This window comes from Macaca fascicularis, chromosome 11 (assembly GCF_037993035.2).
Source record: "Macaca fascicularis isolate 582-1 chromosome 11, T2T-MFA8v1.1".
Lineage (NCBI taxonomy): Eukaryota > Metazoa > Chordata > Mammalia > Primates > Cercopithecidae > Macaca > Macaca fascicularis.
Window position 1 is genome coordinate 126,218,103 of NC_088385.1, and position 443,517 is coordinate 126,661,619.

The 443,517-nt window shown below is 43.3% G+C and overlaps 3 protein-coding genes and 3 long non-coding RNA genes across 22 annotated transcripts in view; 3 read left to right on the plus strand and 3 right to left on the minus strand.

The window, feature by feature from the left end:
- The window catches only part of LOC141408118 (uncharacterized), a 6,554-nt gene extending 5,708 nt beyond the window's left edge, over window positions 1-846 (plus strand). Inside the window, exon 2 of the long non-coding RNA XR_012420729.1 lies at window positions 225-846. This is a non-coding gene — a long non-coding RNA (uncharacterized lncRNA). The remainder of the gene's footprint in view (window positions 1-224) is intronic.
- Window positions 847-82,196: 81,350 nt separating this feature from the next.
- LOC123567601 (uncharacterized) lies at window positions 82,197-82,797 on the minus strand. Its single transcript, XR_006690658.2, has 2 exons — window positions 82,681-82,797; window positions 82,197-82,526 (listed from the first exon to the last, which is right to left on the minus strand). It is a non-coding gene; the product is annotated as an uncharacterized lncRNA (long non-coding RNA).
- A 32,884-nt stretch (window positions 82,798-115,681) lies between these two features.
- Window positions 115,682-323,162, plus strand: CCDC60 (coiled-coil domain containing 60). Its single transcript, XM_005572376.4, has 14 exons — window positions 115,682-115,912; window positions 205,295-205,374; window positions 247,979-248,149; window positions 255,100-255,207; window positions 264,762-264,869; window positions 276,531-276,621; window positions 281,526-281,760; window positions 293,523-293,607; window positions 296,908-296,979; window positions 299,697-299,759; window positions 300,449-300,574; window positions 308,045-308,176; window positions 310,306-310,495; window positions 320,588-323,162. The coding sequence occupies exons 1-14, from the start codon at window positions 115,823-115,825 to the stop codon at window positions 320,687-320,689; spliced, it is 1,653 nt and encodes a 550-aa protein (XP_005572433.3). The 5' UTR covers window positions 115,682-115,822; the 3' UTR covers window positions 320,690-323,162.
- Window positions 138,991-140,164, minus strand: LOC141408119 (uncharacterized). The gene is made up of 2 exons (XR_012420741.1): window positions 140,078-140,164; window positions 138,991-139,452 (listed from the first exon to the last, which is right to left on the minus strand). It is a non-coding gene; the product is annotated as an uncharacterized lncRNA (long non-coding RNA).
- LOC107126792 (putative uncharacterized protein encoded by LINC00269) lies at window positions 166,451-381,047 on the minus strand. Of its 17 annotated transcripts, XM_074007999.1 has the most exons (9): window positions 380,931-381,047; window positions 376,278-376,402; window positions 356,422-356,482; window positions 333,584-333,681; window positions 182,344-182,644; window positions 181,436-181,689; window positions 180,284-180,363; window positions 178,900-179,003; window positions 166,452-166,793 (listed from the first exon to the last, which is right to left on the minus strand). In XM_074007999.1, the coding sequence occupies exons 1-4, from the start codon at window positions 381,009-381,011 to the stop codon at window positions 333,661-333,663; spliced, it is 288 nt and encodes a 95-aa protein (XP_073864100.1). In that variant the 5' UTR covers window positions 381,012-381,047; the 3' UTR covers window positions 166,452-166,793; window positions 178,900-179,003; window positions 180,284-180,363; window positions 181,436-181,689; window positions 182,344-182,644; window positions 333,584-333,660. The 17 variants fall into 17 exon arrangements, 3 of the variants coding, with proteins under 3 accessions (XP_073864101.1, XP_073864100.1, XP_065380943.1); XR_010579611.2 differs by lacking the exons at window positions 356,422-356,482; window positions 380,931-381,047 and adding an exon at window positions 379,695-380,484; XR_012420734.1 differs by lacking the exons at window positions 181,436-181,689; window positions 182,344-182,644; window positions 380,931-381,047 and adding exons at window positions 292,298-292,399; window positions 379,695-380,484.
- TMEM233 (transmembrane protein 233) lies at window positions 379,178-426,254 on the plus strand. The gene is made up of 3 exons (XM_005572375.5): window positions 379,178-379,547; window positions 412,858-412,994; window positions 423,869-426,254. Exons 1-3 carry the CDS (start codon window positions 379,362-379,364, stop codon window positions 423,873-423,875), a joined length of 330 nt encoding a protein of 109 aa, XP_005572432.2. The 5' UTR covers window positions 379,178-379,361; the 3' UTR covers window positions 423,876-426,254.
- The last annotated feature ends 17,263 nt before the right edge of the window (window positions 426,255-443,517 follow it).

Below are 443,517 nucleotides of genomic sequence, written 5' to 3' on the forward strand. Positions count from 1 at the left end.
ACAAAAGCCTCCTCACTCCTAAAGTGGAGAGAGAGTAAAGGCAAAAGAAAGATTCACCCAAGCAGCAAATATTTACAAACTTGGCAAAACCCTCCCTGACTTCCCACACAAACGCAAACAGACACCGGAGGCTTACTGCTGTCTCAGTTTATTGTACTAAAAATATTTGCCAGCACAAGGTTTTTATTAGTAGTGTGATTAGGATTATTATTTTTTTTCCGCAGACAAGATCATTACTGGAGTAGGAGGCTGTGGACATCTGAAGAAATACCACAGAGGAAGCCTACACTGCCATCTTTTTCTCATTTTTGTCTGACAGGATCTATATCAATTCCTTTTTTTCCCCTCCTTAATTCTATTATTTTTAACTACATAAAACATTTTGTTACAGGAAAACCAGAAGACCCAGAAGAAAATGAAAATCATTCACATTCCTCCTTTCAGAGAAGGCTATAACTATTACACTTTCATTGCTTTTTTCCCATCAACTTTCACATGCACCAACATACAGAGAGTACTGTTTTTAATATTATTTTACTGAAATGGTATCAAACTTGGTGTATTTCCTCCTCTTTGCTAGTATGTATCATGAGTGTCTTTCCTTGCTAATAAATATAGATTGAGTTAATGTTTAATGGCTGTCTCTATAAAATTCTGTTGTATGGATGTCTTATAATTTATTTAAGAACACTCCTATTGATGTACCTTTAGATTGTTTCTAAGTTTTCATTCTTATAAACCAAGCTGAGATAAACATCCTGGCAGCTAAATATCTGTACTCACTCATGCTTGCTTTCTTAGCATAAATTCCTAGAACCAGTATTTCCAAATAAATAGATATACATAGTTTTGCTGGCACTGTATTGTTTCATGCCCGTAAAATACATATATACACACACATACATATACACACACATATTTATATATACACATATATATATCACCATCAAAATGGAGAGGTTTCATTTCTCCCTTTCCTTTTTCATTGTTGGGAAACATCTCTGAAAAGTCAGAAGTTTTTAAAAACATAACAGCTGTATTAGTCTGTTAATTAACTAATTATTAGCATCACTAATTAGTGATGCTAATAAAGACATATCCGAGACTGGGTAATTTATAAAGGAAAGGAGGTTTAATGGACTCACAGTTCCATGTGGCTGGGGAGGCCTCACAATCATAGTGGAAGACAAAGGGGAGCAAAGGCACGTCTTACATGGTGGCAGGCAAGAGAGCATGTGCAGGGGAACTGCCCTTTATAAAACTATCAAATTTCATGAGACTTATTCGCTATCACGAGAACAGCACAGGAAAACCTGCCCCCATGATTCAATTACCTCCCATTGGGTCCTTCCCACAACACTTGGGGATTATGGGAGCTACAATTCAAGATGAGATTTGGGTGAGGACACAGCCAAACCATATCAATGACACATCAACATTATACTATGAGAGTTAATTGATCATTAAATTGGAGTTGCATCACATAGATTTAACTAACTTGAATTCAACTGTCTTTCACTAAGTGTAAAACATCATCAACTTTAAGATGCACTATTATTTTATGTAAAATTAAGAAAAAAATTAAAAGCTCTTTCAATTAAACTATGACCCAACGTCTTCTAGTCCAATGCCACGCATTGATTGATCACAGCATTCCTCATTTGAAATTCTTTTCATCTGTTCCAAGGGATTGCCTCTAGTTGCCTGGCTCAGTGTGTAGAAAGAAACCCTTTTGCACATATTTTGGTGACATAATGTAACATAACTTCATCCACTTGTGGTTTCTTCCTTTTTAGGGGTTCAGCAAAGATTTGATTGTTGCTTTGCAGGAAAATATGAAACTAGAATCATTCCCCCAAACACAAGAATGTGATTCACTTATATCAAATTTCCACACCACTGCTCTGTTTGGGGAACTTTCTGTATATACACAGGCTTTCCATTTCAGTGCCACATCTTATCAGTGCAATCTTTTTGAAGACATTTTAAGTGGAAATTAAAATCAACATGTGAAGTACTTGCAATGTGCATAACTCAGTTGAAGTGATGACAATGTGAGCGGCTAGGACCAAGTTTGCTTGGGCACAGGGAATGAAACTACATCAGGCCTGCTGGCTGACTGCAAATTGTAAAATACGTCTCAATTTCAGGGATGTGAAAATTAGGAAAATTGTGCATATTAAAATTGATGAAATGTCATTAGGGAAGCTTCAAAAAGTTAAGATAAAAAAGGGAGCAATATCAGTACAAATATGTGGGCAATTATGCTTCCTTCTTCCACCTGGTAAATGTGTGCCCCATGACAGGCAGGAGATAAGACAAATACGTCTGTCCAACTCTCAGCTGATGCCATTTCCCACTTGCAGAGAGAGGGCCTCTTGGCCACATTGAGAGTGGTTCTAGAATCTACAGATACAGTTACATATAACTATTTATTTATTTTCATTTTTTTTAGAGACAGGGTCTTACTCTGTCGCCCAGACTGAGATGCAGTGGTGCGATTACGGCTCACTGCAGCCTCAATCTCCTGGGCTCAAGCAATCCTCCTGCCTCAGCCTCCCAAGTAACTGGGACTCCAGGCACGTGCTACCACGCCCAGCTAATTTTTACTTTTTTAAGCTGAGAGAGGATCTCGTTATGTTTCCCAGGCTGGTCTTGAATGCCTAGGCTTAGGTTATCCTCCCACCTCGGTCTCCCAAAGTGCTGGTATTATAGATGTGAGCTACCATGCGCAGCCTACATATAAATATTTAGATAGACAAAGGAAAGACAGAGAAAGACAGAGAGAGCACACAATAGATATAACTCAGCATGATCCCTAAACACAAACCCAAGAAACAGCCGTCTGTTTTAATTCTGGAGGAAAACTTAGTGAGAGACAGTATATAATTGCCAAAAGTTAGAAGCAATTAAGATGTCCTTTAACAGGTGAATAGATAAGTAAGTTGTGGTACATCCAGACAATGGAATATTATTCAGGGCTAAAAAGAAATGAGTTATTGATTCATCAAAAGACATGCAGGAACCTTAAATCTATGTTGCTAAGAGAAAGGAGCCAATCTGTAAACGTTACATGATTCTAATTATAATACATGACAGTCCGGAAAAGCCAAAACTATGGGGACAGTAAAATGATCAGGGGTTGCCAGGAGTTGCAGGGAGAAAGGGATGAGTAAGTAGAGCACAGAGGACTTTTTCTAGTTTTATTTTATTTCAATAGTTTTTGAGGGTGCGAGTGGTTTTTGGTTACATGACAAGTTCTTTAGTGGTAATTTCTGAGATTTTAGTGCACCCAACACCCAAACAGTGTGCACTGTACACAATATGTAGTCTTTTATCCCTCACCCTCCTCCCCTGCCCTGAGTCCCCAAAATCCATTATATCATTCTGTATGTCTTTGCATCCTTAGAGCTTAGCTCCCACTTATAAGTGAGAACATACGACGTTTGGTTTTCTATTCCCGCGTTACTTCACTTAGGATAATGATCTCCAGCTCCATCTAAGTTGCTAAAAAAGACATTCTTTTTCCTTTATATGGATAAGTAGTATTCCATGGTGTGTCAAAGACTTAAATCTAAGACCTGAAACTATAAAGACTCTAGAAGATAACATCGGAAAAACTCTTCTGGACGTTGTAGGCAAATAATTCAGGACTAGGATCTTTAAGGCAAAGAAACGACTTTGTATGATATAATGGGGGATACACATCCTTATACATTTGTCCAAACCCACAGAATATAAGTCTGAGAGTGAATCCAAATGTAAACTACAGGCTTTAGTTGATAATAATGTCCCAGTGTTGATTCATCCATTGTAACAAATGTACCACATTAATGCATGGGGAAACTGGGTGGGGAGGGGTTTGGGATGGGGAGTGGAAGCTCTGTATTTGCTGCTCAAGTTTTTCATAAACCTAAAACTGCTCAAAAATGGTCTATTCATTAAATACAAATATATACATCTATAAATAGGAATTAAACTATATATGGATATCTATCTTTTAAACCCCACTGCACAGAAACAATCACCATTTAGTGGTGAAACTTCTAGTCTTGTTTCCATGCAAATCTATTCCTATTCAATTAGGTGAGAGCATCCTCAACAAGGCATGCACATTTTTAAGAGATTCAGTAAAAATATATAAATTTTCCTGCACAGAGGTATGGAGTTCCACTACCCACATAAAGCACCAGTGCCCTTCCTCCTGCACCCTGACCAACACTGGAAGCCCAGCCAGGTTCGCAGGCAACCACTTGGCTTCTTATGTTTGTTTTATTTCCCACAGCAGGTGAGAAGGTGCTCAGGGATGCCCCTCCGCTGCCCACCATACCTCGCTGTGCTGGGAAGGAGGAGATGGAATTTGCCTTGGCTGCGTGTCTGAGCCTCAGGACTGCTGTCTCTACTGCAGAGAATGCAAGGAATGGAGGCTGAAAGGCCCCTGAGGCAGGATGAGAGCTGGCTTTTTGCCAGGATGAGATTTGTCAATAAAGCTTTTGCAGTCTTGTCAGGATCAAGACTCGTCCCCCTACGCCTGCCCCAAACTCTGGTTCTCTTGAGATAATGCCAAAGTCAGTTCTACAGAGCCTCACACTCGATGCCAGCCCAAGATCAAGACAGCCAGAGGTTAGGAGAGAAGCTGGGAGTCAGACCGACTCTGCTGGGGTTGCAGATCTAACTGTATATAACCATGTATAAATAATCTCCCCCCAGGTTGTATGGTTAGAAATATAAGAAATCTAAAATACTGTAGGCTCCACTGCTGGCATTTAAATGCTTCCAACATTTAGTAGCTGTGTTACCTGGAGCAAATTACTTAACCTCTCTGAGGTTCAGTTTCCTCAGTTATAAAATGGGCATAATAATGCTCACCTCAAAGGATTCTGGTAGGAATTAAAGGAGATAATTCATGTAAAGTGCTTAGCACATCAGAAGCCCTCCATAAAGAGTAGATGTTGTGAATCTTCAAGGACCATGGAGTCCACCCCTCCTCCCTGCCAAACCGGCTTGTGTTTGGGGTGGCAAAGGCTCAGAAAGGAAATACCTTGCCCAAAGTCACAAAGTGACTTGCTACTCATGTCTGGAAGCTCAGTTTTTAGAACCTCAATCCAGCGCCTTTTCCGTTACCCAAGCAAGAGCCCCTCTTGCAGAATACAAAGTGCGGAGACCACAACCTCCTTTCACTTCCTTGGCTCTCGTCTGCCTCTTGAGGCACTAATGAAACACCAGGCATGTGGAGTCAGCCTCTCAGATAGTAGCTCTCTAACAGGGACATTATTTAAGACTTGAGTCAGTTCGGCATGAAATTTAATCACTGGATCAATATTGTGACACAGCTTGTCAGAGAGCCGAGGACTGGTCAGGAATACTTGGTAGCCAAGAATGCTTTTGTTTGGTTGGCTTCTCCTTTGGATCTTAAAGAACCAGTCCTCAAGTGTGGGGAGCAAAGAGTCTTCCATTCCCTGAGTAGGGTGTCTTGTCTCCAGCTAACAGCAAAACCTCTAAACCCTCATTTGTACTCTTCTCCCTCCAGTGACGTCTGGCTCTTCATATTCTCTCATGATTTCTTGTATAATCCCACCTCTGCATCTTTGCCCACTAGGGTCCCCCAACCTTGAGGGTCATCCCTTGCTAGATCTTTCTAACTTGTCTCTCTGCTTCCACTCTGAGTCCCTCTTTCCTTAATTCATAGAATGACACCAGTAGTGGATGATGGATGCATTGACCAAATCTTCCTTCAAGCATGAATAACTAATTTCCCAAGCTGCCCTTTCCAAGGTCACATTCTCTTTCCAAGACAGGTTGTATAGAGACTGGTGATGGCAGAAGTAGAAAGGCCCTTGCTTAATTTGGGATAACTCTGAAGGGCCATCCCAGGCTCTAAGCTCCCCGTGGCATTGGCTGAGCCCTTCCTTGCGATGCATCACAGCCCGACTTCCTTCTGCTCAATGCTGCTTCTTTCACTGACCTTCTACAAGTGTGGATCCCAAGAGCACCGCCCAGTAAACTTCCCGCAAAATGATCTCTGTCTCAGAGTCCGCTTCTCAGGAACCCAACAGCAGAGCGATTCTTTTAGGCACAGATCCAAGTGTCTTACTTCTCTGTTTAAAATCATCTGATGGCTTCCCACTGCACTTGGAATAAAATTCAGACTGCTCTTGAGGATTGTAGGACTCCAGGTCAAGGCTGCCTAATAGCAGTACACACACAGGTCGGTAGCACATTTAGAAAGTAAAAAAAAATAGCCGGGCGCGGTGGCTCACGCCTGTAGTCCCAGCACTTTGGGAGGCCGAGGCGGGCGGATCACGAGGTCAGGAGATCGAGACCACGGTGAAACCCTGTCTCTACTAAAAATACAAAAAATTAGCCGGGCGCGGTGGCGGGCGCCTGTAGTCCCAGCTACTCGGGAGGCTGAGGCAGGAGAATGGCGGGAACCCGGAAGGCGGAGCCGGAGATCGCACCACTGCACTCCAGCCTGGGGGACAGAGCCAGACTCCATCTCAAAAAAAAAAAAAAAAGAAAGAAAGAAAGTAAAAAAAAAAAAAAAGGGTGAAATTAACTTCAATAATATGTTTTATTTTATATATATATTTATATATAAATATATATTTTGTTTAACCCTGAAATCAAACATACTATTATTTTAAAATGTGTTCAATTTAAAATATGAATATTTTACATTCTTTATTTTTCATTCTAGGTCTGTGCAATCTGGTGCACATTTACAATTACAGCACATCTCAATTGGGACTCCATGCATTTCTTTTTTTTTTTTTTTTTTGAGACAGAGTCTCATTCTGTCGCCCAGGCTGGAGTGCAGTGGTGCGATCTGGGCTCACTGCAACCTCCGCCTCCCAGATTCAAGCGATTCTCCTGCCTCAGCCTCTGGAGTAGCTGGGATTACAGACATGTGCCACCACGCCCGGCTAATTTTGTATTTTTAGTAGAAACGGGGTCTCTCCATGTTGGTCAGCTGGTCTCGAACTCCCGACCTCAGGTAATCTGCCCACCTCGGCCTCCCAAACTGCTAGTATTACAGGCATGAGTCACTGTGTCCAGCCGAGACTCCATGCATTTTAAATGCTCGATGGCCACACATGATTAAAGGCTACTGAAGGGGATGGGGAAGCTCTCAGTGACCTAGTCCCTGCCTTCTTCCCACGCTCATCTCTACTACAGTCACTGCTGCTCTCTGTGTTTGAGGCTGCTTTTCTTTCAGTTCCTTGAATACCCCAATCCCATTGATGCCTCGGGGACTTTGCACCTGCTATTTCCTCTGCCTGAAATACTACGTTCTCAGCACTTTGCACAGCTGGCTCCTTCTTGTACTCAAGTCTCCACTCAAATGCAACCTCTTCCGAGAGGCTGTTCCTGAAACTCCATCTAAAGAAGTCCCCCTCCCCCAACGTCATTCATCAATGACTCATGCCAAGATATTGTCCACATAGCATGTATCACCTTCTGAAATGATCTTATTTACTATTTTTTCATGTATTTTGTTGCCTGTCTTCCTCTACCAAAAAGTGAGCCCCAGAGATTTGAGTCTGTTTGTTCATTTTGCATCCCTTTTTGGACCGAGGACAGAGTTCGTCATTAGCAGTATCTCTTATCTCTTAATAGTTATTAATGCACAAAAAAACTAAGAAAGCATACATTAAAAATAAAATACACATCTACAATATTTGCATATATGGGTCTGCTAGGGGAGAAACTTCTTTTTATAATCACAGATAATCTAGTATCTGAAATACCAGGCATGTGCAGTCAGCTAACACAAGATTCAGTATTTACTGGGTATTCTTCAGAGATTTCACTCATTCTTATTTCCACAAAATATCACCTATAACCCGATGGCTCCCACATGTTTATCTCTAGCCACTGACTCTCACCTCCAGTTTCCTTATTTACTGGATATATCAGTGTTGCCATCTTCTTTTCTAGTTATCTCTATTGTAGCACTTATCCAGGGCATAATAACTCCATATTCTCCTTTGCCTTTTACTACCAACTGCTGGATGGATGATTTACCTCTATCTTCATAGTATTTGTGTTATTGAGTCATACATTTGATGTTTTATTAATTAAATGTAATACATTACCATGCTAAAAAAACAAACTTCAGAGATAAAATTCCATAACATTCTCCTTTGTGCTTTATTATAATCTTTGCTTGACATATAACTATATAGGACAGACTACTGTCATTAGGAGATTAACAGTTTGTATACATACACATCTATGTCACATACACGTGTACGCACATGCACACACGGAGATCCAACAGAAACCCCTACTCTTATGAAGCTTACCCTCTAATGGAGGAGAAGAACAATAAGTCATATACACATACACACACATGCACCCAGGCACACACACATATACACAGATGATCCTTGATTTACAATGGGGTTACGTCTCAATAAATCCATCATAAGTTGAACATATTGCAAGTCAAAAATGCATAAATAGGCTGGGCACGGTGGCTCACGCCTGTAATCCCAGCACTTTGGGAGGCTAAGGCTGGCAGATCACCTGACGTCAGGAGTTCAAGACCAGCCTGGCCAACATGGTGAAACCCCATCTCTACTAAAAATACAAAAATTAGCCAGATGTGGTTGTGGGTGCCTACAATCCCAACTACTTGGGGGCTGAGGCAGGAGAATCGCTTGATCCCAGGAGGCAGAGGTTGCAGTGAGTTGATATCATGCCACCGCACTGCAAGCTGGGCAACAAGAACGAGAATCCATCTCAAAACAAAAACAAAAAACACCGCATAAATACACATAACTTACTGAACATCCTAGCTTAGCCTAGCCTAACTTTAATGTGCTCAGAAGATTCACTTAGCCTATAGTTGGGCAAAATCATCTAACACAAAGTCTATATTATAATAAAGGGTTGAATATCTGATGTAATTTATTGACTATGATTATTACATTAAAATTATATACATGTATAAACATGTATACATATATAAACATGTATACGTATGTATATGTATATATGTTGGTAATACGTACTATGGAGAAAGGGGAAGGACGTCAGAGAGTATCAGGGGATAGAGTTGCCTTTTTAATTGGTTGGGGTCAGAGAAGGCCTGGACAAGAAGGTGGCATTTGAATAAAGACTTGAAGGAGGTGAGGAAATGACAGCTAACTGAGAAAGAGTGCTTCAGGAAGAAGGTTTCACAGTGCAAAAGCCCTGAGGTAGGTAGATACCTGACATGTTTGAAGAAGGCAAACAAGACAGCGTGGCTGGAGGGAATGAGCAAGGAGGTGAGTGGGAGGGGATGAGATTAGAACTGAGTGGTGGGTGGGGTCCTGTGGGACTTGGTAAGCAGTTCCAAAGACATTGGCTTTTACTCCAAGAGCACACCAGAGGCCACTGGGGAGTTCTGAGGAGATAATCACATTTTAGCAGCAGTATTATTTTCAGAATACACTGATTAGACTGCAAATTTGTCCAACCCACAGCCCGTTGGCCACATGCAGCCCAGGCCCAGGACAGCTTTGAATGCAGCTCAACTCAAATTCGTAAACTTCCTTAAAACATTATGAGATTTTCTTTGGATTTCTATTTTTTTTGTTTTGTTTTGCTCATCAGCTATCGTTAGTGTTAGTATGTTTTATGTGTGGCCCAAGACAATTCCTCTTGTTCCAATATGGCTCAGGGAAGCCAAAAGGTTGGACATCGCTGGATTAGAGCAAGGGTACAATTGACAGATTATTACAATAATCCATGTGAGAGACCAGGTCCAAGACCACAATAAATACCGCCAGTTTTCTAACAAATTCCATTCTCTCTTTCTTCCATAGTGACAACTGAACAGTTGCTGCTTAACAGGGGACTACATTTCCTAGCCTCCCCTGGGGCAAGGTCGAATCATGTGACTAAGTTCTAACCAATAGAATACAAACAAAAGAGACGTGTGCAACACTGCCTCACTTGTTTGAAAAAAATGGTGGGTCGTGTTCTTTTGCCCCCTGCCCCTTTATACAAAGGCACAGGAATGTGCCTGCATGCAGCTGAGCCATGCAGATGAGGACAATGGAAGGAAGCTGCATCCCTGTGTGAAGGTGTGGAGCAAAGTCTAATATACTCCTAGGCTGTTCACCTCAGGACCATCTCATGAATGAGAAATAAATATCTGTCTCCTATAATCCACTGTATTTTGGCATTCTTTGTTACAGCAGCTTAACCTTTACCTCAACTAATACACAGAATGTTATGGAAGGTTTAGCAACATCAGAAGTGAATTACAGCATAGTGTAGAATAGGAAACAACCTACAATGTAATACTCATCACCCCTATCCTTAAAGCTCCTTAACCAAACCCTGCAGGGGACTTTTCAGACTGTCTTTTACTTCTCTGATACACGTATTTCTCCAGCTTCCCAGAGCCTGGGGACATCCGCAAAATTTTATTTCATTTTATTAAGCAAATGAATATTTTCTGAATCTCTGTCACAGACAAACTCCAGGAACTTCCTTTGCATTGCTCAAAAGATTTGGCGGTGCACTGAACCCAGGTCAACATCTTGACATGAAGAATTATTGAAACTAATGGCAAAAACCTCAATTACATTTGCACCAACCTAATAGCAGAAACTTAACAACAGTTTTCCTCTCATTTGCTTTACGGTAAGCTTTTCAGCACTTCCTCTGTCCCTAAAAATACTCTCAAGAAGCAGAGGTGGAGGAGGGGACACATATTTTCCTCTAGCCTGACCAAACCTTAGCATTTGCTCCTGGGGTTTTAGATGATGCCTTCTCCCATTCACTCAGACTCAAATATTTATATGACAGGCACCCCTATATATGCATCCACATGGTTCCTTCTTATAGACACACACTCAGGCACACACAGACACAGAGAGAGCTGAGTCATGCTGGAAGGTCTCTAGTTGTCCATTCTGTTCTTTCCTGCCTTCAAACCCTGGCCTTCAAGAACACTTCCCAAGACCATGGCTCTGTGTCCTTTCCACTGTTTGATTCTTTGGGTTTCTCACCAAAATTCACAGTGGGAACGTTATGCTGGCTCATTTCCTCCCCGCTTTTATGGTCTGTCCTGTTCATTAATAACAATATGAAGCGGCTTGTAAAATGCATCAGAAACAAGGCCTGCTCTGGATGACCTGAGAAGCCAAGCACAGGTGTGGTACAGTCAGGCTTTGCCCTCGTGACAGAAGGGGTCATATTTCTCCCCTGAACAAGATGAGACATCTAATAGGACTACCTACTCATGGGATAGCTGTGGCCGGCTGAGTGTTCACACCTCCAAGGAAGTGCATAGGGACAAAGCTTCATGGGATCTTGGAGAATGTCCTCCAAGGCCCTCCTCAGGTGATCTGATCAGAATTAACCCATTCTGCTGCCTCCCTGGGGTGTGGAGGGAGTCAGGGAGAATCAGTAAGGAATTGATTATATGTGGTTTCTTGTGTCCCGTATGGATAGATGTGTATGCATATTGTGTGTTGACTGAATGAGTTGTTAAGTGCATGCAAGTCTGGATTGTCTATATATGTTAATGTCAGGGTGTTGATCTCGTTCTCTGTGGGTGTGTGTTCATATTTCATTGGTCCCTGCTTATTTCTCTAGCCCATCTCACACCATTCTATCTTCTAAACATAGGCTCTTCTTAAATTTCTTACTTCTCTCCAATCACTCTGTCCCTCCCTCTGACGCTGTCTTTCCATTTTTTTTTTGACTCCGTTAACTCCGTTCCTTTATCTCACCTGCCTCTCCCCGCCTCTCCTTCCCCTCCTTCTCCTTGTCATCTTCCTTCTTCTCATTCTCCTCCTCCTTCTTCCTCCTCATTTCTTCTTCCTCCTCTCTATCCCCTTCTCTCCTCTCCCTCCTCCTCCTCCTCCTTATCCTCCTCCTTCTATTCCTTCTTCTTCCTCTTCCTCTTCCTCCCCCTTCCACACACTATTTTCTTTCCTCCCGCCACACTCACCTCACCTGACGAACCCCACTTCACCCCTCAGCGTGGGCATCACTTCTTCTGTCCTGAGCCCCTAGACGGTACCTATTCCTGCTGGGTAAGCACCCACCAGTGCCTCCCTTCCCCGTTCGGAACTCCCACCAACTGTATGTATAGCCACTCCCTAGTTCACTGTGTCTTCCCTGGCCACAGAGGCCTTGCATTGTGTCATCTTAGTTAAATTGAAAGCATTTCCCCAAATTCCCTTCCCTGCAGTGTTCTGTGTTAAAGTTGGCCAGCCAACTTGGGTGAGCTTTGGAAAGTGGGTGTGAAGCAGCAGTTGTGTTTATGCTCCAGGGGTCAACATGAGCCGGTTCTCTGCTGCATCTCACACACATTGTCATGGGTTTGATGGCTCGTCTTGTTGGGAGATTGCAGACAGCATGCAGGGCTAGGGCTCCTCCACCTCCTGCCGATCTCCTCTTTTACTTTTTCTAACGTCTGGACCAGATTTGGGTGCAGCTCCATGGACCTTCCAAAGCTCACAGCATCACTAAGGTTAGAAGTCTGGAGGCGCTGAGAGACTGACGGATCCCAGGGAGGGACAGAGGCAGGTTCCAGTTTTCCTTGGTGTGTTCCAGCTCATCCTCCTGGATTCCATGTTGTCCTTGCTCTCTCCCATTTCATGTCCATAATCACTTACCAATGCACAGCTCTGCTGAATCAAGGTTCCGCATCCAATGCAGGGCAATAGGCTTACCTAAGCAGCGCCACCCACTGGCACAGTCGCGTAAGGCCCAACCCCATCATAAACCCCTTATATCACTCATACTGGTTCTGCTTCTTTGACCTGATAAACAGCCTAAAAATCTCCCAGAGGACAGGATTTCAACTCAACTCGCAAATTAACATGATTGTTCACTGTTGAATTCCCGGAATTCAGAATGCACCCACCACTTGGAAATAGCTCAATAAGAATGTCCTGCACTCAACCACAACATTGATGTACTCGCCTAGTGATCTATGCACATGTGTGCACACCTAGGCATTTCTATAGTTCTTATGAGATCAGTTGTCGTAAGAACTGGCAGTGGATCTCATATTGGCAGCCCTGGATCAAATATGTACTACTTATAGGTTATCCTTGGTCCAGAGGGCTTTTAAATGTTTGAATTAGTTGTAACATTTAGAAGTAAAATTTCACGTACAAAATCTAGGTTTTAAACTTTTCTCTATAAAATAGGGCCAGGTGAGGTGTCTCACACCTGCAGTTTCAGCACTTTGGGAGGCTGAGGTGGGTGGAACGCTTCAGTCCAAGAGTTTGAGACAAACCTGGGCAATATGGCAAGATCCCGTCTCTACAAAAGACACAGAAATTAACTGAGTGTGGTGGCACACGCCTGTAGCATCAGCTACTCTGGGGGCTGAGGTGGGAAAACTGCTTGAGCCTGGCAGGCGGAGATTGCAGTGAGTCATGATTGCACCACTGGACTCCAGCCTCTGTGACAGAGCAAGAACCCGTCTCAACAAAAATCAATAGCTCAAGCAACACTGAGCCGACTTTCCCCATGGCAACAACTGTGTAAAGATGGAGAACTGATGTGCCTTTTGATGGGACTTGTGCCCTCTGCTTCCCACCCCTACTCAGTCCCCTCATTTACATTCCTTTCTGTCCCCCTAGAACTTTGAGTTTGGACTGTTCTACCTCTGGCTTCTTTTTCATGGAAAAGAATAAACTACTTGTGCTAGCCCATATTTCTGTGTCTCCATAACTTGCAGCAGAATCTAATCCTAAGTGAAAAACCGGCATCAACATATTACACTATTAAGAGTCCAAACAGAGGGGTATACAGTACTCGATCGAAAAGCCTTCCCTTGATTTAGTTGAGCACATATTCTGAATCCAAATTAACGTACGTGATGGTCCTTTTCCTTAAGTTTAAGCCATGCATTTCCACTTGTACAGTCTCCCCAGGGCAGGTAGATGGGAGTGGCTACTCTCCTTTGTTTAGCTTGTTCCCCAGCTATCTAAAAGGCGTGAGACCTTTATTCTGGACTTGTCAGTTCCCCATCACCACCTCTCTCTAGCTCACTCTGTGTCCCTCTCTTCTCCCTGTAGCAGATGACATTAGTCCCTCACTACACACCTGCACATTGTCTCTGGCACTGCTCACAAGTGCGTGCGACTCACCACATGCTGCCTTTACTGTAGCTTGGCTTCCAGATGGAGCAAGTTCAATACAAGTAAGCCCACCACTCAGCCATGCTGTTAGCATGACAAGCCAGGGGAGTCCCGGCCTCTCTCTCTGCCTCGAGTTATATTATTTGGTTAGTACAGCTTTATTATATGCCCAGCATAATTTCTATATGCACATTTATATGCATCTTCATTTCTAAATGCAAGCTTAATTCTGTACATATATGCACTGGTGTTTCCTATTTTATATATATATCCTGTCATTTTTTAATACATTGAGTATGTGTGCAATGCTGTGTGTGAATATATTTATGAGAGAATATCTGTATGTTCAAGTGTTTTCTGTAGATTTGGGACAACACAAGACTTCTTTTGATGTCATTTAATTTATATAAACATCTTACAGGTAGCATTATCTGCATTTACAATGAGAAAATTCAGGCTTGGAGGGGAAAGTCCTTTGGCTACAGTGACACAGCTTTAAGTTATTTGTTGCAGATATTCTTGGTGCCACCCCTTTCTCACCCTCACTCCCTTAGCAAGTGCACCTGTCACTGAACCACTGCAAATGGTGGCTGCTAACAGGTCACACCTGCACGCCTTGCTCACAGTCACCCAGAAGGTCACGTCCCTTCGCAGGGGACACCCTGAGCTAATGTCTCATTGATGTGGAGGCATAAGAGCCCACCAGTTCTTACCTTCCAGGAGAAGGTGAGAGCAACATGTTCAGGCAGAAGGAGGAGTTAGACTAATGGGATTTCAGGAGCAATCTAGTCTGAATCCTTGTCTTTGGCTCTGTTGTTTGGGAACCCGATCTAGACATCATTGCATCAGAATTGGAGCATGGGTTCTGTCTAACTACAAAGCCGGGGGCGGTTCCTCCACACCGCACTGCATTCTCCCTGGCTGTTTGTGTTACAATTCATGCTCATCCAGGATGATTTTCCTATACCTCTCTCCAGAGGTAGCAATGAATAAGAATTGTTTGTCTAAACGCAGAGCGGAAGCTAACTGTTTTAGACTGTGATGCTGCATAATGGACATTGCGCCTGTTACATTACATTTTATGGTTTTATAGCAATTACGTTGCATTTTATGGTGTCATAACATATTACATTTTATGGCTTAATATCAGCTTTAATACAAGACACCATGGCCCAGAATTTTAACAAGGGAAAGCTTCTCCTGGTGAGATGGTAATGGGCTTTCTGCATGACCACATGCCTGCCAGCAGGAGGCCAGGGAAGATGAATCAGGGGACAGATTTCCCTCAAGCCTCTATAGCCACCCCACTCTGTGCCCCCTCAGTCAAGCCTGGCTTTCTCGCTAGGGGTCCTTGTACAAACTCGTTGAACTGATGCTGCTCTCGGCACCCAGTCCCTCATCTCTCGCTCACCCTCTTTTTCTTGTCCACGTAACAGACAGGATAATCTTCTTAAAGCACAAGGCTACTCATGCCATGACTCTGCTTGGAACTGGTATATAACTTCCCATTGCTATTAGAGCCAAGTCCAAACTAAGCCTAAGGCTCAAGGAAGGACTTTCATATTCTTATCCTCAGCCTTGGCTCATTTATCACCCACCATGTACCCTACGCTAAAGCCACAGTGAGCTTCCTACCATTCTCAAATGTGCTGTGCCCTTTTGCTCCTCTGTGCCTTTGCACATGCTGTTCCTTCTGCCTGGAACCCCTTCCTGGATCTTTTTTTTTTCCTATGCATTCATTCAGTAAATATTTATTGAGCACCTACAATGCTTGGCATTGTTCTGACAACTGGGAATCCAGTGGTAAACGAAACACACAAACCACTCTCATGGAGCTCACCTTCTAGTGGAAAGAGGTAACATGGTATTAGTCTTTCAATACTCAACTCATGTCACCTTCTCCAGGAAGCCTGCCCTGATGGGCCCAGGTAGTGAGATATGCATTCTATTCCATGCCTGTGTCATAACACTTACCACAGCAATTGTAGTCATCCATTCACTTCTATGTCTTCCCCAAGGGCAGAGACAATGCCTTACCCATTTTTACTTTTGTATTGCTATCACCAAGCAAGGTCCCTGGTTCAGCAAGTTGATTGAATAAACAAATGAATAAAGCAAGAGGAAAAAATGGGTAGTGTGCTTTAGGGGTGCCAGTGAGATTCCACTGCCACCAGGAAACATTTCCAGTACAAATGTAGCAAATCCTGCCACTAGAAATTCACCCCTTTGGGTTAAGCATTGTCAGTTCCCAGCAGCTCCTTTGAATTCCAATGGCCCTGGGAGTAAGATGTTTGCATGAATAATTCCATCAGAGTTCTTAGGAGCTGGCTGGAGAGAACAGGACTGAAGCAAGCTGCTCACCTGCACTGGGAGATAAAAAGTGGAGACAAAAAAGGAGGCTTTACCCAGGGCTCTGGCCTGAGTTCTGGAAATTTGTTGCAGATGTTGACAAACACATTGCCCAAAAAGCCTTGGAAATCTCAGCTGTTAGAGGGGTGCTGTAGGAAAATGAAAAGAGCTTGGCATCAGGTTCTAGCCCTGGCTCTGCCACTGACCTGCTGTGTAATCTCTTTGCGAATCCCTCAGTCTCTCTGGGCCTCAGTTTCATGAGCTATAAAACAGTAAGACTGAACTAGATATAATCAGATACCTTCTCAGGAGTCAGCAGAGCTCAGTGCTTCAAATCCCAGCGCTGCAGTTATCAGCGATGACCTCGGACAATCTATTTAACCCTATGTGCCTCAGTTTTCTCATCTATAAAATGGGGACAGGTATAAAATGTTATACACTCCTCAAAGGGTTGGTTTAAGGACTTAATAAGTTAATACAAATAAAGAATTAGCACAGAATCTGGGGTGCTATAAGCACTCGATAAAGGTTAGTGATTATTTAATAAGCCAAAGGGTGAACATTGGAATCTCTGCAAACCACAGAAGGCCAAAGCTGGAAAAGACTCTAATAAAAATAACAACAGACCTGTGTTGGGGCTCACCATGCACCAGTGTGCCAAGTGTTTTATAAGCAGCATCTCCTCACAGTAATCCTATGATGTTAGTCTTGTTTCCCCTGATTTACCAATAAAGACCAGAGCAGGTGAGTAACGTCCCCAAGTTCACAGAGGTGGTAAACAGCATAGCCATGGCTTAAACCAGGCTCTACCGGATGCCAAAGATTTTTATCTAATATGGGAATTTTCAGCCATTCTAGAGATTCTTTCTTAATTTTTTATCTCTTATTTTTATTTTTGACAGAGTCTTGGGTCTTGCTCTGTCACCAGGCTGGAGTACAGTGGTGCAATCATAGCTCACTGCAGTCTCAACCCCCTGGGCTCAAGTGATCCTCCTACCTCAGCACCCCGAGTAGCTGGGACTACAGGCGTGTGCCATCACACTTGGCTAATTACAAAAAACATGTTTTTGTATAGATGATGTCTCATCTTGCTATGTCACTCAGGCTGGTCTCAAACTGCTGGTCTCAAACTCCTGGTCTCAAACCATCCTCCTGCCTTGGTCCCCCAAAGTGCTGAGATTACAGGCATCAACCACTGCGTCCAGCTAAATATTTTTTTGATCCCACGTCTGTCTCCTCTCCCTTGGTGACTTCAATTACACATATTTTATTAATAGACTGCTTGAAGTTGTCCCACATCTCAATGATGCTCTGTTCATTTAAAAAATATGTTTTCTTTGTGTGTTACACTTTGGATAGTTTCTATTGCTAAGTCTTTGAGAGTTGACTCATTTTTTCTTGGAATATCTAATCTGCTGTTAATACACTTCTGCGTAGTTTTCATCTCACACATTGTAGTCTTCATCTCTAGAAGTTCAACTGGGCATTTTCTATGTCTTCTATAGTTCTACAGAACATTTCTTTAAACCTATGGAATACGGTTAGAATAACTGTTTAATGTGCTTGTCAGTTAATTCTAACATCTGTATCTGTTCTAAGCTGGTTTCAATGGATTGATTGTCTTCCTCCTTAGGAGTCATGTTTTCCTGCTTCCTCGCATGCTTGGTAATCTTTGATTTAATGCCAACCAGGAGCTGGTCCCATGACCTAATTCCGGTAATGAAACACGGACCCAGGACAGTAACAGTTCTAATCCCCTAGCCATTGATGGGCTTAGGAGTGAACACGTCACCCAACTCTGCCGGGAGCTTTTTGGGAAAGGCTTCCTCAATCTTAGGAAAGAGACCAGTTCCTCTGGACGTGGCCATTTCCTGACGAGACAACAGGGACTGGTACATTTACTGAGCACTTGCTGTGTGCCCGGCCCTGTGCTAAATGCATTAAGTCATGTGATTCTCAACAGCAAGCTTTTGCAGTACATAGTATCATGATGTCCCTTTTACAGATAAGGAAACTGAGGTTCAGCATGGTGAGTGCCCTTTCCCAAGGTCACATGGGTAGCCAAGGGCAGAGGCAGGATGGGAAGCCAGGTCTTTCTGACTCCAGAACTTGTGACCTTAAAACCCTCCTCTATACTTCCTCTGAAAAAGAAAAAAAAAAAAACAACCTAATCCAGATGAATTCCCTCATCCCAGCTGATCAATATTCATGTTGCTCAGAACCAAGTAATTGGGGCTGCCAAAGGGTGCTAAGAAGTCCCCCTAATGAGCTTGTTCAGCTACTCTTCTGAAACAGCATTCCCTGCTGGGCCCAGGGGCCTCTTCTGTCAATATTGACATCTGTCTGAGACACTCGGAACCTGCCACGGATGGAGGAGCAGATGCTGCTAAGATTTAAAGAGAGAAAGGAAGAGAAAAAACACAAATCCCCTCAACAAAGCTACTACTTAGAACCGCAGGCCCAGCAATCCCCTGTACATCTGGAGAAACACTGCAGTAGAAGAGGCTAGATCAGAGGCCAGCAGACCTTTGAGGTGCTTGGCCGGGCTCCTGCAACCAGGGTCTGCTCAGCAGTGCCCTGGAGAGCTTGCTAAGCTGGGCAAGTCTGCTCTGGCAAGGGGACGATGCCTCCTTGCCAGGAATGCTCCTGGGGGAGCTGAGATTCCAGATTTCTCAGCCTGCTCCCAGGTCCTGCCCAGCCCTAGAGGACTAGAGTCAAGTTCCAGGAAGGCATGTTTCTGGAGAGTGATAAAGAGGTTGGGACAACAAAACTGTCCTTTTCGAGAAGGGCAATGCAATGTAAGGAGTCTTGGCTGTGAAGTCAGATAGTTCTGGGTTCAAATCCGTAAATATAAATCCGTGATAATCCATAATAAGGAGGTTATCCTCTCTAGCACATGGGGATTTCTGTACTCAACAAATGTTCATATGCCTGGAGATTATGACAATACAGAGTCGCAGAGATGCAAATAAAATGCCAAACATAGAGCCTGACACATCAAATGTCTTCAAGAAGTACAGAAACTCCTGATGCATATGTAGGTGCCACCACCCCATAGCTGCCCTGTCTGTAAAGACAGTGACATGGCTGTGTAAAAAGGGCTTTGGAGGCAGAGTTTATTCTCTAGCCTAGCTGCAAACGCTATCATGCAATCTTGGGTAGTTAATCCATGTGATGGGTAATTTTGTGTGTCAACTTGACTGGTCCACGGGGTACCTAGACATTTGGCCTAATATTATTCTTAATGGACCTGTGAAGATATTTCTGGATAAGATTAACATTTTATTTATTTATTTATTTTTATTTTATTTTTGGAGACGGAGTCTTGCTCGGTCACCCAGGCTGGAGTGCAGTGTCGTGATCTCGGCTCACTGCAACCTCTGCCTCCTGGGTTCAAGCAATTCCTGTGCCTCAGCCTCCCGAGTAGCTGGGATTACAGGCACGTGCCACCATGCCCAGCTAATTTTTTGTATTTTAGTAGAGACAGGGTTTCACCATGGTGCCCAGGCTTGTCTCAAACTCCTGAGCTCAGGCAATCTGCCTGCCTTGGCCTCCCAAAGTGCTAGGATTACAGGCATGAGCCACTGCACCCTGCCTGAGAATAGCATTTTCATTGGCAGATTGACTAGAGTACACTCTCTAATATGGGTAAGCCTCATCCAATCAATTGGACCAATCCAATCCAACCCAATCCAAAAACTGAGGACCTGAAGAGAACGAAAAGGCTGAGTAAGAGGGAACTTCTCCATGACTGCCTGAGCTGGGCTATCAATCTTTTCTGGCTTTGAACTTGAACTGAAACACAGGCTCTTCTTGAGTCTCAAGCATGCTGGCTTTCAGACTGGAACTTACTCCCCCAGCCCTCCTGGTTCTCAAACATTTGGACTCAGGCTGGAACTATGCTTCCGCTTTCTTGGGTCTCCGGCTTGCCAAGGTCTTGGAACTTCTTGGCCTCCGTAATCACGGGAGCGAATTCTTTGTAATAAATTAATGAATCTTTTTCTCTCAATTGGTTATGTTTCTCTGGAGCATTCTGACTAATACACTCCACTTTCCTAATTCTGTTTCTTCATCTGGAAACTGATGAGAATCTTTCTTCATGGGTTGCTGTGAGAACAAGCAGTTACAGTATAAATTACAATATAGTTTGCAATGTGCTATGAAATGGATAAGAATAGGGGATTTGGGGCCCAAAGAAGCAGGTGACTCAATCTCAAAAGAATAGCTTCTTATAGGAGGAGAGCAGAAGGAGTGGTTGATGTCCAAAAGAGAGTACGGAAAGGGTGTTTCAGGAAGTGGAAAGAGCATATGCAAAGCCTTTGAGGCCAAATAGTGCATGGCCTTATCAGAACATTGAACATCGAACTGTGTTTCCAGGGCCAAACCATGGGTCCCTTTCTCCTTACATTAATGGTTTGATCTTTATCTTGAAGGAAATGGAAAACCACTGAAAAAATTTTAGGCACAGCGGTGACATGAATCCAGGGATTTTAAAGAATTTATTTTAACCTCTCTGACTCTCAGTCTCCTTATGACTAACATCAAAAAATAGCTCCACCTGCTTCACTGAGTTTTTGTGAAGACCAGCTGAAGTTATGTACCTTAAAGTGCTTTGTAAGTCATTGAGTGCTTGGCAAACAGAAGGTAGGGTTATTAACCAATAAGTCAATATTATTACATCAACTTCAAGGCTTTCATCCCTAGAAGTTCCTCTAACCAAAGTCACAAGTCAAATAAGATATGGGGTAAGAACTTATTTGGCAAACCCTAGAACTTTCGATGAGAGTTAGAGATTTGCTAGTTGCCTTTCCAGTATTTGTGTTAATTTGGGTCTTCCAAGAAGCAGATGCCCAAATGAGGTTAAACATGCAAGAAGTTTATTAGGGGAAAATGCTTGTGAGGGAAAATGGGAAGGGAGCCACGGGGAGAGGGGAGCTGGGACATTCACCACCCCGATGCAGTTCTAATCCCAAGTGAGGGGTAGAGAGCAAGAAAGAAGAGTGGGTAGAGGGATGTTGGACTGCAATGCAAGGTTGTTCAGCAAGGCCAGTAGGGAGTCCTTGAGCCAAAGTCACCTGTCAGGGGAGTCGTGTCTCTCCAGAATTGGACTGCCTTAGTATTCCTGTTGCACTCAGCCACCGACTGGAAGCAGCCCCTGGGGACGTGTGGCCCTTGCATAAACACAATGATGGATTTCAGAGCACAGCAGCTGATGCCCTAGATCCATCATGCTCCCTGCAGCAGAGATCTGAGAGGTGCATGCTCACAGTTGCCGCAGTATCCAATACCCTTCTTGATTTTTGTTTAGGAATCTGCTGCTTTCCTGCTCTCAGGCGTCATACCCAGGCCTGAGCCAATCAGAGCATCACAGTGCCCCAGGTGCAGCCATTGGTGCATTCACAGACACGCAACCTAAGCTGATCCAATCAGGGAGAATTCAGAGGTTTAAGAGGCGCATTGGGGAAAAGGTGCTCTATCTTTCCTCTGGATTTGAACCTGGAGGGATGAAGATCAGGAGTCCCCGGGCAGGGTGGCTCACACCTGTAATCCCAGCACTTTGGGAGGCCGAGGCAGGCGGATCACTTGAAGTCAGGAGTTAAAAACCAGCCTGGCTAACGTGGTGAACCCCTCTCTACTAAAAATATAAAAATTAGCCGGGCGTGGTGGCGGGAGCCTGTAGTCCCAGCGACTCCAGAGGCTGAGGCAGGAGAATCGCTTGAACCAGGGAGGCGAAGGTTGCAGCGAGTCGAGATCATGCCACTGCACTCCAGAGGGAGACTCCGTCTCAAAAAAGGAAGGAAGGAAGGAAGGAAGGAAGGAAGGAAGGAAGGAAGGAGGGAGGGAGGGAGGGAGGGAGGGAGGGAGGGAGGGAGGGAGGGAGGGAGGGAGGGAGGGAGGGAAGGAAGGAAGGAAGGAAGGAAGGAAGGAAGGAAGGAAGGAAGGAAGGAAGGAAGGAAGGAAGGAAGGAAGGAAGGAAGGGGAAAGAAGGAAACAAGAAAAGAAAAATAAATTCAGGAGTCGAGGCAGCACCATTGACCACAGGAGGGGAGCTTCACAACTGGAGAAAGAGAAGTTGCACACCAACATGTCATTTGAACTCTTTTTTCTCAGACATGCTTGAAACCAGGATTACTCTCATGACTGTTCAACTTTGAAAAATCTGTGTATTCCAACTTTTTCATTTAAAAAAAATTTAAGAGCTTTATTGAGGTATAATATGCAACAAACAGCATAGACTTAAAGTGTGCTACTTGATATTCTGACCTATGTATACACCAGTAAAACCATCTCTACGATCAAGATAAAGAACATATCCATCACCTGAGTTTCCTCCTGCCTCTTTTAATCCTTCTCTCTCAACTGCCTCGGGTAATCTGATTTCTGTCACTGTGGATGTTTTCATTTCTAGAATTTCATATCAATGGAATCATACAGCACATACCTTTTTTTGTCTGACTTCTGTCATTCAGCTTAATTATTTTGAGATTCATCCATGTTATGTGTATCAACAGTTCATTCACTTCTACTGTTAAGTATATTCCATCAGATGGATACATCAGTTTGTTTATCCATTCACCTGTTGATGGACATTTGGGTTGTTTCCAGTTTGGGGCTATTACAAACAAGGCTGCTATAAGCATTGTGTGTAAGTCTTTATAGGAACACATGCTTTTATTTCTCCTTGGTACATACCTAGGAGCGGACAAGATGAATCTGATGGCAAGTATAGTTTACTTTTTTTTTTTTTGAGACAGAGTCTTGCTGAGTTGCCAAGGCTGGAGTGCCATGGCGCACAATCTCAGCTCACTGCAACCTCTGCCTCCAAGGTTCAAGCTATTCCCCTGCCTCAGCCCCCCGAGTAGCTGGGATTACAGGTGCGTGCCACCATACCCAGCTAATTTATGTATTTTTAGTAGAAGCAGTGTTTCACCATGTTGACCAGGCTGGTCTCAAACTTCTCACCTCAGGTGATCTGCTGGCCTTGGCCTCCCAAAGTGCTGGGATTACAGGCATGAACCACTGCACCCGGCCTAGTTTACCTTTTTAAAGAAATGTCAAAGTGGTTTCCAAAATAGTTCTACAATATTGCATTTCTAGCAGCAACATGTAAGAGCCTCATTTCTCCCAGCCAGGCACAGTGGCTCATGCCTGTAATCCCGGTACTTTGGGAGGCCAAGGAGGGCAGATTGCATGAGCCCAGGAGTTCAAGAGTAGCCTGGGAAACATGGTGAAACCCTATCTCTACTAAAAATTAAAAAAAAAAAAAAAAAGAAATTAGCCAGGTGCAGTGGTGCGTGCCTGTAGTTCCAGCTACTCAGGAGGCTGAGGTGGGAGGATGGCTTGAGCCTGGGAGGTTGAGGCTCCAGTGAGCTGTGATCATGCCACCACACTCCAGCCTGGGTAACAGAGTGAGACTGTCTCAATAAAGAAAAAAAAAAGAGTTTTAGTTCTTCCACATCCTTGCCAGCACTCAATATGATAAGTTTTTTTAATTTTAGCCATTCTAAAATAGGTGTGTAGTGGTATCTCATTGTTGTTTTAGTTTGCATTTTCCTAATGACTAAGGAGATCGAGCACATGTTGATGTACCTATTTGTCATCTTTATAGCTTCTTTGGTGAATTATCTGTTCAAATATTTTGCCCAGTTTTTAACTGGGTTATTCATTTACTTATTGGGTTTTGAGAGTTCTTTACATATTCTAGATACAGATCCTTTGTCAGATGTATAATTTGCAAATATTGTCTTCCAGCCCTTGGCTTGTCTTCACAATGTCTTTGAAGAGCAAAACGTTTTAATTTTAATGAAATTTAATTTGTCAATTTGTTCTTTTATAGATTGTACTTTTGGTGTCAGATCTAAGAAATGTTTGCCTATACCAGGATCACAAAAGTTTTCTTCTATATTTTTTTCTAGAACAGAGTTTCTCAACCTTGGTACTCTTGACACATTACTTTAGATAATTCTTTGCTGTTGGGGTCATTATATACATTATAAAATGTTTAGCAGTGCCTCTGGCCTCTACCCACTGGATGCCTCTAGCATGCCCACTCCACTTATGACAACCAAAATATCTCTAGACATTGCCACATATTTCCTGGGCTATGGGGTAGGGGGTGTCAAATTGCCCCCATTAAGAATTACTATTCTAGGAATTTTATAGTTTTAAGTTTTGCATGTAGAGCTATGATCCATTTTGAGTTAATTTTTGCATTTCATACAGGTATGGATCCAAGTGCTGTTTTGTTTTCTGGAGTGGTTTTTTTTTTTTTTGTTTTGTTTTTTGGCATCTAGATATCTAATTCTTCCAGCACCATCTGATGAGAGGACTTTCTTTTACCATTGAATTATCTTTACACCTTTGTGTAAACAAGACTCAATTGTTTATATGTGCATTTGTGTATTTCTGGACTCTCTATTCTGCCCCACCAATTATGAATATGTTGGTCTATTTCTTCTTTATCAAAGCTGTTTTGGCCATCGTAGATACTTTGCATTTCCTATGAATTTTAGAATCAGTTTGACAATTTCTACCAAAAATAAAGCCAACTGGGATTTTGATTGGGATTACATAGATCAGTTTGAGGAGAACCGACAACTTATCAAAATTGAGGCTTCTCACCTATGAACGTGATGTATTTCTCTATTTAAGTCTTCTTTAATTTCTCCTTTAAATGTTTCATAGCTTTCAATGTACAGTTCTTTCACCTTTTTTGGTCAAATTTATCCCTAAGTATTGAATTTGTTGTAAAGGGTATTTTAAACTTCAATTTCCAATTGTTTGTTGCTAGTGTATAGAAATAAAATTGATTTTTGTATATTGATCTTGTGTCCTGCAACTTTGCTAATCTCGTTAATTAGATATGGTAGTTTTATGTGGATTACATAGCATTTTCTGCATAGATAATCATGCTGTCTGCAAATAAAGATAGTTTTACTTCTTCCTTTCCAATCTGGATGCGTTTTATTCCTTTGTCTTGCTTTATATTTCACCAGTGAGGACCTCCAGCATATTGTTAAATAGAAGAAGTGGTGGTATATCCTTGTCTTATTCTGATCTTAAGAGATAATATCTAGTTTTTACCATTAAGTATATTGTTAACTGTGGGAATCCCTTTTAAGATTTGTTTAGTGTTCAATCTAGGGATAATTATTCCCCACCAATGAGTAAGACCTGTCTGTAGTCTATTCAACGCCCTGAGATCTATGAGGTTTTCCAGTCTGGCAAATGGGAACAGACACTGTTCTTGGTCTTGTGTAAATGCCAACACTGTTATTTCTAATCCTTTCTGATAATTATTTCCCCAAACTTGGGTCATTTCCTCAAATGTGCAGGCTGATCCCTCCTGTCTTGAAAATCCAAGGATACTCTTTGGCCAGTCTTTGGCTTTCTCCCTCTATGCAACTCTTCTCTCTGCTATTCCATTCTGGGCCCTCCAGACCCCTTGGCCTCCCCAAACTTTCAGTGTTGTCTCCTTAATTTAGGGAGTCTCCTCGAATCCTCCTCTTTAGGCTGCAGCGTGGAAAGTCTCTCAAAGCAGTATGCTGGAGCAAACCCAGGGCTCACTTTGTTTCCTGTCTTTCAAGGTTAACTGTCCTCTGTTTTCTGAGGTCCAAAGCTTGAAAACCATTGCACCATACATTGTATCTATTTTTTGGTTGTTTTAAGCAGGAGGAAAAAAAAAAACCTCATCCCTGCTACTCCCTTCTCATGAGAAGCAGAAGTTTGTTCAATTGTTGAACTAGTATATTCCAAGTTTGTGTTGGGATTCCCATTGTCGCTAGCAAAAACAGTCAAATTATTATAGTTACATAACCTGTCTGGCCTGGGACAGATTGAGCCAGAGTCTTATCCTGCTCTAGATAAAATACCAGAGAATGGCTAGAAGTGATGGTAATTCTTTTTAATTATTCCAAAATAAGGGATTTGGACAGAAAGTATTTGGGTGGTATTGAGAGGTGGTAAAGCCCAAAGAATCTGGAATTTCAAAAGGCTTGATTTTGAATTCTAACCCAGTGACCTTCTAGTCATGTGTGACCTGGGAAAAAGTTACTTAAATTCCCTGATCTTCAGTTTCCTTATCTATGAGATGGGAATTAATTATAACCGTACCTAACTGATAACGAGATTGTTTGAGGGGTCACTAGAATGATACCTGTGAAGCTCAGTGCCTGGCAGGTAGTAAATTATATACTATTGTATGAAAAATGACAGCTGTTATTATCATTAACATGCTATGCTATACTGATCCAACTCTTTTGACAGTGATCTAACTTTGATTTTGCTTTGTCTGCATCTATAACCTGAATAAAGCTAAGGTTTGTTATATATCTGAGTTGGATAGGCCTAATACCCTGCCCCCCAAAATTGTGTGAGCTGGGATGTCAGCCCCAAAATCAGTAAGAATCAACAGTGGCCTAATTTAGTTGATCAAAACTGAGAACAAAGACTTGGGATCTGGTTTCCATGCAGATATCTGGGCCCTGAATTATTTAAATTATTTGATTGGACTGTTGTGCTGAAGATGTGTATCCCTGGGACGGCCCAACCACAGAGCATCCTAAAGGAAAATGCCCCACCTCCACGCCCTGGTTAAGATATGAGCCCAGTAACCCTTGACTCTGGCCCACTGCTGATTGGACCACACCTGATTAGATATGAACCACCAGATGAGGTCTCATCCAGTCAGTGGCATGGTAAAGAAGAGAGGAGTCTCTCTCTTCTGGAAATTTGGACTATGTATAGTATATCCAGAGAACTAAATATACCCAGAGACCAAAACAGTCACACTTTGGCACTGAGGTAGCAAAGTCATGAGGCTGACTTCTGGCTGGGGGGGCTCTGATAGACCAGGAGCAGGCAGAGGTTTGGAGGCAGCAGGACCATGGGTAAGCAGTGAACAGGTTTGGATGTCTGTACCCCCAAATCTCAGATTGAAAAGTAATCCCCAATGTTGGAGGTGTGGCTGGTGGGAGGTGAGTGGATCATGGGGGTGAACTTCTCAAGAATGGTTCAACACCATCCCCTTGGTGCTTTCTTTGCAATAGTGAGTGAGTTCCTGTGAGATCTGGTTGTTTAAAAGTGTGTGTGGCACCTCCCCTTGTTCTCTTGCTCCTGCTCTCACCACGTGATACATCAGCTCCCCCTTCACCTTCTGCTATGATTGTAAGCTTCCTGAGGTCACCCAAAAGCTGAGCAGATGCCAGCCATGCTTCCTGTACAACCTGCAGAACTGTGAGCCAATTAAACCTCTTTTCTTTATAAGTCACTCAGATTCAGGTATTCCTTTACAGCAATACAAGAATGACCTAACACGCCGAGTAGGTAGAGAGAGTAGAATGGACCCACAGAGGAAACATGCCAGGGTAGAGCCCAGCTACTCCCCAAGCCTGCTTAATTCTCAACAGTTTCCATTTCATTTCTGGCTCCTGTTCACAGTTATCTCTTTTCAAAACAGCTTTTTCTGTTTTGAAAATAACAAGTAACACATTATCACTGGAAAAAAAAAAATCAGAAGAACTCCAGAGAAGAATCTAAATGTAACACAAATTCTCATCTTCCCAGAATAGTGCATTTCCTTCCCATCTTTCTTCCATGCAATCACAGACATAATTTTTTTTTTCAGAAAATTTAGATCATGCTGTTTATTAGGTATTTTATTTGTTTACTGTAACTTAACAATGTATCATTTCCCACCACTTTAGGAGGCCAAGGTGGTAGGATCACTTGAAGTCAGGAGTTCAAGACCAGCCTGACCAACATAGTGAAGCCCACATCCACTGAAAATACAAAAATTAGCTGGGCATGGTGGCAGGCACCTGTAGTCCCAGCTACTCGCTGAGGCTGAGGCAGGAGAATCGCTTGAACCCAGGAGATGGAAGTTGCAGTGAGTCGAGATCGTGCCACTGTGCTCCAGCCTGGGCAACAGGGCAAGACTCCACCTCAAAAAAAAAAAAATGTATAATTAACTGTTCCCCTTGTCAATAAATATTCTCTTCTAATATTCTTTTATTTTCTAGTATTCCATCCTAAGGATATGTCATCATGAACTTGTATAATTCCTTGTCATTGAACAATTAGGTTTTTCAATGATTTTTTTATTTGCTTTTGTAAATAATGTTGCAATGAACACAGCTGCAGCTAAATCTTTGCACACATAAGTGATTAACCCCTTATCATAAATTATTAGAAGGCCAATTGTTGGGTCAATGGGCATGCACATCTCTTAAATCTCTTACACACATTGTTCAATTATGCTCCAGGAAAGCTGTAAAAATTTATATTCCTACCAGTAGCGTGTGAATGTATCTGACCCAAGGAGTTTTTTTATTGATTCTGCCAGACCTTGGAGACCACATTTCTACTGTCTGCTAAATGTCTGGCATACAGTAGGCACTCACTACCTGTTTGTTGACCCAAACTGAAGTGGTTAGGTGTCCGGTGTCCTCCATTTATCTCAAGGAGTGACTAGAGAGTTTTCTTTCTCTTGGGCTGTTGAGGCGCCTGTGCTCCTTGCAGCCACCACAGCACCTAACACTTTTCCCTGCATGCTCTTCTTTGGAAAAATCATTTCTTTCTTTCTCTTTCCGCCCCCCCCCCCCCCCCCCCCCACATACTCTTCTTTCTGAAAATCATTTCTTTTTTTTTTTTGAGATAGAGTCTCACTCTGTTGCTCAGGCTGGAGTGCAGTGGCATGATCTCAGCTCACTGCGACCTCTGCCTCCTGGGTTCAAGCGATTCTCCTGCCTCAGCCTCCTGAGTAGCTGGTACTACAGGGGCGTGCCACCACTCATGGCTAATTTTTGTATTTTCAGTAGAGACGGGTTTGGCCATGTTGGCCAGGCTGGTCTCGAACTCCTGACCTCAAATGATCCATCTGCCTCGGCCTCCCAAAGTGCTGGGATTACAGGCATGAGCCACCGTGCCCAGCCTGGGAAAATAATTTCTAATTTCCCCAGGGAATGCAGAACCCCTGGGCAGCAGATCCAAGCCAGAGATCCTCCCCTCTTTCAGTCTGTGACCTCCCAAGAGTGGAGTCTGTTCTTTTCTCTCACTAAAACCAGTTACTGAGTAGAGAAAGACAGAAGAAAACAAGACAGATGGAGAGCTCATTAAAACAATCAATTATTTCGGTGCATTTGGACATGACAAAAGTACACCAGGGTGTGTGGGTTTTTAATAAGGCCGGTGCCGAGAGAGCAGCCGCGGGACCGACAGGCAGAGAATGAGACATTGCTTTCTAGAAGGCACCTACTGTGATAATGTTACCTGCCATTTACGCTGCGGCAGAAAATAGACACAGAATCAGAGAACATTAAATCTGAGATAATGGGTTTTTTAATTGTTTTCAAATTTTGGATGAGCATTTTAATTGAAGTGGTTTGGAGGTTAATATAACTTTTGTATTTGATTATCTGGCAAGAAGCGGGGGGAAATAAAAGAAAAGTGGGGGAAATTGAGGTGGTCTTAAAAAAAGCCTCTCGTAACGTGTAGCATGGTAAATTCCATTTCTGTACAATTGTTTTCATTATATGTGTCAGAGGCAAAATGATTTCTATACATAATTAGTGCCAAGATCAGAGAAATGCTGACACCCTGAGGTTTGAAGTTAACCCTCTGCAGGCTGACAGGGAGGGAAATTTTCACTCTCTCAATAAACTTTATTAAGAGTTAGAAGGGATCTCATATTTTGGAGTTGCCCACACAATGCCAGGCACTTTTTTTTTTTTTTTTTTTGAGACGGAGTCTCGCTCTGTCGCCCAGGCTGGAGTGCAGTGGCCGGATCTCAGCTCACTGCAAGCTCCGGCCAGGCACTTTTTATAATTCTTTTTCAATCTCACAACAACTCTATGAGAATTTTCTTCTTATTCTTGTTTCAAAGATGAGGGGACTAGGGCTCAGAAAGTGTAAGTGACTTGCTCAAGGTCACACAACTGGTTAGAAAAGGCTGAAGTTTTGACCTAAACCTAACTGATTCTGAGGTCAGCGTAGCAGAATGAAATCTTACATACCTGGATTCGAATCCCCACTCTCATCATTTAGGAGCTCTGTGAGGCTGGATGCAGTGGCTCACACCTGTAATCCTAGCACTTTGGGAGGCTGAGGCCAAAGGAACGCTCGAGCCCGGGAGTTCAAGACCAGCCTGAGAACCGTAGGAAGACCCTGTCACTACAAAAAACTTTTTAAAAATTAGCCAGGCATAGTGGTGCATGCCTGTAGTCCCAGCTACTTGGGAGGCCAAGGAGGGAAGATTACATGAGCCCAGGAGATCGAAGCTCTGTTAGCCAAGATCACGTCACTGCACTCCAGCCTGGGCAACACAGCAAGATCCTGTCTTTAAAAAGAAAAAATGAGCTCTGTGATTTTGGGCTTATTATTCAATGTCTTTGAGCCTCAATTTTATCTTCTGTAAAATGGTAGTAATAATCTTAAAATAATAGATAGATAATAATAGCACAGTTGTCTGTTAACAGTTGTTTTTTCTTTTGAGAATTTACTAAGATAATTATGAAATACTTATCATGGCTCCCAGGATAGGGCAAGTACTCAATAAACATTAGCTGTTAGTATTCACGGAAGTCTGCCCCCTGTTTAAAACTTCTTACTATTTCCAAGGTCCTATGGGTAAAAGTTTTCCGACGCATGATCGTCACCTTCAATAGAACTTGCAGTCTATTGAGATAATTGGCCAAGATCTCCAAATTTCCAGGCAGTTCCAATCCAATAAGTGGACAAATGGCTGGTGACCAAATATTCCTCCCTAGTTTCCCAGGATTTCAAACACGATTTTACCCTCTCATCTGACATACCCACCAACACCTCGCTCTCCCTTCCCCCATCATGGATCTTCATTCCTTATTTTGGAAAACATGATCTATCTAATCACCCAGAAAAGTATCTACAGCGTTAGACTTCATCATCCGTAGGTATTGAGGCTGAAGAGCAGGTTTTGCCCTTGTTGGAAGCCAAGGAAAAAAAATTGCAAGTCTTTGGCAGACATGAAAGGTTTCACCTTCCTACAATTGGAGAAACGTTGGCAAGCTGAAGGAAGCAGGTGAGTTAGGAGCTCTCTTAACTCTTTGAGGACCAATGGCCATTTCATATCCAGATACTTACAAGTTTCTTTTCTCTCCCAAAACTGACACTGCAGGCAAAAAGGGCTCAGGGCAGAATTTTCCAGTTTGTTTCTGTCTGTATTCAAGCTCCGTTGCCTGCCCAGCAATGGTAGCGATCATCTGTCAAGTGCTTACCCTGTGTCAAACCCTGGCCGCATCCGTCCAGTGCTAAAGGGACCTGAGGTTCTAGGGGTCACCCAAGTTGTCACTGGTGAACATGAGATTTGAACCCCCTTTCCCTGACCTTGCAGCAGTGCCTTCCTGCTATCATTCTACCATTCACACCAATGAGGCGAGGATTCAGTTCCATTTCTGGTTCTGTTCCTTCCTCTTAGGAGTAGTCTAGAATTCTCTCCAAACAGCCAAAGGGAAATAGGACTTACCTGCTTACGCTTACTTGAGCCTCTTGGCCTGATATCTATTAGGCACTCAATAAATGTTTGTTGAATGACTGCTTGATTGGCTACTACGATACAGCCACTGTAGGTCCAAGATTTTAAATACAAATATTCCAATTTTGAAATTTTTGTATTTATAAAAAAGGGAGAAAGGGCCTGGGGTCTCCACATTGTAGAAGAAAAGAGACTACTAGGGCATTTTAATGCAAAAGAGAAGGCCTTGGACAAATCACTTAACCTTTCGGAGTTTCCATTGATTCACCAGGAAAACTGGGGTGATAACATCAACCTAAGCTGGTTCCCTCCACACCTTCACACCTACTTCCTTCAGCGTCACACACACTCACACACGCTCGTGCACACACACTCTCACACACGCACACACTCAGGGCTGTCTCTGGACATTTTTCGTTTTGCAGCCTGGGAAGCAGGATGAGGTTTAATGTGGAGGAGGAAGGAGAAGATGGCCAGGGGTCTGGTCTCCCAAGGAAACTGAGGTTGGAGTGAGCTCCTATGGCAAGAGGGAGTGAGGATCAGAAGCTGATGGAAATACTCATGACAGTCTTTGCGCTGTGTGGGGCACAAGCAGGATAGCCTTGGGGCCCAGGTAGCAAAGTATGGTCCCGAGAAGGAGTGGCCTTTCTTCTCACCATGCATGGGCACGGTGCCATCCTGGCAGCCCCAAGACCAGAAGCTTTGAAGCACCAGGAGGTAGCTTCCTGGCATGGACATCGGTGTTATCACAATGAGTTCAGTGGTGACAGTGTCATCACTCCAAGTGGCTTCACTGGTTGAAAACATGTGGATCTAGAAGAGGAGAACAGGACAGCCAGATGCTGTGAGTGAATGCATCTGCCTTTCAGGCTTCTGGGTATGGGTGTGAGCTGGAGGGAACATGGATGGGGCAGGATGGGAGCTTTCTGCTCTGCATAACCAGGTTGGGACTCAGGCCAACCCACCCTGGACACAGAATCCCCCACTTCTCACCAGCCCCACTTACTACCTGGTCTGAGCTGCCATCGTCTCTCACCTGGATCCTTGCAGGAATTCCTATCGTCTTCCTTGCCCCTCACAGACTGTTTTCAACACAGCAGTCAGGGAGATTATTAAAACCGAATTCAGATCACATCACTTCCCTGCTCAAGATTCTACAGGGGATCTACATTCAGAATCAAAGCCAACTCCTTACGATGGCCATCGGCCCACAGGACCCAACACCCTGGACCTTCTCCATCCCACCTCCAGTTACTCTCCTGCCTCATTCCCTCTGCTGCTGCACACCGGCCTCCTCGTTTCCCCAAACATAGCAGACACGCTCCTGCCCCAGGGCCTTGGCACCAGCTGCTCTCTCTTGCGATTGTACTTTTCTCCAAAACATGCAGATGGCTCACTTTCTGCCTTTTTCAGATCACTGCTCAACTGTTACCTCTTCAGGGAGACTTTTCTTTTTTTCTTTTTTTTTTCCCCCTCTTTTGTGGAGAACAGGGTCTTGCCATATTGCCCAGGTGGGTCTCGAACTCCTGGGCCAAGCTATCCTCCAGCTTCTGCTTCCCGAAGAGCTGGGATTACAGGTATGAGCCACCACACACGGCCCAGGAAGACTTTTCTTGACCATACTTCTCAAAGTTGCAACCTCACTCTATCCTGCTCGCCATCCCCATTCCATGCTTTGGTTTCCACGTAGTGCTCCTCCCCATCTGACATCCCAGACACAGTGTTAACTTGTTGTTGTCCTACTCACAGCCCACTAGCATGTCAGTTCCATGAAGGCAGAGAATATGGACTCGTGGTGTGTCTCCTTTTCTGCTACATGCCTAGTGCTTAGAATAGTGCCTGCCATATATCAGATGTTCCATTCAAAAGATATTTGTTGAATGACTGAATTAATGAATATAGGCAGTGTGACCTTTATTTATTTATTTATTTAGATGGAGTTTCACTCTTGTTGCCCAGGCTGGAGTGCAGTGGCACGACCTCGGCTCACTGCAACTTCTGCCTCCTAGGTTCAAGTGATTCTCCTGCCTTAGCCTCCCAAGTAGCTGGGACTACAGGCATGTGCCACCATGCCCAGCTAATTTTTGTATTTTTTTTAGTAGAGACGGGGTTTCACCATGTTGGCCAGAATGGTCTTGATCTCTTGACCTCGTGATCCACCTGCCTCGGCCTCCCAAAGTGCTGGGATTACAGGCGTGAGCCACTGCGCTTGGCCGGACCCTTTTTTATTTTTTACTCCTTTTTTTTTTTTTTTTTTTTTTTTTTTTTGAGACAAGGTCTCACTTTGTTGTCCAGGCTGGAGTGCAGTGCTGCAATCAGGGCCTCAACCTCTCAGCCTCAAGCAATACTCCCACTTTATCCTCCCAAGTAGCTGGGACCACAGGCATGCACCACCACACCTGGCTAGTTTTTGTATTTTTGTGTAGAGATGAGGTTTCACCACATTGGCCAGGCTGCTCTTAAACTCCTGGGCCCACGTGATTAACCCACCTCAGCCTCCCAAGGTGCTGGGATTAGAGGCGTAAGCCACCAAAGCCTGCCACGCCCTTTTCTTTTAAAGCATCCACAGGTAGATGAGGCCTGACACGCATGGGTCATGCTGCCTCAGAGGGTCACGATGAGCACTAAACGGGCTTTGGTGTGTGAAGTATCTGGCACATAGTAGACACTTTTCTTAGTCTGTTCAAGCTCACAGTTTTGGAGGCTGGAAAGTCCAAATCAAGGCATTGGTAGATTCGGTGTCGGGTGAGGGTCCGCTTCTGGTTCACAGATGGACAACCGTCTTCTTGCTGGTCCTCACATGGCAGAAGGGGGCAAGGGACCTCTCTTGGGCCTCTTTTATAAGGGCACTAATCCCTTTCAGGAAGGTTCTGCTCTCACAACCTAATCACCTCTCAAAAGTTCTGCCTGCTAATGCCATCACCTTGGGGGTTAGTATTTCAATCTACGGATTTGGGGAGGACACAAATACGTCTCCCACAGCAGAGCTCTATTGGTGGTAGGTGTCATTACTGTTGCTGCTGCTGTTGTTGCTTTTTATCTTCTTAGCTCTAAACTTCTCTGTGTCAGAGGCAGGGCACGGTGGTTCACACCTATAACCCCAACACAAGGCAGGTAGATCACTTGAGGCCAGAAGTGCAAGCCTGACCAACATGGTGAAACCCCAGCTCTACCAAAATTACAAAAATTAGCTGGGCATGGTGGCACACGCCTGTAATCCCAGCTACTTGGGAGGCTGAGGCAAGAGAATCACTTGAGCCTGGGAGGCAGAGATTGCAGTGAACTGAGATCGTACCACTGCACTCCAGCCTGGGTGACAGAGCGAGGGTCTGTCTCAAAAATAATAAAAATATAAAATAAAGAAATAAACTTCTCTCTGATCCTCTCTCATTCCTTGCGCTTTATTCCCAACCCCACTGACTCCCCACTTTGGCTCTCCCTGGGTCTCCTATCCTCATTCATCAGCTCCTACTGGCTCCTTGATTTTCCTCCCTTCCTCCCGCTCAGGGAAAGAATCTAACCCAGCAGGCCCCTGGGACTCCAGCCTGCATCTCCACTGGGTCTCCCCGACTCCCTGGAAAAGCAAATCATCATGAATCACTTCTTCTCCGGACCAAAGACCAAAAGCATCCTTGACAACATGTGCTGGTTCTGGCTCCCAACAGACCTTTTCAGATGGGACAAGCTTCAAATCAATTCCTATTTCTTCCAGGTGAGAGAGATGGCTGTTTGGTGACCCAGGAGGCCCCCCATGAGTCTCCTCCAAGAAATCACTTTGACTTCTACTTTTCTGCTCAGATGAGCTGCCAGCTTCTCTGCAAACTCGGATCTTTCTCCAAATAATTCGCAGATTCTCCCCAAAGGCAAAGATAGGCCCATCCCCTTGTGCTGGCATCCTGCAGCAGAGCTGCATTCACTAATTAAATTAAAAATAATAAAGGAATAATGCCAATAATAATAGCTAACCCTTATAAGCACATACTAGGTGCCAGACTCCAGACATATAGTAGCTTATTTGGCTCTCACCACAACCTTTTGCAGTACATAAGATTCCCCACCTTGTTGATGAAGAAAATGAGACACAGAAAATTGGAGCAACTTGCCTGAGGTCACACAGCTAGTGAGTGAAAGAAGCTAAGATTTCAACTCAGGCAGTCTGGCTTCAATTATGTCGAGCTGATACTATGGCCAGGCACTGTGCTGGGTGCTGGGAATAGAGGAAGGGACAACGGAAGACACAGCCTCCTGCCCTCAAAGACTTTATGGTCTATGGTAGGTCAGGGAAAGAGGCATTCATGAAATGCACAAATAAATCTATAGCTACAGGTTGTTATGATGCCAGGAAGGGAAGAGGGTATGAGATTATTTTTGGGCTTCCTCTTAGAATAAGAGGAATTTATTTGGAATTTATCTTCAGGAGAACCCAGTGGTAGCTTTTAGACCCTAGAAGCCTAGGCTTAGGTAAGCCCAGTGACTATTGTTTCTGGAGTATCCACCAGGTACTAACTGGCATGATTTATGCCCAAACTTCTTTCCATCATTACAAAACAGTAATCACTCTTTGTCCCTTCTCACAGATGAAAAACTGAGACTCAGAAAGTTTGAGGGACTTACTCGAGGTCTTATGCCTGAGACAGAGAGAGCTAGGACTGAATCCAGTTAAGTCCAATTCTTTCCACTATATTTGAGATCAGATTTCTCATCCTCAACATTTACTGGCATCGTAGGCCAGATAACTCTTTGTAACGAGTGGTGGGGCTGTCCCGGAAACTGCAGGATGCTGAGAAGCATCCCTGACTGATATGGTTTGGCTGTGTCCCCGCCCAAATCTCATGTTGAATTGTGGCTCCCATAGTTCCCACGTGTTGTGAGAGGGACCCAGTGGGAGGTAATTGAATCACAGGGACAGCCTGTCTTTCCTGTGCTGTTCTTGTGATAGTGAGTAAGTCTCACAAGATCTGATGGTTTGATAAAGGGCAGTTCGCCTGCACATGCTCTCTTGTCTGCCACCATGTAAGACGTGTCTTGCTTCCCCTTCACCTTCTACCATGATTATGAGGCCTCCCCAGTCATGTGGAACTGTGAGTTAATTAAGCCTCTTCCCTTTATAAATTACCCAGTCCCAGGTATGTCTTTATTAGCAGTGTGAGAATAGACTAATACACTGACCTCCACCCACTAAATGCAGCAGCACCTACTCCTCTTGTGACAACCAAGCATGTCTCCAGACATATCCCAATGTCCCCTTAGGGGTAAAATCACTCCCATTTGAAAACCACTGCTGTAGATGCCAGCTCCCTCCAGACTGTTTCTTATCTATCTTTGTGTACCTGGTACCCAGCACTGTAGCTCAACTAAAGTTTATTTAACAACAGAATGGAAGAAAGGAGGGAAGAAAAGATACAGGAAAAGAAAGAAAAAGAGGGAGAAGGGGAGGGAAGAAGGCCTAAGTTCACCCAGTATGTATATTACAGAAAGCTTATAGATAAATCAACCAAAATGGATTTTGTAACCCAAATTCTATTTGAACTACCTGGGGTAGAAATCAGGGCTTCAGGGAATCATGTGATAAATTCTTAAAAATTGAGCAGTCGTTCTGACATGAACACATACATCTGCACATCTGCATGCACACACACACATGAAAATGCCCTGTGGGGCCGGGCGCCGTGGCTCATGTCTGTAATCCCAGCACTTTGGGAGGCCAAGGTAGGTAAACATCAGGAGTTCAAGACTAGCCTGGCCAACATGGTGAAACCTCGTCTCTACTAAAAATACAAAAATTAGCCAGGCGTGGTGGCACATGCCTGTAATCCCAGCTACTCAGGAGGCTGAGACAGGAGAATCACTTGAGCCCAGGAAGCAGAGGTTACAATGAGCCAAGATTGCACCACTGCACTCCAGCCTGGGCAACAGAGCAAGACTCTGTGGCAAAAAAAAAAAAAAAAAAAAAAAAAAGAACAAATGAAAACAAAAACGCCTTGTGGGTTTGGCATTTCCACATTAAATTTACATAGAGACCACTCCCCAAAGTGGGGTGAACCAAGCCATCCTTTTTCCCTCCCAGCGGGGAATTCAATTACCCATTTGAAACAACCAACACCCCAGGGGTCCCTCCAAGCTTCTTCATGAAACAATATTTATCAGTGATTGTTATTATTACCAAGAGGATTCGCACAGGCCTGGGGTCTGCTCCTCCCCCACCCAGGAGTTCACCCATTTCCAGCTCTTCTGGGTGTGGCCGATAACATCACAATCTCTTCAGCTCAGAATTTCCCCCAGAACTGAAGGCTTTCCTGTGTGTACATTTCAATCAACAGAAGCACCGGCGTTTCCAAAGCAGATGTTTCCTGTCGCTGCTTACTGTGTCCTGAGCAAGTGGCCCTGTTAAAGCTGTATTGTTGGACAAGTCTTTCAATCAAGGCTTTCATTCCTGGATATGAGTGACGGGCGACAGGAAAGGGAGTTCTGCTGTCAAATCCAGGCAGCAGAGAATGGTGCAATCTACTGTCTTCCCCATGCTTCCACATGCGACTGAGGTGTGTTCTTCTTGCATTGGGCACCTGGCTAGCTTAGCAGCATGGCAGGTGAGAATCACAGACATGGACTGAAATCCCACCTGCAACATTTGCTAGTTGAGTGATTTTTGGAGGAGTGACTGTAGTTCGCTGAGTCAGTATCCTCATTCATAAAATAGAGATACTCATATTACCTACCTCATGGGGTGGTTGGGAAAAATAATTAAATCACTCGAAGCACATAAAATCCTTTTAGCACAAGGCTTCACACCCGGTAAGTTCTCAATAAATGATCGCTCTTGTTTTGACAACAATCTCACATCAAGGGCACAATCTGGTTGCCCCGGGAGATCCAGACTTGAAATGAATAAAATCCTCACAAAGCTTCAGTCTATCTGGGGAGCTAGACCTCAGCACAGGCGATACTGTCCCGACACTGTCTCTCCCCAGCTGTGCAACTTGGGATGTGGAATCTCACCTCTCAGAGGCTCTCATCACCTGGCAAACAGTGAGGGCAATTCCCGACTTAAATTGTTGCAAGATCTTTGGTACATGGCCCATAGCACAGAGAAACTCAGGACGTGTTAGCTAGAGGTACTGTTGGCCAGTTCCAGGCATCATAGTAGGAGATGATTCTTATTAAAGTGAACTGGAATCTTTGGGAAAGCAGCATGATTGGGGAGGTGATCGTCATGGTGATTTGATTTGCGATGTGAGGAATGGACTTGCCTACTTTAAATCTCAACTTGACTTGGAAGGGAGTGGGGCTGTGAAAAAATAACTGAGTCTTGCTTCTGTCAAGCTACTTCCCATGACAACATCAGAGGGAATTTCTTTCTTTTTTTTTTTTTTTTTTGAGACAGGTTTTCACTCCCACAGCCCAGGCACACTGGAATGGGCGCAATCTCAGCTCACTGCAACCCTGCCTCCCAAAGTCAAGTGATTCTCCTGCATCAGCCTCCCAAGTAGCTGGGACTACAGGCGCACACCACCGCACCTGGCTAATTTTTGTAGAGACAGGATTTTGTCATGTTGGCCAGGCTTTTGTCATGTTGGCCAGGCTGGTCCTGAACTCTTGAGCTCAAGCAATCCGCCCACCTTGGCCTCCCAAAATGCTGGGATTACAGGTGTGAGTCACGATGCCCGGCCTTGGAGGGAATTTCTATGCATGAAGGACAATGCCAACGAGTATCACTTCCTCTGTTATCTGGAGTTTGAGCTGTGTCTTTAGTAGGCATGGACAGGAAGTTCCTGGCTCAGAATGATATCAGGGGTTTTCCAGTGCTTCTCTAAGAACAGAGATGGTAGATAAGTCGGAGGATGGTGGGAAAATCCTTCAGTTTTCTAAGGAAGGCTCATGTTTATGGTAGAAAATTTGAGACAAAAAATTTATATTTTCGTCCCACCAGTCATAATTCGTGTGACTTTCATGTGTCTCTTAAGCTTTCTGAACCACCGTGTGATGGAATATTGAGTTGTTCCCCCAGATCATTTCCCTCCTTCCTGCCATGCACTTAGGTTTTCCGTAGGTAACTACATTAATTAAGGATTTGAGGTAGGTTCCGTAGGTAACCACTCACCATCTTCAGCTCTGTTGTTTTCAGTGGGATTGATCTCACCCCAGCTCTAGAGCAGGTCTGGATTGGCTTAAGCCAATAAATGCCTACTATCCCTTGTTCACTGTAGTTTGGTTGAAGGATGGGCATCTGACCTAGTTCACACTAATATGACATGTGAAAAGGTTTTCTGAGGTTTCTGGGACAGACAAGTGCTCCATCTTCCAAAAGACCTACAAGAAACATCTGTCTGCTTTTTGTGCGGTGTGATGTGAGGCTGAGAATAGAAGGCCAGAAATACTGTACTATGGAAGAGTCAACCTGAAGAGGAAGCCAACAAGGCAGCTGAAAGAATCATCCAGGAACAAAGCCAGAACCTTAATGGTAGCATGAACCCCTGGATCAAACCATTCCTGAATCAGAATATTACAGGGCAATTCAGTTATGTGAGCCAACAATCTTCTCATTGACCCCTCTCCCCATTTCTTTTTTCCTTACTAGTTTAGGTTGGAGTTTTCTGCTGCTTGCAACCAAAATATTCCTAACTAGTACACTGTTTTCTCTGCCCTCTCCATACTTCTGGAAGAATTAAAAAAGATAATAAAGTATGTGAAAATAATACGGTTTTGCCTTGGGCTGGCCTATGCAAACCTACCCCAAAGTCTGAGGAAGCTGAGAAGCTGAAGAAAGAAGCTGACAAATCCAGTTTCTTAGGAAGAAATACGTAATAGGGGCTTGGGAACAGAAGCCATGCCTGCGTCTCGGGTGGTGGCAAGACAAGATGGTGGATCCCTGCAGCACCGATAGCCTCCAGACCCAGAGATTATATACTCTAGGGGAGAGGCACACATTTTCACAGAGAATAGGTAGGAAATTTCCCTGATGGCAAGATTTGCAGGAAGTACAGTCCTCTTACACAACAAGCAACAGATAAACTGGAAATCTCAGAGGCCTTCCCAGAATGGGTTAATCAGAAGCTAACCTGGCAGATTAGCATCCAAGATGGAGCTGATTCGACCTTCACAGATATGTAAACTGTAAAGCACAGTACCAATTAGATGTGCGGATTATCGGAACAGTTATTATCACCACCTCAAAGACTTCCTAGCTCAGAATAATCCAATTTGCAGATGTGTAATATTTCCTTCCATTCCTCTGAAATGTATCAGTTTCATTATGTTGAAACTATTAGATCATGCATTGATAATGGTGCTTAATGAAGCTAACAGTATTATTCTCCTGTAAACAGAAATGTATATAATTAATGACTCTCTTAAGGCTTTTGATATTCACTGGTACCAATTACATTCCAGCCCTCATCAGCGTGAGTCCAATCAGAGTAGTCTGAGTGAAAACAGACACCCAGTCCTCAAGGAGAGAAATATGAGGGCTTAGTATTTGCCTTGACAGTCAGTTGGTAGTACTTTTGTAGAGAAGAGAGCACTAGTCTGTGTCCCAGCTCTGCAACTGAGTCTCTTTGTGACCTTGGACATTTGGACATGTCACTTAACCACTGTGTGCCTCAGTTTCCCCATCTATAAAATGAGGAAGATAGACTTGCCAGATTCTTAATTTTTGTTGAATGCCTGTGAGAATCTGCTGAAAACTCTGCATCTTCTCCAGAGAGATCCACTTCTATATATTTATCTATAGTTATAGATACATATTTTGGGGATGGAGTCTCGCTCTGTGGCCCAGGCTGGAGTGCAATGCCACAATCTCAGCTCACTGCAATCTCCACCTGCCGGGTTCAAGCGAGTCTCCTGCCTCAGCCTCCTGAGGACCTAGGATTACAGGCACCCACCACCACTCCCGGCTAATTTTTCTATTTTTAGTAGAGACGGGATTTTGCCATGTTGGCCAGGCTGGTCTCAAACTCCTGACTTTAAGCAATCCGCCCACCTCAGCCTCTGGAAGTGCTAGGCTTAGATGTGTGAGCCACTGTGCACAGCCTTCTGTATTTTATATATCGAATAATTTGTATACAATCACAAGAGGCCCGTGGAAAACTCCATTTGCTTTTTTTTTTTTTTAATCAAGCCAAACCAACAAGTAAGAAATTCAAAATTAAATGACCTTTAAGGGCCCTTTAAGCTCTACCTTTTCAGTGCCTGTAATTCCATGATTCCCCTAGAAGTAGCAGAGTCATAATTGAGTTCTAGAATGTCTTTTTAACTAAAAGGTGGAAATTCTTTGAGCGTGGGCATTGGTGAGGAGGGGCTTGAAAACAGGGGAAGTGAGGAGGTCGTTACAATCACCCCAGCAAAAGATGATCTGGCTCAGACAAGGATAAAAGAAGGAGATGTATTGAAGAGATAGCCAGAATGCAGAACTTTGTGTAAGAGTAGATTTAGGGAAGGGTTCCCAGAATCCTATCACTTAGGATTAGTTTCAGCTGTGAGGAACAAGAAATCCAATTATAATGACTTAAACAGCAAGAAGAATTTGTTTTTCCTCGGGTGAAAGTCATCTGATGGTAGATAGTCCAAGTCTGTTTAGAAGCTCTTCAATACTTGGTTCTATCTATTCAACCACTCTGCCACATTTGTTCTCTCCTCAGGGTCCAAGGTGGCTGCAGGAATTCCAGCCATCACACCTATGTTTCAGGGTATAAGAAAGAGAGTAAGTGGAAGTGCAAAATGGAGCCCCTTTAAGGAGCTTTACTGGAAGTAAAGCTTCCACTTACATCTCATCAGCTACAACTCAGTCACTTCCAGCTGTGGGACAGTCTGGGAAACGGAGAAACATAATGTTTTGCTAAGCGTATTATACAAGATTCCATTTCTAAGGGAGAAGGAAGAGGCAACTAGCAGTTTCTGCTACAGTTTCCATTTAAAAGAAATACAGTGTGGAGGGGACAGTGGAGGAGAGTCAGCTTTGGGGAGGAAGAACTAGAGTTCAGTTTGATACATGCTGGGTTTGAGTGCTTGGGAAACAATCGTGAGAGTTGTGCTATAGACAGTTGAATATACATGTATGAAACTTGGAATAAAGGTGTGAGCCAGAGCTAAAGATGTGAGAGCCACCAAGATACAAAGGACACATGGAACCCTGGAACTTTTCTTCACAAGAATGATCTCAAAACACAAACCTGACGATCTCAAGCCTCTTTGTCATTTTTAAAATAGTTCAAGGTCTTCTTACAGCTCTCAAGATAAAGATGAAAATCTCGAATGTGAACTAGACTGATTTTCGTTATTTTGACCCCAGATTACCCGTTTCATCTAAACTCGCTATCACCTTTGCACATCTCACCTCAAGGCCTTTGCAGGTGCTGGCCAATCTCCCCTCTCCATCTCCACCTCCAGCTCTGCATTCTGCAATATGATCTCTGTTGGTCTTTAAAAGCTTTAGAATGTTGGAAAATTGGAATCTTCACCCCAGTTTTATAGATGGGCATGACATCAGCTCAAAGAGTAAAGGAACTTCTCTAAGGTTACACAACTATAGTAAGAGACAGAGTAGAAATCAAAGCCAACGTCGTCTAGCAGCTGGAACCTTCTCTCCACTTAGCACAGCGGGCTGCTGCTTTTGGGTGGCTCTCCATGCCCTCACAAGAAAGGATAGACAGGAAGAGAGAGGGAACAAAAAAAACCCAGACACTCGGAGCTGACTCCACGGAAGGGCTTATTCAATCAGTCGAGACAAAAGCCTGCCCCACTCCTCCTTTCCTCCCTCCCTCCCACCTTTTCTCCCCACTTCCCAGAGGAACTTGATTAATCCATTAGGTTTAACCTCTATTTAACTTCCTGATTAGTTACATTTATAAACTCCATTTGTTTTTGCTTTCTCATCAAGCCAAACCAACACCCCCAGAAAAAAAAAAATAGGCCAATTTTCAGTGACACTGATTTACTGCAATTTCTGAAAATCAGACCGAACCGAGGAGAAACATGACTAGAATTTCAACTCCCCCTTTTCACATTGCAGGTATCTTTGCGAATGGAAGAGAAGCTTTAACAGAGAGAGAGAGAGAAAATTCAGTGATGGCAGGATCCCAAATTTGGCCAAAGTGGCAAAATACCAAGCCCGTTAACGAAGCAGATTAATAAATTCTGTAATTTCCATTTCCTAGTTGAGTAACAAGGCTACAAAGTACAACAAAAAAATAAAAGCTGAAGCTCAGGGATTATATGTTTTTATCCGCAAAGTGAAATACTCAAGCTATTTTCTCACTTCCATTTTCTCCCTGTAGTCTGTGATGTAGGGTATTTAAACTTTTAAATAATTTTATTTTAACAAGACTAATACATATACATAGTGAGAAGCTATGTACATGTATTTTTTTTTTCTGGGAGTGTTGGTTTGGCTTGACGAGAAAGCAAAAAACAAATGGAGTTTGTAAGTGTAGAACTAATTAGGAAGTTAAAGAGAGGTGAAACCTAATGGATTAATCAAGTTCCTCTGGGAAGTGGGAAGAAAAGGTAGGAGGGAGGAAGAAAGGAGTAACGGGGTAAGCTTTTGTCTAGACTGATTGCAGTTTTATTATAAAACTTATAACAGGCTGGGCTCAGTGGCTCACACCTGTAATCCCAGCACTTTGGGAGGCTGAGGTGGGCAGATCATGAGGTCAAGAGATTGAGACCATCCTGGCCAACATGGTGAAACCCCGTCTCTACTGAAAATACAAAAATTAGGTGGACGTGGTGGTGCACGCCTATAGTCCCAGCTATTCAGGAGGCTGAGACAGGAGAACCGCTTGAACCTGGGAGGCAGAGGTTGCAGTGAGCTGAGATTGTGCCACTGCACTCCAGCCTGGCGACCCAGCATGACTCCATCTCAAAGAAAAAAAAAAGTATAACAAAATTTCAGCGGTCTCATGTATGTCCCATGCAACGTCAGCCCCTAATCTTGCTCCACAGAGGCAACCACATTCAGTATTTTAGGTTGCCTTTTCTGGTATTCATTTCCACATTTTAAGTAACACACTGATACTACTATTTATTGAGTTATCAACTAAGCATCATCTATTATATTTTCTATTTTTCTACGGAAGAAACATTTTAATTCTTTTACATCATGACCCCTCACTCAAATAATCTAACTCTCTCTTTCCCCCACCCCCAATTCTTCCTCATAATATCTCAATTTTTGTTTAAACTAGTATATAGTGTTATTACTAGAATCATGTAAATAATGTTAATTCCTTAGGTAAGTATTGTACTGTTATTACATGTCTTTTCTTGTCCTCTGTTTGTTTGTTTTTTCCTAGAGATAATAATTGCCTCAAAACCACGATGAGATACCATCTCACACCAGTCAGAATGGCTAGCATTAAAAACTAAAAAAATAACAGATGTTGATGAGGCTGCAGAGAAAAGAGAAGGCTTATACTTTGTTGGTGAGAATGCAAATTAGCTCAACCACCGTGGAAAGCAGTTGGAGAGTTCTCAAAGAACTACAAATAGAATTACCATTCAATCCAGCAATCCCATTACTGAGTATATACACAAAGGAAAATAAACTATTCTACCAAAAAGTCACCTGTACCCATATGTTTATCATGACCCTATTCATAATAGTAAAGACATGGAATCAATCCAGGTGCCCATCAATGATAGATTGAATAAAGAAAATGTGGCACATGTACACCGTGGAATACTATGTAGCCATAAAAAAAGAATGAAATCATGTCGTTTGCAGCAATGTGGGTATAGCTGGAGGCTATTGTCCTAAGCAAATTCACAGAAGAACAGAAAACCAAATGCCAGATGTTCTCACTTAAAAAGGGGAGCTACAGATTGGGTACACATAGACACAAAGATGGGAACAATAAGCCCTGGGGATGTCAAAAGTGGGGAGGCAGAGAGGGAGGCAAGGGTCAAAAAAACTACCTATTGGGCACTATGTTCACTCCCTGGATGCTGGGATCATTAGAAGCCCAAACTTTAGCATCGCACAATATACCCATGTAACAAACCTGCACATGTACCCCCCGAATCTAAAATAATAATAATAATTTCCTCTTGCTTTTATTTACTATGTGCTTATTATTAGTTACTCCTAAAATCTACAATGCAAAAATCTTAATACTATTTTTCTACCTGCTCAAAAGCATCATAAAGTCTACCAGCTCCTCCTTTCCTCCCTCCCTTCTTGCCGTCCTTCCTTCCTTTATCTTCACCCTGCCCCATCCCCTTCTCTCTTCCTCCCTTTCTCACATCCTCCCTACCTCTTTGTCTTTCTTTCCTCATTCTTCTTCTTTCCTTTTCTTTTTTCCTCCTCTTTCTCCTTCTCCTCAATGTCCCCTGTTCCTCTTGCTCTCCTCTTTTCCTCGACTCTCCATTCTCCTGCTTCAAAACGAACTGGTTTCATTTAAGGTCTGAAGCATGACTGTTGTCTTGGGATTTTCCTTTGTAATTGTCCTTAGACTTTCACTTCTGTCCTGGATCTCCTATCCAAATATCCTGTCACTTTTTTGGATGTCCCACTTGTTTTCCTGGAACACTTCCTTTAGCAACGTTTTGAGAAAGGTACTTAGGAATATATTGGATACTTGCAGACCTGAAAATATCCATCTTCCATCCTTGAACTCAACAGACAGTTTCCCTAGATATATACTTGAACATTGAAAATAACATTTACTACGAATTCTGAAAGCATTGACGCATTCACTTCAATCTTTGAATGTTACTGTTGGTTGACTGATGCTAGTAAAATTTTTATTCTCACATACCAAGGTAATATGGTTTGGCTCTGTGTCCCCATCCAGGTCTCATGTTGAATTATAATCCCGAATGTTGGTAGCAGGACCTGATGGGAAGTGATCATGGGGGCAGATTTCTCCCTTGCTGTTCTCATGATAGTGAGTTCTCATGAGATCTGGTTGTTTTCAAAGTGTGTAGCGCTTCCCCCCTTCACTTCCTCTCTCTCCTGCTGGCCATGTGCTTGCTACTTCTAACAGCATATGCTCATACGTGTTCACAAAGAGATGGTCTGAAATTGAAACTTACATTTAAATGGGAAGAATAACATAAAAGTTTGGCAAATTTGCAGGCTGACCATGTGGTAGAAAAAAAAAAAAAAAAACATTTTCTGGGGAGGAGTTCAAGGCTGCATACATTTGCATAAGTAAAGAGACGCCGAATGTTAATAGCCAAGACAATGGGGAAAATGCCAACAAGGCCTTCCAGAGACCTTTGTGGCAGCCCCTCCCATCACAGGCCTGGAGGCCTAGGAGGCAAAAAATAGTTTTGTGGGCTGGGCTCAGGGCGCTCTGCTCTGTGCAGCCTCAGGGCACGATGCCCTGCATCCCAGATGCTCTAGCTCCAGCTGTGGTTAAAAGGAGCAAAGGTACAGCTCAGGCCGTTGCTTCAGAGGGTGCAAGCCCCAAGCCTTGGCAACTTCCATGTGGTGTCGGGCCTGCAGGTGCACAGAAGGCAAGAGTTGAGGCTTGGGAGACTCTGCCTAGATTTCAAAGGATGTATAGAAATGCCTGGATGTTCAGGCAGAAGTCTGCTGCAGGGGCAGAGCCTTCATGGAGAACATCTACTAGGGCAGTGTAGTGGGGAAATGTGGGGTTGGAGCACCCATACAGAGTCGTTACTGGGGCACTGTCTAGTGGAGCTGTGGAAAGAGGGTCACCATCCTTCAGATCCCGGAATGGTAGATTCACCAACAGCTTGCACTGTGCACCTGTTAAAACCACAGTTACTCAATGCCAGCCCCTGAAAGCAGCCATGGGGGTTGCACCCTGCAGAGCCACAGGGCAGAGCTGCTCAGAGCCTTGGGAGTCTACCCCTTGCATCAGCATGCCCTGGATGTGAGATACAAAGTCAAAGGAGATGATTTCAGAGCTTTGAGGCTTAATGACAGCCCTGCTGGATTTTGGACTTGCATGGGGCCTGTAGCTGCTTGGTTTTGGCTAACTACTCCCTTTGGAACTGGAGTATTCACTCAATCCCTGTACCCCTATTGTATCTTGGAAGTAACTAACTTGTTTTTGATTTTATAGGCTCATAGGTGGAAGGGACTTGCCTTGTCTCAGATGAGACTTTGGACTTGGACATTTGACCTAATGCTGAAATGAGTTAAGACTTTGGGGGACTGTTGGGAAAGCATGATTGTGTTTTAAAATATGAGAAGGGCAGGAGATTGATTTGGGAGGGTCCAGGGATGGAATGATATGATTTGGCTCTGTGTTCCCACCCAAATCTCATGTTGAATTGTAATTCCCAATGTTGGGGGAAGGACCTGGTGGGAGGTGATTGGATCATGTGGGCAGGTTTCCCCCTTGCTGTTCTCACAATAGTGAATGAGTTCTCATGAGATCTGGTTGTTTTGAAAGTGTGTAGCACTTCCCCACTTCACTTTCTCTCTCTCCTCCTGGCCATGTGAATATGTGCTGGCTTCCCCTTTGCCCTTTTGCCATGATTGTAAGTTCCTGAGGCCTCTCCAATCATGCTTACTGTACAGCCTGTGGAACTGTGAGTCAATTAAACCTCTTTTCTTCACAAATTACCCAGTCTCAGGTAGTTCTTTATAGCAGTGTGAGAATAGACTAACACACAATGTATGTGACCTATGCTATTTTAAAATTTCATTTCTGGTCACCTTTTTGAGACAGGGTCTCACTCTGTCACCCAGGCTGAAGTGCAGTGACATGATAATGGCTCACCACAGCCTCAACTTCCTGGGCTCAAGCAATCCTCTGCCTCAGCCTCCTAAGTAACTGGGACTACAGGTGCATGCCACCACACCTGGCTAATTTTAAATTTTTTATAGAGATGGGGGTCTCGCTATGCTGCCCAGGCTGGTCCCATACTCCTGGCCTCATGCAATCATCCTGCTTCAGCCGCCCAAAGTGCTGAGATTACTGGCATGTGCCACCATGCCCGGTCTCTAGTCACTTTTAAGATTTTCCTTTTATCCCCTTTGTTTTAAAAATATCATAATGATGTGCCTTTGTGTGGATATTTTTTCCCCTTTAGGATGCAGGTTACTCAATAGACCCTCCTAATCTGTAGTCTCATATGCTGTAGTTCTTGGATATTCTCTTATACTTTATCTCATTCACTCCACATTTTTTCTGTTTTCTAACTCTATGACTCACTTCCTCCTGTTTTGAATCTCAGACTAAGTCTCTAATTTTCTTACTTCTTCCATTTTATTTTCCAGCTCTTCATTTTTTGTTCTACTTTATGGGAGATTTCTTCAACTTTACAACCTTTCTATTGATTTTTTTAGCAGTACAATTCATTTTATTCTACTTTTAATCATTGTAGGTTGTAAACATACGTATAGAAAAGTGCACAGAACAAATATGTAACCTGAATTATTTATAGTAAAACAAACGGTCATGTTCTTTTAAATTATTTCAATAACTCATTCTTAACTATTTCACAGATGTAATATCTTCTCTTAACTCCACAAGGATATTAAGTATTTCTTCTGTTTCTATTTTACTTTATTTTCTGTTTCTATGTCATATCTGCTTTCTCCAAGTTTCTCATTTCTGTTCGTTAACTTTGGTATCTGTATTTTCATGTTACAATTTTACTTAAGTCTTGTCCAGTCCTAATATGTCCAGACATATGAATAGATTTAAAAACTAGAAAGCTAATTGGAATTTTTTACCTACAAGCAGGATACTTCAACCAATGGATCTCTTAATTAAGGGTGACTAGATAGGAATCTGTCCCATCTTCTTTGGTGGGTCACCCTAAGGTCAGCACCAAAGCGTATATAGTTGATTCTCCACAATTATTTACTGAATGACTGATATTTAATGCCGTGTTGTTTATACAGTGGAAAATTGAAATTCTGTAGCCTATTTTCTAACTTTGTATTCATGAAAATCTCAAACACAAAAGAGAATAGTCTCACATACCCATCGCATTTGGCCAAGCTTGCTTTGTCAATATCCCACTCTAGAGAGTATTTTAAAGCAAATCTCTGACAGCAGATCACTCCATCAAAAACGAAGCCCATTTTGGCCAGCCATGGTGCTCATGCCTGTAATTCCAGCACTTCGGGAGGCAAAGGTGGGAGGATCAAGGCTGCGGTGAGCCATGATCATGCCACTACACTCCCGCCTGGGCAACAGAGTGAGACCCTGTCTCAAAAAAAAAAAAAAAAGAAAGAAAGAAAAAGAAAGCCCTTTTTGACCTCTTGCCTTTGCATATGAGAGGAGTATCTCTGGTTGGAATGCAAGACTGCGGTGACTTTTATTCTTCAGTTACCCCTTGTATTAATCCACTTTCATGCTGCTGATAAAGACAAACCCAAGACTGGGCAATTTACAAAAGAAAGAGGTTTAATGGACTCACAGTTCCACATGGTTGGCGAGGCCTTGCAATCATGGTGGAAAGCAAGGAGAAGCAAGTCATGTCTTACATGGATGGCAGGAGGCAAAAAAAAGAGAGCTTGTGCAGGGAAACTCCCCTTTATAAAACTACCAGATCTCATGAGACTTATTCACTGTCACGAGAACAGCATGGGAAAGATGTGCCCCTGTGATTCAATTATCTCCCACTGTGTCCCTCCCACAACACGTGGGAATTCAAGATGAGATTGGGGGTGGACACAGCCAAATCGTTATCACCCCTGGTTCCAGGAGTAGCTCTTAGTCTCTTAGTCTTCCTCTATAATGCTCTCTGCAGTGATTTCAGGCCTGACCCATGGAATGTTCTTTGAAATATTAGTCCCAATGAAATAATAATCAGTTTCAGAAGAATCAGGACCTATTCTCACCAAGTGTGGATATTAAGGAGAAAGGATGATCCTGGTAGCAAAAACTTTTAAAATCTCTATAGCCCTCAGGAAAATCTCTGGTATCAGGACAACTGGTAATGAGATGTTTCAAGCTAAACTCCCAGGAGGAAGCTTAAACCAAGTTTTGTGAAGTTTAATCTACAAGGCCACTTTGCACAATCCCCATTACCTCTTTTGTCATAATAGCAACCCACGTTCCATAATAAGTAGTAAAGGCATTATCAGAAAAGACAAGAGGCCTGCAAATGTACACTTCATTCCTAGTCATTCTTAATCCTTAGATGTTTTCTTCTTCTTATAGTAGTTGGTATCTTGCGATCTATAATAATCACCTGTTAGTGTTTGGAAGCATCTCCACATAAATCAAGATGCTCAAAATATCTTGACATCAGGCCAATTCACACCCAAATTTCTCAATGAACCCAGTAGTAGTTCAGACCCAGAATTTCAGTTCAGACTTTCTATCTACATCCCAATCACAAAAGTCTAAGATAAAACTGAATAGAGGCAGGGCACAGTGGTTCACACCTGTAATTCCAACACTTTGGGAGGCCAAGGTGGGTGGATTCCTTGAGTTCAGGGGTTTGAGAGCAGCCTGGGCAACATGGTGAAACCCCATCTCTATAAAAAATTAAAAAATTAGCCAGGCATAGTAGCAGGTACCTGTGATCCCAGCTATTTGGGAGGCTGCGGTGGGAGGATCACCTGAGCCTGGGAGGCCAAGGCTGCAGTAAGCCCTGATCACACCACTGCACTCCAATCTTGGGTGACAAAGGGAGACCCTGTCTTAAAAAAAAAAAAAAAAAAAAAAAAAGTGGGCCGGCCGCGGTGGCTCAAGCCTGTAATCCCAGCACTTTGGGAGGCCGAGGCGGGTGGATCACGAGGTCAGGAGATCGAGACTATCCTGGCTAACATGGTGAAACCCCGTCTCTACTAAAAATACAAAAAAATAGCCGGGCGTGGTGGCAGGCTCCTGTAGTCCCAGCTACTTGGGAGGCTGAGGCGGGAGAATGGCGTGAACCTGGGAGGCGGAGCTTGCAGTGAGCTGAGATCAAGCCACTGCACTCCAGCCTGGGAGACACAGCGAGACTCCGTCTCAAAAAAAAAAAAAAAAAAAAAAAGTGAAGGAAAATAGATTATTAGGAACAAACAGCCTCTCAGTACTTTGATTCCTTAATCATGAAACAGGAGTGATATCATCTCCCTTACCTCTATCTACAGTTCAAGAAAGTTCCTATGAAAGAGTGACCACTAATCAGGCACTAGTCTGTACAGCAACTTGAGTGTTAGTTCCATTTTACAGAGGAGAAAACTGAGGCTCCAACACTCCTAGTATTTTATCCTAGTACTTTATGGCATAGCTAGAAAATGTTGGCAGTAAGATTTGAACCTGAGTCTCTCTTATTCCAAAGCCTTCACTTGTAATCATTGTGCAGAAAGATTGGATGGGCGGGCTATGATGATTTCCATTTGTAATTGAAATGATCAATTTCTCACCAACGTAGCTACTATTACTATTTTTAGCTCTCCTTTCAACCAGACACACCTTATCCCTATTCCAGCTGAACATGGAAACCAATCTTCTAACAGTGGACAATCTGCAAGATGCAGCTTCTACACCTGCACTTCTCAAATTATCTATTACGACAGACTAATTTTTTTCCCATCCTTCATAAGCCAATGCTTGTGGTCTAAACCCTGTTCAACAAGATGAGTCCACTCATCACAAAATTGGATGTTGTACAAATATTGAACTTCTCTCAAAGTTTCTAAATGCTTACCCTCAATTACACTTCTCTTCTCATCCTAGAAAATAACAAATGGTTCATGAACCAGCATGGCCTCTATCAATGTCGGCTGTCATTCATGGATGGAGTGGGCATTCATCATGTGCTCATGCTTTCTAGCATCTATTCCCTCCCCTCCCAACTTAACCTTCCTAACAGCTCTCAATTCCCATCTGAGAACTCATGTTACTCTGGGGAAGTTGGTACCATCCCTGGATGCAGGCATGGGACATGTGACCCAGGAGAAATCAATCAAGGGGTTTCATCCCTCTGTCCTCAGTGACTGGTTCTGGGGCTAACATGTGACCCAAAATGGTCCAATTGGAGTGAATCTCAAAACAATTCCTTGGAATATTGGAGACAAGATACTCTCTTCCCCTGGATTTGTGGTGTTTGGGAATGAGATCTCAGCAGCTATTTTTTCTACCATGATGCAAATCTCCCCCAGAGGACAAGGACACAAAGAATGGCCAATCTGAGAAGACTACAGAAATGAAGTCACAGCCAAGATCACATCATACACCTCCGGACCAATGCTACAACCCCTTACCTCTGAACATTTCTCTGTCTTTTTGTTGTTAAGCCAGTTTGAGTTGGATTTTCTGTCAATAGCAACTGAAAACTTCCTTTTTTATTACTTGGCTGCATATATTTCATCAGCAAGCACCTATTAAGTGCCCACTTTGTATCAAGTACTGTGTTAGGTGTAGGTATAGTGCTTCTCACAAAAGATACTGTAAAATGGGTCGGAGGGATGAGTGGTTAATAGAGTTGGAAGCATTTAGACATGTCAACTGGCTAGCTTTAAGAGAGCCCTGTGTAATTTTAAGGTAATATTTGAAGCATAGATATTTGCAATTTATTTGCAAATTATTAATTTTGCAAGTAAAAAAAATACAGTGATTTTAAGGTTATCCCTGGAAGAAGGACAACCTGACTTCCTTGCATTATAACATCTGCTAATGTCATAATCTTTACCATTTTTACATACTACCTGTTCATTTTTATTTAATATTATTAAATTGATTCACTTACAGAACTTACATAGATGTATTTCAAGACAAAATTTCTATAATACCACTAAAATGGAAAACGAGTACCACTTTACATGAATAGAAGGCAATCATAAAATAAGTATAATGAAATTATAGAATGTTACTAAATACTGAGAAAGGTGACCTGACAAACGCCCTGACCCTGTAGACTGCTCTGTCTTTTGCCAAAAGGGAAATTAGCAAGTGTCCAAAAGGTGTTAAAGACATGTTAGCACCCCAACTGAGACTTTCTCCTTGTTACGTTTGGAGGGATTAAAAGAAAATTGAAAAAAGGGATCAATTTCTCACCAAGTATTTCATTGTTATTTAATGCTGCCTCTGCACACAACCACAAATTATCTCCTTTGCACAAAATGTACTGCCCTTGCCACTCTTTGAGAAACACTATTTTAAACAAATCTCATTTGATAGCTGAGCAAATCGAAGCCCGGAGAGGTAATGGGACTCTCCTAAGGCTTCCTGATTTCCAGCCTGCTCAACTCCCCTGTATTCAATAATATTTTATTACTTTCATTGGATTTATTTTGTGATTACCTTCTAATTAAGGCGAGTGACTCTGTTTTATTTTTTATTTATGGTAATGATATCAAGTTTCCTTTTTAAATAAGCTTTGGTTGCTTTTAAACCATCCCGTTGTTGAGACCAACGTGAAATAAGGCCCTTAGCAATGCCAATGACCCTGTGTTCCCAACACTGATATGGGAGTTGGGGCCGGGAAGTGCTGGGTAAAGAAGGGCAGGGTCCCTGGTAAAGGCTTCACCCTTGGGCCTGTGCCCACGGACCTAGGTGAGGACAGGCACTCCTGTTTTCGCGCCCAAAAGGTGCATTCTCCAAGACCACTCTGACCTGCCACACCCTCCTCCCGTGCCTATAAAAACCTCGAGACCCTAGCAGACACAGACACAAACAGCTGGATGTTGAGAGGAACACTGGCAGAAGCAGACACCAGTAGACGCCGGCAGGCCATCTACGGTGGGACAACGCAGAATTCAGCTGGGGGAGGTCAGAGGAGAGTCCGGCTGCTGAGCATCCCGGAAAGATCACCTTTCCACTCCATCCCCTGCTGGCTCCCCATCCACCTGCTGGGAGCTATCTTCACCCAGTAAAACCTTGTACCCATCATCCAAGCCCACGTGTGATCTGATTTGTCCAGGACACTGGGGCAAGAACCCAGGGTACAGAAAGCCCTCTGTCCTTGTGATAGGGCAGAGGGTCTAACTGAGCTGATTAACACAAGCCACCCGTGGACGGCTACGCTGAAGGAGCACACTGTACCACACGCCCACTGGGGCTTCGGGAGCTATGAATACTCAACCCTAGATGCTGCCGTGGGGTCGGAGCCCGCGGTCCCCACAACCTGCCCGTCTGCGTGCTCCCTCTAGGGACTTAAGCTGTGGGGCACTGAAGAAGTGAGCCACGCCCCCATCGCACACCCCGAGAGGGAGATTAGGGAACTTTTCCCGTTTCACCACTACCACTTTACCCCCAAACAAAGGCAGGCACGGGGATTTATACCGTCCTCTACTGCCCCATGCTGGAATCCCCAGATATGCCCCATGATTCAGGTCGTTCCCTCCCCAAGCCCAGAGGGGAGAATAGAAGCTAGGATAAGTGATTCCTCTAAAGCAGGGTTTCTCAATGTCAGCACTATTGACCTTTGGGACGAGATAATCTAGCAGCTCTGTGGATGCTGAGCAGCATCCCTGGCCTCTACTCCTGAGATGCCAGTAACACCCCCCGCCACACACACAAGTTGTAACCACCAGAAATTTCTCTAGACATTGTCAAGTGTCCCCTGGAAGCAAAGTCACCCCTGGTCGAAAACCATGGGTTTACTCATGACTGGCAGGTTCCTATCCCAGCCCTCCAAATTTTCACAATAAACTTTAAATACAGAGCAGTCCTTTGCCACTACAGTTGAGGTAATTTGAGGTCGCTTTCTTTTTTCTAAGACCAGAATATTTTCTAAGGAAAAAAAAAAAACAATATGAACTCTCCACCAGCCATCAAGTTTACTCTTTTTGGACAATTCATGTACACTCTCCCAGGCAAAGGAAGCTTAAGTGACAGCACCTCCAAGGGGTCCCTTACATTTGCCCACTGCTGGGTCCTCTCTTAATATTACTGAGCAGAGCCAGAAGGTGGCACCTGCTGACGTGGACGTTCCATTTTCTCATAACCCCTTGCACCTTGACTTTAGACATTTAAAACCAGTGCATTTCCATGCCTCATTTTGATATCTGGGCTCCATGCATGGCAATAGTGTCACTGACTAAATGCTGTGCCTGAACAAGTTTGAGCAGGACTTAGTGCCCCAGAAAGCAAATGTGCCATTCTTAAAGGAATTGTTGATGCTAAAAAGTCAAGTCACAAGGGATAGCATGAATGAATGAATGAATGAATGAATGAATGAATGAATGAAAATGTGTACATATTTATCCATTCATGTAATACGAAATTATGGTAAAATGCTACTGTCTTAATTTGGGTTCGTTTTTAAAACAGACTCTGAGACAAGGATTTGGGTGCAAAGAGTTTTTTTGGGGAGTGATCCCAAGAAGCACTGTGAGGGAGTGGGGAAGTCAGACAGAGAATGGAAGATGGCAATTGAGGACATCTTAATGAGCTGGTCACTCCCTGTGGACTGCCGGGGTTTAATCAATCCTTCAGGATACTTCTAGTAGACAATGCAGAATATGCTTCAGAATTGTCCCTCCAAGGGTCAAGGAAGCTGGGGTACTTGTCCTCAAGGATTGAGGAACACACATGAGGTGTCACTCCTCTGGTGCCTCCTACCTGCTCTGAGAGGTACCAAGCACATTACCATGGTGCAAGGACACCCTTAGGCTGAGAGACACTGGAAAGCATCACAGCATATTGGAAATCATCAGAGCATCCAAGAACTGCCGCAGACAATTAAGGCCTAGGGAGTGCGGGCTGGGTACCAACTGCACCTCCCAACAGCATCTGCCTGGAGTAGGCACATGTGGCTGCAAAAACCTTGTGGGGGGATGAAGGAAAGCTCCCACCCCCTAGTTCAGGCTGCAGGTCTCTGGAATTATTTGAACAGCCTTCTAATAGTCTTCCTATTCCCCTTCGTCTGCTCTCCACTTGGCAGCCAAAGTGAGCTTCCTGAAACACAAATCTGATTATTTCACCCTTAAAACTCCTCAGTGCCTGTAAGATAAAGTCCAAACCTTTCAACGCTCTAACTTTACTTACCTCTGTGGACTTACTTCTCAGCATTCCCATGCCTTCTCGGCTGAACCTGAAGTTCCTAAACAGAGCACTACTAACTCTCAGAAGTATGCCGAACATGGGAGATGGAGAAGACAATGTGATACCATACACTCCCTGCCTTCAGTGATGTCATTGAGAGCTATGATGTGGTCTATCAGGGTTGGGGGATGGAGGGTGTGCAGGAAGAACAGGATGGAAACATTCCAGTCCTGCATGTACCCAGGAAGCTACCATGGAAGGCACACATTAAGTAGATGTCATCCATATATACAGATTTGGTTATTTTAAGATTAACCCTTTCCTGTCTGGAGTTGGCTAACAGAAAGTCAGGGATGGGAGACAGGGCTGCTAAGTTTGGAAAAAGAATGTCTCCCTGATGTGTGCAACAGGTAGCACAGGGCACTGGGAATAGGAGGATGTACTGGGGGGAGCCAAGAGGGAAAAATCAAAGTTGCAGGGCTATGTGTTTTTCTCAGCAGCCTTTACAGCCCCAGATGACAGCCTCTGCAGTCAGTGTCTGTGGCCCCTCTACAGCCCTCTTGGAACCTTCAGAGCTCGGCAGATGCATAGATCTTCCGCTGATTAGGCTCAGAGGTGGCTGGGCGGCTCCAAGAGGCTAGAAGCAAAGAAAGAGCAGGGAGTGTGGAGGTGGATGGGTCTAATTATGCAGGAGCCATTTTCTGTTTACATAAAAATACCTTGAGTAATCAGCGGTGATGAGCAAGAGGAGCAAAGAGCCTGCCTGAGAGTCTGAGGATGTTATGATCAATTAAATACCATCTTTCCAAATGTTTGCAGAGGGGAATTTTAAGGTGGAACTGATTTTAATTTGACAGAGAAAACCTGAGGCGCTTTTCCTTGGGGCTCCAAAATGCATGCATATTGGTCTAGCCTGTGTCACTTGCTTCACTAAGAGTATATATTCCCTTCCTGTTATCACTCCTATATTTTCAGGATGAGCAAACAAAACAGAAGAAGCCCTCTTTAAATGATGAGTGCCTACTCTGTGCCAAGTGTTTTGCAAATATTATTTCTAACCTTTGAAAACCCCATAAAGGTGAGTGTTACTATTAACTCCACTTTATGAGTAAGGAAACTGAGACATCAAGAGGGGAAGCAACTTGCAAAATGGAGGTCTAGAGTCAGTTTCACAGCTATGTAAAGTTGGTATAACTTCCATGTATCTATTTCCAAAGCCAGGCAGGGATGGGGATCACTACTATCCCACAGGACAGAAGCAGAGCTTGGAGCAAGTATAAGAAGGTCCCGGACTCTGCCTCCAGCTTCACTGTAAGGTTAGGCTGAACTAGATGATAAAAAGCCCCTCAAAACTCCTGCAATCTTTGCTTGTCGGTGGATTTGGCCATGGCCTCGTTGATTATGAGAAGTAGACACACCTGGCAATAGAGCAAGGTGGAGAGTATGTGCATTTTGGAATCAGATGGGTCCCATTTGCAAGCTGAGTGGCCTGGAGCAAGTTGTTCAACCTCTCTGAGCTCCAATTTTCACACGTATGAATGGGAGGTAATTTTTTTTCCTGAATAATTAGTGCAAGATTCAGTGTGATGATGTCCATTAGGTGTCTGGCACAGAGTGGGTATTTGTCAAAGTTTATGCACCTTCCTGTTTCTTCTCCATCATTCTTCCCAGGTCAACCCCAAGATTGAAGTCCTAATCATGCAGTAATACCTGCTTCATGGAGCTGCACTGTGTTCGGAATGCATGCAGGTCTGTGAACCTAGCATAGACACATACATAGCTCATAGAGCACAATGAATAGTAACACCTATAATAAGAATTATTCTAATTGTCATTGTTTAAAAATATACCCCTATCATCCAAGGATAATCCCTGTTCACATTTTCCAATATATCCTTGCAGATATACAGTGAGAGATACTATGTTACACATATTCTCTTCCTTACTTCACCCACTTAATTTGCATTATGAATCTTTTCCTGTCTATAAATATGCAGCTACATCGTTGCTTTAAGAAAACCTGGCCTGGCGCGGTGGCTCACGCCTATAATCTCAGCACTTTGGGAGGCCGAGGTGGGCAGATCATTTGAAGTCAGGAGTTCAAGACCAGCCTGGCCAACATGGCGAAACCCTGTCTCTACTAAATGCAAAAAAATTAGCCAGGCGTGGTGGAGCACGCCTGTAATCCCAGCTACTTGGGAGGCTGAGACAGGAGAATCTCTTGAACCCGGGAGGTAGAGGTTACAGTGAGCCAAGATCGTGCCATTGCACTCCAGCCTGGGCGACGAGCAAAAATCCATCCCCCCCCCCCACAAAAAAATAAAAAGAAACTCTATAGTATTCTGGTATATTTACAAATCCAAACCTTTGTTGTTGGACATTTAGGTTTATATTCTTTTTGCTCTTGTAAAGAAAGCTGCAATAAACATCCCTATAGCTAAGCACATTTTTCTTTGTATTCATCAAAGACATTGTTTTAATACCCAGAATGCGGGAATGTCGTAATTTATTTATTTATCTATTCATTTATTTAAAGCAGTGTCCTACTGCTGGATATTTAGATTATATACAATTTTTTTGGCTTTCATAAATAATAATATGAATGCCTAAATACCACATCTTTATATCTTATCTGATTATTTCCTTGGGATAAATTCTTAAGAAGGGGAAAGAATGGGATCAGAAGAAATTTACATTTTTAAGGCTCTTGACACTCGGTAAAATCACCGCTGGAAAGGATTAAGGGAGTTTATTCACTCACCATCTTACCCAGTCGCTTGCATTCATTCAACAAACATTTTCTTTGTTAGGAGGGGCTTCTAACCTTCTTTCTCCTCAGCACAGTCATGCAGTGATACAATTGGGACCCGGCTAGATTTGTACTGGGGGGTCTGGTTCTACTCCTCTTTAGCCTGTGTGATTTTTGGCAAGTCACTTCACTTCCCCGAGGCCCTGCTACTACCGGCTCACCAGCCTCCAGGTTTATTGTGATGATCACGTGAGACGCTAGATTTGAGAGGCCTTTAAGGGCTGAACAAACAGAAGGGATTTATTGCTAACACAAAGCGAATTTCTCATACAGTATTCTCATTATTCTGCTTTTGCACAGAACTTTAGGTTTGCCTTGAGACTTTTTATTAGGTTTCCTTAACTGTCCCCTGCTATGGTTACCAAGACACAGATCGACCATAATTTCTTAGGGAGGAAATGGGTCCAGAGAGACACGGTGGCTTTCTCTAGGCGCCATGAGCCTCAGGACTGCTACCGAGCCCTTTGTCAGGCTGCTCTCTGGGCTGTATTTCCTTTTTCTGTATCAGCAAGATAAAAATGGCTATTACCCCAAAAAGATGCAGTTGTATTCATAATGAATCTGATGGTGCCAGCAATTCAAAACATAAAGGCAATTTACCATTTAGTGCTTTGTAACCAAATAAAATGCAGTGACCCTTTCTTTCTCTTTCCAGAAGATTTGGAATCTTCTCTGAGGGTTGATAAAGACAAGAGGGAGGAAATAAGATTGTAGATTCCTTGAGCATTCAGATCACTACTTATTTCTATATGCAGCAGAACATCTAGTACAGAATGAGGCCCTCTGCAGAGGCAGCAACTGAGCCATAGAATAGGCATTCATCTCAAAGCTTAAAAGCTAGGCTTAAATCACAGTAGATCACTTACTATCTGATCAATTAACACATAACTTATTAGTGGCCTACTAGGTGTCAGACATCGCACTAGGTGCTGTGCAACTTTGAGCAAATTAGTTCACCTCTCTGAGCCTTTGTTTCTTCTCCTGGATAATTACTGGAGAATCTGGAGAAAGGCCTGGTCACACAGTAGCAGTTCAATGATAAATGACACAGCAACACTTCTTTGTTCAAATGTGTAATTGTGCATGATTTATGGAGACACCCATGAGGTGTGTCCCAAAAACTTTGACAAAGGGAAGTGTAACTGCCCTCCTAGAGTAACTCTTCAAAGCATATAAATAAGGCAGGGTCAATAATTCATGTCACACATGCCTCTGTCATCCTTCCCTCACCCACAGCAGACATTGCTAATCAAACATGTCGATCTTTGCTGAAATCCTTCTAAAGGAATTCCAGCCAGTTAAAACCAACAGAACAGGGTTGACTAATGTGATGACTAGCCAATCCCAGATGTAGTCCATCAGAGCACAATTATTTTCAATCATTATCCTCAGGTAATTTTCTTCCTGTAGTTTCTAAAACACAATGCTCCTTTAAAGACAATGTTATAGAAGTACCATTTCCTCTGCACTGAAGGTCATCAAAACAACCCATTTAAAAGTGACCTTGGAACCCATGGGCTGCAGAAGTAGCTTCTTATACATATCAGGAAATGCCACATACCCCTCAAGTTGGAAATCACCCAAAATTGGGTTTACAAAGGACAGGGGTTTTGTTTCAGCTCAATCCAAGTGTCCTTATGTTCTGCCCTTCCTCTTCTCCTCTACAGAATGTGCTCAGTCTCATGTGAAATTAGCCTTCTCTGCTAGATGTTTGACCTCAGACAAGTTGCTTAACCTCTGTGCCTCAGTTTCCTCAACTGTAAAATGGAGCAATTAACAGTACCTGCCTCATAGGGTTGACAAGACACCAGATGAGATACTATGTGGAACGTGCTGGCCCATGGCATCTGCTCAGTAAGCTCTAATTATTAGCTATTATTATTAAGCACTTACCAAGTGCTAGGCTTCACTGAGCATTAACTGTGTCTTGAAAACAATCCTATGAGGTAGGTTTTGTGTTATTAAAATTTTTAAACAAATTGTTGTTGATTGATTTGCACAAGCATATGGTGTTTGTTGATAGCAAAACATTTAATGATAAGGTGGTTTTGTTCCCATGCCCACACGATCTGGAAGTCACAGCCCAGTGATAGAAGAATACTATGTGGTAGATATGACAACGTTAATTGTACGTGGCTTTAAACAGGTGGTGCAACAATTATGTGGCAGAGTCAAGATTTGAACTTGTATTGTTTCGGTTCCATGCACCATGAGGTGCATCGTCCCTTTTTCACTACTCTCCCCCTCCACCCACCCCCTCGACACTTTATTAGGAAACAAAGACACAAACAAACATTAAGATAAACAAAGCCAGCGTGTGTGCTGTTATTGTGTGCCAGGTAATCTCTTATATGTTTACTTCCCTGACTTACTTGACTGTCACAACAGCCCTGTGAGATACGCATTGTTAGTATTCCCATTCTCCAGGAATCCTAGAGACACTCCGAGGACTAAATGAAATAATGGCACCTGAAAGCAGCATTTTTGGCTTAAAGCCCCTCCTGCCACTCACTAGCTGGGGAAATGTAGGTCAGTTACAGACCCTCTGTTTCTTTATCTTAAAGAGTAGTTAGCTCCACCTCACAGGATTGTCATTCATTCATTTGTTCACTAAACACTCATTGAACATCTAATGCAAAAAATTGTGCTGTGTACTGGATCTATACCGGAAACCAAAATGGGCATCACAGCTGGACATGGTGGCTCATCCCTGTAATCCCAGCGCTTTGGGAGGCCAGAGTGGGAGGATCACTTGAGCCCAGGAGCTTCAGACCAGTCTGGGCAACATAGTGAAGCCCCATCTCCCTAAAATATAAAAAATTAGCCAGGTGGCCAGACGTGGTGGCTCATGCCTGTAATTCCAGCAACTTGGGAGGCCGAGGCGGATGGATCACGTGAGGTTGGCAGTTTGAGACCAGCCTGACCAACATGGAGAAACCCCATCTGTACTAAAAATACAAAATTAGCTGAACATGGTGGCACATACCTGTAATCCCAGCTACGTGGGAACCTGAGGCAGGAGAATCACTCACACCTGGGAGGCAGAGGTTGTGGTGAGCCGAGATCACAGCATTGCACTCCAGCCAGGGCAACAAGAGCGAAACTCTGTCTCAAAAATAAATAAATAAATAAAATTAAAAAAAAAAAGTAGCCAGGTGTGGTAGCACACACCTCTAGTCTCAGCTACTCGAGAGGCTGATGCAGGAGGATCGCTTGAGCCTGGGAGGTCAAGGCTGCAGTGAGCCATGATCACACCACTACAATCCAATCTGGGCAACAGAACAAAACCTTGTCTCAAAAATCTAAAATAAAAAAAAAAAAACAAGCATCACCCCTGATCTTAGGGAGATTCCTGTCTAGGATTAAATGAGATTATTTCTATGTAAAACTCACAGCACAGAGCCTGGCAAACAAAACATGCTTCATACAAGTTCACATTATTACTAGCATTATTTCTATGGCCCAGTTGGGATTTGAACAAAAGTCTTTCTGACTCCAAAATCTTTTCCATAAAGATAGCGTTTTGTAGGGGGCCCGCTGAGGTAGGAATAGAAGGGAACTTGAGGATGTTCAGAACAGACTTCAAATGCTAGATTTTTAATACATAGAGCAGCAATCTGCTGTATATATTATACTTCCAAAGCATTCTTAGATCCTCTCATTCTCTTTCTCATCATCCACCCCAGCCTGATGTGCACATGTCTCTCCATTTCCGTAAACACACCCCTCTCCATGGGAATAAATTTATTTCTCCCTTGAACGTGGACCCCGCGTGTTTGATTTGCCTGGAAAGGTGCGGAAACCACCCAGACATAGAGCTAATGGGATGTGACAGAACTCACAGCTTCTCCAGGCCTGGAAGGAAGAATGTTGACAAAGGGGAGCTTAATGAGCTTCCACCCACATTTCAATTATCCTAACAAGCTGCCAGAGGAATCCCTGTTTGCCGTATTGCATTCTGGAAAGTTTTGACAAGCCCAGGAGGAATCTATCAGGCTGAAGCTGAGGGTGCCTAAGGAAAAGAAAAACAGTCTTCCTCCGGAAGGGATGTGCATGGATGACAAGGCCAAGCCAGCAGTCAGTTTTGTCACCTGATATTTGAGAGGGTCCTCTGCTCAAAAATCACTCCCTCCTTAGCTACCCAGTACAATGTATCGGTTACCATAATGCTGCGTAACAACCAACCACAAAGCCCCAGTAGTACACGGTAACAATTGACTATTTTCACTCACAAGTCAGTGGGTCAGTTGGGCAGCTCTGATCATCTGAGCTGAGCTTGGCGGGGTTTGCACATGTCTCTGTGGTCAGGCTAAGTGGCTCTGCCAATCTTGGTGGGGCTGTCTCACATATCTGGGACAACTGAGCTGATTCTGCTCTTATTCACATGGTCTGTCATTCTACCCACGGGTTTATTCACAGGACAGCAGGAGAACTCCAAGAGACAGCCCCAATTCATGCAGGGTCTCTTGTTTCCAGGCTCAGAAAAGGTATAATGTTCTTTCTGCCGCATTCTGTTGGTCAAAGCAATCCCAAGACTAGCCCAAATCCAAGGATTGGGAAATAGACTTCAACCCTTGATGAGAGGGGCTAACAAGTCATGGCAAAGAGTGTGGATCCAGAGACACCATTGATGAGGTCCATCAGTGCGGTAAATCTCCCACAACAACGTAAAAGTAACAAAGCACCATGGATTGAACAGCAGCTGTATGCATATAACAGGATGCTAAAATGGAACGTTTGGGTCTTGGTTTCAGCTGAGGCTCCACGGGCCAAAAACAAAACGAAATGTTCAAATACCTGACATTTCTAACCTTGCAAAGGGTCTAAATGGAAATAGTTTTCTGACTCTTGGTCCAACGGCCATCTCTGAAAAGACTGAAGCTGGAAACTGGGGAAAGGATTTTTCTGGAGAAAGTAATCCAGTATGAAATTAGTCTCAGTCGCCTTGGAAGAGGAGAAAGGCAATGACTTCTGACCACAGCCTTGCCTGGTGAGAGGAACTTACAGGAAATATCTCTAGTTTGCTGTGAATTCCCTAAGTCTGGGGAGACTGGCATCTGATTGAGACCTGAAAAATGTATAGATTAGTCAGACCACGGCTGGAGACTATCGAGATCTCAGGATGAGGATTGAGGATAGCACTAGAAGCAGGACTTACCCTGATCCAGGTGCCAAGGATGCATGAGCTTCCCAGGAGTCAAGCAGATGTGCAGAAACTGGAATGGAGGTGTCTTAGAAGCATCCTACCTAAAAGGAGTAGAAAGAGGTACTGACAGCTACCACCTGGCATGGGATCTGGGAAAGAGGCACCACAGGAGGGGAACTGAAGAATCCCCACCTGAACACAGTTCTCAGGTGAACAATTGGGGGACTATGCAGCGTGGACACCACTAACGGGGACCTCAAAGAATCCACAATACACCTCAAAGAATTGACTCAGCTTTGATCACTTGCCAAACCTGAAGGAACTTTAAATACCTGCCAGGCAGAGAGCACCAATGCCAAACTGTGACACTACTGGTCAAGAGAGCCCTTATCTGCCCTCACCTCTCCTCCCTCTGCTCCCTTGGGCCTTTGGCTAGCAATCAGAGCAAAGGTGAGGACCCAAGGAAGCCAACGACAACCCCCTTCCCCAACATCTGAGCTGACAGAGGGGCGACCAGGGCTACTGCTAACCCACACTGATACTACTTCTTTGTTTGAACTAGAAAAAAAAAGTACCCACTCCAAGAACTTTACCTCCATTTATCTGAAGTTTGTCATTATATAATCTATTTGTTGTCTATTACTGCATAACATATTTCCCCAAAACTTGGTAGTTTAAAACATTTATTATCTGACAGTTTCTGTGGGTCAGGAATCCAGGCACAGCTGAGCTGAGTCCACTGGCTCAGGATCTCTCACCAGGTTGCAATCAAGGTATCGTCAGGGCTGCAGTCTCAGCTGAAGGTTTGAATGGGGAATAATCCTCTTCCAAGCTCATGCAAGTGGTTGTTGGAAAGATTCAATCACTCTAGGGCTGTTGGCCAGTGGTCATGCTCCCAGTTCCTTAACATGTGGGTCTCTCCACAGGGTAATTCACAACAAGGCAGCTTGTTTCTTCAGAATAAGCAAGAGAGAAAAGCTGGAGAGAGGTAGTGCCAGATAAAAGATAGTCTTTTATAATCTAATATTGGAAGTGACATTCCATCATTTTTACTATTCTATTCATCAGAACAAAATCACTAGGTCCAGCCCCAAGGGGACGTGATTACGCAGGATGTGAATACCAGGAGTAGAAGATAATTAGGGGGTTATCACAGAAGTTTATCTACCAGTATAATAAAATATACTGATTTTATTAAAACAACAGGCCACTGCCATCAGCCAAAGAATTGTTATAATAAATACATAGATTGACAATGTATATGACATAAACAATACCTACTAGACTTATGTACTATACAACATGTGAATTATATAAGATTGTGGAGGAAAGATGCTTTAAATCTTTTTCAAACTTTTATTGTACACATTTTCAAGCATTTGTAAAAGTAGGGGATAGGATAACAAAAAATAATAAGATAAACATGATCGTTCTTTTTTCACCTATACCCCAACCCTTTACCCCCAAACCACTAGTTTTTGAAAAGCAAATCTCAGACACATTACTTCATCTTTAGTAATTCAGTGTAAATATCCACATATCGTATGTACCATTATTCAATTAAGTACACCTTAATTTCATCTACTATTCAGTTACTGTTCAAATTTCTCCAATTATTTCAGAAATGTCTTTTGTTTAAAAAAAGTTGGTTTGCTTGAAAGAAGGTTTAACTTTAAATGAAACTCGGAGTTTTAACCATTACTTAAGAGCAGGCATTTTAATTACTGACACAGAACTATTCTGTGAGAAAAATGACTTCAGGACATTTTATTATCCAGGAATAGCCAGCAAAGTGATGGGGGCTGCTCAAAATTTTACCCATGAGCAGAGAAAGCTTCGGCTCACCAGGGCCTTGCCAATGGACAGTGGAGAAAACAGTGAGGGTATCTTCTCACACTCTACAGAATCCCGCTTATTCACCAGGTGAGTGACACACAGGCTATCTCTAAGCCTCACTACAGTACTTCAGGCGGGTGTTATAATCCTCATTTTAACAGATGAAAAACTTAAACACAGGAGAATTAACTCATCTAAAGTCACACAGCTGTTATTAGGTACAGCCTATATTCCAACTCAGGTCGGTCTGACCTCCCCAAGGGGCTCTGGAAGTCACCTACCAAGTAACACTGTCATAGTCTCAGGGCGTTAAGACACTGTGAAAGCCTTTTTTACAGCTGTGACAGATGTTAGCAGAACCAAACCACGTCTTCTATTCATTTTTGTTTCCTTGGACTTGACGCAGAACTGGGCACACAGTACGTGCCGAATAAATATAAAGCCTTGAAGCCACCATAGCACAGAACCTTATTCAAAGAAACCTCCGTTCTGGCAGCCAGCCAGTCAGTCTGAAAAGCAATTTCCGCCCGCTGCCCCATCTACCATCAGCTTTATCTCAACTTGTTTCCTTGACAATAGTGGCAGGGGTAGAATCAGCTGCAGAGGTTGGGAGCAAGATAGATTCAGGCCCACATTATAGGAACTCACCCGAGAATATTCAATTTCATTGAAACTAGAAACTAGATATTGAGAAGAGTCTGGTGGAGAAGTTCACAGCACTGTTACTTTTGATGGGACAGCTTTGGCCAATAAACTGGATTCTTTCATTCCATGAATCCCTCTCAAAAGTCATTACCTGTATCTGAAACTGTCCGTACTCCCCACCCATGTCTCTTTACCTGACAAACTCCTAATCCTTCAGAGCTCAACAGAAATCTCATTTGCTCAGCCAAGGCTTCTCTGCCTTCCTGGATGAAGTTCCATCCTTCTCATATGTGTACTTATCATGTATTCAGTCCTGTTTCCCCTGGAATGACATGCCAGATAAGGAAAAGATTGCAACTGTCTTGTACCTGGAACATAGTAGGCATTCAATAAATATTTGTTGACCAATTGATTTTTTTTTAAAAAAAACAAGTTTAAAACTGCAATTACAGCCAGGTGCAGTGGCTCACGCCTATAATCCCAGCACTTTGGGAGGCTGAGGTGGGTGGATCATGACACCAGGAGTTCAAGAGCAGCCTGACCAACACGGTGAAACCCTGTCTCTACTAAACATACAAAAATTAGGTAGCCATGGTGGTGCGTGCCTGTAATCCCAGCTACTCAGGAGGCTAAGGTAGGAGAATCGCTTGAACCTGGGAGGCAGAAGATGCAGTGAGCCGAGATTGCACCACTGCACTCCAGCCTGGGCGACAGAACAAGACTCTGTCTAAAAAAGAAAAAAAAAAAAAAACTGCAATTGCTGAAGTCTCTTTAAAAATATCACAGAGCACAGAGGCATTCCATTCATACAATAGAGCAAAGCTTGAAATGCACTTCCATCTCATTGTGTTCCCCACAAAACGCTCCAGTACATTCTTCTCTTCTCTTTTATAAACTCCCTAAAATCTCCAAATCTAGCCATGCCCCCTGGCTTGTGTTCCCTAGTCTTCTCTTCCCATGCAGCAGTTTCTCCTATGAATCGACTGAGCCTTTCTATCTCTTTTGAGTTTTCACATTTATCCATTATCCAGATTCTAGAAAGCAAAGAAAGCCTTGAAACTGACTCAGTAATCTTCCCTCCTTGGAAAGTGAGACAGGACCGTAAACTCCTAAAGGCATGGATTTATGCCCATTTTTGTTCCCTGCTGTGTTCTCAGTCTTTAACTGATGCTCAGCCAAGATTTACTAGTCGAACAATATAGTTCTCTTAAGCTTATCATATATTTTTGTTGCTGACGATGAATAAGCAACAAGAGGTGTTGCCCGAGTGAAAGGAGGAAAGGAAAAGTTTAATAAGGAATAGATTCTCTATTTGGAAGTCTAAGATGGGAAGTCTGCCTGAAGAACCATACCAAATGGAACACAGCCCCTGGTCATTCTCAGACTAGACCAGCCTCTGTGTGCTGCTGAATCAGCAGAAAACAGCACGGGGGACATGAACGAGGTACAGCTCGGCAGCGTGGCAGCAATTTGGCTGACAATTTCCTTCTATGTTTCAGCATAATTGAATTAGCATCCATGGAGACTGTCTCCCAGACATCGGCAAATGCAATACTGTGGAGCAGGCACCGCAATTCATCTGGCATTATGAGGCACTGAATTGCCATCCAACCCCGCACCTCTCCTTGTTGCTTTGTGTGTGCTCATTAGAGAAAATTAGGTGGATGCGACAAGCCTGGGAACAATTAAAATCTTCCCACTTAGCCAATTCCCAGCAGTGGTGTCCAAGTTCTCCCAATATGCACTCGGCTTGCTCAGCTAGTATGCGCAACTTCCTGGATGTGCTTTCAAATTTTAAGCAATGGATAAAAATTCATTTTGCTCCAGCTGAGGATAGGAATTGTTAGGGTACAGAGGGACAGCCATGATATGAACCAACCAGAACATCATCCATAGCGGATAGCATCGAGACCAGGAGTCCTGGAACTCAGTCCAACTAGGAAGAGCATTTGTCAAGACAAGTCTAGGGCAGTGGAGCTGGGTGGTGAGTCAAAGTCAAGGGCCAGGGAGACAGCATCCAGCGTTGCATCCAGAGGGCTAACAGAAACTAGACGTTGCGGATATCAAAAGCAGGATGCAGCAGAGAGTGAGGAATAGCACTGAGCACATGATTCAGAACCAAGGTTCTGAACATCAAGAAAGTGCTAGATTAAACAGAGGCTATGGGTGGCCAGTTAAGGAATTGTATTCTGCTGGCTGGAATGGCTTACAGCTGCTGGGGAGCAGAGTGGTGTGAGGAAAAGAGTATATTTGTGGAGTCATATGGATCTTCTGCTTCCTCAGTGGAGAAAGAAAGAAACCCATTTTGCAAAGTTAGGAAAGGATTAGAGATGTGCTAGGAATAAAGGTATTATCTGAATAACAGGGCTTTGTCTTAGTTTGAGTTCCACCAGAAAGGGATTGTATTCATCCATTCTCACACTGCTATGAAGAAATACCCAAGACTGGGTAATTTATAAAGGAAAGAGGTTTAATTGACTCACAGTTCCTCATGACTGGAAAGGCCTCAGGGGAATTACAATCATGGTGGAAGGTGAAACAGGCATGTCTTACATGGCGGCAGCTAAGAGAAGTGAGTGCTGAGCAAAGGGGGAAGCCTCTTACAAAACCATCAGATCTTGTGAGAACTCACCCACTATCATGAGAACAGTATGAGGGTAACCACCTCCTTGATGCAATTACCTCCCACCAGTTCCCTCCTATATGGGAACTACAATTCAAGATGAGATTTGGGTGGGGACACAGCCAGAACATATCAGGGACCCTGAGATCAGGATGTGAGTAAAGTACTTTATTTGGGAAGTGATGGGAGAGGAGTGAGATGTATTAGTCTGTTTTCACGCTGCTGATAAAGACATACCTGAGACTGGGAAGAAAAATAGGTTTAATGGAATCATAGTTCCACGTGGCTGGGGAGGCCTCACAATCATGGCGGAAGGCCAAAGGCACTTCTTACATGGTGGCAGCAAGAGAAAATGAGGCAGAACTGAAAGCAGAAACACCTTATAAAACCATCAGTTCTCATGAGACTTATCCCCTACCATGAGAACAGTATGAAGGAAACTGTCCCCGTGATTCAATTGTCTCCCACCAGGTCTGTCCCACAACACATGGGAATTATGAGAGTACAATTCAAGATGAGATCTAGGTGGGGACACAGAGTCAAACCATATAATGGGGGAAAAGAGTCAGAGAAGAGAAAAAAACAATAAAAGGTTTTTAAAATCAAGCCAAATACCATTTTGATGGGCATCAAAAATAACTTCCTAGGGACTCTGCAAAGCATGCAGAATACATGCCTCAATGTTCTTCCAACTCAGCAGTGAGGGATCTGGGAGCTTTATATACCAACTCCCATCAGTCATTGGCTGATGGCTTCTCCCGGAGGATGTTAATTCCCTGGCACTTCTGGTCTCCTTGGGAATGGGCAGACTGGTCTTCCTCATCTTCAGAGAAAGCCCCCAAGAGATGGCGATACTGAGAGATGACAGTTGGCCTTTCAGGGTTGCTATGATAAATTCTGATGGGGCACTGACCACTTCTACTGCCAGTTTTGGGAGAGAACATGGCACAGAACTCCATCAATTCTATCTAAAAAATCTCCCTTCCAATTTTCTCCCCTCTCCACGCTTCAACATGGACTCTTTTATGCCCTCAAATTAGAGGAAAGGCTAAAGGCACATGAAACAAGTTCTGGCCACCTCCTTTGCTGGTCATGTTGAGAGTCTTGGACCTCACTTTGGAGCATTGGATGAGTTGGCATTTACTGTTTTGTTCTTGGCTTTCTTAAAGCAGGGTTCCCCAAGCCCTAGGCCACAGCCTGTTAGGAGCAGGGACACACAGCAGGAGGTGGGCAGGCAGAGAGCGAGCAAAGCTTCCTCTATATTTACAGCTGCTCCACATCCCTCTCATCACTGCCGGAGTGCTGCCTCCTGTCAGCTCAGCGCAACATCCGATTCTCATAGGCACACAACCCCTATTGTGAACTGTGCATGCGAGGGACCTAGGTTGCACGCTCCTTATGAGAATCCAGTGCCAGATGATCTGTCACTGTCTCCCATCACCCCCAGATCAGACCGTCTAGTTGTAGGAAAACAAACTCAGGGCTCCCACGGGCTCTACATTATGGTGAGTCATATAATTATTTCATTATATATTAAAATGTAATGATAGAAATAAAGTGCACAATAAATGTCATGTGCTTGAATCATCCCAAAACCATCCCCCGACCCGGTCTGTGGAAAAATTCTCTTCCACAAAGCCAGTCCCTGGTGCCAAAAAGTTTGGGGATGGCTGTTTTACAGGACTCAGTCCAAACTGAGACAATGTGTCCCATTTGAACACCAGCAGAAGTGGTCAGTGCCCCATCAGGATTCATCATATCAATGCAGAAAGGCCAACTGTCATCTCTCGGGGGACAGCAGGGGTGCACTCCTCCCACCTGAAGCCTGATGAAAGGGATTCTGCAGAGAGGTCTTGGAGAGCTTGATTTCTGTCCCCTAGTGATTGGGGAACCCTGTGGACTGGAGTCTGACTTGCACCTGAGAAATCCAAGGGGCCCAGGGATAGCTGAAGAGGGCTTCAATCTGGCAAGCAGCCGCACTTCCACCAAAGGTCAGTGTTTTCTGTGGGGGGCAGGAGATAGAGAGAGAGTGTGTACAAGCAAGCTGACCTAGGGATATTTGAAAGATGTTTTGCCTGATCTTCGCACGCATGATGAGCCTCTGTGAAGGGGATGTCATGCATGACTGCACAGTTGGAATGTGAAGCTCGTGCAGCTCCAGTGCGGAGAACTACAGGTAAGAGACCTGCATACAGCATCCCTGAAGATGGACGTGTCCTCAGTGCACTGAACAAAAGCTCTCGCTCAAGAGTGTTGCAGACATCCAGCCGTGTTCCGCTCTTAGGATGTACATGCCCATGCGGGCTTACAGAAACCTAGAGAAAGGGAAAGGCTTTTTCTAACTTGCACAAGACAGCATCCATTTGCCAAGCTGAGCATGCATGAGGCTGTGTCTGATCCCTTTTTTTCTAATCCCTACAAAGATCTTGTGTTTCGAAGCCAATGGAGACAGAGTTCCAAAGTTCACACGAACTCACCATGAGAGAGTGGCATCCTGCAGGACCCAGCTCACAGCAGCAGTCCCAGCTAAGCCGGACCTTTTTCTACCCCTTGTCTCTTCCCACTGTGCCCTCACCAACCTTAAAGGGGCAAGGGCAGCCTGGCTGGGGAAGAGATGGGAGGGCAAAATTACCACTCTCTTAAGAGAAAACTCACGAAGCTGACGGTATCCATTTCCCACTGCAGCTTCTGCCTGCAGCAAGTCTGAGCAAATGAAGTCAGAGGCATGACCCTGCACTGGACTGGACACATTAATCACTGAACTAAAGTGCTGTGGGGGACCACAGATGCCAATGACATTTTTATTACCTACAAATAACAAATATGTAACAAAGGGGCCTGGCTGACATTCATTCAGAGGCAGAGGGGACTGGTCCTGGGATTACACAATAGGGGAGGGGGCAACAAAAGTAGCTTTATGATTGTATCCTACATCTCTGCTCTTTCAATATACGGGCTATTTAGAGAAAAGATCCAATAGGCATTGTACATGGAAAGCCTCCAAGGCACTCACTAAGTGGTTGCTCTTGTTATTATGAGCTGCTTGTGCAGGTGAAGGTTAAACCAGACTTTCAGAGCTAAATGCCAAGAGGGTTGCTCTTGGTTATCAGCCCTGGGCTGGACAGGCTAGGAGGAGGAAATGAGTGGCTGGGAGCAAGGTCTATAAACCAGAGTGGAGCATGAGGGGCCCTCCACAGCACCACTGCTGGGTCGTCAGCCACAGGAAAACTGCACATGTTGTGATCATGATGCTGGCTCCTGGAAGAGCATCTTTCTTTTCCCCGTTGGACGGCAATTTGAGAAGGAGATTTGCTGATTTGTCTTTCTGAAGCTAAACATCACGGTGGGTTGGGGAGGGAAGTTGGGGTGAGAGTCAAGACTGTCTGCCGCCTGCACCAGCATCATCATGCAAAGAGGACTGCTCACCCAGAGCTCAGGTCCCAGGCACAGTACAGACACAGGTAGAGCTTCTGTTCCTCCGGGGTTTAGGGAAAGTGCCCTGGGACGCCTCATGCAGATGCCAAAAAAATAAAGTCAGAACTAAGACGAAGGGATACCCACACACAACCTAGGCATTCACTGGTTTCTTTCTTTACCCAAGGGCAATGGAGATGAGCTGTTTTATTTATACCTGATACACACTTCAATAGGGAACTCTTTAGCTGAGCTAGCTCCTTTTTCTGTAAAACACAGAGCTCCTTGAGGGCAGGGACTGTGTCTCAACTCATCTTTGACTCCCTAGGACCTAACCCAAGGCCTGGGTAATACAACAGAAGGTGAGTGGGCTTTAAGCTCATATAAATTAGGGTTTGAATTGCAACTCTGTCACTTACTAGCGTGTGACCTCAGGCAGGTCACCTCACCTCTATGAAGTTCAATTTCCTCATCTGAAACACGGAAATAAAAATACCTACCTTCAAGTTTTGGAGAAGCAGAACTAAATTTAAATTTAATATGCTGATTATGGTAACTGGCCCACAGAAAAATAGTAATTATCACCATCATCATCATCATCCTTATTTTCCTTTAACATCCTCTCAGTTCCTCAGTTATGTTCAGACGGCTCTGGTTCTCTTACTGAATTTACTGCAAACATTGCCAGATCATTTACACACCGAAGACATCTCCCAATTTTGGCACGAATCCTTAGTTACACAGTCTGTAAACATAGTCAGAGCTAAAAATACTTTTTCATTATCGGATAAGAAGATTCCTTTCTTTTCCTTTCTGCTGTCTCCTCATGCTCTAGCTCTGCCCCACGTGGGTCCTGAGAAAAGTAATCTTGTGTGACATGTGAGCTTTGTATCTAAAATCAAATTTGGCATCCCAGTTCCCTATAGGGCAAATGTAGCATTTTCACACATTTCCAAAACGTCAAAGAGAATAGCTGCCCCTTTTGTTTCATGCCAGTTTCCTCCAAATCAGTTTTCTACTCATTAATTTATCTGAGATTCAGTTGCTCAATCTGTAAAATGGATCCGTAAAGTGATCTAAAAACACTGTCTTCACACGTAGGAATGCTCTGAAGACGGATGAGTGGCCAGAGAACTCAGCTTACTTACATGGCCACTTTCATCAATCCCCACTGTACCAGTGAAGGAAATCAGTGGGCCTGTCCTTCCCAGCTGCTGGTCAACATTATGTCCAGGCTGAGCTTGATCAGATTTGCTCCGCTGAGCCGAAGGAAGCGACTCTATGACACTTTTCATGAATTCTGATCAAATGCCCCACCCAGGGTAGCTACGGAGTCCTGCTGTGTTTTTCCTGTTTAACCCTTCTGGAACTCTGTAAGTTACAGAAGACATAGGAGAGAGGAGAGTGTTTTGGGGGGAGTGGAGGGACCCGTCGCAGGGCTTGTGAGTGGCCGTAGTTAGAGACAAGGCTGAAAGGAAGCAAGACAGGACAGTGAGGGTGAAGAAACTGCAAGTAGAGGTGTCTAAATATCATGCATTAGGCATCAGGACTGGGGCAGGAATCAGAACAGAAAAGAGTATCTTTCTCTTTTCTGATTCCATCAAGTCACCACACATGGAAAACTGGATTTCTTGTGTGGAAAGTCCCCAAAAAAGGAAAAAGGAGAGGTGAGCAGGAACAACCATTGCAGATATCACTTACTGAGCACTGTGCTAGGCGCCTTACATAGAGTCTATATTTAATCCTCCCGATAACCCAAAAGTTTGGTGGTATCATTATGCTTTTCATACCGAGATGGTAACTGACCCAGAGAAGTGCCTTCCTCGACATTCCCCAGCTCGCTCTATCTGCCAGGCCTTTAATGTTTCCATCATTCATTCAATCTTCAGCCATCATCGACTGAGTGTTAGACTCTGTGCCAGGCACTAGAAGGGTTCCAATCAGGTAAGCAGAGAGAAGAGAGGAAAAGAATTTCAGAGAAAGGGTAAAGGGGTGAAGATAGCACAAAGCCAGAATGCAGGAGAGTTTTGGAATTCAGAGCGTGCTTAGAATGCCAGGGAAGCAAGTGAGTCAGGCCCACCTAGGAGGTTCCTCAGGGAAATCATCCCCATAGTCCCACCTCCTCCCCAGTTCCCCAGTTCCAGTGTCACTGCAACAAGAGAAGCCTGTGGGGTTATGGAGCAAGTTTTGTTTTTTTCTAAAGTCCCAGGAACAATGGTGCCAGCAACCCATGCCCAAGTCAATCAGAAACAGAGCCACAGTCCCTAGAAGGAACAGGTGTCACCTAATCCCACCAGGAAGATATGTCTCCCTAAATCATGGTTTTCCAGAAACAGCCAGTAACACTTACCGAGCAATTTACCTTGTCCCGAGCTCTTATAGGCATTTCACATACATGAGCCCGTTTAACCTTCACTCTGTGAGGTAAATAGGTTAATGATCCCCCATTTCACAGATGAGCTAAATGAGGTTTGGGACTTGGAAGCTGCATAGTCAAGATTCAAATCCAGATTTATCAAACTCCGAAGGCTTTTTCTGAACCCCTGTGCCATGCCATCCCTCCTACCATCTTGCAACTGTGAGCTCACCCCACTTCTCAGGTTGGCCTACTCCTAAGAGGGCTATCGCAGGAAAAGCAGCATAGCAGCTCTGCCCCTTATGAGCTAGGTGATCTTGGGCAAGTGACTTCATCTCCCGGAGCCTCAGTCTCCTCATCTGTGCAATAGGAACTATATCCTAGAGTTCTTGGGGGCCCTTTACACAGGACTTTGTCATAGGAAATGTGCACACTGGAGATGATCCATCCCTCTTAGGAGTCTCCTACACCATCCTCACTGTTCCATTGGCAAAACAAAGCCGAGCAGACCCTGGAATGGTGAAGAAAAGGCCACAGCTATTTGCAACAACCAGTCACTGAGACCTAGCAGCCAAGATAGGATTTTGCTCATCCTTTTTTTCCGAGAAGGCTGGTCACATGACGATAGGTATTCGATGAATATTTCTTCTGAAAACATACACACACACATGCACACATACAAACACACACACAGTGGAAAGGAAATACATCAGCATGTTCTCCCTGGTTATCTCCAAGCTGTGGAAACTTTATCTTTCTGTTTGCTTATCTGATTTTTCTATGTTGAGCATGTATTACTTGTGGCACTGAGATCTTGAAAGACACACATCTCACTATAGATTACCTCTGGGAAATGAAAATGGGAAAAATTAATTAGGAGGACTTTTTTAAAGCTTTGTGTTCATTCTTCATTTTTGTGTTACTTCTGAAATTTTTTACACTCTCCTTTTAGTTCAAATTTATTTTCTTCTTTTTCTATTCCACCAAAAAGTCTTCCTCTGGATGGAATATTCACCAACACCCTCTCCCCAGCCCCAAAAGATTACAAGGAAGTGGAGTCCAGCTAATCTTTTCCTGTGTCTTTGGGAATTTGCTTGCTGTCTGACCCAGACGCTCTACACATGCTCATAAAAACCTTCTGCCAAACTTCATTAGCCATTTAGGCTGCTGTGGTGCTATTCTGAGTACCTTATCTTCTGGCATTAATTTAAAGCAACATTGTCTCACCTGTGTAGGCATGCTTCCATGAGTTAGAGCCTTAAAAAATGGACTGCAATGGATTTTGTCAAAACTTGCCAAAAATCAAAATGTCTGGTTTCATCTCCTATCTCATTTCCAAATCATTAGTAGCAACTGCCTATAGCACTTAGTAGGAAAGACCCTGAGACCATTCCCAGGTAGAGCAAAAACAATCAAACCGCAAGAAGTTGAAAACACCGGCCAGGCACGGTGGCTCACCTGTAATCCCAGCACTTTGGGAGGCCGAGGCAGGCAGATCACTTAAGGTCAGGAGTTCAAGACCAGCCTGGCCAGCATGGTGAAATCCCGTCTTTACTAAAAATACAAAAATTAGCCAGGCATGGTGGCTGGTGCCTGTCATCCCAGCTACTCGGGAGGCTGAGGCAGAAGAATCGCTTGAATCAGGAGGCAAAGGTTGCAGTGAGCCGAGATCATGCCACTACACTCCAGCCTGGGGGACAGAGCGAGACTCCGTCTCAAAAACAAACAAACAAACATACACCATAGCCTTTATGAATTAATGTTTTCTGCTAATGGATTACTGATGTCCGCCATGGCATGAAATCAAGGGCTACTGGCATATCTGATATCCCAAATCTAATGAAACATGTCCTCCTTTCACTCCAAAGAAGCAAACTGGTGGGACTCCCATGTAGTACAGTGTGGCAATAACACAGCTATTATTTGTGAAGTGCCACTTTGATTTATTTTATTTTATTTTATTTTATTTGAGACGGAGTCTTGCTGTGTCATCCCAGGCTGGAGTGCAGTGGTGTGATCTCGGCTCACTGCAACCTCTGCCTCCTGGGTTCAAACGATTCTCCTGCCTCAGCCTCCCAAGTAGCTTGGATTACAGCCACCTGCCACCAGGCCCAGTTATTTTTTTTTCTTGTACTGGAGTGCCACTTTGAGCAAAGGATTTTCCATACCTAACACATCTTACAGCAACTCCCCAGTTATCAGGACAGTTTTGGTTACAAGCGTCAGACAGCCAACTCACACTAGCTCAAGCAAAAAGGGTGTGTTTTGGCTCATGTAACTGAGAGGAGAACTGAGTTAGAGCTTAAAAATCACAGGAAGAGCTTTAGGACTGACACCAGTGGCGGGTTCCAGCAGACTTCTCTTTCTCTTATCTCTGTGTGTATTTGCATGCTGATCTCTCATTTCCTCTTTGCTGTGGTTTGAAGGTAACCCCCAAAGTTCACGTGTTGGAAACTTCATCTCAAACGCAACCATGTTGGGAGGTGGGGCCTAACAAGAGGTAATTGGGTCATGAGGGCTCTGGCCTCATGAATGGATTAAGGTTGTTATTTCAAGAGTGGCTTTGTTTTTTTGGTTTGTTTGGTTTTTATTGTTTTTGTTTCTTGTGATGGAGTCTCGCTCTATTGCCAGGTTGGAGTGCAGTGGTGCAACCTCAGCTCGTTGCAACCTCTGCCTCCCAGGTTCAAGCGATTCTCCTGCCTCAGCCTTCCGAGTACCTGGGACTACAGGTGAGCGCCACCACGCCCGGCTAATTTTTGTATTTTTAGTAGAGACGGGGTTTCACCATGTTGGCCAGGCTGGTCTCGATCTCCTGACCTCGTGATCCGCCCACCTTGGCCTCCCAAAGTACTGGGATTACAGGCGTGAGCCACTGCACCCGGCCGAGAGTGACTTTATTTTAGCAAGTTCCAGTCCCTCTTGCTCTTGCACTTAATTACCCTTCTTTCATGGGATGACACAGCACAAAGGCCCTCTCCAGATGTAGGCCCCACTACTTTGGACTTCTCAGCCTCCAGAACTGTAAGAAATACGTTTCTTTTCTTTATAAATTACCTGGTCTGTGGTATTGTTATAGCAATACAAAACAGATTAAGACACTCATACTACAAACAGGCCTCTCCCATACGAAGAGGAATATGGTTGCTGTTTTCCCAGGCATAGAGTGCTAACTTTTCCCAACATGTGTTTATCAGTCCCAGGGGAAAACTCTGATTGGACTGTTTGGTCGTATGGCCATTCTTTGGGCCAATCACTGTTGTCAGGTAATTTGGTCAGAATTCAGCTATATTCCCATCCTTCTGACAAGGGGTCTGTGTCTACCAATAAAAGAAAGGTTTGAGAAGCTTAATAGTCATTTAAAAATCAGGGCCACCACGAACAGTTGTGCAGGTTGCATGCTGCACAAGGGCACCAGCTGAGTGGATAAGGAAGGAATAAAATCCTGCCTGTGCCCTGTTTATGGAGCAAGCCATAAACTCTGGCCCCAGGTACATCTGCTACAATTGTTCTAATTCATAACATGGTGTTATGCAGGCTGGCATTAGCCCAAGGAAAAAGCAACAGCTAGTGCAAGACACTACAGTCCCTAGGAAGTAAATAATGATTATCCCATTTTTAAGATGAGAAAACAGAGCTCACAGAGGCCAAGTGAATCACCCAAGGCTATACAGGAGTCTCTCCTTATTCCCAACGCCTAGCAGATGCCTGAAACCATGGATACTACTGAACCCTGTATATATATATATTTTTTTCCTATGAAACAAACCTATAATAAAGTTTAGTTTATAAATTTGGCACAGTAAGAGATTAACCACAGTAACTAATAATAAAATAGAACAATTATAACAATGTACCGCAATAAGTTATGTGAATATGGTCTATCTCTCTTCTAAATATCTCACTGTAATGTATTCATCTCTGTTCAGACAGCAGTGGACCACAGGTAACTGAAACTGGGAAAAGTGAAACCGCAGATAAGGGGGAATTACTGTACAGCAGTAAACAGTAGAGTCAGGATTCGAACCCAGATTTGTGTAGCTCCAAAGCCTGTGTTTTGCCTATCATAACCCACTCAACACCCTGTAAGAGAAATGGGACCCACCAGGCTCCTAACAGCATGAAGAAGAAGTGAGAGAAGTGGATTCTTGTGGCTCTTCTCTCTGAAAACCCAGTTAACCCCACAGAAACAAACAAGCCACTTAAGAAAGCCAATCCAAGCCCAAGACAAAACACTCCAAAAAAAAAAACCTGTGTTTGCAAACAGCTTGAAAGTCATGGTGTTCCACTTAAAAAGGTAATTTCTTGCTTGGAACAGTGAGAAATTAGATGCAATCTGTTTTGATTTCTTCATAATTTAGGACACGCTTTAGTGACCAATCTGCACACGTGCCAGCATCCTTCTGTCCTGAGGGTGTGCTGGCTTGGTTTGTGTCTCTGTTCATAAAGGAAGTCTAATCATCCCACAGGAAAAGTGGCCTAGAATTTCTACCACAGGCATGGAGACAGGCTGAGCAGCCTCTTCCTGGATATTCTTATTAATAAGAATAAGAATAATTACCATTTACTGGGCTTTTACTGTGTGTCAGGTCTGGCACTGAAAACATCCATCACCACAAAACCTTATTGGGATGGGGTTGGGGGGATATTTTTTCTACTCAGCATCTGAACACCCTTCCTCTGTAGGAGGAGAATCTCCCACTGGGCAGTTCTTGGTAGGAGCTGGACCTGTCTCCCTCCATAGGCTCAAAAGAGGCCAGAAATCCATGAGCTCCCCATGATCCTTTCAATAGATTTTGTTTCTAAAAAATAGACTGTATTGTTTAGAGCGGTTTTAAATTCACAACAAAATTGAGAGGAAGATACAGATTTCCCGTATATCTCCCTCCTCCAACATTCTCCCCCACTGTCAACATCCCCCACCAGCGCAGTCCAATTGTTACAACCAATGAACCTACACTGACACATCATCACCCAAAGTCTGTTAAGAACATGTGCCCACCAGTACAGTCTCATACAGAGTCGTTTTGCTGCCCTGAAAATCCCACCTACTCATCCCTTCCTCCGTCCTAACACCTAACAACCCCTAATCCTTTTATTGTCCCCATCGTTTTGCCTTTTGCAAAATATCACGTCCCTGAAATCATACCATGTGTGGCCTTTTCGGTTGACTTCTTCCTCTTAGCAATGTGCATTTCATTAAGTTTCCTCCACATCTTTTCATGGCTTGATGGCTCATTTCTACATTCTATGTTTGCTTACATTAACCAAAGTCTATTTCTGTTGCTGGCATCCAAGCACCCTGCTACAAAAAAAGTGCTGTTATCCCCATTTTACAGGTTAAAAACAACAACAACAACAACAACAACAACAAACCCTGAGACTCAGAGAGACAAGACTAGGTGGAAGGGTAGAAAAGCTACAAAGGGCAGAGGAAAGCTGCAGGAAAGCATGCAGGCGGCGCGATGCAGCTGAGAGGAGTGCAGTATTGCAGTCAGGAACTCGGATACGAGGGCCGGCTTCATCACTTACCCGCCGGGGGGCCTCGGGAAAGTTGCTTAACTTCTCTTCATTTCTTCATCCATAAGGAAATGGGTCTCCATTTCTTCATCCATAAAATTCAGGTTACTGTGCCTGTAACAAGCAATCCTTGAGAGTATTAAAAGAAATCAGGTATAGGCCAGGTGTGGTGGCTCACACCCATAATCCCAGCACTTTGGGAGGCCAAGGTGGGCGGATCACTTGAGGCCATGAGTTCGAGACTAGCCTGGCCAACATGGTGAAAACTTGTCTCTACTAAAAATACAAAAATTAGCTGGGCATGGTAGCATGTGCCTGTAGTCCCAGCTACTCAGAAGGCTGAGGCAGGAGAATAGCTTGAACCTGGGAGGCGGAGGTTGCAGTGAGCCGAGATCTTGCCACTGTACTCCAGCCTGGGAGACAGAGCGAGACCCTGTCTCAAAAAAAAAAAAAAAAAAAAAAAAAGAAGAAAGAAAAAAGAAAAAGAAAGAAATCATGTGTATATTGCACTTAACACAGTGCCTGTCTCAACATGTGTTAGCTGTGGTATCTGTTATTGCTATTATTTGTGTTCATTAACCTAATTCTATCATACCCTGTTATAAACCAGGACTATCTGACCATCTGGAAGGATTCTGTTTGCTCTATTTTGTCCTTTCCTCAACCCCCAGAGCTGCAGGTGAGGGAAAGGAGAGGATGAGTGACCCTTCTGCCTGGAGATTCTTGACATGAGGGGACGTCTGAAACTAGACATTCTGTCTGCTTCTTTCCATATCTCAGGGGAACCCTAGCGCAAGCGAGTGGGGACCCGGCCTGTGCTCATTGATTACACTAATGATGATGGATTTCCTCCCCTTTCGCACTTAATCAACAGCTGCCCAGTGTTTTATCACCATTTCCCAGGGCGGAGCAGGCCACCCCAACCCCTACTCACGAGGGCCTTTTCTTTCTTACTCCATGTGACCCAGAACAGAGCCCATTAAAGAACTCACTCATTTCTCCACCCTCCACCCCTTTAATTACAAACAGTGCTGAGAGTTGAATAACACAGAACAAAAGACAGATTTATTTACCCCAGGACATAAACAAGATTATCAGAAACAGGCATTCAGAAGCCCTTAGCTCCTGGGAGAATTTTAATTTGCTGACCCCTGGCTTAGAGAAATCTTAGGTCTTTTCACATAATTATAAAACCCCGAGAGTTTTGCCTGCTTGAGTTATTTATTGGCACGCATCCCCAACCCGGCTGCTGGCTCTCATTGGCCAATTACAGGCATCTCCACTGGGACTTTGAAACAGGCTCTTCTGAGACAATGCAGGAAGGCTGAAAGAAATTCTCTTTTCCTTGGTGAAGTTTTCCTACTGGCGGCTCCCTGGAATGACCGAGGTACACAAACAGGAGGGAGAAGGAGGCATGATTACATTGATTAGAACACTTTGGGTTACAAATCACTTAATCCCACATCGAACTGGCATTAAACCAAAAAGGGACTGTATTGTAACTGAAAAGTCCACCATTAAAGTTACCTTCAGGCACAGCTCAATTCCGGGGCTATAACCATGTCAGTGGGCTCGGTCTCTCTCTACATCTCTCACCTGTTTGCCTCCAGGTCGCTGGCTTCTTTCTCATGGGAGAAATGGTCCCCAGCCCTCCTAAGCTTCCAACCTATCAGCTCCTAGAATTAAGTCTCATTCGCTCAGCTTTGGTCATGTGCCCATAGGGAACCAATCACTGTGGCTGGAGGAGGAAATATGCTGATTGGCTAGACCTGGGTCATGTGCCCAATTTTTTTCTTTTTGTTTTTGTTTTTGTTTTTGTTTTTGTTTTTTTGAGATGGAGTCCGGCTCTGTCGCCCAGGCAGGAGTGCAGTGGCAGGATCATGGCTCGCTGCAACCTCCACCTCCAGGGTTCAAGTGATCTTTCCATCTCAGCCCCCCAAGTAGCTGCAATTACAGGTGCCTGCACCATCACCCCGGCTAATGTTTTTGTATTTTTAGTAAAGACAGAGTCTCACCAAGTTGGCCAGATTGGTCTGGATCTCCTGACCTCAAGTAATCCGCCCGCTAGGCCTCCCAAAGTGCTGGGATTACAGGCGTGAGCCACAGTGCCCAGCAAGTATACCCTATCTTGTATCTGGGGTGGGACCAATTCTATCTGAACCATATGGGCTAAGGCATCATGGGGTGAGTCCTCAAAGAAAAGTCAGGGTGTGTACCCAGGAAAAGGGAGACAGATGTTGAGCAGATAAAAGCAATGAAATGCTTCGCTTTTATCTATCCATCATAGTATTCCTCTGGGTTCGGGGTTACAGGACACCCCACACTCTTCCTGGAGCAGCTTGGAAGTGGCCACTTTAGCATGTTAGGGGTTAAATTGTTTTCTCCCCCTAAATGTACAGCTTGACATCGTAACCCACCCACTTCAGAGTGTGATTGTGACGGTTAATTTTAGGTGATGTGTAGGGGAAAACTCTTCTCAAACTCAAGCTTAGTTTTTCATCTACTCTCACACCACAACAACCATCAACACAGAAGGCTTCTGTGACCAAATGTGGGGCGGCAGTTTCCCCACATACCAAGCCGCAGACACCGGTTGGGTGTCCTCTAATTCAGTTCTGACACCATCTACCTGGAGATAGTATCGTATCCCACAGGTTGAGGGCTCAGTCCCCAAGACTGCCTCTCTACACACACAAACCAGTTGCAAGTTTGGAACTTCTGGCAGATCGGTTTCAAGTTGGGGTTCCCCAACCCCCACTTTGGATTTGATTAATTTGCTGGAGTGGCTCACAGAACTCAGGGAAACACTTACGTACATTTACCAATGTATTATAAAGGATATTGCAAAGGATTCAGATGAAGAACTGTATACGGCAAGGTAAGGGTAGGGGTGCAGAACTTCCATGCCCTCCCTGGGCACCACCGTCTGGGAGTCTCCATGTGTTTGTGAAACCCGAAAATTTGAGACAGGTGCCAGTTAATTTAGAAAGTTTATTTTGCCAAGGTTGAGGACTCGCGCCCATGACAGCCTCAGGAGGTCCTGACGACACGTGCCTAAGGTGGTCAGAGCACAGTTTGGTTTATACATTTTAGGGAGACATGAGACATCAATCAACATATGTCGTAAGATGAACATTGATTCCCTCTGGAAAGGTGGCACAACTCGAAGTGGGGAGGGGGCTTCCAGATCATAGGTAGATAAGAGACAAATGGTCGCATTCTTTTAAGTTTCTTATGAGGCTCTCCAAAGGAGGTCATCAGATATATATTTATTTCAGTGAGCAGAGGGGCGACTGAATAGAACGGGAGACAGGTGTGCTGTAAGCAGTCCCCAGCTTGACTTTTTCCTTTAGCTTAGTGATTTTGGGGGCCCAAGATGTTTTCTTTTCACGTGTTCAATTATCTAGAAGCTCCCCAAACCCTGTCCCTCTTGGGTTTTTCCGGAAGCTTCATGATATCACCATTCCTTCCCCTAGGATATAGGGTGGGACCCTATCATGGGAGGGTCTTAAGATCCACGGTCAGAAAGGTGGGGGAACATTAGAGTGAAAAGAGGGCAGGAGAAAGTCAGAGGCCACCCACGAGGCCAAACACACCCACCATTCTTAAAAAGGCCGTAACAAGGACTGTGGGAGTTATGAGCCAGGAACCATGGACAAAAACCAGTACATATCATAACACCACAGGGGTCAACTTGGCTGCATTAAGGAATAACTAGAAACCTGGTGAAGCACTATTTTGGGGTATGTCTGTGGAGATATTTCCAGAGGAAATTAGCATGTGAGTCAGTGTGAACTAGATGGGGAAGAGCCATCCTCAGTGTGGGCAGGCACCATCCAATCTGTTGGCGGCCCAGAGAGAGCAAAAACAGAGAAAGGCAAATATGTCTATCTGTCTGCTGGACTTGGATCCACTCCTTTTCTCCTGTTTTGGGGCAACTCTAAGTTCCCCAGCCTTTGGACTCCAGGACTTAAACCAGCACCCCTTCCCTCTGACCCCAGGTTCTCAAGCCTTTGACCTCAGACTGTGAGTCACACAATCGACTTCCCTGGTTCTGAGGCCTTCAGACTTGGACTGAGCCATGCTACCAAAATCCCAGGGTCTCCAGCTTGCAGACAGCTTGTTGTGAGACCTCTCAGTCTCCATAATTGTGTGAGCCAATTCCCCTAATAAATTCCCTCTCATCTATCTGTCTGTCTGTCTATCTATCTATCTATCTATCTATCTATCTATCTATCTATCTATCCATCCTATTGGTTCTGTCTCTCTGAAGAACTCTGACAAATACAGTGACCCTTAGGTCTTTAAAGAGAGAATCAAGTTAAGGCCAGGCGCGGTAGCTCACACCTATTATCTCAGCACTTCGGGAGGCTGAGGCAGGCAGACCACTTGGGCTCAGGAGTTCGAGACCAGCCTGGCCAAGGTGGCAAAACTCCATCTCTACTCAAAACACAAAAATTAGCTGGGCATAGTGGCGCATGCCTGTAATCCCAGGTATTTGGAAGGCTGAGGCCGGAGGATCACTTGAACCTGGGAGGTATAGGTTGCAGTGATCCAAGATTGTGCCACTGCACTCCAGTCTGGGCAATAGAATGAGATTCTGTTTCAAAAAATAATAATAATAATAATAATAATAAAGTTAAAATAAAGTCATTAGAATAGGTCTTAATCCAATATAACTGGTGTCTGTTTAAGAAGAGGGTATTTGAACACGGATATGCATACAGGGAAAATGTCGTGTGAATATGACGATGGCCTTCTACAAGCCAAGTAGAGAGGCCTGAAACAGGCTCTTCCCTCACAGCTCTCAGAAGGAACCAACACTACCAACACCTTGGTCTTGGACTTCAAGCCTCCAGAACTGTGAGACAGTGAGTTTCTGTTGCATAAGGTATCCAGTTGTGGTATTTTGTTACCCAAGCAGCCCAAAGTAATACGGCATCCTTTGAGGAAGAAGTGAGGCGAAGTGTTCAGGTTCCCCGAGCGCCTAGCTCAAGCCTCACTCCATACTCTAGAAGATTCCAAAGCTCTCCCGGGATTCCTGTAAATCCCTGGGGAGTTATACCACCATGGTCCCTCCTGATTTCAGGTTGCTGTTTCCATGTGGGTTTTCTCTGTTAATCACCATTGATTTGGATATGATATTCAGCCCTATCCTGTAACGGCCACCCAGAAAAAGAATCCATTCATCCAAGACATGTCTGTCACTTTGCTGAAGTCTCTTGGATTAGAGAGAGGAGGAGGTTAAGTGGTAAGTTCACATGAAGCTTCGAAATTGAACGATAAGAATCCATGTTCATTCATTCATTCATTAAAAAAATTATTTACTTATTTATTTATTTATTTATTTATCTGATACAGGGTCTTGCTCTGTTACCCAGTCTGGAGTGTAGTGGTGCAATCACTGCTCACTGCAGCCTCAAACTCCCAGGCTCAGGTGATATTCCTGCATCAGCCTCCTGAGTAGCTGGGACTACAGGAGCGTGCCACCATGCCCAACTAATTTTTTGTATTTTTTGTAGAGATGGGGTTTTTTGCTGGCAAAATAATATATATATGTTTATTGAAACCCACTTTGTGCCATCACTGAGGCATAAGAAGACACAGTGAAGAACAAAATAGACAAGACCCCCATCCTCACAGAACTTATATTTTAGTTGGGAACACAGACGATAAACAGGAAAAATAAGCAAGAGCGTTCCAGCTTGTACTAAGTGTCATGAAGAAAACAGCATGGTTGGAGGCTAGGCACGGTGGCTCACACCTATAATCCTAGCACTTTGGGAGGCCAAGGGGGTGGATCACTTGAGATGAGGAGTTCAAGACCAGCCTGGCCAAGATGGTGAAAACCCATCTCTACTAAAAATACAAAAAAATTAGCCAGGTGGCAGAGTCCTAGTAATCCCAGCTACTCAGGAGGCTGAGGCAGGAGAATTGCTTGAACCCAGGAGGTGGAGGTTGCAGTGGGCCGAGATGGCGCCACTGCACTCCAGCCTGGGTGACACAGTAAGATTCTCCATCTCAAACAAACAAACCAAAAAAAAACAGTAGGGTCGGGTGGTGGCAGTTACATGGGAATGAGCACTTTGGAGATGACATTTTTTAGCAAGGGTGAGGGAGTCAGAAAATGACTCTTGGAGGAAAAGAAAGTGGGGGTGACTCTAAAAAAAAAAGGGGGGGAAGGAGTGAGCCACGTGCCAGTGATGGGAAGCTGGGCCCAGACTACAAATGAGGCTGTGATGTTAATTTCTTGTGTCAGCTTAACCGGGCCACAAGGTGCCCAGATATTTGGTTGAACATTATTGCTGGGTGTGTCTGTGACAGTGTTTCTGAATGAGCTTAACATTTGAATCAGCAGACTGAGTAAGGCAGATGGCCCTCCACAGTGTGGCTGGGCTTTCTCTAATCCATTGAAGGCCTGAATAGAATAAAAGGCTGAGGCCCAGTGTGGTGGCTCACACTTGTTATCCCAAAACTTTGGAAGGCCGAGGTGGGAGGATAACTTGAGCTCAGAAATTTGAGATCAGTCTGGGCATCATAAAGAGACCTTGTCTTTACCAAAAATGTTTAAAATCAGCCAAGCATGGTGATGTGCGCCTGTAGTCCTAGCTACTTGGTAAGCTGAGGCAGGAGGATCACTTGAGCCAGGAAGGTAGAGGCTGCAGTGAACCATGATTGTGTCACTACACTCCAGTCTGGGCAACAAAGTGAGATCCCCATCTCAAAAAATATATAATAAAGTTTTTTAAAAAAGAAAATGCTGAGAAAGAAAGAATTCTCTCTCTCTCTCTCTCTCTCTCTCTCTCTCTCTCTCCCTGATTGTCTCTAAGCTGGAACATCAGTTTTGTTCTGCCTTCAAACTGGGATGTAGACTGGAACTTACACCATTAGCTCCCCTGGTACTTAGGCCTTTGGACTCAGACTGGAACTATGAGATTATACCATCAGCTTTTCTGAGTCTGGATTTCTCAGCTTCATGATCATGTAAGCCAATTCCTTATTATAAATCTATATATGGAGATACACACACACACACACAGAGAGAGAGAGAGAGAGAGAGAGAGAGAGAGAGAGAGAGAGACTGCATATCTTCTGTTTCTCTGAAAAACCCTGACTAATACAAAGCGCCCCAGGGCAGCATACCCCCTGACAATAGGGCCAGATTTTTCCGGAAGGGAGTGGAAATTTCCACTGCCAGCATCCTGGAATGAGGTCAGACAATGAGGCTGCGGAGAGGCGGACCTTCTACTGGGCAGCCCTTAGACTGGGCCGTGGTGGGCATGGGCTCCAAGAAATTCGTTGCCCTGACCACCCAGGGGCGTACTCTGTGAATGTGTGTGCCCAGTGGGGGCTCTGGGCTCTGAGCACGTTGCCTCCGGGAGTAGTTGGGAGCAACACTTCATGCCTCCTTCCCTTCTATCATCTTGGAACTTTCGGTAGACTCAGTATAAAAGCTGCAGCCTGTTCTTTGCTGGTGCTGTAGACAATAAGGAGAGGGTCCGTTCTGGGTCCGAGGAGAGGGGAAGGTGCACCTGGCGGAGCAGCAGCAGCTGGAAGCAGAAGGAGGGGAGCTGAAGCAGGGAAAAAGCCGCGCCTCTTGGGAAATGTGAGGCAGTGGTCCAGAGAGCGCAGCTGGCTACAGTGACAGGCAAGATGGATCTGTGGAGCATGCCTGTGCTCCCCAGCAAGGGAAACCTGGTCGTGCAAAGGAAAGTGAAAAGAAGAGGAAAAACAAAAACCAGAAAAAGCAAAACAGAAAAAGCAAAAGGAAAGGAAGAAAGAGAAAGGAGAATGGAGAGAATCTTCTGGAAATTGAGTGGGATGGGAGCCAGGACATCACAATTAAGGTCTTAAAAGAGATAGCAGGCTAGGCGCTGTGGTTCATGCCTATAATCCCAGCATTTTGGGAGGCGAAGGCAGGAGAATCGCTTGAGCTCAGGAGTTTGAGACCAGCTTGGGCAACGTGGCGAAACCCCATCTCTCCAAATAATACGAAAATTAACCAAGTGTGGTGGTGCACGCCTATAGTCCCAGCTACTATGGAGGCTGAGATGGAAGGATGGCTTGAGCCCAGGAGGCAGAGGTTGCAGTGAGCCACTGCACTCCAGCCTGGGCAACACAGCCAGACCTTGTCTCAAAAAAAAAAAAAAGAGAGAGAGAGCAGCACCACAGATGGGTAAAATTTAGGTCTACTGGCAAATAATTAAAAATCAATCAATCAATCAATAAAATAAGAATAAAAACCATTTGCCCAGGTACTGGACTGAGTCCTCTCCATGGCTCAATTAATTTGTACCTTGCAACATCACTGAGCCCAGTATGATTACTTCACTGTATACATGCAGATATTGAGGCGCAGAGAGTTGAAATAAATAGCCCCAGGTCACATAGCTAGGAGTTAGCACCCTCAAGAGTTAGACTTGGTTGTGTGTAACTCCAACCCTGGGCCCGAGCTTCTTAAGAGCTGTTACACAGAACACCACACCCAAAAGGTCTCTGTATTAAAACAGGAGGGGATGGGGAGAGAAGGAGAGGAGGATCTCCCACCTCCCTTTCTCCTCATTTCAATTCCAAATAGAATTGGAGAATGAGGCACATTACTAGCCACTTGGAAAGTCACGACACACGCAGCAGCTGTGAGAAGCTGTCTTGGTTACCTGCTAGTGCATAACCAACCAGCCTGCAAGGGTTAATTTTATGTCAAATTGGCTAGACCATGGTACCCAGATATTTCGTCAAACACTAGTCTAGATGTTGCTCTCAGGTATTTTTTTAGATGAGGTTAAAAATCCATAGACTTTGAGTAAAGTAGGTTGTTCCTTATAATGTGGGTGGGCCTTATCCAATCCGTTGAAGGCCTACAGAGGAGAAAGACTGACCGCTCCAGAAGAAGAGGGAATTCTGCCTGCAGTCTGCTTTCAGACTCGAGCTACTGCCAGCCTCCAGAATTGCATGAGCCAGTTCCTTAAGATAAGTCTTTCTATATGGTGGGATGGAAGGGATCCTCCAAAGAAAGAGACCAATAGGAGATACATATATTCTATTGAATATGTATATCCTGTAGAAATTCTGTATATAGACAGAATTTGATATAGCTCTATATCAAATTATATATAGATTGATATCTATAGATCTATATCAAATTATGTATAAATCTATAGAGATCTATAATCTATATAGATACAGATACAGATGATAGTCTATTGGTCCGCTTCTCTGGCAAACCCTGATAAATTGACAGCCTTAACTTAGTGGCTTAAAACAACATCATTTGATGATGTTCATTACTTCTATGGCTCAGGGCTCAAGGAAGGCACTGTGGGGACCTCTTGCCTTTGCTCTAGGATATCTGGAATTTCAACTGGGAAGCCTCAAACGGCTCGGACTAGAAAGGCTGGGCTGAAGGGTTCAATCCCTGGTATTATAACTTGTAAATTTTATTTATTTATGTATTATTTTTGAGACAGGGTCTCACTCTGTTGCCCAGGCTGGAGTGCAGTGGAGTGATCACAGCTCACAGCAGCCTCAACCTCCCTGGGCTCCAGTGATCCTCCCACCTCAGCCTCCAGAGTAGCTGGGATTACAGACACATACCATGATGCCTGACTAATTTTTGTATTTTTTTTGTAGAGACGAGTTTCGCCATGTTGTTCAGGCTGCAAGTGATCCTCCCACCTCAGCCTCCCAAAGTGCTGTGATTACAGGTGTGAGCTATCATGCCTGGCTAGGTAGCTTTTTTTTTTTTTTTTTCTTTTCGCCCAAGCTGAAGTGCATGATACCATTTCTGCTCGCCGCAACCTCTGCCTCCCGGGTTCAAGTGATTCTCCTGCCTCAGCCTCCTGAGTAGCTGGGATTACAGGCGCCACCATACCCATCTAATTTTTGTATTTTTAGTAGAGACAAGGTTTTACCATGTTGGCCAGGCTGGTCTCGAACTGCTGACCTCAAGTGATCGTCCCACCTTGGCTTCCCAAACTGTTGGAATTACAGGCATGAGTCACCGCACCTGGCTCAGCTTGGTAGTTTTTTAACTCACCTGTCTGGCACGTTGGCAGGATAGCTGAAGGGCTGGGCTTAGCTGGGACTGCAGGCTAGAGACTTTACATATGCCTCTCAGGGGGATGGCCTCTTGGTATTCAAATATCTTGTATGACAGCTCAATGTTCCAGCAAACAAGGCAGAAGTGGAATGGCCTTTTAGGACCCAGGCTTAAAAGTCACATAGCCTCATTTCCGCCATATTCTATCAGTCCCAGATCCAAGAGAGGGGACAGAGACCCCATCTCTCAATCAGAAGAGTGTAACAGATTTGTAGCCACATGGTAAAACTGCCACGGAGGCCCTGAAGTAAAGAAATCTGTGGAATTTTGCTTAACTCAGCTTTTCTCAAGATTTCACTTAGGTGTTGTTATGGGTTGAGTTGTGTCCTGTCTCAAAATTCATATGTTAAAGTCTTAACACACAGGATCTCAGAACGTGACCTATTTTGGAAACAGGGTGGTCACAGATGAAATAGTTAAGATGAGGTCGCCCTAGAGTGGAGTGGGCACCTCAATCAATATGCCGGTGTCCTTCTAAAAAGGGGAAATTTAAACAGACATGCCCCCCGGAAAGACACTATACGAAGAGAAGGCAGAGATCGGGTTTATGCTTTTACAAGCCAAGGTACACCAGAGATTGCCAGCAAATACCCACATGCAAGGGGAAAGGCTTGGAACGAATCCTTCCCTCACAGCCCTCAAAAGAAACCAACCCTGCCAACACCTTACTCTTCAATTTCTGGCCTCTAGAACTGTAAGACAATACATTTCTATTGTTTAAGTTACCTGGTTAGTGGTACCTTGTTGCAGCAGCCTGAACAACTGAATACAAGTGGTTAAACTAAGTAACAGAGAGAGGCTCTCTAAAAGAAAAGATGTTTACTTGGGAATATAGCACAGCAATGGGAATACACATGTCATAGTAAACATGCGCATATTCAGGGAGATAAAAGAAGGGAAAGGCTTTTTAAAGGAAAAAAAATGAAGAGGATTACATAACTGTTTAGAAATAATTATCCGTGGCCAGTGTGGTGGTTTATGATCCCAGCATTCTGGGAGGCCTAGGTGGAAGGATCATTTCAACCCGGGAATTCGAGATCACCCCGGGCAACATGGCAAAACCCCATTTCTACAAAAAAATATAAAAATTAGCTAGACATGATGGTGTGTGCCTGTAGTCCCAGCTACTAGGGAAGCTGAGGTGGATCAGTTAAGCTGGGGAGGTTGAGGCTAAAGTGAGCTGTGATTGTGTCACTGCACTGCAACCCAGGTGACAGAGCAAGACCCTGTCGAAAGAAAGAAAGAAAGAAAGAAAGAAAGAAAGAAAGAAAGAAAGAAAGAAAGAAAGAAAGAAAGAAAGAAAGAAAGAAAGAGGGAGGGAGGGAGGGAGGGAGGGAGGGAGGGAGGGAGAAAAGGAAGGAAGGAAGGAAGGAAGGAAGGAAGGAAGGAAGGAAGGAAGGAAGGAAGGAAGGAAGGAGGGAGGGAGGGAGGGAGGGAGGGAGGGAGGGAGGGAAGGAAGGAAGGAAGGAAGGAAGGAGGGAGGGAAGGAAGGAAGGAAGGAAGGAAGGAAGGAAGGAAGGAAGGAAGGAAGGAAGGAAGGAAGGAAAGAAGGAAGGAAGGAAGGAAAGAAGGAGAGAACAAAGAAAGAAAGAAATTATCTTTGGCCACAAAGTCCAAGGTTGGACAGGTAATGGCTGAGCAGATGTCCTTTCAAAACATTTTTTTGTGTAAGGTTGCAATGGCTTTTGTGTGAGGTTGTGGTTTTTATAGTCTTTTGTGATGGTTTTTGCTATCAGGCATACACGCTTGAGAACTCTCTCTTCATGGCCTTCCTGGGCTCTATTTGTCAGGATTTTCTTAACACTGGTGACTCCCTGTTGATTCTGACAACTTTCACAAGGTGTTAGCTCCGTTCATTTGTTCATTCACTCACTCATTCAGCCAAATTGAAGGCCCTTCACAGCACGGCCTCCGCCAATCCCCACTTTCACCTCCAACTCCCTTTCTTTCCCCTCACTCAGCCACTTTGTGTTCCCTGAAACTAAAATTCTTGTAAAGATTAAATAAAATATGCAAAAGCCTGGTAAGTAGAAACTCAGCAATAAATACCCACCCCTTTTCTTAGCTGTTTATTCTCTCTCAGTTGTTACTTCTTGTTCTGCTGTTCTCGCCCTTAGGTTTTCTTCTCTTGCTGCATCCTGGGCTTCTCTTCCAGACACCTGAGATTCTAGTCTCCTGAAGAGGCTGGAGTCTGACCCCTCCATGCCCCTGTAAGCTCCTCCTTCTGGTTCCACGCAGAGCTCCCAGGCAGCCCCATGGATAGGGCGAAGGGCTTGCAAGGGCAAGTTCAGGGAAAGAAGACTGGATGTTTCCAAGTTTCACAGAAGCGGCAGAAGAAAGGGAATGCTACCTGAGCCACGCAGAGAAAACTGCTGAGACCTGGGCAACACAAGGTGTTCAGTCCTGGCTCTAATAATAATTAGCTGCTGTAGGCAGAGCTCAGAACCTCTTTAGGCCTCGGTTCACCCATTTATGCAGCCCAGATAGCCACAGGGATCCTCTTTCCCTTAAGATCTAGATAAAACGGATAAATACGCTTCCTATAAATCATAGAAAATCTGGCACCTTCGGCAAGAATTCTGTGCACTCCCAGCTTCACAGCTTTTCTTTTGGTCTTACTTCTATTTAGGGGTCATCTTTCTGTCTCACCCGTAGGGTCCGATTCTGCACTGGGGAAGGCAGAGGAGGAATCCAGTTTCTTTCTTAATCTCCAGCAAGCTAACCACGTGCATGAGGTATCTGTGTGAATGAGCGTGTTGTGGTCACATACTGTGTGTGCTGCCCACCATTGAGTCTCCTTATGTGAACCTACTTTTCCAGCAACCACTCCTCCTTGCCCACTTCAATAGCAGTGGAGGTGGAGGTGACCCCATGGCTAATTCCAAAGGTGAGCACATGATACCCCCCTGACCAATCAGAGCATTCCATCCCCCTGGCCCCAATGACTGGCTCAAAGATGGTCATGTGATCCTAGGCAATCAAATGACAGTACTGGTTTTCCTGGAAAGAAACTATGTATTGGGAATCAACACAAAGCGAAGTCAAAATAGAAGATATAGAAAGTGGCCAGACATGGTGGCTCACCCCTATAATCCCAGCACTTTGAGAGGCCGAGCCGTGCGGATCACCTGAGGTCAGGCATTGGAGACCAGCCTGGCCAACATGGGGAAACCCGGTCTCTACTAAAAATACAAAAATTATCTGGACGTGGTGGCACGTGCCTGTAATCCCAGTTACACAGGACACTGAGGCACAAGACTCCCTTGAACCCAGGAGGCAGAGGTTGTAGTGAGCCGAGATCGTGCCACTGCACTCCAGCCTGGGCAACCAAGTTAGACTATGAAGAAGAAAGTTAGACTGAGAAGAAGGAGAAGGAGAAGGAGAAATAAAGTTTCTTTTGTGTGTGTGTGTTTTGTTTATTTATTTTTAAATAATTTTAACTTTTACTGAGATTCAGGGACATGTGTGCAGGTGTGTCACGTGGGTATATTGCATGATGCTGAGGTTTGGGGTACCATTGATCCCATCCCCAGGTACTGAGCATAGTACCCAATAGTTAGTTTTTAAATCCTTGCTCCTCTTCCTCTCTCCCCCACCTGATAGTCCGCAATGTCTATTGTTGCCATCTTTATGCCTATGCGTACCCAACATTTGGCTCCCACTTATATGTGAGAACATGAGACATTTGGTTTTCTGTTCCTGTGTTAATTTGCTTTGGATAATGGCCTCCAGCTGCATCCATGTTGCTGCAAAGGACATGATTTTGTTCTTTTTTATGGCTGCATAGTATCCCATGGTGTATATGTACCACATTTTCTTTATCCAATCCACCATTGATGGGCACCTGGGTTAATTCCATATCTTTGATATTGTGAATAGTGCTGTGATGAGGGACACTAAGTTTCTTTTTTTTTTTTTTCATTATTCATAAAGCATTTGTTAATTTATATTTAGAAAAATGTAACATGTATGAAATCAAAAGACCCACAGTTGACTGGGGAAAGCAGTGCCTGGCACATAAAGCACTCAATGAGGGACACTAAGTTTCTATGCCATTAATTCAGGCCCTGGATCCAGCCATCCCTGGTGTATTCAATTTCACAAGCAAACAAACATTCCTAACTTATTTGTTCTTAATCCAATTTGGGTTGTTTTTCCAACATTTGCTCCTGAAAGATACCTCACTAAATGTTAAACCTCACTGAAAACTACTGAAAATTCAGTGGACAGATACATTTTCAGCACAGCAAATAATATAAGTTCAATATTACATATTCTTGTTTCTAAAGCCCTTTGTCTTGTTAACTCAGGTTCTGCCCTCCTCCTGTGCTACTTGGCTCAATGTTGTCTATTCCAAATTCCTATTTATTCCTTGTGTAGCATGGTTCAATTACTCCCTCCTCAGCAGCACCCCTTTTAATAAGCATTTATGAAGGTATTTCCCTAAGCAAAGAAAGTTCCCTCCCTGCGGGGGATTCCTGTACCAGCTATTGCTAAAGTTTAATTTGCACTTCTCTGCATATAAAATGAAGAGGCCTGGACAAGACCTCCTCTATGACTCCATACAACTTCAAAACTCTGGAGTTCAAAATATAATAAAGTCATTAAAATTGTGACATAGGAGAATGTTTTTCAAAATGCAAGTCACAATCCATTCATGGGTTTTGAAATCAATTTACTGGGTCATAACCAGCATCATTTTTTTTTTAATGAAAGAGAATAAAATAAAAAATAACAGAGTATATCATACATAATGGAAGTGAGAATTGGTTCATGAAACTTTTATTTTGGTTATAAATATATATGCACTGTACGTACACTGTACTGGATCATAGTTTAAAATGTATTTCTCATAGTGTGTACAACAATTTTGAAAGCCAATGGGGTAAATCAGCACTCACTGAGGGAAAGATGTCATTAGGTTAAAAAGTAATATACTTAATGTGATGCAAGTTTTGTTTAAAAAAAAAGCAGAAAGGCTAAGCTATACATTAGATATAGAAATATCTGAAAAAATATGGAATTATATATAACAAAAGCTAAATTATTATGCCTTCAGGAGGAGGGGAATTATGGTATTTTTACTTTTCATATATCTAATTTTTGTTGTTGTTGTTTGTAAAGATGGCGGGGTTTCGCCATGTTGCCCAGGATGGTCTCAAACTCGTGAGCTCAGACAATCCACTTGCCTCAGCCTCCCAAAGTGCTAGGATTACAGGCATGAGCCACTGCACCTTGCCAATCTAATTTTTTTAAAGATCTATTTTACTTCTACAGTAAAAAAAATTTAAAGCTTGTTTTCATTTTGAAAGATAAGTATTTAGTCATGTATTGCTTAATGACAGGAATGCATTCTGGGAAATGTGTCCTTATGTAATTTAATCATTGTGTGAACATCATAGAGTACACTGACATAAGCCTAAACGCATAGGCCACTCTATATAGAATATATAGTACAGCCCATTACTTCTATGCTACAAACCTGCGTATGGCATGTTATTGTACAGGATACTATAGGCAATTGGAACACAATGGTAAGTATTTGTGCATCTACACATAGAAAATATGGTATAAAAGATAAAAACAGTACACCTGCATAGGATACTTACCATGTATGGAGCTTGCGGGACTAGGGTTACTCTGGGTGAGTCAGCGAGTGGTGAGTGAACGTGAAGGCCTAGGACACTTGTGTGCGCTACTAAAACTTTATAAACACTGTGTGCTTATTTTTTCTTCAGTAATAAATTAGTTTTAGCTTATTGTAACTTTTTAACTTTATAAGCTATCAATTTTTAAAAATTTGTTTTACTCTTGTAATAACATTTCACTTAAAACAAATACCTTTTACCTCTGTACAACATATTTCGCTATACAAAAATATTTACTTTCTTTATATCCTTATTCTATAAGCTTTTTATGCTTAAAAATTTTTGAATTTTAGTTTTTAAACTTTTTTTTTTATGAGATAGAGTCTCGCTCTGTTGCTCAGGCTGGAGTGCAATGGCACGATCTCGGCTCACTGCAACCTCTGTCTCCCAAGTTCAAGCCATTCTCCTGCCTCAGCCTCCCGAGTAGCTGAGATTACAGGCGTGCGCCACTACGCCCAGCTAATTTTTTTTGTTTTTAATAGAGACAGGGTTTCACCGTGTTAGCCAGGATGGTTTTGATCTCCTGACCTCGTGATCCACCCACCTTGGCCTCCCAAAGTGCTGGGATTGCATGCGTGAGCCACTGCGCCCGGCCTACTTTTTAAACCTGTTTTGTTAAAAACTAAAACGCCAACACACACATTAGCCTAGGCCTACACAGGGTCAGGCTCCTCACCATCGCTGTCTCCCACCTCCACATCTCATCCCATTGGGAGGTCTTCAGGGACAATGACATGCATGGAGCTGTCATCTCCTATGATGGCAGTGCCTTCTTTTGGATACCTCCTGAAAGACCTGCCTAAGGCTGTTTTACAGGTAACTTTTTTTTTTTACAATAAAATATAATATAGTAAACATATAAACCAGTAACGTAGTCATTTATTACCATTATCAAGTATTATGTATGTATGTACTATACTTTTATATGACCGGCAAGGTATTGTTTACACCGACATCACCACAAACATGTGAGCAATGCCTTGTGCTAAAACATCTGATCACTATGACACCACTAGGTGATAGCAATTTTTCAGCTCCACTCTAATCTAATAAACCACTGTGGTTTATTATGGATGAAACATCATTTGCAGTGCATGACTACATTTCTAAAAACCATCTAAGAAGAGCATCTGAAAGAAATATACCCAAATATTAACAATGTCAATTTCTAGATTTTTTTTAATTGTTCTCTTTTGTTAACTCTTTGTATTTTGTACATTTCTCATGATAAACAAGTGTTATTGTAAAAGTAACAAGGGGAAACGTGTGTTTTGTTTTGTTTTAATTCCAAGATTCTTCAGTAGGAGAAAGAGGTTTGAAAACAAACCTTGAAAATTCAGAAAACAGGCTGGGTGCGGTGGCTCACACCTGTAATCCCAACACTTCGGGAGGCCAAGGCGGGCAGATCATCTGAAGTCAGGAGTTCAAGACCAGCCTGGCCAACATGGCAAAACCCCGTATCCACAAAAACACAAAAAATTAGCTGGGCATGATGGTGGGTGCCTGTAATCCCAGCTATTCAGGAGGCTGAGGCAGGAGAATCACTTGAACCAGGAGGAGGAGGAGGAGGTTGCAGTGAGCCGAGATCACACCATTGCACTCCAGCCTGGGTGGCAGAGTGAGACTTCGTCTCAAAAAAAAAAAACAACATAGTGAAGGGAAAGAAAGGCTGGGTGGAGCTGGGTGGGGAGGGTGGGGTAGGAGGATATGCAAATCCTTTGCATTGATTTTCCACATCAGTGAGTTCCTTTTCTCCTTTTAGCTACTATCTGATGAAGCTATATGTGACAATGTACTATTATATATTCCAAATGTCATATTCCTCAACATCTGTTTGAAAGAGCATAATTTATTGAGAAAGGAGTGTCACTGAAGCTCAGAGAAAGAAAGACAGTTTCTACCCAAGTGCCCCAAGTCTGGCGACAGCTAGGCTGGAAACAGTAGCGTGCCTCTGAGACTGTCCTTGAGCAGAATCCAGATAGCAACAGAGGACAAACCAAAAGAGAGGGGGCAGAGAGAGGCACTCCATGGAAGATATTGTCAGGAAATTGAAAAATGGCACCACCCCACCCAGATTATCTCAACAATGATGCCTGAAACAAGGTAAAAGTGAAAGTGTTGCCACCCCAATAGTTCATCCAATTGTGAGTTCAAAATCGTAAGTTATAAAAATAAATTAGAAGGAAAAAATAGGAGGGAGAAAGAAGGGAGAGAGATAAAAATAAGCCAATAATGGTAAACTAAATTCTTGCCTGTCATGTTTTCAGAAGAGCAGGAAGAAAAGTGTCACAGAAAAGAGATGCATTTGGGACAGAAACACACAAATGTAAACATTCCAACCTTGTCTTGGCGATCAATACAATATCAATCACCTAGAACACTCGGCCCTCTGGGGAAGAAACGGTTGTGCCCAAGCTTTGTGCCTGGACTAAGTCATTTGTTCTTGCCTCTTCATCTCTGAGGATAACTTTTCTCTTTGCTTCTGTGTGCAAAATGGGGAATAGAACTGACATTTATTTTTATAATAAGGCACACATGTAGGTTAGAAAAAAAAAATCAAACAGTATGGAAGGCAACTAGTTTAAAGTAAGTTACATTCTATGCTAGACATTTTCCACTTGCCCCCAGATCTACTTTCTACCTCTACGGCACCAACCAGGCTCACATGCCCCCTGGCTTCTGTGTGGGTTGAGTCAATAGGAGGTACTGGCAGGAGATTAGAGGAAAGGATCAGGATGTGTCCTGGGCATTTATTTCTCTGGCATTTATTCTTCCTGCAGGGTTGCCTCAGACCAGCTGAATCCTTCAACTAGAGATTACTGCTTCTCTCCAGGAGCCCTCACATGATCTTTCTCCTGCGTGGTGCAGGTAACCACTCCCTCTCCTTGTCCCGTGAAGATTAGGAATGGCCTTCATTGATTCTATGCCTGGGTTACTTCACTGCCTCCTGTGTTCCACTGCACCCATACTTGTGTAAATGGCCCCTTTGTAAATGATCCCTCCTCATATCATCTTAATATGAGTCTGCCATTTGTGTCCTGCTGGGGCCCTGACCAACATACCCTCCCGTTCCTCATCCTTCCTCAGTGCAACTGTTCCCCACTTTAAGGTAACCACTGGTACAGTTTCTTGTGTATCCTCTATCCTTCGAGCTCTCTTTCTCTCTCTCTCTCTAATGTTAATGTATGATACACTTTATTTATATCTTTTTTTTCTTTTTTTGAGACAGAGTTTTGCTCTTTTGCCCAGGCTGAAGTGAAGTAGTGTGATCTTGGCTCACTGCAACCTCTGCCCCCTGGGTTCCAGCCATTCTCCTACCTCAGCCTCCCAAGTTGCTGGGATTATAGGTGCCCACCACCAAGCCTGGCTAATTTTTGTATTTTTAGTGGAGATAGGATTTCACCGTGTTGGCCAGGTTCGCCTCAAACTCCTTACCTCAGGTGACTCACCCACCTTGACCTCCCAAAGTGCTGGGATTGCAGGCGTGAGCCACCGCACCTGGCCTATTTATCGGCTCTTTTAAGAAAAACTTAATGTGTCTTGCAGACTGTGCTGAATACTTTCTGCATACCTATTTGCACAACTTCTGCCCAATCCACTCACCACTTTTCTCCACCTTGCTCTGTGTTTGTGGAGGCTGACCTGTATGGACTTTGTCACTGGAATGCCGTGCCCTGTGGCATCTAATTGGGCTTTGATGATTGGAGGCCCATTGGCAAGGGAAGAGACTCGCAATAGACAAGAAGTCAGGAGAAAAGTGAGCCTGGGGTGTGGATTTCTTCTCTGTCCCTGCCAGGTTGCATGGATGGCTGCTTACCTCTTCAGAAGGCTCCTGCTTCTGTTGGCAGCTTTATTCTACAGGTTCTCATTCTGCCAGCTCTTCCTTCCCTTTGTGCCTTCAGGTCTAGGGGTGCTAACAGCTTCCCACTGTTGCCAGCCTTGAAATACTGCCCAATCTGTTACTGGTTTGTGTTCATTCTGCCTACACCTTTGGAAGTAACCCGCCACTTCAACTCTCTTCAATTATTTCCTTATGACTACATCATGTCTCTTTCTGGTGCCCTGACTGACATCTACATCATCTCATATCCATATATAGAGCATGACTTCATGATAATTTTAACAACTGAGTGGTATTCCGTTGTAAGACCATAACATAATTTATTTAACCAGTTCCCTATTAACGGATATTTCAAGTTGGAAGGAACACTTTTTCACAACCTACTAAGTGCCTGGCGTATTTTTACATAAAATATCTCATTTGGCCCTCACATTCACGCTGTGGGATAGGTATTACTACCATTATATCCATTTATGAGAAGAGGGCCCTGAGGTTCAGCAAGGTGATGAAAAGGCTCAAGGTTATATATGTAGTAAATGTAGATGCAGGATTTAAACCCAGCATTTGATTCAAGCAGACCGGAATCCAAAGCCCGTGGGATATTGGATCCTGGTATAAATCTTAAGATTTGCCCTCAATAACAAATGTTGCCATTTGTTTAATTTTTATAGTTTTAATGTATTTTAAAATAAACTTAATTATTAAAGTGTCACATACTTTAATGCACAGAAAAGTACACAAATCAGGATCTACAACATTTAATGTTCACAAAATGAACACACTCATAGAATCACCACCCCAAGCAAGAGAGAGAACATTATCAGCAGCACAGACACCCCCAGGGTCCCCCTCTCAGTTACCATCTCCCCCTTTCCCAAAGATCATATCTATTCTCTTTTCTTCTTGGTTTAATATAATGTTGCATCTATCTACTGCATACTTAACTTTAGTTATTACACTATATAATTATAGACTTTCTGGCTTGAATGGAGTAATAGAGATTGAATGTACCCTTCTACCCAAAATACTAAAAACTCAAACAATATTTATATTAAATAAAAGATTTTAGCCAGGCATGGTGGCTCATGCCTGTAATCCCGGCACTTTGGGAGGCTGTGGCAGGTGGATCACCTGAGGTCAAGAGTTTGAGACCAGTCTGGTCAACATGGTGAAACCCCATGTCTAATGAAAACACAAAAATTAGCTGGGTGTGGTGGTGCACACCTGTAATCCCAGCTACCCAGGAGGCTGAGGCAGGAGAATTGCTTGGACCCAGGAGGAGAAGTTGCAGTGAGCCAAGATTGCGCCACTGCACTTCAGCCTGGGCAATAAATTGAGACTCTGTCTTAAAAAAAAAAAAAAAAAGAGAGTTTTTAAGGCATTGGACATCAGCCAGTGAAAGACAGTAATCTCTGAGAGACAGAAAACAAACAAGCACAGTGAGCCCTGCAGTTTCCCTGGTTTACGGGCTGGAGTGTTTCCAGACTGCAGCGCAGGAAGAGAGAACGACAGTCTCTGGGCTGAGGAGATGAAGCTGGCAGTTCAGGGAGGCCAAGACCTTCTAGAATTCACAGGAAAAAGTACTAAAGAGGATAGGGCTGCACAGCAAAAGGCAATCCTCAGAAGGTTCCTCTTGAGTCTCCAGCTAAGTACTGACCAGCACATGCATGTGAGCAAACTAACAGTGGCTACAGAAGAACCATCCAAACAGACTACAGAGAGCAATATCCAGATCTTATGTAGGGCCAGGAGGAGTGTCTGTTCCAGCTGTCCAGACTGGAAAAGCTCACAGCTTATGAGGCATCATAAAGGCTTGTCTCAATAATGGGGCAAGATGAGTCCTAAATTATATCTGCCTAAAAGGGCTTAAAAGCAAGACTTGAAAGGATCAAACTTAACTATGTCCCAGAATAAAGCTCATAAGCATACAAAAATATCCAACACCTAACACGGTAAAAGTTTCAATGTCTGGCATCCGATAAAAAAATTACCAGGCATACAAAAAAACTGGAAAATATAATCCATACATAATAATACAAAAACCAAACAATGAAAACTGATTCTGAAATGACAGCTGTTAATAGATGAGTACATTAAAACTATTAAGTAGCTAGAAGAAAGATTGAACATGTTAAGTAGAGTCATGAAAGATAAAAAGAAGACTCAAATTGCACCTCTAGAGAGAAAACTACAGCATCTGAGATAAAAATACACTGAATGGGATTCATAAATATTAAAGAAGGAAAGATTAATGAACTTGATGACATAGAAATTTCTATTTTCTTGAATATGTTAGTCCTAGTTATTTTAAAGTCTGTGTCTGATAACTCTAATACCTGGATCTTTGGGGGTTTGTTTCTATTGTTTCTTATTGCTCTTGATTTTCTGTTATCTGGGCCTATCTCCTAGCATACTGGTAATTTTTTACTGACTGCCAGACAATGTACATGAAAAAATGTATATATTTATTTTGAAGCTCTGAATAGTATTATCATGTTTCATAGAGGAATAATTTTGATTTCTGACAGTCAGTTATAGAAGAGACGAGCACCTTAATTTAGTCAGGGATTGAGTTGAATTAAAGTTGAGTTTTAGTCTTTCCAAAGGCTGGTCTATTCCCTGTTCACCTTCATTCTTAGAGTAGAGTCCATCAGTGGATTCTAACCAGAAGGAAAGAAGGAAGGGAGGGAAGGAGGAAGGGAGGCACTTCCGGGGGACAAAGGACTTGGAAAGTAACAATGATAGCTACAATTTATTTGTACCTATTTTATGTTATGTTTTATACCTAATACATGTATTAACATATTTTATACCTAATATATGTTTTAATATATGATTTATATCTAACATATGTAGATGATAGAGATAGGTATACAGACAGGGAGATAGATAATTATGTCATTTAACCCCCCAATGGCCCTACAAGTTTGGTGGAAATTTTGATTTTTAGTCTTCATAATGGAGAGATTGAAGCTTGTATAAGTTAAGAAATTTACCCAAGGTAACAGGGACAATGTATGTGATGAAAAAGCAGAATTTGAACTCAATTCTGTTTGGCTTAAATCCCAGGCTTTTCCTGCCTACACCCATAGAGCCTTTCAGCCTAATGCACGCCCACCCTCAAGTCTAGCTCTCTTGATTCTACAGTCAAGGTGGCCTACCTCTTATGTGAGAGTCTATTTTAAAATCCCAAATAGGATTTTCAGAGACTGGGGTGGGAAACTGGGTAGAAAAGAGACTGGGTAGAAAAGAGTTAAGCTAGTCAACTGTTTCCAATGCAGATGACAAAAATCTCAACTCAAATCAATTGAAGGAGAACAGTAAAAACAATCACAGCTGCAACAATAACAAAATGGCGTTCAGGGACTCACATAAATAGAATTTGGGGATAGCACTAGCCTCAAGCCCACCTGGATTCAGGCACACACACACATTTCATTAGAATTCAATCTCTCTCTCCAATCTGCTTTCTCTCTAACAGAAAGTCTTCTCTTTATGGCACACACACAGAATGCCCTCAGACAGAGCATAACTTTCTACTTCCATGACCTGAAAGGAAGTCCCCTTTCCTCGAAATGTCTGACAAAAAAGTACTCTGGAAGACAATTCTGACTGATCCAATTTGGATGACATTCTTACTCCTGATCCAGTCACTGTAGTCAGGAGGAAATAGGGTTTTCTAGTCTATGGGCTTAGGTGATGAGCTCATTCCTGTGAACCTGACAAGAATCCCAGGATAGGAATAGAATGGGACCAGTTCCCCAATGGAAGTGTAGATTCTGAAGAGCAAAAGTGGTAAATGACAACTACATGAGGTCTTGCCTATATGTGCTGGAACTAGGCACCCACAACGTCCACAGGTGTAGACACTGAGCTAAAGTCTAGCTCAAGGCTCCAAAACCAACAAAATATCATCCTACCTTCAAGACACTGACCAGTTATAGAGTCAGGATAAAAACACACCATTTCCTGTCCAGTAATAAGGAGCCAGTTGAACAAACTGTCAGACAGTCATAAACTGGAACTCCATTCTAGCAAGCATTCATTTAAGAGCCACATGTAAAATACATCTATAGAAATGGAAGGTGTTTATATCTTATTAAGTGAAAAAGCAGCTTACAAACAGCATGTTTGACAAAGGTGCTTACCCCTACCTGTGTGTTAGACTCCCCCAGGAAATTTATTTTTATGTCATTGAAAATCCAGTGATGCCTAATATCTAATTTTAAGTTACTGACTCTGCAGAGCTGTGCTGCAGTTTTCGTCTGTTATCCCAAACCTCCACTAAAGTCCTACTATACAATGCCTTTGGAAAATAGCATTTTGAGGGCATAAATAAATTGAGGTGGACAGGGAAATGAAGCTGCAGCCAAGAGGGGTGGTGTATTAGTTTCTTGGAGCTGTTGTAACAAATTGGCACAAATTATGTGAATTAAAACAACAGACATTTCTTGTCTTGGTTCTGAAGCTAGAAATCCAAAATCAAGACATCAGCAGGGCCATACTCTCTCTGAAGGCTCTAGGGAAGGATTCCTTTGCCTCTTCCTTGCTTTTGGTATTTCTTGGCAATCTTTGGTGGGGTTTTGTTACCATTTTCTGTTTTTTTATTTGTTTGTTTATTATTATTATTATTATTTTGAGACAGAATCTCCCTCTGTCACCCAGGTTGGAGTGCGGTGGCATGATCTCAGCTCACTGCAATCTCTGCTTCCCAATTTCAGGCGATTACTCCCACCTCACTCTACTGAGTAGCTGGGACTACAGGCACACACCACCACACCCAGTTAATTTTTGTATTTTTAGTAGAGATGGGTTTCACCATGTTGGCCAGGCTGGTCTCAAACTCCTGACCTCAAGTCATCTGCTTGCCTTGGCCTCCCAAAGTGCTGGAATTACAGGAGTGAGCCACTGTGCCCGGCCTGTTTTTGTTTTTTGTTGGTGCTTTTTTATTTGTGTGTTGGTTGGCTTGTAGAAGTATCACTCCATCTCTGCCTCCATCATCACTTGGCATTCTCTTTGTGTGTCTTCTGTCTCTATATCTAAGTTTTCCTCGCCTTATAAAGACATAAGTCACTGGGCTGGGGCCCATCTTAATCCAGGATAACCTCATCTTAGCTGGATCATCTGCAAAAATCCTATTTCCAAATAAGGTCACATGCGCAGATCCCGTGGCTGAAGACTCGAACACATCTTTTTCAGCGTGATATCATTCTACCTAGGCAGTTAGGAAACTGGCTGGAGGGTATATGGAACAAGAAATTGTGAGCTACTTGGAAATTCATGGGAATACTTGGAGGGAGGTGCCTTCCTACCTGGGACTGGGGCTTGAGGTGTCTTATTTGGATGTTAAAGTCAAGACTTCCTCCAGAAAGCTGTAGAAGATCATCTTCCAGATGGTTTGGAAATCCCAATTGTCTTAGAGAAACAAAGACAAGTTTCTACTTGCAGAATATGTTTTCTGCAAGTTACTACTTGCAGAAGTAACCTCAGGTTGTTCTGCTGAACAACACACACACACACGCACACACACACAAATACACACTCACCTTTACGTAAAAGAACATTAAGACACTGTGACAGAGCGCCAAAATAAATCACTAAGTTTGGAATTGAAAAAACAGGTTATTGGACAACCTCCACCACTAACAAATTACTACATGCCAGAGCTTGCTTCAATGTCTACATTTGTGAAATGGGATTAATAGTTCCATAAATCCAGTCTGGCCTACCTCCCAGGACACTGTGGCATGAAACATATACAAATGGAAAACATTACTCATGGAAGCAGTTGGATCCCATCCTAGGACTCCAGTAGGACTCCATATTCGCTAAGAATACTCCTGGGGCCACACTTCTTCCTCTGCTACTAGGCCAGTTGATATGATTTTGATCAGTGTCCCCACCCACATCTCATGTCAAATTAGAATCCCCACTGTTGGAGGTGGGGCCTGGTGGGAGGTGATTGGATCATGGGGGTGGTTTTTCATGATTTAGCACCATCCCTTCTGGGTGCTGCATCGCATCGCAATAGTGAGTTCTCATGAGACCTGGTTGTTTAAAGGTGTGTGGCACCACCCCCGACCTTGGTCCAGCTCCCACCATGTAAGACACGCACTCCCATTTTGCCTTCCACCATGAGTAAAAGCTTCCTGAGGCCTCCCCAGAAGCGGATGCTGCCAAATTTCCTGTACAGCCTGCAGAACTGTGCGCCAATTAAACAAACCTCTTTTTATTTTTAATATGAATTACCCAGTCTCAGGTATTTCTTTATACCAGTGTGAGAACTGACCAATACACCACACACACCAAAGTAAAAAAGAAAGGAGAGTAGAGGCAGGTTAACATTACATTTCTTGTCTTTGTTCTCGAAGATCCAAATTCACCTCTCACCTGGGCTGTGGTTTGGAGGACAGAGTAGGAATGGGATGTGGGGCCAGAGATCCCACAAGGGTACTGTAGCATGCGGTAATTCTTTAATCTAAAGAAGGACAGGAATCCATGAGGTGGTACAAATACACATTATCCAGTGGTATTTCAACCTGGAAATAATTCTTCAATAGATTGCCAGCTACCAGGTGTCAAGGGAGCCCCAAGTTTTACTCTTGCCCTGGGCCCCATAATTTGTAAATCCAGTGCTGACATTTCGGTAAAAATACCCAGAAGGAGTTTTCTGGGTGCTAGATGCAACACACAAAAAAGCGTATTAAAGATATTCCAAAAATGATGACTTTTCCAATAGGTTTTTAATGCCAAACATATGTATTACTGACTGAAATTCAAGTGTTTACCAGACTTCAAGCTTTCTCTTCAGTTACCCCAGCTGGCGTCTGACACATTCCAAAATTTTTCTTCTGCTTGATATGCCTATTTTTAATCCCTTCAGATACTTTTCTTTTTGGCAAACCGGGAGGAGAGAATGCCTGTCGCTTCACATCCTTCAGTTCATATTTTGCATAAATCAACCAGGAATTAAGCATTAAACAATCACCTCATATCTCGGTTGTCAAATATTTCACCGTTGGGGTATGTATTTACGTATCTGAAAACATGTTGGCCTCTCCGTGTTTAAGGGAGGTGGAGAATATCAAGAAACTCTTTATGATAAACTTGAGAGCAATGGTAAGAAGGAGATTATGGGACGAGATGATCAAAGGAGGTAGGAACCCCATGTAATGAGATAAGGGAGAGGAAATAATTCAGATGTCCTGACAATGCGCTATGGTTCAGTGTCAGAGCCTGACTCAAGTCTGACCTCCCCAGATTATTTTGGTCAACACTAACCTAGGTTGGTTCCCCAGGAGCAGACCCAGGGAAACACTTTGGATATGTAGTTTACTGGGAGGTTATCCAGGAAGTACCAGAAGGGGATTCGGGAAACGAGACAGGAAAAAGAAAAAAGCCAGTGTAGGGTGTTTGGGTGGAGCAGGCAGTGACCGTAGGCAGTGGTGTTTCCTATAAGTCAGTCCTACAGGGGACCACTGGGGCAGTGTAGACCATGCTCCAGACTTGTCCTACCCAAGGGGTGAGGAGGCAGAGTATTTATCCACTAACTCCCATTAATCATTGCTTTATGGCTATGCCCATGGGTGTTAATTTGTTGCACTTCTAGCCTGCTCTGCTCAAAGGCAGAATGGACCCAGCGCGGTGGCTCATGCCTGTAATCCCAGCACTTTGGGAGGCCAAGGTGGGTGGATCACAAGGTCAGGAGATCGAGACCATCCTGGCTAACAAGGTGAAACCCGTCTCTACCAAAAATTAGTCGGGCATGGTGGTGTGTGCCTGTGGTCCCAGCTACTCGAAAGGATGAGGCAGGAGAACCACTTGAACCCAGGAGGCAGAGGTTGCAGTGAGCCAACATGGTGCCACTGCACTCCAGCTTGGACAACACAGCAAGACTCCATCTTAAAAAAAAAAAAAAAAAAAAAGGCATACCTATAGCCCTGTGGTTCCCAAACCGTGTACCAAGGTGCCCCCAGAGTGCCACAGCAAATTCACAGAAAAGGCTACAGGTATTTTTAATTTTTAAGGGAAACACGCAACATCTATTGAATGCCATATGAACTACTAGTGACACATAGTTCAGTGTTGAGGGCTACACTGTGCCCCTCTAAGATTTACGTGTTGAAGTTCTAACCCCTAATACCTCAGAAGGTGGCCTTATTTGGAGACAGGGTCTTTACAGATGTCATGACATTAAAATGAGGTCATGAGGTGGGCCCTCATCTGGGCTCTGCAGGGTGAGAGGTCCAGGTTCCCAAAGTGGATACACTCTTGCCAGGGGACACAGCATAGATTGTATTAACTCTTAGCTACAGCTGCTACCAGACACTTTGAACTCCTTGTGTCCAGGAACCAGCAGGTGAGAAGAGGAGTCACAATTTTGGGAAGGACAATTGATCCTGACCAGTAGTTACACAGACAGGAGCAGGAAGGAATACATATGGAACCTGAGTGATCCACTTGGGTGCCTCCTAGTAAGTACTCTCTTGATCAGGACTGGAGTCCTTAGAAGAAGAGGAGATTTGGACACAGATGGGTGCGGAGAAAAGACCATATGAAGACACAGGGAGAAGGCTGCCATCTGCAAGCCAAGGAGAGAGGCCTGAGAAGGAACCAAGCCCACTGACACCTCGATCGCAAACTTCTACCACGGAACTATGAGAAAATAAATGCCCATTGTTTAAGCCTCCTAGTCTGCAGTGCTTCGTTACGGCAGCCTGAGCTGACTAGAACACTCAGTTTCAACAGCGGATTCCATGACATTCCTTTCACAAAATATCTTTGAAAAAGCTGGATTTGGGGCAGTTGTTGTGATAAAAAGTGAGAACTGCACAAAAATTAACATCCTACAGAAAATGAAGGTGATGGTGTCCAAACTGAGTCCAAGGTTTGAGAAGTTTCGCAGTGGCCACCAGGTGCACGTGCCCCACTGGTAAGCAATGGTGGCTATTTAAGAAGCAAATACTGTGCTCACTTCAGCAGCACATATGCTAAAAGTGGAAGAATCAAATACAAATACTATTTTCTTTCCATTTATATGTGTTAGTGTCCACATGATTAGGATGTAAATACTAAGTTGTGCAGGCCTAAATGAGGAGAGAGAGAGAGACCCTCTCATATTGTTTTATATTGTTTTATTTTTTATTTTATTTTTTTTTTGAGACAGAGTCTGGCTCTACCACCCAGGCTGGAGTGCAGTGGCCGGATCTCAGCTCACTGCAAGCTCCGCCTCCCGGGTTCACGCCTTTCTCCTGCCTCAGCTTCCCGAGTAGTTGGGACTACAGGCGCCCGCCACCACACCCAGCTAGTTTTTTGTATTTTTTAGCAGAGACGGGGTTTCACCATGTTAGCCAGGATGGTCTCGATCTCCTGACCTCGTGATCCGCCCGTCTCGGCCTCCCAAAGTGCTGGGATTACAGACTTGAGCCACCGCACCCGGCCCATATTGTTTTATATTGTTTTATACTCAGTACTTGTTTTAAGAAAAAAACAAGGAAGTAAAACCAAAGACAGGCAGCCCGGTGCCAGGCTCAAAACCAGGCCTGGGCCTGCCTGGCCTAAACCCAGGAGTTAAAAATCAACTCATAACTTAGAAACCGATATTTTTCATAGATTCCAGGCATTGTATAAAAGAACGTAGTGAAACTCCCGGCCCTGTTTTGTTTCTCTCCGACCACCAGTGCATGCAACCCCTGTCACGTACCCCTTGCTTGTTCAAATCAATCACAACCCTTTCATGTGAAATCTTTAGTGTTGTGAGCCCTTAAAAGGGACAGAAATTGTGCACTTGGGGAGCTCGGATTTTAAGGCAGTAACTTGCCGATGCTCCCAGCTGAATAAAGCCCTTCCTTCTACAACTCGGTGTCTGAGAGGTTTTGTCTGCGGCTCATCCTGCTACATAAGGGCTTCATAAATGGGATTCTCAACATGTTTCTTTTAGCTTACAGGTGGCGTGAAAAAAATTACTGGGAAGTAAAGGGTACCAAGAGCCACAAAAGTTTGGGGACTTCTGCTGTAGCCAGAGAGGAAGGTCTCAGGCAAAATGGCAGCAAGGAGCTGTCCTTAGGAACTGTGAGTGTCAAGGGAGCATGGGCTGGGTTCTGACAATGTCTGCCACCATCACTGCCCCTCTATGCCCATGGAAACTCTAGGAACTAGAAACCACCTTCACAGTGGTCATGGATCCAGCAGTATCACATACCACCCCACCCAGAAGGAGCTGGTATTACAGAGTTCTAGATCAGTCTATTGAAGCAAGAATGAGCTATCCTATAGTTTGAAGCATATGCATCAAATCAGACTTCTATACAACTTTGTGTTCCCAATGGGAACCAAGATCCAGGAACCCCAGAGATCCAGGAGCCAATAAGTGGAACCAGGAGTGGTTCCACTGCCCTCATGCCCAATGAAGCACTGAGGGAGTGTGTCCTTTCCATTTCTGCAACTCTGGGCTGGGCAGGGTGAGAGGTCCAGGTTCCCAAAGTGGGTACACTCTTGTATTAATCCGTTAATACAGCACGGATTGTATTAACTCTTAGCTATAGCTGCCACCAGACACTTTGAACTCCTTGTGTCCAGGAACCAGCAGGTGAGAAGAGGAGTCACAATTTTGGGAAGGACAATTGATCCCGATCAGTGATTATACAGATAACGGCAGGAAGGAACATATATGGAACCTGAGTGATCCACTTGGGTGCCTCCTAATAAGTACTCTCTTGATCAGTTTTAACTAGGAATGGATACACGCAGCAACCCTGAGACAATGAGGAGACTAGATTTACTTAAAGGCTCAGAATTCTCAGGAGTAAAGATTTTGGTCACTCCACTAGCTAAGCCTAGACCTAGAGAGGGAAGAGCTAAGCTTGAGGGGGAATTTAGAATGTATAGTGAAGGAGGAAAAGAACAAACACCAATTTCAGACCCGATGCCAGTTGCAGTGATGGAGGCTATAGTTTGTCCCACTAATTTCCCTTTTCTAAGTTTCCTGTCAGGAAAGGATGCCCACAGGAGCCAGGAGGGAGGGACTGTTACTTGGGCATGCATTCTAAAGTGAATCTGTGCAGCAAAAAAGATGACCTGGAAGGGCCATGGAGGTCTCCAGCTCAAATGCCTCACCAAGAGAATGCTGCAGGGAGCATAGTTGACTGACAGATGCTGCATCTTTGAATCTACTGTGTACATCCCACACCCAGCTGTTTCTAGTTAATCACTGAGCAGAATAAGGGTCCTAAAACCAGGACTTTCCTGCACAATGGGAGATTCATCCACTAGACAACTTTGGCTCAGGGTCTCCCTGTCAGCCTGGCTGAGACTTTCTCAGAACTGTGTCTCAGTGCATGGCTTTTCCTACCCAATCTTTTCTTCCTTCTCCTCTTCAACAGACACTCCTTATGTACTCCTACTTCCTTCCCCCTTATCTTTCACAACCATTTTCTTCTATAAATCCCTAGTACATCTAATCTCATTCTGGCATCTTCTTGGAGGATCCCAATTAACACCTTATGTACTGTTTCATTGTGTGTGTGTGTGTGTGTGTGTGAGAGAGAGAGAGAGAGAGAGATTCTTCTCCACCCAGCTAGAGCTAGATTGGGAGATGCCATAAGACCAAAGAGCTTTTCTTACTAACTGTAGTTGGCCCCCCAAAGCACTAAATCATTCTAGAAAATATTTTTGTTCACATGATTAAAAAAACAAGAGCTAGCATTTATTGAACATTTATTATGTGCCAACTGTACTAAATGTTTTATGTACATGATATCATTTTCACGAATGTACTATTATCTTCATTCTATAATGAGAAAACCAAAGCTTTGGGCAGATAAGTTACTTGGTTAAAATCACACAACTGGTAAGTGGCTGAGTTGGGATTTAGACACTGACTCAACTAGTACTCTATATAGTCTCTCAGTCTCTGTTTGGAAAGCCTTAAATATCATCTAGCCTAACACCCCCAAGTGATCAAAAATCCAAGAAGCCATACAGCATTTAGTTGAACACCTCTAGTGGTGGGTAGTTCGTTCCCTCTTTAAGGAATATACCCCTTCCTAGACAGAGAAGGGAAATGTATTATTTTGCTTCATCCTCCTGGTAGCAAGTATAAAACAGGCTTAACCATTCACCACACATGAGTTTTATACACGTGAAAAAATTGAAGCTTGGAGAAGTGAACTTGACCCAGGTCTTACTGGCAGCAAATGGCAGAGCCAGGAATTGAACACATGTCTTTTCAGTTCTACAGCCCTTCCTATTTCCAGTTCTTACATGGCTCTGACAGGTGAGTATAATAACAACAACAAAAGAAATAAGGGCTAATATTTATTGAGCACTTCCTCTGCACTAGGCATTGTGCTTTGCAGGAATTATCCCATTTGCTTTTCATCACAGTCCTGTAAGAATTATTATCATTGAAGCTGCTCAGTGACTAATTCTGTTGGACTCCAGAGGTCACACCTTTTTAAATTATGTTCTGCTGTGTAGCATTTCTTCCTATTGAACCCAAACTTCCTCCTATTCTTTGAGCTAATGCAGAACTAGTTGAGTTCCTCTTTGCCAAGCCTGTTCTACAAAAGCATATGAAGACAGCTTTTGTCTGTTCTACTCAGGGCTGAACATTTCCCATCCTGCCTTGTTTTCTCATCCCCTCATCCCCAGCCCTATCTCCCAAACATGATTCCCTTTATCTGCTTCATTCTGAAAGTATCTGCCGATTGCTTAATGCTGCCCACAAAGGAAGCCAGAGAACCAAAACTTCCTGTGAAAGGGAAGGTCAGGGTCAGTCTTTAGTCAATGGTGAGAAAATAATGACTTTCAGGCATCAGCATCTAGAGCTACATGGCTAGGTATTTTGCATTCTGTAGAGCGTCATCTTGCAGTAGATGCCTTCTACAGAGAAGATGGGCTGGGCACCATGGCTCACGCCTGTAATCCCAGCAGATCACTTGAGTTCAGGAGTTTGAGACCAGCCTGGCCAACATGGTGAAACCCTGTCTCTACTAAAAATACAAAAATGAGCCTGGCATGAATCCCAGCCACTCAGGAGGCTGATGCAGGAGAATTGCTTGAATCTGGGAGGCGGAGGTTGCAGTGAGCTGAGATCACACCACTGCACTCCAGCCTGGGCAACACAGCAAGACTCTGCCTCAAAAAACAAAAAAAAAAAAAAGAAAAAAGAAAAAGAAGGAAAAAAAAGAAACAGAGAAGATGCAGCCATAATGATAGCATAATCCCCAGTAGCTCAAGGTTGAGGGATAAAACATTAATCAGATAGATACAATGTGAAACAATGCCAAGGATAAGGCATTCAAATCCAAACATACGAAATAAATCTGCTGCAGGCTGGGAACCTACCCCATAGGGTTATTGGAAGGATTAAATGAGTTAATGTATGCAAAGTGCTTAGTACAGTACCTAGCATAGAGCAAGTGATCAATAAATATCAGTTAGTATTAACATCTGCTGTGAAATGAACCCAGCACGGTGAGAACGCCTGATTTTTCCTAGGGAAATGATGTCAGGGAATAATAATAGTACCACTTAGCTAGGACTCCCCACGGGCTCAGCCTTCATATGCATCATCCACTTCAATTCTTAACAACCTGTGGCAAAGCTATTATCCCCATTTTAAAGACATAGAACCCAAACTCAGCAAAGTTAGGCATCTAAGTGGTTAAAAGCTTGCTCTTTAGACCCAAACAGTTCTGGCTTTGAATTTCAGTTGCAGCACACATATGACTTTAAACTTGTCATTTAATGTCTCTGTACCTCAGTTGCTTAGGCTGTGAAATGGGGTAATAAAACGCCTTCTTTAAAGAGGTGCTGTATGGATTGAGTCAATATGTGACACTTAGAACAGTGTCTAGCACATCCTAAGCACTCAATAAATGTCATATGCACACATGCCCCCACACACAAATACGTATATACTTACACATATATACATGTCTATATATGTGTATTTACATATGTATGTGTGTGCATATATCTATACCTATATACAGCTGTCCCTATTCTTCACTCCCACAATACCCTATGATACTTCCCCAGCACATCATAGATCATCCTGCTTTATAACCATGTTTCTTGTCTTTTGCTCCCCATCCCAAACATACATACTATAGATTGTGAGATTCTTGAGGGCGAGTCTTATTTTTTTTAATTTTATTTTTACTTTATGTTATTTTAGCAAAGAGTCAATAAATCTTTGCTAAATAAATGGAATAACAATATTTCATTTTATGAAATGAAGGGCTTTGAAGGATGAGCAGGAGTTTGCCAGGTGGAAAAAGGGAGAAACAGGCCTCTCAGGTTAAGAATTGCAGGGCTACAGGCCACCCACTCCAAGGCACAAAAAATTACTAGTGGGTTAGCAACAGGACAGAGCAGAGTTTGAAAGGAAGGAGTCGCTTGTAGTTAGGCAGAGAGAAAGGGTATGGTCCTCAGGCCTGAAAAGAGAAACCAATTTGTCTAAAGGACGCTGCTCTGAGCCGGCGTCCCAGCAACCTGGGAGGGTTCACGATCCCCAGGACACCGCCCCCACCAATTCCAGCCAATGAGGAAGCCCTCCTCCGCGTCCCGTAGCCAAGCAACCGGGTGCCCCCCTCCCCCGCCCCGCGGTTAGCAGTTGCCGACTTTCCCCGCAGTGCGATAAACCCCTTTTTGGGGCCGCCTTAGTTCTCGACCACTCTTGGAGGATGGGGATCTGGGAGCCCCTCCACGGGACCCCTCTCACACTTTGTCACTGGAATTTTATTTTTTTTTTAGTTCATATTTTATTTTGCTTATAGAAGAGAAAGATATCCCTTCCGAAGAGGGGGAAGCTTACAGAAGTTTGTAACCTTTCAAAAAGTAAATAATTGTAGGCTCACCTGATTCTGCCCTACCCGGACTTCCTCATCCCGTCTGCGGAAGACCCAGGTGCTTTCTCATTACTCCTCACGGAAACCGCTTTGGAATTCCTGTAACTGGGACCTGGGGATCAGGGAGAAGTTGCCGAAACCTCTCATACCAGTGACTACTGAAGTAGAAGATTCTGGAAAAATCCTTGCCTTGGGGGCACAGGCTGAAGCCTGAAGGATTTTTAAGATGACCAAGGTTCCAGCCACCAAGAAACTTCAGAGTTCCCCCAACGCGGGGGCTGTCCGGCCCTTTTATGCCTCGGAGAACCTAAGGCAGGTAAGTCTTCCCTCTTGCCGAAACCAATCATATTTTAGAGGACAAGTGAAATAAGAATTAGCCTCGAGACCAACAAGGGACAGGGGGAGAAAGGAGAGTCATGGTTGGTGTAATTAAATTGTCGAGACACATCCCTGTTGCTATCAATGGTCGGTTTCTCTCAAAGAATGAAAACGCGAACCAGAGCAGTGAGCTGGGCCATCCTATTAGCCAGTAATTCCAAAATGATGGGATAAATCAGCAGTGACACTGTAGAACATCAGAAAAAAATTAAGATGAATTGTAGGTTTGCCGTTCGCAGAACTTACTCTCAGAGATCTGCCGGTCTCCGGAAACAAGTGTATCCCCTCTCTCTATGGAGAGCTTGCAGAGGGTCAACTTTTGAGGTTTGAAGGCTAGGTTTGCCATTCACCAGCTGTGTGACTTTAGACAGGTTAACTGCTTCGCGTCTCTGAGACTTTATTTCCTTGTGTCTATGAAATTAGAACAGCAACATCAACTAGGCAGAAGCAGTGTGAGGACTAAATGGAATAAGCTATGAAAACTGTCCACTGTGATGTTAACGCTGGATAATGTGTTTATGGGACATGAAATGGTGTTGTTGATTTGAAAAACAAAGAAAAATCGATATGTGCTGAATGACTGAGGTTAATAGTTCCTGTTTTTAAATAACCATTAATGGGTAAGCACAACTGTAAGTGTGCATTTGTTATTGTACCCTCAAACCCCACTTTGCATGGATTGGCCAAGGTCAGCAATGCTGGTCCACTCTGGTGCATCCACAAGGCACACTTGTGGCTCACAGTCACGCCCCAGGAGGAGGGCCCGGCGGGCGGTCAGTCCATGAAGGAGAGCTTAAAACTCACAGGGCTCTCCATGTGGTCCAAAATATTCCCAAGCTGTTCTTCTCTAAGGCTCAACCTATCTCTGTGCACTCCTCATTACTCAGCCCTCTTAGCAAGACCACTCTTCAAGATACAACCTTTTTCCATCTCCTTTCATCTCAAAATACCACACAGAAGGATGTTCAATCTAGAGCAGCCCCCTCTGGGACTGAACTTTCCAGCATAGCAGTGGGGGAATGAATGATGCAAAGAATGAGGGAAATGAACACTTCAATAGGGAGGGTGAGCATCAGAGGAGCAGCAGACACAATCACCCTGGGTTTGGATGTGCCTCTTCGCAGCCCTGTGGCCTTGGGCAAGTTGCAGAACTTCTCTGCTTCAGTGCTGCCATCTGCAAAACGGAAATATCATAGAGCTTGCTCATCGGATTGCTGTGAGCATTAAATGAGTTAATGTACGCCAAAAGCCATGAGCACAGTTCCTGACATATAGTAAGCACACTTTAGGTTTTAGTTATATTGTTATTTCATTTATTTAGTAAAGATTTATTGAACCCCTGTTAGGTGCTAAACACTTGCTCTAGTTAAAAATGAGACTCGCTTTCAAGAATCTCACAATCTATAGTGTATATGCTTGGGAAGGGGAGTAAAAGAGATAAGAAACATTGTTATAATGCAGGTTGATTAATGATGTGTTGAGGAAGTATCAGAGGGTGTTGTGGGAGCCAAGAAAAGGGACAGCTAATTTAGATTCACGCGTGCATGTGTGTATATTTGTGTGTGTGTGTGTCTGCATGTTGGATTTTGGGAAGAAACAAGCCATTGTACTCAAATAAATGCAATAGAAGTTTTCATCCTACCATAGAGAGATGTAGAGAGTGGAGGAAGATGTAGAAGTTGAAATGATCATCTCTTTCATGGGAGGAGGGTAGTGGGACTCAGGGAGGTCAAGTGATGGGAAGAAGGCTTCCAGGGAACTGTTGGACAGACCAAGACTTCTGGCCCAAAAGCTTCACTGAAATCCTTCTGCACCCCTCTCTACTTTCTAGGAAATAATGAAGATGCCAGAGGGTTCCTAGCTCACATTCAAAAGATCGTGCCTTTAGGAATTTCAAGGTTTTAGAGCTATAGTAAAGCATTAGTTAAACTAATCTAGGGTCACTAGAAAGTGACAAGCCACAAGGAAATATGTAGAGATCAGGATTGATGTCTGGGGTAAACCAAACGACTAATAATTGCAGTCAAGATCATGATGATGATGATATTTGGCACGTATTGAGTATGCATGCATCATGTGCCACGTATTGAACTCAAAAAACTCTTAAGTGTGATATTTTCAGAAGCTTCTACAATCCTTCAGGCTATGAACTGTTACCTCCTCATGAGATGGCAACACTGAGGCTCAGAGAGGACAGGTCCCTTATCCAAGGACACCCAACGGGCAAGGAACAGAACTGGGGTTTAAATTCGGGTCTGTCTAGCTCTGAGCACAAGCTCTCTCCATCTCACCATTCTAGTCAAGCTGTGATAAATGGTTGTTCTGTTCAATGTGCCCAGCACCACAGGGGCTACAAAAATAAGGTATAAGACACAATCATTGGCTTCAAATAGCTTCCAGGTTTGTTTGGAGGAGGAAAGGGAATGACACCTAAAAATAGCATCACAAAATGCCAGGCGGCCGGTAAGTGTCCAGTGAGGAGGAATATGAGGAGTGGCCTCTCCTGGAGGAAGGTGTGGCCACACTGGCTGCGTGGTAGTATTAAGAGTCCCCTGCATGCTAGTATAATGAATGACTTTGGAAAAAACCTCAAAAGGGTCTCGAAGCCCTCTGAACTGGCCGTTTTCCTTTCTCACAGGGTTGGAAGTTGCTGTACCCTAATGAATATTCCACTGGCAACTGCTTTGTACAGGATCTTCATGATTTCTTTTTTTTAACTGAGGGAATATAAATAACATATGCAAATCCTCGGTTTGAAAGTCTTTTGTTAAAGAAGCCGTCTAGCCTGCCCGTATGTTGGGCCCCCTAATCTGCTTAGGGAGTCTCTTTTCCCTTTGTTTCCCAAGGAAGCAGAAGTCTAATGGGATCAGACATGGGGGAGGGGAGAAGCAGATTGTATATAGGATTACCACGGACCCATGATTTCTGCCTTGGAAAAGGCTGAAAAAGAGAGGTGCTTAGAACATCCCCCTTTATGTTCTAGAATGAGAACTCAAAAGCAGCATTTGACAAAAACTGTAAAGGTTTGCAATCCTTTATACAAGCTCCATCTCTTAGAGCCTGAACTTCCTACCTTGTTGTCATTAAAAACCCAGAGAGAAAAGAAGCATCCCTAATTTGGGCAGATCCTGAAACTTCCAGGAACCATTCTGGGTGCCTTGCTCATATCCTAGCTTTTAGTTATTAAAGGAGCAGATTCTGCCAGGCGCAGGGGCTCATGCCTATTATCTCAACAATTTGGGGGGCCGAGGCAGGAGGATCACTTGAGCCCAGGAGTTTGAGACCAGCCTGGGTACTATAGTGAGACCCCATCTCCACAAAAAGTAAAAAAAAAAAAAACAAAAAAAAACAACACTAGCCAAGTGTGGTAGCATATGCCTATGGTCCCAGCTTCTCGGGAGGCTGAGGCAGGAGGCTTGCTTGAGCCCAGGAGGTCAAGGCTGCAGTGAGCTGTGATTGTGCCACTATACTCTAGCCAGGGTGACAGAGCGAGATCCTGTCTCAGTAAATCAATCAACCAATAAAAGAGCATATTCTTCAGCAAACTCTGTGGGTTCGAACCCCAACACTGCCACTTACTAGGTTGTGTGACCTTGAGCTACTCATTTCCTCTCTGTGCCTCAGTTTGCTGCTCTGTGAAACAAGTGTATCACATTTTATCTAATCCAAGAAGCCTTCCATTTCCAGATGCATCACCATTTTCTTGTGCTGCTAAAAAAGAAAACTCAACAAATTAAACTATCACCTATTTCAATTCTGTGTCCCAGTTTCAGAGGTATTAAAATGCAGAAAGAAAAGGTGCATCTCAGAATAGATGAAATACATGTAAAAATGCTTCCTCGTCAAAGGGGTGTTGTGGGAATTAGAGGAGTTAATGTGGGTAATGCTGTTAGAACAGAGCCTGGTATAAAGTAAATACCATTAAATGGTAGCCACCATTATGGCGTTGTTTAATCCTTTCAACAACTCTATAATAGAGGTATTGTTAATAAGCTTTAGTACCTAGGTAGACTGGGGCTTGAAGATCCCCAGGGTCTAGTTCTCTGCTGAGAGGTAAGTTGACAGGTACCTGAAGAAGGGGACAAACCAGGCAGAATCCCAGGTATGGAAAAGATCTGGGCCTGACAGTCTCCATCCTTCCTGCTACCCCACCCCCCGCCACCCACCACCAAATGATGAGGATGGATGTCTCCAGAGACAGTCTTGGAAGCCCAGTCCAGCATACACCCAGCTGGGCTGCCTGGAGTCAGAAAAGGAGAACCAACATATTTGAGAAACATTTTCCCCAACAAGAGAAACCTTGACTCCCAGCACAATACGTTTCCACCGCAAACATAAAACGATTTTCCTCCTTGTCCAAATAGAAGAAATTGTGACCTGAAGAGATAAATGCTGGGCTGTGGTGAGTCGTTGATTTCTGTTAAAGGTGACGTCAGTGCTCAGTGATCTCTCTGGCCTCTAATCACTGAGACCACGCCCCCTGCGTGGAATCACTGATTACCCTGAAAAAATAAAACAAAATAAAATATCTAACAACAACTTGAGATTCAGTTCTAAAGCATCTCAGCTGGCTGTACCTCCATTTTTATATCGTTCATGACTTAAGCCAGGAAAAGAACAATGAGGGAGAAGAGACTCTTTTCTCTTTCCGAGGGGTTCTTGTAGCTCCATTGCTACTGCATGAGATAAATTGCAGAATTCATGCTTTTTGCTTAGATGGTTTGTTTGGGTTTTTTTGTTTTGTTTTGTTATTTTTGTGGCCTAATGCTTTGGACAGGCAATGCTTGCCTTAGCGAATCTTGCTGTGTCTAATTGCATGGCCATGTGACAGTCGGCTCCTTTCCGTGATAAATCAGGATGCAGGGAAGGAGTGTGTTCATTACCTCCTGACATGGGAAAAGCGATTGACACTCTTCATGCTGTACAAAATGAAGCAGGCTATATGTCCCATCTGCAAAGAGGCAGCTGCTCTGCAGGGAGAGGGGAGGATGGGAGAGGAGTGAAGAAATGATCCAAGAGTCTCATTGATGGGATAATAAGCTTTGTAATTAGTTAGAAGCTCTGCCTTTGAAGTCAGGCAAAGGTGGGTTCAAATCCTCTTTTTGACACTCCAGTGTGAGTTTCTGGTAAATGGGGTTGAAGAACAATAAGATCTATGGCATAGATGTTTTGGAAGGATGAAATAAAATAACGCGTGTGAAATACTGAGCACAATACCCAGTTAGCCTCCAGTAAGTGGTGGCAGTGGTCATTATTGTTACTTGTGCTCCTCTCCCTTCTCTGATTGGACATGAGTGCTACCATGACTGTTTTGAAGATATGCCCAACTCAGAAATGAAGTCTAGAGGAACCTGAGTATTAACTGTAAAGTCACATAGTGAGGTCCATCATTAATGAGGCCAGGCCCCAGCTTAAGGGTAGAAGGGAAGAAGCAGGTCCAAAGATATTTTTAGAGTTGGTATGAGAATATGTTTGCATGAGAGATGCAATGTGTTAGTTGTGGAGAAGGGGGTGCTCCTGAGCATGGTTTGAGTCCCTTGGATTTACCTCTCAGCTCAGTCCCATTATTCATGTTTTAATCCCATAGAGAGCCAAAGGGTAGGGAGGAAAAAGGAAAAGGAAAACACCATCAGTTAGGGTTGTTTTTGGCTGCAAGTAAGAGAAAAACTGAAAAGCAGTGAAGTAAACAAATAGGAAGTTATTTTTCTCGTGTGAGAAGTCTGGAGGTGGATAGCTGCTGGCATTGGCTCGAGAGCTCACCAGCGTCAGGCTGCCAAGGCCTTTTCCCTCGTGGTCACACAATGACTGTCCCAGGTCCAGGCATCGCATCCATATTCCAGCAGAAAGAGGAAAAAGTAGAGAGGAAAAGCTATGTTTGTCCCTTTTATGAGGCAAATAGAAGCTTTCCAAGAATCTTCCTGACCTTTTTTCTCTATTTCTAATTTTCCAGAACAGCATCACCTCTCTTTTCTAGCGGTAAGAATGGCTGGGAAAGTATGCATCTAACATGAGTATAGAAAGCAGGGGCTAGGAAGCCATGGTGATATCGAAGATGAGTACTGGATTGACTACTCAGCAGTGACTTGCACAAATGATTTCACAAAAACTCAAATAATAGGGATCCCAAGCCATGCATTGACAGAGGGTAACCCAAAAAAGAGAGTCATCCCTATCCCCTACCCTACACAACAACTGCTTAGGAATCTCAAGGGCACTTGTCCATAGTAGTACCCATCAAAGAGCTGCAGGGGTGAGGGAAAAAGTAGAGTTCCCCCAGTGGGAACATTTATTCACTCAACTAACATGTACTGAGTTCCAAGTATGTGCCAAGTATGGTTATAGGTGTTGGGGACACAGAAGTGAATAAAGAAAATCAAATGAGACACTCTGGACACTCTGAAAAATGTAGGGAGAATAACACGAGCATGGATCTAAACAAATGGAATGTGTGCCATCTTTATTCCTGTGACCCCCATCTGTTTCCACTGTTTGGTGAGGCTTAAGGAAATTCTGGTTAGATAAGCCTTTGCACAACTGTGGAAAGAAACTTATTCTTGACTTCCTCTCAACATCTCCACAGCCTCCAAAGACTCAGCCATCAGCTGTTACATTCAAAAGCTGCAAAAATTCATATGGGGTTCAGTGGCAAATAGCACTTCCATAAAATCTGACAGAAGCCAATTAAACCTTTCTTGGACTGAATAAACCAACATATTTTTTCTCAGAGATATTTCTGACAGCTAAATTCAAAATCATAATCATCATAATGGGATACCTTCTATCATGAGATGGTGGCATTTTCCCTTCCAAATTCCTGTTTTCAAACTCTGCTGAGAAAATTTCTTGCGGGGCTCAATTTTGATCTAATGTATTTCTGCCTAAATTGGAATTTATGCAATCGGTAGTTTTATTTAATAACTTGAAAATTAGCCGCGTCTGGCAATCGGCTTTCAAGCCTGGAAATGCCTCGGGGTTTCTGGATTTCACAAAGCGGGGAGATTATGCAACTGGGACAGATTCTGGGATAGGCTCAGCATTGTGAGGGGGTTCGTGGTGGGCTGTAGATCAGGGGCAGAATGGACAGAGATTATCCCCCCATTGCAGCCTGGTACATGATCAGGGTCAGCTTTTGAGGTATATATTGAGCACCTCCCATGTGACAGATGTTTTGAGGGCGCTAAAATGCAGCAGACTTGTGGTCTTCTCCCAAGGAACCCACAGTGCTGTTGGAAAGAACATTTATAAATAACTATGAATCAAGACGGTGCATAACAACTACCAAAAGAAAGGCAAACTATATATATATATATATGAGTTTGAGGTAGAAACAAGTTCTATCATGGAAAGACAGGTGCAGTGAAGCCATCTGAATCTTGAATGTTGGCTGGATATAGACTTAGGGTGGTACTAGACACTGAGCCAAACCTAGAACTCATTTTCTAATACATCAGGGAGGAAGGGAGGGGGGCGTATTACCATTCTTCTGCAAAAGCCAAGTTCTTTCTTGGTATCCTGTCTGAAAAAATGTTCCCTCACAGAGCTCCAGCAGATCACTCTTTTCACACTCTCCCTCTCCATACACAAAGTTACCCAAGTTTCTGTCCCAACGGGTTGTCAAATTAGGGAGGACTTTGCCCCATGAACTCCCATGAAAGCTTTAAATAATTGGAAATATCTAGTGTGTTACTTCTCTCCAGGCTTTGCGTTTCAGCAGTTTCTCAAATTTGGCACTGTTGAACATTTGAGGCCAGATAGGCTATCCCTTGCATTGCAGGGTGTGAAGCAGCATTCCTGGCCTCTCCCTATTAGATGACAGTCACAGCCTCCCCACGGTGACAACCAAAATCATCTCAGTATTGCCAAATGTCCTCAGGGGGCAAGACCATTCACAGTTGAGAATCACCAGCAGAAAGATACTAAAGTCTGGACTACCCTTGCCCAGTCGAATGCCTATCTGACGGTAAAACCTTCCCCATCTAAATAAATGATCCCGTCATGTACCCAGTTGTTCAAGTAGAAACCCAAGCTTCATCTATGACCTCTGCCTCTTTATCACCCCATGTGTCCAATTAACTGCCACAGGGTGGGTGTTCAGTGGATGCTGCCTCCTTCCCCAAGGTTACTACCTGGTCCATAGCACCATTATTTATTGCCAGGACCATCCCACTGGCCCCATAACTATACTTTTTACCTTCCATCTGACCCATTGTCTTTTAATGCAAGTGTGATACTGTCATTCCCCTTGTTAAAACAATTCAATGACCATCTGTTGTCCTCACAATGAAGATGAATATCTTTAACGAAGTTTAAAAGTCTCTGCATGATCTGGCTGATGGCAGGTTCTTCAGCCTCATCTTTCATCACTTGGTCACCATTAAGGAGTCACACTAGTTTTGGAATTTCTGCCTGATATCTTCCTCCTCCTCTTAGAACATTCTCTCTCTCTCTGTCTCTCTTTCTCTCTCTCTCTCGCTCTCTCTCTCTCTCTCTCTCTCACACACACACACACACACACACACACAATCTCTCCTACATCTTTCAGTGTCAGCTTAAATGTCATTTCTTTTGAGAAGACTTCCCTGGCCACCACCTCCCAATCCAAGTCACATGCTTCTTTTGCACCATAAAATTCATCTTTGTAATACTACCTTCCCTAGGAAACTATAAGCTCCTCCAGAGCAAGAAATGTGGTAGCTTTTTTGTTGTTACCACCTTGGTATCCCACAGGACCTGCCACATGGTAGATGTACAACTAAGACTTGGATGAGTAGGATCTTTCTAGTGCTCTCTTGTCTCATAAGCAGCCATTAATTACATAACATTAAAGCCAAACCAACCCTGCTTAAGACAGAAAAAGGAAGCCGGGCACAGTGGCTCACACCTGTAATCCTAGCACTTTGGGAAGCCGAGGCAGGCAGATTATGAGGTCAGGAGTTCGAGACCAGCCTGATCAACATGCTGAAACCCCATCTTTACTAAAAATACAAAAATTAGCCAGGCATGGTGGCATGAACCTGTAATCCCAGCGTCTCAGGAGGCTGAGGCAGGAGAATCGCTTGAACCCCGGAGGTGGAGGTTGCAGTGAGCCCAGATCATGCCACTGCACTCCAGCCTGGGAGACTCCATCTTAAAAAAAAAAAAAAAAAAGAGAGAGAGAGAGAGAGACAGAAAATGGAGCCTGCAGTTTAGATGGGACATAGAGAGGGAATAGCTTGGAGCTACCTCTCAAGACCTCCCCTCAAACAGTCAAATTCTTATTGGTTTTTCATGGCAATACCTTTCCAGAAATTTGCATGGTGGTGGAGCAGGCATAGCCCTTACATGGAATTAAGAGACCTGGTTCCCAGCTCTCTCACTATCTGGCTGTATGACTTTGTGTTTTGTTGTTTTTGTTTGTTTGTTTGTTTGTTTGTTTGTTTTGAGACAGCCTCACTCTGTCACACTGGCTGGAGTGCAGTGGCATGATCTCAGTTCGATTCAATCTCCATCCCCCAGGTTCAAGGGATTCTCTTTTCTCAGCCTCCCAAATAGTTGGGATTACAGACACATGCCACCATACCTAGCTGATTTTTGGGGTTTTTTGTATTTTTAGTAGAGACGGGGTTTTGCCATATTGCCCAGGCTGGTCCTGAACTTCTTGGCTCAAAAGATCTACCCGCCTCGGCCTCCCAAAGTGCTGGGATTACAGGCGTGAACCACTGCACCTGGTCTGGCTGTATGACTTTGGACAAATCACTTAACCTCTTTGATTTCTTTGTCTTTGTCTGAAGAAGCAGGGAATCTTAACCTGGAAATTGCTAGGCTCCCTTGATGGCACGTGAAAAAAAAATGACTACCACTTACTGAGCATCTATTTTGCACCAATTGCTTTGCATATGTTATTAAAATGAACTCTTCAATCCAGTGTGGCAGGTGCTATCATGACATCCAATCTCTACTTGTAGAGATGAGGAAACTGAGGCTTGAAGAAGTTTTGCAACCTTCCCAGAGACACCAGAGAAGCAGGTGGTGGAGTTAGGATTTGAATCCAGGACCAAATAACTACAGAAAGCCTGTGCTCTTAAGATGAACCTGGGAGGTCGCAGTAAGAAGGGGCAAGTATATCTCTAAAAGGGGCAGCTATTGGTGCAATTTTTAAAGAATATATTTAAAAAGTCTCTGGAAGAAAGGGGGAAGTGCCAATTTTAGCTGTAGGCGATGCAAACAAGAATGTGACTGTGCCCGTGACCACAGACAAGGATATTTGCATTTTCTTGAGCTTTTCCTAAAATATGCTAGCAGGTTTCTGCCAGAAAAAAAAAAAAAAAAACCACAGCTAAGGATGAGAAAAAGAGGGGAAAAAAACCTGCATGTGGCTTAGACTCATCTATCTTTCTTTCTTTCTTTCTTTCTTTCTTTCTTTCTTTCTTTCTTTCTTTCTTTCTTTCTTTTATTTATTTATTTTTGAGACGGAGTCTTACTCTGTCACCGAGGCTGGAGTGCAATGACGTGATCTAGGCTCACTGCAGCCTCTGCCTCCTGGGTTCAAGTGATTCTCCTGCCTCAGCCTCCTGAGTAGCTGGGGTTACAGGCACACCCCACCATGCCCAGCTAATTTTTGTATTTTCAGTAGAGATGGGGTTTCACCACGTTGGTCAAGATGGTGTCGAACTCCTGACCTCGTGATCCACCCGCCTCGGCCTCTCAAAGTGCTGAGATTACAGGCATAAGCCACTGTGCCCGGCCTAGACTCATCTTTCTAAATAATGTTTGTTTCAATGAAGATTTATAAGCCATTTCTAATTAGAGTCACCTTTCTAAGAAAGGCATATTTTGATCCTTGGTCAATATACTGCCAAGACCTGCTAGATAAAACGGAGAGAAAGACAGGCCCAAACAGTGAAAAATGAGGCTCTGGGGTATGTGTGGCTGAAATGCTGATACTTGTAAACAGCTTAATTGGGTTGAATAATTTGAGTAAATATCAAGTTAAATGGATTCACTCTGAATCCAAGCTCTGACCCACTGAAATTTTTATTTTCTCCAAAACAAATTCTATATCATAATTGCCTGTTTATTTTTCTGATCTCACCACTAGACTTGTAGCTCCTTGAGGAAAGTGACCATGCGTTTCTCATTATTCTATCCTAGCACCTTGCACAGGGGCTGGTACTGGCAAAATGTTCAATGTTCTCTAGTCTCTCTTCTCAGGACCAAGGATAGTTCCACACAGTGAAGCAACACATTCCTTAGGCAACTGGAAATTCCATTTGGGCAAGGCCCATATATGTTTTATTACTATATTCCCAGTACATGCTGGGTGCCCCATAAATATGAATACCATTCTAATACTTGCTATGTAACCTTGGGCAAGTTACTCTCTGTGCCTCAGTTTCCCTCGCCTCCATACAAAAATAAGAGTTTCTGCCTCATCGGGTTGTTGGGAGGATCAGGGATAGCCCCAGGCAGGTAGTAAGTGCTCACAAAATGTTATCTCTTAATATTCTCACTTCAAAATCAAAGCCAATGGCTCCCAAATATCAAGAATTAAAACATTTAAATACTGACATTTCCAGAGATGACAATTCTTATGCTGATCATTTTTATGCATTCGGGAAAAGGCAGCCAAAACGTTAACATGACTAAAATGTTTCACTTCTAAGAGCCCTTGAAGAAAATGCCCAAAAGGCAATTAGCACGTGACTGTCGCCTGTGTTGCTATTACTTATTAGCTGATCCCATCCTCTGCTAATCAAAGTGCTTCTTTGATATTTTTAGACCTCTTAAAAGAGGCTCCTCAAAACTCAGGAAGCAATGCTTGTTGGCAGGTACCAAGGAATTTGAGACGCCATGAATACGGCATTCTCATAGGGAATGTGAGAATGGTGAGAGCATTCTGCAGGGGCTTTTAGAAAGCGAGTAAGCAGTTTGGATGCTTCTTTAACCCTAACTAGCCTCCTCACCATTTCACTTCCTGCCCCACCCAACAAACAGCCCTCCCAGTCCCCTTTTCCTTGCGTTCTATGGCTCAGGATTTAAATTGCCCCAGTAAAAGCACAGTTCTTGAATTTCCTTCACTAAGCAGACAAACTCTAGCCAGAACTGATTGAGTTAGCACCTGGATCATGGGCTCATTCTGGGTTTTGAGTTCCAATTCTGATGTTGTTTGCCTGCTCTATGACCTTACACTTTTCACTTCTCTGATGCTGAAGGCTCTCACCTGTAATTGAATCTCGTGAAGATTCAAGATAATGTTCATAAGGACTGAGTCCAAAATAATAGCTAAGGTTGATTTGTGATTGACATTTTTCAGTGCTCTTGATGTTTTACGTACATCCCAACCATTCCCATGTTCTGGTGTATGTAATGCCAAATTGGCTCTTTTGTCCAGAAAGAGATGGCATAGTATTCAGAAAAGAAATCTCCTGATGAATCATCATTCTCTCAAGGTCGTCCTGGAGGTGTGTTTTTGTATTCTCCATGAGGTTAAAAACGACGTCAATGTTTTAAGAATAAGTAATTGGTACATTATATAGCCATGATTATGATAATGGAAGCAACTGATGTTATTGGCTGTGTACTTAATTGTGTGTCTTGTGCCATGCAAACCCCTTATGTGAGTTATGCAATTCCATGCACTCTACAGTGCTAAGAGGCAGGCATTATTAATTCCATTTTACAGATGAGGAAACCTGTCAACAAGGGTCATTCAGCTGCTGATTAGTGGACCATCCATCATTTTTAACCATTATGCTGTATTTCTCAACAAGGTAAACTTGACTTTTCCCTGGGGGTGGGTGGGTTGAGAGAAAATATACCCCCACTCTCAAAAGAAGAGCAGAAGGAAGGATAACCACCCACTTTGAAAAGCTTTGGGGGATAGATAAAATATTGACTGCATCTTGTAACTGTTCACTTCTGGCTTCTCCTCACCCACCAAAGCCAAGGTCCAGGGTGTGTTGAGACACAGTCTCTCTCTGTTGCCCAGGCTGGAGTGCAGTGGTGCAATCTGGGCTCACTGCAACCTCCGCCTCCCAGGTTCAAGGAATTCTCATGTCTCAGTCTCCTGAATAGCTGGGATTACAGGTGTGTGCCACCTAGTTCTTTTGTATTTTTAGTAGGGATGGGGTTTCACCGTGTTCACCAGGATGCTCTCAAACTCCTGACCTCAGATGATCTGCCCACCTTAGCCTCCCAAAGCACTAGGATTACAGGCATGAGCCACTGTGCCTGGCCCAGGGCGTGTTTCAAGGACACCCTATTCACCCCAGTAGTCCCTGAAGCTGACAACTGACAGACATTCCACAGGACTCTCAATCCACTCCAGCCCCTCCAAGAACCCCACGAAGTCTCCATCCCATCTTTTGTAATGTCACGAATCACGAATACACCCTGTTCATTGAATGAAGCCCGGGATTATCTCATCAACACAACTTTATCTTTGCCTCTTATTGCTCCCTTCAGATATTTTCAGTGCAGGAGCCTGCATAAAAATGGTGTACCTAGTCCCTTTTCTGCTCATCCTTGGGTGACAGCCACTCTAGTAGTCTCTTTAAGTCACAAAACACAGCCACAATTCAAAAACCAAAAGCATTGACAAGATATTAAGCAACATTACAACCTTCCCTCAAGGAGAAGAGTGGTCCCGTTCTCTTCCCTTTTAAGGATGGTTTCAGGCAGGCCACCCAGAAGGGAGATGTGGGGTGTGCCTCTATCTTGAACCAGGGAGATCCCCAGCTCTCCTTTGCTTTCTTTTTCTTTTTTTTTTTTTTTTTTTCTGAGACAGTCTCACTCTGTCACCCAGACTGGAGTGCAGTAGCATGATCTCAGCTCACTGCAACCACCACCTCCTGGGTTCAAGCATTTCTTTCACCTCAGCCTCCTAAGTAGCTGGGACTACAGGCACATGCCACAACACCCAGCTAATTTGTTTTGTATTTTTAGTAGACACAAGGTTTCACCATGCTGTATTTTTAGTAGAGACAGGGTTTTTCCATGTTGGCCAGGCTGGTCTCAAACTCCTTACCTCAAGTGATCTGCCTGCCTCGGTCTCCCAAAGTGCTGGGATTACAGATGGGAGCCACCGTGCCCAGCCTCTCCTTTGCTTTCTAACTGTTTTGGCTGGAAAAGAAAATAGGAGACATGGGAAAGCTCTTATCCGCACTGCCATAAAATGGTTCTATTCTCTCTGGGTCCAGCAGATGCCTAAAATTGGCTCATTCTGAAGGTAATTTGGTTGGCTTTTTCAAAGTTCTCTACGACAGCACTCTGGTTCCTGCTCTCGACATATTTTCTACGAGCTGTGCACTCCCCTCAGATCCTGGTTTTTCAGAAATCCACCCCTTTCAGACTCACGGTATTGGAGTCTCCTGCATTACTGGTGGGAGTCATTATGGGCAGGATCCCAGGTTGCTGTTTCTGCCTTTGGTGTCACATCTGATCCCCAGGTTTCACACACCCCTGACATACCACTGAAGACAAGCACTACTTCCTGACACAGCAGCTATTCTCTATCTCTCTACCTTCTTTGCCCCAGAAGCACTTCCTAGCCTGCCTCTGTTCTCTGGATTTTCCAGGAGGGTGTCAGAGACCAGCCCACCAGTCCCCAGCTGCAGGGATCTCATCTTCAACTCTTGAGCAATCCCAATGCTGGTCTCTCCCTCATTCATTTTGAGGTGAAGGATAAAGCATCCTCTTCCCTTTGGGGTCAGGATTCAAAGCATCACAGAAGCTCTTGATGAAATTGCTTCACAAGTGCCTCTCTCCCTTTCCACTCTCTAGTTTTGTATTCTCAAAGTGGGTAAGAATTGAGAGATCCATTCTCCCATTGCTACCTTGAAGATGCCTTCAGGCTGGTCTTTCTCACTTTCACTCGGTGTCTGATGCTTATCTTGAGCCCTCAGTCTATACTATCTGTATTAGTCCATTCACATATTGCTGTAAAAAAATACCTGAGACTGGGTAACTTATAAAGACAAGAAGTTTAATTGGCTCATGGCTCTGCAGGCTGCACAGGAAACATGGCAGCAACTACTTCTGGAGAGGCCTCAGGAAGCTTTTACTCATGGTGGAAGGCAAAGCGGGAGTGAGAGCCTTACATGGCAGGAGCAGGACCCAGAGAGAGAGGGGGAGATGCTACAGACTTTTAAACAACCAGATCTTGTAAGAACTTTATTGTCAGAACAGCAACAAGAGGTTAGTGCTAAACCATTCATGAAGGAACCACTCTTTGCTAAAGCATAGCAAGAGTGACCTTTACTCCAGTTCCCAGTAAGTTCCTTGTTTCCATCTGAGACCACCTCAGCCTGGACTTCATTGTCCATATTACTATCAGCATTTTGGTCACAACCATTCGGCAACTCTAGGAAGTTCCAAACTTTCCCTCATCTTTCCATCTTGTACTGAGTTCTACAAACTGTTCCAAACTCTGCCTATTACCCAGTTCCAAAGTCACCTCCACATTTTCAGTTATCTTTATAGCAGTGCCTCACTCCAAGTATCAATTTTCTGTATTAGTCAGTTCTCACACTGCTATAAAGAACTACCTGAGATTTATGAAGAAAAGAGGTTTAATTGACTCTCAGGAAGCATAGTTGGGGAGGCCTCAGGAAACTTGTAATCACGGCAAAAGGGCAAAGGGGAAGAAAGCACATCTTCACATGGCCAGCAGGAGAGAAAGAAAGTGAAAGGCGAAAGAGCTACACACTTTCAAAACAACTAGATATCACGAGGATTCACTCACTATTGTGAGAACAGCAAGGGGGAAATCCACCAACATGATCCAGTCACCTCCTACCAGACCCCACCTCCAACACTGGGGATTATAATTCGACCCAAGATTTGAATGGAGACATGGGTCCAAACCATATCACTATCCTGCCTGTTAGTCTATCCTGTTATCCTACCATTTACTAAGGGTTCACTGTGTGCCAGGTGATTTACAAACAGTGTTTTGAAACCTTACGACAACTTTGTGAGGAAGATGTTATCACCTCCCTTTTACAGATAAGAAAACCAAGGCTCAGAATTTAAACATGACTTATAAGATGTTGCACTGCTAATGGATGGAGAAGCTAACCCTGAAAACCAGCCCAGTCTGGCCCAAAAGTCCCATTTCCCTCTGCAGGATGACCAGAGCTGCTAATAATTGCTGGGATGGAGTCTTGGCTTCATTCTCAAGTTTCTTAAAATTCACTTCCCAGTTAGACACAGTGACTCATGCCTGTAATCCCAGCACTTTGGGAGGCTGAGATAGGCGGATCACTGAAGGTCAGGAATTCAAGACCAGCCTGGCCAACATGGTGAAACCCCATCTCTACTAAAAATACAAAAATTAGCCGGATGTGGTGGTGGTAGGTACCTGAGATCCAAGCTACTTGGGAGGTTGAGGCAGGAGAATCACTTGAACCAGGGAGGCAGAGGTCATAGTGAGCCGAGATTGCGCCACTGTACTCCAGTCTGGGCGACAGAGTGAGACTCTGTCTCAATAATTAAAATTAAAATTAAAAAATAAATAAATAAATTCACTTCCACATGATACTCATACAGCCTGTATGAGCCCTCCTTGCTATCAAAGACTGTTAAGCTCAGGAGAAGTTACAGGAGCATTTGAGAGGGTGGAATGGGGGTTATGACACTGTTCACATCAGATGCAGCTGGCTCAGGGTCACTCACAATCACTCACAAAACAAAGTGTCCCTTTTCTCCTTTTTTTTTTTTAATGTAAGAACATGGTCCTCCTGCAAATTGACTCGAAAGGAAGCCAGATTTCACTGTTCCTTGTCTGCCTGTGAAGGAAGATAGCCTCTTTCAGCACTTAAAGGACCTTAATCCATGATAGGGGACTTCATGAAGTGGCTGGGGATGTCGATCAGAGGTCAGATGGCCCCTAAGTAGCCAACCCAGATCCAAAGGAAATCAAATAATGTAACTCCCCAGAAAGCAGTTTTTATTTCACCAAAGATTTGAAAACTGTGCATTAAACAAATCTCTCAAAATCTCTCTGTCCATCTCTCTCTGTCTCTCTGTCTATATTTCTCTCTGTCTCTGTCTCTCATTCTTTGTTTCTCTCTGTTTCTCTCCTTCTCTCTCCCCTCTCTCCATCTTCTTCTTGTTGTTCTTTGTTTTGTTTTGTTTTGTTTTGTTTTTGGAGACGGAGTTTCACTCTTGTTGCCCAGGCTGGAGTGCAGAGGTGCGATCTCAGCTTACTGCAACCTCTGCCTCTGGGGTTCAAGCAATTCTCCTGCCTTAGCCTCCCAAGTAGCTGGGATTACAGGTTCCCACCACCACACCTGGTTAATTTTTTATATTTTTAGTAGAGACGGGGTTTCACCATGTTGGCCAGGCTGTTCTCAAACTCCTGACCCCAGGTGATCCACCGGCCTCGGCATCCCAAAGTGCTGGGATTACAGGCGTAAGCTACTGTGCCCAGCCACACCCCTTTCTTCTCACCTTCTTCCTTGATATCTGCTCTCTCTCTCCGTGCTCTCTTGCTCTCCCTCCTCTTTCTTTTTCACTCTCTCTCACCCTCTTTCTAGCTATCTGCTGTCTCCCTGCTCACTCGCTCTCATTCTCTCTCTTCTCTCTCTCCTCCCTCTTTCCCTTCTTCTCCATTTCTCTGTCTCTCTTTCTCTGTCTACCCTCCATCATGACACCTAACAACGTTTGTTAGTTCTTCCTATGCTTCCTTTTAGCTTTTTAAATAATTATAACAATTTTATCAGTTTAAAAAGTGAACAGAAAAACTCTAGACAGCCTGTTCACTTGGACATCAAGGAAAGCAGACTTTCAGACCAATTGCTAGGCAATCCAATCCCACAGACTCCTTGTTTCATTAATGTGCTTTCGTCTGCCTGGATTGTAATGGGAGTCTGTCTGTAATTGTGTACTTTAGGTAAATAGATCATTAGATAAGATTGATAACAGAGTGGCTTAGGTAATGTTTTAAACCAAAAGCAGAAAATCATCAGGGTGTCTCCAGCTGTAAATGACAGGACCACAATTTATGCAGTTTCAGTTAAGAGTCTGTCAGGGTTTTTCAGCATAAATCGCCATTTTCTGAAGGTTCACCTTTCTGCTTTGACAAAGAAACAGGAAGACTTTCTTTCCAGCTACAGCACAGTGCAAGGGGTTCCAGGCAAATGGATGTGGGTTTCTTTGGATAAATAACCTGATATCAAGTTACTGCTCATTAATGTAGACCACAAATGTTTTTACAAATAATTTCTTCATTTTGCAAAGCCTGGTTCTCAGCCTTTACTGCTGCTTCAACCAGGGTCACAGAGCACTCAGACACTGTCTTTGTGTTCAAGTAGCAGTAGAATTCAGGCCAACAGAGACCAAGCCAGAGAAATCTCTTCTTGGGTTAAAGAAGCAGAACAATCCAAACTAGATTCTCCCAGTTCTGAAGATGGGATCCCATCATCTAGAGACGCAGAGTCATGGAGTAAACTTGTAGGGCATCTAACCAGCTTCCTATTCATAATGGGAGGATGTGTAATGTTTCTGGCTATCAGGCATAGTATGAGCCATGGCTCTGCTATTTCCTTGCTGTATGACCCTTGGCCAAATCACCTCTCATGCCAAGCCTCAGTTTCCTTATCCACCAAATGGAGATAAAGATAGTGCCTACTTTTAAAAGTCTTGAAACTTGGGTAACCAGGGTAACTTGGTCTCCCTGAGGGAGGGCTGGCCTGAGGTGGGCACAGTACTAATAGCTGGTCTGATCTTATATACTGTCTTCCTATTTGTTGGTAAAATTGTCGGCCTGGGTTCAGGCACATATTCAGAGCTCACGAAAACCAGACAGATTAGGAAGTTCCTCCCTTTAAGAAGCTTTCTCCAACTCTCTCCTTGTTTTCTTCCTCCCCAAGTCTGCGGGGCTCCACAGTCATAGCCTTCATCATGCAACTGCTGATACGTCTGTGTCACCACCAGCAGCAGATTCATTAGAGCAGGAACAGCTGTTAATCATCTATGAATTCATTCATTTATTCAAAAACTATTTGCAGCACACCTACTATGTACTGATGCAGGGCAGATGAGCCTCAAAATTGGGGCTTAGCCCGGGAGGGTTCTTGGCTTTGCCTGGGAAAGAATTCAAGGGCAAGCCAGTAATGTTAGACAGCAACTTTTTATGAAGTGGCAGTGTACAGCAGCAGCAGAACTGATGCTCCTTGCAGAGCAGGGCTACCCCACAGGCAGCGTGCCCTGAGTGGCAGCTCAGAGACAGTTCTGTGGTCACATTTATACCCATTTTTAATTATATGCAAATTAAGGGGCAGAATATGTGGAATTTTCTAGGAAAAGGGTGGTAATTTCCAGGTTGTTGGCTTGTTGCCATGGAAAGGGTAACTTCCAGTTGTTGCCATGGCACTGGTAAGCTGATGTGGCACACTGGTGGATGTGGCTCAGAAAAAAACTTCTGCCTTGTCCCTGTTTTAGCTAGTCCTCAATTTAGTCCAGTGTCCAAGTCCCATCTCCTGAGTCAAGTCCTGCCTCCTACCTCAGTACCAGTTAAGCCCCATGGAAAAAAACACAATAAATATTTGTTGAACAAATTAATGCAACATCTTCCCCTGAATAGTTGACCTATTATCTCCTTGCACAGCTACTTGCTCTAAACAGTACAAATTCTATTTAAAATGTATTGTTCTTTTTTAAAAATTTCCACTAATTCTTAACTTTAGATTTTTCTGGATAATTCCAGAATATTCTAGAGGGCCATTTACTCCTGGGACCAGCCATTTTCAGTGAAATCTCTTTGAATATCTGAGATGAGGTTTTCTGTGGAAATCAAGATTCCCTAGGTACTGCACCTTTTGCTTTGTTATTAGAATGATACACAGTTATCCATTTCATTTTATTTCATTCATTTACATTCATATTCATTCATTCACTTATATTCATTTCATTTTCTAGAGTCTCTCACCATCTAATACCATATTTCTTTCTAGAGACTTTAGCAAGAACTCATGTCAATCTTTTATGAGATTGTTCAGACCATTTCCCTCCAAAATCTAGTGCAGAATATGACCAGAATTACCTCCTTCCCAATATAATATCACTCCCCAGATATAGACACTGTGGTGAACTTTCCCCAAAGTTTCCATCCAGTTTTCTTCCTTTATTGGCTCGTGGTCCATTTTTCACTTTATTCCTGTGTTTGTCCAAAGATTAAATTTCTAGCAATGCAAATGAGAAATATATCAGATGTTTCACTTCAGGTTTGCAACAAAGGCCTGAAAAATTGGCCTTCCATCGTTGCAATATCTTGCATCAGGACCAATTTTGCAATGTCTTGCATTTCTCTCTGTGTTCTGAAGTCCTTTCCCCTAGTAGAATTTTTCTAAATTATTTTATTCTCACCCAAATGCTTTAAAAAACAATTTTATTAAAGTATAACGTACATAGAGAAAAGTACACAAATATAAGTGCATAGTTTTATAAGCTTTTGCACAGTGAAAAGATCCATGCAACCTCTTCACCAAAATCAAGATACAGACCATTACCAGTGCTGTTGTTTCAACTTTTGTCCTCTCCAAAACTCATGTTGAAATTTAATTGCCATTGTAGCACTACTAAGAAATAGGGGCCTTTTTTATTGAAATGTAATATTTGTAAATATGTCAATGGGTACAGGTGATATTTTGTTACATGCATAGTATGTGTAATGATCAAGTGCAGGTACTGAGGATACCCGTCACCAGGACCATTTATCATTTCTATGTATTGAGAACATTTCAAGTCCTCACTTCAAGCTATTTTTAAATGTATAATACATTGTTGATAACTATTATTACACTACTCTGCTATCCAACATTATAACTTATTTCTTCCATCTAACTATATGTTTATACCCATTCACCAACCTCTCTCCATTCCCCTCAACATGCACACCCATATCTTTCCCAGCCTATGCTATCATTCTATTCTCTACTCCATGAGATCAGCCTTTTTTTTTTTTTTTTTTGAGATGGAGTTTCACTCTTGTTGCCCAGGCTGGAGTGCAATAGCATGATATCGGCTCACTGCAACCTCCACCTCCCAAGTTCAAGCGATTCTCCTGCCTCAGCCTCCCAAATAGCTGGGATTACAGGCATGTGCCACCACGCCTGGCTAATTTTGTATTTTTAGTAGAGACGGCTTTTCTCTATGTTGGTCAGGCTGGTCTCAAACTCCCGACCTCAGGTGATCCACCCGCCTCGGCCTCCCAAAGTGCTGGGATTATCAGAGTGAGCCACTGAGCCTGGCTGAGATCAGCTTTTTTAGATCCCAAATATGTATGATAGATACATTAGTTCTTTCTCACATTGCTATAAAGAAATACCTGAGACTGAATAATTTACAAAGGAAAGTGGTTTAATTGGCTTATGGTTCTGCAAGCTGTACAGGAAGCATTATGCTGGCATCTGCTCAGCTTCTGGGGAGACCTCAGGAAACTTACAATCATGGCTGAAGGTGAAGAGGAAGCAGGCATGTCTTACATAGCAGGAGCAAGAGCAAAAGAGAATGGGGGGCAAGGCGAGCTACACACTTCTAAACAACCAGATCTCATGAGCACTCACTATCATAAGGATAGTACCAAGGGGGATGGTGCTAGATTCATAGAGGATCCACCTCCACAATCCAATCACCTCCCACCAGGCCCCACCTCCAACACTGGGGATTACAATTTGACATGAGATTTGGGTGGGACATAGATCCAAACCATGTCAGGTGATTACATGCAATATTTGTCTTCCTGTGGCTGGCTTATTTCACTTACTATAATGACCTCTCGTTCCCTATAAGGTGATTAGACCAGGAAGGCTCCACCCTCATGGGTGGGGTTGTCATTATTATAAAAGGGCGAGTTTGGTCCTTTCTCACCCCTCTCTTGCCCTTCTACCTTCCACCACGGGATGACAGAGCAAGAAGGTTCCCACAAGATGCCAGCCCCTCAATCTTGGACTTCCCAGTCTCCAGCATTTTCAGCCAATAAATTTCTGTTCATTATAAATTACTCAGTCTTAAGTAGTCTGTTATAGCAGCACAAAACAGACTAAGACAACCAGAACCCAGAAAACCCCTTCAAACATCCTCCCAGACATGGTCCTCCTTCTCCCCAATGGTAACCACCATCCTGACTTCTATCACCATCAATTATTTTTGCCTGTTTCTTGACATTATATAAGTGAATAATACTGGGTATACTCTTTTGGATCTGGATTCATTTGCACAATGTTATGTTTATGGGAGTCATTTATATTTTTGTGCATCACTGTCATTTGTTCATTATCGTTGCTATATAGTATTCTACAATATGAATGTACCACAATCTATTTATCTGTTTACTTCTTGAAGGACTTTTGGGTTGTGGTTTTTTTCAGGGAGAAGATGGGAGTGGAGCTATTACAAAACGCTATGAATATTTTTTGTACAATGCCTTTTGGTGAATAAATGTAGATTTCCCATGAGTGGAATTGCTGGCCAGAGAAAATGCATATGTTCAGCCTTATAAACTTTATATGCTACCAAACAGTTATCCATAGGGGTGGTTCAATTTATACTATCACCAGCAGTGAAGGAAATTTCCAGTTGGCCCACATCCTCAACAATCTTGGTATTGTGAGTGTTTTTCATTTCAGTTATTCTGGCGGTTCTTAGTAGTATTACATTGTAGAAATGCTTTAATTTGCATTTCCTTAATGCCTAATGAGATTGAGTATGTTTTGATAGGTTTATTGGCCATTTGGATATATTATTTCATGAAATGCCAGTTCAAGTCTCTTGTTCATTTTTCCGTTGTTATACACATCTCAGATCTACTTCCAGATATGGGGAAACAAGCACTGGTGTAGGTGAGAGTGAAAATCTGTGCATTCTTGGAACATGGTTTTAAATACACCAAGACCCTTTATGTAGTCATTTCACTTTTAGGTGTTGATTGCATGGAAATATTCCTAATAAGTACTGTCCTCAAGAATAAGTATTGAGAATATTGAGTACTTATACATATATTTTAAAATATATAGATAGAAGCTTATCACAGGTCTATTTTATCAAAAATCTTTTAGTTGCAAGCAACAGAAAACCCTCTCAAATTTACACAAGCAAAAAATATTGGAATCAGAGGTTCACATTACAGAAACTCTAAGGTTTCAGGCATAGCTGGATCCAGGAGTTTAGACAAAGTCATCAAGAATCTGCCTATATTCATTGTCTCTATTTCCATTTGTGATGGTTTCATTCTCAGGCAAGAGCTCTCTATTGAGTGTCAGAATAGCCACCAGCAGCTCCAGGTTTAAATTCTTCTGGCTTAGGAACAGCAGGGAAAAAAAAATAAGCTTCTCTTTCCCTAAAGAAATATCAAGGGTCCCAAAAGAATCACCCCTGAGTTAGTCACCTGGAGCCCAGAGACCAGGGTTACCCACATTTGAGCAACACGTACTGAGGATGGAGAAGGGATAAGTCTTGAGACAAAACTCCAGGTGCTTTGATCAAAAGAAGGCAGCCCAACTGTTGACAAGACAAAAACAGTTAGTGTCTATTCCATCAACATCAATCATATTTTCAAAAAACTGGCAACAGCCCAAAATGTGCACCAATAAGAGAATCAAATAATAAGTCATGTCCATGCATATGTGGAATATTATGCAGCCACTAAAATAAACAAGATAAGTCCATACATATAAACATGGAAAGATGGTCATTGTGCATAGTTTGACGAGGGCAGTGATTATTATATGTACAGTATAATGAGTATGGCCATATAATTTATTGCCCAACTTGGACACTTTTCAGAGTAAAATTAGGTGCATAATCAGTTATCCTGGAAAAATACATATAAATTAAGATTGTCCTGGACAAACACATACGTATTGTGGCCAGAATTCTAATCCTATCTATCTTATATCTATAGTTGTGTCTATATCTCTCTATCTATCAATCAATCAATCTATCTATCTACCTACTTGTATGTATTTATGATTTGTTTTTATGTAACACTTGGAGGTTGATCCTAGGACACATGAGAAGGGGCTTAGGGGAGACTCAGCCCTTTTAAATTTGAGATGTAAATTACATGCCATAAAATGTTTAAAACTTAAGTTACAGCTCAATTAAATTTTCATATTCTGTATACCTGTTAACCATCACCTTAATAAATGTATAAAACATTCCAGAAGATTTTCTCATCTCTTCCTAATCAATGCTGCACCCACTTCTCCCTGCAATAAATAAATAAACAAATAAATAAATAAATACTACACCCACCACAGAGGTAACCAGTATTCTAACTTCACAATAGTTGAGTTGTGTCCATTCTTGAACTTCATGTAATGAAATCATAGGGTATATTCTGTTTTACCTCTGGCTTCTTTTGCTCAGCATTACATCTGGGTGATTTAATCCACAGTGTTGCATGTATCAGTAGTTTATGTTGCATGTATCAGTAGTTTATTATTTTTCATTGGTAACTAGTATTTTCTTGTATGAATGTACCATAATTATTTCTTTACCCTCTCATTGCTAGACATATGAAGTGTTTTCCATTTAGGACTATTACAAGTAAATCTTCTTGGACATTCTTTTACATGTCTTTTGGGTGAACGTATACACTAGATTTTCTTAGCTGGGTCATAGAATAGGAATATGTTTAGTTTAATCAGAAACTGACCCACAAGGTGGCTCACGCCTATAGTCCCAGCACTTTGGGAGGCCGAGGTGGGCAGATCACTTGAGGCCAGGAGTTTGAGACCAGCTTGGCCAACATGGCAAAATCCCATCTCTACTAAAAATACAAAAATTAGCGGGTGTGGTGGCACATGCCTGTAATCCCAGCTACTCGGGAGGCTGGGGCAGGAGAATCGCTTGAACCCAGAAGCTGGAGGTTGCAGTGAGCCGAGATCGTGCCACTGCACCCCAGCCTGGGCAATAGAGCCAGCCTCCGTCTCAAAAAAAAAGAAAAGAAAAAAGAAAAAACAGAAATTGGCAGGATTCCAGCATTCCAAGGTGTCAGCCATGTATGAGAGCTCAAGTTGCTCCACATCCTCATCAAAATTTAGTCTTCCTTATTTTAGCCTCTCTGGTGAGTGTGTAGTGATACCTCATTGTGCTTTTAACCTGAATTTTCCTGCTGAGTAATGTTGTTGAGCAACTTTTCATGTTGTTACAGATAATTTGGATTCCTCTTTTGTGAATGCCTGTTTGAGTCTTCTGTCTTTGCAAAATTTTGTCTTTTGTTATTGATTTTAAGCGTTCTTTATATAGTCTAGGTATGAGTCCTCTGTGTGTGTGTGTATTCACGAAGTGCCTTTTTATTCCTTTAATGGTGCCTTCTATAAGCAGAAATTCTTAAATTTAACAAAGTCAAATTTATCCATTCTCTTTGTTATAGTTGGAGCTGTTTTTCTATATTTATTAGAAAGCCACAAGACACAGCTCTTAATATTGCTTTAAACAGTCAGTATTCTATCCAGACATTCCTACGTTTGCTCCATCTGGTCTCATCATTCTATTCTGTGGGCACCTGTTTCCATCTGGGATCCACTTTTTTAGTGTTTCCTGTAGTGCAGACTTGCTGGTGGTGAGGAATTTCCTGAGCTTTTGTAGGTGCGAAAATACCTTTATTTTGCTACCATTTTTGAAAAATACTTTTATTGGATACAGAACTGTAGATGAGCAGGTTCTTGGGATTTGCGGGGTTTGGGGTTTTCATTTTTTAGCACTTTAAATATGTCATTCTGTTGTTTTATGTCTTTCATAATTTCTTTTTTTTTTTTTTTTTTTGAGACGGAGTCTCGGTCTGTCGCCCAGGCTGGAGTGCAGTGGCCGGATCTCAGCTCACTGCAAGCTCCGCCTCCCGGGTTCACGCCATTCTCCTGCCTCAGCCTCCCGAGTAGCTGGGACTACAGGCGCCCGCCGCCTCGCCCGGCTAGTTTTTTTTGTATTTTTTAGTAGAGACGGGGTTTCACTGGGTTAGCCAGGATGGTCTCGATCTCCTGACCTCGTGATCCGCCGGTCTCGGCCTCCCAAAGTGCTGGGATTACAGGCTTGAGCCACCGCGCCCGGCCGTCTTTCATAATTTCTAAGCAGCACTCTTCACTCTCTGAAATTTAGTTCTTGTTTTGCTTCCACGACTCTCCAGTGCCTTAGAAAATATGACCCTTGTAATTTATCTTTCATCTTCTCATTGTTGCAATGAAAACAATAGACTTTCACTAACTGCCACAACCTACTCAGAAATTGAAAACAAGCTTTAATTTGGGGGAGTTTCGAGCTAGGATATTTGCTTCCCTTCCTTCTTCTCTCCTTCCTTCTTTCTTTGTTTTGACTTTGACATACTCATTTATTTTTAATCAACTTTTTGAGGTGTAATTTACATACAATCAAATGGACACATTTTAAGTCTACAGTTCAATGAGATTTGACAATTGTATGCACCCATGTAACTACCATCCCAATCAAGATATAGAGCATTTTTATAGTCCCCAAAAGACCTCTCGCACCCATTTGAAGTCAATCCACTCCTCCTACCCTAAAACCCAGGCAACCCCTCATCTATACTCTATCACTGTAAGTTCATTCTTTTTCTGTTTTCCAATTTCCTATAAATCGAATCACATAGTATATGCCCTTCTGTGTCTTGCTTCTTTCATCCAACATGTTTTTGAGACCTATCATGTTGTTGGACATCTCAGTGGCCTGCTCTCTTTTATTACTGAATAATAATATGAATCATACGAATATAAGAGAGTTTCTCCATTCGCCTGTTGATGCACAGCTGGGTCCGTTCCAGTTTTTCCTCCTTTTAAAAATCTGAGAAGATCAAAGTAATTTGCCGGTGCATCTTATAATTGATGCCCACACTGGTAACAGAGCACAGACTCCATGTTTGTGTAAGATGCAGCCTGGACAGGGGGATCTCCCATTGGACAACCTCAAGCATAATGAGTGTTGCAGAAAGGCAAGCACAGGCTGTCACAGGAGCAAACAGCAGGAAGACCTCGTTTTGTTCAGAGATTCAGGAAAAGCTCCCTGAAAAAGCATTTGAGATGAGAGCCAAGGATGACAAGGATGACTGGGAGTGAATGATGCGAAGACTGAGACAGGCTCTGAGGTGTATAGAAAACTCAGTGGACATGGAAGGCAGATGAAAATTAGTATATCACCAAACATCTACACAGTGAGGCAGACGTTGTGATAGACATTTCTTAAAAATATTATTCCCTTTAATCCTCAGAACACCTGTGAGAAGTATACTAAGCTCCATTTTATGAACGATGAATCAGATTCAAGGAGATGAGGTAACGTGTCCCAGGTGACAGCATTAGTGGTGATAGCAGGATTTGAACCCAGCTCTCTCTGACCTCAAAACTCATGCTTCCTCCCTGTCCTGAGACCAACCCTGGTTAGACTGATTGCAAAGGAGATGGAACAAAAGGGACAGATTCAAGAAGGATCAACATGTTCCTGGCAGTAATGAACACTAAAAAAAGTTCTATTTACTGAATGAATAAATGTCCAAGGAAAGGAAATCCTTTAGCATATTGTCTGTGTTTCCTCATTTGTATTTAGTTCATTGTTTAAATTAAAAATAAAGACACTGATGACTGACAAATTTATTAAATCGTATGCAGTCTACCCTGAAATTGTCACATTATACAAATGTAGACGTGTGTGTGTGTGTGTGTGTGTGTGTGTGTGTGTGTGTTTTGTTTTGCAGTCAGAGGCAAGAGCTAAAAGAAAGCAAGATCAGAGAAATACCAAGAGGTGTTTACAAACTAAAGGGCAAAGGGATCTATCAGTTAACCAAACCAAGATAAATAGAACTGCCAATTAACTTTATATTCTCAGAAGCAGTACGCAAAGAACGCTGCCTGAACAATGAAAGTGTTGCTGCAAGCTTTCATATTTGGTGTTGTCTGCATGCAATTTGTTTCTTTTACATAGAAATATGTGGTATTAACAGAGGAATGTGATTAGAATACCAGCGGAAGCTCTCTTTGATAGGAGACACACAGGCAGGCGCCTAACAGCCTATGGAGATCAAGACAGTTTCTCTCCAGTAAACTCACAAATTGCGGGGAACATGATCTGCTTAATAAGTAAAGGGCAAAGGGGCCAAGATTATAATGTTGAAAAGATCCAGGCTTCCCACCTGGAGTCCTGGCCTCACAGTAATAATAAGAATAAAGATGTATTGAGATATATCTATAGCTAACTATATAAATAGACAGATAGATATACACACATACACTGCGCTAAGATGCTTCACGTGAACTCCCTCATTTCACCCCCAAACAACCACAGGGTAGATGATTTATCCCCATTTTAGATACAAGAAAATTCTAATTAGTACGTCACTGAAGATCTACACAGTAATACAGATGTTGCGTTAGACATTTTAAAAAAATATTCCATTTAATCCTCAGAACAGCTGTGAGAAGTATACTAAGCTCCATTTTATGAATGAGGAATCAGAGTCAAGGAGATGAGATAACATGTCCCAGGTGACCGTGTTAGCGGTCATAGCAGGATTCGAACCCAGCTCTGTCTGTCTTCAAAACTCATGTTTAGGAGACTCTTCTGCTTTCCACCAAAGCCCTTGATTTTAACCTTTGCTGTCTCCTGAATCCACACTTCTCATGAAGGAAGAGCAAGGTGGAGATGGGATAGGGCAAAGGATGACTGACTCTCTGACTGGAGAGGCTGGGAAACCCTCATTTTCACACACACACAGAAAACTGTGCCCTGGGTGGGGGCGGGGGCTCCATGAGAAAATCAAGTAGCAAGAGAGAGTCTTAACATGCTTAGATGTCATGTGCCCATTCTCCTGATTTAATGGATGATAAAACTGAGATCCAGGACAAGGGTAGTGAGACAGTGAGGGTCTCTTAGAATGAGTACAGCCTCAGGGACCCACCCCATGTACCCGTGGGATCAAGACGAGCCAGAGGACACCTCCTAGGTAAGAACAGAAGGAATAGAAAAATCTTAGGGTTTCTTGTTGTTGTTGTTGTTGTTGTTGTTGTTGTTGTTGTTGTTGTTACAGAGTCTCGCTCTGTCACCCAGGCTGGAGTGCAGTGGCACAGTCTCGGCTCACTGCAACCTCCACCTCCCAGGTTCAAGCGATTCTCCTGCCTCAGCCTCCCAAGTAGCTGGGATTACAGGCATCCGCCACCATGCCTGGCTAATTTTTGTATTTTTAGTAGAGACGGGGTTTCACCATGTTGGATAGGCTGGTCTCAAACTCCTAACCTCAGGTGATCCACACGTCTCAGCCTCCCAAAGTGCTGGGACTACAGGCATGAGCCACTGCACCTGGCCTGAAAACACTTATATTGTACTCACTATGTGCCAGACACAATTCTAACCACTTTTTCACAGATTAACTCAGTCTTCAAACAATCCTAAAAATTAGATAGGATTATTTCCTGCATTTTACAGATGAAGAAACTGAGGCACAGAGAGATTAAGAGGACTTGCACAAGGTCATGCAGGGCTATAGTCCTATCCTCTGAAGTAAGTTTAACCCTCTCCAGAAAGAGCCCTTGAGTCTCCTTCTTCTTGTTCCTTCAAAGTCACTCATAGCTTTCCTTCCCTACATGATAATCCCACCTCCTATATCCTCTAAGTCCCCCAAACTCTGCATTTGAAATATTATAGGATCTTCACATATCTATTTGATAGTATAGAATGAGATGTCTATTTTAGTGTTTGTGTGCCTGAGTTATGGAGGTCTGAGTCCCAGGTTTGCCCTTAGCTGTGACCTTGGGTAAGCTTAGTACAATGTAGAGGTCAACATGACAGCTCTGCCCAAAAGTCCATGAAGTGACAAACAGATAAACAAGATATAGCATGTCCATACAGTGGAATATTATTCAGCCATGAGAAGGAATGATATACTAATACAAGCTGCAACAGGGAAGAACCTTGAAAACATTCTTCAAAATAAAAGAAGCCGGTCACAAATGTCATATGGTCACATCATATGACATGATCCATTTTTATGAAAGTACAAACCAGGGAAATCTATAGCGACAGAAAGTAGATTTGGGGTTTCCAGGGGCTCAGAAGCCTGGGGGGATAATGAGGTAATATAGAAAGGGTTTTTTTTTTTTATTTGATGAAAAGTTTCTAAAATTGATCATGGTGATGGTTGCACATATCTGTGAGTCTATTAAAAACTGTTGGCGAGGTGGTGGGCGCCTGTAGTCCCAGCTACTCGGGAGGCTGAGGCAGGAGAATGGCGTAAACCCGGGAGGCGGAGCTTGCAGTGAGCTGAGATCCGGCCACTGCACTCCAGCCTGGGCGACAAAGCGAGACTCCGTCTCAAAAAAAAAAAAAAAAAAAAAAAAAAAAAACTGTTGAACTGTACACTTTAAATGGGTGAGTTGTATTGTGTATGAATTATATGTCAATAAATCTGTTTTTTCTGAAGTAAAAAAGAAGAACAAGAAGAAGGAGGAGGGGGAGGAGGAGGGAGGGGGGAGGAGGAGGAGGAAAGAAGGAAGAAGGAGAGAAAAGAAGGAGGAGGAGGAGGAGGGGAAGGGGAGGAGGAGGAGGAGGGGGAGGTGGAAGATGGAGGAAGGGGGAGGAGAGGAAGGGAGAGGAGAGGAGAGGGAGGGGGAGGAGGGGAGGGGGAGGGAGGAAGGAGAGGAGCTTGAGGAGGGGGAGGAGGAGGGGGAGGAAAAGAAGAAGAACCCTCTGATGCAAGAATTCCTGGGTTCAAGCCCCAGAGCTGCCATTTTATAGCTGTACAACCTTGAGCTACTGGCCCAAACCTCATTTTTCTTGTCTAATAAATATTAGCTGAGAATGATTGTAAATGATGTTAAAATGTTTAGCAACCAGTATGGCTAGGACACCGGACCCGCCATTAACCCTTTTGTTGCTGGATCATGTGAAAGTCCAAGGAGCTTGCTGGAGAGGGACTGGAGTGGTCAGGGGAACACAGCGGGGTACTCTTGGCCTCACATTCATGAATTACGCCTTCCCACTTCTGAGCTGAGAATTTGCAGCCATGGGGGAAGCCATCTAAAATTAGGTTTGTCATCAGCAGCTTCTAAAGGTTGTACCAGTAGCCTCAACTTTCCAATACATGCCCTTTTGCCCTTTAGCACCATTTTGCAGTGCAGCTAGTTCCATGTAATTAACACAAGTTCATAAATGTGCCCACCTTGGGTTTCCATGACAATCCCTGCTCGTAATTAACGTGGCCCGGTTGCATCTCTGCGCTTCGGTTCAGGCCAACCTCCACTTAGTCACCACTTTATTTGTAATAGCCCAAATTTAATTGGTGCTAATTATTTCTCTTTCTATGCTGGTGTTAACCTGATCGTTTTGTAGTTCTTTTTCCCCCATTTCCTCTTGTTTTTCTAAACTAACATCTAGAGAGGATGAAGAAAGAGGAGTGGGTGGGGAGAGACAATGCCTATTCTCTTTGGTGACAGAGGAAGAACTGTGGAAAGGTAAGAGTCTCAATATCCAACCACACAGTGAGGTCTCAGCTGGTAGAACTCAAGGCTGCAGAACTAGGGATACAGGAGGTAAAAGCAGGCGTGCAGGTTGGTACGAGAGAAGAAAATAACACAAGCATGACCTTACAGGAGGCCTTCCTTGCCTGTGCTGGAGGAATGAACGCCAAATCCAGGCCTGAGAAGTAGCCATATTTGGAGAGAAAGACACTCGCAATGTAGGTTTCAAAAAGATTTACAATGCACAAAGCACCAAGCTCATCTCCAAGGAAGTCTCTCCTTTCAATCCAGAAAAGGGTGGACGCTGCAAGTGCAGAGCTGACAAACAGCATTCCTGGGGGATGGGAGAAGCTCTCTAGTTTTATTGGGTTAGAAAAAACACTTGTATTGCATTACATTTCTTACATCTGCAGAGCGCCAGAGATTCAGAGGGCTGCAGAACTTTAAAGCCCAGTGAATCCTTGAAAGCTAATGTAAGCTCCCTGGCGATCATCTTGCCAGAGAAACAGTGATGCATAGTGGTTAAGAATATGGACTTGCTCACTGGCTGTGCAACCACAGGCAAGTTACTTTGCCTCTCTGAGCCCCACAGTCTCCATCTACAAATGGAGAAAATAATAGTACTTAGCTCATGGGGTTGTTAGGAGGATGTTAGGAGGATGTAATTAGTTCGTGGGGTTGTTAGGAGGTTAATGTGTTGAAGCAGCATCCCGTATGTTGTGTTTGTTAATTACTATTGCCTGCTGCCTCCCAGTACCCAGCACAGGGCCTGGCCTGGAGCAGGTGCCAGTAAATGGTTGTTGAATGAATGAATGTGGTGAAATGGGGGTTCAGAGGCTTGCCAAGGGCATCAGTAAGTGCCTCAATTATTCAGAATTTTGCCTTTTAATCCACCACCTGAAAGCAGGGATTTCAAATGTAAATGTCTTCAAGACCTAGGCAGGAAATACAAATGAGTAAATTCAGCTTGGGGATAAGGACGTATACCTCCCTATCAAACACAAGAAGACACCAGGCCAGACCAGCTTTGAGGCCGCTTCAGGAAAGGTGGTCACTTAATGTGTTCCAACGTGCCTGAACCTGTCCGATGCCTGATTCAGTCCCATAAGCCCAACCTCGCACTCAGACAATTCCAAACAACACAATCCATTTCTAAAGTTCAATTTCTCTCCAACCCACAGAATCCATAGTGAATTAAGGAAAGCGTATCAAATATAATCATGCACTATTGTTAAGTTCTTGGCAAAGTTGCCAAATGTCAGGCAGACAGCGTAACACATGGTGCATTCCACGTCCGGCACTATGGCTTAAGTTGTCATGATAATGAATTGCCGTGCTCACTTAGGCTTGGGAATAGATCCAGAATATCATGTCAAGTTGAGAAAGGAAGTACCTCGCAAAGGTGACACCTTGTACCTCATTTGCAAGGCAACAATCCCAAACACACATCAGAGGTATGGATAGATGAGAGAAGGTTATTTTCAACACAGCTCTTTAAAACTGTACGTGAGGGCCTGAAATCCATGTGAAGGGGTCACATGGACCGAGCAGTCCACTCCTCCCTGCTCATCTCAGGAACAGCTCTGACATCTCACCAACCACCTAGGCCTTGAACGCTGAAATGTAGAAGCTCATTAATAATTTAAGCCTGGAAGTAGGGGGGCATTCATCAAAAACACTTACTCTTCAACAATTTGGTTTAGAATATGAGGCAGGCATAATGGCTCATGCCTGTAATCTCAACACTTTGGGAGGCTGAGGCAGGAGGATCACTTGAGCCTAGGAGTTTGAGGCCAGCCTGGACAACATAGTGAGACCCCATCTCTACAAAATAATTTCAGAAAACTTAGCCAGGTATAGTGGCACACCCCTGTAGTCCCAGGTACTTAAGAGGCTGAGGTGGGAGGATCCTTTGAGCCCAGGAGGTTGAGGCTGCAGTGAGCCATGATCATAGCACAGCACTCCAGCCTGGGTGACAAAGTGAGACACTGTCTCTAATTTAAAAAATAAAATAAAATAGTAGCTTTTTAATCACCCTGGGCCTGGACCCTAATGCCTCAGCATTTGGATGGGTTGGTTCTGTCTACCTGATTCCATTTCTTGAGACAGCCTTGTGTTTCTTCATTAAACCACCATCACTGGGAACTTGATTCCTTCTATGGGGTAACAAGATCAGATCATGACATTGTGTCTCCATCAGCACAGTAGATACTTGAGATAATTAACAAAAAAATGCAAGACACTGTCCCCATCCCAAGAGGTACCCATGTCCAATAGGAGAGAGGGGAGGAAGGGCTCAAAGCCAGAAAATTCCAGGGATTTTTCTCCAGAGCCCAAATCTCATAGTTCCCAACCTATTCCTAAGGCCTGGATAGAGCAGTGGCTCAATAAATAGTTGTGGAATGAATGAGTGAATGAATGACTCAGTCTGCTTTGTGTCAGAAAAAAAACAGCTACCCTTATAGTCAGAGCTGGGTTAGAATTCCATGTCTACTGCTTAAAGGCCATCAAATCTTAGTCAAGACACTTCTCTTTTCTGAGCCTGCAGTTTTCCCATTGGTGGGATCTCAGAAGCCCTCCCAAGCTGCTGCTTTGATTTTCTAAAACAAACCACAGCATCCATCCAGTTCTTCAGGCAGCTCTGTTTCCTATCCCCAGAGTTGTTCATTTCTTTAGGAATAGGTTTTTCTCCAGGCTTTAAGAAACAAACCATCTTGGAATTCTTCCTGCAGAGCTTGGCCAGGAGTTCCCCGCCCTGGTTCTGGGAAGAGTCCATCCACTACAGCCCACATCCATTATTAAAAGGGGCTTGTGCTGAGGCCCTGTGATGATCGCACCCAAGGACTCTCTCAATCTGGTGATCCCAGGTGGGAGGTGGCATTAGGACAGAGGTTAGAATGGCAGGTAAGCATGATCTTAGGCCAGGCGCGGTGGCTCACCCTGTAATCCCAGCACTTTGGGAGGCCAAGGCGGGTGGATCACTTGATGTCAGGAGTTTGAGACCAGCTGGGCCAACATGATGAAACCCTGTCTCTATTAAAAATACAAAAAAAAATTAGCCCAGGGTGGTGAATCATGCTTGTATTCCCAGCTACTTGGGAGGCTGAGGCAGGAGAATTGCTTAAGCCCAGGAGGCAGAGGTTGCAGTGAGCTGAGATCACACCACCGCACTCCAGCCTGGGTGACAGCAAGACTGTGTCTCAAAAATAAAAAATAAGAATGGCAGGTAAGCATGATCTTTAAGAGTTAGGCTAGCCTGGGCTTGAAGCCAGGCTCCTCAACTTACTGGCTATGCCACTTTGACTCTCTGAGCTCTGATCTGCAAAACTGGGGCATAATGTCAATCTCTCAAGAGACTGTGAGGTTTAGAGCTGACGCATAGAGCCCTGGTAACTAGGAACCACCCTCCCATACCATGGCCTCCAGGGTCCTGGGGTAACATAAATCAAGACAGAGACAGTCACTGGGAAAAATCTCAGAGATTTGATTGACACATAATCCCCCACATTATGGAAGTTAGGCAGTGCCGTAGTCCAAAGATGCTTCTGGAAAATGCTTCAGTCTTCAACTTCCACCTACGAATCCCCACTCAGAGAGATATCTTGGTGCTTGAGTCCTCCCGCCTTATCAGCAGGCATGACATAGATATCACACAACACCTGGGCCCTAGAGATGGTTGCACAACCCACTAAACAAGCCACAATACCTGGGCCTTAGAGGTTGCTGCACACGCCATGGTGACACGCAGGGTAATTTTAAATGGACAGCCACTTTTACTCTTCATTGTTTATGATGTGTTAATTTCAATAGTGCATTAGGAAAACTCTAACAAGCACTTTCAAAAGCATAATGTCCTGGATATTATTGCTTAGGAGAGAACTAAAGTAGATACTTAAGGGTTTTTTTTTTGTTTAATGTTACTATAAAGAAAAATATTAATAGTAAAAGAGGCAGTGCATGAGTACCACAACAGATTATGATGATTGTAAGTGAAAGTTTGAATTTTGGGAAACGTGGAATCAGGAGGAGGGAGAAATGTCAGGTTTAAGCTACCGAGTGGGTGGTGTCTCCATTACAACGCACTGAAATGCAGTCAAGGTGGCTGACCTCGATCTAACCCTGGAGCAACTTTAACTTCCTGATGCTAAATGGGGAGCTCAGAATATAACTCCAACTAACTCCCTTACAGTCATAAAATGCCTAGCACATAGCATTTACTCAGTAAATAATCTGTGATTATTTTGGTGGTGCTTAAGAGAACACTGATTGACCAAAAGGAAAGCTGGCTCCAATCACTCTAAACCCCACCAGCAGCTATGTGACTCTGAGCCAGTTACTTAACCTCTCTGAGCCTCAGTTTCCTCATTTGCAAATAGGGGTTTTCATCAGTCCAACCCTGCTTATCACAATTGAGGCACTGTCAATAGAAGCTTGCTGCCAAACCACTTACTACGTGCCTCTGAGTGTGGGACCGTGTCTGGCACCGTACTGAGCAATTTCAGCAAAGAGGAGCAGTGTGGTGGACTTGAAACTGCACTGGTGAAAGTTTATGCTTTAGTTTTGCCACCAAAAATCTGTGCAAACTTATGCAAGATACTTTCTCTCCTGGGGGGGTGTTAGTTCCCTCATCCGTAAAATGAGATGGGAGGGTCCCCCTTCATTTCCACAAGTTCTCATTAATAGAAGCTTGGCTTAGCCTCTTTTCTAGCCATCCAGATGTTTCTAAAATATACCAGCTCTGACATGGCAGAGACCAAACATGTGGATGATTGACTACATTTTTCACGTTTCATTTGTCATCTAGACAGGCTTTAAGTACGTGGATAATGAACCTGGAATTTCAAATGAACCTAAGCCAATTCCTTTCTCACTCTCTTTGAGGCAAGAAAGGTTTCTTTGAAGGAAATGAAGAGAACTTTATCTTTTTTTTTTTTCTACTCCTGACAGGACACCAGCTCTTGCCCAGGGGCCGAGTGGTAGGAAGGCAACTCACCACAGGGAGAAAACCTATGCTGAAGGGGCAGTTTTCTGTGCTGGTTAGATACACAGACTTTGAAATTCCAAAAGCTCTGGGTTCTAATCCCAGCTCTGCCTCTTAATGGCTGTTAGACTTTCATCTAGAGACTTAAGATCTGAGGGCCTTCCCGCCCTTATATGGATAATACTACCTTTGTCACTGGGTTATTGTGACGATTAAATAGATTAAAATATTAAATATAATGTATTACACCACTCCTCCATGGCAGCCATGAAGAAACTACCTATATGGGTCAGTGCTATTACTCTCCCCCATTTTACAGATGAGAAAACTGAGGCACAGAGAAGTTAATTGACTTGTCCAACTTCAGAGGTAGTAAGTATGGAGCTAGGAAAGGAAACCTGATAGAAATCATAAAGACAAATACATAGGTAGTTACAATCTGGATGGGAAAGGGTATGATGAGAAATGCTATAGAGGGGTGGTGGTGTTCCCGGAAAGGGGTCTTGATCGAGACCCCAAGAGAGGGTTCTTGGACCACACAGAAGAAAGAATTCGGGGCAGTTCATAGAGTAAAGTGAAACCAAGTTTATCAGAGAAGTAAAAACACAAAAGAATGGCTACTCCACAGGCAGAACGGAGGCATGGGCTGCTTAACTGAGTGTATTTATAGTTAGTTCTTGATTATATGCTAAACAAGGGGTGGATTTTTCACGAGTTTTCTGGGAAAGGGGCAAGCAATTCCCAGAACTGAGGGTTCCTCCTCCTTTTAGACCACATAAGGATCATTTCTGGTTGTTGCCTTGGCATTTGTAAACTGTCCTGGCGCTGGTGGGAGTGTCTTTTAGCATGCTAATGCACTATAATTAACATAAAATGAGCAGTGAGGACGACCAGAGGTTACTTTCATTGCCATCCTTGTTTTGGTGGGTTTTGGCTGGCTTCTTTACCGCATCCTGTTTTATTAGTAGGGTCTTTGTGACCCATATCTTGTGATACCAGTCCTGCCAACCGCCTATCTCATTCTGTGACTAGGAATGCCTCACCTCCTGGGAATGTAGCCCAGTTGGTCTCAGCCTCATTTTACCCAGTCCCTATTCAAAATAGGGTCGCTCTGGTTCCAGTGCCTCTGATGGTGGGGTTTAGAGATGACGTGTCTTAAGAATGTGTCTATATGGACAGAAACTTTTGCCCCAGTGATGTGCTGGTAAATGTTTAACAACCAGCTTTATAGAAAAAAACAAACAATCAAGCAAAAAATTCTAATTTGTAATGTTTGTTTGCCAATTTCTGTGGTATAAATATTCCCACTGTGACCAATTTCAAGCTATTGATCACTGAACAAAGAATTGGGAAGAAGATGCATACAATCAGTTCTCACACAATCACTCTCACCAGCTAGTACACCATTGCTTCCTCCCCACTGGACCTGAAAGATCCCCCTGGGCTGTCTTTGCTGGGCCACATCCCTCCACCTTAGCTACTGACCCGTCAGAGAATGTCCCCATACAAATAACATGTGTCCATGAGCCCGTCCCCCCAACTGTCTCTCTATGAATAGCTCACTGAGGGCTGTGTTTTATTTAATCAATCAAAATAACAGGGTGTGGGGTCAGGGAGTGAGGGACCAGAGTCCTTCCTCCACCTAAACTGCTCCCTGTATATGACAAAGACAGTTTTCAGCAGAATGAACAGAAATAGAGCCGTGGAGGGAAGTGGCTTGGATGTCATGAAAATTTAATATGTTTCTGATGCATGCAGGATGCAATGTGGGGAAGTGGGTGAGCCAGAAGGCCCTGGGGCCAGTTTTCAAAATGAATCAAGTCCTCAGCTTCTTCCTGCAACAACCAGCCCGTCCCTCGAAGCTCTTAGTATAAAGTCTGATAAACGTCGAGCCACCTAATCGACTTGCCCGTCGTCTGTTTAAAAGACCTCTCCTGACTTTCCTCTGGTGAAAAGAGCAGAGTGGTAATCAGACAGAAAGGTCACATTATACCAAGAAATGTGGCTGCTGGAAGAGGGCCCACACACCCACGCCCATCCGGATTTGTGTGTTGGACACCTTTTCTCCTTGTATGTCATTAATAACAAAGAAAGCATGACCACATTGAGAGAAACCCACTTGCTAATACCCCAGTGAAGCTTAGCCCACTCATTTGGAACAGCAGAGGCACCCCTCTCTGAGCTGAAGATTGGGGTTTGCCAAAACCTGCCTTATACTACAAGGCTCTTCCTTGATCACTTTGATCCCTCCTGTCCTACCTTTCCAGGAATACCTGCAGGCATCCAATTAACCAGAATGAAGAAACAGGGCCGAGTGTGGTGGCTCATGCCTATAATTGCAGCACTTTGGGAAGCTGTGGCGGGCAGATCGCTTGAGTCCAGGAGCTCAAGACCAGCCTGGGAACCATGGTGAAACCCCGTCACTACAAAAAATAAAAAAATTAGCTGGGCATGGTGGCACGCACCTATAGTCCCAGCTACTTAGGAAGCTGAGGTGGGAGGATCGCTTGAACCTAGGAAATGGAGGCTGCAGTGAGCTAAAATTGAGCCACAGCACTCCAGGCTGGGCAACAAAGTAAGATTTTGTCTGAATAAAATAAAATAAAACAAAACAAAACAAAACTCAGGGGATGGTCCTAAGTACATAGTAGTAATCTCAGGATGCTGGCTTCGTCTGGTTCATTCCCAAACCTCCCTTAGGTGCCCATCCTTTAAACAGTGTGTCCCTATGTATTTCCAACAGTGTGGCTACTTTATAGGCAATAGTATAAGCAGTTGGGGCTGGAGTCATTTACCCATTTTGGAATATTGGGGGATGTTCTGTAGCTGCAGGGATTTAGGGCTAGAGAAAGGCGTTGTCTTTCTCTGGGCTGGATAGTTATTTGCAAGCTTCCACCAGACTGTGTGGATGGAGACTAAGCCCTCAATATTCCAACCCAGGCCAGGCACAGTGGCTCACACCTGTAAACCCAGCACTTTGGGAGGCCAAGGCATGCAGATTACTTGAGGCCAGAAGTTTGAGACCAGCCTGGCCAACATGGTGAAATCCCGTCTCTACTAAAAATACAAAAATTAACTGGGTGTGGTGGCACATACCTGTAATCCCGGCTACTTAGGAGGCTGAGGCAGGAGAATTGCTTGAGCTTGGGAGGCAGAGGTTGCAGTGAGCTGAGATCGTGCAACTGCACTCCAGTCTGGGCGACAGAGCAACACTCCAACTCAAAAAAAAAAAAAAAAGAGAGAGAGAGAAAGAAAAAGAAAGAAAGAAAGAAAAAAACATTCCAACCCAAGTCTCAAGAGACGGAGAAGTAAAATAAGAAGCCTTGTCTCTGTAACCACAAAAATCTGGTAAATTCAAATAATCAGTTCTGTTTTCTTTTTATTCTCACTGTTTACATGTGCAAGTAATAACATCACTACATTAACTCTGTAAACAGTTACAACATTATAAAGTTAAAAGTATCATTCACCATCATCCCAAACCAGTTTTACTCCAGAAGTAACAACTGGTCACTATAGAGTTATTAACTAACTAAATAGTTAATAACTAGATAGCTAATAACTAACAAAATAGTTACAAAATAGTTATTAACTATTTAGTGTGAGTCCTTCCATATCCCCACTTCTACGCACAACTAGTAGATGAAGAAATTTGGAATCAAACCCAGGAAAATTTGATTTCAAAGTCTCTTCATTTTACCTCTACACATATTTTTCTACACCGAATTTAACTGCTGTGTGAACACAGGCTCTTAAACCCTTTGCCAAGGAGCATAAGGAAGTGCTTGTGGTATGCCAGGCACGGAAGTGGCATCATTGTCTGGGGGTAAATACTCGAGGTTTGCCGTCTCATGCCAGGGAAATTGAGGACGCAGACACACAAGAAGTGAGTTTGAGAGCACAGTTTTCGTAGGTGACAGAAAGAGAAAAGAGAATAGCTCTGTGTCTCGCAGAGACAGAGGGGCTCCTGAGTGGGACTTTCAGCTCCATGGTGAAATATTTGCACAGCGTTTTATAGACAAGCTTGAGGAGGTGGTGTCTGATTCACACAGAGCCCGAGAGATTGGTCAGATCAGGGATGACGTTTGCATAGTGTGCAAAGAAGCTGGCCATCCCACCCCAATCTCTCATTAGCAGACGGGTTCTCTACCTGGCCGGCGCCATGTTGTCTGTTCCTTACTGTACGCGTGGTTGACAACGAAAAGGGAAGATGGAGCAGCCATGTTGAACATGCCTCGCCCTCAGGTAGCCTTTTCCTATTCACACAGCTGCCAGCATTCACCCGTGCAAGCTTCTAGCTTGCTTTTCTATGTCTGCAGCCTGATTTTACAGGCTGCTCTTTGTTAGAAAAGAAATGATCTGGGGGCTGCCTTTTATTAAAAGGGAAACCTTACCAAGGACTCCTTCACCCTCACTATCTGCCTAAATAATTTCTTTCTAGCTCCTGTATCGGCGCTAGACCAAGTACCTCAGTTAATCTTTACAGCAGCCTCATGAAGGCCAGTGTTATTGGTCCCATTTTTGCAGGTCCACAGACTGAGGCTCAAGAAAATTAGGTAACTGGTCATAGAGCTAATAAGCATCAGAGATAGGATTGGAACCCAGGTCTGTCTATGCTCTTAACAAACATGGCACCTGCCTCCCAAGACACAGCTGAAATTTGCTGTCCCTCCAACAGTTGTAAGTAGATTGCTGAAATTGTTTTTGTTTTTGTTCTTGCCAAGATCCTCAAGGCACAAGCCTATATAATATCACAGGCAAAGCCCTATGCACAGGCCAAGACTGACACAGGCTTGTCAAGACAGCAGGCAGTGAGCCAGACCCATAGCTGAAACCTCCGTCTGTACATGGTGGGTAAGCCACCCATCTAAGATGTTGATAACAATCAATGCTCAGCCCAGAGCCAACACATTCTGGTGGGTCTGGGACAAGAGGGCAAGGTCAGCAGACGACAGCTTTATTCAGCAGTTCTCCACTCATTCTGGAAGTCCCCAGCTCAGCCTGGCTTGGTTGTACCAGACAGAGGCCAATTCCAACATTGAAGGGGAGAAGAAAAAAAGAAAACACTAGGAGCTCATGCCAGACCTTTGCTAGGAAGCTAAAAATAGTTGTTGCTGCGGATGGCCACAGATGATGAAACACATATGCCAACATAATAACCGTGTGTAAAATCACCCCATGTGGGGTGTCCTCCAAACCACTCGCAATTAAGCTTAAGTGATGATATATATAGAACATCATTTTCCAGGTGGAGGACACTCAAATGTTTTGTGGCCTGGACACCCAGGAGATGTTGAAAGGGCTGGACTGGACCGAAGACCAGCCAGGGCTTGCATCTGGAGCCATTGGCAGCCTTACTGCCATCCATGAATGTTGACTGGGGACCCACAAGGCCCACAACACTGTTCTGCACTTTGTTGGGTTACAGGAACAAAAAGGAAGGATGCCATGCCATGGCAGAGGTGGGTAAGCTTCTTATCTAATCCTCATAGCAACTCTGAAATAGACACACTAATAATCATATAATGCCTGGCACAGAGTGGGTCTCAATGCAATGTTACTTAGACCCAGGGCTTTCTTGAAAGTATGTATGGTGAAATGTGCAAACAGATCAGATGGAGATGTAATTGCCATAGTCATACACAGTAATTCACCTGCACATGGTAATTGATGTGCGGGAGATGCTAACTATGGAAAGGTAATGACTGGTTTGAACTGATCCAGGGAAGCTACTGGAGGTAGGGTAACCCTTTGGCCATGACTTAAAAGTTAAGTAAGCAGAAGCCTGAACACCTTGCTTGGATATAAAGCAAAGCTACCTTTGAGAATTCCCAGCAGGTGAAATGCAGATGTTAATTACATATAGATGTGCATATACCTACAGATGTGTACAGTGGACAATCGAAAGTCAAGCCCAACTCAGTGGTTACTAAAGTGTTTGTAGGGGAGTGCAGGCAAGAAAGTATCTCAATGCCTCTATCTCTGAAACGGGCACAAATGGAATCAGACTGTGGAGCAGGACTGCAAGAAGTCTTCTAGTTCATGCCTCACACACACATTCTCTAGAAGATGACCACGTGTCTCAGAGACTTTTTCAAGATTTTTCAGTATTAGGTATAAATCCCTTGGATGCAGTTTTATTTTATATTCTTAAGAGGACAACCACAGTTGGGTGGGAACAGTCATATGTGCTAGAAGCAGCTCATACTGAACCTATTGTATGCATCTCCTTCCGACTCTTGGTCGGAATTTGATGATCTCATATTGGTAGAGTACAGTCAGCCATGATGGGAATATTTACACCATGGGAATTGGCAAACACTGTAAATCAGGGCCTTTCCTTCTCCCCTGGAGAGCAGATTTTTAAGCATTTGCCAGCGTTTGATGGGAAATGCATATCAAGAAAGTACAGTGAGAAACTGATGTCATAGTATCTCAGAGTTGGAAGGGATTTTAGGTCTTCTCTTACCAAACCTCAGATTTGGTGCTAGAATTCTTCTCCCGTGAGTTTCTCGAGGATGGGGCAGTTACTAACAGCAGATGGTGAGACGAGTTTTCAGTGTTACGTAGACGTTAACATGAAATCACATAGCAGAAAAGGTACTTGTTTTTAAATTCTCTTTTGTCCTTTTTTATTATGCAAAGGAGAAAGTCTCAATTTAGTGCTATTCAATCTTTAACACCTCTCTAAGGACTTGTTGCTCTTCCTTTTAACAGAAAGGGCAGGCCTCAGGCTCAGAGCCTTGTGAAGATTAGTGCCTAGCTGTAATTGAATAGCTTGTTTTGTTTTTATTGTATTTACTTTTATAGTTACTTTCTATTTGTGACATGCAAGAATGGCTTTCTTCCTACAGTGATAGTAGCAAGTTTTCTTTCTATCACGTTTCTAAAATTAGCTCGCTTAGAGACAAATATTAAGTAAGTTGTAATGAAAGTAGTGTAGAGAGATGGCAAATATCCTGAAGGTGGTTTGTGAATGACCAACGCATCCGGAACACAGATGTACCCTACGTCAAGCAGACTTTGCCTGAATATGCCCAGTGACAGAGAGGTCACCACTTGGCAAGGCACTTCTTCTGTTACTGTAATCAGTGAAACACTTCATTTGAATTAACAGGGACTTTTGTTTTCTTCCTCCCCATGACCACCACCAAATTTAAAGTGTATTTCCTACAATATTCTCATATTGGACCAAAACTACTCAGTCCGCAAGGTTTCTAGTTTCTATTCTTGGTTTGTCTTTGGCTCAAGATCTCCATTAATTGTCATAGGCTTCGGGTTTTTACGGTGAACTGAGCCATGATGACCTTGAAAGCCGAATTCTGTCCTTGATGTGTCAACATTTCTCCAGTCGAAGCTGTTCTCCCTATACAGGAGGAATTGGCGTCTGTGGTTACCAAGCCAAAGTAGCAGGATAAGTTGTTTCTCTACCTTACATCTCTGGAATTACAGTCTCTAGCTCCCTAGCTTTGTCCTTTGGAAAACCAGATCCTCAGTGTGATATCCTGATACTCAGACTCAGTGGTAGTAACCACTGCTTTCTACTGTGGCCTTCCTGTGCACCAGGCACCAAGCTGACAGCTTCCCATGCATTCTCTCATTTACACCTCATGACAACCCTGGTGCCACCTGCTATTGCCACCCCATTCTAAGGATGAGGAAGCTGGAGCTCAGAGTCGAAGTCACTCAAGGTCGCCTGGCCAGCAAGCAGTGCTGCAAGCTCATGACAAGGATTTCTTATCTCAGACCTTAAGATCCACAATGGAAAGTTGAAGCAGGTGACATGGGGAGGTGCCTGTGCTACAACCAGAGACCCTTTTTTTTTTTTTTTTTTTGAGACAGAGTCTCGCTTAGTCGCCCAGGCTGGAGTGCAGTGGCGCGATCTCGGCTCACTGCAAGCTCCGCCTCCCGGTACAACCAGAGACCCTTTAAGGAAAAGTCTTGTTTTCTAAAGTCAGAGGAATGTGCAGTAAGTGAGCACAAAGCAAGCTGGCTCTTTGCAGGCATCTGACACCTTCTCGTGACCTTCCTATCTTTATCATTAGTGCTTGAGAGAGAGAGATAAGGCGGGGCAGGGGCAGAGCCAAGGAGAAACCCTACTTGACCCTCATCCAGGCAAATGCATACCTTTCCTCTCTTTCCACAAACATGAAGCTGATTTTCATGTGCTTTAGCCACAAAACTTTTAGCCACAAAAACTCTTTCCCTTGTCAATGTTCAGTAATTAAACTTTTCTCAAAACCTGCAAATGAGCTTTATAGCAGTCTCTAGCATTTTACCATGAGGCAGAGATATGTCTTCCAGCCCTTTTTTTGACATTAATCCATTCAGCAGACTTGGCCTGATGCTCAGCTATGTGACAGCCAGCACACTGGTCTCTGCGGGTACAGGGAAGGAAGACGGGCACCAGTTCTGTCCTCTGTCTTCATCCCAATAAGTCCTGACACAGGAGGGGAACAGAGTAGAAAGTTCTGTGGGAGCACCTAACTGATGAAGGGGTGGAGGGAAAAGTGTTCCTGACAGGGGGAAAAGCATCTGTGAAGGCCCTGAGGCATGAGACAGCAGGAGCTCAAGGAGGCCCAGTGTGGCCTGTACCACTGGGCTGGCCCATCATAGGCATTCAGAACAGTGGGAATGAATGAACAAATGAATGAATGAATGAATGAATGAATGAGCAGAGTGTAATGGGGCACTCTGGGAGATGAGGATGGAGATGTACACTTAGGCTGATTCATGAAGTCTTTGAAGTCTGTTATGAGGAATTTTGACCTTGAGCCTAACTGTGAGGGGAGGTCATGGACGCATTCTACACAATAGTGATGTGATTGTATTTAATGCTTCCCCAAACATGCCAGGCCACCAAGCTGTGACTATCTCACCACCCACCCATCCCAACACATTCAGTGTGAATACAAAGCTTTACTTCTCCCCTTTTCTCCCAAAGAGATGAGTCGCTGAAAATGCAGCAGACCCAGGGTACTTGGAGATCTACTAATGGGGGAACCTCTTTGTGCTTGTCTGTGAGCCATGTTCTTGAAGCTGGTCTTGCAGGCATAACCCTGGGTGGCAACTGCACTGGAAATTAAATTAATTAAAGAAATTAAATAATTGATCAAAGATCTGGAAGTGATTGAATGAATGGAGATTTAAATCCAGATCTGGGCTGGGCTCAGTGGCCCACACCTATAATCCCAGCACTTTGTGAGGCCAAGGTGGGAGAACTGCTTGAGCCCAGGAGTTCAAGACCAACCTGGGCAACATAGTGAGATTCTATCTCTACAAAAATAAAATAAAAAATATATTATCCAGATCTGCTTTTGCCTCTATAGCATCTCTTCTTGGATGTTCTAGAGAAGTCTTCTGGCCACACCCATATTTCCTATTTCAGAGACAGGAAGCTATACAGACCACATGGTCCCACCCTCCAGGCTACAGATGACTAGACCAAAGGGACACACCTGATACAAGCTGAACCAATCAGATTTCCTTATCTGGAACTTGGACTTTGGACACTGAAAGACAGATCCAGATAGCCACAAAGTATGGAGATGAGGGCCCCATAAGCTCTAGGGCCGGGACAGCTATGATGGGTTGTGTGGGACATTAGAAGGAGCCAGCATAAAGAGAGAAAGAATAAAGAAACAGGTGTGCAGAAAATAGCATATCTGAGCATCCGTGCCCTTTTGAGAGCTCAAGAGACACAGAAAGTAGCTGAGCCTTCCTATCATTGGATACCATGAGATTTCCTACATTTTTAAAAACTTGAGCTGAATGAACCTGTTTGTTTCTGCCCACCACAGATCCCCAAATAAAACAAAATCTAGACAACACAAGAGACCTTCAAGAGGGCATGTTCATGAGATGGGTGAGGATGTTATAAGCAGATGAAAAGACTTGGGGTGTCCATGGATTTCTTGGTAATATCTCTGCCTAGCCATTTTAAAGAGACAGAGCTAGGCCGAGTGTGGTGGCTCACGCCTGGAATCCCAGCACTTTGGGAGGCCGAGGCCGGTGGATCACGAGGTCAGGAGATCGAGACCATCCTGGCTAACGTGGTGAAACCCCATCTCTACTAAAAATACAAAAAGTTAGCGGGGCGTGGTGGCAGGCGCCTGTAGTCCCAACTACTTGGGAGGCTGAGGCAGGAGAATGGCTGTGAACCAGGGAGGCGGAACTTGCAGTGAGCCAATATCCCACCACTGCACTCCAGCCTGGGGGACAGAGCGAGACTCCATCTCAAAAAAAAAAAAAAAAAAAGAGACAGAGCTAAGATATTCTGCAGCCAAGGGAGAGTGAAGGCAGAAAGGTGTCAAAGCACAGGGCTGCAAAATAAAAGATGCTTCATTAGGGGTTTGGCATCTGCTTCTTAAGAAAAGAAGAGGAGCACGGCTCAGGCCTTCCTCCTCCCCGCAGCTTCACTACTAATAAAGGCAGCTGGGTGATGAGTTTCTGTATCTGGCAAATCTACTTCATTTTTCGTCCCTCTGTCGACTGCAATGTAAGACAGCTCAAGAAGAAATTAATACTCGGAGTCAGTGTCAGCTCCACTGACAGCAGATCAAGGCTGAAAGACAAATTGCTCATCACAGTTCAGGGAGCCGGAGCTGGGAGAAGACAGACTTGCCATTCCCTGCGGGAGCTCCAGGCAGCTCCCACTGGTGGCTAACTACAAGGGACCCATCCTGGCTTCTGCCTACCTGTGAAGTTTGCAGGGAGCTGCAAGGGACTGGTCCTGGGGGAACAGCTTGTTGGACATCCTTGGGGCCCCTTAATGACCCTGTATTTGCAGCATGTCACCATGTCACTGGTATGACGAAGCCTAATGCCCTAGAAAAGCTATTTCTGTGCATCACTTATCACCAGCTCATTCCAAGTCATGGATTCTCAATTTTCTTTATGACACCTTGACCACTTGGCCATGAAGGATATTGTGTTTTGTGGGTTGAGTTCTGCACAAGCTCCTGACCAAACATTGAGTGGGGGGCTGATATCCAGCCCTTGCTAAACCATGTGCCCTGGCACGGGGCTGAATCCATTTGGAGAGAGGGTGGCTTTTTCTAATTTGCACAGAGGTGCTGCTTAGATTAATGAAGTCCTGGCAACATTGTATTGTAGAGCTATGGGCTTATTTGTTTATGGTCTGTGTCCCCTAGGTAGAATATTGACTCCTAGAGGACAAGGATTGTGCTGGAAATATTCCATTTGCCCCTTCAGAGCCACTTGCCACCCTTCTCCTCTCTGCTCTGTGCCCCAGGAGAATGGCAAATTAATGACCTCCCTTGCTATCCAGCCTCCAGTTGGATTCAGCCAATAGAAAACACTGCTAGGAGATCAAAGGTGATATGGTTTGGCTGTGTCTCCACCCACATCTCATCTTGAATTGCAGCCCCCATAATTCCCATATGTTGTGGGAGGGACTTGATGGAACATAATTGAATCATGGGGGCAGTTTCCCCCATACTGTTCTTGTGGTAGTGAATAAGTCTCAAGAGATCTGACGGTTTTATAAAGGGAAACCCCTTTCATTTGGCTCTCATTCTCTCTTGCCTGCTGCCACGTAAGACGTGCCTTTTGCCTTCCACCATGATGGTGAGCCCAGCCACGTGGAACTATGAGTCCATTAAACCTCTTTTTTAAAAAATAAATTACCCAGTTTCAGGTATGTCTTTATCAATAGCCTGAAAACAGACTAATACAAAAGGGTAAGGGGAGAGAAAGGTTGGAGTCTCTGTTCCCAGTCTCATTTTCGCTGCATGGACTTGGTTGGTTATGATTCTCTGGTCCTGGCTCCTGTCACACGGCATCTCCCTACCACCAACCTCTTCACTGCCAGTCACTGCTCCCCCTCTGTGCCCTTTCAGGGTGGTAACAGCTCCCTGCTGTTGCTAGCCCCAGGGGACTGCACTATCCCTTGTAGGGGGATCTTTGCAGTCTGTGCAAATAGTCCCTTTATTCAACTCCTCCTCCAATTGCCAATTTAAGTGTACCATCTCTTTCCTACTCAGAGCCCAGTTAAGATATAGAGACATTGCTTGGTTCATTGCTGTCCCCAGCTCCTAGAAGAATGTCCAGCACAGAGCAACCACTAACCATTCAACCATTTATTTGTTGAATGAATAAATTATGATCCCTGAAGGTGGCAAGCCTTGGTTTTTTATTGTTTTGTTAAGGACTCACTGGCATCCTCTTTATTCAGCCTTGCAGCTTGGCTGTTGGAAATCAGTCACGAAGACCATTCCTCCCACCTCATCTGTCCATGTTCGGGAGTCCTCAAACCTCCCTGTTCTCATTTATTTCAGATAACAATTAGACCCTGTCGGAAAAATTTTTCTTCTGCTTTTGCCCTGGGTAGTTTGCAGGGGTGGAAGGAAAAATAAGTGATACCCTCAGAAAAGCATCCTTTTTGATTCTGAAAACCAATGTTTTTCCTGCCATTCTTCTTTTCTTTACACCCATTTGTCAGAATCAGTCTCCTAAATTAGTGCTAGAGGCTGCTTGCTGACCAGGGTAATTCCACTCATTAAAAAAAAAAAAAAAACCAGTAACACAGTAAGCCCTCCAGAGCTGTTTAGTCTGGGGAGCCATGGTGCCGTTGCCCCAAAGGTGCACGTCTTTAGGGGTAGCTGTCTGAGGGCTGCTGGGCATAATGACCAGGTGGCAGCATTCCAGTCCTGGAAAATGTGTAGTATTTTCTCTCCAGGGTTTTGCAGAAATGACGCTGTCAGATAAAACAATGATTTAATGGCCACATGACAGGAGCCTTGAGACTAATGGTACCCAACTCAGAAAAATGTAGGAGACAACTGGAAGGCAATTACGAAACAGTCCATGCCTACAACTCAGTCATTACCAACCAAGCATTGCGAGGAAGCCTCTCTCCTTTGGAAGGTCAAATTCTTATGGTTCCAAGTGGTTGGGAGCAGAGCCGGTGCTGGAAAACACAGGGTGGATATTTCTATGGAGAATTCTCCAGAATCGTGTACGTCACACAGAGCACTCCATCCTCCTCCCCTCTTCTCCCCCAACTCTGTCTCTCTCTTCCTCTCTCTCTCCCTCTGTCTCTCTCTTTCTCCTCTCTTTCTCTCTCTCTCTCTCTCTCTGTCTCTCTCTCTCTCTCACACACACACACACACACACACACACACACTCCAATTTAAATGATTCAGCTCTTCCACTTTCCAAACCCAGTCCTCACAAAGCTTTGTTTACGCAGGCTAGGCAAAGTGATATTACCTACTTGACAAGTAGCTTTTGATTAAAAACACTGAACTCTGCCCGAGTAATTGTGCCACACACATGAAAATCATTTGAGGGCCTGAAGAGAAGTTCCTCTTTGCCCCCAGGAAACCTGAAATATTGTGTTTTTCTAAACAACAACCACCAAAAAAAAACCCTCTGTCTTGCATGGTTTGAACAAAACTTACATCTGTGCATTCTAGCATTTGCTAGATTTTTCTATAATGAGCATGTGGGCTATTTTCCAAACATTATCTTTTTTATGACAAAGCCATAAATTCACTCATTTGTGTTGCTAAAAGGACAAGTGACATACATAAAAAAGCACAAATTTCTCTTAACTCTCACCCACTGCCCATCTCCCAGCTCCAGAGGCAAATGCTTTTATGTATATGATGTGATTCCTCCTACCCCCTTTTTCTATAGGTATGAATGTGTATATATATGAATCTTCACACATTTTATTTTAAGGATTATTTTGTTTTTCGTAAATGGGATTATACCATATGTATTTATTTCACAACTTCTAAAAACTTAAATGTCTTAGAGATCTTGGAGATGTTGGGATCAGCACATAAAAATTTACCTAATTGCTGTTAACGGCTGCCTCAAATTCCATAGTGTTACTGAATCACAGTTTATTTCCCTAGGTCCCCTCTGACGCACATTTCAGGTTACTCTTAATGTCTCACGATTACATGCAAGGCTATAATAAAATACTTGTGCATTGCCTATTTGGGCACATAAGCCCCCATTTCTATGTGGGAGAGATAATTGTATCAGTTAAGATACTTTTGGCTGCAAATAAAAGAAGATCCCAGTGGCTAAGCAATAAGGGTTTTATTTTCTCATGTTAAGGTGAACTCTGAAGGTTAGAGCAACACAAAGATGGTTAATTCAGCGGCTCAATGTCTTCATCCTGGAGCTAGGCGCTTTCTTTCCATCTTTCTGTTCCGCTTCTCTCAGAGAGTTGGGAATGCCTCCCAGAGGGATCACATGATGGCTGGAGATGTTCTAGGCGGCATGTGCAGACATGCCTCTTCAGCAGTCCTCGGATCCCCTTGGCCAGGATTGAGCTGCAAACTCACACATACACCTGCCACTGGCAAGAGGAATGAGATGACCGTGACTGTCATGGACCGATTGTGATTCCTTCTCTTGTTCTTGGAAGAAGAAAGTGAGAGGAAACAGATTTTATTAATCAAATAAACCTCCAGAAAATTTGTCCCAAATCACAGCCTACTTGAATATCCAAGTACCAGTTACTTCACATCTTCATCCACTCTTTAATAAGGCATTCAACTTTCTGCCAGTGTGACGGGCGAAGAGGACATCTTGTTGTTTTCTTGTACTTACCTGATTGTCAAGATTGAGGATCATCTATGTATATTCATTGTTTATTTATATTTTCTCTTTGGAGAGTTACCTGTTTGTATTATTTGCCCTATTTTCTCTTAGGCAGTTTGCTGCCTTTTCATTGATTTGCAAAGTTTCTATATGTACCTCTTGGAAACACATATAATCAAGACATTTTAAAAGGTTCTCAAGAATAAACACTTAAATTATGTATCTTTGTTCTTACTTTGATTCTCAAGTGTTTCTGTAACAGTTTGGGGAGCAGAAGAAAATCAATTTCATGGAATAGGTTGTGGTGACATGATTTCTAAATGGTGTGCTTCAGAACAAAAGTTCCTAGACAGATGTTAAAATGCAATTGGAAAACACTGCATAAAATCTCCTACTTTTAGAGTGTCGCCATGTACAAACAGCATAGGGATCAGCTCTGTTTTGATCATGACCACTACCTTCCTTGTGAGCTCATACCATCATTTGCCCTCTCTGAGTCTTACTTCACTCATTGTAAAATAGTCCCCCCTCTTGGCTCTTCCCATGCTCACGCACATTCGTGGCTTCCCACAGTAGCACCTGTGGCTCTCTGTCTGTGGTCTGGGGCAGTTCATAAGGGACAAGAAGGCAATGCCTTAAGGAGCATCCCTCTACCAATGGCAGACAAATGATAACAGATAAGTACCTGAGTTGCCTTGCCTTCAGATGCAAGAACTCTGAGACATCTTCGATATCAAGAGTCAACAAACTACAGTTCACCAGCCAAATCTGGCCCATGGCTTGTTTTTATAAATAAAGTTATATTGGAAGACAGCCACGCCCATTTCTTTACATATGGTCTACGGTTGCCTTCATACTACAAGGGCAGAGTTGTACAAGCGACTGTATACCCCCCAAAGCCTAGTATTTATGGTGTGGCCCTTTCTAGACAAGTTTGCTAACTCCAACTCTATATTATTCCCCTGTGGTGCCAGCAGGGTTGAGCCCCAAGTTGCCCATAGTGGTCACCTGCTTGCTCATTAACACACCTTCCTGTCCTTGTCCCACTCTCCTATGGGGGTTTCCCAGGATCACCTCCCAAATACACTACTTGTGCTCACAAAGCTGTAACATGCTAGACTTAGAAAAGAAGTCTAGGCTTAGAAAAGAAGCAAGTAGAGTGGGAAATGGCAGGGGACTGTAGACCATGGTGAGTCTGAGCCCCTGAGCCCCAGACCCAAGGCATCTTTAGGGTTAGCCCCCCCCCACCTCCCATCACTTCCACAAATCACCACCAAGACACAGGCATGCACACATGCACACACATACACAGAGCAAGCTTGCCATTCATTTGGGTAGTGGCTTTGCACACGTTACCATTAGTGGCTGATAAACTGAAAACTAAATGGAAAATGCAAATGGAAGACAAAGATGCTTTTCTCTTCTCTGCATCAAGGAAAACACCTTGACTCCTGGCCGGTGTGTGACCACATGAAAGAAGTAGACTTTCTCCAGAGGGAAATATGTCTGTTTAGTCTGTAATGATGCATGTTTTCATATATAAAATAAATAGGTCATCAAATATCTCTCCTAAGGGGGGAAAGGCTCCTAACATCTCACTGTTACATGTAATGCTACCATAATGCCACTCTCAAATCATAGAGGACAAGGCTTCAATATACCTCGCATCTTCCCGCCTCCCGGCATTTGCACAGGCCATTCCTGCTGCCCAGACCATTCCCTTAATAAACACACTTTTGTCCTTTTTGGGGTCTGTTTAGATACCACTTCCCCAAAGACACCTTCCCTAATCCTCCCTGCAAGTTCTCCCCGTCAGTAAGCAGATCAGGGCCCTGTAACAATGTGTTTGTTGTGCTTACTAAATGTATCTATCCTGGTACTCACTATAATAACTAAATAAATGTTTATTTAATGTCTTTCTCTCCCACCAGTCTATACATCACATCTCTCATGTTTACAGTCATAGCCCCAGTACCTGACATTTACTGGATAATCAATATATTTTTTAAATAGATGAATCAGTGAATGGGTGAATGAATGAATGAATGGACAAATGAATGAATGTGGATGGACCCCTCAGAGAATCCAGTGGCCATTCTTTCAGCATAATTATGCCAAGATGAGTTCTTTGATGACCAAAAGAAGCTCTCTGCTTCTCAAATTCTAATCTGCAAGAGGAATCACTTGGGAATCCTTGTGGAAATGCAGATTTGAACTCAGCAGCTCAAAGTAGGGCTGATACTTGCTTTTCTGACAAGCCCCTAGGTGACACAGATGCTTCTAGTTCCCGAGTCACACTTTGAGTAGCAAAGGAGTTAGATGATCTTAAGCAAGAACAGTGGCAGGTGCATTTATTTTTAAAGAGCTCATTCCTTTTGTCTTCACTGACATTTATTTTTACAAAAGTTCTAAAACGCAGCAATGCTTCCAGGCGGGGCAGCCACGCCACTTGGCTTAATTTCCTGCTGTTTAACCACAGGCCAACTAGTCAGACCTCAGTATACATTCAGAATTTTGTGTGATGCCATTTCTCATTTTGGATTAGGTCTTGACCACGTTCCTCAACAAAGCACCCAGTTCTGCATGACTTTACTTTTTATAAAAGGTGAGGGGAAGATGTGAGGATGCTGAGATGAACCAAATTCAAGACGCATCAGAAAATGGACTCTTACCCACATGTCTCTGAGGCTATTCCGAGTTCCTCTAAGCCACAGTGGGACCAGCAGCACCTACTGTCACCATTCATGCCAGTGTGACTTCTTTTTCCAAGTATGTGTCTATGTGTATGTGTGTGTATGTCTTTTCTTAAAACGCCATCCACGTCTGGGTGCTTTCAGTACTCAGGATATTCTGAGCTGCAGATCCTGAGGACTTCAACACTAACCATCAAATTGCTGAAATACCAGACAAGGCCTCAATGTCTTAGGCATAATATAACATGGATATAATGTTAGAACTTGGGCTGTAGCCTCAGAATGATCTGGATTGGAGAGCCACCACCCATACCTCATAGTTATGTGCGTTTGGGCAAATTACTTGTCCCTCTTGGGCCTCAGTTTCTGCCTCTGCACAATGACAGCAATAATAACCTCTACCCAAAAGGGCTGTTGTGAATGTCAAACAGAAAAATGCATGTAATGTGCATGCCGCGGAGTAATGTGCATGTAACGTGATACTGCGGTGTCTGGCACCTAGCAAACGAGAGCTATCGTTATCAGTGTTATTACTGTTGTTGTTGGTACTCCTACAGAAAGCTAAAAGAATTTTGTTGTGTAGGTTGACAGGGCTTTCCTGTATTAGAATTAGGGAAAGTCAGCCGGGCGCGGTGGCTCCAGCCTGTAATCCCAGCACTTTGGGAGGCCGAGACGGGCGGATCACGAGGTCAGGAGATCAAGACCATCCTGGCTAACACGGTGAAACCCCGTCTCTACTAAAAAATACAAAAATCTAGCTGGGCGAGGTGGCAGGCGCCTGTAGTCCCAGCTGAGGCAGGAGAATGGCGTAAACCCGGGAGGCGGAGCTTGCAGAGATCCAGCCACTGCACTCCAGCCTGGGCGACAGAGCGAGACTCCGTCTCAAAAAAGAAAAAAAAAAAAAGAATTAGCGAAGGTCCAGTATCTTTTTCTTCCCTCTGAACCCTGTAGAAATGCTTGGTCTGAAGTGGCCACCTTCTGGAAGCCTTCTGCAGTGGGGTCCCGCAGCATACCAGTGAGTCGTGTGGCATATCTGAGTGCTCGAGACAGCTGTGCATTCTACTGGTTTGCTCCCCTGTGCAATTCGGTGTGCAATATTGCAGAGGTCAGGGGTCAAAACCCAGGACAGGGCTCTGGAAGTATTCAGCTATCTGTGATTATAAGACCAGCCAACTCAGGCCCCCTCAATCATAAGTAACATAAACCCTTTCAGAGATCAAGAGAGGGGGATTTATTCTAGAAACAAGGGGTGTCCTGTGGAGTTCAGAGGTAGGAGCTGCTGTGGGACCTCCTAGTGGAGTGGTCCCAGGACCTAGGATATCATTGGCCTAAGATATCCATCACTTCATCTTCCCCCAGATCCACCCTCCGTACCCCAGCAGACATGGAAGAGGGTGCAGCTACTCACGGAGACCCTGTTTCTCTGAGAACTGCCTCCCATTGGACTGTAGCCAACTTTGAACTAAGTGACACAGCTCCACTCTCTTCACCTCTGCTGTGAAGAGAAGTGGACACTTGACCCAAGCTGGACCAATAAGATTCTTCCCTGAGAGTTTGGAATTAAGGCTGAATTAGTCCTGGCTGGTTTTCTCATCTGTAAAATGGTGATAATAATAGTAACATTTTTCTAGTAGAGTTGTGATGGAGATCAAATGAGAGATGCCATGTCAAGTTCTTACCCAACACAGGACGCATAATAAGCACTCAGTAAAATGACTGTTATGACCATTGTTATCCCCAATACCAAACACCATAGCATAAGGCCTAGCACAAAGTGGTGCTCAATAAATATTCATGGGATGAATGAATCAATCAATCCGGGAATGCCACAGGCTGCAATCAGCCATGCAAGTTGATGCTCAACCATAGCACTGCATGGACCACATGTTTGTACAAAACCTCTCTCTGAAGAACAGTAGACTTTGCCTCCTAAACAAAACCAAGGTGAACATCCTGACCCTGGGTCTCCTGTTTGTGAGGTGCAAGTGCTATATAACAGTTTTGTGGCCAGATGCGGTGGCTCATGCCTATAATCCCAGCACTTTGGGAAGCCAAAGCAGGAGGATTGCTTGAGACAAGGAGTTTGAGATCACCCTGGGCAATATGGCAAGAATCCATTGCTACAAAAGTACAAAAAAAAAATGAAAAAATCAGACAGTCATGATGGCACACACCTATGGTCCCAGCTACTTAGGAGGCTGAGGTGAGAGAAACACTTGAACCCATGAGGTTGAGGCTGCAGTGAGTTGTAATAGCACCACTGCACTCCAGCCTGGGTGACAGAGCAAGACCCTGTCACAAAAAAGAAAGCATTCTGAGGGTTGCCAGGTACTCATAATACATTTTACAGCTCATTAAATCTCTAGTTAGACAAACTCAATCATGTGTTTTTGTTAAAATGAGATTTGGGCCATTTCAAAGATTTCATTGTGCAGGAAATATGGTTTAAGTTTTCCTTGGAAAGGGAGGAGGGGGAAAATGCATTTCACAATAGCATCCAAGAGTTCCACAGCGTATTTCTGATTTTATACTTCCTGCAGTCATTCTCTCTTTCACAAATGATTCGTTGTTTTGCTTTCACTGCTTCCGAATAGTATTTATTTTGTCTGCATCTCCACCTACACCCTAGGCTCAAAAATGCACATCCTGGAGATTTGTACCTGCATTAAACAGGGAGCATGTTTATATTTTTAAAATGTAGCTGCAGTAAACAACTTTTGAAATGTACATGGAATAAATGCAGACAAACATGCTTAATCAACTCGCCCTTGGAGAGAAAGACACAGGGAAAGCTTTGCAAATGAAATTTTCTCCCAGTGGCTTAGAAAAGAGCCTTCAAAGTGGCAACTCGTGCCCACACCTGGACAGGCTTCAAGAGGAAAGAAATATCAGTCTGGAGCTTCCTGCTTTTGTGTGACATTTTCAGTGAAGGGATAGAGCAAAGAAATAAGGATTCATTTAATAAATGACACAAGGTCAGATGACCTCTTCTGGTGCAACCGGGCTACAATGAAGCCACCAGACTTTAACCAGCACCTTCAGAAAGTGAGCACTCACACACACCACCTTTGGTGTTGTAAAACAGTGTTTAACAGCCCTGATCATCTTGAGCTTAAGCATTTTAGAGTCTCAAGATGCTGGAACTATGACAGGCCCTTAATAGGCCCCCAGAAAATATTTGTGGATCTACTAATCATCATGCTAGATAAAAAATGACAGATTCCATTTACCGATAGCTTGCTACATGCCAGGCATTCTGTGTTCACTAAGTTTAATTGTTACAACTGTACTGCAAAGCAAGTATTGTTATAAGCACCTTCACCATAGTAGAAATGAGAATGTAGAGGCTCAGATAAAGGACTTGTCCAAGGTCACTCCACCGGGCAGAAGATTTGAAGCTTGAAGATTTGAAACTTACGTCTGTCTGATACTAAAATCCACATTATTGTTCTTGTCTCCCCAACGTCTCTCCTTTTTCTGCTTAAAAGCATTTTCCCTAGTTCCTTCTACCTGTTACAAAGGAAACAGGGGGTAATTTCATGCTTCAAGGGCTCTGCATGCTTAGCGTCCATCCACCATGTGGTAGTCCAGGCAGGGACACCATGCTTCCGGCAAAGCCAAAGGAGACCTCTCATTGCCCCCCAGGCATCCCCTAAAAGCACAGTTGAACTTTCTAGTTACTCCCAGAATGAATATCCCCCTGAATATATAGAAAACAGTAATCCTCATGGGTGACCGAGGCATGGCATGCATGACCATATGGGCAACTGGTGTCCCCAAGACTGAATAGGAAAATTGAATATCTTTGTCTTTCATGTCCTTTTTGTCCTTGCCACCTTCCAGCTGTTGCATCTCCTGTTAAATAATGTCATTTCCCTCCAACTTTCATTTAGTCAAGCAACAAACACTCATTGATCCCTTACAAAGACAAAACCAGCTCTGATCTCAGGATCAGACCCCCACCTGAATAGAGGCAGATGCATAAAACAAGTAACTTTAGTGCATGAGCTCAGTGTTCCAAGAAGAGAGACTTGATCAATATGCTCTGGAAACACAGAGAAGCATGACTAACTCAGCCAGTGGAGGGAGAACTGAAGAAGGGGGTGCTTAGGAAGGCTTCATAATGGTGATGATATTTAAGTTGGGTCTTGAAGGATGAGTAGTTTTCCAAGTGAGAGAAGAGAGAAACAGCATTGCCTACAGAAGGTATAACGTGTTTCCAGGAGCTCAGAGTGTTTCAGACGTATTCAGAGTAGCTGCAGAAAAAAGTGTGTGTCGGCAGAGGTGCAACCAACAGATGCAAAGTCATGAATGACTCTATAGAACACCCTGAAGAATTGAGGCTTTGCTTTGTGATCCATGGAAGCCACTGAAGGGTCTTGAGCAAGAGCATGCGTATCAGAGAATTCTTGCACCACTATAAAGAAATACCTGAGACTGGGTAATCTATAAAGAAAGGAGGTTTAACTGGCTCACAGTTCCACAGGCTGTACAGGAAGCATGATGCTGGCTTCTGGCAAAGGGAAAGCAGGCCTGTCTTACCAAAGGGGGAAGGGAGAGAAAGAGGGGAAGTGCCACACACTTTTAAACGACCAGATCTTGTGGTAACTCAGTATCACAAGAAAGGCACCAAAGGGGAAATCTGCCCCCATGAACTAATCACCTCTCACTAGGACCCACCAACATTGAGGATTACAATTTGACATGAAATTTGGGCAGGGAGAAAGACCCAAACCATATCAGCATGGTAATGAGTTTCATTCTATAGAAAGATGGTATATTAGTTTTTAGGGCTGCCATAACCAGTGATCACAAATGGGTAGCTCAAAACAACAGATATTTCTTCTCTCCCAGCTAAGAGGTAAGAAGTCCAAAACCAAGATGTCAGCAGGGTTTGTTCCTTCTGGAAGCTCTCATGTTCCATGCCTCTCTCCCAGCTTCTGGTGGCTCCTTCAATTCTTGGTGTTTCTTGGCTTGTAGCCTCATCACTCCAGTCTCCACTTCCATCTCCACATGGCATTCTCCTTCAACATGTGTCCTTTTCTATTTTTGTTTTTGAGACGGAGTCTTGCTCTGTTGCCCAGGCTGGAGTACAGTGGCTCGATCTCAGCTCACTGCAACCTCTGCCTCCTGGGTTCAAGCGATTCTCCTGCCTCAGCCTCCTGAGTAGCTGGGATTACAGGCGCCCACCACCTCGCCTGGCTAATTTTTGTATTTTTAGTAGAGACTGGGTCTTACCATGCTGGCCAGGCTGGTCTCGAACTACTGACCTCAAGTGATTCACCCGCTTCAGCCTCCTAAAATGCTGGGACTACAAGCATGAGCCACTGCACCTGGCCTTATCCTCTCCTTTTCTTGTAAAGACACCAGCCATCTGACTTAGGGCCTAATTTAGTATGACTTTTCTTGACTAATTACATCTGCAAAGGTAATATATAAGGTCCCATTCTGGGTGGATGTGAGTTTCAGAGGGACACTATTCAACCCACTCCAGATTGTGTAGAGGTGAGAGTGGTAGTGGGAACCTAGGAGACCAGCTGGAAAGCCAGCCCCACAGAGGGGAAATGGGTCATGGATGCAGCAGTGGAACAGTGACCCACTGTCATACCAAGGACTTTGCATGGGCCCTTTCCCAGAAAGAAGGGGGTCATAATGACACAGCGAGTCCCATTAGAAGGGACCTCAAAGATCAAATTGGGCCAGGCACGGGGGCTCATTCCTGTAATCCCAGCACTTTGAGAGGCCGAGGCAGGAGGATCACTTGAGGCCAAGAGTTTAAGACCAGCCTAAGCAATATAGCGAGACCCAGTCTCCACAAAAAAATTTAAATAATTAGCCAGGGGTCTGGTGTGTGCCTGTGGTCCTAGCTACTCAAGATACTGAGGCAGGAGGATCACTTGAGCCCAGGAGTTCCAGGCTGCAGTGAGCTGTGATGGCACCACTGCCCTCCAGCCTGGGCAGCAGAGCAAGACTCCATTCCTTTAAAAAAAATCAAATTGCTCACTTTTCCTTTTCACTGATAAAAGTGGTCATGGACACTATTAAGTGGTGAAACTAGCATTTTACAATTAGATAATCTGTCTTGAGGATCCCTTTATAGTCTTAAGATTGTTTAATTCATACTGACTCTTTGTAGGAAGGTTTAGTTTAGGCCTTAAAGAGCTGAGAAGCTTATTGGCAGAGCCCATAATTGTCTTAATAGACAGCATTTATTAAGCACACACTAAATGCCAGGTACTATGCGGGGTACCTAGAATTCCTTAGCTATAATTCTCATACCTCTAAAAAGAAAGGCAATATTATGAATGTCTCCTTTCTACAGATGAGGAAATTGATGCATGGGGAGGTTCTAACTTGCCCAGAGTCACACAGTGATGACGCTGACCTGCAATTTAGGGCCATGCAATGCCAAAGGAAGTTTTTCAAACAAACAAAAACTATTAAGAAAAAAATAGAGGATGAAGGGCAGAGGATTATGAATATTTCAATTCAAGAGGCCCCAATTTATCTTGATCCCAAAGAAGAAGTCTTCATTTATCCTAGCTTAGGATAAAGAACCAGCTCTGGAAGCCTGCATGACAAACTGGGGTCACCCTCTTAGTTCATGGGGTGCTTAAAAGGAGATGCACCCAGGACCCAGATGGGCATCCTCCTGCTGAAACAGGGAACTGGGATCCAACTTAATTAATCTTCTTCTCACTGCCAACATTTCCCTTGCCCTCCCATCTGTTCTTTTCTCCAGGGATTAAGGGACCTTTACAGTTCCAGCTCATTCAGAATAAAGTTCCTTCAAATGAGTGGCCAATTTCATTTTTTTCCTTTGAGCCTGACATGCAGAGCCAGCTGTTGACTTAGGAAACTCTGCCAACAGCGCCTGTCGGGTGCAGACCTCATCTGGTGTCTGCTTGGGATTTTCCTTTTAATTATAATTATACTTCAAAGGGAATCTGGAACTTGCAGAGCCAAAGATCAAAGCCTCAAGAGGGGCTATGTTCTCCCTAACAGTCCCCAACAGGGCTCTGAAGACAGGGGAAGGGAAGGATGTAGGTGATGCCATCAGCCTGGCTAACCTCAGCCCTCCCACATTGCACCCTGTGTTCATGTGGCTGCCACCGGGCATCCAGCTTAGCCAACTGGTCCCTTCAGTGTGGCCAGAGTAGGAAATTACCTATGGGGTATGATCTGAGGATGGAGCAGCATAGTCCACACTAAAACATACCCCTACACACCAAAACTTGCTACTTGCCTAAGATTATACCATTTGCCAAGCACCCTTTTAGATTAAGTATCGTGCACTCCATGCTCTCCATTTTCAAGGTGAAAATGCTACTAAGCTAGCGATGCCATGTGTCACTCCCACCTTAGTATAAATTAGCCTACAGGTTGGTTTCCATAGTTCAGAGCAGCATGAGGATATTTAGCACTGGGTGGAGGAGGATGATTGGTGGAGAAGAGTAAATAGTTCAATATCGCTGAAAGGGGAAAGAAATGAAGGAAACCAAAATGTATTAAGCACCTACTGTGTGATAGTCTTTTACATATGTGATATTATTTGTTTTCTTAGCAACCCTCTAAAGTTGGCATTATCACTCACATTTTGTAGTTGTCTCTCCCCTCCAAGTTGAGTTTAATCCAGTGGTTCTCAGACTTTAACAGCCATAGGAATGCCTGAAAGTGGAGATTCCTTGGTCCACACCAGAGGTTCTAATTCACCTGATCAGAATGTAGTCCATGAATTTGCAGGTGTAATAAGCTCCCAAGTGATGCTACTGGCATTGGTTCATGGACCACAGCTTGAGCAGCACTGGTCTTGGCCGGTCATAGCTGTCTTATTCGCTTAGCCAACAACTGGTTCAAATGATGGGCATCCCGGAGCCCCTTTGGGTCAATGGGTAGGGGAAAGAAGCCTTGACCCTGGTTGCTGCCAGAAGCCACTTTACAACCATGAGGGGAAGATGTCTAAGGATGAGGCTAATTCTGTGGGCAATTGACTCTGTGCAGAGCTCAGTGACATGACAGACCTTCAAAGTCAACCCTGAAATCCCAAATCCTACTCTGTACTTCTTCTTACATGGAGTAATAAATTTCCTTATGTGTAAGCAAGAGTGAGTGGAGTTTCCTGTTACTTTTGGGTCAAAGACACTATCAACATTCTCAGATGAAGAAAGAGGGTCTTGGTCCAAGGCCCATGGTCACAGAGCTGGTTACCCAGGTCTGTGTAATGCCAAGTGTCCTTCCAATTTATCACACTGTCTGAGTGGTTTTCTCTCCCAATACCTGATGTGACTCCCCATCTACTTTGGCACAAGCATTTGAGACCAGACCCATCTAATCTCCTACCAACAAGAGATTCAGGATCCCATTCATCCATCCAACTGTCCATCCATCTGTCCATCCATCCATCCTTTCATTCATCAAGCATTTATCCAGCACTTGCCGCATATCAAATCCTATACTCAAGGCTGTGGATCTATTGCAAGACAAGACGTAATCTTAGCCCCGAAGGAGCTCAGATCTAGAGAAAGAGACAGCCCCACAATCTCAGCATCTCTTTCTACATTCAAGACACGGGCATTGAGGTCAGCCTATGGATGTCCAGATGTCCAGTTGTTGTGGGTTTCTAAGATGTTGGCAGATAATAAAAGCTCAGTCTTCGTTTGTTTGACTCAGATAGATTTATCCACTTTTGGAAGGTTGAATTTATTTTAACATCAGTAAAGCAATTCAAGTATCCTCAATAATGGATATCATATAAATATTCAACCATCACATTTCTCTGTTTATAAAGCTTCAAAGCGCACAGCACATTGTAAAGCTGCTAATTAATTCTTGTAACGCCCTGGTGTCATGAGCAAAAGGCAGATAATAACCCTATTTTACCAGTGGGACCAATGGCCGCTGTAATTCAGCAACTAGCCTGTGGTCATGTGGCAGATCACCTGCATTTTATACCTTCATTAACAGCACAGTTTATTAATTGTAACAATTACATTCACCATTAACATTTATTGAGAGCCCCCATAAACCTGGCTCTGTCCTGAGAACTTTATACACACATCACCTCGTTGATTCTCCATCAGAGGCCTATGAAGTAGGCTCTGTGATTATTCTCACCTTGCACACAGGGAAACTGAGGCTCAAAGAGTAATCTTATCTGCCAAAGACCTGGCTGGTGAACTCAGGTCTGTATAACTCCAAATCCCATACCCTGCCCTTTGACTTATTGCACCTGCTGGGTGACATGTTGGGAGGAGAGGATCGTGTATTCTTCCATTCCTTTGCTGTGTGACATTAGGAAAATTCTCCAGCTTCTCTGAGTCTTGGATTGCACATCTGTTGGTGAAGCAGAGAGAGTACAAGCTTTAGAGCCAAAGTGCAGTTTGTGTTTGAACCCCACCTCTGTTCCTTACTCTGTCATGTAACTCTGGAAATTAACCTCTCTGGACCTCTGTTTTCTCTTCTGTAAAACAGAGATAATGGCAGCCCTATCCCACAAAATATATTGCAAGGGTAAATGGAATTAACATGTGTAAAACTAAGTGGGTAGCACATAGTATGCACCTAGTAAGACACTTAGTAGGTAAATGGCAGCTGTTTTTAGTGTGTCTGTCATGTGATGGAGGTGTCGTGTTGGGTAATCTCTCAATGCTGATGATCTCCGATAATTTTTAGACGAAAGATCTCCCATGGATTTTGGTTTAGCCACAGGGAACTAGTGTAACTCTCCAGGGGTGTAGTTTGGGGTTATCTTGACAAAAATATTTGCAATATGCTAACAAAATTATGGTCAAATCAAGATCCTGCTAGTCGCAAATGATAGAAAACCCCAATTCAATGTGGCCTACACAAAAGAGAAAACTATCTTCAAACATTATCTCCAGATACATACTCTTCTTTCTCCTGTGTTGCCTTCATTCTCAGACAGGCTTTACCAAGTTGATGGCCAAGATAGTCACCAAGAGCTCTAGGCTGACATTCTTCCATGGGAGCAACCCCAGCTGAAAGAGACCTTCTCTTTCCCAAGAGCAGCAGCAAATGGCCTGAGACTAAATACTTTGGTCTTTCTTTGGGTCTCAGACTCATAAAAAACTAAGATCCTCCCTGAAGCCAGGGAGGTGGAATATTCTGACTGACTGGGCCTGCATCCAGTGTTCACCTCTGAAGCCACATGGATGGAAGGTGAGATAGGAAGGCTCCCCTGGGGAGTTGATTGGCATGTCTATGCCTTGGAGGAGACTAGTACAGTCTAGCTGCCAGTCTGCAGATTTCCTGGGCTTGGAGTCTAAGAGCATAACGTAGAGCTTTAATCACCAAGTTGCAAATTTCCTGGGCTTGGAGTCTAAGAGCATAACATTGGGCGTTAATCACACAGCTACAAATTGGTGTTCCACTCCCAATCACAGTGGCCTGGGGAGAGTCCCAGCAGCCATGATCAATCCCCTCAGCCCATCTTCCCCCTGTGCCCTCAGCATAAAATCCCAGATGCCAGCTGTTGTCACATTCATGATTTGGCCCTTCCTGCAGCTCCCTGGTTCCTCACCCCTCCCCTCCACCAACCCTATTGGGATGCTCCAGCTGGACTGAGCCACCTTCACTATCAAGCTCTCACTCACCTCCATCCCAATCTTTGCAAATGCTATCCCCTCTGCCTGGCACATCTTCCTCCTTCCTCTTCTTTTATTTATTTTTTCAACTGAAAAATGAAAAATTGTATATATTTATGGCATACAACATGATGTTTTGATGTATGTATACATTGGGGGATGATTGAATCAAGCTAATTAACATATCCATCACCTCACATACTAATCATTCCTCATCCTTCAGAAATGTAAACGAAAAGTCATTTCGTTTAGGCCAGGCATGGTGGCTCATGCCTAGAATCCCAGCACTTTGGGAGGCCGAGGTAGGCAGATCACTTGAGGTCAGGAGTTCGAGAACAGCCTGGCCAACATGGCGAAACTCCGTCTCTACTAAAACTACAAAAAAGTTAGCTGGGCATGGTTGCACATGCCTGTAATATCAGCAACTTGGGAGGCTGAGGCAGGAAAGTCACTTGAACCTGGGAGGCTGAGGTTGCAGTGAGCCGAGATCACCCCACTGCACTCCAGGCTGGATGACAGAGTAAGATTCTGTCTCCAAAAAAAAAGTCATTTTGTTTATCCTTCTGACTGTCCCTCTACCCTTGCTGGGTCAGTTGTGCACTCACACCCCCAGCTCCCTCACTCCCACCACAGCTACATCATATGGTATCGTAACTGCTTTATTGTCTGCCTACCTCCCCCTCACCACCCTGCCATCAGTGAGACTCTGAGAGGGAGTTTTGGGGTGGGTGTGTGTTTCCTAGCTCTTAGCTGGGACCCCCAGAGGGGATCAGGAAGACCTTTCTGAATGGGGAAATATCTGGACACTGAGGATGATTTATTGACAAGTCCACAGGTCAGAAGAGCAAGGAGCAAGGCACCAAGTATGAGCCAGACTTGAGAAGGTCCTGGTTAGTTGCCAAGAGACCCCAACAGGGATGAGGACAGGGAGGGCTCTTGGAGGTTAGGCAGATAGGGCACTCTTGAATCTCAGCTCTAGGTAAGATCTTAACCCAGCTCCAGAACAATAAGAGATCTAGAAGGTTGTGCCCAGCAGTGCCCCTTAGAGACAAAGATCCTCACCTCTCCCTCCCCAAAGGCACATGGAGATGGTTTGAAAGAAATCTTTGCAGTTCCCACAAAAAGCTTGTGCTCTGCAAACAAAACTGCTCCCTCACTTACCTTTGTGGCGTTTGGCTCACCTCCTTCTAATTTGCATGATGAACCTGCTTGGGTCTCTGATTAGCCCCAGGAAAGCATGAAAATGAGCATTTGACATCATCAAGGGCATCCACGCCTGCACCTCTTTGGAGAAAGGGGCTCCTCTATTCAGGCTTTCACGTTTGAAAATAATAAGCAAGTTCAGCTCATTTCTCCACCCCAGGCTGCAAACTGCAGTCTTCTGTCTCCGTGCACACCCCCAGGAACCGTGTTTGCTAACGATGAAGAGGAAAGTATTTTGCTTTTCAAACAAGCCTGAACCCCAATTAGTTTCTCAGAGACTTGATCCTCATTGGTGGCAACTGTGGTTTCTCATCCAGCGTTGTTATTGATTTGGTCAGAAGTAATTAAGGAGATAATTCTTACTCAATTACATTTCCCTGAATTTCCTGAGGTTGCTAACTCTGTTCCCCGGCTGTATTTTCTTTTCCAAATTAATTTTGTCTTGACTCTGAAATGAGCATGGATATGACAAGGCTTGTTGTGCTTGTTGATTTTCGCAGGAACAAAGTAGGGCTCTGTATTTTAATGCCAACTAGGGCTATTGAACTCTCTTAGTTTTTAGAAAATTAATGTAAAACATACACAGATTTTAAAATATACATATATCATCAAAAATCTTCTACTGAAAGCAGGAGTCTCTCTTCCCTGCCCTCTTCTCATCCTTGATGGCATACCTCAGGGCAGCCATGTCTAACACTTTTTGCTACTTCTTCCAATGACCTGTGCCTCTAAATTATGTTACCTGTGTTTCTTAGTTTATGCATTTAAGATTTGAATAATTTTCTGCTGCGAAAGATGAGGATCTAGTTCCTGCATCCCCACACCACTCCCCACCCCAACTCCCATCCCTCCAAAAGTAGCCTTACCTTTAGCTCCCCTAGTGGTTAATTCTGTAATTTAAAAATACAGATGAGGCCAGGTGTGGTGGCTCACGCCTGTAATCCCAGCACTTTGGGGGGCCAAGCTGGGCGGATCAACTGAGATTGGGAGTTCAAAACCAGCCTGATCAACATGGAGAAACTCCATCTCTACTAAAAATACAAAATTAGCTGGGAGTGGTGGCACATGCCTGTAATCCCAACTACTCAGGAGGCTGAGGCAGGAGAATCACTTGAACCGGGGAGGTGGAGATTGTGGTGAGCAGAGATTGTGCCATTGCACTCCAACCTGGGCAACAAGAGGGAAACTGTCTCAAAACAAACAGAATATATATACATATATATACACACACACATACACATATATACACGCATCTCTATATATACACACACACACATATACACGCATCTCTATATATATACACACACACACACACGTATATAGAAAGAGAGAGAGAGAGAGAGATGATACATTTGTGCTTCTTGCCTCATCCACCCTACAGAGTGTCTTTGACTCCTTCCTTTGTGGAAGAGATGAGGGTCTCATCAGCTCTCCTTGCGTCTTTACTACTATTTTTACATTGTCAAGATCAATAGCATTCACATGCCATACCCATAATTCAGTTTCCCAGGCTTTGTCTCTGAGTTTTCTAAAAGTTGAAAAATCAACACATATTGAAGTTTTATTTTCATCCCTTCATCCACTCACTGAACAAATAACTGCCAAGAAGCCACTCTTCGTTTGGCATTGTGCCTGAAACCAAAAACACAACGTGACAAGGTCATACTCCTCGCACACATTGCAGTGCTAGAATCCAGAGGAGGAGAGAGAAAACACAGAATTTAATGTAAGAGGAATAGCTGCTTAAATCAGTGGTTTTAAATATGTTTAAAATATGAATACAAAACGTAATAAAAAGGTAAGCTCAATATAGCAAAAAAAAAAAAAAAAAAAAAAGGTTTTAAATTGGAGCGGCTTGGTTTTCTTTTTACTTCATAAATATAAGCCAAGTCTTGGTGCTCCAGCCTCACCCACTTACCTACATACCCCCATTGATCCTCAGGCTGAAGCCAGAGCACCAGAGGATACAATACACTAGAGTTTCTATACTTCCTCCAGGGACTGAGAGATGGTGACAGGCATCACGGCTGCATTTTGGTTTCATGTTTATAGAGCTCCTTCATCAGCAGTGAGTCTTCATAGCATTCAATGTTCATAACACACTGGCTGGAAATACCACTTTAAGGACAGCTGAGGACAAGTATCTTCTCATCATGACAGGTGCCAGAACAGTCACCATGATGCCAGTGGGGTGAGCAGAGAACACCGAGGGGACATCCAGGGCCATAGAGGGGTACATTCTGACTGCCCTTGGCATGAATGTCCCATCCAGGTGGGGTGTGTGTACGTAAGTGGAGCATGACAACACCAGAAGCCAGGTGACCAAGTTCAGTGGGAAAATTAAAATTATAAGATGATGTATGTGGTCAGGCACTGTGGCTCACACCTATAATCCCAGCACTTTGGGAAGCCAAGGCAGGATGATTACTTGAGGCTAGGAGTTCAACACTAGCCTCGGCAATATAGGGACAACTCACCTCTACAAAAAAGAAAGAAAGAAAAAAATTTAATTAGCCAGGCATGGTGGCACATGCCTTGGTCCCAGCTACTTGGGAGGCTCAGGAAGGAGGATCACTTGAGCCCAAGAGCTCGAGACTGCAGTGAGCCATGATCGTGCCACTACGCTCCAGTCTGGGTGACAGAGCAAGACCCTGTCTCAAAAATAAATTAATTAATTACTAAAAACATGTTGTATCTATCCAAGCACACATGCATGCGTATGTACCAATTAAGAAAGCCCCAGATTGTTCTTCTACTTGCTTACTTTGCAAACGACCCCGTAGTTGTTTTACTTAATGATCACCACTGGGTTCATTTCCTGACTCTGTAGTTATATGCAGTCACTCTGCCCCTCCATGCCTTGGTAGTGATTTTTTTTTAACCTATACAATGGGCACTTGAGAAGGTGTATTTCTTATGGTCTTGCCCAAACTAACAGTTAGCAAATGGCAGAGCTGGGATTTAAAACCAAATCTGTCTGAATCTAAAGTCTGTGCTTTTCAGTACTACAATCTACTGTCTCCTGTGGTAGTTCAGTTATGGAATGATCTTGTTTACAACCAAGTCATGCCCAGGCCATGGACAAAAAAATAAATTAAATTAAAAATAAAAAGGTTTTCTATGCTTTATTTTATTAAAAATGAAAAGGTGTTTTTAAATGCATACGGGAGCCAGGTAATAGCTCACACCCTGAAACAGACCAATGCATTTTTCTTGCCAATAGGGGAGACTGATACAGTCAAAGAAGTGCTATTAATTTTGTGACTAGCCCCTAAAGAGAAAGTAAATGAGTTTATGTAACCCAAATCATCAACTGTTTCTTGTGGGGAGTTTATTACTGTATAGCTGTATTTCAGTTACATATTTCCACGTGACAAATTACTCTAAACCTTAGCAGCTTAAGGCAACAAACATTGATTATCTCATAATCTCTGTGGGTTGGGAATCTAGGCACAGCTTAACTGGGAGCCTCTGGTTCAGGATCTCCTGAGGCCACAATGAAGATGGCAGCTGGGCCTACAGTTATTTCGAGACTCAACAGGGAGACGGCTCACTCCTGAGCTCACACACTTGGCTACTGGCTGGTATCAAGCGCTTTCTGGCTGTAGTGTAGAGATGTATTAGGTTGGCGCAAACGTAATTGTGGTTTCTGCCATTTGAAAGTAATAGCGAGAACCGCAATGAGGGTGGACCTCTCCCAAACAGAAGCTCACAACTTGGAAGCTGTTTTTTACCCAGATCAAGAGCAGGTGCCCAAGACAGAAGCCATGTTTATCCTGTAACCTCATCTCAGAAGGGACATTGCATCACTTTTGCCATATTCTAGTCATTAGAAGTGAGTTACTGGGCTCAGCCCAACCTCCAGGGGAGGGGATTACACAAGGGTATGAGTACCAGGAGGTGGGGATCCTGGCAGGTATCTTAGAGGCGGCCTACCACAGACTCCGGTATAAGGGAAAGTAAAACCTAGATCCTGATCCTCACCAACCTAGGTGCTGGGTGCCCCAGGATCTCCAGGAGAAATAAAAACAGAGCACTTGTCTTGGCAACAGTGTTGCTCAACCTCAGCACTCCTGACAATTTGGAGCTGATACAGCTTTGTGGGGGAAGGACTGTCCCATACGTTGTAGGATGTTTAGCAGCATCATGGGCATCTACTTACTAGATGCACCCTCCCCCACCCCAGCAAGTTGTGACAGCCTAAAAGAACTTCAATAACACCTCGGAAAGTTGCCTGGTTATCTACTGAAGGTCTCCCTTGCAGTGAAGAAGAGGAGGCATTGCAGCCACCAGGCAGCAGCAAGCCCTTAACCAATGACATCTTTATTGTCCCCAAAATGTGCTGCAGCCCTCACACCAACAAACAATTAAGAAATGCAAAAAGATAAATGATTTGACATTTTGCAAACATAGAAGACTGTGATTTCACTCAATATCCATTTTCTTGTGTTCTAATAAAACTTTATTCACAGAAACAGGCAGGCTTTTCTGTATCTTCTTGGTCCTCTGTGTTCCTTGACAATTTTCCCCTGGGTCAGTCTTTGGCCTTCTAATCTTCATAATCTTAGTATCCTCTTCTCCCCTCCTCCTTCCATGGCCCCCCCTCTCTGTCTCTTTCTGTCCCTGTCTGCCTGCCTCTCTCTGTGTGTCTCCTCATTCTTTCTCTCTCTCTGCCCCCTTTCCCCACCTCCCTCTCTGACAGCTAATTCAACACTCCTTACCTTAATTTCCAATTCCATCCTCTTCTCACAGTTCCAATCCATGCATTAATGATAGGCTCTTAGCCACCATTCTTGTTCCCAGATTCAGCTCCAAAGACTCAAGAGTTTGGCATCCACCTGCTCCAGCCTCCCTATAGTCCCACGAATACTCGATACCGACACTCTCCAAGATACATTGTTATGTGAGGGGAAATCAGGGCACAAACAATGCTGCCACGTGTATTTGTGTGAAAGGTAGATGCTAGTGTTGGAAAGAATGTGTGTGTGTAGGTGAGTGTGTGTGTGTGTGTTTCCAAATCTCTCTGGAAGGATACACAAGAACTCGATAACACTAGTCATTTCCAGGCAGAGAAATGAATGGTTTGAGGACAAGATGGAAGTAATACATTTTAAAAAGTGATGTACCTTTTGATATGGTTTTTAAACCATTTGAAAATACTACTTGCTTTAAAAAAAAACTAAAGTAATAAAAAATGCAACAACAGAAAATGCAATGTTTCATCTTCATTTATTCACTGGGCCCTCACCCCTAAGTTGATTTTCCTGAAATGGCTTCTCAGCACCATTACCAGCTCCAGGAATGTTCTCTCCTGCCTGGTGACATCAGGAAAACCTTCATCACCACACCCCAAAACACACACACAAACACACACATCCCATACTCTGCATTCCAACCATTCCAGCTCCTTCCGGTTCCTTCTGTCTGAAACACCTATAGGGCAGAAAAAGTAAAACCCTTTACCTCACCAATCACAAGGGTCTTGGATGACATCCCCGTAACAAAATACCTATTAATCAGAGAAAAGCATAACAATTTTTTTCGAGACAGAGTCTTGCTCTGTCGTTCAGGCTGGAGCGCAGTGGCATGATCTCGACTCACGGCAGCCTCCGCCTCCTGGGTTCAACTGATTCTCCTGCCTAGTCTCCCAAGTAGCTGGGACTACAGGTGCACGTCACTCCACTACGCTCAGCTAATTTTTGAACTTTTTTAATAGAGACAGGGTTTTGCCATGTTGGCCAGGCTGGCCTCAAGTGATCCGCCCACCTCAGCCTCCCAAAGTGCTGGGATTGCAGGCGTGAGCCACTGCGCCCAGCCAAATTTATTTTTTTAACCAAAGTTTTACATAACATGGGAGCCTTCAGAAATGGAGACCCAAAGACCTAGGGAAAATTGTGTTTTTATGCTAAGTCTGATGAGAAGAGTGGATAGTGGTAGAGAAACATGATTGGACAAAAAGGGGTGTGATCTAAAGGTAGTAAACCTAAGGGTAGCCGGGCGCGGTGGCTCAAGCCTGTAATCCCAGCACTTTGGGAGGCCGAGGCGGGCGGATCACAAGGTCAGGAGATCGAGACCACAGTGAAACCCCGTCTCTACTAAAAAAATACAAAAAATTAGCCGGGCGCGGTGGCGGGCGCCTGTAGTCCCAGCTACTCAGGAGGCTGAGGCAGGAGAATGGCGGGAACCCGGGAGGCAGAGCTTGCAGTGAGCCGAGATCGTGCCACTGCACTCCAGCCTGGGCAACAGCGTGAGACTCCGTCTCAAAAAAAAAACAAAAAAAAAAAAAAAAAAAAAAAAAAAAACAAAACAAAACAAAAAACAAAACCTAAGGGGAGGTGCGCATAGGAAGGCCTGTTTGTTCACATTCGTTTCTGTGTCTCTGTAAGACATTTTTCCCCCCAGGTATGGGACCAGAAACGTGTCACATAGAACCATCAGGGTGGAAGGGAGGAGGCCACAGAGTAGCCTTTCTAGGCTTTATGGCTTGCTTTGGGAGAGCGAAGTTCTAGTTTCCATGAGCCATGTTGGGGGTGAGAAGTCCCGTTCATGTTCTGAACCTGGGAGGCGGAGGCTGCACTGAGCTGAGATCACGCCACTGCACTCCAGCCTGGGCGACAGAGCGAGACTCTATCTTAAAAAAAAAAAAAAAAAAAATTGTTATGCTTTTCTCCCATTAATATGTCTTTTGTTATGGGGATGTCATCCAAGACCCTTGTGATGGGTGAGGTGAAAGGTTTTACTTTTTCTGCCCTATAGGTGTTTCAGACAGAAGGAACCAGAAGGAGCTTGTTCTCACCTTGGGGGTGAGAAATTCCAGTTTCGAGGATCTTCTCGGGGAGAAAGAGGAGAGGTGGAAAGAAAGTCAGAGAGACCTTGTTTCTGAGCCCCTCCCCATCTCTTTCCATCCAAAATACTTAGCATGCCAAGGCACCATGTTTCGGGGTCTCATGTTCCGAGCCCTGACACACCCTTCCCTCCAAGTTTTGTGTTCAGCACAGTCTGAACCGCTGCCAACAACCCTGCCAGCCGCCACACTGTGTCTGGTGCCTGCACTTCCCTACATTGTAGTTCAGTCTCTCCTCCTAGACCACCAGATCCCTGAGGGAAGGATGGCCCCTTGTTCAGCACCATATCCTCAGACATTGTCTAGCTCCTAATAGATATTTAAGAAATAGGTGAGCTGCTCTTGCCCCTCGCTGAGCCTCAGAAGGTAATCCATGTAAATGACATCTAATGGCACCCAGAGACCTGAGACCTGGAGAAGTTAAATAACTTGCCAGAGGCCACCCAGTAAGTGAGTGAGGGCTAGAACCAGAAGTTCCAACGTATCCAGTTGGCAGGGCTCCCTTTATTGCATATTACACCCAGGGGACAGCATCATAGAATTCATGTCCCAGCATCCCTGGTGTCACACTAAAACTCAGCCCAAGAGTTAAGCCCCATCCAGCCCCGACCAGCTCTTCTGAATCTTGGCTCTTTTCTCTTTCACCAGTGGCTTAAGCTCAGCTCTGCTTCTGCTCTTCACATAAAAAAAAAAAAAGAGGTTGAAAGTTATTAGCCAATGGGAGGCTGTGTTTCTTTGGACCTTCAGGGGGTTCCCTTGATTGTTGCAGAGATGTCAACTTTATCTTCTTCCAGGGAGAGAGAAAACAGATGGAAGCCACATGGGGACTTAACCACCAACACACATTCTTCTTCTCAGGACATTGGCAATGTGAAAGGATACTTTCTTGGGTCGCTCTTTGTTTCATTTATCCAGGATGAATTGCCAAATAAATTTTTTCATTTCCAAGAAAGGAAGTAAATTGTGGTGTAATATGCAATAAAGGGAGCCCTGCGGCCAACTGGATACGTTCGAACTTCTGGTTCTAGCCCTCACTCACTCACTGGGTGGCCTCTGGCAAGTTATTTAACTTCTCCGGGTCTCAGGTCTCTCAATCAGAAAATAGGGATAATAATAATAACGCTACCAACTTTTGGAGCGGCTGCGAAGATTCAGTGAGCAAAGGCAGGTAAAGCCCCCCATGCAGGAATGGCAATGGGGTACCATTGATGCTGCTGTTCCCTCCTGGGTCTGTGGCAGACATCGCTAATCAATCCCAGACATTTCTTCTGATAAGTCTGGACTGGAGGACGCTCCAGACAGAATGACTACTTATGGGTAGATCGAAGCTGGCCCTCAGATTGGAGCCCCTTTGCCATCTCAAGCCTCCTACATTTCCAGACACATCATTTGCAAGGTTCGCGATACAGAATAGAGCGGTTGTCACATCCCGGGGCTCCTGTTTCCTGAAGCTCCTCCAGGACTTTGAACAGCAGCCCCTTGCCCATAGTACAGATTCCCATTAGCTCCCAGGGTCTGACAGCTGGACTGCTGGCCCCTCATACCTAGTCTTTCAAAAGAGCTTATGAGATTAATGTATTTGATTAATTTTTTTAACTGGGTGGATAACACATTAGCTGCTGGCATGCCAGCTCAGTCCCAGGGCTGCTGGGGGCTCACCGATGCTGGCAGCCAATTTCCATTTCAATCAAGTGAGAGAAGCGGGAGCAGATTGAAAGAAACCAGGACTTGATTGAAAGCTATGGCATCTAGCGCCACCTACTGTTATATCGCTGCATCGCTACCTTTGCGGACCATCGGGTCACTGGTAGTCTTACTCAGCCCTTAAGGCATTTTGGGGGGAACATCTTCGTAATCTCACGCAAGTTATATTTTTCATTCATAGCTTATAATTGATTCAATGTGTATAAACTACAGGTACTCCTGGTATAGTGAGAGTAATAGTGACATTTCCTTGGCTTGTTTTGGATCACAAAACCCTGTGTGCCAAGCGGGCCTCTTAGCATCCTCACGGCCTTTGCATGAAGACTAGGCAGTGCCAGGTGAGAGCCTGAAGGTACAGAAGAGATGACTTTCCTGGGGTCACACAGGTGCGGTGCATGGAGAGGGGATTCCGACTCCACATTCTTTTCTCCTGAATCCATCCCTTGTCCACCTCTGCTCCCCCAGCCCACCTTGGGGCCTGGCTCATCAAGCCCCTCAAAGCACAATCCCCACTCCGTATGTGCCAGTACATAATGGGGATTTTTTTTTTTTTTTTTTTTTTTTTTGAGACAGAGCCTTGCTCTGTTGCTCTGTCGCCCAGGCTGGAGTGCAGTGGCGCAATCTCGGCTCACTGCAAGCTCCGCCTCCCGGGTTCATGCCATTCTCCTGCCTCAGCCTCCCCAGTAGCTGGGACTACAGGCGCCCGCCACCTCGCCCAGCTAATTTTTATATATATCTATATATATATAGATATATATATATATATAGATATTTAGTAGAGACGGGGATTCACCGTGTTAGCCAGGATGGTCTCAATCTCCTGACCTCGTGATCCGCCCGCCTCGGCCTCCCAAAGTGCTGGGATTACAGGCGTGAGCCACCGTGCCTGGCCCATAACGGGAATTTTATTGAAGGGTTCATAGAAGAGAGGGAGAAGGTTACATTGTACCTCACACAGGAAAAAACAATAATACAGTCCTTTAGCAGCTTGTGGGTTCTTTTCTGGATGTTAGTTCCCCCCCTTCACCTCTTCTCCCAGGCCCCCTCCTAACCCTGCACTATCACTCTGGTTTGCTTTTTTTTAGATGGTTCCTCACTCTGTCACCCAGGCTGGTGTGCAGTGGTGCAATCTTTTTTTTTTTTTTTTTTTGAGACGGAGTCTCGCTCTGTCTCCCAGGCTGGAGTGCAGTGGCCGGATCTCAGCTCACTGCAAGCTCCGCCTCCTGGGTCCACGCCATTCTCCTGCCTCAGCCTCCCGAGTAGCTGGGACTACAGGCGCCCACCACCTCACCCGGCTAGTGTTTTTTTGTATTTTTTAGTAGAGACGGGGTTTCACCGTGTTAGCCAGGATGGTCTCGATCTCCTGACCTCATGATCCACCCGTCTCGGCCTCCCAAAGTGCTGGGATTACAGGCTTGAGCCACCGCGCCCGAGTGGTGCAATCTTGGCTAACTGCAACCCCTGCCTCCTGGGTTCAAGCGATTCTCCTCCCTCAGCCTCCCAAGTAGCTGGGATTACAGGCACGCACCACCACATCCAGCTAATTTTTTTTCCTTTTGGAACAGACGAGATTTCACCGTGTTGGCCAAGCCAGTCTCTAACTCCTGACCTCAGGAGATCCACCCGCCTCGGCCTCCCAAAGTGCTGGGATTACAGGCATGAGCCACCACACCTGGCCTGAAACCTAGTTTTAAACGCAGGAAGACCAGGGTTCTCATCCTGGTTCTGACCACTGACCAATTGTGTAACCTCGAACAACTTCATCTATCCTTCCATTTCTCCTTCTGTAAAAAGGACAGTTATTTTTTAATAACCATCTCATTTGTTTGTTGAAAGAAGTAAATGAGATTGATAATGCAAAATGCTTAGCACAGTGCTGATGTGTAGCAATTCTTCAATAATTTTTCAATTTGGGTGACTCAGACACACCTTTTTTTCACTCACCGATTAAAGAGAGATTCCATTCACATAGACTAAAATGCAAATAGTATATCTCTCCAGAGATGTGCAGTGTCCAACCTGTGCATCCTTATATGACGGCCTGCCAGGCTTAGAGAGACCAAGGAATGCATCCCAGCAAAGAGTTAAAGGGTAAGCCACAGCTAAGAAATCGAAAGTGAAAGGATAGCACAAAAGCAACCCAGGAAGAGAGAGCAGCGGGTGCAAAGACCCTGTGGTCAGAATGAGCAAGACACTTAAGGGAGGCTCACTGGCTAGACCATAAAGATCAGGACAGGGGAGCAACACAAGATCACACTGAAGGCAGGAGCTAGATCACACAGCTGTGTAGTTCCCAACAAGGATTTTGGACTTTAGTCTAAAAACAATAAGGAACATTTTAGGCAATGGAGTCATGGGATTGGGTGTACATTTTGGAAGGGTCGGCTATGTGGACAACGGACAAGGAAAAGAAGAACGGAGGAGAGAGGTCATCGGAGGCTTGTCTGTTGTCCAGGTGGCTTGCAGCAGCATGGGAATGATACTGGTGGGAAGACAACAGAGGGAAGACAGATTGGAGAGCTCTCTAGGAAGCAAAGTCAATGACTTGGTAAATTAGCTCAGGGCTTAGTAAACTTTTTCTGGAAAGGGCCAGATAGTAAACATTCTAGGCTATGCAGGCTGTGCATCCTCTGAAATAACTACTAAACTCGCTGTTATAACAGGAAAACATTCACAGACAATAATAAGCACATGGGTGTGACTGTGCCCAGTAAAACTGTGCTATACAAAAGCCAGCCGCAGGCTGTAGTTCACTGATGCCTGGATTAGATAAGGATAGGGGAGGGTATCAAGGATTGGAGGGTGCTGAGCTCCCCTACTTCCTATCTCTGTGACCTTGAATAATTGACTTAACCTCTCAGATACTGGGTTTCCTTTTCAGGAAAACAGGAATAAAGATTCCTCATAGGGTTGGTGTGAGGATTCAATAAGACAGTGTTGGCCAGGTGTGGTGGCTCACGCCTATAATCCCAGCATTCTAGGAGGCTGAGACGGGTGGATCACCTGAGGTCAGGAGTCCGAGACCAGCCTGACCAACATGGAGAAACCCCATCTCTACTAAAAATACAAATTAGCTGGGCGAGGTGTTGCATGCCTGTAATCCCAGCTACTTGGGAGGCTGAGGCAGAATTGCTTGAACCCAGGAGGTGGAGGTTACAGTGAGCCGAGATCGGACCATTGCACTCCAGCCTGGGAAACAAGAGGAGACTTGTCTCAAATAAGAATAAGAATAAGACAGTGTCTGCTGTGGGACAAACAGGGAGGTCTCATCCACAAACACACTCCAGTGAGGAATATCCAGCTACATTCAAAATGGCCATCGAGGATAGAAAATGAAGTTCTTTATTACTGAGGCCCCTACACAAAGAACAAATAGAACTTACACAGAAAAATCGGAATCTTTAAGAAGGGGAAAAAAACCCCTGCTGATTACAACTTTCCTCACACAGCTCAATAGATTTTTTTTACTTCAAAACAACTCTATAGGTGGGAAGAGGGTTCCAGCCTGAAGCAGGACTGAAGAACAGATAAATTGCATGGCATTAAATAGAATGTTGATTTTGCTGTTTTTTTTTTTTTTTCTTTCAGTTGCCCTGAGTTTTTTCAAAAATTTCCCCACAAATCAAGGGTTGGGCCAGGATTTAGAATGGAGTCTCTATAAAGAGATTCCCGGCCGGGCGATGTGGCTCATGTCTGTAATCCCAGTACTTTGGGAGGCCAAGATGGGCAGATCACCTGAGGTCTCTTGGCAGATCACCTGAGGTCAGGAGTTTGAGACCAGCCTGACCAACATGGTGAAACCCCATCTATACACAAAATACAAAATTAGTCAAGCATGGTGGCACATGCCTGTAATCCCAGCTACTTGGGAGGCTGAGGCAGGAGAATTGCTTAAACCTGGAGGCAGAGGTTGCAGTGAGCCAAGATCGCGCCATTGCACTCCAGCCTGGGCAACGAGAGCAAAACTCTGTCTCAAAAAAAAAAAAAGAGAGAGAGAGATTCCCACCCCTCATCTCATCAAAGTTTAACTCAGTAGTGTTCTCAATTGAGGGTGATTCTGCTTCCCAGAGGACACTTGGCAATGTCTGGAGACATTTTGATCGTTGTAACTTGCAGGAGAGATGCTACACTGTATGACGTACAAGAAAATCCCCCACGAGGAATAGTGATTTGGTCCCAAACTTCAGTCGTCCTGAGGAAGAGAGATCTTGTTAACCAGCCTGGGATGTTGCCTGGAGGAGGAAACAGTTTATCTTTGCTTTTTGGAATACATCAGCAAGATTCTTCTTCCTACCCCCATTTTTCCTTTTTCTCTTGCTTTATCTCTTTTATTGGCTTTTGGCTGACAGGCATGCAATCCTCCTTCCTGGAGCACCCAATTTCCTTTTATGGAGTTACTTCTGCTCTATTAGATACAATCAGGCTCTGTCCCCCTAGTTATTTAACTAGTACCTGGTCCTGAGCAGGTGCACAGTGGCCCCAGAGAGCCTAATAAAGGAAGTGGTTAGGGTGTGACCTTAATTAACTCCTCAAGAAAAGGGACTGACTGATGTAGCCGAGGCCTCAACACTTAGCCAAAACCACCAAATCAACCAAAAAACTATATGACAGGTGGTGACTTGTATGCTCTGCTGGGCCACAATTTCTCCAGCCTCAGGGCCATGGGTCCTACCTTTATTTCCCAGCTTCATCCAAGCTCCCACCCTGAATGTCAGCAAGAAGCCCAAACCCTTCCTTTATTCCCAAAGCACAGCTTCCATGAGGCAGTCCTGCTTCACTGACATTTACAGAAGGCCCAAGCAAATTAACTGCAGCAAAGGAAAACCTGAAACTGGGGTTTCAGCCACTTCACGGTCTTCCCCCAACTTGTAAAAGATTGTCGAAGATTTCCGACCTACAGAAAGTTTGCAAAAGTAGTACAACAGGCAGTCAAACACCCTTAACTTAAATTCACAATGTTATCTTTTTGCCATGTTTTTAACATGCTGCCGTATTTTTCATATGTATGTATATATGCATACGTGTGTATATATATGTACTTATATATAAAATACGTGTGTCTATTTACAATTTTTTAAGCTGAGCCCTTTGAAAGTCAGTTGCAGACACTTCACACCTAAACAGTTGAGCATGTATTACCTAAGGACATTCTCCTTCATAGTCACAATACAGTTAACACAGAAATCTCACATTCATCCAATGCTATTATCTTTTTCTTTTCCTTTTCTCTCTTCTTTTTTCTTTTCTTTTTTTTAAATTTTTAAATTTTTTTTATTTTTTATTTTTTATTTTTTTGAGATGGGGTTTCATTCTATTCCCCAGGCTGGAGTGCAGTGGCGCGATCTCGGTTCACTGCAGCCTCTGCCTCCTGGGTTCAAGTGATTCTGCTGCCTCAGCCTCCTAAGTGGCTGGGACTACAGGTGCATGCCACCATGCCCAGCTAATTTTTGTATTTTTAGTAGAAATGGGATTTCACCATGTTGGCCAGGCTGGTCTCCAACTCCTGACCTCAGGTGATCCACCCACCTCCACCTCCCAATGTGCTGGGATTACAGGCATGAGCCCCAATGCTATTATCAACATAAAGTTCATGTGCAAATGTCCCTAGTTATCCCAGTCATGCCCTTTATAGCCTTGTCTCCAGCCCAGCATTCAATCAAGGGACCATGCATTGCATTTAGTTGTTGTGTTCGCTTGGTGTCCTAAAGAAATAGATCCTCTGCCTTCTTCCTCTTTTATGACATTGTTAGAAGACAAAGAGGTGTATCCTTTGGATTTCTCTCTAAGAAAGAATTTGCCAGCAGGAGGCACAGGTAGCTGAGAGTCTCCAGCTGTTGACACTGCCAGCATCCACAGCAGCTTTCATGCAGCAAAAGTCAGAATCTTCCCCAGAAATTCCCCATCCATGGGCACTGGCCATTTCTGCCTTGTGCTTGGACTCAATCAAGCAATCTTTGCTCTGGAGCTCCCTGTTGCATTGGCTGGACTCTGTCAGATCTGCATATGGTCTAGGGCTCCCCTGCCAAATCCCACTTCCTCCTCCTTTTCTCTTTCAAGGGCTTACCCCCAGTGAGCATTTTGTATTCCTCTCTCCGTGTCTGCTTCCCAGAGGCCCCAGTGGACACAGACATTGACATCTTTTAAGAGTCCAGGTCACCTATTTTGTAAAATGACCTTCACTTTTTATTTTTCCTTCACTTTTGCTTTCTCATGATTAAATTCAGATTGAACCTCTGGGGCAGGACATGTTTGTAGGTGACATAACCACATAGGCGATGCTGTGCCCTTCCCAGTGCATCACTTCAGGTGCGCCTGATAAGAGTTTGTCCTGTCAATGGTGACGCTAAGCATAGCCGTGATGGTTAAAGTGGTGTCCGCCAGACCTCACCGTTATATGGGTACCTTGTTTCCTTTGGAACAACTCATTAACCTGTGGGGTTAAACCTTGACACAGTGATGCTTTCATCTTCTCATTCATTCAGCAACGACAGAAAGAATGCAGAGCCAGGCCCTGGACCAGGCACCGAGTATCAGAAGCTTCCTTCCCAGGGACTGTTGTTCCTTCTCCTCTTCTTCCCAGAGGACTCCTGCTGCTTTGTCTCCCCTTAGTTCTCAGTAGAGGACTTGCTCGTCTCCCCAGATGACAGTCCCTTCTTCCACCACCTCTCCCTGCCAATCCACAGACCCCCAACTTCTTTTCTCCTGGGTCCATAAGAAGATGGGGGGGAAAGAGGTTGAATCAAAATATCACATAAAAGGTGCAACCCGTCTTCAACAAGGAGAGCTATTAAATAATTCTCTAGTATATTTCCTATTTCAGTTTGAAGGATGTGTTTGTGGATGAGGTAACTAATTCTGGGTATCTCTATGTAGGTAGGTACACATCTTATATTCTTATGACAAAAAAAAAACCTCACTCTCCCCAAAAGGAACTGCCCATCATCACCATAAAACCACCAAAATGGAGTATTATTCAGCCATAGAAAAAGAATGAGATCCAGTTATTTGCCACAACATGGATGGAACTGGAGATCATTATGTTAAGTGTGTTAAGTGAAACAAGCCAGGCACAGAAAGACAAACATCACATGTTCTCACTTATTTGTGGGATCTAAAAATCAAAACAATTGAACTAATGGACATAGAGAGTAGAAGGATGGTTACCAGAGGCTGGGAAGGATAGTGGGGGAAGCGGGGCAGGAGGCGGGAATGGTTAATGGGTACAAAAAAAATAGAAAGAATGAACAAGACTTACTATTTGATAACACAACAGGTTGACTATAGTCAATAATAACTTACATTTTTAAATAACTAAGAATGTAATTGGATTGTTTATAACTCACAGGATAACTGCTTGAGGGGATGGATACCCCATTCTCCATGATGTGCTTATTTCACATTGCAGCCCTGTACCAAAACATCTCATGTACCCCATAAATATATGCACCTATTATGTACCCACAAAAACAAAAAATAAAAATTTTAAAACCACCAAAAACTTAAACATCCGTGTGCAAGCTCAGGTCTTCGGGTTCACGTGTGTACTCCTGCCATGATCCCGCCTACTCTGTTCTTTACAGCTTCTCCGCAATGAGTCTGAAATGTGTTAATCAGTGTGCTTGCTTCTCAGTGCTGTCTTTTCAGTCTCCCTTCCCCCCGACCCCTCGACGGAGCATCCCAGCTGTTTCCCTGATGTCTGTATCAACTCGGGCACATTTAACAGGAATTCATTTCCATCTTAATCTGATTCTAGGAAGTAGATCATATTTTAAGGAATAACAAAGATGAGTTCAGAACATTCTTTCATAAAACGCAGAGAACAACAGATATTTAGAAAATTGGCTTTCCGGCCGTGACCTTCAACAAATCATTCTGATTTTCTGCCATATTAAATTCTTTATGATGAAATCTAACAAAATTCAGTGGAAGAATTTTGGAGGCAGTATCTGTAAATCAATAGCTAGCAACTGTTACCCTTCAGGTAGTTCCCACTGTGCAAAATAGGACAAGGGGGGGATGGGGATGCAGAATGGAGTAGTGAATAAGAACACAGGCTTCAGTGTCACTTGAACATGAGTTCAAATCCAGGCTTTGTCACTTAATAGCAAGTCAGTTTCACCTTTTTAAGCCTCCTCTTGCTGTCCTATAGAATGGGAATAGTAATATGGCAAGGACTCAATGGACTCATCTATTTCATATAAGAACACACTTGGGACAGTGCAGAGCACATAGGAGACTGGCATTAGTTCCATTTCACAGATGGGGATTGGCATTAGTTCTGGTAGGATTGGCATTAGTTCCATTTCACAGATGGGGAAATTGAGATTGGGGAGTAATGGTACTTCATTCAAGGTCACTGAACTCCTGAGTGACAGGGCCAGGACTCAAACCTAGGTCTTTCTGACAGCAAACGTCTTTCCATCCATTCCTGCCACACTTCACTTCTCAGCTTTCAGGTTAAACCACATCACTTCCGGACGTTACTATTTAAACATCCCCAGCACATGAATATTAAATGTGAGCACACCTGCCAAGAAAACCATCCCCATCTAAGAGTCCACTGTGAGTCCGTGCGTGCTCCACCCCTCCCAGGCCCCTACCCCCAATTACCACCTTTTAACCTGGTACATCACAGGACATCACACGGTATTTCTCACGATGCTGCTCTCAAAAACTCATTGGGTCGATAAGAGAAAGGATGCTGTTCACACATGCTGTAGGAAAGGTGGGCAGGGCAGACTTGACTTTGTTTTCTAGGAAACATAGAATGGAGTCATCACCCGTACTCTGCAGAGCAATGGAAAAACTGAAAGCTCTGAAGCCGATGACACATCCAAGGGAAGCAAAGACAGAAAATCACAATCAACCAGGCTTGGAGTCATCACGGAGCACAAAACAAAGGATATCTGCAGAGACGGTGTATTAGTCCATTCTCACACTGCTCTAAAGAAATACCTGAGACTGGGTAATTTATACAGAAAAGAGGTTTAATTGGCTCACAGTTTCACAGGCTGTGCAGAAAGCATGATGCTGGCATCTGGTCCTGGGAAGGCCTCAGGAGATTTTACTCATGGCAGAAGGCAAAGCATGAGCAGGCATCTTACATGGCAGCAGCAGGACCAACAGAGAGATGGGAGAGGTGCCACAAACTTTTAAACAACCAGATCTCACGAGAAATCACTATTGAAAGGATAGCACCAAAGGGGCATGGTGTTAAACCATGAGAAACCACCCCCATGAGCCAATCAACTCCTACAAGGGCCCACGTCCAGCATTAGGAATTACATTTCAACATGAGATTTGGGTGGAGACACAGATCCAAACCGTGTCAGATAGTGATGGGGTTTTGCTTGTTTTTTATTTTCTCCTAATTTTTTAACTTTTCCTGATTTTCTATTAGGTTAGTGCAAAAGTAATTACGGTTTTTGCCATTTCAATGGCAAATGAATTTTTGGCATTCATTCAACGGCCAGTGAATTTCAATGGCAAAACTTGCAATTACTTTTGCACCAACACAACATAATACAATGTTAATTAGTGTCAAAACAAGATTAAAATATTAAATGTGAGATTGTATTACAAATACGTTACCTGGGTAGGGAGATACATGAATGAGTGTCAGTAAGGAGTATAAAGATCTAACAATGTGGGAGGTAGAGCAGGTAAGTTTTGATGGGAGGGGAGGTGATCTACAAAGATCTGAAGAAATTTGGAGAAGTAGGAGGGTTCTGAATACCCTGGAATCGTGATTTTTAATGTTTTTTTGGGGGGTGAGGGGCATGACCACAATTCTGGATATGCATTTTAGCCACGGAAAACTCTGGGAACCTCAGGGTTAAGATCAAAAGGAGTATCCAAAGTTATCATCTGTAAAGGGATCCTTGATTAAATTAAGGGGAGGAGGACCTGCTTTATAGTCCCAAAGTGGCCTGGGGCCAAGGCATTTGCATAAGTTGTACCCATAATCACTTGCTTTCACTCTCATTTCCATTTCCTGCTCCCACAGGGGGCTGATCCTTGCAAACTACATTTCCCAGGTGCCCTTGCAGCTGGCTTCCAAGTAGGTTCAGCCAATAGGAAGCACCATCAGGAACTGAAGGGTGAGAGTTAAGCAGAAGCCAGGGCATTTCATCCCTTCTCTCATTCGGCTTATGGTGGCACCTCTAGCTAAAACTACATCTCCTCCATCAGTCTTGCTTATGCCAAGTGGCCCTATTCCAGGGCTTCTGAAGGCCACCTTTTCCCTTAATTCCTCCAGCCCTGGAGATGGTAGAGGTTTCCTTTCGCTAATCTCTAGCTTGCCTCACCATTCCCTATGTGACTTTTGAGCTCTTCCAACACCTTTGTAACTGCTCCCCTGTATTAACTTCCCTCTGTTGAACTACCTGTCATGAGTTCTGATTTCCTGCCTAGACCCTGCCTGATCCAGTATGTTAAAATAAACTATTAGCTTACATCATTCCAGACTCTTAGATGACTCAATCTAAGTTGGCATTAAACATTTCTACTTTGCCTGCCTTGAGAGAATTAGTCAAAACTGCTTTACAAACATGAAAAATGCAATTATTTTATTAAAATTAATCTACGTGAATTGTAGAAAAAATAGGAAAAAAGATAACCAAAACAAAAAATTATTGTTTAATTGCCTATAATTCAAATGCCCTGAGATAACATCTCTATAAACAATTTATTGCATTTACTTCCAGCTTGTTATATTAGTACATACATGCCTTGTCATATGTCAATATTTTAAAACCTAATTTGTATTAGATCACATACATTTCTGGAAATTTCTATAGATCCTATAAGTATAAATCTTAGAGCTTCTCTATGATCGACTATCTTTATATTTTGTAGCATGCATTTTCATCTGAAATTACATTCCATTACCACCTTTCCACATTAGTAAATAAACAGCCATAGCAGCACTAAGTGGAAGCACCAAGACTCAAATGCATTCACATACCACTGTCTGGATAGACCATGACTTATCCCCACAATGGCTATTGTGGGACATTTAGGTATTTTTCACTATTATTCACACTGCTGTGATAAATATCCTCAGGGATAAATCTTTTCATCCTGGAGACATAATTTCCTTGGCTGGGGCAAGAGGATATGTATTTCTAAAGCTTGTCACACGTATGTCTAAATTGCCCTCTAGAAAGGTTGTAGAGAGAGTGATTTTTGAATGTTTTATAAACTTTTAAATCTACTATTTAACTTGTTTATTTAACTTATTAACTTATTAACTTTTAATTTAACTTATTATTTTTCATTTAATATCAAATGATATTTGTAAATGTCCTGAGAACTAGTTATTTCTGCTGGCTTATTATAATTTTAATTAAACAAAACTATAATTATAAAGTTATAATCGTAAACTTACATTTATAATTATAAAATTATACTTTGACAAAAATGGTTTCCTGAGAATCCATTGAAATGCTGACATCGTTGTGAGTGTTGGGGGGGGGGTGCATCTCATGCTGCTAAAGTCGGCGTCAAGTTGAGGACACAATTCAGTACCAATCCCAGTCGATACAAATCCACTCTTACACAATGATGTGAATTCCTGGTGCCCAGGCAACTATCATTAGGTGACATTTGAAAAACAAATGCTTCCATGTTGGACATTATCATAGTTGTTTCATGAAGAAGGTGAAATTTGAGATGTTTAGGAGAGTGGTAAAGACATGACCGTGGCATAAAACAGGGTTTCAATCATGTGTTTTCAAATTATCTGGCAGGAAAATTTCTGATGTACTTATTTGTCCTTCATTTATAAATATGCTTAGTTCATGCATCTTTTTGGAAAGTTACTTTGGGCCTGCGGGAAATATATAATGAGGTTCTCCAGAATAAGTGGGATTAGAAAGACAGGCAACCTCATTTTCAAATATTTGATCTCAACATGGCCAATCTCATTGCTTTCACTGTAAAATATACCAGAATTGGGGTCATCTGATCTTGATACCTCAAAAGCAGTGTTGGGAAAGGAAGAACAATCAGTTAAAAGAAGTCTCAGTCTCTTAGCTGTTTTGCTACTCCTAAGAGAGGGATGCATTTCAGATAGAATTCTGTGGCTGCAGGTAACAGAAAACCTAATTTAAGCTGTTATAAATAATAAAGGAAATGTTCATGGAAAGTCAAGATTCCAATGAAGCTTGATCATTTCAACAAGGCACCATGGGATGAGTTTTTCTCTGACTCTCTTCTCTGCTTTTCTTCCACATCATCTTTGCCCAAGGCTGGCTACCCTCATGGGCACAAAATGGCTGTGAGCAACTCCCAGGGGCTATCTGCTTCCCCATTTCTAGTCAGTGAGGAAAGAGAACATCTCTGCCTGTGCTTCCCAGAAGCCCCTAGAAAATGCTTGCATCTCATTTGCCCAAACTGGGTCACATGACCATCTGTAAACCAACAGGTTGACAAGGGATGGTTTGTGCTGTTTGGCTTCAGTCATTCAGGGCCTCCCCTGCTGCTGGTACCATGAGCATCTCCCAAGATGCAAGTGCCGAGTGAAGGAAAGGCAAAGGGCCTAACCAGGGAACTAACTGGTATCAACAAGGAGAGTGAACAGATGTTGGATGTGTGAGACAAACGAATGTTCATTATGCAAAAGCTTGGGAAAGTACTCCTGGAGTTCCTTACATGCCTCGTTAGAGGGTGGTCTCTCCACCCGCTTCACCCACTCCTCAAGATGAACACTGATAGGTCTACCATCAATTTCCAGCCAAGAGTTGAGGCCACCTGGTATACTGAGATGAGCAAGATATAGTACCTGTAATTCATTACTAATATTAACCAAAGAGACAAAGGTTGTAAATGATTTCATTGTTTCCTATCCAGTTGACCTGATTCAAGGCTATTCAGATGTTTTATTTTGTTTTGCATCCTTTATATTTTCCTGTGTGTGTGTGTGTGTGTGTGTGTGTGCGTGTGTGTGTGTGACTGGGTCTTGCTCCATCACCCAGGCTGGACTGCAGTGGCGCTATCTCCGGTCACAGTAACTTTGACCTCCTGGGCCCAAGCAATCCTCCTACCTCAGCTTCCTGAGCAGCTGGGATTACAGGCATGCACCACCACATGCTTAGCTAATTTTTTTGTATTTTTTGTAGAGACAGGGTTTTGTCATGTTGCCTAGTCTGGCCTCAAATTCCTGAGTTCAAGCCATCCTCCCACCTCAGCCTCCCAAAATCCTAGGATTACAGGCATGAGCCACCGTGCCTGGCCCCACTTTCTCAAGTGGGCAAGTAATAGCTACAGTTACAAATATTCTGTGGAATTGCCATAGACTCTTCACCCTTCATCTGTGCTGCCTTACATGGGAACATGTATTGGCCAACCCAGGAGAAAAATGGAATCAAGCAGGCCAGAAGTAGTTCCTTCCTCCACTTCATCTCCCACTCTGTCTCCCACCCAACTCTTCCACAAACGTCATTCAACTTTGAAACAACTATGCTTCTCAACTTTCACTTTACACTTCAAAACCCCAGAGCAGTAGGCACCATAGCCCAATTTCACTGATGGTGGCTGCAGAGAAAACACTTTGCCTCCTCCCACACATAGATATTGGGATTTCTGTTAGTGAGCAGCCACCCTGTTCTCACCCTGCCTTCAAAAAACACTCTCAGTACAGTACTACCAACCAGTCTTTGTCAAATTTCACTTTGCCATTTACTTTTAAAATCTTTTCTCTCTCATTATGTAATTAATTAATATTTATTGCAAAGTTATAGGAAATGCACATCAGCTAAGAAAAAGAAATAAAACCTGCCATAATCTCATCCCCAGAGAAAATCACTGCATTTTGGAGCTATGTCATTTCATATCTTCAATATGTGTATATCCACATAGATCATTTTTCAAAAACCAAAATAGAATCATGCTATAAATATTACTTTGTAACATGTCTTTTGGCTCAAATAAATCAAACATCTTTATATATCAATAAACATACTTACATTATGTTGCCATTATACTTAATTGCTGCATCGTATTCCATTGTGTAGATGCACCATAATTATTTAACCTGTCTTCTATTGTGAGATGTAAAGTTGTTTTCCAATAGTTTGCTATTACAAGCAGCATGCTGGTGAACAATTTTGTTGATGAACCTCTATACCCATGAAAGGATATTTCCTTAGGATTCTTGACAGCAGAATTGTTGGATCCAAGGACATGCTCATTTCTAAAGCATCTGGTATGCATTGATGAATAGCCCTTCTGAAATATCAGCACAAAGTATTTACCAGCTTTATCTGAGAACGTCTATTTTCCCATAATTTCTTAGTATTTTTTTATGTAAAAAAAAATCCTAAGATGCAGGAAAATTTCAAGACAAGATAATCCAGGTAATATTCTGATTATTGTTTCTCCAAACTGTGGGTTAAGAAAAATGACTTTTTCACTAAAATATAATTTGCCAAGTATGATAGCTTGAACCTGTAATCCTAGTCTTACTTGGGAGACTGAAGCAAGAGGATCACTTGGGCCAAGGAGCTCGAGGCTGCAGTGAGCTGCACTCTAGCCTCAGTGACAGTGTGATCCTGTCTCTAAAAAAATAAAATAATAATAATAGTATAATATAGTTAATTTATCTCTCTTCTTTATATTGAGCATGTATCAACTTCTGAGTAATGTGAGGTTTCCCCTGGGTATAGTCAAGGCAAATTAATAGGGAGAAAGAAAAAACCTGCAAGCAATTATCTGGATAATTCATTCATAAACCTCTGCTATGAGGGCAGGAAGAGAGGGGGAGTACATTTGCATCTTTACATTGACAAGATTCAGCTCTCCAAATCAGATGAAACACCACCAATAATAATTATTTTTAATGCCTAATTGTTTGCTTTAAAGTGTAATGCTAATAGTAGTAGCTTCCATTTATCTAATGCTAGCTATCAGTGAGGAATTTAGCAATTAATTTAATCCTCAAAACACAGTAGGAGTTATTTCCCCATTCTACTGAAGAAATTGAAGCCCAAATTCTTCAGAGAGGTTAAGTAATTTGTTCAAGGTCACACAGCTGGTCACCAGACAGAACCAGGGTCAGAGCTCAGGTCCACCTGTCTCCAAAGCCCTTACCATGTCCACTTTGTCACACAGCAGGCCCCTCTTTGGTGTCAAGGTAGACTCTGTGCTGCCCAGGACCCCTTAAACCTAGCCATACATCTCCGATAAACCCATGAGCCTCCTGTGCCTGTCTCCATTTGGAACCGTTGTACTAACACTCCTTTTACTTTCACCCCTTGTCTTCTCATCAGGTCCCAGACAAGCCAATGAAGAGCATCAAGTATATGGACAAGGAAATAATAAACCTCAAAAAGGACCTTATACGAAGCCGGTGAGTGAGCCCAGCAGGGAATGATCCATAGACAACCCAACAGGCACGAGCAGGCTATGGGGTGTTGCCTACAAGTCCTTGCCCAGTCCCAGCATCCCCCAATCCTGAACACTGAGCAGAAGACTTACAGGAGGGTAACCCTGGGAGGAGCAGAGGGCAGGATCACTTTGTCAGTTGGACTTCCCAGGGAGTACCCATGCCATGCCAGCCTCCAGCCACCTGCCTAGAATTCCCTCTGCTTTTCTTCCTGGACCTGAATCCAACTCAAGAAAGTTCCCCAAGCTCCCGAAAACCTTCCCTTTTCACTCCAGACCTACATGATGATACCATGAAGTCAGAGTCATTCTCAAATTCTGGTCCTGCTACCTGCTGGCTGCGATGCTGGGGGAGTTATTTGAACTCTCTGGGCCTCTCTTTCCCTATCTGTAAAATGAGAATAATAGGAGGTTGTTAGAAGAACCAAGGGAAATAAAGCAGATAAAGTGCCCCTCATATGGCCTTGAATACAAGGCTGTTCCTATCTTTCCTCGCTCCCCATTCCTTCCCTCCCTGATGATTGAGGCCCAGGACCATGTTTTGATCATCTCTGTATGGTGAGACGGAAGTTTTCTTTCCTTTCCCTTAATGCTTTCCTGAGACCTGGAACATCCCAAGATAGGGTCCTAAAACGAAACTTTTGGCAAAGCAACTCAAGACAGAGTAACAGATGAAGACTCTATTAGCACAAAACACATAAGACATATGCTGAGAGGGGTAATCTAGGCAGTAGGGAAGTTCTGTTTATCTTAGACATCTCCCACTCTGAGCCAGATGCAGTGAGAGGCAGAGTGAGATACCCTCTCCCTTCACCTCCATCTTCTGAAAGCCACCCTTCTTCACCGCTACCGGAATCTCCACCCTGCCCCATCCAGCAGCACACCTTGATGGAACTGATGACTGAGCCCAAGAGGACTCCTGGAAGGCGGGGGAAGGGAAAGGAGTTAAAGGACCTAGGGGAGAGGTGAAGAGAGGGTCCCAGAGGGCCATCTTCCCACTGACTGCGGGGGGTAGCTGTGTCGGCTATCTGAGGGTCTCTAGACACTGTCTAGTGAAACATAATTTGAGTCTTGTGTGTAATTTTAAGCTTCTGAGTAGCCACACTAGAAAAAGTAAATAGAAACAGGTGAAAGTAATTCTAATAATATTGTTAACTCAATACCTCCAAAATACTATTATTTGACATGTAATCAGTATTAAAATGTATTGAGGAGATGCTTTTCATTATGTTTTCTAACACATGATGAAAAGTGATGAAGGGATGAAAAATAATGAATGATGAAAAATCTGGGATGCATTTCATACTTAGAACACATGTCAATTTGGACCAGTCACATTTCAAGTACCCAATAATTGTTATGGACTAAATTGTGCCCCTGCCCCCCACCACACACACACACACACACACACACACACACACACACACACACACACACATTAATATGTTGAAACCCTAAGCCCCAGTGTAATTTTTTTGGAGATATGACCATTAAAGAAACAAGTAAGGCTAAAGGAAGTCAAAGGGTGGGACCTTACTTAATCCAATGTGATTGGTGTCCTTGTGAAAGAGGAAGTGACATCAGGCATGAGCACACAGAGAAAAGGTCACATGAGGACACAGCAGGAAGGCAGCCATCCACAAGCCTAGGAGAGAGGCCTCAGGAGAAACCAACCCTGCCGGCACCTGCACCTTCAGCTTCCAGCCTCTAGAACTGTGAGAAAATAAATGTCTGTTGTTTAAGCCGCTCAGGGTGTGGTATTCTGTGAGGGCAGCTCCAACAGACTAATACATAAGAGTCAATGCTGGGATGTTCCTGCAGAGAATGATCCAGCTCAAAGAGGCCAGCAGGGCGTAGTCTCAGATTCCCTTGCAGAGCTGAGCTCAGAGGCAGGATTTGAACTTGGATCTCCAAATTTAGGGCTGAGAGCCACAAGGATCCTCTGTTAGTTTCAGACATACTGGCCTCTGCGTAACTGCCCAGGGGATTCACCTTATCTGAATTTGTAATTGCCCAGTGGGTTCACCTTGCCTGCTGCCTAGACAGAGCTGATTTATCAAGACAGGGGAATTGCAATAGAGAAAGAGTAATTCACACAGAGCCAGCTGTGTGGGAGACCAAAGTTTTATTATTACTCAAATCAGTCTCCCTGAGCATTTGGGGGTCAGAGTTTTTAAGGATAATCTGGAGCCCAGTGAGTCGGGAGTGCTGATTGGTAGGGTCAGAGATGAAATCATAGGGAATTGAAGCTATCCTCTTGTGCTAAGTCAGTTCTTGGGTGGGGACCACAAGATTAGATGAGCCAGTTTATCCATCTGGGTGGTACCAGCTGATCCATCAAGTACGGGGTCTGCAAAATATCTCAAGCGCTGATCTTAGAAGCAGTTGAGGGAAGGTCAGAATCTTGTAGCCTCCAGCTGCATGACTCCTAAACCATAATTTCTAGTCTTGTGGCTAATTTGTTAGTCCTGCAAAGGCAATCTAGTCCCCAGGCAAAAAGGAGATTTGTTTTGAGACACGGCCGTTATCGTCTTTTTTGAGACAGAGTCTCGCTCTCTCGCCCAGGCTGGAGTGCAGTGGCACAATCTTGGCTCACTGCAACCTCTGCCTCCCAGGTTCACGCCAGCCTCCTGAGTAGCTGGGACTACAGGTGCCTGCCACCATGCCCAGCTAATTTTTTTGTATTTTTAGTAGAGATGGGGTTTCACCGTGTTAGCCAGAATGGTCTCTATCTCCTGACCTCATGATCCGCCCGCCTCGGCCTCCCAAAGTGCTAGGATTACAGGTGTGAGCCACCGCGCCCGGCCCTTTGTTTTTAAATCATAAACTAAGTTCCTCCATAGTTCAGCTTATGCCCAGGAATGAACAAGGACAGGTTGGAGGTTAGAAGCAAGATGGAGTTGGTTAAGTCAGATGTCTTTCATTGTCTGTTACAATTTTGCAATGACAGTTTCATCTACAATGCTTGAACCCAAGTTAGAGGACTTTTGAGACTGATGCCTTGGGAACCTTGGAGCCCCAGGGACTGGTGACACATAGGATCAAGAAGCCAAGAAATATCTGAGTAGTGACAGCAGCGGTAGCAGGCAGCTGAGAAAGAAGATGGCACGGCGGGGGATGAGCCTCCCAAAAGGGAATTGCACTCTGTTCCACAGCTTTGCCCGGAGGATGTTCCAGGCTTCACAAAGAATAGTGCAGCAGGGACGCTGGATCAGAAGAGAGGTTCCAAATACAGAATTTCATGGGCACCAGTCAGTCATAACAGACTCTGGCCATACCCAACCAATATGACCATGTTAGTTCTTACTAGCTGAATATTATCAGCCACCAGGTAGATGAGGCCAACCAAGAGCCGCAGCTGCAAAGATATATCAGAATATCTAGAGCCTGAGGAATGAGGGTCTCCACAAGAATCTGTACACTGTAGACAAATGGCTGTTGATGAGATAGATGCCAGTAGATGCCTCGACCTAGACTCAACTCAGCCTAAGGGTGACAAAGTAGTGGTGTGCCAGCTTGTAACTAGAGCCCAATGCTAAATTTTCAGTGGAAAATTATTGAACCAATTATTAAACACAGCTATTGTTAAAGATTAATTATATAAATGTATATCTATAATTGCAAACCAGTTGTTAAACACAGCTATTATTAGAAATTAATGATATGAATTTACAATTAAATACAATTAAATACATTCTATTAAAGCACAGGTAATAAATACTTAGAACTCATCCCTTCCTAATTGTTTTATACAGTTTGCTAATAGCTATGCTCTAGAGGCTATCAATGGTTGTAGTATCTATGTGGTGGAAAGAGTATATAAGGAGTGCCACCACCAATCTCTTCCCAGCTCTGTGTTCACTGACGTCACCACTTTGGTAGGTCGAAAGCAACTGGTGGGAATATTTGCACCATGTTGACAATATTTGCACTGTGGAAATCAACAAGCACTACAAATCAGGGCTCACTTCCCCCGACAGGGAGCCAATTGTTAAACATTCACCAGCACACCACTGGGTACTTGCCCCAAGAATGACAAAGGTTCCAACTCCCACTAACCCAGTAGAATAGAGGGGATTCATTATTAATAAAAGGTGATACAGGCAGCAGTTGTTGTGCCACTCTTCAGTTGGCCAGCTCAGTCTGTCACTCCCAACAGACACCTTAAATGTTAAAGCTGAGATTTAACACTCTCCTTGGACACGCTTAGCCTGTCCTACTGCTGGACACAAAGGAGAATGGGGAAAAGGCCAGACAGAAAAGCCACAAGCAAGCAAGAAAGAAACGACAATGAGATGTTCCATCTGGCCACACTTCTGGATCCCATGGACATTAAGGAAGGAATCAGGATTCCCCTTCAGAAGGAAACACCATGTTTTCAAAGTGAAGTCATCTCTCCAAGTGGTGCAAACTCCCTGACCCCATATCCCAGTATTAAATGAGGCAAATTGTTAACAAAGATGATGTTGACTTTTCCATCCGTTGTTTCTTAACTTTGTTTCCCCTCCTGTTAGAGACTAGCCCACCTTAAGCCAAGCTACTTTACTGTCTCCTGGATTTTTATTTAATATTTTAGCCCTCTTGTAATTCAATGGCACTATCCCTGGTTTCATGGCCAATTTAATCTGATGCTAAAAAGAATAAGATTCTAACTGCTTTCCTCCTCGCCTGTTCCATCAGATGTTCAGTGGCACTAAGCAGCACGCTATGCACAAACTTGCCGAATTTCTCGCGGAAGTTGACAATCAAGGCCTCTTTGTATGTGCCCAGTTCTTGGTTGACTCTTGAAGCCCGATGACATACCTTCCTGCAAAGGTGCCAGCGCTTTTCATTGTGAATGTTTTAAGGAAAATAAACATCTCTGCAATGAAAACAACTGAAATGTTGAACATGAAGCCATGATTAACTCTTGGCAAAATTTAGTTAGGTCCAGGCAATTGCATATAAACAGTGATGAATTATCCACTCTCCCCTACCCCCAGCAGGGTCCAGGTGATGCATGTGTTTGCGAGGTCTGAGACTTTGCTTTCCAGCTGTGTTTGGTAGACAGCTGAAGCAAAGTAATCAGAAATAACAAAGGTGGAATTTGGAGGAGAGAAAGAAGCTATTCTTTTTTATTTTAATTGGGTTAGGCACTTCTTCTTGGTACCTCTTCAGCCCTCTGCGCTCATTCATTTTTTTCCAACAAATATTTATTGAGTATGAGGTATCACCAGGTGTACACCAGGCATTTCTGTATATATTGGAGATGAACAAAACAGACAAGACTCTTGTCTTTGATGAATAAGAGATGATGACTTGCATTATAATGAGGTAAAAATGACAATCAAATTAACACGTAAATAAGCAGAATTTGAAGGTGGGGATCTAAAACCAGGTGATGTTTAAATAGTGGTGATGAAGAAGCTGATGCTTTAGCTACAGCTGTCAGAGAAGAGTTGTTTGTAAAGGTAACCCTGGGCCCAATACCTGAATGGTGAGAATGAACCATCCCAATAAAGACATAGCACGGTGAAAGGTGGTATATTTCGGAGAACAAGAAATGAATGGGTACCAAAGTCAGAACAAGCTGAAAATGCTGGAAGAACTGAGGTGAGCTGGGTGGCCAGAGCAGAGTGAGAGAGGATAAGAGAGACAAGAGATAAAATTGAAGAGCTGGTTAAGGGCTAGCCCACACACTGCCTTGTAGGCTGCAATGAAAAGTGTGGGTTTTAGTGTAAGTGCCACAAGAACCATAGGAGCATTCTGAGCAAGTGATGGATATAATCTGATTTTTAAAAGAGCATGCCATCCACTGCATAGAGGCTATGGTGAAAGATGACAATGGCTTCAATCAGGGAAACGGCAGTGAACTGGGGAGAAGTGGATGGATTCAGGATTCCTTTGGAGGTAGAGCCACAAGACTGGCTAACAGATTGGATGTGGGAGCCTAAGGAAAAGGCTGCACTGTGCATTCACATTCTACAGTGACCTGTTTCCATCTCTCACGCTAGCATGTGAGAGATCTCACAGTATGCACTATGTCATGTCCACTGTCATGGTTCCAAGAAAGTGTTTATTGATGGGATGAATTAATTATCTTGTCCATCTCTAGAATTTATCGGTTAAAATAAAGGGGAAGGCTTATTAACTTAGTAGGGAAAGTGAATAAGTAAAGTGGCTTATAAATTAATTTGTGGGTAAATCAAGAGATAAGATACCTAGCTCATTGCTTTAGGCCTTCCAGGTGAGCCTGATAACTTCTCCCTTTTCCACTGCCATTCAAACAGGAGTGTCCACTTTGACTTACTGATGACTGGTCTAGGCTGGAAGGAAGAGGTAGTAATGTTGCCCTACAAAAGAATTAACCTGTCCCGCAAATCCCAGGGTCTAGCTCAGTGCTTGGCATAGAGTGGGCACTAAATAAATATTCTGAAGTTTGTATTTACATATCATCTTATAATCTTCCCCAAGGCAGGCAGGAAAAGTTTTGTTGATTAATTTCTCAAATGAGAAAACTAAGACTCAGAGAAGTTCAGATATCTACTCAAAGTCATTGTATCGGTCAGCTATTGCTGCATAACAAACTACCCCCAAAACTCAGTAACTTAAAACAATGAGCATTTATTAGTGATTGTGAGGCTATGGTTCCACTGGGAGGTTCTCCAGCCTCAGATGGGCTCCCTTGTGCACCTGTAATTAGCTGAGGGTCAGGGAGGTGGTTTTGCTGATCTTGGCTGGATTCTCTCATATGTTTGGAAGTCAGCTGGCTCTAGGTAGGCCTAGGATAGTCTTGGGCAGAACAACATGGTATCTTGCTCTCAAGTAGGTCAGCCAGGACTTGTGGTCCTAAGAAAGAATGAAAGTATGTGAGACCTCTTGAGCTTTAAGTTAGGAACTGGCAAAACATCACTTTTGCCATATTCTTGTGGCCAAAGCAAGTCACAAATCCAGAGCAAGTTAAAGGTGGAAAAATAGATTCTACTTCTCAATGGAAACAGCTTCAAAGTCACACTACAAATGGTGGAGATTTGGGGCCATTTTTTCAGACTACCACAATCATACAGCTAATTCTGCACTGGCCTTGGAGACATGAGCTAGCATCATTAGATAACCTGTACAAATCAGAGTCTCACTCTTCGGAATGTAAAGTGGAAAACATGTCATTTAAGCAGACAGCAGTGGGCACAGAGGTTGAAACACTAAGAGAAAGGGAGGCCAGAGGGCCATGGTGAGCTGTTTGGAGCCAGAGGTTCCAGGGAATAATGACTATAGGTGATCAGATGCTTTAAACTGAGAAAAGATGGAGAAGAAGCCAATTAGGAAATTAGAGAACACAGCAAGCAAAGAGAAGCAAGCAAATCCCCTTAAGTGATGCCAATACTTTTAACTGCATTACTCAGGTCCCTGAAGCTATCTTCTATAGAAAATCTCCAGTTCTTCTCTCTGTGAATTTCTGATCTTGGATTTCCATGAGACCTTTCATATCCCTTATGACCCCAATAAGTACTCTTAAAATAATCACCTCTCCAGTAGGCTAGTTTGCCAACCGAAGAGCCCAATAAAAATGATTTCCTTATTCATAAAGTGCAGAGAAATCAAGAGGACATGTGGCACTTTTGTCATCCCACCACCCCTATTTCTTGGGCTTCTTTTTGCATTAATGGTGTTTCATAGTGTTAATGATGGTCACTTCGAGATATGGTTTGTGTCTTGGCTGGCAGGTAGGGCGAGCTTCTCCTTTCTTAGAAATAAGAAGGGATAAAACTAATAATTGCATTGAAACAATGCAAGTTCGATGACAGTTAGGTGGCACATGTATCCCCACTTCTCTCTTCTGTGCCCAGGGCAGACATCACTAATGGATCACAGCACTCTTTTATTCGAACCCAGATTTTCTAAAAACCTTCTCAGCCTAGCATTCCAGGCAGCTACCACCATGGAACAGAATGGTTACATGGGATTTAATTTGTTTGTCATCTCTAAATTAGAAATCTCAAAAGAAAACTTTGAGATATATATATATATAATGGCATCTTATTAACTCAAATTGAGGGTTGGGGTATGAGGGACCAGCAGGAGGAACAGACCTCACCCAAATCCCTTTATGAATGAGGCTCCCTTTAAGTGAATTTAAGTAGTTGGAAAAATTATTGTTGATCTCAGGCATTTACTGACTGCTCTCAGTCGCTTCTGCATCTCATCGTTCAACACTCAGGATCCCCACACCCATAGCCAGTAACCCAGAACTTCGTTTAGAAGTTCAACCCTGGTTCTTCCCACCATTCCCTCCCCCAGACTTGAGACCTTGCCTCAAAGCCCCAGGATTGTTTAAGATCATGGATTTATATGTTGTTCAATACCTTGAATGCAGGCATAGTTAAGGTTTCTGAAATGTATCTTGTGAATCACTCAAAGAAGACCTTAGTCCCCATGAGTCACATCTCCCTCACACCCTGCAGACAGCAAGTGGCCATTAACGAGTCACTAGTTTGTCCCATAAGGACAAACACTTGACCTCATGTTCTTAGCCCAGAACTGGTCAACACAACTGCACAGCCCATGGGTACGTTGCTGCTATGGGTTGGAGGGACCTGTCTCAAGTTAATTGCAGTTTTATCATCTTGGATGTGACCCAGAGGCCCTACCCATTTTTCTCTGTTTCTGGTATCTTTATGTATCTTTGACACCTGTAGTTAACCATAGTTTTAGGGTGAGGTGTTTTTTTTCTCTGCTTTTCTTACACTATTCTCTCCTGAGGGTAAATAGCTTTTTTTTCCCCTTCCTTGTGTCAAAGTCTGCCATGGAAGACCCCAATAAAAGAGAATTTAACTAGAGGACCATGCTTTCAAATTTAACCATCAAAAATATGGTGAACTTCTGAACCTTTTGTTACACAGGGCTTTGCACAAAACTTTGTATTCCAAAATTCTTTTCCAGATGGCAAGCAATGTGCTCAGTTTTATAGCAAGGCTTTGCAGGCTCACAGAGCATAGTCAGAAGTCTTCTGGCATTGGAATCAGCTGTGGGCTGAAATCCTAACTCTACCAGTTATTAGCTGGGTGGCTGTACACAAATGAATTCACTTCTCTAGACCTCAGTTACTTTATCTATGGTATGGGAGAGAGAGATCACGAGATCTATTCCACACTGCTGTTGGGACTTTTGAGAACAATACGGATGAGGAATATATGACTAGACCAATAAAAGGAAGTCACTGTCTTTTTATGCTAGCTGTCTTGAAAGTATCTGAAAATATTCATGGGTGGCAACAAAAAACATGAGCTATGCAGACAGAGAGACCCAACCAGACTCCTGTCAGCTGGATGACTTTGGGCTGGTCATTTCACCTCTCTGAGCCTCAATTTCTCCTCTTGGGATGGGACTGTGCCTTCCTACAGGGATTTTTGTGTATGAATAAGGACAGAATGAGATGATGTACATAAAAACCCCCGTTCTGCTTCCCTTTCTTAGATCCTACAATACCTGGAGAACAGAGATGAGGCCAAGGAATTCAGAGCCCAGTAGCCCCACCTATCTTTAATTAACTAGAGGACATCACTCTGGCATCTTCTGCTCTCTAGGCTTCCATGGTCCTGGACCATGAGAATACATACTCCTCATCATTGAAGATGCAGGATGAGATCTTACTCTGTAGAGGACAAACAGTATATACATCCCACTTCTGGGCAAAAAAAGAAAAAAAAAGAGTTAGCTCAGTCCCTGCATTGCCCTAGGAAACTCTTAGGTACATGGGTCTTTAGGTGAATTTATTCTGTTGATCAAACTTGTGTGTGTGTGTGCACATGCATGCACATACATGTGAGAGAGAGAGAGAGAGAGAGAGACTGTTATCCAAAGTGGACTCCACATTATATGTAACTCCCCTAGACGTGGAGGGGAGAAGGGGGTACCCAGATCAGAATTTGATTCATTTACATCCTTAATTTACCAATGGGAGAGTCCAGATCAGCTACAGTCAGAAAGGAAATGTCAGGAGACAAAATGCTCACAGCGAATGGCAATTATCCCTCTTCTATCATTTTTATTATCATTGCAACAATGCTGACCTCTGTTCTCCCAAGTCATGAACAGAGAGAGCCAATTATTTAAAGAGACCAACTAGATTTTAGCTCCATAAGCAAACAGATCATCTTGCGCAAAGTTTCCCAGTGTATACTGAGCAGGGCACCCATCCTACAAAATGCACCATGAAGAAAAGTGTTCTGTAGTCACAGAAGTTTAAGAAATGTTGTGAACTTCACCCCCATCCCAGAGATTCTTAGTGCACAGTGATATTGTCAAGCTCAGTAAAGTCCAATAGTAAAGAAACCTACTTAAATATAGGTAGTCCAGCACTTCCTAGTCATTAAGGCATGACTTCCATTTCTGGCCATATAGCCAACTAGACACCTTGGATGATTCTCCCAGTGAGGGAAAAATAACTAGAGGAACATGGATGAAGCTGGAAGCCATCATTCTCTGCAAACTAACACAGAAACAGAAAACCAAACACCACATGTTCTCACTCGTAAGTGGAAGTTGAACAATGAAAACACATGGACACAGGTAGGGGAACATCACACACCAGGGCCTGTCGGGGGGTGGGGGCTGGGGGATGGAGAACATTAGGACAATACCTAATGCATGCAGGACTGAAAACCTAGATGGCATGATGGGTTGATAGGTGCAGCAAACCACCATGGCACGTGTATACCTATGTAACAAACCTGCACATTCTGCACACGTATCCCAGAACTTAAAGTAAAATTAAAATAAAAAATAAAATCTGTATATAAAATCCATTGACATTTAGTATGTGTTGTAGGATGGGTTCCCAGAGAAACAGCATCTGAGATGCAAGTTTGTGTGCAGGGGTTTACCGGGAAGTAGTCTCAGGATCGACACCTGTGAGGGAGTGGGGATGCAGAGTGGGGCGGAAGGAGAAGGTGAACTGTGATGGAGCCACAAAGAGACCTTGGCCAATCCCAAGGGCAGCTCTGAAGCTAGGACTGCCCTTTAGAGGTGTACCACACTGAGACACAGCAATGAAAAAGCTGCCTAATTTCTCTGATCTCCAAAGTGGAGATTGCAAAGTACTCTCTCTCCCAAGGCTGTGATGAGGATTAAATAAGCTAATACATGCAAAGCACTTGGAACAATGCCTGACACACGGTAAGCGCTTGGTAAATGGTGGGTGCATGTATTACATCATTCATGTTCCCTGAGTGGCTGCAACTATTTTACAATACGATCATGATCTCATTAATTTCTCCCTGACCCCAGCTACAGGCAGAGCTCAGCACCAGATTCAGTGTGTTCACCAGATATCCCATATTCCGAAACTTGGAGGTCCATGTTTTAGGGACAGCTGGAGCAAACATGATATGGGGCGGGGGGAGTCAGGATGTTTATAAGCGGAGGCTGTGCAAATGCAGCTGTTCATCCAGGATTTCCATATTTAATTTTAAATCTCTTCCTGTTGGGATTGTTGAACAAGCCATTACACTAATGGATGTAACCACAGGCTTGCACGGTAAAGCACCAGTTCACCACTTAGAGTGGACACTACATGCAATAAGCTCTATAATTTTTTTGAACTTTTAATTGAAATATAATGCAGGAAAGCCCGCAAATCATTCAGCATCCAGCCCAATAAATTTTCCTGAAACAAACACACCCATGTAACCCACATCAGCATCAGAAGGAATATTACCAAAGCCTCCCAGGCAACCTCCTCATATCCCCTTCCAGTCTCTAACACCCCAAAGAAAATCACTCTCCTGACTTCTAACATTTAGATTTGTTCCTCTTGTCTTGAGCTTTAAGTCAATGGAATTATCCAGTTAGCACTGTTATTGTACCTGGTTTCTTTCACTCAATATTGTCTTTCTGAGATTTATCCATATTGTCTCTATTACTTGGAGTCTGTTCTCTCTCAGTGTCTGCATAGTACATATTGCATGAGTATAGCACAATTTATCCATTCTAGTATTGATGGACATTTGAGTCATTTCCACTTTAAAGCCATTATGAATAAAGCTGCTATGAACATTCTTATACTTTTTTTTTTTTTACTGAACATATGTATATACTTCTTTTCAGAATATACCTAAAAGTGAAATAATTGGCTCATAGAGTTTGCATATGCTCAGCTTTAGAAGATACTGCCAGTTTCCCAAGCCCAGTTTTTTTTTAAAGTTTAAAATGTACAAATAATACAATCTGGAAAAGCTAGAAAATAACAATTAATATGTATAAATAAGTAATAAAACTATCCATAATTACCCCATGCACGAATAGCCCCTATTTTGGCATCTCAACTTTCAGTAATTTTTCTATGCATTCATGGATCCACGTGTATTTTTTACAGAAAAAAAAATTCTGTATAGACTACCTGCTTTTTTATTTAGCAAAAGATTATGAGCACCTTTCACAACCTCAATAAATGTACAGCTGTGTGTGACTTCATTTCTTTCAACTTTTTAGTATAAAAATGCTCAAATACCTATGAAGGCAGACAGAATAATATAACAAATGGGCCAGGTGCGGTGGCTCATGCCTGTAATCCCAGCACTTTGGGAGGCAGAGGCAGGTGGATCGCTTGAGCCCAGAAGTTCGAGACCAGCCTGGACAACATGACAAAACCACATCTCTATGAAAAAGAATAATATAACAAACTCCTATGCACCCATTGCTCAGATCAACAATCATATCATAACCAACCTGATTTCATTTATGCATTATCCTCTCTCCCATTATTCTGAAGCATTAAATCATTTTATCTATAAATGTTTAAAACTATTTAGAGAAGGACTGTTTAAAACTATAACAACAATAACATTATTATATCTTTAAAAATTATTTACTATCCAATATCCATGCAAACATAATAACTATCTTTGCATGGATGCATTCTATTTCATTGTAAGAATGTAGCATTATTTATCTAACCACTTTAAATTTTAAAGCATGCAGCTTTAAGACTCTCAATACTTAACTGAAGTTATCTAAATTTACACATGCTTCCGTTGCTGACAACTTCATAAATGCCTGGAACAAAATAAACTTTTCCCATAAGAAATGAAAGAAAAGCCAGAAATATGGTGTAAAGAGGTTGAAAGTACTTCAGACACGACTTTTTGCTCTTCTGACTTTAGCATAGTCATCAGCAGCAAATAAGCAGTTTATGGAAAGCAAAATGAAAAGAGACAGTGTTCATGAAAGTAACTCTCCCCTGAAATTTACTGTCAATGTCCAGCTGAGCCACACAGATAGTGTCAACGTGCGACAGGAATATCACTTTCTACCTGTAGGATTCTTTATGTAAAGTCTTTGTCCTACTCAGTAACATCCTAGGCTCAGCCTTTTCTTTAATACCAGCACCTCCATTAATGATTGTTCTGATGGTTTTTACTCAATTGAGCTAATTGCCAATGTCTCCAATCTATTTGCCTTTTTCAATGCAGGTGGAAACTTCTATTTTTCCTGAAAAGACTAGCCTTTGAATACTTCTTTGCCTGGGTCTTCTCTGTCATATTAACTGCTTTTTGCAGTCATGATTTTGCTTAAAAGTAAAATAAAATAAAGTTGTATTAAAAAGCCAGAAGTCTCACAAGCTCACCAAGCTAACCTCAGAACACTTGTATAGTTCTCAGGAGTAACAACTGGGATGCTAGATGGGAAATGGCCTTGCAGCCCACTGTGGGGAAAGGGACGCGTCTGTCACTTTTCCAACCCACAACCCATAAGAGTTCAAAGTCCTGATAATAATAATAATAATAAAATAGCAGGCAGTTTAAACCCGTTGTTCCCAAATTAATGCTTACAAATATATTTCAACAGGTATTAATTTCCTCACGGCTCTATTCCAAAGTGCATGAAAACAAAACCTGTCTTTAAAACCAGCTTCCCAATCACCTACCTGATCTAATGTATTCACGGGCAATAGAGCAAATCATGGTTTTTGGAGCCAGCATGAATCCTGGCTCTACCACCTACTAGCTTTTTGAATATGGATGAGTTACCTAATTTCTCTGAGTCTCACTGCCCTCATCTATGAAATGGGGATAATAATAAAGTCTACCTCACAGGGTTGGGAATTAAATGAGTTAAGATGTGCAAAATGGCCGGGCGCGGTGGCTGACGCCTGTAATCCCAGCACTTTGGGAGGCCGAGGCGGGCGGATCACGAGGTCAGGAGATCGAGACCATCCTGGCTAACACAGTGAAACCCCGTCTCTACTAAAAATACAAAAATTAGCCGGGTGCGGTGGCGGACGCCTGTAGTCCCAGCTACGCAGGAGGCTGAGGCAGGAGAATGGCGTAAACCCGGGAGGCGGAGCTTGCAATGAGCCGAGATCGCACCACTGCACTCCAGCCTGGGCGACAGAGCGAGACTCCGTCTCAAAAAAAAAAAAAAAATGTGCATACCTGGCACATAGATGACATCATAAGTGTTACAGGCACACATACACACACACACACACCAAGAACAGATGATATCTCTGAAAGCTGGTGTTTACACCTCAATTCCAGCTGCTTAGCTATGCCATCAGGACTCTGTCCACTCTGCAGGTGAGATTTTCGTATTATCTGTGCAGGGACCCAAAGTTGTCTCATTCTTGTCTGATGGGAAAATCAGAAGCCAGAAAGCATACAGCTAAGAAACTTAAGGTTCTATAGTTTGTTCTTTGCCTTGAAAGACAAACAGCTAGATACTTTTCAGACATTGTTTTCAGGATAACGTTAGTTAACACAATGAAAGCGTTTAGAATAGAGTTGTCACAGTGTGTGTTGGCTCTTGTCATTACCAGAGTTCTTCTTATTGCTACTTATTGGAAGTAGAGCCAATGGCTTGAATCAACGGGAAGAGAAAAGGCTGGATAAGAGTTCAGCCAGCCTAATTCCTTTCCTTTCTCATAGTCTGGTCACTGGGAGAAAAGTAAGAACATCATAAAGGCCATTTATTTTGTAACATGAACTGAGCTACAAATTCAAGTCTCGCTTCTTTTATTTTTCCAGTTAGCCATAGGCCATTACATGAATTATTCATGGGAAGTCTACAGTGTCCCTCTAGGAGCCTCACCTTTCCCTTGAATTGTCTAATAAGCCGAATTTTGCTGTCCCACAGAAAGTTGGCGCTGTGTCCTCCACTGCCATTGCTTCTCAGGGCCACAAGGTGTCGCTGTACAAAACAGGTCCTCCATGGTCTTAGAGACCTCCCTGGCCACTCTTCTCTGACATCTCGCTGATCCACACCATCATCGCTTTCAGAACGCAGAGCGTTTGATTAAATACCTTCCCCCAGACAACCAGGCTACCTGGACAAAGGAGGCTACCTTTAGGAGCTCCGGGATACCTTATCTCTGCTCGATCTAAGGGAAGTTGCTCTAATGTCTAACCAAAGAGATTTTCTGGCCCTTTCTTGCTGAAAAACTTACAGGAAGAGCAAAATGGCTTTTCTTTTTTTTTTTCTATTAGGTGCCCAGATATAGTACATAAAGCATTTTAATAGATGAACAGTGATGTGGAAGGAAATGTTTCTCCAAAGTGAAAATACCCTCAACCTCACCACAGCTGCACTTTACCATACAACTGGAATAGAAAGGTCCCTTAAAAATATACCTGAAGTTTATCTTCCCCAAATTTCTCATGAAACTGAGAACAAAGTCAGTAAGAATGCCCTGAGGCCAGGCGCGGTGGCTCACGCCTCTAATCCCAGCACTTTGGGAGGCTGAGGCAGGTGGATCACTTGAGTCCAGGAGTTTGAGACCAGCCTGGTCAACATGGTGAAACCCTGTCTCTACTAAAAATACAAAAATTAGCCGGGTATGGTGGCACAAGCCTGTAGTCCCAGCTACTCAGGAGGCTGAGGTGGGAGACTCACTTGAACCCCGGGAGGCGGAGGTTGCAGTGAGCTGAGATCACACCACTGCATTCCAGCCTGAGTGACACAGGAGACTCCATCTCAAAAAAAAAAAAAAAAAAAGAATGCTCCGAGAAGCATTTTTCTGCCCTGAGCTGAAAAAAAATGTAGGACAACCGAATCAAACAGCCTGCAAAGTGTTGAGAACAATTCTTCAACAAGTTCCCTCAGGTTGCATCTGAGGCAGACAGAGTTTGGAGGTCAGGAAATTCTGATGTCATCGTGCCTTCTGTGTCCCATTTTGTAAAAGTGAATGGTCTGACCCTTTAGCACCTATGACTATGTGTTAAGCTTTAGAAATTATTCAGGGTTGGATTAGCTTCAAAAGAGTGTTTCCTGGAATACTACTCAGCCACAAAATGGAATGAATTAATGGCATTTGCAGCAACCTGGATGAGATTTGGGACTATTCTTCTAAGTGGAGTAACTCAGGAATGGAAAACCAAACATCATATGTCCTCAAGCTAAGCTATGAGGACACAAAGGCATAAGAATGATACAATGGACTATGGAGACTTGGGGGGATGAGGAGAGGAGGGTGACAGACAAAAGACTACAAATATGGTGCCGTGTATACTGCTCAGGTGATGAATGCACCAAAATCTCACAAATCACCACTAAAGAACTTACTCATGTAACCAAATACCACCTGTACCCTAATAACTTAGGGAAAAATTTAAAAATAACAAATTAATAGTGTTTCCTGGCAGAATATGGGTGCAAAGTTAAAGAAACCAAATAGAGCATTGTTTTGCAAGATAGTCTCAAAAAAAAAAAAAAAAAAAAGCTTATGTAGGAGTCCATTAAATAAAGCCATATCTAAACAACCAGTTAAAACAGGAATCTGAATCTCTATCCTTGCTCTGAGACAGCTCAAAATGCACATTAACTGAAAAGCAATCCCTAAATCTCATGAACTTTTCCTGAAGGTCTACTATTACACAAGCACAAGGACTGAGTGGAGATGGGAGTAGTTTATGTTCAGGGCAAGGCTGCCCTTTTGCACAATTCCAGGGGGCGTCATTCACAATATATACTCAAGGGTGAATATCGCCACAATTTGTAGAGTTCAATGTCAGTGGTGCCCCTGGGGCCGTACAGCTGAACAGCCCTTTATTGGTAGTTATACAAAGATAAAAATAAAAGCTTAAAAGAGCTGGGTTGGGGGGTCACAGAAGGATGTGGGAGGAAGGGGACAGGAAGAAAAAAAGGGAGAGGGAGAGGGAGGGAGAGAGTGAGAGAATGAATCACAGGCCAAATTATGAGTCAGAGTGTCTATGATGGTTCACTAGATACAGCTTTAAAAGCTGTGTGTGCCTGTGTGGATGTATGTGTTTGGGCGCATTTACCTTTTACCTGCATGGCCCCTGTACTTTTTTTTTTTTTTTTTTAATTTGTACCCTTTGGATATTTTTGGTCTCGAAAAGATAACAGGTAATAATCAGATTTTTAAAAAGTCACAGGGAGTTGGTGGAGATATCCCAGACAGAGAAAGCAATCTGCACACCATCACAGGCAAGGACCTGGAAGGCTGGGTGCCTTCTACTAAGCTACTGCTGTGAGTCAGGCACTGGGCTAGGATTGATGTAAGGTCATCTCAAATGTGAGAAGATGAGAGACGATAGCTTAATCCTTGGGATCAGGCAGTTAAGGGAATAGCTTTCACACTGACACAGCTCAGCAAACTCTGGATGAAGGGGAGCGAGCTGGCCCGTGGGCCTGGAAGAAGGTTTTACATCTGCTGGGACCCTCTGAATATATGGAGGCAATCAGAAGCCCTCTGCACGGTGACAGGCAAGACTCAAGTTATAAACTCAAAAGGGAAGCTTTGACAACACCTCGCAACTGCGTTACGCCACAGACCCCTCCCACTTCCCCTTGTACTGATGCTTAGTGAAGGAGCCATTGTGAATTCCTAAGGAGTTGTGGGTCTCCAGCGAGTAGTCCCTGCCATCAATCAGGCAGAAGAACACTGATCGAACCACCACAGGCTGGTGGTCTTGTGCCTTATTCCATTGTCTGTTGCTTGTCCTGAAATTATAAACCAGGGGGTGATTTGGAAATTGTTGGCATGCCCTGGAAAAAGCCTCTCTCCCTGCTAATGCATTTTTCTGTATTCACAATGTCAGGTCCATAAGAGCAATCCCTCCCATTCCATTTAGTCATTAAGCACAATAGGTAATAACAGGGATGGCAGGGTGGAGTTTGCATTCTTGAAAAAAAAATATTGAACCGGTTTATCTCAGAACTGAAAACTGACTGCTGAACCACCACAACACACAATACTTTGCTTCTGTTTTCTCATGTAGGATAGCTGCCTGGGTGCTGACAGGTGGCAGGAAGGCACAGTGGCTAAGAAAGTGGCTCCTGAGAATCACTTGAACCCAGGAGGCGGAGGTTGCAGTGAGCAGAGATCGCGCCATTGCACTCCAGCCTGGGCAACAAGAGCGAAACTAAAAAAAAAAAAAAAAAAAAAAAAAGGAAGGAAGGAAGGAAGGAAAGAAGGAAGGGAGGGAGGCAGGGAGGCAGGAAAGAAGGAAGGAAGGAAGGAAGGAAGGAGGGAGGGAGGGAGGGAGGGAGGGAGGGAGGGAGGGAGGGAGGGAAGGAAGGAAGGAAGGAAGGAAGGAAGGAAGGAAGGAAGGAAGGAAGGAAGGAAGGAAGGAAGGAAGGTGGCTCCTGAGTCTAATAGAGGCAAACAGGCAAACTCATTGAGGCAGAGAGTATAAGAATGGTTGCCAGGGGTGGGGCGGGGGAGGGATGGAGTGGAACGGGGACATGTTTGTCAAGGGTACACATTTTCACTTATGCAAGATGAGTAAGTTCTGGAGCTCTAATGTATAGCATGGTGCCTACAGTAACAATACTCTACTGTATACTTGACATTTGCTTACCAGGTAGATCTCATGTGCTCTTATCACAAAAAAAAAAAGGTAACAATGAGAGATGATGGATATATTAATTATCTTGATTGTGGTGATAATTTCACAACATATACATGTATGAAATCTATGAAATCGTCAAGTGGTGTATCTTAAATATAAACAAATTTATTTTAAAAAGGCAATGACTCCAGGATTCAGACAGACCAGAATCCAAATCCTGGCATTGCCACCTTCTCATAGTGCAACTTTGGGCAAGTGGCTTCAATCCGTGAGCCTCAGTTTCTCCATCTTTGAAATGAGAGTGCCTACCTGTAGGGCTCTTGTAGGAATTAAATGATGTAACCCATGTGAGGCTTCAGAGACCTGCCTGACACACAGAGGGTGATCTAGAAATAATAACCATCAGGAGCATGATCTTCCAAGCCTGAGCCTTCCCCAGGGCTTTTGCCCTCGAAGATATTTAGCTTCTTCTACACCCCTCCAAGACATAATTTGCTTCTAAATCTGATGGGGTAAATAGAGAAGAATGGGGGTGGGGAGCGGAGGGGAACAGGAAGAGGTGCATTAGGTTCCTTAACAAGGCAGACTTGGCAATATTCTCTTTCCAGTGAGGTTCAGAACTCCTAATAGCAGTTGCCTAGAAACCAGAGCTGTGGTGGGCTTCTGCTGCCTTCCAGAAATCACCCTAATTGGGATGCATATAGAACTGTTTGTTGACACTTGGCAGGTTTTTATCCCTCTTCTTCCAGAAGAAATGCAGCCCTCTTATACAGCATTACACAAATGCTGACTCACATTGATTAAAAAGAAGCCCTGAGCCAAGGCACCTTTTAACCACATAGAAGTCAGGCGGTGGGGATTGCAGCCTGGTCAGCATCCTCTAATCCACTGGCCATTTTAGGTTGCTGTCACTGTGTTCCCAAGGTATGGGTGACTTTTTGGGGGCGGGCAGGATGCTGTGCGGCCTGAGGGTCTATGTGTATGTGTGTGTGTGTGCGTGTGTATGTGAACAGGTCACAAAAGCTTGCCAAGTCCATGAGATTCTACCATCAATCAAAGCACAACATGTGCACACTTGTGTAACTTGATATTAAATGCCAGATCTGCCTTCCCTTTAGGGAGTTTAAACACCACTCCTAGTCACGTGGCATAAGGTAGGTCACAGACTGCATTACAAACGAAAGAAATAACTTTCCTGAGAGGCATGTAGGGAGCTTGTTTCATTTGATCACTTCTTCCAGAACACAGCTATATTCTAGTTCCCAGTTGGAAAAAAATATATATTTCAAAGGCATCCATTTATCTCTATCTGGTTTGGATCATTCAGCTTCTGCACATACGGTTCTATAACCTGCTCCATCCAAAGAGAAAGCGAATGCACCACATCAGCGTAAGAAGGTGCCATTACTACACGCCAAAAAAACAGGCATGTATTTAATTAGCATTAAATTCAAGAATTTCAAATAGCTTAGTTATTCATGCAATAGATACTCTTTAAGTACTCTCTATGTGCCAGTCACGGTGCCAGGTTCTGAGGACACAGGAAAAACTGAGAAATCGCCCTGCATTTAAGGAGCTCAGTCTAGTGGTGGGTGTGGGAGGGGAGAGTGCATGGCCAGACAGGTCAATCAGCAGGTTCATGGGAGAGACCAGTGGCACCTAACTTAGGCCAGGAAAAGTAGAAGTAACTTCTGGTGGCAGGGGCGGGCAGGAAAGGCTCATCAAGTTCTAAAGGATGAGTTGGGAAGAACTAAAAATAGATCTATCATTCAATCCAGCAATCCCAATACTGGGTATACACCCAAAGAAAAATAGATCATTATTTTAAAAAGATACCTCCACTCATATGTTTATTGCAGCACTGTTCCCAATAGCAAAGTCAAGGAATCAACCTAGCGTCCATCAACAGATGATTGGACCAAGAAAATGTGGTATACTACTCAGCCATAAAACAGAATGGAATCATGTCTTTTGCAGCAACATGAATGGAACTGGAGGCCATTATCTTAAGTGAAATAACTCAGAAACAGAAAGTGAATTATTGCGTGTTCTTATTTATATTAAGCTAAGTAATGTGCACATATGTACACAGAGAGCAGAATAATGGGCATTGGAGACCAGGAAGGGTGGGAGGGTGGGAGGAGGGCTAGGGACCAGAAATCACTGGGTTACAACGTGCCCTATTCAGTGATGGCTACATTAAAAGCCCAGACTTCATGGATATATATGCAATATACCCATGTAACAAAATGACACTTGTTCCCCCAAAATCCATTAAAAGAAAAAATTTTTTTAAAATTAAAAATAAAGGATGAGTAGAAGTTTGCCACATGGAGAAAAGCAGAGCATTCTAGGCAGGACAGGCAAAGGCACTGAGATGAAGAAAAGCATGGCTGCACAGCGGAATATCTGGTATTCCTACAGCATCAAGAGGTTAAAGAGATGAGAGGCCGGGCGCGGTGGCTCACGCCTGTAATCCCAGCACTTTGGGAGGCCAAGGCAGGCGGATCACAAGGTCAAGAGATGGAGACCATCTAGGGCAACATGGTGAAACTCCATCTCTACTAAAAATACAACAATTAGCTAGGCATGGTGGTGCGTGCCTGTAGTCCCAGCTACTAGGGAGGCTGAGGCAGGAGAATCGCTTGAACCTGGGAGGTGGAGGTTGCAGTGAGCTGAGATCACACCACTGCACTCCAGCCTGGCCACAGAGCAAGACTCCATCTCAAAAAAAAAAAAAAAGAGAGATAAGACAAATTCAGGTCTCACAGAGCCCTGCAGGCTTGACTGCAGAGTCTGGAAAGGGTGTGTACTATACAGGGAAGCATCACTGGGAGAAAGAGGCCTGAGGCAGGGAGACCAATTAAGAGGGAGTGGCCCTTATGCAGGGGAGAGATGACAACAGCTTGATTTTCGAGCACGGCCACCTGAATTGAAAACTTTTGTTACTCAGCCCCATAGTGGGGGCAGAGTTCTGAAACAAAGCAAGGTCCAGCCAACATGAAGGGAGGCAAACCATTGAAGGACTCAAAACAGGGATGCATTTTTTTTTTTTTTTTTTTTTTTTTTTTGAGACAGTCTCGCTCTGTCACCCAGGCTGGAGTGCAGTGGCGCTATCTGGGCTCACTGCAAGCTCCACCTCCCGGGTTCACACCGTTCTCCTGCCTTAGCCTCCCAAGTAGCTGGGACTACAGGCGCCCACCACCATGCCCGGCTAATTTTTTTGTATTTTTTTAGTAGAGACAGGGTTTCACCGTGTTAGCCAGGATGGTCTCGATCTCCTGACCTTGTGATCTGGCTGCCTCAGCCTCCCAACTTGCTGGGATTACAGGCTTGAGCCACAGCGCCCGGCTCAGGGATGCATTTTTCACAAGATGTACATCTGCACCTTTAGGGAGATAATTGGTGCTAGGTGGAAGAGCAAAAAACATTTTCGTCATTACGTTGCCAAGAGCTTTGAATTCCAAAGCCGCAGCTAAACATATCATGCTGTTCAGTTCCTTGAGTGGTGTGTAGGGTGATAGGGGGTTTAGAACAAATTGCCTTGCACTGGGAATCCAGAGGCCCCCCCCCAGCCCCACCCCGACCCCTGCACCATTATTGTCCTAGGTCTTCCTGTAATTTGTCATGTGATATGCCTCCTCTCTGGGCCTCAGTTTCCCCATCTGCAAAATGGAGGCTTGGGGCTTTCCCCAAGGGTCTTTTCACTCCAAAATGCTCAGTCTAGCTTCTGACTCAGGTCAGAATAATAATCCCTAATGCCAACCACAGACACCAGGAGTGGAAGCTTCTGGCCCTCAAATGCCAGCTAGAATATAGATTCTTTGGTGGCAAAGTGCAAATCTTCTCAATTTTTGTATCTCTTCTCAGCATGGCACAGCACCTTATACACAGTCAGTGTCCAATAAAGATATCAGGAAGGAAGGAATTAAATGAATTGCATTCAAAATTAGGCAGAACACATGGAAATGGGATTGGCAAGCAGTGAAGAGATTTAGATTAGATAAATACTTACTGAGAGTACATTTGTGAATCATGAGAAATGTTGCCCGAAGATGTTGGTCCCTAAGTTTAGAGATAGATAAGAATAGAACTGGCCCTCACTAAGGGATCAAATTACCAACATCATCTTTTCTTCTTCACTGAATCAACTAGCCATTTGATCAAAAATAACATTAGGTCCCCACGATGTGCCAAAGGGATGAGGAGAGGGGTGGAAGAATGAGTATAATATGGTGTCTGCCTCCAAGGAATTTAATTTCTAGAGATTCATTTAGCCAAAATTCTGAAGCTGCTTTGCATAGAGATACAGCTTTTTTGCATCTTAATTTCACTGGTCACCTACTCATCTAGGAGCGTATCCCACACTGATGAAAGGGCTTGCTTTTCTAATTGTGGTCCTGACAATGAGCAATAATGTGATTAGGTGAAAAGAACCAGTCCTCCCTCTTTATAAAGCAGTTTTGAATATCCAATTTAGAATTGTACTTTCTCTTTGCACAGCATGTTTTAAGACCTTCCAAACTGCTTTTGCGTCTATTTTCTAATTTTCTGTCTTTCACAACAACTCAGATAAGACAATATTGGCTTGAAGAATGACTGACCCAGACAGGCTCAGGCCCGAGAACCAGTCCAGACTCCACTCCACCCAGACTGGGTACCTTTGCATCAATCAAGTCACTGAACCTCTTGGCATTTCAGTTTCCACACAATGAAATGAGACTAGTAACACTACTGAGGGTTGCCTTGGAGGATTGTTTTCAGAAGTTAAAGAAATCAGTAGCTGCAAAAGCTTTCTCACAGTCACTGGCACACGGTAATGAGTCATATTCTAGTTGTGATGATGGTGGTGGAAATGGCGATAGTGGTGGTGATGGTAGTGGTAATAGTTATTCATTCCCAGATAACAGAATAGAGTGGTTCGTGAATCTGTCTAAATCCCACAGCAATTTATTGGTAGAGTTAGAATTAGAACTTGGCTTTTTTTTTTTTTTTTTTTTTTTTTTTTTTTTGAGATGGAGCCTCACTCTGTCACCCAGGCTGGAGTCCAGTGACATGATCTCGGCTCACTGCAACCTCCACCTCCCTGGTTCAAGCAATTCCCCTGCCTCAGCCTCCAGAGTAGCTGGGATTACAGGCATGCACCATCATGCCCAGCTAATTTTATTTTGTATTTTTAGTAGAAACGGGGTTTCACCATGTTGGCCAGACTGATCTTGAACTCCTGACCTCAGGCAATCCACCCACCTCGGCCTCCCAAAGTTCTGGGATTACAGGCATGAGCCACTGCACCCAGCCAGAACTTGGCTTTTTAACTGACATTCATGTATATCCCACTTTGGCCTAAACCCTTAGATTTGGTTGTAATTTACTATTATCAGCAATGTCTTCCTGTGAAACATCCTGTGTGTTCACAGGCTGTGATATGGTATCTTCAGATTCTTCTTTCCATTTTTTATCCTCCCCTCTTCCCTCCTCCTCTTCTTCCATCGTCATTTTCTTTAATGAAATTCTGAGATAGAGATTAAATCAAAGAAGAATTAAGAAAAGAAAACCACCTAAAATAATTAGAAGGTTTCTGCATGTCATTTCTTATCCAGCAAAGCAGAGGTTAATTCCTGGGCCCCTTAGCTTAATAAATTTCATTACTTACATGATAACCAAGCATTTGTCCTACCACCACTAGGCACAGTGGACTCACAGACCTTTGTGAATTACTTCATAATGCAATTCACTAAATCCCAAAGTAATTGTAATCTAATTAGACTGTTCTTCCCATCAACCCCAGAGAAGAGAACCTCCCAGGCTCACCACTTGAACTAAGTGCCACTTCCCAGAAGCCTGTGGGGCTTACAGCCACACCACCATCCAGGTCGTGTGCAAAGCGAAAAAGTTGTACCAGAAGGCATTCATGGTGACGACAACAATGAAGAGGAAGAAGCATTAGAAAGAGGGGACAGAGGAGGAGAGGAGAAGGAGGAGAAAGAAGAGGAAGAGGAGGAGGAGGAGGAGGAGAAGGATAAGGGAAAGGAGAAGGAGAAGTCAATGATGATGATTTGATGATTGTTATGATGATGATGATGATGATGATGATGATGACGAAAAATAAGAAGAAAAAAATGATGATGTTACCATGTATTGAACAGCTCCAATGTGCTAGGCACCATACTAATTGCCTCTCATATATAATTTTCAACAATGTCCCATGATGGGTATCAATGTATCCAAATTTTACAGGTGAGGAAAGGGCATCTCAAAGAGGTAAAATGACTCACAGACATTGAGTGATAAGGAAATCAAGGCCAGTTAAACCTAGAACAGACCATTTCCAAAGCCAGTATATTTTTCTCATGTAATACTTTGGAATCAGCCTGCCTGTATTTAAATTCCAGTGCCACCTATTACCAACCCTATGGTCAGACTATTTGACCTCTTTGAGCCTTAGTTTCCTCATCAGCAAAATGGGGATAATACTATTTACTTCACAGGATGTTGTGAGAGTTTGATGAGATAATGCATATAAAGTGCTTAGCTCAGTGCCTCACTCAAGTGCATCACTATAGAGAGAAACCTCCTGTTTCTCCCTAACTGCAACCACCGCCTCCTCTCCCAGCCCTCATTTCTTACAGGCTCAGACTCACCTGGTGCCTATTTATCAGCTGCCCTGGACACCCTCAGTGGAGACTCTCCCAGGCTAAATTCTCTTGACAGAGTTTCATGTTTCTAAGTTTCCTTGTCACTATCCAATTATCTAAATCAGCCTCTCTCAATATCTTTTACTGGTCCATGGCCATTGATTTAGCCAAGGACAATAGCATTTTAAATGTGTGAATTGTGATACGTTGGTCAAGAAAAAAGAAAAAGGCAGAGAAAGAGATATTGTCTCTTGGCACTGTATTCAGCTGCATGGTAGCAGAGCCCTGAAATCACTATGGCTTAAACAAAATAAAGAATTACCTCCCTCCCATAAAAAGGGTTTACATTTAGACGAAGGTGATCTAGAACTGGTATGGCAGCTTCCTGGTCATCCAGTACCTGGGTTCCTTCTAGGTTTTATCCACCGTCCTCCGTATTTACTTCCATCTGCCGGAATTCCTCATGCTCAGAAAATGGCTGCTGGAGCAGCAACCATTATTGCCAAGTTTCAGGCAACAGAAAGGAACTGAAAAAGGGGCTAACGGGCAAATGTTACCCAGCTTGCCAACTTCCTTTAAAGAATTTTCCCAGAAGCCTCTCCAAATGACTTCCACTTGTACCTCATTGGCCTAGCCTATCTGGAAAGGCAGCTGAGGAACATAGCGTTTGTTTGTTGTGGTTGTTGTTTGATTTTGCTTTGCTTTGTTGGTTTTTAATCTAGGCATATTAATACCCAAGATAACATGGTCTGTTACTAAAGAAACTAGGCAAGTTGATACTTGGTAGGCAACTGGCACTTTATGTCATTGGGAGCAATAGAGAGAAGTAGGGAAGGAAAACCAAGCACTGATAGCCTTCTACATGCCAGAGTCCAGTTCAAGGAGCCCATAGACTAGTAGGAAAGGCAGACAAGTCAAAAAACAATCACCACGTAGTGTGCTGAGTGCAATAATAGGAAGTACATAGGCACAAGGAGCTGTGGGTGCACTTGACCTAGCCTGGAACTGAGAGGAGAGAAGGGGAGAGGTATTGAATGACCAACAGTTGATAGTTTTACCCAAACCTTGAAGGACAAATAGAAATCAAGCCAAGTGAAGACAGTGGAGAAGGTGCTGCAGAGAGAAAGAAAAGCATGTGCAGGTGGGGCACAGTGGTTCATGCTTATAATCCTAAATCTTTGGGAGGCCAAGGAAGGAGGATCATTTGAGCTCAGGAGTTTGAGGCTGCAGTGAGCTATGATGGCACCACTGCACTCCAGTATGGACAACAGATCAAGACTCTGCCTCTGAAAAAGAAAGAAAGAAAGGAAGAAAGAAGGGAGGGAGGGAGGGAGGAAGGAAGGAAGGAGAAGGAAGGAAGGAAGGAAGGAGAAGGAAGGAAAGAAAGAGAGAAGGAGGGAGGAAGGAAGGAGAAGGAAAGAGAAAGAAGGAAAGAAAGAAAGAGAAAGAAAGAAAGAAAGAAAGAAAGAAAGGAAAGAGGGAGGGAGGGAAGGAGAAGGAAGGAAAGAAAGAGAGAAGGAGGGAGGAAGGAAGGAGAGAAAGAAAGAGAGAGAAAGAAAGAAAGCAAAAGAAAGAAAAAGAAAGAAAAGAAAGAAAGAAAGAAAAGAAAGAAAGAAGGAAAGAAAGAAAGAAAGAAAGAAAGAAAGAAAGAAAGAAAGAAAGAAAGAAAGAAAGAAAGAAAGAAAGAAAGAAAGAAAGAAAGAAGAAAGAAGGAAGGAAGGAAGGAAGGAAGGAAGGAAGGAAGGAAGGAAGGAAGGAAGGAAGGAAGGATGGAAGGATGGAAGGAAGGAAGGAAGGAAGGAAGAAAAAGAAAAGCATGTGCAATTTCAAGGGGGTAGAGAGATATGCAAAGGAATGGCAGGGCGAATGGTTATAGACAAATCCCAGATCTTAGAGGACATTGCTAGGAGGGGAAGGAAGGACACAGGACTTCACCCTGAGAACAGTAGGAAGCCATTAGAGGATTTTGAGCATTAAGTAGGAATGATGAGATTTGCCTTTTCAAAAAAGCCCTGGGGCAGCCAAGTGGCCAATAGGAAGGAAAAGACCTGGTGGGAAACTATCTAAAGTAAACGATGGTTTCTGACTAGGGTGGTAGCAACAGGAAGAGAGTCAACTAATATTCAGAAAACAGAGTTGACATCACTTCATGATCAATTAACTGGATATGAAAGGGGTCAAAAGACACGAATGTTACAGGACCCCACACTTACTGGGGTTTCTGCACTATAGTCCCTTCATGGTCACTAGAAAGATGTTACAGGAAAGGGGTCCCAATCCAGACCCCAAGAGAGGGTTCTTGGATCTTGCACAAGAAAGAATTCAGGGAGAGTCCATAGCGTAAAGTGAAAGCAAGTTTATTAATAAAGTAAAGGAATAAAAGTAAAACCCCAAGGGCTACTGGTTGCCCATTTTTATGGTTATTTCCTGATGATATGCTAAACAAGGGGTGGATTATTGATGCCTCCCCTTTTCAGACCATGTAGGGTAACTTCCTGACATTGCCATGGCATCGGTAAACTGTCATGGTGCTGATGGGAGTGTAGCAGTGAGGACGACCAGAGGTCACTCTTCCATCTTGGTTTTGGTAAGATTTAGCTGGCTTCTTTACTGCAACCTGTTTTATCAGCAAGGTCTTTATGACTTGTATTTTGTGCCTACCTCCTATCTCATCCTGTGACTTAGAATGCTTTAACCATCTGGGAATGCAGCCCAGTAGGTCTCAGCATCATTTTACCTAGCCCCATTCAAGACGGAGTTGCTCTGGTTTATACACCTCTGACACAAGCAATCTTCCTGTTCTACATTTGGAACAAACTCGTTTTTGCCACCCTAGAGTGATTTCTGAACAGCACACACTCCCTTGGCCAAAGAAACACTTTAAGTTCTTTCAACTCAAACGGAAGTCTGCTAGGTATGTAGCAGGACAAGCCACAGACAAAACCCCTCAGACACCGAGTTAAAGAAGGAAGGGCTTATTCAGCCAGGAGCTTCGGCAAGACTCACGTCTCCAACAACCGAGCTCCCTGAGTGAGCAATTCCTGTCCTTTTTAAGGGCTCACAGCTCTAAGGGGGTCCACCTGAGAGGGTCGTGATCCATTGAGCAAGCAGTAGGTACGTGACTGGGGGCTGCATGCACCAGTAATTAGAATGGAACAGAACACGACAGGGATTTTCACAGTGCTTTTCTATACAATGTCTATAATCTATAGATAACATAACCGATTAGGTCAGGGGTCGATCTTTAACTACCAGGCCCAGGGTGTGGCGACAGGCTGTTTGCTTGTGGATTTCATTTCTGCCTTTCAGTTTTTACTTCTTTCTTTGGAGGCAGAAATTGGGCATAAGACAATATGAGGGGTGGTCTCCTCCCTTAGGTGCATGTGTGCACTTTGCTCAGACCCAAGAATTTTGCAAAAATGCCGGAGAGGATAAAACTGAAGCAACTAAAGGAACTTCTCCTCCATTGAGAGTCAAATTTTCTGGGCCATTATAAAAGTCCCAGTAGCATCTTTCTTCCATCTGATTTATGATCAAAAAGAACCCATTAACGGGTCTTTGTCTTTGGGCTGAGTCATTCAAAAAGGAGAGAAATCCATCTGAAACTTGATCTGAGAGGTGAAATCCTGACTCAGCAAATTTCCCATTGTTGGACATTACAATTAGCAAATGACCCAGGGATGGTAAGGAGATGTTTGGATGTGATTTAATAAGAATGTGGTTGCAATAAGCACTCAGAATATGTTTGCAATCAATTTGCTGTATACACAATATGCTACCAGAGCAATCTTTTGTGTATGTAGTTGACCTTTATCTCTGGCAATCTTGTCCTATAAAGAAGAGTGAAATCCTCCATTGCAAATCATTAGCACTCAGGAAATGGCTTTAATTTGCATGCTGACAAAGATATTAACTTGGTGGTGGGCGGGGGGAGAATAATACAACACGTCCTTTTGTCTGAAAGGCAGTCCAAAATCTGTGTTGTGACTACAGTTGACTGAAGTTCAATTACTGTAATAAATGTATTCCAAATTTCATCTCAATTGTATTTGCATTTTAATGAATGATTCTCACCTTCTTGTCAATTTGGCAGCCAGACTAGATTTATTAAGTTATTGTATAAACAGGGCATTCTAATGCAGGAATTTAAATGCAAAATATTTGCTTGGTGCTTTTGAACTGGGGCTGCGTTATTAATTTACGTCTATGGGTTGCCTGAAAATTCAAGAACTTAAGGATGGTGTTTCAGATTTCTTCATTCCATCATTTTTGCCCTCTCCTCCTCCGAAATCAGTATGTCTGGGTGGGCTGACAGAGCAAGGCCTGAGCCAGCCAGATGAAGTGGGCTCCCCAAGCCTCCAGCCTCAACCAACTGGGAATAAACTGATTTATTTGCTATTATTTGAAAACAGTAAAATTTGTTAAGTGAAAATTTCCCATGTAGGCAATTCCCTTCTGCAAGAGCAGGACATCCCTGAAATCGGATTGCCAAGAGTGTTTGTTCATCTTAATGTCATTCTGCCTTTCCCATCAAAGCACTCCTGGCTTTATAGCCCCATATTTCTTGTAGGCAGAGACGGAAAATGTAAGTGAAAACCAGCTGGATGTAGAGCCATAATAGCATTAAAAGTTTTTGGGTTTTTTTTTTTTTTTTTTAAGTACATCTGGGCCATTAGTTTTTAACGCAGTGATTTGTGGTAGTTAATCCCATGCCCCCCATAATAGAAAGGTCGAACATGAGTTTCCCTCACCGCCTCCCAAATCTTCAATACTCTGCAGCTTCTTGTGAGGTTCCTGAGAAGAGGGCTGGGAAGGTCTGTTTTAGGTGATGTTCAATCCTAGTCTCCTTTACGGCCCTTGGGAGGGAGGCGATTCAGGTAATGGGAGATGTATTCCAGCAGAGTGCCCTCAAGATAAGAATGTCCAATAGAGAGATTTTTTTTTTTTTTGAGATGGAGTCTCACTCTGTCACCCAGGCTGGAGTGCAATGGCGTGATCTCGGCTCACAGTAACCTCCACCTCCCAGGTTCCAGCGATTCTCTTGCCTCAGTCCTCTGAGTAGCTGGAATTAAAGGTGCCCACCACCATGCCTGGCTAATTTTTTGTATTTTTAGTAGAGATGGGGTTTCACCATGTTGGTCAGGCTGGTCTTGAACTCCTGACCTCAGGTAATACAGCCCACTCAGCCTCCCAAAGTGCTGGGATTACAGGCGTGAGCCACCATGCCCGGCCGAGGGATTCTTAAAGAACTTCTGAGATTAATTGATTGCTCGCATGTGGCCAAGTTTTAGTTCAGACTTGCAGGAAGGGGACCCAGCCTTCTAGTAGAGCCAACTGGAAGATTTTTTTTCTGGAAAGAGTTCCTTTCAATAGAGGGAAAAGGTATCTAGACAAGTGCATCTCAAACTTCAATGTGTGCATGAATTACCCGAGGATCCTGTTAAAATGAAGATTCTGATTCAAGAGGTCTGGGGTGGGGCCCAAGATTCTGCAATTCTAACCCAAACTGCCTTTGTAAAAATTATGACAGTGAGAAAAATCTGACGTAGGAAAATTATGACAATAAAAGAAATCTGACCTGATTCCATCTTGCTTCTACTCTCCAAGATGCCCTTCTTCATTCCTGGGGATAGATCTAGGTAACCACAGTAGGAATTTAGTTTAACTTTAAAACAAAGATGATTTGGAAAACTAGCAAATTAGCCACAAGATGAGAAATTATGGCTCCGGAGTCATGCAGCCAGAGGCCACAAGATTCCTAACCGCCCCAATTGCTCCTATAGATAACAACTCTATTGTAAAACCTAAGCCTGGTGTTCAAGGTATTTTACAGACCCTGCACTCTGAGGGCCCTGCTTGCGCTACCCAGACCAGTAAACTGGTTCATTTGGTCTTGTGCCTCCCAACCAGGAACTGACTCAGTGCAAGAAGTTAAGCTTCAACTCCCTATGGTTTCATCCTGGACCCAACCAATTAGCATTCCCCATTCTTTAGCCCCTGCCCACCAAGCTGTCATTAAGAAATCCTAGACTCTGAATTTTCAGGTAGGCTGATTTGAGTAATAATAAATTACTGTGCTGTCCTTCCACTTAGCTGACTCTGCATTTATACAACTTTTTCTCTATTGCAATGCTATCTCAGTAAAGTGGCTTTATCTGTGCAGCGGGTAAGATGAACCCATGGGGCAATTGCATAACAAGCTCTCACGTGATGCTGATGCTGCTGGACCACACTTTGATTTGTAAGGAACTACATAGCATCACCTGAGGTAGGAGTGGTTGGTTAAAAGTTAACAGCCTTTTTGTAAGTCTGTTGGGCCAGCACTGTGGGTAAATCCAGTGCTCCAGAAAAGACTCTTAATCTCACAGAGAATATCAGAAAATTGCTCAGAAATTTTATCAGATTTGCCAGATACTTCTCAGAAGGAGCTGTTAATTACATCGTGCTCCAGGTCCTACTCCAGACCATCTTTCTCAGGTCTGAGGCAACTTCTTTCTTAATACTATATTTTATCATGTCTAAGAAGCACATTTTTTGCACATTTTATCATCTCTGAACTTGGAATGCAATGTACAATCATGTCTTAATTTAACTGACATGTGTTTTCTTCTTTGTGGTTCATAAAATAATGGTGCATTTTATGATGGATGATGCACCAGTCAGCTATTTTCATCATGATGCTGTGTAATAAACTGCCCCCAAACTCAGTGGCTTTCAACACATATTTCTTTCTTGCTCCAGCCTTGGCTGAGCTAGGCTAGAATTGCTGGGTTCAGAAAGGTCTGTTCCATGTCTTTCTCACTCTTCTGGGTCCAGGGAGATCATGGATTTTGTTCACATGGACCTAGCTGGGAAAGCTCATTTTATGTGTTCATTCAATTCATATCTGCAAATATCCCATCGACCAAAGGAGACGCATGTCCAAGTCCAAATTCTGGACACTGAGAAAATACATCCTAATCCTGAATGTAGGGAATGGGAGAGGAAGAGAGTATCTGCTCAATAATGACCTAATCTGCCAAGGATGGTGCTTTGAATTGGGTAAAAACATAGTCTAAAGGGGAAAAAGGTAAGCCACTTGTCTCTATCCTACAGACCTAGAGATGAAATCTGCAAAACAAACAGTCCAGAGGTACATTAACTCAAAGCCTTAAAGCTTCCTACTGAACATACCTATGCTAGGAGCATGCAATTAGAGAGACAGAAATTCTGGAATCAACCCTACTGGCTTCCAGTCTCGGCTTGGCCACATTCCAGCTGTTATGACCATCATTTACCTAATCTTTTCTCTGTTTTCTCATCTGTAAATCACTCCAACCTCTCAGGACTGTTAAGCAAGTTGACGATAATAACAACAGCTTCCCATTATGGAGCCCTATGTACTAGGCACTACAGTAAACTCATTATCTTTACTGTCTCATTTAATCCTCCCAATAGCCCTTTGAGGGAGGAGCTAATATTTTCCCCATTTGAAGATGAAGGGGTTGTGAATCAGAGAGGTTTAAAACCACCCTAAGGGAGTGAAAAAGTAGAGTCCACCCAGAGGGAGTGCCCTCTAACACCTTTGCATCGTCCACACTGCTCCTCAAGTCCAAAGGTGCTTAGAAATGGAACCTGGGCTTCCTTCCTTTAGTCTGTCTCGGCTGAGCCCTGCTGAGAATACGCCTATTGCTGCAGTAAGCATCCTTCTCTCGTCAGCTCACACACAGACTCCCATACAGAGAACATATGTCCCTTAATAATAACAACCCACCCTCTCCCACGCACTGGTTGAGAAGAAATTGTATTGGATAGAGAGAACTTTCCATTTTATAATCTGCTTTTTCCTCCGCTTGCCTGATGCAGTTAATTATTTTACTCCCCATCGTTCCTCTTCTGATGTTAGTCAGGGGAGTTTTACATCGCGCAAAGCAGTGAGCAGGAGGCCCCGGGTGAGTGGATTTAAAGGCGAAAACTGCTCTTCCCTGCAAATAGCTCCCTTCACACAAATAGCAATAATGATGTAATCAGCAATAATGATGAAGAAAACGTAGGGAACATACAGGGAATTAAACGAGAATTTGCTAAAATATTAAGCGTTTTTAAATGGGCCTCCACAGTATCAAGGGAGCACTTCCCAAGCTCGTTGAATGAACATCCTGCAGCCTGACGTTCCCAGAATAGACTGGTGTGTCTGACATGAAGGTACAGACCCTCCCCTCAACCACATTCATCTGTCACTCGGGCCTTTCCAGAAGATCTGGCAGCTGGACATCTGACTGCCTTGCCTGAAGACGGGCTGAAATTCCACCAGAAAATATGCTTGCTAGGTTTCTCCAAGTGTCCAACAGTGTCTGCCCTGTCTCTTTCTGTGGCGTTCATTGACAAGACAAGCATTTATCACTCTATTTGTATCCAGGGGTTTGTTACAGCCTTGACTTTTTACAGAATGCTCCCTGTACAGCTCCTCGAAGGAAGTCTCTTCCTAGTTGCAGCACCAGGAATGGCCCAGCGTCTCCTAAACAGCTTTTAAAAAATCTTACAGCCATTAGGAATCACATTAGGATTGTGTTTCCCTCTTTGCCTCAGCCACTAGGATGCCCAGGGCCACATTTGTGCACCAGATTATGTGGCACGGGTAACAAAACCCATGACAAGTAACAAAACTTGTCTTACCTGGTTTTGTTTTCTTGTTTTTCTCTGCCTTCTGTCTCACTTAAAAAAATGTTTTTGTTTCTAATTCTTTTTAGAATAAGGGCATGAATAAGTTGAAAAAAATCTCTTCCCAACTTGTTAATTACTACAAAAAAGTAAATGACTGAGATGCAGAGGTAAAGACTGAGAATTTTTTTAGAGACAGGATTTCACTGTCACCCAGGCTGGAATGCAATGGCACGGTCATAGCTTACTGCATCCTCAAAATCCTGGGCTTAAGTGATTCTCCTGCCTCAGCCTCTCAAGTAGCTAGGACCATTGGCATATGCCACCATGCCCAACTGACTATTTCTTTATTTATTTTTGAGACAGAGTCTTGCTCTGTTGCCCAGGCTGGAGGTCAGTGACTCAGTCTCAGCTCTCTGCAACCTCCGCCTCCCAGGTTCAAGTGGTCCTCGTGCCTCAGCCTCCTGAGTAGCTGATACTGCAGGCACTTGCCACCACGCCCAGCTAATATTTGTATTTTTAGTAGAGATGGGGTTTCACCATGCTGGCCAGGCTGGTCTCGAACTCCTGACCTCAAATGATCCACCCGCCTCCCAAAGTGCTGGGATTGCATGCGTAAGCCACCACGCCTAGCGTCAGTGCCTGTTCTGTTCTCTGCCCCTACAGACCACAGTCTGTCTTGGGACCTAACAGGTCACTCTGACAGCCTTCCAATCCATGAGAGAATCTGGACAACAGCAAACCCCTGGCACCTACCAGTCACTGATAAACCACCCAATTTAGTCCTTGACCTAGTGGCTCATGGAATCTTCAAGGTCAAGGTCCACGCTGGTGGGACTTCCCAACGGAAAGGCTGACTAGCCACATTTGGAAACATCCTGACCATCTAACAACCAGCGCAGTGCACAGCTGGGCTCTGCAGTGAACTCACCACTTGGGTTCGGACCTCAGCTCTGCTCCTTTCCAGCTCTGTGACCTTGTCTTTCCTGACCTCAGTTTCCTCATCTGCAAATGGAAGTGATAATAACAGCACCTCTAACATAGAGTCATTGTGAGGATAAATAAGTTAACACACGTGCCCAAGAATGGAGAGGTTAGGAGAGTGAGGCACAAAACTGGTAAGAAGCACTAAAGTGTACCGCAGATGCGAAATCCCGACAGTGCCTAGTTCACCTTAAAAGGGCTCTTATGTGAATGCTTTGCAGCATCTCAAGTGTACACTGGAAGCACTTGAGAAGTCTCATTGAAGTCCAGGGGCAGAGAGGGACCTCTACAGCTCTGTTCCTGTGGCCCTGCACGTGAAGATGTTAGACTGAGTTATTAGAAGTGAGCTTCTTAATTTGAATGGTAAAGTCTGTGGCCTCCTGGAGTAGGACCCTGGTGTAAAGCAGTTGAGAAGGAGATGCCCAGACCATCACTGTCACCTGGTTCTCCCTACCTTTCCAGTTTAGGACACAGCCCACCCTTCCTTCTTTCCTCTCTTCCTTTCTTTTTTCCTCCCTCTCTTCCTTACTTCCTCTTTCCTTCCTTCTTCCTTTTTTCTTCCATCCCTTCCTTTTTCCCTTCCTTTCTCCTTCCTTCCCTCTCCTTTCCTCTTCCTCCCTCCCTCCCTTCCATCTTTCCTTCTTTCCTTTTACAGAGAAGAACCTTTCTGTCAAACAAAAGTCTTAAGTAGAAACACTGTAAACTAAAAATAAAATCCTAAGCCCCCTCCAACCAGCTGAGTAGACCCCCTCTTGGCCAAGGGAACTCCAGAAAAACCTTAAAAACTGACTTCTTGGCCATGACAAGATGGGAGGTCAGACACACCTCATTATACTCCGTTCCTTTTGGAATTTAGACACAACGGCTGCCCAGCATTAATGTTAAAATAGAGCTCAGAAGACTGACAAAACTGACTGTTTGTGATAATAAGATACCAAATTATAAACAGGACATAAAACTCCGCTGGACAAGGGCAAAACTACAGTTCACTCTGACCCAATGTATTATGTCTTGCTCTTGCAACCCAACTCTGGCAAAATATCACATGATAATGTGCAGAAACTGCAACCTACTGGATCCTGAAATGTGTGTGCTATGGATTCAGTTGTGTCCTCCCCAAATTCACACATTGAAGTCCAACCCCCAGGAACTTCAACTTTCCTTTCTGCCGACTGCAAGTGTTTGAATAAAGTTCTTCCTCCTTTAACCAGTTACGAATTAAATAAATCTCTGAACCCACCTATGACCTGTAAGCCTCAGCTTCAAGATATTCCACCTTTTTTGGGCCAAACCAATGTAAAACCTGTAGGTACTGATTTATGACTTAGACTGTAACTTCCACTTCCCTAAAATGTATAAAACAGAGCTGCATTCTGACTGCCTCTGGGCCACTTACTCAAGGCTTCTTGGGTTTGTGTTTTCTCCAGGTCATGGCCACTCATATTGGCATAAACCTCTTTGGAATATTTTACAGAGTTTGGTTTTATTTCCATCAACAACACCAACTTCTAAAACATGCAAAGTCAATATTTTGGTAGCACACAATGTATTATATGATGTCATATAACATTTTATTCAATGGAAACTAAACTTTTCTTGGTTTAAAATTGTACTTGCTCAGAGCCTTTGCACATGCTGTTCCCGCTACTGGAATACTCTTCCCCCTACAAGTATCTGCATGGTTTACTCCCTTACTTCTGCAAACATCACCTTCTGAGTGAGGGTTTCACTGACCATCTTTTTCTAAATGCACTGACACCCCTCATCCCTGGCAGTCACTCTTCCCACTTGCCTGCTGTGTTCTTCCGTAGCAGTTGGCATTTCGGGTACCATTTACTTCTTGGTTTTGAATCTGTCTCCATCCTCTGGAATACGAGCTTCATCAGGGCCAGAACTGTGCAGCTATTTTGTTTACTGCTGCATCCTCAACACGCAGTGCTTGGTACATAATAAGCATTCACCAAATATTTGTTGAATGGTTTCATTGAATGGTTTGATAATGGTACAGTTATTTAGGCAAACACACAAATTGGAAATTGGGATTAATCCATATAATAAAGAATTTGACTCCATTCTTGATATTTGACTACCAATAAATTTCAAGCCCCAACACTCCATCCTCACCCTCTACACCATTCCCTTCTGCCCTATATCTGGGCAAGTTGATAAGAAAGCCCAGGTGCATCCTCCTTTGATGCTGGTGGGAAGATCAAATCATCCCCAAATGTCTCCCCCAAATACCTCACCCCCGAACTACCATAAAACCCCAAGCCACTGGCCCCTTCCTGCTCTTTCAGGCAGTTTTAAGACCTGCTTGGGAGACTTCCCTGCTCTCCCCAGAAAATCTAGTTATGTGAGTAATAAACCATTTCATATTCTCTTGGTGTGTGCACTGTGTTGAGGTAAGAGGTGGGACTCTGTACCAGAAGTGGGTCTTGGACACCAGACCAAATTGAGGACTAGCTGAAACAGGGACAGGGTGGAAGCTTAAGATACGTCCATCAGTGTGCCATGTCAATTTACCATTGCCATGGTAACACTCTGGGAGTTACTGCCCCTTTCCATGGCAATGACACAATGACCCAAAAGTTACCACCTTTTCCCTAGAAATCTCTGCACAAACCATCCCTCATCTACATGGAATTAAAAGTGGGTATAAATATGACTGCAAAACTGCCCCGAGCTGCTGCTCTCAGCACACTGCCTATGGGGTGGCCCTGCTCTGCAGGAGCAGTCACGGAGCTGTAACACTGCCTCTACAATAAAGCTGTTTTCCTCTACCACCAGCTCACCCTTCATTCTTTCCTGGGTGAAGCCCCCAGGCTAAGGCCCAATTTGGGCCATGTCTGCCCTGAGTCAGTATCAGTCTTGACTTCTGAACCAAATTTTCAGTGAATGATCTGTTACAGATTGCATGTTTGTGACCCCCAACACATTCATATGTTGAAATCCTTACCTCCTCCCAATATGATATAGGAGGTGGGGCCTTTGGGAGGTGATTAGCCTCCATCTTCATGAACGGGATTAGTGCCCCTATAAAAGAGACTCTGGAGAGGTCTCCTGCTCTCTTTCCTCCATGTGAGGCTTCAGTGAGAAAATGGGTCTCCAACCTGAAAGAGGCACCTCACCAGAATCCAATCATGCTGGCACCCTGATCTTGGGCTTCCAGCCTCCAGAAATGTGAGAAATAAATTTCTGTTGTTTAAGCCACCCAGTCTGTGGTATTTTTGTAACAGCAGCCAAAGCAGACTGAATCAGAGTTCATCCCACCTCTGTAAAGTAGCATGACAATGAAAAGCAGTTGCTGTCACATCAGTCTCCCCTCCTAGGTTATCTCTGCATTTGCTTTGTTTGTGCTACACAGAGAAAAATCCTCATGTCTGAAGTTAAGAGGTCGCAAATGCTAACAGTTTTCTTTTTATCAAGTTCCCTTGCAGCTTCAGGACCCTCACTGATTCACAAGCTCGAAAGCAAAATGGAAGCATATTTTTGTTTCAAACATGAATTCCACCTCATATTAACTGCTCACATTCCTAAACTTAAAAATAAAAGCCAGGTGGCCAGGCGCGGTGGCTCATGCCTGTAATCCCAGCACTTTGGGAGGCTGAGGCGGGTGGATCACAAGATCAGGAGTTCAAGACCAGCCTGGCCAATATAGTGAAACCTCATCTCTACTAAAAATAAAAATAAAATAAATAAAAAAATAAATTACCTGTGCGTGGTGGCACATGCCTGTAATCCCAGCTACTAAGGAGGCTGAGGCAGGAGAATTGCTTGAACCCAGGAGGTAGAGGTTGCAGTGAGCTGAGATCACACCACTACACTCCAGCCTGGGCAATAGAGTGAGACTCTATATCAAAAAATAAAAATTTAAAAAAGAAGTCAGGCAAAAGCACCTATAACTGACAATATGGCATTACTAAGTGATAACAGGTTACCCATTCATTTGCTTTTGCACAATTTTATACATAAGGAAACAGAGAGATTATTTTGTAATGACAAGAACATGAGCTGAGCAGATATGACTGATCCTTGCCTGCAACTGACTGTCTGGGATGGATAATTGACATGTGGCATAAACATTCAAAAAATGTTACATGAGCTGAGAGGCAGGGTTTAAATTTAGAAAATGTTCAGTGGTAATCTTCCAGTGGCACATTCATAAAGAGCAAAAATACTGCATTTTATAGAGTCTAAACCACCGTCACATCTAAGATATGCCACTAAAAACAAAAAAAATTAAACAATGAAAAGAATTTTTTACTTAAAAAAATTTAACATAACAAAATAAAAACACGGCCAATTAAAATAAGATGGTTCTTTCTCATCACTTAGAATTTTTATTTTGTAAAAATATTTTAGGCCAGGTACAGTGGCTCATGCTTGTAATTCCAGCATTTTGGGAGGCTGAGGCAAGAGGATCACTTGAGGCCAGGAGTTTGAGACCAGCTTGGGCAACATAGTGAAACCCCATCTCTGCAAAAATTAAATTTTTTTATAAGATTAAAAATATATATATTATTTTCTAATTTTTAAGAAAAACTCCTTTTTACCTACTTAAATAATTTCTTAATATTCCATTTATATTTTTATATTCTGTTCAAACCAAAAGGAAAACACAGGTAAAATACATTTTAGATATTCCTCAAACCTCTTCACATTCAAAGCCCAGCTCTTCAGAATCACCCTTCCACTCTGAGTGAACAATGTCCTATGGAACATTTCTTAAGAGGATGCTCCTCTATTGTCTCCAGGATTTCTTCCCAGCTGCGGACCCAACTCTGAAAGCTTTTATAATGGCACTTTCTCGTTTTTTAAAAAAATTTTTTGAGATGGAGTCTCGCTCTGTCACTCAGGCTGGAGTGCAATGACGTGATCTCGGCTCACTGCAACCTCCGCCTCCCGGGTTCAAGTGATTCTCCTGCCTCAGCCTCCCGAGTAGCCGGGATTACAGGCACCCGCCACCACCCTGGCTAATATTTGTATTTTCAGTAGAGACGGGGTTTCACCATGTTGGCCAGGCTGGTCTCGAACTCCTGACCTCAAGTGATCCACTCGCCCTGGCTTCCCAAAGTGCTGAGATTACAAGCATGAGCCACCGTGCCATGCCTACTTTCTTGATTTTATAAGAAAATGTCAAAGAAAAAGACTTTTCTGACTTCAAACTCCTGGTCCAATGATTTATTGCCTAGAGGGGGCAATTGTGCAGTCAGGCTACCAGGAGTATGAACCAAATTTAAACCTATAGAGGCCATGACAACTGCAAAGCAACTGCCACATGGCTGGCTGTGATTGTGAATGGTCAATGACTGTAAGACGCAGTTTCACATCAAGGATGTTGAGATGTGAAAAAATGGGCATTTCAGAATTGGTGAACGGAGGCCGATACAATAGAAATGTACATAATGCATTGATTTGGTATATAACAGAATGTTTTGTGTTGTGGGTGTTGTTAATAGCTTTAAAAGCTGTTAATGAAAACTCAGACATTTGCAGATTCCTGAAGCATTTTTAGGTACAGTCCAAGCAACTCCCAAATCCAGGCTCACTTAAGAACCCAAGGCCCTGCGCCGTGTTTCCCGCCTGCACTGTCGGCTTTAGCTCTAGTCACTCTTTGGTGCTCCAGTGTTTTAAAGATAGCTATAGTTCCCTAAAGAGGCCATCATCAGACTCACCATTTTGCATTTGCACCTGATATTCCATCCACTGGTATGTCATGTCCCACTTTGTTCTGCTGGTGAATTCCGACTTAGCCCAAATACTACCTCCTCCAGAAAGCCTTCCAAGATTTCTCTAGGTTCCTATAGCCCTTTGGTACATTAGGTTGAGAGTATCTGTTTGTAGGTGTTCTTCCTCCATTACACTGTGAACTCCTTGGGAGCAAATGCTTTATCTTGTTGCTTTGTACAGCCCCAGTCCCCTGAACTGGTGCCTGGAATAGCAGGTTCTCAGCCAAGGTCAGCCAGAAGAATGAATGAATGAAACGTTATCACTTAGCTGCCACCTGTGTGATGTGATTTGAAAAATGCTGTAAAATCCCCACCTCCCACCTCCCAGAATTTTCCCAGTGGACATTTGTAAGAGTCCCCTGATGAAATGAAATGCCCTTAATGACACCTTAACTCATCTTAGCAAATAAGCAGGGGTCAACTAATCACATGAGTCTGGCCATGACAGCTGGCTGGGAATATTCCCATGCAAAACTGAGCAGAGAGAGAGACCAGAGGAGAGGAAGAGGCCACCCTCCAAGAGAGAAAGAAAATACGACTTTCTCCAGGAAGAGGTCTCCAGCCTCCCCCTAGTCTCAATTAGGTGTCCCCTTCCCCAAAGCCCAGAGTCCTGCCTCTCCCATTACCCTGTGCTATTACTGACTTCATGTATCTCTCTCTCTCTCTGCCCTACTAAACCATGAACCCTGAGGGACCCAATGTCTTGTTCATCACTGAATCCCCAACAGTCAGCACAATACCCAACACACGTTGGTTGCTCATTAGGAATTTGGAGAACTTGATAAAATTGAATTTGAGAACCAACATTTACATGTAGGAACAAAGTGGGCAGACAGACAGAAAGAAACATGTAGACACCTCTGCATCAGTCCTTCTCCACCACAGGGCTGCTAACTCCAACCCCAAAGTGAAGACTGGCAAAGCGCAGGGAGGTGTGTAGCCCATCAGGGTTGAGAATGTCTTCACATCAAGCCAGCATCAAGACATCTGATTGGGAAATAGTGGCTGAGTTGGCATGAAGAGAATAATGAAGTCCCAACGTATGTTACTTGACACAGCAAGAACCCACACATTGGTACCTGAACTTCTGTAGCAGTCATGTTCACAGATGTGAGCATTTAGGCAAATCAAAGCGAGGGCAGCCTTGGCCAGGAGCCTAGGCCCTTTAGTGCCTGCTAGGCCATTGATTTTCATGGAGAAGCCCCTCTTCCGTGCCACATACTTCACAGCTGACCCCTTCCCATGCATGATGGTATCCGATCCTGCGGGCTGTGAATTGTTATGTTCACTCCATAGCACCTAGCAGAGTGCCTGGTGCTGTAAGTGGGCACTCCATAAATATTTGTTGAGTGATGGGATGATGAAGGAAATGAGGCTCAGAGAGATTCAAGGACTTGACCAGGGTCTTCAGTACAAGGTGGATCCAGAACTCAAACTCAGGTCTGGCTGAGTCTGGAAATCGACAGGTGGGAAGGCCCCTGCCCTGCAGGCACAAGGGCATGCTCAGAGATTATTGGTCCCAAGACAATAAGAGTCAACTCATCTTTTTTTTAAATTTGTGTCTCCCTCTCCTCCCTCGCTCCCTCTCTCCCTTTCCCTCCCTCTCCCTCTCTCTTGCTCTCTCTTTCTCTATTTCTACCTGTTTCTTCATCTCTATCCCTCTTTATCTCTCTTTTCTCTTTCTTCTCTCTCTCTTTTTCCTCTCCTCTTTCCTTCTCTCTCTCTTTCTCTCTCTCTCTCTGTCTTCCCCCACCTTCTTCCCTCTCTCCCTCTTCCTGCCTGCATGTCTCCAGCTTTTTGATCCAGTCTGTGAAGATAGGCCGTGGATATTTTGCTATTCTGAGGGAAGAGACTGCAAAGAAAAAGAAGCAACAACAACTTCAGAAACTGAAAGAGGAAGAAAGAAATAAATTCCAGCCAGCCGAAAAGATCTCAGAAATCCAGTATGGGGACACCTTATTGAGGTAAGTGGGTGCGGTAGCTGTGGCACTGAAGGTTTTAGGAACAACCACTAAGAGTGAACCCTGCCTGGTTAGGTCGAGCGAGTGCAGCTATCTCAAAGCAGGTGCCCCTTCTCAGCCAGGCATCTAACACCTTCTTTAGTGTGACCCAACCAACCTTGATAGCCTCGCTTTCTGGTATTCGCTGGAATATCTTCCACTTATCACTAACCACCCAGCTTAAATGCTGTCCTTTCCCAATACTTCCTGGAATTCAGTCCAACCATCTGCACCCATTTGCACTCCAGGTCCCCATAATACGTGTTTATATGCTAGTTTGTTTTATTCCACATCAGTATCTCTTTTCCATACCTTCAACTGCAGCCCCAGGGCCTGGCTCATTGTCCACAGAAAGCAGGTGCACAAAAATTGCCTCCTTTTTTTTTTTTTTTTTTAAGACAGAGTCTAGCTCTGTCACCCAGGCTGGAGTGCAGTGGCGAGATCTCAGCTCACTGCAACCTCCGCCTCCCGGGTTTAAGCGATTCTCTTGCCTCAGCATCCCAAGTAGCTGGGGTTACAAGTGCCCACCACCAGGCCTGGCTAATTTTTTTTTTGTATTTTTAGTAGAGACAGGGTTTCACTGTGTTGGCCAGGCTGGTCTCGAACTCCTGACCTTGTGATCTGCTCGCCTCAGCCTCCCAAAGTGCTGGGATTACAACAGTGAGCCACCGCGCCCAGCCTCCTTTTTTTGTAAAGGACTTTCCCCTCGTTGGAAAAGGACTATCAACAGATTGGTCCACTATGAAATGCTCATGCATATAATAATAGTAATAACAACAATAACAATAAATACAACCATATTGATGTTTACTGTGTGCTTTATGCACACCTATTTGGCTAAATTTCAAAACATTCCTGAGATAGGTGCTACCATTGGCCCCATTTTAGAGATGGAGAAATGAGGCTTAGAAGTTAACTAATCTCCCCCAAGGTCAGTATTAGAAAGCAGCTCTGAGTCCCAAACTCAGTGGCATCAAAATCCATCGACTGCACCATTTGGCATGGACAAAGTCCTGGGATATTGTGAGCTTGTGCAGACTGAATGAGGCACAAACCAAGGAAGAAAAGAAGTGCCAAAGCAGCCAGGGAGGAAATGCAGGGTAGAAAAATGGCCTGCAGCTATAGCCACTCTCCTGTGAGAGCAGCTGTTGCAACCCTAGCTACACATTAGAATCATCTGGCAAGTTTTTCAAAACACCACTTTCCAGGCCAGTTGCATTAGGCTCTCTAATGTACATTAGCTTTTCATACATTAATTTTTTTTATTTAAATAGTTTTTGGGGAACAGGTGGTGTTTGGTTACATAAATAAGTTCTCCAGTGGTGATTTCTGAGATTATGGTACACCCATCACCCAAGTAGTGTACACTGTACCCAATGTGTAGTCTTTTATCCCTCACCCTCCTCCCGCTCTTCCCCTGGGAGTCCCCAAAGTCCATTATATCATTCATATGTCTTTGCATCCTCATAGCTTAGCTCCCACTTATAAGTGAGAATATACGATGTTTGGTTTTCCATTCCTGAGTTACTTCATTTAGAATAATGGTCTCCAACTCCATCCAGGTTGCTGCAAATGCCATTATTCTGTTTCTTTTTATGGCTGAGTAGTATTCCATGGTGTATATATACACCACATTTTCTTTATCCACTTGTTGATTGATGAGTATTTGGATTGGTTCTATATTTTTGCAATTGTGAATTGTGCTGCTATAAACACGCATGTGTAAGTGTCTTTTTCAGACAATGACTTCTTTTCCTCTGGGTATATACCGAGTAGGGGGGTTGGTGGATCAAATGGTAGCTCTGGTTTTTGTTCTTTAAGGAATCTCCATACTGTTTTCCACAGTGTTTGTACTAGTTTACGTTCTGGAAAAAAAGTGCTCACCATCGCTAATTATCAGGGAAATGCAAATCAAAACCACAACGCAATACCACCTTACTCCTGCAAAGAACCGCCATAATAAAAAAAAGTAACAGACGTTGGCTTGGATATTCATAGAATTTTTTTAAGTTCCCCTAAGTGAGTCCAGTGTGAAGCCACGGTTGAGAGCCATTATGCTAAGGCTGCCTTCAGGAATCTAAACTGCCAGGTCATTTGCTGAAAATGAAATGGAAGCCACGACAGACACCCCCTTTCCTCCGCACTATTTCCCAAATTCTGTTCTTCAGAATGTTAATTTAGAGAATGTGAATATGTGCTTCTTATAAACAAGGGTCCTGCCAATGGAATCGTATAATATGTGACCCTTCTGTGTCTGGCTTATTTCACTGATAGTGCATTTGAGGTTCATCCTCAACAGACAGCAGATTGGTGGTTGCCAGAGGCTGGGGGCAGGGGGAATGGGAAGTGACCAGATGGGTCTGGGGTCCACCTTTTGGGAGTGATGAAAATGTTTTGTAACAAGAGGCAATGGTTGTACAACATGGTGCAATGTACTAAATACCACTAAATTCTCCTCTTTAAAACAGTTAACTTTATGTTCTGTGACTTTCGTCTTAATAAATTTTTTCTTCAGGCCGGGCATGGTGGCTCACGCCTATAATCCCAGCACTTAGGGAGGCTGAGGCAGGAAGATCACTTGAGCCCAGGAGTTCAAGACCAGCTTGGGCAACATAGAGATTCCATCTCTATTTAAGGAAAAAAAGAAAAACATATATAATTTTTTTCAAAAGGAACAAGGGTTCTTGTCGGTGAGACCTGGGGTATCAAGTCAGAGAAGAACTGGACCTCTTGAAAGCCCAAGGTTCCAGGTGATGGATGAGAACCCAGACTGCAAGACCTCATGGAACTGGTATATCTCCAGTCACCTCCCCTTGAATCATGGCTGTTGGGATCCCAGAATACTGTGGAAAGGTCTCCTCCTTGATCCTCATTGGTGTAGACCCTGGGATCGGCACAAATTGTACCTTCCTGACCGAACTCTATGGCACCCATAGAGTCTGATACTCCTAGTGACAGACTGGCAGCCTTTCCCTGGAATAAAGAGAAGGCATGAACTCACAGTTCTTTTTTCAGGCGCTGTGCTCAGATTGACAGGCAAACCCAACAGGCACTGGGGAAAGAGGGTGTTTATGAAAGACACTCCTGTGCCTGTTTAAACGACTCGGGTGTCATGTTCCACTTGTTTGGATGGAGTTTTTCATCCATGGTCGTAGAATGCAGTTCTCCCCTCTCTGATCCATGTTTCAGTGTGTGAGACATGGTTTATTTAAAGTTTAATAAGTTTAAATATGCATGAGATCACTCCTCTTGTAGACTTTGGTCTGGTTGTGTCTTATCTGGTAGGTTCTATAAGCTATACAAGGATGGTTATTTTATTAAAATAAAACTGGAAGTCATTATGGCAATGTAGCCATCAAATGCATGGGTGGGAGGGTGTTATAAAGTAGCATTAGGAGATTGTCTATATCCAGACAGGGTAGTGGTGGTGAAGTACACAAGCCTTGGAACCAGTTAGGACTTCCCGCATACAACTGTTTAACTTTGAACAGATCCCTGTACCTCTCTGAGTCTCCTTTTCTTCACGTACACAAATAAATGGTACCAAACTCTCGAGCTTAATTAATTAATTATGAGGATTAAATGAAATGATACTTAGCCTAGAGCCTATGTATAAGACATGCTCAGTAATTGTTCCTACTATGACGCAGTAAAGTGAGTTTGAGCTCTCTGAGCCTCAGTTACCTAACATCCTTAAATGTATGGCTAAAAATCTTAATTTCCACGAAAGCTAAAAAGCATCTCACATCTAACAGCAATGCTTCTATAGATAAAATTCCTATCACAAAAGTGTAAAAAATACAAGTGTTCATTTATAAATACTTTTTAAACAAAGTATTTGATCTTGTGCATCATAAAAGCAAAAGAATTATTTTCTCCCGTCTGGATCTAAGACCATAGAATACATTGTTTTAGACAAAAATTTTAAGTCTGACAAACTATGCAGGGGAAAAAAAAAATCAAGCACGTCCTCAAAGATTTCTGCCTGCAAGCAGTCTCTCCCACTGTGCTCAGTGACCTCATTTTTCAGTTGCAGATTCAGCTGAAAAGGTGGGAAAAAATGACGGGTAGAATTTGTTTTATTATTGTGGCTGAGAGAAGACATAAAACCAGATATTAGGAATGTAAAAGCTGGGTTAATTTCCACATATCCTAAACCACTGGAAGCATGGTTGAGCCAGTAAGAAAAGGTCACAGCAATGTATTTGCTTGTGTTTTTCTCAGCTCTAGGGTTGACTAAAGAGTCAGTGGAAGTGAACATTGGAGGACCTAGATTCTGGTCCTAATTTTTGTTAACTTTGTGATCCCAGAATTATCCTCAAATTCCCAGAAGGAAGATATACCCCTAACTTATGTCCCACTATCATCTCCACTGGCCGCCTCCACCCCATTCCCCATGCTAAGCCCCAAGCTAAGTGATCTTTTCAAAATATAAATTGCACGCAGCTTAACACCCTCCGTGGTTGCCATTCCCTGCAGGGTAAACACAAAAGTCTGAGCAGGGGTTCCAAGGCCCTGGATGGTCTAGCCTGTGGCTTGCCTCTCCAGCCCCAGCTCATAGCCTCCTCTTACTCACTCTACCCCAGCCCCACTCTCCTACTTTCTTAGTCATGACATGGCCTCCTCTGCAGAGTCTTTACACATGCTGTTCCCTCTGGCTGGAAGGTCTTTCCCTCCTCCATTTACCCAGTTAATTTCCATTCAACCTTCAGATTTCAGCTCAATATTTACTTCTGCTACAGTTACTATTGCCATGAACACCCACTCTAAAACTTATTAACTCAGGATAATCAGAACTGCTTTCTCTCATAAATCTGCAATTTGAGTAAGGCTCAGAGGGGCAGCTCAAAGGACCCATTTCCAAGACAGCTCACTCATATGGGTGGCAAGTTATATTTGGCTGTCAGTTTGTGAACTCGGTTCCTTTCCCTGTGGGCCTCCTCACAGGCTGCCAGCTTCCCCACAGCATGGCAGCTGAATGCTGAGTGAGCATCCCAGGACACAGGGAGGAGAGGTTGCCTGGTGCCCGGAATCACATTACTTATGACACATTCTATTAGGTCAGCTGGTCACAGAGCCAAATGAACATAGACCTACCTCTCGATTGGAGAAGTTTCAAAGAATTTGGGGGATATGTTTTGAAATTTCCACAACTTCCTCAAGGAAGTACAGTATTCCCTGGCTTCCATTTCAGTCAAATTTACTATTCTGGGCTATTAAAGCACTTTCTCTTGGAACACTTATCACAACTGTGTGTTTGGTTATGCCCATCTCCCTCACTAGAATCTAAACTTCAGAAGAGGAGAGGCTGGATCTGTTTCATGCATTGCTGTATTGGCAAGCCCCCAGCTCAGAGAAGAGGTTCAATAATTATTGGTAGAAATGAATGAATCAAGGAACCTGTCAATGATCCAATCAATGAAAGTACTTAGACTGTGGCTCAGAAACTAAAAGGCCTTCAGGTAACAGGCAGATGGCATGAATTAGAAAGAAAGGCAGAGAGTGAGAACCGGGGATGCTTGTGTTTGGGGTAACTCAGGAAGCACACACCTCATTCAAAGCTGTCTGTGGCCCATCCTTCTTGTCAGTGGAAACACAGGCCCCGAGTGGCCAGAGCTTTCAATTTTTTGAAGGCCAAAGTTTTTCCATTTTTATGTGACATCTCCCAATTTTAAAATATAGACAATTGATTCAATTACACACACACACACACACACACACACACACACACAGAGAGAGAGACTGAGAGTGAGAGAGAGAGAGAGAGACAGAGAAAGACAGACAGACAGAGACAGAGAGAAAAAAAAGAGTGGATTAATTAAAATATGTCTGTGGGCTGAATTTGGCCATGGACAAAAAAATATATACCATAAAGCCAGGAGCGATGTCTCACGCCTGTAATCCCAGCACTTTGGGAGGCCAAGGCAGGTGGATCACTTGAGGATAGGAGTTCAAGACCAGCCTGGCCAACACAGCAAAACTCCATCTCTACTTAAGAAATATAAAAAATTAGCCAGGCATGGTGGCACATGCCTGTAATCCCAGCTACTCAGGAGGCTGAGGCACGAGAATCGCTTGAACCTAGGAGGCAGAGGTTGCAGTGAGCCAAGATCACACCACTACACTCCAGCCTGGGTGACAGTGAGATTCTCTCTCAAACTATATGTATCATATGACTCAAGCATGACAACAACCCCCCCCCAAAAAAAAACCCTATTTTCTATAATGGAAATGATTTGCTCTGCTGTAATGGTGGAAGAAAAAACACCTAAATATGGTATTAAATTGCTGTTTATAGAACACAGCTGAAAGTATACCTTGTCTGGCCCTTGAAGCAAACATTTCCAACCCTAGTGTAATATACAAGTATACCACATGATTTATCTTGTTTATTCTCTTGGCTCTTCTAGCAGATTATATACTCCATGGGGGCAGTGACTGCTTTTTTTTTTCTTTTTGAGATGGAGTCTCGCTCTCTCACCCAGGCTGGAGTGCGATGGCGCGATCTCAGCTCACTGCAACCTCTGCCTCCCACGTTCAAGCGATTCTCCTGCCTCAGCCTCCCGAGTAGCTGGGACTACAGGCGCCCGCCACCCTGCCCAGCTGTTTTTGTATTTTTAGTAGAGATGGGGTTTCACCCTGTTAGCCAGGATGGTCTCAATCTCCTGACCGCCTCGGCCTCCCAAAGTGCTGGGATTACAGGGAGTGAGCCACTGCGCCTGACTGAGGGCAGGGACTTTTATATGCTCTGTTAAGGAACTGCATCTGAAACCCTCATCCCTCCAGCAGGAATTATTTGCCTGATACACAGTAAGTGCCCAGTTATATCTGCCAAATAGACCGTGGCAAGAGAAGAAGGTGTTCAAAGCTACTTATCATTGTTCACTTTGTTTCTCTGTCTGCTTGTCCTTCAGCACATATGATGATGAGAAGCTGAAGATGCTGGGAGCTAGAGTCACACGTCGCCCGTTCACTCCCGTCCACAGCTGCATCATTTCTCCCTCGCTACCCGAGGCTCACGTGTAAGCAGTCTCGCCTCTGGCTCATTTGCTTTGCTAGCTTATAAATTGTAGCCGAACTGAAATGACTCAACGAGCTGTCATGTCGGGAGCTGTTCCTTTGTCCTCTTGAAAGGGACATGGAGCCTGGAGCTGGCAAAGCTATTTGGCATACAAAAATAACAGAAAGTAGACACAGTGGTTTACAGCTAAGTGGCAAATCAGCTGGGACTGAGTCATTTCAATTCTTACCAAGCCAGACGCTCTAATGTCAAACAGTTTGCAAAGCCTGATAAAATCTGTCTACAGCCCTCGTCGAGTGTGTGTGAGAACATCTCAGCCTGTGCTCAGGGGACACGTTTTCCCCAAGATTCAAGGAGCTGTTTCCTGGAGAAGCCCCTCCAGTTTTCTGACCCGAGGCATGAACTCATCATTGCATGGTGCAACAGGAGCTAATCATCCTTCCAAAGAACACTCTTGCTTTCTAAAATCTTGACATCTTGTTCCCCTTGTGTCTATTCCAAATCTCAAGCCCAACTTTTTCTTTTTCAACAGTTAGCACTTTTCAGCTGGAAGATTTCAGGCACAGGGATACAAGCTTTTGACTTTAGGGCAGGGCTTTTTAGCCTTGACACGGCTGACATTTTGAGAGAAATAATTAATTCTTTGTTGTGAAAGGCTGTCCTGTGTATTGTAGGATGTTTAGCCACATCCATGGCCTCTACCCACTAGATACCAGTGGTGACAACCAAAAATGTCTCCAGACATTATCAAATGTCCCCTGGGAGCAAAAGTGCATGAGCCCCCACCCCACATCACACACACACACAGACCCACACACTCCACGTTGAGAACCACCACTTTAGGGCAATGGATTCATTTAGAGCTGTGATACAATGATTACAGACTTCTCTGTCTGCTCATTTGTCAAATATTTATTAGGCTCCTACAGTGTTCGCAGTGATAATGGCCACTCCTCATCACTCTGTAGCATTATCTCACTCAGTCCTCTCAGCCTCCCTATTGTGTAGGTGTATCATTATCCTCTCTGCAGATGGGAAAGCAGAAGCTCAGAGACATATACTCACCTATTCAAGGTCACAGAGGTCAGTGTGTTGCTGAGTCAGGTCAGTCTGACTGCAAAGCCCAAGCTTTCATCACCACACACTACATAGAACATATATCCCAAAGCCTTGCCTTTAAGGAGCTCATAATATATTTAGCAAACCAAGTTTCCTATATGTGAAGAGTAAAAGAATGCAAGAGTGAAATCATAGGATAAGATGGCAAACAAAAGCAAATCACTAATAAGAGTACTTAGTTCATGAATGGAAGATGCAAAAACCATCACCAACACCATCATCATCATCACCATCATCCTCACCATCATCCTCATCCTCACCACCATCATCATCATCACCATCATCTTCATCACCATCATCATCACCACCATCATCATCACCATCATCATCACCATCATCAACATCATCCTCAACACCATCATCCTCATCACCATCATCCTCATCACCACCATCATCACCATCATCCTCACCACCGTCATCATCATAACCATCATCCTCATCACCATCATCACCATCATCATCATCCTCACCACCATCATCCTCATCACCATCATCCTCACCACTGTCATCATCATAACCATCATCCTCACCACCATCATCTTTACCATCATCATCATCACCATCATCCTCACCATCATCATCATAACCATCATCCTCACCATCATCATCATCATCCTCACCACCACCATCATCACCATCATCCTCATCACCACCATCATCACCATCATCATTATCACCATTATCCTCATCACCATCATCATCACATTGTGTCAGACACATCCTTATCCCTCCCTAATATTTCAGTCATTAATGAGCCCCATCCCACTCCACACCATCGCACTGTCCTCCTACCTCTCTTTGATTGGTATTGTGATTATAACATTCCAGCCGGCAGCCTAAGCTTGATGTTCTTAAAGCATCCGCTTGCAAAAATAGGCCTTGCAATTTCTCATGATGTCTCTTGAATACACTTGCACTTCTGCCCATCCCTCCCATGGACAAGCCTTCTGAAACCAACTGGTATAGAACCAATGGGCTTTCACTTGCATCTGAATCATCTGGGGGTAGGGGGAGAGCAGGGAAGAAATGTTTCTGAGAATGCATATCCCTGAGCCCCATCCACAATTTATTTGGTCTGAGCCATTGAGGCTTACTTAAATCAGCTATGAAGTGATGGAGAGAGTTTCTTACCCATCTTCTGTCAGTGTCAGATGGGAAAACTAAAGCCCAGAAAGGGGGAAGAACCTGCCAAAAGTCTCACAACAGGATTTTTTTTTTTAATTTTTTATTGCCATAGGTTATTGGGGAACAGGTGGTGTTTGGTTACATAAGTTCTTTAGTGGTGATTTGTGAGATTTTGGTGTACCCATCACCTGAGACATATACACTGCACCCAATTTGTAGTCTTTCATCCCTCACCTCCTTCCCACCCCTCACCCTTGAGTCCCCAAAGTCCATTGTGTCATTCTTATGCCTTTGCATCCCCATACCTTAGCTCCTAGTTATGAGTGAGAATATACTGTTTGGTTTTCCATTCCTGAGTTACTTTACTTAGAATAATAGTCTTCAACCTCATCCAGATTGCTGCAAATACCATTAATTCACTCATTTTTATGGATGAGTAGTATTCCATCATATATCATATATATATATATGCCACAGTTTCTTTATCCACTCGTTGACTGATGGCCATTTGGGTTGGTTCCACATTTTTGCAATTGCAAATTCACAACAGGAATTTTGATCTCCTGTCAGCTAAGTCAGATCTTTACACTAGGTTTGTTACATAGGCTATATTATTATTATTATTATTATTGCAGTGGATGTGGTTCATATTTGTATTAGACCAGAGGTCAGCAAACTATTCCTTAAAGGGCCAGACAGTAAAAATTTTAGCCTTTGCTGACCAGGTGGTCTCCCTTGCAACCACTTAACTTTGCTGTTGTAGCATGAAAACTACAACAATGGATGTGGCTATGTTCCAATAAAGTTTTATTTACAAAACCAAAGTGGCAGGCTCACTGGCTGTAGTTTGCTGTAGTCCCTGTCCAGCACTGAAGGCTGCCTTTTCTTATCCTCAGCTGTTCAAAGGCTCTGGCTGCATTTGATGACTGTATTAGTAAGCTATGGCTGTATTACAGATCACCTCAACATGGAGTGGCTTCAAACAACAATTTAGTATTGCCCCCAAGTCTACATGTCAGCAGGGTGTTTCTGCTGGTCAGGCTGACTCGGCTGATCTTGGCTGGATGTGCTTATGTGTCTACACCCAGCTGATGGGTGAGCTGGAGGTTGACTGATCTCGAATGGCTTCATTCACAAGTCTGTTGGTTGGTTGCTGGCCAGGGTGACATGGGTGAGATGCTGAATGTCTCTCAACACCCAGCAAGCAAACTCAGACTTGTTCACATGGCAAGCAGAAAGGGTTCCAAGAACAAGATCCTAAGTACCCAAAGCCCCTTGAGGTCAATGATGGTGATGATGATGGTGCTGGTGATGATTATTGCATTTTCCATCTGTGAACTGGGCTCAGCATGACCACAGTTACCCTCTCACCACATTCCACTGGCCAAAGCAAGTCACCAGGCCAGCCTAGCTACAAGGAGTGTGGGGAAAGACTTCCCTTCTTGATGCGGGGAAGCAGCAAAGTCACATCCCAAAGTGTGCAAAGCAGAGAGGGATGGCACTATTGTAATCAGTCTACCAAAAGGCACCAGGGCCGGCCCTGCCTGGTGATTCCTGAATTCTCAGTTGTCATATCAGCCAATGCAGATCAGAGTCTGGTCAGTTCCCTCAATCCCTGTGTGATTGATCCCCAAAGTGGCTGATAATTCCAAATCGACTGTGTAGGGATCAATTCAATCGTGTAACAAACAAGAGACCGACCTTTATCTTTAAAAAGGGAAGGGGGTGGTCTCTAGGAATGAGAAACAGCCTCTCGTTTTTCCCTCTTAGATGGCTGGGCTGTGCCCCACAGCCTTTAATGAGTGACTAGGCAGCAAGTGCAATGCCTGCAACCTGTGTCCAGATTTGCCCTTGGCAATCAGCGTGGGGCACTTGGAATGGCTTTGAATGCATTTTCCAATTTCTCTTAGTAAAAGAAAAAAAAATGTTTTCTTCTCAGAGATGTTTATGCCCACTGGAATTCTGGTTGGTACAGCAGTTTTAATAGAGTGAACTATTCAGGTGTGCTGACCGCTGGCACTCGCCCGGAGTTCTGAGCTCAGGGACTTCGGAAGCAGGCTTTGTGTATCCCCGTTCAGCATTTTCACCTCCTATACCCTGCATTTAAAAAAGTCAATGTTCTCTCTTTTAATTTGATAAAATCCAAGATACTATGCTATGACCTGACACACGATCATTATGAGAAAAGACCGATTTCTATCAGGCATGCTTCTGGGGACTTTTTTTCACTGCAGATTCGACGAGCAATCATCAGGTTTAGGGCACTTTTTATAAACGGAGAAAAAGGACCAGATCTATCAGATGAAACCCTATTCTGATGAAAAGGGAGTCTCTACCCTCTAACAAGAGACAACATCCACACTGTCATTAAGAGCATGAATTCGGAAGCCAGACTGCCTGGGCTCACATTCCAGCTCTGCCATTTGCTGTCTTTTGTGACCTTGGATAAGTCACATGGCCCTTTATGCCCCAGTGTCCTCATCTGCAAAATGGGGATAATAATAGTACCTTCTTCACAGGATTTTATAAGAATGAAATTAGTTAATGGATATTGGGCACTTAAAACAGTGTCTGGCATACAGTAAGGACTCTTACGGGAAGTATTCACCATTACTATTACTTTGTTGTTCTGTTGTTGTTGTTTTTGTTACTACTGTTTATTATCTCAGTGGTTCTGTATATAAGAATTGTGCTCGAGGTGCAGTGGCTCACATCTGTAATCCCAGCACTTTGGGAAACCGAGGCATTGAGCCCAGGAGTTTGAGACCAGTCCGGGCAACATGGCAAAACTCCATCTCTACAAAATACAAAAACCATCTGGGCAGGTGGCACATGCCTGTAGTCCCAGCTACTCAGGAGACTGAAGTAGGAGGATCGCTTGTGCCCAGGATGCAGAGGCTGCAGTGAGCCAAGATCACACCACTGTACTCCATCCTGGGCAACAGAGTGAGACCCTGTCTCCAAAAAAAAAAAAGAAAGAAAAAAAAAAGGAATTGTGCTCAAGTTATCAGTTCAGAAAATATCAGATCTGAACCAATTCATTCCCGCCATTTTCCATCAGTAACTGGAAATCTATTGAGCCTACTCTGTGCTCAGCACAGAGCACCCTGTGGTGGACAAGACTCTGCAGGTTGTAGGCCCAAGGGCTGGAGAGTCCAGTAAACAGGTAGTTACAGTAGAGCAGGAACCCAAAGGTGAGGACAAGGAGGACACACTGTAGGGATGGGGATGCTTTAGAACCTCCTTAGAGTGAGCCCAGCCCAGACCTACAGCAATCAAGGAAGGCTTCCGGATGGAGATGAGAGCTGAAGCCCAATCACTGAGAGTCGAGAAGGAAGAGGAACAGGAACATGTACCAGGAGCAGGGAACAGTGCTGAGCATGTCACCTCACCCTCACTCTCACCTTTTAAGAGAGGTACTGCAATTACCTCCATTTTACAGATAAGAAAACTGAGGCTCAAAGAAGTTAAGTAATTTGGCCAAGGCCACAGGGCCAGTAGATGGCAAAGCTAGAAGTTTAACCTGGATGGTGCAAAGAGTGAGCATGCTGAGCTTGAACAACTGAGTGGATTTTTGCCAGGCTGCAGATGGTAGCACAAGGAACAGGCGGGGCAACTCAAGGCTGGAGAGGCGGACGGGGCCTCATGTGTGTCAGAGCATTAGTTTGCTGGGGCTGCCATAGTAAACTACTAGACTGGGTGACTTAAAGAACAGAAATGTATTTTCTCACAGTTCTGGAGGCTGACAGCCCAAGATCTAGGTGCTGTCAGGGTTGGTTTCTCCTAACCCTCTCGAGGTTGGAGGATCGCTCTCTCCCTCTCTTCTCCGTGTCCTCACATGGTCTTTTTCTCAGTGCTCGCAGCCCTGGTGTGTCTTTGTGTGTCCAAATTTCCTCCTCTTATAAGGACACCGGTCAGATTAGATTAGGGACCACCATAATGGCTTCATTTTTCAGTGAAGCCCCTCTTTAAGGTACCATCTACGAACATGGTCACACCCTGAGGTACAGGGGTTACAGCTTCAACAAATGAATCTGGGATGTCCACAATTCAGCCGATTACAAATTATTTAGGAAGTCTGAAGATTTTAAGCAAGAGAGGGAGAGGGTCAGGTCTACATCTGTTCTTGTCATCTGCAGAAATGAATCTGATGCTCATATGTCCCACATCCCCTCCACCACCTTGTGACCAAGTAGACCCCATCTCACCAATTAACTTCCTTTGTTTATTTCCCTCCCCACCCCACATATCCCAAAGCCCAGGTGTGCAGGGGCTCCAAGTTGCAAAACAGAAGAACCCATAGGCCTCTGCCCCAGCCTCTCGCAACCTCCTAGTGTTATGGGGAGGGTATAGTGAGGTGCTCATGGCCCACTGCCAGGCATGTGGCACAGCTAGCTGCTGCCATTGCTAAATGCTGGACAGGTCCTATGTGCCCAGACCTACCAAAATGCTGTCCCCTGTGGGGCCCAAAAAGGTGTTAAGAGAGAAGAAAGAGACAATAATTGAAAAGGGGTCAGGTGCAATAGCTCATACCCATAATCCCAGAGCTTTGGGAGGCAAAGGCAGGAGGATCGCTAGAGGCCAGGAGTTTGACACAAGCCTGGGCAACATAGGAAGACCCCATTTTTTCCAAAAAAACTTAAAAATTAGCTGGGCATGGTGACGCGTGTCTGCAGTCCCAGCTACTCTGGAAACTGAGGCAGGAGGATCACTTGAGCCCAGGAGTTGGAGGCTGCGGTCTGGGGATAGAATGAGAGCCTGTCTCTTAAAAAAAGTTTTATTTAATAAAAAAATGGAAAAGACTATGGCCTTACAAGTCCTTTAAATTAGAAGTAAAGGAATAGTAGGCGCTTAGTAAATCATCTGTGGAAGGAAAAGACTCCAGGGAAGAAAGGAAAGAGAGTTTCTCCCCGTAGTTTTCCAAAGACCTGGTGGATACAGTCACCCTAGTACACAGAGGTGAGGGGGTGGGGAAGGGCAGGGCTGCCTGCTTCAAGCTGAGTAAAATGCCTGCCTCTCAGAGGATTAGCCGGGATAACCTTGGGCCAGTTCCACGCTTGAGCCCGGGGATTGGGTATCACCTTCTGAAGTGGTGCCTTCCTGGAAACAGACAGCAGAGATACCTTCCTGCCCCTGAAAACACCAGGCCTAGGAACCCTGGGGAGTGCTGATGAGGGCAGGATGCAGTTTCAGAGAAGAGCAATTACACAGGTTCTTAATGGAGGCATCTGGCCCATTAGCGCAAGAGGAGAAATCTTGTGGGGAGAGGGGTGGCTGGCCAGGACTCCACCTTGTTTCCAGGAAAAAGGCAGGCAGCAGGTTAACCCTCTCCTGACCTCGCTCTCGGGGTGCCCACTGCATCGGCTTCATCAGCACCTCCTCAGAGCCCAGGCCCGTGAGAGCACAGACATGGAGTCAAACTGACACTGGTTCAAATTCTCACTAATCCTAGCAGTGTGACCTCAAGTCACTCATTGCCCCTCTCTGAGCCTCCCATCCCCCATTGTAAAGAGGAGGTGGCCGGGCGCGGTGGCTGACGCCTGTAATCCCAGCACTTTGGGAGGCCGAGGCGGGCGGATCACAAGGTCAGGAGATCGAGACCACAGTGAGACCACAGTGAAACCCCGTCTCTACTAAAAATACAAAAAATTAGCCGGGCGCGGTGGCGGGCGCCTGTAGTCCCAGCTACTCAGGAGGCTGAGGCAGGAGAATGGCGGGAACCCGGGAGGCGGAGCTTGCAGTGAGCCGAGATCGCGCCACTGCACTCCAGCCTGGGCGACAGCGTGAGACTCCGTCTCAAAAAAAAAAAAAAAAAAAAAAGAGGAGGTAGGGGAGGTATATAACCTATAGGGTTGTTGTGAGCTTTTATTTTTTTTTCCGAGATGAAGTCTTGCTCCGTCACCCAGGCTGGAGTGCAGTGGTGTGATTTCAGCTCACTGCCACCTCCGCCTCCCAGGCTCAAGCAATTCTCCTGCCTTACCCTCCCGAGCAGCTGGGATTACAGGCACCCGCCACCACGCCCAGCTAATTTTTGTATTTTTAGTAGAGATGGGGGTTTCACCATGTTGGCCAGGCTGGTCTTCAACTCCTGACCTAGTAATCTGCCCACCTCAGCTTCCCAAAGTGCTGGGATTACAGGCGTGAGCCACCGCACCCGGGCTCATTGTGAGCTTTAAATGAGATACTGAGAACCATCTCAGTCATCAACACGCTCTGTGACCTTGAGCAAAGTGATTGCAGCCCTCTGAACCTCACTTTCCGCTTCTCTAAAATGTGCATAATAATTCATACTCCAGCAGATTGTTGGAAGAATTAAATAATGTGTATAAAATGCCCCTGTCAATACCTGCCTCCTTGTAGGTGTTTAATACAAAGTGTCCAAAAAATCAGAAAATGTAGGTGAAACATATGTGGTGGTGGTTGTTTAAGACAGTCTCACTCTGTCACCCAGGCTGGCAGGCAGGCTCACTACCACCTTGACTGCCCTGGCGGTCAGCGTCCTCTTACGTCAGCCTCCCGAGTAGCAGGGATCACAGGTGCATGCCACCACACCCAGCTCATTTTTGTATTTTTGTACGCTGGTCTCAAACTCCTGAGCTCAAGCAACCCATCCGCCTCAGCCTCCCAAAGAGCTGGGATCACACACATGCGCCATCATTCCCAGCCTGAGACATATTTGTAAACAGTGTTTTAGTGAACATTTGCAAGTGATACGCTCTATGTGTTTTTCTTCAAAACCCAACTACATTTTCAGGCAAAGGACTCATAAATGTAAAGCAATGCATCCAATTTTTAATCTAGGGGGGAAAGAACAATTAACACACTAGTTTCCCTGTTACGCTGTTTCCAGACTTTTTACACACTCTTTTTATTTATTGTACTTTTATCAGATTAACAATTGGACATACATAGGATGCTGATTCCCTTGAAGCCTCTCATTTACCTGAGTCAAGACTTCCAGCTGGGGGACCCTTCCTTGTTTCTCTCCCTGCTATATACACAAATTCTCGGTAACTGGCATTGGATAATCTCATTCCAAATGGGCTATCACCTACTGGCCTGGTGACCTGGCACAACTTCCTCAAGTCCTGTGAGCCTCTGATTCCTCATCTGTAAAATGGGCTAAAGAATATCTCATGGGCCCATTGCAAAGGCCAAATGAGATGATACATGCAAAATACTTACGCATGCCTGGAGCATGGTGCCCACTCCCTCACTGGGAGCAAGTACCGCTACTATTTTGATGGCTATTTTTGCGAAGAATGTTGTTCTAACAGGATCCCACTGTGTTCCCTCTCTCTGTCTTTGCAGCGAGCCCCTCTTCCGCCAGCTCTGTGCTCTCCACTGGCTTCTGGAGGCCCTGACTATCGACCACACCCACCACACCATGAAGCCTGTGATCACCTGTTGGAACCCAAAGTACGCCTCAGCCCTTCACCTTGTCTTAGACTAGCAGTAGGCTGGGCGGTGGGGAAGAGATTCCTGTATGTTCTTCCACTCCCTTTGCTGTTTTGGTGGGTAGGCTGTTTTAGGAGCTCTTCTATGTGCTCTGTGGGATCTGAACCGGGGAGAACTAGAGACAGCGTCTGCAGATTCGTGGGAGCCCGCTGTGTGCATCTCCTTCCCACGTCTCTTCCCAACTCCACATTCAGTGACATCACACGGGTAGCCTGAAATCAGCCAGCCACATGGGAGTATTTACACCACAGAAATTGGCAGGCTCTGGAAGCACATCACTGGATCCACAGCTCGACTGCTCTCCAACTCTCTTCTTGGACTGTGTCTCCCTAACACTATTCTTAGTCTTCCTTTTCCTCCTCCTTTCCCTCCCTTTTAATCTTTCTTTTCTTTTTGTTTTTATTTTTATCCTTTCTTTCAAGGTTGTCTTTTGTTTTGCTTTGGTCTTTTTGTTGTTTAATTTACATTGGTGGCTACTTCTCCACTGGGATCCAAGGGAATATTTGGTATTCATTTCCCTGGAGCTACTCGGTTTGTACAGGCAGAAGCTCCAGAACATGTTGTCTAGGTCAAGAGAAGCGTTAGGTGTCCCCACCAGAGGAGAGAGCTCATGCAAAAGCTTGGAGGCCACTGTTGCAGGAACAGCATTGTACACACAGGGCAGAACAAAGAACAGACAGGCATGTAAAGGCATTGGTTCTTTAAGGAGAGTCAGGTTGTTCACAAGAAGGGGACAAACAAAAGAACCCTGACTTGAAGAATCAGATTTTCCCTGTGAAAATAACAGGCTGAGTTAAATAAAATAGTTCCCCACTCCCGGTGCTAACCCATGCCCACTCATAGTCCTGCCTCCCAGGCGGATCCAGTCTTCCTCTTCCCAAAACCTGAGTCTTTTTTTTTTTTTTTTTTTTTTTTTTTATGGAGTCTCACTCTGTTGCCAGGCCAGAGTGCAGTGACGCAATCTTGGTTCACTGCAACCTCCATCTCCCAGGTTCAAGCGATTCTCCTACCTCAGCCTCCCAAGTAGCTGGGACTACAGGTGTGCGCCACCATGCCCAGCTAATTTTTGTATTTTTAGTAGAGACGGGATTTCACCAGGTTGGCCAGGATGGTCTCAATCTCTTGACCTCGTGATCCACCCCCACACAGCCTCCCAAAGTATTGGGATTACAGGCGTGAGCCACTGTGCCTGGCCAAACTAAGTCTTAATTAACTCTTTCCTCTTGAAGACATTTATTACCCATCCCCTAGATCTCCTCCACCCCCAAGTCATCTTTTACACCAGGACCCAGAGAAACTAACCTCAAATGCAACCAGCAATATAAATCAAGCATCCGTTGGTAGATCAGTAACTCCAATCAATTCAGTGTTTTCAGTTGGGATAATTTTAAAACTATAGTCTCTTTTGATACAAGCGGTTGACAGGCTTTATTTTTTAAAGCACCAGACACTCATTTTTTAAAGATAGAAGCCCCTATAATGTAAAAGAGACTTTTCTAAGTGGAACTTCTTCATGAAGCAAAAGGTTTGGGAGCCTGGGAGACCTGGGACCCCTCCAACTTACTTCTGTCTCCACCATGGCACCCTAGTTATTTCCCTTTTTTTTTTTTTTTTTGAGACAGAGTCTTGCTCTGTTGCCCAGGCTGGAGTGCAGTGGTGCGATCTCGGCTCACTGCAAGCTCCACCTCCCGGGTTCACGCCATTCTCTTGCCTCAGCCTCCGGAGCAGCTGGGACTACAGGCGCCCGCCAACACGCTCAGCTAATTTTTTTGTATTTTTAGTAGAGATGGGGTTTCACCATGGTCTCGATCTCCTGACCTCGTGATCCACCAGCCTGGGCCTCCCAAAGTGCTGGGATTACAGGTGTGAGCCACCGCACCCAGCCTCTAGTTATTTCCAAAATGTCTTTGTGGCTTCCAGAATTTCTTTGAAAACCACAGCCTTAAAACATTTTTCATGCCTTTTTTTTTTTTTTTAAAGAGATGAGGGTCTTGCTCTGTTGCCCAGGCTAGAGCGCAGTTGCACAGTCATAGCTCACCACAGCCTTGAACTCCTGTGCTCAAGCAATCCTCCTGCCTCAGCCTCCCAGATAGCTAGTACTACAGGTGAATGCGGCCGCACCTGCCACCATACCTGGCTAATTGTTTTTTAAGTTTTTCAGAGATGGTGTCTTGCTATGCTGCCCAGGCTGGTGTCTAGCTCATGGCCTCAAGCAATCCTCCTGCCTCAGCATCCCAAGTAGCTGGGATTAAAGGCTATTTAGTTTTCTCTAAAATAAAACTGCTCAAGTAATAAGTGAACACAATTTATGCTTATAGAAATCTTTCAAAAAATGTATAAGTATATAAAATATGAAAACCTTTATTCCCTCCCTGAAATCCCCTTTAAAAAAAAAAAAACTCCTTTTAAAAGTCTATGATCTATCCTTCCAAATCTTTCTAATGCCTTCCTTTTATAAACATATACAGTTACATTTTTTAACAGAAATAGGATCATATCTGCATATTGTTCTCTACATGATTTTCCTCCTTTTACAATGACTCATGGGCATCTTTTCATGATGGTATACACAGGTTTACACATTCTTTCAACAGCAGCAGAATATTCTATTGTATGGATGGAGTATACACCATTTCTTTATTAACAGACACTGAGGTCATTTACAAATTTTTGACATTTCAGGTAGTACTGCGTGGAATATCCTTACACATATCTTGTTTTGTTTTCTGTTTTTGTTTTGTTTCGTTTTTGCTCTGTTTTTGTTTTTGTTTTGTTTTTGTTTTTTTTGAGATGGAGTCTCGCTCTGTCGCCCAGGCTGGAGTGCAGTGGCGCGATCTGAGCTCACTGCAACCTCCGCCTCCCAGGTTCATGCCATTCTCCTGCCTCAGCCTCCTGACTGGCTGGGACTACAGGCGCCCGCCACCACGCCCAGCTAATTTTTTGTATTTTTAGTGGAGACAGGGTTTCACCATGTTGGCCAAGCTGGTCTCGAACTTCTGACCTCGTGATCCACCCGCCTCGGCCTCCCAAAGTGCTGGGATTACAGGCGTGAGCCACTGCACCTGGCCCCTTACACATATCTTTTATGCCCAATTGCAAATATTTCTATTAGCTGGATTCCGGGAATGAGAATCACTAGGTAAAAGCAGTGTCTTTTTCTTCTTTTTCCTTGGTTGATGGCTTACATTCTAAGAAAAAGGCCTCTGAGCCAGTGGGTTCCTGACAGCATTCCGTCTCCCTGAGCACACCACCAACAGCCACATTTTGCCTCCTACATGTGGTGACCCTTTCTCCAAAACTGAGAAAAGAACATCATGTAGAATTTGGATTGAACAGAGAAAAGGGGCCATGTCCCTTTCTTTTGGTTGGTTTTAGAAATGTGCTCAGAATTAACTGCAGTAAAAAGACACAGTGGTCACATTGAGAGTAGCAGATGTTCTACCACGACTTGCAGTGGCGGAATTCTATCAGTGCTCCGAGGATGCCCAGCTCTATAAAATCACACCTGAACCAGACCTAGCCACCTGAGGTAAAAAATGCAGTCCAGGAAGATTCACATAGGAAGTCACAGTATTTGTTGGGGTTTGTTTTTTTCTAGTCGACCATTTCTTCCTGGTGGGCATTTCAGTTTAGGGTCAATGACAATGCTGGTAAATGTTTTAACAACCAGTTCTCTAGGAAGTGAAGAACCACGATTTGTGACAATGCCAATTTCCACGGTGTAAATACTCCCACCGTGGCTGATTTCAATCTTCCCAACATAATGTCACTGAACTTGGAGTTGGGAAGAGATGTACAGAATCCGTTCTTGTGAGCCAGTATGAGCTAGCTCCAGCACATCCTGTTTGGGATTCATTTTTAAAAATTATGAATCTGGGGGGCAGTTTAAGTTCCCTATAAAGTATAAGAAAACACCTTTTTAGTTATAAGAAAGCAGAAAGAGCTCTTCTCTTCAACATTTAATCCCCATTTATGACGTTTTACCCTTATGCAGCAGTGTAAATTTCCCCAAATCTTCAAGTGCATTTTTTAAACCCAGAGGGATTAGAGTGATAAAGAGGAAAGGGTTTAGCATCAGATGAACCCAGATGAGTCAAAGCTCTGCCACTTAATAGCTGTGTGACCTTGGGCAAGTCACTTGACATCTCTGGCCCTCTGTTTCTTCATCTGTCAAATGGGTTCCTGCCTCAGAAGAGTTATTGTAAGAATTAAGCAAAATCAAGTCCATAGAGCATTTAGCCTAATATCTGGGAACACAATGAATGTTCATTAAGTAAGAGCTATAAAAGGTAAAAATCCTTATTTTAAAGAGAAGTTAAGTGTATGATTATCAGTACCATTGAGACTGAAGGCTAGGAAAGAAAGGAACTTCTGAGCAGAATTTTACCAACAGGTGAGATCTATGTTCACTAGGTGAACAGAAAATTATGCAAACAGACAGGGGAAAAAGGCTACACAATGCCACCCAAAACCTAGTTGCAAAGATAAACAACCCAGGTAATGAGCCCAAGAAGGTAATACCAAATCTCCAGTTCTCCTGATTGTGTTTTTCTGAGTCTCCATCATCAAGCAACCAGTATCTCCTGTTACTAAAGCATTTTGACACTTAAACCCTGAGCCTGACTCCCACCATGCATTTTCCAAAAGGGAATATCCATCCTTGGGGACCTGTAGATCCCAGAGGCTCCATTTTGATTAGGCATAATGACAGCTGCAGACCCAATTCCTCCCCCTTACAGATTTTATAGCAAGAAAGTTGGGGTGGTTCGATATCTCAACAAGGGCTTTCTACAGGCAGCAAAATTTCACTAACTGGCAGTTACTGTGCTGCAAGCAGAAGAACGATCTTTGTTAGTTGCAGGATGATCTCATATTTGGATGGATTGGTGGATGTTTGGGTGAATGGACGGATGACAGATTTTAGGATGTCATTATGAGTTGCATCTGAGTCTCTGCTTTATTGAGAAAAAAAAAACTCCTCAACTTCCCAATTTCATCATGTGGCAATTTAAACACATTATCATTATCACTTCTCAGCATCCTTGTTAATTCCACTGCTAACAAGAGAGTTTATTTCAATTGACAAGATGATCGGGTCCACAACAGAAATTGAAACCAAGCCTTCAATAATGAATGTGCCAATTATGTTTCTCTAAGAGATATAAGCCTCTTTTTAAGCAAAGTAGGATCTGATTTTTTTTCATGAATGCCCAGAAGTATTTATTCAAACCCTTAGGGCCAAATGCATTTCAGAATTCTGAGGGGTTTCTATTGTTTTTGTTTTGCATTTTAAAAAAGAATATTGAGACATGTCCCAAATAGAACATCACACTCCCAGAGGGGCCTGTCATCAAACACAATATTTCTGCAGAAAACAAATAAGTGAATATTTATCTTAACAAAGGTCAAAAAAAAAGGCCACTAATAGCCTCCCATCAGTTTTTGTCACGCTTTGCTACCAAATAAGCTATTTAAATTGTTTTGGTTTAAAGACTCTTTGGATATTGGAATTGGTTAAGTGGTTGTGAACCTGTATTGATTTTATTCTTATTGGAGACCAACTTTCCAAGAACCAACCAGAAGACCTACCTAGAAACAAGTAGACCTTTACAGAGACACAGACATCAGGTGTGGGGAAATGTGACAAGCTCTAATGCTGCCTCCCCTACCCCTGTGGCCATCTTTCCTAGTTGCGGTGGGGAAGAAACAGGCCAGACCCCTGGCCAAAGAAGGGAGTGAAGAGTTACCAGCAGGTAGAGCACACACCTCAAAGGAGTTGTTCCAACAGGCTGGAGTCTCCAGAGTCCTGTGCTCTCCCCTGGTGCCACAGGGGCAGTTCAGTTATCTACGTCTTACTGCTTCAGGCTGTCCAGAGAGACACCACTGGGCCCACTATTTAGTGGGGAGACCAAGTGAGTGTAATCCCCATGCTTACAATCCTGATTCTTATAATCCTGACTCTTGCAATCCTGACTCTTAAGAGACGCCAGACATTCAAGGGCTGGACTGTCCAGGCACAGAAAACCCACCCTTCCTTTAGAAATACACACATGAGTAAAAGGCAACCAGCCCCACTTTGAGGTTTCAAATATGACACAAACATCAAAATCCATCTACTGTTTTATGATGAAAATGGCTGGCACTTGAGTGCTTCCTATGGCAAGCATTGCTCTAGGTATATTATCTCAGTTAAACCTCACTCCAAATTACCAATAAGGAAATTGAGGCATGGAAAATTAATTTGCTCAAAGTTGCATAGCGAGCAAAAGGTAAGGCAGGATTTGAACCCAGGTAACCTTGCTGCAAAGTATGGGTACTTCACCCCCAAAATGGTTGTTCCTCTGTAGCTAAATCCTAAAGTCTTTAATTAATTTAGAGAATAATCTGGTGCCCCACCTCCAAGAAAAGAAGATCTTATTACAATGTGGTACTTTCTGGGAGGTCCCAGGATACAAAAGGGACTCAACTTACCGAGATGTTATCACATATAAAATGAAATTTTCTTTTATAAAATAATTTCAAGTGCCGTTTTGCACATATTGTTTTGAAACTAAACTTTTGCTGTTTGCCTTAGTATATAAGGAGCATCTCTCCGGATGTGAACCTCTGCTGTGGAGTTTATCAGCAAACAAATGTATTGAAACATAGTTAACCCATATTCCAAGCCCTTTAAGTCTTTTCCAAGCTTTTGCTTCCGTGAAATACCGTCGCAATCGTTCTGAGCAACACACATAATAGCATTTTTAAAATTTAAATTGTTTATATTTAAATTAGTTTCCCCTTGTCTTGTAGTACTCCTCCCCCACAACCAAGAAAATCTCATTTTCCTCAAACCTGCCTTTTCCAGGCACTAGTGGGAATACTGCTGTGAAGAAAACAGATAACACTCCTGCCCTCAGGAGCTTCCATGCTAGAGGGGTGAGGGAAGCAACAGATGATGAACATGCCATCATCGAGATACTCTGAGATAGCAATAAGTGTCATGAAGCAATTGATGGGTGATGTGACAGTGATGGGCAGGGGAGTTTTCAATTGGATCATCAAGGAAAGACTCACTCGGAAGGTGACATGTGAGTGAAGTCTCTGATTTCCCCCGCTCTCCTCTTTGCACTGATTTAATTACATGGCTCCTCCACTGTGGTACTCCAGGGGACATCTCTATGGAGTGGGAGAATGTGGCAGGAGGATCAGATCATCGCTCAGGAGTTAGGATGGAGCCACCTGGTCCGGGAAGTTCCAGAGCTTTGACCGCTGCCCCCTCCCTGGTGCAGAATCAGCAGCTCTTCCCCTCGGTCATGGACACATGAGCATGTCCTAACCTAGCCTACAGCTTTCCGCCCTGGGAAGCACACATTTTACCCCAGATGGGAGTTCAGAAAGACAGCACAAAGTATTTGAGAAAATTGCTCTGAATTGCCACTGTGGATAGACATCTTCAAGTGGCTGCCTGGAACAAAATGTGCTTGGCGGATACAGTTACAAGAGATTTGACAGTGCTCAATGCCCTATTCCCTTGATTTCTGGCAAATAGGATCCCTTAGAAGCTTCAGCAGGGCGAAATTATGGTCTGAAAATTATAGCTACATCTCCCCCAAGGATCTGCCCTGGTACCTTGTTGTCTACCATCAGCTCCTCCTCTAAGCCACAGTAAATCTCGGTTGAAAAGAGAAGGTTATTGTTGTTAATAGCTGAACTGTATTCAGCTGTCTGTACATAGCACCCATGAAGCCCTTAACAAGCCCCATTTCTTTTCATCTTCACAGCAATCCTTTGTCACAGCTGCTATTATTCCCCCATTTTACAGATGAGGATAGTGAGACTCAGAGAGGCTAAATTACTTATACCAAGTCGCACATGTAGGAAGCAGCGGGGCAGACAGAGGACTCGAACAGCTGGTCCAATCTAAATTGTGAATCTAAATTCACTCTTAACCACTAAGATAACCCTTTTCTGGTCCTGATACTCAGGGACTTGCCAGAGGTCACACAGACAGTAAATCACAAGGATATTAAATGGGTGAGCTACGTAAGTTAGGGTGCCATAATGAACAACCCCCAAATCTCAGCAGTTTAAGGCAAAAGAAGCTTGTTCCTTGGCTCACCTTTCAAGTCCAACAGGGAGGCTCTATCAGCAGGGACTCACACTGATAAAAGCTTCCACCATCGACGAGGCAGAAAAGGGAATCTGATGACTTCAGGACTAGCTCTTAAATCATCTACCCAAAGTCCCACATGTCACTTTCACTCATGTATTTTTGAACAAAGCAAGTCACAGTGCTTACACTTGCCTTCAGAGAGCAGGGAAGGCCTGGAACTACTTGGTGGATGGCACTAACGCTTACCCCACCAGGCCAGGGGAAGGACCACCAACCTGCTTTGTCCTCCTCCACAAGGTATGCAATGGATGATGCGGCTTAGCTGGTTTTATTTTTCTCTTCCTTCCCCTACCGATCTTCCTTTTTGGGTTATTCGCTACTGAAAATGAAACATCAGAAAGACCGATTCTGTCTAACCAGGCCTTTTCTTTATCAATGGGTTTGCAAGAGCAAAGGCTCCGAGCTTTTTAAGGTCTGTGGGAATCTTGCTGCATTTTGAACCCATTTAGCCTGCTGCTTGAAGTCGCAATAGATTTCAGGTCATCTTGGAAGTCAGCAGTAGTGGAAAACCTCCATCTTCCTGATTGGACCTGAATATTTAAGATTTTGAAAGCTTTGCCAGGACCAGATTTAATTTTAAAGGGGGAAAGGGGGGTGCTTTTGAACTTCAAGAAGAAGGCTGGAGGCTCAGCAGGGCTGCGTTAGCAAAGGGAAATGCGAAAAGCCCTGTGGTCTTGAAAGAAATGCTCCAAAGTGAAAAAAACAAAAAACGCTAAAGCCTCCAGTGGGTGAACCTTAAATCAGACTTCAAAAGCACCGCTAGTTTAAATATTGTTTATAGGACTGAAGTATTGCTCCTTCCTCTGGCTGGATTTTAAATATCCCCTAATTTGATTACTCGGGGGAGAGGCAGGCAGAACCAACTTAAATGAGCTTCACTGTTAATTATTCAGAGGGCTTTTTAATTGTGTAATCAAACATAAAGTCTTACAAAGAGTTTAGAGGCCCATTCTCACCCCACCTCCCAAGCCCGACTTCCACTTTGGGTCTGTGTGCATTTCTTGTGTGGTGGCAATTGGCTGGTTGATCTTCAGCAAAATCCCACTGGTGAAGAGAGGACACCCCCAACTCCTTACCTGGACTGGGAAAAGCCTTTGATTCTGTCAGGCCTCTGAGCCCAAGCCGAGCCATCGCATCCCCTGTGACTTGCACGTATATGCCCAGATGGCCTGAAGTAACTGAAGAATCACAAAAGAAGTGCAAACGCCCTGCCCCGCCTTAACTGATGACATTCCACCACATAAGAAGTGAAAATGGCCGGTCCTTGCCTTAAGCGACGACATTATCTTGTGAAATTCCTTTTCCTGGCTCATCCTGGCTCAAAAAGCTCCCCCACTGAGCACTTTGTGACCCCCACTCCTGCCCACCAGACATCAACCCCCCTTTGACTGTAATTTTCCTTTACCTATCCAAATCCTATAAAACGGCCCCACCCTTATCTCCCTTCGCTGACTCTCTTTTCGGACTCAGCCCGCCTGCACCCAGGCGGGGTGCTCACACAAAGCCTGTTTGGTGGTCTGTTCACACGGACGCGCATGACAGATTCTGCTACTCAGATCTCCATGCCATGAGAAGTCAGCCTTAAGTTAGGTTTATCCTGATCAGCTTTTACCTTCTATATCTGAGCACCTCCCTTCCACCCACAATCACCGGCACTCATCACCCTAACAAGCCTAGACCCCTGTCAGTGTCTCCCAAACCAAAGCAGTTCTGTTTGTCCTCTTTTTTTTTTTTTTTTTTTTGAGATGGAGTTTCACTCTTGTCCCCCAGACTGGAGTGCAATGGCGCGATCTCGGCTCACTGGAACCTCCGCCTCCCAGGTTCAAGCGATTCTGCTGCCTTAGCCTCCAGAGCAGCTGAGATTACAGGCACGCGCCACCACACCCGGCTAATTTTTTTGTGTGTTTTTAGTAGAGACAGAGTTTCACCATGTTGGCCAGGCTGGTCTGGAACTCCTCACCTCAGCTGATCTGCCTGCCTTAGCCTCCCAAAGTACTGGGATTACAGGCATGAGCCCAGCTCGTCTTCTCATTTCAAGTTCCTGCTCTCTGCTAGGCGAGAGCTAGAAAAATAATTAAAAGAATCCTTGTGATATAAAATTCTTTCTGCAAAGAAAAAGGGGATAAAGAAAGAGATAGGTGGATGGATGAATGGATGGAAAAATATATGGACAGAGAGATGGATAGACCAATCTGTCGATCAATAGATATGTAAACGTAGTTGAGAGATCACACGTTGAGACTCCCCGCTGTCTTATCCCCCCCCCACTGCCCCATAGCCACAAGTCCAAAATCCAAAAGCTCTGAAAACTCAGTTTTTCCTAACTCATTTGGCAGCAAAATCTGACAGGAGCCAATCTAAGTTGGTAGCAAAATTTGACTTGAAGCTACTTCTGGTCTTTATTTCTCCCCCCTAGTATAAATATCCGTGCGTTCCATTGCAGAAATAGTCATGTATTTGGTTACAGGATGCTGTCCCCTTAGCACCCTCAGAGGGATTATGTTAACATATAGAATATGCAGCACGTTTCCTTTCCAAAATGCCAAAATTATTAATTTGGCAACACATCTGGTCCCGCAGATTTCAGATAAGGGATTACAGGTGTGTCACCAACAGAACTTACTGGGCTTCAGTCTCCTATCCAGAAAATTCCCAACCCATGAGAGGAGGATCCGGGTTTTGTGCAGCCTGAAGCTTATTTAACGGGGGAGAGGGCACTTTAAGAAAAAAAAAAAAATACAAAATTACAATACAAAATCAGGTACAGGATCCTGGAAGAGGAACCCACACAAGTGAGGAGCCCTGAAGCTTTCGCTTCATTCATTTCACTGTAAGTAAGTGACTTAAACTCCCTTAGTTTGTTTTCTCATCTGAAAATGGGATGACAATGACTACATCACAGGGTTATAGTGATTGAGATGATACAGCGAAAAGGCACAGAAAGGTGTTGCACATAGCGTCGTAGAGAACTTTTGCCCAGTCAACCTCCAATCAGTGATTTTCATTGTGCAATCCACCCCCATCAACCCCACCCTCAGTCCCACCCAGTAATATTCTCTGTGTGTCTCTCAGAAATGTCTCTGATGGTGGACCCCTTGGGCAACAGAAAAAGCAAAGATGCAGAAATGAACATGCTTTTCAATTCACACCCTAGGAGTACTGCAGACCTGCCCAGGATTCTATGAGAGGACCAAGGCTAAAATACAAATAGATGCAAAAAACATGCAAATATATACCACCTCCCTCCTCCACCCAGTAAGCAAAAGTCTCTCCAAACCTCGATTTCACTCAAAAGAGCCAGCTATGGAGAACTATCCCTCCCATTTCTTCACAAGTACAGGAGTGGGGGCGGAAATCCTAACAGAGCCCAGCTACCATTCCTCCTCTATTTATTGCATTTCTTAAAAGAACGTGTAATAAACCGAGGCTCTGGAAACGGAAAACTCATTAAGCTGTTTCTCACTCAGGGACCCGGGTGGAAGCAAGAGCACCATTAAAAAAATCAATAAGGACAAGTCCATGGGACAGAAATGGGAGCATTTCGTCACAGCGCCAAAGGTAACCAACCACACGCCACGCAACCCTTTGGCTCCTAGGTCCCAGCTTGTGTTGAGGAGTATTTTTGTCAGTCTTTTCTCTGATGGGAATTTTTTTTTCTAGTTGGTTCTCAGAGTGAAGGGAAGTCAGAGCCACATGCTGTTGGATGGTTTTCGTAAATTTAATTAAAACAGTTATCTGGGGATTGTAGGAGAAATGACATTTGGCTGGACACTACATAATGGGGACAGGAGGGGGTGCTAAGCAACTGCTTAACAAGATGTCACCAGAAGGAAATGGACTCACCTCACTCTATCTTCTAAATCAATAACAGTCATTTCTCTCTCCTTCTCCCTCCCTCCCTCCCTCCCTTCCTCCCTCCCTTCCTTCCTCTCTCTCTCTCCTCTTTAACCCAGTCAGAAAATAAAACCCAGGCACACTAGCTCATGCTTGTAATCCCAAAGGATTGGGAGGCCAAGGCAGGAGGATCAGTTGAGCCCAGGAGTTTGAGACCAGCCCGGGCAACATAGCAAGATCCCGTCTTGACAAAAAATTTAAAAATTAGCTGGGCATAGTGGTGTGCACCTGTAGTCCCAGGTATTAGAGAGGCTGAAGTGGGAGGATCATGTAAGCCCAGGAATTGGGGGCTGCAGTGAGCTATGATCCCACCACTGCACTCCAGCCTCCCACCTGGGCAAGAGAGTGAGATCCTATCTCTAAGAAAAAGAAAAGACAACGTGAGTGATTCAACAGACAAGATTTTCTACAAACTAGAACATGCAGTTATTAAGAGGACACCAAGATACAGATTCTTTTTACCCAAAGGTATTCCTAACCCAGGACCTCCCAAACTCATCTACTCAATAAACAAGCCTAATAATAATAATAATAATAATAATGGCAAAAGGTAGGTAAAGGTAATAGAGCACACAACTAGAGTGTTTGCTGAACCTATCCCCTAACCCATGAAATGGATATAATGTGCTTTCCTGCCTACCTCACAACTTTAGTGAATAACCTCAGGAAATAAATATAAGGCAAACTCACCTTGAAAACGTGAGAATGCTTAGCATTCCTGTGGTTCTGTAAATTTTAGAGGCCACTGTTCAACATAATTGTAAATGGGCTAAGTTCTGTGCTAAGGAAGCTTCTGTAGGTATATTATCCAGTTGTGCCCTCTTAATAACCCTATGGGGCACTATTCTTACCCCCAGGTGAGAAAGGAGGAATTTGGGGTCTCAGAGAGGTTAAGTGACTTACATAAGGTTACCCAGCTGGGTAATGGCAGAGGCAGAAGTTAATTCTGGGTCTGTTTATTAAACATAGTTTATTAAACATATAAACATCAATATGTTTATTAAACATATAAACATCCAATGCCTGTTCTCCCTGACCCCATGATTACAGTTGCCCCTCATGAAGAATTTCACCACTTTCTTACGCTTTCATCGGCGTGCTCCTAGATTTAAGAAGAACCTTGGTTTTTATGGCAGAAAGTTGCTATGGAGATGCAGTGCGCATCCGTCTTCAGAAATGCACAGAAAAAGCAGCGGGAGCTACAAACCTTTTAAAAAAATCCTTCAGGGATATCCACCACTAAAATTGCAGGAGGGGAAGGGGAGAATGAATAGCTGTGCTTGAACTCTTGCAAAACGGAATTCAAGTTTGTGGATCAAACCCTGGGCTGCAGCACGTTCCACTCTGGGCATGGGGGAGCACTCAATTAGGCTGCAGGAGACCTGGCTCAGCCATGGTGACTCAGTTCACTGTGTGACCTCAGACAAGTCCTTTCCCCTCTACTGGGCCTCAGTAAAATGAGGACTTTGAAAGAGGGAATCCAACCAGCTCCCACAATACTCTTCTTTTCCCCTGACATTCTTCTGTATGTGTAGGCAGCGTTCATAGGGGCCAGGCAAATTGTGTTATTAATAAAATAAAAAATAAGGCTGAGTGTGATACAGTAGGGAGTGGTGGGGTCTGTGGCAAACTGGAGCACTCCTGCACAGCTAAAAGGAAGAAACTCTCTGCAGCTGTAGCTCATTTTGCCTTGTGAGAATGGGAGCCCAGAGCTTACCATTTTCAAAAGAAACAAAAAACTTACATTTTTATATAAAAGTCTCCCAGTTTGTAAAATCCTGGGTAGCTAAACATGTCTCCCCATGGGCCACCAGTCTGCAACCCCTACTTCATAGAAAGTATAAGGAATCTTTCAGGAAATTCGTTTCCTCCATTGCCAAAAATCAATCCCTACTGAGATGGAACATAGCAACTGGTTAACACCACTGCTGAGTGAAATATAAAAAATAGAGAAGCAGCATTTAGGGATTTAAGTCGATTCAGAGAGGTTCAGTTCAATAAAAGGCAAGCAAGTGCCTGTCACATCTTCCCCCTACGTTTTATTTTTCTGCCACTTTCAATTAATCACAAGTGTTAGCCCTTAACTTTGGATTTCCTGGCTAGGGTGGTTAATTAAATTTTAATTAATGGCAACTCTGGGAGCATAAGATGAAATCCTAGCTCAAGGAAGATACGCACAGAATCCTGGTAGGGAAGGCTTTTCTGAGATTGTCCCAGGCTATCCCCTAAGTTTTATAAATGAGGAAACTGAGGCATGGCAGAGTGACGTAGTAAAGGCCCCCCTCCCCGAGGTCCCCTGACTCTGACTCCAGTGCTCACTGCAAGATTCAAAGCTACCCCATGCCACCATCTGTCCACCCTTCAAAAATTACATTGATCTTACTAGGCACAGTGGCTTACAACTATAATCCCAGCACTTTGGGAGACCAAGGTGGACAGATTGCTTGAGCTCAGGAGTTCAAGACCAGCCCAGGCAACATGGTGAAACTCCATCTCTACCAAAAAATAACAACAACAACAACAACAAAAATTGGCCGATCATGGTGGTGGGTACCTGTAATACCACCTACTTGGGAGGCTGAGGCAAGAGAATAGCTCAAACCTGGGAGGCAGAGGTTGCAGTGAGCCAAGATTGTACCACTGCACTCCAGCCTGGGCAACAGAGTGAGATCCTGTCAAATAAAAATAAAGATAAAAATTAAAAAATGACGTTGATCTGAAGAGCCTAGTTTCTAGAGTCAGGAATTCATATTGTTCTAGATAAAATGGAAAGAGGCAATTTCTATATGATTCATCCCTGAGCTCTGATATCATCTCTCCCCGGAGTGATAAAGGGTAGAGGGGCCTTCTGTCAGTCCTGGCAAGCTCTTGACCAATTGCAGTGTCAGGACAACGGGAGCATTGTACCAAGCTCCTAATTTATCAAAGGAGAGGACATGCCTGCTTTGGGTACTTGGCTTTTCTTGATCAGTCATTTTGTAACTTGCATGGCCTCTTGAAGATCTGGTTAAATCCAGTTCAAATTCCATTTCTCCAGTCTATCATATTCTGAAGCATTCTGTCATTTATATAGAATTTCACTGAAGATTTGAGAGAGATGAGGCAGGCACAAGGAGAGATCAAATCTTAAAGCCCACAGTTTCTCCCTCCTCTTCCCCAACCTTCTCCCTCTCCTGTGCAACCAAGAAATCCCTCCCCTCTTCTAGTGCAAGAAGGTTCCACTCATATTCAGTGCCCTACAAGGTAGCCATTCGAAATATTGCTTCTGATCACATACAGTGGACTCCCTGAAATGAATTCTGCTGAATACAATTTTCTCCACCCTGTGCAATGTATATTAAATGTTGGTGTGGTCTTCAGTGCTGTCTCTTCTCCCTATCACCTTTCCCAGGGTATCAAACGCTATGAGTTTCATCTAAAGAAAACACCAGTCTACCCAACAAGAGCTTTCATTTTAAATGTGCTCAAATAAAATTATTTCTATTAACTGAATATAAACTACAGCCCACTCTGTGTTGAGCTCTTTCTCTGGGGCATCTGAGGGCCTGTTCGTCCCCTGTGTAAACCTGGCATTTTAAATGTCATAAAGAATCATTAGCATGGGATAAAGGGCATTTTCGATGCCACTGAAAAAAACTTTTGCAGTATTTTGAAGCCAGGCATAGTAATGAGCTTTGGCATTAACCTGACTTGCGTCTGAATTCTGGTTCTGCTATTTTCTTGCTGTGATCTTGAGGAGGTTCCGAAGCCTCGCTGAAACTTGGATGAGTTATATGAGGACATAACCCCAAACAGTGCATTCTGAAGTGACACCAATCTCGCAGGAAGGTACACACAGACACACACACACAGAGTATGTGTGTACTCTTTCTTACTCTTTTCCTTCTAAAAATCCACAGGACTTTCCCTACCTACCTCTCAGTCCCTTCCAGAACTTATCATCCAATTCTCCTAGCCCACTACCACCATGGCTCCTCCCCAAAGAATGCCACTGCACCAGACAAATCTGCTTCCTCCCACTCACTTCCTAAATGTCAGGCCTAGAATTTCCCTATTCTGTATTCTTTAGAAAACCTCCATGATTACAAATCATTCTTTGAGGCCCAGGTGTCAACTTGGGAGCCAGGAAGTATATATATGGAATCTGGAGCCAAAACCAAGATTAGTTGAAAAATTAGACCCATCCTCATATACAGTTTGAAAATCAACTCCAATCGTTATTACAAAAGTCAAAACCTGTTCTGGGCATTGACATCATCACGGCAAACACGTGTGGCTTCCTACGGTGACCTCTTGGGCAACCATGAGCTCGTTCAATAGAATACATTCCACCACATTTGCTTCAAATAATACATGTTTTAACATTATCTCGATTTGCGACAAAAGGTCACTCCAGATCCAGAATATATCTCACGGTGTTTGGAAAGAGCCAGAAGGAATTCACAGTCAGACCCAGGCTTTGCTTTTGTCTGCTGTCCCTCCCCACCTCTCTCCTTCCCTCCCTTCTTTCTTTCTTCCATCTTTTTCCCCTTCCTTCCTGAAACCTCTCTTTCTTCTCTTTCCTTTAGACCAAGAAATTCAAAATTCCTACAATGCGAGTCACCAACCGCAAACCAAGCCGGCGAGGCTCCACACTCAGTCTGAGTCGGGCCAGTGGGGGGTCCTCTCCCCAGAGCAGCATGATCTCTGTGAACCCTGGCTCAGATGAGCCCCCGAGTGTGAATACCCAGGTGACCAGCAGCAAGGATATTGAGGACAATGAGTCATCTTCAACCAAGCCAGATGAAGAACCTCTGTCTATGAGTAAGTCCTACCTGAGATCTGACTCATCTACCCTGACCCTTTGCCTTTAAGCCAGACATCAAGAAACCCTCTTGCCTCAAGTCCCCCTCCAGTCATTTAAAGGTGACATGGGATCCCCCATCCTTGTTCAATTTCCTTGGACCTCTTTGTTTTCCCCAGTGGAGATCAGAAATATACTCCATAACTTGGGTTGCCCTGAGCCATTTCTCCTACAGAGACAGCCTGTGGTCACCAACTGCCCTTTTCTAATTTTAAAAATATTTTTATTTAGGCCAGGCACAGTGGCTCACGCCTGTAATCCCAGCACTTTGGGAAACCGAGGCAGGCAGATCATTTGAGGTCAGGAGTTTGAGACCAGCCTGGCCAACATGGTGAAACCCTGACTCTACTGCAAATACAAAAAGCAGCTGGGCATGGTGGCACGCACTGGTAATCCAAGCTACTTGTGAGGCTGAGACAGGAGAATCGCTTGAACCTGGGAAGCAGAGGTTGCAGTGAGCCGAGATCATGCCACTGCACTCCAGCCTGGGCCACAGAGGAAGACTCCATCTCAAAACATTTTTTTTTAAATTTAGCCCAATTTATACAGAACATTATCATTTCAATGTGTAACCAATGTAAAAATTATTAACGAGATATTTTATATCCTCTTTTATACTAAGTCTTTGAAATTCAGTGTCTACTTTTTTAAACAGCCTTATTATTGAGATATAATTTACACACCATAAAATTTGCTTATTTTAAATGTGCAATTCCATGATATTTAGTAAACTTGGAGTTGTGTAACCATCACCACAATCTAATTTCAGAACATTTCCAACCACCCGAAAGAAAAGCTTCTGCCCTTCTTACCCAGAGCCCCCAGGCAACCACAAACCTGCTTTCTGTCTCTACTGATTTGTCTTTCTGAACATTTTATAGATGGAAGTTGTATTGCTCTGTGATCTACACCCTGAAAAAGCCTTTTCAGTGGCTCAAAATTTGAGAGAGGCAAGTCCCTTAAAAAATATCCAATTAGGCCAGGCATGGTGGCTCATGTCTGTAATCCCAGATATTTGGGTGGTGGAGGTGGGCAGATCACTTGAGTTCAGGAATCTGAGATCAGCTTGGGCAACATGGTGAAACCTCTCCAAAAAAAAAAAAAAAAAAACAATTAGCCATGCATGGTGACATGTGCCTGTGGTTCCAGCTACTCAGGAGGCTGAGGTGGGAGGACAGCTTGAGCCTAGGAGGTAGAGGATTGAGGTGAGAAAATAGCTTGAGCCTAGGAGGTAGAGGCTACCGTGAGCTGTGATTTGCTTCTTCACTCCAGCCTGGGTAACAGGGCGAGACCCTGTCTCAAAAAGAGAAAAGAAAAAAAAAGAAGAGAAGAAGGGAAGGGGGAAGGAGGAAGGGAAGGAAAAAAAAAGGAAAATTCATTGAAATCTATGAGCCCTCACACAAGGAAAAAATTCAAACATACACATATATACAATTTTGCACAATATTTTGAGTGGGGTGCTGTGGACCTCTACTAGACAGAATCGTGACTGGATTCCATAAGTCACATAAAACATTCATTTTCAGAACTTTCTGGCTTGAGCTTGTATAGTAAAAGGAGATAGGAAAAGCAAGAGAAGGATCCAGAAGGATTCATACAGAAAGATGGAGAAGGTAGAAAGAAGAGAGGGTAAGACAAGGACATGAAGGAGGAATGGACCACCACAAAATTCTTGACTCTGATGCATGGGACATCTTCCCGTTTTCTCCCCATCTGCTGTGTCCCCTCAGTGGTGTCCAGCTGAACCTGCCTGTTTGGCCAGTGTTCTCTTTTTTTTTTTTTTGAGACAGAGTCTTGCTCTGCCACCCGGGCTGGAGTGCAGTGGCTGGATCTCAGCTCACTGCAAGCTCTGCCTCCCGGGTTTACGCCATTCTCCTGCCTCAGCCTCCCAAGTGGCTGGGACTACAGGCGCCCGCCACATCGCCCGGCTAGTTTTTTGTATTTTTTTAGTAGAGACGGGGTTTCACTGTGTTAGCCAGGATGGTCTCGATCTCCTGACCTCGTGGTCCACCCGTCTCGGCCTGCCAAAGTGCTGGGATTACAGGCTTGAGCCACCGCACGCGGCCTCGGCCAGTGTTCTCTATCACACCATCTGGAATGCCTGTGGCAGCCGAGGCCAGGCTGAGTGACAAGGATTGGGCGTCGCATAGATTCAAGGAGGCGAAAAAGGAGGTCAAGGCAGACCAAGAATCTGTGTGGGGCCCTGATGGTCAAAGATGGAAGTGAGCAGAAGTGCAAAAGTCCACTGGGTGGTCAGGGTTCAGAGTAATGACTGCCGATGAGAAAAGTCCCCACCGCCCCTGCCTGTTAACAGGGGGCTGGGAAAGGTCCCAAGCCCCAAAAAGCTGTTTTCTGAACAGAAGAAGTAGTATCTGAGATGGGAAGAAACTAAGATAGACCATCAGCAGATATGTGATTCTTATATATTTCTTTTCTGTCTCTCTTCTCTGTTTTAGAGACAGGGTCTCACTCTGTTGCCCAGGCTGGAATGCAGTGGCACAGTCATGGCTCACTGCAGCCTCAAACTCCTGCGCTCAAACAACCCTCCCACCTCAGCTTCCTGTCCACTGACGGATTTCTTGATTCTTCTTTCATTTAACACATACTTTTTGAGCACCTACTGTGTGCCCAAAACTGAGTTACTTGAGTACCCGCCCTTCCCAAGCTTACGTTTTAGAAGAGACAAATGATAAATAAGAAATCCATAGGCTGGGTGCAGTGGCTCATGCCTGTAACTCCAATATTTTGGGAGGCCAAGGCAGGAGGATGGCTTGAGTCCAGGAATTTGAGACCAGTCTGGGCAAAATAGTGAGACCCCATCTCTACATTAAACATTTTAAAAATTAGCCAGGCATGGTGGCACATGCCTGTAGTCCTAGCTACTTGGGAGGCTGAGATAGGGGGATCACTTGAGTCCAGGATTTCAAGATTGCAGTGAACTATGGTTGTACCACTGCACTCCAGCCTGGACAACAGAGTGAGACCATGTTTATAAAAATAAATAAAGTAATAAAAAAGAAAGTCATGGCATGGCATGGTGGCTCACGCCTATAATCCCAGCACTTTGGGAGTCTGAGGAGAGCGTATCACAAGGTCGAGAGATCGAGACCATCCTGGCCAACATGGTGAAACCCCGTCTCTACTAAAAATGCAAAAATTAGCTGGGCGTGGTGGCGTGCGCCTGTAGTCCCAGCTACTCAGGAGGCTGAGGCAGGAGAATGGCTTGAACCCGGGAGGCAGAGGTTGTAGTGAGCTGAAATCACACCACTGCATTCCAGCCTGGCAACAGAGCAAGACTCCATCTCAAAAAAAAAAAAAAAAAAAGAGCGAGAGAGAGAGAGAGAGAGAGAGAGAGAGAAAGAAAGTTGTAACTAGCAAGGCAATTGCATATAATATGAGGTCGGAAGAGAAACAACAGGATGCTGGGATAGAGAGAGATTATTGGTGGGTGTGAATCTAAATTAGCAAGGGTAATCAAGGAAGACTCTCTCAGGTCTGATGTTTGAACTGAGACGTGAAAACCTGAAGACCTGAAGCTGGGGAGGAAGGCAGGCGCCAGAGCATGCAGGGCGTTTGTGGAGCAAGTAAGACTTTAGAATTATTCCAGGTGCAAGAGGGAGTATCTGGAAAGTTTTCAGTACAGGAGAGACTAGACCTGATTTACTTTTCCAAGGTGTTTGTGTGGTTATTGGTATTATATCCATGGCTTCATTTTTTTTTTTTTTCAACTCTAAAAGCTTTGCTCTTAGATAAGAAGAGTAGAGCCATAGCCCAACTTCAAGGGCCCGCCCCAGTCCCAGAGCTTGCACATGGTTCTCCTGGGACAAACAGAACACTAGCGCTGGTGGCAGAAGGGAGCAGCAGAGGAATGAGACTTTGCAGTGAGGGGAGGGGTAAATGGAGCATCTCTCTAGGCACCTGCAACACCGAAGGCCTGTCAGGCCTGTCCCCAGTGGCCACTTTCCCCTCACATCCAATCACTCACCTGCTCTGATCAGTGCTGTCTCCTAAAACTCCCGCAAAGCCTACCCTCTTCAAACCTTTTGCTTTTGTCTTGAAGATAGAAAACTAGGGGCACATACGGAGATCCTGACACTTATGTTTAGTTTAGCATACACAAAAATTTGTGTTTTTTTGAAAAGTAGCTGTGACTTTTAAAGATTAAGATATTTTACCTAAAACTTCTACATTTTACAAACAAAACACTCTTGGCCAGATATGGCAGCTCACACTCATAATCCTGGCACTTTGAGAGGCCAAAGCAGGAGGACCACTTGAGGCCAGGAGTTAGAGATTAGCCTGGCTGACATAGCCAGACCCCATCTCTACAAATAAAATAAATTACTCCCTGTGGTAACAGTGGGCCTGCAATCCTGAATGACAACAATCAACTGGAGCTTGGTCCCTTCAAGTGAGGTTTGTGTTCTCCAGTTTTCCACAGTCTTCATCACTCCCTATTGCCCCACTCATTGCTCTGGTTGGCTGAGTGTGTGACCATTTATTAACACATTTGCCCTATTGTTTTCTTTAGAATGATGATGATGATGATGATAAAACTATAACTCACACTTAAAAGTATTTTTGTATCAGCTCCTTTATATGTACATTAATTCATTTAATCCTCACAAGAACTTCTTTATGCCTACTCTGCTGATGAGAACATTGGGGCACAGAGAGGTTAAGTTATTTGCCCCAAGTCACACAGCTAGTAAGTGATGAAGGCAGAATTTGAACCCAAGAAATCTGGCCCTCAAGTCAAATTTGATTGCTCTGCTTTACCCAAGTCTTCAGGAAAAAATAAAAAATAAAAGATGGACCAAGAGAGCAAACTGATTTTTTTTACATCAACTTGTGTCACTCATTTTTGGTATCTGGCCCCTGAAGGCCACCTGAGTTTTGGACCTCTGGTCTAGGGTCTCTTCACTTCTCACCTAGAAAACAGCAACAGCCTCCTAACTAGTTTCCCTGCTTCTTGTCCTGCCTTTACCCACTTATTTTTCTCCATGTTGAGACAGAAGGGACTTTCTAAATGAAAAATCTGATATAGTTCTCTCTAGCTCAACATCTTTCAATGACTCTGCCTTTTCTCTAATACATTACCTCTGATCTTGCCCCAGGCTGCCCAGGTCAGCTCTTGCTAGTTCACACCTTAAGTGGGGCACTCCAACCTCATCAAAACACTTTCTTCTTTTTAAACAATGCACACTCTTGTATGACTTTCTCTACTTGAAATGCCTGTTCATCCTTGACCCTTCAGTCTGGTGGACTCCTGCTGAAACTTCAAGACCCAGCTCAAATGTTCCCTCCTCTGTAAAGTCTTCTCTGACTCACCCAGGTTTCCTTTTAGCTTGTCTCTTAGTAGTTAGTGTTTGCTTTTATTGAATTATTAATTTTAACTTAAAATGCATCTCACTGTATCCAGTAGGAACTTCTTATGGCTCAATACAGAGACCTAAAAAACAGTGGGTTAAAAAAGATAAAAGCTTATTTTTTGTACAGGTTAAAGAAAATCAGTCCAGGGCTGGTAAGGTGGCTTCGATAGATCATCAGGGATCCCACTTTCCCTGCTTTCTTCGGTGTCATCCTTAATATCACTTCATAAGCCACCATGGCTGCCAGAACTCCAGCCATCACGCTCACATTCTAGGGTGGAAGAAAAAGGAAGTAAGCAAAGTACGAAAGTGTCCATTCCCAGCGGAGTTTAGGCAATCCACTCAGGAGCCCCATACCACACTTCTACCAAAATCTCATTGCCCAGAACTTAGTCACAGGGCCATGCCCAGCTGCAAAGGATGCTGAAAAAAAGGAGCTAGCAAATGCTTCCCCTTATACGCATAGAAAGAATCACAGTTCACTTACTAAGAAAGAAGGGGAAAAGGAATGTGAGCTCCCTGCAGGTGTGCAACAGTGACATCTTATTTACCTTTATCCTAGCATGCAGTAGGAACACAAAAATGACTGAAAAAAAATGAATTTCCTCTGGGAGGAAAAGTTTGCTACTTTAGCCTCCCAAACCTTTTCCTCCATTTATACCTTAACCTCCATCCCATTTGTCACAGCCTTGACAAAAGTAGATTAATTTCCCAGCCTCTCTTGCCTTCTAAAACCTCCTGAAATTGATTCTGAATTCATGGGTCCTATTCTGAGAGACACACTATTTGACCAAGGTCTAATTTCCAAGGCTTCTGCATAATGAAGTCTTTGTGGATACAAATCATTGGAGACAGCAGGTTGCAGCCTCTCTGTGGAATGATCCCCTCCCCAAATCAATGGCGGGAAGAATCCCAAAAAACAAAAGCCCAGGCTATTCCTCCTGCTGGTCTTGAAGCTCTGAGCCTTGGAATGATTAGGGAGAAACTCACTTAAATAACAACTCAAAATATGAGTCCTATGCCATCTCATGTTTCCCTTCAAACTAGCCCCATATGACAAAAACCACCTCCTCTATTCCCCCTCCCCAAAAAGAAGAAATGGATTTAGGTATTCAAGGGTGAGATTCTTAGACAGGCTGGGCATGGGAAATGGAGAAAGGAAGTCAGGATTTTTTTCTCTGGGGATATAATTTGACATTTGGTGCTTTAGGAGGGCTGCTTGATGTGCCAGGTAGCTGTGGTCATTTGCTGATATCCATATCCACCCACCCTTAGGCTGGTTTGCTTATGCGTTGGGGGTTGGAGTGGTGGAGCAGTCAGATGTTGCTGCTTGGCTCCAAAGAGAAGGGAAGAAACTAGGAGAACCAATCACAGCTCCCTTGCTAATAGGCTTCTGGACACACTCCAAGGATTCTAGGACCTGTGGCTCTAGGGAAGGTGGGCATGACAAGACAAAAATAAAGGTCAAGTTCAGATTAAATGGAAACATGCCCACAAATTGAGAGCTGGAGTAGAAAATGGCTTAATGCTGACATTTGTCACAGCCTAGATGGCTCCAAAGTCACTAAGGAAAGGCATTCTTTCCTAGCATCCAGTAATTGCGTTAATATGCAAAGCTGGATGTACACAATACACAAACGGTCTTGGGAAGCACTAGGCTTCATGACTCCCTTCCAGGTATGGCTTTTGACACCTGAGCTTGAGTCAACTGCAAGTATCCACTAAGGAATGAGGTGTCTGCACTGGTATTGTCATTGTTCATCAATATCCAAATCTAACTTGTAGTCCCAAATCCTTCCCTCTATTTCCTCCCTAGTTGTTCACTTTTACGTTTAGCAACTATTGACTGAGACCCCATGTGCTAAGCATGCTGCCAGGTGCTATCAATAAAAAGACAAATAAAATGTGGCCCCTGACATCAAGGAACTCACAGCCTAGAGGGGAAGACCTGCAAGTGAACAGAAAATAGCTATCACATGAAATCAATGCTGTGATGGGGGTCAGAAGGACAGTGTGCTGTAGGAGTCCACAGGTGGGCACCCTACCAGATGCAATGGATGGAGATGGGAAGACAGCATTCTTCCAGAACCCCAGAGGAGGGAGGAAAATGTGATAGATCTATCAAAAGTGCACGAAACCAACATCAGCCACACTGCTCTCTGTTCTGAGATGGTACAAGCCACCAATATTTCCCACAAAGACAGAAAATTAAAATAAAAAATTATTTTATGCAGGGGAGACAGCCATCTAGCATATTTGTTCATTTTGAGATGTAACTAGGTTGCACCACTAAGAATACATGTTTAAGGCTCTTCCTTTGGTTGCTCAAGTTCCAGTAGTTGGCTGTCGTAGTTTTCTTCTTAGTTCCTGGAATTATTTAAAAACCATCTCAAAAGTCTCCTCTCTTTTATTTCTTGATATATCTCTGATGTCCAATGGCTCTCTATGTATTTTCTCCTCTTCTCACTCTAAGTCCCTTCTTCCCTCTTCTTGTTCATAAATCTGGGGAGAAATTCTGGAGTAGTTACGGTCTTCAAAGGACAACCTCACACTGTTACATGTCAGCACCGTGGACAGCTATAAACATTCTGAAAAAGCAGTCCCAAAGCTCATGGTTTTGTATCAAAGCAGATTCCATGCTAGGGAATGGAAAGAATTGAGATATCCAGGGATTTGCAAATATGTATCGACATAAGACAGGACTATCTCTATTTCATTTTCCAGCTTTTTGGAGTGTCAGTGTGTTCGTTTCCTGCAGCAGCTGTAAAATTTCTGACAACAGAAACTTTTTGTCTCATAGCTCTGGATACTAAACATCCAACCCAACGTGTCCACAGGGCCATGCATCTTCCAAAATCCATAGGAGAGAATCGTTCCTTGACTTTTCTGGTGGGTGCTGGCAATCCTTGGCATTCCTTGGTTCATAAATGCATCACTTGAATCTAGAGCCCCTGTCATCACATAGCCACCATTTCCCTATGTATCTCTCTTTCCTATTTATAAGGACACTAGTCATTGGATAGAGGGTTCATCCTACTCCAATATGACATCACCTTGACTTAACTACAATCACGTGTCACATAACAATGTTTTGGTCAACAATGGACCACATATACGACAGTAATCCCATAAGATTAGAGTGAAGCTGAAAAATTCCTGTTGCTTAATATATCTTAGCCATCATTATATCATAGCACACTGTTATTCACAGGTCTGTACTGCATATAAAAGTATAACACAATTATGTACAGTACATAGTACTGTACTTGATAATGATAAAATGGCTATGGTACTGGTTTATGTAAGTACTATACTTTATTTTCTATTGTGATTTTAGAGTGTATTCCTTCTGCTTATAAAAAGAAAGTGAATCATAAAACAGCCCTAGGTAGATCCTTCAGGAGATATTCCAGAAGAACGCATTGTTACCATGGGAGATGACAGCTCCACGTGTGTTACTTGTTACCGCCTCTGAAGACCTTATGCAGGACAAGATGTAGAGGTGAAAGACAGTGATATTGATAATCCTGACCCTGTATAGGCCTAGGCTAATGTGTGTGTTTGTGGCTTAGTTTCCCTTTCTTTTCTTTTCTTTTTTATTCCCCCCTGAGACGGAGTTTCGCTCATGTTGCCCAGGCTGGAGTGCAGTGGTGCAATCTCAGTTCACTGCAACCTCCACCTCCCGGGTTTAGGTGATTTTCCTGCCTCAGCCTCCCAAGTAGCTGGGATTACAGGCACCTGCCACCACACCTGGCTAATTTTTTTTTTTTTTTTTTTTGTATTTTTAGTAGACAGGGTTTCACCATGTTGGCCAGGCTGATCTTGAACTCCCATCATCAGGTGATCCACCCACCTCGGCCTCCCAAAGTGCTGGGATTACCGGCATGAGCCACCGCATCTGTCCTTAGTTTTTAACAAAAATATTTTAAAAGTAAAAATTTTTTTTAAATAGAAAAATGCTTATAGAATAAGGATATTAAAAACGTTTTTTACAGATATACAATGTGTTTGTGTTTTATGCTAAGTGTTATTACAAAAGAGTCAAGAAGTTTAAAAAATGTAAAGCTTATAAAGTAAAAAAGTACAGTGAGCTAAGTTTAATTTATTATTGAAGAAAGAAAAACATTTTTAGTAAATTTAGTGTAGCCTAAGTGTACAGTGTTTATAAAGTCCACGGTAATGTCCTAGGCCTTCGAATTCACTCACCACACACTCACGGACTCACCTAGAGTAACTTTCAGTCCTAGAAGCTCCATTTATGATAAGTACCCTCTATTGTGTACTATTTTTTATCTCTTATACCCTATTTTGGCTGTACCTTTTCTATGTTATCCCTAGATACACAAATACTTAACGTTGTGTTATAATTGCCTACAGTATTCAGTACAGTAACATGCTGTACAGGTTCGTGGCCTGGGAACAAAAAAGCTGTATATACCAAGTGTATAGTAAGCTATGCCCAGGTGTATAGTAAGCTACACCATCTAGGTTTGTGTGAGTGCACTCTATAATGTTCACACAATGACAAAATCACCTAATGATGCATTTCACAAGATGTGTCCCCATTGTTAAATGACACAACGGTCATTACATCTGCAGTGACCCTATTTCCAAATAAGGTCATCGACTGATGTCCTGGTGATTAGGACTTCAGCATATCTTGGCAGAGAGGGTCGCACATTTCAACCCGTAACAGTCAGGTATGAAGAAATATTTCTACACTATACAAAAATCAACATTATTCTTTTTTCAGAGACAGGGTCTCACTCTGTCATTCACGCTGGAGTGCAGTGGTATGATCTTGGCTCCCTGCAGCCTTGACTTCCCAGGCTCAGGCGATTCTCCCACTTCATCCTCTTGAATAGCTGGGAATACAGGTGCACCCCACCACGCCCAGCTAATATTTTATATTTTTGTTTTAGTAGAGATGGTGGTTTCTCCATGTTGCCCAGGCTGGCCTCGAACTCCTGAACTCAAGCAATCCTCCCACCTTGGCCTCCCAAAGTGCTGAGATTATACGTGTGAGCCACTGCACCCAGTCAAAAGCAATACTAAATATGAAAATAAAAGTTAGGTCAAGGCAAGGAGGAGTGGTGGGAGCTGTGGGGAAATGGAGAACACTCACCTATCTAAAGGCATGTCCAGCATGCAGCAGAAATGGGGGCAGTGCAGTCCCATCTCAGACTCTCTTCTAGGGAAGCTGGAGGTCTCGATTTTCATGTGAAATCTTCCAGGTTGGCATCCGCATGGAATCAAATAAAACACATTTGTAAGCTGAATTCAGCCTGTGGATTGCTGGTTTAAAAATTCAGGCCTGTGGAGACCACAGAGGGTTTTCCTGAGCAAGATGATTTCTTCTCAGCTTTGGAAACAGTTCTTTCCGGCTGCAGTAGAGTCGAAGGTGGGGAAGGGAAGGGAGATGAAACCGGGGAGAAAAAGAGTAGCTGGGTCCTGGCAGGCCTCACAGGCCATGCTGAAAGAATTTATTTAAGTTGGGCCGGGCGCGGTGGCTCAAGCCTGTAATCCCAGCACTTTGGGAGGCCGAGACGGGCGGATCACAAGGTCAGGAGATCAAGACCATCCTGGCCAACATGGTGAAACCCCGTCTCTACTAAAAATACAAAAAAAACTAGCCGGGCGAGGTGGTGGGCGCCTGTAGTCCCAGCTACTCGGGAGGCTGAGTCAGGAGAATGGCGTGAACCCGGGAGGTGGAGCTTGCAGTGAGCTGAGATCCAGCCACTGCACTCCAGCCTGGGGGACAGAGCGAGACTCCGTCTCAAAAAAAAAAAAAAAAAAAAAAAAGAATTTATTTAAGTTTTATTTTTTATTTTATTATTATTGTTATGATTTTGATTCAGAGTCTAACTGTATCACCCAGGCTGGAGTGCAGTGGCACGATCTCAGCTCACTGCAACCTCTGCCTCTCAGGTTCAAGCAATTTTCATGCCTCAGCCCCCCAAGAAGCTGAGATTACAGGCATCCACCACCACGCCCAGCTAATTTTTGTATTTTTTTAGAGGTAGGGTTTCACCATGTTGGCCAGGCTGGTCTTGAACTCCTGTCCTCAAGTGATCTGCCCGCCTTCACCTCTCAAAGTACTGGCGTTACAGGCATTAGCCAAAGGTAACACAGAGAGCCACTGACGGGTCTTAAGCAGGGGCATGGCATGGTTAGTTTTGCAACAAGCCCAACACTATGAGCCACCTCTTCTGGACCCCAGTGGAATCCCTCTCCAGATCCCCAACCCTCAGGAACAGAGGTGACCCCAGCTTGGGGGCTGCACCCTGTCCTGCACAATCCTGTCTCAGGGGTGGCTTCTGGTCAAGAGTGACCTCTCATATTCTCATCAGATCTGCAGAAGCTCCTGGAGATGGTTCGGGAAGATGCCCGGAGGACAATCACGATAGAAAATGGGATGCAAAGGAAAGCACCCAGGTATGTGCTCTTGACTCCTGGGGCAAATAAAGCTTAGAATAATAGCAATCACATTAACAGTAGTAGTTGCCAGCTGTTGAGCATTTTCTCTGTGACAGGCACTGAGCTGTGTTGTTTATGTGTATCACTTCTCTGAGTTCTTACAATAATCCTACAAGGTAGGTACTATTATCTTTATTTTACAAATCAGGAAATGAGGCCCAGAGAGCCTATGTGACTAGTTCAAGGTCACTCAGCTAGTGAATGATAAGGTCATGACTCTAATCTAGACCTTTCTTACCGGTTTACTTTGGTTTTAGAGACAGGGTCTCGCTCTGTTGCCCAAACTGAAGTGCAGTGGCACAATCATAGCTCACTGCAGCCTCCAACTCCTGGGCTCAAGTGAGCCTCCCAACTCAGCCTCCTAAGTAGCTGGGACTTCAGACACACACCATCACACCTGGCTAATTTTTTTTTTTTTTTTTTTTTTTTTTTTGCAGACAGGGTTCGCTATACTGCCCAGGCTGGTCTCGAACTCCTGGCTCAAGCAATCCTCCCACCTCGGCCTCCCAAAATGCTGAGATTACAGGTGTGAATCACCATACCTGGCAAATCCAGATATTTCTAATTCCAAAAACCATTCTTCTCTTTGCCACTCAGCCACACTGCCTCTCAGGAATCTTCTGGTTATTCCTTCATCCTTTGAGTGAATACTTATGAACATGTACAGGCTGTGTACTCATTATTATTGTGAGAAGTGTCCATGAAAGGAAAGCTTGAAACTGTGAGAACAAATAATAAGGGCATTTGACCTAGTCTGGGTTGGGGATGGGGATCAGAGAAGTCTCCTGCAAGGAAGAAGCTTTAAGCTGAGATTTGGATGAAGCATGTAAATGAGCCAGCCTGATGAGGCTGGCATGGGTAGGTAGGGAGGTGGGGAAGAGAGTATTATAGTGTGCAAATGTGGTCAAAAGGGACCACAACACCTTCAAGGAACTGGAATGCAGCCAAAAAGGGATGAAACTCAAGGATTCTGGTGTTTATTCTAAGGGCAGCAGGAATCCTTTGAAGTTTCAAGCTGGCAACTGATATGATTGGCTCATAAGGAGGTACTATCAGACCTGAACCTAAGACATCCTCTTTCTGGTGGGAAGCCTCGTCCACCACACTTCTCACCTCTAAAAGCCCCAGAGAGCACACAGCCTAGAGCCGGAGTTCCCTTCCTAAGTGTGGATTCCTTTGAGTAAGCAAATTCCTTTGTGGAAATAAATGAGGCACTAGAAGAGGTTCATCATTGCCTTCAGCCCACTGGGATGCCAACTATGACTTATTGGTTATTGTTATTACCATAATTACAGTTCACTGTGCACTTTCACATGCATCACACCTCACCTCTGCTTGCGAACGATGAATTCGCTGGCGGCTGCCTCGACTCTCATTGGGGCTTCTCTGGAAGGTGGCACTTGGAGGCGCTCAGAGGCAACCTTGACCCATAAGGCCCCCACTGCTGTGCCTGATTTATAAGCATTAGAGACAGACAATAACAATGAAGCATCAGCTCAATGAGGTTCCTTCCTTCATAAGAACTCACAGCACAAGCACTGGCTTTGGAGTCAGACTGACATGGATCCAAAACCTGCGGCCCTTGGACAAGTCATCTAGCCTTTCTCAAAACCTCAGTTTTCTCATCTATAAAATGAGATTGTGTCACATCGAAGCATTGGCTTTGGAACCAGACAAACGAAGGTCAGTCTCCATGGCCATGACTAATTGCCGGGTGATGTTGGGCAAGTTGCTTCACCTCTCTGAGTCTGATTCTCAGTCTGTAAAATGAGGCTCATTAGCAGCCTATCCCAAAGGGTTCTAGTGAGAATTAGATGATATTATCCCTGTAAAACATTACTAATGTTATGGAAATGACATCTACTTCAATGAAACATTTTAAGCATTTAATCAGATAATGCATTTATATAACATACTACCATGTGCCTGGCATAGAGTAAGTATTCAATAAATGGCAGTGAGGTTGGTGGTGGGGATGGTGGTGAGGACGGTTGTTACGTTCATCCCACACATGTTGCCCCACGGAATCTTCTCCTGCTGAGACAGGTACATTCACCATTACCATGACCCCATCTCACAGATGTCAAAGAGCAACAAGCAGTGACTTCCATAAGGTCTTCAAAGACAAAACCACACTAGAACCTGGTTCTCATGAGACCCATCACATGGTCTCTGCTTTCAATTTAATGATAAATAACCATGGTTACAGAGCAAGAATGTGTTGAAGTTTCCCTTCCTCATTAATTCCTCTGGGAAAAAAATCTCCCTAATCTTTTGCTAAGGCAGCAGATATTGAAGCTTCAATACAGAGCTACAGAGAGACGGTTAGGAAAAGCTGCAGATTCTCTTTTGCCCCTCACTTTAGAAGCTGGATTCCTGTCTCACTTGAGATCCCAAATCTGCTCCCATCAAGGCTGATATCGAACTGTGGGGCTTTCAGAAATCCCCACAAGCCAGTATATCCAGCCCCCAGCCTCCAGGCTGGGCTGCCCCCAGTCATCTAAAAATACAGCCTTTCCTTAAAATCTTATAGTAGTGTCCCTGAAGATCAGAAGCAGTTGGGTTACTTGTGAAAAATACAGATTTCTATCCTTCCTCATCCCAGAACCCACTGAATCAGAATATCCAGAGGTAATAAGATATATGTGTGTGTGTGTGTGTGTGTGTGTGTGTGTGTATGCAGTGGTACGATCTCGGCTCACTGCAACCTCCGCCTCGCTGGTTCAAGCGATTCTCCTACCTCAGCCTCCCAAGTAGCTGGGATTACAGGCATGCACCACCATGCTCAGCTAATTTTTGTGTTTTTAGTAGAGACGGGGTTTTGCAATGTTGGCCAGGCTGGTCTGGAACTCCTGACCTCAAGTGATCCACTCGCCTTGGCCTCCCAAAGTGCTGGGATTACAGGCATGAACCACCATACCTGGCCAGTAGCTATATTTTTTTAACAAGCACTTCAGGTGGGCATTATTTCACAGTATTTTCTGTATGGTGGGGAATTTTAGGAGAGGGTGTGTGTGTGTACCTGTGTGTGTGATCTAAAGGCACCTTCTGGGGCCCCCGTCCAGGCCAATGATTCAAGTCCCAGAAAACGTGGCCAAGGAATCTGTATTCTTAGCAAACTCTCCAGGTGAGTGCTAGGCTCAGTAGAGGCTGAAGATTCTTGCTCTAGAAAGAGAATTCCCCTCCTCCCACACGTAGTTACTGCACAAAAGCTTCATTAATTCAGCGGCTTGTTAAAGGACTCGTTTTGCCTTGCAGCCTCTTGTCAGTGCTGAAACAAAACAAGAGTAATTCTGCTTATAAGGAAATGCAGACCACCCACAAATCAAGGTAGGAAAGCCTGGAGCCTGCAGCAGGTGCCTTGGAAGGCAGCCCACAGTTACAGGGGCCACTGCAGGGACGCTCCTCCCCAGACCATGGAAAGTGGCACAGGGAAGAGGGAACTTTTTCCTTCTTATGACCTCATTAGAAACAAGCTCCTATACTGCAGGGCCAGGGATGAGAATTCAGGTATTTCTCCCCAACAATTATATACCATCAAGTTAAAATCTTCTAGTCATGGAGAAGTGAGGTAGGGAGGACGTGGTACAAGACTATGTCTCTCTTTACTTGGGTAATTTATAATGGGGGAGGTGGAGATCTTCCCCCAATTTATTTGTTCATTTAGAAAATATTCTCTTTTTTTTTTTTTCAAGATGGAGTCTTGCTCTGTCACCCAGGCTGGAGTGCAGTGGTGTGATCTCGGCTGACTGCAATCTCCACCTCCTGGGTTCAAGTGATTCTCCTTCCTCAGCCTCCCGAGTAGCTGGGATTACAGGCACGCACCACTATGCCCTGCTAATTTTGTATTTTTAGTAGAGAGGGGTTTCACCATGTTGGCTAGGCTGGTCTTGAGCTCCTGACCTCAAGTGATCTGCCTCCCTCAGCCTCCTAAAGTGCTGGAATTACAGGCATGAGCCCTACCCATTTAGAGAACATTCTTAGATTCCCCATCTGTGCCAGTAACTGTGCTAGGTTTGGGGGATTCAGCAGCAAATGAAACAAACACAAACAAACCCAGCCTGCCCTCGTGGATCTCTGTGTCTGGGCTGGGGTTATAACCTTTTATGCCATAGACTCCTTGGAAGTCTGAGAAAACCTATGGACTCCTTTAAGAAAGATGTTTTTAAATGCATACTATACATTACAAAAGATCACTAAGAAATTTATAGTAATCTAGATTGCTATATTACAATCAAATTTGGAATATGGTAATCTATGTGTGTCTTTCACAATGCATTATATAACAAAACTCAACTCCTGTAATTTTGGATCAGTGTTGAGTATAAATGATTTTTCAAACTATCTCTCACAATTGTAATGTGATAGGCAAATACCTGCAATTTCCATTTTGGTTGAAGGTTAGTTCAACTAAAGATGCAACTTTTTTCCCATCTGCATTCATGGACCCCTTGAATTCTACCCAGGCTTAAGAACTGCTGATCTAATGGGAGAGTCAAACATTTCTCAGATAATCCTACAGCTAGCCATAACATCATGACTGTGAAGTGTTCTGAAAAAGAAGTAGGGGTACTGGGTGCTAACCAACACTGAGTCCGATGTTTAAGCTGAGAACTTAAGGACAAAGGAGAATTGACTAGACTAGGAGGTGGAAAAGGTGGGAATGCTGTTCCAAGCAGGGGCAATAGCATGTGCAAAGGTCCTGGGGCAGGAGGAAGCTCAGGAGCACCAAGCAAAGACCAGTGCAGCTTAAACTCAAAGAGGGCCAGGTGGGGGGCGCAGAGTGAGACAGGCAGAAGCGTCTTTTGCTGCTTATTTCTGTCTCTTGCTTATCACTCACTAATAACACCACCTTCCTTACCTCCCACCTCCTCCCTCAATCACTGTCAAAGCTCTTGAAAAGAAGAGAGTCATCTATAGGAGGAAGGTCAGGGCCACCAGGCTCCCTCAAAGAATTCATCTGCAGGGATTAGGGCAGCTGGTTGGAATCCAAAATCAAGGCTTTCTGGATATTGTTAATGGGGGCCTGCTTCTTACCCAAGTAGGATGAGGATTTGCCCACTAGGCCTAAGACCTCCACATCTAGTCCTGTGAGCTTCTGGGGAAACCAGCAAAGGCCAAGACCTTTTCTATGGGGAGGGGTCTGGAAAAAGAAGTCCCAAATGCCACAGGACTAGAAGCAAAAGGTTACCCACACATCCTATTAATAAGGAAAACAGTCTTACCACCCCCTCCCCCAGAGCCACACAGATAAAGTGGTCAGACAGTTTTCCAAGCATTTGGAAGAAAGAAGGGGAAACACGGTCAGCGCAAAGGTGCTAGACAATGGTGCTGAAAGCCCAAGTCCCTAAACAAGGATCCTGGAGAAAGGCGTGAGCGGGGGTGGTGGGCAGGGGTAGGGGCTCCTCATCCCCCTCTAGGAAGCTTGCCCAGGCAGAGTCATAGGAGGGTGTATCCATATGAGGATTCAATCATCCACACCTAGAAAGGGTTGGCTGGCCTGATGAGTTGATGGGTCACAGATGAGGAAACTGACCATCCAGAAGGGAGCTGCTTGCTCACAGACTGACAAGGGGTAAAATGGGTGTTGGGCTTCACTAAATCTGCACCTGGCCCAGTGTTAAGTGTTGGGTATGGAGAGGAGTATGGAAAGGTCTTAAGCCAATTCACCCTCCAGACAAAAGAACAGTTTTACACAAATGAAACTGAGATCCAGAAAAGACATAATCCTGACAATATGCAGAGGCGGAAGGTCAAAATTAGACAGGAGAGTTCAGATAGGACTGTAGGACTTGTTGCGGACCATAAGGCAGGATAGGATTTAAGTTGGTAGAAAATAAACAAAGAGGACCCTCCAGGCAGGGATATGGTGGGAGGAAAGGCCAAGAGGTGGGAAGAAATTCATAGAGTTCTGTGACTGGTGCCTTGATTAGCACCACCTCCCTTGCCTGAATCCTGGAAGCTGGCAAGTGCCATGGAGCCCTGGGGACACCATTTTCTTGAAAAGCAGACTCTGAGCAACTTGAAACCATCCTTTTGTGTTTCAGTGAGAGATCCAGCAGTACAAGTGCAGAAAGCCACATCCAACCAGTCCAGAAGAAGTCTAAAAAGTAAGCCAGGAGGGCAATGGAAGGAGCCACACAACAGGGAACGTGGTGACCACACCCTCTATATTCCAGGGGTGTGGAAATGACCCAATGCAGACCAGACTCCCTAAAGCCATAGACGATGCTGAAGGACAAGGGATCCCCCAGGTTTAGGGACTCATAGTCAAGAAGCTGAGCAACAATGCAGACAATGGCAAGAAACTCTTCCGCTGTGCCAGGCACCACGAAAAGCATTCTGCCTTCATTACCTTCCTTGTTCCTCAAAACCGATCCTATAAGGCAGGGGCATTATCCCATCTTACAAAGGAGCAGGCAGAAACCTGGCCACGTGAAATGTCTTGCCTGAGGCCACACAGCTAAGAAGTGGTGGAGCTGGACTTTGAGCCTGAATCTCCCAGCTCCAAATTCCATCTCCCATCCTTAACATTCGCTGGGCTCCAGTGACCAGCTGTCTCACCGTGGGCTCATTTAATAGGGTCTGAACCACCATCCTGATGCTATTGGGAGGATCTGTCCTTCCTACATCCAGGGGGATGCTTAGGAAGTCTCCAGGTGAGGGCAGAGAACCCAGGTGGCTACAGGGAGTCCTACATGCAGAGCACCTTGGGGCCAAGGGAGCCAGAGTGGGACCCAGGTTACTAGGGGACATCCCTGGGCTCCATTCCCCAAGCCCTTCTTATCTGTGTCCACAGCCGCACTAATTATGACATCAACATCCAGTACAAGAGTGGGGTGTGTAACAGCATGAGGGCCAAGTTTTACAGCGTAGCCCAGGAGGCTGGCTTCTGCCTGCAGGACAAGATGGAAATCCTCATGAAGTAAGGGCACACATATATCCATTCATTTGAAGGGCATTCACTGGGTACCTACTATATGCCTGCCAGATGCCAGGTGCTGGGGTTATATCACAAAGAAGAGCTTGCTCTCTGTCCTCAGGGAGCTCACAGTCTTCTGGAAAATATGGGCAGAAACAAAATAACTGTATCATAAATATGTAGGTACAAATTATAATCATTGTCCTACCGTAAGAGAACAGGGTGCTACGAGAGAGATATAGACAGGATAGGTACCTAATCTAGATTGGGAAATCTGGGAAGACCTCTCCGAGGAGGTGACTTTCAGATGAGTCCTGAAGGATAAGGAAGAGCCGGCAGTGTGATGAGAAGGTGGAATTACATTCCAGGTAGAAGGAAAAGTGCATGCAAAGGCCCAAGTGCAGAAGGGACATGGAGAATTTGAAGAGGATGGACAAGTGGTAGATGAGGGCTGCATCATGCAAGCCACAAATGCCAGAGTTACGATGTGGGATTTGATTTTAAGAGCACCAGAAAGCTATTGAAAGTTTTTGTTCTCTGTTCTGACAACCCAATAATTTCTTCCCTTTCTAGCTTACCCCTTGACTCCAGAGACCATCCACTCCAATAAATGTATCTATACAACAAAGTTTGCATTATGGCCCGTTGCACTCTCATTCTCACAGCACTGATGGGCTGAATGCTCTGAGGCTAGGATTTGGAGAAGACTAATCCTCGCCCTCTCCTTCTGGGAGCTGACAGTCCAGTAGGGAAGATGGAAAAGTAAACAGGAAATTAGCACACAGGGGTCTGGAGGTTGTGGGAGGAAGCAGCCTGCTAAGGGAACACAAAAGGGATGCCCCGCCTCGCCCAGGACAGCCCTCAGAAAGATCTCCTTGGAGGAAACAGCATTTTATTTTATTTTATTTTATTTCATTTCATTTTATTTTATTTTATTTATTTATTTTATTTTATTTTATTTTATTTTATTTTTTTTTTGAGACGGAGTCTCGCTCTGTCGCCCAGGCTGGAGTGTAGTGGCGCGATCTCGGCTCACTGCAAGCTCTGCCTCCCGGGTTCACGCCATTCTCCTGCCTCAGCCTCCCGAGTAGCTGGGACTACCCACAACCGCGCCCGGCTAATTTTTTGTATTTTTAGTAGAGACGGGGTTTCACCGTGGTCTCGATCTCCTGACCTTGTGATCCGCCCGCCTCGGCCTCCCAAAGTGCTGGGATTACAGGCGTGAGCCACCGCGCCCGGCTATTTTATTTTATTTTTGAGACAGGGTTTTGCTCTGTTACACGGGCTGGAGTTCAGTGGCATGATCATACCTTACTGCAGCCTCAAGTGCTAAGGTTTTTGGTTTTGTTTTTTGGTTTGGGGGTATTTTTTTTACAGATAGGGTCTTGCTATGTTGCCCAGGCTGGTGTCAAACTCCTGGCCTTAAGCAGTCCTGTCACCTTGGCTTCCCAAAATGCTGGGTTTGCAAGCATGAGCCACAACACACAGCTGGAAACAGTATTTTCAGTTTAATAAACATAGATGGTATTCCCAGGGCACTTACTATGTACCAGTCATGGATGTAAGAGCTTTGTATTTACGTATCATTTAATGCTCACAACAATCCTATGAGGTAGGTGCTATCATTAGACTTATTTTGTAGATGATAAAAGTGAGCTCAGAGATGCCTCTTATCAAAGGTTCTCCAGTGGCTAAGTAGTAAAGCTAGAATTCAAACCCAAAGAGTCATGCTGAACAACTTGGAAAATATATTTCAGGATGTCATCCATGAAAACTTCCCCAACCTTGCTAGAGAAGCCAATAGTCAAATTCAGGAAATACAGACAACTCCTGCAAGAGTCTACACAAGAAGGTCATCCCCAAGACACATAATCAGCAGATTTTCCAAGGTCAAAATGAAGAATGTTAAGGGCAGCTAGAGAGAAAGGGCAGGTCACCAAAAAAGGGATCCCCATCAGGCTAACAGCAGACCTCTCAGCTGAAACCCTATAAGCCAGAAGAGATTGGGGGACTATATTTAACATCCTTAAAGAAAAAAATATTCAACCAAGAATTTCATATCCAGACAAACTAAGCTTCCTGCGTGAAAGAGAAATAAGATCCTCTTCAGATAAGCAAATGTTGAGGAACTTAATCACCACCAAGCATGCCTTCCAAGAAATCTCGAAAGGAGTACTAAATATAGAAAGGAAAGACTGCTATCAGCTAATATAAAAAGACACTTAAACATACAGACCAGTGTCACTGTAAAGCAACCACACAAACAAGCCAGCATTATAACCAGCTAATAGCACAGTGACAGGATCAAATCCACACATATCAATACTAACCTTGAATGTAAATGGGCTAAATGCGCCATTTAAAATTCACAGAGTGGCAAGCTGGATAACAAAGCAAGACCCAACGGTATGCTGTCTTTAAGAGACTCATCTCATGCATAATGACAGTTATAGGCTCAAAATAAAGGGATGAAGGAAAACCTACCAAGCAAATGGAAAACAGAAAAAAGCAGGCATTGCCATCCTAATTTCAGACAAAATAGATTTGAAACAAGCAAAGATCATAAAAGACAAGGGAAGGGCATTACATAATTGTAAAGGGTTCAAATTCAGCAAGAAGACCTAACTATCATAAATATATATGCATCCAACATAGGAGCACCCAGATTTATAGAGCAAGTTATTAGAGACCTACAAAGAGATATAGACTCCCACTCAATAATAGTGGGAGACTTCAACACTCCACTGACAGTATTAAACAGATAATTGAGGCAAAAAATTAACAAAGATATTCTGGACCTAAACTCAGCATTGGAACAAATGGATCTGACAGACCTTTATAGAAGTCTCCACCCCAAAACAACAGAATATACATTCTTCTTATCACCACATAGCACATACTTAAAATTGACTACATAATTGGACATAAAACAATCCTCAATACATGTAAAAGAACCAAAATCATACCAAACACACTCTCAGACCATAGCACAATAAAAATAGAAGTCAACACAAAGAATATCACTCAAAACTATACAATTACATGGAAAGTAAACAACATGCTCCTGAATGGCTTTTGAGTAAATAATGAAATTAAGGCAGAAATCAAGAAGTTTTTAAAAAATAATGAGAACAAAGATATAATATACCAGAATCTCTGGGACACAGCTAAGGCAGTATTAAGAGGGCAACTCATAGCACTAAATACCCACATCAAAAAGTTATAAAGATCTCAAATTAACAACCTAACTTCACAACTGAAAGAATTAGAAAAGCAAGAACAAACCAACCCCAAAGCTAGCAGAAGATGAGAAATAACAAAAATCAGAGCTGAACTGAAGGGAATCAAGACATGAAAAACCATTCAAAAGACAAACAAATCCAGAAGTTGATTTTTTGAAAAAGAATAATAAAATAAATAGGCCACTAGCTGGACTAATTAAGAAGAAAACAGAGAAGATCCAAAAAACACAATTAGAAATGATGAAGGGAATGTTACTACTGACCCCACAGAAATAAAAATAACCATCAGAAACTACTACAAACACCTCTATGCACACAAACTAGAAAACCTGGAAAAGACAGATAAATTCCTGGACACATACACCCTCCCAAGACTGAGCCAGGAAGAAACTGATTCCCTGAACAGATCAATATCAAACTCTACAATTGAATCAGTAATAAATAGCCTACCAACCAAAAAAATGCCCAGGACCTGATGGATTCACAGCCAAGTTCTACCAGATGTAAAAACAAGAGCTGGTACCATTTCTACAGAAAGTATTCCAAAAATAGAGGAGAAGGGACTTCTTCCCAACTCATTCTATGAGGCCATATCATCTTAATTCCAAAACCTGGCAGAGACACCACAAAAAAAGAAAACTTCAAGCCAATATTTTTGATGAACATCAATGCAAAAATTATCAGCAAAATACTTGCAAACCAAATCCAGCAGCATATCAAAAAGCTAATCCACCACGATCAAGTAGGCTTTGTACCTGGGATATGAGGTTGGTTCAACATACAAAAATTAATAAATATGATTTATCATATAAAGAGAACTAAAGACAAAAACCACATGATTATCTCAACAGATGTAGAAAAGGCTTTTGATAAAATTCAACATCGCTTCATGTTAAAAGCTCTCAATCAACTAGGTATTGAGGGAACATACCTCAAAATAATAAGAGCCATCTATGACAAACCCATAGCCAACATCATACTGAATGAGCAAAAGCTGGAAGCATTCCTCTTGACAACCAGCACAAGACAAGGATGTCCTCTCCCACCACTTCCATTTATTGTAGTATTGGAAGTCTTAGCCAGAGCAATCAGGCAAGAAAAAGAAATAAAGCGCATCCAAATAGGAAGAGAGGAAGTCAAACTATCTCTGCTTGCAGATGACATGATTCTATATCTAGAAATCTCCATAGTATCAGCCCAAAAGCTCATTCAACTGACAAACAAGTTTCAGGATACAAAATCAATGTACAAAAATCACTAGCATCCCAATACACCAATAACAACCAAACTGAGGGCCAAATCAGAAAGGCAATTTCACCCACAACTGCCACAAAAAATACCTAGGAATACAGCTAGTCAGGGAAGAGCAAGATTTCTACAATAAGCATTACAAAACACAGCTCAAAGAAATCAGAGAAGACACAAACAAATAGAAAAACATCCCATGCTCATGAGTAGGAAGAATCAATATCACTAAAATGGCTATACTGCCCAAAGCAATTTATAGATTCAATTATATTCCTATCAAACTACCAGAAAGACATTCTTCACAGAACTAGAAAAAAATTATTTTACAAATTATATGGAACCAAAAAAGAGCCTGAATAACCAAGGCAATCTTAAGCAAAAAGAACAAAACTGGAGGAATCACATCACCTGACCTCAAACTATACTACAAGGTAACAGTGACCAAAACAGCATGGTACTGGTACAAAAACAGGCACATAGACTGATAGAACAGAATAGAGAGCCCAGAGTAAGGCTGCACATCTGTGACCATCTGATCTTTGACAAAGGTGACAAAAACAAGCAATGGAGAAAAGACTCTCTATTCGGTAAATGGTGCTGGGATAACTGGCTAGCCATATGCAGAAGGTTGAAGCTGGACCTCTCCCTTACACCATACAGAAAAATCAACTCAAGATGGATTAAAGACTTAAATGTAAAACCCAAAACTAAAAAGTCCATGGAAAACAACTTAGGCAATACCATCCCAGACCTAGGAATGGGCAAGATTTTATGACAAAGACACCAAAACCAATTGCAACAAAAGCAAAAATTGACAAATGGAATCTAATTGAACTTAAGAGCTTCCATCCAGCAAAAGACGCTATCAACAGAGTAAACTGACAACCCACAGAATGGGAGAAAATATTTGCAAACTATGCATCTGACAAAGGTCTAATACCCAGCATCTGTAAGGAACTTAAAGAAATTTACAAGAGAAAAACAACCCATTGAAAAGTGGGCAAAGGATATGAACAAACACTTTCTTAAAAGAAGACATACATGTGGCCAAGAAGCATATTTTTAAAAGCTCAACATCACTGATCATTAGAGAAATGCAAATTAAAACTACAAGGAGATACCATCTCACAACAGTCAGAATGACTGTTAGTAAAAAGTCAAAAAATAACAGATGTTGGCGAGGTCGTGGAGAAAAAGGAATCCTTATACGCTGTTAGTGGGAGTGTAAATTAGTTCAACCATTGTGGAAAGCAGTATGGCTATTCCTCAAAGAGCTAAAACAGAACTACCATTTAATCCAGCAATCCCATTACTGGGTATATACTATCCAAAGGAACATAAATCATTCTACCATAAAGACACATGCATGTGAATGTTCACTGCAGCACTATTGACAATAGCAAGGACACAGAATCAATCTAAATGCCCATCAATGACAGACTGGATAAAAAAAGTGGTACATATACACCACGGAATATTATGCAGCCATAAAAAAGAATGAGATCATGTATTTTTTGGGAACATAGATGGAGCTGAAGGCTATGATCCTAGCAAACTAACGCAGGAACAGAAAACCAAATACCACATGTTCTCACTTATAAGTGGGAGCTAAATGATAAGAATTTATGAACACAAAGGAGGAAACAACAGACACTGGAGTCTACTTTGAGGGGGTATGGTGGGAGGAGGGGGAAGAGCAGAAAATATAACTATTGGGTACAGAGCTTAATACCTGGGTGATGTAGTAATATGTACAATAAACCCCCGTGACACATGTTTATCTGTGTAACAAATCTTCACATGTAGCCCCAAATCTAAAACAAATTTTTAAAAAGTCATGCTGGAAAAGTAGGGTGGAAGGGAGTTTCAAGGAAAAGCAACAGCTAGGTCTCAGAAGTCAGAGGGGCACAGACAACCAGGGAACTGCTAGTAGTCAGGTGTGGCTGGGGCATAGGGTGTTTGCAAGGTTATCAGAGAGCTAGACAAGCCAGATTATAAAAGGCTGTGATAGCCCAGCTGTGGAGGTTGAGCTTTATCTCAGAGACTTTGATCATGACCCAAAGGATAAAATTCTGGAAGAGAAGGGATGGAAAGGATGGGGATAAAGCCAGAAAATGTGAGGGCTGAATTATTTAGAGTCTTGGAGAATAACTTATTCTGAGCAAACTGAAAAGCCATTGAAAGCTGTATGCAGTGGGGTGACATGGTGATATTTACCATATAAAGTCTCATTGGAGAGACAGAACATAGGCACAAAATGATAAGGGGAGTGGGGAAGAGAGGAAACAGCACGAGTTAACACCTACCGTATGTCTGGCATGAAGCTCAACACTTGACACACATTATATCATTTAATTCTCACATCTGACAAATAGGAATCATTATTATTCCCCATCTTAGAGACTGAAAAGCTGTGTAAATACAGTCAGAAGTAGGAAGAGAATGAAAGCTAATAAAAAGTTTATTAGGAAAATAACTGGAAAATAGTGCTTCAGGACCTTGGAGAGAGCTGTATCCTCTTGTGGCAAAAGCAAGAGCCTAAGTTAAAGACTAGCTGGCCTGTAATCCCAGCACTTTGGGAGGCCGAGACGGGCGGATCACGAGGTCAGGAGATCGAGACCATCCTGGCTAACACGGTGAAACCCCGTCTCTACTAAAAAAAAAAAAAAAATACAAAAAACTAGCCGGGCGAGGTGGCGGGCGCCTGTGGTCCCAGCTACTCGGGAGGCTGAGGCAGGAGAATGGCGTAAACCCGGGAGGCGGAGCTTGCAGTGAGCTGAGATCCGGCCACTGTACTCCAGCCTGGGCGACAGAGCGAGACTCTGTCTCAAAAAAAAAAAAAAAAAAAAAAAAGACTAGCTGACAGGGTTAAGAAAAGCCTCATGAAGGAAAAAGTATTTAAGTCAGATCTCAAAGGTCAGCTAGGGTGGTTATAAGAGGAGGGAATCTTATTCTTCTCTCTCTTTCTCATACAACCTTGTAGGCGCCAAGAAGAAAGAGGTATCCAGAAGTTCCGTGCTTTTGTCCTTGTCTCTAATTTTCAAAAGGACATAGCAAAAATGAGACATCACATATCTGTAGTAAAAGGAGATGCAGAAGAAATTGCAGACCACTGGTAAATATCCTAAGAACCACATAAGATGGTCCCTGGAAGAGGACAGGGTGTTGTTATTACAAGATCACAACTGATTCCACTCTCCTTCAAGGCATAGAGAGGCATTACTCCAAAACTGTCATTGGCCACCAGTAGGATCCCCTACCCCCCAGACACACTAAAGCTAGAGCACAATCAGGCCCAAAACTCCTGGTTTCTGAAATCACAGATAATCCAACCCATTGTGTTCTCCATATTTACCTGCTGTTTGATTCGGACTTGCCAGGCCCTGTGGGACAGGCAGATGAGGCATATCAACCTGAAAATTTCTACAGATTCCAAGGTCTATGGGGTGATCACTGCATCCCCCAAGTAATGCAATCCCTAAAAAATGCAAAACTAGGCAGGCATATCCTAGAAACACTGTGCCACAGCACAAGGGTGATGATAAGTAGCAACAAAAAAAGCAACATGAATTGAGTGATTACTGGATGGCAGTTACTATATAAGCAATTTTCATAAATTGTCTATTTTATCCTCCCAACAAAATAATCCTGAAAGGTACATATTAACCCCCATTTCACAAGCAAGGAAACAGAGACTCAGAGGGGTAAATTCATTTGTCAAAGTTCACACCTCAGTTAACTGGTGAATTTAGGATTCAAACCCCTGTCTAACGTCAGTCTGTATGCTCATTTGCAATATAGAATTGGAATCTACTGAACTGTGGTGTCCCGAACCCCATCCTAGCAGGGTGAATACACTAAGATCTAAGACTAAGATGAGAAAGTAAAAAATGTACACAGAATCTCCTCCATGAGTTTTATAATGCAAAACAGCAACTTACAAGCAGGTCGCTGGAGTCTTTGCAGAGCTGTGGGAACTTCTACGCCACCTCACATCCCAGAACATCACTTTCTCACAAGCAATGTCTGGCCCTGAAAATACATGAGTCATATAAGAGGGATCCTCTTATGAAAGGGGGAAAAGGGTCTTCTGTAAACCCTCTTCCCTCTGTGGGAGGGAAGTTGGGGGGAGGAGGAAAGCATGTTACGAACTAATTCACATAAAGGTATTACGGAAGGAAATTAATGCTGGTCCTCCCACAGTAAGATTCAGCCCACAAATCTAATGATGGAATTTCTGTCATTATTATGGGGGAAGTAATTGCCCTCCATAGTAACATTAAAATCAGTCAAACAAACCACAGCCTAGTAAGGATGATGTTCAGTTGTAGTTGTTCATTCATCCAATTACTCATTCAGTCTTTCAAATGATAGTTATTGAGCACCTACTATGAGTTAGGCAGTATTCTAGCAATCTGAATACTGAATAACTCAGACAAGTTTCCTCTTCTCCTCAACGAGACTTGATTCTAAACAAGGAGACAGGAATCAATATAATAAATGTATATTCTAGAATATAAAGCAGTATGAGAAGCCCAAAATATATAATGGATGATCAATTTCATCTTCAAAATTTTCCACAATGAGCACACATACAGCAAGGGGTGAGGGATTTCTTTTAAAAGAGATCCACCTGCCTTAAGACCTGATCACATCTGAACCATCATCTCCTTAGGTTAGACCTAAGGTAGATTAGACCAAGTAGGTTATTCAAGGATGGATCCCAAAACTACTCTCACATTCACACAACACTGAAATACTCAAAGCTTTGACCCAACCTTGATCATGAATCAAAGAGATAGAAAATATATACACACACGCACAAACACACACACACACACCAGCTTGGGTGTGAGAGCCTCCTGCATCCTAGAAGACATCTCATAGATGTGTGTACACCCACTCTGACCTCATTAACCCTCAAGAGAGAAGTTTCAGATCCCAAGGTCCATTCCTTTCTTCTAACATTTCACATTGTCTGATAGAAAAATTACAAATACATCCCTTGAAATCGTACCTTTGTTTTATTTTGTAATGAAATGCAAGTCATTCTCCATCTTTTCCTACCCCTAAAAGTAAAGACGTGCCTGATCTGTGGGCCACAGAGGAAAGGCCCCTAGATAAAGAATCCTGCTGCCCTGGAGACATCACAGAGTAGCAGAGAGACAAAGCAGAGATGGATGGCCGTAGGTGCTCAGATCTTCCAGCAGCTTCCTAACTTGCCCTCTCCTCTTGGAATTGAAGGTACTTTGATCTGTTGTCCAAACTGCCAGAGGATTTAAAGAACTTCCGCCCTGCCAAAAAGATCCTGGTGAAACTGCAGAAGTTTGGAGAAAACCTGGACTTGCGGATTCGACCCCACGTCCTCCTGAAGGTGCTGCAGGATCTGAGGATTTGGGAACTGTGTTCCCCTGACATCGCTGTGGCTATTGAGGTAACCACCACCTCCCTCCCCTCCACAGTGTCTCAGATGTCCTCATTCAATCACCTCTCAACACTCAGGCACTGTTTAAGTGCTGGGGACACAAAGGCCCCTGCATTTATGGAGCTCATATTCTAATAGGAGAAGGATTGTTCCATTACCTGGTTGCCCAACTCCAACTGCAAGGGAGATTATATTCTATGTAAATGGTACCCCCTGGAAACTCAGAGGCTTTGGGGTGGCATAAAAAATGGGCAGTAATCATAAGGAGTCCTTTATCTTGCTACTAAAAATGTGGTCCATGGACCAGCAGCATGGACCTCACCTGTGCTCGTTAGAAATGCAGAATTGCAGGCTTCAAGTCAATCTGCCAACTCCAAGTTTACATTTTAATGGGATTCCAAGTGTCTCGTATGCACAATACAGTTTGAGAAGCCCCATATGTAAGTAAGTTAGAAGGGATCTACCTTAACTCAGGCAACTGGGAAGGTGACTTTTAAGGCGAGATCTGAACCATGAGAAGACGGCACCATGAAGAGAAAGGGAAAGAGCAGATCAAGAAGAGAAGACAGTGTATGCAAAGATCCCAAAGCAGCACACGACTTGACTTGTTGGGAGAACTCGCTGGCAGTCAATGAGTGTGGAGGGAAGCAGACAAGGAGTGCATAGTTCCCAGGGGATTGGAGAGGTCAGTCTGTGCAGACCTTTGAAGGTCAAGACAAAAATTTAGGAGCCACTAAACAGTTTTCAGTAGTCATTCACCATTATCACCAGAAGAAGTTCCTGGTACTTTGTCAAAAGGCATCAGCAATACAAGGACTCCACAGTAAGAGGTTAATGAAGTCACTTCTTTAATTTCATTGGATGGCATATGTTCATTTTAACAGGACCTTCAATGCCTTCCTCCTGGTAAAGAAGTCAAATTCCCAGGCCTTGACAGGCTATGGAGCATGTGACATTTTCATACCAGGCGGGCCCTTCCACAGAATGACGTGGGTGTGTTAATGAGGGCAAGGTTAGGAGTGGAAGGAGGGGGATGACCTTGTAGACAAATTCAAATGCCAAGACTCTACTCCCCATGACCTGTGAGGCTCCTTCAGGAAAGACTCTAGCAGGTTAGGCCAAAACTAACTCTAGGGCAACTTCCACCTCCTACTCACCAGTTTTGGGGTCCAACATCCACTTGAAGTTATGGAAGACTTGGAAAAGCTAGTCCCTGCATGGGTAAGAAGAGGAAGTACTAGGAGCTCCTCTTTTATTTGAGGTGAGTTCACAGCCCTAATAAAATTTAGCAAGCTCTTTTCCTAGTGAGAACATCACAGAACTTTTATTATTATTATTATTATTATACTTTAAGTTCTGGGATATATGTGCAGAACATGAAGGTCTGTTACATAGGTATACATGTGCCATGGTGATTTTCTGTACCCATCAACCCGTCGTCTCCTAATGCTATCCCTCCCTCAGCCCCCCACCCACTGACAGGACCCAGCTTGTGATGTTCCCCTTCCTGTGTCCATGTGTTCTCATTGTTCAACTCCCACTTATGAGTGAGAACATGTGTTTGGTTTTCTGTTCCTGTGTTAACTTGCCGAGAATGATGATTTCCAGCTTCATCCATGTCCCTGCAAAAGACATGAACTCATCCTTGTTTATGGCTGCATAGTATTCCATGGTGTATATGTGCAACATTTCCCTTATCCAGTCTATCATTGGTGGGCATTTGGGTTGGTTCCACATCTTTGCTATTGTGAATAGTGCTGTAATAAACATATGTGTGCATGTGTCTTTATAGTAGAAAGATTTATAATCCTTTGGTTATACACCCAGTAATGGGATTGCTGGGTCAACTGGTATTTCTGGTTCTAGATCCTTGAGGAATCACCACGCTGTCTTCCACAATGGTTGAACTAACTTACACTCCCACCAACAGTGTAAAAGCATTCCTGTTTCTCCACATCCTCTCCAGCATCTGACTTTTTAATGATCATTCATCCAATTACTCTCACACAATTGGCTCTCACACCCAAGATGGTGTGTGTTTTTGTGTGTGTGTGTGTGTGTGTGTGTATTTTCTATCTCTTTGATTAATGATCAAGGTTGGGTCAAAGCTTTGTGTATTTCAGTGTTATGTGAATGTGAAAGTAGTTTTGGAATCCATCCTTGAATAACCTACTTGGTCTAATCTACCTTAGGTCTAACCTAAGGAGATGGTTCAGATGTGATCAGGTCTTAAGGCAGGTGGATCTCTTTTTTAAAAAATCCCTCACCCCTTGCTGTATATGTGCTCATTGTGGAAAATTTTGAAGATGAAATTGATCATCCATTATATATTTTGGGCTTCTCATACTGCTTTATATTCTAGGATATATATTTATTATATTGATTCCTGTCTCCTTGTTTAGAATCAAGTCTCGTTGAGGAGAAGAGGAAACTTGTTTGAGTTATTCAGTATTCAGATTGCCAGAATACTGCCTAACTCATAGTAGGTGCTCAATAACTATCATTTGAAAGACTGAATGAGTAATTGGATGGATGAACATTGTTTCCTGACTTTTTAAGGATCGCCATTCTAACTGGCATGAGATGATATCTCACTGTGGTTTTGATTTGCTATTCTTTAATGACCAGTGATGAGGAGCTTTTTTTCACTTGTTTGTTGGCTGTGTAAATGTCTTCTTTTGAGAAGTGTCTGTTCATACCCTTCACCCAGTTTTTGATGATGTTGTTTATTTTTATCTTGTAAATTTGTTTAAGTTCCTTGTAGATTTTGGATATTAGCCCTTTGCCAGATGGGTAGATTGCAAAAATTTTCTCCCATTCTGTAGGTTGCCTGTTCACTATGATGATAGTTTCTTTTGCTGTGCAGAATCTCTTTAGTTTAATCAGATCCCATTTGTCAATTTTGGCTTTTGTTGCCATTGCTTTTGGTGTTTTAGTCAAGAAGTCTTTGCCCATGCCTCTGTCCTGAATGGTACTGCCTGGGCTTTTTTTCTAGGGTTTTGATGGTTTTAGGTCAAACATTTAAGTCTTTAATTCATCCTGAGTTAATTTTTGTATAAGGTGTAAGGAAGGGATCCAGTTTCAGCTTTCTACATAAGACTAGCCAGTTTTCCCATCGCCATTTATTAAATAGGGAATCCTTTCCCCATTGCTTGTTTTTGTCAGGTTTTTCAAAGATCAGATGGTTGTAGATGTGTGATGTTATTTCTGAGGGCTCTGTTCTGTTCCACTGGTCTATAATTCTGTTGTGGTACCAGTACCATGCTGTTTTGATTACTGTAGCCTTATAGTATAGTTTGAGTCAGGTAGCATGATGCCTCCAGCTTTGTGCTTTTTGTTGAGGGTTGACTTGGCAATGCGGGCTCTTTTTTGGTTCCATATGAACTTTATAGTAGTTTTTTCCAATTCTGAGAAGAAAGTCATTGGTACCTTGATGGGGATGGCATTGAATCTATAAATTACCTTGGGCAGTACGGCCATTTTCACGATATTGATTCTTCCTATCCATGAGCATGGAATGTTTTTCCATTTGTTTGTGTCTTCTTTTATTTTGTTGAGCAGTGGTTTGTAGTTCTCCTTGAAGAGGTCCTTCACATCCCTTGTAAGTTGGATTCCTAGGTATTTTATCCTCTTCGAAGCAATTGTAAATGGGAGTTAACTCATGATTTGGCTCTCTGTTTGCCTGCTATTGGTGTATAGGAGTGCTTGTGATTTTTGCACATTTATTTTGTATCCTGAGACTTTGCTGAAGTTGCTTATCAGCTTAAGGAGACTTTGGACTGAGACGATGGGGTTTTCTAAATATACAATCATGTCATCTGCAAACAGGGGCATTTTGACTTCCTCTTTTCCTAATTGAATACCCTTTATTTCTTTCTCTTGCCTGATTGCCCTGGCCAGAACTTCCAACAGCATGTTGAATAGGAGTGGTGAGAGAGGGCATCCCTGTCTTGTGCCAGTTTTCAAAGGGAATGCTTCCAGGTTTTGCCCATTCAGTATGATATTGGCTGTGAGTTTGTCATAAATAGCTGTTAGCATTTTGAGATATGTTCCGTCAATACCTAGTTTGTTGAAAGTTTTTAGGGTGAAGGGCTGTTGAATTTTGTCGAAGGCCTCTCTGCATCTATTGAGATAATCATGTGGTTTTTGTCTTTGATTCTGTTTATGTGATGGATTACATTTATTGATTTGTGTATGTTGAACCAGTCTTGCACCCCAGGGATGAAGCCGACTTGATCGTGGTGGATAAGCTTTTTGATGTGTTGCTGGATTCGCTTTACCAGTATTTTATTGAGGACTTTCGCATTGATGTTCATCAGAGATATTGGTCTAAAATTCTCTTTTTTTGTTGTGTCTCTGTCAGGCTTTGGTATCAGGATGATGTTGGCCTCATAAAATGACTTAGGGAGGATTCCCTCTTTTTCTATTGATTGGAATAGTTTCAGAAGGAATGGTACCAGCTCCTCTTTGTACCTCTCGTAGAATTCAGCTATGAATCCATCTGGTTCCGGACTTTTTTTGGTGGGTAGGCTATTATTTACTGCCTCAATCTCAGAGCCTGTTATTGGTCTATTCAAAGATTGAATTTCTTCCTAGTTTAGTCTTGGGAGGGTGTATGTGTCCAGGAATTTATCCATTTCTTCTAGATTTTCTAGTTTATTTGCATAGAGGTGTTTATAGTATTCTCTGATGGCAGTTTGTATTTCTGTGGGATTGGTGGTGATATTCCCTTTATCACTTTTTATTGCATCCATTTGATTCTTCTCTCTTCTCTTCTTTATTAGTCTAGCTAGCAGTCTATCTATTTTGTCAATCTTTTCACAAAAAAAACCAGCTCCTGGATTCATTGATTTTTTTGAAGGGTTTTTTCCCGTCTCTATCTCCTTCAGTTCTGCTCTAATCTTAGTTATTTCTTGTCTTCTTCTAGCTTTTGAATTTGTTTGCTCTTGCTTCTCTAGTTCTTTTAATTGTGATGTTAGGGTGTCGATTTTAGATCTTTCCTGCTTTCTCCTGTGGGCATTTAATGCTATAAATTTCCCTCTACACACTGCTTTAAATGTGTCCCAGAAATTCTGGTACGTTGTGTCTTTGTTTTCATTTGTCTCAAAGGACATTTTTATTTCTGCCTTAATTTCATTATTTACCCAGTAGTCATACAGGAGCAGATTGTTCAGTTTCCATGTGGTTGTGCAGTTTTGATTGAGTTTCTTAATCCTGAGTTCTAATTTGATTGAACTGTGATCTGAGAGACAGTTTGTTGTGATTTCTGTTATTTTACATTTTCTGAGGAGTGTTTTACTTCCAACTATGTGGTCAATTTTGGAATAAGTGCGATGTGGTGCTGAGAAGAATGTATATTCTGTTGATTTGGGGTGGAGAGTTCTATAGATGTTTATTAGGTCTGCTTGGTGCAGAGCTGAGTTCAAGTCCTGGATATCCTTGTTAACTTTCTGTCTCATTGATCTGTCTAATGTTGATAGTGGGGTGTTAAAGTCTCCCATTATTATTGTGTGGGAGTCTAAGTCTCTTTGTATGTCTCTAAGGACTTGCTTTATGAATCTGGGTGCTCCTGTATTGGGTGCATATATATTTAGGATAGTTAGTTTTTCTTATTGAATCGATTCCTTTACTGTTATATAATGGCCTTCTTTGTCTCTTTTGATCTTTGTTGATTTAAAGTCTGTTTTATCAGAGACTAGGATTGCAATCCCTCATTTTTTTGCTTTCCATTTGCTTGGTAGATCTTCCTCCATCCCTTTAGTTTGAGCCTATGTGTGTTTCTGCACATGAGATGGGTCTCCTGAATACAGCACACTGATGGGTTTTGACTCTTTATCTCATTTGCCAGTCTGTGTCTTTTAATTGGGGCATTTAGCCCATTTACATTTAAGCCTACTATTGTTATGTGTGAATTTGATCCTGTCATTATGATGTTGGCTGGTTATTTTGCCCATTAGTTGATGCAGTTTCTTCCTAGCATCAATGTTCTTTACAATTTGGCATGTTTTTGCAGTGGCTGGTACCAGTTGTTCCTTTTTATGTTTAGTGCTTCCTTCAGGTGCTCTTGTAAGGCAGGCCTGGTGGTGACAAAATCTCTGAGCATTTGCTTGTCTGTAAAGGATTTTATTTCTCCTTCACTTATGAAGCTTCGTTTGGCTAGATATGAAATTCTGGTTTGAAATTCTTTTCTTTAAGAATGTTGAATATTGGCCCCCACTCTTCTGGCTTGTAGAGTTTCTGTTGAGAGATCCACTGTTAGTTTGATGGGTTTCCCTTTGTGGGTAACCCAACCTTTCTCTCTGGCTGCCCTTAACATTTTTTCCTTCATTTCAACCTTGGTGAAACTGACAATTTCATGTCTTGGAGTTGCTCTTCTCGAGGAGTATCTTTGTGGCATTCTCTGTATTTCCTGAATTTGAATGTTGGCCTGCCTTGCTAGGTTGGGGAAGTTCTCCTGGATAATATCCTGAAGAGTGTTTTCCAACTTGGTTCCATTCTCCCTGTCACTTTCAGGTACACCAATCAAATGTAGCTTTGGTCTTTTCACATAGTCCCACATTTCTTGGAGGCTTTGTTTGTTTCTTTTTACTCTTTTTTTATCTAAACTTCTCTTCTCACTTTATTTCATTAATTTGGTCTTCAATCACTGATACACTTTCTTCCACTTGATTGAATCGGCTATTGAAGCTTGTGAATTCTTCATGTAGTTCTCATGCCTTGGTTTTCAGCTCTATCAGGTCATTTAAGGTCTTCTCTTCACTGTTTATTCTAGTTAGCCATTCATCTAATCTTTTTTCTAGGTTTTTAGCTTCCTTGCAATGGGTTCGAACATCCTCCTTTAGCTTGGAGAAGTTTTTTATTACCGACCCTCTGAAGCCTACTTCTATCAGCTCATCAAAGTCATTCTCCATCCAGCTTTGTTCTGTTGCTGGCAAGGAGCTGCGATCCTTTGGAGGAGAAGAGGTGCTCCAGTTTTCAGAATTTTCAGTTTTTCTACTCTGGTTTCTCCCCACCTTTGTGGTTTTATCTACCTTTGGTCTTTGATGTTGGTGACCTACAGATGGAGTTTTGGTGTGGATGTCTTTTTTGTTGATGTTGATGCTATTCCTTTCTGTTTGTTAGTTTTCCTTCTCCCACTCAGGTTTCTCAGCTGCAGGTCTGTTGGAATTTGCTGGAGGTCCACTCCAGACCCTGTTTGCCTGGTGTCACCAGCAGAGGCTGTAGAACAGCAAATATTGAAGAACAGCAAATATTTCTGCCTGATCCTTCCTCTGGAAGCTTCGTCCCAGAGGGGCATCCACCTGTATGGTGTCAGTCAGCCCCTACTGGGAGGTGTCTCCCAGTTAGGCTACACGGGGGTCAGGGACCCACTTGAGGAGGCAGTCTATCCATTCTCAGAGCTCAAATACTGTGCTGGGAGAACCACTGCTCACTTCAGAGCTGTCAGACAGGGACGTTTAAGTCTGCAGAAGTTTCTGCTGCCTTTGTTCAGCTATGCCCTGCCCCCAGAGATGGGATCTACAGAGGCAACAAGCCTTGCTGAGCTGCAGTGGACTCTGTCCAGTTCGAGCTTCCCCGGCCACTTTGTTGACTTACTCAAGCCTCAGCAATGGTGGATGCCCCTCCCCCTGCCAGGCTGCTGCCTCGCAGGTCAATCTCAGACTGGTGCGCTAGCAGTGAGCAATGCTCCATGGGTGTGGGACCTGCCAAGCCAGGTGTGGGATATAATCTCCTGGTATGCCATTTGCTAAGACCATTGGAAAAGTGCAGTATTTGGGAGGAAGTGTCCTGATTTTCCGGGTACAGTCTGTCACAGCTTCCCTTGGCTAGGAAAGGGAAATCCCCTGAGCCCTTGTGCTTCCCAGGTGAGGTGATGCCCTGCCCGGCTTCGGCTCACCCTCCATGGGCTGCACCCACTTTCCAAACAGTCCCAATGAGATGAACCAGGTACCTCAGTTGGAAATGCAGAAATCACCTGTCTTCTGCGTTGATCATGCTGGGAGCTGCAGACTGGAGCTGTTCCTGTTTGGCCATCTTGGAACGGACTCCTAAGCTGGTTATTCTAGTTAGCAATTCCTCTAACCTTTTTTGAAGGTTCTTAGCTTCCTTGCATTGGGTTAGAACATGCTCCTTTAGCTCAGAGGAGTTTCTTATCACCCATCTTCTGAAGCCTACCTCTGTCAATTTGTCAAACTCATTTTCTGTCCAGTTTTGTTCCCTTGCTGGCGAGGAGTTGTGATTCTTTGGAGGAGAAGAAGCATTCTGGTTTTGGGAATTTTCACCTTTTTGTGTTGGTTTTTCCTCATCTTCATGGATTTATCTACTTTTGGTCTCTGATGTTGATGACCATCAAATGGGGTTTTTGTGTGGACGTCCTTTTTGTTGATGCTATTCCTTTCTGTTTGTTAGGTTTCCTCCTAACAGTCAGCCCCCTCTGCTGCAGGTCTGCTGGAGTTTGCTGGAGGTCCACTCCAGACCCTGTTTGCCTGGGTATCACCAGTGGAGACTGCAGAACAGCAAATATTGCTGCCTATTCCTTCCTCTGGAAGCTTTGTCCCAGAGGGGCACCTGCCTGATGCCATTCAGAGCTCTCTTATATGAGGTGTCTGTCGACCCCTCCTGGGAGATGTCTCCCAGTCAGGAGACATGGGGGTCAGGGACCCACTTGAGGAGGCAGTCTGTCCTTTAGCAGAGCTTGAGCACTGTGCTAGGAGATCTGCTGCTCTCTTCAGAGCTGGCAGGCAGGAACGTTTAAGTCTGCTGAAGCTGCACCCACAACTACACCTTCACCCGGGTGCTCTGTCCCAGGGAGATGGGAGTTTTATCTATAAGTCCCTGATTTGGGCTGCTGCCTTTCTTTCAGAGATGCCCTACCCAGAGAGGAGAAATCTAGAGAGGCAGTCTGGCTACAGTGGCTTTGCTGTGGGCTCTGCCCAGTTCGAACTTTCCGGTGGCTTTGTTTACACTGTGAGGGGAAAACTGCCTACTCAAGCCTCAGTAATGGCAGACACCCCCACCCCACCAAACTCGAGCATTCCAGGTTGACTTCAGACTGCTGTGCTGGTAGCAGGAATTTCAAGCCAGTGATCTCAGCTTGCTGGGCTCCGTGGAAGTGGGATCCAGTGAGCTAGACCACTTGGCTCCCTGGCTTCAGCCCCCTTTCCAGGGGAGAGGAAGTTCTGTCTCACTGGCATTCCAGGTGCCACGGGGGTATGAGAAAAAAACTCCTGCAGCTAGCTTGGTGTCTGCCCAAATGGCCACCCAGTTTTGTGCTTAAAACCCAGGGTCCTGGTTGTGTAAGCACCCAAGGGAATCTCCTGGTCTGCGGGTTGCAGAGACCGTGGGAAAAGCATAGTATCTGGGCCAGAATGCACCGTTCCTCACAGCACAGTCCCGCCTGGCTTCCCTTGGCTAGGGGAGAGAATTCCCCAACCCCTTGTGCTTCCTGAGTGAGGCAACACCCCACCCTGCTTCAGCTTGCCCTCCGTGGGCTACACCCACTGTTTAACCAGTCCCAATGAGATGAGCCAGGTACCTCAGTTGGAAATGCAGAAACACACCCACCTTCTGTGTTGATCTCAATGGGAGCCGCAGACTGGAGCTGTTTCTATTCCACCATCTTGCCAGCCACCCAACATCACAGAACTTCTAATAACCTGGATATGGGGGTCTACATGAAACTCTTCCTTTTGTGTGTCTTAAACCCTCTCCAGGAAAGCAAGCCCATAGCTGTCATCAATTCTGAAAGGGATTTACAAACCAAAAACGTTTAAAGACAAATAACTGTTTGAAAAGATATTAAGGAGTAGAAAAGAAAGAAAAATGCAGATAGCTGGGACTTCCTGTCCTCCCCAAATTTCCTTCCATCAATAGCAACAAGAAGGGTCTTAAAATTAGTCTGCTGAGCCAGGAAACTGGAAAGGGGTCCTCTTCCCCAAAGGACCACCCCAATCTGATGCTCCAAGATTATGAATGCCTGAATGGTATTCCTGGGGCCACCAGTCTCAATCACATATCTTCCAGGATCTTGAGGGGAGGGAGGGAAGGTAGAGTCTACTTTTCAGATCAAATTCTGAGATTGCCACTGTGTCTGCCCCACAGTTTGTGCGAGAACACATCATTCATATGCCTCAAGAGGATTACATCAACTGGCTGCAGAGCCGGATCAACATACCCATCGGGCCCTACAGTGCCCTGAGGTAGGCTGGGCCTGGGTTGACCAGCTGTCTCAGTGGAGAAGTGTTTGCCTATATCATGTTCCTGTATCCTGCCTGTGTTCCTGCCTCCTGACTACCCTCATGGATGCTCTTTATGGATGACCCTTTACAGTAGGGTCATCTGGAGACTGACTTCTAGCAATATTTTTAGAGGGGGATGGTCCCAGGTGGCCCTCCCCTCAATTCCACACCCCAGACCCAACCTACCAGTTTCTGTTCTTCAATGATCCAGCCTGACTCTACCTACTTCCTCTTCAGATTCCTTCACCCTATTTATCTGCCTCAAATACGGGAGAATAAAACTGAACTGAATGTTTGATGTCTGTCTGGGAAAGAGCTGGGGCCATGGAATTCAAGTGTGGTATTTAGATCCTATTAACAACAGTTACCATTTATTGAGCTTCTGTTATGCAATAGATCCAGTGCTGAGTGCTTTACCTAGATAATATCATTTCAATCTCATAATAACTTCATTAAGTAGGCACTGATATTAACTTAATTTCATGCCAATTAAGCTACAGCATATTTCTCAATATTATATATATTGCCTTGGATGGTTGGGTGGGTGAGTGGATGGATGGATGGATGAATGGGCAGATGGGTGGATGGGCAGATGGGTGAGTGGGCAGATATATGTATGTATGGATGGATGGATGGATGGTGAATGGATGGATGGATGGATAGATGGATGGATGAATGACGGACGGATGGATGGATGGATGGATGGATGGATGGATGATGCATGGATGGATGGATGGATGATGGATGGATGGATGGATGAATGGATGCTGGATGGATGGATGGATGGATAGATGGATGGATGAATGATGGATGGATGGATGGATGAATGGATGGTGGATGGATGGATGGATGGATAGATGGATGGATGAATGATGGATGGATGGATGGATGGATGGATGGATGGATGGCACATTTCTCAACAAGGCAATGGTATGCAAGAAAATTTTAGCCTTGAGTCCTCGTATATTTTCCGTTGGTCTTAGTTACAGAAGGAAGCTTATCTTCCTATCATCTCAAAATGTGTGTAGACTCATAACCTCTTCTCTCATCTTGGTCTTATGCTCACCTACATTCTCACTAAGTTATAGGAACCGTAGGCATTTTAATGTCCTTAGTGATGGCCACGCTGAATTAAAAATTGGACAACTGGACTTGATTTGCTCTTATGCCTGGATTATCAGAGCATTTAGGTAGGCTAGGCTCAAATCTCTCCATCTGGCAATCTAAAAGTGGGGAGGAGAGTTACATTCGAATTATTCTTTAGTCTAAGCAATCTCACACTCATCCATTCACCTATTCAGTCATTTATTCATTTAACGAATATTTATTGAGAGCCCAATATGCACCAACCAAGTTCTAGGTGTTAAGGATACAGCAAAGAACAAGGCAGACAAGGTCTCTCTTCTCATGGAGTTTGTCATTTTTTACAATTTCTTCTTTTTTTGACATATGGTCCAAGATGAGATCATGGAGTTCACATAAAAACAGAGAAGTCAATAAAATGTGACAGGGAGGGCAGAGGGATTATATAACATCACATGTCCCTCCACAGAGATACCCTATGTTTAGCAGTAAACCCCGTAAAGCTATTCGGGGTGGAAAGGTAAGATACACTCTACAGAGAAACTACGAAATTAAGAGACCCTACAGGTCTCTGTATTAAATAGGAATTTGAGTGAGGGAGGAGCAGAGAAGAAAGAGGGAGCAGCCAATAAAGAAGAAGAAAAAGGACAAAGGAGGTAGAGGAGGAAAAGGGAGCCGAGTAACAGGAGAGTGAGAAGGGACTTCAGGAGATAACCAATCGGTGGGGGGAAAAACAGGGCAGGGCTGGCTGGTGGATCCCTAAGAACCACAATGCAAACCAATCCCTCCACTTCATCCCTCTGGACCTTTAGTAGTTTCTGTTACATACCCAACTGTCTTCTGTGAGCAATGTTTTGAAGAAATAAAGAAAAGGCGCTGTGTTATACATCTGGGTTGCTTGGGGGCAAAAAAAAGTGGGGGGCCTTGAGGTACTCAGACCCTCACCACAATAAAGAGTTCAGGGCCTTGCAAGGTGGCTCAGGTCTGTAATGCCAGCGTTTTGGGAGGCCAAGGTGAGAGAATCCTTTGAGGCCAGGTATTCAACACCAGTCTGGGCAACATAGTGAGACCCCATCTCTACAGAATGTAATCGTTCTTAAAATTAGCTGGTGGAGTTCGAGACCAGCCTGGCCAATATGGTAAAACCCTGTCTCTACTAAAAATACAAAAAATTAGCCAGGCATGGTGGCACACCCCTGTGGTCCCAGCTACTCAGGAGGCTAAGGCAGGAGAATCACTTGAACCCAGGAGGCGGAGGTTGCAATGAGTCAAGATCCCACCACTGTACTCCGGCCTGGGTGACAAAACAAGACTCTGTCTCAAAAAAACAAAACAAAACAAAACAAAACAAAAAACCTTGTGGTAGCACCTGTAGTCCTACCTACTCAGAAGGCTAAGGCAGGAGGATCCCTTGAGCTCAGGAGGTCAAGACTGCAGTGAGCCGTGATCATGCCACTGTACCCCAGCCTGAGCAACAGAGCGAGATCCTGTCTCAAAAATAAAAGAGTATACTAGGAACAGGAAGTCAAAGTTAGAGAGACTACTATTGCATGAGCTCTCTAGGTTTATAGAAATCTTAAATGGACATTTGGCTTCTCACTACACATGGGACAGGAACCCAGCCAATTTGACATATATCTCAAATGTCAGGTGACCATCACAGCTGACATTTAATTACACAAGATAAACAGTGCAATGGTGCCAAATTAAAGCAAGTACAAAAAGATCCCAGTGGACACGAGGGAGGGGAGCACTAACTCATACTTGAGATGTCAGGAAAGGTTTTTGAGAAGAGGTGATTGATACCTGTAAGATGAGCTAGAGTTAGCCAGAGAGAGATGGGTAGGCAGACAAGGAGGGAAGAAAGAATGTTCCAAGCAGAAGGAACAGTATGTGCAAAGGCTGAAAGGTAAAAAAGAAGCTTAATTTGTCATTTGAGGACCTAAACGTAAGTCCAGCTGGGCCATATTTCGAATTGGGAGTACAGGACAGAGAAAGGGAGGAGCGGGGTTGGGGAGAGAAGTAGAAGTCAGATCTTTTAGATGCCTTATAAGCCATGTTAGGAAGTTTGGGCTTTATCTGCCTGGAAATAGGAATCCATGGAAGGATTTTGAGGAAGGAAATAATTGCATTTGCTTTCAGGGGAGAAAAATGGCACTCACAAAGAACAAGGAGCTAAGATGAGGCTGTGGCGGTGATTGTGGGGAGAGCAATGGGGGTGGAGATGGGGTGAAGACACTCATTGAAAAGATATTTAAACAGAAGAATCAACAGAACTTGGTGTGATGGATTATAAGTAACGGAGACGGGAATATCAGGAATCACGAGTGGAAGGTGATGCCTTAAATGCACCAGGAGAAGAGGAAGAAAAGAAATTCATAATGAGAAGATGAGGAGTTATGTTTTAAGCATATTGAGTTGGAGATGCCTGAGGGACAGCCAGGTAGGGGGACTGCATAACTCAGGAGAGGAGGCTGCACTGGAGACAGAAACATAGCAGCAGCATCCCATAGGTCAAGACGGTCAAAGGAAGAAATGGGACGACAGGCAAGAAGAGGAGAGGAGAGAGGGGGTCTTAAGGACAGAATAACAAAAAGCATCAAGAAACCTACTCACAAAATAACATTTACTGACTGGATGCAGTGGCTCAAGCCTGTAATCCCAGCACTTTGGGAGGCCCAGGTGGGCGGATCACCTGACATCACGAGTTCAAGACCAGCCTGACCAACATGGTGAAACCCACTTTATTAAAAATACAAAAATTAGCCAGGTGTGGTGGTGCATGCCTGTAATCCCAGGTACTCAGGAGCCTGAGACAGGAGAATCGCTTGAACCCGGGAGGTGGAGGTTACAGTGAGCTGAAATCATGGCATTGCACTCCAGCCTGGGTGACAGCATGAGACTCTGTCTCAAAAGAAATTTAAAAAAAAAAAATTTTTAAATAACATTTACTGAAGGGCTGCTTAGTTCCAGACCTCATGCAAAATATTTGGCATATATGATCTCATTCCATCTTCACAAGCCTGCAAAGAAGGGCTCTTGTATCCTTCCTGTTTTGCAGATGATGAAATAGAGGTTCTGAGAAGTGTTTTGTACGCATGTCCAGCTGACTATGAACCCCCTCCCCATCCCTACCCTCTGACCTCCAGCGCCCTCTGCTATGAAACAAGGAGGTTGTTGCGGTTTTGGAATTGAGCTCATCTAATGAGGAGGCTTTCATGAATTATATTAGCTCACATTTGTACTGTATTCCCAGAGTGCCTTCTTCAGTATTATCTTATTCAGTGCTCACAGCATCCCTCTGAGGTGGGCATTCTTATAATCTCCATTTTGCAAAGAAGGATATCAAGACTTAAGATTGTCCAATAGTCATATAGCAGGTAAGAGGCAGAGCCAAGTCTAAATTGAAGTCTGTCTGTCCCAGTCAGGGGCAATCTGAAATTGCAAGACTTACTCCGCCCTCCCACTTGGCAGTTTCTGAGCCTGTTTCTCAGAGCTGTAGCTCTATCTAGTGGCCTTTATCAGTATTACTCTCCCACCCTGCCCTCCAGCAGAATGTCACTTTCCTGCCAAAAAAAAAAAAGAAGGCAAGTATTAAACAGCAGCAACAAGACCTATTCTGCTTAGACAAAGCGTGTTTACTCAAACCAAGGAAGACCTCTTACTACTAAGATAGATTGGGGACCAGGACGAGGCAACACATCCCCTCCCAGCTTCCAGGTTCTAAGAAGAGCCACAGGAAGAAATTTTTTTGCTTACTAGCCTCTCCATCATAATCTTAATTGAGCACCTACTAGGTGCTAGGTCCCCAGGAGTCACTGTCCCACAGCTCTGACCAAGCCATCTAAGTGGTTAACATGAGAGCTTTTTAAACTATATGTGCGCTAGAGAAGCTTTTTTCTGTAAAGGACTGGATAGTAAACATCTGTTGCATGTTCTTTTTATTTATATAGTCCTTTAAAGGTGTAAAAACTGTTCTTAAATTAGAGGTCATACAAAAACAGACCATAGACCAGATTGGGGCCATCAGTCATCGTTTGCTGACCCCCACTCGAGGATAAATTTAGGAGGGAAGAGGAATGTCTTCCCCAAAAAACAGAGACAAGGAGGGCTGGTGAACGTAATATGGTAAATATGTAGATGAAGGGGGGTTTGGCACTATTCAGAATAGTTTTTGTCATTTTTGTGGAAAAGGAATGAATGCATAGGGTACAAATCCTAGCAGTGCAAAAGAATATCCACTAAGTAGTGAGTATTCCTCCCCCTCCAACTCTCAGACCCCATTCCGGTTTACAGAGGCACTCACACTGTACCCAGTAACTTGTATTACTTTCCAGGGATATTCTTTGCATGTATAAGCAACACATTTTTAATTAACTAAAATGAAGCATTCATTGTGTGCTTACTGTATACCACGCATTGTTCTAAGTGCTTTGCATTCAATTATAGTTTATCCTCACAACAGCTCTATGAGGTAGATATCACTCTGACCCCCACTTTATTGTGGAGGAAACTGGGGTATAGAAAGTTGAGAAACCTGCCCAAGGCTACATAACTGGGGTAAGTAACATTTCTTCTTTTTAACAGACATAGTGAGCTTAGTATACAAACTTCTGCATTAATTTGCTATGTTGGTGGTCATTTCACTTCCTATCTTTCTACTTTATATGAAAGGAAAGAGGCTGAAGTTTCATACCAGTACATTAAAACCAATACCTAGACTGTTGTCACCACCCTGCCTTGACATTTCATTTAAAGGTTCGCAGGTAAAGGAGGAACTAGACCAAAAGCTATGACGAATTGTGAAGCATGATATCAAAATAAAAGCCCAAGCTAATGTTAAAACAATGCCTGCATCACTTCCTCTTTACCCAATCCTGCTCATTTCAGTCCCTGAGCTTCACCTGCATGGCTGAGGTTGAGTGTCCTTCCCTGTTTTGGGACCTGGAGGTAGCCAGGGGAAGTCAGATAAAAATAATGTAGAGTAAGAATTCAATAAACGTGAAACTTTTCTAAGTGCCTCATGCTAGGCACTATGTAATACATATGCATTTGCTGGTTGATTCCTTGTAATTATCCTGTGAAACTAGCATTCTTATGCTTCTTCACATTTACAGAGGACAGAAAATTGAAGCTAAAGGAGGTGAAGCGGCTTGCCCAAGTCACACACCTTCAAGCAATTAATCCAGAGTTCAAATCCTGGTCATCTTGAGATCTTGCAATATTGTTTTAACCACATTACACTGCCTCTCTACTTAAAGGATTTTGTCTTGGGGTTCCAACTGGTCATCTTCTGGGGGGAAAATCAGAGCTCGAGCTTTAGTGACAATAAAATTTAGAAACCATTTACATTTTTGAAGGGCGTTCACATCCATTAGCACCATGTGATCTCCAAAGCAATCCTCTGAGATGTGCAAAGAAAATCTCATTCACATTTTGAAGACATGACACACTCAGTAACTTGAGATTTGGGCCTGGCTATTTAACTCTCAAACTTTCTCCACCACACTGCCCTGGGGCAAAGGAACCACACTAGTGAAAAGCGGAGAGAGGACAAATTCCTTTCTGGCCTGGTCTCAAAATAGCTCTGAATTTTTTTTGTTTACTTGTTATCTGTCTTCCCAACTAGATTTAGCCTTCATGAGGGCAAGGACTACATCTGCTTTATTTGTTATTGTAGTCCCAGAACTTCTCATAATATTTCTGGCATCGACTGAATGGATGGATGGATGGATGGATGGATGGATGGATGGATGGATGGATGGATGGATGGATGAACAGTTGAGTGGATAAGTGGATGAATGCTTGAGTGGATGGAGGGATGGATGGAGGGATGGATGGAAGGAGGGATGGATGGATGGATGGATGGATGGATGGATGGATGGATGGATGACTGAGAGAAACTAAAAGAAGCCATCATCAGGGTTAGACTCATCAGTTTTCCTCAGATCCCCACTGCCTTCTAGGAAATAGAGATGACCAGGAGGCTAGCTTATATATGAGACTGCCCATCCTGGCAAAGGTGAAGCCTGATAGTATAAGAAATAAGCTCACAGCACAGTGTCCTAAGGCAAGGCCAGCACAAACAGTTCCCTCAATGACCCAATAGGTTGGTGAGAATAGAGCTGAGGCATTCCTTTGACCTTAGACTTTTAAAAGTAAAAAGTCTACTTTCAGAGCTTGGGGCAGGTTTTCTATTAAACATCACAGAGCTAGTCCCTTCCATCACATGCCTTAAGCCAGAAACACCCACATCCTTTGTCCCAATCCACTTTCCGTGCTCTGATGAAAAGTCTCTCCCACTTGCCTTTTGGGATTATATCTATCACCACGGATGCTACTTAACAGCCATTTCCCATTCTTCTTTTGCTAGGAGTCCTGATTTTGTTCAAGTGTCTACCCCTTCCCATGTGAGATCAGGATAAATCTTGATTGGCCTAAATTTATATTGGCAATTCCTTTCCTCCTGCTAGGGTTGATTTATAGGTGGTCATGTGACCCCAGGTTTTCAAGAGGAGGCTCCTGAGAAAGGTTTGTTTCTTCTTAAAAACAAACACAGAGGAGGCCGGGCACAGTGGCTCACACCTGTAATCCTGGCACTTTGGGAGGCCAAGGCAGGTGGATCACCTGAGGTCAGGAGTTCGAGACCAGCCTGGCCAACCTGGTGAAACCCCGTCTCTATTACAAATACAAAAATTAGCTGGGCGTGGTGGCAGGCACTCGTAATCCTAGCTACTTGGGAGGCTGAGGCAGGAGAATCACTTGAACCCAGGAGGCAGAGGTTGCAGTGAGCTGAGATCACGCCATTGCACTTCAGCCTGGGTGACAGAACAAGACTCCATCTCAAAACAAACAAACAAATAAACAAAACAGAGCACAGAGAAAAACAGTCCTTCCATGGAAGTTATCATGTCTTCACTAAATTGTGCAGGCACCTTACTGCCAACAAGGGGCAGATCCAAGAGAATCACCTTGGTTGGAACATTTTGAAGTGAGTTGATACATCCTTCATTACCCAAAACAGTCGAGTCTGGGTTTTCTGCTACTTGAAGCTGAAAATACTCAGTTGCAGAAACCCATAACAATATCATTCTCACTTCTCACCCTTAACTAACATCTGCTCTTTTGATAGCTATTTGAATGATAACTCCCTCATCTGCAAATCTCAGAGAAAGTCTTTGACTCTTTTAAGCAAGATGTCATCATGCCAAAGAGAACCTAGATTTGTTATATTTGGGACTCCAAAAAAAGGCTGCAGTGTGTCTTGCAAATGGTAACATTAACTCTGCTAAAACATTCCCAAAGATGTGAAACTCAGGGGTCACCAAGGAGCTGGGGGTAAGGCAGAGAACATGACATGGTACAAAGCCCTTCACGAGGCAGAAACACCTTCATCCCCAAAGTCAAAATAATCTAGGAACAGGGGTGAAAATGAAAAACTGGTGACTGGGGAAGATTTTCAACATTGATTTTAAGGTATGCATGGGAACAGGGGTGTGAAGGAGGTGAAGAATAGTTTATAGTGATTAGATGGTAAGTCCTGGAGGTAACAAGTGGGAGAAGGGGGCTGAAAGAAGGGCTGCAGTTTGATGGGCGGAGGTAGGAAACTCATAGAGTGTTTGAGCCAGGTGAGACCTTGTCATCTACCTGAGCTTGCATATCATTGAGTACCTACCATGCTCCAGGCTTTTTGAGAGATGCCAGAGGTATAAAGATAGCCTGTGTCCTCCAAAGGTTAAATAGTGGTGCTATAGTGTGATGGTTAAAAGAGAACACTCAGGTGTCAGACTGAGAAAGTTCAGAACCTAGTTGTGCTGTCATTGGCTGTATGACCTTGAGAGATATCTTCACTTCTATGTATCTCATCTGTAAAATGGGAATGCCACTGAAGAGTCAATGAGATAGCCTGGGCCGGGCTTGGTGGTTCATGCCTGTAATCCCAACACTATGAGAGGCCAAGGTGGGCAGATCATCTGAGGTCAGGAGCTCGAGACCACCAGCCTGGCCAACATGGGGAAACCCCTCTCTACTAAAAATATAAAAATTAGCTGGGAGTGGTGGCGGGCATCTGTTATCCCAGCTACTCTGGAGGCTGAGGCAGGAGAATGGCTTGAACCCGGGAGGCAGAAGTTGTAGTGAGCCGAGATCATACCACTGCACTCCAGCCTGGATGACAGAGTGAGACTCCATCTCAAAAAAAAAAAAAAAATTTTAGTGAGATAGGCTATATAAAGTATCCAGCTTACAGTAAGGACTCAATACACCTTAGCTGTGACAACAATGGCAGAGAAAGATGGAGCACACAGAAAGCCACCACTAAGTCTGGCAAGTCAAAGAAGGTGCATCAGTCAATGTCTTTATATGCAAGCAACAGAATCTGACTGTGGCTAATTTAACTCTCAGTCTTTACATTACTGCCTCTGAAAACATAAAAATCTGATTGCAAAGCCTAAGTCACATGATCATATCCTAGTTGATAAAAAAGGCTGAGAAAGCAAGTATCTGGATTTTTTGACTTTTATAATAGGAGAAATATTAATCTCATAGAGTGAAAGTTTCCCAAGAAAAGGAAAAGGACTCAGATGCTACTCACAAAAAAACAAAAGTGTCCCCTAGAGAAGGATTCCTGGAAGAAGTAACAACTGAGTTGAAACCAATCCACATCCTACATTTTACCAATGAAGAAACTGAGACATAGAGAGGTGGACTCTTCCAAAGTCACTAGCTTTGGGAGGAAAAGAAAGAAGGGCTTGGAATAGAGGACAGTACAGTTCAGGAGGAGACCCCAAAGGAGACCTCTGATGGGCTGAGGGAGGAAGTGGCTAAAAGCCTCAGTCAGAGCTGGTGTTGGGTCCAGAAGTGGTGGCAGCAGAGGAGACAGTGAATATTGGACAGTGTTAGTTTCCAGGCCTGGGAAGAAGTTGGGACCCAGCATAGAGGAGTGGTGTATCATAAGGAATTGGTTTGGTCTTTATCCCCAGTTTCTGGAAGGGAGCCTCTAAACCCTTAGAAGTTCCAGAGTGAGACGAGTTTCTTTGTTATTCATAGTGGGCCCCACAGATCACCCCTGAGTTTATGCTAATGAGGTGATCCACAGTGGGTCCCTAGACAGTTTTATGCTGGAAGCTGGTCATGCCAGAAAGACCAACAATGTGATTAGAGGGTTGGAGTTTTGAACCACATTATATCCTTTCATCTTCCTGTGCTCTGGGGACAGAAGGAGGGTTGGAGGTGGGGTTCAATCACATCGCCATTGATTCAACCAAGCATGTCTACATGATGAAGCCCTAATAAAAACTCTGAACATCCAACACTCCAGTGAGTTTCCCTATTTGATAATCATATATTGATATCCTGAAGACATGGAAACACCACATCTTGGCCCCTCCCAGACCTCACTCTGTGTTACTCTTAATTCGGATCATTTTTATTTATATCCTTTATAATAAAATTATAATCATCTATATCATACTTTGTTGAGTTCTGTGGGTTGTTCTGTCTTATACACAGATAAGAACTCAACAAAGTACAATATATATGATAGTGAATTAATGGACCAGAGGGGCTAGTGGGAACCCTCAAAGTGTAGCCAGTTGGTCAGAAGTGTAGGTGGCCTGGGACCTCTAAGAATGGTGTCTTAATTGAGGACATTCTTGTGTACCCTTAATCTGAAAGCTTTGACCTACCTCTGGATAGTTAGCATCACAATTGCATAGCAAAATGAAAGCAGTAATTCAGGCAAAGGACTGTATCGTTCCAACCCCATAGTTGAGCCTCTGTCAAGGAAAGTCCTCACTCAAAGATGGAACACGTGTGTAGCTCGTGCCTGCCCACTGCCTCTTCTTTAGGCAGCAACCCCTTCCCCCTGACTCTCATTCATTGTGGATTGAGCAGTGCTTCAGTCCAGTGCCAGGTGTGGGCACGTGACCAAGACCTGGATAATGCAAGCATGACATTTCCCTAATCATAGCAAATGGCTCAGGATGGACACCCAAAGTAATCCAATAAAACTCAATTCCTGAACTTCTGTTGGAACTGGAAGAGAGAACAAGAAGCCTTCTTTCTTCTGGAACTGTTGACACTAAGGATAAAACAAGCCTACTGCTTCTGGGAACCAGCACACAGAGAGAAACTGCCAACAAAGGGAGGAAAACAAAGCCAAGAAATGCAGCAAAAGAGAGATCAAATATTGGTCACATCATCTGGGCCCCTGGCTCCCTAGACAGATCTTTGAACTTTTGGTTATGGCGGCTAACAGCTTCTCTTTCTGCGGAAGCCACATTTAATTTGATTTCCTTCACTTGAAACAAACTGATTCCCAATTAATGCAACAGGAGAAAGAAAAGAGATCTGTGTATAAGCATAGTCAAATTCTAGACACCCCTTCCTCTAAGAGGGCGAGTGAGGTCGTAGAGAAAGGCACTATCATGGGATATATCACGCAGGTGATGCTAAGACGAAACCCTGAGTTAAATTCACAACATCAATCAAGAGAAAAGGGAAAGACTAAGAACACAGATGTTTTATCACTCCGTTTTGCAGCAGGTGTGAAAGTGCCAATTTGGATTTAAAAGAGCATGAAACAAATGCAAGGTGGGGATTGTTATCAGAGCCAACCCTCATGTCTCTACCACTGTGAAAAGAGGCGCCAGGTAAGTAAATTTCCTAGCTCAATGGTCTTCAAAGTGGAAGGGTTGCACAAGATGATCCATTAGGGAGCAGAAAAAAACATTAGAACTTATATTTATAGCTATCTTAGCAAAAGTCTATCTGAAGCTTTACGAGTAGTTTGGGTGTGGATTGACCCTGGCACCCCCATTCAGTCTGTACTGAGAAAGACACCACATGTCTGGTGTCAGGCAAGCCAAGAAACCCAGGAGAAGTTGGGCATTCCACAGTACGAAAGGGATAATGTCATCTCATCCCCAGTGTTACTTCTGATAAACTTCCAATGCCTCTCTTTAAATCTCCTGATATTAACTCTAGAGCATCGAGGGTACCTATGAATTGGCATTCCTCTCACTATACCCCAGTGATGCTCTCAGATACTGAAAGATTAGTTATCTTCCCTTGTGTTAAATGACCCCAGGCGACTGATATCCTAATTAACCCTTCCTCTATCTCCTCCTTGGGTCTCTAGCTTCTCTCCCAACAGTGAGTTTGCAAAGAGAAACAGTGCACCTAACTTGTGCATAAAAAACTTAAACTTTACATAAAGTTTTTTTTAAACACGCAACTTCCAATTTAATGGGAGTCAAATGGCCAAGTGCCTCAATGAAGGAGCATGAAATAATGCTCTGCAATGTTCTTTAGTTCACCCCACAAACTGGCTGTTCTGAGCACATTCTAAATCTCTCTCTCTCTCTTTTTCCCCACCCTAACCCCATGATAAAAAAGAGAGCTGAGGCTTCAAGGGATCAAAGAAACAGACCATCCACCCCAAACCATTTTTACTTGGGGTGACACAGAAACATCACCATCCAAGTTTGCTAAAACAGCAGCTGGATCTCACTTGTAAAGCACTTCCAACAGAGGAGGAAAGGGATACAAATTTACAAAGACAATAAATTTAACACTCTTTTCTCATTATACCAGAGCTTGTAAGAGGATTGCATTACAGGTCTAGCAACTCTAGGGCATCTGAAATGCGGTCTCATTTACAAACATTTTATTTACACTTTATGATTTCATGAACCACTGATTGCATAAAGCAGGCCAACCGGCCTGCTCCTCGCTTCTTCAATTTAATGCCGTTTTACATTTGCAGAAAACTCACCAATGAAGAATAGCAGACAGGTGAACAGGCTAGCCAGGAAGTGGGTCAGATGGTAATACATTTAGTCTTCTTTTCTTCTAGGGCTTCCGTTTCCCCATCTGTAAAATCAGAAAGTTAGATTATGAGGGTCCCAAATCTACATTTCAACCAAGACCAGGCAAGTAATACAAATGACTGGAGGGAATGGGGTCTAATATTATGTGTCGAATATTTGACAGGCACTGAGTGAGAAAGGTACTGGGAGCAGAAAGGGAGACAAGCCATGATCCTTGCTCTGGTGAAGCACTTGGCCTTGTGAGAGATGTGAGCACATAGGCAGCTACCAACAAATATGATAAAAGCTGTGTTCAAGGTTCCACATGAATGCACAGGAGGGTTGGACTAACCCATCCCAGATGAATCCTCGAAGATTTTTAAAATAAATGAGAAGGCACTTGAGGAGAAGAGGAGTGTTGTAGGTGAAGAAGTGGAAAGAACCAGAGAAGAGGAATGGCTTTTCAGGTGGAGAAAACTGCCTGTGCAAAGTCACAGTGACCTGAAAAACAATTATGTATTGGGGGAGAAAAAAGAAGTTTGTTAGGGCTGGAAGGTCCGTACGTGAAGTTATGGAAAAATAGTCTAGAAGGGTGAGTTGGAAATAAATCACAAACAACCTTGAGGAATCTGTCTTGAGAGTAATAGGAAGCTAGGGATATGTTCTAAATTGTTGAGAAAACCAGTGATGTTTACATTTTAGAAAGTTTGCTCTGTCTGCAGGGTGGGGAATGGGTTACAGCGGCACCATCCGATATGGTGGTCATTAGCCGTGTGTGGCTACTGAGCACTGGACACATGGCCAGTCCAAATTGAGATGTGCGATGTAAACTAAAAATAAAATCTTAAGCCCCACCGACAGAACAGATGCCTTCTTGGCCAAAGAGACCCCCAGAAAAACCTTAAAAACTGAGTTCACGGCCATGACAAGAACTGGAGGTCTGACACACCTCGTTATACCCCCTCTTTTGTGTAGTTTAGACACAACTGACCAGATTTAATGTTAAAATAGAGATCACAAGACCGACAAAATGAATTCTTTGTAGCAATAAGATATCAAGTTATCAACAGAGCTTATGGCCGTTCCAGGAAAGGGTTAAGTCACACACTCCTTCACTTAAAGAATAAACTGGATTCTAACTGCCACAAGGTTTTTCTTTTTCTCTAGCAGCTAAACAAGCGCTGGCCTTGAGATAAGCAATGTTAAAGCAACTGCCACTAACCAACCACCAGACACTGACGAACTGATCCTCCCCCGCACCGCTCCCTTTCCACCAGCCATAACTACAGCTTTGATTAGACGAGAGACTGATTTCAATAACTTTCTCCTAATAAAAAAGACCACAACCATGGACTGATTCTGGCCAGTTTACAGAGGCTGTGTACATGAGTGCCTTTGTCCTAAAAAGACCTTTTTGACATATAGGACCTAAATATAATACATTTAAATGTCAGGCCCCACCCCAAGGTGAACGAGTCATATGTCACACATGTCATAACCACCTTCATAAATATTCATAACTCTTCTCATAACCTGTTGAATATGTATACTTGGCCACCCCAGTCAGCTAAAATTCCTGTCCGACCCCTCCTCCTCCTGGCTGTGCCTGGTGGCTCACGCCTGTAATCCCAGCACTTTGGGAGGCCAAGGCGGGTGGAACACGAGGTCAGGAGATCGAGACTATCCTGGCCAACATGGTGAAACCCCATGTCTACTAAAAATACAAAAAATTAGCCGGGCGTGGTGGCGGGCGCCTGTAGTCCCAGCGACTCAGGAGGCTGAGGCAGGAGAATGGCCTGAACCTGGGAGGCGGAGCTTGCAGTGAGCCGAGATTGCGCCACTGCACTCCAGCCTGAGCGACAGAGCAAGACTCCATCTCAAAAAAAAAAAAAAAAAGAAACCAACTCCTCTCCTTCAAAATGCCTGCTAATGATTCTGGCCAGAGGTATGGTTCCCAGCCTGTGGGATGGCCACCTTGTAGACTGTAACCCTTTTTTTAAAAAATAAAGCCTCTTTACCTAAATGCATAGATTTTGTGATTTTTCAACAGCTATAAGTATAAAATACACACGGGACTTTGAACAGTGAGTATGAAAAAAGGAATGTAGACTATCTCGTTAATATTGTTTAATATTGATTATGTGTCAAAAGGATATTTGAAATATATTGGGTTAAATAAAAGATGGTATTAAAATTAATTTATCCTGCTTCTTTTTACTTGTTTAATGTGGCCAGTGGAAAATTTAAAATTACATATGTGGCTCGCATTATAATTCCATTGGACAGAGCTGAGTTAGAGAGCCTGAGACTCAAGAAAGAAGACCAATGACGAGACTTTGAAATGTCCAGGAGACATTATGAGAGCATGGGAGTTTGAACCAGACAGTGGGATGGGGACAGAGAATAAGAGAATATGCAGGCTTCTCAATGACAGATTGGATAAAGAAAATGTGGCACATATACACCACAGCATACTACGCAGTCATAAAAATGGATGAGATCACGTTTTGCAGGAACATAGATGGAGCTGGAGGCCCATTATCCTTGGCAAACTAACACAGGAACAGAAAACCAAATACTGCATGTTCTCACTGATAAGTGGGAGCTGAATGACGAGAACCCGTAGACACAAAGAAGGGAACCACAGACACTGCAGCCTACCTAAGGGTGGAGGGTGGGAGGAGGCAGAGGAGCAGAAAAAAATAACTATTTGGTACTTAATACCTGGGTGATGAAATAACCTGTACAACAAACCCCCATGACACAAGTTTACCTATTAATGTACGACAAACCTGCACATGTACCCCTGAACCTAAAATTAAAATTTTAAAAAAATAAAATTTGGGAAATAGCAGGAAAAAAATTAAAACCAGAAGACGACATATAATAGCATGATCTCATTTTTATAAAACAAGAATAAGCAAGAGTAAAACACATGCTGTGTAGGTATACATACAAATATGACTTTATATATGCAAAGCAGTGATAAACTCCCAAACTCAGGATAACAATGACCTCTGTGGAGGGGACCTGGGGCCCTGGACTGGGAAAGAGCATCAGGTGTATGTCTTATTGGCAATGCCATAGTTCTTTGGTTGATGGGGCCACAGATTTTCATTATAGAATTAATCTGTATAATGTAAACACATGTGATGTGTGTGTGTGTAAACAAATACTTTTAAGATAAATTTTTCGGCTGGGCATGGTGGCTCACGCCTATAATCCCAGCACTTTGGGAGGCCGAGGTGGGCAGATCACGAGGTCAAGAGATTGAGACCATCCTGGCTAACATGGTGAAACCCCAACTCTACTAAAAATACAAAAAATTAGCCAGGCGTGGTGCGGGGCGCCTGTAGTCCCAGCTACTCGGGAGGCTGAGGCAAAAGAATGGCGTGAACCCGGGAGGCAGAGCTTGCAGTGAGCCGAGATCGTGCCACTGCACTCCAGCCTGGGCGAGAATGCGAGACTCTGTCTAAAAAAAAAAAAAAAAAAAAAAAAGATAAATAAGAAAAAAAAAAAGAATATGTGGGCTTCTGGTTATAGGTTTTGGTGATTAAGGGCATGAACTCTGGGACCATACAGCCTGGTTCAACACTTGGCTCTGACATCTGCCAGCTGGGTGACCTTGGGCAAGTCACTTAACCTGTCTGTTGTGCCTGAGTTTCCTCACTTATGCAACCTGAGTAGTAGCAGCACCTGCTTTATAAGGTGTTATGAAGATGAAATGAGTTCATTCCCTGAATCTCACAGTTGACTACATATGTGAGTCACCTGGGGCGTATTTAAAACTCTCAATTTAGGAGAGTCTGATTTCATTGGTGTAGGGCGTGGCCTGAGCATCTGGACTATTTTAAATTACCCACGTGATTCTAACATGCAGGAGAGTTCGTGAACCATTGCATTAGTATATGTAGATGCTTGAAAGAGTGTCTGACACAGTGTAACCATGATTTAAGTATTTGAAGTTATTATATTTTTAGTGTCTTTAAAATGCATAATATATTTAAAATCCACAATTGAGAGTCTACTATGTGCCACTAAATGCCACTGCAGGGACAGAATATTTCTTAAATGAATTCACAGAGCTCACAGGGAAGGAAGGTTTCAACATGTCCTCTCCAGTGAGCACAGGTAGGCCAACTGGAGATCAAGTTCGGATCTGGCAGCTCATTCAGCAATTCCAACTTTTTGAAGTCTCGGTTGGTGAAATATTACAGACCATTTCCCAAAACACTTAACTCCAACAACAAGGTTTTAGTGTTTGGCAACATACAAGCAGAATGCAATTAAGTCTTGGAACTGTGTACTGAGTGTCTATCAGCTGGAGCCAAAGGGGAATGTAGGGAGACGAGGCTCCTTTCAGAGTATGGAACAAGCCCATCTGTGTCTCAGGCCCCCAGAGTGGAGGCACCTTAATGAGAACTGGCTAACGGTGGTAAGAACTCCTTGTCATCAATGAAGGAGGCATGTCTGGGCCTTACAAGGACATAAAGCAAAGAGGTAATAAAGTCATGAAAAAAAAAATGGCCCTTCTGTCTTGGACAGAGCTTAAAGAAAAATCAGAGCCATCTCTATTCTTATTTGATAGACTTATGTTCTCATTCACATCGTCTCCAGGCACTATGAATGCTAATTCAAATAGTAATAATTAACATTTATTAGGTGTGTATTACGTGCCAGGAGCCATCATAAGCATTTTATATGCATCAAATTTTTAAAATATGAGGAAGGGGTCATTATCAATACTTTAAAATGAGGAAACTGAGGCTCAGAGAGGTGCAGCAATTTGGTTGCAAGTGACAGAGTCTAAACTCAAACTAACCTAGATTAAAGGGGAATTTGTTGCCTTGAGGAGTACAATGAAGTGTTGAAACATTAAGCTCTGAAAGGGACAAAGATACAGATGGATCTTTGATGCAACTGGCACCAGGGCTTTTTCTCTCCGCTCCTCTCTTCTTCTATCTGTGCATCAGCCACATCCTATTCTGCTACATGTCAGCTTCTAACACAGGTGGCAATGTGGCTTCTCAACTCCCCAGGCTCTCCTCTCTGTTCTGGTTTCAAAAATCCTAGGGCAAAGCTCTGACTGGTCCAGCTTGGGTCAGGTGTTCACCTTGAACCAATCAACAGTAACCAAGAGAGCAAGGGCATGTGAAAACATGGCAGTTCACTCAAATCACATGGGTTGGAGTCAGGGAAGAAGAAAGAAAATGACTTCCCAAAAAGAAGAATTATATATGTTCCCAGAAGAAAGAAAAAACTACCTATCACAGTCCACTAATTCCAAGAATAAGAGCCAACAAGACTATTTAATAGGGAGGAGGTTACACACTCTGAAAGTCCTCCGAAAATCTGAGGTCCAGACCACGTATGGCATGCCAACTCAATTGAACATTGATTGATTTTTTACAGTGCACTGGCATTATATTCCAGGCTACCACATAGTATGGCCTCAGTAAATATTTGTTGGATGAATAATGCAAAGATGAATAAGGCAAGGTGCCTCTACTCAAAGAACTTACAGCCTAGTAAGTGATGAAGGCAAAGCAACAGCCCCAAAGGGACACAGAGCATAGTCTGAGAGCTCAGACAAATGGAAGATCACACTGGTTTGAGAACACATAGGGAGACAATAAGTTAGAAAAGTCATCAAGGAAGGAGGTCCTATTTGAGATCAACCTTGAAAACAGAATGAGATTTCAATAGGCAAAATGTAAGAAAAGTGTGCCCCAGCAAAAGCAAGCCATGTGAGCAAAGGCATGGAGGCAGGGATGGACATATCATCCAGGCTTTTTTTTTAATTGTACTAAAATATACATAACATAAAATTTGCCATTGTAATCATTTTTAAGTTTACAATTCAATGGCATTAATCACATTCACATCGCTGTACAACTATCATCACTATCTTGAAACTCTTCCATCTTCCAAAACTCTTCCATCACCCTTGCAGAAACTCTGCAGCCATTAAGCAATAACTCCCCATTCCCAGGAACATGGTAATCTCTAATCTACTTTCTGTCTCCATAAATTTACCTAATCTATATATTTCATGTAAGTGAAAGTATACAATATTGATCATTTTGTGTTTGGTTTATATCACTTAGCATAATGCTTTCAAGTTTCATCCATGTTGAGGGATGTACTGTATCTTCATTCCTTTGTACACCTAAATAATATCCCATCGTATGAATATTCCACATTACCTTTATCAATTCATTGATGGATGGACATTTGGTTTGTTTCCACCTTTTGGCTATTGTGACTAATGCTGCAGTGAACATTGAGGGGTAAGTATCTGTTCAAGTCCTTGTTTTCGATTCTTTTGGTTATCTACCTAGAAGTGAAATTGCTGGGTTGTGTAGTAATTCTGTTTAGCTTTTTGAGGAACCGTCATACTGTTTTTCTGTAGTGGCTGCAGCATTTTACATTCCCACCAGCAATATACAAGGGTTTCAATTTCTCTGCATCCTTGCCAACACTTGTTATATTCCATTGTTGTTGTTATTGTTTTTAACAGCCATTCTAATAAAGGTGAAGTGGTATCTCGTTGTGGTTTCAATTTGCATTTTTTTAAATGACCAGGGGTATTTAGCATCTTCTCACATGCTTATTCAAGCCATCCTGTTTTATGAGTGCACAACCAACCACCATAAATCCAAGATGTTTAGGTTTCATTGTGTAGGCAATAGGGAGCCAATGATAGTTTGGAAGCCAAAGAGTGGCATGACCAGAAATATAAAATCTTGGCAGAGGAGTATAAAATGAAGCCAGAGGACTAGTTAAGAGGCTACTTCAATGGTCCAAGCGAGGGACCTGCCACCTCCCAAGCTTGAGCCAGGGAGGTGGTAGTGGCAATATAAGGAAAGGGACAGTTTCCAGATGCATCATCTTTTCAACACAATGGAAGCAACTTGTGTGCAATCACAAAGGGCTGGTTACGTAAGTATGGTAGAGCCATGTGATTAATGGCTCCACATCTGTAAAAATAATGATGCCGATGAATAAATGAAACAGAAAGATGTTCCCAAGTAAATGAAAAAACTAAGGTTACAACACAGAGTGTACATCATGATCCCATTTTTAGATAGATGATGCGTAATTAGATCAGAACGCAAAGAGAAGGACAGACACTGAAGGTAAAAAAGACCTTGAACACCACACACGCAAATGTGAACAATGATCACCTCTTGCTAAACTAACCTCCCAGCAAGATACCTGTATGTTCTCTTTTATTTTCTTCCTTGCCTTTGTCACTATCTGAAAATATCTTACTCATTTGTTCTTCTGTTCATAAATCCCAGGAAGGAGGGAATCTGTTTTGTTCTCTCTCTATTCCCAGAATCTGGAATCTAGCCACAGGTGATGCTCCATAGATATTTTTTGATGAAATCTTTCAGTGATGGGATCCATTTTTATTCTCTTACATATATTTTTCAAATGTAAAAAAGGAATCTGACTTTCATCATAAAAAAAGTAACAAAGAAAAGAGACATAAACAGGCATTATTCTCACCACCGTCACAATGTCACTGGTTCTTTGATCACAGCTGTTACCCCCAAAAGGACCTCAAAGCCAGATTCTAACACCAGACCCCACTAGCACATCAAAGTACTTTTCTCAGCTTGTGAACCCACTCACTGCCTCTCTTCCCTTCCGCCAGCTTCCTGGGTATCCACTTCCTCCACCTGTGCCCACTCAGCACAGGATGTTATTAACACCATCACACCCCCACAGACTTAGGAGCCTAGAATAACCTGCTACCGGTAGGGCAGATACTTGGAAGACTCCTCCAGGAAGAGGAGGTCATTGATCAATGCCCACGCTTGTCCCATCCTCTCTTCTCGCCTCCCTTGCCCCCAGTCCTGGGGACTGTGGAGATCATTTTTAAACACTAGAGCTGGTAACACTGGAGGAGGATACCAGGCTGAGGGCATGGAAAAGTACGAATGAAGCCAAGAAGCCCAATCAGAAATTCATCTCATGATTTCAGGCATCAGCAGCTGGCTGTTAGGCCCAGCGTTTCTGAACCAGAGATTAACCAACACTGGGTCTGGATCCCTGTGAAGAAAGACATGAGCCACTAACAATAAAGTGTCAATATTTTTAGGTAATTTAATATATTATTTTATTTATTTATTTTTTGAGACAGAGTCTCGCTCTGTCATTCAGGCTGGAGTACAGTGGCACAATCATAGCTCACTGCAGCCTCCAACTCCTGGGCTCAAGAAATCCTCTTGCCTCAGTCTCCCAAGCAACTAGGACCACAGGTGTGCACCACCACACCTGGCTAACTTTTTAAAATGTTTTGTAGAGACACGGTCTCCCTGTGTTGCCCAGGCTGGTCTTGAACTTCAGGCCTCAAGTGATCCTCCTGCCTTGGCCTCCCAAAGCACTGGGATTGCAGGCATGAGCCACCATGTCTGACCCTATAATATTTTACTGTATGATATGGTATATAGAGAAAAGCACATATATTTATATACTACATATATGTGCTATATAAAATTATACAGATCATTGTATTTACTATATATATATATATATGTAGACAGAGGAGGTTCATTCATTTATTCATTTGTGCTGTGAAACTGAACTCTGATATTTTCTACTATCTTATAGGCTCAAAGTGGGGGACAAACAGGTATTTTAAAGCCACCAGCATTTTTTTCAGCTACTCAATACAGATTGAGTTCATCACAGTAGGTCTGAAGAGAAGAGGAGGGAAAATTTCTGTTTTGTTTTGGGAGAACACTCTTGGACTCTTGGAGGCATTTCAATTAAGCAAAGGGGAAGCAATCTCCTCTTTTTTTTTTTTTTTTTTTTTTTTTGAGATGGAGTCTCACTCTGTTGCCCAGGCTGAAGTACAGTGGCACAATCTCAGCTCACTGCAACCTCCACCTTCCGGCTCAAGTGATTCTCGTGTCTCAGCCTCCAGAGTAGCTAGGATTATAGGTGCTCAACACCATGCCTGGCTAAATTTTTGCATTTTTTGTAGAGGTGGGGTTTCACCACGTTGGTCAGGCTGGTCTTGAACTGACCTCAAGTGATCGGCCTACCTCGGCCTCCCAAAGTGCTGGGATTACAGGTGTGAGCCACCGCACCTGGCCGCAATCTCCTCTTCTGAAAAGGTCATGGAGGGAAGAAATGCATCTCTCTAAAGAAGACTTTGCATGGCGGAGAGGAAAGGATTTTCCTTCTCTCTCTCTGGAACAAAGTGGAAGTTGGAATTTGAAGGGGAGATAGTCAAAAAGACTCCACCGACACGGGAAGCAGGATGAGCCCACGACACCGTGGCAGGAGAAGAAGGTTCACCAGCTGGGGAGCTCATGAGCACGATGCATGAGCTCTAAAATATGTGAAGTCTGGAATTTAGCATCCAGGTTTTCCTATGATGTTTTTCTGTTCTCATCTCCAGGTCTCCAGTAAAAGAAGTGGGGCTAATTAGGGCAATGAAAGATGTCCGGCAGAGAACTTAGGAGGCTCCCAGAGGAATACTCTTAAAACAGATGTGGGAACATGGAAGTATTCCTCAAGGACCACCAGAAATGCCCGGGGAGGACTGTCTGGTATAAAACTGCAATTTTTTTGGATCAATGCAAAACAGAGCTCAAACAATTATATAACAACTGTAATGGAAGATGACCCAGAAAGCTGGAAAATCTCAAGATATCTGGGTTACAATGAACTCCATAGAAATGACTGAGGTCAATTCTATATTCAGAAATAGAAAGACAATGGTGAGGCCAGGCACCGTGGCTCATGCCTGTAATCCCAGCACTTTGGGAGGCTGAGGCGGGTGGATCACAAGCTCAGGAGTTCAAGACCAGCCTGGCCAACATGGTGAAACTCCGACTCTATTAAAAATACAAAAATTAGCCAGGCGTGGTGGTGGACATCTGTAATCCCAGCTACTGGGGAGGCTGAGGCAGGAGAATTGCTTGAAAGCAGACGGCAGAGGTTGCAATGAGCTGAGATCACCCACTGCACTTCAGCCTAGGCGAAAGAGCGAAAATCCAAGGAAGGAAGGAAGGAAGGAAGGAAGGAAGGAGGGAGGGAGGAAGGGAGGGAGGGAGGGAGGGAGGGAGGGAGGGAGGGAGGGAGGGAAGGAAGGAAGGAAGGAAGGAAGGAAGGAAGGAAGGAAGGAAGGAAGGAAGGAAGGAAGGAAGGAAATGGTGAGCAAGATGGACATGGCCTTGAACCTCACAGATAAAACAAATATTCAACAAGTACGAACTTGTGGATTCCAATGGCTGTGACAGTCTAGTAAGAGTTTTGGCAAACTTTTTCTGTAAAGGAACAGAAAATAAATATTTGAGACTTTGTGGGTCATATGGTCTCTGCTGAACTCGGCCATGGTGGTGTGAAAGCAGTCACAGACGATGCATAAACAAATAGGCTGTGTTCCAATTAAGCTTTATTTAAGGATACTGCAATTTGAATTTCATATAATTTTCATATAATTTAAGGATACCGCAATTTGAATTTCATATAATTTTCACATGTCAGAGACTATTATTCTCTTTTTAGCTACTTAAAAATGCAAAAATTATTCTTAGTTCTCAGGTCATACAAAAACAGGTGGCAGGATGGATTTGGACCATGGGGTGTGGTTTGGCTACTCCTGGTTGAAAGTTAGGCCTAAAACATACATAATAATAATTGACTGAAAATAGGCAGGGCACAGTGATTCACACCTGTAATCCCAGCACTTTGGGAGGCTGAGGTGGATGGATCATATGAGGTCAGGAGTTCAAGACCAGCCTGGCCAACATGGCGAAATCCCGTCTCTCCTAAAAATACAAAAATTAGCTGGGCGTGGTGACAGGTGCCTGTAATCCCAGCTACTTGAGAGGCTGAGGCAGAGAATCACTTGAACCAGGGAGGCAGAGATTGCAGTGAGCCGAGATTGCACACCAGCTTGGGCGACAGAGCGAGACTCTATCTCAATAGTAGTAATAATAATAATAGCTTATGGTCTTGAGCACAGGTCTAAGTACCAGGTGCTACACCAAGTATGCTTTGCTACAATGATATTACTCTGTCACTCAGGCTGGCGTGCAGTGGCACAATTAGAGCTCATTGTAACCTTGAACTCCTGGGTGCAAGTGATCCTCCCACCTCAGCCTCCTGAGTAGCTGGGGCTACTGGCAGATGCCACCATATCCAGCTGATTTGTTTTAATTTTTTGTAGAGAGGAAGTCTATGTTGCCCAGGGTGGTCTTGAACTCCTGGCCTCAAGCGATCCTCCCACCTCAGCCTTCCAAAGCACTGAGATTACAGGCATGAACCACTGAACTCAGCCTATAATTTGGCTTTCTTCTGGACTTTCTTGAGTGAGAAAGAAGAGAAGGGTATTGCACTAATTTTCCAAGAATTTAGCATAACTGGGTGGTGTCATCCTGTCTCTTCAAAGAAAATGTTAAAATGACTGCCCTAGGTACCTCCTCTCAAGCTCCCCAAATGCCAAGCAAGAAAGGATCATTGGGTCCAATCTTGTCACTTTCTCTATATATATTTTAAAAACTATTTAGCAGCTAGGCATGGTGGCTAACGCCTGCAACACCAGCACTTTGGGAGGCCAAGGCGGGCAGATCACCTGAGGTCCAGAGTTGGAGACCAGCCTGGCCAACATGGTGAAACCCAGTCTCTACTAAAAATACAAAAATTAGCCGAGTGTGGTGGTGCACACCTGTAATCCAAGCTACTCGGGAGGCTGAGGCAGGAAAATTGCTTGAACCCAGGAGGTGAAGGTTCCAGTGAGCTGAGATCGCACCACTGCACTCCAGCCTTGGAGACAGAGTGAGACTCCGTCTCAAAATAAATAAATAAATAAATATTTTTTTTTAAAAAAAAACCTATTTAGACAGAATTAACGGAAAATGCACCCAAACATAGCAACCATCCTGCCACCTCTGGTGACTCCATTTACCACCACTTCCCCTTGCCCCAGTGACCATCTAACTTCTGGTCACAAATTGGCAAAAGGAATCACAGAAAACCAAGTAGCCTTGTGTCACCAGACCATCCTGCCCAACAAGGCAACCTTTGCTAAGAGTGACTCACTGTGGCGGAGAGGCAAGTTTAACAGGCATCTGGGCAGGAAGTATTGCCCTGTTTATTGATGGAAAACTGTTTGCCAGAGTAAGAGCTCTTTGGGGACTTTTGAAGATGTTTGGCAAGCCCCAGTCCCGAAGGCTGCTGTATGCTAAGAAAGGACCTGTGGGCCTCTGAAAACTTAGCAGCTAAAAGGTCACCTTCCCAGAAGCCTGTTAAGGGAACAGAATGAAAAGTTCTCCATCTCAGGAGGATGCATGGGAGCAAGCTACCATGTATCTTTTTTTTTTTTTTTTTTTTTTGAGACCAAGTTTCACTCTTGTTGCCCGGGCTGGAGTGCAGTGTCGCAATCTCAGCTTACTGCAACCTCTGCCTCCTGGGTTCAAGCGATTCTCCTGCCTCAGCCTTCCTGAGTAGCTGGGATTACAGGCATACGCCACCACACCCAGCTAATTTTGTATTTTTAGTAGAGATGGGGTTTCTCCATGTTGGTCAGGCTGGTCTTGAACTCCCGATCTCAGATGATCCATCCTCCTCGGCCTCCCAAAGTGCTGGGATTACAGGTGTAAGCAACCAAGCTCGGCCTACCATGTCTCTCTTTAAGAGATGCTCCTCCTCTAGGAGTAGGTCACGCCCTCCACCCCATCCCCTGTAACTTCTCCCTTGGAGAAGTTCTCCCTTAGAGCAGTTTGCAAAACTGTAATTCGGTATGTGTGTATATTTTATACCCACACGGCTTCAACTTCTGTAAGTGTGTTTGCTGTGCTGTAATCCACTTAGCATAGTGCCAGAAGCATGATAAAAATGTGTTGACCACATGAGATATCACCTCACACCCATGAGGATGTCTATAGTCAAACGAAATTGAAAATAACAAATATTAGTGATGATATGGAGAAACTGGAACCCTTGTGCACCATTGGTGAGAATGTAAAATAGTGTAGCTGTTACAGGAAACAGTATGGCAGTTCTTCAAAATATTAAAAAGAGACTTGAAAGCAGGGTCTCAAAAAGAGGCTTGAATACCTATTTTCATAGCATTATTCACAACAGCCAAAAGGTAGAAGCAACCCAAATGTCCACTGACAGACATTTAGCTTTGTGAAACAAAACCCAATCCAAGCCCACTCAAGCAAAACAACAAAAATTCATTGGCTCAAATGAAAAAAAGGAAATCCAAAGATAGATGTTTCAGCCGTAGCAGGATCCAGGTGTTCAAAATGGAAGATTTCAACACATACCTTGCAGTAACTGAGTCTTTGAACAACACAATTTAAAAATTTGATTTAATAGATATATACAGAATCCAGTACCCAACAATCAGAGAACACACATTCTTCTCAATTACATATGAAACATTTACAAAAATTGTCCACATTTCAGGCAGTAAAGTGTTTCAACAACTTTCAAATAATCAATGTCATATAGGTTATGATCTCTGATCACAACACAATGGAGTTGATAACAAAAAGAAAACAAAAAATGTTGACCTTAGAGAATATGCTTCTCAATTTTAAAAAGAAGAACATGCATCTATATAACATGAATCCAAGAAAAATCGTAATGAAAATGTAAAAATACTTACAACTGAAAATAATGAAAATGCTATAAATTAAAGGTTATGGGATGCACCTAGTGAAGTACTTCAAAAAATGTATATTCTTAAATTTTTATATTAAAAATAAAGGTTAAAAATTAGTGAACTAAGTATCCAGCTTAGGAAGTTATAAATAAAACAAAGTAAGCTCAAAGTAAGAAGGAAGGCAATAGTAATAGTAAAAAGAATATAAATTGATAGAGGTAGGGAGGTTCCAAGATGACCAAATAGGAACAGCTCCAGTCTACAGCTCCCAGCATGAACGACACAGAAGACGGGTGACTTCTGCATTTCTAACTGAGGTACCGGGTTCATCTCACTAGGGCTTGTCGGACAGTGGGTGCAGCCCATGGAGCGTGAGCCAAAGCAGGGCGGGGTGTAGCCTCACCCAGGAAGCACAAGGGGTCAGGGAATTCCCTTTCCTGGCCAAGGGAAGGCGTGACAGACAGTACCTGGAAAATCGGGACACTCCCACCCTAATACTGTGCTTTTCCAATGGTCTTAGCAAACGGCACACCAGGAGATTATATCCTGCACATGGCTCAGAGAGTCCCACGCCCACGGAGCCTCACTCACTGCTAGCACAGCAGTCTGAGATTGAACAGCAAGGTGGCAGTGAGGCTGGGGGATGGGCATTCGCCATTGCTCAGGCTTGAGTAGGTACACAAAGCAGCCAGGAAGCTTGAACTGGGTGGAGCCTACCACAGCTCAAGGAGGCCTGCCTGCCTCTGTAGACTTCACCTCTGGGTGCAGGGCGTAGCTGAACTAAAGGCAGCAGAAACTTCTGCAGGCTTAAACATCCCTATCTGACAGTTTTGAAGAGAGTAGTGGTTCTCCCAGCACCGAGTTTGAGATCTGAGAATGGACAGACTGCCTCCTCAAGTGAGTCCCTGACCCCTGAGTAGCTTAACTGGGAGGCACCTCCCAGTAGGGGCCGACTGACACTTCATATGGCTGGATGCCCCTCTGAGACGAAGCTTCCAGAGGAAGGATCAGGCAGCAATATTTGCCATTCTGCAATATTTGCTGTTCTGCAGCCTCTGCTGGTGATACCCAGGCAAACAGGGTCTGGAGTAGACCTCCAGCAAACTCCAACAGACCTGCAGCTGAGGGTCCTGACTGTTAGAAGGAAAACTAACAAACAGAAAGGACATCCACACCAAAACCCCATCTGTACATCACCATCATCAAAGACCAAGGTAGATAAAATCACAAAGATGGGGAGAAACCAGAGCAGAAAAGCTGAAAATTCTAAAAATCAGAGTGCCTCTCCCCCTCCAAAGGAACGCAGCTCCTCGCCAGCAATGGAACAAAGCTGGACAGAGAATAACTTTGACGAGTAGAGAGAAGGCTTCAGGCGATCAGTAATAACAAACTTCTCCGAGCTAAAGGAGGATGTTCAAACCCATCGCAAAGAAGCTAAAAACCTTGAAAAAAGATTAGACAAATGGCTAATTAAATAAACAGCATAGAGAAGACCTTAAATGGCCTGATGGAACTGAAAACCATGGCACAAGAACTACGTGACGCATGCGCAAGCTTCAGTAGCTAGAAAGGGTATCAGTGATTGAAGATCAAATGAATGAAATGACGTGAGAAGAGAAGTTTAGAGAAAAAAGAGTAAAAAGAAACAAACAAAGCCTCCAAGAAATATGGGACTATGTGAAAAGACCAAATCTACATCTGATTGGTGTACCTGAAAGTGACAGGGAGAATGGAACCAAGTTGGAAAACACTCTTCAGGATATTATCCAGGAGAACTTCCCCAACCTAGCAAGGCAGGCAACATTCAAATTCAGAAAATACAGAGAACGCCACGAAGATACTCTTGGAGAAGAGCAACTCCAAGACACATAATTGTCAGGTTCACCAAAGTTGAAATGAAGGAAAAAATGTTAACGGCAGCCAGAGAGAAAGGTCAGGTTACTCACAAAGGGAAGCCCATCAGACTAACAGCAGATCTCTCAGCAGAAACTCTAAGCCAGAAGAGAGTGGGGGACAATATTCAACATTCTTAAAGAAAAACATTCTTAAAGAAAAGAATTTTCAACCCAGAACTTCATATCCAGCCAAACTAAGGCTTCATAAGTGAAGGAGAAATAAAATCCTTTACAGACAAGCAAATGCTCAGAGATTTTGTCACCACCAGGCCTGCCTTACAAGAGCACCTGAAGGAAGCACTAAACATGGAAAGGAACAACTGGTACCAGCCACTGCAAAAGCATGTGAAATTATAAAGACAGTCAATGCTAGGAAGAAACTGTATCAACTAACGAGCAAAATAACCAGCTAACATCATACTGACAGGATCAAATTCACACATAACAATATTAACCTTAAATGTAAATGGGTTAAATGCTCCAATTAAAAGACACAGACTGGCAAATTGGATAAAGAGTCAAAATCCATCAGTGTGCTATATTCAGGAGACCCATCTCACGTGCAGAGACACACATGGGCTCAAAATGAACGGATGGAGGAAGATCTACCAAGCAAATGGAAAACAAAAAAAGGCAAGGGTTGCAATCCTAGTCTCTGATAAAACAGACTTTAACCAACAAAAATCAAAAGAGACAAAGAAGGCCATTACATAATGGTAAAGGGATCAATTCAACAAGAGCTAACTATCCTAAATATATATGCACCCAATACAGGAGCACCCAGATTTATAAAGCAAGGCCTTAGAGACATACAAAGAGACTTAGACTCCCACACAATAATAATGAGAGACTTTAACATCCCACTGTCAACATTAGACAGATCGATGAGACAGGAAGTTAACAAGGATATGCAGGAATTGAACTCAGCTCTGCACCAAAGGGACCTAATAGACATCTACAGAACTCCATCCCAAATCAACAGAATATACATGCTTCTCAGCACCACATCGCACTTATTCCAAAATTGACCACATAGTTGGAAGTAAAGCACCCCTCAGCAAATGTAAAACAACAGAAATTACAACAAACTGTCTCTCAGACCACAGTGCAATCAAACTAGAACTCAGGATTAAGAAACTCACTCAAAACTGCACAACTACATGGAAACTGAACAACCTGCTCCTGAATGACTACTGGGTACATAACAAAATGAGGGCAGAAATAAAGATATTCTTTGAAACCAATGAGAACAAAGACACAACATACCAGAATCTCTGGGACACATTTAAAGCAGTGTGTAGAAGGAAATTTATAGCACTAAATGCCCACAAGAGAAAGCAGGAAAGATCTAAAATTGACACCCTAACATCACAATTAAAAAACTAGAGAAGCAAGAGCAAACACATTCAGAAGCTAGCAGAAGACAAGAAATAACTAAGATCAGAGCAGGACTTAAGGAGATACAGACACAAAAAACCCTTCAAAAAAATCAATGAATACAGGAGCTGGTTTTTTGAAAAGATCAACAAAATTGATAGACCACTAGCAAGACTAATAAAGAAAAAAAGAGAGAAGAATCAAATAGACACAATAAAAAATGATAAAGGGAGTATCACCACCAATCCCACGGAAATACAAACTACCATCAGAGAATACTATAAACACCTCTGTGCAAATAAACTAGAAAATCTAGAAGAAATGGATAAATTCCTGAACACATAAACCCTCCCAAGACTAAACTAGGAAGAAGTTGAATCCCTGAATAGACCAATAACAGGCTCTGAAATTGAGGCGATAATTAATAGCCTATCAACCAAAAAAAGTACAAGACCAAACGGATTCACAGCCGAATTCTAGGGGTACAAAGAGGAGCTGGTACCATTCCTTCTGAAACTATTCTGATCAATAGAAAAAGAGGGAATCCTCCCTAACTCATTTTATGAGGCCAGCATCATCCTGATACCAAAGCCTGGCAGAGACGCAACAAAAAAAGAGAACTTTAAACCAGTATCCCTAATGAACATCGATGCAAAAATCCTCAATAAAATACTGGCAAACCGAATCCAGCAGCACGTCAAAAACCTTATCCACCATGATCAAGTTGGCTTCATCCCTGGGATGCAAGGCTGGCTCAACATACACAAATCAATAAATGTAATCCATCACATAAACAGAACCAAAGACAAAAACCACGATTATCTCAATAGATGTAGAAAAGGCCTTCGACAAAATTCAACAGTGCTTCATGCTAAAAATTCTCAATAAACTAGGTATTGATGGAACGTATCTCAAAATACTAAGAGCGACAAACCCACAGCCAATATCATACTGAATGGGGCAAAAACTGGAAGCATTCCCTTTGAAAACTGGCACAAGACAGGGATGCCCTCTCTCACCACTCCTATTCAACATGCTGTTGGAAGTTCTGACCAGGGCAATCAGGCAGGACAAAGAAATAAAGGGTATTCAATTAGGAAAAGAGGAAATCAAATTGTCCCTGTTTGCAGATGACATGATCGTATATTTAGAAAACCCCATTGTCTCAGCCCAAATCTCCTTAACCTGATAAGCAACTTCAGCAAAGTCTCAGGATACAAAATCAATGTGCAAAAATCACAAGCATTCCTATACACCAATAATAGAAAAACAGGGAGCCAAATCATGAGTGAACTCCCATTCACAATTGCTTCAAAGAGAATAAAATACCTAGGAATCCAACTTACAAAGGACGTGAAGGACCTCTTCAAGGAGAACTACAAACCACTGCTCAATGAAATAAAAGAGGACACAAACAAATGGAAGAACATTCCATGCTCATGGATAGGAAGAATCAACATCATGAAAATGGCCATACCGCCCAAGGTAATTTATAGATTCAATGCCATCCCCATCAAGCTACCAATGACTTTCTTCACAGAATTAGAAAAAACTACTTTAAAGTTCATATGGAACCAAAAAAGAACTTGCATTGCCAAGACAAGCCTAAGCCAAAAGAACAAAGCTGGAGGCATCATGCTACCTGACTTCAAACTATACTACAAGGCTATAGTAACCAAAACAGCACGGTACTGGTAGCAACACAGAGATATAGACCAATGGAACAGAACAAAGCCCTCAGAAATAATACCATACATCTACAAGCACCTCATCTTTGACAAACCTGACAAAAACAAGAAATGGGGAAAGGATTCCCTATTTAATAAATGGCGATGGGAAAACTGGCTAGCCATATGTAGAAAGCTGAAACTCGATCCCTTCCTTCTACCTTATACAAAACTTAATTCGAGATGGATTGAAGACTTAAATGTTAGACCTAAAACCATAAAAACCCTAGAAGAAAAGCTAGGCAATGCCATTCAGGACATAGGCATGGGCAAGGACTTCATGACTAAAACACCAAAAGCAGTGGCAACAAAAGCCAAAATTGACAAATGGGATCTAATTAAACTAAAGAGCTTCTGCACAGCAAAAGAAACTTCCATCATAGTGAACAGGCAACCTACAGAATGGGAGAAAATTTTTACAATCTACCCATCTGACAAAGGGCTAATATCCAGAATCTACAAAGAACTTAAACAAATATACAAGAAAAAAATCAAACAACCCCATCAAAAAGTGGGCAAAGGATATGAACAGACACTTCTCAAAAGAAGACATTTACACAGCCAACAGATACATGAAAAAAATGCTCATAATCACTGGCCATCCAATGAGATACCATCTCACACCAGTTAGAATGGTGATTATTAAAAAGCCAGGAAATGACAGGTGCTGGAGAGGATGTGGAGAAATAGGAACACTTTTACACTGTTGGTGGGACTGTAAACTAGTTCAACCATTGTGGAAGACAGTGTGGCGATTCCTCAAGGATTTAGAACTAGAAATACCATTTGACCCAGCCATCCCATTACTGGGTATATAACCAAAGGATTATAAATCATGTGGCTATAAAGACACATGAACACGTATGTCTATTGCGGCACTATTCACAATAGCAAAGACTTGGAACCAAGTCCATTAGTGATAGACTGGATTAAGAAAATGTGGCACATATATGCCATGGAATACTATGCAGCCATAAAAAAGGATGAGTTTATGTCCTTTGTAGGGACATGGATGAAGCTGGAAACCATCATTCTGAGCAAACTATCGCAAGGACAGAAAACCAAACACCGCATGTTCTCACTCATAGGTGGGAATTGAACAATGAGAACACTTGGACACAGGAAGGGAAACATCATACACCGGGGCCTGTCATGGGGTGGGGGGACAGGGGAGGGATAGCATTAGAAGGTATACCTAATGTAAATGACGAGTTAATGGGAGCAGCACACCAACATGGCACATATATACCTATGTAACTAACCTGCACGTTGTGTACATGTACCCTAGAACTTAAAGTACATAAAAGAGATATATATATATATATATATATAAATTAATAGGCCAGGTGCGGCCGCTCATGCCCATAATCCCAGCACTTTGGGAGGCCAAGGTGCTTGGATCACCTGAGGTCAGGAGTTCTAGACCAACCTGGCCAACATGGTGAAACCCTGTCTCTACTAAAAATACAAAAAAATTAGCCAGGCATGGTGGCACACACCTGTAAGCCTAGCTACTCGGGAGCCTGAGTCAGGAGAATCACTTGAACCTGGGAGGTGGAGGTTACGGTGAGCCAAGATCATGCCATTGCACTCCAGCCTAGGCGACAACAGCAAAAACTCCGTCTCAAAAAACAAAACAAAACAAAAATATATATATACACACACACATATTTATATATATAAATTATAAGAGAAATGATTTTTTAAAAAACCAAATGTTGGTTCTTCAAGAAAAAATAATAATAGATGCAGGTCTCTGGTGACATTGATCTAGTAAAAAGAGAAAAAGCACAAATGGGGAATATGTCTAAAAATACCTAAAAGAGAGATTTTAAAAGATAATGAAATACTGTGAAAAACTTTATGACATTAAATTTGACACTTTAGACTACATGGAAAATTATACATGGAAAATATTTTATAAAACTGGCTTAGAAAGAAATAGAAAACAAGAATAGTTCTAAAATGAAGAAAATTTGTCAGTAATTTAAAATATTTCCTCAAAGGAAAGAAAAAGATCTAGATAGAATTGTAAAAAACTTATAGCAAATTTTCAAGAAAGAGATAATTCCAATTTTATACAAGCACTTCCGAAGAATTCCCAAGAGGAAATGTACCCGTTAATCTAATACAATTCTGATACCAAAACCAGACAGAACATGAAAAAGGAAAGTTACAGGATTATCTTGCAAATAAATATATGTGCAAAAATCCTAAATATCAGAAAGCAAAACCTAGCTATATGTTCATGAAATATATCATTCATATATCATATCATAAACTATATCATATAATAAAATCCATCATGGCCAATTTGACTTATACCAGGAACATAAGATTAGCTTAACCTTCAAAAATCATTTCATGTAAATTGTCACATTTTCAGATCAAAGGAAAAAACTATATGATCTTGACAATGGATGAAGAAAAGGCATTGGATAGAATTCAACACTCATTCATAATTTTTTTTAAAGAAGACAGAACACTTAGCAAACTAGGAATAGGAGAAAAAATATTTACCTTGATAAACATATCTACCTAAAGCCTGTAACAGAAATCATAATTGCAGGTGAAATTTAGAAGTATTCCCTTTAGAGGAGGGAACAAAAGAAGTGCACTCATTCTCACTTCTTCCATTCAAAATTGTACTGGATACCCTAGCCAATGCAATAATACAAGATTAATGAAACCAAGGTAGAATGATTAAAATATGGCAACAAAATGAATTATTTGCAATCAATGTGATTATCCACATAGAAACCGCAAAGACTCTATAAACTATTAAGAATAAATTAGACGATTTAGCAAGGTAATTGAATATAATAGTGATATAAAACTTAGCTGCATTTCTCTGCATCAACAACAAACAGAAATATAACATTTAAAATACTCAACAGGCCAGGCATGGTGGCTCACGTCTGTAATCCCAGTACTTTGGGAAGCTGAGGCGGGTGGATCACTTGAGGTCAGGAGTTCAAGACCAGCCTGGCCAACATGGCGAAATCGCATCTCTGCTAAAAATGCAAAAATAGCTGGGCTTGAACCCAGGAGGCGGAGGTTGCAGTGAGCCGAGATCGTGTCACTGCACGCCAGCCTGGGTGACAGACACTCCTTCTTAAAAAATAAAAAATAATAAATAATAAAATAAAATACTCAACAATGATGGCAAAATAAATTGGTAGCAAGAAATACAGCAATTTTAAAAATAAGCAGAGCCTCAAGTAGAAAATTAGACAACCATACAACTCCCTTGAAAGACATTAAAGACATATTTATATCAAGAAAGATATTTCTCCCCAAAATTGATTATATAAATATTCAGGCAATTTCAAACAAAATTCTAATAAAGTTTTTTGTGAAACTTGAAAAGCTAATTCCAAAAGAGAAAAAAGCCAAAGGCAGCCACAACATTTTTTGGAAAAGAAAAAGAAATCAAGACTTACCTTAGAAAACTATAGCAATTAAGATAGTACTTTATTGGCGCAAAAAATTAAAAATAGTTTGATGAAACAGAGTAGAGAATGCAGACACAGTACTAGACATATGACAAAAGAAACATCACAGGTCACTAGGAAAAGTATACCCTTACTCTATAAACACCACTAGGACGATAAGCTATCTGTAAAAAAAAATTTTTTTAATTTGATTTCTACTTCACACTATTAAAAAAACAGCTCCAAATGGATTAAAGACTTAATGTGAGACCGGGCATGGTGGCTCACGTCTGTAATCCCAGCATTTTGAGAGGCGAGGCGGGTAGATCACTTGAGGTCAGGAGTTCAAGACCACCCTGGCCAACATGGCCAAACCCCATCTCTACTAAAAATACAAAAATTAGCTGGGCTTGGTGGTGGGCGCCTGTAATCCCAGCTACTCAGGAGGCAGAGGCAGGAGAACCACTTGAACTCAGGAGGTGGAGGATGTAGTGAGCTGAGATCACACCACTGCACTCCAGCCTGGGTGACGAGACTCCATCTCAAAAAAAAAAAAAAAAAAAAAAAAAAAAATACTTAAATGTGAAAATAAAAGTCTAAATTTTTAGAAGAAAATACGAGAGAATATTTGTATGACCTTGAGTTTAAGAAAGGATTTCTAAACAAGCTATCATAAAGGAAAACTGAGTTATATGCTCAGACATATTTGGCAATAGAAAAACTTCTACTTACAACATCATAAACAGGGGACTTCACTTCTGGTTCTGATGAACTAGCCTGTATCAGAATGTTCCTGGCAAAAGCAATTTGAAAAGATTAATAAATACCCAAAAAATCTATCTGAAGGCATTGCAAAGATCAAGGCAGCCAGGGCTTAAGAGGTTAATGTTCTCTGAGCCCACTGAAGTTAGTCTGACATTCTGTGCCACCTTCTGCCAATTTGTCAGTAGCATCAAGCTAAGAAACTGAGAAGAAAGTGGATATAAGAGGTTGAGAAGTTTAGCAAAGCTTTCCAGCATCGCAACAGGACTGGAGAAGCAACATAAGAGCTCAGGACCCAACAAGGAGAAAGGTCACGGGTTGTATTAATCTGTTTTCACACTGCTGTAAAGAACTACCCAAGACTGGGTAATTTATAAAGGAAAGAGATTTAATTGACTCACAGTTCCGAGTGGCTGGGGAGGCCTCAGGAAACTCACGATCATGGTACAAGGTAAAGGAGAAGCAAAGGCACATCTTACGGTGGCAGCAGGAGAGACAGAAGTGAGAGCACAGGAAAAACTGCTGCTTTTAAAACCATCAGATCTTGTGAGAACTTCCTCACTATCACAAGAACAGCATGGGGGAAACCACCCCCCTGATCCAATCACTTCCCCTCCTCCACAAGTGAGGATTACAGTTCGAGATGGGATTTGGGTGGGAACACAGAGCCAAACCATATCACAGGAAAACACACCCAGGTTTTCACTTGAATTTCAATGAAAGGGCTGTCCCTTTCACGGAAAAGGGCTACACGCCAAGAGTGAGGGCAAACCAGAAATAAGACAACCCTCGTGAACACTGAACCCAGTGATGTGCCAGAGTTGGCTCGTATCAACTTCTGAGGAGGCAGTTGTTAAATTTACATTAATTCTGTGAACTACCTGTTAAATATAGTCATTATTTAAAATAATTATATGAACTTACAATTAAATAAATTATATTTAAAACAAAGATGACGGCCAGGCGCTATGGCTCCTGCCTGTAATCCCAGCACTTTGGGAGGCGACAGTGGGTGGATCACTTGAGTTATAGACCAGCTTGGCTGACATGGTGAAACTCTGTCTCTACTAAAAATACAAAAATTGACCAGGTGTGGTGACACATATCTGTAATCCCAGCTACTCAAGAAGCTGAGGTGGGAGGATCACTTGAACCTGGGAGGCAGAGGTTGCAGTGAGCTAAGATTTTGCCACTGCACTCCAGCCTGGGCAACAGAGTGAGACTCTGACTCAAAAATAAATAAATAAATAAATAAATAAATAAATAAATAAATAAATAAATAAAACAAAGATAATAAATATTCAATGTTTTCTAATTATTTTACAATATTTTGTTATTATTGATGCTTTGAGGTTACTTCTGTCTATAGCATCTACATGATAGAAATACTATATAACGGTGTGCTAACTACACATCTCTTTCCAACATCACACTTAGTGACCTCAGGTTGGTGAGAATATTTACACCACAGAAATTGGTAACATTACATATAATACCTTGATTAACTGTTTTGTTGATTGTCTAAGCCAGGAGCCAGCAAATTGTTTCTGTAAAGGGCCAGACAATACATATTTTCAGTTTTGTAAGCCACACAGTCTCTGTCATAACTATACAACTCCGCCATTGCAGTACAAAAGCAGCCATAAACAATATATAAACAAATGGGTGCAGGCAGATTTGACCCACAGCTGTAATTTGCCAACCCAGATCTAGACTTTTAAAAGTGATACATAAAATATTAACAATGTAGGTTAAACTTAAAAGAAGTCATTACATTATGAATAACAAAAAAGAACAAATACTCTTCCGGTATTGAAACTATTATCCAACTTCGCAAAAAAGTTGCTCATATCATCGACAAATAAGTTAAATTCCCATGTCTCCATTGTTTCATTTTTGCCTTTCTCATTAACCTAAACAAAAATATCAACTAACACTCATGTCAAAACTACACTCATTCATCAATGCAACCCTAGGTTGGCTAAAGATACAAGAATTTGACAAAAATCCATAAGAATTCTGTGAGAATTGGATATTTGAAATTTACTATTAAAATATTGTATAGTTTTAATTATTTGTAAGTTGAATGTTACATGTCCTTTATATCAGTAAATTTATAATAAATATATAAGTTATAATATATGCATATATAATGTATATTTATATATTAATAATACATGTACATCACTACCCAGAGAAACCACTACAAAAACTATACAGAGAGTTACTGAAAAATACTAGAAATAAATCAAAATGGAATCTCACAAAGTATTCAAGTAACCTATAGGAAGGCAAGTAAAGAAAAGCAGAGGCGGCTGGGCGCAGTGGCTCACGCCTGTAATCCCAGCACTTTGGGAGGCTGAGGCAGGTGGATCACCTGAGGTCAGGAGTTCTAGACCAGCCTGGCCAACATGGTTGGCCTACATGTATCTACTAAAAATACAAAACTTAGCCAGGCGTGATGGCAGGCGCCTGTAATTCCAGCTACTCGGTGGGGCGAGGCAGGAGAATTGCTTGAACCCGGGAGGCAGAGGTTGCAGTGAGCCGAAATCACACCACTGCACTCCAGCCTGGGGGACAAGAGAAAGACTTTGTCTCAAGAAAGGAGGGAGGGAGGGAGGGAGGGAGGGAGGAAGGAAGGAAGGAAGGAAGGAAGGAAGGAAGGAAGGAAGGAAGGAAGGAAGGAAGGAAGGAAGGAGAAAGAAAAAGAAAGAAGGAAAGAAAGAAGAACAGAGGAAACAAAATAATAATAATAATAATAAAATGGCAGACTTAAGTTCTAGCATAGCAATAGATTAAGGCCCATCCCACTGACCTCATTTGAATGTAATTCTCTATTTAAGGGCCCTATCTCCAAATATAGTCACATTCTGGGATACAGAGACTAGGATTCCTACATATAAATTTTGGGGAGACACAGTTCAGCCCATAACAGGCATTAGATGACTATATGCTAAATAAATAATGAATGAATGAATGAATGAGTGAATGGTCGAAGCCTCCATTATAACATGTCTTTTGTGAAAGGTGATGTGAATCCCAGATGCCTAAGCTGAGGATATGTGGGCATTTTTTATTGTCCTGAACTCCTCCCATTCAACCAGTGAAGCAAAGTGTAGGGTAATGCCATTCCCAGTGGGACGCCAGGGAGCCAAGCTAAGTGCTAATACAATCTACTTATTGTTAGTGCTCTGATATCTTCAATCTTCTAGCACCAAACATGGAGGTCAATTCTCCAAGTGCCAAGGAGGCTCCCCCAGTCAAATTCAGTCACCTTTTGAAACTAACCCTTACCGATCCCTAAATGTCAGAGAAGGCATATAAGCACAGACAACCACCACCCTAAGGAAGGCTTTCATTGTCAGGATATGTTGTAGAAAGAGAGTTGATCTGGTCCAAAACCTATGTCCATTTATTCTCAATTTTTCCATGTCAATACAACCACTGTGGCCAGAGTCCTAACTTCAAATATGCAGTTCCCTTGTCTTCATATGTATCCTTGCCCAAATCTGGATACCAGAACACTAAGCCCAGTCCCAATCTCTAAAAATGCCATTACCTATAAAAAAGAATGCTTTGAGGTTAATCATCTCAATGGTTCCTTCAAGTCCTAAGACTGCTTGACTTTAGACACCCTGATTTCTTAATAAACAATTATGTCTTTAACATTCATATGTCACTTTATTCATTCACTCATTCATTTGCTTGATATTCAGTGGGTGTTTCCTACATGCCAGGCACTGTTCTAATTCCTGGGATACAATGGTAAAGGAAGGTTTCTGCTTTTGTGAGGCTTACATATTAGTGAGGAAGACAGATGCTGGGTAAATAATAGTAGTGATGATGGTGATGATGATGATGATGATGACTGTTGACGAGGAGGATGATAATAGTTGGCAAAGATTATTTCAAACAATATTAAGTGCCTGGGAGGGAGATGATGTGATAGGAACTTAATGGCCACATTAGCTCATGTGCTAACAGGAGGCTTAGCTGAGCAGGCAACATGGCAGCAGAGGCTTGAATATCAAAACGGAGCCAACCACATAAAGATCAGAAGGATCATATTCCAGATGGTAGAAAGAGCATATGCAAAGGCCCTGTGGTGGCAACAAGGGTATTTAGAGGAACAGAAGGGAAGAAAAAAAAAAAAAAAAAAAAAAAGACCAGTATGTCTCCTAGTATCAAAAGTTCACTAAGTGTCCAGAATAATATTTTCTGTCTCATGGTTTAAGCTGAATTCTCCCAAGTGTTTGGGAATTAGGAAAGGGCACTCATTCCTATAAACACATAACACTTTCTCCATTATTCTTTTCATGAGTTCAGATTTTGAAAGCAACTATTCTCAAGTTTCCACCCTCGAATTCGAAGCATCCCAATGGCTTTGGCTTACCTCATGCCACCTCAAATCCTCTTGATAAAAGTCACTTTGTCCTTTTAAAGCCTCCAACAACTAAGACTTTGAGTACTTATCATGTGCCAGGCACCGTGATAAGCACTTTACATGCACTGTCTCCTTTAATCATCACAACAACTGCATTAGAGTTGGCATTATTGTCCCCATTTTATAGGCAAGAAAACTGAGGCTCTCGCAGATTGACTTGCCCAAGGTCACGTAATAAGAAGCGAGGGGACAGGGATTTGACTTATCCAGGCATGTGCCCCGCCATTTTCGGCTGCTCTATATCGGCTACCATTATCCCAGACATGAGTATGTGACCTTTGACCTAAGTTGGTTTCTAAAATCATGGAGGATCTCAGGGAGTCCTCAGGCCTTTCTAAGTTACCTTACAGTTCTGCTGATACTGTTCCTAAAAGCCATTTGGGACCAGACCCAGGTTGGCTCCATCTGAATCTCAAGGGAGGATTTTAATAAACAAAGATCCTGGGATTAGAACCCAAGGCTAAAAATACATCTTCCCCTTTTGAAAAGCTCCCCCAGGTGACTTGGGTGAGCAGCCAGGAAGAGCACTGGCCCATCTAACCCAACCTCCCTAGCCTACACAACATCTTCAGAAAATCTTTCAGAGACCGGGAATTCATCACATTCCAAGTTTAGCCTTAATATTGGAAACTTCTTTCTTTGTTGCCTGAACTCTGCTCTTCTCAAACTTGGGCTGCCTAAAAAGAAATGGAAGTCATCCAAGGCCATACGACTGAAAATTCTTATAACTATAAACAATTTCATATCCTATTTCCTGAAACTGTTATGTTTTGTTTTGGTTTTTGTAAGGAACACAAACCAACCAACCCAGCACCTCAGAGTGCGAGTCAAAAAACTGAAGAAACACGTGTTGTCCCTCATCAGATTCACTGTGCAAAAAGATCAAAGAGACAGACAGAACAGAGATGTGAAAGGGAGGCTGGAGAAGGAGGCAGTTGACTATGATAGAAAGAGAAATGAGAGGGAAAATGGGTTAAATATTGGAATCTGTGGCTCTGACTTTTAAAAACCCACTTTCAATCTTTAGCAAAAGAACAACAAAAAGAATCATCCCTTAGCAAAAGCATGTCGAACCTTCCTTGGCCAGAAAGATGCAAGAAAGTTTTAATTCTTAATGCACAAAAATTCCCTAGGAGCCCAAGAAGAGCTTTCTTGCTGGATTGTGATAGAAAGCCCACTCCTTCATGTATAATTGAAGACATTTAGGATGACATTACAACCCTTCCTGCTTATACACGGAACAGCCTCCCATCCCTGGCTAATGTGCAGCGCTCCCAGGAAGCTCTCTTAAGCAATTAAAAATGGTCAATTCTGCTGCCGAGCAAGAGTCTGAGCTCATCCCAGCCTCCGTGTGATCGCCACAACACATTTAGGAATCATTCACTTCAAGCATGCTCATTCTTCAAACTGTTCCCAAACCACACTTGCTAAATATGTAGGTTAGGGTCATTTTTTTTTTTCCAAATAACACAAATAACAAAATGATTGTTTTTGATAAGCATTTCCTTTTAATTTGTCCAGTTGGTTTCTAATTTACCAAGTATAGGAAATAAAACCAGATTATGTGTGGTCACTACCCTTCGGGAACCATTTGCTTCTGAAAGTTTAATGCCAGAATCCCCGTCTTCTGCATAGGAAACCTAATTTAATTCACAGCAAATATTGCACTGGAGTGTTATTTTGCATTACAACTGTAATATACACTGTGTCCAAAAAAAATGGGGGAGTGGGGAGGGAAGGCAGGAACAGTTACCTTGTTAGGTTGTATAGTTTAAAGTAGTTATGCAAAGTGTGGTCCACAGACCAGTGGCACCTGAGAGCTTGCAGAAATACAAAATGCTGCTTTAGAGCAGTGATGCCCAACCAAGGGCGATTTTGCCCCTTCGGGGACATTGGGCAATGTCTGGAGACATATTTGGTTGTCTCAACTGAGGATGGGGGTGCTACTGGCATAAAGTGGGTAGAGGCCAGGAATGCTACTCAACCTCCTACAAGGCGCAAGCCAGGCCCCCACAACAAATAATTCTCCTGCCCCCAAATGTCAACAGTCTTGAGGTGGAGAAACCCTGATTTAGAGGAAAGTGAATGGGAAATCGTGAGGTGGGACGGAAAGTGAATGGGAAGTAGTGGATTGGGAGTAGGGAGAGTAAAAAGAAATTGCTTCAACCTGGTAAATAATAGAAGTAATAGGGAGTCATGGAACTTCGGCTGTGATCATGAGGGTTGTGTACCCATAAGGAAGTCACTTACCCTCTCTTGATTTCATTTTACACATTTATAAGATGAAGGGGAAAAATAAAATTGAGCCAAAAAGAATTACTATCTACAAGGTTCTTTTCGGGATAGATGCCTTATAATTCAGGTAGTCTTTTGCAAACTTGAGTCATCTATAGATCACCTTCACTATGTTTTCCGTATCTGAGTGCCATCTCTGCTAGTTAAGGTTTTACTTTAACTAATATATTTTGTGTTTTTAAACTGTATTTTAAGAGAAAATTTTGTGTCACTGCCATCAGTTTAAAGCCACTTCTACTTCACAAAACTGGAAGTAAACACAATTAAAAGACATCCATGTTATTAAATTCTAGCTAGGTAACATTGTCTTCCCAAGACTTTGAGCTTCAGGCCAGCCCCTCTTGATCAAATGGAGATTAATGAAGGTTAGAAGGCTAAAGGTATATTTGCACCAACTTGAGACTTTCTGTACCACCTTAAATCGTCTTACATTTCATCAGTGGGATGCATCTACCCTTTGGAAAATCACTGTATGGAGATTAAATCGGCAAACTTTGGAACAGATCCATTTGGGTCTGAGACTCCACCATTCATTGGCTGTTGGATATTAGGCAAGTGATTTAACCTTGGTAAGCCACAGTTTCTCATTGGGAGTTAGTAATAGGAAAGCCTCTGAGATGGCCCCAGTGATTCCCACCTTCAGACATTCATGCCCTTGCATAATCCCTTCCCCTTGAGTCCCCTTGAGGGTGTGCTGGACTTAGTGATTTGCTTGTAACCAATAGAATACAGCAATAATGATGGGATGTCACTTCTGAAATTAGGTTGCAAAAGACTCTCACACACACACACACACACACACACACACACACACATACACACACCTTTGTTTCACTCCCTCCCTCTCTTTCTCTCTGCTCTGGTTCTGCAAAAACAAGTTGTCATGCTGTGAGTAGTCTTATAGAGGCCCACGTAGCAAGGAATTAAAGTCCAGCCAAAAATCACCAAGAACATGAAGCCAACCATAGCTATGCGAGTAAGCTTGGACATGGATCTGCCACCCACACCACCCAGTCAAGCTTTGCAATGACTGCAGCTCCAGCCTTGTGAGAGATCCTGAGTCAGAGATATCGATCTAAGCTGTGCCCAGATTTCTGACTCACAGAAACTATGAGCTATTACCTACATGTGAGATGACACATATTTGTTGTTTCAAGCTGCTAAGTTTGGGAATAATTTGTTAGGCAGCAATAGATAACTAATGTAGCGACTGTGAAGGTTCTACAAGATAATGGGCCCCCATTCAAAGGAGAAGTCATACTGGAAACACTATTATACAATGTGGAGAAAATCCACAATAGCTGCTAGTATTAATCAATGAATTCCACTATGAATATGAATGGACAACCAAGGATCCTCACATTTGTGAACTAAGATGAACAAATAACACAACTGAACTTTAACCAAAAAAAGAGAAGGTATAAAAGAAAAAAATATTGTTTTTCTTTGAGACGGGGTCTCACCCTGCTGCCCAGGCTGGAGTACAGTAGCTCAGTCATGGCTCACAATAGCCTCGACCTCCTGGGCTCAAGTGATCCTCCCATCTCAGCCTCCCAAGTAGCTGGGACTACAGCTGCACCACCATGCCTGGCTAATTTTTAATTTTTTTGTAGAGATGGAGTCTCACTATGTTGCCCAAGCTGGTCTTAAACTCCTGGGATCAAGTGATCATCTCACCTCACCCTCCCAAAGTGCTGGGATTACAGGCATCAGCCACCACACCCAGCCAAGAAATTTTTTAAAATTATAGTTAGTAGTGTCTTCACAGAGATCCAAGAAGATATTCTTTTTTTTTGAGACGGAGTCTCATTCTGTCGCCCAGGCTGGAGTGCAGTGGCACAATCTCACCTCACTGTAGGCTCCCCCTCCTGGGTTCAGGCCATTCTCCTGCCTCAGCCTCCCGGGTAGCTGGGACTACAGGTACTCGCCACCACGTCCGGCTAATTTTTTTGTATTTTTAGTAGAGACGGGGTTTCACCGTGTTAGCCAGGATGGTCTCCATCTCCTGACCTCGTGATCGGCCCGCCTCAGCCTCCCAAAGTGCTGGGATTATAGGCATGAGCCACCGCGCCCAGCCAAGATATTCATTTTAAAATAATAATTAGTGTTGACAATTATAAGCTCTACTGAAAAGACATTATCAGAAAATAGGAAGGAGCTCTAAAAAATTAAAAATTATACTACCTAAATTTTTAATTTGGTGCACAGCCTGGAAAATTGTCAAGAACCTAAGGGGAAAAAGACATGCAAAATATAAACACTAAGAGACACAAAGGACAATCCAGAAGATTCCAAATTTATTTAATAAGAGACCCAGAAAATGAGGAACAGAAAATAGACGTGATAAAAAAACTACCAAATATAAGAATAATTATCTCAACTCATGCAGAAAAGACAACCAACAAAATCCAACAGTTATAAATAATTTTTACATTAATTTAAGCTAATGGAAACTTTCTTAATATGATAAAAAAAAATCCAAAACAACTAATTATAAGACCTCATTCTGAATCACCTAAGTTTACTTATGTCTATTCTGGTCAAATGTGAATGATATCCACATAAAGCTATACTTTAAAATTATAACAAAACTTCAATTAAAAAGCAAATTAACATTTTCTTTAAAAATCTATCACAAATAGATTTACTGGTGAAACTCTAGAAGCATCCCCATTAAAGTCAGTAACAAGAAAATAATATTTGCTTAACATTATAAAAATTATAATTAAGAAAAATAAATTATGTTTAGGAATAGGAAAGAATCTTCTTCAACCAATATGATTAGCTATACAGAAAATGTAAAAGAATCTATAGACAAACTGTTAGAACCAATAAGAGTATCCAGAATAACAACATACAAATACCAGTATAATTTCTACATTCTAAGAACTACCAGTTAGAAAATGTAATTGAAAAAAAAGATCCCACTTAAACAGCAAGAAAAACTATAATGACTATAATTATGAAGAAAATTATAAAACATTATTGAAATACACAGAAGAAGCCTTGAATAAATACAGATAAATTTGGGAAGACTTTAATAACTTTTCCAATTTTTTTTCCATCCATGGAATACACATGTTTGTGCTTCAGGAAACTTATTTAAAGACAATATGAATTGTCTAAGTTAATTTTTTAAATAAAAGTAATGGGGAACAACACACACCGGGGCCTAGAGGTAGGGATGGGAGGGTGGGGGTTTTGGGGTGGGGAGAGGGAGAGCATCAGGAAGAATAGCTAATACACACTGGGCTTAATACCTAGGCCATGGGATGATCTGTGCAGCAAACCACTGTGGCACATGTTTACCTATGTAACAAACCTGCACATCCTGCACATGTACCCCTAAACTTAAAAGCTGAAGAAAAAAAGTAGCGTTTACCCTATCAGATATTAATCTCTCATACAAATGCATAGCAACAAAAAACCATGCAGTACTGGTGTGGGAAGTGGCTACTAGAGCCATGTATAATCACGGATGGTTTGGAGGAAACTATTAGGTTGGTTCAAAAGTAATTGTGGTTTTTGCCATTGAAAGTAATGCAAAACTGCAATTACATTTACTCCAACCTAATAACTCATTATTTGAACAAAACTGAAAGTGGATCCCTGACTCACACCTTTACAAAGGTGAGCTCCAAATTCCTTGAGGATGTAAATATAACATGTGAAACCAGAAATCTAATAAAAGCAATTGTCAGAGAATATTTTTGTGACTTCTAAATGGAGAATGACTTATTAAATAAAATTTAAAACCTATACCATAGGTGGAAAACTGGTGGTACATCAAAATTAAGGTTCCCTGTTTAAAGAAATATCACATAGTTAACAGATAAATGGTAGCCTGAAAGAAGGTAAATACCTTTGCAACATATAAAAAACTGCATGTTCTGCACATGTAACCCAGAACTTAAGGTATAATAATAAAAAAAAAAAACAAGAAATTAACATCTAGAATATAAAAGAAACAAAATCAACAAGAGAAGAAGAAAACCCCAATAGAAATAGAAAAATTCAGAAGAATATATTGACTGACAATTTACATATAGGGAAATCTGAATGGCTGAAAAGTAAATGAATAAATGTTCAATCTCACTAGTAATCAAAGAAATGCAAATTAAAACAATTAGATACCGATTTACTCCCATAAGACTGGCAAAAGCTGGAAAGTAAGCCAATAACAGGAATCTCCATGCACTCTGATGGTCATATAAACAAGTACAGTCATTCTAGAAAACAATCCAGCAATAGTTAGTGAAAGAAAATCTGTGTATACCCTAGGACTTAGCAACCCTGCCCCTGAACATATATATTCTATAGAAACTCTAACACAGAACTCTAATGTGGCATATATAAGAATGTGCATTGCAATAATGTTTGTGTTGTAGGGAGCTAAAGACCGCTAGATATCCATTACTGGAGAAATATAACAGTAAGTTGTAATAGATGCATGCTTTGAAATACTATGCAACTGTTAAAAGGAATTAACTAGATGTACATATAGCGGCAAAAATACATCTGAAAATCACATTGCTTTTAAAAGGTTAGAAACAGTGGTCTCTGTTACAAAATATGGTTTGTACCATTTAAGCACATATACACATAAAATAATGTATTGTGATACATATGTATTCAGATATATACCAGATATACACTACAAAGACATTTAAGCGGGTGTCTAAGATTGGAGTATGGAGGGGATAAAAAGAATCAAGCAAAACAAGGCCAGAGCCTTGAACAGACCAATGACAATATTTAAAATGAAGTGAGGAGTACCATTAACTAGCCCTCTGCACCTGAGATTTAAAAAAATGCATTTCACAGAGAAGAACAAAGGGCCAAGAATAGCCAAGAGGATACGAAGAAGGAAAGCAAGGGATTGGATTTGTCCTATCAAATATCAAGGCTTTTAATAAAGCTATAGAAATTAAGACAGGAGTGCAATAAAATCAAGTCTCAAGATAACACGTATGCAGTGGGCATGAAAAACAAATGGTCTAAATTTGATTACAGCGTTAGAGAACTCTAAGAACAAAATAGATAAATTATATATTTACAAATAATCTAGATTAACTTGATGAAATTGAATGGCATATAATAGAAATAACAATAGCTATATGGTTACAATATGCTGTATCCTCTTGGTATGGTTGGGCTGTGTCCCCACCCAAATCTCATCTTGAATTGTGGCTCCCATAATCCCCATGTGTGTGGGAGGGACCTGGTGGGAGATCACTGAATCATGGGGGCAGTTTCCCCCATAATGTTCTTGTGGTAGTAAGTCTCATGCAATCTGATGGTTTTATAAGGGGTTTCCCCTTTTACTTGGCTCTCATTCTCTCTTGCATGTCACCACGTAAGATGCGGCTTTCGCCTTCTACCATGATTGTGAGGTCTCCCCAGCCACACGGAACTGTGAGTCCATTAAACCTGTTTTTCTTTACAAATCAGCCAGTCTCAGGTATGTCTTTATCAGCAGCGTGAAAATGGACTAATACACTTCTGCCCTCCCAGGGATCCTTCCTCCTAATTTTTATTAATTATATTCTCCTCTGAAGGACTCAACTGTAATGAAATAGGTCCTTACAGGTCCTTCTCTATAAATTCAATCATGCCGCTTGATTCTGCAGTAAATCATACTTAGGTAACACTATTGAAACTATCCATTGGTGATACCACCCTTAGACAAAGCCCAAAGAATTACATTCTCTATATCATAGAAAACAAAATTTACATGTTGTAAACCTTGACAACACACGAAAAATGTCAGAGCAATTAGGGGGCAAAGAGATTTGGGTGTTGTATTTAGAGGACGAGATGACAGGTGTATAAGGCACAAGCTCTGAGAGGAAAGTTGATGCTTTATGGAAAGTGCCCATCATCATTTCATCATTTTGACCAGTGGAAGATGGTGTAAGAAATTAGAGGCAAAGAGAGAGGGTAGAAAGGAGAGGCTTCAGGGAAGCAAAGAGCAAAACCAGCCAGAAAGGATGAAAGACTACGCTCTTCCCTGCGGCTACAGGATAGCAGAGATCCAGCCCAAAAGGGCTTCTCAACTTCATATGACCCCAAGATTAGGTGCTTTTGCTCTGAAATATTTCAGAAACCTAACAGTGAGTGTGGGAAGAAAAAACATTCCACTTTCTTCAACTCTGAAGCACTGACATCCATTGTGAAAGCCCCATTTTCAGGGTTACTGCAATTTAGTCATTCACAAGGCAACTCGCTTTACAGTTAGTCCACTTGAGGTTCTGAATTAAAGGATGCCATAGCCACTTCCAGAAATGCCTATGGAATTACATCTTTTTGGAGGGGATATGTCTAGTTCACATCAATTCCACTTTCCCTACGATATACGTGCATGTCTCATGTGTCATTAAGCACTTTCTCACTTCAAAGCCTCTGGTCATTCTATTCCTCCTGCCTAACTGGCTTAAATCCCTACTTTTCACATGCCTTCTTCTTTTCATGCTACAGATCTCTGCTTCAATGTTAACATCTCAGTGAGGTCTTCCCTTACCATTCTATCTAAGTACCTTGCTACTGTCATCTGTCTCAGGCTGTCAGTCCACTAATCTTAGTTGAACACCTACTATGTGCCAGGCACTGTTCAGTCTTAGGACATACAACTGTGACCACATAAAAGCCCTGCCCTTGAGAAGCATTTTGAAATTACTTGTTTGTACATCTTGAAATAACTCAATGTTTGTTTGCTTTTCTTTTTTCAAGGGAGGGACGTACTTACCCCTAGAATATAAGCTCCACAAAGAGCATGAGCAAGGTTTGTTTAGTTCATCATCATATGCATCCCAGCACCTAGTACAAGGCATGCATTCACATAGCATTTGTGAACAAATCAAGGAATAGATGATCCCTTCACTTCACCATGCTGACTACCAATTGATTGGAATCCAAGGGACACTAGACTTGAGTTAAGCCAGATACTCTCTCCCAAGAGTTTGGAGTTTGATCCATAGACACAGATTAGTGATTGGGAGGCAGATGAGAAGAGACGAACTTTTATAGGGAGGTCCCCAGATCTGCCCTGTCTCATTCCTGCCTGTCTCAGTGCCTAGCAGTCTAACTCTTCTAGGAGCTGATGAAATAAAGCTTCCTTCCAATAAATTTCCCAAGGTCAGTTTTAATTACTCTCTATATCTGGCAATTGATTAATGCAACTGATTAGCAAAAAAGAACATTAATCAGCTCACATCCAAATCTGGTTTAAAATGATTCAAGGGCAGGTGCAATGCACATGCCTGTAATCGCAGCTACTTGGGAGGCTGACTTGGGAGGATTGCTTGAAGCCAAGAGTTCAAGACCAGCCTGAGCAACACTGTGAGACTCTAAAATAAATTTATTTTCATAAACACATAAAAATAAAATAAAATATTTCCATGGTTTCCTGTTCTTAGAATAAAATCTAGACTCTTTACTGGTGCTGGAAAGGCCCTACGTGGCCCGGTTGTACTTACCTCTTCTACCTTATCTCCTACCCTAAATGGCCTTTTTTCTGTTTCTTAAGCATTCTGAGTTCTTTTCTACCCCAGAGCCTTTGCACATCCCATTCCCATTGCCTGGAATGCTATTTCCTCAGCTTTTCAAATGTCTGGCTTCTCCTTAGTCACCAGATCTCTGCTCAAACATTACATCCCCAAGGAGGCATTCTCAGTCAGTCCTTCACCCCGCAGGATTCAGTCAGCACATTCACATTAAAGGACTATTTACAAAAGTGTGGGGAACCATAAGGGCTAGTGCAGCACCCCAGGAGCAAGAGAGGGGCTGTTACCCCTGCTGGGCCTGAAGGGGAGAGGGCAGGAACATTCCAGAATATAAAAGGAGAGCTCTGTGAAGACAGCTGCCCTTAGAGGACATGTGGCCTTCAACCCAGTGATTCACCCAGCTCAAGGCAACTCAGAAAGGAAGGGGCCAGGGAAGAATGCACCCTGACATCACTCTGCACCCTCCCTCCATTCTTCTCCATTCTCAAGGACTCCATGTTGGCCAAACCCATCTGACATTAGAAGGAAAGAAAGCTTGTTGATGTAGAATAGGGGTTGACAAATGTTTTCTAGTAAGTATTTTCAGCTTTTCAAGTCATGTAGTCTCTGTCATAACTATTCGACTCTGCCATTGTAGCATAGACCATACATAAATAAATGAGTGTGGCTGTGTTCCAATAAAAACTTTATTTACAAAAACAGGCAACAGGCCATCATTTGTTGGTCCTTGATGCAGAACATTCATGATGGTCTTCTGGGGCAGAGGGCAAGGTAGAGAAAGGTGGAGCATAGCCCTGGGGTTAAACAGAATTTGTCTAGCATCCCTTGCCTGGGCATCCCAAGTCACTATCACATTATCCTTTTTTTTTTTTTTTTTTTTTTTGAGACGGAGTTTTACTCTGTCACCCAGGCTGGAGTGCAATGGCGCAATCTTGGCTCACTGCAACCTCCGCCTCCTGGGTTCCAGCAATTCTCCTGCCTCAGCCTCCCAAGGAGCTGGGACTACAGGCGTGTGCCACCACACATGGCTAATTTTTGTAGTTTTTAGTAGAGACCATATTGGCCAGGCTGGTCTCAAACTCCTGACCTCGTGATCTGCCTGCCTCGGCCTCCCAAAGTGCTGGGATTACAGGCGTGAGCCAATGCGCCCGGCCCCAAATAAATATTTTTTAATGAATAATAACATGTAACTAATAAAGTATGATACAGGCTGACGAAAAATCCAGAATATCTGTTCTCCTTAAGTTAGGAGCACACCAAATAGTGTGCTCCAAACAGTAACTCCGTTCTCCCTCTCTAGGCCACACCAAAGTGTAATTCTTGTCTACTCCCTCCCAGTCTTCCTAGCACCCTCTCCAGACGAACTCTGCTCATCCACCACTCCCAGTGCCTCCACCATCCTTCACTCTGGTTGCAATTTCCTCCCCAACTTTCAGTCCTTCAAGACCTTTGGAGTTCAGAGTCTTTGAAAATAATTCTTCTTCGTGAGACCTCTACCCCATCCTCCCAGCATAGACAGACTTGCTTTGAGTGTCTCCATTTCATCTGATGAGGCCACAGTACTTCCCTGGGTAGGTGGGGAGGGAAGAGAGAAAGGAAATAGGGCTTAGAAGCCTCTCTAAAATTCCTGCTCTGTGTGTGTGTGCGTGTGTGTGTGTGCGTGTGTGTGCACGTGTGTGCCCGCACGCGTGTGTGTTGGTGTGTGTCAGGGTCTCACTCTGTCACCCAGGCTGGAGTGCAGTGGCACAAACATGGCTCACTGCAACCTCAACCTCCTGGGCACAATCAATTCTCCCACCTTAGCCTCCTGACTGGCTAGGACTACAGGCACACACCACCATGCCCAATTAATTTTGTTAGTATTTTCTGTAGAAACGGGGTTTTGCCATGTTGCTCAGGCTGGTCGCAAACTCCTGGGCTCAAGCAATCCTCCCACCTCAGCCTCCCAAAGTGCTGGGATTACAGACATGAGCCATCATACCCAGCCACGCTTTCTTATTTTTAATACAAAAGATGACAGATTCCCCCAAAGTATCCAACAAAACAATTATATTATCATACAATTTTTAAAGCAATCGAAAATGATTATCATCAATTTTTAAAGCAATCAAAAAGAGAATCACAATTTGCAAAGAGTGTAGTATACAGCATTAAGTTAAAAAAATCAAGATACCAAATTGTGTGTGTGCTTTTATTGCAAGCATATGAAAATTACTCCCGGATCCAAGGACTAGAAGAAAGTATGAGGAATGTCAATGCTAGTATATTAGAGTATGGGTGATTTCCCTCTGATTTCCATTACCACTGCTATACTTGCTAATTATTATGCTATACTTGCTAATTATTATGAGCAGTTCATCCATGAGCTACAGAGTATGGTCCAATACACAGCATTTTGTATCACCAATTCAGCAAGAAGAGTGACAGGTGGACACTTTCTTAGTATCTGGTACAAATAGGGAAAGAATTGCATTTTAAGCCTGAAAGACTGAGTTTTATTTAATATGGTCCTCCGTCCAGAAGTAGTTTCATTAAAAGGTATGGCTTAAGAAATTAATGAGACCAGGTGTGGTGGCTCACGACTGTAACCACAATACTTCGGTAGGCCAAGGCAGGTGGATCACCTGAAGTCAAGAGTTCAAGACCAGTCTGGCCAACATGGTAGAACCCCATCTCTACTGAAAATACAAAAATTAGCCAGGCATGGTGGCAGGTGCCTGTAATCCCAGATACTCAGAAGGTTGAGGCAGGAGAATCACTTGAATCCAGGAGGAGGAGGCTGCAGTGAGCCGAGATCACACCACTGCACTACAGCCTGGGCAACTCTGACTCAAAAAAAAAAAAAAAAAAGAGGAGAGAGAGAGAGAAAACCGAATCTGTTTCCCCCGATACTTCTCTCCTCTTTTCTTTTTTTTTCCTTGTGAGAGGACCAAAGTTGCTGGAAAGTGGAAAGGTAAATGGATGGTTTTCTAATAATATTAGCCAAAAAGACACTGTTACTTTGTAGCAAACCCCTGAGACCACAGCAGTTACTTTATGACTTTATGACTACTAACGGCTGGCACTTGAGACTAATGCGAAATTTGGCAGCAAATGCTTTCGACCTCTTACCATTTCCTAAAGATCTGGACTCTTTCTTACATTCTCACAGATCAGCAGAATCTCTCTCTCTCTCTCTCTCTCTCTCTCTCTCTCTCCCCCACCCCCCACCCCGCCCAACCCCTCCACCCCCAGCCCACTTTTATTTTGGAATCCTAGACATAGCTAAGATCAAAAAGCATAGATTTCCAGCACACAATCATAGATTCAACACCAATCTATTGCCATTGAATGTTACAGATTTGGGGATCCATTTGGCATTGGGAAGTTGTTCTTTGAATTAATCTCATTTCATCTGTTATGAAACATCTCATGTCTGTAGTCCATTGAATCTATAGTTGTTTCCTTGGCCTAAATTTTAATTTTACCTTTGTACATATCTTATGATACAACTTCTCAACCAGCCAATCTGAATTTTTTCTCTGCTCTTTCAAAGACTGTTATCTACCCTGTAAGATCACAATTCACAAAGAAAAGACCACGAATGCAGACATTCAGATACAAAAGAGATTCATCACAGCAATTTTAAAAATAACTGAATAAACACTAAAATTAATTTCAATACTTAATGATCAGGGCATGGTGACATAAATAATAATTCATTTAATCAATGAGAAATTACTCAGACTATGGAAACATCTGCAAAGGATGTTAATTATCATGTAACACTGAGTGAGAAAAAGAGGAAACAAAACTGTATATAATTCCATTTTAGTGGAAAACAATATATACATGTAGAAAGAGGACCAGAAGGCAACAGTCCCTTCTGTTTGGTTACGTGGATGATACCTCTTTCTGTTTACATTTTTATTCATTTTCTCAATTTTCTAAAATGAATACATATTTCTTTTACATTTGGAAATAAACTTGTTTCAAAGATCAAAAAGGCAAGTTGATACACTAGAATCCAGAAAACTACAGTAAGCCTTTTCCCTCTCCTAGGCTGGCTATTAGAAAGTTGCTTTCTCCTCTGTCTCATTTTAAAGAGGGTAGGTATTGCCACATTATTAAGCAATCAGCCAGTAGGATTCATCCAAGAACAATAAACTGACCTCTCAAGAGAAAATTAGTGAAGCTCAGGAAATTAGAGCTGGAAACCCCCACTGAGTGATCTAATGCATCCCTCAAGAATCAGCGCCATATACATTACACTTTCTGGTGCAGGCACTTTCTTTTCAATTTAATTTGAAAAGTTTCAAGTGATGGCAATTTCACTGCTACATCTTAGACCAGTCAACAAGCTATTAATCCATCTTCCCTGAGCAGAGCATAGTAACTCCAATAAACTTCAGAGATATCCATTTAACTTTCTGGCCTGGACCTACCAGCTGAACAAACGCTTCAGACCGAGTTCAAATTCTGGCACCTCCTCTTAGCTAGAAGAATTTACACAAGTCCCCTTACCTATCTGTTCCTAGGTTTCCTCATTTGGGAAAAAGAAAACCTCATCACCTCCCTCAGAAAATCTGCTGTAAGAATTAAATGAGATGATACACACAGAGAACGTGCTTAGGGCAACAGTGGTGCTCGGTCAATGTTTGGCGATTCTAGAGCGCTCGGCTCATGTTAAACAGTTGTTTTCCTGGCAGAAGAAACAGTCTACAATGAGTCAATGATCCCTTCTTTTGGCTTTCCCTAGATAACACTAGTGGGTTACAGTGAACAATATAGTTCAAAACTTTGAAAAGCAAAATTTCATTTGGTACCCAAACCTTGGGCTACTGGCACCAACGAAATTAACTAGCCTCATCGACATCTGTGAAAAGAAGGGGGGAAAATAAAAATAAAAATATTGTAAAAATAAATTAGGCTCAGATCACAAATGTGGTTCAGAGAGCACTTTTTCATTGTGAATAAGAGCCAGAATTGGAAGGCCAGGAGGATGGGAAAAAGAAGACATGGAATGAAGAGTCACCTTTGAGAAGGAATCAGTATTTTGATGAATAGTTCATGGAGAGGCTGAAGGAAAGAGAAGAATGCTGCCAAGTACCTAACTTGGATGACTAAATTCACAATTTATTCATTCAATGAATTATCTGTTGAGCACCTACTAAGGGCCAGGCATGGTCCTGGGTGTTTGGGATAACACAGCAAACAAAAAGGAAAAAAAAAATCTCTGCCCTTGTGGAGCTTCCTTTCTAGTGGGAAAGACAGTAAATAAGAAGACAAATAAATAAAAACGACCGTGTCTGACATAGGAAATAAACAAGGTAATGGGATGGAGAATAAGAGGATGGGTTCCACTTTAGATATAATGGTCACGGAAGGCCTCTGTCAGGCGGTAACATGTGAGTTAGTGGGTCCTGGAAGATGAGAAGGAACCAATAGTTAGAGAGGAGAGGAAGCATTCCAGGAGGAAGGAACAGTAGGTACAGAGAAGACTTTGGGGTGGGAAAAGGTTAGGTATGTTGGAGAAACGGGGGACAATGTCTATGTAACTGAAGTGCAGTAAGAAAGGAGAGAATTCTGGGCATGGTGGTGCATACCTGTAAATCCCGGCACTTTGGGAGGCTGAGGTGGGAGGATCGCTTGAGGCCAGGAGTTCGAGGCTGCAGTGAGCTATGATTGCATAACTGCACTCCAGCCTGGGCGACAGAGCAAGACTCTGTTTCTAAAAAATAAACAGTAAATAAATAAGCAAATAAGAAAGGAGATACTTGGCAGAAGAGATTGGAAAAGTGGGCAGGGTTCATTCACCAAGGACCAAGCCTTGAGAAGCAGGTTCTTGGGGAAGAAAATGAGTTCCTCTTTGACACACTGAGTTTGGGACACGTGAGAGGATCTCCAAGCTAAAGAGCCAGGACTGCGTCCTAAGAATTAGAGACAGACTGGGATCTGAGAAATTGCTCAGTTGCATCAGAATCACCAGGGAGTATTCTAAAAATACAGTCATTAAAAGTACAGATTTCTGGCTGGGGGCGGTGGCTCACGCCAGTAATCCCAGCACTTTGGGAGGCCGAGGCAGGCAGATCACGAGTTCAGGAGATTGAGACCATCCTGGCTAACACGGTGAAACCCCATCTCTACTAAAAATACAAAAAATTGGCTTGGCATGGTGGTGGGCACCTGTAGTCCCAGCTACTTGGGAGGCTAAGGCAGGAGAATGACGTGAACCCGGGAGACAGAGTTTGCAGTAAGCTGAGATCGCACCACTGCACTCCAGTCTGGGTGACAGAGCAAGACTCCGTCTCAAAAAAAAAAAGTACAGATTTCTGGGGTGCTACCTGGAAAATTCTAATCCAAGTAGGTCTTGATCAAGACCTGAAAATCATTTTTTTCAATACATCCAGGTAATTTTGGTCAATTCATTTAAGAAACATTTCTTGCATTCCTACTATGCACCAGGACAATTCTTAAGTGCTGGAACTATAGTTCTGAACAGGTTGGACAGGTTATAGTCTAGAGAAAGAACAGACAGTGAACAAGTAAAGAAATAAATTACAATTGTGACACACACTACACATACACAAAAAAATAACAAGCTGGCAAGTATAAAATAAGGATGGAGACCTACACTAGATAAATCTACAAGGAAGATCTCTCTTTGAGGAAGTGACTTAAGCTGTCACCTGAGGAATAAGAAGGAGGAACCTCCCAGAACATTAGGAGGCCAAGGCGGGTGGATCACGAGGTCAGGAGTTCAAGACCAGCTTGGCCAAGATGGTGAAACCTCTACTAAAAATACAAAAATTAGCTGGGCGTGGTGGTGGACACCTGAAATCCCAGCTACTCGGGAGGCTGAGGCAGAGAACTGCTTGAACCCAGGCGGTGGAGGTTGCAGTGAGCCAAGATCACACCACTGCACTCCAGCCTGGGTGACAGAGTGAGACTCTGTCTCAAAGTGAAAAAAAAAAGAAAGAAGGAGGAGGAGCCATGTGACAGCCAGGGAAAAGCAGTTGAGGAAGAGGGAACAGCCAATGCAAAGACTTGGTTGAGAATTCAGTAGATGAATCTAATCTTTTAGTTATTCCCATTTCATTAATCCATCAAAATGAAAAAGAAGGCATGGTGGAGAATGTACTATTTCATCTTTGTGTGTTCACCCAGCAAGCTATACTAAGCACATCCCTTGTACCAGGAACTGTGCCAGATGCTGACACAAAGATGAGCCAGATGACCCTTTCTCTCGGGGAGTGTGCAGTCCAATGAGGGAGGCAGGTAACAAAATAAGCATGGCTCATGAGATAAGTGAGAATCTCCCAGGCAATCAGCTTATGTTCTGAGAAAGCCAAGAAGATGATTAATAGTTTCGAGTATGATGATGCGAGCAATTGCTTTTGACACTGCATGATCAAATTATTTTCATTTCTTTGTGGTCCTGCAGCTCAGAATACCTGGATTTTTTGGTGAAATATTTGCAAGGGATATCAGGTTTAGGATACTGTATAATGCAGTATTATGTTTCAGAATATAAGGAGAAATAGCATGCTAATAATAGCTAATACTTATTGAGCACATGTATTTACCTGGATAATGTACCATCTCATGGAAGAGTCACTACGCCTTTATGAGGCAGGGACTATTATTATTTCCGCCTTTTCAGATGGAGAAATAGGGGCTTAGCAAGACCAAGAGGCTTTCCTGAAGTGACAATTTCCCAGTTCTGTCTGGATTCGAGCCTCAGTTCTGGTCCACACGCCCTCTCATGAATAGCTTAGACACCGATACATTTGCTTTTCTTGCTCTAGTCCCCAAAGTGGATACCTTGTTCTTCTCCCCAACCCACTCACTTATCCATCTAGGTTGCCTAGGCTAGCCTGATCTACCTGCATTTCTCCCCAGGGGTCCTGCAGGTGGAAAAATGGAAAGAATGGGCACCTGGACGGGCATGGACAGGGCAGTGCCCACTGACTGACTATACTGGATTCTAGTCTCTTGAGCCCCAAGTAGAATGTGGAAAACTTTGAGGCCAAAGCTGGGCACCTGGTTCCCACCCCATCTGGGGCAGGGGGCTGGGGGAGGAGAAATTCCTGGGACTCAGTGTTCAAGGTCTGAGGCACAGGAGACAAATCAAATGCCAAGGCACCAGACAGTTAAGGTAAAACGTTGAAGTCAAGAGGAAGTAGTGAGTCTGTTGCCAACTGGATAGGGTTGGTCCTATCCCATCTAAATGTATTAGAATTAAGTGGCTTTTAAAAATGAGCAGGTCATCTTCAGCCCGCGGGCTGGCCAATTTGGAACTTAATGGGCCTTTGCGTCCTCCTTCTCTGAGCCTCCTTTTATTCCAGACTTTTCAGTATGAGTTTGTGCGTCCCTCCGACGGTCTCTGGGTGTGTCCTTCAGGCAGTAGGATGCCTTCGACTGCCTGTCCCGTTTCTCAGGCTGACGCTCTCTCTGTCCTCCCCGCCTCCCCTCACTCCTCTCCCTCCCTTCCTCCTTGTGGGGAGGCTCTTGGCCCGGGTCCCTGAGCCCGGGCGGGTGCTGGCAGAGGACGCAGAAGGGGTGAGGTCACGTCTCCCTTGAGCCCCGAGCCGCTGGCTTTTCAGAGCCTCGCCTCGAGCGGGCGGCCAGAACCCCAGACCACACAGACCGTGAGCTTCTCCGCCCTCCCGGCACCGCCGGCCTCCCCCATGTCTCAGTACGCCCCCAGCCCGGACTTCAAGAGGGCTTTGGACAGCAGTCCCGAGGCCAACACTGAAGATGACAAGACCGAGGAGGACGTGCCCACGCCCAAGAACTACCTGTGGCTCACCATCGTCTCGTGTTTTTGCCCTGCGTACCCCATCAACATCGTGGCTTTGGTCTTTTCCATCATGGTGAGTGAATCAGGGCCAGAGGCAGCCGGGAAGGAGAGACCCGGGCGGCTTTGAGCCCCTGCAGGGGATTCCGCGCGCTCTCTGCGGCTCCCTTCCTCACGGCCCCGCCCGCGCTAGGAGTTCTTTGTCCTCGCACATCCTCCTCACCTTTCTCAGGCTCTCAGAGCTCTCCCCGCAATCATCAGCACCTCCTCTGCACTCCTCGTGGTGCTCGGAGCCCTGATGAAGCTTCCCCCAGGCTAGCTTTCCTCTTCTTTCCAGCTCCCGGGGTGCGTTTCGTCTCCAACCCGGGGAAGTTCTTCCGTGGACTTTGCTGACTCTTCTGACCTTCCTAGGCACTTGCCCGGGGCTTCTCAACCCTCTTTTCTAGAGCCCCAATGCGCGCCACCCTAGTGGGCGGCAGTTAGTGCATTCCCAGAGCGCGCAGGTTCTACGTTCCTTTCCCTGCGGCGCCGGGGGCTCCTGCGCTCCAGCGGCCGGGACTGTCTCTATCTCAGCCTGTGCTCCCTTCTCTCTTTGCTGCGCCCAACGGCACCGCTTCCGCCACTCTCCGGGGGGTCCCCAGGCGATTCCTGATGCCCTCTCCTTGACCCCCCGTTTCTGCTCTTTGGCACCGCACGCTCTGTCCAGGCAACAGTGTCCTCTCGCTTCTTCCCACACCTAGCCTCCTCTCCTTGCCTCCCTCCGGCACCCGCTTTTTAACGGCCCCCAGGCTGCCTTACATCCGCTACCTCTTTAGGTCTTTCTTGGACTCCCCGTGTGCCCCCCTCACCAGCAAAATGGGCGCGCCTCTCTTACTCTTTCTACCCAGTGCGTCGTAGTTCCTCCCTGTTTGTTGCGCACTGGCCCTAACCTCGCCTCTCTTGGTGTCCCCCAGGGCTCCCAGGCGCCCCTCCACCGCTCTGTCGTGCGCCCAGAGCTCTCCCGGGAATGAACTGGGGAATTCCACGCAACATGCGGCTCCGCCCGCCCTCTCCGCGCAGGCCTCCCGAGCTGCCCTCCTCTCTAGGAGTGGCCGCTGGGGCCTCCCGTCCGCCCTTCCGGAGCTCAGCTCCCTAGCCCTCTTCAACCCTAGTAGGAACACCCGAGCGAACCCCACCGGGAAGGCGACGAGCGCCTGCTAGGTCCTCGCCTTATTGACTGCAGCAGCTGGCCCGGGGGTGGCGGCGGGGTGAGGTTCGGACCGGCACTGTCCCGGGACAACCCTTGCAGTTGCGCCCCCTCCCCCACCGGCCCACCTCGCCTGCAGCTGGGCCACTGAACTCCCCGGCCACAGACGCAGAGCCCTGATTCAGCGCGGTGAAAATTGCGAACCACCCGTCCCCCGTCAAGTCCGCCCACACTTGCCCACGGGTGGTGGCACCACATTCGCTTCGTGCTCACCTGCAAGGCTCCTGCAAGGTCACTTGCAGCCGTAAATTGCCCTTTCCCAAACCAGTTTGTGGACGGCGTCTGCGCCGACATGAAAGCGCGCGCAGCCGCTGAAGTTCAGTCAAGCCTGTATTCAAATCCCAGTTCTCCCACTTTCTAGCTATGTGATCTCTGAAGTCACTGCATCTCTGAACCTCAGTCTCTTTGTAAAACCGGAATAATCACAGCCATGTTTCTTGGGGTTGTTGGGAGCATTCATGACATAATAATTGTTAAGTGCTTAGAACAGGGCCCAGCATGGTATCTTCACAAAATCTTTACTCAAATGTCACTTCATGAGGCCTTCTGTGATTGCTGTTTAAAATCAGGACCCCCACCCACCCACCCCCCGCAAGCTCTGTTCTTTCCTCTCTGCTGCCTTTTGACCAAATTACTTCTCTCCATCTGATATAGCATTTTAATTATTTGTATGTTTACAGTCTGTCCCTCTCATTAGAATATAAGCTCTATGAGGTCAGGAATATTTGTCGGTTCCTGTATCTTCAGCATCTGGAAGAAAATCTGGCACGTGGTAGATGCTTAATAAGTATTATGACATGAATGCATGCATGAATGAATGGTGTGGATGAATCATTAATCTTTTTTTCCCATCCTGGAGGCCCGGCAGCCGTCGCATCCGCTTCCTTCAGACCAACCAGCCAATTTCCTCCCTTCCTTCCTATCCCCATATATCCGGTCTTGACTCTTTTTGCCGAGAGTTTGGAAACGATGCTGCAGCCAAATTCTCCAGGCAGCAGCAGACTGTCTGGCTGGCACTGGTGCCCACATTCTATCCTGGTTTATTAATGAAGCAGCCAGTTCACCCCTTTCCCAGTGCCACTTAGGAAACTGCGTGCAAAGCCTTTTTCCCTCATTGGTCTGAAATGAGCTGGCACTCCAGCTGGTAGTGACAGGTCAGATATTGATGCTGCTGCTTGGTATGCCCTGGGAGAAGAGGTTTGCACATGCTTTGAATTGAAACTTCCTTTTCTAATCCCCTCTTCCCCATTCCCTCCCCCAAGCCTTTTTCAGTTTTATAAGAGACTATTCTGTTGCCAGAACAGACCCTGGAGACAGTTTACTATGGACAAGTTTGTATCTTTATTTATTTATTTATTTATTTGAGACGGAGTCTCGCTCTGTCACCCAGGCTGGAGTGAGTGCAGTGGCATAATCTTGGCTCACTGCAACCTCCACCTCCTGGGTTCAAGCGATCCTCCCACCCCGGCCACCCCAACTAACTGGGATTACAGATGCAGGCCACCACGCCCGACTAATTTTTGTATTTTTAGTAGAGACGGGGTTTCACCATGTTGCCCAGGCTGATCTCAAACTCCTGACCTCAAGTGATCCGCCAGCCTCGGCCTCCCAGAGTGCTGGGATTACGTGGGTGAGCCACTGCGCCCGGCCAGGTTTTATACCTTTTTAAACCCTTGGTTTCTTCATCTATAAAATGGGAATGTGAAAGCTGTTTTAAGATGAGCAAAACTGTTGTAAGGACGAAACAAAACAAAGCATTCTAGCTGTTAGCACTATGCTTGGTACATGCAATAATTGTCAGACGGATGTATAGATTTGGAACTTGGAGATATCGTGTTACATACGAAAACAAACAGAAATTCTAAACGGTGTGTCCTACACCCTTCCTGTTGCACTTTCTCTAAGGTACTGGAAGTGTTTTCCCATTGATGTAGTGCAGCTCTGGGCTTGATCAGTTTCATCACAAGGACTCCAAAGGACAAAGGACAAAGAGGAAGAGGAAGGATGTGCAGTAGGAATGTGGGAGACCAATTCTGCCAGGCGTTTGCTTCCCCTAGGGTCTCTTGTGATGTTTAGTCCTGGCTATTTTCAACTCTCACTTCTCTGTAATTTATGATTTGTGGTGCTCTCAATGATTTAGGGTGTTACTGGCATTTGGTGGAAAGAGCCAAAGTACTAATGTCTGCCATGCTAGGGGCTGTCTCCCAGTGAAGAATGGACACATTCGCAATACCAAGACCATCCCAGTGAAGAAGCACTGTAGGATGATGCAAATTTATATAAACATGGATGTGTGGAACATATTGGCAAGGCTCAAAATAATTAGTTTCCAGAATGGTAAAAAAGAGCCAATGATCTCAAAATAATCAATACTTAAATATTTATTAAACCAAGCCTGAGAAGCTTTCTATAAAATCACCAAATTAGAGTAGGTGCTGGCAAAGAAAACTACTTTGGAAAAATACACATTCAAGAAGAGTGTTCTTCAAGTTGTAGATTTCTGTGTTCTTTCTACCACCCCATGTAGCTCCAGGGGAGTCCTGGGGTCCTGGGGGTTAGGAGGTGGCACACCGCAGATGAACTCTAGTCCAACATGTCTTGTTGTATTGAGTGTTGACAGGTCAAGCATTGTCAGGGACAGAGAAGTGTTGCTTCCTCTATGTATTGAAAGTCTATTTGTTGAAAGCATACTTAACCTCAATGTGAGAGACGCATATCTCAAGAATTTCTCCCTAGACTGGGTTCCTGGTAGCTCATATTGCATCTTTGCGTGAATTTGAATATGGCACATTTTCTCCATGCAGACACAACCCTCCACCAGGGCACATAGCTTGGTGAGGAGCACAAGCTGGCTTTCAGGCCTCATTCATCATGATCCCACCCATCCCTGGCTATCTGTTTATTCCCTGTAAAAGAACCCCATAATTTCCTAATGTGGCCCTCGACCCTGGAGAAAGAATATTTATTTGTTATTCAGCACGTACTTATTGAGCATCTATTAGGTGCCAGGCTCTATTCCAGCTATTCCTTTGTCTCTATCAAGTGGCAAATAAGATCAGAAAGGTCTCTGCCCTCCTGGATCTCAAAGAAGTGGGGCTCTAAGCAAGCTGCAAGAGTGTTGGCAAATTTAGGGTTAGTTCACTGTCTATTGGTTTTGTCGCTGGAATTTGCTACCTTACTCAGAAGACGAGTTTGTGCCAGCCCCCAATTCTTGATGACATCATGATGACTCATTTGCAAAACTGAAGCAATTGGTCACTCTAATCATGGATACAAAATAACCAATGACTTTTAACCGGGTGGCTTATAAGCTTTTCATTAGCACTTCTCTCTCACACCTACCAATAGGTGTGTGGGGATTTGCCCATTCTTCATTGGGGAACAATTCATAGCATGGCAGGACAGTAGTACTTTGAGTCTTTCCACCAAATGCCAGTAGCACCCCCAAATCATTGAGACCACCACAGATGCTCCCACATTTCTAAATGCCTTCATGGGGAATGGTGCAACCCCTAGTCGAGATTCCCAAGCACACCATTGCCTGAGATGTCTTACACACATCCCTGTCTAGAGAACCTGTCTAGAGACCAACCATTAAGGTTCAAATCCTTTTCTTTGATGTGCTTATGATTTTATGCAAGTGCCTCGATCTTTCTGAAGCTTGGTTTTTCCACCTTGTAAAATGGGGGTTGTGATAGTATTTACCCAAATGCAATTGTGGAGATTAGATAATAAAAGTTAAAAGTTTTCAGGTCACTGCTTAGAACACAGCTAGAATTCAATAAGTATTGATTTGATGATGGTGATGATGATGGAAGATATGTCTATTCTAGAGATACAAGCCATTACCTTTTCCAGTTTTTCTGTTTTTATTGAGACTAGAAAATTTGATAAGAATAAAAACAGTGACCAATAGTAGACATGTCACTGGAATAAAAATTTGTTGCAGCATAAAGTAAATATTAATGCCAAACTGAAACACATACAAATAAGCAGAGGACTTTTGATTAATCATGAAATATTGAACATACCTGTTTTGCTCCCACCCCTTCTAAGACCACTTAAAATGATAGTAAGTGCTATTTGGTAGCACAATAGGGTGACTACAGTCAATAATAACTTAATTATGCATTTCTAAATAACTTAAAGGGTGTAATTACATTGTCTGTAACATAAAGGATAAATGCTTGAGGGATGGATACCCCATTCTCCATGATGTGCTTATTTCACATTGCATGCCTGTATCAAAACATCTCATGTACCCCATAAACGTATATACCTATATGTGCCCAGAATTTTAAAAAAATGGTAGTAAATGAATTTAAAATGATATAAACACTCAAGGACAAATTAGGAAAACAGAAGAAGAAATGAGTGTGGTGACAAAATCTTAGACGATGGAAAATAGCTGGTTGGACATCAACTAATTTTGCGTAGTAGGTGACACTGAAATCTAAATCCTGTACAAATAGTAGCCAACAAGAAGAAAGTCATTTTTCTCTGCAAAGCTCTAGGAAAGCTCAGAAATTGGAGGTACTAGCTGAAGACACTGCCTCTGATGTTAGGAATAAAGGGTAGGGAAAATCTTTGAAAGTCTGTTTATGAAGTCGTGGAACTGCCAGAGATCGCCTACCACCCCACACAGCCAGGCCCCCACTTCCTCACCATCTCAGAAGATTAGAGATTTTCTCTGTGGTAAGATTAAACAGAATGACTGTAGACACCAGGCACAGCTGAGATAAGAGTTTAGGTGCCAAGCTGAAAACGAGATTCATGGAAAGCTGCAATGTTGAACAAGGAAGCTCCTTCCCCAACTTGGTTTCCTGGACAGAAATTGGAGAATTTCTCTCCAAGGATGTGACCAGTCCAAAAGAAAAAATCTTTAGGAGTCCTCCAGAGAGAGGATGCCATCCACCCACCCATTAACAAGCTCATATGGATTAATAATGGCTTCAGAATTGTTATCAGGAATGCTGAAGGCTAAACAATAGTGAAAAGATGACTTCAAAAATCCTAAAAGAAAATTATTCACAACTTCACTTCTAGACCCATCTAAATAATCATTCAAGGGAGAGAGAAGAATAAAGACTTTTCCAGACATTTAAGGTCTCAAATAAATTGTCTGGCGTACATCTTTTCTCAGAAAGTCATGGGCGAATGTGCCTCCCAAAAAGAAGGGAGTAAGTCAAGAAAAAAGACATGGGATCCAGAAAAGGGACTGGACACAGAAAAGAGACAGAGAAATGCTCCTGAAAACAAGGCAACCTGTCTCTCACACCCACAGAAGATGCAGTTGATAATGGATGGTTGGTCTGAAGGCTTTGTCACAACCCATGATCTGGTTGTGGGCCGGCACCGTAAGCCACAGCCATGCCCCAAGTCTGACCGTACCTGCTGTGGATGATAAGGTCAGTGGTCAGTAAATACTCACGGGATGAAAAACAAACCAAACCACATGTTTTTTTCCATCTGACCCAAGCTCCACCAGAGCTTGAAATACAGTTTTAGCTGTTCGCCCGTCAAAACTGCTTCAGGTGGACTTCAGCTAGGTGTAGGGGGAAGATCGTGTGTGTCTGTGAACTTGGAAATAACAGGTCTTGGTGCAGGCAACGGATCCAGAGGGCTTGACACTGCCCGCTAGTTGGAGCACCGAATGCTGATTCATTGGCTGTCTCCCTGTCACTTCTCCCAATGTTCTCTGGCTCTTTCCACAGCTGAGATTGTCACATGAGAAATGGGGTATTAAAATTATAGACCCCTGTGACTTATTTCTTGTGAATTTCTTGCTTGAAGCTCTGAAGAGCATTCAGATGGTTCCAGATGACGAAGACCCTGTCCGAAGTGTGTCATCATGGGAAGGTCGCGTTCCAGATACCCATAGATTTTGCAAATATGCACATTTCCCCAGCAGCCCTGCCTCATCAGTTACTTTCGTAAGTTTTGCCTCTTGGTGGCCACTGACATTTGGTATTTGAGAATCTAGAATTTAAACTGTTTTTAGAGTCCTTTCAGATCATTGGTGGTACAGACTATGTCTATTTCAAGATGTGAATCTGTGTGCTCCTAATTTTAAAAAAATACAATTTAAGAGCCATTTAAATTTACTGATGAAATGCTGTAAAGGCTGGGTTTGTTATAACATAATATGTGGGGATAGAGATATAACAAGATTGGCCACTAATGCATGACAGTGGAAGCTGGGTTATGGGAACATGGGGATTTATTATATTACCCCGTCAAATTGTGTATACATTTAAAACTTTCCATAATAAAAAGTAAAAAGGGGGCCAGGCATGGTAGTTTACGCCTGTAATCCTAGCACTTTAGGAGGCTGAGGGGGGTGGACCACCTGAGCTCAGAAGCTTGAGACAAGCCTGGGCAACATGATAAAATCGCGTCTCTACAAAAAAAAAAAGAAAAGAAAAGAAAAATGGCTGGGCACAGTAGTGAGTGCCTGTAGTCCAAGCTACCCAAAAGGCAGAGGCAGGAAAATCACTTGAGCCCAGGAGGTGGAGATCGCAGGAAGCCGAGATCATGCCACTGCCCTCCAGCCTGGGCAACAGAATGAGACCCTGTCTCAAAACAAACAAACAAAAAAAGTAAAAAGAAAGAAATTCAGATAGAACTTCTGAGTTCTCCTCCTAAGTCATTATCTGACTCCTAATGACTCCTAAGTCATTATCTGCCCAGATGAGCGGCAGATAAGAGAACAAGACAGCAGCTATTAAATGAGTTGGCCAAAAAGGCTATGGTTGAGGTAGAGCTTGTCATTAATTAGTAACAAAACTATTTCTGGTTTATGTGTGAATGTCAATGATGACTTTGAAGAATACCTTCAAATAATCATCAAGGGGAGCCCAGGTAGAATTCACATCCTAGAACTTTAATCACCTAAGGATCTTGTTAAAATGCAGACTCCACTCCTCTTTCAAGGCTCAGCTAGAAAATCACCTCCTCCATGAAGCCTTTTTTGATTGCCTCCTCTCTTTCACTCAAGGTTGTGCCCTCTATACTCTGAACAGATTTCCTCTCGGGTCATCTTTACTTCCTTGCACTGATTTGTGTATGTGAGCCCCTTAAGATTACACTGTTAGCCCCAGCACCTAGCACAATGTCAAGCGTGAAGTCCACATGTAACAAACATTTGATGAATGAATAAATGAATTAATGAATTAATGACTACACAGGCCAAAGTCTGCTCCTACCTTTATCTCTGAGGGTTTGCTTCCCTTCCCCAACTGTGTTCTGCATTCCTGCCAAAACCTTATTTGGAAAATATCCAGGAGACTCAGGCAAATGCCAAGGGTCACTGAGAGGTTGGCCAAGGCTTGGTTCCCAAGGATAATTTTCCTGGCTGCTCCAGAGCTCACCAATATGCTCACATTGCAGACCAGTGGGTCCACGTTTGGAAATTTGTCTTTATTCTCAGTTTGTTAGTTCAGGGCAGGACACTCTTCAGCTCAAAGCCCCTCATCCAGAAATGTGAGCCTGAACATACCTGAGAATGTCCAGGTCTGCACGTTCAAGAATTAAGCCAGACTTTCCAAAATGCTGCTTCTCAGAAAACTGGTTGTGTCTGGTGATAACAAATTTTACCAAAAAAGGTACAGGTGCAGGAGATGATTAAATTGAGAAACCAAATGCTGAGTTGAGCAAAAGTTAAGTCTTTTCTTTCCTTTGGAGCTTTTTGGAGCCTTTGGCAAACCACCATGCATTATGGCTCTTTAATGGAATAGTAGAGTATAGGGCATTTACTAAGCATTTTCCCAGATTCTTGGATCACAAGGCTAATATGCTACAGCACACATTTTGGGAAATACTGTTCTTAATAATACCTTGGTTCTCATTTTAATGAGTACAGCTGCTGTTTATATGGGAAGATTGCATGGTATCCATCCTTAACATTCTTGCGTTGTAGACCCACCTCTCCCCCTTTCTTCCAACTTGGGTGTTTTGGGGTTTGGTTTGTTTTTGTTGTTTTTCTGTTTTGTTTTTGTTTTTGAGGCAGGATCTTACTCTGTCACCCAGACTGGAGTGCAATGGTGCAATCATGGCTCACTGCAGCCTCAATATCCTGACTCAAGCGATCCTCACACTTCAGTCTCCAAAGTGCTGGAATAACAGACATGAGCCACTAAGCCTGGCTAATTTTTAAATTTTTTTTTGTAGAAACAGAATCTCCCTGTGTTGCCCAAGCTGGTCTCAAACTCCTGGCCTCAAGTGATCTTCCTGCCTCAGCCTCCAAAGTGCTGAGATTACAGGCATGAGCCACTATGCTTGGCTAAGTTGGCTGTTTTTAATGAGTTTCCCTAGCCAAATTTTTGCTAATTTCCTTCCTCCCTCACTCCTTTTTTTTTTTTTTTTTTTTTTTTTCTGCAGGTGAAATTCAGGAACTTGACTTTGTTTCCTTTACCCTTTGTATCATATCTTCTATTCCCCAAACTAAAGGAGACTTTCTCTATTTTACTCCTCTTTGATAACTTTATTTGTTCTTTGCTGTGGGTAATTTTTATAGTAGTTTAGTATTTCTATTATTATTATTATTATTGTAACATTTATACATTTGTCTTTACTTTTTAAAGCATTTCATATTGACACGATTTCACTTGTTCCTTGCAAAAATCCCAGCAAGGTACATAAGAAAGCTGTTCTCCTTATTTATCCTTAAGAAAACTGAGGCTCAGAAATGTGGTAAGCCTCTCCAACAAAATCAAACATGACAGTCCTTATACCCATGAAGCATTATAATCAGACAGCTATGCCTTTCCTTTTTTTTTTTTTTTAAGACAGGGTCTCACTCTGTTGCACAGGCTGGAGTGTAGTGGTACAACCACAGGTCACTGCAGCCTTGACCTCCCCAGGCTCAGTTGATCCTCCCAGTTCAGCCTCCCAGGCAGCTGGGACTGTAGGCACACACCACCATGCCCAGCTAAACTTTTTTGTATTTATTGTATAGATGGTTCACCATGTTGCCCAGATTGGTCTTGAACTCCTGTGCTCAAGGGATCTACCCCCATCAGCCTCCTGAAGTGCTGGGATTAGAGGTGTGAGCCACCACGTCTGGCCCTGCCTTACTCTTTGATAGAAAACAGCTTTGATTGTTCTAGAAGCTTTCTCTTTTAACAGATTTACCCCCATCAATATAAGAAGTATCATACAATACTCTCAATCAAGCCTGTCAGAATTCCTCCATAGCTTTTGGCTCTAATGATAGACAGCCAAAAAGGACAATTCTTACTTATCCTGAAAATATTTATGGAGAGAAAAAGCCCAAAAGCCCAAGAAGAAGAGAGACAAGCATGAATGAATCAACGGTGCTGAAAAGAAAATGCACCTTGTAGTCTGGAAGCCCAGTCTCAGAATTCCCAGCACCACTTTCAGGTGTAGAAACAGGAGCAAGCAAAACCCAAACTAGAAATCCCAAAGTCATCCAAAAACTCAGATGTTATTCCTAAAAATATTTGCTAAGTGCCCACATACATCAAGCTATTTTGATGGGAACCTGCTATCTAGGAGTTTGGAATTTAAAACAATATTGATCTATATAAAAAGAGTTTCTTGCACCTGGAAAAAAAAATCAGACTATGTTCAGAAATTTATGTAAGTCTACAGATGGAGGGGAGTATAAGGAGGGGTCACTGGGAAAGAAAGAAACAGAGACAGAGACAGAGAAAGGGAGAAAACTCACTTCTGCCTAGATTTCAGAGGATGTATGGAAATGCCTGGATGTCCAGGCAGAAGTTTGCTGCAGGAGTGGAGCCCTCAAAAAGAATTTCTGCTAGGGCAGTGTGGAAGGGAAATGTGGGGACAGAGCCCCACACAGAGTCCCCATTGGGGCACTGCCTAGTGGAGCTATGAGAAGAGGGCCACTGTCCTCCAGACGCCAGAATGGTAGATCCTCTGATAGCTTGCACCATGCACCTGGTGCAACCCACAACACTCAACACCAGCCATGGAATCAGCCAGGGTGGGGACTATACCCTGCAAAGCCACAGAGGCAGAGCTGCCCAAGGCCATGGGAGCCCACCTCTTGCATCAGTATGACCTGGATGTGAGACATGGAGTCAAAGGAGATTATTTTGAAACTTTAAGGTTTAATGACTGCTCTATTGGATTTTGGACTTTCATCCTTTGTTTTGGTCAATTTCTCCCATTTAGAATGGGTGTATTTACCCAATGCCTGTACTCCCGTTGTATCTAGGAAGTGACTTACTTGCTTTTGATTTTACAGGCTCATAGGCAGAAGGGACTTGCCTTGTCTTTGATGAAACTTTGGATCTGGACTTTGGGGTTAATGCTGGATGAGTTAAGACTTCAGGTGACTGTTGGAAGTGCATGATTTTTGTGTCTTGAAATGTGAGGACATAAAATTTGGGAGGGGCCGTGGGTGAAATGTTGTGGTTTAGCTGTGTCCTCACCCAAATCTCATCTTGAATTGCAGTTTCCATAAGCCCCACCTGTCATGGGAGGGACCTGGTGGGAGGTGATTGAATCATAGGGGTGGTTTCCCCCATGCTGTTTTCATCATAGTGAGTGAGTTCTCACGACATACGATGGTTTTATGAGGGGTTCTTCCCCAATTCACTTGGCACTCATTCTCTCTCCTGCTGTCCTGTGAAGAGGTGCTTTCCACCATGATTGTAAGTTTCCTGAGGCTTCCCCAGCCATGTGGAGCTGTGAGTCAATTAAATCTCTTTTATTATAAAGTACCCACCCTCAGATATTTATTTATAACAGCATGAGAATGGACTAATACAGCCCATTAGCAGTCACTACTCATCCCCACAACCCCTGGCAATCTCTAATCTACTGTCTATCTCTACAGATTTACCTATTCTGGATATTTCTTATAAATGGAATCATATAATATGTGATCTTTCATATATGTCCTCTTTCACTTAGCATCACGTTTTCAGGGTTCATCCATGTTGTAGCATTAATCAGTACTTCATTCTTTTTAAGGCTGAATAATATTCTATTGTATGGATATTCCGTATTGTGTTTTTCTGTTCATTCATTGATGGACATTGGGTTGATTCCATTTTTTGGCTCTTAAAAATATGCTGCTAGGAATATTCATGAACAACTTTTTTGTATGAACTTATGTTTTCAATTTTCTTAAGTATAGAGCTAGGAGTGGAATTGTTGGGTAGTATGATAACGATATGTTTAACTTGTTGAGGAACTGCTAGACCATTTCCAAAGCACCCGCACAATTTTGCAATCCCACCATCCCTGTACAAGGGTTCCAGTTTCTCTGTATCCTTAATAACACATGTTACTATCTTTTTTATTGTGGCTATCCCAGTAGGTGCAAAGTAGTATCTTTTTGAGGTTTTTATTTGCATTTCTCTAGTGACTAATGATATTGAGCATTTCCTGTGCTTACTGGCAATTTGTATTCTTCAAAGAAATGTCCATTTAGAGACTTTGCCTCTCTTTAAGTGGGTTGTTCATCTTTTTATTGTTGAGTTTAAGAGATATATGTGTGTGTATATATATACACACATACACACACACATATATATATACTAGCTGCAAAGACTTCATAAATATGTGAATTGCAAATATTTTCTCTCCTTTTTGTAGATTTTCTGGCCCTTGCTTCTTTCACTGTTTTGTGAACCTTAGAGGCCTGTTTATGTATCCCAGAGTTTTTCACAAAACTGCTTTCCATTTTTGCTTGTAGTTTCTCCTTTAGCCCCCAACATGTACACTGGGTGGGGGTACAGATTCAAAGGCAAACATCATGTTGGGCCAGGCTCTGAACTCAACTCCTAAGTGTGAATCCCAGCTCTGCTCTTATCCTAATTTCTCTGAGACTAGGTTTTCCCACCTATACAATGGGAATATTAATGTCAACCTCTCTGCACAGTTTTCAAAACTAAGTGAGATAATGCAAGGCCCCTTTACTGCCATCATCTCATTTAAGCCTCACAACCAACCTGTTCATAGATATTCTTTTCTTTTTCTTTTCTTTCTTTCTTTTTTTTTATTTTTATTTTTATTTTTATTTTTATTTTTTTGAGACAGAGTCTCGCTCTGTCACCGTGGCTGGAGTGCGGTGGTGTGGTCTTGGCTCACTGCAACCTCTGCCTCCCGGGTTCAAGTGATTCTCCTGCATCAGCCTCCTGAGTAGCTGCAACTACAGGCACGTGCCACCATGCCTGGCTACTTTTTTGTATTTTTAGTAGAGATGGGGTTTCACTGTGTTAGCCAGGATGGTCTCAATCTCCTGACCCTGTGATTCCCCCATCTTGGACTCCCAAAGTGCTGAGATTATAGGTGTCAGCCACTGTGCCCAGCCCTGTGCATAAATATTCTTATTCCCATTTTACAAATGAGGAGGCCGGGTGCGGTGACTCACACCTGTAATCCCAGCACTTTGGGAGGCCAAGGCAGGTGGATTGCTTGAGCTCAGGAGTTCCAGACCAGCCTCAGCAACATGGCAAAACCCCGTCTTCAAAAAATACAAAATATTGGCCAGATACAGTGGCTCACGCCTGTAATCCCAGCACTTTGGGAGGCCGAGGCAGGTGGATCACGAGGTCAGGAGATGGAGACCATCCTGGCTAACACAGTGAAACCCTGTCTGTACTAAAAATACAGTAACAAAATTAGCCGAGTGTGGTGGCGAGCGCCTGTAATCCCAGCTACTCAGGAGGCTGAGGCAGGAGAATGGCGTGAACCCAGGAGACGGAACTTGCAGTGAGCCGAGATCGCGCCACTGCACTCCAGCCTGGGCGACAGAGCGAGACTCCATCTCAAAAAACGAAACAAAAAAAAAATTATCCAGGCCTAGTAGTGTGTGCCTGTAGTCCCAGGTGCTTGGGAGACTGAGGTGGGAGGATCACTAGAGCACAGGACGTCAAGGCTGCAGTGAGCCGTCATCACACCACTGCATTCCAGGTGATGTAATGAGACCCTGTCTCAAAAAAAAAAAGAGGAAAACTAAGGGTTTTTTTGTTTTTGTTTTTGTTTTTGTGTTATTATTATTATACTTTAAGTTCTAGGGTACATGCACACAACGTGCAGGTTTGTTATATAGGTATACCTGTGCCATGTTGGTTTGCTGCACCCATCAACTCATCATTTACTTTAGGTATTTCTCCTAATGCTATGCCTCCCCCAGGCTCCAGCGCCCAACAGGCCCCAGTGTGTGATGTTCCCCACTCTCTGTCCAAGTGTTCTCATTGTTCAGTTTCCACCTATGAGTGAGAACATGTGGTGTTTGGTTTTCTGACCTTGTGATAGTTTGCTGAGAATGATGGTTTCCAGCTTCATCCATGTCCCTGCAAAGGATATGAACTCATCCTTTTGTATGGTTGCATAGCATTCCGTGGTGTATATGTGCCACATTTTCTTAATCCAGTCTATCATTGATAGACATTTGAATTGGTTCCAAGTCTTTGCTATTGTGAATAGTGCCACAATAAACATACATGTGCATGTGTCTTTATAGTAGCATGATTTATAATCCTTTGGGTATATACCCAGTAATGGGATTGCTGGATCAAATGGTATTTCTAGTTCTAGATCCTTGAGGAATCGCCACACTGTCTTCCACAATGGCTGAACTAATTTACACTCCCACCAACAGTGTAAAAGCATTCCTTTTTCTCCATATTCTCTCCAGCATCTGTTGTTTTCTGACTTTTTAATAATTGCCATTCTAACTGGTGTAAGATGGTATCTCACTGGGGTTTTAATTTGCATTTCTCTGATGACCAGTGATGATGAGCATTTTTTCATGTGTCTGTTTGCTGCATAAATGTCTTCTTTTGAGAAGTGTCTGTTCATCTCCTTTGCCCACTTTTTGATGGGATTGTTTGTTTATTTCTTGTAAATTTGTTTAAGTTCTTTGTAGATTCTAGATATTAGCCCTTTGTCAGATGGAGAGATTGCAAAAATTTTCTCCCATTATGTAGGTTGCCTGTTCATTCTGATGGTAGTTTCTTTTGCCATGCAGAAGCTCTTTAGTTTAATTAGATCCCATTTGTCTATTTTGGCTTTTGTTGCCATTGCTTTTTGTGTTTTAGTCATGAAGTCCTTGCCCATGCCTATGTCCTGAATGGTATTGTCTAGGTTTTCTTTTAGGGTTTTTATGGCTTTGGGTCTAACATTTAAGTCTTTAATCCATCTTGAATTAATTTTTGTATAAGGTGTGAGGCAGGGATCCAGTTTCAGCTTTCTACATATGGCTAGCCAGAGGGAAACTAAGTTTTATATTCTTCCCTATAAGGCTTGATTTTCCTTTGGGTTCAGCTGCTGTTATTATATTAAAGAACCATATATCTAGTTTATAACATTGTCTGTAATAAAATGGGGCATGGTGCAATTTACATACACATACACTAATATTGGCAGCTGTGGATGGGAGGGGGTAGTTTCCACGTAAAAGAAAATCATCAGTAAATCTGTAGTATCAAATGAAGACCAAACAGTCTACCAGTTGCTCCCTACCATAAGGTTCTGTCTTATTTCCTTCATAGCACTTCTCCCTGTCTGGAAGTTTTTAATGATAGGTTTGAGTGCTAATGGTATGGCTCCTTCAGCTCTTCAAAGGCAGGGACCTTGTCTGCCTGACCATACATGACTGGCGTTCCCAGTTCTTACAACAGTACCAGTATGTAGTAGTGGCTTAATAAGTGTCTAATGAATGAATAAATACATAGGAAAAATGTCATACAATGTTTTAGTTGCCAAGAAATGTCACATTAGACCTACTCTTTGCCTTCTGATGGCTGAAAATAGACAATAGTTCCCATTTATTAACTGTTAGTTATGTGCCAAGCACTATGCTAAGAGCTTTTGGTGTATTCATCCATTCAAGCTGCCAGGAAATTCCATTAAGTAAGTACTTTTTTAAAAAATCACCATCCCCATTTACAGAAGCAGAGAATACAGTACAGACAATTAGTTGACTTGCTCATGATTCTGCAAGTAGGTAGCAAAACTGGGATGGAACCCAGACAGACTGGCTCAGAGCCCACACCTTCAACCTCCATGATGTAATGTCTTTCAGTATTAGAGAAAAAAAAAAAAAAAAAAACCTTAACCCCCAAGATGTTGGTTATGGTTCCTGAATTTCAATCTAATGGAAAATTCTCCACTTTATAAAACAATTGGTGGATACCACTATAGCTCTTGCCTTTGGGAAACTCAAGATCCAAATTAAGTCCAGTCTACAGGACTCTTGCATAAAATCAACTGAAAGATAAAAAATTAATCTAGTCTCTCAGATCTGTAGATCATCTGATTTTTTAGTAGTGTGGAGGACAAAAAAAAAAGATTCAGGTAACAAAATTAATCCTTTTAGGATCATAGAAATGGATCTTCAACTGTTTGGTCAACCAAGAATTCTTTTTACATACCAGTAATCATCAACTGTCCAAATGGCTAGATATTTGGGCAAATTCCTGAGAAGCTTGTTTAAATAATTTTAAAAAGCAGGGCTACAGGTTGGAAAATGAAAACCTGGCTGTATGAATTTTTTCTTTTTTATCAGGAATATATATTAAAGGAATGCTAGGTGTCAGACCCTCCATTAGGCACTGGAGCAATGAATACAATGAGATATGGTCTGCATCTTCACGGAGCTCACAGTCAGGTGGCAGAACAAACACTCAAAAGTCAACAGGCCACTGAATCAAATGACTGTGACTTGCGTCAAGAGTCACGAAGGAAATAAACCAGGAGCTGAGTCATAACCTACTGACTATGGTCACAGTACCTACTTAAGATGTGGGGACCTGGCTGAATACAGTGGCTCATGCCTGTAATCCCAGCACTTTAGGAGGCTGAGGCAAGATGATCACTTGAGCACAAGAGTCTGAGACCAGCCTGGGCAACATAGCAAGACCCTGTCTCTACCAGAAAATGAAAAAAATCAGTCGGGCGTGGTGGCGTGCACCTGTGGTCCCAGCTACTCTGGAGGCTGAGGCTGGAGAACTGCTTGAGCCCAAGAGTTTGAGGCTGCAGTGAGCTATGATTGCACCACTGGGCAACAGAGTAAAACCTTGTCTCAAAAAATAAAAAATGAAGAGATGAGGAGGCCTGAGAAGGCTGCCCTGAAGGTGCCAACATGTCAGCCAAGACCAGAATGAGGAGATGCTGGCCACATGAGGCAGAGAGAGAAGAGGGCCACGAGTAGAGAGGAGATGACCTGGACACAGACAGGGGGCAAGAAACGGGGAGACAGTGAGCAAGAGAAAAGGCTCCAAATGAGATGAGAGAGGCTGCAGGGGCCACCCATGCAGAGTTGGGAAGGGAAGAATGAAGAATGTGAGCTTCTCCCAGGGAAATAGGGGACAACGGAAGGCTTTAGAGCTGAGGAAGCACAATGTTCCAATCCCATGTACCCACCAGTAATCCCAGCACTTTGGGAGGCTGAGGCTGGCGAATCACCTGTGGTCAGGAGTTCAAGACCAGCCTGGCCAACATGTGAAAGCCCTTCTCTACAAAAAAAAAAAAAAATTAGCTGGGCATGGTGGCGTGCATCTGTAATCCCAGCTACTTGGCAGGCTGAGGTAGGAAAATTGCTTGAATGTGGGAGGCAGAGGCTGCAGTGAGCCAAGATTGCACCACTGCACTCCAGCCTGGGTGAGAGAGTGAGACTCCATCTCAAAGAGAGAAAGAGAGAGAGAGGCAAGAACAAAAAGAAAATGAATTTTTGACAGTGAAATTAGTAGCACAGCTTAGATATACCTGCCCTATTTTCTCTATCAGTAACCAAATTTTTATTAAATTTAAGTCAAGTCATCTACCCAGTGCTATGCATCAAACAGTGCATCAAATCTTGCTCTTAAGTTCTTTTGGGCATAATAAAATAGTTATCCTAAGGGCTTTGTGGATGGATGCACTAACTTTTGCTTATGTTTGTAGTCTCCTTAGAAAGTTGCCTTTGAACACAGAAACACTGTTTGACTGTTGATGTCCCTCTTTCTGAGTCTCAGTTTTCTCATCTGTAAAATGGGGGATAAGATTACTTTTATCTCCATGGGGGTTATTGTAAGGAACCAATTATATGAAGCACATATAGTGGTTAGTCCAGGACCTGGCACAGAATAAATATTCAATAAATATTAACTATTATTTTAATATGATGATTCATTATTATGACTAATATAGCTCCTGGTTTCCCCTTTGGCCTTATCTCATCTCTCCTCTCTCCTCTCTTTTCTTTCCTTTGTTGTCCCCTCTCCTCTCTCTTTCACTCCTACAGCTCAGCCACACTGCATTTTGGGGGGAACCTTCAATAAAAAATTTGTTTCCCCCCTCCAGACCTTTGCACTTGCCATCCTCCCTGCCAGGCATCCTCTCCCCACTGCTCTCTGCAGGCCTGGCTTCTTCACAAGCCTTCAGGTCTCAGTCTACCTGCTTTCTGCTAAAACAATCTCCCTCCTTCACCCTACCTTCTTTGCCTTAATAATATTATGTATTCACCTTATTTATTTGCATGTTTATTTATTTTTTATCTCTACCAGAAAGTAAGCTCCATGAGGGCAGGGAGCAGTGCCAGGCACACAGGTGATACTCAAGAAGTAGGTTTTAAATGAATGAACTAATGAATGGCCGTCCATCTAGGACAGTGGTTCTCAATTCTGGCTGCCCCTCAGAATAACCTGAAAAGCTTTCAAAAAAAAAATCCAACGCTGGAGTCCCACCCCAGATAGCCTGATTCAGTTGGTTTGGGAATGAACTTGGGTGTAGGAATTTTTTAAGCCTCCCACACTGAGTAATTCTAAGGTGCAGCTAGAATTGGGAACCACGAATATAGGGAGATATAAAAATATAACTTTGGAGAGTTTCATCTCCGGTCTACACTGGCAGCAATCCCATAGGTACTGCTGTCTCATCCAGGGTATCATGTGAGATGTAGCAAGAGTTCTGATCTAAAGACCAGAAGGAAAGGACAAAGTACTTTCCACATTTTCCTGGCTTAGGGCATTGGAGTAGCTTTGCAGTTTGGTGTGAAGTGTCATGAATTCCTAGAACATTAGACCTATCGGTATTCAGTGCCAGTTATCAAAATTTATGGGGTTACTTTGGACTCTTTTTCTTTGAGGTGTGGATGCCAGGAGTTGCCTGTGCTTTCTGACAGGTGCCTGGGAGTCTCCACTGCACAGCTTCATGACTGTCTTGCTGTCCCCCACAGCAACCTTTTTGAGGTTCAGCATAGAAACGGTCACCCTCACTTCTGACTCCTGCCCAACTTTCCTCCCGTGGGTATTTAGGTATCATGTGTCCATTCAGGGAAGGCATGTATAAATAAGTTTCAAATAACCAGCTGCAGTGACCATGAGATCATTAGCATTTACTACAGAAGACAGAAACTTGCTCACTCTTCTGTCAAAGTGTGGCCTTCACTGGTTCAAGGCATCTGGTCAAGACCTGAACACTGTTATTCCATTTTGCCAATATGAGCCTAGGCCCCTAGCAAAGAGAAGAGTCACTGCAGGAGACTCCTGCATGCCTTATAAAGTATGTGATGAGAACCCATGTGTTCTATATTCTAAGAGTGAAGTGTCATGAATTCTTAGAATGTTAGACTATGCTCTTGTTCTATACTCTAAGATCCATTTGTATCACAGAGGAAAATTAAAACCAGAAAGAAACTAAAGTCCCTTCTTTTTAAAATACTTTGCAGGAAGAAGAGAGACAGCAACTGGCTGCTTAGCACACTAAAATAATGGTGGTTGGTTTATGAAATGATGAGCTCTATAGCTTAGAAAAGAACTCGGTAATGTCCAAACACCACAAATATAAGTGAACAGACAATGGACCTGCAGGAAAGGTGTGACTTGCAAGGCGTCACCGGGGGAGTTTCTCTGTGGTGATGGACCATTTCTGTTTCCTGATTGTAGTCATGGTTATTAAAATCTACATGGGTGATATTGTTCGGCTGTGTCCCCACCCAAATCTCAGTCTTGAATTGTAGCTCCCATAATCCCCACGTGTCATGGGAGGAACCCAGTGGAAGGTAATTGAATCATGGGGCCAGTTTCCCCCATGCTATTCTTGTGATAGTAAATGAGTTCTCACAAGATCTGATGGTTTTGTAAGGAGCTTCCCCCTTCACTCGACACTCATTCTTCTCTCTCTTGCCACCATGTGAATGACATGTTTGCTTCTCCTTCTGCCATGATTATAAGTTTCCTGAGGCCTCCCCAGCCCTGTGAAACTGTGAGTCAATTAAACCTCTTTCCTTTATAAATTACCCGGTCTCAGGTATATCTTTATTAGCAGCATGAGAACAGACAATTACAGTAAACTGGTACCATGGAGAGTGGGAAGCTGCTGTAAAGATACCAGAAAATGTGGAAGCAACTTTGGAACTGGGTAACAGGCAGAGGTTGGAACAGTTTGGAGGGCTCAGAAGAAGATAAGAAAATGTGGGAAAAATTGGAACTTCCTAGAGACTTGGAGGCCTCAGAAGACAGGAAGATGTGGGAAAGTTTAGAACTTCTGAGAGACTTGTTGAATGGCTTTGACCAAAATGCTGATAGTCATATGGACAATGAAGTCCAGGCTAAGGTGGTCTCAGATGGAGATGGGGAACTTGTTGGGAGCAAGAGTAAAGGTCACTCTTGCTATGCAAATGGACTGGCAACATTTTGCCCCAGAGATCTACGGAACATTGAACTTGAGATAGATGATTTAGGGTATCTGGCAGAAGAAATTTCTACATGGCAAAGCATTCAAGAGGGAGCAGATCATAAAAGTTTGAAAAATGTGCAGCCTGATGATGTGATAGAAGAGAAAATCCCGGCCGGGCGTGGTGGTTCACGCCTATAATCCCAACACTCTGAGAGGCCAAGATGGGTGAATTACCTGAGGTCAGGAGTTCGAGACCAGCCTGACCAAAAGAGAGAAACCCTGTCCCTACTAAAAATACAAAATTAGCCAGGCGTGGTGGCACATGCCTATAATCCCAGCTACTTGGTAGGCTGAGGCAGGAGAATCACTTGAATCCAGGAGGTGGAGGTTGCAGTGAGCCAAGATCACACCATTACACTCCAACCTGGGCAACAAGAGCAAAACCCCATCTCAAAAAAAAGAAAGAAAGAAAGAAAGAAACCCCATTTTCTCGAGAGAAATTCAAGCCAGCTGCAGAAATTTGCATTTGCATAAGTAACAAGGAACCAAATGTTAATCACCAAGACAATGGGAAAAATGTCTCCAGGGCATGTTAGAGACCTTCAAGGCAGCCCCTCGCATCACAGATCTGGAGGCCTAGGAGGGAAAAATGGTTTCATGGGCTAGGCCCAGGGCCCACTGCTGTGTGCAGCCTCTGGACGTGGTGCCCTGCATCCCAGCTGTTTCAGCCCCAACCGTGGCTAAAAGAAGTCAAAGTACAGCTTGGACCATTGCCTCAGAGGGTGCAAGTCCCAAATCTTGGCAGCTTCCACATGGTGTTAGTCCTGAGGGTGTGCAGAAGACAATAATTGAGATTTGAGAACCTCCACCTAGATTTCAGAGGATGGTATGGAAATGCCTGGTTGTCCAGGCATAAATTTGCTACGGGGGCAGAGCCCTCATGGAAAACCTCTGCTAGGGAAGTATGGAAGGGAAATATGCAGTAGTAGCCTCCATACAAGGTCCCCACTGGGGCACTGCCTAGTGGAGCTGTGAGAAGAGGGCCACTGTCCTCCAGAACCCAGAATGGTAGATCCATCAACAGCTTGCACCATGCACCTGGAAAAGCTGCAGGCACTGAACACCAGCCTGTGAAAGCAGTTAGGGAGGGGGGCTGTACCCTGCAAAGCCACAGGAGTGGAGCTGCCCAAAGCCATGGGAACCCACCTCTTGCATCAGTGTGACCTGGATGTGAGACATGGAGTCAAAGGGGATCATTTTGGAAATTTAAGGTTTATTGACTGCTCTATTGGATTTAGGACTTGCATGGGGCCTGTAGCCACTTTGTTTTGGCCAATTTCTCCCTTTTGGAGCAGACGTATTTGCCCAATGCCTGTACCCGCATTGTATCTAGGAAGTGACTAGCTTGCTTTTGGTTTTGCAAGGTCATAGAAGGAAGCAACTTGTCTTCTCTCAGATGAGACCTTGGACTTGGACTTTTGGGTTAATGCTGGAATGAGCTGAGACTTAGGTGGACTGTTGGAAAGGCATGATTGTGTCTTGAAAAGTGAGGACATAAGATTTGAGAGGGGCCGGGAGTGCAATTATATGGTTTGGTGGTGTCCTCACCCAAATCTCATCTTTGATTGTAGTTCTCATAATCCCCACATGTCATGGGAGGGACCTGGTAGGAAGTAACTGAATCATGTGGCCAGTTTCCCCCATGCTATTCATGTGATAGCGAGTAAGTTCTCATGAGATCTGATGGTTTTGTAAGGGGCTTCCTCCTTCACTCGGCACTCATTCTTCCCTCTCCTGCTGCCGTGTGAAGAAGGATGCATTTCCTTCCCTTTCCACCATGATTGTAAGTTTCCTGAGGCCTCCCCAGCCATGCTGAACTGTGAGTCAATTAAACCACTTTCCTTTATAAATTGACCAGTCTCAAGTATGTCTTTATTAGCAGCATGAGAAAGGACTAATACAATGGGACAAAATTCCATAGAAACATAAACCATATGAAAAAAGAGCAGGCTAGGCATGGTGGCTCGTGTCTGTAATACCAACACTTTGGGAGGCTGAGGCAGGAGGATAATTTGAGCTCTGAAATTCAAGACCAGCCTGGGCAACATGGCAAAACCTCATCTCTACAAAAAATACAAAAGTTACCTGGGAGTGGTAGCACTCACCTGTAGTCCCAGATACTTGGGAGGCTGAGGTGGGAAGATCACTTCAGCCAGGGAAGTTGAGGTTTCAGTGAGCCAAGATCATGCCATTGCACTCCAGCCTAGGTGACAGAGCAAGATCCTGTCTCAAGAAAAAAAAAAAACACTGCCATTGGTACAAATCTATTCACTCAGGAGTTATTTTAATACAATATCACTATAATCATAGTATTTTAATTATTTTTTAAAGACAGACCACGAGAAAGTGGGAGAAAATTTTGCAAAATATGTAACAGATCAAGGAATATTATTCAGTTATTCAGTACAGTTGCCACTAGCCACATGTAACTATGGAGCACTTGAAAAATGGCTCATACCACAGCTTTGAATAATATTTTGACATGTTGGATTGAATAAAATGTATATTATTGAAGTTAATTTCACCTACTTATTTTTACTTTTTTGATGTGGTTACTAGAAAATTCAAAATCACCTGTGTGTCTCCCATTATATTTCTATTGCACAGTGCTGGTCCATAATATGTAAAAGTTTCCCACAGCTCAGTAAGAAAAGACAAACCAATAGAAAACTAGACAAAGGGTGTGGGTACAAAACTCATCAAGAAGAAACACATAAGATCAATAAATATTCATTTATACATACATTTGTTAATTCAACACATACTTATTGATCTCATGCTATGTTCCAGGCACTGTGTGGGTCACCAGGGAAAGCTGGCCAGTTTTAGATAAGCTGGTCTGAAAAGTCCTCTGTGAGAAGAAAACATTGGAGATAAGATCTGAAGTGTGAAGAGATGGCTCAACCTCGCCATTAATTAATGGAATTTTATCTTGAGATTCTTTTTCACCCATCAGAATGTGGAAAAAGAGATTGATAATATACAGTATTGGCAATGATGTCGGGGAAAGAACACTTAAATACAATTAGCGGGAGCATAGATTTGGATAACCTTTTTGCAGGGCAATTTGGCTTTATCGCTCCAAATGTAAATCCATATACCGTTTGACTGAACAATTCCATTCCTAGAAATTCACCACAAGCAAAGGCTCAAACATATGAAAATGTATCAATCAGAATGTCTACTACAGCATATTATGCAATCTCAACAAATTTTAAATAAGAAAATGTCTATAGTTACAGTTACAGGTGAGGCATGAGCATTTAAATGAGCTAGTAGGAAGCCCTTAAAAAGAATAAGACAGCCATACTCACTAGAATGTCCACTACAGCATATTATGCAATCTCAATAAATTTTAAATAACTAAATGTCTATCGTTATAGGTGAGGTATGAACATTTAAATGAACTAGGAGGAAGCCCTTAAAAAGAATAAGACAACCATACTCATAATGTTTATAGAACTCACAATGTTTCTGTAAGTTTGAAGCTATTTGAAAATAAAAATTTACAAAGAAAAGATTGCACCATAACAAATCAAGACGTTCCCCAAGAATACGAGGATCATGTAACATCAGGAAGTCTGTCAATATAATTCATTATTTTAATAATGAATGGGGAAAGAAAACAAGAATAAAACAGACTTGGACACACTAGCTTGGGAAGTTGCCCACCCCATATTAAATGGAAAAAAAGCAAGTTGTAGAACAAATGTTGTATGATACTGTTTGTATTTTTCTATTTTTTATTTTTTCAGATACAGGGTCTTGCTCTGTCACCCAGGCTACAGTGCAGTGGCTCAATCATAGCTAACTATAATCTCAAACTCCTGCACTCAAGCAATGCTCTTGCCTCAGCCTCCTGAGTAGCTGGGATTACAGGTACATGCCACCATATCTGGCTTTTTTTTTTTTTTTTTTTTGAAACAGCGTCTTGCTCCGTCACCCAGGCTGGAGTGCAGTGGCACAATCATAGCTCACTGCAGCCTTGGACACTGGGACTCAAGCAATCCTCCCATCTCAGCATCCCCAAGTAGCTGGGATTACAAGCACATGCCACCACGCCAGCTAATTTTTTGTAGATACAGGGTCTTCCTGTCTTACCCAGGTTGGTCTTGACCTCCTGGACTCAAGTGATCCTCCTGCCTTGGCCTCCCAAAGTGTTGGGATTACAGGCATGAATCAGTTCCTGGCATCCAGCTAATTTTTAAAATTTTTTTGTAGAGACAAGGGTCTTGCTATGTTGCCCAGGCTGGTCTTGAACTCCTGGACTCAAGTGATCCTCTTGCCTCAGCCTCCCAAAGTGCTGAGATTACAGGTATGAGCCACTGCACCTGGCCTATTCATATTCTTAAAACAAAGAGAGAAAACACACACACACACACACACACAAACTCCTGTCTGTCTGTGCCTGTATGTGTGTGTGCACAATCACTGTACCAAACTAGCCACGTGACTGGGTAAATTGCTTTGACTTCTTTGTGCCTCAGTTTTCCCATCTGTAAAATGGAAACCACAAAGCACCTAGCTCATAGTGTTGTGAGGACCAATCCAATCATTCTTGAAAAACATTTAATGCAGTGCCTGGCATATACTAAATGCCTCATAAATATTATCTATTATCATTGTTATTTTGTCAAAGAAAGACTGAAGGCCAAAACATTTAGAGAAGAAAACATTTTACTTCAAAAGAAATGCAAGAGAATCCACCTTCAAAAAGACCAGCTAGCCAAAGCAAAACACAAGTATTTAAAAGAAAACAGATGCAAAGCTGCCAAGGTGACCAAGTTGTTTTATATTAATCTGTTCCTGGAAAACAAAACAGTATCTTTCTGAAGATATTACAATATCCACAAAGGAGGTAACCTGTGTTTAAACATCATAGTTGCAAAAGGTAGGGATGAAGCTGTCTTTGCCAAGATTTATGGGAAGCACTCAAGGTTTTAATATTTGAGGGATCAGGACTAGACAGACTGGCTCTGTTATTCTTGGTGTATCTCAGGGTGAAAATTGCTGTTTCTCTCTCCTGACTGTGATACATGATGTGCTTAGTCATAATGGAAGCAGGAGACAGTGTCAGTTTTCTTTTCATATTATTCATAGGGGGAAAAAATCTAGAAGCAGATGCACCAAACTGCTAATAAGGGTTATCTCTGGGAAATAAGATTAGGGAAAGAGTTTTACTATTGACTGTATGTGCTTCTGTAGCATTCAAATGTTTCACATGTTCACAAATTGCATTATTAATTTTTAAAAGAACAAATAAGATCATGTAAATTTTGAGTATCTAAAGCCACCCCATTTCTTCCTAGTTCTTCCACACCAGATGGAATAGTTTACATTCTAAGCTCTTCAGAAAAAGATTTATAAACCACGCATTTTCTCTAAAATCCATTTCCACTGCTTCAGTCTGTCGCATCTGCCAGGAGAACCTCAGTATAAAATTCCAATTAAAAGAGGAAAAGAATTACAGCTGACATGTTGGGGGGGCAGGCAAAGAATTCTTTCTGCTTCACTGTTAGTTCTCTACCCATAAGCCCGAGACCCCCCAGCCATGGAAGTCCTTCACAATGAAATCTCAGAGTTGGAGTCTGCCACTCTCGTCCCTCCCCGCATCTTCTTTCTTTTACCCAGCAGGTCTACCGATAGGCAGCCCTTTTCCCAAGTACCAGGAGAGAAAATGGATTCGGAAAAGGATTTGTGGGGAGAGGAGAGTCCACACTTAATACTGAAAGAGGCTTTTCATCTGGTTTTCAAGCCAACAGCAGCCCCATTCCTAGATTCACTCAAGGTCTCCCCAACATGTCCCTGGAAAAATGGTGGTTTGCAAAGTCAGGAGGGTTACATACAAGATGCCACAGTGGCAGCAGGTGATGAAGGCGGGGCAGGATTCACCTGTGGCTTGCACCCAAATCCCCTTCAGCCAGGTCACCAAGCACAGCCTCTCTTCCTTGTGTCAAACAACTCAAATGGCCAAGGACCCTCATTTCACCTGTGCTCATGGGCAATGCAGAGGTGATAGATGTACCCTTCTACAGGACAGACTGGCTGCCCTTCCCACGTTTTTGGTCACTGCTGCTGAGGACATGAAACTGTTTTTTCATCCGAACAGGCAGGATCTCTTTCTTTAAGAAAGAGAGGGGACCTCATTATTTTTCCTATGAATTCATCATCACGGCTATCATCTCAGAACTGTGTTTTCCAAGGCAGCACAATAGGTCAGTTTGGGAGGGTCTGAATTCATATAATTCTAAACTGGATTATGAGCTCAGAATTTAGGGTTCTAATATTCTATGCAGTGATTTTGCTTGTAAAACCTCTAATACAGCTTCTCAAAGTTGGGTCCCCAAAGATTCTGATCCAGTAAGGGGTAGAGAAGATTCTGTTACACCCCCAAAGAGTGCAGACTTAAAATAAGAGCAAGGCAGGAAGTAGCAATTCACAGCAAAAGCTAACATTCATTGAGCATACACTAGGTGCTGAGCCAATGCCAACCACTTGACACACATTAATTCATTGGATCCACCAATGTGAAGTGGGTGCTATTACTATTGCCCCCGATTTACAGACGAGGGCACTAAGGCTTAGGAAGGTTGATAACATGCCTTAGCTCTCACAGATGATAAGACATGGAATTTAAACTCAGATCTCTGAATTTCAAGCCCATGCTCTATTACATACTTCCTTGGAATAAATATAAAGATGATGGGCATCTTGACCTTGAAGGACATTAAGGATAATTACATAGATCAGAAGTTTTCAATCCTGTGAAGCTTAAAAATGATAATAATAGGCTCGGTAAGGTGGCTCATGCCTGTAATCCCAGCACTTTGGGAAGCAGAGGCAGGTGGATTGCTTGAGGTCAGGAGTTTGAAACCAGCCTGGGCAACATGGCAAAACCCCATCTCTACCAAAAATCCACACACACAAAAAAAATTAGCTGGGTGTGGTGGTATCCACCTGTAGTCCCAGCTACTCAGGAGGCTGAAGTAGAAGAATTACTTGAGCCCAGGAGGTCGAGGCTGCAGTGAGCCAAGATTGTGCTACTCCACTCCAACCTGGGTGACAGAATGAGACCCCGTCTCAAAAAAAATTTTTTTTAATGATAATAATAATGAAAGAGCAACCCAAGCATCTATCAATAGCTGAAGGGATAGACAAAATGCAATATATCCCTACAATGGAATATTGTATATATCCCTAGAATGGAATCTTGTATATATCCCTACAATGGAATATGTATCCCTGCAATGGAATATTGTATATATCCCTACAATGGAGTATTGTTCATCCTTAAAAGGGGAAAAAATTCTGACACTTGCTATAACACGGATAAACTTTGAAGACATTATTATGTCTAAGTAAAAGAATCCAGTCCCCCCAAAAAAGCAAATATTGCATAATTTCCCTTGTATTAGGTACCCAGAATAGTCAAATTTATGGGACTCAGAAAGAATTGTGGTTGTCATTGGCTGGGTAGAGGGTGAATGGAAGTGAGTATTTTACAGGTATGGAGTTTCCACTGGGGAAGATGAAAATTCCAGAAATAGATGGTGGGTCATGGCTGCACAGCAATGCGAATGTACATAACGCCACTGAACAGTATACTTAAAAATGGTTAAAAGATTAAACTGTAGGCATATTTTACCACAACAAAAAAATCACACACAAAAAACACGTACTGCCTGGTCCCCACACCCGTTAAATCAGAATCTTTCCATGATAGGGCCTGGTTCTCTGTATTTTTTTCACTACCAACACCCAAGATGGAGAACTCCAGAATTCAAAACTTGGAATTCGGGAACTCACCTTTCCGGAAGTCCCTAACATTGTTTTTGGTTCTCGCTCTCTCATTCATACAAGAGGACTGAAAGCAATTCCTCTTCATTACTGAGTCTTCCAGCCTGTTGCTGACTCAGGTGGCCCAGATCCAAGAATTAATTGAAGGTTCCGGAAGCAGAAAGCTCTGCGGTATACTGGGTATTTCTCTGGCTTGTAATTGTCTGCATATGTCTAATCCCCCTTGATAGTCCAGGAAGAGGAGCAATTATTACTGAAGTGCTGTGATTTCAGAATCAAGGAAGAGGTTCTCAGTGAAATCTGTAATTCACAGCACTGATGGAGTCCTTCTGTATGTAACTTTTTTTTTTTTTAAATGCAGGGTCTCACTCTGTCACCCAGGCTGGAGTGCAGTGGCACGATCATAGCTCACAGCAGCCTCAAACTCATGGGCTCAGATGACCCTGCCACCTCAGCCTCCCAAGTAACTTAGACTACAGGTGTGCGTGTACATAACTTTTAAATACATATTTCCAGTCTTCTTTGGGCTGCAGCACAACTGTTGGGTGACTCTTAGCCATGGGATGATAAAGAGAGCTTATTTTTCAAAACTGTGTGTTCTTTTTATTTTGAAAAATTGCAGACCTCAAGTATAAGTGAGCAAATAACACAATGACCTATATAATCACCAAAATGCATCAATAGTTAACATTTTTTGCCATTTTTATTTTTATTTTGCTGAAAATTTAGGCACAGGTTGCAATAATGTCACTTCTAGATAATGCAGCCTATATCTCCTGTAGAAAAAAAATCTCTTATGTAACCAAAATATAAATATCACACTCAAGAAATTTAACATTATTATATAACATTTATTCTACATGTGAATTTCCCCAATTGTCCCAACGATATCTGCCATTGCTACTTATTTATTAATCCCAGACGTGATCAAGGATCATACATTGCATATAATTGTTAGGTTCATCTAGTTTTCTTTAATCTAGGAGAGTCTCCTGATGTGTGTGGGTGGGAGGGTGTGCACGTCTTTCATGACATTGACTTTTTAAAAATAATTTCAAGCCATTTGTCTTGCAGAAAATTGCTCAAATAGAATATACCCTATTATTCCCTCTTAATTAAAAAAAAAAAAAAAGCTAAACACATTGAGAAAACTACATAGGGCCAAGTGCAGTGGCTCATGCGTGTAATGCCAACACTCTGAGAGGCCGAGGCGAGTGGATTGCTTAAGGCCAGAAGTTCGAGACCAGTCTGGCCAACATGGTGAAACTCCATCTCTGCTAAAAATACAAAAATTAGCCAGGCATGGTGGCACATGCCTTTAGTCCCAGCTACTCAGGAGGCTGAGGTGGGAGAATGGCTTGGACCCGGGAGGCAGAGGTTGTAGTGAGCTGAGATCACGTCACTGCACTCCAGTCTGGGTGACAGAGCAAGACTATGTCTCAGGAAAAAAAAAAAAAAAAGGAGGAGGAGGAGGAGGAGAAGGAGGAGGAGGAAGAGGAGAAAAGAAAGGAAAAGAAAAGAAAAGGCAAGAAAAGAGGAAAGGAAAAGGAAAGGGAAGGGAAGGAAGAAGGAAATGAAAGGAAAAAGGAAAGGAAGGGAAGGGAAAGGGAAGGGAAGGGAAGGCAAAGGAAAGGAAAGGAAAGGAAAGGAAAGGAAAGGAAAGGAAAGGAAAGGAAAGGAAAGGAAAGGAAAGGGGAAAGGAAAGGAAAGGGGAAAGGAAAGGGGAAAGGAAAGGAAAGGGGAAAGGAAAGGGGAAAGGAATGGAAAGGAAAGGGGAAAGGAATGGAAAGGAAAGGAAAGGAAAGGAAAGGAAAGGAAAGGAATGGAAAGGAAAGGAAAGGAAAGGAAAGGAAAGGAAAGGAAAGGAAAGGAAAGGAAAGGAAATTGCATAAGTAAAATGTCCTTGTCAGGGTATTTTATCAGAAGGCACATGATGTCAATTGGTTAAGATTCCCTTATTATTAAAGGGAGAAGAACAGTATCTGGCCTTCATCTCAGCAGCAGGCAGTCTCTGAATACCTCTGCTTTGCCTGGCACTGTGCTATGTCCTGCAGACCTCAAAGATGCCCTCAAAAAATTCACATTCTGTGGGGAAACAGACATATTCATTCACTCATTCAGTCAGTAACACATTTCTTGAGCTCCAACAATGCGCCAGACACCACTAAGTACTAGCAACAAGGACGATATTTAAATATTTAACAAGTTTGGCATGAGCACAGAATCAGAGAAGATGCTCTGCTAAGTGCACTAATAACCCTTAAGTTGTTGGATCATGGGGAAACCAGGGAAAATGCAGAGGAGCAAGCGGGATGGTTGGGATACTGGGGAAGGGGGACAAGCTTCAGAGTAGCTGCTATTTATCAATGAGTACAGAGTATTTCAACATTTTAACAGCTGGGAATGACAGCGTTGGCTTGGGCATGGAGATGAACAATTTATCTAAAGTCCCTGACCTCATGGATTGATCTTCTAGTGCAGGAGTGGGCGAACTTTTTTGGTAAATGACCAAATAGTAAATATTTTTGGGCTTGCAGGCCCTACATTCTGGACAGAGAGACAAAGTCCCAACTACTCAACTCTGTCTTTGTAGCACAAAAGGTAGTGTGTCAGTCCATTTTGCACTGCTATAAAGAAATACCTCACACTGAGTGATTTATAAGAAAGGAGGTAGCTTTGGTGCGTGGTTCTGCAGGCTATACAAACATGGCGCCAGTATCTTCCTCCGGCGAGGACTCAGGAAGCCTTTACTCATCGTGGAAAGTAAGGGGGAAGCAACTGTGTCATGTGGCGAGAGAGAGAGAGAAAGAGACAGAAAGAGAACGATGCCAGGCTCTTTTAAACAACCAGCTCTCACATGAACTAACAGAGTGAGAACTCATTACTGCAGGGAGGGCATCAAGCCATTAATGAGGGTCTGCCCCCCGACCACAACATCTCCCCCCAGGCCCCACCTCCAACATTGGGGATCACATTTCCACATGAGATTTGGAGGGGACGAACATCCAAACTGAGGTAGGCGGCGGGACTTGACTCCAGAGCAGATTGAAGACTGGCTGAAACAGGAAAAAGGCACTCAGAGCTCCTCTCCATCAGGCGTGCTCACCAGTGCCATGACAGTTTACCATTGCTATGGCAGCACCCAGAAGTTACTACCGCTTTCCAGGGCAATGACCCAGAAGTTGCCACCCCTTTCCAGGGCCACCACCCAGAAGTTGCCACTCCTTATCTAAAAATTTCTGAACAACCGGCCCCTTAATTTACATATAGTTAAAAGTGAGTATAAATCTAACTACAGCACTGCCCTGAGCTGCCACTCTCAACACGCTGCCTGTGGGGTAGCCCTGCTCTGCAGGAGCAGCCATGGAGCTGTAACCAAGTCAGGGCTCTAATGCCACTGCCTCCATAAAGCTGTTTTTTTGTTTGTTTGTTTTTTTGTGTGTGTTTTTTGAGACGGAGTTTCACTCTTGTTGTCCAGGCTGGAGTCCAATGGCGCAATCTCTGCTCACTGCAACCTCCGCCTCCCAAGTTCAAGCAATTCTCCTGTCTCAGCTTCCCGAGTAGCTGGGGATTACAGGTGCCATCGCGCCCAGCTAAGTTTTTGTATTGTTAGTACAGACACAGTTTCACCATGTTGACCAGGCTGGTCTCAAACTCCCGACCTCAGGTGATCTGCCCACCTTTACCTCCCAAAGTGCTGGGATTACAGGAGTGAGCCACCATGCCCAGCCTAAAGCTGCTTTCTTCTACCACCAGCTCACTCTTAAATTATTTCCTAAGAGAGGCCAAAAAAATTCCCAGGCTAAGCTCCAATTCTGGGGCTTACCTGCCCTACAACAAAACTATATCAAATAGCCACAGACAATAGTAAACAAATGAGTGTGACTATGTTCCAAATAAGCTTTATTTACAAAAACAGGCAGCAGGCTGGATTTGGCCCATGAGCCATGATTTGCAAACCCCTGTTCTAGTGAACAAGACAGACATACTCATTTGTCCTTTTATGCTACAAATACTTATCCAGCATCTTCTACATGGCAAGTATTGCACTTGACACTGGTATGCCGTGCTGAACAAGACATATGGCTGGGCATGGTGGCTCATGCCTGTAATCCCAGCACTCTGGGAGACCAAGGTGGGTGGATCACTTGAGGTCAGGAGTTCAAGACCAGCCTGGCCAATGTGGTGAAACCCTGTCTCTACTAAAAGTACAAAAATTAGCTGGACGTGGTGGCAGCCGCCTGTAATCCCAGTTACTCGGGAGGCTGAGGTAGGAGAATTGCTTGAACCTGGGAGGTGGAGGTTGCAATGAGCCAAGATTGTGCCAAGCACTCCAGCCTGGGTGACAGAGTGAGACTCTGTCTCAAAAAAACAGAAAAAAGACAGATGATGACCCCTGCCCACGTTGCACTTACATGCTGGTGGGAGAGACAAAATCTTATTATGTGAATGCTAAGACAAAAGTCATCAGGAAATACAGAGGGGGCAGTTAACTCATCCTTAGTGTTTAGGGAAGGATTCCTGGAGGAGGGGATGACCATGTTGTTTGTTTAGCAGCCTGTCAGTGAGATGAGCAAAGTCACCAGAGGGCTCTTGGAGCCTTTTCATCAGGACAGCCTGAGTACTTCCATCCCTTTCCCTGTGGGTTATCTGTCATCACCAGCTCTTCCCTTGTGTCCCCCAGTCTCTGAACAGCTATAACGACGGAGACTACGAAGGAGCCAAGCGGCTTGGGCGGAATGCTAAGTGGGTAGCCATCGCCTCCATCATCATTGGCCTTCTCATCATCGGCATTTCTTGTGCAGTTCACTTCACAAGGAAGTAAGTAGGCTTTCTGAATCCCTCCCTACGTCAACTGCCCTTTCTCGAATGCCCATTGGAATCTGTTAGGGTAGATTAGGTTATGCTCCAGTAACAACCCCAAGCCAAAGGGTTTTCATGTTTTCTTCTCAGAATAAATCTGTCCCAGTCCAGAGGGACACAGCAACATTGTGGATCTTCTAGTGCAGGAGTGGGTGAACTTCTTTGGTAAATGACCAAATAGTAAATATTTTTGGCCTTACAGGCCCTACATTCTCTGGACAGAGGGACATAATCCCAACTACTCAACTCAGTCTTTGTAGCACAAAAGTAGTGTGTTAGTCCATTCTGCATTGCTGTAAAGAAATACCTCAGACTGAGTGATTTATAAAGAAAGAAGATTTGGATCCTTCTTTGGATCAACAATATGGATCCATTACATGGATCATATAGGTCAGTAGAAGGTCTCTCCTCCACACAGTCACACAGGGTCCCACGCTATACAAAGCTCCACCATCTTGTAGCTGCTCTGTCTAGAACAGAAGCCAACAAACTTTGTCTGTAAAGGGCCAGATAGTAAATCTTTTAAGCCTTGCGGGCCATATGGTCCCGATCATGGTCTCTGGCACAGCTACTTAGCTCTGCCATTTTAGCACAAAAGCAGCCATAGACAATATAGAAATGAACAGGCGTGGCTGTGTTCCAATAAAACTTTATTTACAAAAACAGGCATCTGTCTGTGGGCTGTAGTTTGCCAACTTCAGATCTAGAACATGAGGTGTCCTCAGGCAAAGGCGGGGGAGAGGAAGACTGGAGAATCCCACATGGGCTTTTTACTGCCTGGCGACAAATGTCGCTTAGGCTCACATTGACTGAAATCAGTCACATAATCCCACCTAACTGTAAGAGGGTGGGAAATGTGGGAGAGTAAATGGGATATTTAGGATTGCTATTTGCTCTACCCTAGAACATCATCTGCTAAATAAACTCCTACTTGCATCAAACTAGCATAACTGTTTTAGTTTAAGGGCAGAAGGGTCACTACATATTTTTGGTATTGACAGTGAACTCTCATCTCATAAAAAGATGGATGCTGTTGATGTGTTGTCCTCTGAACTGGGACAAATTTATTCTGATTTCTCTAACCAGCTCAGATGGGCTCCATCTGCTAGAATCAATAACACTTTCCATCAGAAGTTTGACAGATGGCAAGGTCATGTGATAGGCAACCCAGACCCGGAAATGACAAGCCCAGATCCATCTCTGTCTTGCTATGTAATTTCTGGTAAGACAGATAAGAATGCTGAGAAATTCTTTCACTTTTCTGTCAGAGCGGCATGGCTACTCCTATACCCTTGACCAAAATCCTACACCCATCGAGCTGAGAAGGTCAACCTCTTTCTCTTGGTTGACAAAGGAGGCTTACCGAGATGGGTGAGGGAGGAAGGAGACCTCTTTTGACATTCCAGATCAGCCAACCCAACCTTGGCAACCAAGAGAGTAACAGATGTCATGGTAGATCCACTTCCTATCAAACAAGGCAGATCCAGGAACAATCAGTGGCAGCTGGGTAGAGGGGAAGGTATCAAAACAGGAAGTGTCACAAAAGAAAATTAAATGGCTTTGGCCAAAGAAAAGAGAAAAGGACACTCAAACATGAAAGGAAACTCATGGTTTCTTGCCTGCAGGATGGCAAATTTGATGTTGGCCTATGAAGAGAAAGATGGTTGGAGAATACATGTGAATGAATCTGACTATATTCTTCAGAGAAGGTGTAAGGTGCTTGTGAACTTGTGAGCAGGGGAGCCACAGAGTGTGGGTTTAATGGTGCGGTTTTGGCACCAGACTGCCTGGACCCAGGTCCCAGCCACCAGTTATTCACTGTGAGACCTTCAGCCAATTGTTTAACATTCCTGAACCTCAGTTTCCTCACCTGTAAAATGAGAATAATTCATTTCATAAAGCTATTGTAAGGTTAATTGGATGACTCACAGAATGTGTAGGTTGGTGTCTCTGTTCTTTAGTGGGTGCACAAAAATATAAATCATTTATTAATCCTATTATTACTATTATTATCAATGTTACTGGGAAAGGACCTCAGAATTCAAGATGTCATTAAATAGAATTCAAGGCTTTATGCTTATGAGCCAAACAAAGGACAGTGTTCCAAGGGAATGAGGCCAAGCCTTGGCTTGGCTCCTGGGAACTTGTGAAAATGCATACTGCCTAGATTAGTGTTTGAGCTAAGTGGGTCATAATAATAGCAGCTGACACTAACATAGACCTTGACATATACCGGGTACTGTTTTAAGCTCTTACATGAATTAATCCTCATTGAGTCTTCACAGCAACCCAAAGAGGTAGATAGGTATTATTATCACTATTTTGCAGATGAGGAAACCGAGGCTCAGAGAGGTAAAGTGACTTGCCCAAAGCCTCACAGCTAGTTAGTGGAAAAAGTAGGATTTAAAACCAGGATAGTGTCACTCTTCAGGCTGTGTTCTTAGCCAAACTCCGCACTGCCTCTAAGTCAATATGTCCCTGCTAGTACACCCAGTAACAAAGGCCAGTAAGTGGTACTTGCTTTGTGGCTAACTCCAGGGTTTATTTACGGGGGAATGGTATGGTGAGGTTTCAACCTACAGAAATGTGTGATGAGTCAGGGCCAAGGTTCACAAAATCAAAGGAGTACAGGGGTCAGGGAAAGGACATACATGAGGTAGCCTGGTTATAGGACAATAGGAAGTGGTGGGGACCATGGTAATTTCAAAAGCACAGTTTAAAGGAAGCAGCCACCACTCTGCTCCAACTGTAACCACTTACCATGAAGGCTTCATGGGGCTCATTTTTCAAGAGATGTTGGAAATCTGGAATTTTATGTAAAATCTGATTTTTAGATATTGACAAGCAATTCACATTACTAAAACACAGAAACAATATTTGCAGCCTAGACACTATCTACTTTGCAGTCTCTAGTGGACAGTCTGCTTTCAAGGATCAGTTTGCTCATGGCAACTCTATCCAAGAAGTGTTGGAAGGGATCTAGAAGCATTCGTAGGTAGACTTTCTCCAATTTTAATATAAGTGTTTTTATCTGGGGATGAAGTGTTTCTGCTTGTGATTGAATGTCTCTGCTTGTGATTGAAGCTTCCTTAGGAATAAAAGGTATGAGAAGGAGTAGCCTCTCTGTTCCTTCTTCCTAAAAGGCACTGTTCACAATGGTTAGAGCCTATGATTTAATACCAGCTTTATCAGGATTCAGATCCTACTTCTACCACACAGGCTATCTGGGCAAATTATTAAACTCTCTCTGCCTCAATTTCCCTAACTATAAAATGAGAATTGAATTATTTCCCCATCTGTCGGGTCAAATTCCTTCTAGATGCCATTCCCTCTGTTATTAAAGAAAACAGGCCAGGCATGGTGGCTCATGCCTATAATCCTAGCACTTTGGGAGGCAGAGATGGGAGGATCTCTTGAGGCCAGGAGTTCCTTGAGCAGCCTGGGCAACATAGCTAGACCCCATCTCTTTTTTTTTTTTTTTTTTTTTTTTGAGACGGAGTCTTGCTCTGTCGCCCAGGCGGGAGTGCAATGGCTGGATCTCAGCTCACTGCAAGCTCTGCCTCCCGGGTTCAGGCCATTCTCCTGCCTCAGCCTCCCAAGTGGCTGGGACTACAGGCGCCCGCCACCTCGCCCGGTTAGTTTTTCTGTATTTTTTAGTAGAGACGGGGTTTCACTGTGTTAGCCAGGATGGTCTCGATCTCCTGACCTCGTGATCCGCCCGTCTTGGCCTCCCAAAGTGCTGGGATTACAGGCTTGAGCCACCGCGCCTGGCCTAGACCCCATCTCTACAAAAAAAAAAAAATTTTAATTAGCCGGGCATGGTGGCACACACCTGTGTTCCCAGCTATTTGGAAGGCTGAGATGGGAGAATGACTTGAGTCCAGGAATTCAAGGCTGCAGTGAGCTATGGTCATGCCATCGCATTCTAGCCTACGTGACAGAGTGAGACCCTGTCTCAAAAAATAAATAAATAAATTTTAAAAGAGAGTTCCATGGAGAAACTCAAATTTAAAGGCTTTGTCATATGCATGTATGGGCAAGAGAAGGCGGGGGGAGACAGAGAGAAAGAAGGAAGGAGGCAGAAAATAGCCGTTAGAGAATGAAATCAATTCTGTCTTCCAAGTAACACGGCCAATTTCTCAGTAATCCTTTGAAATTAAATCTCCCAGCCCTCATTTATGGGAGGAATTAAATGACAATGTGAAACTTCTAAGGCAAAAGTGCCCAAGCTTTACACTCCATAAGAGTTACCTGGAGAGGTTTAAAAAAAGTTAGCATCCGAGCCTCACCTCAAAAGATTCCAACTTGCTAAATCAGAAGTGAGGCTCAAGAACATCTGCATGTTTCAGCTGCCCCTGCTCCCAACCTGAGGATTCAGACGCAGGTGGCGGGCAGAACCGTCTTTGCCAAACCTTGGCAAATATCCTGCATCAAAGTCCACAAGGAAGAACGTGCGGATGGTGGCCATTCATGGACTGGCCAGTTTTCATTTACAGCAAACTCATCATCCTAATCTGCTATGTCTAACCCAATGCTAGGGAGGGGAATGGAGTTGCCACCTAGCAGGTCTACCCACAGGCAGACTCCTTTGTAACAATCTGTTTCCACAGAGGGGCTGGAAAAATCTGACATTAGAGGAGTCGAAGCCTGACCCAAAACCCATGAATCTGTGAGTTTTCTGAGTTTATTCATTTCCAAATGCTGTCTGGGGGCCGGGTGTGATGGCTCACACCTGTAATCCAATACCTTGGGCTGAGGTGGGAGGATCTCTTGAGGCCAGGAGTTTAGGACCAGCCTGGGCAACATAGCAACACCCTGTCGCTCCAAAAAATATTTCTTTTAAATTAGCTGGGTTTGGTGGTGCACACCTGTAGTCCTAGCCATTCAGGAGGCCGAAGCAGGAGGATCTTTTGAGCCCAGAGATTGAGGCTGCAGTGAGCCGTGATCATACCACTGCACTCTAGCCTGAGCAACAGAGTGAGACCCTGTCTCAAACAAACAAACAAAACAAACAAACAAAACAAACAAGAACACTGTTTGAAGTAAACTACTGCCTTTTAAAAATTGTAAATTCCCTGTCTTAAAAAAAAAATGATTCTTAATCCTTATCAAGAAAGCTGTAGCCAGTGTGTTAGAGAACAGATTGAAATCTCAAATGGTTGAAATCACGGGTAGTTTATTTCCTTGGCATAGTCTCAGATCATGATAGTCTTTACCCAAACTCATGAAAAGCTCTCATTCATCCTATTTTACAGGATATCTACATAAGCCACATGGTGGCTGGGGCAATGAAACACAGGGTTTCATGACATCAAATTCCTAAGAGCTGGGAATTATTCAACTGAAATATTAAACCATTTTGGATAGAATCCTGCATTGACAGCAGAGAATTGTTCTTGTCCAGACAGAATCATGGACTTGCAGTCTTTCAAAGTCAGAAAACTCTCCGCCCTCAAGTTGCTAGGGAAAGTGAAGAAATAAATCACACAGGTGAAATGTTTAAATATAGTAGCCATCCGTTTATCAATCCTAGTAATTCAAATCCCTAGTCAAAACCAAACTATTTGCAGACTTTTGCTTCCTGCTGATACCTTGAGGACTCAAGCAAGATTAGGTTATTCTAGTGATGTTTCTCAAAGCACAAATCTCAGAGCCACCTAGGACAGATTCATCTGGGATGTTTATAAAAATGCAGGTTCCTGCACCCCATTTCCTGAGTAGCCTGGAAATACCACAAGCCACCTTCCCCGAAAAATAATTCTAAATATTCTGAAGTTGCAGAACTACTATTCTAGGACTTTGCATTTAATGAAGAACATTCTTGCCTCTGTGGACATGTGCCAACAAACAAGACTTTTTTACATCCCTAAGATAAAAAGATAAACAGTTTTTCTTCTCTTACACACTCAACACAACACACAGCTGTGACCAGTTGTGTTTTGTTTCCCCCACACACCAAGCAATTGTCCAGTGACTACCAACTGGGTATCGTATAATTTAGCTCAATTACTACACCATCTACTGGGAGTTAGAGTCAGATCCCACAGGTTAATGGTTTGGTCCCCCAAGACTGCCTCCCATTTCAGATGCTAATTGCAAGCCCCAGGTTGTGACCTGCGCTTCGGACTGGCTGGCTCTAAGTTGGGGATCTTCATGACCCCCTTCTCAGGTTCTATTAATGTGCTAAAGTGGCTCACAGAACTCAAGGCAACACTTACTTATGTTTACCCATTTATTACAAAGGATATTACAAAGGATACAGATGAACAGTCAGATGGAAGAGATGCATAGGGCAAGGTATGAAGGAAGGGGTGTGGTGTTTCCATGTCCTGTTCAAGTGTGCCACCTTCCAGGTCCCACCACACATTCAGCAATCTGGAAGCTCTCCCAACCCTGTCCTTTTGGGTTTGCATGGGGGCTTCATTACACAGGCATGATCAATTACATCATTGGCCATTGGTGTCCAACTTAACCTTCAGCTCATTTCTCCTCCCTGGAGTCCAGGGGTTGGGACTGGAAGTTCCAACCTTCTAATTACATGGCTAGTTCCCCTGGCAACCCACCCACAACCTGAGGCTATCCAGGAGCCCACGAAGAGTTGCCTCATTAGAATAAATATAGTCCTATCACCCAGGAAATTCCAAGGAATTTGGGAGCTCTGTGTCAGAAACTAGAGTCAAGACAAAACATCAAAACAAAAGATTCTCCTAGTACCCAGACTACAAGGGTGTTAGGAGCTCTGTCTCAGGAACCAGATGTAGGGACCAAATATTTATTATTCTTTATCACAATATCACACTGAAGGTATCTGGTAGAAGCTTCAGTTATTGCTGCTTCCCTGGAAAGTCTGCACACCTCCCAAATTTTCTCTTCCTCCCTCCCTTTTGTTTTTGGTTTTTGTTTTAGAGACAGGGGTCTCATTATGTTGCCCAGGCTGGTCTTGAACTCCCAGCCTCAAGTGATCCTCCCACCTCAGCCTCCTGAGTTAGCTGGGATTACAGGGTTGAGCCACCACACCCAGCTCTTTTCCTCTCTCCTTGAGATCAGGCTCTTGTTCTCTTATCTGATGCTCTGTGGAATTTGGCAGAATGTCCTTAGCAGCAGAAACAGTTGACCATGACAACATTTGGGTATGAGACAAATGTCCTCTGTGACAAATATGACATTCTCAGATGACCCTGCTAATACAGTGGAGTTTCTTGTTACTTAGGAGTAAGGTTCTCATGTCAGGGCACAAGGTGAGCTTTGAGTATATCAAACTTAATCTTGGAAGTATCCAAGGAGGGCACCCTATTGGAGACTCACACATGGTATCTCGATCAGCCCGCATAGCCAGTGAATGTCTCCAGTGTTGGAAGAGGTGACTGTTCCTTGGGCTGAGAGTCAGCTGAAGTATGTGGCTGGGTTTAGGGTTCATGGCATCTGTTTCAACACCGGAACCACACTCTGGGCTCACATAGAAGGAACAGATGTGACATCCCCCTCCGTGCTCATGATCATTGAGCAGGGCGGCAGTCAGAAACTTCAGCTCTGTCGCTTTTTTTCTTTTTGAGGAACATAAATAGTCGATCTGCCATAAGTTAAATGCATGTACAATGCAACTCCCCTGAATGTATGTCTCTGAGCGGTCTCGTTGAGGTATAAACAGCCAGGTACATACCTGTGTGTTAAAAACGCTTGTTTGCCATTCTTAACAACAACAGCCTTTGTTTTCCAAGGTTTTCATTAAGGAAAAACTTACCTCTAAACAGGGATAAGGGTCCCATGACTGTGTCTCCTTAGCAGGCACAGAGTTAGAAGATCTTGACCCATTCTGTACTGGGAAAGCTCCTCTCTCACAAGCAAATTGAAATGAATCCTTTCCTGGCCTCAAAATATCCTTCAATTGCATCAGAATTGGAACAAGACATACATATCAAGGTGGACATGAAGCAGGAACTTGACCTTTTTGCAAAAGCTTAAAAGCAAATCCCTCTTCTTTTCTATATTGTTGGCTGGGGAAAGGCTTTCTGGAAATTGTTTTGCTCAGAGAAATTTCATGATTCCATAATGAAAAATGGGAATCGTTACCTATTTCCAGAAGGTTAGAAGGGGCTTTCTGTGTTGGTTCAGATAAGCTGAGGTAGAGACAAATCAGACTTAAGTTGCCAGCAACAATGGAAGGAATTTTGCTTTGAAAAGGATATAAGCTAACACACGTTGATGAAGAAATCAGAATGAACATTAAAAAGATGTTAAACCTCACTGGTAATCAAGAGCACAAATTAAAGCAACAACAACAAAAAATACTACATATTTTTGCCTGGCAGATTGCAACAATTAAAAAGATGGGGAATATCAAGGTTGGCCAGGATGTGAAAAATTGGACACTATACTGGTGGTGAAAGAGAAAACTGGGACAGTTTTTTGGAAAGTCAATTTGGATGTATCTAATATAAAATCCAGGCACCCACTAACCCAGCAATTCCACTGCTCAGTATCCACCTTTGAGACAGGTGCACAAAAATGCACATAACACAGTAATGCTTCACCCTAGCTATGTGTTAGAATCACCTGGGGAGCTTTAAATGTATGCCAATACCACTGGGCACTGTGGTTCATGCCTGTAATTCCAGCACCTTGGGAGGCAGAAACAGGAGAATCACTAGGGCTCAGGAGTTGGAGGCCAGCCTGGGCAATATAGCAAGATCTCATCTCTACTAAAAATTTTTTTAAAAAAATTATCTGGGCTTGGTGGCATGCACCTGCAGTCCCAGCTACTTGGGAGGCTCAGGTGCAAGGCCAGCTTGAGCCCAAGAGGTCAAGGCTGCAGTCTGTTATAAAGGACCAGTGTACTCCAGCCTGGGTGACAGATCAAGATCCTGTCTCAAAAAATTAAAATAAAAAAAGTTTAAAAAACAATGCCCAGGGCCCACCCTGGACCAATTAAATTAGAATCTCCAGTAATAGGACCAGGGATTGGTAGACTGTAGGGTTCTCCAGGTAACTCTAATGCACAGCTGGGGTTGGGAACCATAGATGTGCAATGATGTTCATTGCAGCTTTGTTTGCGGTAGGAGAAATCTTGAAACCACCTACATGTCCATCAGTAGGCAGGTTAAATTAGGAGTGATATATTCGTATGATGGGATACCACACTGCAGTTTAAACATGGAGACAGGGTCAGGTGCCCTTGTTCACACCTGTAATCCCAGCACTTTTGGAGGCCAAGACAGGACGATCACTTGAGCCCAGGAGTTCAAGACCAGCCTGGGTAATATAGTGAGATCTTGTCTCTATTTTTTGAAAAAGTATACACATAGAGACATCCTTCTTACTATGACTTTACAAGCCCTGCATGATCTGACTGCTGCCTCCCCATCCTCATCTCCCCTCCCCCATCCTCATCTCCCCTCCCCCATCCTCATCTCCCTTCTCTCCTTTTCACTCCCTCCACTTCAGCCACATCAGAGTCTTCTCTCTGAGCAATGCAAGCATATTCCTGCCTCAGGGACTCTGCACTTGCTGTTGCCTCTGCCCGGAACTCGCTTCCTCCTAAAAGCCACTCAGCTGGTTCCCATCTCTCCATCTGGCACTTGTTCTTATATTACGTTAGCAAAGAGACTATCCCTTTAGTCAGTTTTACTCCTGTTCCTTACCACTCCCTGATAAATTCTATATTTATGGTCTGTTTCCCCCTACTGGCATGAGAACTCCAGGGACATTTTCATTTCTGTTACTGCCCATAATAATAGAGCATGGCCCTTAAGAGTGCCTATTTACAGCTGGGCGTGATGGCTCACGCCTGTAATCCCAGCACTTTGGGAGGCCGAGGCAGGTGGATCACAAGGTCAGGAGATCAAGACCATCCTGGCTAATACGGTAAAACTCTGTCTCTACTAAAAATACAAAAAAAAAAAAAAATTAGCCAGGCATGTTGGCGGGTGCCTGTAGTCCCAGCTACTTGGGAGGCTGAGGCAGGAGAATGGCGTGAACCTGGGAGGCGGAGCTTGCAGTGAGCCGAGATCACACCACTGCACTCCAGCCTGGGCGACAGAGCAAGACTCCATCTCAAAAAAATAAAAAAATAAAAAAATTAAAAAAAAAGTGCCTATTTACAAGCTAGACTGCTGGAGTTCCAATCCAGGTGCTTCCTCTAAGCTGTGTGCCCTTAGGTATATCTTTTAAGCAGTCTGTGCCTCTGTTTTCTCATACATAAAATGGAGATAATAACAATGCCTACCTCATAGGGCTGTGAGGGTTAAATTGCACAAACTCCAGGGCCTGGCACACTGTACTCACTAGGTAACTGTTGGGTGTTGTTACTATAATCAGCACTAGAGCAGTGCCCAGCATGTATATACACATTGAATAAATGAGTGAGTAAAACAAAAAAAGAAATTGCAGCACGATTGCATTATGTAAACACATACACATGATGAGTATACAATTTCTAAATGCTTATTGATCAGTTTCAATGCAGAGAAAAACACCTGGAGAACTTACACCAAACTGCTAACGTGCTACTATACTAACCCTTGGGGAGGAGAGTGAGGTTCAGAAATGCTCAAGAGGCATTTTTCCGTATCTGCATTATTCGGTTTTTTGTTTGTTTGTTTTTTGTTGTTTTTGTTTTTTTGCACGTAAGATAAAATAAGTTTTCCAAATAGAATATGTTTCTCAAAAGGAAGCCCCTGCTTAGAGTCAAAAGTGTGCAGGTGGGCTGGTACATTTCAGCATGTGTTTAACCAGAGTCATCGCCATCTAAAAGGAAGGCATCGAGCTGGGAAAGGCAACCACAGAGGCTCAGCCCATGGTCTTTCTCTCTTTCTCTCTCTGTCTGTACCACACAGTGCCTGAGGAACCAGCGGTCAGTGGGCTGTGAGCATGGAGGATGGACCTCATCCACACACACCCAAAGGAGTTTCTGAGGAATGGATCCTCGACTTCAGACTGTGAGATCTTTTCCTCCAGGACTCTCCAGAGGCAGGTCCCTGGCAAATGAGCAAGAAAAAAAAAAGTCCAAAAATGTAGGAAATCCAAGCTGCACAGCCGGATCAGCCAAAGTCATTGATTTGTAAAAATGAAAAGAAAACAGAAAAAAGAAAAATGAAGTCTCACTGTCTCAGTTTAGCGAATCCCGTTGTGTCCACTCCTCTCCTCCAGAGGCGAGCCTCAGGAAATCACATAACTTTTCACTGAGGGGATCCAGGGGATCTCCATATAGGGGGAGATGGAGGTTTCTAGGAAGACCAGCGGGTGCTGGTATTTACGACGTTGAGCACAAACATTTGCAGCATGTTTAAAATTGTCTAGTAGAGTTCAAGTTGTGGATTTGCTTTTCCTTTTATTCTTACAACCTTCAGTAACTCCTCCTCTGGGAGTCAGCACTCCCATGCCCAGGGTTTACCCATCTGGCCATTAAACACTCAAAGAAGGGGCTTTTCTACTCTTTTGTCTTGATCCTTACATTTCCAAATAGGCCCCCTCCCTTGCTTGCATCCACGTTGGTCGACTTGACCAAAACCTCACTCTTCACTCAAACAGCCTCTGAGAATGGACTTAGTGGCCAATTCTAGGTACATGAGCACTTCCTCTATACCAGTTTTGGGAATAAACTGGCTGTATTTATACAATGTGCTTTTTTTTTTCTAATTTCTCACTCTCCTCTCTCTAGCAAGTCTCAGGCAAGATCTTTGATTTTCCTGGATGCCACCCGGAAATGCCACCCATTGTATTTCTTTTCTGTCCAATGTAAACCCTTTAGGTGTGAATGTACTGGTTTAATGATGCCATTATTCTGCCTGCCAGAACACGGCAACCCAGGGTCTCACAGAGCGCAAGGGGTGTGCCACTGCTGGCACACAAGATCATTTTTAAGTAGCTTCTAGGAACAACATTAAGTAATACCAAATCACAAAGAATGTTTCCCCTTTTCTATTCTTTTTTCATCCTGATTACAGCAAGGAAAAAGTCTCTGTTTAGTGCTAGCAGGTCCTTTAGACCTTTCAGACACTACGGCTCTTTCCCCTTCTTAACAAAGAAAGAGCAGGTCTCAGGTTCGGAGTCTTCTGTCTAGAAAGAATGTAATGATATTGTTTTGTGTCATGGTATTTATTTTATTTATTACCTTCCATTTACAGCTTCCCACAGTGGGAGATAGGATATATTGTTTCTGTTCAAATAAATTAACTTAAGAAAAATAGGAGAACTCAAGAAAATGTCAAGTAATTAACACACTACATATGTATATATGGCAAAAGTCACTTCAAAGAATGAATGTCAGAAACATAGCGATAATGAAGCAAAAGAAAGGCAGATTATGCTGGCCGGGCATGGTGGCTCACGCCTGTAATCCCAACAATTTGGGAGGTCGAGGTGGGCTCATCACTTGAGGTCAGGAGTTCGAGACCAGCCTGACCAACATGGTGAACCTCCATCTCTACTAAAAATACAAAAATTAGCCGGGCATGGTGGTACATGCCCATAATCCCAGCTACTAGGGAGGCTGAGGCAGGAGAATCACTTGAATCCGGAAGGCGGAGGTTGCCGTGAGCTGAGACTGCGCCACTACACTCCAGCCCAGGTGACAGAGCAAGACTCCATCTCAAAAAAAAAAAAAAAAAAGAAAGAAAGAAAAAGAAAAAAGAAAGACAGATTATTCTAATTGAATGAATAAGAGGCTGAGAGTCAATATCTGAGTTCCAATGCCCTCTTGTGTTTGCAGGGTTTTTAATTGGCCACTAACTAGCTATGCAAGCCGATTTTAGGCAAGTTTCTTAGCCTCTCTGTGCCTAATATTCCTTCACCTGCAAAATGGGAATACGAATGCCTGCCTACTTACCTCACAGTGCTGTTATGAGAATTAATTGTTGTCATAGATGTGACTAACCATTGGCGGGGGGGTTTCTAAGTACTATACCAATACAAATTTCCACATTTTTTCATATACTGAACCCTAGCAAAAAAATAAATAAAAGCTGATGAACATCAGATTCTACCTGTCATTTTACCCGGATGTTGTGATGAGCCAGCACTTGTCCCAGGAGGACGTTGAATCAGGGACACGAAATCTCAGCACACGGAGATTCTAGCATCATTCCAATAGACTGGATCCTGATTTCTGTTTCTGACATCTTGTTTTTTGTTTGTGCGTGTTTGGGTCCTTGGTCTTTTACCCAAATCAAATGAAAGGTGTTGCTGAGAGGCAGAATAAAAATGGTTTTAAGTAAGCCTGTGTACCACAGCGTGTGAATTGTGTTTTCTTGGGGTTCCCCACCTTCCAGAGATTTCCATAACCAAAATAAGCTCATCTAGTCCAACCCCCAGTCCCCAGGGAAGTCCCCACCTTCCAGAGATTTCCATAACCAAAATAAGCTCATCTAGTCCAACCCTCAGTCCCCAGGGAAGTCCCCACCTTCCAGAGATTTCCATAACCAAAATAAGCTCATCTAGTCCAACCCTCAGTCCCCAGGGAAGTCCCCACCTTCCAGAGATTTCCATAACCAAAATAAGCTCATCTAGTCCAACCCTCAGTCCCCAGGAAAGTCCCCAGGGAAGTCCCCAGAGAGGCCAGAGGTGGCGCTAGAGAAGCATCACTCTGAACTAATTTACGGCCAGAAATGTCCTTCTACTTGGCACTGAAAATGTTGGTTCCATTAAAGCGAAAATAAAATAAGAAAAATCTTGTTATTAAATGTGATCCATGGGGTCAAGAAGGCCACTGATTTTTGTTGGGTGTCCCCCAGGTCCTAAGCCCTAAGAATGACAAAATGGTCTTTGTTGGGATGATGGGCTTGTCCAGAGCTTCCTCCAAAGCTAAGATTGTCCCTGCTCCACTCGCAAAAGCACAGTTTAAAAAGGGATTGGTGGCCAGGCGCGGTGGCTCACACCTGTAATCCCAGCATTTCAGGAGGCCGAGCAGGCAGATCACAAGGTCGAGATCGAGACCATCCTAGCTAACACGGTGAAACCCCGTTTCTACTAAAAATACAAAAAATTAGCCGGGCATGGTGGCACATGCCTGTAGTCCCAGCTGCTTGGGAGGCTTAGGCAGGAGAAGCGCTTGAACCCAGGAAGCGGAGGTTGCAGTGAGCTGAGATCATGCCACTGCACTCCAGCCTGGATGACAGAGTGAGATTCCGTATCAAAAAAAAAAAAAAAAAAGAATTGGTGTATTATCAACCAAGACATTCCTTTATCAGCCAGTTACAAAAACTGGCTAAATAGAGCAAAAAGTAGAGTTTACTCTCAGAACACGGAAAATTCCAGGGATAGCTTCAGGTGCAGCTGGATCCTGGTGCTCAGGGTTTCTGGGAACGTGTCCGTTTCTATGTCTCAGCCCCAACTTGCTGAGTTCATTTTAGTTTAGTAGGGACAAGATGACTGCCAAGAGCTTTGGACTTTTTCCTACCAGCTTAGCAATGCCTGTGGAAAGAGTTTCTTCCCTAATAGCGCCAGGGGGAAAAAAATGTTTCAATTCAGTATAATGAACAATTGATACAAAACAGAAACCGACCTATCAAAATGGATACCAGTCATTAACAAACAGGTACAGCCACTGTACCAACACAAATGGATGCTGTGGCCAGGGGCAGGTGGGGCCCTCATTGGCCAGGCTTGAAGTCAGGATTCAATCACTGGAACTGAATGTGAGGTCAGCTCCACCCAAACTTTATAGATTGAGGGTGTGGGAAGGGTGGTTCCCCAAAGGAAAACCAAAGTGCTTTTACCAGAAGAAGGAGAGAGATTTGCTAGGCAAAAACATAAAACAAAAAGCAGCGTCCACATTAAGCATGCTACTTCTTACTATACCTTCCATATGCAGGGCTGAAGTAACCTAATAGCTTTTCTTTTCTTTTTTTTTTTTTTTTTTTTTTTTTTTTGAGGTGGAGTTTCACTCTTATTGCCCAGGCTGGAGTGCAGTGGCACAATCTCAGCTCACTGCAACCTCCACCTCCCGGGTTCAAGCGATTCTCCTGCTTCAGCTTCCCAAGTAGCTGGGATTACAGGCACACGCCACCACACTTGGCTAATTTTTTGGTATTTTTAGTAGAGACGGGGTTTTACCATGTTGGCCAGGCTGATCTCGAATTCCTGACCTCAGGCGATCCCCCTGCCTCGGCCTCCCAAAGTGTTGGGATTACAGGCGTGAGCTACCGCGCCCGGCCTCCTAATAGCTTTTCAAACAATTTCCCCATGGTGTTGTCACTCTCATCCAGCTCCTCCTTTGACCAATATTTATAGAGCACCTGCTCAACCACAGAAACTGGGCTCAGCTTTGGAAATTCCAGTACATTTAAGAGAGATCCCTGAGAAGGTGGCAGTAGTCTAGTGGGGGGAACAGATACACATAAATAATGAGAAGGAAACACGAGAGTGCCCAGACAGAGGCATGAGCGAAGTGTTATGCCGTCACTTTGCAGGAGAACACACTGGCTGTACTGAAGGGAAGGAAGGCTCAGTCCCTGTCCTACCATTCTTTGCATTGCTGAGGCTGATAGTGCTACAGCTCTTGAAGTTACCCTGTCTCTGCCCACAAGTTATGGGCAGAAACAGATGCAGACATAAAATCGCTGGCCTCAGCTCCTGGATCAGCAAATTACCTTTGGCCTACAGCAGGACAGCTGCATTCAGCAAAACAGCACGATGCATGTATCTTGATACGTAACCCTAGATTCAGGCTTCTAAATATAAGAGACAGTTCTGGGCCACCAATTACCAAAAAAAAAAAAAATCTTGTAAGATAACGTTCATACTCATGGGTTACAACTAATCCTTAAAAAATACTCATAAGTGTTGAATATTTAAGTCTGGGGAATTGACCTATAAAAATAGGTCCCTGCACCAAGATACTTTGAATTCTGGTTTGGACACATACAAAGAGAGGCAGGCATAAAGATGACCCAAGCATCACTTACACTTGCTGGAGAAGCCACAGAAAGAAGGAATTCCCTTTCCAATACATTCATTCATTCATTCATTCATTCATTCATTCATTCCAGTAGACATCTATTTATCAGGGGTCAGGAGAGGAAAGCACACAGTTGCCTCTGTGCATTGCCTGCGTGAGGCATCGGAGAGTTTCATCTCGCGTACCTGTTCCAAACCTCGGGTGAGCACCCAGTTAAACCTGCAATGACCCGGTCACGGCATTCATCTCTCTTCCTGTCCCAGTGTAGCCTTTCCCAGTTTACACCCACACACTGGTTCACTGATGCACCCAAGCCGTCTGCTCCTTGCACTGTGACCAAGTGTTTACTCCCCCAGGTCACGTGGAATCCCATGCATGGGGACTAGTTGTACTTTGGAGTGAAAGTATTGGGAGGAACTCATAAAAGGCCAAATTCTGCCTATATAGAAATGGCCTGATTACCCCCAAGAAAGAGGACCTAACGCATGCCTAGGAGGGAAGGTAAATAAGTATTTCTTGAGCTCATCTAAACAATTGCAGTAGCTTTTTCTTTTTTTCCTTCTCAGACAGGACCAACCTAACCCCCATCTCTAAGGCAGCCACCCCACCCCTCGCCACTTGCTATCACACCACCCTGTTTTACTTCTTCCGTGGGGTTTGCCACCACTAACAATATTTTTGTTTATTTAACTGTTAATTGATTTATTGTCTTCTTTATTATCTATCTCCTCCCCCTAGGATGTTGACCTCGTGCAGGCAGAGACCTTGTCTGTTCTCTTCACTGATGTGTCCCCAGCATCTAGACTGGGGCTTGGCCCATGGCAGATACTCTATAGCTATTCGTTGAATGAGTGAAAGGTTCTTTTCCCCATGTGCTCTTCCTCCTGGCTAATGTCCACTCCTTTGTCTCAGATTAAGTGCCTCTTGTTCAGAGGTGCCTTCTCTGATATGCCAACATTTCAAGAACATGAGGGTCTCCCTTTTGCACGCTCACAACTTCCCTGTGGTTTCACTCAAGGTCATATCACAATGGTAGTTAGATATAGTTTGCACAGTTACCATTTAATATCTGTCTTTCCCAGCAGATCGTGAGCCCCCCTGAGGGCACGGACCATGTTCATGTTGTTCACCTCTGCTTCCTGGTCCCTAGCTTTGTACCTGGCACATAAGTTTCTAATAGTTATTTAATGAATGAATGAACGAATGAATGAATGAATGAGGGTGTAGAGGTAGAGAGAAATGGAAGAAGAAACCTGAGTCAAAGCTTCCTCCATCATCATAGCTTTATTTTCACATTGTTATCTGACAAGATTTAAAGTTGAATTTTAAAGCAAGATGAAGCTAACCATGGTATTGGATGTAAATCCTGTCTCAAAACTTTCTCACATATTCCTTATTGTGATGGTTTAAAAGAAGGAAGAAATGAAAATCGACTTATACCGAAAAGTAATTTCAAGAAGACAGAAATCCGGCTGGGCGCGGTGGCTCACGCCTGTAATCCCAGCACTTTGGGAGGTCGAGGTAGGAGGATCACCTGAGGTCAGAACTTCGAGACCAGCCTGGCCAACATGGTGAAACGCTGTATCTACTAAAAATACAAAAATTAGCAGAGCGTGGTGGTGCATGCCTATAATCTCAGCTATTCAGGAGGCTGAGGCAGGAGAATCGCCGGAACCCAGGAGGCGGGGGTTGCAGTGAGCCGAGATCGCACCACTGCACTCTAGCCTGGGCGATAAGAGCGAAACTCTGTCTCAAAAAACAAAAGAAAAGAAAAAGAAAAAGAAGAAGAAAAGCAGAAAAGGAGAAGAAAGAGAAGAGAAGAGAAGAGAAGAGAAGAGAAGAGAAGAGAAGAGAAGAGAAGAGAAGAGAAGAGAAGAGAAAAGGAGACCCAAATGAACCCCAGCCTCCTTTGTGCCTGGGATGCCCCCTAGTGGGAGAAATGGAGAAAGACACTTTAGAGTGTTCACTAGCAAATTGACAAATACCGTATTTATTTGCCTTTTATAGTCTCTGAGTTAGTGTAGGATCCACAAACAAACTGGAAGAAAATCACACGGCTTTGATGAAGAAGAGAAGCAAGATGTTCTACAGTAATAAACTTTCAGTAAAACAAAAACTGAGCAACTGTTGCTTTTGAACCAGATTTTTGACTGATCTCCGATGGTAATTTTTAGGCTATCTCACTCTTAAGACTTATTTCTGATCTGGAACTTTTCAAAAATGATGTAGATTCAATTAGTCACACCTCTGTTCCTTAGAAATTCAAGGTGGATACGATCATCAAATGCCAACACCGGCTCAGTGGGGCTTGTTCTTCAGTCTCTATAATCTACAGTTCTAAACTCAGCTCTTCTGCTGAGTTTAGAATTGTAAATTCTGCTGAGACTAATTAGATTTCTGGATTTTAGTAGTGGAGGAGTAATTTACATTGGGCGAATTCCACTGCCTGGTACAGCTACAAACTCTGAACAAAACATTTTTACAAATTGAAGGTATTTGAGAACAACTGAAAACGGGAGGGGCAGTAAGCATCCTCATAAAATGGGAATCATCCACATTTACCTGGCTTTTCCTCTGAAGGGTCACCCAGTCTGCACAGCACACAGAGAACAGAGCTCAAACCGAAAGCAATAGTCTTATTAGGCTGCAGAATCACAGGTTAGAGTTTGTGGCCCCCGTGGTGGCTGGAATTTGATGAGAGAAATCCCAAAAATGATAGAGCCACAGAAAAGGAACCTAAAAAAATCAGAATATAAACTCCCCTCAAATCCTTGGCTGACTCTTAAACTGTATTTGTAAAGCCCAGCAGAAAACAAGACAAAACAAAACATCTGGAGGAGAGTGCAAAGAGCTGCATTGATCAGTGCTGGGGAGGCAGAGTTTGGAGCTCAGGTTCCACCAGATGAGAGGAGCTTAAACTCCTCAGTCTTTCTGTTGAAACCCAGAGAGGTCACAAATTAGTCAGAAAGACCACATCCAAGAACTAGTATGTAGAAGGCACAAAACCAAAATAGACCCAACCAAAAGAAGCCCCAAACCATGCCTTTGTAACATAAGAACGAGTCACTAGTAATTTCGCTACCAGTTAAAACAAAACTTAACACTTTTACAAGAAAGATAATAGAATCCAGAGCCTCTGCTATGTTATCTACAATGTCCAGTATAAAATGTTAAAATCACTGGGCCAAGCACGGTGGCGCACACCTGTAATCCCAGCACTTTGAGAGGCCGAGGCGGATGGAACACGAGGTCAGGAGATCGAGACCATCTGGCTAACACGGTGAAATCCTGTCTCTACTAAAAATAGAAAAAATTAGCCGGGCAAGGTGGTAGGCATCTGTAGTGCCAGCTACTTGTGAGGCTGAGGCAGGAGAATGGTGTGAACCCGGGAGGCGGAGGTTGCAGTGGTCCCAGATCACGCCACTGCACTCCAGCCTGGGCAACAGAGGGAGACTCCGTCTCAAAACAAACAAACAAACAAACAAAACTGTGAATAAATATTAAAGACAATAATTCTATGGTCTAATCAAAATCTCAGCAAAACTTTTTGTAGAAACTGACAAGTGGGGTCTAAAATTTATATAGAAAGGCAAAAGAACTGGAATTACTGAAACAATATTGACAAAGAAAAGCAAAGTTGGAGAAGTCACACTGCCTGATTTCAAGACTTTGCATAAAATTACAGTAATTGAGACAGTGTGAGGCTGGGCACAGTGGCTCACACCTGTAAGCTTTGGGAGGCTGAGGTGGGAGGATCATATGAGGCCAGGAGTTTAAGACCAGCCTGGGCAACACAGCAAGACTCCATCTCTACAATTTTCTTTAATTAGCCAGACATAGTGGTACATGAATATAGTCTTAGCCACTTAGGAGGCTTGAGCCCAGGAGTTCAAGGTTACAGTGAACTATGATCATGCACTGCACTCCAGCATGGGTGACAGAGCAAGATCCTGTCTCCTAAAGAAAAAAAAAAAAAAAGACAGCGTGGTATTGATGATAAGACAGACACATAGATCAATGGAACAAAATAGAGACTTCACAAATAGACCTACACATATATGGTTGTTTTTGTTTTGTTTGAGACAGAATCTCCCTATGCTTCCCAAGCTGGTCTGAACTCCTGGCCTCAAGTGATCCTCCCACCTCAGCCTCTCAGGTAGCTGGGACTTTTTTTCTGTTTTTTTGGTTTTTTGGTTTTTTTTGAGACAGGGTGTCTCTCTGCCTCCCAGCTGGAGTGCAGTGCAATCATGGCTCACTGAAACCACCTGGGCTCACATGATCCTCCTGCCTCAGCCCCCCAAGTAGCCGGGGCTACGGGTGCATGCCACCATGCCCAGCTATTTTTTTTTACTTTTTGTAGAGATGGGGTCTCACTATGTTGCTCAGGGCTGGTCTCAAACTCCTGGGCTAAAGCAATCCTCCCACCTCGACCTTCCAAAGTGCTGGGATTACAGGCATGAGCCATGGCCTGACTGTAAATTGATTTTTGGCAAAGGTGCAAAGGTCATCCAATGGAGAAAGAATAGTGTTTTCAACAAATGATGCTGGAATAACTGGACATCCATATTCCCAAAGATGAACTTCAACCCATGCTCACACCATACATAAAAATTGATTCAAAATAGATCATAGAGCTAAATATAAAACCATTTTAGGTAAATAAAATTTCTTCAGATAAAATTTCTGAAGAAAATATAGGAGGACGTGGAGAAACTGGAACTCTTATGTACTGCTAGTGGGAAATGGTGCAGCAGCTACGAAAAACAGTATGGCAATTCCCCAAAAATTAAAAATAGAATTACCATAGGATCTGGCAATTCCATTTCTGTATACTCAAAAGAATTCAAAAGGACATGAAGAAATATTTGTACACCTGTTTTCTTAGAAGCATTATTCACAATAGCCAAAAGGTAGAAGCGACCCAAGTGTCCATCAATAGATGAATGGATTTTGATACATGCTACAACATAGATGAAACTCAAAGACATTATGCGAAGTGAAATAAGCCAGTTACAGAAGGACAAATACTGTTTGATTTCATACATCTGAGATACTTGGAGTAGCAAAATTTATACAGACAGGAAGTAAAATGGTGGTTGCTGGGATCAAGGGTAAGATGAAATGAGGAGTTACTGTTTAATGGGCATAAAGTATCAGTTTTGCAAGATGAAAAAATTCCTGTGGGTGGATGGTGATGATGGCTGCAAAACAATGTAAATGTACTTAATGTCACTGAACCGTACACTTTAAAATGGATAAAATAATAAATTTTATGCTATGTATATGTATTAATCACATTTTTCATTTTCTGTATCTTATGAGGCTTGACATCTTGGGGACTCACCAAGCTGAAAGAGACTGTTTGTCCCAGGGTTAGCTCATTCCGAGAGATAGCAGACGACCTTCCTGTAATATGCAGACCAACCAATTCAGAGCCCATATTCTGAACCACCTCCTCTCTCTGGCTTTTCCACTCTGAGAGGCAAGTTTCCTCTGCCCTAATCATCCCAGGGTCAGGTAGCAGACAATTAGGGACGACCCCTATAGCCCACAGCTGGCCTGAATTATGCAAACGCTCCAATCCTAAGCCTGTTCAGCTGCTTACCTTGCCTCGCCCATTCCTCCTGGCAAAAACCACAATAAAGGCTTTTTCCTAGGCTTTCCTCTCATCCTCTCTGCCTGTGACCAACCTCAAAGTTCTCTCCTGTGGTTCTGCATGGCATGGTGTGAACTGTATTAGACTGTTCTCACGCTGCTATGAAGAAATACCTGAGACGGGGTAATTTATAAAGAAAAGGGGTTTAATTGACTCACAGTTCCCCATGGCTGGGAAGCCCCAGGAAACACAATCATGGCAGAAGGAGAAGCAAACAAGTCCTTCACAAGAAGGCAGGAGAGAGAAGTGCCAAGCAAAGGGGGAAAAGCCCCTTATAAAACCATCAGATCTCATAAGAACTCACTATCAGAAGAAGAACATAGAGGTAATCGGCCCCATGATTCAATGATCCCCCACCAAATTCCTCCCACGGCACGTGGGAATTATGGGACCTACAGTTCAAGATAAGATTTGGGTGGGGACACAGCCAAACCCTATCAGGAACTGTGAGTAATAAAACTATATTTTTAATAGCAATAGTTTTCTGATCCATTGGCCTTACCATACATGGATAAACTCAAAGTCCCAGGTACCTTCTAGAACAGTATATCCTACCACATTTTAAAAAAATACATTTTTAAAGAGTATTAAGGAAATGATAGATTCAGTACATTAAGGCAGCACTCCTCAACCGCCAGGCCACGGACCAGTACCATGGCCCATTAGGAACCAGACTGCACAGCAGGAGGTGAGCAGGAGGTGAGCAAGTAAGGCTTCATCTGTATTTACAGCTGCTCCCCATCGCTCACATTACTGCCCGAGCTCTGCCTCCTGTCAGATCAGTGGTGGTATTACATTTTTATAGGAGCACGAACCATATTGTGAACTGCATATGTGAGGGATCTAGGTTGCGTGCTCCTTATGAGAATCTAATGCCTGATAATCTGTCACTGTCTCCCATCACCCCTACATGGGACCATCTAGCTGCAGGAAAACAAGCTTGGGGCTCCCACTGTTTCTACATTATGGTGAGCTGTATGATTATTTCATTATATATTACAATGCAATGATAATAAAGTACATGATAAATATAATGTGCTTGAATCATCCCCAAACCATCCCCCCAACCCTGGTCCATGGAAAAATTGTCTTTCACGAAACCTGTCCCCGGTGCCAAAAACACTGGGGACTGCTGCAATATAGTACATCTATACAGCAGTAGTTTTGCATGGTGACTAAGAACATAGATTCAAGAGTTAAATTTCCTATATCTAAATCCTGGCTTCACCACTTACTAGCTTTGCGCCATGGAACAAGTTACTTCTCCACTTGTGCCTTAGTTTTTTCTTATGTAAAGTGGGGATAATAACAAAATGTACCTCTTAAAGCTTTATAAGAATTAAATGGCGGCCGGGCGCGGTGGCTCAAGCTTGTAATCCCAGCACTTTGGGAGGCCGAGACGGGCGGATCACGAGGTCAGGAGATCGAGACCATCCTGGCTGACACAGTGAAACCCCGTCTCTACTAAAAAATACAAAAAAAACTAGCCGGGCGAGGTGGCGGGCGCCTGTAGTCCCAGCTACTCGGGAGGCTGAGGCAGGAGAATGGCGTAGACCCGGGAGGCGGAGCTTGCAGTGAGCCAAGATCACGCCACTGCACTCCAGCCTGGGCGGCAGAGCGAGACTCTGTCTCAAAAAAAAAAAAAAAAAGAATTAAATGGCTTAAAGCAAGGAAAGTGCTTAGGACAGTGGCAGGTATACAGTAAGCACTCTATAAATGGAACTCTTCTTGTTATGAAATCTGCAGCCATTACAAAACTGAGGTGGCAGGATATGGTGGCACACACCTGTAGTCCCAGCTACTCAGGAGGCTGAGGCAAGAGGATCACTTGAGCCCAGGACTTTGAGGCTGCAGTGAGCCATAATTGCACCTGTGAATAGCCACTGCACTCCAGCCTGGGCAGCATAGCAAGACCCTGTCTCTTTTAAGAAATTTTTTTACTTAAAATTTTTTTAATTAAAATTCAAAAATGAGGTGGAGCTGTATATGCTGATATGGAAAGATATGCCAAGGAAAAAGGTACTAATTGCTTCAACTTTTAAAGAAGAGTGATGTAAGTACTTTTTCTATAGTTATAATTATAGGAAATTATAATTATAACAATTATAACAAAATATACCCCCAAAAAGTATACAAGAAACTCTCAACAGGTTATTTGAGGGGAAAGGAATTAATGATGTGGGAGAAGGTGTGAGGGAGACTTTTGTTTTTGATTCTGTACCCCCTCTCATACTACTTGAAGTTTTTAACTGTGTTCATCCATACTTTAAAATACATATATTTAATTTTTTGAAAGGCCATAGGAATAGTCTTTGTTGCTCTTTATTGCCACCTAGGGGATGCCAGGGGCATTGCCTGCCATAATCACTGTCATTGCTGTTAACCCTATTGACTATTTAATAATTGATTTCACCTTCTTGATTAGTATGTTACACCAAGCAAGTCATGGCCTCCAACTTTCAGATTTTTATTGAATTTTGTAACAATAAGAAACATGGTTGAGAAACTGATGCTCTTTTGAAAAAAAAAAAGAAACAAGAAACATGGATTTGTAGTTAAAATTTTTTTTATTTTTTTAATTTTTATTTTTTTAAATATAATAAAGATGGGGTGTCTCCTGGTTGCTCAGGCTGGTCTCAAACTCCTGGACTCAAGCTATCCTCAAGCCTCAGCCTCACAAGCTGCTGAGAGCCACTGCATCCAGCCTAGAAAATTCAATAGATGTTAAAACAATTGAACACCTAGTCTGATCTTCCTCTCTCAATGACCATTCCCGCTTTATACTTATAATCTAGATCAGCCTGATTCATTGGCCCACCCAAAATGATTTCATCCCTCACTCAATCATCTGTCCATGGTGCCTAACATGTTGACCTCTGTCTGGTTGCCTGCATTTGAATGCTGGTTTCATGATTTTCTAGTTGTGTGACCTTGAGCAAGTCACTTCATCTCTCTGAGCCTCATTTTCTCCTGAAAAATGCAAGTGAGAATAATAGTAGATCCCGCAAAGGACGGTTGGTGACATTACATGAGTACATACCTCAAACGCAATGCCAGGTGCATAAAAAGGGATTGATAAATAACTTTCACTCTAACACCTACAGTCTTCAAATCTCAACTTGATTGTCACTTCCTTCAGCAAGCCTTCTCTGACCTCAGGACTTGGTCACATCCTTCTCACTAGGCGATGCTTCTTCTTAGCATTTGTCACAGATGACTGTTGGATGATTGTTCGATAAATGTATCTCTTCCCTACTAGATCATAAGCACTCAGGACAGAGCCTGGGTTTGATCTTGCCCACAATTCTCTCCCCGGTGTCTACCACAGTGCCCAGTGGATAGGAGTTTTTGCCATAAAAAAAAATTATTGATAAAGAAATGAATTAATGCAGTTAGAAAACTGAAGATCTCCGAAAAAAATAAATGTTAACTAGAACAAGTGCCATGAAATAGTTAGGCTCTGATGGGCTAGATGACATGAGTCATGAGACACTTACAGGGAAGGACAGGGTGGGGAAAGGTTTATTTTGTAAGACAGTTGCAGAAAACAAATTGGAAAAAAGATAAAGCGTACACCTCTACCGTTTGTTCTGGGGCTAACCCTATTTTCTTTGAGGTAAAATTCATAAAACATAAATGTTAATTTTAAAGTAGACATTTTTAAATGAACAACTCAGAGGCATTTAGTACATTCACAATGTCGTGCAACCACCATCTATGCCAAGTCTTAAAACATTTTCATCATCCTGAAAGAAAGCCCTCATTCCCTCTTCCACCAAGCCCATGGTCACCACCAATCTGCTTTCTATTGATATGGATATACCTATTCTGTATATTTCATATAAATGGAATCGTACAATATATGACTTTTGTGTCTGGCTTTTTTCACTTAGCATAATGTTAATATTTTTGAGGTCATCCACATTGTAACATGTATCAGTTCTTTATTCCTTTTAGTGATAGAATAATATTCCACTGTATGAACATACTACAATTTGTTTATACATTCATTTTGTTGTTGTTGTTGTTGTTGTTGTTGTTACAGAGTCTTTCTCTGTCGCCCACGCTGGGGTGCAGTGGCACAATCTCAGCTCACTGCAACCTTCGCCTCCCAGGCTCAAGCAAGTCTCATGCCTCAGCCTCCCAAAAAGCTGGAATTACAGGTGCATACCACTAAACCCAGCTAATTTTTTGTATATTTAGTACAGATGGAGTTTCATAATGTTGGCCAGGCCAGTCTCAAACTCCTGGCCCCAAGTTGATCTACCCACTTTGGCCTTCCAAAGTGCTGGGATTACTGGTGTGAGCCACTATGCCGGCCTACAAACTTATCTCTTGATGGACATTTGGATTCTTTCCACCTTCTATTATGATAATGCTGCCCATCCCTGTTTTTGAAAGTCTCCATGGTTCATCATATCATGAAGAATGATAATCTCACAGTACCCTGGACCAGAAACTAAGACACAAGATCCAAATTATGATCTATGACCACTAACTTTTTATATAATTCAGCAAGCCATTGTCCTTCCTCATCTGTAAGCTATGTGATTGAACTAGGATTTTCATGCAAGTAGTTTATCTTGGGAGGCGTTTCTGAGTATTTATTTGGAAGATGCTCCTAAAAAGAGATAAAGAAAAGGAAAGGAAGATAATCAACTAATTCCTTGATCCAGTTACTGCTGTGGACATCTGGGATGCATTTCCACTGGGGACCTCTGAGACACTGTAGGGAATATATCTCAGTGACACGAGAGCTAAAAAGAAATTATTTAGGTAGTTAGTGATGGTAAGAGAGTCCTCAGTAAGGTTTTTAACAAAAAAGCAGCCTCTAAATCATTTCTTTTTTAACAAAAAGCAGCCTGAAAAATCAAGCTGCAGGCATAGATAAGCAAGCTAGAGGCTTGCATAGGTAAATGCCAGCAGCTGTGCCAATAGAAAACAGATACCTGGAAACCAGATATATTCAACATGGAGGTTCCCTCTTCCCTTTTCTTTGTTGCCACGTGTGCAGATAACATGGCACCAGCCAGGTTTTTAAAAATCCCATTCGCATAATAAAAGATTAGAGTGGGATGGCCAGCCTCTTCACGAGTTATGTAAATGGCACATCTGGTCCAACCAATCCACTCCGCCCCAGGTAAATCATACACCACCTCCTCAAGCTCATCCATAAAACCAACCGTATCTTGCCCCAAACCAGGGAAACCCACTCAGGACCCCTTCCTCTACATGAGGAAGCTCTCTTCCTTCTTTCGTCTATTTAACTTTCCGCTCTTAAACCCACTCCTTGCATGTCCGAGTCTTCAATTTCCTTAGCATGAGACATCGAACCTTGGGTATTGCCCCAGACAAACGATGCTGCTTCATTAGAGTTAGCACATCCAACGGTCAAGGGAACTGGCTCCTCTGTCATTGGCTAAGGGCTTCTCTCAGGGTGTCTGCTCTGGTCCCCTCAGGTTCCCACTTCTGTCGACCAAGCTTTCTCCAGAAGGCCCTCAGAGTTGCACCCACTCACAGTTAGGAAGTCTGCGGCAAGCATAGACGGGCACATGCAGATGGGGTATGATGGTCACAACAGCATATGTTAAAGTGATTATGTAACTTTGATCTTCAAATCCCTGGGAGCTTACATTTTAAAGAGGTGAAACAGAGACAGACTTCCTCTCATTGTTTTCACCTCCGTTGGATCTTTGCCCGGATACTGCTTTAGTTTGTCAGTTGTCCTCTAGAAAAGGGGTAGAAAGTATATATCCTTTTCTCCTCCATTCTTTCAAAGCTCTTAAAAGAGGATAGAGAGGCTGGGTGCAGTGGCTCACACCTGTAATCCCAGCACTTTGGGAGGCCGAGGAGGGCAGATCACCTGAGGTCAGGAGTTTGAGACCAGCCTGGCCAACATGGTGAAACCCCGTCTCTACTAAAAATAAGAAAAGTAGCCGGGCATGGTGGGGTGCACCTGTGGTCCCAGCTACTTGGGAGGCTGAGGCAGAAGAATCACTTGAACCCAGGAGGTGGAGGTTGCAGTGAGCCGAGATCACACCACTGCACTCCAGCCTGAGTGACAAGAGTGAAACTCCATCTCCAAAAAGAAAAAAAAAAGAGGATAGACTTGAGTTGAACTTTATTAAGAACATTGTGTTACCTTGAACTGGGCACTTCTCCCTTCTAGGTCTCAGCTTACCCTATAAGTGAAGCTATTCATCTTAAAAAAAATCCTTATTGAAAAAAAAATAAAGATACAGGAAACTACACAAAAGAAATGTATGGCTTAGTAAGTCACTACAAAGCAAACATGTTAATAACTACCAACCCAAGTCAAGAAACAGAATTTTCTCAGACAACCTAAAAGTGACAAAATAAGGCTATTTGCCAATTAAGGTTGTAGACCAAAAGCTGTAGACTGAACTTCTTTCACTTCTATGTTGATCACTCTGTCACAATATTTGCATCTCAGTGAGAAGAGAACACAATAATGTCTAGCAAAAAAAGATGGACAAGTCTCTCAGACATTGGCAGTGTTATTTACATTGGCTAGGCAAAATTCAGAAGGCCTGGGGGAAATCTGGTTAAGCCTTAAAAGTAAGCTTGTAATTCTATCCCAGCAGCCCACACACATTTGAGTATGTCTTAGTCAGCTCAGACTGCTATCACAAATCATCAACTGGTGGCTTAAACAACAGATTTATTTCTCACAGGTCTGAAACCTGGAAGTCTAGTATCAGAGATATAATTTGGATACTTTTCCACCTAAATCTCATGTTGAAATGTAATCCCATGTTAGAGGTGAGGCCTCCAACATGGTGGGAGGTGATTGCATCAGGGAGGTGGACTTCTCATGACTAGTATAGCACTGTCCTCTTGGTGCTGCCCTCACAAGATCTGGTTGTTTAAAAGTGTGTGGCACCAGCCGGGCATGGTGGCTCATGCCTGTAATCCCAGCACTTTGGGAGGCCGAGGCGGGTGGATCACAAGGTCAGGAGATCGAGACCATCCTGGCTAACACAGTGAAACCCCGTCTCTACTAAAAATACAAAAAAAAAAAAATTAGCCGGTCATGGTGGTGGGCACCTGTAGTCCCAGCTACTCAGGAGGCTGAGGCAGGAGAATGGTGTGAACCCAGGAGGCGGAGCTTGCAGTGAGCAGAGATCATGCCACTGCACTCCAGCCTGGGCAACAGAATGAGATTCTGTCTCAAAAAAAAAAAAAAAAAACTGTGCGGCACCTCCTCCCACTTTTTTTTCTTGCTCCCACTCTTGCATTGTAATACATCAATACATCAGCTCCCCCTTGGCTTCCTGAGGCCTCACCAGAAGCCCAGCAGATACTGAGAGCCATGCTTCCTGTACAGCCTGCAGAACCATAAGCCAAGCAAACCTCTTTTCTTTATAACTTACTCAACCTCAAATATTTCTTTATAGCAATACAAGAATGGCCTAATACAATCAAGGTGCCAGGATGGTTGATGTGTGGTGAGGGCTCTTTCCCTCAGTTGCAGATGGCCGCCTTCTTGCTTTGTCATCACATGGACTTTCCATTGAGCATGGGCATGAATAGAGAGCATGAGAGCAAGCTCTCCAGTGTCTCCTCCTCCTGTAAGCACACTGATCTCATCATGGGGGCCCCACCCTCACGAGTTCATCTAACACTAATTACCCCTTGAAGGTCCCACCTCCAAACATTATCAAATTGGGAGTGAGAGTGCTAATGTATGAATTTTGGGGGGATACGATTTAGTCTACAGCATAGTTCAAATGTGAAATTTCTTCCTGCAACTACCTATGTTTAGTGAGAACACTGCATGTTCTCACAACATGTGCATATGTGTGTGGACTCTTTCCTCTGGAGGGCAAGAACTTGGTTTAGTTCACTGTTGTAACCAAGAGTGTACAACAGTGCCTGGCTCATAATTGGCACTCAATATCGCCATTGAGTTACTGGTGATCAGAGCCCTGGCTGTTTTTAGATGGGGAGGGTTCTTCAGAACAGTACAAATGTTTGTAGACAGGCCAGCTGGGGAGCCAAAGGTCTTTTTGATGAGGTGCCATGACCATGATGTGGTGGTGAGTGGCCAGGTGATCCAGAGTTTGGTCTCAGAATGACTTATGATCATCTGAGTGACCTCAGGCAAAACTGTTTGATCTCTGGGCTTCAGACTCTTCCTTATATAAAACAAATGGGTTGGTTAGTTCAGAAGTGCTATACTGATTCTAATCCATCCTATGGAGGAGGCCCCAAAACATGATCCTTAACCCTTTTAATCACGAATTTAAGGATAAATGAGATTTTATCTCACTCTGGGTGACTTTTAAGGACTTGAAAACCTATTTCTTTTTGGGCTTGGAGCTGCAGTGAATTTGAAGGCAGGGTTACGGGGGTTGGGGGGTGGGGTGCTCCTGGCTGTGGCTGTGTTAAAATTGCCCTGGTTTGTCTGGGGTAGAATCTAGGGTATTTGTTATCTGTCTTTACCCTGGTGCTAGACAGACAGCAGTGAGTAGATGGTGCCTCTTACACAGTAATGTGCTAACAGTTGTACTTCCTGGCACACCTCCAGCCCCCAAGATGGAGTGGTCTGATATCCACATCAGCAGAGAATCAGAGAAAGATGAGACGTACTGATGCTTGGGAAAGTCACAAACCATTGTTATATAGATAAGTAACACAAAATGACCCCTGAGAGACACAGCTGGGACCCAAGTAGACACTTGTAATTGGAGAATCTACCCTACCCATGATTTTCAATATGGGGCCAATAGCTGATAGATACCAATGTTAGTTTCTTTGTCATGAAATCTTGATACAATATAGTAAGACTTTCCAATCAGCAGTTGGCGGCATCCTCAGGATATTGTTGATTCTATTTGATATCAAGGGCCGCCCATGCTTTCACTGTTATCTTATTCAAGCTAGAGCGGATGTTTTAAAACTTTCTTTGT

Excerpts from the sequence above, each read along its gene's own strand:
- CCDC60 (XM_005572376.4), top strand. The coding sequence starts at position 115,823 with ATGACCAAGGTTCCAGCCACCAAGAAACTTCAGAGTTCCCCCAACGCG. Across the intron at positions 281,761-293,522 it reads TGAAGAACCTCTGTCTATGA|ATCTGCAGAAGCTCCTGGAG; the intron begins GTAAGTCCTACC and ends TATTCTCATCAG. Across the intron at positions 293,608-296,907 it reads ATGCAAAGGAAAGCACCCAG|CCTCTTGTCAGTGCTGAAAC; the intron begins GTATGTGCTCTT and ends TTTGCCTTGCAG.
- LOC107126792 (XM_074008000.1), bottom strand. The coding sequence starts at position 381,011 with ATGTCGGCGCAGACGCCGTCCACAAACTGGTTTGGGAAAGGGCAATTT.
- TMEM233 (XM_005572375.5), top strand. The coding sequence starts at position 379,362 with ATGTCTCAGTACGCCCCCAGCCCGGACTTCAAGAGGGCTTTGGACAGC. Across the intron at positions 379,548-412,857 it reads CTTTGGTCTTTTCCATCATG|TCTCTGAACAGCTATAACGA; the intron begins GTGAGTGAATCA and ends TGTGTCCCCCAG.